At 44.8% G+C, this 487587-nt stretch overlaps 6 protein-coding genes, 2 long non-coding RNA genes and 1 other non-coding gene across 53 annotated transcripts; 3 read left to right on the top strand and 6 right to left on the bottom strand.

Annotated features, from left to right (window-relative positions):
• The first annotated feature begins 1159 nt into the window (after window positions 1-1159).
• Window positions 1160-235808, top strand: HIPK2 (homeodomain interacting protein kinase 2). Of its 8 annotated transcripts, none has more exons than XM_069588545.1 (15): window positions 1160-1313; window positions 103447-104530; window positions 177130-177253; window positions 177648-177767; window positions 179846-179932; window positions 181874-182058; window positions 188292-188454; window positions 191967-192093; window positions 193168-193289; window positions 202586-202725; window positions 206117-206296; window positions 210403-210684; window positions 225711-225955; window positions 231589-231749; window positions 232981-235808. In XM_069588545.1, the coding sequence occupies exons 1-15, from the start codon at window positions 1229-1231 to the stop codon at window positions 233449-233451; spliced, it is 3576 nt and encodes a 1191-aa protein (XP_069444646.1). In that variant the 5' UTR covers window positions 1160-1228; the 3' UTR covers window positions 233452-235808. The 8 variants fall into 8 exon arrangements, with proteins under 8 accessions (XP_069444646.1, XP_069444645.1, XP_069444642.1 ...); XM_069588544.1 differs by having other exon boundaries at window positions 202583-202725; XM_069588541.1 differs by having other exon boundaries at window positions 191886-192093.
• LOC138439554 (uncharacterized) lies at window positions 160216-162110 on the bottom strand. The gene is made up of 3 exons (XR_011256765.1): window positions 161792-162110; window positions 161636-161688; window positions 160216-161449 (listed from the first exon to the last, which is right to left on the bottom strand). It is a non-coding gene; the product is annotated as an uncharacterized lncRNA (long non-coding RNA).
• Window positions 235809-252783: 16975 nt separating the features above from the next.
• Window positions 252784-275158, bottom strand: CLEC2L (C-type lectin domain family 2 member L). 2 transcript variants are annotated; one of them, XM_069586998.1, is made up of 6 exons: window positions 274625-275058; window positions 264065-264139; window positions 261590-261756; window positions 260543-260643; window positions 258867-258979; window positions 252784-255110 (listed from the first exon to the last, which is right to left on the bottom strand). In XM_069586998.1, the coding sequence occupies exons 1-5, from the start codon at window positions 274812-274814 to the stop codon at window positions 258868-258870; spliced, it is 645 nt and encodes a 214-aa protein (XP_069443099.1). In that variant the 5' UTR covers window positions 274815-275058; the 3' UTR covers window positions 252784-255110; window position 258867. The 2 variants fall into 2 exon arrangements, with proteins under 2 accessions (XP_069443099.1, XP_069443098.1); XM_069586997.1 differs by lacking the exon at window positions 252784-255110 and having other exon boundaries at window positions 258278-258979; window positions 274625-275158.
• A 29838-nt stretch (window positions 275159-304996) lies between these two features.
• Window positions 304997-320161, top strand: KLRG2 (killer cell lectin like receptor G2). The gene is made up of 5 exons (XM_069588500.1): window positions 304997-305851; window positions 311028-311129; window positions 311782-311927; window positions 316741-316844; window positions 317316-320161. The coding sequence occupies exons 1-5, from the start codon at window positions 305056-305058 to the stop codon at window positions 317434-317436; spliced, it is 1269 nt and encodes a 422-aa protein (XP_069444601.1). The 5' UTR covers window positions 304997-305055; the 3' UTR covers window positions 317437-320161.
• An 8016-nt stretch (window positions 320162-328177) lies between these two features.
• Window positions 328178-384360, bottom strand: LUC7L2 (LUC7 like 2, pre-mRNA splicing factor). 34 transcript variants are annotated; one of them, XM_069588511.1, is made up of 17 exons: window positions 383786-383817; window positions 380834-380917; window positions 380641-380727; window positions 379040-379084; window positions 378052-378153; window positions 373826-373902; window positions 372923-373044; window positions 371049-371119; window positions 369375-369469; window positions 351393-351491; window positions 348523-348633; window positions 345579-345722; window positions 340697-340873; window positions 338937-339028; window positions 336730-336759; window positions 333326-333517; window positions 328178-329463 (listed from the first exon to the last, which is right to left on the bottom strand). In XM_069588511.1, the coding sequence occupies exons 8-17, from the start codon at window positions 371104-371106 to the stop codon at window positions 329286-329288; spliced, it is 1176 nt and encodes a 391-aa protein (XP_069444612.1). In that variant the 5' UTR covers window positions 371107-371119; window positions 372923-373044; window positions 373826-373902; window positions 378052-378153; window positions 379040-379084; window positions 380641-380727; window positions 380834-380917; window positions 383786-383817; the 3' UTR covers window positions 328178-329285. The 34 variants fall into 34 exon arrangements, with proteins under 34 accessions (XP_069444612.1, XP_069444630.1, XP_069444608.1 ...); XM_069588529.1 differs by lacking the exons at window positions 379040-379084; window positions 380641-380727 and adding an exon at window positions 361100-361242 and having other exon boundaries at window positions 383786-384213; XM_069588507.1 differs by lacking the exon at window positions 380641-380727 and having other exon boundaries at window positions 383786-384093.
• LOC138439552 (uncharacterized) lies at window positions 383921-390334 on the top strand. The gene is made up of 2 exons (XR_011256764.1): window positions 383921-384514; window positions 389148-390334. It is a non-coding gene; the product is annotated as an uncharacterized lncRNA (long non-coding RNA).
• Window positions 390335-397676: 7342 nt separating this feature from the next.
• On the bottom strand, window positions 397677-402747 carry FMC1 (formation of mitochondrial complex V assembly factor 1 homolog). Of its 3 annotated transcripts, XM_070292390.1 has the most exons (4): window positions 402542-402747; window positions 401942-401984; window positions 401520-401843; window positions 397677-398405 (listed from the first exon to the last, which is right to left on the bottom strand). In XM_070292390.1, the coding sequence occupies exons 3-4, from the start codon at window positions 401655-401657 to the stop codon at window positions 398202-398204; spliced, it is 342 nt and encodes a 113-aa protein (XP_070148491.1). In that variant the 5' UTR covers window positions 401658-401843; window positions 401942-401984; window positions 402542-402747; the 3' UTR covers window positions 397677-398201. The 3 variants fall into 3 exon arrangements, with proteins under 3 accessions (XP_070148491.1, XP_070148490.1, XP_070148489.1); XM_070292389.1 differs by lacking the exon at window positions 401942-401984; XM_070292388.1 differs by having other exon boundaries at window positions 401520-401984; window positions 402542-402730.
• On the bottom strand, window positions 402288-402360 carry TRNAR-CCU (transfer RNA arginine (anticodon CCU)). The gene has a single exon. It is a non-coding gene; the product is annotated as a tRNA-Arg (tRNA).
• A 6151-nt stretch (window positions 402748-408898) lies between the features above and the next one.
• UBN2 (ubinuclein 2) lies at window positions 408899-486003 on the bottom strand. Of its 2 annotated transcripts, XM_069588498.1 has the most exons (17): window positions 484667-486003; window positions 479512-479604; window positions 465798-465899; window positions 459994-460131; window positions 459233-459336; window positions 456837-457326; window positions 452772-452842; window positions 448428-448557; window positions 446327-446445; window positions 445742-445855; window positions 445008-445151; window positions 444238-444288; window positions 442047-442089; window positions 436831-438381; window positions 430637-430868; window positions 430109-430198; window positions 425736-428333 (listed from the first exon to the last, which is right to left on the bottom strand). In XM_069588498.1, the coding sequence occupies exons 1-17, from the start codon at window positions 485135-485137 to the stop codon at window positions 428284-428286; spliced, it is 3993 nt and encodes a 1330-aa protein (XP_069444599.1). In that variant the 5' UTR covers window positions 485138-486003; the 3' UTR covers window positions 425736-428283. The 2 variants fall into 2 exon arrangements, with proteins under 2 accessions (XP_069444600.1, XP_069444599.1); XM_069588499.1 differs by lacking the exons at window positions 425736-428333; window positions 430109-430198; window positions 430637-430868 and adding an exon at window positions 408899-409254.
• Between the last annotated feature and the right edge of the window lie 1584 nt (window positions 486004-487587).

Raw genomic sequence — 487587 nt, 5'->3', positions numbered from 1 at the left:
CCATTTTTGAGTGCAGGAGCATCCCCAGGTGTCTATGTCAATAGCACAGTGCTTTTCAAACAATATGGGACATCAGATACACGTGGGAGGGATTTTAAAACACAGACTTCTGGGCACCCCCCACCCCACCCCCTTCAGTTTCTGATTCTGTAGGGCTGGGGCCTGAGAATCTGCATGTCTATCAAATTCCCAGGTGACTCTGATGCTGGAGGTCTGGCCTGCCCCTAGAGAACAGAGCTTCCTTCTGGCCCCTGAAAGTGAAAGTCAATCAGTCGTGTCTGACTCTGCCACCCCATGGGCTATACAATCCATGGAATTCTCCAGGCCAGAATACTGAAGGTATTCAGTAGCCTTTCCCTTCTCCAGGAGATCTTCCCAAGCCAGGGGATCGAACCTGGGTCTCCCAAATTGTAGGCAGACACTTTACTCAAACCACCAGAATCTGATCTGGCTGAAAAGACTCTCTCAGAGGGATTTCCTCCACCTACACAGTGGCTTCGAAGACAGCACCTCTGGGTACTGAATCTCTGAGGATGCTGCTGGGTTTGAGCCGCAGTGCATCAGCAATTCTTTGATTTCTGTTTATGAGTTACCCCCTATTTTGTTTCTCAAGCCCTCCTCTTTGCCTCAGGAAAGATCTCAGCTTCCCCTCTTCCCCTGACAGTTGTACTCAACTGGCCAGAATTCTCTAGTCCTCCCTAATGATCAACATGAACTATTTCAAACTAGGTTGTTTCACAATAGGCACTTGTCACTTTGCTTTTCTAGCTCTTGTTCCCAGCATCTATTTGGCATTTCCTGTAGGTGGATCCTGCCTGCTCTGGGCAGGCCAGCTCACCTGCTGAGCAGGTGTGCACCGCTATCCCCCCATTCCAGTCACCACTTCCTGCCACAGCCCTGGTTTCACCCCACTCTTTGGATGACATCTGTCTTCTCTCCCAATAGGACTATTTGAGGTTCTGCAGGAGCTGAGACAAGATGTGTGTCCTTTCTCTCAATATGGTGGCAGGAAGATGAAGGAACAGAAGGTGTGTGGGGGATAGAAGTAAATATGGGTCTGAAATTCCACATAATTACATAATCGAGAGGTATTGCCAAGGTAAATTAATAAGAAAACAGTTGGATAATGTTTACCAACAAAATCAGCTGGGGTGTGTCAGTCGCTGCTTTTGCTCTGTTGAGTGAGCCACAGATTACCCACGTACATAGGGAAAGAGGTACCCTCTTCATGGAAGTGGCCACATTATTCTGTCTGCTTGGTCAAGCTACCTGGAAGCTAGGAAAATTGCCAGAAGAAGCCTGGGAGCTGCAGGGTAAACCCTATGCCAATGGATTGCGTCACTGAACATCTTCCCGTCTATCTGTCTCTTTTTCATATCTGCCCTGTCCTCCGATTTGTCCTGCTCCCTACGCCACTTCCACAGCAATAGTACAGCAAGGCCAGTACAGTACAGACCAGCCAGGCTAAGGTCTGCCTCAAATTCACATTCCCTTACGTAAAACACTTGGATGGCAACACTGAGATTCAAATCATGCTCACTGTCGATATCATGCAAGCCGTCCTTCTCCCAACAAGTTTTGTAAACTGGCCAAGCCAGTTTGAATTTGAAACAGGACTTGGGCTCCAAGCTGAGGTCAGAGGAGCCAAGCCTGGTATTGTCCTTCAGCGAACACTCTGGACCACCCATGAGGTGAGAGACTTAGGGTCAGGGTCTGGGAGAGGAAGAAGGATGAGAAAGGTCCCAAGGAAGGAGCTCACCACTGGGTGACCCAGGACATCAGACCCCAGTCAAGACCACAGGAGGCGGCATCTATATGAGGACTCCAGGTCAGTGCTCTTTCAGTCCCATATTACCATCTTTGGGAAAGTTTGGAGAATCACAATCTTTGGAAAACCAGGCAGAGACTCCAGGCACCTCCTCTAGCCTTCCACCTTCAGAGCATCCCTGGAAGCTAGTCCGCGGGGTCTCTGCTTGAATTCCCCTAATTCTGGGGAGCACAGTTCGGTAAAGCTGCCCTTCTCTTGTTATACAGTGTCAGAATTTGCGTCTAATTCCCCACCTGTGCTCAGATTCCTAGGGCCTCCCTGGTGGCTCAGACAGTAAAGAATTTGCCTGCAATACAGGAGACCGGAGTTCAGTCCCTAGGTTGGGACGATCCCCTGGAGAAGGGAAAGGCTACCCACTTCAGTATTCTTGCCTGGAGAATCCCATGCGCCTGGCAGGCTACATACAGTCCATGGGGTTGCAAAGCGTCAGACACGACTGAAACGACTGAGCATGCAGTGACAAGCGCCCTCAGGTTTAGGCAGGGCCAGAGGGTGCCTGCTTGACCAAGCGGTTACACTCCAGCTCAGTCAGGTTAAGTGAACTTTGACAAAGACAAGACTAGAACCCGGGCTGCTCGCCCGCTGACCCGGCAGCACTTTCATGTGCTCCACTGAGCAGAGAGCGGTCAGAGTCCAGCTTCCTGAATCTGACGTGGACCCACCAGCCACCTCCCCAGTGAGCCTGCGTGCCAGGGTGAGGACTGAAACCCTGGGCTCCAGGGTTTCCTCTTCATGGAGAACAAGAGTGGTTGCCCAGGTGGTGGCCTGAGCAGATGGAGAAGTAAGCTGAGGGTCGGAGGGAAGCCTGCTCCTCACAGGGCTATGCAGAGAGGGGGACTCAGGCTACCTCGCCCTCTGAGGATTTGTCTGTACTGAGGGGATGATACACCCTCACATTAAGTGTTCCATTCAGGGCAGACAAGGGGGACAGTGATGCCAGGGGAGGCACGTAAGCCACATGAATAGTCCAATAGAAATACCATCCATGGAGAAGGAAATGGCAACCCGCTCCAGTACTCTTGCCTGGAAAATCACACAGACTGAGAAGCCTGGTAGGCTACAGTCCATGGGGTCGCAAAGAGTCGGACACGACTGAGCAACTTTCCCTTCAATAAAATTGTAATCCCAGATTTCTAAAAAAAAAAAAGAAATACCATCCAGGGACTTCCCTGGGGGTTCCAGTGGCTGAGACTCGGCGCTCCCCACGCAGGGGGGCCTGGATTCGGTCCCTGGTCAGGGAACTAGATCCCACCTAGATCCCATGCAGCTAAGAGTTTGCATGCCCCAACTCAAGATCCTGCCTGTGGCCACAAAGACTGAAGATCCCATGTGCAGAACGTATAAACAAGTATTAAACAAATATGTGTCCAACTCTTTGTGACCCCATGGACTGTAGCCTACCAGGCTCCTCTGTCTGTGGGATTTTCCAGGCAAGAGTACTGGAGTGGGTCACCATTTCCTTCTCCAGGAGATCTTCCCGACCTAGGGATTGAACCTGGGTCTCCTGTACTGTAAGCAGATGCTTTACCATCTGAGCCACCAGGGAAGTCTCATTAAACAAATAAACAAATATTAAAAAGAAAAAATATCAATTACAATAAATAAATATTAAAAAGAAAGAAAGATGCACCAACAGACAGGCAGTGAAGACTTCGCTCCTGAAGAGTAGAGAGAGTGAGCATAGGACTTGGAAGCTCCCATTATATCCTCCCCTCATGCATCCCAGCTACTTTGGAGATGGGGTCCCAAAGGTCATAACTCCAATTTACACCTGCTTTTGGCAGAAAAAAGAAGTACATTCTGTGTCTATCATCAATGAGCCTAGCATTTGCTAACATTTAGCACAATTATTCCCTGGGTCAAGAAGATGCTTCTGGAGAAGGAAATGGCAACTCACTCTAGTATTCTTGCCTGGAAAATCCCATGGACAGAGGAGCCTGGTGGGCTACAGTCTATGGGGTCAGAAAAGAGTCAGACATGACTTAGCAACTAAACAACACAGCTATAAGATCTGTAAAAATCCAGAGTTTGAGTTCTAGGGTTCCTGACACAGGTAAGATGGATTTGGCTTTACAAAATTAGAAGTAGTTATGATGGGATTTGGGTACCCAATCCAGGGTCTGAGGACATAGTTCATTAGTCATGGGTGTTATTATTCAAAAGAAGAAGATGCAAAATAGCTAAACATTTGGATAAACCTAAGGAACCCTGACATTCTTTTATCTTGATCACTTTTCCGGAAGCTATAAACCGCCCGGTGGGTAGTAAGTTTTCCTCAGCCCCTTCACTAGCAGTGTTTTTTCTTGGCAGACAGTCCTGTGGTGGCATGAAATGACTTACACAAGAGGGGAAAGATAAGATACCTCCAAGGTGGGCAAAAGGACATCATTGGCCCAATGTTGGGAGATGTCTGAACACCACATCCTGGCCTTCGATTTTACATGGGAAGCTGATCGAGTGCCGCGTTATTCATGCAGGAACATTGGGGATCTCCATTCCTTCCTCCCAAAAAGGAAACAGAAATGTGGAGAAATGTTGTATTCTACCTCCGCTCCTCCTTTCCTGCCCCTCCTACTCATTTTGAAACCCATCTCTAGGAAGAGTGCTGTCTTTCTTAAGACCTAATCCACAAAATGCAAGACAGGGCAAACGTCAAGTTTTGGCAAAGAAAAAGCAAGGGAAATTTTCTTCCTTAGGTTTGTCTGGAGTTCTTTAAAAAATCTAGCTGGAATATGTATTATTTTTGTAATGGAAAAGAAAAACTTCTGGGAAAACTTTTGATTTGGGCTGCATAAGTTCATGGGAGAAGGTGTTAGTTCCGTCTGAGTCTCTCTGAGAAGTTCACCCCAACAATGTGGGGTCAACATCACCTCTGTGTGCTCATGTATTATTTGCTCAGTAGGAATTCAGCCTTGGCCACAGAGTGTAGAACATTTCAACCTACTTATCTTTGCTTTGGAAAGAGGTTCCATCTAACCTTTTATGGTGTAATGGAAAAAGAGAGGTCTTTTAACATTCCTATACACTGCAGCTTTTCAAGAATGATGATCAGAAATACACATAAGATACTGAACTTCCACCTTCCATAAGACTGTCCTATGGCAGGAATTCAGTTGTGCCAAGGCCAGCACTTGAGAGCCTTGATCTGGGGGGCTAGAAGCCCTTGAACCCCAGATTTATGACCATTTCCGTGTCTCAACCACCTTCTCCAGGCACATTCCTTTTAATTTATGAAATACAATTGCTCTGAAGGGTACAGGCCTGGGAATGCAGGGTTGAAATATTCCACCTGGCCAGACACTGTTGTATGGAGTAATTTAAGGCTTTGCTCATTTTAAAGGGGATATTTCTCATCCATGATAAGGGAACTTTCCATGCCTTGTGAAGTATTATAAAGCAGTCAATCCTGCTTGAAAAGCTCAGAGAATATCCCTCACCAAAGGTCATTTGCTATTTCCGTCTTCAGGGTTAACTACTCCTGAGGTTCTTGTCAGAATGAAAAGGTCCTTTTCCTTTTTTCTTCCTTCCCTTATTTTTTCTTTTAACGGTTAATTCTTGAGTCTGCAGACCATGTCTAGATCTTTCTTCTAGAAGTGAGTGCCACAGAGTCCCTTTTCCAGAGCCCCAGTCATGCCAGGGAATCATTTCTAGTCCAGAATCATCTGGAACAGAGATATTCAATCCTCCAAAGATATCGCTTTCCAAAGACAAGCGAAACAGCCCACCCATGCCATTCTGTCTGCTTCCAATGAACTCCCTCGGCTGCCAGATGAACTGTGGGCACAGCTCTCTTTTGCCACATCCAGCTAGAGAGGCACCACTGTCACCCACAACATGCCTTTGCTCGTGAACCTTAGACTCTTGGGTACTATCTGTCTAGCACAGAGGGGGCCCGTTATCCAAGGTGACAAAGAGTGACTTCATGTGCAGAGTATATATAGATTTGTGCCCCTCATAGGTAAGATATAATATCCCCTGTAAAAGGAGATATTGTTGTTCAGTCCCTAAGTTGTGTCCAACTCTTTTTGACTCCATGAACTGCAGCATGCCAGGCTTCCCTGTCCTTCACTATCTCCTGGAGCTTGCTCAAATTTACGTCCGTTGAGTCAATGATGCCATTTAACCATCTCATCCTCTGTCACCCCCTTCTCCTCCTGCCCTCAATCTTTTCCAATGAGTAGGCTCCTCGAATCAGGTAGCCAAAGTACTGGAGCTTCAGCATCAGTCCTTCCAATGAATATTCAGGGTTGATAAAAGGAGATATCAAGAAATATCAATTGTTTAGGCTGAATCAAATCAAAAAAGCAAGTTCTTTCAAATTCTATTTGCTTGAATGAGTTAAAGCAGAGTAACCTCAGTCTTCTGATTTTGCTTTTCAGACGTGTGTGTGTGTGTGTGTGTGTGTGTGTGTGTGTAGACAGAGCCATAAAGACACATAGACTTTTCTTTCAGCTGACAGTGAAATCGGCATAGGTTTCAAAAACACCTAATTCCTAGGAGAAGGGGACCCAGACTAACTGGCGTAGTTTGGGTATGTGTGGTAATGTTGGTTGTCAGTCTGTTATGATTTGCTTTTAAATATTTATTTGTGAAATATAAATCTTGCTGAGATTGAAATCTGTGAGAGAGAAGTGACTCTTGCTTTTGCTGCTGCTTAATGGAACAGTTGAATCTTCTTGGAAAACATAAAGATGCCTTGTATAAACACATCATCCTAGGGAAGTATGAAATAACAGTTCTAGAAAATGCACTCCTACCCCTTCACATCTACAGATATATCACTCTAGACCATAGTCTATGTGGTCCATCAGCTACAAAAAAAAGTGAGTGACTCTGCAAATGCTGAGAAATTAGAGTCTATGTCATTAAGACGACAAGCATTCAGTTGAAAACCTGAAAAAACCTCATCAGGACATTTCCCGATTCCTTTTCCATTGATCCATCCCCGTGGCTAATACAGTATTTGTTATGCAGAAATGCTCAGTCACTGTTCCGTCTTCCTGGTGGACTGGTCTGATTTCTCTTTTTTTTAATTTTTATTTATTTATCTTTGGCTGTGCCGGAGCTTCACTGCCGCAAGAGCTTTTCTCCCGCTGCAGCAAGTGGGGGCTACTCTCCGATTGCGATGCTCAGGCTTCTCATTTCAGGGGCTTCTCTTGCTGCAAAGCACAGGCTCCAGGGTGTGTGGGCTTCAATAGCTGTGGGACATGGGCTCCATGGCTGTGGCTGCCAGGCCCTGGAGCATAGGCTCAACAGTTGTGGCAAATGGGCTTAATTGCTCCACAGCTTGTGGGATCTTCCCCAGTCAGGGACTGAACCCATGTCTCCTGCATCGGCAGGCAGATTCTTTACCACTGAGCCACCAGGGAAGCCCTGTGGTCTGATTTTGTTTATCAGTCAGAATGATGCTTTAGCATGTTAATTTTCATTCTGTAAAAAAGACTAAATCTGAGCTTCAAAGGCTGCAGGACATCAAATGTGTACAAGCGCTTTCTTTGAGTGGCCACTTTCCCATGAGTGATGAATTTGCATCCTATAGACATGAGCTGTGATAGGCATGGGAGCCCCATGTCTGGAGACTTGTTGTACACCCTTTCCTACCTCTAATGTATGTGGGTAAACTGTTCTCACCTGTAAATGGTCTAGTTCACTTGGTCAGTTAATCCAATCAGCAAGCATTGTTTTCATTGAAACCCAGAACACTGTTCCATCATGCAGCCAAAGGCCCTTCCTATACTGGATGGGAAGGGATATGGATGAGGAAAGGATGGTACCAACCAGGAAGGCATCATCCATTCTTTGAACTATGGTTTACTGAGTGTCCACTTTGTACCAGGCACTGTACTGGGATCACAAAGACACAGCCTCTGCCCTCAAGAAACTCATGGAATAGGAGGAGTGATAGGTGTATAAACAGACTCAATGTGGTAAGAACAATGGTTGAGACAAATGAGACTCAGGTTTCCCTGCCTAAGCAGCGCTAACCCCTAAAAGGACATGCATTGACTGGATGTCAGTGGGGAGGAGGGAGCTCTGGGAAAGGGGTCAGTGGTGCCCTGGAGCTGGTTCAAACCAGTTCGCTAGGACTGATCATTAAATATTTAGGAATCTTGCAAGCTGGTTGTAAAACATGGTCATTATTAACAATTGAATTATATTCATTTACAATTAGATAATATGAAAAGCAAAGATAACAAATACTGAAAATGTATTACTTCCTAATTACTGTATTACATTTTACTATTATCTATGCCTCGAGGGTTTTTAGGGCTAATGTATTAATATGTGTATGATGGAAATACTGTCTAATGGAGGCTACTCTTCCCAGCTCCACATTAACTCACATCAGGTTAGACCGAAATTGACTGTGATGGTCATGTTTACACCAGAAAAGACACAAGGGCTACAGACCAGGGGTTATTTCCTCCCCAGAAGGTCATTTAACAGTGGGCGAGGACAAGAACACAAAAAATAAAGGTGGGAGGTGGGCCCTCCAAGCTGAGTGGAGAGCTGGGGAGAGAACCCAGCAGGAGGAAGGTATAGGAGGCCAGACCCCACATGAACTTGCAGCCACCTTGAGGAGCTGGGGCTGGAGACGTCAAGGAAGTTTAAGAGGGGTGATCATCCTCACAGAAGCGGGGAGCATCACCCGCCTGGAGAGTGGCTGAACTAGAGGTCAGGGACACCTGCTGGGCTAGATGGACTCGCTCACCGTGGGGGAGGTGTATTCTGTGAGCCCAGGGTACTGAATTTTCGGTGTCTGGTCCATGAGTACTGGGAAAGAATATCCTGCAGACAACTGGTGGCTTAAAGGAAGCTGCAAAGGCAGCTGGGCTGGACAGGACACCATCAGTGTAGGGATGGCAGTGAAAACATTAGGGCATGTGAGGCTGCCAAGGAGAGTGTCTAGAGTGGAAAGAATAGCAGGCAGAGGATGGAGTAAAGGGGAGAAGCAAGGAGCTGAGGGAAAAGGGGTGGACGGAGAGGCTCAGTCAGAGACTCACTTTTGAGAACGAAGCAAGAGAGAAGGCCAAGAAGAGGGTTTCAAGAGGAAGGAGAGAGAGGAAAAAAAGGAAGAAGGAGGGAGAGACCTGGAGTGAATGTTTAGTCAAGACAAATCTTTCTTCACTCTAAAATAAATGAAGAGAAAAAAAAAAAAGTGACCTATGAAATAATTCTGTAACTTGAATGAAGATAAACACAACACTCAAGAAATGTTAAAATTACATATTGAAAGAAAAAACTACCATAGAAAATAGAAGTAAATTTAAGTTACATTTGCTAGAAAGCAAAATAAAAAGTATAGGCTCCATGAAACAAAAGGTAAAAAATGAGATGAGTCAACTTTGTAATATAAGGGAGCTGTCAGAATTAAGAAAATAATGAAAGCAAGCATTTAATGCCAGTGGAATTTTGAAGGAATTTAGCATACACTGTGGTTAGAACTGACACAAAATAAAATTCAAGCCATGAAAAGAAAGACTAGCTTGGGGCCTTATTTCACAATAGAGAAAAGGACAAATAGGCCAAAATTATCTGAAACCAGGTCTGGAATTAGAGGATAAACAACAGAAATCTAGTTTTTAAATAATATTATAAGGGTAATATATGATAATATAAGGCTATTAGAAAAGAAAATCTTTTTAAGTTGAAGCAAGACCTATAATCATGGATCAAAGCTCATTATGTGTCAGGCAAAATTAATAAAGAAGAGTCCAAGATTAGACATACTCTATTGAAACTGTTGAATATTGAGGGGAAACTAAACAATACTATGAAAGGACCAACACAAAGAAAACATCATTTAATTTAAAAATACATGAATGGAAAAATGTATTGGGTCCTTGATTAGAAGGAATTCCATATTACAAAGATATTAATTCCCCTCAAACTAACAAAGCTAACCAAAGTTAATGTGATCCTAAGTAAAATACCAGTGGGATTATTTTCCAAGTTTTCTAAAAAGTGCTTCTGAAATTAATTGGAAGTAATTAAAAACACTTGATAGGAAGACTTTGAATACAGGGAAGAAATAGATGAGAGTGAGGAAATAAATGAGAGTCTATAGTTGGGTATAGGCTATTCCTGGGCTTCTCAGGTGATGCTAGTGGTAAAGACCTGGCCTGCTAACACAGGAGATGGAGAGACATGGGTTTGTTCCCTGAGGCACTAAGATCCCCTGGAAGAGGGCATGGCTACCCACTCCAGTATTCTTGCCTGGAGAATCCCATGGGCACAGAAGCCTGGTGGGCTATAGTCCATAGGGTTGCAAAGAGTTGGACACGACTGAAGTGACTTAGCACGTATGCCTTAGACTATTCCTATGGCAGGTTTGTATAAAAAGAAGAAGAAAGGTGTGATTGAGTCATATGAGAGTTTTTTAAGGTGAAAGAAAAAGTTAAACAGTCGATGGGAAAAGACTGTAAATTTAGGAGAGTGAGAATGCCCATGGGAGAATGCGCCAGAGGAGACAAGGGGAGGTAGGAAAAGGCACAGACATCTCTAACAAGAAGAGAGGATGTTCCTATCCACAAAGTCTGGAATCATGAAGAAACATAAATAAAAATTTAATAATAATAATATACAAATTCATAATAACATAAACAGTAAAATAGTATTATAACAGCTAGTGTATTCAATTGATGCAAACCTAGTAGGTTGAGCATTGCGCTGAAGCTGGAGAAATGATGGTCAACAAGACAGACATGGTCTAGACCCTCTTGGAACTTAGAGTCCAGAGGGCAGACAGACAAAACGCAAATAAACAAAATAACTGCAAATTAGGATGAAACATTTGGAGGAAATGAACATGGCAACAGGAATAATGGTGGAAAGAAGCAATGGCAGTGCTTAGGGAGGCCCAGAAGGTCTTCCCTGAAGATATGATATTGAAGCCAAGAGCCCAGAGGTGAGAAGGCACCTGCCGTTCAAGCAGAGAGAAGAGTGGTCCAAACGGGCAGTGGGCGGAGACCCTGGGTGAGGTGAGACAGCACGGTGAGGCCAGTGTGATCAGGTGACGTGAGGTCTGGGGGAAGGAGGCAGGGAGGCAGTCATGTAGGACCTTGGAGGTGACAGTAGGGTTTTGAATTTTTATCTGAAGTGCAGCGAGAAGGCACGGGTGAGCTGGTACCACCAGACTGGCACATTTGTCTCCAGGCAAGAATACTGGAGTGGGTTACCATTTCTTCTCCAGGGGATCTTCCCCATCCAGGGATGGAACCCATGTCTCCTGCATTGCAGGCACGCTCTTTGCCGCTGAGCCTCCAGGGAAGCCCACAGAGCAGAGTGGTGGATAAAAGAAAGGGAGGAGTACAGGGTGATCCACAAGTTTCTGGTGTGAAAACTTGCTCCCCACAGGAAGAGATGTGGTTGGAGGGTGCCCAGAAATGAACAGATAAGACTTGATAATAAGTCAGGCAGGGCAGGCTAAGGCTGGCTGCCAGGGTAACACAAAGACCTTCTGGGCTCTGAGATTGGATCCGGATGAAAGCAATGTTGAGAAAGTTGTTCTAGGATGAGTGCACCATGAATAAAAAGAGTGGAGAGGCAGGCCAGTAAGTAAGGAAAATGAAAGGGAAAGTCACTCGGTCGTGTCCCACTCTGCAACCTTGTATCACCTGGAGAAGGAAATGGCAACCCACTCCAGTATTCTTACCTGGAGAATCCCATGGACAGAGGAGCCAGGTGGGCTACAGTCCAAGAGTCGGACACAGCTGAGTGACTAACACTTTCACCTTCCCCTCTATACAGTGGAATTCTCCAGGCCAGAAATACTGGAGTGGATAGCCTCCCTCCTCCAGGGGATCTTCCCAACCCAGGGATCTAATCCAGGTCTCCCACGTTGCAAGCAGATTCTTTACCAGCTGAGCTACCAGGGAAGTCCACGAATACTGGAGTGAGTAGCCTATCCCTTCTTCAGGGGATCTTTCTGACCCAGGAGTTGAACCAGGGTCCCCTCCATGAGGGCAGATCTTTACCAGCTGAGCTACCATGGAAGCCCACCAGGGCAAAATTTAGGGCAGTGAGGATGTTGAGGAGCGACTGAAAAATTTGGAAGAAATAGTTGGCAGCCCTTGGAGATAAAGAAAAGAGAATCAAAGGTAAAATGAAAGATGAATGATACCAATGTTCCAGAAAAGGACAGGTGGAGAGATGAGGCAATTTCCGATAATGTTTTAAAATGATGATAGGACTCCCAGACGGAAATGTCCATCAGCCAATAAACACAGTTAATGGCATCAGATCTGATGTCTAAACTGGTTGTCAAATGAACTGCATGGTGATTTTCTCTTTCACACGTGGATTCACAATCTTCCAAAAATGTGAAGATACCAACATTCACTTAACATTCACCAACATTCACTTAACATTCAATCTGCATTTGCTAGTCAAACCATACTCAACATAACTAATCTCTGAAAATTCAGAAGTTTCCTTTAGGTTCTTACCATGCTTCAGGGTCACCATTAAGAACATGAGTTATGGTTGGTTTGAAACTTTGAGATAGAACTAACGTGGTTTGGGAAAACGTCCTCTTTGAACCTTGATAGATGAAATGTACAAAGACACTGATCTCTACCTTAGAGGGCTCCTGTTCTCTCCCTTCTCAAAATTTACAGGTTCTTTTTCAGTGTTAGCACAGCTGACTAACCTTTTATTTTCTGTCTTTGCTTTCCCCACCTATCTCAGAAGCCATATGGTAGGCAGCTATTAATGTGGTTTGCAGAACAATATACCTGGCTGCCTCTGTTCATAGCACAGCAAAAACTTGCTCCACCCACTCAGTCTCCCCAATCCCCCCCTGCTGACAAGCCCCTTCTTCCCTCCTAGCTTCCATGTTTTATCTTCCTTCCCTTAAATGCCTTTTTCTCTTCCTGCTTCAACAACTTAGTTCTTTCCCTCTGGCTCACTTGTCGTCTGTCTCAGTTTGCCTGCTCACCCAACTTCTCCCCTACAGAGCTCAGAGATTCAGAACAACACTTGTCTGAGCAGTGACTGTCCTCCCTGACTTCTGTCTGTTAAAAAAGAAGGAAAAATCCTTGTCATCCAAGCTTCATGACTGCCTGGATTCCAGATAAACTAAGATTTATTATGTGTATACAATGGTGACCCCCAGGCTATGTACCTTGAATGAATATCACGAATCATCAAGGAGAAGAGTCGAAGCAAGCAGTGTCTTTTTTTTATCTGGAAAACATTATTTTTGTAATTATTGAAGAAGATAATAAACAGAATCAAATTAATACTTTGCATGGCCAGAACAGCGGTTGAGGTCAAAAGTCACTGAGAGGGCAGCATGGCTCTCCTTGGGAAGCTGGAATATTGCGTCCTCTGTGTCCTGTGTGAGTGGACCCAGGGGACAGCAGAGCGACCCAGGGACACCTGGGAACCTTCATTTGCTGACCCTTGACTTAACACTTCTCTCTTTCCCTCTCTTCCCCCCAAAGCCAAAAAGCAATCAGGAAGGTAAAAGAGTTGGGACATTTGTTTGGGATTGAAAAGGATGGTTGAGTAGAGGGAAAGCTTTCCTTTTTTCTCGTCTCATAATGGATCACTTTCCACCCAAGCAGCTGAATCACTGCACGATTAGCTTTACTTGTTAAGAGGAACCAAATACTAGGACTTTGGAATGGTCACTCTATCAATTCAGGCTTTTAAAAAACCAAACAAGATGATATTATGTAAGAATCAATGTGGGGCAAATGGCTAATACTGTGGCCAAAATCCTTGGTTGACCTCAGAGTAATCAATTCAGGCAAAAATAACCTCAGGGGAGAAGTTTCCTGGGTCAGTCACCTCTAACTATGTTCCTTCAAAGTTGAGAACAAGACTCCGTATTGGCCCTTTACTCACTAAACTGATATTATGTGGCCCCAAATACTCATTTTGTTCCAGAGAGATGAGGCTTTTCCTCCAAGCTTATGTTAGGAGTATAGACAGAAACCAAGAAAGAACTCTTTTAAGCAACTACCATGTCTTGGTAGGCCTTCTTTCCGTTTATGTCTGACTCACTAATTACATGCTAATGGGATTTTTCACATTGAAATGTGTATTAAATGTTGAATCATTGCACTTCCCTGGCAATCCAGTGGTTAAGATTCTCCACTTTCACTGCAGGGGCCCAGGTTGGATCTCTGGTCCTGGAACTAATATTCCACCTGCTGCATGATACGGATAAAATAATAGTAATGATAATAATCATGTCGAATCTTTCATTGACATTAGGATTGGACTGAGCCTATATCATGAGAACTGGAGAAGGTAATGGCACCCCACTCCAGTACTCTTGCCTGGAAAATCCCATGGATAGCGGAGCCTGGTGGGCTACAGTCCCTGGGGTCGCAAAGAGTCGGACACGACTGAGCGACTTCACTTTCACATTTCACTTTCATGCATTGGAGAAGGAAACGGCAACCCACTCCAGTATTCTTGCCTGGAGAATCCCAGGGACAGAGGAGTCTGGTGGGCTGCTGTCTATAGGGTCGCACAGGGTCGGACACGACTGAAGCGACTTAGCAGCCGCAGCATATTATGAGAACATATCTTAATATTAATAATTCAGTTAGTTCATTTAAAAATCCTGGATATTATGTCACCATGATGTCCAACAGCAAGTTTAATTGACGTTAACACCAATAGATACAGCCTCTGAAAAGCTAAAACACTTGCATCGCAGCTAGGAGTTGCATATTCTCTATCCCAATAGTCATAGACTCATAGTCAAACACTCATAGACTGTATTTTTAGGACAGTTTTAGAAGTTCAGAAATTTTATAGAAAAAGGAAGCAGAAAATACAGAATTCCCATTATTACCCCTCCCCAGTTTCCTCTGTTATTAACATCTTAACTTAGTTGACTTCCCTCAGTGGCTCAGTGGTAAAGAATCCACCTGCCAGTGCAGGAGACATGGGAGACACGGGTTCGATACACGAGTGGGGAAGATTCCCTGGAGGAGGGCATGGCAACCCTCTCCAGTGTTCTTGCCTGGGATATTGCAGGGAGAGAGGAAGCTGGCAGGCTATAGTTCATGGAGGTCACAAAAGAGTTGGACACAACTTAGCGACTAAAAAGAGTTGGACACAACTTAGCGACTAAAGAACAACTGCAAACCTTAGTATAGTACATTTGTACAATTAATAAGCCAGTATTGATATATTATTGACTGAAGTCCACAGTGCACACTAGGGTTCACTCTTGGTGTTATAAGTTCTGTGGTTTTGACAAATGTGCAGTGACATGTATCCACCATTACAGGATCAGAGAGAATGGTTTCACTGCCCCCCAGATCCCCTGAGATCTTCTTTGTTATCCTGCCCTCCCCCCAGGATCTCTGGAAACCAATGAGCTTTTTAACGTCTCCACGGGCTTGCCTACTCAAGAATGTCGCAGTTAGGATTACATAGCATCTGGCCTTTTCAGACTGGCTTCTTTCATTTGGCACGATGCATTTAAGGTTTTCGCACATCTTTCTGTGGTTTCATAGCTCATTTGTTTTCATCACTGAATGATATTCCATTGTACGGATGTACCACAGTTTGTTTATCCATTCTTTTTTTCTATTATTGTATACCCCCCATGTACTCTGTATTCTACCTAATTCTATGAGGGCTACCAAATATTCTGAAATAGCTTTATTTTCAAGGTTACTTCTAATTGTGACATTAAAATATATGTTAGACAAAATAATAGAAAAGTATATTTGAAAGCATTGAAGTATATGGTTTGCATCAAAGAAATGTGTACTATGAGAGTGAAGTTCTCAAGGAAACATAAGTCTCTTGAAATTAGACACTTTTTTTTTGCCTATATGCATCCAGTGTCCAAAGCATTCATTGGATTTTCAAAAGGATATGTTACACCTCCACCTAATAGTAAGAACCATTATAGAGATGAGGAGGGTGTTGGAGAAGACTCTTGAGAGTCCCTTGGACTGCAAGGAGATCCAACCAGTCCATTCTGAAGGAGATCAACCCTGGGATTTCTTTGGAGGGAATGATGCTGAAGCTGAAACTCCAGTACTTTGGCCACCTCATGCGAAGAGTTAACTCATTGGAAAGGACTCTGATGCTGGGAGGGATTGGGGGCAGGAGGAGAAGGGGACAACCGAGGATGAGATGGCTGGATGGCATCACGGACTCGATGGACATGAATGAGTCTGAGTGAACTCCAGGAAATGGTGATGAACAGGGAGGCCTGGCGTGCTGAAATTCATGGGGTCACAAAGAGTCGGACATGACTGAGTGACTGAACTGAACTGAACTGGGTGCAAACAATCACTATGGCACAGACAGATGGAGAGGAGTTAGTGATGGGTTAGGGCTTGACCTGAAAACTGAAGGGTGATGGTAGGACCTGTTTTGGTGGAGCAAGCAGTACATTGCAAGAGCACAAGGGGGAAAGCCGGGGGCGGGGGCGTGGGCTGTGCAATGGGGAGGAAGAACAGATCTGAACTAGGAAGCGATGAGAGGTAAGGCTGGCTAAGAAAGAGAAATCCTTCAAAGTCCAGCAGTCACTTAATTTGAAATTATAAGCTGCAAAAGGTCTGCTACTGCTGTTGCTAAGTTGCCTCAGTCGTATCCAACTCTGTGGGACCCCATAGATGGCAGCCCACCAGGCTCCCCCGTCCCTGGGATTCTCCAGGCAAGAACACTGGAGTGGGTTGCCAGTTCCTCTCCAATGCAGGAAAGTGAAAAGTGAAAGTGAAGTCGCTCAGTTGTGTCTGACTCTTAGCGACCCCATGGACTGCAGCCCACCAGGCTCCTCCATCCATGGGATTTTCCAGGCAAGAGTACTGGAGTGGGGTGCCATTGCCTTCTCCGGCAAAATGTCTTATTCACCCCAAATACAGTGCTCCATGCCAACTGTCAGTTTGCACGCGCGCGCACACACACACACACACACACACTCGTGAGTGATACCCAGAAGAATATAGCTTCCTGGTTCCCTTTGCCACATCTGTGGGGAGAAATTCCCCTGTAGAAGAGCTCTAGATTAGCAAGTCCTTGTGAAACCATGAACCCTGCCCTGGAAGAAAGCGTGGAGGCAAAAGGAGGGATGGGTTCCCTTCTGTTAAGCCAGCTTCATCTCAGCTCTTGGCTCTGAAACACTTTGCTGATTTTCCACTCTATAACATGGATGAGAAAATGCCCTGCAAACCATAGAGCACTTTGTAAATGTTCCTGCTATTATGCTGCCCCAACTCATGTGAAATATGTTTCCTTTTCTTCTCTGCCTTTCTAAATCAAATCCATCCCTAAATGTCTGGCTCAAAATTTAAGCTTTTCTTGACTATTTCAGCAGACTGTGATCTTCCCATCCCCTAAAAGTCAATAGAATTTATAATATGAATCTTTCATTTGGCCAGGATCACATGCTGCCTGGATATTATTTGTTTGTTCATTTCTGCTGGGTTTCTCTTCTGCCTAGCACTACAAGATTGTAAGAGGTGTTCACTGATTGATGCCATGTGCTAAAACAATGTCTGACACTTTGTAGATGTTCAACAAATACTTTTAAAATGTACCAGTGACAAGTAGGATACATACAGAGATGTTTTATGCCATTTTTCCTCCTCATGAAGTTTTAATTTATGCCATTCAACTGATAGATAACCCCTCAATTGCATGTGTAGAACTGGTGATCCTAGTTAGCCATGAATCAGGCAGGCTATAGACAAATAGCCCACATTGGCCTTCTTGGTGTAGGTCAGATGACGTCACATCAAACACACATCGGTCCTCTCTTCCGTTACCATTTCGCCAGTTTCCCACTAATGGCCTCTTATCTGCACCTCATGCGTGTGTGCTAAGTCGCTCCAGTCGCGTCCGACTTGATGACCCCGTGGACTGTAGCCCGCCAGCCTTCTCTGTCCGTGGGACTCTCCAGGCAAGAACGCGAGAGGAGGTTGCCTTGCCCTCCTCCAGGGAAGCTACCTGACCCAGGGATTGAAACTGCATCTCTTATATCTCCTGAACTGGCAGGCAGGTTCTTTACCACTAGCACCACCTGGGAAGCCCCTGTCTGAACCTCAGATAATACCAAGTGGTGCTTATGACTTAAAAAGTGCATTTTCTGAGACATTTCTTTTGGAGGAGAGGAGTGAGAGTAAGCCTTTCTCTCCTCCCTCATTCATCCTTCGCAGCAGACTTGACCTTAGTAGACAAAGGCCTGGCTCAGAGCAAGCTCAGCTCCTATGACTGTCTGAGCAGACAAGGTGCCTGACCCTTCTCACTGTTCCACATCCCAGCTAACCAAATTTGCTTCGTGGAATTCACGAAGCATAACCACCTGCATGGCTATGAATGTTTTAATTCAAATACTGGAGTGAGTTGCTATGCCCTCCTCCAGGGGATCTTCCCAACCCAGGGATCAAACCCGTATCTCTCAAGTCTTTTACATCGGCAGGTGGGTTCTTCACCACCAGCGCCACCTGGGGAGCCCAAAGTTCTCTAGTAAACTGACCTAAAAGACAGCATCTTCAACCTCTGGGAACTGCAGAGAGAATAAAGACAGGAGAGTGGTGATAATACAGGCCAGAAGCCAACCACCAAACAGATCATGAGTCAGGCTGCTTGGCTGTTTGCCTGAGAGGGATTGCATCTCCACCAAATCTTGCAGAGCTGGGGTCCAGGCCTCAGCCTTGTGGTTTTGATAACTCTATTTTTTTGTTTGTTTGTTTGTTTGTTTGTTTTCATTTTAGCCAAGAGTCATCAGGATCTGATGAGTTGATTCACTCTAACCAAACCACAGACTGGCTTTGTTTTTTGCCCCACATCACAGCACCAGTGTATGAGAGCGAGAGATCTACAGTCTGAGTATTAGTCCTGTTCCCTTCTGTTGTATGGGCTTTCCAGATAGCTCAGTTGGTAAAGAATCCACGTGCAATTCAGGAGACCTGGGTTCAACCCCTGGGTTGGGAAGATCCCCTGGAGAAGAGAAAGGCCACCCACTCCAGTATTCTGGCCTGGAGAATTCCATGGACTGTATGTGGTCACATGGGGTCACAGAGAGTTGGACATGATTGAGCGGCTTTCACTCTCACTTCTGATATACACGAAACTGATAAATTACATTTCTAAAGGGGAGCGAGCTTGCCAGGCGTGGAGGCAGAGTCTCCAGGGCACTTGCTGTGGGGAACAGCATAACCTGATACACACACAAGTCCTGCTTTGGAAAGTGCTTTCCCAGGGGATAAATGTTGTGGTGTGGAGACAGAGATGCACTCTTCCGCATCACTTTTTTCTAAATTTCATGAAAACTACCACCCGTTTACATGTTATCCATGTTATCATAAAATGCATCTTTGGTTGCTTCCCTGGTGGTCTAGTGGTTGAGAATTCGCCTGCCAACGCAGGGGACACAGGTTCTATCCTGGGTCCAGGAAGATCCCACATGCCGAGAAACAACTAAGCCCCCACGTCATGAATACTGAGCCCGCACTCTAGATCCCAGCTTCTGAGCCCATGTGTCGCAACGACTGAAATCTTCACGCCTAGAACCTGTGCTTTGCAACAAGAGAGGCCACTGCAACTACAAGCCTTGCAACGAAGAGAAGCCCTGGCTCAACGCAACTAGAGAAAGCGGGTGTGCAGCAACAAAGGCCCAGCGCGGCCAAAAACAAATATTTTTTAGAAAAGAAAAGAAAATGCATCTTTGTTTATGTTTAATATCTTTATCCCCCCTCACACTTCAAAGGGGCTTCCCTGGTGTCTCAGATGATAAAAAAAATTTGCCTGCAAGGCAGGAGACTGGGGTTCCATCCCTGGGTCGGGAAGATTCCCTGTAGAAGGGAATGGCAACCCACTCCAGTCTTCTTGCCTGGAGAATTCCATGGACAGAGGAGCCTGGTGGGCTCCAGTCTATGGGGTGCCAAAGAGTCAGATACGTCTGAGCAACTAACACTTTCACTTTTATTTGCCCCTTTAAAATCGGAGTATATGTGCCTTGCAATGTTGTGTCAGTTTCTGCTGTACAATGAAGCCAACCAGCTATATGCATACATATACCCCATCTCTCTTGAGCCTCCCTCCCACCCCAACCCCACCCCACCCGTCCAGGTCATCACAGAGCGCTAGGCTGAGCTCCCTGCACTGTAGGGTAGGTTCCCACTAGCTGCTGTTTCACACACGGTGGTGCGTCCGGGTCAGTCTCGGCCTCCGGATTCATCCTTCCCTCCCTTCCCCCAGTGTGTCCGCGTGGCCATTCTTGACTGCCGCATCTCTATCCTGCCCTGCAAATAGGTTCATTCTTCTAGTATCTTTAAATCACACTTAAAATTCTTTTAATTCCAAAGTATGCAATCATTGGCTCAGTGGTAAAGAATCTGCCTGCCAATGCAGGAGACACAAGAGACACGGGTACAATTCCTGGCTTGAGGAAGACCTCCTGGAGGAGGAAATGGCAACCCATTCCAGTGTTCTTGCCTGAAGAATTCCATGGACAGAGGAGCCTGGCAGGCTACCGTCCACGGTATCAAAAAGAGTCAGACAGAACCAAGAAACTGAGCACACACACATGCATGCCATCATTGCCAGAAAAGGAAAAAAAGAAAAACGCAAAACTCCAAAGATGTGCAAAGAAAGTTAATCACCGCGCATCTCCATTCCTGACCCTTGTTCTGACCGAAGCGGAAATGACTGGGGTAAGCAGCTTTTTGCACCTTTTGCCAGGATCTCACAAAGACACACGCAGCACACTTAGGGGTTTTCAAATTCTTTTTACAAATGTGGGCTTACCTGAGGCACCTGACTCTGAAATACTGACGTCATCAATGAATATAATTCAAATCCATTATTTTTCAGTAGCCCCGTCATGTCCCCTGCTTTGGGTAGATATGCCTAGGGTCCTTCTTCAGATCAAAGTCTAGTCTTTGACCACAACAAGAACAATAAAGTATTAAACAGTAAGATGGCAAACACTCCCAGGCCTACATTGTTACGTATTGATCTTCTCACTTCTAGAAACTGGATTCCCCAAAGAGAATGCCTTTTTTAAAGAAATGGTAGTTTCAGTTGTATAAGCTGTTTTTCATAAATTGCAGTGAGTTTTGCTGACCATTTCTTAATGACACAAAGATAAGGACCTTATTTTTATCAGAAAAATCTGTCTCCTTATTACACGAAAGGGCTGTTAAAACCTATGGGGTGTGAATTCTTGTAAGAGTCTCTGTCACCATGGGAGAAAGTCCCTGATTTAAGCATTTTGCCCTTTTCGTAGTGTCTGAGAATGTTTGAGCTGGTCTAGCCCAGTGGGCACTTAAATAAATATTCTTTGAGTGTTGAATACATGAAGGTCATCTTGTTCAAGTTTCTCATTTCACACATGGGGAAATTGAAGCTCAGAGGGTTAAGTGAGGCACAGCTAGGGTGAAAGGGAGGAAAAAGTCCAAGCGATCTAAGCTGCAAAGAGATTTAGGAGCTTGGAGTAGGGAGGAGAGGACTTTGGGGGGTTGCCGTGAGTACTTGACACACACAAAGGTTGAGAGAAGACTTACAGAGTTTGTGCACTAAGAATACGATTCTTTTTTGGTGTTTTCTTGAATGGCAGCAACCAGGGTTTAAATTTAACTTCCTTGTGATGATTTCTTGTGACCTCTATTTCTTTGAACATGACCTGGTGCAGAACCAGAGCTTTGGTGGTTCCAGGACTGTGAGGTTTCCTATAATCTGCATTCCTTCTCCTGGACCCTCCCATAGATCTGTTTCCTAGTCCCCCCTGTGGTTAGATGAAGCCACAAGACTGAGTTACACCCTTGGAATGAGGACAGAAGAGAGGAACACCACGCCTAGGCCTCACCCATGAAAACCTCCCACTGGGAATCCCCATTCTCTCTTGTTTCTCAGCTGGAAGCCAAGGACCCCAAGGTCCCACACACCAGTGGAGGAAGTCTGAGTCCCTGCATCACTGCTCGGAAGGCCACCTGCTAAACACCGACTCTGGACTGTTATAAGAAGTCAACTTCCACTGTGTTAGGCTGACGTAGCTTTTGATCTGTTACATCAGCTGTGTTACATTAGCTGGGGCCATGGCTTCCACTGTGCCTATTAGGGTTTCTTTATGTTTGGTTGGTTTATGAATAAGCAGACATAAAATCCAGAACCTGTATCAATCAACGGTGCCATCATGATTACACCCACTAAGTCCTACAAAGTTCATGTGGAGACCTAAACCTCCCACCTTAATTACCATGAGACTGAATACATAGGAGCAAGGGAGAAAATGGTCTGACATTACCATTTTTCCTTACTACCACATAACTTTATTTAGTTTGATCCCAGTGCAAACTTGATTTCTTTCCTCCAAGAGTTTAAGGAATCATTTCTCTTTTTGAGCATTGTTTTTTTGCCAATTGCTCTTGCCCAGTCACTCATGCTATATTGGTTGTCTTGACAGGAGGGGAGATTTACCAAAGAATTGTCTCAGTTTTTCTTGCTTTAAAGGCAGGATAAAAGGTGAATAGAAAACAGTTGTGGAGGAAAAAAGAAAAGAGGATGAAAGGAAGCTAGCAGGACTTGAGATGTTCCTGGGCTTCCCAGGTGGCGGTTGTGGTAAAGAACCCACCTGCCAATGCAGGAGATACAAGAGACGCAGGTTTGATCCCTGGGTCCGGTAGCTCTCCCAGAGGCGGGCATGGCAACCCACTCCAGTATTTTTGCCTGGAGAATCCTGTGGACAGAGGAGGTTGGTGGATTACAGTCCATAGGGTCACAAAGAGTTGAACATGACTGAAGCAACTTAGCACACACACAGGCACAAGCTGTTCCCATTGTCAAAAAATCATACTGTTTAAAGGTAGTGGTTGAAATAGGGGACATTTGAATATTTCTTTCAAGCATGAAACCCAAAGGATGCTCTTGGCCCTACCTGCACTTTAAACTAGAGCTCCACTGGCTCTATAGCTAAGACAAATTATTTAGAAAGCCTGAGATCCTGATACAGCCTTTCGGGCTAGAATGATTGCCACGTGATCACAGGTACGTGGGATAAAGAGACATTACTGTAGAGAGGTAGGTACACTTGATGATGAGGAGGAAATGATGGAACCTATAAACAGATGCCTTGGCATTTCACCCATGGGCCTAACTAGCCTTATTGTCCAGATGACAAAGTCAAATTTGCTCAGTCGCATCCGACTATTTGCAACCCCATGGACTATACAGTCCATGGGATTCTCCATACTGGAGTGGGTAGCCTTTCTCTTCTTCAGGGGATCTTCCCAACCCAGGGATCGAACCCAGGGCTCCCACATTGAGGGCAGATTCTTTACTGTCTGAGCCACCAGGGAAGCCCAAGAATACTGGAGTGTGTAGCCTATCCCTTCTTCCGTGGATCTTCCAAACCCAGGAATTGAACCAGGGTCGCCTGCATTGCAGGTGGATTCTTTAGCAACTGAGCTATCAGGGAAGCCCTCAGATGACAAAGCAGCAATTAAAGTTCGGTGGGGGTTGAAGGAAAAATTGACCTAGAACTAGACCTCAAAATGCTCTAGAAGAAAATTCTCTTTCAGGATACAATGATCTGAGACCATAATAAAAAGATCATCAGATCCTAGTCACCAGGTTGGAAATGTTATTAATAAAGAGATATTAAATGTATAGCTATAGCCTCCATGGTGGCTCAGTGGTGAAGAATCAGCCTGCCAAGCAGGAGACGAGGGTTCAATCCCTGGGCCGGGAAGATCCTCTGTAGAAGGAAATGACAACCCACTCCTGTATTCTTGCCTGGGAAATCCCATGAATAGAGGAGCCTGGCAGGCTACAGTCCATGGGGTCACCAAGAGTCAGACCCGACTTAGTGACTAAACAGCAACAGCAGGGACGGGGGAGCCTGGTGGGCTGTCGTCTCTGGGGGCGCACAGAGTCAGACACGACTGAAGTGACTTAGCAGCAGCAGCAGCAGCAGAAAATGTATAGGCATTTTCTGTAACTTCTCCAATTATTACAAAACAGACCAAAAAGTGAACAGGTATATCTTGGGGTGAGGGTGTGTGCTAAACCGGTTGGAATGATACACCATCACACCAAGGATGTGATTCCGCAAATAAGTAGGTGTCAGGCATACAGAACTGGGAGAGGGATTATGTCTTCCTTTGGTTATAGTTTACAAAGTGGGATTGATCCAAACTCAAAACCTTATAGCTTTTGTTTCCAACGCCCCTTTCCATTTTTCACTCCCTACCAGCTTGGACTCTTGCTCCAAAATATTTAGTGCTTCTCCCTTGCTGATAGAAATATAGAGTTGAACATCCTTGCTTGGTACTAAAGGCCACCCGCAGTATAGTTCCAACCTAACTGTCTACGTGCATTTTGCATTCGTTCTATCTGAGCCTCTGTCCTGTTGAGCAGGGCAGTCTCCGTTCAATGCGTGACATTCATCCCTCCATTCCCAGCCCTGAGCCTTTCCTCCCTGCCTCCCCTCGTCCCTCCAGTCGGATCCTGTGATGCTCTGGGCACAGCTCAGCATTCTAATGCCTCCCTGTCGGTCTAACTCCCCGCTCCCAAGGGCAGTACACAGGACCGTGTGCTTGACCTGATGCTCTGCTGACACTGTCCAGAAATTCTCAATAATTTCTGAACGAGAGGCTCACATTTTCAACTTGCACTGGGCTCCACAAATTATGTCACCAGGCCTGTGGGTGGGAACTATTTATGTGGACAACTCCAACACACTGCTTTGTGTTTTTATTTAATTAAAAATGAAGGCAAAGTTTTTAACACACCCAGAGAACTTTCTGTGTACAAAGCAATTTTACACACACCACTGCATCTAAGGACTTCCCTGGTGGCTCAGCGGTAAAGAATCCCCTTGCAATGCAGGAGACTTGGGTTCGATCCCTGGGTCAGGAAGATCCTCTGGAGAAGGAAATGGCAACCCTCTCCAGTATTCTTGCCTGGGGAATCCCATGGACAGAGGAGCCTGGCGGGCTACAGTCCGAAGAGTTGGACATGACTGAGCAACTAACACCACACCTAAACCACCAGACAAGCCCATGGAGTGAGGAGGCTGAGTTCCAGCAGCAGCTGTGGGTCTCCAGGCATTTCTGAATCCATCGGAAGCCTTTGGGCCTTTCCCTTTTAGTCTGTGTTCACATTTCCCAGCACCTCTTGCTCTGGAATTGTTATAAAATCAAAGTTCAGAGTAGCTTATGCTCAGCACTCTGGCCTCCAGTACTCGTTTCCTTTAGCTGGTACAATCAAGTACCACAGACTCAGTGGCTTAAACACCAGAAATGTATTGTCTCACAGTTCTCGAGGCACAAAGTCTGACCTCAGTGTCTACAGGCCACGCTCCCTCTGAAACCTGGAGGGAGATCCACCCTTGCCTCTTCCTAGGATGCTGTGGCAGCCCTTGGCACTCCTTGGTTTGTGGGTACATCCCTCCAATTTGCCATTTTCACAGGGCCTCCTCCCAGTGTCTCTGCCGTCACACGGCCATCTTCTCATAAACAAGAACATCGGCTCTCTTGGAGTAGCTCTCACACTACGCCACCACCGCCTCATCTTGATTTAACTAATTACATCTGTAATGGCCCAGTTTCCAAGAAAGGTCCCATTCTGAGGTGTTGAGGGCTAGGACTTCAACATGTCTTTTTTTGGGTGGGAGACACAATTTAACAGGTAATACTCCTCCCATCCCCACCCCTACCCCATATACTGCTAGTCATTAAGATCTATAGATTCCAACTCTAGAATGTCTCTCTCTTTTTCTTAAAAAAAAAAAAAGAAAGAAAGAAAGAAAAAAAATGTATTTGACTGTGCTGGGTCTTAGTTGAGGCTTGTGGGATCTTCAGTTGCAGCCTGTGGAATCTAGCTTCCCGACCAGGGATCAAACCCAGGCCCCTGCATTGGAGAGCAGAATCTTAGCCATTGGACTACCAGGGAAATCCCTGGAATGTCTCTTGAAGCCAGTCATTTCTGCTGTCACACCACCATGGCCCAGGTCTCACTCATCCTCTGCCTCCTAATCTCCTGGCCTCTGATCTATTCCCACTTTGCAGTCAATAAGGACTTTTAAAACCCTGATCTTGCACCCTCTAACTTTGCGTTATCACTTTCTGTTATCTCTTGATACATCCCAATGTTTTGATGAGGTTTATAAGGCCATGCATGACTTGGCCCACTGCCCCCTCCCATCTCCCTCCATTCCACCTTCCCCATCACTCTCCCTCTTGCCAGCCTCTTACTCATCCTCTATGCTCCAGGCAGACTGAATTCCCCCAGTCAAGGGCCATGACCTCTCATTCCCTAGACCCCCACGCTACCAGGAACTCTGACCCGCTCTCTTCATCCTTCAGTGTTTGGCTTACATATCACTTTCCTGGGATGTCAGGGCAAAATTAGCCCTAAAGGGGGCATCCACAACCCCCTCTTTTTTGTTATCTATCAAAGAGACTGTAAGAAGGCCAAACCAGTCCATCCTAAAGGAAATCAGTCCTGAATATTCATTGGAAGGAGTGATGCTGAAGCTGAAACTCCATTACTTTGGCCACCTCATGTGAAGAACTGACTCATTAGAAAAGACCTTGATGCTGGGAAAGATTGAAGGCAGGAGGAGAAGGGGATGGCAGAGGATGAGATGGTTAGATGGCATCGCCAATGCAATGGACATGAGTTTGAGTAGGCTCCAGGAGTTGGTAATGGACAGGGAGGCTTGGTGTGCTGCAATCCATGGAAGTTGTAAACAGTTGGACATGACTGAGTGACTGAACTGAACTGAATCAAAGACAATCCTGAAATTGACAGCCATGTAATTTCTGCCTGCTTCTTCCTTCAACCCCAAAAGGAAGGCGAAGGTTTAAGTCCATCCACACAACAAAATCCCGAAGTGCTTGGGAGAAGAAAAACCTGAGGGTAAAATGAAAGGAGATTTAATTATTCTTGTCAAGCACTATGAGTTTGAATCCACATTAGTGATTTTCCGGAAATGCAATGTGTGTGTGTATATATCTATATCTATATCTATATCTATATATAAACTACTTGGAGCCAATGGATTTTCCCTGATTATGGCTTTCAGACTGAATTTCATGGGCCTCAGAATTTCATGAGTTACTCTCCTATGCATGTGCCCTTTGTCCATCAGAGCATTAATCACATTATACTCTTATGTGTATACTTGTCTCTCTCCCCACTAGACTGCAAATACCCAGCACAGGACCAGGTGCATGGCGGATAAGCCCTCTACAGATTGACTGATGAATGAATAAATGACGGAAAAGAAATGAAGTCATGAGAGATGAAGAGATTTGCCCAAGGTTGGACCACAAGTAGGATGTAGAGGCAGACATTGAACTTGGACTAGCCTAAAAGCCACATCCCTGGGCTTCCCCGGTAGCTCAGTGGTAAAGAATCTGCCTAAAACGCAGGAGATGCCCATTCATTCCCTGGGTTGAGAAGGTCCCCTGGAGGAGGGAATGGCAACCCACTCTAGTATTTTGGCTTGGAGAATCCCATGGCCAGAGGAGCCTGGTGGGCTACAGTCCATGATGGGGTCTCAGAGTCAGACACGACTGAACATGCACACACAAGGCCATGTCCGTAGCCAGGGGGCGATGAGCTCTAGGAGCCCGACGCCTGGGTCTGCCTAGTCACAGTTGCATTGTCAGTATGATCATCCTTCGGTTTCCATGGGAAGGGTGGGATTCAGGATCCTCCATGGATATGAAAGTCTGGGGAGCCTCAAGTGATAGACTGATAGTAGAGTCTTCTCCTTAGAAATTACTCACTGAGGTTGGTCGAATCTGAAGGTGAAGAACCCTGGATATGGAGAGCAACCGTACATATTTGTTGAATGAGAGAGAAATAAAAAGAGGCTAATAAAAGAGAAAGGAAAGGAGAGAGAGAGATTGTACAGATAAACAAAGAGGATATAAAATGGAGAAGGAGAGGAGGAAGGGAAGTCAGAGAGAAGACAAGAGAAGTCCATGCCTCCTACCTAGACTCAGAGCTAGTATCTTTCGGCCTCTCTCACTCCTCTAGTATTTATGGTTCTCTAGGGTGTGCCAGTGGAGAAGGCAATGGCACCCCACTCCAGTAATCTTGCCTGGAAAATCCCACGGACAGAGGAGCCTGGAAGGCTGCAGTCCATGGGGTCGAGAAGAGTCGGACACGACTGAGCGACTTCACTTTCACTTTTCACTGTCGTGCATTGGAGAAGGAAATGGCAACCCACTCCAGTGTTCTTGCCTGGAGAATCCCAGGGACAGGGGAGCCTGGCGGGCTGCCGTCTATGGGGTCGCACAGAGTCGGGCATGACTGAAGCGACTTAGCAGCAGGATGTGCCAGACACTGTTCTAGATTTTCACGACACATCAGCAAACAAAAGACACAAAGACTCCAGACTTTGTGGCACTTACATTTTAATAAGGAGAATCATATGATTAAAAATGAACTTAAAAATAAGAAAATAATATATTCAGTTCAGTTCAGTCGCTCAGTCATGTCCGACTCTTTGCAACCCCATGAATTGCAGCACGCCAGGCCTCCCTGTTCATCACCATCTCCCGGAATTCTCTCAGACTCACGTCCATCGAGTCAGTGATGCCATCCAGCCATCTCATCCTCGGTCGTCCCCTTCTCCTCATGCCCCCAGTCCCTCCCAGCATCAGATTCTTTTCCAATGAGTCAACACTTCGCATGAGGTGGCCAAAGTATTAGAGTTTCAGCTTTAGCACCATTCCTTCCAAAGAAATCCCAGAGCTGATCTCCTTCAGAATGGACTGGTTGGATCTCCTTGCAGTCCAAGGGACTCTCAAGAGTCTTCTCCAGAACCACAGTTCAAAAGCATCAATTCTTTGGCGCTCAGCCTCCTTCACAGTCCAACTCTCACTTCCATACATGACCACTGGAAAAACCATAGCCTTGACTAGACGGACCTTAGTCGGCAAAGTAATGTCTCTGTTAGTAAATAATAAATACTATGTAGAAAGATAGCAGAATAGAATAAGGGCAGGGATTCTTATCCTGGAGTTCAGTATCCATGAGGGGTTCGTGGATAGAATTCAGGAGATCTGTGAACTTACATGGGGAAAAGAAATGACTTCTTTATTTTTATGAACCTTAAATTCTCAAATCTGACTAAAGGCAGCTGACCACAGGAGAAACTGCAGAACCTGTGATGTGTTACCAGTGGAAGTCACAGGTATTTTCATATTGTATTGACAGCTGCTATGGGTGTCTTGAATTATTTTTCATATTCATTAAATTTTGTAACTATTGGGCCTGCAGTTAGATTTTGTTATTTAATGTCTTTAATCAATAAAGAAACATACATTTGGTAAGTATCTCAATATGATTAGATTTTTTGTAACCTTATGTATCTTTCTAAATGCATCTTAAAGCATTTCTCTAAAAAGCCTGTCCCTAGGCTCCACCAGACTGTCCCGGGAGTTCATGGAAGAAAAAAGGTTAAGAACATAGGGGAGGGGAAATGGGGTGCAGCAGTGGACGACAGGGGTGAGTAGACAGGGCGGGCAGTCAGTCCCACGCCTACAGTCTCACTGCCCACAGGGCGGGCAGAGTCAGTCCCACGCCTACAGTCTCACTGTGCACAGGGCTGGCAGAGTCAGTCCCACGCCTACAGTCTCACTGCCCACAGGGCGGGCAGAGTCAGTCCCACGCCTACAGTCTCACTGCCCACAGGGCAGGCAGAGTCAGTCCCAGGCCTACAGTCTCACTGCACACAGGGCGGGCAGAGTCAGTCCCACGCCTACAGTCTCACTGCCCACAGGGCAGGCAGAGTCAGTCCCAGGCCTACAGTCTCACTGCACACAGGGCGGGCAGAGTCAGTCCCACGCCTACAGTCTCACTGCCCACAGGGCAGGCAGAGTCAGTCTCACGCCTAATGTCCTCTTGAGCTGATGTAGTCTGTGCTCTCCTGGGCCGTCCCCAGGCACGGCCTTGTCTTTGCGCGAAGTTCAGACTCAGGTGCCCCGTGATGTATTCCTGTTATTCACCAATGTGTTTTCCCGATGAAAGAACTCTGACCTCTCCCTGCCGCTCACCACCTTCCCCTCTCAGTGGTTATTTACCGCAGGATATAACACATGGGCTTCTCAGCTGGAGCTAGTGGTAAAGAACCTGCCTGCCAATGCAGGAGGCATAAGAGATGCGGGTTCGATCCCTGGGTCGGGAAGATCCCCTGGAGGAAGACACGGCAACCCACTCCAGTACCCTTGCCTGAGAAATCCCGTGGACAGAGGAGCCTGGTGGACTAGGGCTAGTCCACGGGGTCATAAAGAGTCAGACAACACTGAAGTGACTTAGCACGCATAACATTCAGGAGTTTAGAATCAACAAAACAGGGTCGAAAGAACACAAGGAAATTCAAGAAGATTAAAAAGAAATCTTACTTTTTGTTATTGTTCTGCCTTCTATTGAAACATCTAACTCAACCAGACAAATTAATCAGGCAGTATATGTCTCCTCAAGAAAAGATAAGCAAATCGGCAGTTTCTGAGTGTTGATGAAGTGTATCACCTATAGTGAATGCAATGTGAGCTGAAGATACTGCCATGTTTCAAAACAAATTCTTTAAAAATTCAAATTTATCTCACATGTACAGTGAAAGCCCTCAGGCTTTTGTGACAAAAGATCCTTTTTTAGAAACAAAAAATTACACTTTGAGGCTGCTGAAGAGTTTTTAAAAATCTACAAATAGACTAAAAAATAAAACTATCTGGAAATCACAAAATTAAATTTTTCCTTATACAAATGAAGATGCTGTGAGCTATAAGTTGGGGGCTTCCCTGTTGGTTCAGCAGTGAAAAAAAAAAACAAAAACATAAACAAAACTCCGCCTGCAATGTAAGAGATGAAAGTTTGATCTCTGGGTCAGGAAGATCCCCTGGAGGAGGAAATGGCAACCCACTCCAGTATTCTCACTGAGGAAATCCCATGGACAGAGGAGTCTGATGGGCTGCAGTCCGTAGGGTCACAAGAGTTAGACACGATTGAATGACTGAGCATACACACACACGAGCTGTAAGTTATGAGAGCCCCGGCTGAAGGAGACTTATGACCTCACTCCTCTGATTTAACAAGAAGCTTGAAAATTAGTGGTTCATGCCCAAGATGTCAAGGCTCTGGGTTGACACCTAACACAGGCTTTTCTCATACCAGTGGCTGCCCCAGGCCAGTGGCTGTTGAACTTCCCTTCTGTAACTGTATTCCTTAGGGAGTGAATTTAAAATGCAGATTCCCAGGCACTACCCCAGAGATTCCTGAGTCAGTAGGCTTGGGGTTCCCCCTGAGGAATCTGCATCTTTAGAAAACCCCTCTGGAGTTTTGAAGCAGGTGACCCAAGGACCTCACTTTGAGAAACACCATGTATCACCTCTCCCTGTGTGATCTCCCCACTCCTAGGGATTACTCACCCATTTTATACTGATGACTCAAAATTCTATCGCCCAGCTCCCTACACCCACTTGGCAACTGAGCATCCCTATCTGTATATTTCATAGGAACCTTAAACTCAACAGTTCAAAATTGAACTCATTTTCTCCCCACACCTGGCATATATAGAATAAAGCCCAAATTCCTTGACTTGGCATCCAAGACCCTGCCTCTGTCTTCAGGCCATTCCCTGACCACCGCCTGGGCCTTCTTCTCCACGTTTAGCAACATTCTGACTTCTTATAGATACTGGACACACATGTCTTTCTATACATTGTCCCTTGGGCAGAATTCATGCTGCTGGACTCAGGCACCAATCTTCCCCTGCCTATAAACACACTCTTTGCTATTTGTCCTTCTGTGCCATCTTTTGACCACATGCATCCTTTAATTGCTGTGCTCACCATCCTATATTACACTCTTAACCTGGCAGTTTTGAACCTGAGCTCCTTGAAAGTGGGGGAGGGGGCTCTGTGCTTTATTCTTTTTTTACTCTCACCTATTGTGCAGAGTCTAACACAGAGTAAGCAATCACCGAACATTTGATGAACTGAATTTCTGGGTGAAAAAGAAAGGAAGGAAGGAAGAGAGAAAGAAAGATAGGAAGAGAGAAGCTTGATTTGGAAAGTTGAAAGGAAATTCTAGAAGTGCTTTGTTATGAAAAGGGAGGGGATTGATTCAAGTAGGATGAAGGGATTAACAGTGTCTAACTAATGTTTGTCTAGAGATCAGCCAGGGGAGGGGTTGAAGAAGGGCACTCGATTGGCATCCAGGAATTCACAGCAGAGTCAGCCCTGCCAGCCCTCGGCCATTACGGTCAGTCTCCCTCCCGGGGTTGCCACCGAGGGGCAGTCTTACTTTCATGCCGGTGGGAGGAGACTTCATGACACAATTTTTGCACAGCACAAAAATGCTCAATCCCACTGATTAATCACAGAGCTAGCTTTGACTCGGCTTAACAGGACCCTCGGGCTTTTTCAAAGCGCTCTCCTGTGCCCACCCTCTTTTCCACACCTGCTCCTGAGCTGGTGGCTTTTCTCTGTACCCCTGTCTTCCTAGTATGTCCAAGTTCAGCCTGGACTGCATGTCAGGCAAGCCAAGCTGTTATCCATCTCCTCTCATCACAAACATTTTGCTGTGGGGCTGGATTGCTTTTCTCCTCAGATCTGCCCTAACCTACCATTCCTGAAACCCCCAACACAAACACCCTGTCTTCTGTGTGTCTACATCACACCTTCTTTTACATTCATAGGCTGATTATGGTTTGGGGTGTTTTTTGTTTGTTTTCTCCTCTTTTCTGCTGAATGTGGTTCCCTCTCTCTGCCTTTCCTGAATCCGTGTTCAGGTGTCTGATCATTTTTCCTCTATGAGCAGAAGTGGAAAATGAATGCTGTTTCCCTATTCCCCTGATCTTGTAATTCCTCCAAGGCTTCCATTTCCACAATCAGATTCCCTTCACCCTGCCAAGCCTCGCTCTACCCTTTGCCCTTAAAGCCACAGCTCCTGTTTTTCCCGGTTTGAGGGCAGTGTCCAGCCTTTCACATCCTCTGTGGCATAATACCGTGCCTTGGAAGGTTTCGTTTCAGGAGTGTCTTGTAGTTATTAAACATCAGTTTTGTGCAAAATGTCTCATTTAAGACAATCAAAGGTTTAAAGCAGAAATATGAAGTAATTTCTTTTTTAAAAAGTTATTTATTTACTTTTTGGCTGTGCTGGGTCTTCGCTGCTGCCTGGGGCTCCTCTCTAGGTTCAGTGCTCAGGTCTCTCCCTGCGGTGGCTTCTCTTGTTGAGGAGCGCAGGCGCTAGGGCCCTGGCTTCAGTGGTTGCAGCACGTGGGATCAGCAGTTGTGACTCCCGGGCTCTAGAGCAGAGACTCAGCAGTCGTGGCACAGGGGCTGAGTTGCTCCTGGGCAATGGGATCTCCCCAGATCAGGGATCGGATGCATGGTCCCCTGCATCGGCAGGTAGATTCTTGACCACTGAGTCAGCAGGGAAGCCCAGTAATGTCTTAAGAGTAACTAAAGCAAACACAGGCTTGTACTGGGACTTGTTAAGAAACATATTCATAAAAAGGAGGAAAGGAGAGAAGAAATCATGTGTGAAAGAGGGAGAAAGATGCAGAGAAAAAGAAGATGAGACAGATACACCGTCAAAGGGGCAGAGGGAAACAAAGAGGGGCGTGATCTGAAAAGTAAAAAGTGAATCACCTCCCTCCCATGCACAGCCACATCCTCAAAGACAAAGCCACAGGCTCCCACCCAGAAATAAGGACCAGGAAGGAAAACGGGGGTAGCACACAGCAAGTCTGAGTGAGGGACAGCCGGCTCAAGCATCGGACGGACGGTGAACACCCTGATAGGAAGACAGGCATACCTGAATACACACACCTCACAGAGGAATGTCTCCATCTTGTGGCCTCGAGAATAGTGTGATGCCGTGCATTTTCACAACTACAGGCACAAACAAAGAAAAGACCTTTCGTCACCAGTTCTGTGAACAACGTGAACTTGAAATGAGGTCCACGCTCCCCCAGGTTTGCTCTACTAACCCCCAAGAAAGATTGTGCCATTTTGTAGAAAGGCAGAGAGAACTGCTCTGGAGGATTACCATATCCTTTCCAGTTCTCTTGCCTTTGCTTATGCTTCTCAAGTGTACCGAAGTTAAGTGGTCTTTCGGCAAACCAGAGTTCTCTGTAGTGTAAAATATTGGATTTGTTAAATGAGCTAATATTTGTTAACTTCTTAGGTGGCTCAAATGGTAAAGAGTTTGCCTGCAATGCAGGAGACCTGGGTTGGATCCCTAGGTCAGGAAGATCCCCTGGAGAAAGGAATGGTTATCCACTCCAGTATGCTTGCCTGGGAAATCCCATGGATGGAGGAGCCTGGAGGGCTACAGTCCATGGGGTCACAAAGAGTCAGACAGGACTGAGCAGCTAACAATGGAACACTGTCTAGGAGCTCATGTGTTTATTAAATAAGCAAAATCCAATGCCCACAGTCTCTGAACTGATCATGCTAGCTCCTGGCCCTATCTCAGGTCTTAGTGCCCTCTGCTGGTATCTCCCTGACCCTACTCCCCTCCTCCCGTCTCCATCTATCAAACCCTGCACATTCTTTGCAGCTGAATTAAGAACACTACATTTGCCTCATAATTAGTCTCACGAAAGGCACTAATGTCACTCTTGTTGCTCAGTCCTTTGGATGCCCCCCCACCTGCGTCTCGTGTGACCTCCGATTAGCACGGCTGACCTCACCCCCCCTTTGCAGTGGTTTCTGCCCTGGGATGTCGAGGGGCCGTGCATTGAAGCTGTCCTGCTTCTTCCCTGCTCTCTCCTGCTCTTTTCTCTCTTCCCGTCTTTCAAACGCTAGTGCCCTGCGGGCCTCCGTCTCAGACTCTCTCCCTTCCAGCTCTCAGGCTGCCCCTCAGTGGCATTTCACTGTGTGGTTTATATCCCACTCTCACCTGATTGCAATCACTGGAGAGAAGAGAAACAGGTAAGTGGACTCAACCTGCCAGTTCATGAAAACATACCTAAATCCATTCAAAGAACATCTCCCTACCTATGTGATGCCAAGTGTGCTGGCTCAGCTGATCGTCTTCTGCTGAAGTTGGGTATCACGTGGTTCAGCTTTGGCCACAGTGACTGAAGAGCAGGTGGGGGTGGGAGGGGGCCTTGTCTGTTTGGCTCCATCATCTTCTCCTTTTATGTGACTCCAGTTCCAGGCTCATTTCCTCCTTCCTGTGGGAAGGAAGCTGCCTTCAAGATGTTTCTACTGGACACAAGTGATCTTTCTTCACTTTAATTCACCTCCTAGGGGGTGTATATTAGTTTGCTTGGACTGCTACACTGCAGGCAGCTTTAACCATGGAAATTAATTTTCTCACAGTTCTGGAGGCTCTGAGATCAAAGCGTTGACAGGGTTGGTTTCTTCTTAGACCCCTCTCTTTGGCTTGCAGAGGGCCTCCTTTTCCGTGTCCTCACGTGATCTTTCCTCTTTATGTTTCTGTCCTAATTCTCTTTTTAGAAGGACCCCAGTTGTACTGGATTAGGGTCCACCCAAATGACCTTCCTTTCACTCAGTTACCTCTTTAAAGACCCCCCCCCCCATCTCCAAATATAGTCACCATCTGAGACACTCGGGTGTTAGGGTTTTAACATATGAATTTTGGGAGGACAGAGGAGACATTCCAGAGAGTGAAACTGCCTAGAGTCACTCATGGCTAGACAGCAGCTAGGACGAAGTTAGAAGCAACTACTAAACATGGATGAGTGCAAGCTCTGAGCTGAGGGACATGCAAACAAGTGTGTCATGGACCTTGCCCCAGGATGCTGCCAACCCAGTTGTGGGAACAGGGTGCTGATACAGAGAAGAAGAGTCAGCCATCTAGACTGGAGTGTGCAGAGCACAGCAAAGTGTGTATAACAGGCAGGAACTGTGCTTCCTAGAAGAGATAAACATCAGCCGGATTGGTCACAGGGAGGTTTTCATGATAAAAATAACCACCTTTTATGGAACTCTACTATCTGTCAGCCCTTTGTACACGTTTTATCTCTAATCTAATCCCACCCCAGGGGCCGTGGGGAGGACGTACAAAATAAGTTACACCAAGTTCTTGGTGTTGTGCTTGGCATAAGGGAGCAAATGACAGCTAATTATTCATCAAACAAATATTTGCGCAGTACCTGCCATGTGTCGGGCAACATGCTCATTGCTGGGGATAGAACGTCAGCCAAGATGGTCTCTGCCCCCACTGAGCTTACAGTTTACGTGCATTATCCAGTATGGCAGCCACTAGCCATATGTGGGCTATTAAAATTAACTAAAATGAAAAATTCAGTTCTTCAGTCACACCAGCCACACTTCATGCGCTCCACAGCCAACCAAGGGTTACATTTCCATTCCTGCAGAAAGCTCTATTTGGTAATACTGGAAAGGGATGAGAGATAAAACCTGCATGGTAAAGGTCATGATAGAGACTTACAGGGAGCATGGAGGAACAATTACTATTCATGTTATAATCAAGATGTGGAAACTGAAGCTCCGAGAGCATAAACTATTTTATCAAATTCACACAGCTACTAAGTGGAAGAGCTGGGATTGGAACCCAGGCCTGTCTTAATCTCATGCTCCCTCAGGCTGTTTTGTGGAGGAAATGAGTCAGGCACAGGTAGAGTCTGTTTAAAGACAGAAGATGGAGAAGCCATCCTTGGTGGGGAAGTAGCAGCTTCGACAAAGGCACAGATGGGCAAGGCTGGCAGAGGACCATGAGGGAACCAGTACGGCTGGAGAGGCAGTGACTTGCTGAACTCAACTCATGTGCTTAAAAAGGTAAGTCAGAGCCTGCCTGCCTTGATTAACAGCCAAGAAGCAAGGAAATTCAGCTCTGAGCACAGAGGTTGACTCTTTGAAGGATGTTAACAGAAGCATGGCATGGACAAAGCTGTGTGTTTTGAAGGCGGAAGTGCTTAGGGTAAACTGGGCTGTGACCTGTAGATGACAGGGGGATAGAAGGAAGGGATGAATGATGGTGTGAAGCAAAAAACACCAGAGTGGGAGCCAAGAGCTTAACCCCAAGGTTGATTGATTGATTGATTAATTGATTGGTTTTACTCTCTCCCTTTTTTTTAATTTTAATTTTATTGGAGTATAGTTGATTTACAATGTGGTAGTTTCAGGTGTACAGCAAAATAATTTCAGTTATATATTTATATTCATTCTTTTTCAGATTCTTTTCTCATATAGGTTATCACAGAATATTAAGTAGAGTTCCCTGTGTTATACAGTAGGTCCTTGTTGGTTATCTTATGTATATTTGTGTGTATATGTCCAAAAGTTTGTTTTCAACATCTGTAAATGTTTCTTTTATTGTAAATAAGTTCATCTATATCATTTAAAAAATTAGATTCTACGTATGAGTGACATCATATGATATTTGTCCTTCTCTCTGACTTACTTCACTCTGTATGATAATGTCTAGATCCATCCACATTGCTGCCACTGGCATTATTTCATTCTTTTTTATGGCTGAGTAATATTCCATTGTATATATGTGCCACATTTTTATCCATTCTTCTGTTGACGGACATTTAGGTTGATTCAGTGTCTTGACTATTATGAATAGCACTGCAATGAACACTGTGGTGCATGTATTTTTTTCAGTTATGGTTTATCTCCAGATATACACCCATGAGTGGGATTGCTGGATCATACAGTAGTTCTAATCTTTAGTTTTAAAAGGAATCTCCATACTGAACCCCAAGATTTAACACTGTGTATCACTGGATAATATACTTCATTTCCCTGGGCCTCATCCTTTCAGTTCTAAAAGGGCATGGCTGGCCCAGATGATTTCTAGAGCCCCTTCAGCAGTGGTAGTCAAGGATTCTGCAAATCAGAATGACATTAGGCTCAGAGAAGCAGTGCAAAGTGTAGCATTAAATATGGGGACAAGGAAGACAGCAGAGTCAAAGGTCATCAGTGGCAAAGGGGGAATGATGTGCCCCTAACAAAACAAGGTGAGTGTATAAAAGGGCTTGTCTTTGGAGGTTTTTTTAGACGGGGTTTGTCACAGGGCATGGAGATGGGGAAGGATAAGTAAGAGGTGGCAGGAAAATAATCATTTGTTCATTATTTTACATCCCCCAAATACAGACTTTAAACTTTTTTTTTTTTTTTGTACCCATGACCCACAGCAGGAAATACAACTTGTATCCTGGTCCAGTGCAGTTGTCCAGTATATATAACTGAAACAAAGGGTTTATGAAAAAATTATTCTAAGGGCAGTGGCATCTAATACTTTCTATTCCAGTACATTTCATTATTTTAAAAAGTTGGTTGCCGTCCATTGAATGTCTGTTATGATCAATTACTGCGTCACGACCCACAGTTTTAAAAACCCTGCCTAAGAGGAAGATCAGGTCTTAAGTTGGGGGCGATGGCAGGCATCCCATCAAAGAACCCAAGACTAGCTGCAGGAGGGGACTGGCAAGCCTCGGGGCTGGGGAGTCTGGAGCGCGTCTGAAGCTCTGTGAGGCAGAGCGTTGAGGAAGGCAGAGGCCTGGGAAACAATCGGTGGCAACCACTCGTCTAGGTGATAGGGGTTGGGGATTAACCCTCCAGACCTCGTAGACCTGAGGATGGGGGCGGAAACCAGATTCCCGCAGGAATCCAGCGAACATCCGAAGGCTGCATTTCATAAGCGTGCGCCGAATGGCTCCCGCATCTCTGACCTCATTTGGGCTTCCAAAGCTCCTCCACTCACTCGAGAGTCCGGGGAGGACCGCGTGCGCCCACTCCTCCATTCATTCATTCATTCATTCCAAACCCATCTCGGGGAGCGCCAACCAGGTGCGAGAAAGGGCGAGCCGTCGGCGGCCGAGGCTTCCCTTCCAGTCGGTTCCCCTCCCGCCCAGCTCGCGTGCACACAAAGTTCTGGTGCCACCCCCGCGGACCGGCTCCCCCTTGCCAGTCAGAACCAAAGCGCGTGCACCGCCGCCCGGCGGAGCCGCCTAACCTCCCCGGCTTCCCGGGATCCGCCCCCCACCCACCGCCTCCCCGCACCAGCCCGGCCGCTCCTGCCCTGCGCTCGGCCTTCCCCGCCTCGCATCCGTGCCATCGGCGCTCGATTGCGCGCGGACTCCTGGCTCCGGGCTCGCTCGTCGCTCGCGCTCGGCCGCCGCTCCCGCCCCCGGCCCCCGCCCCCCGCCCCTCCCCCGGCTCCTCCCGCCCCTCCCCCGCCTCCCGTGCAACTTTTGCCGGAGCGCCCCCCTCCCCAACACACACAGCCATGCTGAGCTGAGCCCCGGCCGGGGACTGGCCGCGCGCTGCCCGCCCCGGCTCCCGCCCCACCGCGGACCCGCTCGGGGGCCGCGGCCGCTCGGCCCTCGGCCTCGGCCGCTGCGCCCGCCCGGCCGCCCCCCGAAGCCCCCGGGAGCCCCGCGCAGGGCCCGGGCCGCGGCGGCGGCGGCGGCGGCGGCGCCCGGCCCCCTCCCCCGGCGCCGGCCAAAGTGAGGCGGTGATGCGGGCGCTGGCGGCCCCGGCTGCGCCGAGAGCGGAGACACAGGCTCAAGATGGCAGATTCCGACTGAGGCTGGGGGGGCCGAGCTCGCGCGCCGCGATCCCTTCTCCGTTGCCATGAATCGCGGACACCCCGGCCCCGATGGCCCCCGTGTACGAAGGTAAGCGGCGCCCGCCCGCCGACTCCGCCGACCCCCGGCCGCCCGGCCGCCCGGCCCCCGGAGCTTTGTTCTGCCCGCGGCCCCGCGCCGGGCAGCACCCCCCCACCCCCGGCCCGCAGCCCCCCGGCGCCGGGTCCCCGCGCCCCACCCCCGGGGCTCGAACCGGTCGCCCGCCCCCCTCCCCGCCACCCCCTCGGTCGCCCGGCGATCGGCCGGGATCCGGAATCAAACAGATCTTATTTCCAGGATGGAGAAAGAGGCGGGGGGTGGGGTGGGGGGTGTGCGAGGGTGGGCTACTGGCCGAAGAAAAGAAATTGGGTGGGAGGGGGCGCCAGGAAAAAAGACAGACCCGTGACGGTGCTTTTTATTTATTTGTAAGAAATAAAGGTGATGCGGTGTAGCTTTCCATCTCCACCCCCCCCCACCCTAAAGAAAATTACCTTTAGGGTGATCTGTTTCCACTCTCCGTCCTCCCAGCTCCCTTCCCGTTTCCCTCCACTCCCCCCACCCCCCACCCCCCGCAACACACACACACAAACACACACTCCTTTATTCTTCGCGAGCCTCAGATTTTGGGGGGCTGTCGGATCGGAATGTGCGGGGCTAGGTGATGAGAGGGGGGCAGAGAGGAAAAGTCCATTTCAGAGCCAGGCAGAACAATGAAATAGGCGAAAATCTCCCCGCATTAGCGTGTGTAAGGGAAAATGTAGTTTGGGTTTGCCAGTCGGGGAGGCGGCCAAGACGCTGGTCTCCGCCGGTCTGGGTAAACCTGCGCGGTGCACCTTCACCTGGCGTCGGGTCCTTTTTCTCGTCTGTCTTTAGGAAGAAAGACAAGAACGGAAGGCAGAAATACTCCGTTTCCCCTGCAGTCCCTCTTTCGTTTCTCTTCAGTCAGTTCTGTCAGTTTCCAGCCAGAAATCAAACCGGAATCAACTAAGTTTTTACACTTCGATGTGTGTTTTGTGTGTGTGTGTGTGTGCTTGTAGTAGGAGGGATTTTGAACCAAAGGGTGTTTGATTTTTTTTTTTTCAGTCATTTTCCTCGTGAAAATGTCTTTCTCATGAAATCATTGAAGTAGCAGCCTTTACATACTTTGAGCGTCAGTCCATCTGGCTTTCTTTCGGTTTTGTTCAGATACCCTGTGGATGAAATAGCAAATGAGAGGAGGCAAGGGTTTGTGCGGAATGGAGAGGAGGGGCGAGGTTTTAATCCTCTATAAATCCGGAGAACAGTCGTGGCCAGTGAGACAGGGAACGCATTAATAGTTTTATCTCTGTTATAAAGGCAGATTAGAAAAAAAAAAAAACTTATCTGAAAAGAAAATCTGTTATTAGTTCCAGAGCTCCAAATGAATTAGGTTTCTGGATGGAATAAAGTTACCAGTCAGGCTGGGTAACGAGGCTGTAAATAACCTATGGACTGTAAATATTTTTTTCAGACTCTCTTAGAAACAAAGGGGCCTGTTTAGAAGGCAACAGAGAGATGTTATTCCAGGGGCTTTCCTCTTTGATTCTGAAGAACACAAGGTCCATTTAACCATTCAACAAAACAAAACAAAATTTCTGATCACTCCACCACACAGAATGGAGCCAGCCCGGTGGCTCTGTGAACATACTAGGAGGACCCAGTCGGGCATTCATTGTTCCTCTGAGTCTCTGGGAGGGGGCTACAGTCAATGCTCCCACTGTCTATGGAGTGTTAAAATGAAACAATTTTCTCTTTATTAAGTACCTCTTTGAGACTCCCTCTGCTGGACACTCCGGGTGAGCATTGGAGAAGGAACTTGGCATTGAATTCAGAACTATAGTAAAACAGGCTGCTTTCCCTTTCTCAAGGGTCTGGGTATGTGGGTTGGGAGGTATTTTGTCAAGTTTGTAGAAAGCCGTCCTGGGAACCGTGCTGTTCCCCTCCTGTTCTTCTCATCTAAATCCATACGGAATGTAGGCCATCCCCCTGCGGCTAAGCCTTGGCACTCAGGCTCTTCCTACCCTGCTCTTTTAGCGCATGACACCAGATAAAGACTTGTGGGTGTGGAAGACGTTGTGGTTTAAGCATAATCTCAGATCTCAAAGGTTTCGAGCTCACTTTTTTTATTTGCAAGCCTGCCTTCTGTGTCCCAGCTGACCTATGTGGTCACTTCTGCCACCCCTGGGCCCCTCAGTCTTGTGTGTGTGCTCTCTTGATCATTCCTGTGCATTGTGCCCTTTGATTCTGGGAGAGTTTCTTCGAATCTTTGTAATTCTTCTCTTCCTCCTCACCCCTTTTGAACCAGTCCAGCATCACTGCCCGAGCTCAGGCCTGGGTCTTTTTTGAAAGCAACTGTTGGTAATGCTCTAAAGCAGACAGGTGACCCCTCTAATCAGGCATTGCGCTGCAGAACCCACATTTACTTCCTGCGATGAGTGCCTCTAAGACTTCAGTGACCTCCTTTTTCCCTCCTTTGGCAACGCCCCCTGCATTTAGGGAACCTGATTTTTACCACATCCCGGTCGGAGCACATGGACTCCTTGTGTGTATCCCAGAGGAGCAGGGCTTTTCCTGTGGAATTCTCCAAGAGCGATTTCTGATAGTTTTCACCCTACTAAAAGGTTTGAACCCTGGATTCTTCTCAGGAGAAGGATAATGACAGGTGAGGCATTTAAGCCAGAATTCAGGGGTATATTCATTTATTTAAATAGGGTGCAATTGCCCAAGGCTAGGATTTGATGTAAAGGCCTGAGTGCATTAGTGGAACATCCTGAACTGCCAGGTATTTAGAGAGAAGTGATCTGTTTGAAACTGGGTATGTTTGATAATACAAATCAACGGGTAGGAAAGTGTGATCAGCCTTCCACAGCCTGCTTTTAAGGATAGGTTTCTAAATAGCATAGTAGTTTTCAATGGCTTGGTACTGATGAAGTTAAACTTCTTTAAAAAGGTTTATTTTCTTTAGAAGGTTAACCATTCTCCTTGCAGTTATGTTTACTCCATCAACTTGCTTTGCAAGGCTTTTTCCAACATGTAGTGCAGAGGCCAACCACAAAGGTTTCTAGTGCCACAGGTGCTAAATTAGAGGACCCTAAACTGTATTCTGCTCTCCCTGGGCCGTGCCTTGTCCACTATTGTTGGCTCATACAGTCAGACTTCCCCAAACTGTAGCATCAAAGTCTGTCATCAGATGGGCCTGAAGACACCTACCAAGAAATGGATTCTGAATCATCTTCCATTAAAAGAATTTGATGACACATGTTCAGAAATATCTTTTCCTGTGTTTATGTTTTATATTTTTAAAAATGAGTGAGTATAAATATTGTTTTCCTTCTTACCACATTTGAGAAGTGAATCAAGGCTCATTAATTAATTTTAACCCCTGATCCTGGACAGTGTGGTGTAATACTCGAATCAGAGAAACCTGGGCTTTGACCCTAGCTGTATGGCTTTGGGCATGTTACTTAACTTCTCTGAGCTTTTTTTTTTTTTCCCTTCTTTTCAAAGCCTTATTTGATTGTTCCAGGGCTCCATTAGAAATAAGTATATGTAAAGCATCGGGCTGTAGTAGGCATTTTCTCAGTACATGTTAAATCCCTCTATCTTTTGAGCTGCTTACAGGCATGATGACTCCAGGGAAAGAATAAGCCACAAATAGTTTAGAAAACCAATAATAGCAACATTTCAATTATTAATCTCCTGCCATTCCTTTTCCAGTTTGGACACCAGCAACAATAAGCCCCCTATGGCCAGGGAAGAAAGAGCCTCTTTTGACCCTCTCTGTGACCTTTCCAGACTCTTTATTCCCACTGAGCTTCTGCTGGTTTCAGGTAGAGGATTTCTCTTCTCCCATGGCACATTCTCTGCAACTCTAAAAATGAAGCAACAAACCATTCAAACTGAGTTTCAGGGGCTGCAGCTGTGCCTCTGGGGAAATATCCCAAGGTGTGAAAGATAATCTTTGCCCTTTATCAGGATCCATTGGTAAACCAGACTGCCAGCCAGGAAAGGGAGCGCCCTGAGGTGGCTTACTTACCAGTGGCCTCCTCAGAGGGGAGACATCCACCCGATCACAAGCCAGGGACTAGATCCATGCACCTAACGTGATTTTCCTACAAAAAAAAATTTGGTGCTTTTTGCAAGTTGCAGCTGCTTGTATTCTTCATATGTTATTTTTTGTTTCTTTATTTCTTCCTTCCTTGCGTAGAGACTGATCTTGAAGGAACCACCTTTGAGTGGAACAAAGTAGCGACGCTCGAAAGGGTATGCTCGAAAGGGTATGATATGTGAACTTTTTTTATTGTTCTTCGAACATGTCATTTGCCAGTGCTTTCTGGTGGTCTCACGATGGCAGTTCAAGCTCTTCAGGTTGCTGTCAAAGGCGAGTTTCAGAATAATGCCAGCAGATGTTCTATAACATCCGATGAAGCATGAACTTGAAAGGCCCCAAATCGTAATAGTTCCACTTCGTGTGGCAGTACTGCACTGGGAGGGGTGAGGATTGGAGGCAGAGAAAGAAAATGGAAAACCTGGAATATAGGAAGGTCTTTATTTTTCGTCTAAAAGAAGCCAAGATGCCTGAAGTTCATGGTAATAATTGTAGCTTAGTTTCTGGCACACCCTCTCCCTACACTGACCCACTTGTCCTCCTTACAGACCCACAAAGTAGATACCTTCACCCCCACTTTATAGACAGGGCACTTCTTTAGAACATCCATTCCACAGACGTTTGTGTGGGGTCCCTGTCCTTGAGTTCAGGGGGGATGGGAAGTGAAAATCAAAACTAAACAAGAGATGAACTGTGGTCTGACTCAAGATAGAATGCCTTTATGTTTGTGCCTTTAAGAACTTTAACCAGTTCTTAAGTCTTACATGCTCATGTTTCTTTTTTTTTAATATAAATTTATTTATTTTAATTGGAGGTCATGCTCATGTTTCTTGAGGTATAAAGGGAAGACCTCCATTTCTTTATTTTCTCTAGAAAGATTTTCTTTCTTTGGGATCAAAAAAGTATTTATGAATGCAGAAAATTCCTATTACAAATCTCCTTAGAAATTTCCTTGGAAATTAGCATCTCTAATTTGTAGAAGATTCCGTCTCCCTCTTTTATTACTTACATTTTATGCCTTTGTAAATGCATCACGCTTCTGATTTGCACATGCCGCTTGGAGACTTTCTGTTTTTGGCATTTGGCGTCCCCAGCTTTATCACCAGTGGACCTATTCATCTTACATGGCTGTCAGAGAATGAATTCCTGACTTTGCTGCCTGGCTGAGATCCTTGATTCCGGGTAGCTTTGGGATATAGATCAGGTGGTCCCTCCGTAGATCCCTCAGGGGAGGAAGTTGTGGAAGAAGACCAAACTCGGCCTCACGAGAGCACGGAGCTCAAAACAGGAGAGGACCTCGGGAGAAATGAGTTCACCCTGTTGCATTCAGGAAAGTGAATGGTCGTGACTTGGAATAGTCTGTTCACCCACAACATTTTTTTTCCAGGAAAAGGCCACCCTAGGAACTACCTCAGTGACCAGTTCCAGCATTCTGTGAATCTGATGGTCAAGAAGCTCTGGGGTTGGCCTGAGATCTCATCTGTTGTCATTCCAACCTGTTCTCTTTCATGCCTCAGTTTCTTTTCCTGAAACCTTTCATATACTTGAAGGCAGTAACTGAGTCACTGTTGCTTTTTCCTCGCAGAGCCTGTTTTGGATCCTCTGCTCTCAAAAAAGAAAAGAGCTCTCATTTCTCCACAAAACCAGAAAAAAATGGTGGTGATCAAAGCTGGACAGAGTTCTGTAATAATGGTCCCCTTACTTCAGGGTTCTTGCCTCATGGAGAGCCCCTGGAGGGCAAGAATCAGGTCTGAGTCATCATTGTGTCCCCTGTAGTAGCCTTGCAGTTCCTAAACCTAGTAGGTGCTTCATAAATACTTGTTGAACTGACACTTCCTTTTAATATATCTAAGTAATAACTTACGTCACACCAGCCCTGGACTGGTTAGTTAGCTTGCTCTCTCCTCAGTTCTGATCTTCATTTTTCTCGTATGTACTTGTGTCTAACCATCCCTCACCCTCACAAGGCCATCTTCTGTTTGACCCTTTGAATTTCACCCTTCTGTTTGTGGCTCTCTAGAACCTTACTTAACAGATCCTACATACAGAATGCAGCTGACATAAGTCATTAAAAAAAACAAACTAACAAAGTTGAACTACTCTCGAAGGAAGAGGAGAGAGGGCTCAGAAGAATCTTGACAACTTGATGCAATATTGGTTCATTCAGGTTTAGAAAGGACACTTGTCAGATTCTTTAGAGGTTCTGAGTCAGTCAAAGCCATACCTGTTTTTCCAGGTTCTCTACAACGAGTCAGTGAGGTGTTCATGGCACTGGCTACAAGTCAGACTTGTAGCCCGTATCCCTCCATCTTTGGTCTAGGGCCAATGGAAAAGACAAAAGATGTGATGGGCAACATCATTCAGTTGGCAATTTTCTGATGGGTGACTTTACCATTAGAAAGTAAGCTACTGAAATAGTTGCCAATTTTTAAAAAAGTAGCAGACTTCTAAAACTGCAAAATAATTGTGTGGTTTTCCAGCCGCTTATTTCTAAACATAGCATTGAAGAGATTTGTAGTGTTTTTGAAAGTGGTCTGTTTTAGCAATTCTTGCCTAACTTCTTTTACTCTAGTAGGTTCTGATTAATTAAATGCCACTGTGTTTAAGCAGAATTAAGATTGATTGACTCTTGCATGTGCTAATGCTGTAAACTTCATAAAATCTTGTCACAGAAAGAATGCAGTTTAATATGTGAGTGGACAAGGGATTTTCTCCCCAGGTTGTGCTGTCTGTCCTCAGTGAAAGATCGTTTTGGAACCTGCCATAACATTGGGTTATGGCACTTTGGGTTTATGTAGTTACAGACTGCATCCTGATACTGCAAAAAGTTTTGTTTTCTCCCCTATATTTGTACCATTTTCCTCTATATCAATATTACCCTTTGATTCAACCTATGGAGTTGCATATAACTGGCTGATTTTCCAAGGACTTACATAATAATAGTGATCCATCATGTCAGTTCTATTGAGAACTTCTCGTTTCATAGCATCAAGAAAGCAGATTTAATGATACATGTGTCTGGAGTCCTTTCAAAAGTCACATGGTAAAGCACTTGGGAAAACTCTGGTTTGTTGGTAGTTGTGGAATTTTGATTTTTTTTTTCCTCTGATGAAGAATGAATAGAGCTCTGACCAAAAAAAAAAAAAGCAGTGTATAAGTTCTTGAAATTTTGCAGAAATTGTAGAAAGGCAGCAAGTTACACCCTCCAGAGTTCTGTGTCTACTACACACTAGAATCCAGGCTGATAGAAGGGAGTTTCTGCAGGAAAGTGAATTTCAAGGAAATTTGTAATGGTGGGTGGGGCTGGTGGGTACATACACCGCTGAAGCAGGTACAGTTTCAGCTCACAGGTGTGATCACCATTACTCATTAACGAGTGTGACCTGCACCGTCAGGAAGAGGTTAATCGATGGTCAATTGATGGTTGTTATGTTCTGTTAAGTGAGACTGCGAATGTCTCTAATGTGTTACAGAAATGTTTCCATTAGAAAATGGTTATAAATAAAGAAACTCTTTGATTTAATTGTTCATGACTTATTGCCCTGAAAAGATTTAAGGTCTCTTAAAGAGTTAAGTTCCTGGAAGAGGGGAAATTAATTCATATAGATCAGTTCTGTGGCTCGACCTTATTTCCAAAGATGTCAGATAAGTGAGGTTGTCCTACCCGGAGCGATAGCAGAAGCCATCAGATCGCTTGTGCTGGCGTAACCAGGTGAACAAGCAGAGGGCCTAATGGAATTCATTTGCAAAGTCATTTTTGCTTGGCTAGAGTGGTAAGCACAAAATAAAACAGCAGACGAGATCGGTAAGTGTTTGGGATCAGTTGTCCAAAGGCTTTTTAAAATGGGTGCTAATTTGAGAGGCATTTTATGGTGCAGAGAAAGGGACTAATATAATTGAAATGATTCTTGAACAAGGTAATTTTTCCCGGCCTGGGCATAACAGGAGTGAGGCAGCCAGAGCATGAGCCATGTGGGGCAGGGGAAGGTGTGAGCACAGTGGTGATGGACCTGCGCTGCTGTTGGGGTCACACGGGAGAACGTGGTAGGGCAGCAGGCAGCGTGCCTGACCCGAGGCTTCAGCGAATATTTACTCCTTTCCACGTTCCTCCCCAGCCCATATGGCAGTGGTCTGGGACCAGGGAAGCTTGCTGGTGTTAGCAGTACCATGATATTTACAGTCTGCCGTCTATATCCATAGCTTGCACATCTGTGGAGTCAACCAACCACGGATTGGACATATTTGAGGAAAAAATTGCAGAAAGTTTCGAAAACCAAAGCTTGAGTTTGTTGTGCTCCTGGCCTCTATCTCCATAACATTTACATTGTATTAGGTGTTGTAAGTATCTAGAGCTGATTTATAGCACACAAGCGGATGAATGTAGGTTATGTACAAATGCTACATATTTTTACGTAAAGGACTGGCGTGTACAAGGAGATTGGGCTCCTGGAACCAACATTCCTCAGATACCACAGGGTGACTTTATTCTGTATTTCTAAAGAATCTCTTCTTTTTATAGGCTCTCTCACAGTCTACACTGGCATCACAGTATTTCAGGATCTTACTGGGTTACAGTATAACCCCAGGGAAGGCTTCGCACACTTGTATCCCCCTTAGACACTTGAGGAAACTGAAGCCAGAGCAGTGAAAAGAGGCTGCCTCGGCATCGTCTTGAGAGTAGGAGGGGGGCAGAGTGAGGCACCCCTGCACTGCGCTCCCCCAGCCGTGGGCACAGAAACTCCAGGATGTTGGCCACTGAGTGAGCTTCGATGGGCTGCACAGCCCATGGGAGCCCCACTGGGGTGGTTCCCACAGGGCTGTCAGAACCACAGACCTTCTCCCCAAGTCCAGAGGGAGGTCCCGGGCTCCAGTCCCCCTGGGTGCCCTGCCTGAGCCCATCCCAGAGGGCTCCTTCCCACTGTCCCAGGAAAGCAAGGCCATGTACCTTCAGCACCAGTGTGTAAAGGGCCTTCTGTCAGGAAGGCATTCCTTTTGTGTCCCTGAGCGAGTTCTCAGCTTATCACCACGAGCTACTTTTAACAAAAACACACGCACACAAAATTGCAGAAACCAATACAATTGTGACAGGTTTCACAGAACCTCAGAGCACTTTACAGTCATTAAGTGGCTTTAAAAAAAAATTGTTGGGGATTCCCTGGCGTTCCAGTGGTTTGGACTCTGGACTTTTGCTGCTGAGGGCCTGGGTCTGATCCCTGGTTGAGGAACTAAGATCCCACAAGCTGCGCCATATGCAGAATTAAATTTTTAAAAAATTAATTGATTTTAAAAAAGACTGATTTCCTAAGGTAGAGCTTCAAGTCATCCTTTCCCTTTGACCTGACCAAAGCTTGACCCTATCCCTGTTGTCAGGCATGCCATTGTAACCCCAGACCGAATCCCGCTGGGGTGGTCTTCCATCTTGCACTGCTCCACACCTCCCTTGGAGCTCCTCCATCCTGACGAGTAACCCTGCATAGTACTTGAACACAGACTTTCACGCGAAGGGCTGGCCTGACGTGACATTGGTGAATCCTGGGACGACGGTGCAGGGCGGCCTGCAGCCCACTAGTTCCTGGGGTGCGTGTCCAGCCTACGACCACCTCCACCTCCCCTTGGACCTTGGGGTGCCTCCTGGCCACCTGCTCGGTCCCCTGCCTGGGGAAGGGACCTGCCCTGGGAAGGCCTGCAAGTAGGCAGGAGACCTTTTGGACAGGGATTACCAGGGACCCAGAGCATGGTCTGGGAGAGCACCCTGTCCTTGGGGAGGGGTGTGGCTGAGACCTACAAAGTACGGGGTTCAGGGCTGGAGCCCCGGGTGCCCTGTTGTGAGAGCCATGCTGATAAAAGCTTGGGCAACAAAGGCGACCCGGCAACATTTCCTGTTTATACAAAGTCCTGGCTGCCGATTGCTTCACTGGATGCCCTGCTCCTTTCTTTCCCTCCTCCACCTTTATCTTCTACTTAGGGTTGCTCCATAAAGCAGGGTTGATGAAACTGCCCCATTTCCTGTTCCTGGCTGCGGAAAGTCTGTTCCTCCCACAGTGAAACTCACTAGAGAGCCCAGTGCATCCCGCAGCTCCTATGTCTTGTCCGTCTCTGCCCCTGACACAGGCAGCCGCTCCTCCTCCTGTCCTCCCCTTTGATGTCATCTCACCTCTCTGCTTCCACCTGCTTATTATGTCCCACTCACCTGCCCACAGCCAGCTGGGCTCCTCCCGTCCCCGACTCACCTGCCCACAGCCAGCCGGGCTCCTCCTGTCCCTGACTCTGTGTATCTTGGCCGTGTGTCCGCCTCGTTACACTCCTGTAAGTTATGTCAGGGTCCGAGAGCAGGACACTGGGCCTCTCTCTCTGGGAAGCATTTGTGTTGGGGAGCTGTTTGGGAAAAGTGCTCCTCCAGCTTTGGAAACTGTCAGTCACCCGGAGGGCCTGTTAAAACAGATCACCAGGCCCCACCCTCACAGTTTCTGTTTCAGTAGGTCTGGGGTGGGGCTCGGGAATTTGCATTTCTAATTGAGAACCCCGATTTTAGAGGAAGGCACTCAGAATGAGAAATCAGTGCATATTTAGAGTCCGATGGTAGTTGCTTTGATGGAGATTTGCCTTGGGTGGGTGGGAGTCAGAGAGGCCTGACAGGGCCTTACTGCAGCTCTGGCACCCTTCCTAGCTGAGACAGCCTCCAGCCTCCAGCCTGCCTGCCTCAACTCTGGGAGGGATGAGGCTCCATCTTTTCCAGGCCCCATCTGTACTCGCAGGGGCTGCTTTCTCTACTCTCCCCAGAGCTGGTCAGTCTGTAGTTCATCCAGTTTAGTGCTAGGAGCCCAGAACTGAATGGGCAGGAATGTCTCCCACTAACAATATATGATTATTATTAATTGACATAACGCTATGATTTTCTCCATTTACAGAAGAGGAAATCGTGGCTTACAGAGACTAACTAACCTGTCCAGGATCTCATAAGGCAGGGCTGGAGCCCTCCTGACACTGGAGTGTGTTCTTGGCTTGACCAGCCAGCCACCCAGCTCCACATGGGGCAGTGGGAGGGGTGCAACATTCAGCGGAGAGGATGCCCAATAGGAAGGATCTGGGATCCTTTTTGGAGCAGTGGCGGCCACGGTGGGGGCTGATGGTGCTAGAGCATTGAAGTCACAAATGCCCGTTCCCCCACCCTACCCCCGCTCTGCTGTCCCGTTTGCCTCCTCTCCATCCATTAGGAAGAAATGAGATGGTGAGTGTCAAGCAAATGAGATAGTGTCAAGGTCTTAGTCCGGTGGCTGGTGCAGAGGAGGGTATAGTTCGGGGCAGCCAAGCCATGAGCCCATTTGAGCAGCTAAAACAGAGATCTGAGAATAACCTTACTGAGACCTCTTAAGAAGAAAAGTTATGGAAAGATGATAACAGCTAATACTTACAGAGCCCTTGGAAGTTCCAGTTTTGTTCTCAGTCTTCAGTTCTGTTAAATCATTGTCACCTTGTAGTAATACAGCAGGGTAGGTTATGTCCCCACTGTGTTACACTCCAGAGGTAGTGGAAGGTTCAGCTGCTCCCAGGTGGCTGAGCTGAGGTTACCCCCATCCCCGGCTCCTCCTGCCCCCCAGTAGCCTGGACCCAGAGCCCCTGCCCCTGTCCACTAGGCTCTAGCTGCAAAGCAGAAAGTCCTTCCAGTCCCTTCCTTGATAAGAGAAATTTGTAAATATGTTTGTTCTGCCCGCAAATATAAATGTTTGTTTCAGTCAGAACCTGAATAAATGTTTTAAAATTTGAAACGCTGATTCCTTTTGGTCTTCTTGAAAGAGAAGATGTTGGGCACATAGAACAGTCAGGTCTGAAAGATAAGAGCAGTGGAAGGACCAGCTCTGCCATGTGTTAAGCCAAACCATAAAGCTTCAGATTTGGCACGAAACTTGACAGCCCCATCAGCGGGCAGAATAGGTGCTCCAGATTTAAGGCCCCGTTGTCTGTGAGCATTTAATAGATGACGAAGAAGTTTCCACGAAGCAGTCGGGAAAAGGAAACCTGATTTAGCAAATGGGGACGGGACCACGTGATAGCAATTTGAAAAGTCTCAACGGATGTTATCACCTCACATCATTATACCAACATAAATTCTGTGTGATTAAAATGTTAAATTCAACAAAAGTCTGTCGAGCGCATTCAGGAAGCCAGCGATTGCTCTAGGTGCTAGGGGTGCAGCAGTGAGTGAAACAGATGAGCGCCCCTACCCTGAAGCAGCCTGCATTTTCATGGAGAAAGGTAAAATATATCAATGGATTTTTTTTTTTAAATCCATTTTTAAAGAAAGCTGGGAGGAAACAGAAGTGGTATTTATTAAACCTCCAGAGGGGTTGACATTTCTAAGTTTAGAATCTGTCAAAGAAATCACAGAGGAAAATATTGCTAGTTTTGTTAGTGCGACATTCCCCAGATGTTAAAGTTGTTTCTGGTTCTTCTATCCTGAATAATTTCTCAGTGTCACTCGGGGTAACATTAAGGGGTGTCTGGGTTTTAGGATCAGTTCTTCAAAGAAGCATTATTAGATCAAGGAGTAGGGCGATTAATCTGGTTAGATTAGATACAGATACTGGTTCTAGATACTTCCCTGGTGGCTCAGTGGTAAAGAATCTGCCTGCAGTGCAGGAGACGCAGGTTCGATTCCTGGGTGGGGAATATCCCCCTGGAGGATGAAATGGCAACCCACTCCAGTATTCTTGCCTGGAAAAGCCCATGGACAGAGAAGCCTGGCAGGCTACAGTCCATGAGGTCACAAAGAGTGGAACACAACTTAGCAACTAAACAACAAAGATACAGGCCACCAGGTTAACCTAATTTCCTCCTCTAAGTGTTTTTATATTAAACAAATCAAAGCACCTGGATAAAGATTGAAGTTCACCTGCCCACAAATTCAGGAAGGCTCAGAGTTCCTCCTGCTCTTGGGGGACCATAACTATCCCCGAGGGCTTTCACACACCACCTCTGTGTGTCAGTGACTCCCAAAGTTGTGTCTTTACCTAGACTCCTTTTTTTTTGTGCTCCAAAGTCACAAAGCCCACAATCTACACGACATCTCTATTTGGATGTCTCACAAGCATCTCAGACTTAACATGTAAAAGAGAAAAGTCTTGTTCAACCACCCGAAGTGTGTACTTCTCCCAGAAATCTTTATTTCCATAAACAACATCTTCTTCCACCCAGTAGTTCATATCAGAAACCGGAGAGTCATCCTCAACTTCATTTTACTTTATATTTAATCCGTCACTGAATTGTATTGATTTTTGCCTCCCCAGTACAGCCACTCTTGTTTTTCACTGTGGTTACATTCTGTGAAGTCACTGCGGGTGCCACGTTAGGGGACAATGAACCACTGCCCCTAGGATTGGCTTTCTGTGAGTCTCTGGTCATATTTTCATCAGCCGATCACTGCAGAACCTTGTGTTTTATGTGTGTTTTTGTTGAATGACACCTTCTTTAATACACACTGTTGATTGATTAGCGTTGAACTTGCAGCCCACAGCACTATAACCCATGCTGGAATGAAGCTTAGCGAACACATGTATTTTTCTGTAAGACACGTCTCAGCCTACTCACACTTAGAAACACTAGACACCCATTCATCATGATGCTTGGGGGGTCATTTAAAAATCCCAAACAAAAAACACCCCCAAATGTGAAAAACGTGGTCCTAAATAGACCATGGAAAGTAAGCTCGCTTATAGTATTGATATAAGAGCTGAAGCAAGAAGTCAGAGCCGACCTCGTTTGACCTCAGCTGGGAACACAGGCATCAGGCATCACGCAGCCCAGATTTTTCCTGGCAGTGTGTGCGTGCCCGGGGTGACTGTGAAAGCACCTGCCGAGGATTGATTTTGAAGTTACAAATAAATATTAGTGAGATTATGGAATCTGCAAATAGCGACAATCAGTTTTACACAGTGAACTTTGTCTCTCTCCACTGCCACCCTGCTAGTCCATCGGTCAGCAGACTTTCTCGAAAGGGCCACATAGCAGATATTTTAGGCCAAATGGCCTTTGTCACAGCTACTCGGCTCTGCCCTGATAGTGAAAGCCGTTGTAGACCATACGTAAATGAGCAGGTGGGGTGGTGTTCCAATAAAGCTCTGTTTACCCAAACCGGCTTTGGGCTGAATTCTGCCTTCAGGGTATAGTTTGGACCCCTGCAGCATCAACCAGCTTCCCAGGTGGCTCAGAGGGTAAAGAATCCGCCTGCATTGCAGGAGACATGGGTTCTATCCCTGGGTCAGGAAGCTCCCCTGGAGGAGGGCGTGGTGACCCACTCCACTATTCCTGCCTGGAGAATCCCATGGACAGAGGAGATGGGTGGGCTACAGTCCTTGGCATCACAGAGTCCAGCACGACTGAAGTGACTGACACACGCAGCCTTGTCTAATCCAGCTTCACATCTTCTCTGAACCGCCTCTCGACCTGTCCCACCCACCCAACCCCGCCATTCATTCTTGAGCTTCCAGCCAATCTCCACGTTGATTCTCAGTGTAACTCAGATGTGACCGCTGTCCCGTTTGGGATGGCCAGCGGCTTCCCCTGACACTTGGAGTAAAATCCCAAATCCTGAGTCACATGGCTACCGTACAGCCCTTGTGGACTTCTGCAGCCTCACTTTAGGTGAGTCTTCCCTTTGCCCCTGGGTGACCATCCTTTGCTCCTTCCTGCTTCAGCACCTTTGCTCGCAGTCTAATGTGGAAGGCTCGCCCACTCTCTGCCTGGCCAGCTCCCACTTACTCTGTAGTCACAACCGAAATGTCACTTCCTCCTGTAAAGTAAATGCCTCCTGTCTGATCTCAGGACACCCTGCTTTTTTTCTTCGTGGCGCTTGGCGTGTTCAGGCATCCATGTGTCTGGATGTGTGTGTTTTCCATCTGCCTGCCCCATCAGACCGCGCAGTCTAGGAAGATAGAGCCTCAGCTGTCGTTTCTGTCTTCTCTGCTCGAGTCGCCTTCACATGCATTGTAGACACTTCCCAAGACTTGTTAAAGCAGCACACGACTTTTGTTTGTACAGATCTTTGTATGAAGATCTTTCTTTGTATAGAAACCTGCAGAAGTCACCCTTCTAGAGCCTCTAGTGTATCTTCTTAATTTGAGAGTGATGATTAAAGAAAGTCGTTCTGATAGCGAGTCTGTCAGTGGGTGTGAATGTGTCTCTATTGTCAGAGGGTGACTCTGCCATCAGGCACACCTAATCCGTGGCTTTCTCCATGGGACTCAAGTGCTGTGTTCAGTCCTGCTGGTCTCCCTTTTCTCCGAAAGATATTTTGAACTTTGCTGGTAACGTTTTCACACGAGGGAAGTGAAAGTGAAATGTGCTTGACAAGGCATTTGTGGTACCCCTTTTGAACACTGACTTTAATTTCTTCTCTAAAAGAATCCCCCCACCCCTCTCAGACCTTAAGTGGTATTAGTTTTTTCCTTGCTGCTGCTGCTGCTGCTAAGTCGCTTCAGTTGTGTCCGACTCTGTGCGACCTTATAGACAGCAGCCCACCAGGCTCCCCTGTCCTGGGATTCTCCAGGCAAGAACACTGGAGTGGGTTGCCATTTCCTTCTCCAATGCATGAAAGTGAAGTCGCTCAGTCGTGTCCAACTCTTCTCGACCCCATGGACTGCAGGCTCCTCCATCCATGGGATGTTCCAGGCAAGAGTACTGGAGTGGGGTGCCATTGCCTTCTCCTACAGCATTGCTATATAGTCTGGGGAAGAAATCTTTGATTTCTCAGAGAATCGTCTAAGCAGCAAAGTTCCAAATTGAGGAGCATCCCAAGAACTCTGCCTGCTCTCGATGGACAGACCACTTAGCATATTTTAGGCATATCGTACATCGTCTTAGATGGTCTTTCATAGATTAGCAGTGATGAAATTTAAAACCTTATTTAAAGTCTTCAAGAGATGTACTATAGAAACATCACTTAGGCATCGCAAAAAGTTAGAAAATAAAAAGGCAAGCAAAGGGCTTCCCTGGTGGGCCAGTGGTTAAGACTCCTTGCTGCCCGTGCAGGAAGTGTAGGTTCAAACCCTGCTCAGGGAACTAGAATCCCACATGCCGTGTAGTGTGGCCAAGAGATGCAAAAAAGTAAAGGAAGGCAAGCAAACACACCCCGCCCCCTTCTCTTTCCTTTCTCCAGAGATTATCGCTGCTATCCTTGTAGGTCTTTTTCTGTGCAGGTGTATGTACATATATATATGTACATATACTCTTTTCTTCTATACCAAAATGATGTAGTAAAAGAGTTGCTTTTGTAACTGGCTTCTTTTTTTTTCAGTGAACAGTTTCCAACCTTTATTTCAGCACATTTTTTTCCTTTCGTTCCTTGTCCATATTCCCAAATGTCCTTTGAAGCCAGTTTGTTGAAATCAGTATCTAATCAAGGACCATGCACTACATCTGGTCGTAACTTTCTTTTCATTTCCCTGCCTGGCACACATTTTCTCTCTCTCTCTCTCTCTCTCTCTCTCTCTCTCTCTCTCTCTGTCTCTAAAGAAATGGGCCAGTTGCCCATAGAAGTGTGGTCTTCTAGATGAGCAGGGTTTCTTCCTTGGGTGGTGCTGAGTTTGATTCTTCATCTCCTGTATCCTGTATGTAGGGGCTTGATGAATTCAGGCTCATCATTTGGGACTAGAATACCCCAGTGTTGATTCTGGGCACCAGCTTCAGTGTCCAGGGACCCACTCTTAGTGATGCACAGATTAACCTCTGGATGAGGGTTACGACAGCCTGGACCCTCCCCTGTCCATTCCTGTTTTCACCTGTGAGACCAAAAAATGCTCTGTGAGGTGTAACTTTGGCATATAGACCATTTACTGAGGGGTTTAAACACCAAATAATAATTCTTGGCCTGCTGAACTCATACATTTCATCAAGTTTTGTAAAATGGTGTTTTCCTAATTCTTTTCATATCCTATGTAAAGTAAAACTTCTTGCATTGGGGCCATCTGGTTACCCTGAACCCTAGTTCCTACTAGGAAGAGAGGATCTTTGCTAATACTCACCCTTTCATCAGGCTTCCCAGGTGGTGCCAGTGGTAAAGAACCCACCTGCCAATGCAGGAGACATACGAGAGGGCATGGCAGCCCAGTATTCCTGCCTGGAGAATCCCATGGACAGAGGAGCCTGGCGGGCTGTGGTCCACAGGGTCGCAAAGATTCGGAAACGATCGAAGTGACTGAGCACACACAGGCAGGCACCCTTTAATCCTTCATTGTCAGAGTAAGGAGTTGCATAATAGCCATTTAAAGGAGTGAGAAATGAGGGGTTTTTCTGCCTTTTTCAATCATGTAGTCACGGATTTTTATTGATTTGGCATGTTTTAATCATTAGTCTTGTCACAATTCTAGGCAGTGAGACCCCTTCAGCTAGCTCACGTGACCTCTTGACAGGACCTCTGCAGTCTTGAAATGCTTTCCTGCTCAGTGGCACAGATGCCCCAGACTCGTCTTGGACTTTGCAGTGGCCTTGGAGAGTGGTAGTAGACACCCCAGGTTGGACGTTAGGAGTGACTATTGCTACAGAGATGACTTTTTTCTAGAGAATTTAAGTGGACAGAACTGGAAAGTACATGTTGTTAAAAATTAAGAGTTTAGATACATTATTAGTTTAGTTTTAATTACCCTGTGCTTCGACTTACTTTCCTCAATGTTATCATTGTAACTCCTTTCTCTTCTCTAAGAAAATCTTTATTCTAGAAAATCTTTGTTTCTTCTTCTAAATATAAGAATTAAGTTTCAGAATACTAATATTTATATTATTACAGATGCTAAAACTACAAAAGAAAGTTCAATACATCTTTGTATTTTTGTCTTTCCCTTAGCATGCATCCATCTATGGATATACAGTTGACCCTTGAACAGCACAGGGGTTGGGCACCAACCCCCACCCCTACCTCCCTCAAAGTCAGGATTTCGTGTATAACTTTTGTCTTCCTCAGAACTTACTACTGATAGCCTGCTGTTGACTGGAAGCCTTACCACCAACTTAAACAGTGGATTAACTCACATTTTGTATGTTACCTGTGTGTGTTAATCACTCAGTCGTTTCTGACTCTTTACGACCCCGTGGACTATAGCCTGCCACGCTCGTCTGCCCATGGAATTCTCCAGGCAAGAATACAGGAGTGGGTTGCCATGCCCTCTTCATGTTACATGTATATCTATATGTATTTTATGCATTCATGACATAATCTAACTTTTTCTTGATTTTTTTTTTTTTAATATTTCTAGGGCTACACAGTTCATCTGTAAGTTTTTTCAAATTGTTGCAAATCTACAAAAAAAAAATGTCAACATGTTTACTGAAAAATAGCAGTGTATAAGTGGACCCATGCAGGTCAAACCTGTGTTGTTCCAGGGTCAATTGTGTAATTAAAACTGTGTTCTGAAATCTCTAAAAGTAAATTTTTCATCAAGGTGACTGTGTCACAGTTTAGCATATAATTAGGTTTGTAGCTTTCAGCTTTGAAATTTTAATTAAGAAATTTTGTAATTTAACTTTTTTGAGAGAGGTAATGCATTTTCTTTGAGCCCCCTTTTCAAAGAGCTCAAAGAAAACGCATTACCTCTCTCAAAAAAGTTAAATTATAAAATTTCTTAATTAAAATTTCAAAGCTGAAAGCTACAAACCTAATTATATACTAAACATCACTGACTCGATGGACGTGAGTCTGAGTGAACTCCTGGAGTTGATGATGGACAGGGAGACCTGGCGTGCTGCAATTCATGGAGTCGCAAAGAGTCGGACACGACTGAGTGACTGAACTGAATGCGTTTTCATGACCAAAAGGTCAAAAGTATACCAATATTAAATGTAGATGACAGGTCTATGGGAATTTAATAAGTTAGTCTTTCTACATTTTTTGTTTGAAATTTAAAATAATTATATTTAAACTATATAGAAAGAATCCACTATATATGCACAATGAAGTTTTTACTTTGTTCTCTCAGGATAGCCATTTTTATTAGTGTCTTGCTTGACCCTTTGAGTCTTTTGTTTTGCAAATTCAAATTGTGTGAGAGTGTGAGTGTTTGTGTACAGGCTTATTTATACAAAAGATAACATATATATTGTTCTACATCTTAACTTTTCTCTTAAGAATATCTTCTGGAACTCTCTCTGTATTAGTATGTAGAGATTATCCTCAGTCATTTTTATGGCCCCAAAGTACCTATTTTGTTGACATATCAGGTTAATGGAATATTAACATAATCTTGAATTGTATCCAGTCCTCTGCTGTTAGCAAACCATCTGTAGTGTGTCATCTTATAAACATGTCGTTGCATACTCACGCAGGTGCATCTGTAGGACAGAATCCTGTAAGTGGGACTGTATGGTCAGAGGGTAAGTGCATCTGTAACTTTTAAAAGACATTGACAAATTCCTTCAGTTAGGATTTGTATCGTGCTTCACTAGAACAAGCCATATATGAATGTGCCTGATTCCCCAGAATGTTGCCCATAGACTCTGTTGTCACACTTTTGGATTTTTTGCTTGTGGGTGAGAAATGGTATTTCAATGTAGTTTTTTAATTTGTATTTCTTTTATTATAAGTGAGGTTCCCATTTGTTTAAATGCCATTTGATATTTATTTTTATACCAATTGTTTTCCTACTGTTGTTGATCTTTTTCTCCTTTATTTCTAAGAGCTCTTTACATATTGTTTGTGATACGAGTTGCAGATATTTTTTTAGGTTGGTCATGTATGTTTTGATTCACTGATGGTGGTGTTTTTTGCCCTTTAAAAATCTTTTTAATTTTATGTAATCACTTTTACCTTTTTGTTTATAGCCTCTGCATTTTGAGTCAGAGTTAAAAAGACATGACCTATTTCAGGTTTTAAGTTCCCTCTGCTACTTCTGTGATTGTGTTTTTCCATTTATATCTTTGTTCGTTTGGTGTTTATACAGGGTAAGCTCTGAGACTTGGTGCCAACCTGATAGTTTTCCAATATACAGTTGTCCAAACATCATTTATTTAAAAGTTTATATTTTTTCCACAGTATCATAATGTCTACTTTATCGTATATTTAATTCCTGTAGTGTAGGCTCAGGGATCAATTTCCAGACTTTCTATTTTTCTATTGGTCTGTCTGTTGCTAATCATTGAGTTACATATTCTCTTTTAATATATAAAAGGACTAGTTCTCCCTCATTGCTGTTTTCAGAGTTTTCCTGGCTGTTCCCCTTGTTTGTTTTTCCATATGAACTTTGGAATCAGCATGTCTTGATTTTAGAAGAAATGTGTTGGTATTTCCATTGGGATCACATTAAATTTATAACTTGCTCAGAGGGAAGTAACATCTTTACGAGACGTTGAGTCTTATCTGAGTTCATGTGTGCTTTCCATGGGTTCTCTTTTGTGTACTTTAGTAATGTTCAAAGTTTACTTAAAGCTTACTTAGTTTACATCTTAAGTTTATGCTTGTAAATAGTCTTTCATTGTATTCTAATTGGTTGTTATTTGTATGTTGAAGACTGTTGATTTCCATATGTATTTTTAGCAGCTTTACTGAGCTGTAGTTCACCATTTAAAGCGTGCAGTTCAGTGGATTTTAAGATACATGCAGAATTGTGCAGTCATTATCCCTATGTAATTTTATGTTTCCTTCACCCCCAAATAAACTCTGTGCCCCTAGTAGTTATTCCCTGGTCCGATTCCCCCCTCATTCCCTGGAGACCACTAATCTGCCTTCTGTTACACAGTTTCATATAAATGACGTCATGCAATGCATGATCTTTTTTGTACCTGGTTTCTTTCATTTAGTGTAATGTTTTCAAGTTCTCCCCATGTTGTACCTCATGTCTTTTTTTTATTTTAATCATAGCCATCCTTATGGGTGTGAAGCAGTGTCTCATTGTGGCTTTGATTTGCGAATTTCTGTGTGTATTTAGATTCTTTTTGTCACTCACTCTAGTGAGACTTCATGAGGACAGGAGTGGGCTTTCAGTTCTAAATCCCCAATGCCTAAATAGTCCCCAGCAGCCTGGCAAATATTTGGTGTTACTAGATGCTTCCTGAATGAATGATTGGATCTATTTTATTTCTAGACCACCTCTACTTTTAAAAATTACTGTGTGGTTTAGCAAACATAAATTAATTATTGTACCCTAGGCAGAATATAATTAGAGGATGGATTTTTTTTTCCCTAGGAAGGAAAGTCATGTGTTATATCCAACAGCCCTGTAAAAACAATTTTGTGTGATATATGGCTTGTGATGGCTAATGCTATATTAGCATGAATGACTGAGAGTTGCTGAAACTTATGTCTAGGAGACTCATTATCTTTGCAGGAGGATGATTTTATGCCCTAGATTCTATTGTTGGAGATGTCTTTGTAAGATACATAAGATAAACATGAGAAATTAGGTAAAGGTGTTCTGGTCCTGGGAAGGGAATTTTGAATGAGACAGATCAGCTCAGGAACATTTCAGAAGTTGTACGTTTACTAGGGGCTGTGTTCTGGAATTTATTTTAGAAAGTGGTTGTGTGGATACACAATAGAAAAAAGTGGTACATTTAAGATCGAGGTCTCAAGCCAGCCTGAAAGAACATTGAAGAGCACGTGGCTGATGAATGAGTGTGGGCGAGGGGCACGGTGCATGGGAAATCTCTGTGCTTTCTGCTCAGTTTTGCTGTGAACCTAAAAGTGCTGTAAAAAAAAAAAAATCTAAGTATAATAAAAATTTTGAAAAAATAGCATAACTTAAAAATATATTTTATAGGAAAAGAGAAATAATTTAATGTCAGAAAAATAAGACTGAATACAAATTACTTCTCTTCAATATCAGCATATGAAGAAAGATACTTTATAAAAATAGGTAAGATTGTGTGTGTGTGTGTGTGTGTTTACAGGAGACTTTTGATCATTGTCCAAGGGTTTCGAGATTGGCAATACTGGATTTTTATTTTGCCTCAATTTTGTTCAAAAGATGTGACTTTCTACAAGGTTACCCTTATGTTATTAGGCGTTTATGGGTTGAGGGTGGGAGAAAGAGACAGGTTGATTAATTCACCGATTCCTTCATTTAGATAGATTTCCTTAAAGCACCTGAGAAACGGGAGCAGTAGGATAGAACGTGGTCCTAAAGCATCTGAATCGGCTACAAGAAAACATTCATCTGAAAGGCACTAATTGAGAATTGAATGGTGCGAGACAGAAGCAGTATCTGAGGGGCAGGTGGGTCAGACGGAGAAGGCGATGGCACCCAACTCCAGTACTCTTGCCTGGAACATCCCATGGATGGAGGAGCCTGGTAGGCTGTAGTCCATAGGGCCGAGAAGAGTCAGACACGACTGAATGACTTCACTTTCACTTTTCACTTTCATGCATTGAAGAAGGAAATGGCAACCCACTCCAGTGTTCTTGCCTGGAGAATCCCAGGGACGGGGGAGCCTGGTGGGCTGCCGGCTATGGGGTCACACAGAGTCGGACACGACTGAAGTGACTTAGCAGCAGCAGCAGCAGCAGCAGCAGCAGCAGCAGCAGCAGGTGGGTCAGAACAGTAGCTGTGGACCCACCTGGAACCAGTGAGCTGAGGAGCCACAGGGGGCACATTTAATCAGACCCTCAGGAAGAATGTTTTCATGCTGAACTCTCTACACATGGACAGCCCTGGGGATCAGAGACTCCTTTCCTACTGGAGGCATTGGAAATAAGCACCTTCTGGTGGGACCGCTGGAGAAGTTGAGCTTGGTGACTTTCAGAATTCCTCCTGAGAAAGAAGGTACCGGTCCTGGTGTGTCTGATGAGTGAGGGTCCAGCTCTGCTCATGACCTCCACTCAGAGATGCTGATACATCAGTTCTCTTCTCCACCAGCGCCAATGAAGCTTCAGCTGGGCATTTCCTTGACCCCCAAACTAGGTGATGGCATGGAGTAGCCTCCCATTCCTGCTCCTTCTGTTATTGAGAGAGACTTGGATAAAGTCACTGTCGCTTTTCACATGGTTCTGAAATGAAAGGACAGGGCGCCCAGTGTGCTGTGTCCTCTCCCCAGCCCTGCAGTTCAGGCCTGACCCGCACCTTCCGCCCACTTTTTAAGGATGTAGATGCAGGGATCACCTGGATACAGCCCTGGGCCGGAGCTAGGAGCCGGCTCCTAGCAGTCCCTGCTGCCCTCCACACTGCTGCAAAGCCAGGTTGAGCAGCCCGGCTGCTGCCCTCCTGCTCCTCGGTTATTCAGTGCAACCTTTAGTCTAGGAAAGGTGCCAGTCTTCGCTTCCAAGAATCATATCTCCCTAAATGGGGCAATCTGCTTCAAATGCCTTCTCGCCTGGCACCGTCCCCGTCCCATGATTGGCACAATTAAAGCAGCGGTTTCACCTTTTTAACTGCATGTGTGTATGCGTGCGTGTGTTTTCATGCCTCCCCGTGCGTGCATGGCCATAGGACCAGCACATGTGCGTGCATGGCCATAGGACCAGCACACCGTGCTTCCACCCTCAGAGTGGTCATTTTCAGAAGTGTGAAGTCAGAGATTAACATCTACTTCCGTGTTTCTCTTACTGGGCTCAACCTAAAACAATGTTTCAAGCAGTCTGGCTATTATGATACACTAGGTTTTTTGCACGCATGCTGGACTGAGAGATACCTGTCTCTCTGGGTGGTCCCAAGTTGGGATTTTGCTCCATCGCTCATGACACTGGGTATATTTCTCCAGTTATCTCTCCCTTTTCGCTTCCTGCACTCACCAGTCTCCATCTGTGAGAGAGAGAGAGTTGGGGCTGGCCTCAGCAGGATGTGGAGAAGCCTCCCGTGGTTGCTCATCCTCTCTGATTTCAGTTCAGCCAATAAGCCAGCCCCTTCAGCTGAGCTCCTTTGGACTCTGGGTTTTCATTACCTGCCCCTCGTCTTAAATCAGAGGCTTCTCTTCAGGGCCTGCCGGTGACAGCTTGCTGCCCCCTCCTATGATCAGACAGCCAGTTACTGCAAGCACTTTACTCTCTGCAGTCAACCTTGCAGCAGCAGTGGGGGCCCACTGGGTGTAGAGCCCTGCATTAAGTGGTTCAGCCGGAAACAGAAGACACCAAAGAACCTTGGGGCAGACGGCCACCCACGCTCTCCCAGCTTAGAGGACACGGAACTGGTGTTGACTTCCTGGCCTCAGGGACAAACCTGTACTCACTACTGCCTTGTCTGTCACCTGGGTCCCCTTGCAATTAAATCACATGTGCAGACATTCAGGCCATAGCAGTGGTGTTGGGCTGACATTGTAACTTAAGGAAATTTTGACCTGACAAGTAGAGCCCCTCACCTTTCAGCCAAGCAGGTGTGGCCAGAACCCCACATCCTGGGCAGAGTTTTATGGTTGTTTCATTTCTACTGCGAGGAAGTACAGACTAGTGAGAAGTAGGGTTTGCTTTACAGAAGATGACTTTGGAGAATCATTCCCTCCTAAGCAAAAGCCTAAAGGCACGAGAGGCTATTGGGTGTCGTGGTCCTGACCCCAGGGAGTTAGCTTTGGGTGCCTTCAGGAAGATGTTCGGCTTCTCAGTGGTCCAGAAGGAAGATGGCTGTGGCTCAGTGCAGAAGGGAGAGGGTGAGTGTGGAAGTGAGACAGTCACAGGGCAGGGGGGTCTGGCGGTGGGGTTCCTGGATGGCGCAGGAGCCTGACTTCACTTTGCTGTGTACAAGGCCACGTGGCAACGGGAAGAGCTCTGTGATGCACTGTCTCTCAGGCGTCTCCAGGACAACAGTACAGTGTCATGGGGACCACAAGAGGTGCAAAGACTCAGAGTGGGAGCGACTGACCCCTGAGGTCAGAGGACGGGGGCGGTGGAGAGGAAGGAGACATAGCCCCCGTCTGGCCAAAAGGAAGACAGATCACTGTGTAGGAAGGAGCGGAGGTGTGGGTGGAGTGGAGTACATTGAAAAGATTATGCTTGTTTCTGCGCTTGCATGTTGGTGTGGAAAAGATACAAAGACAGCATTGTCAATGACCTGAACAGCAGTGCATTTAAACCTGGGGGACAGTCGTACCTGGTCCAGAGAATGCAGAGTGTGCTGCCTGGTGGAGTACGAAGCTCCCCTGGCCTCCCGGATCCCTGTCCTCTGCATTCTTTCGTAGAAGGGCAAGAGCTGTTCATCTGTTAGTGAGCAGCAGGGTAGAGGGGAATTTGGTGCTTGTGTAGAGTTTCTGAAAGCGTTAATCAGACGACCCTGGAGGCCTCCCGATGTTACAGGGGGAGTCTGGAGAGCCACATTTGGAGCAGTGTTCTCAGAGGAGGGTGCAGTTCTTAGGGTGTCTGCCTCCTCCAGCTCCTCGTCATTTCTCACTTATCTCTGTCTCCTAACGGATGCGTTTAGTGTCCGGCACTTAATGATGATAAAAATTATTGTGTGTGGTTGGCCCAGCAGAAAACCACGTGTGTTCATCCATCTGCTGGTCCAGCCATCCGTCTGTGGTTCCATCCATCCACGTAAATGCTCACCAAACAAGGAGCCTTCCTCATGACCCTCAGCCGTTCTCCTCTGCCTTCTTACAGGTGGAACCAGGTACATGCCCTGCCCAGATCAGGGGCTCCCAGGCTCAGGAAGCTGTCAGCTTAGACTCATTAGGATTGGATTCTGAGTCCTCAGGGGAAGGTGGGAGGTGGTGATGGAAGTGAGGGAGGGTGATATGTGAACCAGATTCAGGCTCTGCCAGAGGGAAAGTGGAGATGGCTGTAAGGAAGGCACCTTAAAGTGTCTGCTGCAATGTGTTAGTTTCTTTAATGTTTTGTTATGATTGTGTCTTTTTTTTTAACTGAAGCAGTTTTTAAATTTGGCTCTGTTTGCTATGATAATTAGTTCAATTGGGTTCTATTCAATTAATTATTTATACCTCACGTTGTTCTACAAATTATGATCGGCTTTATAGTATAAACACATAAACTATAATAACCCATACAATACAAAAAGGAGTTTAAGAGCAGAACTGGAAAAAACACAAATCGATATAGAAGTTCAAAGCCAGGAGGAAAAAGGAATCTCAGATATGCCACCAGTGAGACCCCTGTGTTGGCTTCAGCTGGGCCTCACATCGTCTCTGAGCTTCAGAGGATCAAAGAGCAGTGGTTACTTCAGTAATTCTTGCTGCCAGAGAAGGAAGACGTCCCACATCCTCAAGAGAAGCAAAGAGTTTTTTTGTTCTTTGAAACTCAATTTTGCGTGTGGACTTTTATCTAGGAAGAACTGAGTGGTATCACGACTGGGGTGTTCAGCATCCCCACGGCAAATGAACAGCTGGGCTCTTATAGCTGTTTCTCACATCAGCCCTCATCGCAAGCGCCAGGCATTTCATCAGAACGCAGCTCAGTCAGTGGAATTCAGGCCGCCTGCTGGTGTGGTGTGATGCGATGCCCAAAATACCAGTGGAAATGCTGGTCTGTGTCCATCAGTCTTTACTGCCATCATTGCCTTTAACAGAGATGTGTGTGTGTGTGTGAGAGAGAGAGTAGATATGTGTGTATATGTGTGCAAAGTGAAGTGAAAGTCGCTCAGTCGTGTCCAACTCTTTGCAACCCCATGGACCATACAGTCCATGGAATTCTCCAGGCCAGGATACTGGAGTGGGTAGCCGTTTCTTTCTCCAGGGGATCTTCCCAACCCAGGGATCGAACATGGGTCTCTCCCACATTGCCGGAGGATTCTTTACCACCTGAGGCACCAGGGAAGCCCATATATGTGTGTATACATATGTTAATATGGGATACTGTGTGTATACATATGTTAATATGAGATACTGTGTGTATACATATGTTAATATGAGATACTGTGTGTATACATATGTTAACATGAGATACTGTGTGTATACATATGTTAACATGAGATACTGTGTGTACATATGTTAACATGAGATACTGTGTGTATGCATATGTTAATATGAGATGCTGTGTGTGTGTGTGTGTACACACACATGTATATATTATGGGGCTTCCCCAGTGGCTCAGCAGTAAAGAATCCACCTGCAGTGCAGGAGCCACAGGAGATGTGGGTTTGATCCCTGGGTCGGGAAGATCCCCTGGAGGAGGGCATGGAGAATCCCATGGACAGAGGAGCCTGGTGGGCTACAGTCCATAGGGTTGCAAAGAGTTGGACATGACTGAAGCAACTTAGCATTCATGCATGTGTGTGTGTATATATATATAGAGAGAGTTCACACACACACACACATACACACACATATACACACACATATGAAGAGATGGTTTGAGGTTATATTCCATTGCCTACCATGTTGTTTTCTAGCTCACTGAGGCTTTGGAAATCGACCTGGTAAAGTTGACATCTTCTGTAGAAATTAAGGACTCTATTTGAAACACTCACAGAGGAGAGTTCTATTTTTGTAAATAGGATAATTGGGTGGAAAACTGTGCTAATATCTATCTTTATTTAACCACTCCCAAGGACGAAGCCTAACAGTTAAAACCATGAGGTTATAACCAAGAAACCACCATTCACCCAAGGACAGTGTCATCTGTATGATGTGGGGACCTCAAAAAGAGTGGGGACCTCAAAAGCCGGACCATCCAGTCCATCCCGTCATCTCAAGTGTGTGAATGGAGGGTGGGAATGAACAGGGAGAGCAGGGCAAGACCTGCAGAGGAGGGACAAGTGGACAGAGATGCCACCCCTAACCGCCAGGAATGTTCTGCAGTGAGTAAGAGTTTATTGGGGAGGAAGGGTTGGGGAGGGGCTTCCGAGGTGGCCCTAGTGATAAAGAACCCACCTGCCAATGCAAAAGACCTTAGAGTTGCGGATTCAATCCCTGGGTCAGGAAGATCCCCTGGAGGAGGGCATGGCAGCTCACTCCAGTATTCTTAGCTGGAGAATCCCATGGACAGAGGAGCCTAGCGGGCTACAGTCCATGGGGTCGCAAAGAGTCAGACACTACTGAAGCAACTTAGCACACTCTCACAGGGTTTGGGGAAGTGTCAAATGAGGCAGTGATTGTGTCCTGACAGAGGTGATGTTTATTCTACATGACGTACCATGGCCTTTCCACCCTTGTGTGCAGATGTGAGCAGTGATGGGTGGCAGCGTGGCACGGGTTGTTATCTAGTGTGTTCAATACCGCAGAAGAGAGTGGGGATGGGATACAGAGGGAACGGTCATTTATAGAGCTCAGGCCTATCACGAAATGGTTAGGGGTGTGGCTTTGCCATCAGAGGGACCTAGCTCTCAGCTCTAAGCCTAAGTGTGCACGTTCAAAAATGGGCATAATGGTGGCACCCTACCCCATGAATACATCATCAGTGCTCAGTAAACATCATTATAAGATTGATGACCATCAGCAGGTCTTTCTCAACATAATGTGAGTTGAGTCTCATGTTCCCCATATTGTGTGTGCTAAGTTGCTTCAGTCGTGTCCAATTCTTTGTGATCCTGCAGACCACAGCCCACCAAGCTCCTCTGTCCGGACTCTCCAGGCAAGAATACTGGAATGGGTTGCCATTGCCCTCCTCCAGGGGATCTTCCGAATCCAGAAATCGAACCTGTGTCTCTTTCATTCTCCTGCATTGGCAGGCAGGCTCTTTACCACTAGTGCCACCTGGGAAGCCCGCTCCCCATTTTACAGATAGGTAAACCAAGGCTTGAGAGGGTTAATCACTTTGTCCAAGATCTTTCATCAGTGTTGAAGCTGGGAGTCAACCCAGGTTTTCTAGCACTGAAGCCTATTGTTTTTCTCTGCTCCGTGCTGCCTGGGTTTATAGATAACTCTCTTGTATCTTGCAACTCAGATGTGTAGGCTGTGAACCAAAGCACCTTTCTGGGCCCCCAGGCTCGTGGATGACTTTCTGTCCTTGATGATCACAGCTGATAAGCTTGGGCAGTGACCTGTGTGATGACTGGAAAGCAGCACTGTGATAAGGAGTCTGGGTGAGGAGAGATTTTTTTTCCCCATCTGTTTGTCATGTTACCTGGTGATCATACCTATACAGTGAGATGGTTTGATTGGATGAGTGTGGAGGAACTTCTCAGCACTGACTTGGGGACCGTGACAACTATGACAGTTTTCCTTTGGCACTTCTGCCAAAGTCCAGGTTTTGGTTTTTGGTTTTGGACCTTGTTAAATCTAGTATCGTGAGCTTGAATTGCCCTGATGGATAATGGAAACAGCGTTATGTGGAATAAGCTTCCACCTGGGTCACCACCTGCTCCCACAAACCTCAGTAGCTTCTTACAAATATTCTCGTATTAATAGGAGAATGGAAAACAGATGGTGTGCCAGGAGGGGTGCTTTATCTTGGAGGCTTGAGGGCCCATTGTGGGTTGAATTGCATCCTCCTCCAGATTCCAGCAGTGAAGTCTGAGTCCCCAGAACATGACTTCATTTGGATATAGGATTACAGCAGATGTAATTAGTTAAGATGAGTTCGTACTGAAATGGGGGGACCCTAATCCTGTATGACTGGTGGTGGTGGTGGTTTAGTCGCTAGGTCATGTCCAACTCTTTGCAACCCCATGGACTGTAGCCCATCAGACTCCTCTCTCCATGGGGATTCTTCAGGCAATAATACTAGAGTGGGTTGCCATGCCATCCTCCAGGGGATCTTCCCAGACCAGGGATTGAACCCAGGTCTCCTTCATTGGCAAGCAGATTCTTTACCACTAAGCCGCTAGGGAAGCCCCTAATATGACTGGTATCCTTGTTCAAAGGGGGAAGTGTGGACACAGGCAGGCACCTTGATTGAACATATGTGAACAGAAAGGCAGACAAAGTCACTGAAAGACTTCAGGTGATGCATGAAATTTTCAATCCAGGGAGCATGAAAGGTTTCCAGAAGCCAGCAGAAGCTCGGAGAGGGGCGTGGAACACATCGTTCCTCAGAGCCTCAGAAGGAGGTCAGAGCCTCAGAAGGAGCCAGCCTGCTGACCCCTGGACCTTGAACCTGTCGCCTAGATGATCAGTCAGTATCTGCCGTTGTAAGTCCCCCAGTTTCTGGCCGTGGGTCCCGGTAGCTCTGGCAAGCTCCAACAGAGCCTGTGGAGAAACAGCAATGTGTAAACCGGGAGAGGGCTGAGAGCCAGTCACACGCTCGGGCTACTGTTTGCTCTGGCGCAGGAGCTGGATGCAGGGCTGAGGGCTCAGGACGTAGAAAGAGGAGAAGCACAGGCAGTCAGACTGCCTTCTGGACACGAGTGCTTGCTGTGTAAGGGCCATTTCTCTGAGGTGGCCTTTTGCCTTGCTGGAATTTTTTTTAAGGAAAGCAATTTGTCCGTTAGGGTTGGAAATATATTTTCTTCAGGACATGGTGGTGGTTTAGTCGCTAAGTCGTGTCTGACTCTTGGGACCCCATAGACTGTAGCCTCCCAGGCTCCTCTACCCGTGGGATTCTCCAGACAAGAATACTGGAGTGGGTTGCCATTTCCTCCTCCAGGGGATCTTCCCGACCCAGGGATGAAACCCAGGTCTCCTCAGTTGCAGGCAGATTCTTTACCCACTGAACTACAAGGGTAGCCCTTCAAGACTTAAAGTGATGTTTAAAAAAAAAAAAATTGGCCCCTCTAAGTTTAAATTTCACTGTGCGGAAATGCTTTGTCCAATATCTCTTTCTTACTGATTATAATGTTCCAGATCCACGCCCTCCAGCCTGTTAGCCAAATGCTGCCTGTATAGCTGTGTGGTACTTGAAATATGCCCAGTGTGGCTGAGGAACTAAATGTTTAAAATTTTAGTTTCTACCTGTGGCTAATGGCACCATGTTGGGCATTGTGGATCCAGAACATAAGAGTAATAGTGGGAAAGGACCCAGAGGAGAAGACTGAAGTGTTGAGTCTTTACTGAGGTTCAGAGGAGGGTTGGGTTAACTGGTCACCCTGGGTTTGCTAGTCCCCCCGTGTGTGGCCGTGTCCTCACCTACTGGGGCTCTGAAAGTGTGAAAGTGTTAGCCTCTCAGTCACGTCCGACTCCTTGCCACCCCGTGGACTGTCGCTTCTGTCCATGGGATTCTCCAAGCAAGAATACCAGTGGGTTGCTATCCCGTTCTCCAGGGGATTTTCCCAACCCAGAGATTGAACCTGAGTCTCCCGAATTGCAGGCAGATTATTTACCATCTGAGCCACCAGGGAAGCCACTGGGGCTCTGGTGGGAGTCAAAGAGAGGTAAACACAAGCAGACGTCTCTAGATGCTTTGCTAAAAAGATGCTTGATACAGGGCTTCTTCTCAGAGTCCAGATCATCTTAGACGGTGCCATACTTTGTAGAGAGATGGGGCAGGTGAACGAGTGGGAGCGGAGCGGGTAGGGAAGCTGGGTCTGTGGGTCCAGAAACCTCGAAGTCTCTTTCAGGTTGTGTGTACTTGCCCCGACCTGCCCAGAGGGACACAGAGACCCAGCGTTAGGAAGTCGATGATGTCTAGGTTAGAACACCTTCTCTGAAGGCAGGAGGGTCACGCCTGGAGTGTTTTGCACTGGATTTGCTGTGTGCAGATGCCCAGTAAAAGTTCCCAGAGCTCAGCACCCCCACCCACCCCACTGCACTGACGGCCGCTGGGTGGAACATGTGGCCTGGGTATCCTAGTTTGGAGAGAGTGCGCATGGGAGGTTTCAGACCCTAAAATGGAACCACAGACAGGCGCTCTCAGATGCAGTTTTGTATGGAACAAGAACGGTTCCCCTTGACCGTGCAACCAGCCCTGGACAAATGACTGTTGTCATTGTCTCGCCACTGGCTCTGGCTCAGGGCCCCATACCATTTAAAAATTGCTCCTTTTTCCAGCTCTAACTTAGCTATGATTTTGATTTCACAGAGAAGCAAATGGTTCACCAAGTCTTGTGATTTTTCTAAACCCCAAGTCAAAGGAGGGGTGTCACGCGGAGACACTTTATGTGAGGATGCTGTCTGTCTCTGCCCTGCCCCGCTCCGCTCCAGTAGACTGGACTTAAGTGTGTGTGGGCCGGGGTGGGTGGTGTCCCAGAAGGAAGGGGCGAATTCTCCTGACCAAGCTGGGAGCCAAAATTGTCTAGGCCTTAGAGGGCTGCTGCTGCTGCTGCTAAGTTGCTTCAGCCGTGTCCGACTCTGCGACCCCATAGATGACAGCCTACCAGGCTCCTCTGTCCACAGGATTCTCCAGACAAGAATACTGGACTGGGTTGCCGTTTCCTTCTCCGGCCTTAGAGGGCAGGGGTTTTCATTTGAGAGAGGTTAGGGAGAGAAACAGGGTTGAAGGAAAACTGCTTGTCAGCACTCAGTAGCTTGTTCTCATGCCTTGGGGCTTGGAGACCTCAGTAAGTAAGGATCCTTCATCGTGGCTCACACTCATACAGACAACGTGATGGTGTCTTAGCCCACCGAAGCAGGGTCTCCCTCTTCTCCAAGAACTCATAAACTCATTGCAGACAATATTAAACAAACAGCAAGAGACCAAGGGATGTGAGGTAAGGTGTCACAAGCACCGTCAGAGTGACACCAAGAAAAAACTCTGAGGTCCCAGACAGCCGGGGATGTTTGATCTGGTCTTTGAAGGATGGGCTTAATTCGGGTGCGTGTCCAGGGAGCCCAAGGGTCCTCCAGGTGGTGGTCCCTGAGTCTCAGCTGGCGACAGTGGGTGACTAACTTGGTCTGACCAGTGCAAGTTACAAATCATGGGGTTTTCCGTTTGAACACAATGATTTGACTGTAGTGCTGTCAGCAGATGGAGAGTTCAGAGGGACTACGCTGAAATAATTAGTAATTTGCAGGTGCAGCCAGTGGCCCCGGCATCTCCGTGTGCCGTTCCGTTCCAGCAGCATCCACGCTCCCGGCCCCATCTGCTCTGCTCTTCCTGGCTCTGTCTTTTATTTAATAACCTCTCTGTGACCTATTCACCTGAGGTCACCCACCTCCTGTTCTTCTCTTTTCCTTGGCCGCCACTTGCTGTGTAGGATTTTACTGGTTGTGGGTGGCAGTGACCTCTTGAGTCAGTGAACATGTATTGAGTCTGGGACGGGGCTTGCGGGGAGCCTGCACAGGAGGAGGGTGCATGCTAGGGCCCAGTGAATGGGGGTTAAGAGTCGTGGATTCCAGGCGCCGCCCCAGGGACGTGTGGAAGGCAAGCCTGGAGAATGGTGATGATGGCGTAGTCATGGGAGAAAGGGAAGACAGGAGGAGGAGGCTTGTGGGATCGAGGTTATGAGATTGAGACTTTTTGAAAACCTTATTGATTTATTTTTGGCCCTGCTTGGTCTTTGTCGCTGCACACGCTTTCTCTAGTTGCACGGAGCGGGTCTCCTCTCTAACGGTATCGTGCCGGCTTCTCACTGCGGTGGCTTCTCTTGCTGTGGAGCAGAAGTTCTAGGGCAAGGGCTCAGCAGTTGTGGCACACGGGCTTAGTTGCTCTGAGGCGTGTAGGATCTTCCCTGACCAGAGATTGAACCCTTGTCCCCTGCATTGGCAGGTGGATTCTTAACCACTGGACCACCGGGGAAGTTCCTGATCTGTGACATTTTAAGTCTGAGACAGAACATCTCTGTGGAGCCAGTGAGCAGGTATTAAAGTATTCAAGACCCCATGGCTGTAGCGGGAATGACTTCGATTTCAGCTTCCTGGTGACCCAGGCGGTAAAGCATATGCCTGCAATGCAGGAGACCTGGGTTTAATTCCTGGGTCGGGAAGATCCCGAGGAGAAGGGACTGGGAACCTACTCCAGTATCCTTGCCTGGAGAATTCTGTGGACAGAGAGGAGCCTGGCTGACTGCAGTCCATGGGGTCACAGAAGAGTTGGACCCAGTTGAGCGAGTAGCACTTTCACTTTTCTTTCCCTGCCCTTCTCAAGTGGTTCCTGGAAGAGTCACTTCAGATTACGGGGGAGGATGTTCCTTAAGTCCCCCAGGGCTTTATCCTTATACTCAAATGCTAACTCCTGAACTCCCCGCTCCTGCTAAGTAGTTCAAAAGCTCTGAGGGATCCTTGGAACAGTCGCACCCTGGTGGGACTTTTCAGAGCCCTCCCAGGGTTGGGAGAGAAATTGCAGGGTAACTGCAAAATAGCGTGAGCTCTAACCGGCTTGAGTGATCTCCTGGCTGGATTGCGGGGGTCAGCCAGCACGTTTGAAGGTTGCTGAATACCTGTTGACCCGCGTGCCCCAACTGGGTGAACTCCGTCTGCCTTTTCATTCCTGACTAATTGCAGCAAACAATACACCCGCTCCTCTTCTGTAGAAGGAGAGGGGTGAACGTTCCCACCAGCCTTGCCGCCTTGGTGGGGCAGGTCAGTTGACTGCCTTGAAGCTCTACTTATTCATCTGGAAAATGAAGGGACTTGGCAAGATGCCCTGCAATGTGACTTCCAACACTAGCATTTTTATGTCGGGCAGTGATCCTTTGTCTGGGGCATGCTATTTTTTTCCATAGGAGCCATTCTGCTGTTGCCAGGTAGCTTGTCATCTTGGCAAGAAGCAGCACGATGAGGTGGCCAGAATATAACCTTTGGAGTCAGTGGTCAAAACCATCACCCCAACCCACGGCCAGCCGGGTACCTCTTGCCAGTTTAGCTGTTCCCCGACAGCCCTCAAGTCTCCTCCCCTGCAAAAAGGGAATGATGGCACACACAGTAGCTTCACTGGGTGTTAATATGTATCAAGCACCTACCCTTGTGGCTCTTTTCCAAGCAGTTTTATTGAGATACAATTCATATAACAGAAGATTTATCCTTTTTGAGTACAGCTTAATTTTTAGTACATTCACAGAGTTGTGCATCGGTTACTACACATCTGACTCCAGAATATTTTTCTCACTCCTGCAAAGAAATCCCAGACCTGTTAGCCGTCACTCCCCGTCCTCCCCTCCCCCTCGTCCTTAGAACTTCTCATCTGCTTTCTATCTCAGTGGGTTGGCCTGGCCTGGACATCTCATAGAAATGGAATTCTAGAACATGTGGGCTGTTGCGTCTGGCCTCTTGCGGAGTGTAACATGTTCGCATTTCGTTCACGTTGTAGTGTGTATCAGCGCTTCAGTCCTTTTCATCGCCAGGCAGTGTTCATCGTATGGTTGCAGCATATATACAGCACCTGGTGGGCACGGGGTTGTTTCCACTTCCTGGCTGTTATGAGTAATGCTGTGAACACTGGTGTACGGGTTTTCGTGTGGATGTGTTTCCTCCCTTCTCTTGGTGTCTCATGATTTTGATTTGCATTTCTCTATTGACTAGTGTTGATGAGCGTTGTTCGTGAGCTTATTAGCCATTTGTGCATCTCCTTTGGAAAAATGTCTACTCAGATTCTTTGGTCATTAAAAAAATTGGGTTGTCTTTTTTTAATTGTTGAGTTGTAAGGCTTCTTAATTTAGTCTAGATACTGTGCCTGCCTTTAAAATCGACGTGCAGTCGATTTTAATTGTTCCTACCAGGTTTCTCAGAAATCTGTAACCTTTTAGGTGACATCTAGAACGAACTGCTCAGACATTGAATGCCCGGTATCCTGAGTCTTTTTATATATATATATTTATTTATTGGGTCTTAGTTGCATCATACGGGATCTTCATTGTGCGTAAAAGACCTTTAGGTTGCAATGTATGGGTTCAGTTGCTCTGCAGCACATGGGATCTAGTTCCCCGACCAAGGATCGAACTCGTATCCCCTGCATTGGAAGCCAGACTCCTAACCACTGGACCATCAGGGCAAGTCCCTGAGGTTTTCTTTTCTCTTTTGGTCTTCAATGCTGGGCAAAGCTTTCTCTCACTGCGGTGAGTGGGGATTACTCTTCCTTGCGGTGAACAGTCTTCTCATGCTGGTGGCTTCTCCTGTTGTGGAGCACAGGCTCCGTAGTTTGTAGCATATGGGCTTTAGTTGCCCACGGCATGTGAAATCTTCCTGGACCAGGGATCGAATCCTATCCCCTGCACTGACAGGCAGATTCTTATCCACTGTACCACTGCAGAAATCCAATATCCTGAGTCTTAAATGCTTCTGTCTCTTGTAAAGCTCTTAGCACAGAGCCCTCAGCCTTTTTGATCCTAGAGCCCAAATTTGGAACCTAGAACATCAGGGGTAGTGATTGAGGGGCTAGAAAGGAGCTCTGGTGGGACCTGTGGAGCAGTGGCTATTTCTAAGTCTTATTTTTTTTTCTGGATGGAGAATGTAGCAGGGGGTGATTGTACAGCTTTCTTAGCTGTGGCTGCTCTTGGGTATCCTTCATCCTGTGCTGTGGGCACCTGGGTGTTGGGGCTGAAGATCACATGGAGGTGCATCTGAGAACATCATCTTCTTTCCATAGTGCCACTGCCACGGTGAGTCATGTCTTTCCCAAGAGCTATTTGGCAATTTCAAGTCATATATAGAAATATCCCAAGGAACGTCATGGGTCTGTTTTAAAGAGAAGGGAGCTTTATGGGAAACCCTTGAAGCTACTGAGGGGACCTGGAAATGATTCTGTGTCCTGAGACCCGTACTCAGCATCTGAGACATGTCCTGTCCCTGCTGCCTCTGTCTTTGCAGCCCTTGTCCTCTCTCTGCGTTCACCCCGCCTGGCGTGGATAACTACCCCCTTTCTGCCGATTCAAATCAGATCACCCCTCAAGGCCCAGCAAGTTCTCCCGCCCCTCCCAGAAGCCTCTTGGGGCCTCTAAAGTTAGGGTTCCCTTCTCCCCACACACCAGGGGAAGGGAGCCTCCCAGAGAAGCAGAGGTCTTTGGCAGTCCAGCCTGGACCAACCCCTTGGGAGCAAGCACCACCAGTTGTTGAAACTGCCAAGTCACACATCTGCCCTGAAGACATGGCCTTATCTGGGATGTGGATTTCAAAGGTTTTGGACAGATATCATTGATTCCTCCCCTTAAGTCAGTTAGGACAGTTTCAATCACTTTAATGCCCAGGAAATTCCCTCTAGAGGACAAAGCCAGTCCAGGTGCGTTTGGATGATGGCTCCTTACTTTTAAAGGGCAGGAGCTCCCTCCAGATACGCAAGTCCACTCTCAGGCAGCTTGTCTCTGTCTCCTTCCTGCTTCCCTGCACATGTGGACCTGCCGCCACCTGGCTGCCACCTTCTTGATTTCTCAGAAAAGCCCACCCTACCCTCAAAAAGTGTGTCATCTCCTTGGAAGGGTGAGATAAGTCAGAAACTTGCCCATTGTTAGAGCCAACACATTCCTTGGAGATTATCCAGTCTAATATTTTCCAGTCTACCATGTTGACCGAAAACCATTAAATGCTTTATGCTTTATTTATCAAAGGAATGCTTTATCTTCCTTTGATAAATAACTCTGGGCTGCGGGGCATGTTTGTGTGGTCCTCTTGGAGATTTGCAGTGTACACTGGTGTGTTGAAGGCTCTGAGAAGTCCTGCAACAAAAACAACAGCTTAATTTGATTTAACCCAGCCTTCCTTAAACCATTTTGATCTCAGGTTTTGTTCTTCTTTTTTCCATAACAGATATTTATAGCTCCCAGGTCACTAGGCACATTATGGGACCCGTTACCTCGTTCAGTGACGAGGAAACCTGTGTTCAGAAATACTAAGTGACATGCTCAACGTGAATGCAAAGCCAGACTTGAAACCAAAATTTCCAACTCCCAATCCATTGTTCTTTTTACAAATTATAACCATATCATGCTTGAAAGAAAGTGTATGATGTTTAAAACGTTGTTGTTCACATTATTAATGAAAAACACACAGACTTTAGAATAATAGTGACCTGTGTGTGAACGCTGGTCCTGTCATTTTACTAGACTGTGACCTTCAGCAGTTAAGCCTTTTGGTTTCTCTGTGTCTCTTTCTTCTTTTGTAAGGAGAGGGTGACAGTTACAGCCTCACAGGGTTGGTGTGAGGAGGAGGTGAGATGGTACATGTACAGCTCAAGTTTGTGTTCATATCTTTGATTCCTCAGACTTTTCTCCTTAGACCAGGTGCTGGCCCCCCCTTCTCTATGATTTTAAAAGACTTAAGCATATTACAGACACCGAGAAATCAATAACAGTGATCATAGTGGATGATGCTGATTTACAGGATGAAGTCACGTGGGATAGCAGCAATTACCTATGGAAATGCAGAGCTGCATTGAGCTGCTAAATATTCATGGAATTAAGGGGGCACCGATGGAAGGGTGGGCTTGAACATGTAGATTGCGAGGGGCCCGGTGGGCAGCCTCTGTTCAAGGTAGGAGCCCTTCAGATCTCAAGCCCCCCGCCTTCCCTTTCTCCATCCCCGCAACAAGGAAATGTGGTGGAGGTTCCTTATAAAACACATAGCAGTTTGCCTTGGTAATACAATTTATTTTAAAACATTTGGCAACAAAGTTTGTCCCAGGCGGGAGACGTAAACCTGCACGTGACAGGTTGAGGTTGCCGGAGAATGGGGCACTGCAGGGCCCAGAGTTCAGGATGGCGGAAGGGGCTCCCAGGGCTGTGATAGGGCCCAGGTTTCCCCAGGGCGGAAATCATCCTCACCTCCCCAGCCCATCACCCCAACCACAAAACTTGCCCATGTGACTTTTGTGGAGGAATTTAGTATCTGTGGTTTTCGGTCAAGATGGGAGATTGGAAAAGATTAGATCGAATAATCTCCAAGGAAACTTTTAGCTCTAACAGTGGACAACTTTCTGATTTATTTCACCCTTCCAAGTAGATGACACACGTTCTGAGAGTAGAGTGGGCTTTCCTGCGAAATCAAGAAGGTGGTAGCCAGGTAGCGGCCGGTCCGCATGTGCAGAGAAGCAGGAAGGAGACAGAGACAAGCTGTGTGAGGGTGGACTTGCGTATCTGTCTAACGTGAAGCTCAGACATTTGTTTACCACCAGCATGGAGGGACCACAAAGGAGCCTGATACCGGGTCGCCAATTGCATCGATGAGGGCAGCTTTCCTGGGATCAGTCCCAGCCCTCGGCCTGGAGTGTATTAGGACTAACAGGCGACAGGCCCCGAAGGCCCTCTCTCTTTGACACCGCCCTCACATCCCCACCCCCTGCCACCGTCCGATTGCTCCCTGGATCCCCCGTGGTCCTCGCCCCATTCTCTCTGCCAGTTTCTTGGCAGGTGGTTTCGGGAGCAGGCTGCGGTCGGTAGTAAATCACCCTGCCCAGGCTTTGCCGTGGCGAGGGGGCCAGTGGAGAGGGTGCCGGCTTGTGTTGTTCTGCAGCTGCCCTGGGCACATAGAGCCCTTTGCCTGGCACCAGTGCGCAACGTGCCAGCCTGGCCTGCCCTGCCAGGTGCTGGGACGGTGCGGGGCTGGGCGTGCGGCTGGCACCCAGCACATCACAGCTTCCCTAATTTATTTACCTCAAATCAAACAAACCCCAGCTCCCCGGCTTTGAATGGTGACTGTGCAGTTTCACAGGATGACAGAAGGGCAGCCGTGTCTATGGAACTGCCTTCTGTGGGCTTTACCCGAGACCGCTGTCTGGCATAGCCCCTGGGGACTTCAGAGGCCACTCTGGAAAAGAGCGTGGCAGCTCCTCAAAAGGTTAAACCCGGAGTTACCACACGACTCAGCAGGTCCGCTCCAGAGTCTCTACCCAGGAGACCTGCAAACGTCTGTCCACACGGACTCCTGAACACGAGTTCTCGGCAGCGTTGTCCAGAAATATGGCCAGAAACTAGAAACGACCCAGATGTCCATCAGCTGACGAATGCGTCAGCGAATGTGCTGTATCCAGTCCGTGGCACATTTGGTAGCAAAAAGGAATGAAATGCTGATACATGCTACGACATGGACGAACTTTTAAAAATGAGGTTAAGTGGAAGAAACCAGACACAAAAGGCCACATTATCTGATGCAATTTTTATGAATTGTCCAGAATAGGTAAATCCATGGAGACAGAAAGCAGATTAGCTGTTGCCAGGGGCTGGGGGAGAGGGAACAGGACTGCTAATGGGTATGGCATTTCTGTTGAGGGGAGTCAGGATATTTGGAATTATTTAATATATGGTGACGATGATTGCCCAACTCTGAATAGACTACCAGCCACTGAACTGTGTTTTAAAAGAAAGACTTTTTATGGTATGTGATTGTAGATCAATAAAGCTTTACTTAGAAAATTGCTCTGAACTTGCCGTTGCAGTACAGTCCTCTGTGGACATAGATGTATAGGCTAGGAAACAAATGAAAAGAAGGCAGAAGAGAAGCACCGGGTGGCGGGTTTGGGTGAGACATGCTTGAGGGGACATTGAGTGTCCTCTGAAATCCATGACATCTGTTCAAATTTGGGGGATACCCTGAGCTTCCTAGTTTCAACCCCCCATCTGCAAAGAAGTTCCAGTTGGACCCAGAGTTCAGATGAGAGTTCACCCTCATCCACTGAAAACACATTTTATTTGGAAATAATTTTAAACTTAACAAAAGTAAGAATAATGCGAAGAAGAGCCCCCTTCCTTCACCAAGTTCACTGGTCATCATTTTGCACCATTTGCTCTTATCGTTTGCATTCACTCACACGCTCCCTCTTTCTCACTTCTACTCTGTTGTCACACGTGTGTGTGTGTGCATACATATTTATATATATGTAAATGCTACTTGCTCTGAATGATTTGAGGGTGAGTTATAAATATCATGGCCCCTGATTTCTGCACCATCTAATACAGTAGCCACTAGCCACAGATGGCTATTTAAATTAAAAGTAAATAAAATGTGGGGCTGCCCTGGTGGCTCAGTGGTTAAGAATCCACCTTGCAATGCACAGGACTCAGGTTCAGTCCCTGGTTGGGGAAATAAGATCCCACATGCCACAACTAAGACCTGACACAGCCAAATAAATAAATATTTTTAAAATATTTTTTAAGAAAGTAAAATGTAAAAAAGCTCCTGGGTCACACCAGCCGCACTTTCAAGTGTTCGTTTGGTAGCCACGTGTGGTTAGTAGTGACTGTGTGGGTCAGAGAGGTTTCAGGCGGTTCCAGCTCTGTGCAGTGCTCCAGTGAACGGCCCCGCCTCCCCCACTTCCTCGTGTGTGTCCTGGGTCCTGAGGATAGGGTGCCGTGCAGTTCCCAACTCAGGAGAACTTAGCCGGGATTCAGAGCTCCTGTCTTAGCCACAGTTCGTAGTCCAGTTTCGTCAGTAGATCCAGTGATGTTCTCATTCCTTTTGGAATGAGTTCTGCAGTCTTGCCTGTGGCCCAGATCGGCCTGGTCTGTGCTCTGGGGAAGCGTGTGAACCACATAGAGACGGTTCAGCTTTCTGTTGGGGGTTCCTTCCCTGTGGCTCTACTTTTCACCAACTTGAATCCTTTCTCTAACTCATGTGCTGGGGCCAGCTTGCATTTCCTTAGCTCAAAAGTGACATTGCAGGAAACTTCCCTGGCAGTCCAGTGGTTAAGACTTCACCTTCTCATGCAGAGGTTGCCAGTTCGATCCCTTGCCAGGGAGTTCGGATCCCACGTGCCTTGGGGCCAGACAACCAAAACATGAAACAGAAGCAATATTGTAACAAATTCAGTGAAGACTTTAAAAATGGCCCATATTCAAAATCACTTGACATCTTTGTCATGGGCTGGAGAACCCCCTTCCCTGTTCTGCACTGACGTGGGGTGTCTGAGCAGGTGAAGAAGCTCTGCTCTGAAAGTGGCAGGAAAGATTTCCTGTGAGAAGAAGACAACTGACCTCCCAGCAGCTGCATGCGTTTGCTTTACTCTGACAATTTCCACACTTCAGCCTGCAGTCAAAAGAAAGCCTCGTCTTGTTGCCCGTTGGTTTTTTGTTTTGTGGCTGTGTCATGATTCCGGGGCTCTACATCACTTTGCAGGGCAGCTGGGGCTCCAGGGAGCCTCCACTTGCCCAGGTGCTTCCAACCCTGGCCCATCTTCAGGCTACTTCACCCCCATCCAGGGAAAAGTGGACTCTGGTGATCTTTCAACCATACTTTGGATGAGATGTGGGGGAAACAAGCAAATTGCAGAGCTGTTTCTACTGGTGTCGGCTCACCCTCCAAGGGGTTCCTGGTGACTTCATGGAATTTTACGGCAGGAGTAAGAATAGAAAACAGATTCCTGGGTTGCTGACTTCACTTCCACAGGACACCATCCCCATGACTCTTACCGTGTGGAGAGCGTGAAAGCTGGGAAACAAGAAATCTGCAGGCTTATGCCGTCGCCTTTCTTATATTTCCATTCTGCCCTTTAGAAGGTACGCTCATACCTTCTCCCACCTTGTATTTTGATTCAGCATTTCTTAGAAAAATGTTCAGAAAAAAGATAAGAATCACTGAAGAACTCAGTGGGGATCTTATATGAGCCATATAGCTTGAGCCAAGAAAGAAAGGAGAAATGGAGTCATGCAGAGAAAGTGGAAATGGAGCTGATAGCTTCATTTTCCAACTGAAAAAGAATGCAAAGGGCTTGGCTGGCAGGGTCGAGACCTTGAGGCGGGGCAACAGGCGCAGTGGAGTTTCTGCCCTTCCTCGCCTTCTTGAAAATTGACACGGGAAGGACTTGCAGTCCCAGGTCCCCTCCCCGTTTGGAGGAGTAAGCTGAGTGCATTGATGCTGGTGAAAGAATCAGAGCACTGGCAGGCACTTCCTCCAGCCGTCAGAGAAGAACGTAAGTTCGGATGCTCTGCATTCATATCTTCTGTATAACAAGAGGTACCCTAGGGACTTCCCTGGTGGTCCAGAGGTTACGACTCTGTGCGTCCAACACAGGGATTGCAAGTTCAGTCCCTGGTCAGGGACGATCCCACATGCCTGGTGGGGCAGCAAAAAAAATTTTTAAAAGAAGTACCTAATTGGCCAAATTGTTCTGAGTGATCCGTGTGTTTCTGTAAGGGTTTCTGTGTGTCATCCCTCGGGGTTATAGGTCTAAGTTTAAGGGCTAAGGTTCTGTGTTCTCTGAGAGCGTCTCAGCTTCCGCCGAGGCCAGCATCACAGGACGGGGACGCATAGGCCTAGCCTGAGCACTGGTTCGTTTCAGGCCTTGGAGATAACATGCACTGAGTATTGGGCAGGCTAGGGACTGGGCAGGAGGGGGCGGGGTTCTTTGCCAACGAGTACCCCCTGCTGTCTGCTGTCTGGGTTTCCTCAAGGAAACACTGCAGCCACCCTATCCCTGGTGTGTCCGAGCTCTTTCTGGCAGCAGAGTCCCCATTCCCTGGGAGCCCCTGTGTTCCCAGGGCCCACTGCCCAGCCGGCCTGGCCATGCCCACCAGGCCGTGCCTCCCTTGGCCACGCCAAGAAAGGGACCAGCCTTTCCCTTGGCTTTCACCGTGACACAACATCATTGTGGACGCCTCTCGTGGCTTCTGCCTTCCCCGCCTGTTGCCAAGGTCTTTAACTGCCCCTTTGTCTCTTGTCTGTGACCTTGCTTTAGTTCCAAACGATGCCACCGTTCCTCCAGGATCTTACCTCCCAGATGAGCCTCCAAGGTGAGCAGGTTGCCTCCAGACTTCTGCCGCAAGTCCAGTTTTCCATCCTACAGCCCTGCTAGTCCTTTCCTCCCCACCTCTCTCCACAGGCACCTCTGCAACCCCTCAACCTCTCCCCACAAGCACCTCTGCAACCCCTCACCCTCTCCCGGATACAGGCGGAAGTCTGGCACAAAGGCCCTCCGCATCTAACTCACTCCAGTCTCTCCAGGTTAATTTGCACTCTCCCTGCAGGAGCCCTCCCTGCAGTCAGACCCTTCTTCCTTGTGTTCCCGCTAGATGGCTTCTGCCCTGCTTTTGTCTTAAGTGATCTTATTTTTACATTGTACCTGCAGAAACTACCCCAGGTCCTGTGGGCTTATAACACACCAGCTCTCATCTTAGTCCCTAAGCCCAGTGTGTGTCCCCTGGCCTCTGTGTGCCATTGGCCCCCTTCTTCCTCTTGGGGTGTTCTCCTGTGCCTCCACCCTCCCTGTGACCCCTCTAGCAGTCGGTCAGTAACGGTTATGCCTGCCTTCTGTAGTCAGTTATCGTGTCTCATTATCACTCATCTCGTTGGTCTCTTGAAAAAACAGTCATGTTGTTTTGCATGCTGCCTGTAGCCTTGCTTCAGCACTCCAGGCGGTGCCTGGACACAGCAGGCGCTTAGTCGCTATTTCTGGATGCCCACCGCGGCCTCTAGAATCCTCAGCTTGGCAGATCTGGAAATCTGACTTTGTAAACTCATCAAGCATTCTGAGGTTCAGCAGGACCGATTCCTGCTAACCAATCTTAGAGAAGACTGATTGATCTGAATCATTTTAAGAGAGACCTACTCCTTGGCATGCATCTACAGGGGCATTCCCTGAGTCACAAGGTCCTTTCCGGAGTTCCAGTTGGAAATCAGAGACTACTTACCGGGCACAGAATTTGAGCAGTAGGCATTCTGTGCTTTTCCAGATCCCTATAAATTATGAAAACATTCTCTGCTCCAGGGATATTTCTCTCTCAAGAACCAGTATCCGGCATCTAGATGCAAATGCCTTCTCCCCCCCCCCACCTCCCCCCAAACAATGAAAAATCTCAGACTCTTATTTATAGACTTCCCTGGGACAACGTGGCTTATTGTCACATCAGCCCTCTTTATTTTGGGATGTTCTGCACATTATAGTTCCCAGATTTATAGATATTCTGGTTACTTATATTTTAGGCTTATCATTTTTGAGTCACAAATAAGATGACATCTTACCTCCTGGTTTGTGACTGTTGGGGATTCTTTTAGGATATGCAGATCTCTGTTTATGAAATAGTGCAGCGTAACCCGCCTCCTAGGGGAGTCACAGATGCTGTGGCACACGTCTAGGCGTCTCAGTCCCAAATCCCATGCAGGTCAGGAATCCAGAATAGTGTTTTGGCCATTAATGAATCAGTGGTACCCTGAACATGTGAGCAGTGCTATTTTTAAACCCATTGCTGACCTCAGTGATAAAGAGGGTACAGACTGTGCCTTGCCAGGCTTGTGAGCTTACCGTGAGTAATACCCATGGTTATTATGATGTCAGAACTTGAATATTCTTTACCAAGAACATAACCATTGCATCATACAGCTGGGGGCAGGTTGTGAAAAGTCCATTTTCCCCGGAGAACACAATAGCATAAGCTGGTTCTCCCACAAGGACGAGGAAGCCTGAATTCTGCAGTGCCAGACTCCTGCTTGGATTTGGAGAACAGCTTCCCGTTTTTGTCACCGGGAAGTTATTTGCCTCAGAGTTTCCAAATGAGAGGCATTTGTGATGGGTGATCCTCTACCTCCTGCTTGCTCAGGAAAGTACCAGGTGGGGATGAGGGGGCGCACACCTGAAGTCACTAATCGCTGTGAGGGTCAGAGCTGTCCCATCATTGGACACATTGATCTCAGGAAGCATTTTCTTTCCTTTTTTTAAAACTAATTTTTATTTTCACTTGTAAATTCTTGTTTTTTTTTAATTGGAGGAAAATTGCTTTATAGTATTCTGTTGGTTTCTGCTGTACAACAATGTGAGTCAGTCGTAATTACATGTATATTCCCTCCCTGGGGAGCCTCCCTCTCCTCCCTGCCTCCCACCCCTCTAGATCATCCCAGAACACCAGGCGGGGCTGCCTGTGTTATGCGGCAGCTTCTCACTGACCACCTGTTTTACATGTGATAGTGTGTACACATCAACGCTACTTTCTCCATTCGTCCCACTCTCTCCTTCCTCCTCTCAGGAAGCATTTTCACAAAGCACAGAAGCGATGCTAAACTATGAAAGCTAAGGATTGAACGATTTAGAATTTTTTAAGTTGTCTGTAGAAATGTGTGCTCTGACATTGATGGGTGAGGATGCTGAGCATCCAAACATAATTACATTCAACCTCGTTAATCCAGACTCATTAGGGAGCTCAGCATTAAGGAAAAGCACAGTGCTAGTTAGGACAGACTAAGTTTTACTGCGGCAGCAGACACCTTCCAGTGTCTCAGGGCCTTAAAATGACAAAGGTTTGCTCCATCATCTTGCTGCGGGTCCCCCTTGGGTCAGCTGGGATCTCAGCCTCTTCTCGTCCTCATTTACTTCCTACTCCCACCCCTGAATCATCACTGGTTCCCTTAGCAAGGGATAGAGGGATCAAATAGGCCAGTGGCACACTGGCTGTGAAAAGCTTCTGCCCAGAAGGGGCACTTCTCACTTGGCCACTTTCTACTAGCCAAGTTTAATCGTATGGCCAAGACTAATTGTAAGTTAGTTGGCTTTAGCTGCTGCTGCTACTGCTGCTAAGTCACTTCAGTCGTGTCCGACTCTGTGCGACCCCATAGATGGCAGCCCACCAGGCTCCCCCGTCCCTGGGATTCTCCCGGCAAGAACACTGGAGTGGGTTGCCATTTCCTTCTCCGGTGCATGAAAGTGAAAAGTGAAAGGGAAGTTGCTCAGTCGTGTCCGACTCTTCGTGACCCCATGGACCGCAGCCTACCAGGCTCCTCTGTCCATGGGATTTTCCAGGCAAGAATACTGGAGTGGGGTGCCATTGCCTTCTCCTGGCTTTAGCTACTTGAGGTATAACAGGATTTTCAAAGCAAAGAGCTCAGGACAGTTTATTGGGATAGAGAAGAAAATATTGGGGCTTCCCAGGTGGTGCTGGTGGTAAAGAACCCGCTTGCCAGTGCAGGAGACATAAGGGACACAGATTCGATCCCCAGGCCAGGAAGATCCCCTGGAAGAGGGCCTGGGAGCCCACTCCAGTATTCCTGCCTAGAGAATCCCACGGACAGAGGAGCCTGGTGGGCTACAGTTCATGGGGTCGCAAAGAGTTGGACACGACTGAAGTGACTTAGCGTGCCTGCACAGAAGAAAGCATTAGACTATGTATATTTTATTTCATCCTTTTAAATATTCTGCTTTTGTGTTTTTAATAAACAATAGTAAAATAGAAATACATGATTTATTAAAAATAAATATCACGTGTTAGGAGTGTTCAGTTTTTTTTTTTTAACTGATTGTCAATCAGAAACGCTCAGGTCATAGTTTATATGGTGGATACAAATGTGCAATGAGTATGTTGTACATAGAAACTGAGTTCTTTATGACCTGGAGTAGTGCTTTATTAAAAATTTTTTTTTCAAGTTGAAGTAAAGTTGGTTTACAGTGCTTTGGGTGTACAGCAAAGTGGTTCAGTTATACGTATATATTCTTTCTCAGATTCTTTTCCATTATAGGTTATTATAAGACATTGAATATAGTTCCCTGCGCTATACAGTAGGTTCTTGTTGATTGTTTTATATATAGTAGTGTGTAGGAATAGTGCCTTTCATTCAAATGTTACATGGAAAAGAAATGCAATACATTTTTAAGGTTCAGTTCAGTTCAGTCGCTCAGTCGTGTCCGACTCTTTGCGACCCCACGAATTGCAGCACGCCAAGCCTCCCTGTCCATCACCAACTCCCGGAGTTCACTCAGATTCGCGTTCATCGAGTCAGTGATGCCATCCAGCCATCTCATCCTCAGTCGTCCCCTTCTCCTCCTGCCCCCAATCCCTCCCAGCATCAGAGTCTTTTCCAATGAGTCAATTCTTCACATGAGGTGGCCAAAGTAGTGGAGTTTCAGCTTTAGCATCATTCCTTCCAAAGAAATCCCAGGGTTGATCTCCTTCAGAATGGACTGGTTGCATCTCCTTGCAGTCCAAGGGACTCTCAAGAGTCTTCTGCAACACCACACTTCAAAAGCATCAATTCTTCGGCGCTCAGCCTTCTTCACAGTCCAACTCTCACATCTGTACATGACTACTGGAAAAACCATAGCCTTGACTAGATAGACCTTAGTCGGCAAAGTAATATCTCTGCTTTTGAATATGCTGTCTAGGTTGGTCATAACTTTCCTTCCAAGGAGTAAGCGTCTTTTAATTTCATGGCTGCAATCACCATCTGCAGTGATTTTGGAGCCCCCAAAAATAAAGTCTGACACTGTTTCCACTGTTTCCCCATCTATTTCCCATGGAGTGATGGGACTGGATGCCATGATCTTTGTTTTCTGAATGTTGAGTTTTAAGCCAACTTTTTCACTCTCCTGTTTCACTTTCATCAAGAGGCTTTTTAGTTCCTCTTCACTTAGGTAAAACTATGTCCTTCCCAGGTGGCGCTAGTGACAAAGAACCCACGTGCCAGTGCAGGAGATGTAACAGATACAGGTTCGATCCCTGGGTCATGAAGAAGCTCTGGAGGAGGGCATGGCAACCCACTCCAGGATTCTTGCCTGGAGAATCCCATGGACAGAGGAGCCTGGCGGGCTACAGTCCATAGGGTCACAGAGTCAGACATGACTGAAGTGACTTAGGATGCATTGCACAGGTAAAAATATAGAGTTTTTATCTGAATCTTTTGAATCCATCCAGTTTCCTCTGTGTCTTCCTCAGAATCCTTGGAAGTTGCCTTTTTTCCTAACCAGACCTCCCTTTCCATGTCCAGCATTTGAGACAAGTGACAAATGAGCTCTTGTCCCATTTCATGTTTGCCTTGTCCAGTCATTCAGAAGTAGCGTACTGAGTCCTCATCCAGCCAGGCCTGGTGCTGAGGGGCCCCTGGTACCATGGAGCTCCGTCCATCACAGCCAGCCATGCATTATCCGGGCTGCATGTTCCTGGGCCTCAGCAGACCAGCTGACCTCTCCCTTCTCTGTCACCAACACAGAGCTCCCCCTGGGCCAGACTGTGCTGTGAGAACATGACCCTGATGCCTCCCCTTCACACCAGGACCATAAGCGGCACCCATTTCAGAGATGAGGAAACTGAGGCTCAGAGAGGCTTCATCACTTGCTGAGACCTTGCAGCCAGCAAGCAGCAGAGCCCGCATCTGACACAGTGGCCAGGAACTCAGAGATGACCTGAAATGAGCCTTCGGAACACAAACCTTGTTGAGTTGGGACCAGCTATGTCACTAGCTGCCATCCTCTGTGCCCCAGAGCAGGACACATGAGAGCTTTTTGACGTCTCCTTCGCTGTGCTCTGGGAGGGACAGAGCAAGACCCGGTATCACCGGAGTGGGCACCTCCCCTCAGGCCGTGTGCCAATGGCCAGCACTGTGGGGTTGCTGGGTCATAACAACACCAGGACTGGTTTGATGGCAGTGACTCACAGCATAAAAATGTCCTTGCAGCAGCCCAAAGAACCGCTGCCATCTACACAGTGTAGAACAGGCTATTGGTTGCCTGGCCAAGGGATCCCTGTACCAGCTGATTTTTATATCTGCATCATCTGCACACAAATATTGTCAATAATATTGTGCTGCATTTTTATTATGCTTTATAGTTAGTTGACAAAGCACATCTCAGTGTTGCTTTCTTATCCACCTGTGCTCACAATACCATTTCACTGCAGTCTGTTTTCTCACTTTTTCCCCATCTTTCATTTCTTTTTCCTTTTCCTCTTCCCCAACCTTTCTCCCTTCCAGCATCCCAGCCTGCTTTCCCCGCCATTCCTCTGATTTCTATTCCCTTTGCACTGTCAGGAAATGCTTCTTCTATCTTTCCCAAATTGATCGCTAGTTGAGTTTCATCAGATGTCACTTTTAAAGGCAACTGAGAGTAATGAAAAAATTCTCTAAGGAGCAAGGGAGCTGTAACATAGAGTTACTGTTGTAAACAGCAGTCACCATTTAAATCAAGTGAGAAGGATTATATTACTGGGCTTTTAAAAGGAGGAAGGAAGGAATTTGGTCTCTGAAGAGAACCCAGGGGAAAGAGTTCTATGCACTTGGCCTTATGGGCATGGCTGGGACTGGATGTGGTGGTTGATGGTGGTAGTCGCTAAGTCACGTCCAACTCTTGCAACCCCATGGACTGCCACCTGCCAGGCTCCTCTGTCCATGGGATTTTCCAAGCAAGAATACTGAAGTGGGTTTACCATTTCCTTCACCAGGATCTTCCCGACCCAGGGATCGAACCCTGGTCTCTTGCACTTCAGGTGGACTCTTTACACACTGGGCTACCAGGGGGTCTGAATGACACCTTCACAAAGTTTTCTTTGCAGGTGGATAGCAGTCTTATGAGGGAAGTGTTCAAAGAAATGCAGAAACCCGAGTACAAGAGGCAGTGAGCAACAGGTGTTGCACTGAACACGGGATGTCCTGGTTTCTCTGAATGACAGCAAGAAACTGAGGTTTCTTGAACTGGCAGGTGTGAGGAAGTGCGGCGGAGACTCCTTAACTGTCACTTAGCTGGTGAGGACAGACTGAATTTTTCTCTGCCTTCCGGAGAAGTCATGTGGTTGTAAAGTCACACGTTCAACACGAAGACCAAGTGTATTTGTACAAAGAGAGGGGGTGTTTAGCACCACCCCCCGGCCTAGGACCTCAGTTCCAAAACTGAGATGAGAGTTTAGACTGAGGATGCTTCTACTGTCTTTCAACCAGGAGATGGCAAAGACAGGCTGTCAGGGCAAACTGCCATTCGGCCAGCGTGACTCTGCAATTGTTACAAGTACTTTATCACAGCTTGAGCACAAACATGTTTTTTCAATGAAATGCATCTTGAATTATATTCCAGAGGGTATACATTTCTGAGGACTGCTACAACAAAGTGCCACAAACTGGGTGACCTAAATCAACAGATACTTATTCTCAGGTTTGGAGCCTGCAGGTTGGAAGCCAAAATGTCAGCAGGACCAGGCTTCCGCCGAGAATCTGGGCAGAAGCCTTCCTTGCCTCTTCCCAGCTTCCAGTGCACCCCCCAGCCAGCCTCAGCATCCCTTGGCTGGCAGCTGCATCCATCCAGGCTCTGCCTCTGTCTTCATAGGGCATTCTGTGTGTGTGTGTGTGTCTTTTCTCCTTTTTGTATAAGGACACCAGTCATATTGGATGAGAACTCACCTTAACACCTTAACTTGATTGTACCTGCAAAGAGCCTGTTTATAGATAAGGTCGTTCACAGGTACTGGGGATTAGAACTCCAACATATCTTCTGAGGGGACACTTACTAATATAATATACCTAGAGTAACAGAGTAGTGTAGAATAATGTGTGTGTGTGCGCATACTCGGTCATGTCTGACCCTTTGCGACCCCATGGACTATAGCCCACCAGTCTCCTCTGTCCATGGAATTTCCCAAGGCGAGAATACTGGAGTGGGCTGCCATTTTCTTCTCCAAATATAGAGTAACAGATTTACATAATTTGTTGGGTACAAAAGAGTTGGCAGCAGTGCTGTAATAAGAACAGCAAAATGAAAAAGAGTAAAGTAAATTTTCAGTTTTGATCCTGAGTGCGCCAAACATTTCTGAAGTGGAAGCTGGGTTCACAAGACAAGTTTGTTGTGGGCTGGTCATGGGATAGGTAAGGTTAAGTAAAATGCATATTTGGGTAAGAGGTGTTTAAGAATAACTACTCTTTTGGGCCTGAAAGAGGGAAAAAAATCAAAAGCCTACTAGATTTTTAGTCTTGATTTGGTCTTGCTAAACCATTTCTGAAGGAAAAGCAAATTCAATTGAAGGCTTCCCTGAGCATCACCAGACATAGGGGTGGCCCTGAAGAACAGAAGTGCCTCATCCTCATCTAGCCTGCAACTGATTTATCTCTTGAGTGTACTCAGGTCTCCTTCAGAAATGTATGCGCACCCAGAACCAGAGCTAGAGGGACTTCCCTGGTGGTCCAGTGGCTAACACTCCACACTCCCAGTGCAGCGGGCCCAGGTTCAATCCCTGGTTAGGGAACTACATCCCACATCACAGCTAAGAGTTCTCATGCCTCAGCTAAAGGTCCTGCATGCCACAATGAAAACTGAAGATGCTCTGAGCCAGCTAGCCAAATAAATAAATAAAAATAAATTTTTTTTTTTTTTAAGAAACTAGAAACTTAGTTTACTCTCCCATTTTGGTGTTATTAATATGTGATGTTCAATTCTCTTTTATACCAGAATGACTGCCATTATTCCTTGATATACATTGCAGAGATATTCCTGCATGACTTTTTTGGGAAGCACTGCATAAGTCACCTAAACTTATGCAGAATTTAATTTAAAGTAATCACTTAGCTTTTGCTTGTATAATATTTAACTAAGTGACATCTCCTCCAGGGTCCTTTGAGGCAAGACATAGGGAAGTCACAGCGTGGACTGTCTTGTCTCCAAGGAGGGAGAAACAAAGAGAGTTCTTAGAAAATAATGACAGTATGTCCTGAGAAAGTTATGCTGTAGCAAAATGCTTTTGGTTTCCTTAAACCTACCATTAAGTGTTGAATTGTCTCCCCGCCTGTAGAAACTCATGTGTTTAATTCCTAACCCCAGGACCTCAGAAGGTGACTTCAGTTAAGGGAGGGTCTTCACAGAGGCGGTCAAGTTACAGATTGTTGAACCTGGGCCCTCGGCAATGAGAACACCGAGTCCTAACCACTGGATCTCCAGGGAGTTCCCTTGAAAACAGTTTTTGAGTTTTGAGTGTATATATATGTATGTGTGTGTATAAAATTTGTTTTCCTCTCATTGATTCTCCAGTTTCCTAAAACAAGCATGCATGTTTTATCATAACTTTCTTTCCTTCACCAGAATCCTCTTGGATTGGCAATTTTCAGATTGCTTATGAACTCTTGGTAACATGGCCTCTAGCTAATCAATCTGTAGGCTGCATGTACCTACCCACAGCAGTGAAAGGCTGGTACATCCACAGTGACTTATGGCCTAGTCCCAGGCAATGAGGCAGAGACATAGAAAGGGGAATTTGGGAGGCAGAAAGAGAAAGTCAGTCGGAACGTGGAGAAGGGCTGATTTGGATGAATAATGAGCCAGTAGGTAGATAGGTATGTGGAGAATTTGTAAATGGTAGGAAGAGGATATTTTGTCAACTGAAGAAACACAGCTTATGGTAGAATTTGCAGATTCAAAGAAGATGACGTAAAGGATTTTGAAAGTCTAAGAGAATTCCATTTCTTGGGAAAGCAAGGAGCATAACATGGTGCTTTTGGTTCTTTTCCCAGGGGAGCACCCCTTCTTTCTCTCCTCCTGACCCTGTGGGGGAAAAAAAATGGGTTGGTGGCTTATTCTCAGCCAGGCCCTGTAGCCCTTTTTCTGTTCCCTTAATTGTTTGGGTTTTTTTTTTTCCATCGTTTTATCCTTGACATGTCCGTGTGACTCATAGTGTTTGACAACGTCTGTGTCCCCAAGGATTACTTTATTTGCCATCTGCTCTACTTTCTACTCCATTTCTCCTGGGGAGCAGCTTTTCCCACGTGGATTCCATGTTCATAGAGGTGTTGGGGACAGCCCTCAGGTCAGCGACCCCTTGCCCATTCTCCTCTCCTCCTTTTTCTCCTGGTACCTATAGAATGTCTCCGTTCTGTCATTACTAATCCTACAGTGAAATCTCTCCCAAAGCAATATCTCCCTACTGGACTCTGCTCTCATCTTTGGCAACACCATTTCCAGTCATAGAACATGAACCTTTGATTTCAGTCTTTTTCCCTTTCCATATTTTTGTCACTCTGACCTGCTCATCTTTGTTGGGCCACGTTTTGGGCTCCACCCCTTTGCCCTTGGGCTTGTGCATGGACTGGTTCAGGGTCACCTTGCCCTCTTCCCCCTCTGATTCATGCTGTACAGGCTGAGCCCATCTTATTGATTTCCATTCTCTTTCCAAATGGTTTATCTTCATTTGAGGTTCAACTCAGCAAATGGCAAGTACGTGCTTGATCGTCAGTGACCAGCAGCTCCAGACACTGTGACTTTGGTAAATTCAGCACTTCCTTGTCTCAGAGTTTCAGTATGAAGGGTTGAACGCTGTATATTTCTACTTGGATCTCCTCTCAGTGTTTGTCATTCACCTTGTTTGAAAACGCATTTCATTATCCCATCCCCTAGGAGAAACAACACTTTCAGACCACCTCCCGTCTTCAGTGTCACCATCCGTGGAACCCCACTCCTTTCGGCCCCCAGACATTACTGTTTGATTGCTCCCTCGCCTCTGCCCTTTCGTCCCGCCCGTCAGTGTGTCTTGCCTCTCTTCTCTGCACAGTCTTAGGTTTCTGCTGCTTCCTTTCTGTTCTTTCAGGCAGGTCTTTAGTCCAGGTCCTCCCTGCTGGGAAAGCCCAGGTCAGCTCACCCAAGACCAGTGTTCTGTCCACTATGCCACTAGGTATCAGAGAAGTGAATTTACCTCTTTCAGGCGGTAAATTTATGTGAATAGTTTTGAATGGTTGTATTTCTCCAGTGTCATCCTAGCCAGAGGACAGAGAAATGCCAGTGACTTGGGAGCACTGTTGGGGAGTGCATTGATTTCCCAGGTGGTGTGCAGTCAGCCTACCCCCTACTTTAGATCAGTCTCCTCTCACACGTCAGGTTTCTTTTTTTTTTTTTTTGGCTGTTATGGTACTTCTCCCCTTAGTTGATGCTTTGACTCCAAGACCCTAAAGCATGAAGAAGAAAGGGTTAACAGCACGGATTTGTGAGTCAGGCAGACCTCAGTTCAGATCCCAGCCCTGCTGGTAGTGGTAGAGTGAGCTTAGACAAGCTAAATCATCTCCCTAAACTCAACTTGGACTACTGTGGTGGCTCAAATGGCAAAGAATCTGCCTGTAATGCAGGAGGCCTGGGTTCAATCCCTGGGTCAGAAAGATCCCCTAGAGAAGGGAATGGTAACCCACTCCAGTATTCTTGCCTGAAGAATCCCCATGGACAGGGGAGCCTGGTGGGCTACATACCATGGGGTCACAAAGAGTCAGACATGACTGAGCAACTCACACACTTTCACACTCGGCTTACCTGTCTTTAAAATGGGAAATGTAGGAGAAGGAAATGGCAACCCACTCCAGTATTCTTGCCTGGAAAAGTCCATGGATAGAGGAGCCTGGCAGGCTGCAGTCCATGGGGTCACATGACTGAGCATGTATGTATGAGGGTGGAGGGAAATGGGTTGGTAGCAACAAACTGGTAGAACTAAAAAATAAAAATAAAAAATAAAATGGGAAATGCACTTGACCTTACAGTTAGTTGTGAGGTGTGCACACCTAGAGTCTGACACAGAGCAAACCCAGTCACAACAGCTGCTCTCCACCTTGTTAACTGCAAGTTAGATGACAGTAAGGTGAGTATCTGGTGGTAGGGCTTCACACCAGTTTCTTCAGTATTCAAAAATTACTTCTAGAAGGTTGAAGTTATCAGAAGAGGACAATTCTGGATAAGTAGACTGTTGGGGCACCAGTGTAGACTAGTAGTTATGTTGGGAATGAGCGTTTGTTAATGTATGACTACTAGTAAAAACTCCTAAGTTGCTGTTTCCAATCAAAGCCCCATCTTCCTGAGGGCAGGGGCCATAGTGCTGGCTGCAAGCTCCCAATGCCCAGTCAGCAGGAGCTGGAACACTGCCCTTCAAAAGACATAACATCTTTCTAACTGCAGCTCAACTCTTACTTTGCCTCCCCTGTAAACCTTTGCCTAACTGTAGTCTATGGTGATTCCCGCCTCTGAACTCCTGTTGCGTTTATTTTGGCAAGTTGTTTATGTTGCTCAGAATTGCCAGATGTCCTTTTTACTTTGCATTGACCTTGGCAACTCCATGGGATTTTAAGCTCCTTTAGCACAGAGCCAATGTCTTAGATATCTTAGGCTTCCTTTTGTACCCAATTCCAGCCTTTTTATAGAGAGAACCCTGAATGGAATCAGTAGTGTTGTGATTGTGCTTATTGATAAAGAATTCTATAGAGCTTGTGGTTGATTCTAAACTGAGTTCTGGTGGGACAGACTATACATTTAACGTTAAACAACTAGCAGATAATTAGACTTTGATGGAAAACTATATACAAGTTTCACGGACATTTAGTATACACTGTTTTGGAAATGTATCATTTAGAAATGGGCTAACCTGAAATTATCTTGTACTTGTGAAATAGAAACTTGACAAGCAGGATTACTGTCATTAAAATTTTATGAATATTGTTATATATGTCAATGAAAAAGTTTTTTCTATTACCTTTCAACCCCCAGAGGCATCAAATTATGGTAATCAAGGATTATACTGATAACTCTTTTCTAAGTGTTTCTAAATGTCCATTCAGATGCATTTTTCTAACATTCATATATTTTTTATATTTTTTGAAATATTCTGTGATTTTATTATGTCTTATGTGCATAATGTGATTCGTAAGGGAGATATAGCAGTCAGCTAGGTATGGGAATTAATCCATCCTTTGAGTTCTGGATTCTAAAAAAAAGAAGAAAAAGTCTGTAGCTTCTATCAAATGCTATTTGGTAGAAGTGTGTGTCCGAAGGACTATAAAAGTGGTGAAGCTGGCACCTTTTAAACTAAGGTGATCTCTTTTTTTCCCTAAGTTTTTGTTTTCGTTGTTGTTGTTACGTCATGTGGCTTGCAGGGTCTACCTTTGCCCCTTGGAATGAAAGTGTGGACTCTTAACCACTGGACCGCCAGGAAATTCCCAAACTAAGATGTTTGTGATTCCATTCTCTTTAATAATGTAACTGGATTCTGGTGGTGATCTGCAACACCAAAATTAAACTTTACATCCTGATAAAAATGGTGCTGCTATTTGGCTTGAAATTCCTTCCCTTGAGCTTTGAGAGATTCCAGTGCAATTGAATTCAGTTTAATTTTTTTTTTTTTAATCATAATCGAACCCTCACTCATCCTTGTAGTTTCACCAGAGTCTGATCTTCCAGTAGATAATTTTGGGGTGGTGAAATGAAAAGGAAATGTACTCAGATGTGAAGCAACTCTTCAGTTCATCTAATTGTGAAATATAAAATTATGAAGAAACTAAGCAAATAAGTGGGAAAAAATGAACTAAATAAAGCCAATCCTTTGACAAATGACCTTTTAAAAATGCTTGTGACTTAAGAGCTCAGAAAGATCATGAAAACTTTTTAAACTAACCTTTTTTTTTTAAGGTGGAAAAAAATTATTCTTAACCCTAGAAAAATAAATTTCTCATTGAACTGTTAAGACAAAGAAGGCACATAGAATTACCCAGGTTTGAACTTCTGGGGCCAGGGTCTGTTTTTTCCACTTTATTATAGGTACCTAAACCCATCACTTCACTGCCTAGTTTTCAAACTAGGACCTTTGTAAGAATGAAAGTAGGGTGGGTGCCCTCATTAATTGAATTGTTGTGACGGGTAATTCCAGATTGTCCCAAAGTCAGACGTCTGTTTACTCTGTTCATGAAACATCTGGCCTGGAGCCTGGTACAGACTAGGTGCTCAAGATTTTAACTTCTGGAGAATCATGAGACTCCTAAGTAACAGGGTTTGAAATGAAGTGTGATCACATCTATGGACATAAATGGCCTCCAACTTCCCTGGTGGCTTAGGTGGTAAAGATCCACTTGCAATGTGGGAAACCTGGGTTCGATCCCTGGCACAGTGTAAAGAACCTGCCAATTCAGGAAACACAAGAGACGGGTTCAATCCCTGGGTCAGGAAGATCCCCTAGAGTAGGAAATGGCAACACACTCCAATATCCTTGCCTGGAAAATTCCATGGACGAGGAACCTGGGGGTTTCTATTCCATGGGGTTGCCAAGAGTTGGACATGACTGAGCGACTGAGCACACACTTTTAAAAATAGTATTTTGAGGTGCAGACTTATATGCATGCTTTTTTTAAAACATTTTATTTATTTATTTGACTGTGCTATGTCTTAGTTACAGCATGTGAAATCTAGTTCCCCAACCAGAGAACGAACCTGGGCCCCCTGCATTGGAAACAGAGTTTAGCTACTGGACCACAAGGGAAGTTCCACATGATTTTTTTTAAATGCAAACTGAGGATGTGAATAAAGTGACCAAAAGAGAAGGCTTTTCTTTGCCTTTAACACAGGCTGTCAGAAATGCACCCTAAGTATCAGGAGCCTGGATTTGTTTGGGGTGTGTGAGAGAGAGGTCTTTTGTCTTTGTTGGTGAGAAGAAATACCTTCTTACAAATCATGGGCTTTAATTCTGCTGACTGTAGGGTGTATCTTAATGCCCATTTTATTGGGGCTGTATTTCATTTGCCCTATGCAAGGAAGACTATATTACATACATACAGTTGTATTAGTTGACTTAAACTTTAATAAATTTAAGTGCCTCTTACTGATCGCTTTTATAACATCCACATAAACTTGTATCGGTAACATTGCAAAGCACACAAGGCCCTGATGAATATCTAATAGTCAGTGTTGATGATTCTGACCTCGTTATGAGACAGATGGTAACAGGGCTATGCCTTTTAGAAGCCAGAGTTCTAAATTATGGTGCCTGGCTGTGCGTTCATTTGAGTGACAGTGCAACCATCATGTCGGGAGTTACCTTGGGAGGCTGCTCAGGCTTTCGTGAGTTGGGCTGGCTCTCGTGGCCTCTCTACGGAGCAGGTGTTGAGTTTTGCAGATTTATCCTACAGTGATTTCCCAGGTCCCTCCTCATGAGCTCAGAACCCCCCTCACACCTGAGTCTCCCACGAAAGGAGGAGAAAAATTCTTTCTCTTCCAAGAGCCAAATAGGAAGGACAGAGATGACTTAAAAAGCAATTGAGATTGTTCGTAAGATCAAACCGAAAATGTCCATTAAACCCCCTGCCTTTTCTGAAAAGAAAATCAACCAATAATGAGGGTGGCAGGCCTTCCAGAGTACAATACAAAGAGTTCAACACAGAGAGAAATGAAAGGAAACAGGACTTCCCTGTGGTACAGTGGGTAAGAATGCTCCTGCCAACCAGAGGGACGTGGGTTCGATCCCTGGTCCAGGAAGAGCCCACAACTTTTTTGCGTTCCTCAGAGCAACTAAGCCCATTCACTACAGCTCCTGAAGCCCACGTGCCCTAGAGCCTGTGCTCCTCAGCAAGAGAAGCCTCCACGGTGAGAAGCCCGAGCCTCTTGAGTAGAGAGCAGGCCTTCCTCACCGCAACTAGAGAAAGCCCGTGCAAAGCACCAAAGACCCAGGGCAGCCAAAAAGAAAAAGAGAAAGGAAAGAGATGAGAGGAAATAGCTCTTCCTAGACTGGGAACCATAAACACTGTTGCCTTCTTCCTCCCCAGCCTTGGGGAGTTGAATAAATCGAATGCAAAAGGTGTGGATTGGGCTTTCCGGGACTCCATTAATCAGGAGGTTTTGTTCCAGAAAAATACTCTCAAAAAGAAGTGTTTGGATAAATTTGCTTATTCCTGTAGGATTAAGAGTAAGTTACGCAGCTACCCAGCAGTCTTTTATCTCTTATAGGTTGGAGATTTAAAAATAAATTATTGTTGTTATTATTATTGGAGACTTTCTTTCGCTATATTTTCTTTGAGCAGTTTGCTTCACAGAGCAAAATGACCTCTGCTAAAGAATAAGGGTAATAAGACTGTATTGGCAAACCTCCAGGTCCAAGATAAGTAAGCTTGGGGATGTAATGTACAATCTGATGACTGTAGTTAACAAGCTGTATTGTATCCTTGAAAGTTGCTAAGAGAGTAAATCTTAAATGTTCTCACCACACACACACAAAAGGTAAGGTGTGAGGTGATGGAGGTGGTAGCCAACCTTATGATTATCATTTTGCAGTTTCAACACATACCAAATCGTCATGTTGTACACATCAGACTTCCACAATTTCGTATGTCAGTTACATCTCGTAAAGCCAGGGGGTTGGGAAATAAGACTGTATCAGGACCTGTGACTGTTTCTTAGAACAGTGGCTGCTGATCTTATGAAGGGGCAGCAGTGGCTATTACCAGGCCAGGCTGGTGTGGCAAAGGGCATCTCTGGCCATGCAGATCTCCTCTCTGATCCTGGGACTGTCACCAGAGATAGTGAATGATAGTTTCCACAATTTTATGACCCTTGGCTGTCATCCCAGTAGCAAACAAGTCATAAGCCATTCTCTTCCCCTTTGTAAAATTCCACTTCTATACCCTGGCCTTTCCACCAAGATTTTTTGAAACAGTGAAAACAGAGAATAGAATTGCATCTCCTTTATGTAACTTGAGCGTGTGTTTTCTGCCACCTCTAACCTCGTCACTGCACAGCCCGTCCCCCTCCCCCCACAGTTCCTTGGCCTTAGTCCCCCTCCTGCCTCGAAATACCAAGGATGAAGAAGTTACGGGCAAGCTTCATACCAGAAAATAAAGGAAATGCTTACTGCTTTGCCTTTTCAGGGATAAAGTTACCAAAAGCCAAGGAATTGGTTGTTTATATATTGTATAAAATATCTGGAACAGTTGTTCATTCGCTCAGTCATGTCTGACTCTTTGCTATCCCATGGGCTGCAGCATGTCAGGTTTCCCTGTCCTTCACCTTCCCTGTCGTTCACCATCTCCCACAGTTTGCTCAAACTCGTGTCCATTGAGTCAGTGATGCCATCAACATCTCATCCTCTGTCCTCCCCTTCTCCTCCTGCCTTCAGTCTTTCCCAGCGTCAAGATCTTTTCCAATGAGTTGGCTCTTTGCATCAGGTGGCCAAAGTTGGCGTTCAGCTTCAGTTTGCATCAGGTGGCCAAAATTGGAGTTCAGCTTCAACATGAATCCTTCCAATGAATATTCAGGGTTGATTTCCTTTAGGATTGACTGGTTTGATCTAGAACAGTATGGTTATTTAATACTGGTGTATATAGAATAGTCATTTTCTGTGCTATTGTAGAGTTGAGGGGAAATTGACAAAAAACGGGCTCAGTGTGAATTCTGAATGAGCAAGCCGGAATAGTCTGGTCAGGCAGAAGGCTGCCTACAGAAGTGTAGTCATGTCACACAAGTAGATACTGGAGTTCAGGAACCAAACAAGACAGGAAGCCTCTGTCAGATCTGTGAGGTCAGGGTCAAGGTGGGGTTCAGAACAGCTGTTGGGTGTTGGGCTGAGGTTGACCCTGGGAAGTCAGAGCACATCGAGGATGAAGTATAGATAGAACGTGATTGCTGACACCAGAACAGGAGCTACCTAGGCTCTGCCCTGGTTTGGGTGGAAAAATATAAGCAGGTTTTTCTTTATTCTCCAGAGAGAGGCCAGGTTCCATAGGTGCTTGTGACTGGTGATTACTCTATTGCTAGACTCTAAGCTCTCCTGGAGGCCTGGTCAGATAGAGTGCTTCATTCCATCAACCGAGTGCCTCCTATGTATAACAATCGTGGCTTAATGCTGGGAGAAAAAAGAAGTGTGGGGTGTAGACTGTAGCGCGTGCCCTCTGAATGTAGCCTGTGTATGGAAACATGACTTAAACATGGGAAAAGTTACGTAGCACAGAAGCTAAGTCATTCAACTCAAGACAAGATATTCTGCAAGGTAGAAATGAATTTGTGAGCAAATGGGCAGTGCATGTGGTAAGTGGCTTAGAAACGGAGAATTGGGAATATCACTGTGCATTGGCCGTACCTGGGGAGAAGAGGCATATGAATTGTTTTATCTTTGAATAACTTGAGGGAAGCGGTGAAGGCATGCCAGATGGGGGTCGGGGGCACTGCATAAGAGCATGGTGGTGGGAAACGAAAGAGACAGTCTAGCAACAGGGAGTAGAACAGTTTAATTAAAACTGAGGGTTCAGGAAGGTTAATAGTTGGAGGTGAAGCCAGCAAAGCAGTTCAAATCAAAATGTGAAGGTGCTAAGAGTCCTCAAATTTATCTTCTAGACACTAAGGAATCATTGAAAGTTTTGGGGCAGAGGCATGACATGCTTAGAAATGTTCTAGGAAGATAATCTGGTGGCTGAATATGGGCAGATTGGGGGAAGAAAGAGCGCTCAGGTAGGCTAGATGTCTGTGCTTGCTTTTCTCTACTGGAGAGTGATAAATGTTTTCACTGTGGAAGAGGCAGCAAGAACAGAAACAAAGAGGTGGTTACAAGAGACATTTTGGAGGATGGAGAAATAAGAGTCCATACCTTCTTGTCCATAGAGGCAAAGAAGAATCATCAAAGACAAATCCACAGTTTTGGATTTTATGAACAGACGTGGGGATGTGATCACGGAGGTGAAATGGCTAGATTTTTAGGAAAAGACAGGGAGTTCATCTTTGGAACATCATCTATGATATTGTAGCAGGAGGCAGAAATAACCTTCCTGGAAGGCACAGCGGAGCAGTTGGCCTGTGATGAACGTGTGGGGGTCACAAGAGCTTAACTCCAGAGAGAGCAAAGTTCAAACATTGGTGATGCCCGAATTTTAAAGGAGGAAGAGGAAGCAGCCAGCACAGTGTGCAATCAGATGCAGGATGGGGAGTTTACAGATTCACAGGGCACACAGATAAGAGCATCAAGAAGGAAGTCGTGGTCGGCAGTATCAGATCGGTCAGTTGCCAAGAGGGCAAAGAGAGTAGAGGCTGAAAAAAGGCCACTTATTGGGCAATTAGGAAGTTGTTTACCTTTAAGAGGGCATTCCTGTCCAGTGTGTGTGTGTGCATGGGTGGAGCGCAATTAAGGAGTGAGACTTGAAGACAAGGGAGCATCAACCACTGCTTACAGGTGAGAAGAAGGGAAGGATCAAAAGGGAAGGATTCAGCTGGTACTCCCCCTCCAAGCTGAGAGTGTCCATGTGCACAGTGTGAAAGCAGAAGAAAAAGACTGTCATTGATTCTTTTGGCAAAACTGTATTAAGTACCTGCTAAGAACTTGGATCCGGTTAACATAGAGAAATTGAAAACCGAAAGAGAACACATCATGGAGGGAGTTCAAAAGGAAATGAGAGAGGCTGAATCCTGAGAATTGGGGGAACTTTCAGTGTCAGAACAGGGAGACCCTTCTTCTCCTGAACCGGAGAGATGGAGGAGAGGATGGAGGATGGGGACAAATTCAGGGATGTTTTGAAATGAAGAGAATAGAGGTGGAAAGCAAGGCTGCTGGCCTCTGGCTGCTGGACAGTGTGGAAAGTGGGTTGTTGCTGAGAGAAAAGGTAGATGAGGTCAAAGGGAAAATGTTAAATAACCACCCACAGGCAATGCTATGGGGTCAGAAAGACACACACACTAGGATCATTAAACACCAATGGTGCTTGAGAGAAGCCCCACTCTCTGTGTGCTTTTATAGGAAATGTTTCTTAACTACACTTTAGAAGATGGGCAGTGTTTATTTCTGCTTTTACCTGCAAGGATTTACCCTTCCTCATCACCCCGTTACTTTTCCTTAATTCATTGTCTATGAATTTTTGTTTGTGTCCAGCATCACCATGGTTACAAATTGCACAGCTATTCCATAGTTGTGGTCTTCTAGATTACTGAGGTTTCTTAAATTGTGGGTGAGGTTTTGATATGAAATAATAGTACTTTCTAGATAAATTGATTGATACATGACTTTAGCAGGAAAAGTGAGTGAATAGAGCCCATGAATTATGCTACCCTTTACCCTAGCCAACTCCCCCCCCGCAAAAAAAATGTTGATAAAATGATTTCAGACTATCTCAGTGAAAACGTCAGACCAACTGCTGGTCAGTTCAGCCCTACAGAATGGTTTAAGGTGAGTAAGAAACCAGGGGGTAATTATGGTTCTTCCGGAAGCTAGCAGATCATGGGTGGCCCTGTGATTGGACCTGTGTGGGAAGCTTTTTCCTCAAATGAGCAAGCCTGACACTTGCAGGGCCTGTGTATGGGCAGGGAGTACCCAGCCATGTGAGACAGCTAAGTATACAGTAGGTAACCGGGCCACCTGAGGCAGCCTTCAGGTTTAACTGGGTTGCCACCCGATGAGAACTGAGGAAGAATTTGTTTCTATTGCAGACAATGCTTATTAGGAAAAAAAACCCAACATAACAAGCTAAATTCTGGAATTCTAATTCCATCTCCGACACTTGGCCGTACTCCCACCCTTCGAGTCTTCTACCGGAACTCCCCGGGCCCACAGGCTTAGTGGCCAGATTGTGCTTCCGGGTGGAACAGAGTCGATTTTCCAACCTTTTTTTAAAATTTATTAATTTTTTGGCTGCGCTGGGTCTTCATCGCTGCATGCGGGCTTTCTGAAGTTGCGACAAGCGGGGGCTCCTCTCTAGTTGCGGTGTGCGGGCTTCTCGTTGCGGCGGCGTCTCTGGATGTGGAGCACGGGCTCTAGGACGTGCAAGCTTCTGTAGCTGTGACGCGCGGGGTTAGTCGCTCTGCGGCATGTGGGATCTTCCCCGACCAGGGATCAATCAGGCGTCCCCCTGTCGTGCAAGGCAGATTCTTCACCCCCCAGACCACCAGGGAAGCCCCTTTGCCCTTGTTTTGAAGTGGAAAGACAGTATTCTCGAGGACCCACACCGCCGATCAGAACCCAAGGGGCCATGTCACGTTCATTCACGCGAGGGCGACTAACATCTCTCTCTCTCCTCCCGCAGGTATGGCCTCACATGTGCAAGTTTTCTCCCCTCACACCCTTCAATCAAGTGCCTTCTGTAGCGTGAAGAAACTGAAAGTAGAGCCGAGTTCCAACTGGGACATGACCGGGTACGGCTCCCACAGCAAAGTGTACGGCCCGAGCAAGAACGCGCCACCGTCCCAGCCAGCCGCCGCGACCGTCAGCGCCTCCCTGCCCATCCCCAACCCCAGCCTCCCGTACGAGCAGACCATCATCTTCCCAGGAAGCACCGGGCACATCGTCGTGACCTCAGCCAGCAGCACTTCCGTCTCCGGGCCCGTCCTCGGCGGACCGCACAACCTCATGCGTCGCAGCACTGTGAGCCTTCTTGACACCTACCAAAAATGTGGACTCAAGCGGAAGAGTGAGGAGATCGAGAACACGAGCAGCGTGCAGATCATCGAAGAGCACCCGCCCATGATTCAGAACAATGCGAGCGGGGCCACCGTAGCCACTGCCACCACCTCGACTGCCACCTCCAAAAACAGCGGCTCCAACAGCGAGGGGGATTACCAGCTGGTCCAGCATGAGGTGCTGTGCTCCATGACCAACACGTACGAGGTCTTAGAGTTCCTGGGCCGAGGGACGTTCGGGCAAGTGGTCAAGTGCTGGAAACGGGGCACCAATGAGATTGTGGCCATCAAGATCCTGAAGAACCACCCGTCGTACGCCCGCCAAGGTCAGATCGAGGTGAGCATCCTGGCCCGCCTGAGCACGGAGAGCGCCGACGACTACAACTTTGTCCGCGCCTATGAGTGCTTCCAGCACAAGAACCACACGTGCTTGGTGTTCGAGATGCTGGAGCAGAACCTCTATGACTTTCTGAAGCAGAACAAGTTCAGCCCATTGCCCCTCAAGTACATTCGCCCGGTCCTCCAGCAGGTCGCCACCGCCCTGATGAAACTGAAAAGTCTAGGTCTTATCCATGCCGACCTCAAACCGGAGAACATCATGTTGGTAGATCCATCCAGACAGCCATACAGGGTGAAGGTCATTGACTTCGGTTCTGCCAGTCACGTGTCCAAGGCTGTGTGCTCCACCTACCTACAGTCTAGATATTACAGGTAAGGCCGTGTGCCCTGAGATAAGAGATGCTGAATGTCCAGCAGCATTCACAGAGCGTGTGCCGTGTTGGTCTCTGCCGGGGAGATAAAATTGCTGCTCTCGGTGGTCATGATTTAGTCGGGAAATTAGGACATGTGCACTTGGAAACGATGATTAGAAGTCACGTGAAAACAGAGCCAAGTAAGATTCTTGGCGTAGATGTTCAGAGTTGGGAGGGATTCCTGGCAGGGTGGGGCTGGGGCTAAGAGCAAAGGCATGGCAGGGGAGTCAGGTCATCATGGACGGATAGAATCCAGATGCAGGTGAAGGAGAGAGAGGGGCACACATGATGAAGTCGCTCCAGCAAAATGCCCAGAAAGACTCACAGCAGACTGGAGGACTGCCCACCTGGCCAGAACAGAGGATCCGTGGTGGGTGGAAGAGCTGACCACAAGGATAAGCTGGCACCGGGATGCTGGGGTCTTAGCGACCAGACTAAGGGGTTGCAGTTGCATCTGTAAACGTGGAGTAAGCACCAAGGCATTTGTGCAACAGAGGGTAGTGGGATGAAAGTGATGCTCTGAGAAGGTGGTCCGATGTCCCTGTAGGAGGAGGAGGCCAGGGGGAGGGTCTGTAGCCTGGGGACCAGGCCGCCTGCTCTGGTGATGGGAGAACTCCAGGTTTGGGGTCAGGAAGATGGACTGTAACACCGTTGGCTGGAAAATGTGAAACTTCCATTCCTTCACTCAACAAAGATTTATTTCACTTCTGTCATGAGCTAGGCGCAGTGCTGGGGATGGGAACACACCCAGGCCAGCAGGGGCAAGGCCCTCACCATCCTGAAGTCTGTAGTATACAGCTTCCCACCCGTGGCTCCATGTCAAAGTCACCAGCGGGTGGGTGGAGCTTTAAAAGAAAACACCTGATTTAGGTCCCAGGCCCCACAAGCTGAACAGACGTCTCTAGGGGAGGTGTCCCGCACGGGTGATTGTCAGGGCTCTCCTGGGGCTCTCAGCACACAGCTGGGGTTGAGAGCCACCGTTCAGGAGGGACCCAGATGAGAGCCCTGGCTTGGGTCAGGGAGGCCTCGTTGCTCTGCTCACTAAAGTGTGTGGCTGGGCTGGTTGCCTTGTTCCTGACACGTAAACTGGGTGGGTCTGGGCACCAGCCGTGTGGGGCTGGTGGATGATGGAGCCAGCTTGGGTGCTCGGCTCTGAGTCCAGCATGTGGTGGGCGCTCAGGGCTTGGATAGGAACAGGAACAAGTGAGTCTGTTCTGGGAGGTGGCAGTGGGCGGCGCTTGAGGGAATGTTTGAACGGTCCAAGACTCATGGAGGTTGGCAAGAAACGAAACTAAAACCCAGGAGAGGATGGGGGCTGATGACACATTTAGGAGGTTGACACGTGGGTGGTGAAACCTGAATCCCTCGACTTCATCGTGCCCAGGCCCTGTGGGCCCGGCCCCGAAGGGTGCACACGCTTTCCACTCACCGCTCCGTCCCAGCCACGGAGGAGGTGAGTGTGTCCGAGCCACGTGGGCACAGCTAGCCCATCAACCCATTCTGAGGCCGTCCTGGCGCCTCCCCAGCTTGTCTGCCCACCCCTCCACCTGGCCAGATCTGCACAGGTGCCCTCACCCCAGGGTCTCCTGACCCAGCCCGGCCCTCACCCTTGGGTCTCCATCCATGACCTCCCACCCCCTCCCTTGGATGGTCTGTGGCCACGAGACAGGCATCCCCATGGTCCCCCACCTCCCTCATCTCAGTCCTGACTCAAACAGGATTGCAAGCCATTCCACCTGTTCCATCCACCACCATCCCCCCATCCCTTCTTGAGCATCCAGGGAGGAGCCTCATGTCCATGTCCCCTGGGTTTCTGGAGGGGTGGATCTGTATTGCTCAGCCGGTTCCTCTCCACTCACCTGCTTCTTAAGACTCTGTGGTCAGCTGTTGGACCCTCAGCCCCGGAGCCAGGCAAAGAAGGAGGCTGTGAGCCTGGTGCCGTGGCCGCCACGGAAGGGAGCCTGGGCTTGCAGACCCCAGGGGAGGGCGTGAGGAGGTGGTTGGGCAGGGCTGGGATGGCAGGCATTCTCTTGAAAGTGCCCTTCTCTCAACGTGCGGTCTGGGTGGCATCATGTAGGCTCACCCACCCGTCTGAGGGATAGTCAGCGCTGTGGCCAGCTCCCCACTGGCACTTGGGGGTGCCAAACCAGCATGCCAGAGGCCACTTCTTCCTGGGTCTTGGCCTGAATTTAGGGTGAACTGCAGCAGGGTCAAGATGCTCAGGCTTTTATTATTTTGATAACTTGATGCTATTTAGTGAAGAATACTGGCTTCATTCATGTTTACTAAAAATCAAGCACAGCAATCCTCAATGCTTAGTCCTCAGTCGTGTCCAACTCTTTGCAACACCATGGACTGTAGCCCACCAGGCTCCTCTGTCCGTGGGGTTTTTCAGGGAAGAATACTAGAGTGGATTGCCATTACCTTCTCCAGGGGATCTTCCCGACCCAGACGCTCCCCTGGTGACTCAGTGGTGAAGAATCCACCTGCCAGTGCAGGAGATGCAGGAGAATTGCAGGAGAATTGGGGTCGATTGCTGGGTTGGGAAAATGGACAGAGGAGTCTGCTGGGCTACGTACAGTCCATGGGGTTGCCAAGACTTAGATATGACTTAGTGACTAAACAACAACATTCTTAACGTAGATCTTAGTAACCTCAGCATACCTTTTTTCTTTCCTTATTAAATGGAGAACTTTCACCTTTTCACTTAAAAGAAGCTCTTTACGACTTCTCTTTGGTATCTCTGAATTCCCAGCATCACTACTTTTGCTCTTTGGGGCTGTTACTAAGTAAAATAAGGTCTACTTGAACATAGGCACTGCCATATCACAGTCAGTCTGATCGTCTAGTTGGCTACCAGGAGATTCTACTGGGGGCTCACAGGCAGAACATGCTGATCGAAGGGAAGATTCCCGTCCTGGCTGGGATAGAATGAAACTTGATGAGATATTATCACGCTCCTCATAATAGCAAGCAATTTAAAACTTAAGAATTGTTCATTTCTGGAATTTTTCACTTAATGTTTTTGGATTGAGCTTGACTATGATTAAGGGGGAGGGACTACTGCATTTGATTCTATATCGATACCAGTTATTTTTCTTTTTTTCTTGGAGCAAGCAATAAGTTGATGCTTGGATATTTCCACTGTCAGTGTGACCAGCAGACTGAAAACAAGACTAAATATTAAGCTCTACCCAGGAAAAACAAAAAGACATTCCATTCAGGCAGGAGATAGTGATTAAAATGTGTGAATTTTTGTTTGTTTCTGCTCCAAGCTGTTCAAAATACTCTGGTCTAGATTTCATTTGAAATACTTAAGACTGTTACCAGGACCAAAGAAGAAGGAGGGGTATGCATGAAAACTTAGGACATAAAAAATGGCTAGTAATCTCCTTCAGAATAATCCAGCCTTTTTTGCCTGGTTCAAAAGGTTTCAGACACTACCTTCCAATTGGGGGCGGAGATATATTTTAATTCGGTTCAACTCATCACATGTTCATTGGGTGTCCTGTGGTGGATGTACTGAAGGGTGGGAGAGATAAGACACAAGATTTCCAATCTGGAGGAGTTTATGGTTTCTCTGAGGAGATTAAAAGACACAAGCAGATTGCCTGGAGTGTAATTCTGATACTTTGATATTGCAAATGTTTGATCACTCAGCAGATACTCATTGAGACTCTAGGGAACCCGTGATGAGAAAAACCAGTAAAAGATTCAAAGTCAATGAAAGATTTTGCAAGATGGGTTAATAGGGAAGATTTAGAGAGCACAGCTATATATTGAAGGACGGTTGAGGTCTGTCTTGAAGGAAATGTGAGATGGGGGTGAGGGGCAGCCTGAGAGGCACGGAGACTGGAATAAATAAGGGAATATGGTGGGGGTGGGGAAAACGACATGAGATCTGCAAGTAGTTGGAGGCCTGGGTTGGAAAGGAAGGGTTAGGTGAGAGAGGCCAGACAGTGGAGAATTTTGATTGAGGCTTCAGGGGCTTGGATTTAACAAAGGAATAATTCAGTGACATTAAGAATATTAGTGAAGTTTATCCATTGAAATGGCAGGAAAACGTTTGGGAGAACGCAGAGGCTAGGAGACAACAGTAGTTATTCATGAATAAAGGGAAGAGGCCATAGATTATAATGGGGATTCCCCCACCCCCAGCAGTATAAACGTGAACATGTGTTTTTTGGCTGCTCTGGGTCTTCTTTGCAGTGCAGGGCTTCCTTTGTTCTTGAGCACGTGGGATCTTAATTCCTCTTGTTGTTCAGTCACTAAGTCATGTCTGACTCTTTGCAACCCTATGAACTGCAGCATACCAGGCTCCTCTGTCCACTATCTCCTGAAGTTTGCTCACACTCATGTCCATTGAGTCAGTGATGCTATCCAACCATTTCATCCTCTGCCACCCACTTCTCCTTTTGCTTTCAACCTTTCCCAACGTCAGAGACTTTTCCAGTGAGTCAGCTCTTCACATGAGGTGGCCAAAATATTGGAGCTTCAGTATCAGTCCTTCCAATGAATATTCAGGGTTGAATTCCTTTAGGATTGACTGGTTTGATCTCCTTGCTGTCCAAGGGACTCTCAAGAGTCTTCTCCAGCACCACAATTCAAAAGTATCAATTCTTCGGCATTCAAACTTCTTTATGGTCCAACACTCACATCTGTACATGACTACAGGAAAAACCGTAGCTCTGACTATACAGACCTATATCGGCAAAGTGGTATCTCTGCTTTCCAATACACTGTCTAGGTTTGTCATGGCTTTTCTTCCAAGGAGCAAACATCTTTTAATTTCATGGCTGCAGTCACCATCCGCAGTGATTCCGAAGCCCAAGAAAATAAAGTCTGTCACTACTTCCACTTACAAGGGAACAAACCTGCATCCCCTGCATTGGAAAGCAGATTCTTAACCACTGGACACCCAGAGAACTTCCTGTGAACATTTTTAATGCTTTTAGATTCTGGTATTGTGATTGCAGAGTTGGCTAAAGGGATAGGTTGGTTGGTTGGTTTTGCTGTCTTTTGTTCATGGACTCTGCTTTCCCTAAGGCACAGTTGTGAGGCTCTGGCCTCCAGAACCTGGCTTCAAGTCCCACCAGTGCTATCAAGTAACAGGCTCTGGGAGGAGAGTTGAAAGATCTTAGCTCCAGTCCTGGCCCTGTGCGTCCCCAGCTGACTCTGTTCCCCTGAGTCGGTGTATTGATAGAATATCCACTGTGAGCCGTCCCCACTCCCGCATCTGGATCCCATTATGACCAGGGCCTGTGCTTCGTCCATGGCCAGGGGACAGTTTCCTCTCCTGTGGGCTGACCTTGATCTCAGTTCACACTGGGGACCCGCCATCACCTCCTCCCCATCAACGGGGAACACAGCATCTTCCAAAATGCCTTAAGTCACTTCAAAAAAGGAGCATAACTTAATAAAGCCATAAAAATAGTTTCCAAAACTGCAAAGCTTGTGCAGTGTAAAAGATTCCTGAGTAGAAGTTAGGTTTGATTGAAAAGAAGAGCTCTGAAAGCAACTGCAGGCGTTAGCCTTTTCAGTTAGTTTGTCTTTCGTTACTAGTAGATGCAACAGGAAAGGGTGCTGGTTTACCCTTGAGAATATTGAGTGAAATCTTCAACCCACTGGCAGTCTCATTCACTCAGACGAAGGAGGTGGTTTATAAATATGTGAAAGCTTTTAGAGTTGCAATCTCTTTTCTGAGAAGTAATCAATAAGTTATCTGGGCTCTTAGGTTATCTTTAGTTTTCCCTTGCTTTTCTCTCGGACCTTGAGTTGTGTGGTGAAATAATTTGAAATTGGATTTTGCTTTAGTATGAAGTAAAGTGAGAACCCCCCTGTTTTTTTTTTGAGTGTATCTCTACCCCAGTGTTCTAGTCCTTCTTACACACACACACATACACACACACACACACACGTGCACAGTCACGCAGATAAACCCAGATGCCACAATATAAGCCCACACATGACTTACGCACACCTGGGTGTGCTTGTGAACATCTTGGTGATAGAAGCTAGCCGTCAACTTTAGCAAAGATGCTGATGTACACAGATGCCCACCACATGGAGAAGGACACATACGCACAACTTTACAGACACTGAAAAACCACGTACATTCACAGATCACGTGAGCCAACCAGAGTGACACTGGAGGCCAAGGGCCCAGGTGCAAAAGCAGTGTTGATGCCCCGGAAACTTGACCCAATCGTCTGCCTTGCTGCAGAACTACCATCCACGTGTCCGGAAACCTGAGGATGGTAGGGCTGGAACCACTCTTGAGCTCAGGGTATGAACCATTCATTTTCAAAGTGTGATAGAAGGACCCTTCTTCCGCAGTACCAACCAGGTGCCTTTTAAAAATGGAGATTCCTGGGTTGCAAAACAGATCTAAGAAACAGGCTTTCTGGGTATGGGGCCGGATGATTTAAACAAGCTCTGCGGCTCATTCTTTTTTTTTTAAGCCACTTTATTGAGGTATGACTGACATACAAAAAGCCTTACATGTTTAATATGTACAACTTGATGAGTTTAGAGGTAAGACTATCACCGCAGTTAGTGCGCTAAACAGATCTATCACCTCCTCCTGCTTTATTTCTTTATTTATGTTTTAAAAATTATTATTTTGTCCTTTGAAAACTGTTGCTCAAGTTGGCTTGGATCCCAGAGTCCGTCATCCCACAGAGGGCGTTACAACTCGCCCCATCAAAATGGGAGCAATGGGGCCGCTGTTGACAGCCTGGCATGGAACTGTTGACCTTTCACCTCAGTGGCTTGACAGCCCCTCCTCGAGGCCCAGTTGTTAGATTCCTTGTGGTCAGACCCTTTCTGCTTCAATGGTGGTGACTGAAGATCCAAAAATAGTTGGCGCATGGGACAGGAGGGGTTTATGTAGGTTGGTAAACTGACGAGTGGGTGGTTGGGAGGGGTTGTGATGGGGGTGGGTGGGCGCGGGGAAGCATTAGTGCCTGGCGGAGACATTAATACACACGGCTCTTTGCATAATCTGCAATCAGTGTAGCATTTACGGCTAGGTAGTTACCGAACTGTCCCCGTAGCCACAGCTGGGTTTGAAGCCGTAGTCCTCATTTCTGGATCCAACAAGTAATTTTTTGAATTCCGAAGATGTACCAGACGCTGTGCTTTGTGCTGAGGTTTCAAGAGGCGAGTAGGAGTGCCCTCAGCCATGCGGCTCTACCCCCAAGCCTGTCACGGAGTGAGCTGTCCCCCAGGGAGGCAGCGGTGGTGCGTCGGGCTCCACTGTCCTGGTCCACCCCAGCGCAGATGTCTTGTTAAACCCAGAAGGCAGAGCACATTGCCTTTGAATGGCTCTGACGGTCTCCCTGGGTGTCACTCAAGTCTTCTGAGTCCTGGGTGCCCTCCCCAGTGAATGCCCCCCACCCCCCCAACCTGTCCTTGGTCCCTCCCAGCAGCGGATCTCTGCCTCACAGCTGGGACAGACCTGGCCATCCTCCTACACCCCCTCACCAGGCTTCCAGAGGAGGAGGAGGGGACGCCCAGCCTCAGCCTCTGTAGGGCAGCTCCAGTGTGGACTTCCCTTCCTCCCTTGGTTCCATCAGCTGCTGGCTCACAGGGCCTTAAAGCCTGATGGAGGAGCTGGGCTCTCAGTGTTGAGTGTTGGGCCCTGGCCCTCGTTCCTGTGTAGAGATGGAGATGGTGACATTGCAGAAGCAATTGTCATGGGTTAGGTCCCCAAAGCAGAGCCCAAGGCAGGGCTAGGGTGCTGCACGTCTGTGTGGGAGAAGACCTCAAGAAGCTGGGGGCAGGGGGTGATACCGCAAGGATTTAGGGGCCTTCTATAAGCCTCAGGGATCTTGCCCCAGGCAAGGGGAGGCTGGGGCTCTGGGGCTCCCGACCTCGAGACCAAGGACCCTCAGGGGCGTTGCCTGTCCTGTGCCTTTGTGTGGGCCGAGCCTGTTCGAGGTCTGGGTGGGCTTGAGCAGATGCAAGGGAGCCCGTGAGACAGAGCAGCCCACATGACTGTGGCCAAGATCAGCAGGAAATGTGACGCAGGCCCCAGGAGCCACCAGAGTGCGAGCTCCAGCCCCTGCCCAGGGATCCGCTTTGTCCTCCTCGCCAACTACAAGTGTGGCATTTTAATAGAACGGGAATATAGGTGAAATGCCTTTGTAGACAAATTTAAGTATTAGAGGCTAAGAATTAGGAACTGAACTCCAGATTTTGGTTTTGGAAGAGCTGGAGAATCTGACTTAAAAGCTCAAAAAAAAAAAAAAAAGAGAATCTTGCCTCTACCCCGCTCCCTTTTGGTCTGCCCAGCCTGCTGGCTAGACATACAAGATGGGCCAGGCTCTGAGAGCGAGAATACCTGTGCAGGGGGAGGTGCCTGAAGCATGCGTCTGTCGGAAGCAGTGGGGTGAAGGGGAGGCGGGTTCTTTCCATTGGTGCTCAGTACCTGTTGTAGGTGCTGGTCCCTGAGGCACCTGTGTCAGATGGGCTGGTGACCAGCTGGCCAAATGAATGGACGAAGGAATGAATAGATGGATGGACGGATGGTTTCAGTGGCCTCGTATGTTTATAGCTCAACTCATACTGTTACACAGCAGAAACCCCGCACAGGCCCAGCTTCTTGTAGTCCCCTCCTACAGGTCCTTTCACCATTGCCCTAAACCTTGGGCTCATGGCATCCAGCATCCCCGAAACCTGGATCATATGGGTCCGCTTAATCAGCCTTTTGGGGAGCAGACACATCTCACCAAAAATGTTCATTCCGTCTTGCCTTCCACCTGTGAGAGTTTAATTTGAAACCCGAGGACAGCTGACTCGCCTTTTAACAGATTAGTTCCCTGAAATCAGCCAGCATCTGTCATGCCCCATTACGCCTTTACAGAAAATTAGAAATGACTTCCCAGCACAAAGAAGGGGCCGGGCGCAGCAGGACCTGACAGGGAGCCTTGCGCGTGTGGAGACAGTGCCGTCCTCCAGGCCACTGACCCCTTCTCTGCTTCCTGTTTCGTGGGATGTTCCAAACATGCTCGTCGCGGGCCCTGTAACTTTGTCTTCTTCCTTAGGAGCTGAGTGTACAGAGCTCTCCCACAGAGGATAAAGTAAATCTCCCCCCGCTCAGTGTGTGCCCGGCACGTGGCAAGCGCTCAGCCCACTAGCTGCTCCTACTGCTTTTTCTGCTGCTGCTGTTAGCGTCATTGTCGTCATTCTTACCATCCTCACTCGGCTGGCAGAGACCTGGATGTGAATTCCAGATCTGCTGCGTTATAGCTGTGTGACTCCAGGTGAGTTCCCAAACCTCTCTGAGGCTCCCTGTTCTTTCTCTTACAAGAGAGATGTAACAGCAGTTCTTGAGGTTTTCCTAGGGACCAACCAAACCAGATGGCTGGTGTGTGGCTCACCCGTGTGCACCTTGCCTCCACCGTTGATAACCATCGCGCTCCCCGCTGGGCCCCCTTGCTGGTTTATGTGCCTGTGGCTTAGCATCTGTTTTCTTTGACCTGGTATCATTGTTAGCTGTCAACATCCCCGAACTCCTTGGGGTCACGCGTCACTTCTTTTTCATCTCTTGTACACGTGGAGGTCCAGCACCTCCTTCATATTCAGCAGGCGCTAAAGGAGTGTGTTTGGTGGGCTTCCTTTGGTGTCAGGAAGAGACAGTGTCCAGTGCAGCAGTGAAGGGGTCAGTGTTTGAGGAGAGGAGCGACATCTCTTCCTGAGTCAGGAGAGAGACACGGGCGCAGCGTTCTCAACTTGAGAGCACAGGCCCGGCACCCTCCTGCCGCTGCTCGCATTTGCTGCTTGCGAACAGCTGCTGCTGTTCAGATTTTCTGCTTGACTGGGGCACATGAGCCTCAGGGTGGTGGGGAGCCGTGTAGCAAAACCTCAGGGTGGTAGGGAGCCGGGCACACAAGCCTCAGGAAGTTACAATGCGTCTGCCACCTGCTGTGCTTCCTGCGTCCACTCTCCATCTCCGCCAGCATCAGAAAGATCCAGGGCCAAGACTAGACTGATAGGTAAGACTCTGCTCAGGGACTCCCTGAAGGGGTGTGTGTGTGTGTGTGTGTGTGAATGTTGTATGTTTATGGCGTAAGTGTTTGGATGTGTGAATGTGTGTTGGTATATATATGTAATGTGTGTGTTTTCGATGTGTGAATGTGTGTTGATGTGTGTTATATATGTGATGTGCGGTTGGTGTGTTGTATATGTGATATGTGTTGTTATGTGGGAGGTGCGTTGGTGTGTGTGTGTTGGTATATGTTGTATATGTCTGTGTTGTATATACGAAGTGTGTATTGCGTGTGGCATATGTGTTACTGTGTATTGTATATGAGATGGGTGTTGGTAGGTGGGGATGTGTGAGTGTTGGTGTGTGTATGTTGTATGTGTCTGTGTGTTGTATATGTGGGGGGTGTATTGTGTATGGCATGTGTGTTAGTGTGTATTATATATGTGGTAAGTGTTGGCAGGTGGGGGTGTGTGGCTGTGGTTGGTGTGTGTGTGTTAGGTTGTGCGGCTCAGTGGCAGGAAGTAGGCTGGTCTCCTTGTTTGCTATTTCTTCAGATCTGGCTTTGTGCAGCTGCAGAAATGTACCCTCCAGTCACAACTTAATTTATGTCATTATTAACCATAAAAATCAGTCTTTTGGCCAGAACATGAGGGAGAGACCATGGGCAGTGTTTATTTACCATCCACTGACCTCCAGTAAAGGATTTCCAGTCTTCTTCTCTTTGTAAATTAGAACTTATATTGGCAAATAAAAATGCACTAAGTGTGAACCCTCAGAATAGAAACAGCTCTGGCACCGAGAGTCAGATGTCGTCATTGTAAAAGGTCAATATTCACGGCAGGGAGACCTTTGGGAGGTGGCACGGCTCTGTGTCCCGACTGTCGAGGTGGTGACGGGCTAAAACTCACGAACGTTTAGAATCTATTTACCCCTAAAGATCTCCAAGGAAACTGTTAGTTCTATTAAACCCTTAAACTTTATCTTGTGTCATTTCTCTTCCTGTTTTTGTTGTGTTGTGTTGTGTTTGGGTAAAAGAGATATCTTTGTCCATCCTGTGACAGGATGGGCAGTAGGGCAACAGTCATTACTGGAAACAGCCGGCCCAGGGAACTATGAAAACAGCTCTGGGGAGTAAACAGCTGCTGATGACGGAAGCGTTCCTGTCCCAGAGTCTTTACATGTGCTGTTCCATGTGCAGTTCATGGACTTGTCCTCTAAAAGTGAAGGACAGTGACCGCTAGAAGCAGAGCCGTGAGGGACTGTTACCTCTGAAATCTCAGAGTGCAGAAAGAAGACGAAGAGGACCTTGTGGAATCTGGCCATCCGGCCTTAGTGTGCCTGCAGGGCCCTGCCCTTGGCTCTTACCTCATTATGGCCTTGGCCAGCAAACCTGGGAATGAAGCAACGTCGTTTTCGATAAAGTAGCTTTCCTAAAAACCAAGCTTTTCCCAATGGCAGGCCTCCCATCTGTGGGGACATTGGGTTTTCACCGAGGAGTGGCTGGTTTTGTAGGAAGGGTCTTTTATCCCCTCAAAGAGAGGGCACCTGTGTGCCATCTTGGAAGCAGTGGGTTCTGCTGGGTGTGTTCTGAGTGACGGGCCTTGGAGAGGGGCCCCCTGTCCCCAGCAGTGATCCCGGGCCTGATGAAGCCGGTTCCCAGTAGCATGACCTGGGCCTCGCACCCCAGTGACTGGGCCATGGCCCAAGGCCACACGCTGGGCCCAGAGCCACGGGCCCTTCCGTTCCCGCCCCCCTGACAGGAACTTTTCAATCGTTTCCTTGGGAGAAACAGGAGTGTCCGCAGCATGTAAATGTCATTTCACTGCGCCCTCTGCAGCTCTGAGGGGCCAGCTGAAGATGTTTTCTGTGACTTTCCTGCAGTGGGAGGTCCGTCTGTTTGCAGATCTGAGCTCGTGGCCACCCCTGCCGTTTCCCAGGCCTCTCTCATCCTCTCTCTCTGTGCCAGTTCCAGGGAGCACAGGGCATCCTTGCTTGCCCTTCCATGTGTCCTTTTCTTCTCAGAAGATGCCCTCCTGGCTCCTTCCTTAATTCCGTGTCCCTTCCTGTTTCATGCTGCACTTCTGTGTCCTGGTTCAGAATCCCGAGTCCTGTTCCAAGGCCCCAGCTTCTCCCTTGCCCCCTACCCACACCCTCAGCACCTGTGTGAGCCCACCCAACTCCCTCAGCCTAGCGTCCCTCCCCACCTTCCCCAACCCCCAGACCTTGAAACCTAGCCCTGTCCCACTCCTCTTGTGGAAGCCAAGTACCAGACGAACCACAGCCAGAAATAATCTCTTCCTCTGGAAGCATTCGGATATTGATTAACCTGGCATGTTATTCACTCGTCCATTTGACCTCCAAGGAAATTATACACTTCCTGGGACCAGGGTCTGACTCTTAGACCCCATGATAGAACCAGGGCTGATGTTAACAACCCATGTTCTAGGGAGCTGGCATGACCAGCCACCGCTGGCGCATCTAGGGAGGTGAGATGGAGACAAAGACCCGGGTCTCAGTGCCCCGCCTACCGTGTGACTCCTGGTGGGTCTCCTAACCTCCCTGACGTGCCATCTCCTTAGTTGGACCAGGTGACGTAGCATACCTGAGCCGTGGGCACCTGGAAGGTCTGTGTGAGTTCACGCCTCTGTGCTTAGCCTCACGCAGCCCTGTGAGCCTCGGGCATAGTGGAGGCCGTCACTGTGTTACTATTTCTAACCATGCCCGGCCTTTCCTTTCTATCCCTGGCTTTTCCTTTTTCTTCTTTTCTTCTACCTGTGTTTGCAAGGTACTCACACACTGATCCAGGTGTATCAGCAGCGGTGGGACGTCTCAGGCACCGCCATACGTAGACTCTGGAGACACGATTAAGCGAGACCTCAGCTCTCAGAGTATTACCAGTTAATTGCTTTGCTGCCCCTGCAAGAAATGTACTCATGTTACTTCTCAGTTTGGGGCCATGTGGACCCAAATGAGGTTTCTGCTGGTGCGGACAGAAATAGTAAGATCGAAGACAGATTTTTTTTTTTTCCCTGAAAATGAGCCATTAGCATTTTTCCCAACTTTTCCCAGTTGGTATTGTGTCATGGTTCATATAGAAAGACCCATATCTTCATCTCGTTGCTTTACTTAACAAGCTCTGTTCAGCAACGGATGTCAAACATCTGTGTGTGTGAGTCTGCAGACCGGTTGTGGACACACCCCCCACACCCCACACCCCCACTCCCCATCTTTAGGGGATGAGCCACAGCTTCTCTGGAAAGAGCATCTCTTAGGAACACATCCATGTGGATGGAAGTCTCAGGAACATGAAGCCATCAAAGAAATCAGCAGAAGTGCTGAGTCTCCAGACCCTGTCAGGGTGGGAGTTAACAGCCTGTATTTGCCTGGGCCTTTGGTTATGATGATGGCTTGCATTTTCTGCGCCCCAGGGACATGGCTTTATGTGACCATTGTCACCATCTCACTGTGTGGTCAGTGCCTTGTTAGGGGTCACCCACGTGTGGGTGACTAGCCCCACGGGTGCAACCTGCACGTCCCACTCTGTCTAGGCGATTCCTGCCCTGGTTGAGGTGGGCACCACCCCCCCCCCGCCCCCACCACCCCAACCAGCCAAGGAACCTAGAACAACCTCCGATGCAGAGGCACAGACCCGGTCTGCATGCAGGCCCAGGAATGTATTTGATGTGAGCCGCCTCCTGTCCCGGCTCCAGTCCTACCCACTCTCCTCTGGAAGGACGGCGGAGCCACGATTGGTTTTCCCGCCACATTGGGAGGGACCTGCCTAGTTCGGCACCCGACACTCGGATTTGCATACTGCTTGCTTTTGTTGCTCTTCCCTGTCCTGGTGTCAGTGAAATGGGGCATCCTTGACACACAGGACAGGAAGACATCCGCGCCTGCTCGGAAATGAATGAGTCTGGGTGGGAGTGCCCGGTGCAGGTGCGCAGCTGCAGTGCACGGGAGTGTCCTTTGGGGGTGTGCCGCAGGCCGGCGCCTCGCCCCCTCTGAGGGGCGAGGTCAGCCTTGGCCCTGAGAGTTTACACTGAAAAATGTAAACAGGCCTGAGCGGTGGTGAAGGGTCCCTCCGCACAAAAATCTAACTTCTTGCTGTGGAAGGAAGGCACCCACAGCCTAAGCGGGGAGGGACCTTGTACATATTCATGGGATCCTTCCTTCCATCTAGCCATCGAGACTCACCACACTTAAATACTTGCAGTATTGCCTGCACAGCATGAGAATTGCTGGGTTTGTTTTGCCACAGAAATTGAACATTTCTAACGAAACATGACAACCTTGCCTTTCTTAGCAGGTGGTGGGGGGTGCTCTTCTGCAGGGGATTTGTTCCCTGCCGCCCCTGGGAAATGAGATCGTGCCAGGTGCTGGCCAGGGAAGTGGAAGGGCCCAGTTCTTCGTCTGGATCTCACGGTGCTTGCTGCCCAAGCTGCCCTGAAGCAACAGAGCAGAGCACCCCACCCCCCACCCCCAAGTCCTTAAGGATGGAAGCCAGGGCTTATTATGTTTCTTATTTATTACACCCCCCTTCTTCAAGGTCTTAGACTTCATTTCTCTGTTCATCTGTCTTTAGTCACTTTGCTCTCCAGTGCTTCTCTCCCTGTCTGCTGTAAATTCTTGTTGCATTTAAAAATCTGTATTTTATGCCTCCTTGCATTTGATGTAACTTTTGGACTTATGTTTGTTTTGTGATTGTGTCCTAGGTGTTAGTCCTGGGCAACTAGCTAGATTGTTAATGTCCTGAGGGTTCTGGTGATTAACATATTCTTCCATACTTATGGGAGGGGGTTGAGGATTAGAGATTTCACAAGAACTGTTAAAGGAAAGCTGTTACATAAATTCCCTAAGCCTTTCATAGCCACAAAGGTCAGCATTAATAATCGTTTCAGGGCTTTTTTTTTTTTCCCCGTAAATTAGATATGTTTAAAAGAACTATTTCAGGAGGCTTCATACATTGCTGGTGGTCAAATAAAATGGCACAGCCACTTATAGAAAGATTTGGCGGTTCCTCAAAATTGTAAACGTAGAATTATTCCAGAGGAACTGAAAGCAGATACTCAGACAAATGCTCATATGTTCATAGCAGCATTATTCACAATAGCCTGCAGGTGGAAACTGCCCCAATGTCCAATAGGGGATGAATGTTTAAACAGATTGTGGTGTATCCCCACAACAGAATATTATTAATAGTCAGCTATAGAGAGGAAAGAGGGACACACACACACACACGCACACACACACACACACACACCCCGCAGCATGGGTGTACATCAGAAACCCTATGCTGAGTGAAACGAGCCAGACATAAATGGTCGAGTGTTGTGTGATTCTCTTTATATGAACAGAGTGTGCTAAGTTACTTCAGTCATGTTTGACTCTTTGCAACCCCATGAGGCTTTGTAGCCCACCAGGCTCCTCTGTCCATGGGATTCTCCAGGCAAGAATCCTGGAGTGGGCTGCCATGCCATCTTCCAGGGGATCTTCCTGACCCAGGGATTGGACTCACATCTCTCGTGTCTCCTGCATTGGCAGGCAGGTTCTTTACCACTAATGCCACCTGGGAAGCCCAGCAACAGGGCAGATACACCCATAAAGATGGGATGCAGATTAATGGTTGATGGCGTAGGGAGTGGGGAGGAATGGGTGAAACTGCTGAATGAGGAAGAGGGTTTTCTTGGGAGTGATGGCAAAGAGTCAGACACGACTGAGCGACTGAACTGAACTGAACTGAGGAGCAGTGAATATACTACAACTTCAGCTGTAGTTGTTGAATATACTATTCAAACAACACCATGAATATACTAAATACCACAGAATGGTAAATTTTATGTGTATTTCACCTCAATAAATTACTTTTTAATAAGAAAGGAACTTTTTCAGGCTAGAAAGTTGGAATGGGATGAGATTTTTACCAGGACCCAGAATTGTTAAAAAATGCCAGCTTGAATCTGAGTAGCTTTGAGAACTAACTGTATTTGTGTGGTAACCATGAGAGCTGATTTTAAAATCCTTACAAAAGCAGATTTTTTAGGTTCATTTATACTTTTCTGGTGCTGGGCCGAAACACTGAAGTGTTTTTGTTTTTTTTTTTCCTTTGACTTGGCAAGAGAAGGAACAGCTTTTATTTATTTATTTTTCATTATTTATTTGGCTGCGCCATGATTTAGTTGCAGCATGCAGGATCTTTAGTTGTGACATGTGGGGTCTAGTTCCCTGACCAGGAATCAGACCTGGGCACCCTGCACTGGGAGTGTGGAGTCTTAGCCACTGAACCACCAGGGAAGTCCCAGCAACAGCTTTATCTTTACTCTTTTTGAGGGCTCTGGACACCCAGGGTATAAAAGTGGAAGTCGGTGCTGCTCTGAGGAGACTGATCTTACCTGCCGGGCAGGTGCAGCGTGAGCTATGAGCTGGGGGTCCTAGAGCCGGGCTGCCTGCCTTCCTTGCTCTCTCCTGCTCGCTCGCTCTCTCTCTCTCCCTCGCTTGCTCTATCTTATGAGGGAGACTAATCTTGGTCTTAAAAAAAAGACCTTTTTTTATCACACTTTTAGTATTCCTAAAGTATATGGTATTGCTGGTTTTTAGAGCTGGCAAACCTGAAATAAAATTCTAGTTCTGCAGCTTCCGGACTGTGTCCTTGGGTAGGTTATTTAACCTTAATCCCTACATCAGGGACAACAACACTGTCTTAGAAAAGCGTGAGGATTAAATGAATCCATGCACACAGGGCCTGGCCTGTGGAAATGCACAGAAACGTCAACTTCTTTGAAGAGGAAACCGCTGAGAGTGTGTCCCCTGAGAAATGAGTACTCCAGGGAGACACAGGTCCCTTCCTTTCGTGCTTGCCTCCCATCTGGCCCTTTCCGCCCTTGCCGCCCTTCCTTACATCTCTGCCTCTTCTGTGTCACACCCTTTCTTGGCCCTGCCCTTTAGAGGAAGTGCAGAGTACCTGAGTTTTATTTGTTTTCACATCAGTTGTCTTCCCTAGTAAAAACTTTGCGTTTCACCCTCCCCCACCCCAGACTGCCACGGAGATAGTTAAATTTTATTCTCGCTAGCCTTTAGATGAAAGACAAATTTGCATCTAACCACATGTATATGTAACATGTGTTAAATATATACTTATTTTAATATGTAAATATTAAATGTAAACACATACATATGTTAACATGTATAGTTAATCCTTTCAACCTGAGACCAAAGTGAAAACTTTCAGCAAAACATTAATTGGCACTCTGTAAGAAAAAAAGAGATTAAAGTTGATGGTTTTATTCCCAGATGGGAAGATTCACCTTATTGCTGTTAGCTAGTGAATGGGACATATTCTTTGGATTATGTGAGAATTGGAACCTTAAATTAAAGTGAGCCAAACCTTTAGAAGGCTCAGCTGATAGCTGGTAGCTCAGCTGGTAAAGAATCCGCCTGCAATGCAGGAGACCCCCTGGTTCAATTCCTGGGTCAGGAAGATCTGCTGGAGAAGGTGACCCACTCCAGTATTCTTGGGCTTCCCTATGGCTCAGCTGGTAAAGAATCCACCTGCAATGCAGGGAACCTGGGTTCAATCCCTGGGTTGGGAAAGATCCCCTGGAGAAGGGAAAGGCTGCCTACTCTAGTATTCTGGCCTGGAGAATTCCATGGACTGTGTAGTCCATGGGGTGGCAAAGAGTTGGACACAACTGAGCGACTTTCACATGTATATTTACGAATTTGCTTTTTCCACCCCGCCCCTACCATCCATCCACAAAACCGACCTAAGTTCCACAAACATTCTCTTACACCAAGAGTCCTTGCCTTGGTCTCTGTTGCCCTGCAATACGCTTCTCCCTCCTGGCCGGTTCTTCCATGTATATAATGGGTCTGCTCTTCTCTAAGTCTACAGCTTTTCTTTCCCTCTTCATTCAGGAAGCAGTTATTGGATACCTGTCATAAGCCAGGCAGTGTGCCATGATGAATCCAGAAGTAGACCCCTCTCTCAGGAAGAATCCAGTAAGGAAAGTTAGAAATCACTATGATTAAAGTTAAGCTGTCTTAAATGGCAGAAGATTTCACTAAACTGTTTTTATAGCTGTTTTACTCCCTAGTCAGGCTGCCCCATCATTTGGGGTAATTTGTCCAAGCCATCTTTTTGGGGGAATATTAGTGACTAGTTTTATAAAGCTTCCTTCCCTAGAGTGTTCTCCTTTTTTTTTTTATTTTAAATGTGGCCCATTTTTAAAGAATTTATTAAATTTGTTACAATATTACTTCCACTTTATGTTTTGGCTTTTTGGCAGTGAGGCACATACAGGATCTTAGCTCCCCGATCAGGAATCCCAGGGATTGAACCCACACCCACTGTGTTGGAAGGCGAAGTCTTAACCCCCAGACCACCAGGGAAGTCCCAACAGTTTTCTCATGAGCGTACACTCTTTCTCCTCTCAGAAGTTTGTATTGGTTGTAACAAATCGTCTGTCCCCTAAGTCATTCAGTACAACAGCTCTGGTTTGTTGCGGTTCTGTGCTCTTCTCCGGCCTCTCAGAACACTTTCTAACATCCTCAAGCTCAGATAGATCCATTTCTACGTTGTGAGTACGGAGGTTTTCCTCCCGGTAGCAGTGATGTCAGGTAACTGGGCTGACACTATCAGCTCCGTTTCATGGTTGGGGTGGCCCCAGGAGGCGGTGTGGTGCGACGCCGCTGCCCCCCAAGGCCACCCAGCTGGCCAGTGATGAAGGGTGGCTTTGGGGCTCTCGATGGCTGTTCAGTCATGTTTAGGCCTCCCCCTTCGCTCTGGAACCGCCGCTGTGATGGGCGCTCTGGTGACAAGGAACCGCTATTCCCAGAGAACCAGCTGCCAGCAGCCTCCCCCTCTATCGCCTGCGGGCCAGTGGGAGGCAGTGTGAATATTAATAAACCATACGTCACTTTTATCACGTTTTCATTGGGTTTTCGTGGAGACGGTGTTGGCGAGGGAAGCCCAGGCATTTTGTTTTCATGACAAATGGCGAAGACGCAGCCAGAGGAGGGCATGTTTAGGAGCAGCTAGCCAGGAGAAGCTGGCTCCTAACGCGGGGCGACCCTGGGGGTTTTTACATTGTGGCTGTCATCCGAGGCAAGGCAGATAAGCAGCGTCGTGCAGCAGTATTTCAGGGAGTTTCTGGTGGGGCTGCGGCAGCATCCGCCCCACACGCGATGCCCCGTCGCTCGCCCACGGGTGACTTGGGAAGCTCGCCCTGCCCCACGCTCACTGTGCGCCCCCAGCCCGCAGCCCCCGCCTTCTTGTTGCTCCTCAGCGGCGTCCTTCTACCAACCAAAGCAGACACCGCCTCCCAGCCCTCGCACTCCACCATCTGTCCCCGTTCTTGCGTGACCGCGGACAGCACTGAAGTGCACATAGGTGATCGGGCCAGCAGGTGGCCGTCGGCTTGCCCCGACCCCTGAACCCTCGCCTGGGGCCCTTTGAGACCCAGGTAGACCAGAGCGGAGTTCCCACGTGTCTCCAGAGACCGGAGGTGGTCCTACCTGGAAGAACGTGCCTTTGGTCCCGCCCTGGGGGAAGATGGCCCAGGGAGCTCTGAGCCAAGTGTGGCTGGGGTGTCACAGTCAGTGCACGTCCTGTCTGCAGTGGAGATGGGCCTGTGCCTCACTGGGCCGGGGGACAGAACCTCACTCTTGCTTGTCTCTGCTGTCTGGTGGCACTCTGACGGCACGCGTGTCTGGGCAGGACTGACCGTGTGAGAGCTGTGGCAGCGCGAATTTTGCTGAATACATCTCTCTCATGAGCCAGGAAAATGAAATGAATTTCGGCTAAGTCGAAATTAAATCGTCTTATTTCAGAAAGGTCCAAAGAGAAGCTTGAGAAACCCAAAGTGCTGAGGAAAATACAGGACACCTAGACTTAATCATTCTTGATTACTTATTGAATAGGAAAAAAAGTATGTTCCTGCTTTTTCAATTCCAGATTTTTTTCCTCATTTTAGAATGAATTATTTTAAGGAAAGCTTGCACTTTTTATGCACATAAAAGTGGCTTGAGGTTGGATTATTTTCTTGGATTATCATTCCTTTCATGTATTTGATTTGCAGCAAGTATTCATTAAGTGCTTACTGCATGCCCCATACAGTATTTTAGTTCTCCGATCAATGTGGATTTTTGTGAGTTGCACAATATGGGAGACTGAAGAATATCTTGTGTGTATAAGTTTTTCCAGGTGACTGAAACTTACCGATTTCAATACATACTTGAAAATGTTTTCATTTTTCTGGACAGAAATCTAACAGGAAGACATCAAAGCACCCACTGCCTTCTTATATGGAATAGAAGACAAAGGCTCTGACGTTTAATAAACACCTGCTAAAGGCCAGGGACTACCATCATTATCCCCATTTAATAGATGAGAAAACTGAGTTTCAGGGAACTGATCGTCACATGTCACAAGGTTCATAACTAGTGCTGGTGGAATTGGGCCCAGGGTGTCGGACTCCCAGACACAGGTTGCTCCTACCAAAGGGTGCTCTCTCCCCAGCTGAGCCTTGTCTTAATCCCTCAGGGATATAATTATGATGTGATGAAATGTTCTCAACTGCAGACATGCACTTATGTATTCTACGTAGATGTTGCATCTCTCTGTTCCAGAGTTAAAGGCTCCTGTTATCTATATTCATTGAGTTCTTAAAATAATAACTAGAGTTGCCATTTATTAAATGCCTATTATGTGCTGGGAACTTTACATACATTATCTCTTTTCTCCATGACTCTTGCAGCTGAGTATTATCCCCGTTTCATAGATGAGGAAATGGGCTCAGAGAGGTTAAGAACCCCCTACTCCGGGATCGTACAACCACTCAGTGATAGAGCTGGGTCCTTCTGCCTCCAGAGCATCCACATTTTCTCACGGTGACTGTCCCCTGGTCCTCCAAGTATTCAGCCATCTGTGCTCACTGCTGTCAGTATGCTGACCCCTCCTGCCTGCCACAGTTCAGTTCAGTCGCTCAGTCATGTCCAACTCTTTGCAACCCCATGAATCGCAGCATGCCAGGCCTCCTTGTTCATCACCGACTCCCGGAGTTCACTCAAACTCATGTCCATCGAGTCAGTGATGCCATCCAGCCATCTCATCCTCGGTCGTCCCCTTCTCCTCCTGCCCCCAATCCCTCCCAGCATCAGAGTCTTTTCCAATGAGTCAACTCTTCACATGAGGTGGCCAAAGTACTAGAGTTTCAGTTTTAGCATCATTCCTTCCAAAGAAATCCCAGGGCTGATCTCCTTCAGAATGGACTGGTTGGATCTCCTTGCAGTCCAAGGAACTCTCAAGAGTCTTCTCCAGAACCACAGTTCAAAAGCATCAATTCTTCAGTGCTCAGCTGTCTTCACAGTCCAACTCTCACATCCATACATGACCACTGGAAAAACCATAGCCTTTACCAATGGACCTTTGTTGGCAAAGTAATGTCTCTGCTTTTCAATATGCTATCTAGGTTGGTCATAACTTTCCTTCCAAGGAGTAAGTGTCTTTTAATTTCATGGCTGCAGTCACCATCTGCAGTGATTTTGGAGCCCCAAAAAGTAAAGTCTGACACTGTTTCCACTGTTTCCTCATCTATTTCCCATGAAGTGATGGGACCAGATGCCATGATCTTCGTTTTCTGAATGTTGAGCTTTAAGCCAACTTTTTCACTCTCCTCTTTCACTTTCATCAAGAGGCTTTTGAGTTCCTCTTCACTTTCTGCCGTAAGGGTGGTGTCATCTGCATATCTGAGTTTATTGATATTTCTCTCGGCAGTCTTGATTCCAGCCCAGCGTTTCTCATGATGTACTCTGCGTAGAAGTTAACTAAGCAGGGTGACAATATACAGCCTTGACGTACTCCTTTTCCTATTTGGACCCAGTCTGTTGTTTCATGTCCAGTTCTAACTGTTGCTTCCTGACCTGCATATAGGTTTCTCAAGAGGCAGGTCAGGTGGTCTGGTATTCCCATCTCTTTCAGAATTTTCCACAGTTTATTGTGATCCACACAGTCAAAGGCTTTGGCATAGTCAATAAAGCAGAAATAGATGTTTTTCTGGAACTCTCTTGCTTTTTCCGCCTGCCACAGTGACGTTCTAATCTGTTCGTGACCACAGAGTCAAGTAACCAAACTTGTTAAAAGTAATACAAAAATATTGGCACAGGAGCCAGAGGACCTGGATTCTGGCCTCAAGGCCAGATGTGTGACCTTGAGCAAGTCACTAACCTCCTGAAGTCTCAGAGCTGGATGCTCCTAGTTTCTGCCTCGCAGCTGAGCCTTGATCACACATGTGGGGAAACTCTGTGTGTTCCCTCCACATAGCGTGTGTAGTCTAAGTTATGTTTGGTACAGATGCACGCAACTTTTTTTTTTTTGGATGCACGTTGACATTCTTGTGATTCATGTATTGAAAAATGTTGCTTGACTACCATAGCTTTTTGGCATTTGGTATTTTCCCAGTTGGAAGATAATAGAAGCATAGTTGCTATCATGTGGCTCTTACTGTCCCGCCCCCGTTTTACAGAAGAGGACAGAGTTTTCCTCAATGTCCAGGACATTCCCGCTGATGCCGTGGCCAGTGCTCACTAAACACAGACAGGGGTCCCTTAGTTGATGTGGTCCCTGGGCCTTTAACCCACCAACGTCTGTCTTGCGGTGCTCCAGACCCGCCGAGCGCAGCTCCCCCCAAGCACGCGCCCTGCTGTCCCTTGGACATCTGTCATCTCTGCTGCTCCTTGTCCTCAGGTCCCTGTCATCAGGCCCCTGTGCCCCGGGCCCCTTTTGTCTCTGACCCCGTCAGGGAAGCTCTGCGTCTCTCAGGATTGCTGGCTCATTTCTCCCGACCCTTTCCTCCTCTCTTTCTGATTTTGAGTTAGGTATCTGTTGATCCCCGTTAGTCTCTTGCAACACTCAAGCCATAATGTGAGAGTTGTGAGCCAGTTGAGTGGAGGTCAGGTGTCACCCTCCAGCCAGTGGAAGTGGGGGACAAGCAGGGATGTGCGGCTTTGCATGGGGACAGCTCCATGCTGGGCTCATTAGAAGAAAGAGAGTGAAAGAGTTAGTCACTTAGTTGTGTCCAATTCTTTGTGACCCCCTGGACTGTTGCCTGCCAGGCTCCTCCATCCATGAGATTTTCCAGTCAAGAATAACTGGAGTGGGTTGCCATATCCTTCTCCAGGGCATCTTCCCCACTCAGGGATGGAACCCAGGTCTCCTGCATTGCAGGCAGACTAGCAGAAAGAATCCTGGACAACTTCAACAGTCTAGCGAATACATATAAATGATATTGTATGAAAATAACTTGGGGCTGTTTCACAGGAAATATTTATTTTCGTTCCAAATGAGATAGCAAGATGATTCTTTCTCATAGGAAAAGATGTGACATGAGTAACTCCAAGGTCATGGCACTTGTATTGGCTAAACCTTAATCATGAGAACTTCAGGGGTCTGCTTTGTGGGTGACCTTCATTGTGGTGATTGGATTAGGTGGCTTCCTTAACACCAGCGAAGTGGGGCCACCTCTCTCTGCCTGTGCCCGACTTGGTCTGTGTTCCCATAGAGGGAGCAGGCCTCCCTGACAGAAGTGCACCATTTCCCCAGTTCCTGGGAGAAGAGCAGAGGGTCCAGGGCTGCGTTTACCCTCCTCCCCTGGCAGATTTGGCGTTCAGCAGGCGCCTGCTGGCTGTCACAGGGCTGTTGCTGTTCTGTCACTATGCCTGACTCCTGTGACCCCATGGACTGCAGCACACCAGGCTCCTCTGTCTTCCACTGTCTCCTGGAGTTTGCACAAATTCATGTCCATTGAGTCAGTGATGCCATCCAACCATCTCATCCTCTGTCTTCCCCTTCTCCTCCTGCCTTCATTCTCTCCCAGCATCAGGGTCTTTTCCAGTGAGTTGGCTCTTCACATCAGTCTTTGCAATGAATATTCAGGGTTGATTTCTTTTGGGATGGACTGGTTGGATCTCCTTGCAGTCCAAGGGACTCTCAAGAGTCTTCTCCATCACCACAATTCAAAAGCATCAGTTGTTTGGCGCTCAGCCTTCTTTATGGTCCAAGGGGTAACAGGATTATTCTTTAGCTATTGTGCTGGGTCACCAACTGGCAATTATGTTTTCAGGTTGAGAATTTCTCTTCATATGCCTTATGAATATTGGAGTTTGACTTACAGTGGTATCTGAAAACATGAACTCTTGAACTAGAAGTAGGCCTTGGGGGTAGAGGTGGGAAGATAAAAAAGAAGAATAAATCAAACTAGAAGTATAAGTATATTTTAATACACAAAAGCTCCAGAAAGTTCCCCAGAGTCTCATCAGTTAATGGACCTTTTCACCAACCCTTTTTTTTTTTCCAAGTTCTATCCTGGTAACATTAAATATACACATAAGCAGAATGCCGTTTGTAGTGAACAGTCATATTTTTAAGTTGGTTGTCCAGGCGTGGGTCAAGTGGGAAGTGGGAAGAAGTGATTGTACGTGGGCGAATAGGGATCATCGGAGACACACGGGTGCTGGACAAATATTACCTCATACCACATTATTCAGGGAAGCATTTGATGCTAAAACTGTGTGTCGGAGTTGAAAATAAGTTAGAAGACCAGCCCTCTGAGATGTGTACCTGTAGCTAGGAGCAGACGCCCCCTCCGAGCACAGCCCCCGGGAGAGGACCAGACGGCAACCGACAGTTCTCACCTCCTGGCTCTTGACACTGCCCCAGACTCTAGAGGTGAGAGACGAAGAAGCCAGTTCTCCCAGACCTTCCTGGCTTTTCCAGATTCAGGCTGCCCTCAACTGCGTCTGACATGAAGAGGTCAGGTTGTCTCTGGTGGCTCAGACAGTACAGAGTCCGCCTGCAGTGCAGGAGACCCCGGCTGGGAAGATCCCCTGGAGGAGGGCATGGCAATCCACTCCAGTATTCTTGCCTGGAGAATTCCGTGGACAGGGAAGCCTGGTGGGCTACAGTCCATGGAGTCGCAAAGAGTCGGACACGACTGAGCTACTAAATGACAACAGTCCAGTGAGCAGCATCGGCCACAGGGCAGCTGGAGAGGAGGAATGTGGAGAAGTTGGAGGAACCTGCAGAGCCAGGAAAGAATCTGGTGAATGAGAGTCCTCCATGCCAGAGCCCCACGGTCAAGGAGGAGCAGGACCTCAGCAGGCCGGGGCAGTGAGCAGGACAAAACGTGTGTGCATGGCTGTGAGTATGGGTGTGTACATGCAGTGGCCACTGGACTTGTCCTCCAGAGCCAGTGGGACATCTGTGTCTGTCAGCCTTGGCAGCAACTTACAGCGGGCTGGGATGACAGGAACCCGTGTTGCTGGAGAACAAAGGCAGACTCACCCCCAGATGTGCTCAAACTCAGCTCTGCAGCATGTGGCTAGGAAGGGCCCTTTGTCCTCTCTGTAGGAAATTTTGTTTCATCTCGTATCTAGATTGTTCTCTCAGCCATCCAGCCATCCACCAGCCCCCAAACTGCCTCACAACATTATCGAATACAAACCTGGTCTGTTTCGGCCAGAATTTCATTTATGTTGGAGCAGCAGGGGCTGATCATTAGACCTGCTGTGTGTTGCTTCATGTTTGCAAGTTGAGGAATCCAGGGAACTAATATTTCCTCCCCAGTGTGCTGGCCTGCGGGTCCTGGCAAGGGTGCCTGGTGGTGGACTGGACACACAGATGGGAGGATTGAGACAAAGTTGGGGGATAACACCCATAATAGCCTTTGTTCAAATTAAAACCGAAATTCTTAAATAACATCAGATGTTCTGTGTTCAGCACGTTTATCCATTTTCTTTACCAGTGTGCTCTGTATCCCAAGCACCTGACAATGCTTGGCACATTTTAAGAACCCAGTGAATATTTGCTGAATGTTCCAAATAAACTTTTTAAAGTGGTAGGCATTTAGAGTTTTGAAGAATACATAAAGTTCCATCACTGATCACTTACCTTTAACAGCTTAGTTAAATCCTGGATGAGTGCATATATCTCTATAGACACCCTGTCCTTCTTCTGTGGAATGGCCCCAGGGCTGTGGATGGTCTGGCTTCAGAAACTCTTTCGGGTAGCATCCCTCTCTCCCCTCATTTGCACGGAGCCCTGTTTCACCTCGTGATGAATAGCCATGCCCTAGTAAAGGAATCATTTCATAGACCAAGTGACCGGAGTTTACCCTCCTGCCAGAGAGAAGGGAAGAATTTTTATCTTTATATAATTATTGATTTTTTTTATTTTAAACCCCCACCCCAGCTGTTTAGAATTATTACCTGAATTTTATAAGAGCCAAAGTTTGGTTATAATTATTTCTTTTGCAGAGGCTCTAACTTAGAGTCTGTTGTAAATGTGTCTCAGTGGAGTTGTTTGTTTGGATGTTGGAAGAACATATATATTTTACTAGTGAACATTATTTTTTAAAGTGTTAACATTTTTGAATAGAGTTAAGTTTGAGTTTCTTTACAGTTTTTCATGATATTCACCAGGTTGCCATGACCCAACTTGGCCACCTGAACAGCCCAGCCCCTGGGGGTCCAGAGAAGATCTACCCTTATTCCATAAAGTTTCCCAACCACTAACCTTGGCATTAATTCAGAAACAAGAATATTTCCTACTAACGTCTTGAAATGACATTTTATTAGTGACATGAATTGTTGAAAATATTTAAAACATTTTTTAAAATCTTTACATATTTAACTTGTTTAAAAAGAATCATTGTACATCCATGTTAGTAACAGCATAGTTCAGAATAGTCAAACAATGAAAGGGACGCAAGTGTACATAGATGGATAAAGAGTCCAGCAAAATGTGATGTGTGTGTATAGGATGGAATATCATTCAGCCTTGAAAAGGAAAGAAATTTTGACACATGCTGCAACATGCATGAATTTTGAACATCAAGTGTAATAAACCAGTCACAAAAGGACAAATCTTGTAGGATTCCTCTCATATGAGGTACTTAGGGCAGTCAAATTCATAGAGACAGAAAGAGTGGTTGTTGCCAGGGGGGTGGGGAAGAGGGGAGATGGGGTATTGTTATTTAATGGGTACAGACTTTCAGTTTCACAAGATGGAAAGAATTTTGGAAATGGAAGGTGACCACACAGCAGTGTGAGTGTGCTTAATGTCACTTACCCGCACACTAGCCTTCCTTCAGATCTCAGTTGGTGAAGAATCTGCCTGTAATGCAGGAGACCCAAGTTCGATTCCTGGGTTGGAAGATCCCCTGGAGAAGGAAATGGCAATCCACCCCAGTATTCTTGCCTGGAAAATCCCATGGACAGAGGAGCCTGGTGAGCTGCAGTCCATGGGGTCACAAGAGTCTGATACGACATAGGAACTAAACCACCACCGCCCGTATGCTAAAAAAAAAAAAATACATGTATGTTTGTGTTTATAGGTATATGTCTGTGGACAGACAAACAGATAAATATCCTTTCTCCAATTCTGAGCCTGTTAAATTTTCACAGCCATTGTGTAAAGCATCTGCAGCCTTAAAAATCACAGGCGGAAAAAAAAAAATCTGTGTGTGTGTGTCTTGTGAGCAGCCCAATGGAAGCCCACATAAGAAGAAACTGAGGCCTCTAGCCAACAGCCAGAAAGTAACAGAGGCTTCCTGCCAATAGCCGTGTAGGTGAGCTTAGAAGCAGATCATGTTAATTACAGCCTCACGAGAGACCCTGAACCAAACCACTCAGCTAAGCCGCTACTGTATCTCCCACCTACAAAAACTATGAGATAATGACTGTTATTTTAAGCCACTGAGTTTCATGGTAATTTGTCAGCCTTGCAGCAGATAGCTAATATGGTGTCTTACAGTATTTTTATCTTGGTACATGTAACCTACGTGTGTATGAAACACACAAGCTTGATGTGGTCATAGTGGTCGTAGTCCAGACTCTTGAGTTTGAAAGCCAACCCCCCGCAATGGGTAGTACTCAGTATCACATGAAGAGCAAGGTTTTGCTCAGTAATTACTAAGTGGCCTTAAGGGATGGTGTGTCAGTGGTGAATGTGCCTCTTCTCTAAGCGGGGAGGCATGTCCTCCGTCTACCACGCAGAAAGTCTCATCCTGCTGCTGTGTCACTCCCCAGAGGCCTGGACCTCTCCTCCCACCTGCTCCGCATCTGCTGTCCTGCAGATATAATAGTCCAGAGGAGTCCGAGGAGGGTGTTTGCAAAGCACACAGCTTAGAGTAGAGAGCTGGGGCTGGCCGTCAGACTCCTGACTGGAGCCATCTGGCACACTTCTGCCCCCTCCATTGGAAGGAGGAACAGATTCCTAGTGAATACTTCAGGAAGGATTGCTGTTGACCCTGATCCTAAGTTTTACCGTTAGGTACATTCGAATCAGCAGTAGACACGCGGGGAGCACCCACCGTGTACAAGCCAGGGTGCCTGTTGTGTGGAGAGCAGAGGAGCAGAGCCTTGTTCCTGCTCTTAAGGGGTGTTCATGCCTCTGGGGCCCCAGGTTGAGTACATTTGTTACTGCCCTGATCCCCAAAAGGACCCTGAGTTTGAGTGATGAGGGAGAGCTTCCCATCAGAGGTGGTATCCAAGCTGGGCCCCGGGAAACGGAGAACTGCATTCTCCTTCCTTGGTTCTCAGGACCCTTCGTCCTGACCCTTTACTGCACATCTGTGCTGACAGATCCGGCTACCACTACTCAAGTCTGAGCTTCTTGAGGAAGCTCATCTAGAGGTGGGTGTTACTTAGCGTCTCTGTGTGTCTATCACAATGCTTGACTCACTGGATGCCTCAGCGGATCTTTATGATTGAATGAACAGATGAAAAAGTGAGTGAATGTACCTAGTGAATTGATTGATGAGACTGGCAAGGTAACCGGGGCTGAGTTGTAAGGGCCTGGGATGCCATGAATATTGAGCTAATAATTGGCACCCAGGGGTGTTTTCCTTCTCACGTGGAAGCAGTGTGGCCTACAGTCAGTGACACCAAGGAGAGGTGGAAGCTGGGGGCCACGTGGGTGTGTTCCTGTGAGCCCTGGCATCACCCAGGGTCTGTCCCCAAAGGGGCACAAGCCGTGTGCCAGCAGTAGAGGTGGCCTATTAGGAGAAGGAACCAGAGCTGAGGGATGCAGTTGTGATTCCTGGGCTAGAAAAATCAGAGCCGTCGTGGGCTGGGGCAACTCCCAGTCCAGGGGGAGGCACTCCTGAACGCTGGTGGCTCCACGGAGATGGATGGTGAGATTCCGGCCCGGAGAACTGGAGGCCCTCTGCTCCCAGGACCCCGTGGATGCTGCAGCGGACTGGGCTTGGCCAGTGCAGGTCCAGGCTGCATTCTGGACTTTGCTCAAAGAGAACCTCTTGTCCCTGGAATAACAGAACATGTCACGTGAGAATCTTTGAATGTGCCTCCGGGTGGTAGCTGCGGCAACCTTAATTTCTGTGGAGTGAACAGAGCTTAATTTGGATTCACAGAAAATGTGACTTTTTTCCTGCGTGGCATTTAGTGATCATTGGAGATCATTTTTCACAGTCACCTCTTTGATTGTCCAGGTTGAGGGGAGGAGGAGATGGGAAGGTGGGTGGAGCTTTGGGGTTCAGTGTGTAAAACAGCAGGTAGTCCGGAAATTGGCTCTGGAAGTAGATTCGTGCAACACGGAAGGACCCAAAAAGCAGGATTTCTTCCTCTGCACTCACCTCCATCCTGTCCGCCGTCTTCATGTGGGGTGGCAGTGGGCTTCCATTATCAAGACGCGCCAAGAACGAGAGGGATTAAAAGCCAACACCACAGAAAAGGTCACATTGGTTTCGTGATGAGGCAGGAAAGAAAGTGGCCCAATTAAGACTTCAGAGGCCTGCCTTTAATGGCCTCTCCTGTACGTTTTTATCTGGAGAGGCGTGTTACCAGCTCCCCCAAAGTGCAAAGTCTACCCGAAATAGAGATTGAAGAGCGGCTTTGTCATATAATGAGTCAACATCAGCCGGGCGGAAGGATGGATATAGCATCACGATATTCTCCACGGGCAGGCACCCCGGCCCCGGGGGTGCTGTGGTCTAACCAGAGGCCCTGTGGTCTGTCAGGGGTCCTCATGACGGACAGGAGACACAGTCCACGGAAACGCAAAGGACACGCAGCGCCACCCTCGGGCTGTCCTCCGAGCTTTATCAGCTGCTGTGTCCTGAACCGGGAGGGCTTTTCCCTTCTGTCCTAGTTGGAAAGTTCTGGAAGCACATTTAAACACACACATGCCCACAGGCGTGAGCAAGAGTCTGTCTTCTAAAGACTCTTGCACCATCTGAACATCAAGTTAAAAAATGACCTGCCGCTTTGGAGGCATTCTTCAAGCCAGTTTTGGATACCATCCCTGGTAATTCTGTTCCTGGAGACACTCGGTACCATGTCTGTCACGGTCTGTACTTTTCAAAACATCCCTTGCCCCCGACAAAGCCTTCATAAAGCAGCATACCTCAGACACCCAAGGCATCCCCCATGGGGCAGGATTTTAAGTCAGCAACGTGAACTTACTATTGGGTGAAAGTGAGTCGCTCAGTCGTGTCTGACTCTCTGTGACCCCATGGACTGTAGCTGGCCAGGCTCCTCTGTCCGTGAAATTCTCCAGGCAAGAACCCTGGGGTGGGTTGCCATTCCCTTCTCCAAGGAGATTGTCCCAGCCCAGGGATCAAACCCAGGTCTGCCTCATTGCAGGCCGATTCTTTACCATCTGAGCCAGCAGGGAAGCGCTTACTACTGGGTACTTGAGCCTGAGGCTGCTCGCTCTGGGGCTCTTGTTCCAAAGCCACATGCCCGCTGGAGCTGTCAGGGCACCAGTTAAACTGGGGTGATAATCAGGTTCCCAGTGGGGAGGAGGCTTAGTAGAGCCAGGTCCTTGGGAAGCAGGCTGGATCCGACACAACCAGTCCTGGGGCAGAGGGGCCCTTCCCTGGGACCTGCGTCCCAGCTTGGTTTGAAAACCACTTAGACGTGGGCTAAATTCTGCTTGAAGAGTCTTGGGTGGGGGGAGGGGCATTTTTCAGAGATCAATTTGCTTTAGCAAATTCTGTGTTCGCCTTTGCTTGCCAGCCTTCCTAGACCCCATCCACACTCTCCCTCAGCTTCATCTGTAGAAAGCTTTGCACCCCAGGGTTCTGGCTTTGGGTACCGAGAGAGACTAATGTCCGTGTCAAAGTGATTCCTGATAGAAGGCATCCTAGGTGTTAAATATTTATTTTAAGCGGAATGTTCTACTTCTGAGAGGTTAAAGAACAAATGTAATTTCATGCAGAGGCTTTTACTAGTCAGGGTGTGAGTGTCTTTTGGCTTTTTTTTATTTGGCTCTGCAGCAGCCAACTAACAAAATGCGTTCCTGAGATGAGCTGACAAGAGTGCAGAAATGAAGAAATAAACAAAAAGCCATGTTAATTTCAAGCTTCAGTAGGAATACAAAAAGAAATATTAACATTTGCTGAATGACAAATAATGAAACGGCTAGGAATTTTTAATGCTTCTAGCAAGGTTTTTGTAAGCTTTCATGGAATTTTCTCCCAGTTGAGTGTAGCACATTTATAACTGGCAAGCGCCCCATGAAGGTGTCTTGATAGGAGGTTTAATTTCAGGATGGTCCCTCCAAGCATATGGGTTTCTAATACGATTCCATAGCCCCATGTCCACTGCTCTAATCTGTTTGGAGTGGCCACATCTCCTATGCATAATCTTCACAAGTGCTTGTCCACAAAGTAAGAGTCACTTTGCCTGGCTAGAAGGATGGTGACAGAGCTGTTGTGTTGTCATTTTGTTGTTTGGGGTATGTGTAAAAAAAATACGTATGTTAGCCTCCAGCTCCTACTTAATACCGGGTTTCTTTTATGGTCATGTTCTTTAGAAGTTGGCCCTCTCACTTTAACATTGAATTTATTGAGAAATATTAAAGTTCTAAACACTTATAATTTTTAAAATTTATTTTATTAAAATTCTTTCCATCTTTATTGAGATACAATTGACATATAACATTGCATACGTGTAGGTGTACAATGGGTTCAATACACCTGTTTTCTTTTTTAGTTTTTGTTGGAGTGTAGTTGATATACAGTGTTGTGTTCATTTCAGGTGTACAGCAAAGTGAATCAGTTATATGTATACGTATATCCATTCTTTTTTAGACTCTGTTCCCATGTAGGTCATTTCAGAGTATGGAGTAGGGTTCCCTATATCATACAGTAGGTTCTTATTTAAAGTTCTAAAATTTGTATGCGTGTGTCACGTAGACATAAGGCACTATTAACTTAAACTTTCTTTAATTCACTTTAGTCATAGTTTTTTTTTTTTTCTTTAATATTTATTTGGCTGTGCCAGGTCTTAGTTGCGGTATGCAGGATCTAACCCAGGGCCCCTGTATTGAGAGCAGAGTCTTAGCCACTGTACCACCAGGGAAGTCCCTGGTTACTGTTTTTTGAGCACCCGCCGTGTGCAAGGAACTGGGTGAGTGGTCTTCTCCCAAGGGGCCTCTCCTGCCAGGTGTAGATACAGAAGCATGAGGTGTTTGGTTGTAGAGAGAAGGTGCCCTGGCAGGTCAGAGGCAGGGGAGCTTCATCCAGCTCCTCCGGGCTGTTGAAATCATCCTCACCTGTCTGTCACCCCTACACACCCAGGACCGGCCTTTCACTCCGTGTACCCAGCGCTGAGCACACAGCGGGTGGCCCACAAGTGTCTGCTGAAGGGGGCTGTTGGGAGGAGCAGATGCGTATTATGGTGGAGGGGCCTGTGAGGTGGGCAGAAGAGAGTGTGGGACGCTGACAGTCCAGCAGTGAGTGTGAGGAGACCCTAGGTGAGGAGGCCGGCTTCTTGGCTGGAAGGCCCGAGGGGGACAGTCAAGGGCTCTGCATGGCGGGGCCCAGCCTCGGGATGTCTGCTGAAGGGTCAGCAAGCCATGCCCCACGGGCCAGCCCCGTCCCCTCATCGCCAGGAGACTGTGGCTGCCCCTGTGCCCACTGGGCCGAGGTGAGTAGTTGCAATAACGTGGCCTGAAAACTGAAATTGGTTTTTACATGTCCCTTCACTGGTGGCTCTGATGGTAAAGCGTCTGCCTGCAATGCGGGAGACCCGGGTTTGATCCCTGGGTCGGGAAGATGCTCTGGAGAAGGAAATGGCAACCCACTCCAGTACTCTTGCCTGGAAAATCCCAGGGACGGAGGAGCGTGGTGGGCTACAGTCCATGGGGTCCCAAAGAGTTGGACACGACTGACCGACTTCACTTCACGCACTCACAGAAGGAGCGTGCCGGCCTCTCCTCGGGCACAGGAGCAAGGATGAGTACAGCCAGGGACCTCAGGACCATGTTGTAGAGGGACAGCCTGCACTCGGTCCTCCTGCGCAGGGGACTGCCCTGACGGGAGGAGTGTTTGAAGACCGTTGCTGGGGCAGTGATTTGCACCAGTGAGGGAGCTGAGTGTAGGAAAAGCACCAAGATCCGCAGTCAGTCACCTGCTGAGGCGTCGTGGAGGGAAGTGCGTGGTTTTGAGTCTCAGATGAGAGTTGGCTTGGCACACTTTGTCCCTGATCTAGAAACCCGTGCCCTCTCTTAGTCCTTACCACTCGCTGGGGGTCCACCTCAAAGCTCCTTCCAAAAAAACTCAAGTCAGTCCCACTTAGCCGACTGTGCCCTGACTTGTGGTGCTGTTTGTGGGACATGGGTGTCCTGTCTCTAAGCCTGTGAATATACCCTGAGGCCAGGGGCTTCAGCCAGCCACACCTCTCTCAGTGGTTAGTTGGTATTTTTAACATCACTAGTCACTTCGAAATGTTTGGTAACGAGACATTCACCAAGCAGGACGTGTTGTTAGAGAAAACATACCCTATCTCGTTCCATATTTTAGTCAGAAAACATCAGGCATTGTTTTCTGACTAAACATTGTAGGAACAAGCATCTGTCTGTCTGATGAAGCAACGTCCATCAGATAGAGCGGTTAAACCCACGTCAGTCATTTTGGTACAATAAAATAAAATTAGACACAGCGCAGACACAGAAAGATGAGAGCGTTTATCCCAACGTTAATTTAAAGACTGATAGAGGCAGGTGCTAAGGTGTCTGGACTCCTCAGACAGTTCAGTTCGATGGTTCTTACAGAGAAGAGCCTGGGTGAATGGAGGGGAGGTAATGGCCGGGGGCTGGAGCCCCAACGTCACATCCAGCACCCCTTTCTCGTCTTGAGGATATGAGAAGCAAAAACGTCAGATGCATGAATCCAGTTTTACTTGGTAATATTCATTAGGGACCTAAATCAGCGGAGAACCTTCTACTTAATGGAGTAATTAATTCGCTCCGGTAATTGACGTTGGAAACAGAAGATGAATTGATTAGCATGATTGCTGTGTTCCTTTTTCTTCCTTTTGTGGAAAGGAGCCGCTGTCGGGTCCATGCCAGGTTTGACATCAGGGGCCAGGCTGGATCAATTGGCCTGAGATTCGTTTCTGCTCTTCTCCTCGCAGCTTGTCTGGTGCCCCGCTCTGTGCTCCTATTCCCACATGATCCACAAGCCAAGGGCCCGCCTCCCCACCTTTCCCTCCAATGCTTTACCTGCGCAAGCTCCGCCCACACCTCGCCCCCAGCCCGCCATGGATTCAGGCTGTCTTGGTTCTTGTGGATCCCTGCTTTAAGTCACCATTTTACCTAATCAATACCAAGCAGTTTCTCGTGTGATGTTTCTTGCTGCTTTATATGTGGGATAAGGGGAAAGGATTAAAAGATTAAAGACAGACATCTCCCTCACATTGCATAGTGTGAAATCCGACCTCTCTGCTCTGGTAAGCCGCCTTCAGCACATCTCAGAGGGACAGAGGAGAGGGTGTCAGGCAAGACACCGGATGCGCTGTGAAGGCCACACAAGTTGTGATTACCGGCACCATAATTATTTTGGGGTATGTGTAGCTTCTCTGCTGCACCATAATTATTTTGGGGTATGTATAGCTTCTGTACTGTGTTTATACTGAAGATCCCCAAACCGAAAGTCAACAGGTTTTTGCACACCACTCTTTGTAAACGGGCTTTACCTTCGCCAGACAACATGCTGCAAATAGATGGTTTTAAAAGCAGACTTCCTCCGGGTACCTGCTGCCCTTGCAGGTCGAAGGACAGCAAAGTCCCACTTGAAAGAGTGAGAGGAAACTCAAATGCAGGCACCTGGGCCCCGCCCTGCCTGAATCTTCCCGCCTTCCCCCCCTCCCCACCTGCCCAGAGTCAAACACAGATGGCCCCACAGACTTCAGTCCCCAGGGGCTCCCCAATCTCATCTTCCTCCATTTAGTCTTACAAAAAGAAGCAGGCGAAGCTGGACTGCTGCTTGGAGAGGGGGAACTTGGCAGTGTGCTCAGAAGCACTGGTGACTGGCCGACTCTTCCTCTGTGAGGGGGAGAGCAGAGCTGACAGAATATGAATGAGAACCAGAGTACATCACTGTCAAGGTCAGGCGCCCGCCACCGCTCTCTTCATTTGCTGCCAGCCAGCATGCTCCTTCTGTTTCTTCCCAGCTGACACCCTTTCAGGCTCCGTGTTCTCAGCCCATCCTTGGGCCCCAGAGTAGGTGGGGGTGACTCTGTAGGTCTCTAATAATCAGTTCCTGGCCGTCCTCTCCCTTGATACCTCCCTTTCTGACCCCCCCCCCAGTTTCTTTTTTTTTTTTTTTTTCATTAAAATGTTCCAACCACTGCTTTTCTAATCACCACTGTTCTAACCACTGGGGCTTTCTGTCCTAGACAGATTTATGGCTGTTAAATATTTGTCTTAATTGTTGCAGGTGGTAATTTTGCCTTCTTGGCTTTGTTCCAACTTGCATTATTTTTTTTTGCAAGAAGGATACTGAATGCATTATGAAATATTAAATCATACTGTGACTGAGAATAGTAAAATTTAAATTCTTTAAATATGGGAGTTAAAGATGGGATAGTCATGTAGAAGACAACCCACCCCGACTAAATAAATCATGATTCTGGTTTAATGACCTTAATTGACCCCAGAATTAATAAAAATGTTACTTTTAATTATTTTTTTTAAAGTTCTTATGCTCTAGAGACAGGACTTGAACTGACCTTTCTACAGTCAGTTTATGATTAGTTGATATAACATATTTAAAACTGTCCCAATTTTTCTTATAAGTTTGACTAGTCTTCCATATCAAAGATATTGTATAATCTCACATCAACTTAAATGTAACGTCTTTTCAAATCACTAAGTCAATAGCTAATCAATTCTATTAGCATTCCAAGTATTATGCGAAGTAGGATGTAAATTCCGTGAGGGCAGCAGTGTTTGCCGGTCATGTGTTCACTTTATTCGCTGTACTATCTCTAGGATCTAAAACCACGCCGAGCACGCGTTTCAGTCACTAGATAAACTGAATGAATGAATGCATAAGTGAGCTATAGACAAATTATAAGAATTAACAAAAATCTTTTTACAGAAATGCAGAACAGTATATCATAATGTTAAACCACAAATGTGTCATTTTCGACTAAGACTGTAAATACCAACATACCATGATTGATTGTACTTCACAGATAGTGTGGTTTTTACAAATTGAAAGTTTGTGACAACCCTGCCTTGTCAAATGATGGCTAGTATTTTTCAGCAACAACAACATACTTTTAAACTAAGGTATGTGCCCTTTTTTAGACACTTAATAGACCACAGTATAATATAAAAATAACTTTTATATACACTGGAAAACCAAAAACTCATGTGAGTGACTTTATTTTGGTGTTCTAGAACCAAACCTCCGAGGTCTGTCTGTAGTGAACAAATGGGAAGAATTAAAACAGTCTGCATTGCCCATCTCAGCTGTAGCACTCAATGCCCAGACTCTGGTAATGCCCGTTTCTAATAGCTGCTCTGTAGTCCCTGCATTAGAACTTCACTCAGAATTGAAAGCACTGTAAGGGAGTCCAGTCTGTTTGGGTGCACAGATCCTAGGAATAGTTCTTAATCGACTTTGATTTTCTGATCTGTATTCAGCAGTCTTTATAGAGACTGGCATAAAGCTGGGTACACAGCAATCGCAGTATTAGAGAAAATGTCATGTTCACAGTTCTTTTGAAGTCTATAAATACAAAGGTAACCAGTGTGGTTTTCTATAAACCTGTCTTTGGTATAATTACTATTTCTTTTAATTATTCCACCTTTACTCTTGTAATCTTCTGTTGTGTTTGACATGCCAGCTTCACGTCACCAAATTCCAGTTGTAATACTGTGTTTTCAAGTATTATAAAAATATCTTAATGTTCTTTCTGTTGCAAATTACTCCTTTGGGTTCACTACTTCAAATTGTGGGTTTTAAGAGTGTTACTTTTCAAGTTGTAATTAAAACTAGAAGATGTAAAAAAAAAAACAACTTAAGATGTTTAAACTTGGTTGAAAACAATCCAGTTTGAGTATCAGGATAAGAGGTGCGACCCCACCCCCACTGCACTCCCTTCACTGCCGATTACGGGAATGATCAGTAATTAAGTCATGTCACTCCTTCCATGTAAGAGTCTAAAATCTTACTGACGGTACAGGCCCTGGGAGGACCCTTTAACTCTGTCACCCCTCCATCAGTTGTGCGAGATGGAAGAACAGCTTGTCCACTGAAGGAAGAATAGCTTCTTGTGTGACTTCTGAGTCTTCTCAGGCTGGACTCTCCAACCTGTAATGAGATGAAAATGTTTAGCCTCTACTCTAAGTTCTCACCTGCCCAGCGTCCGAAAGCAATTTGAGAACAATTCACACCAAATCTTTGAGTAGAGCTAGTAAAGAACCGGGGCTTCCCAGGTGGTACAGCGGTAAAGACTCTGCCTGCCGATGCTGAAGACACAGGAGACATGAATTTGAGCCCTGAGTCAAGAAGGTTTCCTAGAGAAGGAGGTGGCAACCCACTCCAGTATCCTTGCCTGGAAAATTCCGTGGACAGAGGAGCCTAGCGGGCTACAGTCAGTGGGGTCGCAAAGAGGTCACAAAGACATGACTGAGGGGCTGAACACAAAGCACAGTAAAGAACTATATTTACCTGTTAATGGTGCCACACTTTGCTCTTAGAACCTCCATAAATATAAGATTAAAATGATGGACCTGACAGGAAGTAAATAAAGCTTAATTATCCCAGTTTAAAATTCAGCCATGGGAAAAAATAAAATAAAATTCAGCCATGGGTATGCCTGTGCCTGGCTGCTGTGTTGACCTCATTGCCATATGACTGCATCAATAGCTCTTTATATTTAACCCATTTCCTCTAAAAGCCACACTAACACATTTCTAATGTGTGTAGACTATTTTTTCCCATCACAGTTGATGTCGCACAATCATTATTGAAGTCTTTTATGAGATATAATCTTTCTGATTATCCTAGGATTTTCTGCTTCATTGCTTAAGGTTTTTGGTGACTGTGGTAGTACTGTTGCTCGTGGAACAATTTGGTGAGACCCAGGAATTTCCCACTGTGTTTATGTGGTTTCAGGGTCATCTCTCCATTCGCCAGATGGAATCTCTGGAAGAACAGTACTCATCAGATAATTTATAAGAACCTTTTAGAGCTGTGTTTTCTCATTCACAAATGAGTCTTGGAAAACTGGATTTAAGAAGTTTTTAAGATGTTTCTCTCAGTCTGCAGGAGACAAACTGTTTATTAGCGTTGCAGGCGTGCTAGGTCACTTCAGTTGTGTCTGACCCGGTGCCACCCTGTGAACTGTAGCCCGCCAGGCTCCTCTGTCCATGGGATTCTCCAGGCAAGAACACTGGAATAGGTTGCCAGGGGATTGTCCCACCCCAGGGATGGAACCTGCGTCTCTTAATGTCTCCTGCTTGGCAGGCAGGTTCTTTACCACTGGCACCACCTGGGAAGCCCTTATTCTTGTGACCTCTGTTTTCATTCATGTAGCTATCTCCCCTGCCAGATCACCAGCTCCTCAAAGTGAGAGATCACCATTGCTGTTTATGGTTCATCCTTTTCAATGACTTAAGAGCAAGCGGAGTACACAGTGACCCACTGGCCTAGGGGACAGACTGTGACCTCCTTAGTAGGAGGAGAGATTCTTCAAGAAAGGTCACTCCCTACCCAGAATAATAAACCCTCCACTTTTAAATGTAATTGTTATCTAAAGGGATTAATTAACCCCAAGGAAGGAATGTTAAGGCCATGTTCTTAGTCTTGTTTTTGATAAGAAAATTGAATTGAACCTTCTGTAAATTCTACACCTCACATTAGAAAGCAAAGGTTAAGTTGATCCTGCCACTTAAATTCTTCTGCGGTTGATTCTTTGCAAAATATCTTGAAAGTTAAAAGGCATATAGACAAAAATCAATCAACGTAGTTACATTTAGAGGAATAAAAGACAGTCATCAGTTGCTTTTTACTTCTCCATTAACCACTTGAATTCAGAGCTGGATTCTGTATCAGCTAAATAGAACAGCTAATATCCAATCAAACGTGTAATTTTAGCATTAGCCAGACAATCCCAGAAAATCTGAATAGAATTGATTTCATTTGTTAATTTCTTCTAAGTCAGTCTAGAAGAAATCAACTTGACCAAGCAGGTGAGTGATATCTCACCAGACACCCAGTTAAAAGTAAATCATGTCTGGTTCCCACAACAGGTAGCATTAATCAGACTTACTTGGTTAATAGTAAGTCATCTGACTATTGTTGCATGAGATATTGTTGATTTTAATAGATTCAAATATGATATAATTTTAATTTATTTAATCATAAATGCTCTCTTCCCTCTTACCTAAAAGAAAACCCAGGTGAAATAGAATGTATTCACTACTTATTACATATAAAACCAGATTGTTCCGTGTATAAAGGAAATTACCCACTCTGTGTTTGTGTATGGTACAAACATACAAACTTTCTCCAGGGACTATGGCTTTTTTGTGTAAGAGCTTCCCCGTTGTTATTGGTTTTCTTATAATAAAAACCAGCAAGTCAGTGCCATTTCTGAAATGGCAGTCACTCTTTTAGGATCCTGCAGCAGTGACTTACTGCAAGAGGTAGATCAAAATCGTAAAACTGAATTTGAAACTCTGTGTTTGTCCAATGCTACTAAAGATCAACTTAGCCAATGATAGCAGCAACCATAAATACTTTTAAATCCTTTCACCTGATCATCTCATTCCTTAAAATTATGACTAACTGATTTTTAAAAGTGAAAGTGAAGTCGCTTAGTCATGTCTGACTCTTTGCGACCCCCTGGACCATAGCCTACCAGGCTTCTCCATCCATAGGATTTTTCAGGCAAGAATACCAGAGTGGGTTGCCATTTCCTTCTCCAGGGATCTTCCTGACCCAGGGATCGAACCTGTGTCTCCCGCATTGCAGGCAGACGCTTTACCCTCTGAGCCACCAGCATATATGTAGTTATCCAACTATTGTCGGACAGTTGGATATTAGAATTGAATGTCAGAGACAACAGAATCGACAAATGAGCAATGAAGGATAAAAGCTTGAAAATGGAGTATTAATAGTCAGGTGGAGTCTGTATTATAAGTATAAAGATCAAAAGTACACAAGAGGGGTTGCAGACAAAAGAATGCAAAATTGTATGTGGACTGTGATTAAAATGATATGAAAAATTTTAAGTGAATAGCTTTTGTGTTAGATTAGTAATCTAGATTTCCTTAATGTTAATTTTTTAAAATATTGTTACAAAGTTGTTGAATACATTGCTTAGCATATTTTTGTTCTATAGCACTTCAAGGAGGAATTGAAAGGATCAGCCCAAATGACTGCAGGTTATACCATCAACCATAAGGTATCTCTTGGTGCCATTTAGCAAATGACTGCGTCCATTGGCGGCATCCTCAAAGAACGCCTGCACTTGCTAAGCGTCCTCACCAACTCCCAGAGAGCCGTTTACATGGTGGAAAAATTTCTTCTGGAGTGTCTTATCTGTCTAGTTAAAACCTCAAGGAGGAAGATGATATTTGCCAGTCCATAAAATGACATTTGGCCACCTGACCTTTGACTTTTAAGAAGTGCCAGAGGGTCTTTAGTGGTTTGAGTGAGCCTTGGATTTGTGCGTTATCGTAGTGACATAGTGACAGGCCCTCACAAGAGCACGCCTTGCCCAGCGCCCCTTCTCGAGTCTCAGAAGGCTGAACTCGAGGTCGCTGGGTTGCGGGTTAAAGACAGCTGGGCCTTCCCACCTCTTTAAAACTCTGATTTACCTAACACACATATTGACCTTTTTAATGCAAAGAAGGAAGGCCCAAAGAGTGAAATACTTGCTCTTCACCTATACCAATAAATTATTTTGAAAAATTGCAGTTTCCAGAGATGTACTCACCATGTCATCTCTGTCTTTTTTCTAGGTGTATTTTTTTCATATTCTTCTTTTTTAAAGTTTGATTGGAGTATAGTTGCTTTACAATGTTGTGTTAGTTTCTGTTGTACAGCAAAGTGAATCAGCTGTAAGTACACACATATCCTCTTTTTTTGGATTTCCTTCCCATTTAGGTCACCACAGAGCACTGAGTAGAGTTCCCCGTGCTATACAATAGGTTCTCCTTAGTTACCTATTTTATACAGTGTCAGTAGTGTATATAAGTCAGTCCCAATCTCCCAATTCCCCCTTGATGTCTATATGTTTGTTACTACGTCTGCGTCTCTGTTTCTGCCTTTCAAGACAGGTTCATCATAGTTTTGCTTCTGCAGTGTTGCTGGCCCTCGTAGAAATTGACTTCTGGCTACTAATGGTCACTGCCCATCAGCACAGAATATTAAGTAACTGCCATATTGAAACCACCCTCTAGGCATCACCATGGTTTTGTTTTTGTTTTTAAAAGTTCCGCTTCCTGACTTAACTGATTTTAAAGAGCTCACAGTCTAGTTGGACACAGGAAAACTGAAGAACATTCCCAAAGTTCAAGATGAACTGGTCCCTCCATAAGTATTTGCACTGAACCCCCAGTTCTGGGTGATCCTCAAATGAGTAGCAGGCTTTGATTAGCTGAGGCCTGGGTGTCCCAGCTGGAGTGACTATGCGTGTAAGAGAAAGTCGAGTACCAGGTACCAGTTTTAAAAAGGGATGAATTTGGTAAGGTAGTGAGAATAAAGAGCAGTTGTCAATTTCTGGAACGCGGGTAATGGAATAAAAATTATGACTAGGGGACGGATTGATTGATGAATATGGCCAAGGGGCTGAAGACAGGAGTCCACCCAGGAGAGCTGGGTCAGTGCCTGTATCACTGGGGCATCTGCTGGGAAAATGGGGAAGACAAAAGTCAGATCTTTACAGAAAAGGAATCTTCTGGGTTTCATAAAGTACTGAATGCGAGATAAGAAGAAGGAAGGGTAACCAAGGGAAAGGAATTCTAAGCATTTGGAAACTGTTGTTGTGCGGGTGTTGATGACAGGCTGGGGACAGAGTGCCTATAATAAGACAGAAGAGGGATTCCAAGCTGCTTGTTGGGTGTGTTGTGGCTCTCCGGTATCAGTAGTATAGAATTCGGGAGCAGTTAGGGCCAGAGATCAGTAGTATAGAATTCGGGAGCAGTTAGGGCCAGAGATTAGACTTGTCCGTTTTGTGTTCTTCAGATGAGTGCGCATGCAGGAGGAGGACCCAGGTAAAAGTCAAGGGGAGGGGCTTCCCTGGTGGCTCAGTGGTATTGAATCCCCCTACCGATGCAGGAGCCGCGGGTTCAATCCCTGGTCCGGGAAGATCCCACATGCTGTGAGGTCACCCAGCCCGTGTGCCATAACTGCTGACGCCCGTGCTCTACAAAAGAAGTCACCAGACAATGAGCAACCTGCGCTTCACAGCTCGAGAAAGGCTGTGTGTAGCAACGAAGGCCCAGGACAACCAAAAATAAACAAAACTATTAAAAAAAAGGAAAGTCAAGGGGAGGATTAAGTCAGTGGTGGAGAGGGGAAAAGAGCCAGCAGAGAAATAGGGCCACAGTGTGATCTCAGACCCACCTCACGGCCGCCACAGAGGCCATCCGAGGGGACACTCTGCGTCCTCCACAGAGAATGTTCTAACACAACAGTGCAGACAGAAGCCACGTGGTAAGATGAGGGAGAGAGTTTCCAGGGGGATGAGCTTATTGGAGTAGTTGAGAAAGGAGGATGAGAATAAAGCAGATGCCAAGGGGAAAGGGAAGATGAACGCAGAATGACCCCGGTGAGGGTTTTTTTCAGTCAGAAGCCTGGGTGTAGAGGCGTGGCGGGTGGAGGGTGGCGGCAGTGAAGCGAGGGGTCAGGTGTGAGGACAGAGGGTCCCCGCAGGAGCCACTGCTCTGTGGCACGCCCAGGCACCCCTTCAGCCTATTGGTGACAGTTGCTGGGCCACACACTCTCAGAACACAGGTGAGCTTGAAGGAACTCTGGAGACAGAGTTGATGAGGTCTCTGGGCTAGTTGCTTCTTATCATTACTGTCTCTAGTTTCCAGGTTGGAATGTGGAAAGTGCTGGTCTGTCAAGGTTAAACTGTACCCCAGAGTCTAACTGAATTTAGCTTTTACATCTTTTCTGTGTGTCGTTTTTTTTTCAAATGTCTCAAGAGCCCAGTTTTACCTGAAGTTATTATTTAAATTTCGTTTGGTCCCTAATGCATATAAACAGCATTGTACGTGCTAAGTTGCTTCAGTCCTGTCTGACTCTTTGTGACCTGTGGACTCCTCTGTCCATGGGATTCTCCAGGCAAGAATACTGGAGTGGGTTGCCATGCCCTCCTCCAGAGGATCTTCCTGGCCCAGGGATCGAACCTGCGTCTCTTAAGTCTCTGCATTGGCAAGCGTGTTCTTTACCACTAGCACCCCCTGGGACGCCCTCATTTATACCACAGAAACCCACAAATATTATAGATGACCTGCTCCACCCCCACCCAGCGTCAGCGGGCCAGCACACCACCAGGATTGTCCAGAATAAAGAGTGTCTGTTGGAAGCTGTGAGCTTCTGGAATGTGAGACAGCAGATTGGAGAATGGAACATCCATGTTTGCGTTCTTTGGACTTTTCAGATTTTCTTTCCCTCCATTATGTGCAGCTCCCATTGTTGGTGCTCAAAGCACTTCCTATCTCCTGCCAAGATCTGAGGCCTGGGAGTTTCTCTGTCACTGGATCTGCCAGGGAAACTCAGATACCTTCTGTTTCTTGGAATAATTCTTTCCTTGTTCAGTATCTCGACTGGCTAGCCCTGAGCAAGAGGCAGCTCTACTCTGTTCTCAGCACCAGCCGAAAGAACTATGAGTCACAGATGAGTTCAGCCATCGAAACAGGATTTGGAAACACGTGGGTTACGGAGAACACGTGGTTACAGGCATAAGAGCGAAGCCCTCCCTGCAGGCCATATGGCCCACAGCAGATCTCAGATCTGCTGCCCATGGTTCATGGGCAGAGAGTAAACAATGATTTTCATTCTATTGTTTCTCTCTCACACTTCTTTTTACAGAGAGGATTTGAAGAAAGCCTGAGTCAGGTATAAGGGAAAAGCAAATATCCTGTGGTAGACAAGACAGCAGTCAACTGTGGTCACGCAAATACTATGAGTTTGTTCTGAAGTTCTTAGTCAAGAAATTGATTTTACTTTTCTCATATGTCTACTATATCCCACTTGAAACCCCAAAGGCTTTTCTGCTTTCCCTAGTGCTGCTTTCTCCCCATTCCCCAGGAGAGAGACAGTAGCACCCAGGAATAGGTAGGCTGTACCTGGGGGAATAGTCCGTCTAGTCAAAGCTATGGTTTTTCCAGTAGTCATGTGTGGATGTGAGAGCTGGACTATAAAGAAAGCTGAATGCCAAAGAATTGATGCTTGGGAATTGTGGTGTTGGAGAAGACTCTTGAGAGTCCCTTGGACTGCAAGGAGATCCAACCAGTCCATCCTAAAGGAGATCAACCCTGAATATTCATTGACAGGACTGATGCTGAAGCTGAAACTCCAATGCTTTGGCAACCTGATGTGAAGAACTGACTCATTAGAAAAGACCCCGATGCTGGGAAAGATTGAAGGCAGGAGGAGAAGGGGATGGTAGAGGATGAGACGGTTGGATGGCTTCATCAACTCAATGGACATGAGTTTGGGTAAACTCTGGGAGTTGGTGATGGACAGGGAGGGCTGGCGTGCTGCAGTCCATGGAGTCGCAAAGAGTCGGACGTGACTGAGCAACTGAACTGAACTGACTTGGGGGAACAGCCCTTCCAGGAAAGTTCACATTGCCAGCCAGTGAACAGTCTGTATTTGATAAAAAGTTTTCTTGCCAAATAAACCTATCCAAAGGTGATTTTTGAGCCATAGAGCAAGCTAGTCTGAACCTCAATATCCAGTTGTTTTTAACATGCAATAATGTGTTGTAAAGCTGTAAAGAGGTCTGTTTTAGAAGTGACTAAGCCTAGTGGCACCAGTGGGAAAGAATCCGCCTGCCAATGCAGGAGATTTAAGGGACGTGCGTTTGATCCCTGGGTTGGGAAGATCCCCTGGAGAAGTATTCTAGTATTCTTGTCTGGAGAATCCCATGGACAGAGGAGTCTGGCGGGTTATGGTCCATGGGGTCACAAAGAGTTGGACACGACTGAAGCAGCTTAGCAGGAAACCCAGTGAAGATGAGCTCTGTCCTCGTATGGAGATTAGAGTGTGAAGAAGGGTCCGAGAGACATGAATAAAGGCGTAAAGGTGAGACAGGAAGAAAGGGCAGGAAAGAGAATGCAGCTGCAGCACCACCGGGCCCCAGGCTAGGGACACGTCCTTAGCAAGGTTTAGGCCAAGGGCAGGGAGTAAAGAGGAAACTGGTCCTACTGCAGAAGCTGTGGGATGACAGGAGGTGGTGACTTGATGGTGGTATTAACCACAGGCCTGTCCCAGGACCCCAGGAGGCCAGGGAGCAACCTCACTCTAGCCTTACCAAAGCCCCAGCCTGGGGTTGGAGCTCTGCAGAGCCCACAAGGCTGGGGCTTCTGTAAGCCCCTTGCTCCTTCTGGCAGCAGAAAAATAGGGGCTCTGTTGGTTTTTGTTGGCCACATGCTGTCTGAGAAATGGCCTCACTGAGAAATACATCTGCTGGTCAGCATTCACCTTCTGCAGTCAAAGCTTCAGGGAAATAAAGCCCTCCTGCCCTAGACTGTATGTAAAGAGCCAGCTCCATATCTGTGAAATCTAGAAAAATGGTACTAATGAGCCTATTTGCAGGGCAGGAATAGAGACACAGTTACAGATACACAGACGTACAGGATGGACTTGTAGACGCAGGAGGAAGGAGACGGGGTATGAGCTGAGAGAGCAGCATTGACATATGCACACTGCCATGTGTAAAATAGGGAGCTAGAGGGGGGCTGCCGCATAGCATAGGGAGCGCAGCTCGGTGCTCTGTGACGACCTGGAGGGGTGGGATTGGCAGGGGGGTATATGTATTCTTAGGGCTTCCCTGGTGGCTCAGCTGGTAAAGAATCCTCCTGCAATGTGAGAGACCTGGGTTCAATCCCTGGGTTGGGAAGATCCCCTGGAGGAGGGCATGGCAACCCACTCTAGTATTCTTGCCTGGAGAATCCCCGTGGACAGAGGAGCCTGGCAGGCTACATATAGCCCATGGGTTGCAAAAGGTTGGACGCGACTGAGCAGCTCAGCACACAGCGCAGCACACCTGGCTGATTGACGGTTTCTGCAGCAGAGACCAGCACACCAATGTAAAGCAATTATACTCCAATTTTAAAAAATAAACAAAAACAAAAAAAAGACAATCTGGGGGGAAAAAGTCAGCTTCTCCCCTGGATACCTGGGGTGCTGCCTAGAAAGATGACAGCGACTCAGGTCATTTTCTATCTTCTGCGGTTCAGGAGGAAAACCCTCCTTAAGAAAGACTGGCAATGCCTGACCTTCTGATACAAAATCATTAAGTATTTTAGCAACTTGCCAAGGTTCTGCCTGAAGAGGACTGCAGTAGCAGCTGGACTAGGGGGCACTTGGGATTGGGGATATACAGGCCAAGGTCTTAGCTGCCTTTGAAGCATCTCCCAACTTTGAGGTAGCCATCAGAACTCCAGTTCCCCCCCCCCACCTCTTTACCCAAGATGAATTCTCTTATTAATAAATCAAATCTATGCTTCCAAAGGCTCTCCCCCATCAAAACTTCTAGTGTTTGGTTCGTGTTGGCACTGAGATAGTTTCTATGAAGAAAATTTTGGTTTTGCCTCCCCATTTCTCATGGAAATTATTCCATGAAAATAACTCAGTGGGGTTGAAAATTCTTGGCTCATTGTCCCTCAATAGCTTGGTCATATCTATAACATACATTGAATAATTGAGTGAGAGAATTAAGCTTTGACTAATAGTCTTTCACGTGCATTGACACTCCATTGATCTTTACCCCAATATATAAGGTGACCAGGGAGGAATTATTCTTACCATCTTAGAGTTGAGAAAACTTAGGTTCATAACAATTAAGAGACTTAACCAGGAACAGGTGTAGAACCCAGGTGTCCTGATCCCTGATCAAGAACTTTTAAAGGGAATCTGGAAGAATGGTGGCCAGGTGCATGGTGTGAGGCAAAATAAGACAAGTTGTGTTTCAGTAAGCACCTAATGTATAAGACTAGGGGCAGAGGCATGGGTGTCCAGGAAAAGAAGATGTCGTGGTTTTTCATCAAGAAGCTTAAAGCTTAATTGGAAGGATCAAACTGCTACACCTAGAAAGAATTAGCCTTAGTGAAGGTGAAGGGGAAGAGGAGAGTTCTGGAATGCACCAATAAAGTCTCTGGGGGAAGAACTAGAACTGAATGTTGGGCAGATACAGGACTGCATAACCAGAGACCGAGGGACTGGGAGCGGAATTGGGGAGTTCATGTCTAATGGGGGCAGAGTTTCAGTTTAGGAAGGTGCAAGATTCAGGAGACAGATCATAGTGAGACTTGGACAACAGTGTGAGCATAATTAGTGCTACTGACTGTACAGTTAAAATAGTACCTTTCATATTATGTGACTTTACCACAATAGATAAAAAACTTTTTTTTTTTAAAGAGCTAGCAAACAGGGCCTTCTGGCCAGGGGTCATTTGGTGGAGGCAGAATGTGCAGGAACTGTCCAATCTAGAGATGAGGAGCTAAAGGTGAGGTCCACAAGCTCCACAGAGGTCAGACTGAAGAGTTTGGACTAGTAAAGTGAAGAAGTGAGTAGATGAGGTCTTAATGGAACACTGGGGTCATCCCGAGTCTATAAACAGCAGGATCGTGACCTGCAAAGGCAAAAGCAAACGGTATCTAACAGAGAAGTCTCCAGGCTGGTGTGATGCCTCCTGTGAGAGGCGGTGAGCAAGGGGGCACGGAGAGCAGTCTGGGGCTCCTGGTGGGGAAGAGCCTGGGTGAGGCTAATAAAGAGTGCCGAGCTGGACTCTGAAGATGTTTACGATTTGAATAGGAGATGGAGAAGGCGCTTCAGGTGAAGATGACACGCAGAAAAGTAAGGAGTAAAAAGGGAAGGTACTGGCTTGAAAGAAGTTATTAAACAGAAACAGGATGGGATAAAAAGATGGGAACGGCTGCTCAGGGGCTGGGAGGCAATTAGAACTTGGATTGCATGGGGTAGCAAATTGGAGGAAGGAAGTTGGTATGATGAAAGCTGTTCTGGGAAAACGAGCCTGGCAGCGTCTTAGACAGGATTGGAAGGGAGAAGGATTAGAGGCAGAGAAACCAGCCAGGAGACTGTCAGAAGTCTGGGTTAAGCCCCTGGGAGTCATGGCACCGAGAGGGAAAAGGTGACTGCGAAACAGAGAAAGCAGAAGCTTGGGATTTCAGGGAAGATGCCATGGGCAGGTATGACTTGAGGGCCCTAATTCTGAAGAGGAACAATAATGGTTCCACTGGGATACAATGGGGTGATATGGGAAAGGAACCCCATTTAGAAAGGGGAAGGCGATAGTTCCATTTGGGGCGCCCAAGTAAAGATACTTCCATCTTTGAGACTATGGGCCTAGAGGTGGAGGGGTTGGGACCGATGTCTGATGGCCAACGCTGGACAGCGAACCACAGTGAACAAGTGCCACTGTCCAGAGTAAGGAAGAGGAGGCAGAAAGAAAAGACAAGAGTGACAGGAGAAACCAGTGGAGAACCAGTGAAACCGTTACACATCTGAATGGATTTTGAAAGTGGTCCAGTGGTTGAGAATCTGCCTTCCAGTTTGCGAGACATGGGTTCGATTCCTGCTTAGGAAACTAAGGTCCCACATGCCTCAGGGCAAAATAAGCTACAACTACTGAATCTGCTCGCTAAGTCCGACCACCACAATGAAGACGCAGTGCAGCTCCCCCCAAAAAAGAATGAGTTGAAGATTATCTGCTATCAAAGAGAGGGGAGAATCCTCCCTTATGGCACAGTGGATAAGAATCCATCTGCCAATGCAGGGGACAGAGGTTCGGTCCCTGGTCCAGGAAGATCCCACATGCTGCAGAGCAGCTAAGCCCATGTGCCACAACGTCAGAGCCTGCACTCTAGAACCCAAAAGAGCAACTACTGAAGCCCCTAGAGCCTGTGCTCCACAGCAAGAGAAGCCCCCACAATGGGAAGCCCGCACATCGCAACCAAGAGTAGCCCCGTGCTCACCACAACTAGAGAAATAGCCCTCGAAAAGCAGCAAAGACCCACTATAGCCAAAAACTAAGTTAATAAAATTTTAGAGAGAAAGAGTAGGGAGGCTAAGGATGGGAACTGAGAAGGCCAGTGGGTCTGCACAGAAGGAGGTTGTGTTGCTACAAGAGCAGTTTTCCTAGCGGTGAGGGGCTCCCGGGGGGGGGGGGGGGCTTCCCACCCACCTGAAGTGATGTGCTGGGCTCCGGACTCCCTCCTCCTGGCCTTCTCAGCTCTGACTGGTTCTCCAGGGGCCTGGCAGGAGAGTGCTCTTTCTTTCAGATCATAGTCACAAGTAATTAATAGTTATGTTTCTAAACTACAGATCTAATCACACATCTCAAGTTGGACGGGTGAGTTACGTGGGCAGTAGCGGAAGGTCTGAGGGGAAGGGGAGCCCACCGATCAGAGGGGGCATAGGGCGGCCAACACCGCTTTAAAAGGAAGAAGGAGGGACTTCCCTGGTGGTCCGGTGGTAAAGAATCCGCCTTCCAGTGTAGAGGATGCAGGTTCGATCCCTAGTCGGGGAACTAGGATCCCACACGCCGCAGGGCAGCTGAGCCTGTGCAGAGCAAGAGAAGACCGCAGGCTGCAAGAAAAGACCCTGCGTGCCGCAAGGGAGACCCAGCACAGCCAAAAATAAAAAATAAAAAATAAAAATAAAAAAGGACGAAGGAGAGAAGCGAAAGGAGAAAAGAAAAAAGTGAGCACATCCGAACCCAAAGCAAAGGCCTTGCAGCGGGGGATGAGCAGCGGCTACAGAGGGAGGCAGACAGTACTGCCGGCCCCTCCTTCCTGCATCTCCAGGAACCCAGGACCGGCCACTGCAGCTAACGGCTTAACTCATGATACACCTTTCCGATCGATGTCTGCTCATCTGTCACCACTTGTTTCATCTGCTCTTGCTTTGTTTGCCTTCTCGGTACTTCTGCCCACTGTTTCCCTGGTCTGCGTTTATTGCAACGGTGCTCCCTTGACTAAGCATGGGTACTGACAACTGACGTTGACTCTGCACCTTGTTGGGACCTGGAGTTCAGCCCCTGGCTCACAGACCGCAGCTCCGGCTGAGGACCCTCATCCTCAGGGATGCTTTCTGATCCTTGTGCATTCCTCCGTGGTCATAACAGCCCTTCACGCTAGTACGTGGTCTTCCATTGCTCTGCCTCCCCTCTGCCTTTGTAATTGCATGTGATCAGAAGGAAGGCGGAATTGAGTCCTAGAGCCATGGTGTTGGCAAGGACTTGAGAAATCACCCCATCCAGCCTCCCACTCACGAGGAATCCCTGCAACAGCTTCTGTTTAACTTATTAAATAAATAGCTTTTCTCTCAATTTAAGCTGTTCCCAAAATAAATATTGGGTGGGCGATCCAAGGAGAGGTTTGAGAGTTGATATTACCAAGAATATCAAGACGAGCTCACTTTTTGAAAAATCAGAACTTGGCTGATTGTTAAGAATCCTCATCGTGCTTGGCCATCCCGCCTTCCATGGAGACTGCACTGATGCTATCATGGGGGGAACCAGGGGATCAGATGACAGGTCAGTGAAACCCCGTCCACAACAGGGCCACTCCTTTCTAAATGTGCGCAGGGCGGCAGCTCCTAAGATGTGTTTCGAGTGACGTTTTCCTTGAAGGGCCACACTCAGGCAGCAGCCACTTCTCTGTGTGTCCCATACCATTAAAGCCACTTGAACATGGTTCTGTCGGGTCTCTGCGCCATCAGAATGCTGTTTTGCTTCTCTGTCATCCAACACACTAGGCTGCATGTACACAAAACTGTTTCATGTTACTAAGGACCAGGTTTTTAGGGCCAGGTGAGTGTGGTTTGCTTTCCCCCCCCACACACACACACACAACATCTGGGAAGGAAGAAACATTGAACAAGTGGAAAAGCTTTGCTAACGTGACAGAAAACTTGGCATCATCTGTCATGTCCTGGGCTGTGCCCCCTGAGGCTGTGTGGCTCACTTCCTTTCTCACTTCTCCCTCTCAGTGGCATCGCCACAGGACGCGAAGGCCTCCTTCCAAGGCCCGTGTGTCAGGCCTTTACAGTATATGGCCCCGGTGTTGCTGTTTGGTTGCTCAGGCTTGTCCAACTCTTTGTGACCCCGTGGACTGCAGCACACCAGGTTCCCTATCCTTCACTGTCTTCCAGAGTTTGCTCAAACTCATCATACCCACTGAGTTGGTCATGCCATCCAACCATCTCATCCTCTGTCACTCTTTTCCTCCTGCCCTCGATCTTTCCCAGCATCAAGGTCTTTTGCAATGAGTTGGTTCTTTGCATCAGGTGGCCAAAGTAGTGGAGCTTCAATTTCAGCATCAGTCCTTCCAGTGAATATTCAGGGTTGATCTCCTTTAGGTTGACTGGTTTGATCCCCTTAATGTCTAAGGGACTCTCCAGCACCAGAATTTGAAAGCATCTTCAGCACTCAGCCTTCTTTATGCTGTGGGAGGTGTGGTTTGTCCCATGAAGTCTTTACGATATTTAATAATCCCCAGTGCCATCTTCTCCAGTTACTCATGGTTAGAGACAAACACCCTTGTGTCTGTACTTTCTGAGTAAAGGAATCAAAGAAGAGCCCATTATCTGACCTCAGGACCAGCGCACCGGCAATGCAGGGGTAGTGTTTGCTGCCCTGGTGTCATAGGTCCCGGTGTCCCTTCCTTGTTCCCCTGGACACTCCGTGTGTTCTCCTGCCTCTGTGCCTTCACTTACAGTTTTCCCATCTGCAGGCTCTCTCCCCTCTTGGGACCCTCTAAAGTCAGCTGAAAGTCTACCACTTCTAGTGTGTTAGTCGCTCAGTCGTGTCTGATTCTTTGTGACCCCCTGGACTGCAGCCCGCCAGGCTCCTCTGCCCATGGAATTCTCCAGGCAAGAATACTGGGGTGGGTAGCCATTACCACCCCTAGTGGTCACAGTAAACCCTACCTCCTTGTGTTCTTCCCAGCCTGGATCAAGTCACTGAAGTCCACTAGAGTGTAAGCCCCAGGAGGGCAGCTGCTAAGTTGCTTCAGTCATGTCCGACTCTGTGCGACCCCATAGATGGCAGCCCACCAGGCTCCACCGTCCCTGGGATTCTCCAGGCAAGAACACTAGAGTGGGCTGCCATTTCCTTCTCCAATGCATGAAAGTGAAAAGTGAAAGTGAAGTTGCACAGTCGTGTCCGACCCTCAGCGACCCCATGGACTGCAGCCTACCAAGCTCCTCCATCCATGGGATTTTCCAGGCAAGAGTACTGGAGTGGGGTGCCATTGCCTTCTCCGCCAGGAGGGCAGAGACCCCCATTTTTGTTCATTGCCAAATACTCAGCACCAGGACAGAATCGATGCTTGATAAGTATTGTTGAATGAAAGACAGCGATTACTGTCTGTAAACTTAGTGGCCATCTGAGGTATATCCCTTCTGTCCACGTTCATCCTTCTGTCCACGTCCACCGGCTGCTAAGCTTCTCGAGGACAGAAGCCATGACTTTGTATCACCCTCTAGCAGAGTCTGGACACACGAGGAGCTCCATAAATACTGGTGATCGCGTTTACCACACGGTCAGTCAGTACTGTTCCCTGAGCTCGGGGTGGGCTGGGGGGTGGGGAGGCAGGCAGAGTGTCTTTCTCGTGCTCCTGTAAAAACCACCTTGAGCAGCTTTTTAAGGAAGCCCAAGGGCCCCTGACCTCCCACTCAGCACTTGACTGTTTAGAAAGGATAGTCTTAAGAGCATGACATTGTTAATACTGCATTCCTCATCTATAAATTTTCAAAGGACTGTATAGAAATTGTTCAGGAATCAAGTTATCCAGGGATTGGTTAGTTAATTCCCGAGTAAGTCACTCTGAAAACTGATTTTAATCCTATTTCAAATGGAGAGTTGGGAGAGGGCCAAAAAAGGGTATATTATTGTATCTTGTAGGAGAGACGAATCCAGCGGATATTCACTGAGTTATGGCGCCAGAGCCTTCCTTTCTTCTGGTATTGTGAATTATTGTGCTCGTCGAAAGCCAGGTCAGCAAAGTGAGACTCCGGCATCCCACTTCCTCTCAGCTGAGGTCTTCTGTAACGGAGACCTTCATAAACAAACATTGCATACGCTTCACGTGAGATCCTTCTAAAGTTCATGCTGTTTAATGTAAAGTGTAATCATTATTGTACATTCCTTCTAAGTTCCAAAGTGCCCCTGACTTCTGGGGTAGCTGGTGATGAAATGTTTTTTGTTTAATAAAAGATAACTAGCTTTCTCCCACTCAAAAAAGTCTTCAGTATATAAGCTAAAAGCAGTCATTTTGCTTAGCTCCTCCATTCGTCCTTCCTCTTGCCTCTTTCCTGTGGGTGGCAAGCTCACACGCCTGTAGGGCCAGGCGGGTAAAGTCAGCGCGCTGTGAGAGCACAGCAGGAGACACACCTGTACGCCATGTAAGGGGGCAGAGCTCCCCAGCCCAGGCTAGTTGCTGCCAAGCACAGACCTGTAGCCCTGAGTTGCCAGAGCCTCAGAATTTCAAGAGAAGCCAGAAATCCAGATGTTTAAGAAATACCACTTGATTTCTAAATGTGAACAACTAACTCAAAAAGACTTTTTAACTCTTTGCAGGCCAAACCATTTGTGTGTCTGTGTCACGCGCTTTCTGCAGGGTAGCGTCTTGCAACCTTCGTTCTGTCTTTCAGGCATTCCTGCCTCTGGGCACTTAAAAGTCCCCCTTGGTCATCGGTTTCACTGTGCCGCCTACTTTTTTAAGAGGGTGATCACTGACATCCAGAGTGTGTATGCCCGCAGGGAAGGGACCAGGAGGAGCGTCTAGTACAGCGATGGGCACCAGGCAAGTGCCCAGCTAAGGCTTGTCTCGAGAACGAGTCTCAGGCTTCTTCTGCATGATCCCTCCTCTCTTAGAAGTCTGGTCACACGCGGGTTTTAGTTACCCATCATTACGTAACATATGACCTCAAAATCCATTGACTTAAAACAATAATATACATGTCTTGTCTCACAGTATCTGCAGGCCAGGAATTTGAGAGCAACCTGGCTGGACAGTTCTGCTCTAATTCTCTCATAGGGTTGCAGTCAGGTTCTCTAGCGGGAGCCACAGTCATCCGAGGACTTGTCCTGGGCTAGAGGGTCTTCCTCGGTGGCTCTTTGTCCTGGCTGGTGTCAAGCTGGTGCAGGCGGTTGGCAGGAGGCCTCAGTTTCTTGCTGTGTGGGCCTCTGCATAGAACTGCTTGAGCATCCTCACAACATGGCCACCGGCTTCTCACAGAGTGATCCATCCAAGAGAGAGCAGGGTAGCAGCTGCAACGTCTTTTATAAGCTAGTCTCAACAGTCACATTATTCCTGCAGGATCCTGTTGGATTCAGTGTGGGAGGGGACTCACTGTTGAATATGACAAGGTGAGCGTCTAGGAGCCATCTTGGAGGCTCCTAGATGGTGTGTGTCACGGCTGTGCTCACAGTGATCACTAAATCCTTTTATCTTGATTGCACTGGGTCTTCATTGCTGCTCGCTGGCTTTCTCTAAGTGTAGCAAATGGGGGCTGCTCTTTGTTGTCTCATTGCAGTGACTTCTCTTGTGAAGCCTGGGCTCCAATAGTTGCAGCATGTGGGCTTAGCTGTTCCACAGCATGTGAAATCGTCCCAGATCAGGGTCGAACTGGTGTCTCCGGCATTAGCAGGCAGATTCTTATCCAGTGTACCATTAGGGAAGTTCAGTAGTCACTAAATCCTTTTTAAACAGATGATCACTGACAGTAGTTTAAAAAAAAAAAAAACCTAAAGGAATAACATTTATGCCCTAGTGATTTATCCCTAATATTCATCTCATTTACTGTTGTGTTCTTGAGATGAACCTTGGGAATTAAATACCCTATTTTCATATCCTGTCTTAAAACTGTCATCTCCAAATGTGTCAAAAAGCACTTTTCAAAAGTAGATTTAAAAATTCTACCTGAATCAGCTCTCACAGTGATAGACTCAGGTATACTGTTTGCTTTTCAGGGAAGGGCTTTCAATTACTGCTTCCCTCTGTCTGCTTCGCGGGGTTTCCCTGTTCTCATATTCTCTGGATTGTCTGAGATGACACTTCTCTAGTGAGCCTAATAATGTCTTTTAAAGATTTGAAAGCAAAATCCCCAAGAAGTAGTGTCCTGAGCCAAGGATGGTACCCACTTTGGTTTATTAATATCATTTATGAAGACTAATGGCCCCTAGAGACTTCCTGGGGCCCTCTGAATTGGTAGGAGAGGGGTGCCAGTTTTCAGAGAGTCAGAAGTTCATGGCACTGTATCTATTTTGGGTGTCCCCTGTGCCAGTCCCCACCCCAGCTCCAGCAGCAGGACCGAGTGGGAGCTGCTGCCTGCTTCCAAACATAGACACACAAAACACACACACACACACCACATACATCCCTCAGGCTGCACCTCGCAGACAGACAGACACAACACACACACACACACACATACACACACGCCCGCCCTCAGGCTGCACTCTGCTTTTGCCTTCTTTAAGACCACTCTAAATACTCATTTTAACCACATTTCGCCTCAATAAAAATGTTCAGGGGAAGGAAACGTGCCCCACCGTGATTTCCCCTAGGAAAATCCCTGCTGGTAGCTAGTGCTTATTTGTTCAATAAACAAAACCTTAGTCTGGGAATTGAAGGTCAACACCAGGCAAATCCACACTGGTGTGCCTTGCGCAGTGCTCTGGGGCCAGCGCGTCTGTGCGCACCCGCGTAGGGGGTGGGGGGGCCCCGGGGGAGAGGCGGGGCCCGCGTCGCCCCGCCCACTCCACCTTAGCCCTGGTCACCGAGAAGGGCATAGGTAGATGGAAATGAAATGCATAATTCATAAGGCCCGTAGTGGCGTGCGATCTGTGGAAGGGGAGTGGTAATTACAGAACTGAGAAAGGAGGCTGCAGGCGTGTAAGTAACCTTTCTAGGTTAGAGGCTGCTGTGATAGATGGCCCGCATTGTTCTATTCCTGACCTTTTTCTGAACTTCCCTTTAGAAGAACAGAGGAAATACACTTCTGCCTTTTCTCATATTGTTTGCGAATAATACCTTCAGATGCCAGCTTTGAGCGTGTTTGTGTGCTTGGGTTTGGGGGTTTTGCTTTCCTTGTCCCCTCCCCCACTCTGGCCCCAGGCTTTGCTGCTTCCCATAGTAAAATCTAGTCCCTAATTACTTCATCCCAGTATTAATGGTAAATACAGAGGCTACACAAATATTTGTCCATATTGAACACAGTTAGTACTGGAGAAGGAAATGGCAACCCACTCCATTGCGTTGCCTGGAGAATCCCAGGGATGGGGGAGCCTGGTGGGCTGCCATCCGTGGGGTCGCACAGAGTCGAACACGACTGAAGCGACTTAGCAGCAGCAGCAGCAGCAGTACTGGGAAAGAAAAATAACCACATAGCATCGTTTTCCCACCTCTGCCCCCTGCCTTTCCCTCCCAAAGCTGGCTCCCCCAGGCAAGCGGGACAGGCCTGAGAACCATCCTAAGGATAATGCAGATGGGTCGGTGACAAAGGTGTGGGATGTGACCTCTCAGTAGGGATGATGGAACCGATGACAGACCTTCAGCCCCGCCTTGCAAAATGGAGTCATTTTCACCAGCTGTTAAGGTGCACCTAGGAATGAAACTCACATTTAAACTGCTGATGCAATTGCAGAGAAAATAAAAAACATAACCAGGCTAGGGAACATGTGCCGTATTTCTTTTATCAGCCTTACCTCTACGCAACCCCAAGTCCTCGATGTTGTACATGCCACACTTCCTCCAGCGGTATTGATTTCCTGGTCTGAACTGTGAGTCCCCAGTAATGGCCCTGTGATCGTGTGAAGCCTGTCAGCCTCTGTAAAGTCAGGGGACCCCAGAAGAGAGAGGGAGGAAGACATCTGTTTGACTTTTCACAGAAGTTAGCATCGTTAAAGAGTCAGGCAGAATTGTTCCACTTAGCCACCAAGTTGAATCTAGAGTTGAATCTTTGCGGGTATTTGGGGTTGTTTTGTTTCTTGAAAAACAAACTCCTTTTGAGCCTGAATGAAAAGGAACTAGACAGTTGCGTCAGAAGCTTTCAACGAGGAGTCAGAATTTGATTGGTTAATGCTGACTGAACACCTGTTGTGTGCAGAGCACCACCAGGCTGCTCTCTGGCGGCTTAGCACTTCCTTAGGAAGCAAACATAGCCTCTGTCTTCTCAAGGAACTTTTGATCTCGTGGGGAAAGCCAGGACAAGCCTAAATGTACACATACAAAGACCTACTTACATAACTGACACTCTACAGAGGCGAGGGTGACAAGCTCGGTTACTTTAAATGATTTTTCAAAACTTCGTACCAATGATGACTACCATTCTTTCAAACATTCATTTAATTGCTTGTTGTTTCTTTTTTTTTTTTTTTTCAGTTGTATCTTTTAAAATCTCCCTAGCTGGCTCCTCTCTTCCCGTCTCCATTTGTTATTTCTTTCTTCAATTCTAGATAAATAGTTTCTTCTCTTTACCTACCATTCCTCCATGTCTTTGATACAGACTTCCTAGGTCAAGCCTCTCCCATTAAAAATAAAGGATTTCTCCATGGAAGTCCCCATTATCAGAGAAGTACTAGACAGGGCTCACTTGTTCTCTATCCTTTCTCTTGCCTGACGCATAAACACATGCACGTGCGTACTCAATCTTATGTCTAACTCTTTGGGACCCTATGGCCTATAATCCACCAGGCTCCTCTGTCCATGCGATTCTCCAGGCAAGCATATACGAGTGGATTGGCATTTCCTCCTCCAGGGGATCTTCCTGACCCAGTAATCGAACCCACATCTCCTGCATTGCAGGCAGATTCTTTGCTGCCTGAGCCATCACGGAAGCCACACGCACATCTATGACGCATAAACAACAAATAGTAAGAAGTCCCTGTGTCTGCTTCTTCCTTAGAAAATGGCTTTCGTCAGCAAGCATCTGTGTGTTGAACATTGACTGCATCCTGCAGGGTTTGTGGTAGGAAGAGGCTGAGACCTCTGCCTCTCCCAACCCGTGAGTGTGGCGCGTGACCACCCGTACATGTGGAGGACTCACCCCCACAGCACTAGTGCCAGGTGTGCAGGGATGGATGAATAACAGATGCCCACTGCCTCCAGATGCTATCTGTCCAGCCGAGAAGCCACTGGAATGAAAGACTGGAATTGGCAGATGTGTTGTGGGGACACAGACTCAGAGAGAGCCTTGGTCAGGACAGAATTCTAGAGGAGGCAGGATTCGAGTTGGAAGCTTGACGGCCAGAGGAGGTCTTTCCATAGAGGCAAACTGGGGGTGCAGCTGGGGGTGGGGGGCAAGGGCTGTTGGAAGGGATGCTGGGCGTGCTGCCAGGGCCTCGTCCTGACCACCCTGACGAGTCTGGGTGGTTCTGCCCTGTCACCCCTTATGCCTCCACCAGATAGATCCCCCCTCCCTCTCAAGTCCATCTTCCTTTCCTTTTCCTCCACCTCCTGAGCCCCAGCCGACTGACGTGCAATGCCCTATTTCTATACTTGGGTTAGTCTACTTAGCTGGAGTGGGGTTCAGTGCTCCAAGGAACAAGATGAACATTTTAATCTCTTTTGCTGAAGGCTGCTCCATTCCAAAGGCAAGATCCGAAAGTCCCAGCTCTTGGGTTACAAAGAGGCCCCATTGTTTGGATGAGAAAAACAAGTTTCTTGACAGATGAGCAGTGGCGTTCTCATCTGGGGGGACAGCCTGCTCCCCTTCCACTGGCAGAAACGTCTTCCAGGCTCTCATCTGCAGTGTGCTGTAGGTCTGTCATGGTGACGTCCCTGGCTGTCCCCGGTGGCCTCCATCCCTCAGTCCTGCAGCAGTCGAAGAATGGGGGCCCTTTCAGAACATGCATCAGCCCCTGCACTCCGGCAGCCCCTCATGTCAGCTGCCAAAAGCCAGCTTTGTTTTTCCTCCATGACCCAAGCGAGCACAAGAAAGCAAACTGGAGTTTTGTTTTGTTTCCAGTTCCTCTAGGAAAAGTTGAATATTAGGTTTTCCCTAAATCAGCTGCCTTTGGCTGGAGACCTGGGATTTATGCTCACTCTCTTGTCCTAACTCCCATTGAAACAAACAACCAGCCACCATGGGGCCCGCATCTTTGCTCTGACCAGGGCAGGTCCGGACAGACCATGGTTTAAGTCCCCTCTGCCACATGTCCTGCAGCAGAATTGAGTGAAGAATGGTACCTCCATTCTCCTCCGCCCATCTGGTCTCCTGGCAGAGCCAGCCTCATCCACCTGGCTCTTCTTCCTCCACGCACCTGTCCACGTGCAGACAGGATACTTCCCACACTCTGTGGACCAGAACCTGCTCCATCGGCCGGGGTGGCCACTGGCTTTAGTTGAAAACTTGCTTAGGTAGTATATCAGCTGGCTTTGGCCCTTCTTTCTCTGTAATTCTCTACCGACAGTGCATTAGCAGGAGGGAGGCCTTGTCTGAGGATGGAAATATCCCCGTGGCTACAGGGAAAGTCACCCTCCAGCATGTGTTCAACATCTTTACTCAGCGGGCTCCTCTCCATATCTCAGGTTTTGGCTCCGACTCTCTTGATTGGTACGTCTCCAATTGGTGACACTGAATGCATCTCCCTTTCAAAGAAGGAACAGGTTTATCACCAGGCCCTGTATTCCTCACCCCCATCCGTCAGCCATAAAGACTGCCTTCTGATTTAGCCCTGCTAGTCACAGAGTCAGCTGGTGCCATAAGAAGGGAAATAACCTGAGATGAGTCTTGACTTTGCTACCGTTCAGTTGCCAAGAGCTGGGCATCAGGGGACCCCACGCAGTACAGCATACTGGCTCTCCAGCCTCATGCTGGTTCAGTCCAGACCTGAGAAACATTTCTGAGAACTCACTACGGGTCAGTGGAAGCTAAGAGTTAACCAATGGAAAGTTTTCCACTGAAATCAATAATTTCTTATAAGTAATAGTACCTTCTTAGTGTGCTTTCATTTGGGATAGAGGCTGTTGTACTGTCACTAAATCATGTCCCAGTCTTTGCGACCCCATGGACTGCAGCATGCCAGGCTCCCCACAGGCTCCCCTGTCCTTCGCTGTCTCCCAAAGTTTGCTCAAATTCATGTCCATTGAGTCAGTGAGGCTATCTAACCATCTCATCCTCTGCTGCCCCCTTCTCCTTTTGCCTTCAATCTTTCCCAGCATCAGGGTCTTTTCCAGTGAATCAGTCTTCACATCAAGTGGCCAAGTATTGGAGCTTTAGCATCAGTCCTTCCAGTGAATATTCATGGTTGATTCCCTTTAGGATTGACTGGTTTGATCTCCTTGCTGTCCAGAGGACTCTCAAGAGTCTTCTCCGGCACCCTGGTTTGAAGGCATCAATGGCTGAGCCTTGAGTTAATTACTCAAAGGTGTGAAGGAGACCCCTCCCTTCTTCCCGGCCTGACATCCCACTTCTACCCCACTAGGGGTGACACATAACCACTCTGAATAAAGTGGAGGGGCTGCATCTGCCATGGGTCTGGAACTGAAATCCCAAATTCCCTCCCAGCACAGAGTAGTGGCCTCAGGAAGCAAAGGGTGCCAGCCTATGACAGTGCCACGTGGGTGAGGCCTACCTGGTATCAGCAGACTTTCCAGGGAAGCTCGAAATGCAGTTCCAACCCTCAGTTTCAGTCAGCAGACTAGCAACAAAGCAGAAGAAACAGTCAACCAGCAGAACTAAAAAGAACATCCGAGGTTTTGTCTTCTTTCTCCCCCGCAGCCAGCTGCCCCGGGCTTTGCGCTGCATGCCTGCCCTCTGGTCTGGTCCTCCTGTTAAGGACCTGATTCCTGGAGACGTGGGGGCCACACTATAAGATGAACACACTCCTGTACCGGCCCCGTGTCACCACCGCATGCAGAGAGGGGACAGTGTCTGCATGCAGGGGATGGGCTTGGTGATGCCCACCGCGTCTCTCCACCCAGCTGTGAGTGACACTGGGCGTTGCTTTCTGATAAGTCATGGAGCTGTTATGTTTTTGCTCTATGCATTTCTTTTCACATGTGTTGTTATTCACAATCAATCAAAGATTTTTTTAACTTTATAAAAGAACCTGGAGCCGTACGTGTGTAAAAAGAATCTCTAGGTGTAGTTCAGTTCAGTTTAGTCACTCAGTCGTGTCTGACTCTGCCACCCCATGGACTGCAGCACGCCAGGCTTTCCTGTCCATCACCAACTCCCAGAGTTTCCTCAAACTCCCACTGAGTCAGTGATGCCATCCAAATATCTCATCTTCTGTCTCCCCCTTCTCAATCTTTCCCAGCATCAGGGTCTTTTCCAGTGAGTCAGTTCTTTGCATCAGGTGGCCAAAGTACTGGAGCATCAGCATCAGTCCTTTCAGTGAATACTCAGGACTGATTTCCTTTACGATTGACTGGTTTTGATCTCCTTGCAGTCCAAGGGACTCTAAGAGTTTTCTCCAACACCACAGTTCAAAAGCATCCATTCTTTGGTGCTCAGCCTTCTTTATGGTCCAACTCTCACATCCATACATGACTACTGGAAAAACCATAGCTTTGACTAGACAGACCTTTGTCAGCAAAGTACTGTCTCTGCTTTTTAATATGTTGTCTAGCCTTGTCATAGCTTTTCTTCCAAGGAGCAAGCATCTTTTAATTTCATGGCTGCAGTCACCATCTGCAGTGATTTTGGAGCCCAAGAAAATAGTCTATCATTGTTTCCATTGTTTCCCCATCTATTTGGCATGAAGTGATGGGACTGGATGTAGATGTACCGAAAGCTGAGATTCCATTTCCCTGGCCAACAGGTGCTTCCACAGACATTTACTGAGCACATAGTTTCACCAAAAGTATGAGCATAAAATCTGGTAATATTATAGTCCCATGGGGTGTTGGAAGGCAAGAGCAGGCTTTCTCTAGCATCCCCTGACTTCGTGATAACAAGCCCCAGAGACCCAGGAGATACAGATCACCGGGTGTGGGGTGGGCTGAGTAGACACAGTGCATGGTACATGTCAAGAGGATAAGGAATTCCAGGACAGGGCCCATGTTTTCGAAATGACCCATTATGAGATCTAAGTCATTCTTCCCAGGAACATTTCTTAAAGCGATTTACAAAGAATTAGAGGCTAACGTCAGAATATCCTCTAGATATCTGGGAACTGGTTTCCTAATTATACCAATATTGTTAGAAGCCTTTGGAGATTATAGTTATTGAGTTCTAGATCCAACCTTTTCTTCTGGTAGATAAGCAAGAAGGTTGGATTTTAGCACTGAACTCTGCAGAGTTGAAGTACAGCTGGGAACCAAGGGTCAGCACAGAGGTGAGGAATGGGAGGGTGGAGGTGTGTGTGTGTGCGCACATATATTTAGTGTTCGCCAGGCAAGTCTTCCTCAGAGTCAAAATGTTCATTGCCAATACAAATCCCAAAAAACTTCCGCTCTGATTCTAACATCGTCCTGAAACGGTTAGTTGACTCAAGGAAACGCACTTCCTTCGGGAGACTGTCCAAGTATGGCGTGAGAATGACGTCACCGGCACAGTCAAACCCTGATTATATATAATCAACTTTCCAGGTGGTTGTGATGCTTTGTTCTGATGTCTTGAGCATTTCTGTTTGTGAGAACTGGAGATGCTCAATTATAGCAGCATCACCAGTGAGGCTCTTGAATCCTCATAGCATACACACAGTTTTATGGCTGTCAGCAGTGGCCCCGAGAAAGAACTTCTAGAACCCCTCTGAAACAATTTCATTGCATGTGTAACATCAAGCTGGGACCACCACAGGCACCAGTTGGGTGTGTTCCCTGGCTTCTCCTCTGGAGTCAGAGCCTTGTCACTGTCAGAGGACAGCGTCCTCCTCGTTGTACTACAAGGCAGATTTTCTTAGAGAAAATCTCTCCTGTGGAGGGTGTGTGGCACTCTCAGGATGCACAGCATTTGGTTAGACCAGTCTCCTTATCACCTTGGCTCAGGGAAGGCCCACACAGTGAGCAGGCTCCTGGTCAACCTCACCCTGTGGTTTGTTCCTGGAGCTCTGTCTCTGAGTCACTTTGTCTTTCACCCATTTGTCAAGCACCTCAAAGACAGAGCTGCTTCTTTACTATCTCCAGTTTGCCAAGGAAGCTGTATCTTTTTCAAAATCAAACCCCAGGTTGACCTTGGATTAGCCAGGCCTCAGTTGCTGTCTCCACTTGGACCTTTCTGGGTCCCCCTGACATGGTACGAATCCATCTTCTAGAAATACTGCCCTGAAGCACTCTCCACCGTTCACCTTTCAGGTTGTCTTCTGTGAAAATCCTTTGGGCTTTGGGGTCCAATTTCCCTAAAATAGCCTCCTTCGAGTCCTCAGATTTCTGCCACTCCTAGGGTCCTGTGTGGCCTTGATGTAATCCTTTGCCTCCCAGTCCAGGCCACCAACTCAAATAGTGCCTCTGAGCGGGTGTCAGCCTTTCCAAGTCTCCTTTTGCGGCGGAAACATAAGATTTAACAACCCATCTGAAATACAATTTTACATTTTGATTGCTTCTGCCCCAACCATACTGAGGTTACTTTCAATCTACATATATTTGTGGGAACAGGCTTTTTCACTGCAGTTCAATTCAAGAACACCTTATAATATCAGTGATTATAAAATACCATGGACTAACAGAGTGTCTTGCTTCCAGAGAGTTCAAACTGCTTTATAATTCTACCAAACGTAATTTATCTTCATAAGCTGCTGCAGAGACAAGGAAAAAAGCAAGATTAATAATCACATTTTATAGATGGTGAAATAAAAACCCAGAGAAATTGAGTAACATTTTTCCAGAAATGCACAGTCCTTCCTGTGCTCTCTGATTAGTGTTGCAGATTTATTGCCCAAGTTGGGAGTGGCCACGAACCTTGCACTTGTGTTATTAGTGTGGATGATGGAGACATGAACTTGGCCAGGGAGGTTGGGTGAGGAAGGGCTTGTACTGTGAAAGGTGATGCAGGGTTAGGGTCTTGCTCTCCAGTAGGAAGAAGTCGGGAGTTGTGGATGGGAAGTTTTCTTTCTAAAGCTAAATGACAGGGACTTCATTGTTGGTTATATTAACCTTTGCACCTTTTTTGTAAAGATAAATGAAAAAAACTCTTTAGTGGTTATGCTTTAATATATTTAGATAGTTTTCCTAACATTTCAATTTATAAGGAAGAAAATGGACCTTTAAGATGAAGAAAGGGGGACTTCCCTGGTGGTCCATTGGTTGAGAACCCGCCTGCCAATGCAGAGGACATGTGTTTGATCCCTGGCCCGGGAGGATTCCACGTGCCACGGGGCAGCTGAGCCCTCGTGCCACAACTCCCGGGCCCACACTCTAGAGCCTGCAAGCCACAGCTGCTGAAGCCCGGGTGCCTGGTGTGCTCTGCAGCGGGGGAGGCCACTGCAATAAGAAGCCCTCACACCGCAACTAGAGAGTAGCCGCTGCTCGCTGCAACGAGAGAGAAACGCGTGCAGCAGCGAAGACCAAGCGCAACCAAAAAAGAAACAGCATTAATAAAACTTCTTTAAATGAGGGAAAGGGATGCCCTTTATCTAATTGCCGTCACATGGCCTTAGACACATTGTACATAATCCATAAGTGATGTATTATCTGCTGACTGCTTTCTCTGGGCCAGGCCCTGTGCTAGGTGCTCCTGTGATGCTGTTTCATTTTATCCTCCTGCCAACGTCAGGAAATCGGTATACAGCCACGACCTGATGGCACTGGTCCTGAGTGTTCCCACTCAACTCAGGTGGTGTGCACGCCTCTGTTGGAGGTCATTCCTCCATAGGGTCACAACATCTGCACGTGACCTGGGAATGCCTCACCAGCTACATGTACTGTCAGGAGAGCCACCGGAGTGAAATATCAAAGCTTAGTCACGGCTGTGTCGAAAATGACAGTTGTCCGTTCTCTTTCTATAGAAAGATAGAATTGTCTGTGTCTTGCTATGGAAATGTTGGAAAGGAACAATCTTTCTTAGGTGCAAATTTTGTCTGACACTTCGTGTGTGTTTCAAGTATTTCTGATGTCCCAAAATAGCAGTGAGGAGCCTCTGTAAGAGGATTCCGTGGGCTGGTAAGGGAAGGTTGAGTCCCTGACACAGCCTAGGCGGTTCTGAGCCCAGAGGGGAAAGGCCATGTCCCAAGCTGGCAGTCCTACCCACCAGAGACCCAAACTGAGAGACCAGAAACAGCCCCCATGCAAGAAACCAGGATGTGATTTTTTTTCTCTTTTTTTTTAAGCATGTAAACTTTGAAATAGAAAGGCCAAGTAGTCTGCCTCTTGTCATAGGCAGTGTTGCCAAGGAGATGGCGCCAGCTTCAGGGAAAACTGGTGCCTGCTGAGGGTGTGGGTTTGAAACAGAAAGGTTTATTCCTTCTCCAGAGGTGTGGTGAGCACCTGGGTGCTCCAGGTGTCTGTGCTAGGTGCCAGAGGTGCAGCCAGAGGCCAGGGATGGACGTGTACTCACCCCACCCTGTGCCTGGAGGCCACCTCGCCCGATCACCTCTCCCAAGAAGGCCCCCAGGCTTTGCCTCACCTGCATGTGCTGGGAGCTCGTTATATGTTGGCCACAGGCCCATTGTTGCCTCCGACTAGACAGTGAACTCCTGGAGGAACCGCAGGGTCTGGTTTCTGATCGTCAGCACCCAGCACAGTGCCTGGCACGTAGAAGATGCTTAGGAAAATGGCAGTTGAATTATTCCCCGCTAAGTGACTAAATAAGGGGTGCTAAACTCTATCTTAGGATAACCCCTGCTAATAATGGTTTCTTCACTGAAGAATAAATACACCTTAGCAACCATCAAATGTGCTTCCGGTGCACTGAACAGAAAAAAACCGATTTTAGACTTGACTTTGAACATCGAGGAGCTTGGAGCCTTACAGACCAGTGGAGCAGGGACCAGGCATCTGCCCGATCATAGCAGAGGGGTCTTTGGTTCCCCAGGGATTAATGAGGGGCCAGATAAAGAAGTGCCTTCCTGAACTGAGGGCTCGTGTTGAGCAGATTTTTATGGAGCATCTGCTGTGTACCAGACTGAGGCTCAAAACGTAGGAACACAGGCCCTACCCTTGGGATAGTGGAGGGCGAACACCCAGACATGTATATACAACAGTTTTTGTTGTTGTTCAGTCGCTCAGTTGTGTCTGACTCTTTGCTACCCCATGAATTGCAGCACACAGGCTTCCTTGTCCTTCACTATCTCCCAGAGTTTGCTCAAACTCATGTCCCTTGAGTCGGTGATGCCATCCAACTGTCTCATCTTCTGTTGTCCCCTTCTGTCTTCAATCTTTCCCAGCATCAGGGTCTTTTCCAATGAGTCAGTTCTTCGCATCAGGTTGGTCAAAGGATTGGAGCTTCAGCTTCAGCATCAGTCCTTCGGGTGGTCAGTTAATATTTATTGGACCGATCTGGTGGTTCATGTCTGAATGTTCACCATGCAGTCCACCAGCACCGAGAGCAAGGTGTGTTTGAGTGAGGAAGGGGCGGGGGAGGACAGGCTTTCTCAGAAATGTGACCAATGTGTCATGTGTGCAGACAAGAGGACACGGCCTTTGAATGGGGGAGAGTTTCAGAGTAAATTGGAAAAGGTTGAAACCAAAGGCAGGAGACCAGTAGGGGTTACAAGAGAGAGCTGGACCACAGAGGGCTCCAGCAGACCCACAGTGTGGAGCTGAGTGGAGGATGGCTTCTAGAGGAAGTGGGAAGAGATGGGCCTTATCAGCCCTGCCCATTCACATGCACAGAAGTCCGCTTTTCCCCGGGTGAAAGGCTCACGCCTGGGCTCCCGTTCTTCATGAAGATTCGCCCCTTCTACCCTCCTTTGTTTGCAAGCCTTAGAACTTTCCATCTGAGTCACATATTTTAGCACTTTTCTTATATTTAATAAAGGTTTATTCAATCTACAAATTCTTACTGATTGGCTCCTAAATGCCAGACCCTGTGCTGCCCTCGTGGACGTAGCAGAGGAGACAGACGGTGAGGAGGTTATTGGGAAAGTGCTGTAAAGTGACATTTATGGCACCGGAGATGGAGACTGACTGGGGTCGAGGGACGCCTGTCGGCGGCAGTGACAATTAAGCGGAGGTTTGAAGGATGAGCAAGAAGGAAGCCGCCACCTGAGAACCAGCGGAGAAGGCATTTGACGCCAAAGCAACAGCTCCTCCGGAAGGCTCAGGAAACTGGTTAGGCTGGGGCTCACTGAGCTGGGAGAGTGGATGGGTGACAGTGCCGGGCGGGCGGGGCCCAGCCAGGGGAGGGACTGAGATTTCCTTCTCAGGGAGGCAGGGAGCCTGGGAAGGACTTCGAGCTGAGGGCCTGTGACCTGTTGAGCTGGTAGAGAGTGGACTGGAGGAAGCAGTGATGGAGTGGAAAGACAGGAAGGCCCGGGGGAGGTGGTCAGGGCCAGGGCGGTGGCAGCAGAAGCGGAGAATCCGGGGCCAGTTGAGCTGCTTTGGAGCTGCCGTTATTGAATGGCAAGGACGCAGAGGGAGAGAGAGGAATCCGAGATCAATCCCAGGTTTCCAGCGTGAGTAATGGGGCGGGGTGGGGAGGTGGGGGTGCGAGAGAAATTCCATTTAGTGAAACAGAGGACAGAGGGAGGAATTATTTGGGGTGGGAAGGTGTAGAGGAGCAGAGTTCCCTTTTAAAGACAAGTTGAGGTGATTGAGAGAGATTCCAACAGAGATGTCAGGCCATCAGAAACATAAAGCTGGAGCCAAGAAAAGTCCAAGATGGAGACAGACTTTGGGAAATACACAAAATGGGATTTAAACCGCTAAGAATGGCCACAGTGACCGTCACAGTTTCCCAGCGTGCAGAGACGAGTACCACAAAACACATGACTCAGAATAACAGAGCCTTGTTCTCTCACAGTTTTGGAAGCTAGACGTCCAAAATCAAGGTGTCAGCAGGGCCGTGCTCCCTCTGAAGCCTCCAGGGAGGGGCCTTCTTGCCCCTTCTATCTTCTGCAGACTCCTTGGCTTGTGACAGCATCACTCCAGTCTCTGCCTCCGTCTTCACATGGCCGTCTTCCCTCTGCGTCTGTGTCCAAATGTCCCCCTTCTTCCAAGGACACTGGTCATGCTGGATTGGATGACGGATGCACCCTGCTCCAGGACGAGGTCATCGTAACTGACATCCGTAGTCACCCCATTACCAAAGAAGGGCCCACATTGAGCTACCGAAGATTAGGACTTCAGCATGAGTTTGGGACACAGTTCAACCCCATAAGAATTACCTAGAAAAACAACGAAATGAGAGAAGAGAAGGGGTCCTGGGGCTTTGCCATGGGCAGCGCTTGGACAGAGGAGGACAAGCCATGAGCCGCAGAGCAGAGCAAATGCAGGAGCACGCAGTGTCGTGCAAACCAAGATTGCCTGTTTCCAGACTGGGTGGAACGACCAGCCGTGTGGAAGGAACACGGCTCTCAGGCTCCAGAGCTGAGAACCTGACCAGTGGGCGCAGCGTGGCCCCTGCTGGCCTCGGCGAGCTCCACGCTTGAATGGAGCGGAGGGGCAAGTCCAGTGAGAGGAGGGAGGGAAGATGCGAGAGACGGAGCATGGGAAGATGCCAGACATGGCTCTTCAGAGACTTGGCTTTTGGACGGAGAACAGAAAACTAGGGCAGCAGCTGCAGGGGCTGAAGGGATTGGGAGAGGTTTGGTTTTGGCGTGTTTTGTTCTTGTGTTCTGTTTTATTGTTAGACGGGAGACACTAGAGCGAGAGTGTGCACTTGGATTAGGTCTGCGTGTGTGCGCGCGCGCGCGCGCGCGCGCGCGCGTGTGTGTGTGTGTGTGTGTGTGTGTGTATGTTTTTGTGCTCAGCTTCAGTTGTCCCCTGTGCTTTGGTGTCGCCTCCCCAGCAGCCCGTGGGGGACAGGGCTGCACCTTCTGTTTCTTTTGTCTCCCAGCTGCCCTGCCTGATGCCCGCACATTTGCTCACTAGATCACAGCAAAAGAAATCCTCTGCCGTACATATCGCGATGCCAGGAGTTGCTGTCATTCCGTTTTCTGATGGACTAAACAATTTTTTTTAACATTTACTTACGATTTATCTGGCTGTGCCTGATCTTAGTTGAGGCATGAGAACTCTTAGTTGCAGCATATGGGATATTACTTCCTCAACCAGGGATCGAACCTGAGCCCCCTGTATAAGGACCTCGGTGTCTTAACCACTGGGCCACCAGGGAAGTCCCCAACTAAATGGTTTTCACAGGTCCCATTCCTGTAGCGTGAGTCTGCTGTTTCTTGCCCAAGAACATCACTGGCATGCCCTTTGCATGACAGTCTTACCTGTTGGATTCTGCTGGGCAGATCATCAGGGAACAGAATCTGGGAAATGGGTTTCCAGGGGTTCCCAGTGGTCTGCTTAAGGGCATGAAAAAGTGAAAGTGAAAGTTAGTCGCAAGAGTGTCCCACTCTTTGCGATCCCATGGCTCCTCTGTCCTTGGAATTCTCCAGGCAAGAGTGCTGGGGCATGAGGGCCAGTTAATTAACCTGATAGGAAGGACAGCCTCATGGTCAAGTCCAGAGATGGCCACACGGAACCAGAGCAGCCTGTTCCTAAGAGCCGACCTGGAGACTGGAGTGTCCAGGCTACAACGGGCAAAGGGACAGGTCACAAGAATGGGAGACAGGTGCCAAGATGCCTGATTCTGAGCCAGCAGCAGCTGCCACAAGAGGGGCTTCTCAGGACCAGAGCAGGTACCTCCCCAAGGAGAGGCCATAGTCTCCACGTGAGAGGAGGCAGGTAGACACGTCTGACTCTCAAACAGAGAGGACAGAAAGCAAAGCAGGTTCTGCCACATGTGTGACAAGAGCATGTTATTTTCACTATCATGTTCTTTTGAGACACTCCCTTCTTTTCAAAAAGATGTGGTTTTTTTTTTTTTTTTAAACCGAAACCACCGCGGAAGAGATGGCATTGCTGGAAGCAACCTGCGGTAGTCTCTTCAGTTCCACGTAATGATCTGTGGCTCTGGAAGCCCTGGTGTTTGGGTGCACCGCTGGACACAGTGACCTAGGCCAGGTCCAAGGTCCCATGACCCGGGACAGTCCAGCACTGATGCCTCCCCAGCCTCACCAGGGCATCTGTGCCGGAGGGCAAGAGCCATCCCCCACGTCCACGTGAACTGTCAGCAACTAGGCTGGGAGGAGACAAAGACCAAGGACAGAGCGAAGTGTCAGGCACAACACTGGAGCTGAAGACACCCAGCAGCGAGGGGGCAGGGACATCTCGCTCCCCGGCCCTCCGCAGCAGTCCCCTCCTTCCAAGCCCACGGAGACCCAACCTTGGCCTTGCCACCCAGACCACAGTCTCAGCGCCCTAGAAGCACCAACAGTAGTGCTGCCTCTCCAGCTCCAAGGAAGGGAAGAGACTCCTTTTTACAGCTGAAAAATCAAAAGACTTGATAGCAAGACCTTTTGGTTCTTATTTGTTTTTTCAGAACCGTTATGTAGAGAAAGAAAAAAAAAAAACCAGCAATGAGAGCCAGTTTAAAGGAGCAGGCAGGGAGATGCTTTGTGCAGGGAAAATTCAGCTCGAAGCTCCAACAAGTGGAGGTGCTCCTGGCACCCCTCCCTCCCTCCTCTCCTGCTGGCTGGGGAGAGATAACCCCGATAGAGAAAAGTCTCCCAGCTCCCGGGCTCCCTCTCCAGGCTGCTAAAAAGGTGGAGTTGCATCTTCCGGGATCACGCCATCAAGGGGACCGTTGATAGAGAAAACAGAAGTTGGGCCCGTGCATCAGCAGAATGCCTTAAGCCACGTTTAAAAAAAAAAATCATAAACTGAGTTCATATCTCATGCTCTGAGCATGGTTTTCTCCAAAATGTGAACCTAGCAATCATGACCAATTCCTAGAAAAGCAGAGCTACTCTTGTGGTCTTTGGTTTTGATTACCAAGTACATGTGAAATTTTCTCTTTGAGTTTAGGTGATTTCCTTCAGAAGTTCCAGCAGGTAACCAGGTTTATCATGTGAAGGAATATATTTTCTGAAGTTAGGAAAGGGTTTATAATGGAATTCTGATTTACACCTGAACTACAGATCATGAACCAGGTACTATAATTGTCATAGGAGAGAATTCTTTAGAAGGTAATGAAAAAAAAAAACAAAACTAGTGTTTCCTTGGAAAAGTATGATACAAACTCCTAAAAAGGGATTGTTGGTATAAACAGATACTGGATTTAATCCCATTCTGCGGGGAGGCAACTTGTTTTATATATGACTGAAAATAGAATACCTGTACTTCAGAATTCCTTTGTAAAAACTAAGCATCCTTGGGACTTCCCTGGTGACCCAGTGGTTAAGACTTGGAGCTTCCACTGAATGTTCAGGGAGCAGGTTTGATCCCTGGTCAGGAAACTAAGTGGAGAAGGCCATGGCAACCCACTCCAGTACTCTTGCCTGGAAAATCTCATGGATGGAGGAGACTGGTAGGCTGCAGGCCATGGGGTTGCTAAGAGTTGGACACAACTGAGCGTCTTCACTTTCCCTTTTCACTTTCATGCATTGGAGAAGGAAATGACAACCCACTCCAGTGTTCTTGCCTGGAGAATCCCAGGGACGGTGGAGCCTGGTGGGCTGCCGTCTATGGGGTCGCACAGAGTCAGACACGACTGAAGTGACTTAGCAGCTTAGCAGCAGGAAACTAAGATCCTGCACGCCACTCAGCAAAATTAAAAAAAACCTGGGCATTCTCTAAAGGTTGATTTCCTGGGTTTTCAGCTACAAAAGATAATTCCTGAGTATCTCAAAGGCGTTGATTAGCTCGTCTGGCTGGAGCGTGATGGTAGTGAAGCAGTAGCTGTGGTTCCCTCTGGGTCTGCTCTACAACCTCAGACCTGCCGTGCATCTCAGCCAGTCACCTAGCTAGGCACCCTACTGATGGGAGGACCAAGCCAAAGGATACAAAGATCATTGCAACCCAGCTCAAGAACAACAGGACCTTGCGGGGGTCAGTAATGGTAGCTTGGGTTTGAAAGACTGGATTTTTTTTTTTTTAGAATTCGTATAGAAATAGCTTCCTGCTTTTCCAAATTGCTAATGACTGTTTTTTTTCCATTCTTCCTTTTCAGGGCCCCTGAGATCATCCTGGGTTTACCATTTTGTGAGGCAATTGATATGTGGTCTTTGGGCTGCGTCATTGCAGAGCTGTTCCTGGGCTGGCCACTGTATCCAGGAGCTTCAGAGTATGATCAGGTGGGTCCAGACAGCACAGGTGTTCTCAGCCAGCTCTCTTCATTTGTCTGGATGGGCACCCCATCCATAACCTGACATGGGGCGGGGCTCTGAGGTGTGATACTGTCTCCCAAACCTTCCTTCCCTTCAATCACTTTTTTTTTTTTTTTAATTTAGCCACAACCTTTATTGAAGCATCTTACCTGTGTTATCCCTTCAAGTACCAGTATCCAAGTTTACAATTGAGGATCGCCTGGCTTTTCTTTCTTTGTTCTTCTTCCTTTTCCCTTTTCCTTTGATTACTTCATTCTCTCCCTATAAAATTGTCATTTTTCTCTGAGACACTAGAGCTGTTAGTATACCACGTGTATGGTGACAGGAAAAGCCCTGACCTCATTCCCATCTTTCCTTGCAGATCCGGTATATTTCACAAACACAGGGTTTGCCAGCAGAATATTTATTAAGCGCGGGGACAAAGACAACTAGGTTTTTCAACCGGGACACAGACTCGCCGTATCCTCTGTGGAGGCTGAAGGTAGGAAGAGCGCCTGCCTCATTCCTCACCAACACCCAGCTTACGGGGAAGAAGGTCCCCGCGAAAAGTGCCCCCATTCGCCAGGAGCCTTTAACCGAGGCACATGGGTCCTGGCTCTGACTCTGATTTGGCCATGGCGGCGTCGCGACTGTGGATAATACATGGTGGATGGATTTTTGAATGTTCAGAAAGCACTGCTTTGCTTGACCTACTGCCTTTGCACCTCAAGCTCTGATTGCTAAACTCCCTCAATTTCATCCAGTAAACCTGGACGACCTGCCTGGTTGGCTGCTGGATAGAGAAATGAAAGAAGTGAATGGTCCCCCGCCCTTAAGGAGCTCCCAGTGCAGAGGGAGACTGAACATGTGTGATAGCCCTGCCCCCTCCCCATGGCCAGCACCATTTCCGGCAGGAATAGAATGTGGGAGCCTGGAGGAGGGAGCCTTGATTCCTGCTATGGCAGAGGGTCGAGGAGGAGCGTTTAAGCCAGGCCCTGAAGGATGCAGAGAGCCTTGCAGGCAGCTACGCAGTATCCGAAGGCTCCGGGAGGGGTCTGCTGGCCCCGCCGGCAGGTGGTGTAGCGCCTCACTGCACACCGTAAACTCGGGCGGCTTGACTTTAACGGAAACATATTTTGCTTTCACTTTGATCTGTGCCTAGTAATTAAAATTAATGTTGTTGGTTTTGTTTTTTTCCTGGGAAGGAGAAAATAATATACCTCTTAAGTGTGTTTTATGTTCATTTTAGGTGTTTTTTTTTTTTTGCAAGAGTGTAGGTGGGTATTTTTTTAACAGAAACCACAGCCAAACTGTAATACATTTAGAGATAATGTGTGGTCAGTGATGGCAAAAGATTTAGAAAAGAGATCTGGCAGCTGAGCAGGCCTCTGAGGCTCCTGATGGGAGGCTGGCGTTTGGCAGCTGTTGAGGGTGAGCGGCTCAAGGTCAGGTCCAGTGAAAAAGAGTCCTGGCAGGAGGAGGCTGAGGCTGGCCATTACTGTGTCTTAGTTAGGAGATTCAGGCCTTCTTAGCCAGCTGTTCCCTCATCGAAGCCTGGATCTTAGCAGCTCCAGGTGTGCTGTCCTTGAGTGAGTCTTGGAGGATCAATTACCTGTGATCCATGAATAAGTCCAAAACCCCATAGTCATTGGAAACAGCAGCTTCCTAGACTGAGGCCAGTTCAGGAACTGGACGTGTGTCCCCTGGACCCAAGCAGAGGGGACTGTCGAACAGACTCCAGAGCCAGCAGTCACGTGACCTTGGCAAGCTCCTCAAGCTTTCTGCCCTTCTTTGCCCCTCTGGAAGATGAGCTGGTAATCGGCCTCCCTAAATTGGTTGTGAAGGGCATTACATGAGTTCACGTGCTTTGGAACAGTACCTGGGGACTTCCCTTGCAGTCCAGTGGTTGAGAATCTGCCTGCCAATGCTGGAGACTTGGGTTTGATCCCTGTTCCAGGAAGGCTGCACATGCAGAGGGGCAACTAAGCCTGTGCCCCCCAACTACTGAAGCCCACGTGCCCTATAGCCCATGCTCCACAATAAGAAAAGCCACCACAATGAGAAACCCCCTGTGGCCACAATTGGAGAAAGTCTGCACGCAGCAAGGACCCAATACAGCCAAAAATAAATACATAGTTAAATAGATGAATAATGTTTAAAAAGTAGTGTCTGACACATAGGGAGAGCTCTATGTATAAGAGTTTGATAAATTAAAGTTTTACAATGTGTGGACCAAAGGCTTCTGCTTTTCCACATATGAAATCTAACCACATCCCTTAAACTTAGGCGAGAACATGGTTCTCGGGGTTGTGGCATATACTGCCTTCTGGGGATCCTCCAGATCTGACTCAGAGCTGGCCCCCCAACAGTGTTCGTGGGAAGGGAGGAAGGAGGAGGGATGACCTAAGTGTGGAGCAGGAAGAGAGGAAGGCATTCTGGGCAGGTCACTTTAAGAATCGTGTCTCCTCTCTGAAAGGTGGGACAAGATCCTCAGGGGGAGAAGCAGAGGTTGGCGGGTTTGAGTCACAATGACTAGGAAATAATTCATATTACCAATGGCCCGGTGCCTCTCTTGACCAGACACCAGATGACCATGAAGCAGAGACGGGGATTAAGTCAAAAGAAGCAAGGAAGTACATTTTCAACTGTTTAGATGACATGGCCCAGGTAAGCTCCATGGGTGAGTATACAACGTTAGCCCTTTCAGAGCCAAGCACAAAAACACTTCTGCAGGAGTAATTAACAGAGGATGGAGGGTAGAAATCCACTTGACTCCAATGTGGTGGCTGACTTTGACCTTAACCAATGATATGTTGGCCTTAGGAAGTATACCATTGGGTGTGTGGAACATTTTTAAGACCTTACACCAGCTCTTTAAACAGCTTCAGTTTACTGGCTCTCAGTTGTAAAACAGCACTGGCCAATCTGACTGATGTCTTCATGAGAAGAATTCAGGCCCATTAGTTCATTTGAGTACCGTGAGTTCTCTAGTGCCACTTTAACAAGGGGCCATAAACTGATGACTTAAGACAACAGCGTTTATTCTCTTGCAATGCTGGAGGCTGGAAGTTTGAGATCACAGTACCAGCAGGCCATGTCCCCTCTAACAGCTCTAGGAAGAAACTGGCCCAGGCTGTTCTAGTTTCTGGTGGCCCCCTTGACTTGTATGTGCATCCCCCAATCTCTGTCTCATTCACGTGGCCTTCTTTTCTCTGTGTTCTCTGTGTTCCCTCTTTTCTCTGGGTCCAAAATCTCCCTTCTTTCTCTTACAAAGACACCAGTCATTGGCTGTATGGCCCACCCTACTTCACTGTGACTTTAACTTGGGTACATCTGCTGAGACTCTGTTTCCAAATTAGGTCCCATTCCTGGGTACCAGGGACCAGGACATCCATCTTTTGTGAGCACACAACGCAATGCAGTCAGTCTCTCTCAGGTCATCTTTGTGTCCAGAGAGAATTCTAGAACACCAGCTATTTTTAGAATAAAACCTAGTCTAAAATCAGGGCAACCCAAAGTGAGTTTTTCTTCAAAGCAATGAGAAACACAGCTCCAGACCAATGAACACCTAACACACTTCTTACTGAAGATAAGTGTAACCAAAACTCATGACTCCAAGTAAAGTGTACTTGTCAGTTGATTAGAAGCTTTGATTTTCCGAGAAAACTGAAATTGCTTTCCAGTACATGTCTTGGGGCTGGTGGGGAGAAAGCACCACAAAAGAAGCTTTTAAAGGTCATCCTAGTATAGGTTTCCCAGGCAGTACAGTGGTAAGGAATCTGCCTGCTGATGCAGGAGACACAAGTTCGATTCCTAGGTCAGGAAGAGCCCCTGGAGAAGGAAATGGAAACCTGCTCCAGTATTCTTGCTGGGAAATCCCACGGACAGAGGAGCCTGGTGGGCTACAGTCCACAGGGTCAGAGAGAGTCGGACACAACTGAGCACACGCACACGCCGTATAGGCTTGCTCTTGGAAGAAAAATCTTGTGTTCAGATATCCTGCCTGCCTTCGCCAGAGGTGGTCCCAGTGAACCCAGGGATTCAAATAACTCAGACCCTGGCTCAGGAGCTGCTAGGTGTGGGAAGCAGACCCCAATACCTCTGTTGGAAGGTTAAAGAAATAAACCTTTTTGCATCTTATTTTTTACTGCTTGGTTGTAATTGTTTTTTAACCATGGGGAAATATGTGTAGCCTAAAATGGTACAACTCTAACTATGCCATTCAGTACGTTCACATTGTCTCAAGCGCAGTCTCCAGAATTCTTTTCATCGGATGGTTCTTTTCAGTGAGGCGTGATGCAAGGTGCATTTCAGCCTAACTGATGAAAGCAGGAGCCAGCTGCGCCCGCACATTCATATCTGTGCAGGTGCCCACAGGGGCCTCCCTCTTCCCTGAGCAGCCTCCCCCGGCCTCTCCTGCAGAGAGAACAGCCGTGACCTGCGGGCAGTGATGACCCGTGGCAGCGCCCCCCACGGGGCAGACACAGCCTTCTGGGGGCTGGGAAGGGGTGACCAAGAGATTAGGATGGAGCTGCAGAGCACAGAACGGAGGGATGGGGCGAGGGAGGCCCAGCGGAATCTCGGTGACTTGTCCCCGCTTGCTTGCAGGTGAACATGACGACAGATCTGGAAGGGAGCGACATGTTGGTGGAGAAGGCCGACCGGCGGGAGTTCATCGACCTGCTGAAGAAGATGCTGACCATAGACGCCGATAAGAGAATCACTCCAATCGAGACCCTGAACCACCCCTTCGTCACCATGACACACTTACTCGACTTTCCCCACAGCACACAGTAGGTGTCCTGGTCGTTGCTTTATCCCAGGGGTCGGCAGACTTTTTCTTTAAAGCCCCAGGTAGTGCATATTTCAGGCTTTGTAGGACTTCCCTGGTGGGTCCAGTGTTCAAGACTCTGAACTCCTTTCAATGCAAGGAGTGCCGATTTGATCCCTGGTCGGGGAACCAAGATCCCACATGCCTCGAGGCCCAAAAAAAAAAAAAAAAATCAGGCTTTGTAGCCGTATGGTCTCTGTCACAACAACTCAGCTCTGCCATTAGAGTTGAAAGCAGCTGTAGACATTACAGAAACCGACAAGGGAAGCTGTGTCCCACTAAAACAGTATTTATAAAAATAGTCGGCAGCCACACTGGGACCCTGGGCTGAAGTTTTCTTAACACCAAAAAGGGAACAGTGGGGCATGAGAGGGTATGAGGCTGGGTGGACCAGACCTGGGGTGTCTGCATGAAGGGAGGTGCTCAGAATGGCAGCTTCTGTGATGCAGAGCCACGTGCAAGCCAGAGGTCATGCGTGGACTTGGTCCTGTGTGGATTGGGATCTATTGGTTTGTTCATTCATTCACTGGGCTGGGCCAGGGGCTGGAGGCAGTGGGGAGCAGAGCAGATGGGCACCCTGCCCACTGGAGTTTAGAGTCTATAGGAGAGAAAGTGGAAAGTGAAAGTGAAAGTTGCTTAGTCGTGTCTGACTCTGCGACTCCATGGACTGTAATAGAATGCAAGAATTCTCCTAGAATTCGCCAGGCCAGAATACTAGAGTGGGTACCCATTCCCTTCTCCAGGGGACCTTCCCAACCCAGGGATCAAACCCAGGTCTCCCGCATTACAGGTGGATTCTTTACCAGCTGAGCCACTAGGGGAGCCCAAGCATACTGGAGTGGGTAGCCTATCCCTTCTCCAGGTGATCTTCCCAACCCAGGAATCAAACTGGGGTCTCCCACATTGCCCGCAGGTTTTTTACCAGCTGAGCACCAGGGAAGCCCCTCCAGGAGAGAGGAAGGCACTAAACCAAAGATCCCCAAATAACCAGGCTGTTCTCAGGGGATACGAAGGGCGAGCAGAGCATGCAACAAGAGGACCTTCCTGGAGGCAGGGCATGGATGACCCACGGATGTGACCACCCAAGGAGAGGGAGCCACTTGGTGGAAAGGCCAGCGAGAGTGGAAGGGGCCTTGCCAGGTGGAGACCCCAGCACAGGCAAGATCAAGCACCCGGGGACAGGGAGAGATGAGACCTCAGGATAAGCCAGTGGCAGGGCTTCCGTGTTATGGATTTCGCTCTTTCTCCTAAGAGTAATGGGAAGTCATTAAAGGATTGATGGCCGGGGAATGGCTGATTGGAGTTGTGTTAAACAAAGATCGGTCTGCTGTCGCTCGATCAAGTCAAATAAGCTTGGAAAAAATGCCCATCAGATCTAGCAACTTGGAGGTTGCTGGTAACTTATGGAGAACTGTTTCTGTGGATGGTAGAAGCAGAAACCAGTTTAGCAGGTTGAAAGATTGAGTGAGAGGTGAAGAAATAGATGGTACCCTTTCAGGAAGGAAGGCTGTGAAAGGGGAGGGACAAAATAGAGGGGTGGGTGACTCAGGAAGGCCCAAGGAGGGGGTTTCTTTTCATATGAAAGAGACTTGAGCATCTTAAGAGGCTGATGGGAAGTGCCTGGTAGTAAGTAAGAGATTAAAGATAAAGGATGCTCAGAAGATGTTTCTCGAGGTAGTGGGAAGGACCGGGATTCGGAGGGCAGGTGGAGGAATAGGCAACATCACAGAGGGTGGGCAGAGGAGAGCGCATGGCTGTTGTAAGCGCCTGGTGCAGTGGAGGAGAGTTGAGGGGCTTCTTCCACCAGCTTCTGTCTCTCCTTGTTGAAAACAGGGTATTGGTGGTTAAAGGAGGGTAGGAAATCTTAGGTAGCGGAAGGTAGCAGAGACACTTGAACAGAGAAACAGAGCAGAATCCTGACTGTGGGGGTTGGACTGGAAAAGCCTGGGGTGTAAATGAACTCCCCAGGTAAAGGCATGGAATCAACAGAGTCCTTCCAGGTTGGAGTTTGGCTGCGCTGCTAAGAGAAAAAGATTGACACAGATTTATGATGTTGGCAGTGAAGAGACTATAATCCGAAGTCATGGCTATGCAAGGCTTAGCTAAAAGAAAAAGGAAGTGAAGCTGGGAGGGGTCCATAGAGACTGAGTGGTCTGATCAGCTCAGAGAACGCTTAGTACAGTAATAGTTGAACTAGCCAGAGGGGTGGAAAGTGTGCCTAGGAGGTGGGATGCTTGAATCTGTGGTTGTGGAAATGGCATGATTTCAGGCTTGACAGTCCAAGGAATGGGGTGGCTAGAATTAACAGGTCTCTGGAGATAAGAAGGAACTAAGGAGCCAGGGAGTCTGACCAGGAATCAGGGTGACCTCCAAAGGGCTTCCCTGGTGGCTCAGACAGTAAAGAATCTGCCCGCAATGCAGGCAACTCAGGTTCAGTCCCTGGGTCAGGAATATCCCCAGGAGAAGGGAATGACAACCCACTCCCAGTGTTCTTGCCTAGAGAATTCAGTGGACAGAGAAGCCTGGTGGGCTACAGTCCATGGGGTCATAAAGAGTCAGACACAACTGAGCAACTAATACTTCCACTTTTTCACTTTTCGAAGTCTCCCAGGTGGGCAGGACTGAGCTAGTGGCCCAGCCTTGGTGCCTGAGGGGGAGAGAAGAGAAGGGAAGATTGGTTTGAGGAGGTGCCATCACAAAGCACCACGGAGTGGCTGAGTGTCACAAACAGCAGACACTCATTTTCTTATTCTAGAAGCCCACGAGCTAGGTGTCCGGCAGAGCTGGCTTTTTCTGTGGCCTCTCTCCTCGGCTTACGCATGGCCATCTTCTGCCCGAGTCTTCCTGTGGTCTTCCTCTATGCTATCTGTGTCCTGATTTCCTCCTCCTCCTAAGGAATTGGGTCAGGGCCTGCCCTAATGACCTCATTTCACCTCTTTAAAGATCCTATCTCCAAATTCAGTCCCATTCTTAAGTACTAGGGGGTTAGAACTTTAATATGTGAATCTGAGGGGCACATTTCAGCCTATAAACAGAGTCAAGAGAGAAATCACTTCAACCTCTGAGGCACTTAGGACATGAAAGAATAAACAGCCCTCTCCCTGGGTGTCTGCAGGGAGAAGCAGGGTGCTCAAGAAAGCAGCAGATTTCAGGTGGCATCAGGAGAGAGAGGGATACATGGAAAGAGCCCAGCTGAGACAGCCACGGGTCACCCATGAGCCCCGCTACAGCCAGAATCAGATCAGGTCAAGTCTCAAGGCTGGATTTGACCCTCAGCAGCATACGAGAAATGAGGGTGTGGCACCCATCACCAGTGGTGCTCCCTCTCTTTTCAGTCTGTTCCTTACTAGCTGTTGTTGAGCAAGTCAGATTGTATTGCAACAACCAGATAGTGCCTCTACTTTAGAAGCATGCTTGCAACAACCAGACTCGAGTACAGAGAAGGAACTGGGACCCATCCCTTGCAAACTCTCATTACGGGATTTGTCCTGTTTCTGGGTATGGGAGGGGTAAGTCAAGGGGTGCCAGTCTGAACCACAGAGGGCAGACTTGGTGATTTACTGCATAGGGCCCCCATAAGATCAGTCTTCGTGTCATCAGGAGTGAAGTGGGCTGGCTGAGAAACAGCTGTGGATAGGAGATGGAGGGGTGCTCGTTAGCAGGTTCCTGGTAGCCAGGTGCACTGTGAGACACTCGTGCATGCCCAGCTGTGTCCAACTGTTTTTCGACCCAATGGACTGCTACCCACCAGGCTCCTCTGTCCAAGAAGTTTCCCAGGCAAGAATACTGGAGTGGGCTGCCACTTCCTTCTGCACAGGATCTTCCTGACCCAGGGATCGAACCCACACCTTCTGCGTCTCCTGCAGCAGCGGGTGGGTTCTTTGCCACTGGGCCACCTGGAAAGCTACCAGCACTGTCAGTGAGGCAGTCACACGCATAAAGTTTGAGTCTTGGCTGAATGACCTCAGGGTTCGGTCTGTCTTCTGGTTCTGCATGGAAGCAAATCAGGGTGTTTCACTGTGGGTGAAGACCCAGCACAGAAACCATGGGCATCAGCTGGCTCCTAACTCAGAATCTGGTGTGGAACCAGGGGAAGCACTGACAACTTAGATTTCAGAAAATACGCCTCAGAAGGAAAGAAGGGTTTTGGAGCACAAAGTAGGCCTGATCCCCAAGTAACCCTAGAATCTGCTGGGCAGACCATGAAGAAGTCTGGGGCCAGGAGAAACCTCCAGCCCACCCCTGCAGCTGGGCCAGGGCTGCCCCAACATCTAGATTATCAGATGAAAGAGACTCCACTCGTTTCTCCATGCCAAGATTCTGGTGCTCGAATTCCTTAAAAACCATTCTCAACATTAACCCAGTGTGAAAGTACTTTCCTCTGAAACTAAAAACTCAGATCGTTTCAGTTAGAGAATTCTGAGTCTGAAAGCTTTGTGTTGAATTGTCGAAAAACCACTGATGCATTAAATACAGTCCAGAAGAACACAAAATCCATTGTTTTACTCTTTCAGCCTCCATGTGAAAGCACTTAACAGTAGGTTTGGTACTGAGTCGATGCTCAAAACGTGTTGGCGTTGCTAGCATTAGTGTTTTTAGCTCTTGGTCACCGGAGACCTTCTCTCTAGGTCATCAGGCAGTCATTGTATGCTTAGTGTGCATTGCGTGGCCAGTGTCAGTCATGATTAACTCACAAAGAATGTGTAGGTCAGTTCAGAAAATCTTTCATGGAGAGGATGTTTTGGGATAGCCTGCAAGCACCTGCTTGGCCCAGAATCTAGCTTACCCATAGTACAGTATGCAGTTGTCATCTTAAAATGGTAGGATTTTATTGTTACTACACTACTTATAATTAAATAAGTATTTTAAATGGAAATTTAAATGGGATCTTGCTATCCTAAATATTAGCATTTGAGGAAAAAGTGAGTTTAATTAGAAGAAAAAGACCCAGAAGTGAATGGCGTGGCACATGTGCTCAGTTGGGTCTGACTCTTTCAGACGCCATGGACTGTAGTCCACCAGGCTCCTCTGTCCATGGAATGTTCCAGGCAAGAATGCTGAGAGGTTGCCATTTCCTACTCCCGGGTGTCTTCCCGACCCAGGGATCAAACCCGCGTCGGCGGCATTGGCAGGCAGATTCTTTACCTCGACGCCACCAGGGAGGCGGAGATGTGAATGAGAAACAATGTACAAACAATTGAAGATCCCGTGGTGGGTTTTCAAACACTTGGTCAAGGCCACTTATGGCTTTCTTTGCCCTTGATGCTGGTGTCCACAACACTTTTATACTTGAACTTCATAATTAAGAGTTTTGTTTTGATTCAAAAATGCAATGGAAGAAGAAAAAGAGAGAATTTTATGGAACTGGGTAAGAATCAGAAAAAAAAACGAAGAATGAAGGAAGTTAAAGAGAATGTACGTGAAGACTACCATTAATCAGCTCTTGATCTTGGCAAATACCTATCCCTTCTCTTTATCCTTACTCGAAAAATAGGGGCAACAGTTGTCTGTCTTCCCCTCGTGGTTGTTGTAGGACTGAGGGAAAGAGTGCTTGCGAACAGACATGCTGTCAGTAAGCTTCACCGCTGTTATTAGTTGTTAAAATCATTATTCTCCATCCATGTACAATCCAGGGAGGAGCAAGAGTGCCAATAGGTCCTGACACCAGGTTGGCTATTCTCTGGCTGGCCCCTAGATGGCGCTGGTGCCCTGGGTTAGCTGGAAAGGGTGTGGGCAAGGAAGATGGCGGCAGGTCATCCATTGCTGACCAGTCCCAATCAGAGAACTTACATGTTTATTTATGGGCCAGAAACCACTTTGAAAGCCAAGAATGAGCTGTGGAAATTGGGAGGCAGATCAGCAGCAGGAGGAAATGCAGTGAGAGCCAAGAGGTCTGTTGTGTTGGTGGAGAACTGTTACCCACCCAGGATGAGGAGGCGGCAGTGAGAAGGTTCGGGGTGGGAGGGGGCGGCGGGGGGGGGGGGGGGGGGGGGTGGAATTCCTGTAAATATCACCAACTCTTGCAAATGCAGACACTGCCTGAAAAATCCAGGAACCTGAGACCCAAAGTGAAGTGTCTCAGTGCTTTCATTTATCAGATTAACTCTCTTCTCTTTTTCTCTCTCCATTTTCTCTCCTGTAATTCCATGTTACTCTGTTTCCCTGACACCTTTGTCTCTGCCTTTGCATGAACAGCGTCAAATCATGTTTCCAGAACATGGAGATTTGCAAGCGTCGGGTAAACATGTATGACACGGTGAACCAGAGCAAAACCCCTTTCATCACGCATGTGGCCCCCAGCACATCCACCAACCTGACCATGACCTTCAACAACCAGCTGAACACTGTCCACAACCAGGTGAGTGGGGGCCAGAGGGGAAGGCAGACGCGGGGCTGACACAGCAAAGGTCAGGGATTCTGTTTTCCCACCAAGCTGAGTCAGGAGACAGAACTCCGAATCGTATAGAACAGACAAAATCCCTCTACTGTCACGTTCAGCTCTGCAAGAAGGTGTTTGTCTTCATCGTTATTTCCTTTGAGATCCTCAGGCATTCTTTGTATTAACTCCTAGCCGCTTGAAAGGTCCCAGAAGTGACTCACTAAGAGAGTTATTTCTGAGACGGTACCTCCTACTGCTTTCCTGTCCTGCTGTGAGAATAAGGTAAAGGAGATGCTGGGATCCCCTCGTGTCTGACATCCGCCTGATGGAGAATTCTAGAACTGGAAGGGATGGATGCTAGCGGTCATCCAGCTCAGGCCCCCACTCCTTGTGTCCACACTGCTGGGTCCACATGATCTCCTTTCAACACAGACAGAACCTGCCCTTTGCCAAGTCATGTCACCAGAATCCCAGCAGTGAGAACCAGAAGAGGACCCACAGCTTTCAAACCTCTTGCAGAAAATTTGCAGAATCTAGCACCTAATATACTGCTGGAAATATGGATGACACCCAGGAAATGTGTACTGTATGAAGAGTCTCCAAGGCCTCGCTCAGGCAGCCTCTAAGAGAGTTTAACTTTTATTCCTACCTACCAGTTTCCCCAAAGAAAGTGTCCCTAGATTTTCTTCAGTATCAGTCTTTAATGATGACAACACACCTGTGTAGGCACACAACCCCACCCCTCGCTAGCAGAAGAGCATATATGTTCCAGTGTGAATACTCTGCCTGGCCGTCCACTCTTTTGACAGGTCCCCTTCTCTCATGAAGAGTCACTGGCCCTGCTTCCCAGGCCATTCCCGGCACGTTTGGTTGCTAAGGCCCAGCGTTCCTTCCCAGCCTGTTCCTCTCCCACTCTGCCTACCCTCTAGGAGAGGCCTCCTAGAATCTGCTGCCCCCCGGAGGCCACTGGTGTCCTTTCCGTTCTCAGCCGAAAGAGTTCATTTCTCTAAGGCCTGGAGTCCCGTGTGATAAACATTCCCACCCAGCACCTAGCTCAGTCCTCAGGCTGAGGCAGCCACCACCAGTCAGGTGAACTCCTGGACAGAATAACCACTGTGATTCTGCTCTTCGTCACCAGAGTCCCCGCAGAGTGAGCAGGCCATCTGGCTGGTGCCCTGAGCAGGGAGGGTAGAAAATACATTGAGATGGGAAGTTGGGCCTAACTGTGATTGGAAGGAGGGCCAGCCTAAGATGTGTACACAGTGTTCGTTAGGCAGCAACCGGAGACTTGTGAGCAGAGGTGGTATCACACAAAAAGTAGTCATTTGGAAAGAATGTTCTAGCCTCTTTGCCCAAGAAGGATTAGAAAAGAAGTGGAGGCCAGAACATCACTAGTCAAGGCCTTACAGGTCCCAGGCTCCAGGACAGAAGGCCTTAGCAAAGGAAGTAGTGATTAAAAAGAGGGAGAGTGTTCTGGGGACATTTGGAAGGAAGGAGCAGCAAGACCAGTGGCTGGCCAGAAGGGGGAGCCACTGAGCACCCGTGTGGGAACCTGGAGGAGACTGCTGCTAGTGCCCCAAGGAGGGAAGCCAGGAGGCAGGAAGATGAGGGAGCGTGTGGACTCTGGTATGTAGAGGGCGAGCGGCTAGTGGTGTCTGAGGGGAGCCTCCAGGAGAGGTGAGGCTGCAGAGAGAACAGAAAGGAAACACAAGTCATGCCGTTGGTAACAACACAAAATGCTGGCCCCATGCAAATGACTATGTATAAAATAGATGAACAGCAAGGACCTACCGTGCCGCACAGGGAACTGTGTTTAGTACCTTTTAGTAACCTATGATGGAAGGGAATAGGAAAATCATATTTATTCCTTTCACTAGAGTTTCCTTTTGTTAGAATATATATACATAACAACATTATAAATCAACTACACTTCAATAAAAAATAGTGACAAGAGATGCTGGCCTACATGGGCCCCACATGCATTCCCAGCTACACTGCCTGGAGGCTGACTGTGTGATGCTGCGCAAACAGACAGTTGTTACAGTAACATCTTAAAATCTAAACATGGGCAGTCCCTAATTTGGTGATTACTTTCAAACAAATTCTATGCTTTGCACTGAAATTCAGCATAAAATGTAAGTATAAAAGACATTTAAATGAGACTTTATCCTTTTCATCAAATCTGACATATATGCCTACCTTTCCTAAGGTCCTAATTTTGTATGTTTCCCAGTAGCCTTGTGGCTCTTGCCCTTTTTACTTTCTTAGTCCTTGAAGCCTCTAGTAGCAAAATCTCTCATAAACAAGATTGAAATTGAAGCCATGGGTTACTCCACCTATCTTACTAAAGGATCAGCACGAAGACTAAGATGGGGTGAAACTGGAGAATTCCCAATGTAGAATTCCTTTTCCTTCCATGGCCTTGCTTCACATGGAAGTTCAACCTCAAATGCTCTCTCTTTCTGAAAAAGAAAGGAGAGAGGACATAACTTCAGTGTCTGTCTAACCCATCTCCATTTAACTTAACCCATCTCAAGTTCTCTTGACGCCCTGGCATCTTCTCCTTGCCCTTTAACCTTAATTTCTGAATGCCAGCACGAGAATGCACCGAATTCCAACAAGCAACCCCAGCCTCAGCGCGTCCCTCTCCATCTCTGTTTCTGTAGCGTTATTTCTTCGCAGTAACTGTGCTCTGTGAACATCTAAGGGCATCTGAAAGTGCTACCCTTAGACCTGAGCAGAAGGGCTTGCTGCCCAGGCCCTCCCCGAGTGCGTGTGTTTCCCTCCATGTCAAGCTCCGGGAATCTGAGACCTGGGGCCTTGAGGAGCCACTTCCTAGTTTCATCCTCCCCAGTAAAGACCAAGTCCAAATACGTGCACCCAAAGGCCTTCAGGTTGTGGGACAGAGCTGGGGCCTGGAGAGAAGGCAGGCAGGCACTCGGCTCCATATTCCAGGGCCCAAGCCAAGGAATCCAGATTCAGACTCAAACCAAAGCCTTCCAGGTAGTTATGAAAGTGTTTATGTCTGAGTGGGAGGGCAGATCATAATTCTTTCTAGCCAGTCCTTAACTTTGCAGTATAGACTTGACATGCAGGCATCCCGTGTGCACTTGCAGGCCCTGCAAGTATTAGGAACAGGCCCTGAAAATATTAAGAACAGGCCCGAATCTAAGCATCAAAGGTGATTCTGTGTCCTGGGCTGCAGGTGCCTGCTTTCCCCTAAGTCTTTCCAACTGTATTTCCACTCCCGTTTTCGCTTTTTTTTTTTTTTTTTTTTTGGCTCGTGGTTTTCATTCATTCGTTTGCTCTTCTTTGAGTTCATTTATTTGATTTAGATCTGTCTCCCAGCATGCCATCTCCCTCATGTTTTATTTGTGTTTATTTTTGTCTAATCCCCACCATTCCTGTAGGCTCCCACCTCCACCAGTGCCACCCTTTCCCTAGCCAATCCCGAGGTCTCCATACTAAACTACCAATCTGCACTCTGCCAGCCCTCAGCGGCATCCATGGCTGCGGTGGCCCAGCGGAGCATGCCCCTGCAGACGGGAGCCGCCCAGATCTGCGCCCGGCCCGACCCCTTCCAGCAAGCGCTCATCGTGTGTCCACCTGGCTTCCAAGGTAAGGCAGAGAGGACCCAGCCTCGCACCCGCTTCCACCAGGACCGCCTCTGCGGTGCTGGCCTCATGCTTTTCTGTCCTGCTGAAGCCCTCTTTGTTTCTTTCCGCGAGAGCCCTGGCATCACTGAACTTGAGGGCCCCCATCCTGTGGCAGCCAACCTAGAAACAATGGACGTAGGCTTCTGCATCAAGTCCGTTCCTTGTTATTCGCACCACCTGCCAGCGGTTTTGTCCTGGCTCAGCCACCATCTGTAAATCAGCACATTGTGCGCGCTCCCATTGTTATGCTGATGTCAGCCCTCCCGTTGCCTCCCGTGGAATAACCTCTGTGTGGATTATCTATAGCACACTGCCAACCTCTGACAGCGCACTAGTCCCTGTTCTTGTGAAGGGTATAAACCTCCCTGAAAAGTACTTCCTGGCCAGTGCCCCCCACCTCTGGCCAGGCACCCCGGCACTCTTCTCCTGAAAATTCTAAGCAAGAGTTGACCGGGTACGTCGTTATAGTTTACCTTGAAAACTCGAGAATTTGGTTCCGAAAACCCCCTGGTGTGAGTCTGTGTGGTTCAGTTTAAGTAAGTGCTGTTCCAGCAGCCTTACCCTCTCTCCCTGGCTTTGACCCAGTCAGATGTATCTTCATGACAAAGGCAGCTGTTTTCCTGCTGTAATTTGTCAGCATAACTGTTCCACTTTTGGCTTTAAAGACTCCTTAATTTGACTGAGTCTTTGAAAACATTCAAAAAGGTCATTTTGGGTTTTTTTTTCCCTAAGTTAGAGGGAATTCCCTGGTGTTCCAATGGGTAGGACTCCATGCCTCCACTGATGAAGGCCTGGGTTCTATCCCTGGTCAGCAAACTAAGATCCCAACAAGCCATGTGGCATGGCCGAAGGAAAAAACACAAACTTTTTTTAAAGTTAAAAACTGAGGCAGGGAAGACTTCCAAAGGACCAGGCAGTGTCCGGTGGGGACTAGTGCAAAGGGAGGCTGAGGGCTGACAGCGGGCTAGGAAGGTCTCCTCATCCAGCGCTTCCCAGTTACTCAGCCCTTCTCCCCGTCACCCCTTGTCTGCTCTAGGATTGCAGGCCTCTCCCTCTAAACACGCTGGCTACTCTGTGCGAATGGAAAATGCCGTTCCCATCGTCACTCAAGCCCCAGGAGCCCAGCCTCTTCAGATCCAGCCAGGTCTGCTTGCCCAGGTAATTCTTTCTTTATTATCACTGCTGTTACCACGATCCATGTTAATGTTGTTCACAAAAGAGACATATCTCTGATAATTCCCTCCCTGGCAGTGAGTTAGATGCCTCAAGTCATTAGAATACATCAGTAATATTCCGAATGATCCCCAGGTGAATTACCCTCCTAACTATCTAGCTTACAGTTCCAAGAAGAAATTTAGACACAGGGGGAGTCTGGGGAAATTTATTATTATTATTGTCTCTTTGTAATGCAGATTAATATGAGAGACCTAGGTTTTAATCCTAACTCTACTAATAACTCTCTGTGACCCAAGGCAAGTCAGTTAGCATTTCCTTATTATAAATTGAAACTATTTTTTGAAAGCAGATTTGGAGATTCTCTGTTTCCTAGTTGAAAACCAGGATCACAGAGGCTTTGGGCTGGAACCTTCCTTATCTGTTCACATAGGTACTCTGGTAGATTCCTCAAATGAGATCACAGAGGTGAAACAGGTTGAAAATTTGTGACATGTTGTAAAAATTTTAGGCAACAAAGTGGTGTAATGATAATAAGTAATCAATCCTTAATGTCGCTTGAACATTAATAACAAATACACTTTCGTTGTGCTGAGCACCTCATGGTTGTTATGGATTTAATCCCCACAATATGGTATTTGTCTCCTTCTGGCAAACAAGCCACAGGCACTGGCTGAAAGTCACACAGCAGTTAGGTGACAGACCCACCACACAAGCCCGGGAAGGCTGACCCCAGCACATGTGTTTTAACCCGTCATTTGCTGTACTGTTTCTTCATCATGGTTTCTGAGGTTGGGGGTCAAGGATGGATTGACTGAAATGTTGTTAGTTTAAAGCACGTTTGTTTTTTAAATGAAGTTGGTTCCCAAAGACGCTTTATTTATAGTGTCTTTTCTTGAACAGAAGTTTGGGGGTTAATTTTAATATAGTCAAATTGCATAGGTCTATTTTAGTCTCATGGGGTTCCCTCGTGACTCAAGGGTACGGAATCCACTTGCAATGCAGGAGACACAGGTTTGATCCCTGGGTCGGGAAGATCCCCTGGAGAAGGAAATGTCAACCCACTCCACGACAGAGGGGCCCGGCGGGCTACAGTCCATGGAGTCACAAAAGAGTCAGATACAACCGAGCAACTAAACAACAACAATGTTGGACTCACTCTGTTCTAGTCTACTGGCCTAATATCCTACTGTCTTTACTATTGATTTTATAACTTTAATGTATGTCTTGATATCTGGTGGAAAAGCCCTGATCCTATCACGTTCTTCAAAATTTCCCTGTCTGTTTCTATGTGAATTTTATCCTCACCTTTATGTAAGAATTTTCGTTCCAAAACGAACAAGACAAAAACCCAGAACCCTGATTTGTGCGTATTGGACCTGCACTGGATTTATATTCACTTTGAGGAAAATCGACATCTTTGTAATATTGTCATTTCACCCTTGAACATGGTATATAATTGTATATGTTACCTTTTATTCCTTTCACTAGTTTTCCCTTGTTAGAATCATTCCTAAATATTTTACAGTTCTGTTATTAATAACTTTATTAACTATATTTTCTTATTTGTCTTTGGTTAATAGGATTATAACTGGTTGTGCTCCACTGAGTTTGTTATCCAGCAGTCCTTCCAGACTGTGATTAGTTCTGATCGTTTCTGTGAATTCCCTTGGATTTTCTGTGTAGACTATTTTTTCATTTACAAGTGATACAATTTTGTTTCTTCCTTTCCAGTCTATATAATTTTTATTTATTGTTCTCGTGACACTGTGCCAACAGTACCTCCAAAACAGTGTTTAATAAGAGCATTGATGTTGAGCATCCTTAACTTGAACTTTAAAGGAAATTCTTCTTGCTGTTTGCCTCTAGAGATTTTGTTTAAAGAGCGGTTCAGTTCAGTCCAGTTCAGTCGCTCAGTTGTGTCCAACTCTTTGCAACCCCATGAATCACAGCACACCAGGCCTCCCTGTCCACCACCAACTCCTGGAGTTTACTCAAACTCATGTCCATTGAGTCGGTGATGCCATCCAGCCATCTCATCCTCTGTCGTCCCCTTCTCCTCCTGCCCCCAATCCTTCCCAGCATCAGAGTCTTTTCCAATGAGTCAACTCTTTGCATGAGGTGACCAAAGTATTGGAGTTTCAGCTTCAGGATCAGTCCTTCCAATGAACACCCAGGACTGATCTCCTTTAGGATGGACTGGTTGGATCTCCTTGCAGTCCAAGGGACTCTCAAGAGTCTTCTGCAACACCACACTTCAAAAGCATCAATTCTTTGGCGCTCAGCCTTCTTCACAGTCCAACTCTCACATCCATACATGACCACTGGGAAAACCATAGCCTTGACTAGACGGACCTTAGTTGGCAAAGTAATGTCTCTGTTTTTCAATATACTATGTAGATTGGTCATAACTTTCCTTCCAAGGAGTAAGCGTCTTTTAATTTCATGCCTGCAGTCACCATCTGCAGTGATTTTGGAGCCCCAAAAAATAAAGTCTGACACTATTTCCACTGTTTCCCCATCTATTTCCCATGAGGTGATAGGACCAGATGCCATGATCTTTGTTTTCTGAATGTTGAGCTTTAAGCCAACTTTTTCACTCTCCTCTTTCACTTTCATCAAGAGGCTTTTTAGTTCCTCTTTACTTTCTGCCATAAGGGCGGTGTCATCTGCATATCTGAGGTTATTGATATTTCTCCTGGCAATCTTGATTCCAGCTTAGGGACACTTTATCAAGTTTGCTAATTTTTTTAATGAATTAATGTTTAACTGCATCAAATGTTCTTTCTCCACCTATTGAAATATTCCTGTGTTTTTGTTCCTTCAACTGTTGATGTAGCAAGTTATTTAATAGATTTTGTAATGTTAAATCATCTTTGTATCAATATTTTCAAGGTGAACTTTATCTGATCATGTGGTACTTGACGTGTTTGTATGCTTTTCAATTCTGGATTGTTTGTGAATACTGCAGTTAGTATTTTTGCATCTATGTTCGTACGTGAGGAAGTAGCATGGATTTCTTTTTCTTATAGAATCTTTATCTGTTTTGGTCCTGGAGACTATACCCAGGCTCATAAGATATGGTGGATATTATTACTTCTTCTGTTTTCAAGAACAGCTTGTTTCAGATTGACACTAGCCGTTCTTCATCTCTTTGTTCTTACGTCCAGACTGAGACTGCAAATGCCCAGTCTCACCAGCTTCTGGTGGCACACAAAATTCTGTCCTGCTGAAGGTTTAAACAGACAACCTTCAGTATATAAAGCACACCTGTACTCCTTCCCCTGTCTCTCTGTTCCTCATAGCTCCCTTTTGTTTGCACAGTTTGGTAGTACGGAGTTCAGAAAAAGCCCTGGTAAATCAAGAGAACTGCCACTCGCTCCAGGGCACGGCAGCCTGTTCACTCTTCATCTGCCTGGGAGCCAACATTCAGGCCAGTTTCCCAGTGCTGCTCCTCTGTGAGCCAAAACCTGCAGAACTCACATGTGCTCCTAAAGGGGACTTAGAGATCCTTTTTTTGTGTTTGCATACTTAACCCTAGTAAGCCAAGAACCATCTCTGAAAGAAATAATACACAGCATCGCTTACTAGCTAAAGTAGATATTCCTTGTTGTTCAGTTCGGTGGAAACCAACAGGCCCAGCACTTCCGAATTTGTCTTAGTCCTTCAATCATAGCAGGGAAGGGCTTTACCAACTGCCTGCTTGAAAAGGAGTCCTTAGAGCATTATAAATCTCCAAGTGGATTTAACCTACAGCTCTAAGTGGGGAAGTGAACCAAAATTACATGTACAAGGATTTTAATTGCTACAGTGTTTATAACAGGGAAGTGCTGGAAGCAATTTGAATGTTCATCAGTAGAAAATTTGTTTAAATTGATAAGGGCATAAAATGGAACACCATATAGCCATTGGAAAAGGACATGGTAGACCAAAGTGTCTTGACATGCAGCGTTGTCTAAGAGATATTAACTTAAAAATTTAAAAAAAAAAAAAAAACAAGAACTGTCCTGTCCTATCCAGTGTCATTGTGTGTCTTTTTTGTTTATTGATTGCTTTTGTTTTTTCTTGTTTGTCACCCAATCCATGCCAATATGTTAGCCTGTTAAGGTGGAGCTTTCTCCTAGATATATTTTAATGATCCCTTCAAAGGAAAAAAAATTAGCAACTTGCAAAACTAGGCAGATTCTTTACCCTCTGAGCCACCAGGGAAGCTCTAAAAAACTAGTATGGCAGCTGTTTTTTTTTTAAAAAGCAATAATTAAACATTAACACTGATGCCTTCATTTTTCATGGGATTAGGTTAGGTATCAGGCAGAGGCACTCCAAATATTATTACTTTAAATATATCCCCAAATTTCAGTATATTTCTTTTTATTTAAATGTTTAAACCTTTTCAAGGAATTTGTGCATGTTTAGAAATGGTCTTTTGAATCCGTCCCTCATGTTAGCTTTGTTTGCTCTGCCATTTGCCAACCCCTCCTTGCCAGTAGCATCATATGTCCCTAAAATGGGAGACAGTCTCTCTGGTGCACCCCGAAGATGTGTCCCTAGAAATAATTACACCCTCTCATTTCAGTAACACGAGGGTGATCATATGGATCGCTTTACCAGTAATGCTTTTTTGGTATCGCCTAAAAGGAGCTTTCACCTCTGTCTGCCCAGCCCCCAGCCAAGAACTGGCATCTTGACCACCATCAGAAATTGTGAATGAGGGACTTCCCTGCTGGTCCAGTGGCTGAGACGCCATGCTCCCAATGCAGGGGGCTCAAGTTCAATCCCCGGCCAGGGAACTAGACCCCACATGCCATGATTAACGTCATATGCCACAACTAAAGATGCTGCCTGCCACAACAGAGGCTGAAGATCCCACATGCTGCAGCTAAGACCCAGCACAACCAAATAAACAAATAAGATAAATTTTTAAAATTTTAAAAAAGAAAGAAATTGTGCATGAGCCAGTAAAGGTAGAGAGATGGGAAGTACACACCTTGATTGAGATGGTATCTCACTTTTCAAATGGCAGGATTCCGAACCCCCTTGGACCATCCAGAGCCCCCAGGATATGGAGATTTCCGTTTGCCGGATCCTTGTAGACTCCGCCCAGCTGTGAAGAAGTTGTGTGCATTCTTCTAGCCAGTTAACTCCTATCACCTGAATCCCTTTAAATGTTTCCCTGAGGATAAACCGTTGTCTTGGATTCTTTACCCTTTCCAAAACACAAAACTTCAACGCTTCTCAGAACCTTCTCTAGTCATTTTCAGCAACCAGTCTTTCCAACCATTCTGTCTTGCTGTCTGTGTCAGTCTTGCTGGGTGCCTGATATTGCTAATAAATAAGGAAGACTTTTTCATACGACTCTTAGGCACCTGATCCTGAGTTGGGCCATCGTTTTTGTGTATCACCTCCATAGAAAGTGTAGCATATTGGCTGAGAGCATGGGCTCTGGAATTCCACTGCCCATGTTCAGATAGCAGCCTCACCACTCACTGGCTGTTTGACTTCAGAGAAGTTATTTTTGAATTTAGATTTAATTCTTTTTCAAAGTAATACATGTGTCTAATTGTTACAGTTAAATGCCACCACAAACGTCTAAGAAAACAGTAGTCTCATGCCTATCCCATCCCCAATTTCTGTTCCCCAAAAACTATCATTTTTTAATTAATCAACTTTAAATGGAGGCTAATTACTTTACAATATTGTGGTGGTTTTTGCCAGCCACTGACATGAACCAGCCGTGGATGTACATGTGTCCCCCCGACCCCATCCCAAGCCCGTCTCCCACCCTCCTCCCCACCCCATCCCTCTGGGCTGTCCCAGTGCACCGGCTCTGAGTGCCCTATTTCATGCATCGAACTTGGACTGGTCATCTATTTTTTTAACTGTTTCATTTAGTTATTTAAATCCATGTTTCTAAATAGCATTCTTTAACTGTTTCTTACTGAATTTTCCACTTTAGGTATCAATCAACCATGAAAGAATGCTTAGCCCTCTAACCCTCCATCCCCAGAACACACAAGCCTACTCGCATGCACACTCTCTTCCTCTCTCTCTCACTTTTCTTTTCTCCCTTTTCCTCCCTTGTAAGTTTTTATTCGACCACTTTATATTATCTATATAATTATTGTCATCAATAGTGTATTATATTATTCTCAACTGAGCCTCATAACATACTATGATTCTGCTTCCTTTCCTGTATAAGTTGTTTTTCCTAGAATTTGTATTGTCTCATCTTTTCACTGGGTCGGTTTCCTCTGCATGTATTATTAGGCAGCCCCAAAGTCTTCCAGAGCTCTAAAAGGCGTGTGTGTTTAATATATTGGTGTCTTTGAGCATATTGAGAAGTTAAGTGGCTGTTGTTTTTCCTCTCCTTCTGAAAGCTTTCTAAGACTTTCCTTGTCCATGGTGGACATAGTGTCCATGAGATCCATGGCTCCATGCTTTCTCATGAGTCTTTTAGAATACACTGTCCGGTACATCCTATTTGCCCTTTTTATCTGGAGAACTTTCTTCTATTTTTGCCCTTGTTAACTTCTTCCCTACATTTTCTCTGTTCCTTCTTTGTGGAATTCCTGCTAGTTGAGCGCTGGTACTTCTGAACTGATCTAATGATTTTCATATCTCCCACCCTCACCCCCATCCACCTTTTCCCTGTATATATTCTATCTATGCTACTTTCTAAAATTTTCCCATCTGTATGGAATTGTTCATTTCTGTTGTCATTGTTCTCATTTCCAAGAGTTTTCTTGTTCTCAGAATATAGATATATATCTTTTATATCTTGTTTCATGGATATATATACACATTTAGTCTCTTTGAGGACACTAATTACATATATTTTTAGCTTTTCTTCCGATTCCTATACTGTTGTTGTTCCCCAGAGTTTCATCTTTTGTTTTAGTCTCCTTCATGATAGAAACTTCCTTTAAAGTCTGGTGGTCCTTGGCTGTTCATTCATATCTAAGACTGAAGGACTAAAAACTAACTGGAAAGCTTCAGGGGCAGCAGGGTGGACTTCTCTATTGGATAAGGAGTGAGCTCAGCATTTTCATTGGCAGGTCCCCTCTCATCGAAAGTATCTGTAGTTTTCTCTTGGAATAGTCAGTTTCCCTGGAGAGAATCCAGCAGGTTCCTGCTTGAAGATTGGGGGTGGGGGTGGGGGGTAATAATCCTTCATACCAGGAATCTGAGGGTGACAGAATCCCAGGTATTAATATTGCGACTTTACCTTCCGTTCCGTCAGTCTGCTAACTTAGTAATAGCTCTTCTGTTTTCCAGCTTCTAAAATTCTGTTAACTGTTATTGTCCCTCCCTGTTCCCTGTGTCCTTATGGATCTGTATGTATTTTTTCATTCCTTCACTGTCATTTTAGTTGGGCTTAAAAGAGGGAGAGCTGTAAGTGTATGTTTAATTAACTATGTGTCCAGGCAAGCTATATGTATCAGTTTATTCACCTGAGAAATGGGAGGGGAGAATAGTCCCTACTCACAGGATTGGTGTTAAGATAAAGTCAGAGAATCCATTTATGGTCTTAGCTCTATGCCTGGCACACAATGTGCATCCAGAAATATTGGCTCTAATCTTACAGATTATACAGTAGTAATAAATTATAGAAATATCTGATGCAAAGTGTTGTCTCAAATGAGTTGAACATATCCATCAGTGATAGAGGTCCAGAAATATCTTTTTGCCCCATCTCTTTGAGGTAAAATGCTAAGATTCATTTTAGAGAAACAGGGAAGAAATAATGTCCTTAGCTTGATATCAAGATTTATTATTTCAAAATGACATTAGTCAAAACACAGGCTTTTCATGGGATCTGAAATAAGTTCCAGACAAAATCAGTAGAATTCTTATTGCCAATGAGACTATTGTTCATTTAAGCTTTTGAGCTCATAATTATTTTAATCAATTAAATTATTTTTCTGCTTACTGTGTTTGAATTCAGTAAACCTGAAATACAGTTAAGTATAGCTAATTGCCTTTGAATTGCTTCTTTCATTTTATCAGCAAACATTTCTTAAGCACTTATTGTATAATCTGTGGTCCCTGAGCTTTTTGACTATATTTTAAAAGATCGGTAAGCAAACAGGCAATATCTAAAAGGCATAAGAGATCTCACTGAGTCTCACGTGCAACATTATAACAGGATAGACCAGGTGAACTATGCACTCACATCTAAGAGGAAGCTGTAGCATTTTAGTACACATCACTGTTTATGAAGTTTTGACTCAAATTTATAATCCATTTCTAGAAGTGCTTGTTTGTTGATAGGAGCCAAAACACACATATTGAACATATGCAGAGTTTGTGGAGCACTACATTATATTAATTAGCCAGTGTTAGTCATCTCCAGCCTGATGGAAAGAGAGAGAAAGAGCTAAGATCCCAAGTCTTTAACTCCTTGACCTTCCTGAGAGGTAATTTACTTAGCAGCGTTCCTTCAAGTGTCCAACTTTGGACAGCTATGTTCAGAGTGAATCATTTAATAGCCAAAGGCAAGCAGAATAGTGATTGAAGATACAGAGGGCTCAAAATACAACACACACACACACACGTGTACGCACGCACACCTGTAAGTCTATTCAAGGACGAATCAGGAAAGTTCACTTTCGACTTCTTAAGAAATAGCTTGGTGTTTATAAAAGATCGAACTGTGACTTCCTCACTGTTCCATTTTCTCCTTGAGGAGTCAAGGTATTCTCAGTTAAGCTCAAGATCCCAGCTAAGAATTTTACTTCATGCCTATTTGCCCTTAGATATAGGCAGGTGTCAGATACTTGGTGATCTCAGGATTATGTTAACTTAGATTCAGAAGATAACACAAGTTGCACCTCTACATTCTAACTGCTAAACAAAAGGTAAAATATTAAATAAAGGATACTAGGCGGAAAACTTCTTGAGGGCAAGGAGTTACCCTTGTATGATCCAATTCAACTCCCTCATCTCTTGTGCACAGTTGTGTCACAAAACAAATCAATAAGTGAACTTTTGGGAATTTTAAACATTGTTCATTAGAGCAGATTTATAACTAAATCATTCTTCAGTGTGAATGAATCGCTTCCATATAGTTCTTTGCCCATATACCTACCTATTATCTTCTATTGACTTCACATGTGTTCATTTTATCTGCCCTGGTGTCGGAGTTCAGAGAGTAGGTCTCCACTGTCACACCTATCAAGGGGTCTAGCACAACCTTGAGCACAGAATAAGCACTTGACTCATGCCAACTGATTTATGATTGTCAGACATAGTGATAGCAGGTGACCTCTGTCCTACAGCAGGCCTGGCCAAGTGGGACCCAGCAGATTCTGCTTCCCCCGGCGTGGCAACAGCTGACCGGCGTGGCCACGCACACTTCGGTGCAGCACGCAACTGTGATTCCTGAGACCATGGCCGGCACCCAGCAGCTGGCCGACTGGAGGTGAGCAAGGCGCAGGCAGGGCTGGGATGGGAGGCACGTCTGCCGCTGACCCAGAGGGCGGCCAGGCTGGCCAGTACCAGAATCCCCTGCTTTGTAGAGGGCTTTTTAAATTAACAAGATAACATGTGGCCTACCAGGGTTCAATCCCTGGTTTAGGAAGATCCCCTGGAGGAGGGCATGGGAACCCATTCCAGTATTCTTGCCTGGAGAATCCCATGGACAGAAGAACTTGGCGGGCTACAGTTCATGGAGTCACAAAGAGTCAGACATGACTGAGCAACTAAGTGCATGAGCGCACCATGTGGCCTAAGACTGCAGTGTAATGAGAGGTTATTTTTAAATAAATGTATAATGGAGAAGGAAATGGCAACCCACTCCAGTACTCTTGCCTAGAGAATTCCGTGGACAGAGGAGCCTGGTGGGCTGCTGTCCATGGGGTCACGCAGAGTCAGATACGACTGAAGAGACTTAGCATGCATTGCATGCATTGGAGAAGGGAATGGCAACCCACTCCAGTGTTCTTGCCTGGAGAATCCCTGGGACAGAGGAGCCTGGTGGGCTGCCATTTATGGGTCTACACAGTCGGACACAACTGCAGCGACTTAGCAGCAGCAGCAGCATACCAGGACACCAGAAAACCAGCTTGGTTACTTTAGGATCTGTTGTCATTTTGAACTCCAAATTCAGTTCCATTATTTGATTCACCAGACTTGGCTTGGGGTGATTTTTGGTTGTTTCTCTGAATCCACTTCCACTCCCAGAAAACAAAGATCTGTTGTCCATGAAAGGATGCAGAAGAGATCCAGGGGCTCCTTAGCAATTCTAGGAAGTGTTCTCAAGGTGTTTTCACACACGAGCATGCTGGAGTTACATCAGACCACCTGGGGGAATACTTGACAGAAGGGGGTTTATTTGGACTGGTTAACTCTGCTCTGTTTGCTGAGTGTGTCTCTTCAGTTGATGCTCATATCTTTGAGATCAAAGTACCCTTTTCATAGAGCCCAGAGACATCCAGTTGACAGCCATAAGCACACCACAACCCCTGCATCTGTTTCCAGAACCTTCCACCCCATCCTACTCACCAACTTCATCACTGACACGTGACTGTGTTGTTCTTATGGCCACTTTCCATTCTTCCTTATACCATGCCACCTATGCCATCCCAACACCACCCTCAGTGCCCACCTTCACCAGTGCAGAGCCAAATGGCAGTCCCCCAAGCTGGCCCCAACTTCTCATGGCCCTCTGGGCTGTCTCTCTTTCAGCCAAAGCATCAGGGTAGGTCACACCCTTCACCCTCTGACAGTCCCCAAACCAGCCATGGAACCTCCTGACAGTTCTTTTTCTGTCCCGTAAATCTGCTGTGATTGAAGAGCTCTGATGAAAGGCAGAGAGACAGGGCCCCAGTCTAGCCTCAACTGCAGCGTCCTCTGTCCTGCCATTTAGTTTTCTACTTACTAATTTACTAATTCTAATTTAGTAGAAAGAAGAGAGGAACGGAGGCCATTTATCACAGTCCCGTTCACTTTCCACTGACACCACCCCCCCATATCCACCGCCTCTCACTGGACGCACTTCAAGCCAGGTAAACTGGGCTCATTTCTGGCCCTGCGCGACCTGGGAAAGTTACTAAACCTCAGTTCTTCAGTTAAGTAGGGACAGTAATGCCTATTCATCCAGTTGCTGGGAGGTTTAAATTTAAGATAAAAGACAAAGCACTTGACTGGATTTAACAGGTACCATCCAGCACCAGCCTTCCCTGGTGGCTCAGTGGGCAAAGGATCCGCCTGCAATGCAGGAGACCTGGGTTTGATCCGTGATTCTCGAAGATCCCCTGGAGGAAGGAATGGCAGCCCACTCCCGTATTCTTGCCTGGAGAATCCCACAGAGGAGCCTGGCGGGTTACAGTCCATGGGGTCGCAGAGTTAGACACGACTGAGTGAATAACATTTCACTTCATACCAGCGCCTGATCCATGACAGGCAGCAATAAATCTGTTATCTGCCCTTCCTCCGTTCACAGCATGAATGCTCAGCAAGACCACCTTCCCTCTCCAGCTCATTAGCAGCAGCAACCAAGTGGAAAGCTGTTTGACCAGTTGTTTTTTTTCCTTACCCCTTTTTCTCCCAGAAGACCACACATATGCTGTACTTCCATTTCCCTTTGTCTTTCAGCATTTACAGCTTATTTAATTTCAGAGATACTGACATTCTTAACTTTCATGCACATGTTATCCCTCATCCCTCCTCATCTCTTACCTGGTTACCACAGGAGAGACCTAAAGCCAACACAGTTTCTTTTCAGTCTCTTCTCCATTTCATATGTAGCCCAAAGAACATCTGGACTCATGGCTAGTGCTAGACCTGTGTCAAAGGGGAAAATGTCATGTCTGTAGAAGAAATAGCAACAAAGTAAAGGAGTTATAACATCAGTTTTTAAAGTTCACTTAAATGTCCAAAAGACTATCAGGATCTCTACAAAAGTGTCTCCCTACTTCTCTTTGTGTTCAGTTTTTTCCCTAAATTTCATAGGATTTTAAAAATTCATATGAACTCTCCTATAGCTCTTCATTTTACCATGTATTAAATGGGTTTTTATGGGCTACTCTCTAAATTCATCATCACTCTTAATAGTTCTGTGGGAATAAGCCTAACAGCAGATCTCACATACAACAACCCAGATCTCACATAACCCATTTTCAGGATTATGACTGCCAATATTTCTGTCAACATGTGTCTGTTACTAATTTTCACTTAGTACCAAACTCTATACATGTCTAGTCAACCTTCAGTTAATCTAATTGTTCATTCAAAAAGCATGTAACTCACTGATCAGCTGCTACATTCCTGAACATTGTGCTAACTGCTGAAAGAATTCTAAAGAATATTAACACTTCCTAATGCCAGAAAGACATACCTCCCAGTCTTCAAAGTTTGTTTTTCACATAAACTACAATATTCTTATTTACAAAACGGTATTACTAAGATATCCTGCTTACCTCACAGAGTGGAACAACCCATTGAAAGCGCTTTGTAAATTATAAAATACACAGCCCAGTTAGCTGTTGAGGGTCTTGAAGAGCAGAAGGGAATATTTATTTCCTCTCCCCAGAACTTAAGCTGAGTCCGCCTATTTGGCATTCTCCCCACTTGAAATATGCCCTTTCTCACTCACCAACAAATTGTGTCCATGCCACTTAAACATTCCTACACCAGAGACACTCAATGAAGTCACCTGGGAAGGCTCATCTCATCAACAACTATCCCCTCTATGTGAGAACTACCTTTTGATTTTAATTTGACTTTTAATGGCGGGGAGGGAACTTTAGCTTCTAAAGGAGCTCTGTTTCTATTAAACCATCAAAGAATCTGTTTTCCCATTTGCCTTTCAGGAACACACATGCTCATGGCAGCCATTACAATCCCATCATGCAGCAGCCTGCGTTGTTGACTGGTCATGTGACCCTTCCAGCAGCTCAACCCTTAAATGTGGGCGTGGCCCACGTGATGCGGCAGCAACCTACCAGCACCACCTCCTCCCGGAAGAATAAGCAACACCAGTCCTCTGCGAGGTAGGTGTGTAAGAAGTGTTAGAGAAAGAAAACTTCAAGGAGATTGGAAGTTAAAGATCTGGATCCCTGGAATGGGATTTTGAAGGAGGCACTCATCCTGAGGTCTCTGTGAGTGCTGGCCCCTAAGGGTGGGGCCCTCAGACCACAGCGTTCAGTGTCCCCGTCTTGAGTGATTCTGTCCCCTTCCACTTATCTAGAAAACACTCAGACTGCCCTCTGAAGATGCATTTTTGAAACTATAACTTTTTTTTAGAAGTAGAGAAATGTGCTTTATTTGAGTCTAATGTCAGAAATTTAACTCATTCAGCTATTTGCTAAAATATAATGGCACCCCACTCCACCTCTGTTGCCTGGAGAATCCCATGAATGGAGGAGCCTGGAAGGCCGAAGTCCATGGGGTCGCTGACGGTCGGACATGACTGAGCAACTTCACTTTCACTTTTCACTTTCATGCATGGGAGAAGGAAATGGCAACCCACTCCAGTGTTCTTGCCTGGAGAATCCCATGGACGGGGGAGCCTGGTGGGCTGCCGTCTATGGGATCGCGCAGTCGGACATGACTGTAGCGACTTAGCAGCAGCAGCAAGCAGTAACTTTGGTTAATCATAGACACTACCAGAAGAACAATGATCTTCCCCATTTCCTCTAAATCCAGTTTCATCTCCATGAACTCTTCAAAAAAATTAAGATTGACCAAAGGCCATGTGCTTTTGTTCATTTTATATGGTATTTTGGAAAAGGTGAAACTATAGAGTGTGTAGATTGAAGATTGCTGGGAAAGATTGAAGGCCAGAGGAGAAAAGGACAGAGGTTGAGATGGCTGGGTGACATCACCGACTCAGTGGACATGAATTTGAACAAGCTCTGGGAGATAGTGAAGGACAGGGAAACCTGGTGTGCTGCAGTCCATGGGTCGCAAAGAGTCAGATACAACTGAACAACGACAAAGCTATAGAGACATAGATCGGATCAGGAGCTGCTAAGGACTAGAGGGAACTTTTCAAGGTGATGACAAATTTCTGTATCTGCATTGTGATGGGAATTACATGACTGTACATTTGTTAAAACTCATCAAACAATTCAAAGGGGTGTCTTACACTGTATGTAAATGATACCTCAATATACCTTACTTAAAAAAATAGAGATTTCCTAACAAAAAAATCGAGATCAAAATTGTATGGCTGTAAAATTGTTCCTACATCTCTCTCCAGTGGCTTGGAGGTCCCTAATTGTTTATTTGGAATAGGTTAATCAAGAGAAGTCAAGTAATATGTGAAATGCCTAGTGAATTTTGTTTTTATACTTCCTTGGATAGCAAGATGCCAGAAATTAGATCTGCCTCTTTTCATTCGTTTTCGTGTGAAAACTAATCCAAGAGCTGACTTCCTGAAGTTGTCATCCTTCCTGAACAAGGTTCTTATTTGGTTGTTTCTGACAACTTAGGGAAATTCATGTCAGATCAGTGGCAGGCTTCCAGAATGCTTTTGTTTGACAGCTCTGTGATAGAACACCCATGTCTGTGTTAGACTGGGTGGCACCAGAGGCCCCTGGCTCAGTCCTCATGTGCTGTCCTGCTCAGTCTGGTGTGTGGTCCACCAGAACCATGGTCTGGCTTGAGCTTGGCCTCTGTATGCTCACTTTGGCCAGGTAGGGGCAAGAAGAACCCTTAGCCTCTGACCTGTTGGTAAGTCCCTCTTTGTTGCCTTCTTACCACACAGCTGGCTTTAGAAGGCTCACTGCCAGTGCATTTCAAGATCAGTGGGACTATAGTGAAAATTATGGGCTTGCCTATTTTAAAGACCAATGCCTTAGGCAAAACAATTGGAAAAACCAGAAGTCTCTCCCCTTTAGCAGACGGTACGATCAGGCATAGTTTTCTTTAAAAATGCCAAGTAGACATATTTTAACTGCTCGAGTAGTGAAAACTTAATCTCAAAATTGTACCATGTTAGTAATAACAAATACAAAGTTCTCTGGTAAGTACAAATAATAGAACAATCTTACCAGTGAAACTTCCTTCTTATTAGGAGCCCCCCAAAAGGAACAAGCAACATATCTGATACCAACTAAATAGAAAATTAAATAGACCCACCTTTATGGAGTTATTTTCATCTAATTACCTTCCCTTTAGCTAGAAGGTGCTAGAATCTCTAAGGACATATCACAATCTTAAGTTTCATTATAGGCTGGCTTTGGTCTCGTTGTATAGATACAACCAAGGTCAGCAACGGTTGATAGGGAGGGGAAAGGTAAGGTCTTTTTTCTCTAAAGTTACCAGAAACTACATTGGCGTTTTTGATAAGTAATTTCTAGTTGATAAAAATCAGGAGTTATAGGTCCCTTAAGCATACATTTTCCTTTTGCATTTTTCCTGGTTTTTCATTGCAATTGAAACAGACTGGTAAGCTTCCTGTGAGGCTCATGTGTCAAAATCCAGGATTTTCTTTGGGTTTTTTTTTTTGGTTGCACTGCGAGGCATGTGGAATCTTAGTTCCACAACCATGGATTGAACCCATGTCCCCTGCATTAGAAGGCAGAGTCTTAACCACAAGACCGCCCATTAAGTCCCCAGAAAAATTAATTTTTGAAAAATTATACCCCCACAGATACTTTTATGGTCATGTCCTCTTCCCAGAGGAGGAAGGAGGCAAAGCTACACTTTAACCTTAGATCTTTTAGCTCCAGGAAGTCTTAGGTAATGAATGTTGTCATTGAATCAGTGGTAAACCAGCCACGAGCAAGGAAATGAAAGCTTTATGTGCAAATATCTTTTATTCCACCTCCTTCCAAAATAAGACCTCACTCAGTACACTGGGGAGGATGACAAGATTGAACTTAGGAAGTTGGGCTTTGACCCTGAAGGCAGGGGGCTGCGTTGGGGCAGACACCCCTGAAATCCGCACCCACCGCAAGACTGGCCCAGTCCTTGGGCATGGTCCTCTGTCCTCTCCTGAGAGCCCTGGCTACCCACTTTGTCCCTCAGCAGGTAGAGCCCAGAGAAGCCAGGATGCTGCCCTGTCTGTGAAGCAGTTGAAAGAAAGAGTCCCACAGGCCACCGCCTCTGCAGTCTGGTTAAGCCCGAGTGCACTGGTCCTCTATCCGATTTATGGAGGGCAACACGGGGCTTCCCTGGTGGCTCACAGGTTAAAGTGTCTGCCTGCAATGTGGGAGACCTGGGTTCGATCCCTGGGTCGGGAAGACCCCCTGGAGAAGGAAATGGCAACCCACTCCAGTATTCTTGCCTGGAGAATCCCATGGACGGAGGAGCCTGGTGGGCTACAGTCCACAGGGTCGCAAAGAGTCGGACATGACTGAGCGACTTTACTTTCACTTTCTACAATGAATGGTGTCAGATTCGTGATCTCCGAAGAAGATATAACTTCAGGACCAGGGACCAGGCTTGAGCACTCAAGAGCTTTTGTATAGCAGAGTTTTATTAAAGTATAAAAAAGGGACAGAGAAAGCTTCTGACACAGACATCAGAAGGGGGAGGAGGAGTGCCCCCCCACCATGCTAGTTTTAGCAAGCTGTTTTATGTCTGTTAGAAAGCTATTAATCATATAGAGACACCTCAAGGCTGAGGGAGTTTCACCAGGCCCCTCTCCCACAATATGCATTTTTGAGACAGGATGGCACGAAGTATGTCATCCCCAGCCATAAAACAATTAATATGAATACTGGTTTGTTGAGCTATTATCAGCCAAAAGTTATCTTAGGTGGAACCATTTTGAAGAAAGGCAAATTCCAAAGCAAACACATAGTTTCATTAACATAGATTAAGAAAAACATTTCCATAAGAAAAACGTGTTGGTTAGCTCAAGGTTTGAGAAAAGTTAAGTTCAGGTGGAACTAGGTGTTGTCATGGCAACATAGAATTTTAAGAGAAAAAATTCTGACACTTATAGTTTGTTTCCTCCTGCCGCTTAAGGGAGAGAGAAAAAAAAGTCTGACACTTGCAGCCTATTTCCCCTGTTTGGAGACCCGTGGCCTTCCTGCCTGTGACCCTCTCAATTTGGCCATGCTGGTGTTTCTAGACATTTGGGCTTCTTGCAAGAACCTGGCAGCTCTGACTTTCTCCCTGAGTGTGTGTGGCTTTATCGTTCCAGAAACGTCTCCACCTGTGAGGTGTCCTCCTCTCAGGCCGTCAGCTCGCCGCAGCGGTCCAAGCGCGTCAAGGAGAACACGCCTCCGCGCTGCGCCCTGGTGCACAGCAGCCCTGCCTGCAGCTCATCCGTCACGTGCGGCTGGGGTGACGGGGCCTCCAGCACCACCAGGGAGCGGCAGCGGCAAACGATCGTCATCCCCGACACCCCTAGCCCCACGGTCAGCGTCATCACCATCAGCAGCGACACGGATGAGGAGGAGGAGCAGAAGCACGCCCCCACCAGGTGAGCTGTGATGCCTTCAGACACCAGGAAGGAGCGGAGTGGGGGTGCAGAGTGCATGGCCGGCTCACCCAGAGACAGTGGGGGGTGGGCCTGGACCACTTCCCCGTCATCCAAAGTGATGATCCATCCTTCTCTCCGGGCCCCTGAATCCTGGCCTTGGCATGTCCTGGAGCCCTAAAGTGATTTCAGAGGATGGTCCAACAGATGTGGGCTTCCCAGGTGGCTCAGATGGTAAAGAAGCCACCTGCAAAGCAGGAGACCTCTGTTCAATCCCTGGGTGGGGAAGATCCCTGGAGAAGGGAATGGCAACCCACTCCAGTATTCTTGCCTAGAGAATCCCCACAGACAGAGGAGCCTCGCAGGCTACAGTCCATGGGGTTGCAAAGAGTTGGACATAACTGAATGACTAACACTTCACTTCCTACCTTTCAAACAGATTTCTATAATTATTAAAAGCCAAAAATAATTTTGAGTCAATTTGGTCTTAAAAAATAGTTATAGGCCCTCTACATTTGGGGGACGTGAGTCCATGAAAGTCAGGCACACGGTGCCATTATATTTCAGACCTCATAAACTAAAAATCTCTGCCTCGGGCTATTGAATGTATTCCCAGTTGGTCAGGCTGTTTCTCAAACATTGCCTTGGCTCGCTCAGAATTTGAGGTAATTGTCCAACTAATCAGAAATTTCCCTGTGTCTGATTAACCCAGTCTTTCAAACTGCCAGGTGGCCTTTTACCCAGAGAACATTACTGTTTATTCCAAAGTAGTAAGAACTCATTTCACTCGCTGTATGCTTTTGGGGGAGAGGGAAGAAATATTTATTATATTTGCAAGACTGTTAAGTCTGGTGCCAGAGCCTCTTTCCTATACTTGCCAGCCAGACTGAAACAGAGTTTGGTGTGAGTTTGGGCTGTCTGGTGGTCCCCTGGAACTTTTCCCTCCAAAGAGTCGGTCCTCTGGTCGTTAGCATCCCCGAGCCTCTGGACCTTGTAGATCTGAAATCTCACAATCCCAACCTTGTGGCTCTTCCCACTGGGACCCAGGACCCGGGAAGGGAGGCCTGCCAGTCAGAGCACATCCTGTGACCCAGTGTGAAGACAACATTCACATTTGGGCCCAAATTATTAATTCCTAATTGGATACAATGTCACTGATTATAATCACAAATCCTTTTGATTAGATAATAAATTCTTACCTTTGAAATCATTACACGATGTACAGATAGACTGATTAAAACATTCTCACTACAGCTGTTCCTTCCTGCATGGGGTATTCCCTTCCCACCTTTATAATGAGCTCAGCATCTTGTCTTTCCACGAGAAGGCTTGTGTAGCGCTCATTCCAGTGTCCTCTTTAATGGCCCAGCCCAGTTCAGTGTGTTTCAGAGAAGCGTGTGATGGAGCATTTCTGTCCTAGCATTGGATCAGGTGCCAGAAGGGCCAAGGAACTGAGGGCTGGGGCATAGTGCTTCACTCCCAGCCTTCCTGTTCCAGAACTGGCCTCAGTTTCTTTGGAGACTCAGTTTCCTTTGTTTCCTCAGGAGAGCAGTCCCAAGCTGAGTCCATGCCCTGTGCCTCCCAGTCCCTTCCCAAAGGGAAAGGCTCCTCCCAGCCGCAGCCCGGGCCCTGGCCTGGAGCAGCGTGTTCACACATCTGTGGCATCAGGCATAAGAAGGACAGGCAACCTCACAGGCCCTTTGCCACAACTGGAAAAAAGCAATTTTAAAATCTGACAGTTGACTAGATTGGAGTATCATTTTAACATTTGAATTGACACAGAATCTCAACATATGTGCTCAGGAGAGAACCGAATAGTGGTTCTGAGGGGAAGGAGGATGAGAAAACCGTTTCTCCACCCATTAGGCTGCTGCCAGGGCTGAGGGCACAGAGCCAGCCAGAAGTACAGGCTGCCTCTGCAGCAGCCCCAGGGCCCAGAAAGAACAGAGCTGAGGCATGTGGCGGCATGGGAGGATCTTGGTGTCAGTGAGTCACGACTTGGGGGAGGGCAGGGGAGAGGCCGATGGGCAGGTGCACGTGTGAGTGACAGCCAGAGACGGTGAGTGACAGTGGGCTGCTGAATACCGGAGATTCATAACACGGAGGACGCGGGGGCCGGCCTGCCCGCCTGCCCAGGGTAACAAGAGGCACCAGAGACATTCCGTCAAACATGGGAGGCTGCCGTTTGAGGCCAGAGCGAAACCGAGAAAGGCGTCAGCTGTCCACAGGTGTGATGGGAAACTCACAGAATGAGTGAACAGTGTTTTCCAGAGAGATCAAATAACTGTTGCCTTGAAGAAATGTTTGAGGACCCAGAAAGGCAGGAGAGGGTATTGGAACCTGAGGAGGATAAAACAGAAACCAGTAGCTATTTTATTTATGGAGAAACCATCGTGTAATGTGACCACATTAATGTGACTGCATTTTGTAATGAGGAAAAAGATAGGGGGAAATACGAGTACTCATTCTTAGAAGTCAGACTATCGTAAAATTTAACTGGGTAAATATTTATTGGCCCCACTGGTAAGATATTATGCTCGGAACCGCAGGTGCTGCATAAATAAGGTAGACAGTCTCTGTCCTCAGGAGGTTTGCAGGGTAATAAGCAAGATAAGACACGTACAAATCTTCATAACACAAAACAGGTTACCAGGCCTCTAAAAACTAGCAGAGGACTGTAGGGATTCAAAGGGGGAATAGCTTGAGGAAATAGGGGAGAGGCGGCTTTTCAAGGTCAGTGGTCCTGATATGCTTAGACAATGGGTAGAGGAGGTGAGGCTGCAAATTCCAGTGAGATAAGTGGTGGGCAGAGCCTCACAGGTGGGCAGAGCCTTAGGTGGGCAGAGGGGGATCAAGAACAGGTGGGGTTCGCTGATAAGAGAAAGTGGGAGGTCAGGACAAAAGGGATTTCAGAATGGAAAGGAGGATTTGGGGGGGAATCTCCCCTTAGGTGGGCGTGGCCAGCTTTCCGAGGAGATGCTGAGGAGCTCCCAGGAAAGCATCAGTTCTAGGAAAACAAGAACAGGACATGCCCCCAGTGCAGTCCACTGGGGAGCCACCTGGTCACCCTCGGACTGGAAGCTTCTCTACCCGTTGGGGCTCCACTGTGAACCATGGATGCGTCCCTCCTTGACCCTGACTGTCCTCATTCCCAAACCTAATTTCTCCCAGCTGTGAGCAACTTGATTCTGCTCTTCTGTGTTCTGACCTCATTTCCTATTTGTGGCTCAGCCCCAGTACTAGCCCTGTAACCCTGCCTGAAATGCCGATGGCTTCCGCTCAGCCTCATGACAGCCTCTAGAGAGTTGAGGGAGGGGGTTGGGGGTTCCTGTGATGCTCCCAGGGATGGTGAGCATGGGATCACGTGGCAGCATCTTTTAGAGCCAACCTAAGACAAGTAATCCTTGGTGGCTCAGTGGTAAAGAATCCACCTGCCAATGCAGGAGACAAGGGAGATGCAGGTTCGATCCCTGGCCCGGGAAGATCCCCTAGAGGAGGAAATGGCAACCCACTCCAGTGTTCTTGCCTGGGAAATGACATGGACAGATGAGCCTGGTGGGCTACAGTCCATGGGGTCGCAAAGAGCCAGATATGAGTTAGCCACTGAGCACATAAGCACAAGCGTGTCAATAAATCTCTAGGACCAGGTGACATTGTCTAGAATTCTCAGGGGAATGCCAAGGCAAAATTATCATTCCCAACCCCCAGCATGTGGCACTGTTAGCTGCCAGAGCAAACGGACACTCAACAACTCCTGCTTGTAAGAAGGACTCCAGAGTGTGAGGGGCAGGCTGGGGGCGAGTGAACCAGACAGGAAGGGGGTTGTAACAGACATTCCCCAGGAGTTTTCTCCCGCACTGTCTCTGCATCATTTGATGAGCTGACACAAGGCTGGTAGTTATAGTCCCATTTAATAGATGAGGAAACTGAGGTCTGAGAAAAGTAAGTCACCCAGACTGGCAAAGGCTCCAAGTAGCAGAATTGGGATTCAGGCTCTGTGACAGTGAGGAAATGGCAATCTTAATTACTGGCAAAAATAATTTATTTCTCCTTAGTCATTAATTCAACACATTATGAATTATGTCCTCGGCCTCCTCTGACGGTAACCATGCCCACACCCATGGTCTCACCTGCTGTGTGCAGGGCACCAGGCCAGGGCAGTGGGGAGTCCAGGGCATGTTCACTGAGCCCTGACTCAGGCCGTGCATTGGTTGAGTGCAGCTGCTCTAGCAGCAGGCCAGGCAGAATTCAGCTGTTCTCATTTCTTCAGGAAGGTTTGAAAAAGCGAGGAGGCCAGGCAAGACCCAGTGTCCTCCTCTTTTTCCATGTTGGATGAGGGGGCTCTGTGGTCATGGCTAGAGTTGTTTGTGTAAGGATAGAAAACAGATATATTTTTTGGATTCCCCAGGATTAGGTAGTAGAACCAGTCTTACTTTAAATACACATAAATGATTTTGATGAGAGGAGCAGCTAACTCTCTGCATATGCTGAATAAGCCATCTTTTCTCCCTTGAAATTTCCTTGGAGAAAGCTTATGGGTGCCCGTTTTATTATTCAGACCTTTCTGCCAACCTTGCCTTGTGCTGAAGCTGTCTTTTAGGGGCCATGAGGCTACATCATACAGGCTTCCAGAGTGTGTGACTAGAGTGGCTCATTTCAGCTGATCCATTAGAAATCATTTTGCCCGGTCTCCATTATTCATTCATTTATCTGCTCATTCAATTATCTATTTCCGGTAGACGGGGTTCATTTACCGAGGTCATCAGGGCACCACTGTATCCTGCATCACTTTGCAAGTGATGCTCAGAGTGTTACAGCTAATCTGACCAAAATGCAAACTTCCCTAGGAGACTGATTCATCATTATCCCTAAGGATTTTAGACAGGGGTCATTCTGAAACTGTTTATCCCCCAAAAGTGTGACACCACCCCCCCCACAATGTTCTTTTTGACACTAAATTGAAAATCCAGATAAGTTACTATAGAAAAGTCACAGTCAGGAAGCTGATGTGCTGCTGCCCAAAAGACGGCCTGAGGAATTAACATCCACTTAACAGGGCAAAGCGCACACACCCACTCAGGCCAACTTCGTGCTGTGCTGGTGGCGTCAGAGCCAGGCTTGAGGAAAGAAGCAAAGGAACCCAGCACGCAGTGTCATTTGGAGGGCTTGTTACTTTGCGGTGTTAAGTTAAATCTGATGAACCAGTTTCCATCACCTGACTCTTCCTGGAAGATGTGAGTTTTGAGGAGAGTGCCCCATGGCTTCCTCTTTCCTGGGCTTCATTCAGAACATCCCAGTGGTTAAGGGCTGCACTTTATGAAAAGACTGCATTTTGAAGAGAAGACACTGCACCCAACTGTCTCCAGCCGCCAGTCCTCCACTTCCCCGTGTTACAAAGCCGTTACTGACGTGTAGCGACGACCTGCTGTCCTGCCTGCCTTCCACAGGGCAGAGGGAGGAGCGCAGGAGCAGCTTGGAAAGCACGGGCAGAGCTGTGCCCAGGGGACAGGCCCAGCATGATCAGGAGAGGCCTGCAGGCATGCAGAAGGCGGGGGCAGAGTGAACACCGGCTATTGCGCGTGATGCCTGAGGACCAGGCCACCCCTGGCTCCTTCCAGACCCCGATTCAGATTTCTCCAGAAGGTAGTCAAGTTGAAAGTGATCATAACGGTGGCATGTGTATATGCATATCTTGGGGCTTCCCAGGTGGCGGTAATGGTAAAGAACCCACCTGTTGGTGCAGGAGACATAAGAGATGTGGGTTTTGATCCCTGGGTCAGAAAGATTGATCCCCTGGAGAAGGAAATGGCAACCCACTCCAATATTCTTGCCTGGAGAATCCCATAGACAGAGGAGCCTGGCAAGGTACAGTCCATATTGAGAAACATACATATGTATATATATGGATATGGATATGGATAATGTAGCTCAAATGGAATATATGCACCAAATTTAAAATGTAGAGTTTTTTGTGTGTTTTTTTTGGTCCTCAGTCAGTTCACTCAGTCGTGTCCGACTCTTTGCGACCCCATGGACTGCAGCACGCCAGGCCTCCCTTGTCTATCACCAGCTCCCAGAGCTTACTCAGACTTAAGTCCATCAAGTCAGTGATGCCATCCAACCATCTCATCCTCTGCCGTCCCCTTTTCCTCCTGCCTTCAATCTTTCCCAGCATCAGGGTCTTTTCCAGTGAGTCAGTTCTTCACATCAGATGGCCAAACTATTGGAGTTTCAGCTTCAGCATCAATCCTTCCAATGAATATTCAGGACTGATTTCCTTTAGGATGGACTGGTTGGATCTCCTTCCTGTCCAAAGGACTCTCAAGAGTCCTCTCCAACACCACAGTTCAAAAGCATCAATTCTTTGGTGCTCAGCTTTCTTTAAATTGAAAGCCACGTGATACATCAGAAGGAGCACGCTGGCCTGGTGGCATTGGCACCCCAGCCCCTCCACTCACGTGCAGAGCTAGTTAAAGGCTGTTGGCCATTTCTCTCTGGTTGGGTGGAAAGGGAGTGGGACAGCACAGTGAACAGCTCGCACCCCCATGCAGGTGGCTGGGCCAGCGGCTGTCATCTCTATCACTTGGGCAGCTGTCCTTGCGAACAATCCCACACCCCATGCCTCTGTTGCCAACTTGGCCCCTGGTGGAACCCAAAGGAGGACTCTCAGTTGCCTTACATTCTCAGTGCTCATGGATAGGAGGAGCTGTGTAGCTGGTGATGAAGAGGGAGTGCAGGCTCTGGACAACGCAACAGGAAAAAAAAAAAAAAACAGTAACCGAATTTAAAAGTGGGCTAAGGATTTGGACAGAGTTTACTTAAAAGAAGATGTACCAGCAGCCATATGAAAAGTGCTCAGCCTCCCTCATAATCAGGGAAATGCAAAGCAAAACCATGGTGTGATATCACCTCACACATGGCAGGATGGCTGTTACCAAAAAGACAAAAGCTGATAAGTGTGGATGGAGAAAGTGGAGACGTTGGAAGTCTTATACACTGCTGGTGGGAATATAAGTTGGTGTAGCTACTACAGAAAACAGTATGGAGGTTCCTCAAAAAAATTAAAAACAGGGACTTCTCAGGTAGTCCAGTGGCTAAGACTCCATGCTTCCAATGCAGGAGGTGCAGGCTCGATCCCCGGTCAGAGAACTAAGATCCCACCTTCTGTGGGGCACAACCAAAAAGTGAAAAACAGAACTGCCATGTGATCTAGCAGTCCCACTTCTGAGTGTTTATCCAAAAGAATTAAAATCAGAACCTCAAAGAGATACCTACACTCCCAGGTTGACTGCAGCATCAGTCACAGTAGCCAAGAAGTAGAAGCAACCTAAGTGTCCGTCAGATGAATGGATAAAAGAAATGTGACCTGTGCATACAGTGGGATGCTATTCAGCCTTAAAAAGAAGGAAAATGTGCAGTATGTGACCTCATACGTGAGCTATCTAAAATAGTCTAATTCACAGAATCAAAGAATTAAATCTCGGTTGTCAGGGGCTGTGGGTAGGGGGACATGGGCAGTCGCTAATCAACAGGCATAAATCTCAGTTACAATGAATAAGCTTCAGAGATCTGCTATACAGCATCACTGATTGTATACTTAAAATTTTAAGAAAGTAGATCTCATGTTGCATATTCTTACCACAATAAAATAAAAAGTTTTAAATAAACTAAGACCACACTCAGTCACAAAAAGAAAAAGGAGCAGAAGAATGCTAGCGCTTGGTTCCAGCCCAGCTCTGTCCCCAACCAGCTATGTGACCTTGAACATCCAAGTGACCTAAAGTGACCTAAAGCACCCACCATTTTCCTGTTCTCAAAATGAAAGTTATCATTTTCTCCACCTCATAGTCTGGCTGTGAGGATTCAAGGGGATAAAACATGTAAAGGACTTTGAACAGTAGTTGTGCATTCAGTAAACATTATCTATATTTCAGTAATCAGTGTCATAATAATAGAAGAGCAGTTTTCACCTACAGTGTTGATTATGGCATGGAAAGTTCATTGGTGGAGATGAGTTTTGACTCTGGTCTTGCAGGATGGAATTGACCGGCAGATGGAAATCAGAAGCATATTCCACGTAGGGTCTTACAGAGAAGGGGGTCGCAGAATTGTGTCTGATTCTCCAGCCATGTTTTCTCCATTGGGGCTGATTTCTTTGCTTCTTAGCTCCTTGTTTCTTTTCATCACTTGAAAATGATGAAAATCATCTATTGCCATGACAACACAATGCAGTCGTGAACTCCGGCAGCTTTGTTCTTTATTCAGAAGTGACGTTCTGTCGAGGGCATTTAAGCAAGGATTTCTCATTCTGCTCTTGTCACTGTCTGTCTCACTTCCATTAACCAATTCATAATGGGATTGATAAGCTATCAATAATAATTAGACACTGTCGTGGGGTGAATCCCAGCAGAATCGACATGGAGGAGCTAAAAGAATCCGAAGTCATCGTGTCAAGTGCGTGCTCATTTTTAAATTGACTCATTTAACAGCTTCCCTTTTGTTCTTTAATCTGCATAGTACATCAAGTAGAGCACAGAGATTCTAACAATAGAAGAGATTAGAAACAGAGCTATCAAATTAATTCACCTCTTCCAAACCTGTCACATGTAAACCCAAAAATGTAGGTATATCAGCATCAGACTGTGTTGTACCTGTCTGCTTGTCAGGCATGGGGACTTCCAGCTCTGAAAAAATAGGGAGGAATCCCTGAAGAGCTCAGAGAAATTTTATCCCACACTCCTGATAGATATCAAGAAAATGACACGCAGAATTCCTCTACCCCTTTGGTGGAAAGACTCACTACCTGTTAGGTTTCCATTAGAAGACGACTTTCAGTTCTGAGGGGTCATCTAGATCAGCTGTCAGCTTTATAAGACTCTTGCCAGAAAGCCATCCTCCGGTAACAGGAAGCTTACTGGTTCAAGAATTGGCCCACTGTATGTTCGGATAATTCCAGTTGTCAGAAAATTCTTACTTGTATTGAGCTGAAGCTTCTCCGCAATTTCTAAACTTGAGTAAAGAATTCCAAGTATGTCCACCTTGAATTTGGTTATAGCTTGGCCAAAATTAGTGGGGTGGGGTATGTGTGTTTAATTTGCCCATTTTCTATTTGTGTGTTAGTCCCTCAGTCATGTCTGACCTTTGTGACCTCATGAACTATAGCCTTCCAGGCTCCTCTGTCCATGGAATTCTCCAGGCAAGAATACTGGAGTGGGTGGCCATTTCCTTCTCCAGTGGATCTTCCTGACCCAGGGATCAAACCCATGTCTCCTACATTGGAGGCAGATTCTTTACCATCTGAGCCACCAGGGAAGCCCTATTTAATAGACTACTCAGAACCTAAGGAGGATATGTAGTCAGCAGGGATTGTCTTGGTCTGGGTCTCCGTGAAAAATACACTTACTGAAAGGATTTATTTTCTCTCCAAATTAGAGTAAAGCAAATCCTCTTTTAAATGTCTTTAATAATAAATATTTAGGGGACCACAAATGGCTCCTTTAAGGCCACTCTCCCTAAAAATTTCATAGCAGGTTAGAGCTGGAGGGACATCCAGGGTCACCCCAGTATATCCAGGCCACTGCCCAAGGTCACACCAATAACATGGACAGCCACGCCAGGCCTAGAGCGCCAGCTCTGAGGACACATTTGGCAACAGCCAGCCTCTGTCCTTCACGTGGGGTCCACCACCCAGAGTCTGTGCACCTGCAGCAGAACGTTTCTACGTTTAGGGAGGTGACCAGATGAGTCACCGTGTGTGTGTCATTTAATCAGGCGGAACTGGCTGTGACCGAAGTGGAGAGTGAGGGGCGGGGCAGGGTAGCCGCACGCTCACAGTCTCCCAGCGCTGACCCTGGTCCTGGGAGCATTTTGTGATGGTGCCAGGAGTCAGGGGGGTTAGAGCTGGGGGCGTTTCCTCTAGTAACATCTTATTACACTACAAACTGCTCCCAGGCCCGCCCCACCCCCCACAGAGAGCAGCTGTGGCTTCTTCCACCAGTTGTTTTTTTTTTTTTTTAAGGCAGCTCCCCTTCCTCCCAGCGTGTTGTGGGTTAGTCGCTCAGTCGTGTCCAACTCTTTGCCACCCCCTGGACTGTAGCCCATCAGGCTCTTCTGTCCATGGATTTTCAGGCAAGAATACTGGAGTGGGTTGTCGTTGCCTCCTCCAGAGGATCTTTCCAACCCAGAGATCGAACCCGAGTCTCCGGTTTCTCCTGCATTGCAGGCAGATTCTTTACTGCTGAGCCATTAGGAAAGCCCCAGTGCTCCTTCCCATTCCCACAGCTTTCCAGAACTCTTGTTGCTCTCAGATTTCATGTCCCTACTTTGGAGGCTTGGGGATCTTTCCCTGGTGCCCCACTTTCCAGTTTTTCTGCCACATCTGAGTTGTTCATCCCCACCTACCTTGTAAGTCCCATTTGCTTTCTTGTCCCTGAATAAGCACATGGACATTAAAACTTGAGATATAATTTGCGTACCATAGAGTTCACCCATTTAAAGTGTACAATTAAGTGGTTTGGGGCCTATTACATTTTTTTTTTTTCAGTTGTGCCACTCAGGTTCAGTTCAGTTGCTCAGTCCTGGCCGACTCTTTGCAGCCCCATGAACTGCAGCACGCCGGGCCTCCCTGTCCATCACCAACTCCCAGAGTTTACCCAAACTCATGTCCATTGAGTCGGTGATGCCATCCAGCCATCTCGTCCTCTGTCGTCCCCTTCTCGTCCTGCCCTCAATCTTCCCCAGCATCAGGGTCTTTTCAAATGAGTCAGCTCCTCACATCAGGTGCCCAAAGGATTGGCATTTCAGCTTCAATATCAGTCCTTCCAATGAACACCAGGACTGATCTCCTTTAGGATGGACTGGTTGGATCTCCTTGCAGTCCAAGGGACTCTCAAGAGTCTTCTCCAACACCACAGTTCAAAAGCATCAATTCTTTGGTGCTTAGCTTCCTTTACAGTCCAACTCTCACATCCATACATGACTATTGGAAAAACCATAGCCTTGACTAGACGGACTTTTGTTGACAAAGTATATCCTTGCTTTTTAATATGCTGTCTAGGTTGGTCATAACTTTCCTTCCAAGGAGTAAGCGTCTTTTCATATCATGCATGGTTGCAATCACCATCTGCAGTGATTTTGGAGCCCCAAAAAATAAAGTCTGACACTGTTTCCCCATCTATTTGCCATGAAGTGATGGGACCAGATGCTATGATCTTAGTTTTCTGAATGTTGAGCCTCAAGCCAACTTTTTCACTCTTGTCTTTCACCTTCATCAAGAGGCTGTTTAGTTCCTCTTCACTTTCTGCCATAAGAGTGGTGTCATCTGCATATCTGCGGTTATTGATATTTCTCCCAGCAATCTTGATTCCAGCTTGTGCTTCATCCAGCCTAGTGTTTCGCATGATGTACTCTGCATAAGTTAAATAAGCCGAGTGACAATATACAGCCTTGACATACTCCTTTTCCTATTTGGAACTATTCGGTTTTTCCATGTCCAGTTCTAACTGTTGCTTCCTGACCTGCATACAGGTTTCTCAAGAGGCAGGTCAGTTGGTCTGGTATTCCCATCTCTCTATATATAAATAATAAAGTTTGCCACTTTAACCATTTTTAAGTGTACAGTTCAGTGACACTAAATACATTCACTGTGTACAGCCATCACCACTATTTCCAACACTTTTCCATCACCTCAAGCAGAAACTTTGTACCATTAAGCAGCAACTCCTCAAACTCCTCTCCCCACCCCACAGCCCCTGGTACCCAACCTCTAATTTACATTCTGTCCCTATGAATTTGCCTATTCTAGGAATCTCGTATAAGTGGAATCACACAATATCTGTCCTTTTGTGTCCGGCTTATTTCACTTAGCGTAACATTTTCAAGATTCATCCATATTGTAGCATGTATCAGAACTTTATTTGTTTTTACGGCTGAATACTATTCTGTGATCAGCTCATGGGCACTGAAGCTGTTTCCACCTTTTGGCTATGGTGATTGCTACAGCAGTGAACGTTAGCATACAAGTGTCTGTTTTGGCTTTCAACTCCGTTTTGTACTTACCTAGACCAGAATCACTGGGTCATACAGTGGCTGTTTACCTCAAACTGTGTTTGAGCAACAAGCATGTGGGCCTTTTGCATTTCAGCTGTTATAAGTAGAAAGTGTAGTTCTTTATCCCCTGCAGGAGGAAATGGCAGCCCACTCCAATATTCTTGACAGGATAATCCCATGGACAGAGGAGCCTGGTGGGTTACAGTCCATTGGGGTCGGAGAGTCGGACATGACTGAGCACGCGTGTATGTAGTTTTTCTTAATTAAGATACAGCCATTTTATCAGTTAGAATGAAGAACTATAAGTATATGCAATCAGTTCATTCCTTGCCTTCTTCTGAGTTCTTAATTATCGTCTGCACAGCTCACTTGACAGTTCATCATGGAAGCCTTTATGACATCCTTTCTCTTTAACTGATTATTTTAAAACTTTTAGGGTGTAACATGTCATGTTTTTATACAATCCTTCACTGAGATTTTAATCATCTCCTAGGGTGGAGACACCTATTATATTTCTTTATACAGAAATTCCCTGTAGCACCTAGCATAGATCGCCAAGGATTCTAACTGATGAGTTTTAACTTCTTTCCTATCAGTCTTCTGGTTTATTCCTAGACTGGAAACTTTTCCAGAAAGTCTGTTACCTTCATAGTACTCATTTTGCCTAGAGATATTTTTTGCCTGCAAACCTGTTTTCACATGTTAAATGAGGTAACACTAATAATAGAAGCTAATTTTCTTAGAATACTTACTCTGTGTTGTGTACCATTCAAAATACTTTCTGTGTATTTTCTCATTTGAGTCTCAAAACAAGCCTGTGATGTAGGTACTATTATTATCTACATCTTACTGGTAAGGAGATTGAATCGCTTGGAGGTTGAACAGTCACCCAAGACCACCAACACTTGCTGAAGTTAGACATCTGTCTGCTGGGCCTGTGTCCTCACCCACAGACACAGAGAGGGGCCCTTCCACCCTGATCCAGGAGGGACAGAAGGTACAGCCCCAGAAGGAATTACCCAGCCCAATGTGCGCAGCGCAGGCTTCAGGGAGCAAGACATCAGGCCTCCTGGGGCTCCAGTTTCTCGTTTCTCCACTGCCCTCAGGGGTGGGGCAGAGATCAGTCTTGGAATCTGGCTGTCGCTGGCTGTGTGACCTTGGGCAAGACACCTGGGTTGGGAGGTGGCAGTATTGTGGCTCCATTAGGCGCTCTATAAATACCGGCTTCTTAGCCAAGTGGTTGGACACTGACCATCTTACTTAGGCAATCGATATTTCTTAAAAATAGGTGATCAATATACAAAAATAGATGTGATCCATTTTTACACCTTTCACAATAAGCAAGCAATTCCGTATCTGTCATCCCACCAGCCTCTCACTGAGCTGGGAGGCAGACAGAATTGGTTCCCAAAGTGACAAACATAAATATCTCAGGAGAAAAGAAATGTGCTGGCCCAGAGCCAGGCAAAGTGTGTTCCTCCCCAGCAGTGTATGAAGTCTCAGTTCTAGAACGAAGACCAGGGGTTCAGAGCAGCAATCTCACAGGCATCTTTTACCGCCACCCCACCCTCAGCCCGGCAGTGGAGAAGCTGTAGGAGGGTCAGGACTTCCCTGAGATGGGGACCTGGGGGTCTTGGGTGGCCTGCACAGCAAAGCCATCGCCCCTCCCAGTCTCAGAGCAGAGAGGTGGCTGAGGCTGTGGGGTCCAGCTCCGATTCCTCAGCTGTGTGTGGGATTAGCGGGGTCAGCACCTCACTTTCCCATCCCTCTCACTGCATCCCAGCCCCTCTTGGATGTCTTATCCTCTATTGCCTAAATCGGTGGGGTCTCCCAGGCCCCACGCCTAATAAAGCTCATGCTCTTCCTTCCCAGAGGTGTTTTTCTTCCACACCACAGCCTCGGGCTGCCGGGGTCTGTCTGGGTGCTCTGTGTGCTTTTCTGTCCCTCCCTGGTGGCTCAGAGGGCGCTGTGTGAATTGGAATATCTCCTGCCTTATCAGTAAACAAGTTTCGGGCCTCCAAATGTAATGTCAAATGGGAGTATTTCCTGCCATAGTAAACAGGGATGTCACAACCTAGCTATTTTTCCTTAATTAACAATAATCTTTTGATGTTCGGACTACTTGCCCCTTGCTACAAACTTCTGTATAACCTGATTCCTCCCCCTACCTCCTCAGAACAGTTATCTCAGGATCATTTGAGATGCTGTCTCTCAGCCTCCCAAGTCCTAGGTCATTGTTGTATAGTCACTCATTTGTGTCTGACTCTTTGCAACCCCACGGACTGCAGCATGCCAGGCTTCCCTGTCCTTCACTATCTCCCGGAGTTTGCTCAGACTCATGTCCATTGAGTCAGTGATGCCAGCCAACCATCTCATCTCTACCATCCCCTTCTCCTCTTGCCCTTAATCTTTCCCAGCATCAGGGTCTTTTCCAGTGAGTCGGCTCTTCACATCAGGGGGCCAAAGGATTGGAGCTTCAGCTTCAGCATCAGTCCTTCCAGTAAATATTCAGGGTTGATTTCCTTTAGGATTGACTGGTTTGATCTCCAAGCGGTCCAAAGGACTAGGAATTCCCACCACACAAAAGATAACTCAGTTTCTAGGTCGTGCCTGTTTTTTAGTGGACAGCTGCCCCAGAGCTCTGGGCTGCCAGTGCTTCCCCCGCAGGTCTGCTGAGCCCTGCTCCTTGGGGGAGAGCCCAGGCCTGCCCAGAAGGTTCTCTCACTCCATTTCCAGAAGCTTCTGTGGGCCCCACTCCAGCCCCTTCTCTTGTCCTCACGTCATCCCCACCCCCACCCCCGCCAGTGAGACTGGTGACGCCTGGGTTTCCCCATCAGGGTTCTCGAGAACAGAAGTCACATTCCTACCCTCTCTCCTGCTCTGCCTCTCTGCCCCTGCCCGCAAGTGCAGCTCTGCCCAGCCAGTCAGGTGTCTCACCGCACAGCCTCTCACGGTCCTGGTTTCTCCCTTTGCGTTTCCAGCACTGTCTCCAAGCAGAGAAAAAACGTCATCAGCTGTGTCACGGTCCACGACTCTCCCTACTCCGACTCCTCCAGCAACACCAGCCCCTACTCCGTGCAGCACCGCGCCGGGCACACCACCACCACCTTTGACACCAAGGGGAGCCTGGAGCCGCACTGCACGGGGAACCCCCGGACCATCATCGTGCCCCCCCTGAAAACCCAGGCCAGCGAGGTGCTGGTGGAGTGTGACAGCCTGGGGCCAGGTAATTCGGGGGCAGAGCTGCCAGAAGCATCTCTCTGGAGGCTGGTTTTCTGCTTCCTGCGGCTCGAAATCTTGTTACAGGAGCACTTAATAAGCCCTGGGTCTGGGGAGTGGGTGGTTAGTAGATCTTCACCAAGGATCCTGTTTGAGAAGATTCCTTGTTGTCAGCCCAGGTGGCCAGAGATGACCTCATATCTGTCACAAAAAGTCCTCCCTGTGATGATGGCTGCCTCATTTCTAAACTGTATCTCATGGATGGATGGATGGGTGGGTGGGGAGTTTGCAAAGAGTTTGTCACCTAAGTGGGAACAAGCCTGGTCAGCCCTCAGTGTTTCCTACTGAGGGTGGCTTTCTTTGCTCTCAAGGGACCGTTCTCAGGAACCAAATGTTCTGGAATTATTCCATTTGGGCACCCCTTAGGTTTCTCACACGTGGTGGCAGTACAAACATTCAGGAGAGTAAGAAGGGAGACTTTCTTTTGTAAGAGGGGTGAATGCGAGAGAGAAGGCGGGTAAGGGAACCAGCGGGTCCTAGGGCCAGTGCACCCATTTAGGAAAAGACACATCTGAAAGTTAAGAATCTGGGCATTGACTCCTCAAGCCTCTCCTTACCTCACACCCTTAAGTCCTCAGGTCACCTGCATATAGCCCATTTATAAAGGTTACAGCCTTAAATGCACACATCTTGGTGTGAGGGGCTCTCCTGTTTAATTAACAGTGAAAGTGTCAAGACTATGTTGTTGAAAACCTTAAGACCAGCAAGAAGAGAATGACTTATTCTTTTTCATCTGTAATCCAAAATCAAAACAGCTCTGAAAACCAGATTTTAAGTTCACAGCAAACTCAACTGGTAAAACCAGACCTGAACTAACCAGAGGCTGTTTGCAAGTCCCTTTGTCATATTCCTATTTGTGTCATAGTCATATCTGTGCCACTTAGTGAAATGTCCCCATATTTTATAGCAGAAATATTTACTTCTTTTTATTATGTGGTTAGTACCCAAGGCTCCTTTGAGGGTAACCTAAAATGTTGAATATGTATCAGATTCCCTTATAAAATCTGAAAGTCTTGATTTCAAAAGTGTCTGACCTCAGGGATTTCTGATCAGAGATTGTCAATCTACAGAATGAGATGATGAGTGTTGTAAATTGAGGATGCCCGTGTTCCAGGACCTCTCAGAGAAACTCCATAGCAGTAATGGCCCCTTTACAATTCAGGACAGTGGTCTGTAAGAGCTGGCTCAGAAAAGACCTTACCCAGGTCCTCTGGGAATTCATAAAGGCAGGGGATGGGGGTGGAGGCGGGGTGGTGAGTAACTGATGCTGAAATTCCCTTGGCCTTTTAAACACAGCGGAGGATGCATGAGAGAGTGGTGACATCATCACAGGTTAGGCATCTTCCAGCTCAGAGTTTTGTCGGTCTTGGTGCTGGCAAAATTGGGAGTTCTGAAACTTTAAGATGAGGTGGTCCAACCCTTAGTTGAGACAGGTGAGGAAACCGAAGGCCAGCTTTGCCCCACCTAACACAGCGGTTTTCTGTCAGGACCCAGAACAACAGCGAGGTGGATGGAGGCGGCTTTGAGGAGCCCACTGGTCGACCCCTTTCACATTCTGTTGCCTGTTTCCACCATCAGCTGTCATGCTGTGGGCCACCCATGGCAGTTTTGAGGACACACCCCACTACATTTCCACAAAGACTGTTAGAGCTGAAGGGATGAGAATCTCTCAGGGATACTTTGGACCAAAAAAAAAAAAAAGGAAGTTATTCTCAGAATTCTCAGAAAGGCTGCTGGTTCTAAAGCACCTCATGCTGCTATCTCTGGGGAAGCCCGTGGAGTGATTTCCTGATGTAAAGAGAGATGTGTGTTCCCCTGTGAGGACCTGCCTTCCTGGTGACAGCAGGAGGCAGGAAGGAGCGTCACTCTGGTCCCTGTCGGCCCACCAGCCTGTGGTGTCTCTCAACACTGACACCCACCATTAGCGCCACAACCCTCCTAGCCCCGCTCAGAAGAATCAGGAGAGCAGCCTTCCTCGGCCTCCTGGGGCCCATTCGGCCCCTTTATGGCCAAAGTGTGAACTGCAACCTTTGCGGGGATCCCGGGGTTCCCTGAGCCCTCTCAGATCAAGACAGAGGCCGTGCAGCCAATAGTCCATTTTCTTTCATTCTTGTTTTGGTCCTTTTTCTCTCTCTGTGAGTCCCAGTTCAGAAAGGATCCCTGAGAATGTCTCACATAGCCTCCTCAGGTCTCTTGGGGTAGTTAAGGTTCTTTTGGAAAGCAAGAGAACGAACTCTGCCCTTTCATAAGGACAATGCAGGACTGAGGGCAAGGTCAACCACTAAGTCCTGGATGGGACAGAACTTGATCTGAGCCACTGGAGGCCCAATGCTTGCTTTCTGGGCACGCATCACCCTGACCCAGTGACCCCTAGGCTCCCAGTTTCCCTGTCCCAGGAGACAGGACTTGATGGTCCCAAGTTGGGGCAGACATCTGTTCCTTGAGCATCAGCCTTAGCCAAGGAACAGGGCTCAATAATAAAGACAGCAACCATAGCTAACACCATTAAGAGCCTAACACGTGCCAGATACTAAGCATTCTGCGTCCTTTAACTCAGGTAATCCTCACAACAACCCTAACGTAGTTTCCATTACTTTCCCAGTTTTCCACATAGGAAAATAGATGCACGGAGAGGTTAACTCCACCACGGCCATGCGGCTGGCCCTCCAGGGTTCACCCGGTATCTGAAGCACTCTGTTCACAGGGGCTACCCGTGAACCCAGGCCTGTTCCCAAGCAGCAGATCTTTGAGAGCAGCTAGGAGAGATGGAGGGCAAGAGAAGGGGACAACAGAGAATGAGATGGTTGGATGGCATCTCTGACTCAATGGACACGAGTTTGAGCAAACTCCAGGAGATGGTGAAGGACAGGGGAGCCTGGCGTGCTGCAGTCCATGGGGTCACAAAGAGTCGGACACGACTTAGGGACTGAACAACAAGGCTTAGGTCGAGAGCTCTATACCTCCTTCCAGCTCCAAAATATGCCCCAAGAACTTGACCTTCAGCACTTGCCTTCTCCACTCCGAGGTCACTTCATTTCTCTCCACAGGAGGACATTCCTAGTTTAGTCTCTTGGTTCCTTTCAAGACCCTCTTCCCTGATTCTGGGGTCCCCTGCTCTGGCAACTTGACAAGCTCTGACGCAGCCCCCCACCCACCCCTGTCCCTGTGATGATGGTGGCCTGGCCCTGTCACATCCATTTCATCTGAAGCTCTCTAACCTCTTCACTTACAGGCTCAAGCTGTGGGTCCCTTGCACTTAAGAGTTTCTCCCTCAGATATAATTACCACAAAGTGCCCAGAGCGTTGACACAGGAGCAGAGAGGTGCCGGCCCCAGCTGGGCCCAGGCAGCCTGCACAGCTGGTGATCTGCAGGTCAGGGTGGAGCTGAACACCAGCACAGTAGCCCCATGGCTGAGTGATGGAGACTGAAGTTGTCCTGATAGCCAACATCTGCAGCTTTCCATCCTTCACCCTACAGTGGGTCCCCTGAACACCTCCCTCCACCCCCACCCCCAGGTTTTGGGGGGCCTTTGAGAGTCTAACCAAGTTTGGTCTGAGCACCGACCCTGATTCCATGACACAGGTCAGCTGTGTCCACCAGGGCCAGGCTGGCTCCTGCTCTCCTGGAAGCTTGTGAAGAATACAAATTCCTGGGCACCTCATGCTTCAGTGGGTAGGATGGGAGGGCCACTGGGCACCAATACACAGTTGAATCTGGGGTCTCTGCTAGGACCCGCCCCTTCCCAGCGAGGTAGCTCTCCTTCTACTGGGGCAGGGGGATGGGGGGAGTGGCTGTTGCCTCCAGGTAGGAGGCTCCTGTCACCCTCAGTGCTCCCCAGTCTCCTGCTCCCAGGTTCCCGATTTGCCTTCACTTTCCAGCTTTGTCTCCATCAACAGTTAATCAGCATTCTCTCTTGCTGGCCCCAGCCTCAGGCATCTCCTCATCATGACTTTGATCTCATCACCCTGGGATTTGTAATAGAATTGATCCAACCCAGTTACGTCAAGTGTGCTTCATTAATTGTTAGCATCCCTACCCCCTAGAGCAGCCAGAGTGCAGAGTATGCTCAGTCACTCAGTTGTATCTGGTTCTTTGTGATCCTGTGGATTGCAGCAAGCCAGGCTTCCCTGTCCATGGGATTCTCCAGGCAAGAGTGGGTTGCCATGCCCTCCTCCAAGGGATCTTCGAGACCCAAGAATCGAACCCGCATCTTCGCATCTCCTGCATTCACATGCGGATTCTTTACCACTAGCTCCACCTGGCAATGACCAGATGTGCTCTTTTTACACTCACAGTCCCGGGGTGCCTGATTGAGACCATATTAGGCTTTTGTGTTTCCCAAAGATGCGCATCCCCAGTAAATCTTCCAAATTCTCACAACTGACAGCACGAGAAATAGCCCTGCCTTCTGAGGTCCTGGGTTCGTCTTGCCGCTTCTCCTATTACTGGGGTCTTCTCTTAAAGTCCCTACTCTGGGAGGCTCTTCAAACGTGGATGGTTTTAGAGTCAGGGAGTCTGCAGAGGACACTGCATTTTTTGGCAAGTGTCCGAACTCCCTGTGCCAAAGGCCTCTTGGCATTCACTGTAGATCACTTCCTCTTCATCTAGACAAAGCTTCAGGACAGGAATACCTGATGTCAGGAGAGACACTGAGAGGTAGGCAAGCGGTCACTCTCAATTCCATATGTCCTGTGCCCGTGCATGTGGTTCTCTGACTTTGCCCTCTGGAGACACAAGTCCCACTCTGCTGGGAATTTCACAGGTCACTTGGCACCAATAATGACTGAAATGGTTTCTTTAATATAAACCGCCTCCCCCTCTTCATTTTATTCTGGTTGTTCCCCCCACCTCTGGATATATTGTTGTTGTTCAGTTGCTAAGTTGTGTCCGACTTTTCATGACCCCAAGGACTGCAGCACTCCAGGCTTCCTTGTCCTTCACTATCTCCTGGAGTTCGCTCAAGCTCATGCCCATTGAGTCAGTGATGCCATCCAACCATCTCATCCTCTGTTGCCCCCTTCTCCTTTTTCCCTCAATGCTTCCTGCATCAGAGTCTTTTTCAGTGAGTCGGCTCTTCACATAAGGTGACCAAAGTATTGGAGCTTCAGCATCAGTCCTTCCAATGAGTATTCAGGGTTAAGATTGACTAGCTTGGTCTCCTTGCTGTCTGAGAGACCACAGTCCCTTTTTTGAGACTCAGTTTTCTGTACCCTGCTACATCTGTCACTGCGTCTTTGCATCTTGGCAGGTGGCCCCCCACTGCACCCCTGGCTGGAACACAGGGAACCTCAGAGAGCGCTCCTTTCGCCTCTTAGACGACCCTTAAGGCTTTTCAGTGTCACCAGATAGTAATTCTAAAGTCCATCAGGGTTTGCTCACAACCAGTGGAACAAGCTGCAGCCCAGGTGTCAGTCCAGAGTCAACATCATCACTGAGTCTGGGGGCGATGTGGCTGATGGGGGATCGTCCAGTCTCAGGACTGTATCCTCGGAAGACTACTGTTGTCCCCCTAGGGCAGGGTCTTCTGGGCAGCCAAGGACCTGTGACTGACCTGTGCCCTTTTCCTCCTCCCGACACAGTCAACACCAGTCACCACTCGTCCTCCTTCAAGTCCAAGTCCTCCAGCAACGTGACCTCCACCAGCGGTCACTCTTCAGGGAGCTCATCTGGAGCGATTGCCTACCGGCAACAGCGGCCAGGACCACACTTCCAGCAGCAACAGCCTCTCAATCTCAGCCAGGTAAGCACACATGCCACCCCCTCCCGCCCCCCACCCCTCCTCCCACCAGCTCACCGGGTGCCCTGGGGTAGCAGGAAGTGCCCCGGTGAGCTCTGGTCATCTCCCTCTGCTGCGGGTCACCTTGGAGAAGGTGGATCCTCAATACGTGGAGAGCCAGTCCAGTGCGAAATGACTTGTCTGATGTTCCAAAGCACTTAGTGATGCCGTGCCTGCTTAAAAATAGTCTGGCCCACATGTTGCCGTTTCAGCCCAGCAAAGGGTAAAACACTGGGTCCAAGCCCACTTCAGGCCAGAACCCCAGAGACAGACCTAGAGTCCAACCAGGCCAAGCCTCCTGAGTCATTACAGTGGAGGAGGCCTCACACAGGGACCCCAAACCCAGGAAAAAGAGCCGGCAGACTTAGGAGACAGTGGTTGATGCTCAGGGGAGTATCAACCAGGCGGTGTCTCCACGGCCAGCACTCGGCCTGTGTGTCTAGGATCACTCGGGTCTGAATTGCAAAGTGGACTCCAGCCCTGCTTCCTTAGTAGCTGGGAGGGAAGATAAGACCACGTGTGTGTTGTGACTTAGAGTCTCCGGCTGAGAGGGTGGCTTCATTTGTATGTGACTTCAGAAGACGGGGATGTTTCTGAGAGCCTGTTTGGGGAGCAGGACTTCATGGTGAGGCAGGAAAGTGGTCCGCACTCAGAGACGATCCCGTGTGACACTTCACAGCTGCAGGATGTCCTCGGGAGACATGCTGTCTCCTGTTGCCTCTGCAGCTGGCTCTGTTGGTGTGTCACCCGGCCCAGGAAACAGCGGGGCACCGCCTTGCTTCTCGGACAGGTTGATTGATATTTTTCCCAGCACGTGATCTTCTGTGATCCCTGCCGCGCCGCCCTCCCCACCCTCCCCACGCTCCTCCTGACTCTCCTGCCCACCCTCCTCCTGACTCTCCTGCCCACCCTCCTCCTGACTCTCCTGCCCACCCTCCTCCTGACTCTCCTGCCCACCCTCCTCCTGACTCTCCTCCCCACCCTCCTCCTGACTCTCCTCCCCAGCCCTCACTTCCGCCTCCTCCCCAGCCCTCACTTCCGCTTTCTCCCCAGTCCTCACTTCCGCTTTCTCCCCAATCCTCACTTCCCCCTCCTCTTCCTCCCTCTCTGCCCGCTTCCCCCCATGCTCTTCTGCGCTTGCGTGTGTCCAGTCCTCCCCACTCCCCTCAACGCGGTCCTCCTGGTCCTTCTCCAGGCTCAACAGCACATTGCCGCAGACCGCGCCGGGAGCCACCGACGGCAGCAGGCCTACATCACTCCCACGATGGCCCAAGCTCCATACTCCTTCCCGCACAACAGTCCCAGCCACGGCACTGTGCACCCCCACCTGGCCGCCGCCGCTGCCGCCGCCCACCTCCCCGCCCAGCCCCACCTCTACACCTACACAGCGCCCGCAGCCCTGGGCTCCACAGGCACCGTGGCCCACCTGGTGGCCTCCCAAGGCTCGGCGCGTCACACCGTGCAGCACACTGCCTATCCGGCCAGCATCGTCCACCAGGTCCCCGTGAGCATGGGCCCCCGGGTCCTGCCCTCGCCCACCATCCACCCGAGTCAGTATCCAGCCCAGTTTGCCCACCAGACCTACATCAGCGCCTCTCCGGCCTCCACAGTCTACACTGGATACCCACTGAGCCCGGCCAAGGTCAACCAGTACCCTTACATATAAACACTGGAAGGGGAGGGGACGGGAGGGAGGCTGGCCAGAGGGAGAGGAGGAGGGACGGAGAGGGGAGCTGGGGCTTCTGTACTGAAGATGCCGCACAGAAACAATGCAAACGGGCAGGGGTGGGGGGCTGGGACGGGACACAGATGAAACTTGAACTAGGAAGTAGGAGGACTGAGAGCGGAGGAGAGAACATTTTGAAAAGGAAGGGATTTAAGGAGGGGGGAAAATCTATGCTTTTTATTTTAAAAAAGAAAAAGGAAAAAAAATAAAAATAAAACGTCAGTAACAAAACAAAAACCACAGCTCACGAACCCGTTCTGCACCAAACTGGAAAGAAGGAGAAGAAGAGCCACGGAAGATTCCAGAAGTAGGGGGAGGGGGGCCTCCGTTTTTGAAGAACTTTATGAACTTTTCAAAGATTATTTTCATATGGCAGCAAGTGACGTTTAAGAATTTGCTGTCAGGGACACCTGATATGGAAATCCAATAGATTTTTAATGATTGAACGTAAGGATTAGGGATTTTTCCAGAACTCTATAATGGGTTGGGAGCCGTCTGGAAAGGACAGGCCGTGGCCTGAGGAGGCTGGTGTCTGGGGGTTGGGTCAGGGTTGGCGGAGCCTGGTTCTGGCCCACTTGCCTGGACCAATGGAGAGGGCAGGCGGGCAGCTGGGCTGAAGGAGGACCCCGGGAGAGGGTGTGTTTTCTCTTTCTGAGCACTCTGGATAAATCCCTAAGCAATGATATTCCTCAAATGTCATTAACGATGTATGTTGCAAACTCTCGCCTTTTTTTTTTTTTTTGCTTTTTTTTTTTTTTGGTCTTTTCTGAAGACATCTCTTCTGAGTGCATCCCGCGTCTCAAAGCGGAGGGCTTGCGGCGTGGCCAGCACCCTGGTAAATGTAGCAGTGTGCAACTGTGTGCTGCTTTGTGTTCACCCCATCGATACCAACAGACTATCCTCACTGTAATTGCACAAGAAAGGCGATCTCACGCAGGCACGTCCCCCGCGCGGTGATCCCGGTGCGCCCTCCCGCCCCCGGCACCGCCTCCGGCTCTCGCAGACTTGGTTTTTACATCCTTTCCTCCTAGTGCCTTAGCGACAGGGGACGCGGTTGAGGGTTTACTTCCACGGTACTCCAAGAAGCCGGCTGAGGCACGTCTCAGCCTCTCAGCCCTTCTTCTGTGCTGTTGCAACATTTTACTCTGGTCTTTTCCTTTTTTTTGTTTTTTTTTTTTAATTTTTTTTAATAACCTGTTGTCTTTCCCCGGGCTGTTTGCTAGCAGAGGAGTGTCAGGGAACTGGCAGGGGCTAGGAGAGCCGGTGGGTCAGGAGAGGACTGTGGGAGGTGGATGGTGGTGGGTGAGGCTGATGCTGGAGATGGCTTGGCGTGGCTTTTTCCTGGTGGACAAAGCAAGAGAGACTGACTCCCCACCCGGCACCCTCACCCAGTTCTGCCCCCAGCGGGCTAGCTCTGCCGTCTGTAGACCACAGATCCCATCTCAGTTTCAAGAATGCTGGCCTTGCTTCTGACGCAAGGAGCAAAGGAGAGGAGCGGCCTCCGGCCTCCAGGCCCGGCACTGGCTTCCGGCTGGTCACCCGCTGTCTGCAGGCGGACCTAGTGGCCCGCCCCGTGTTCTTGACCCACACTCCATTCCGCCAGCCCTGCCCATCTGGCCTCTGCTTCCACCCTCCCACCCCACCAGGCTGTGTTTTGCTCTCAACCATTTTGCCTGATCCCTTTCTCTGTAGACAACCGCCAACCGTCATTTGCTGCTAAATCTTTCCTCGCGTTACCCAGGCTTACCCCAGGCATGCCTTCGTTTCTGGTCTTTGAGGGTTCGGGTGGGCAGAAGGCTGGAGGGACATTCACAAGGGTAAACCGGTGATCTTGGACCGCCCTTGGGAAAACACACCCAAAGACAGTCAAGTTTCCAAGGAAGTTTGCCGTTTGCCCTCTGTGCATCATTGATAACGTTCTGGAAATTTCCTCAGGCTTTGAACACTGGTGGGGGTGGGGGTGGAGAGGTCTCTCTATCCATAGCAAATTACTGTTACACATGAAAACATTGGGAGGTGCTGTCTGGTCCCAGACGGGAATTTTAACTGTGGTCCTTATTGTTTGATGCTTGATGCGGAGCCCCTGACCCCAAAGCCAAGTTTCCAAGGTGCAGAGAGGTCGCTCCTGGGTTCGAACAGCACTCTGCACCCACCCTCCCTCACTTTCCTTCCCCATCCTGCGGTCTCCCTTAACGATCTACTGTGAAAGGTGTTTTTAATCTTGATATCCGACCTAATTCAGTAACGAAGCCCAGCCCTTACCTTAGCTCTTAGCTGTGAAATGTGAAATAACTCTGGAAAATATCCCCTCTCCATGCATCAATTCTACTTATCCTACAAAGAAATCGGTCCCCAGGTTGGAACCAGCTTAGTCCCGGCCTCAGCCTGGAAGGAAGGAAGGACCCCGTGTCCGCCAAGGAGCCGCCTGCTGCAGGACACGATGGTGTCTTCATGGCGCCACACATGCATCTTTTATCTGGATGTGGGGAAGTGCCGCCATTCTGAGACAACCAGAAAGTGGTCCGTGGGGGTGGGGGCGGGGAATGTGCCAGAGGACGCGTGCGCCCGAGCACTGACGGAGCCACGCCAGCCTGCAGACGGGTCTCTGTTCCGGACTCGCGGCATCCAGAGGGCAGCAGTGCCCCGTCCGACCCTCCCCGTGCCCAGTCGCACAAGTCATGGCTGCAAACGAGCCAGCGTTTTTGCCTTACTGGGTAGCGTACTGGACCCCTGGTACTGTTCACTTCCAGTGCTTTCTAGATCTGATCTTTTAGCAGGAAAAGACAACGTAGCCTTCCACTTTAATGAAAATTATTTTGTCTACTTAAGTTGGAAGTTACTCTTTCACCTGACATTTTCTTTCCTTTCCTTCCTGATTAGGAAATGAAAGTTTCATGCTGCTCATAAAGATAATATTATTGTACTAATTATTTTGGTTATTAACCTTTGTAATTATTATCCTAATCATCATTTTGATATTTTAGTTGGGGTTTTAAAGTGCACATTTATTCCAAGTATCTTTATGTTTTCTCTTTAATATTTAAATTTATTTTATTATATCTGTGAGTATCTGAGTAGACAGGAGGGACATCCAGATGTCCAGTTTTGTCAGACCAAAAAGAAAAGAAGGAAGGATTCAGGAATCAGGAAAAAGCTGTCAAGAATGATCCACCAGAGAACAAAAGCCTGAAGAAGAATCAAAGCCTTTATCTCTCTGTAAGCCAACTTGGGCTTTGGACAGCATGGTTCGTGGTCACCATCAAGACTAGATTTTTCTAGACTCTCAGTGGTCTGGGAAGAGATCTGAGGAGTCATCTTGGAGGCTGAACCCTCAGCATGGTCCTCTCTGACCTTCCCTGTTCTTCTGAAATCTGCTGAATAGAGCCTGGGCCTGCCTCACATCTTATACTGACCTGTCAAGGAAAAAAAAAAAGAAGCCCTCTGCCCAGAGCTGACCCAGCCCCTTCCCTAAAAGTCCTCCCATTTCCCATCAGCCCACCAGAAGTGTGGCTTATACCCTTCAGTGTGTAGATAATGTTGCCTCCTAGAAGCCACTGAAGGTAATGAGCTGATGGAAGGTGCTTAGGCAGGTGGTACCTTCCCCTGGGAGATGTCAGCCTCCCTGCCCCTCACAAACCACACTGCCCACTTCTTCAGTCCCTGCCCTCACCCAGTACATCTCAGCACACAATTCTAGGGACAAACTGTGGAGCCAAAAAAGTAATAATAATAAAAGAGGGATAGTAGGAGCCCAGAGGAGCACTGACCGTGTCCAGCAGATCCTTGGACAGTGCGGGCTGCTGCCCCCCTGAACTCGGCCAGTGGAGGGGCACAGTGGGGCCTTACAGCGATGCCCACTGGGCTCTGACTGTGCCCTTCAGGCCACCATGCTGGGTGCCATGGGCTTTCTAAATCAGCTTGAGGTGCCCACATGCCGCCCACCAAACCTAGAAACTACCAGGCCCCAGGTGGGTGAAGGAAGGCCTGGAATGACGGGCTTCACTGAGGCTAATGAAGGGAGACGCCAGGCCATGCCCAGCCCCCCACCACTCAGCGAACATTAGTATCCTCCCCGCGTCCCCACCTGCCTTTTTCTTCCAACCCAAGCACAAAACTGCGGGTCTGAAGCCCTCGGAGAAGGCCCTAGTGGGAGAGATGAGCCCCTCTGTGGGTTCCTTAGCAGCTGCTTGAACTCCCACCCCACCCTCCAAACCTGAGTCGCCCTGGCAGGTAGGCTGAATAAAGGCTGCCCATCCCAGGACGCAGCTCCCAAGTGGAGAGATGCCAACCTAGTCTTCATGTAGACCACAAATAACCTAGAACATCATCTGCTCTGGAATTGGCTCCATCCTCCTTTACTGAAGCAACGTGGTTATGGTTCAGAGGAGCAGGCTAAAAAAGACAGGTCAAGGGGAGCCTGGGAACCGGAGCGCTGGGAACCGCAGGTTGATTTGCTTCTGCTCGTTCGGTCTCGCGGGTGCCTCGGGTGTTTGCGCCACCATCTCTGTGCGTAGTGCCTCCTTTCGTGATGTTTTGGCTGTTTCCAAGGGAAGGGTGAGCAGGCCGATGGGTGGGAGAGTCTGAGGCTTGGTGCCAATTAATACTGTGACGTGGAGCATGTGGTTGGTCGAATTCAGAGGGAAAGGAAGGGTTGGTTGTCTCCTGGACTGTCTTTACATTCTGGCCTTACTGGCGGTGAGTGGCTGGCGGGCTGCAGGAGCCTGAAGACTCAACCCGCCCAGACACCAGATTGTGGGATGTAAGGAAGGCAAGGAAAGATCAGCCCAGCTGCTAATAGGCGGATTTCCCTCAACCGGATCTCTGGAATTGCAGACACTCATTTTTGAACAAGCTTGTGGTGGAGGATTTGGGTTGTGTGAGTGTGTGTGAGTGAGTGGAGCAGACTTTCTTGGAAACTGGAGGAAGGAGAAGAGGAGGCTTAAGGAACTATTGCTGATGGGCTGTGGTTGATGAAACGTGGTGGGTTGATGGGCCAGCCCCAGCTTTCATCCTGGGTTCTCTGGTGCTGGTGGTGGGGTCGGATGTGGGGCTCTCCATGGCCGGTTAAGTAGCTGCGGGGACAGAGCAGAAGAGAAAAACGAGGTGCCCTCCAGCAGCAGAGAGGCCAGCGCTCCTTCTGCGGGTCGCAGACCTTGCCCGGCGCTGCTCAACACCAGCCCAAGTGATTCTGCCATGAAATATTCCAGCCCTGGGGACCCTACTTGCTTCTTGCCCCTTCTCTGTGTTTTCTTTCTGGTGTGTCTTAGAGATTTCAGATGGGGAAGCCTCAGAATTGAGCAAGCTAGAGCTGTCCTAACCAAATTGGAAAGGAAGGTGAAAGTGTTCCTTTCTTTAGCCAAAGACCCTCTCCTCAAAGACACCCCCAGATGTGGACAGAATGGCATTCCTCTCTCCTTCCTCTCCCGGCAATAATAACTCTGTCAGTGATGCAATCCCGTTTATGTCCTTCTCTTGCCTGACTTGTTTTGTTTTTTTTGTTTTTGCCTTTATTTTAAAACTGTGCTCATCTTGTAAGTGGAATGGAGATTTGTAATCCCCAAATGCTGCTGCTGTCAGGAAACTGGAGGTACTGCATGGATCTGTGGGTGGAACTCACCTCGAGTTACCTCGGGTATCCGCCGGAGCAGACCGGCCAGGAGGTGCGGCTCTGTCTGGGTCAGGTGCACGCCAGGACCGGGCTCAGGGGGTCAGTACTTTTCCACTTCGATGCCTTAGGACTCTCACTTCCGAGTTCCACAGATGGGACTCAGTGGAGAGTTGGAGATGGCGAACTGATATTTAAAGTCAGTAGAAACCCCTTGAAGGCTTTTGGCACCCTCACTCACTTGAGTAACCCAACCTAGGAGAGGTTTTTCCCATCCTTCTGGCAGCTCCCAGAAGTCCAAGAGAGCCAGCTCTGAGCCAGTTCTTCATTTGAGACTCAGTGAGAATCTGCAGAGAAGTGACCCTTCTGCAGGGCATGCTTGCTCAGGGTACCTCTGCCAGAAGGGAGCTTCCTGACGCCCCAGCTTGAGTCCCAGGAGCCTCTGTGAGCCCCTAATTGCACTCTCATTGCATTAGAATTTCACATTGACTAGTCTCTTTGTTAGAACTTGCCATGTCCCTCGAGTAGGAGCCAACATTTGTTGAATGCTTTCAATACACCAGGCTCATCCCAAGCCCTTGGTGAGCACAGCCTCCCAATACCCTCGGGCTCACCCCTATTCACAACACCCCTCTCCTCCATTTACAGAGGAGGAAATTGGTGAGACAGTCGACTCTCTGAGAAAGTAGGCTGTGTTAAAGAAAGGAAATACAAGGATTTGGGGGTGGCCCCAAGTCCCCGAGCTTCTAGTGAAATTTTGTGTTCTTGAGACCTTTACTAACTGAATTTGTTTCCCTTGTTAAATAATCATCAGTGAGTGGCCTCGTGTTTCTGGTGAACCATCTAATGATGTTCCCATTGACTGTATGCCAGACATTGCGCTGGAAGTCGCTCCTGTTTATCCCGTTTCGTTTCGTCTTCATAACAGCCCTATGAAATCAGCAGTACTAGTCCCTTTACAGATGAGGCAGACGGCTTGGTGAACTGGTAACCAGCCCAGCGTCACACAAGCCAGTAGGGAAGGCCGGCCGTGACCTGGGTCTGCCCAGCTCACAGACGCCAACCTCAGCTGTCTCCTGGGTGTGTGTGCGAAGAAGGGCCTCACAGGAGCGTTGCCCCGCACCACCCCTGCCCTGTGCACGGAGCTCAGCAGAAGGTCTGTATGTAGAGGGAGTCCTGAATCTGATCCAGGCAGCAAGGGCAGAATTAGTTTGACTTTTAGAGAAAATCTTAGGGGAGTCTCTTTGGATTAATCATAGTAGAGTTCATTTTCAGTTCCTTTTCAGTGTACCAACTAGCTTTAGTAGTGCTGCTGCTACAACAGACTCTTATAAGAGTGAAGAAAAAAAAAAGTGTTCTTTTCTTCTTTTAAAAAAATATTTTTTTCTTGCTTATAGTTAATTCTAGAAAGGCAATACTAAAAGTATATATTTTCTTCAAAATACTATTTTTTACTGCACTGATAAATATCATAACGACTCTGGTCTCTGTAATCGGTCCACTCTTCAGCTCTGGGTAGAACCAAAGGCAGGATTCACACCAAATTTGTAAATATCATGTGTGAGTCTGGTGTCCAGGAACTGTTTTTTCTTTGTGTTTAAAAATTTAAAAAAAAAAAAAAAAGGAAAAAAGAGAGAGACGAGATCAAGATGATGTTTAGAAAGAGGAACAAAATTAAGTTTTCTTTCAAGATAGTTTTCTTTCTCAAAGAAATGGGAAGCAACAGTTGTGCAAACTGAAGAAAAATTAGCCAACTTTCAGGATACAAGGAAGGAGAGCCTCAGGCTGAGGTGGGAGATTAACAGTAACATAGAAACATGTTTCCTTTGGTTGAAAGGTGGCAAGAATTTAGCAATGCTTTAGAACTAGATTTTTAATTTTGTGGGAAATCATTACCATTTGTTACAAAATATCTCTGCAGTTGTTTGGAATGGGGTTTTCAGTTTCTTTTTTTTTTCCTTTAAAAATTTCCTTATTGACTGGCTCCAGGCATGTTTGCCTCAATTCTTAGGTAGTTTACACAAGTTCTAGAGTCTTCTAGAGCTTTAATTCCATTGGAAGCAAACCCAGCTAATCAGAATTTGAGATCCTGGTTGGTTTGAATAGGTATTCTGGAATTCTTGACAGAACACCTGAAGACTTCTTTTTTTTTTTTTCCTTAAGAAGGTTTTAGATACGTTATCTTACACAAACTGTGACCTGATGGCAATAATTACCTCAAATGTGGGCATTCATCCTGGTTTTAGCCTTTTTGAAATCATGTAGCCAGCTTGCTCTTGGAATTTAAAAGACTATAAATATAAACTCTGTGTGGGCTGAAAATAACAATTACTGCACACCCTGGTCATTGTTGCTTAAGTGAACTCTGAAAATAGGTAATCCTTACAACAGAAGTTAAACCAAGGGAGAGAATATTCTTTGTGTTTTGTAATCAAATGTGAGTTTCAGATGAACATGTTTAAGTATATATGTTTTTAGCTACTGTAAAATGCTGTTAGCCTTCTAAGATATCAAGAGAGTCACGTTTTAAATGCATAAACTATAAACAGTTGACTGTGGATAACTAAACATATTTCTGGCCACGTTTTATAGTTAAAGTATTTTATAGTTTACATTTAAACTGGTACTTTTTCAAGAAAATTTCTGTTTATAACTGACATCTTCAGACCCCAGCAATGGCCTCTTCAGGTGGAGGCCACATTCCCCCAAGGCAGGTGTGTTCTGCCCCTACTGTAGCCCACCATGAGCATTTCCATCTGTATTGCTGGTTTCCATGGGAACTCGAGAGAATGTAAAGGGATTTCCAGGTTGAGCAGGAAGGGGTGAGTCTACAGCCTGGGCCAGGTGCACAGATCTGCGCCGTGATATGCACACTGGTGGTCAAGGCCTTCTCTTTGGCATCTTGAAAGAGGCAGAGAGAATAGACATCTAGTTCATTGATTTTGTCTTGATTTGAATGTTTAATTTATTAATCGACCCACTGACTTCCAGACACCAGGCAGTAGAAGACACTGGGATTCAGGTGGCCCCGAAGGTACAGCTGCTATTTCTGGGGCCCCAGCAATACTCTGATTGGTGTTTTGCAGGGGAGAATTATACACCCCCATGCCTATATTTACTGGTTGGGTTTTCCATATATCTGCTGTCATTTATTCCTTTTGTCCTTTAAAACAAAGTAAGTGTAAAAGGATATGTTTACTTTTTACTCTTTATCAAACTTCTATTTGAAGCCTAGGTCATGAGGAGGTGGGGTCTAGATTTTTTTTTTTTTTTTAACAGCTCATAGTTTTGTTCAGTAAACAGAGGGTAGGTAGTACATCCTCCAGGCATGAGGGCGGGCCAACCCCAAAGAAGAGGCCTAGACTTTTTTTTCCTAGAGATTGTAAGGGCTGCTGAGCAGGAGGAAGGGACTGGAATCTGAAGGACAGCTAGGGGGGCAGATGATGAGATCCATCCAAGCAGAGGTCACAGTTGAGAGGCCCCGTCGCCATGCAGAAGCAGCCTGGAGGGCACCAGTTGCCCTAAGTGTTTTGGTTCCTTTCTTCTTTTGTGCCACAACCTTAGCGCAGAGGACCTGCTGTGATCTGAAGGGCATTCCTTTAGCAAATAACACCTTAAAAACTGCAAACACCTGGGACCAGGGAACTGGTGGTGGTTCTTAATGCACTTGCTTTTTCCTTGTGAACTCTGTTGATAGCACATTCTTATCACAGTATTCGGTTGGAAATGTCACTGTAAAATAGTTTTTGTCTTGCCCCTCCTAATTCAACTGTCACTTTTCCTCTGTTTGGTTTTCTCCCATGATTTAAATAACAAAATATATTTTATGTCATTGTCTTTGGGGTTTAATCATATTTTTAAAAAACAGAGGAATAGAAATTAGCTTTTTCTTTTAAGTAAATATGCTGTATCTTAAAAAAGGGCTCTGCCTTCTCTCTCGTTTCCTTTCAGCCAGCCTCCATGCCAACCTCCCAGCACCCTTGCCCCCGTCTTGTGTTGGGGCACTGCTCCCCGCACCGCCCCCACACGTGGCCACCTTGGTCTCCACCCTGCTGTCCCACAGCCCCATCCAGGCACCCAGTCCTAGGCACCCAGGATGCCCAGGAGGCTCTCAAGAGCCAGGAAGAAGGACCCACTTAGCCTTGCCAATGGTGGTCTTGCCTCCCTGTTAGCTATTCGCCTGCTTGGTTGAAGGGGCAATGGATTTATTTTTATTATTATTATTTTAATAGTTTGGCTCAGGTTATAAGGAAGAACTTGGGAAATGGAAAGTGACTTGACCATGCCCATCCTTTGTAGCTTTCTGTGACTTCTGAATGGAACCTAAAGCGTGCCCCACCCCAGTTCCCTCTCCTCCCTTGCCGCAGATACTCCTGTAGACGTCTCCATGGCACGTGGTTTCTCCCTGCCGTCTCATCCTTCCCGTCACTTTCCACCCTTTCACCATTGCATTACTGCTCCTTTAAAGCTTTCTCCCATGGCTTTTCCAGGGCACAATCATTTCCGGCCCCCAAAGCACCTCCTCATCCTCTTTGTGTGCGTTTCTTTAACCAAATGAAGTAGACCCGGAAGTCATACTTTGGGGCGGTAGGATTTCTAGTCTAGGAGAATCACTGTATAGATAATAGATGTTGATATATATGTGTGTGTATATATATATCAAACCAAATTTCGGATAGGAAAAGTATAGCTTTATGGATGAGGAAGGAGAGGAGCTTTTGGAAGCTGGTTGGTATATCAGAGGAGCTGGGGATGACCCAGGCTGCACCGTCGCACATGGACTGGAAAAGCAGGATGCAGGGGACCCAGGCACCACCTCAGGCTGCAGTGGAGGCAGGTGGCCCCGAAGGGTACTGCTGCTCTCTCTGGGTCCCCAGTAACAGGGCAGAGATGAGTGTTGGGCGGTGGGGGCGGTACAACACATCAGAATGACTGGAATTTTCCATCCCGTTTTGCTTTGACCACATGTATTGAGCTGCAGCCTCTGATATTATATCCCGTTTCCAAAAATGGTATCCATTAGGATGGAAAGAGAAGGCATCTGTAGAAATGTTTACCTTTCAACAGCCCACACATCAGGACACTCTGGATAGAAAGACTCACTCCCCAGAAAGAGAGCAGGGAAGAGGAGATCCGGTGAGGCTCGGTCGCCGGTCCAAGGAACATCTCCCCAGGGCCATCTCGCCCAGATCTTTCTCTGCCAGGTCATCTCAGCTCAGTTACCCTATGGAAGCCCTGGTCTGTTGTGTTCCTTCACTATACGGTTTCTGTAATAAAAAAAGAAAAGTGTTAATCCATGTTAATCTTTGTGAAAATTATTGCGTGCAACAGTATTTTCTCGTGTACCTCTTTTTCCTATGTGAATTGTCCCTCTTTTCTTTTTTTATTTATAAATGTCTACTTTTTTTAAAAAAAGACAAACCAATGTGTTGTAGGCCTATATGTAACCTATTCCTTAGTCTCATATTATAGGTATGTTATAAGAATGGATATTTTACTTGGCTTTAGAATGTTTTACAAGAAAAATAATTCTTAACTGATCAAGTCCTTGCTACTAAAATGCTTGTGTTTTTCATCATGACGTCGTGTGCTTCTAAATTAATGATCATTTTCGTTGTAGAAAAATGGAGTGAATTTATATTAGTCTTGGAAACTAATAATAGCATTGTAAATTTATGAGATGATTTTAACAGAAAAAAATTATAGAAGAATATAGTTATTTTAATTGTAATATTACTAACTGTAGGGTGAGAAAGGGGGGGGTCCCGTTGTGGTGAACTATGTTATAGCTTGTTACTCACAGTTTCTTTTTGATCATTTTTTCGGTCTCTGAGGTGAAACGAGTTATTAATTAAAATTTGTAAACTCACATATGCATATTGTATATGTGTAGAAATGTAATCACACTTTGTCTTGGAATTACATTAAACTGTTTGGAATCACTGTACACTCTCCCTGGCACGTTTATTTATTCTAGAACCAGACCAGTTCTGAGACTGCAGAGGTGGTTAATACGAGTCACAGCTTAAGTTATTTAGCCCTCTGGAAAATATTTAATACCTCTGAACACGTTCATAACCCACCACTGCATTTGAAATCTGCCGGCGGGACTGTATGTGCCTGAAGAGGGGAAGTCTTGAGGTCATGTCACTACCTGCTCCTGGGCAGCTGGACAGGGGGTCGTCTCACTGCCACTGACTCACCTTGCTGTTTCCCAGGTCCATCCCGAAGGCCTAAGGCGTTGTTGTCATCTGTCCCAAGCACTCCCCAAAGTCATCCCAGATCTGGGTGAGGGGTCACCATCCTGTGCATCCAGGCCCACCATCTCACCAGACTTCAGTGCCAGGCAGCCCCCCACTCACCAGCACCAGAGCCCCCCCAGCACTGCCCACCAGCGCTCTACCACCGTGAGAAACTCCTCATCCCTCTGACTGGGCCTCCTCACCCTTCCAGCAATCTTTTATGTATATATATATATACACACATAATGTATACATATATACACACACATACATAACCACCATAAAGTGGTTAAAATATACATAACATAAAGTTACCATCTTAATCACTTTAAAATGTACTGTTAATGGCATTAATTACATTCACAATGTTGTGCACACCTCACCACTAGCTATTTCTAGAACTTTCATCGTCCCAAACCACCACCTACTTTCTGTCCCTAAATTTGCCTTTTCTAGGCTCAACAACAACAACAAAGACACTTCATGTAAGTGGAACAGTACAATATTTGCCCTTTTGTGTCTGGCTGCTTTTACTCAACAGTGTTTTCAAGGTTTGTCTACTTATGTTATAGCACGTATACGAATTTCGTTCCCTTCAAAGACTGGTACCACTCCATTGTTTGTGCACACCACATTTGGTCTATCCATTCATCTGTTAATGGACAAGTGAGCAACCACTCACCTTCTGGCTTCTGTGAACCATGCTGCTGGAAACACGGGGGTGTAAGCACCTGAGTCCCTGCTTTCAGTTCTTTGGGATAAATACCTGAATGTGGAATTGCTGGGTTATATGGTGATTCTTCACTTTTTGAGGAATTGCCAAAATTTTCCACAGCAGCTCTACCATATTACCCCCCCGGCAACTCCCATTTCCTCACCCAGAACTTTTGTCCTGTCCTGTGTGGCCAGGGTTCTTGGACCTCAGGTCTGCCAGCCTCCTGGGCCTCCATTTTCTGTGTCTCCTGGTTTCATAAGGTCCCCAACCAGCCTAAACTCTCCCCACCCACCTTCTCCTTTTTTGGCCGTACCACCTGGCTTGAGGGATATTAGTTCCCCGACCAGGGGTTGAACCCACACCTTCAGCAGTGGAAGCATGGAGTCCTAACCACTGGGCCACCAGAGAATTCCTTCTTCCCAGGTGGTGCTAGTGGTAAAAAACCTGCCAATCCAGGAGACACAAGAGATGCAGCTTTGATCCCTGTGTTGGGACGATTCCCTGGAGGAGGGCATGGCAACCCACTCTAGTATTCTTGCCTGGAGAATCCCATGGACAGAGGAGCCTGGTTCGCTACAGTCCGTAGCGTTGCAGAGTCGGACATGATTGAAGCGACTTGGCATGCACGCCCTTTTCGCTGGTACCCTGAGCTTCCTGCTACACCTACTTGCTGTGAATTCAACCATCCATGGCTCTGCTTCTCCACCCTGGCTCCCAGAACCGTGGGGACCTCGGGCCAGCATCTATGCTCGTCATCGGCTCCATGTGTAGCTGCTTGGAAACTTGCCATTCTCTCCAGCTGCAATCCCTGCTCTCCAGAGTCACCTAGAGAAATCCAGGCCCCCACAGGGCTCTCTCAGTCCCACCCCCTTCCAAAGCCTGTGCCTCACAAGCCTTTCTCCCTTCAGCCTCAGAGGAAGAAGGGCCTGCACCCAGAGTCCCTTCCTCTCTTCAGAGCTCTTTCTTGTCAAGCGTCTGCCCTTTACCCGGGATTCTCCTGCTTGTCTCACACCGGGTGCCCTTCGAGAACCAGCCTGAGTCATCCCTCTGGTGGGCTTGTCCTCAGGCTCCTGATAAGGTGGGTGTCCCTCACCACAACCTCTTGTGCATAATTCTTAGTAAGCCACACTGTCAACCTTTCTTTCCTGATTTTCCTTCCCCATGGACCACAAATGCCTTGCAGGTAAGGATTTTTCTCTCATCTCTTATTTCCATGGCGTCTATTACCCTGCTAGGCAGAGTAGGAGGTCAAGAAATATTTGGATAAATGAACACACTACATCAGGCTGCATTCAGTGCCCAATCAACCCACCTTCCCACCAGCCAAATTCCATGTGTCCCAGAATTCAGGACAAATAAATCCTAAATGCAACTCAACCAAAACTCAAGTTCCGTAAAAATCCACGCAAAAAATTCTGACAGAACTTCAGAACTCGTCCAACAAACTTCTTCAAGTGAGAAATGCACTCCAGGGATCACAGCCCATGGAAATGGAGGGAGAAGCAGAGCCTATGTTCCAAGTGAGATAAGAGCCTGTCAATGAGAGATACAGGGCAGCTGTGTTTAAGATCTCACCATTAGTGTCTCTGGAAAGTTATTTAAATCTAAAGTGAAAAGACAGAACAAATACTGTATATTAATACATACATATAGAATCTACAAAAAATTGTTCCGATGAACCTATTTGCAGGGCAGGAATAGAGACACAGAGGTAGAGAACAGATTTGTGGACACAGTGAGAAGGGGGTGGTGGGACAAATTGGGGGAGCAGCATTGATACTCGGAGAAGGCAATGGCACCCCACTCCAGTACTCTTGCCTAGAAAATCCCATGGGCGGAGAAGCCTGGTAGGCTGCAGTCCATGGGGTTGCTAACAGTCGGACACGACTGAGTGAATTCACTTTCAATTTTCACTTCATGCATTGGAGAGAGAAATGGCAACCCACTCCAGTGCTCTTGCCTGGAGAATCCCAGGGACAAGGGAGCCTGGTGGGCTGCCGTCTATGGGGTAGCACAGAGTCATACACGACTGAAGTGACTTAGCAGCAGCAGCAGCATTGACACTATCGTGTGTAAAATAGATGGCTAGTGGGAAGCTGCTGTAGAGCACTGGGAACTCAGTGCTCTGTGATGACTTAGAGGGGGCAGGATGGGGGAATGGGTGGGAGGGAGGTTCAAGAGGCAGGCGATATATGTATACACACTCCCAGGTAGCTCAGTGGGTAAAGAACCTGCCTGCCAGTGCAGAAGAGGTAAGAGATCCGGGTTCGATCCTTGGGTCAGGAAGACTCCTGGAGTGGGGCTTGGCAACCCACTCCAGTATTCTTACCTGGAGAATCTCCATGGACAAAGGAGCCTGGTGGACTATGGCCCGAAGGGTCACAAAGAGTCGAACACGACTGAGGCTACTGAGCTCACACGCATGGCTGATTCACATTGTTGTACATCAGGAAAATAAATAAAATATGTAAAATAATAATAAGTGAAAAGACAAAGCTTCTGCTGTTAATATGTTCCTTCAAGCAAAAAAAAAAAAAAAAAAATGCTTTCCTTGAACTGATGATGAACAGAAAGTGGAATTCTAAAGGCCAGTAATAAATACTATTTCCCAGCAGAGCCAAGGAGACCCTAGAGAAGGGCCAAGCCGACAGGTAGGTGGCGCTCTCACCCAGCAGGCAGCTCAGGACTCTGCTCCCTGGCACTTTGCTTTTGCGGGGGAGGTGCTCCCACCTCACCAAGTCCCCCTTCCTTTGGGGGCATATCGCTGGGTCCTGGAGGTCCTGCCCGAGAGGCTGTTCCAAACAGCCACGCGCACTACGTTTTCGGTAAGAGTCTGATTTACATGTTTCCTAACTGTTCCCTGGGAATAGCTAAGCTTAAGCAAATAACCCCTCCAGTATTCTTGCCTGGAAAATCTCCATGGACAGAGGAGCCTGACGTGCTATACAGTCCATGAGGCTGCAAATAGTCAGACACGACTGAGCAACTAAGCACACACACACACAAGCAAATATCAAGTAAGTGTAAAAGCAGAGAATACACCAAGAGCAGAGTGTAAATGTAACACTGATGGGGCGGGTGTCTTCATGACCTCTCCACTGTGTTCAGTCCCTCCTTTCTGCCCTGGGACCCTCCTTCCCCCACCTGGCACGACATAGGCCCAACTTGATCCGTGCAAACATCCTCCAACAGATCTTCCTTAGAAGAGCTACTTTCCTTACACTGCCTGGTGCTGCTTGAGGTTGGAAACCATTCCCTCCCACCACCAACCCCTCCCCCAACACCGTATTCAGCAACAACCCTAGTCCTCACTCTACAGGGAAGAAACAGCCAGAAGTCAGATAGTCCTCCAGTCTTGTGAGCCTGAAACCGTGCACGATGATTAATCAAGTCCACTCCACCTGCCTCCGCTGATCCAGAGCACTTTCACAATCTCGTGTCCTCCAAGCAGCTCATAATCTGAACAGTAAGATCTTTGCCTGAGTTGTTTTCTAAGAATTTGGAGTTACAGCTGCATCTAGTTCAACTGAGCAGGGTAAAATGGACAGCCAGCGACCCTCCAGCTGGACCCCTGCAGAGGCTGTTAGCTTAGTTACATCTGCACAGACAATGATTCCAAACCTTTTTCCAATCACTGTGCGTCAGCAGGACAATGTTGGTTTGGTAAGACAACCATCTAATTCCCATTCGTGAGTGCTGTCTTCACACGCCCCCATCTGTAGATCTAGTCCCCTCTACTGACACACTCTGCATTTGACAGCACATATAAAACAACACTGGAGTGCAGGTGCCCTTCTCCAGAAACCGCTTAATATCTGCTTCTATGTCTTTTTATATTCTGTTTGGATGTCTTATTGCTCTGGCTCTCAGACTGTTTATCTGCTGCAGACTGAGTTCCAGAAAAACATCTACTTTATTGACTACACCAAAGCCTTTGACTGTGTGGCTCACAACAAACTGTTGAAAATTATTCAAGAGATGAGAAATACCGGGCCACACCTGCCTGCTGAGAAGTCTGTATGCAGGTCAAGAAGCAATGGTTAGAATCTGACATGGAACAAGGAACTAGTTCCAAATTGGGAAAGGAGTACATCAAGGCTGTATATTGTCACCCTACTTATTTAATTTATATGCAGAGTATATCATGCGAAATGCCAGACTGGATGAAGCACAAACTGGAATCATAATCACAAGGAGAAATAGCAATAACCTCAGATATGCAGATGACACCACCCTTATGGGAGAAAGCAAAGAGGAACTAAAGAGCCTCTTGATGAAAGAGAAATAGGAGAGTAGAAAAGCTGGCTTAAAACTCAACATTCAAAAAACTAACATCATGGCATCCAGTCCCATCACTTAATGGCAAATAGATGGGGAAAAATGGAAACAGTGACAGACTTCATTTTCTTGGGCTCCAAAATCACTGCAGATGGTGACTGCAGCCATGAAATTAAAAGCCACTTGCTCCTTGGAAGAATAGCTATGACCAACCTAGACAGCATATTAAAAAACAGAGGCATTGCTGACAAAGTTCTGTCTAGTCAAAGTTATGGTTTCTCCAGTGGTCATGTGTGGATGAGAAAGTTGGACCATAAAGAAAGTTGAGCACCAAAGAATGAATGCTTTTGAACTGTGGTGTTGGAGAAGACTCTAGAGAGTCCCTTGGACTGCAAGGAGATCAAACCATTCAATCCTAAAGGAAATCAGTCCTGAATATTCATTGGAAAGACTGATGCTGAAGTTGAAGCTCTAATACTTCAGCCAACTGATGCAAAGGACTGACTCACTGGGAAAAACCCTGATGCTGGAAAAGATTGAAGGCAGGAGGAGAAGGGGACGACAGAAGATGAGATGGTTGGATGGCATCACTGACTCCATGGACATGAGTTTGAGCAGCTCTGGGAGATGGTGATGGACAGGGAAGCCTGGTGTGCTGTCATCCGTGGGATTGCAAAGAGTTGGACACAACTGAATGACTGAACTGAACTGAAGCCCATGGACCATACTGCTTATAAGAGAACAAATTACCCATTGATAGATAAAAAGCCAGAACCAGAAGGGGAAAAGTGGGTGCTTGGAAGAAGCCCTTCTAAAGGAAAAATGATTGCCCCAGGTCTTAAGATAGCACTGGCCAATGAGGCAATAAGAGAGAAGGCATTATCCGTAGCAGAGTGATTCAGAGCATAGCTTTGGAGTCAGCCATATTGGGTCCAGTTCCAAGCTCTGTTGTTTATGATGGTAAAAGCCAGGAGATCACTTCACCTCTCAAGCCTCAGATTTCTTTTCTGTAAAACAGGGATAATGCCAACGGTGGCAAAGACTAATTGGATATTCTCAAAGCCATTTCCTCTTCTTGCTGAGCACACAGCCAGCTTATATTTCCTAGGTTTCCTGGCACATATATATGGCCAGCCCAGGACTTCCCTGGTGGTCCAGTAGCTAGATTCCAAGTTCCCAATGTAGTGGTCCTGGGTACAGTCCCTGGTCAGGGAACTAGATCCCAGATGCTGCAACTAAAATTTCACACACCAGAACTAAAAGTTCCCGAGTGCTGCAAGACCAAAAATCCCAAGTGCCGCAACTAAGATCCAGCACAAATAAATATATATTTTTTTAATAGCCCTAAAAAAAACTCTCCTACTTTTATCCACACTCTCTTTCCTCAATTTCTGGCGAAACGTGGAAGAGCTAATGAAAGACTGTGAAGGCTTGGAGAATTGTGGGACCGCTGAATGACTTCATGGCCTCCTGATAAAACCACATCTGTACAAAGCCACACAGAGTAAGAAAATGCCTTTTTATAATATTTAAGCCACTGAAATTTTTGGGTTGTTTGTTATAGTGATTGCAATTTTGATCCCTAGGTTAGGAATATCCCCTAGAGAAGGAAATGGCAAACCATTCCAGTACTCTTGCCTGGGAAATCCCATGGACAGAGGAACTTGGTGGGCTACAGTCCATGGGGTCGCAAAGAGTCGGACACAACTTAACCACTAAACGACAACAATAAATTATAGCAATTAGCCTATCCTGACTAATATAGACATTGGTTCCTGAAAGTGAGGTACTACTGTAGCAAACAGGTAAAATAAAATCCAAGGCACTGGCTTAGCAGCTGGACAGAGAAATGAAGAAGCAGATTTCAGGAGTTGGAATCATGGTGATCCACACTTTGTTTTAATAAAACATTGGATGCACATGCAATTAAAAAGCCTGATCAGTCTGCTGAAAATATAGAACTAACGAGTCAGTCTGGTAAGATAACAGGATAAAAGGTATGACAAACCCAAACAGCCTTAATTGGAGTCCGGGAAAGAGAGAAAAGAGTCAGGCAGGAAAAATATTTAGAGACAAAGGTGATGAATCTTCCAAAGTTTATGAAAACCTCAACTTTTAGAATCAAGAATCTCGTGCAGGGCTTCCCTGGTAGCTCAGTGGTAAAGAATCTGCCGGCTCATGCAGGGGACACGGGCTCGATCCCCGGGAAGATCCCACATTTCGAGGAACAACTAAGCCCGTGCGCCACAACTATTGAGCCTGTGCTCTAGAGCCTGGGAACCACAACTTCTGAGCCCATGCGCTGCAACTAATGAAGTCTGAGTACCCTAGAGCCCATGTTCCACCAGGAGAAAAGCCACCACGATGAGAAGCCTAGGCACCGCAACTGGAGAGTAGTCCGTGCAGCAACAAAAACCCAGCTCAGCCAAAACTAAGTAAGTAAATAAATTTATTTTTAAAAAAGAGTTTCATGCATACAACAGGCATACAGCTGAAAGATATTTCTCAGCCTCCCACAGCCTTCCTGGTCCATGAACTGTGGATGGGACGTGTGCCACCTCCAGCCCTCTGTCTAGTCTAGGGTGAGATACGCTATGATCACAACAACCCCCAAATCTCAGAGGCTTTCTCACTTACACATCTGCTGCAGATTCAGACACCCTCCAGGGAACCCATCCTCCACATACTGACTTAGCATTTCAGAATGCTTCAGTCTTAGGAAGCCTCCAAACAGAAAAATTATGACTGGCAGTGGAGGAGGGGGCAGTATAGAATATGGAGGCGTGTGCGCTGGTTCTTAAATGTTTCCACCAGGAAATGACATGTCACCTTTCCATGGTTAAAGCTCTGGTGTCACCTGACACCCACCTTCAAACAGACCCGGAAATACAGTCCTTCTACATACCCACAAGGAAAGGAAAGGAAAAATTGGTACCTGGTAGCCTCATCTACTGCATCCCCTAAAACACGTCCTGTGTGAGCCTCTGTGTTCAAAGGCCCTGGATCCAGCAACGCTTTTCCATGTGGTTGACCTGCATTAGTCTGAGGTGTGAGCCACAAAGGGATCTGTACTCGGGTAAGCCTCTGAAATGCAGGTATTACAGAAGCTAGCATATTCCAATCCCCTACTCAGTTTACATCATAGTGAAAAAGATAATAACTTTTTATTAAGCACTTACTATGTGTGTGAAGTGCTTCGCACCATGCCTGGCCTTATTATAAGCTCTTAATTCACATTCACTGTTATTATTCCAATTTTGTCTTAAATGTGTATGTCTTTGTTCAGATGGATTCTGTGCTCTAAAAGATGCTAATCAACATTGCAGGGTGGTTGAGCATCATATCTTTTTCTCTAAAACATCTGCAAGTTTTCACACTTTCTGTGGGCAGCTGGACTGGCACTGCAGATTTCCGAGATCAGAGACGGCATGGTATAGCGGGAAGGAGCCTGTGAACTAGGAGTCAAGATCAGTTCAACACACATTTATTGAGCTCCTTTAGTATGCACCAGGCTCTAGAGAAACAAAGGAGCATAAGAGTAGATCCCCGCCCTCTAGGGGCTTACACTTCTGCGTGGATGGTGAACAAGTGAACAAATAAAGCATGATACGTGCAACAATAAGAGGATCAACCAGGAAGAGAGGAGCCATAAGACCTGAGGTCTAGCTCTGCCACTAGATGCGCGACCTTGGACATGTTATTTAACCCTCTCTGGGCCTCATGGATAGTGAGAACACGGTCGATCATTTTTTATCCCTGAAATTCTAACATCTACCATTCTCATAATCCTGTGAGGCAGGCCAGGCAGGCACAATTTCTACTTTATTAGAAGTAAAGCCTGGGGTCTGGGAGGTTGAGCACAGCAGTCTGAGCTGCACACCTGCTCATTGGTAGAGATAGTCCACATTAGACTCCAGCAGGTCTTCAGAGCCAAGAGGAAGCACGGCCCCTCCAGGCTGAGAATGTATCTCTGATGGGTATGACAGGAAGTTTTCTGGATGCTCCCCCAACCCCGTGTGAATCTCATACTTGCTCCCAGTGTGAAGTTCTTTACCCCCTCCTGGTGTAAGTACACAGCTGACAGTGGACATTTCTGAAAACCAAGTGGTGTTTCACACACAGAACAGCGACATTAGCATAATTATCCTGGAGATCACAGGAATCTTCATCAGCCAACCCCAGTCACTCCTGGAAGCCCTCCCTGGGCCCAGTCTCTTGGTCCTCTGTGTATGATGCAAAGAACATCTTAAGAGGTGGAGGGATTTCTCCCTCTCGGCTCACGTGCTCCAGGCCACCCCCACTCAGGCCGTCCAGTATGTACGTGCTTAGGCAATGTGAGTGAACTCACTTAACTGAAGCAAAACAAATTAAAGACCTCATCTTGGCCGGACCTCTAAAATCATGCCACGCCCACCAAAGCCTAAAAGACAAGTCTCTGACAGACAGCCGGTTTGCCCTCAAGGCAAAGGGTGAAGAGATGACACTCGCCAGGAATCTTATTGTCACCAACAACAATTTTTTTGAGCATATGTTATGTGTGCTACAAAGAGCCAGCAACACACAATCCCTGCTATTCAGAAGCTTATAATCAGACGACAAGAGCGGTCAGATGAGTGAAGAGATGCGTCACAGATGAGAAGTTCCACACACTCGGCCGTGTGAGAGGCTCAGTCTTCGGTGCTGGAGATGTTGGGGGAGGGCGTGGTCACCGAGGGCTGCTGCCGACCCGGAAGCAGTCCCAGGGAGCGTGAGCTGGACCCTGAAGTGAGAGAAGGGCAGTAGTCAGTATTTGCGTCACTCATGCTCTATAGGAAATTCCACCTGAAAACCATATGAAGGCGGTAAAAGTGCGCAGGGAAAAACAATCGCCGAGGGGCACCCCACGTCCTCTCCCAAGGTGGCTCCTTCTCTCCCCCACGCCCTAGGCTTGTGATGTAGATAGAGCAAGCCCCTTAACCGCCCTGAACCTGCTTCTTCATCTGTTAAGGCTGTAGGAGAATTAAGCAAACACCAGTGAACCCGCCAGCACAGCAACGAACCTTACCCCCCAGTGTGTCCTAATAAAATCCCTCCTCGTGCCGTCTTCACAGCCAACGTCTGAGGGTGGCCTGGGAGGCGAGCTCCAGCCTTCCTGCCCCCTCCAGGGGCTACTCAGAGGACAGCGCTGCGGTGTGGCTTCAAATCCACCCCGGCTCCCAGCTAAGCACACTCTCAACTCCAGGCGAGTTGCCTCAGAAGGGAAAATCCTCCAAAGGGGCTGAGGAGTGGGGCTGGAGGGTGCTCCTTTGGGGCTGAAGGGTGCTCCTTTGCACCTTGCCCCTACCCTTCTCCCTAGCTTGAAGTGAAGTGAAGTGAAAGTCACTCAGGCGTGTCTGACTCTTTGCGACCCCATGGACTACTATGCAGTCCATGGAATTCTCCAGGCCAGAATACTGGAATGGGTGGGTAGCCTTACCCTTCTCCAGGGGATATTCCCAACCCAGGGATCGAACCCAGGTCTCCCGCATTGCGGGCGGATTCTTTACCAGCTGAGCCTAACCGCCCCCACCCCACTCCCAGCCCCCACCCAGGGAGACAGCTCTGAGCTCCAGGCTTAGAAACCCGCAGAGGGTCTGGACTCCATGCTGCAGCCTGTGGCCTCAGGAGGAACCGCACGCCCACCCAGTCTGGCTCTCTGTCCACCAGGGAGGCATGGGTGCCTGGCTGGGCTTGTTGGTATTTTGTTTTGCTTTTGGCCGCGCAGGGCAGCGTGCAAGATCTTCCTCGTCCAGGGATCGGATGGATCGCGCCCCCTACAGTAGAAGGCGGAATCTTAACCGCTGAACCTCCAGGGAAGTCCCTGGCTGATTTATAACCTTTGAAAGGATTTTCAACCTTTCTCAAGTCTGGCGTGCTGGTCTTTTGTTTTGCTCTTGTGTTTCCTTCCTGGGTAGGAATAGATAAGAAAGCTCTGAAAACATCCATGACCTTGGGTCAGAGTTCCTTTTGTTGTTATTCAGTTGCTCAGTCCTGTTTGACTCCTTACGACCCCATGGACTGCAGCTCATCAGGTTTCCCTGTCCGCTACCTCCCTGAGTTTGCTGAAACTTATATCCACTGAGTCAGTGATGCCATCAAACCATCTCATCCTCTGTTGCCCCCGTCTGCTCTTGTTCTCAATCTTTTCTGCAAGAGGGCCTTTTCCAGTGAGTCGGCTCTTCAAATCAGGTGGCCAAGGTTTTGGAGCTTGAGCATCAGTCCTTCCAATGAATAGTCAGGGTTGATTTCCTTTAGGATTGACTGGTTTGATCTCTTGTAGCTTTAGAGTTCCTTTAGCTTTGCTGAACTGATTTAGAATTGTTGAGCTGCCCCAGGACAAACCCAAGGTTAGGTAGCTCCCCTGCCAGTGTGCCCTGAGGCAACAGGCTGTGGAGCACTGAATGAAAGATAAGATCCCAAGGGCCGTGTTCCTATTCCCTGCCCTCCCACAGTGCTTCCTCCCCGCCCCCTCGTGGCTCCCTTCTTCCCACTTGAACCCATGAAACAGAATGAGAGCACAGCTCCGCTCCTCATGCCTTGGGGCCCTGCCCAGGTACTGTTGGGTCATCTGTGGCAGCATAACCCATCTCAGATCCCTTTTAAGAGAATTAAATGAGGTAAGACTAGCATCACCGACTCAATGGACCTGAGTTTGAGCAAACTCTGGGAGATAGTGGAGGAAAGAGGAGCCTAGTGTGCTGCAGTCTGTGGAGTCGCAAAGAGTCAGACACGAAAACAGCAAAGGCTTTGATGGGAAGACCATCTTTGATGGGAAGATACTGATGAGAACCCCAGGCCTGTGTATGATTGAGAACAGGTGTGAGTGTGAGACCGCCCCCCCCCACTCACCCTTCAGCCCCTGCCCAATCCAAGCAGCAGCAGCAGCAGCTGACCGCTTCCTCAGTCCTCAGCCCCTCAAAACACTTCCCCACAGGGGCTGGAAGGCGGTGGGCTTCAGCCAACCCCCCACAGGCCACCACCACCACACTGCACTCCTTTGCCCTCTCCATTACACGTCAGATTCTACACTGGCTTCCCCATGAAGATAAAATATGAAACCACAAAACACCCATATTTTACTAAATATCTGGAAAGCTTTCAGAAGAATCAACAAAACTGAAGCTGACAGTTTTGTCTGAAAACTGACAGTAAAAGGAGTGACCGGAGCAGAGCAGGATGTGTTTCCCTCCAAGCTGTTTTCTCAGAAAATGGGCCAGGACCCAGATTCACAGACACAACTCCGAGGCAGCTCCCGCCTGTATCTCCCCTGGCCATGGGCTGGGGAGGCCCAGGCCCCCCCCACCGCTTGCTCTGGGCTCCAGGTGCGCGTTGGAGAAGGCGGCACTGGCAGCCGCTGCTGGCCCAGGGGAACCGCCAGCCTCTGCCCCATCCCTGCTTCCTTCCCCGCAGACCAAGGGGGGACAGGAAGGGGCCCTCGGACTTGCACAAACTCTTAACCAGCCCAACATGCACAGCATCTCCTCTCATCCTCCCGCCTTCTCCACTCAGTCCTCTCCTAAGGCAGAATAAGCCATCCCTCGGCCATGTTCCAGAATGTTCTGGTGCTTCCCAAGCTGGTCCCTCTGCTCCCTGTGTGCTCACTTGGGGGATAAAGCTGTTGATCCCCCTGCCTGGTGTGGTGTCTGGCACATGATAGGTGTGAATAAATGTTTGTCATGTCGAGTCGAATGGTAATGATGACGCCAGATGGAGCACACCCCTCAGACATCTAAGAATAACACAGTGGCCTGGCAACGTTAAACGGTGCCCTGAGGCCACAGAGCATGTTTTTGGCCTTGGTTCCTGTCGCCGGCCACACCAGTGCCTCTTGCTGGTCCCTCTCTAGACGGTCCTCCCGAGCCATGGCCCCTCCCCCAAGCCACGACCATGGAACAAACGGCAGCCGACTTCCCTGGACGCCAGTCATCTCTTTATTCCACCGGTGACCAACAGAGCAGCACCACAGACGCAGCAGGGGCCTGCCTGCGACCCCCGGGCAAGGCCAGAGGGGTGGATGCAGGGGCCAGGTGAGGGGGCTGCCCCTCCTGCCTCCCCAGGAGCCAGGAGAGAGATGCCTGGGGAGGGGGTCCATGTGTGCAGACAGTATGGCAGTCTTTCAGCCCCCAGCCTTCCTCAGAGCACCAGGGCCTCCAGAGGAAGAACTGCTCCAGGGTAGGGCCAGGGAGAGACCTGTTGGGCTGACTAAGGGTAGACTGTGAACTTGAGCGGGTGCTGTGTGCACACGTGTGCATAAGCAAGTGCGTCGGTGTGCGTGTGTGTCTGGGGACAGGTGCCTACCGTACTACTGAGCTCGTGGGAGTTGACTGCTGAGCCACAGGACCTGCCTGGGGCCAAGGAGACCAGGGATCAGGACTCGGGGGCTGGGGAAGAGCACCCAGGGGCAGAGAGCCTCCTTCTTGCTGCTTTGCCTTGGAGCAGAGCCCCGGGCCAGCAGGTCTCGGAGCCTGGTTGCAGGGTGGCCTCCGGCATGACCCACCTCACGTGTAGGCCATCTTGCTGCATACCCAGGGCCGGGTCATCAGGCAGTCTGTCGACACCAGCCTGGTGGGCTCCACGAAGACACACTCCCCCGGGCCCGCGATGGGAAACCTGTGGCCGGGAGAGACGAGACCAGGCACTCACCTCTGGCAGATGCCACCCATCAGTGGGCAGCCCCGGAGGCCCTGTGACTCGTCCTTCCCTCTGGAGCTGCCCTGCTCTGGGACAGTCCACCCCACAGACTTTGCTAGTGTGGCTCCCACCAACTTGCAACTCTGCACCACAGCTCCAGTCGCCCTGGTGACGCCCACAGATGTGTCCTGGATGCACCCTACACTCCCCATCCGGCTTCCCCATCCTGCCAGCTCAGCTCACTCATCCCAGGAGACTGGGGCCCTGTCTAGGACAAGCCTCCCCTAAGCCCCCCTCCCCATGGTACCCTGCCTGCACCTCTTACAGCTATTAATAGCACAGGGGGTTCTCCCTGCCTAAAATCAACCCTTTTGAAGTCAACATTTCTTCTTAAGCTCATTTGGTCACCCTGACCTGAGCCCCCCACCACCAAGGCCAGAACGGGGGTCTCAGAGGGCATCAGAAGGACCCCAAGAGGGAGTGGGGAGGCCAGAACCACGTCAGAGTGGTCAGAGAAGCGTGGCCCCAAGGCCCGCTGGTTGCTGGGTGGTCAACATCCTGGGGCCCCAGCCTCCAGGGCTCCCCAGGTTCTGGGAGCAAGAAGCTTCCAGAAGGGGAGAGGCAGGGGCAGCAGCAAGACAAGAGTTTCTCAGCAGCTCTGAGAACATATCAGGGATGAGGTCAGGACAAGGAAGGAAGAGAATAAAGGAAGGGGCAGTGAGGACAAAGAGAGGCACCGGATGAAGAGTGCAGGACACAGGGAGACGCGGGGACAGGGAAGTCTTCGCGGCCCGAGGGTCACATCAGGTCAGCAGCTGTGCCCCCACCCAGCTCCTCGGGCCTAGCCCTCCAGCCTTAGGGTCTAGATCAGAGGCTGAGGTTCTTACGCCCCTGCGTGTGCTGCCCTGTGTCTCCCTAAGCCTAAAGTGCCCCCCCTCCCCGCTGCCACCATCACCCCACCCACCCGCCACACAAATCAGACGCTCACTGCCACACCACATGGGCCACAAAAGTAAAACCACCCAGCACACGCCACCAACACCCTCAAGGTATTTTCTCTAAGAGGACCCTCCTGGGACCCATAGTTCAGATCCCCTTTCTCCACAGCAAAACTGTTCAGGTGGCACATGACTGCCCAGCAGAGAGGTCCCAGCTCCTCCCCTCACTCACTGTCAGGTGGGGCCATGTGGCTAAGTTCTGCCCAATGCAGAGGGCTGTCCTGGGATATCCTCCCCTTTCTCTGAGCCACACTGAGCCGTGCAGTGGGATGAGGGAATCACAAGACAGAAAGGGCCTGGGCCCCTTCCAGCAGCAGGAAGCTCTGATGCCTATGTGGGACAGGGCCACCAAACCAGGCTGGACTTTACTGGGGGATGAGTAGTAAAGCCATTCCCATGCCCAGGTCTCTGTCCCTCACCCCTGACCCTACAGATGAGTGGCTCTAGCTAACACAAAACCAAGTTCTCCCTCAGGAGGTTTGTCTGGGAGGCTAGGTTTTCCCCAGTTTACGGTCGGTGGCCAGGAGATGAAGCCTCAGCTCACGTGTCCGGGTCAAATGGGTCCCCGTTGACCCAGTGGAATTCGTCCCCCACTCTGCGCAGGCCGATCCAGGGCTCCCTCCGTGTGAACTTGAACATGAATTCCTGCACCAAGGAAAGAGGGAAACCTCAGAGTCAGGTGCAGCCTCCTGACTGCTCACACATCCGCAGATGAACCTCAACTTGGAAGACTGGCTCTCAAGATGTGTGGACACCATGAGGGTGACACCTCACTGCACCCCAAGAGTGAGGAGCTGGGTTTACAGATGCACTGCAATGGCCTTCAAGGGACCTGGACTCTGGGGACGTGCCAATGGGGCAGGAACCCTGAAATAGGTTTTGTCTCCCAGCTCTGGGACCCAGTATGCCAACATTCCTGATTTTCAGGAAGCCTGGGATTGCTTGATGGATTATCTGGGACTGGCTGTCCTGGGCCTTTCTCTGCAGAAAGAGGCTATTAGACTGTGTATCAGAGACAAACAGAAGTGATTTTAGACTTTGAATTACACGAACTGTTGCCTACAAAATCCAAAAATGGCCAAGAGACCTGTTCATTGTGTTACATTCATATTTCTAGTGATGTAACTGTTTGGGGTGTTAGGTGGGACCTCAGACCCGGACATGGACTAGTTGAAGATGCCAATTTGATGTACTGGAGTGGGTTGCCATGCCCTCCTCCAGGGGATCTTTCCAACCCAGGGACTGAGCCCAGGTCTCCCGCATAGCAGGCGGGTTCTTTACTGTCTGAGCCACCAGGGAAGCCCTCACATTTCACAAGTGCCTGTATAATTTGTAAAGCTTACACGTGACTGTGTTGAGCTCAGCAAACCAGCCTTGGAATGTACGCAGCTGGCCTTGACAAGAGCAGTGAGAACAAGAGCCCCTCGTGCAGCTGCTCAGCTTCCACTTGCGGAGCCCACGTGCACACCCCACCCGTCCGGAAACAGGTCACAGGGGGCACCAGGTCCTTGGGCGTGGCTCTCCCGGATGGCCCCGCCCCTCCCCCCATACGACCAGGCCCCGCCCCGACACGCCCCCGCCCCGCACACACCAGCTCTTTCTGACTCTGGATCACAGCAAGTGCCGCTTCGTGGCTGTGGCAGTACTGCCGGCCCGTGTTCCAGTCTCTCGGTTCCTCCGAGAAGAAGTAGCATTTCCTTCCGTACAGCAGCCAGTCCTCCGGGCAGGGCGCTTCGCACTTGATGCAGCCCTTGGAGGCTGCAGGGAAAAGGAGGGACTCAGTAGCTGCCAGCACGGAGGGTCTCTGCCCGGCCCCCAAGAATCCCACTCTTTGGGACCGCCTGTCTTTGGTGACCATCAGTCATTCATCTCAGGGGAGGGCCTGTCACAGCGCCTGGCAGGTCGGAGGCTGGGGACTACATGAACTAGGAAGAGAAATTTGGCAGGGACACCCCTGTAAGGGGAAGTATTACAGCAGGTTAACCCCCAGGTTATGTTCTCCTCTCTCTCTGAGCTCCCGGAGGCCGTGGAACCCTAGAAACTCAGACTTGAACCTGGTGACCATGCCTCCTCTCTCTTCAGCCAGGGTGGGAACCATGCCAGGCCCCATGGGCTCCATAACCCCACACCCCAACCTGCAGCCCTCCAAACTCCCCTCTGACCCCCACTCCCACCCGCTCTCATTGGCCACACCCTCATCGGCTACGCTGCTGAAGTGCTGGAAATTCCTTTTCAGTGCTGAGTCCCAACCTGCCTTCCTGTTGTGACCTAGCTCAGCAGACCTAGGATCTGCCTCTGGAGTGACCCGGACAGATCTGCTCTGCCTTCCCCTTGAGGTAGGACCCACATCCCCCTCTTCCAGAACCGAACAGACACCGTCTCTTCCACAGTCCCTTGGAGGGGATGCTCTTAGACCTTCTCCATCCTGCCCACCTCACTGTGATGAGCCCACGTCCCCCCTAAAACGCTGCCACCAGCACAGGCTGCCACACAGCTGTGCTCTGCCACCCGGCAGCGATCGCCATACCCCTTCCGGCTGCCCTGGATTTTCCAGCCTGCAGACTTTCCAATGAGAAGAATCTGTGTGTATGTGCATAGGTGCACTTTTCTGGGAAGGAAGCCCGGAGCTTCCAGGCGATTCTCTAAGGGCCTCCTTGCCAAAAGGAATTCAGCCATACTCTTCAACTATTTTCCTATGATCTCCTTCCAAGCCAGGGCCCCTGCCTAGAACACGTGTAAATCACGTTTAAATCTAAATGCAGGGTCTTGTGTTTATTTCTTACACAGTCGCTTCATTCACGTTAGCTCATTTGCGTTTTTAACGATGAATTTTAATCTTGATTTCTTTTTCACCTGGCCTGTGGAACATCCCTTTTTGGGTTGTATTGCCTACAAATTCCATAAGCATATTTTTTCGTTTGTTCTCCTACAAGAAGGTTGATTAAAGTGTAGACCAGGACAGAGTCAAGAACAGGCCCATGGTACTCAAGCGCCCAAGGGAGCTACCCCCACGCCAACACCAATTAATTAATTAATTGGCACTTGGGCATTCCTGCTCAGTGAACTGCAGGCCCACTTAGAAGTATAGGCCAGGCTTTTCCATGAGGATGTCCGAAGACTGTTGTGCTTTCCTCCAATCACAATATGCTCTGTTTACACATTGCCCTGCCCTCCCAACACAGCAGTAGAACAGTTTAATTTGTAGCAACTAGTCTAGGTAGAGCCAAGCTGGTGGTCACCACCTTCTTTTCTAAGCACCCACAGTGCCCTGCTTAGCCTGCATGCCCTGAAGTGCGGGTTGGATAGAACTGATATTATCCATTTTGAGGTCTTAGGATGCTTCTCAAAGATTAAAGACAGAGGTCCTGAAATCACTTTTTGGCTTGAATCCATTACAAGCAGCAAAGCCCTAGGTCATATAGCCTGGCCTGCCTTAGTTGTAGCAGTTTCCTCTTTCTTATTCCTCCATCAACCCTTTCAGTCCTGCCTGCCACTGTGTTTCCCTGGACTCTCCTCCTCAGAATGCCCTGTTCTGTGTTCCTACTGGTCTCCAGGAAACTATTCATTCTTCAGGGATTACCATATGGGAGACCCCCAGGCAATACCCTATCACTGGACAAGGGAGTTGATGTCATACTACACTTTAAAATATATATATATATCTCCAGCACTTAGCCCAGGGCCTAACAAACAGCCGGGATAAATAAATGTTTGTTGAGTGAGTGAATGAGATCTTTGAGGCCCTTAACCCCAACCTGTCTCTTTCATGAAGCCCTGCTCGCCTAATGCACACCAAGTTTGTTCAGCGTTCTTGAAGCATTTTTGTAATGGTACCTAAGTAACATCTCCACTTTCGCTGCATGGCTTAGTTAAGGGGATGGATATAATCGATGTGTGAACATATTATTTTAGGCTAAAATGTCATCTAGAGCCAACACTCTATTTCCTATTTACTTTGACCCCCACAAAGTTGACGATATGTCTGGAACCTTTCTTGACCTAATTTGACATGCTTTTGAAAGGTGTATAGGAAATGAATTGCAAATGCTCTGACATCCATGCTCACCCAAGATGCTCATCACCACCAGGATGGCGAACAGAAGCACTGCGATGGCCCCCAGCAGGAGACGCGTGGTGGTGTCTGAGGAGAGAGAAAGGGGTTGATTATGGCCCATCCCCACCGCACGTTCCCACTGCCAACCCCAAGTCCTGATACTGAGAAACTGGGGCTGAGCCCAGTACTCTGTGTTTGACAAGCCCTCCAGGGCAGTGGCCCCCAACCTTCTTGGCACCAGGGACCGGTTTCATGGAAGACAATTTTTCCATGGACCAGGGACGAGGGGGAGGGATGATTTGGGGATGATTCAAGTGCATTACATGTATTGTGCACTTTTCCTCTAATTGAATGCCAATGCTGACCTGATAGGAGGTACCAGTCCACAGGCTGGAGGTTGGAGACCTCGTCTGAAATGCCATTCTCAAGCACAGGTTTGTCTGATTCGGTGATACTTCTGCTTAAAAACCCTCCCTCAGGGCTACGCACTTGAACTCTTTCCGTGGCTGTTAGCACTTTCCAATCTCTCCCCTCCTGCTGCTTCTCTACCTCATCCCCAGTTTCAGCCAGACCGACTCCTTGAAATACCCAGTTCACCCTCTTAGCCCTGTGGCTGGACCTTTGCTCCCAAAGTGCTCCTCTTCCACTGCTGTCTCTTGAAATTCTGCCCCACACCCTCCATCCTCTTCAGGAAGGCTTTCCTGATCCTCCAGCTTCTCCTTTTAAAATTTCATTTATTTATTGTTCTCACCCCAAATTTTAACTTGATTTTTTAAATGCTCATAGCAGGTTTACTCACAATGGCACCAAAATGGAAACAAGCTAAATGTCCATCAAAGGGAGACTGGATAAAATGTTGGGCATTCATTCAGTGGAATCCTGCACAGCAATTCTTTAACTCTCTATTTTATATTGGAGTGTAATTGATTAACAATGATGTGTTCCTTTCAGCTGTATACAAAAAAGTGATTCATTATATATATATATCTGTCCTTTTTCAAATTCTGTTCCCACTTAGGTTGTTACATAATATTCAACAGAGTTCCCTGTGCAATACAGCAGGTCTTGTTGGTTATTTTAAGTATAGCAGTGTGTACATGTCAATCCCGAACTCCCTTACCTTCCCTCCCCTCAGTCCTTCCCACTGGTCACATAAGTTCCTTCTCTAAATCAATGAGTCTGTTTCTATTTTGTAAATAAATTCATTTGTATCCTTTTGGTTTTTTTAGATTCCACATATAAACGATATCATACAATATTTGTACTTCTCTGTCTGACTTTACTTCACTCAGTATGGCAATCTCTAGATCCATCCATGTGGCTGCAAATGGTGTTTAATTTGATATTTAATGAAAGAACCCTTATAGACTTTAGACATAGGGTTTTTGAAAGTTTTATTAATTGTGATACAATACACATAACATAAAAGCTGCCTTTTTAACTATGCTCAAGGGTGCAATGCATGGTGTTAATTACATTCAAAGTTGTGCGCTCATCCCCATGCTCTACTTGTAACACTTTTTCATCATTTCAAACAGAAACTCTGTACTGATCAAGCATTAACGCCTCATTCCCAACCCCCTCCAGCCCCTGCTAATCTCTCATTCACTTTCTGACTCTATATATTCACCTATCCTAAGTACCTCATGTAAATGGAATCATATCTGTCTTTTGGGGTCTGACTTCTTTTGCTTAACATATTGTTTTCAGTGTTCATCCATATTGTAGCGTGTATCAAAATTTCCTTTTTGTGGCTAATATTGCATTGTATGATTACATACATTTTGTTTATCCATCCATCCGTTGACAGACAGTTGGACTGTTTCCGTCTTTTAGTTATTATGAATCATCCTGCTGTGAGCATTGGCCAACAAAGATCTGTTTGAGTCCCTGTTTCCAACTCTTTGGGGTATATACCTAGGAGTAGAATTTCTGGATCATATGGTAATTCCACATTTAACTTTTTGAGGATGCACCAAACTGTTTTCCACAGCTGCAACACCATTTTGCGTTCTACCAGAGATGCCGACACCACATGCTCTAATTTCTCCATCTCCTCACCAACAATTGTTAGCTTCCACTTTTGTTGGTAGATGTGAAAAGTGAAAGTCACTTAGTCGTGTCGGACTCTGTGCGACGCTATGGACTGTAGTCTGCCAGCCTCCTCTGTCCATAGTATTCTCCAGGCCAGAATACTGGAGTGGGTGGCTGGTGCCTTCTCCAGGGGATCGTCCCAACTCAGTGATCAAACCCAGGTCTCCCACATTGCAGGCTCATCTTTACCAGCGGAGCCACCAATAGATGAGAACCCCCTTTTTGTTTTTAAGCCCTTTAAAAATGTTTTATGTTATATATGTGCATAGATGAAAGAACCACCTCCACAGCCCACCGCTGGGCTGTCCACCTGTATGAACTAAGTACCAAAGTCAAGAGGAAGTACCTATTAATAGAAACATCTACAGCAATTCAGCATTCCTGTGACATCCAAGTTCCTGATACTGTTTCTAGCAATTCATCTGTATGGTACTTCACAACAGATTGGGAAAAGAAACCTGGTCCTTTATCAAGGATCTGCAAAGCAACAGATCCAAAGTAAGAAATTCTACCAGGCTTCACTACACAACCAAAGAACATCGCCCCTTCCATAGAGACAACTACTTCCAATTCCTTCAGCGAATTCTTTCGGTATTTACCTCCAAATCTCTAAAAGCTTTGTGTCAAGAAGTCAATACTGCTCAACTTTTCTATTTAAGACATTACTTATTGACGTTCCACAATAATGAGGAAGATTTAGTTCTCTGCATTATTGTCCCACCCTGACCACTCACATACTACTTACCCTCTCAACATCATAGTTTGGGTTGGACTGGTAATTTGGTGAGGTCTTTTTTTTTTTTTTTTTGGCCATGCCACACAGCTTGTGGGATCTTAGCTCTCCTGACCAGGGATAAAACCTGCGCCCCCTGCAGTGGAAGCGAGGAATCTTAACCACTGGACCACCAGGGAATTCTCAGTGTTCTTTTCTTATGACAATGTAAATGCTGCTGCCAGCAAGCCATGCAGTGTATTACGATCGTTTTCTACACAATTTCTTGTTTCCCTGTAAGTAATCATTTTCCTTTGCCTACACTTCTGTGTGCTCATCCTGATTTCAACTCCAAAGCTCCTTTAAGCTGATGAGGCAAAATCCGGAATTCTACTCCACTTCTGTCTTAGTCTTCACAGGCTAACAAAATCCCCAGACTAGATGGCTGAAGCAACAGACACGTCTCTCCCCCAGTTCTGGAGGCTGGCGAGTGCAGAATCAAGGTGACCAGCAGATCTGTTCTTGGTCAGGGCTCCCATGGTGGGGTTAATACCCTTACAAAAAGAGGACAAGGCACCAGAGCAGAGCGCGGAAGCCCTCATATCCACTTTGCCTTTTGCTCTATTTCCTGTAGATTTATTTAAACTTTATCTTCTCACTCTCTACTGAATCTTTTATTTTTATGATTATTTTTAACTTGCAAGGTTTTGGGGGATTTGTTGCTGCTGTTCCCTGAATACTCCCTCTTAAAACATCCTGTTCTTACTTTAATGATGCGAAATTTTCTCTTCTCTCTCTGAATAATACTGACAGTTTTTCGGTTGATATTTTTGGAGGGAAGCAGGAGGGCTGGGGGAGAGGTGGGCAGAAAGTTTAGTCTATATAATCACTGTTTTTTCCACACTGTCTCCCCTCTGCCCCGCCGTTCATGTGTTTTAATCTCTAGCTTCCATGTCAGGGACTTTCCTCATACATCTCAAGATCCTTGGTTATCTGTTCATGATTAAGGCAGGAGGAATAAGGCTTTATTGGTGCCTCTGAGACCGTGAGAGGAGCTTATTAACTGCGGAGGTCATGGCAGAGTGACCTGGCTGGGTCAGTCCTCAAGGCTCTCTCTTTAACACTTGATTTTATTATTTTTTTTTTTTTAGTATTTATTTATTTGACTGTGCCGGGTCTTAGCTGCAGCCTATGGGATCTTAGTTCCCTGACCAGGAATTGAACCTGGGGCCTCTGCCTCGGGAGCACCGGGTCTTAGCCATTGGACAGCTCTCTGTTTGTGGACCTCCTTGGGTTTCTCCTTTTGGGTCAGCATCCCTGGGGGCTGCCCCTCTGTTTTCACTCCTGGAGAATGTAGTCTTGGCTGCAAGAAGAGGCGAGGAGGCCATCCTCAGCCCTCAATCCGTAGATGCTGCCTTGTTGGCTCTCAAATGTCCTGGTGTCTGGATGCCCTCCCTCCCCAGGGCAGAGGGCTGGGGAGAGGCTCACAGAGTGGGAAGAGGATTGGGGACCTAAAGTCTTCCTAACAAGGGTTCACCCAGCCCTCCTGACCTCAGCTCCCTCTTCACTCACTGCTGTGCTGACCAGTGTAGGGTCCTGCATGCTCCTCTGCTTCCTGAACTTTCTAAGGCCAGGGGAGACAGTGTCAGTTATTGATCACTGATCACCATTGATAGTCATCATTGATCCCTAGCTCCCAACTGTGTTGCTGTTGTTTTCTCGCCTGTTATTATTCTTGTGGTCTTTTTTAAAAATCCCTTTATTGGATTTTTAAGGGAAAGAAAAATGCATGTTTTCAGTCTGCCGTCTTTACTTGAAAGTCCCTTTATTGGGACTTCCCTGGTGGTCCCGTGGTTAAGACTGCTTCCACTGCAGGGGGCACGGGTTCGATCCCTGGTCAGGGACCTAAGATCCTACATGCTTCAGTGACCCACTCCCAAATAAAAGGGAAAAAACCCTTTTACTATTGTGTGAGTTTCAGAAGGGAAAGAAAAATGCACGTGTTTAGTCTGCCATCTTTACTTGCAAGTCCAACAGACATTTGGGAGTCCTTCCTATGGGCATGGTTTGTACTGACAACCGAGCAGGATCCAGAGGCGGGTGGCTCCAGGCCCGTTAAGAGCAGAGGGCTGAACCCCCTCTGTGTCGGCTCTGCCGTCCCCAGGGGCTGCGTGTTGTAAGGCTGATGCCCTTGAGCTGCATGGTGGCGCCAGTGGCAAGCACGCTGTGTGAATCCTTCTTTTCCGTCCGTAAACACTCTCAGTTCGCATCGTAAACCACTTCACCTGGGTTCACATCCCAGCTCTGCCACTTTCTTGTGGCAAAGTTACTTAGCTTCTATTTCATTTTCCTCGTCTTTAAGACAAAGTCATCATAGTATCTGCCTCTTAGAATTTTATGAGAATTCAACAAATAGTGCTTAGAGCAGTGCCTGGCACAGTAAGCTCTCTTTCAGTGTCAACAACTACCATCATGATGGTTATTGGCCCACAGGCTCCTTTTTGGCAGTTGTTCAGTTCCCCAGTCGTGTCCGACTCTTTGCGACCCCCATGGACTGTAGCACGCCAGGCTTCTCTGTCCCTCACCGTCTCCCGGAGCTTGCCCAAGTTCATGTCCATTGAGTTGGTCCTTTGGGGTAAGGGTTGTACTTTCCTTACCTTTGGGTTCCCTTTAACAGGGGGCAGTCATCACCTGGCATGTTACAGAGCCCCCACTGGGGCTGGAAACACACAGGGAATCTAGGTGCCTTGAATGACAATGCCCTTGACCATGTGGATATACACCTGCTCTCGGGGAAAGGGGAGTCTGTGCCCGCATCTCCAACATCACCAGAATGGAGGACTCTCCTCCTCTTTAACGGGATAACTGCCCTGGACACTGTGCTGTGGACAGAGCTACCGGCTCTGACTCTTCGTTCAATCCCGAGGGTGGCCTTGGAGCTGGACAACCCCAGACAATGTGGCATTAGTTTCCTGGGGCAACATAACAAAGCATCACAAACTTAGGTGGCTTAAAACACCAGAAATGGGTCGTCTCATAGCTCTGAGGCCTGCTGCTGCTGCTGCTAAGTCGCTTCAGTCGTGTCCGACTCTGTGCGACCCCAGAGACAGCAGCCCACCAGGCTCCCCCATCCCTGAGATTCTCCAGGCAAGAACACTGCAGTGGGTTGCCATTTCCTTCTCCAATGCATGAAAGTGAAGTCGCTCAGTCGTGTCTGACAGCTCTGAGGCCTAGAAGTCCACAATCAAGGTGTCAGCAAGCCATGCTCCCTCTGAGACCTGTAGGCAAATTCTTCCTGGCATTGTCCTCATTTCTCCTGGTTTACTGGTGATCTCTGGCCCTCCTGGGCTTGCAGTTGCCTACTCCAGCCCCTGCCTTCATTGTTGCATCCTTCTCCCTGCGTGTCTGTCTTCATGTGACCGTCTCTTAGAAGGACACCAGTCACATTGGGTTAGAAGCCCACTCTACCCCAGTGTGCCCTCATCTGCACTAATTACACCCGCAGTGACCATATTTCCAAATAAGGTCACAATCTGAGGAACTGTGGAGTTAAGATTTCAACACATCTTTTAGGGGGATACAATTCAAACCAGAACAAATGTCGAACTCAGCAAACCTTCCTTGTATGCACTGGCCTTTATTAAATGGAGTTTGAGGGTGCAGTTTACTTATATTATAAATGCGTATGATTTAGCCTAATGTTAGAAAGAACAACTGAAAAAAATTTGGCTTCCAAGCCCAGACAAATCCCCTGACAATGCTCATATCACAGTGCAAAAAAGACTCATAGCTGATGTCCCTAAGTTGACAGTCAAAAACTCTCAAATGTAGAGTTTGGTAATTTTAAAATTTTTAAGAGGTTTGCTAAATGCGTGTGTGTGGTTTTGAGCAGGAAGTTGTGGGTTTATGCCTAATCAAGAAACTTTCAACATTAAAAATTCAGAATTGGTGAGCACTGAAAAATCTATAGCCTGAGATTTGCAGAATCATCTGTGGCCCCCCTCCTGTACCCCCGAGGCTGCTTTTCATCACCCCCGCATCCCCAGTGCCAGAAATACTCCCATCTCCAATCACCTCCAGTCTTTCCAGCACCCAGATGGCAGCTCTGGATCACTTTTGCAACCTGTCCCCCAAGGCTGAGGGTGGAAGGAAAGGTTAATAGCCACAGAGAGAGGACTCAATTGGATGAATTCCTGTTTGGCTTCCTATTTATAAAGCTAACTGTGCATCAAAGGAAAGTCTTAAAGACCTGGGCTCTAATCTCGGCTTTAGATTTAAGATGTTTTCCACGTCACTTAACCTGTGAAGAGGAAAAAATATCTGCTGGAGGCGGCAGGGTCGTCTGAGGAGCACACGGAGGAGAGCTGCATGCGTCACAAGCACAACTTGATTCTCTCCAATTAGCCTCACCAAGCCCTGTGCCCTTGGTCAGGTCAGGACAGGGTAAGAGCTCTCACGTCAGAGGGCCTCCTGGCAAACCCAGTGGGGTTTCACGTGTGACAGAGCAACGTGTGTCCTTGGGCAGGACACTGAGCCTCTCTGAGTCTCCGTTTCCACGACACTGACCCAGCCCGTGGAAGGGCAGATGTGACGGTTAAATGCGACAGTTATAGGAAAGCCCGAGCACAGGGCTGGCACATAGTAGGGGTTTGATAAATATTCAGCACGTGGTAATAAAGGAGCACAGGTCCCCTGAGGGTTCAGCTTGGTCAAATCAAGAAGTCTCAAGACAAGGACTTCCCTGGCTGTCCAGCAGTTAGGACTCTGCACTTCCAGCACAAGGAGGGAGGGTTCAATAGCTGGTCAGGGAATTAAGACCCCACATACCCCGCAGCTCAGCCAGAAGAAGAAGTCTCAAAACAGATGCTTGGCTAAGCAAGGGCTGCAAAATAAATCTCTTGGTCCGCAGACGTGGCAGACCACTCATTCCATCACAAGGGTTTCATCATGGGCTCATTAAGTGGGCCCCAGTTTGATCCTTGGGTCAGGAAAATCCCCTAGAGAAAAGCATGGCAATCCACTTCAGTATTCTTGGACTTCCCTGGTGGCTCAGATGGTATAGAATCTGCCTGCAATGTGGGAGACTTGGGTTCAATCCCTGGGTCGGGAAGATCCCCTGGAGGAGGGCATGGCAACCCACACCAGTATTCTTGCCTGGAGAATCCCATGGACAGAGGAGCTAGGCGGGCTACAGTCCATGGAGTCGCAAAGAGTCGGACACGACTGAATGACTTAGCATGCACACAGTTCAGGGTGGGGTGTGGACTCACACTAGGCAGACCAGCAGTCAAAGGATTTTGGTTGAGCAGACAGTCACACACTTTGCCTGGGTTCCCCCACCGGGCTCTAGGGACTGGGGAAAGGGGTCACCTGCACACACCCTCTACCCCAGCACCTCTGTCTGTGTAGGCCTGAGAGGCAGAAATCCTTCTCTAGCTTAGCAGGTGGGAAAACTGAAACTCGAGCAAGTTTGAAAACCTGCCAGTGCACTGGCAGTGAAAGGATCGGGCTCACGCTTGGCCAACCCCAGAATTCATTCTCTCTGCCCCTCGACAGGCTGCCTCGGCCCCTGCCCCGCGATCTCTTCAGGCACAGGGATGTACCCTGTGCCGAGAGGTACGCCAGGACACTGGGCCCTCCAGTAGTGGGTGTGGGAAGTGAGGAAGAGTGAATGAGTTGGCGGGGGGAGGGGCGGGGGCGGTGGTGGCCAGCACAGGGCAGGACCTTGGAGAGCACCATCCTGGTTTGAGAGCTCCCCTCTTTCCGTAGGAAGCTCCCCTCTTTCCACGGGAGATGCGGCGCCCAGGGAACACCCAGGAGACTGGCAGGGGGGAGGCCCCTGGCAAGGACACAGACTCCACATGCTAAAACAATCGGAAAGGCTCATAGGCCCCAGAGGCTGAGCCACCAAGGTCCACAGGCATCAGAGTGGGCCTGCTTCTGATGGACCATGTGAACAAGGGCAAGGGACCAGAGGTGCCCTGAGACCCAGAGTCAGGCCAGGTAGGGAGCCATGCCCGGACAGGTGAGATGAGGCTGGGCCACAGGTAAACACAGACCACAGGGTGGCCCGGAAGACCCAGTGTCCTGAGAGACCCCCTGGACCACTTCCTGCTGGGCGTGCAGCCTCTTCTTCAGCCTAACTTGCAGGTGGTTGGCCCAGTCACCCCTGGGAATAGGAAGCAGACGGGGCCAAGGTCAGGATGAGGAGTAAGACAGGAGGCAGCAAGCGGAGGTGTTGAAAGAGGCCACACCACCTCTGAAATGGCCCTAATCCCTGGGGGTTAGAGCTAGGTTGGGGCAGATCCTGGAGAAATGCTTACGGATGAATGAGTGGAGAATACAGGTAAGAGGCGTGAGCAACTTCAAGAAATAACTTAGGCAGGCGGGAAGCAGGGTGCCACATGCAAATCTAACAATGTGCCCGGAGACACACGTCAAAGAGAGGGGTCTGCCCACCTTTATCCTGCTCAGCTCTTCTCAGCCCGAAGCCCCTCTGCAAAAGTTCTTCTCCAAGTTCCAACATCTTTGCCTCCTTTGTCCCAAATCACCACCCAGGTGTCCAGCTTTCCCCCAAGTCTGCACTTCTCACCCCCACCCCCACCCTCAGGCCATCCGTGTCTCCTGGTCCACCCACGTTTGGGCCAAATGCAGACACTGCCCCATCTCTCCCTCCTCGGCTGGCACTGGCTGTGTCCCTCCTCTGACCACAGCTCCACCTTCCTCGCTGACCTGGCCTTGGTCTGACTTCTCTGGGCCGCCACCACTTTTCCAGGGGCAAACTCTCTTGGAAAATGAAACCCGCTTCATTTTCATTCTATGCTTTAAACCTCTCAGTAGTTGCCTCAGACGAAGTCCAAACTCTTTGGCGAGGCCTGGGTCGCCGTTCACAATCTGGGTCCTCCAGACTCCTCTCTTCTCACCCCTCCCTGACCCTGTACTCTGAAGGTCAGTTCCCCACAAGGGACAGGCTAGCTCTCACTATATGACCCCTGAGCACATCACTCCTTCTCTTTCGCCATATGTCTATGAGGTCACCTACTCCAGGAAGTCCTCCTATCCTGATATTCCTTCCCTAATGGCTGGGTAATCCAGCTTAGGGCTTCCCTTAGCTGGTGCTGTCCGGGTCCTCAGCCTTGGGACTCCGGGTGTCAAGAGTACTAAGAAACTTCCAGAGGACCAGCCCTCTGGCCACACCACACACCACACACCACCAGTGGCCACACAAGGGACTGGGAGAACTCCTGAACTTAAACTCTCTTTTCCACTTTGGTTACCGCCCCCCTTGGCCAGTCAGGGATCACCTCCTGAGCCCCTCTGACTGAAAGAGGTGGGTGGGACCCCTGCAGGTTCTCCAGTCCATCACCTCCAGGCCTTCACCCCCACCTCCCAGCCAACCCCTTCTCACAGGGCATTAACACCGCGACTGGGGTCTACAGCTTTTGAGCTTTGCCCAGGGCGTTTTCACTGCTGGAGAGTCAAGCCACTCTCTCAGTACGCCTCCCAGGTAAGGGCGGGACAGTAACCGCCCCCTTCACCCGTGAGGAAATTGAAGCTCAGGGCATGAAACCTACTCCCAAGGTCAGAGTGTGAGTTAGCTGCAGAGAGAGGTGGTCCCCAGTTACCTCCTCCCCACTGGCCCACAGTGTGGCATCCGATGCCCTGACATCCATCCTCGGGAGTCCAGAGTCGCCCTCCCCGCCCTCCCCATGGGAGATCGGCCAAGGTGACTCTATCCCGCCTCTCGCGTCCCGCTCACCGCTTACCCTCCAAGGCCGCTTTCCAGCTGGTGCTGCCCTCGTAGCCCGACCCCGATCGCCGCAGCAGCCCCTCTGGACCGCGGCCCTCCGCCTCGGCGGGCGAGCGCGGCCTGGGGGCGGCAGGGGCTGGCGCGGGGCGAACGGCAGGAGGCGGCGGCGGCCGGGTGCGCGCGGGGGGCTCCCGGGCCGGCTCCATGCCCCGCGCTCCGCCGCGCCGCGCCCGCGCTCCTGTGCCGGGGTGCGGGGCCCAGCCCCACGCGCACTCGGCGCTCCGGGCGCCCTGCGGACCCCCCAGGCCGGCCTCGGTGGGCGAGGGCCGCGGCTCGTGCAGGCCGGGGCTGAGCCCGGCTCCCGGCTCCGGACCCGCTGCACCCGGTGGCCGCCGCCGCCGCCTCCTGGGTCCCCGCGCGCCTGCCCGGCGGAGCCGCAACCTCAGCGCAGAGCCGAGGCGCGGGGGAGGAGCGCGGGGAGGCGTGGGGGCCCGGGCAGGGCGGGGGCCGGGAGCGAGGGAGGAGGCGCCGCGAGCGCGGACGGCCCCACCGCCCCGGGCCGCCGGCCTCCCGCCCCCTCGGCAGGAGTCCAGATGCTGCGGAGCGGGGATCGCGGCGCCAGGAGCCCGGCGTCCTGGCTCCCAGTCCACCCGCCAGTTTCTATTAAAACGGGAATCAAGTTCCCGCGGACGACGCAGCGAGGCTCAAGGAAGATGAGGGGCTTTCCTCCGGGCCACCCTGGAGCCAGAGCAGTGGGGTGAGGGCTGGGACGTGGCTCAGACTCTTGGCAGATGAGAGAAACGACGGAATCGGTGAGCACGAGAGAGCCAAGGGCCGAGGGGACGCGTGGAACAGCATTTCCGATTCACTTGAAGTTGACTGAGCCTCTAAAACGTGCCAGGAGTTGTTTTTTTTGTTTTTTTTTTTTGTTTTTTTTTTTTTTTAACAAACCTTAACGGACACCATCCTCAGTTTAGATTGAGAACGGGGAGAGAGAGAGGTCAAGAGCATTGCTGTAGGCAGCACCGTGCAGGCGCGTGTTAGGCCACTGTTCTACTCTGGGGCCAGGGCTTCCTGGATGGTCTTCACTCGGGCCGGCTCTTTCCGTGGTTGACCCCAGGTCACCTCAGGCTCCACGCGGAGGCTGGCGTGTCCTTCTCCAGGCCCCATCCCACATCTGTTTCCTATCTCAGTCTGTGATCCCTCATTCTCAGCCCTCCTGCTCTCTCCCCCACCAAACCCAGTAAGGTACCAACAACTCCTATGAATTCTCCCTTTCAGTGGCTCCATCTGTCCATCCTGCTCTCTTCCTGCAGCCACTTGCCAAACACAAGTCCATTTCACCTCTTGTCTAATTGCAACCCCAGCCTCCTAACGGTCTCCCTCAACGTTGCACAGCCATCATCACTTCCTAATTCCAGAACATGTTCACCATCCTAGAAAGAAGCCTGGTACTCATCAAGCAGTCACTCCTCATCCCCCTCTCCCCCAGCCCCTGGCAACCGCTAGCTGCTTTCTGCCTCTGTGAGACTGCCTGTTCTGGATATTTTGTATCAGTGGAATCACCCTATGTGGCCTTTGGTGCCTAGCTTCTTTTTACTTAGCACGTTTTTGAGCAGCATCCCGGTTGTAGCATGTGTCAGTCCTTCATCCCTTTTCACCTCCTTCTGTTTTGAGAGCTGCTGTCTTTTCACGGTTGTATCAGAATCCCCAAAGCTTACAGGGGCATCCTGGCTGACACCTGTCCTCTGAGCTGAGCAGACTCTGCTTCCTGGCTTTCATGAGATGTGGAGCCTTTGCTAGCCCTGGGGTGCTGGGGCCAGAGCTGCCCCTCCAGGCCACGGGGCCATGTGGCCCCTCCAGAGGCTCTCGTGGCTCTGTGGTGGCCCTGCTGCCCTGAAGGAGCCTCCAGACTTCTCTGCCCTTCCTGGGCAGGGGCCCACCCTCCTTACTCCATCACTTCTCCAAGGACACTCTCCAGGACACCCCATCATCTCATCAGTGAACTTAGGTTCTTAGTGTAAATCAGCTTCATCTTCAAGCTGCTTTGCTCTCTGCCCCACCGAAATTCTTAAGGCAAGGACGTACAAAGCCTAGTGAATTGCTTTCGATCAGGCTCAGTGGGTAAAGAATCTGCCTGCAATGCAGGAGACACAGGAGACGAGGGTTTGATTGCTGGGTTGAGGAGATCCCCTAGAGGAGTCATGGCAACCCACTCCAGTATCGTTGCTTGGAGAATCCCATGGACAGAGGAGCCTGGCGGGCTGCAGTCCATAGGGTCACAAAGAGTCGGACATGACTGGAGCACCTGAACAGGCACAGGAAATGCATAAACAGCCAAACAAAAATTTCACTAGAATAGGATCTTCCCTGGTGGCCCAGAGGTTAAGAATCTGCCTTCCAATTCAGGGAACATGAGTTTCATCCCTGGTCCAGGAACTGAGATCTCACATGCCGCAGGGAAATTAAGCCTGCCTGTGCAAATAGAGAAACCTGCGGGCCACACAAAAGATCCCGGGTGCTGCAACTAAGACCTGACGCAGCCAAATAAATTTCATTAGAACAGGTTCTTTTCCTGCTAGCTGTTAGAGTGAGGAATGTTGCCCCTGCATCCTCACGTGCACTGAGTTGTTCTGGAATGATGACGCCTGCTATGGTGTTTGCTAGACCAGGAGGGCACAGAATTGCAAACCCAAATGCCCAGGGGCAGACATCTGAAGGAAAGAGAAAGTAAATCCTACCAGTGGGGGACTGTGGAGGACCCCCTCACTCAGGTCAGCGGGTCATGGCCAAGTGGGAACACCACTCCACTGTTACCAGCGCTTCCCAGCGTTTGGGTATTTTCCACAGGGGTTGGAAATATGAGTTGTTATATGAAACTTCATCATTTCTAGTTCTGGCAAACAATTCATATTTTAATAGAAAACTTGTATGAGCCAAAAATGTAACAACACACACACACACACACATCTACAGGATTGATTCAGCCTCTGAGGTACCAGTTGACAGTCTCTGATTTAAGGATATATTTGATGTCAGGGACCCATATAACACAAGACATCACAAACCCTTAGGAAAAATGGTCACTAGATGAGACCCATGAGGGCAATTGTCTCCTAATTAGGCAAGGGCCTCCTTTACTGGACTGTCTCCATCATCTGGAAGGAAACTTCCTCACTGCTTATTATGTGAGCATAGGGTGTGGGGGTCCTTATGGCTATGAGCAGGTGTTGAACTGGGAGGATATTAAGAAAGGCATTTCCATACAGATGAGGGCTGAACCTATATACTGGTTATAGGTTTTCCCTCTTATTCCTTTGGATTGGGCTTGAGAAATCACATTACCTTCTCCCCATAAGTCAATGGCATCACCTGAGATCTGCCAGCAGACTGCATATTACCATGGGATACCAGGAAGGTCTTCACTCTTGGCAAGAAGAGGAGTAGGAACAGATCACTTATAATAACAAACATAAATAATTCACTTTATTGTCCATAAGTTAACAAAGTAAAAAACTGTGAAGCCAACACAAGGAGAAACTAAATATTGGTTCAGTTCAGTTCAGTCGCTCAGTCATGTCCGACTCTTTGTGACCTCATGAATCGCAGCACGCCAGGCCTCCCTGTCCATCACCAACTCCCGGAGTTCACTCAGACTCACGTCCATCAAGTCAGTGATGCCATCCAGCCATCTCATCCTCTGTTGTCCCCTTCTCCTCCTGCCCACAATCCCTCCCAGCATCAGAGTCTTTTCCAATGAGTCAACTCTTCGCGTGAGGTGGCCAGAGTACTGGAGCTTCAGCTTTAGCATCACTCCTTCCAAAGAAATCCCAGGTCTGATCTCCTTCAGAATGGACTGGTTGGATCTCCTTGCAGTCCAAGGGACTCTCAAGAGTCTTCTCCAACACCACAGTTCAAAAACATCAATTCTTCGGCGCTCAGCCTTCTTCACAGTCCAACTCTCACATCCATACATGACCACAGGAAAAACCATAGCCTTGACCTGACAGACAAATCCTGGTAGTAGAATATATTTTGTCACATGATTTATTTTGGCATCATCTCCTTCACGAGTCTATTCTTGGCTGTCAACAACCAAATTCTCATTGCCAAGTCCATGTGAATCTTGCCATATGACTCACAATGCTGCTTGGAGTCATGGGGTGTTCAAGGTCCTTTTTCTTGAGTTCAGGAAGTCAATTAGTTAGTGTTAGTCACTCAGTCATGTCCAACTCTTTGCAACCCTATGGACTGTAGCCCGCAAGGCTCCTCTGTCCATGAGATTCTCCAGGCAAGGATACTAGAGTGGGTTGTCATTTCCTTCTCCAGGGGATCTTCCCGGCCCAGGGATAGAACCCAGGTCTCCCTCATTGCCGGTGGCTTCTTTACCCTCTAAGCCACCAGTGAAGTCATTGCCCTTTTTGTAGCACAGAAGAGACACCATCTGTTGAGGTTCCTCTCCACTGGGGCAAAGACCCCACCCCCACCCCATCAAGTTGTCCAGAGTTTCTCTCCAGAGCATGGCTCATCTGCTGAAATAAGTCTTCTCTCCCTGGTCCTGTCCTTCTTTGTCAGGGGTCCCCAGTGATGGGATTTGTCCTCTGCCAGTCTCAATCAGGCCAGATGATGACTCTGACTTTTTCTCATCCTCAACGCAACCCTAATACACAAGCTAAGCTTAAGACCCCAAGTAGCGCACATAAGCAGACTGTTCAAGCAGAAATAATGAGCGTAGCCGAAAGACTTCAGTCAGGAGATTTTCCAATCCCAGAGTCAACGGTGAGACACGTGGAACAAGGAATGAGTGTTGGTTCCTGGACTTGTGCACAGAAAGATAGGGTGTGGTGAGGGCTTCCCCAGGGGTCCATGCTCCCAGTGCAGGGGACCCGGGTTCCATCCCTGGTCAGGGAATTAAATCGTACATGAAGATTCCACATGTGGCAACAAAGATGGAAGATCCTGCATGCTGTCACTAAGATTCGGCATAGCCACATAAATAAATTAAGAATTAAAAAAAGACAACTGTAATAGTGTTTCATTACACTATAGGAGGAAGGGATAGTTAGGGAGTTTGGGATCGACATGTATACACTGCTATATTTTAAATGGATAACCAACAAAGACCTACTGTATAGCATAGGGAACTCCGCTCAACGTTATGTGGCAGCCTGGATGGGAAGGGAGTTTGGGGGAGAAAGGATACATGTATATGTATGGCTGAGTCCCTTTGATCTCCATTGTTAATCAGCTATGCGTGTGCTAAGTTGCTTCAGTTGTTTCCACCTCTTTGAGATCTCTTGGACTGTAGCCCTCCAGGCTCCTCTGTCCCTGGGGATTCTCCAGGCAAGCATACTGGAGTGGGTTGCCATGCCCTTCTCCAGGGAATCTTTCCCACCCAGGGACCAAACCTGTGGCTCTTATGTCTCCTGTGTTGACAAGCATGTTCTTTTACCACGAGCACCACCTGGGAAGCCTCCAATACATTCAAAATAAAAAGTTTAAAATTTAAAGAAAAACTTAATATCATCCCCACCAAAAGTAAATAAAAAGAGGACTGTGGTGAATGAATCTTGGAAGCACTGAATAATTTTGTAGGGCCAGCAGTTTTCCAAAACTTCTCCATAGACTCTTCTCGGGAAAGAGGAGAGTCCATGGAAATTGAAGCCTGTGAGAGTGAAGGGGAGGGGGCGCAGGGCAGCTGTGACGTCCCCACGCTGGGGCTTTTCTGCACCTCTGGTCACAGGCTGGTGCTGCAGGACCTGGAGATTGCCCTGGGGCAGAGGCTTCGTGAGCCAGCGCTGGTTTCTCTGACAACACAATCCAGTTGGGATTCCAGGGGCTTCCAGACTGTCCCTTCCCAAGTGCCGTGGAGTAGGAATGAAACCACTGGCTGCCCAGTCATAGCCAGGACTCTGTGCCTTACCTCATCAGGATTTACTCGCTTAACTTCCTCCTGCTTTTATTTTCCTTATCTGAAAATCAGCATCTACCCCAGTGGGTTCTTAGGAGCAATGAGCTCATAGATGCAAAGCGTATAAGAGACACCTGAGTGTCAGGTCGCATGACGAGCCTCCTCAGTCTCACCCTTCTCTCTGGCTGTTTTCTGCCTCTCGGCCTGTGCTCCCAGTGCCCTCAGCTTGTGGCAGAAAATTCAGCTTTTCCAATAGAACTTGATCAGACTCTCAGCCATACTGGCTTGCAGGTCCCAGGCAAAAAGGGGCCTCTCATAATAGAGCTGTGTTTCTTTCCTTCCGTGTATGCTTGAACTAAAATACATGCAAAGTAACATTTGCCATCACGTTTTGTGCAGCGATCTCCACCATCCATCTCCTGAGTTCCTTTCATCCTGCAAAACTGAAACTCGGTATCCATGAAACAACCATTTTCTGTTCCGGCTCCTCCCAGCCACTGGCAACCACTGCTCTACTCTCTCTCCTTCTGAATTTGACTAGTCTAGGCACCTCATGGAAGTAGAATAGTGCCCTTAGTCTGAATGGCCCCAATTTAATTAGCCGCTTCGTTACTATGTGATGAGAATGGCCAACCTGCTACCACGAAGAGAAGGATCTCCACCTTCTTCGACTCAGCTGACTCAGCATGCTGGGGTCCCTTGCCATCCCTCATTTGTTTATTTATTCGGCCACATTGAGTCTCAGATGCAGCGCTCAGGATCTCTGTTGAGTCATGTGGGACCTTTTCCTTCTGGTGTGTGGGCTCCAGGTCACGCAGGCTTCAGTAGTTGTGGAGCATGGGCTTAGTTGCCCCAAGGCACGTGGGATCTCAGGTCGCCAACCAGGATTAAACCCATGTCCCCTGCGCTGCAAGGCAGATTTTCAACCACTGGACCACTGGGAAGTCTTGTCACTCCTCATTCTTGATGCCAGTTTCTATAGCAAGACTCTTCCTAGGGTGAGCTGCAAAAAGCCCTGCCCAATTTGCTTAGGCAAAAAAGGAGTCCATTGGCACATGTAATTGAAAGCTCAGGGTGGAGACGGAGGGCTCCAGGTAAACCTGAACTGGACTCTTAAAACTCTGCCATCAAAACAGGCATCTCCCTATTTTGGCTCCATTCTTCTTCATATAGGCTTCTTTCTCAGGCTCCACATGATGGAAACTGCTCCAGGACCACATTTTCCTGGTTCCACGTTCAGCAGGAAAAAGAGAGCTTCTCTTACCTTAATAATTCAGATAAAACTGTGGCCCTCACTGACCTTGCCGGCATCTGGGTCACATGTCCACCCTTGAACTAGTCTCAATGATAAGGTCTGGGTTGTATGTCCAAGGCTGTAGCTGAGGTCAAGGCCATCCTCACCCAAGTCATAGGACTGAAGGTAGGGAGGAGACAAAGGAACTCTCACAGGATGAAATGCTACTCTCCCAGGCTGCTGGGCAGGAAAAATACAGCAAGCGTTCCCCATATAGACAGTGGAACAGGAAAGCCCTTTAGGAAGAATAAGGCAAGGACTTCCCTGGTGGTCCAGTGGCTAAGACTCCGTGCTCACAATGGCGGGGGCCCAGGTTCAATCCCTGGTCAAGGAACTAGATCTCATAGGACACAACCAAGTCCTAGCGCAGGCAAATAAATACAGTTCTTTCAAAATAAAAGTTTGTTTAAAAAAGAATGAGGTAAATCTGTATCTGCTGATTTGGAGCCGTCTCCAAGCTAAGCTAAAAAAAAAGGGGAGATGCAGAAGAGTGGCCGAGGGTGTGTCTCCCGCCACCAAAAGGTGAGGATGTGTGCGTGGCGCTGGCCCAGGAATGAAGACTCTCATGAGAACACACAGGAAAGAGTTAGTGGGTATTTATCTCTGTGCAGTAGAACTAGGGGATGTGGAAGGAAGAATATTTTTTTGTTTTCCATTCTTGCGCATTTTCATTAAATATCAACTGACCACAGGCTCCATATTTAAGCTGCATTCAGAGCACCTATGTCAGAACTTTTATCTCACAGAAACCAGGAAAGATCACTGGGAGTAAGGACTCTGAGGTCTGGCTGAGATTTTGACTGAGGAGCAACAGACCTGGGATAGCAAGGCCAGGGGGCCTGGGCCAGAAGCTGGGCAAAGCAGGGCCACCAGTCATGTTTTCTGTGTCAGGGGTGGAGGCCCAGGAGACCTTCAGAAGGAAGGGGAGCTTGAGACTCAACTCTGAGAGCTCAAGGCTGGGGACCACCTTCCTTTTTCAGAAACAGAGAGAGTCGGCATGTGGGTGGGCCTGATTTGGAGTCCAGAGCATCTTTGAAAGGAGCTCAGAGCAGTTACAAGTCCACTTAGATCCCTGTTTGGCACCCAGGCTCCAAAGACACCCCGGAAGTGATTGCTTCAGCCATGAACCCACTTACCGTTATTTAAGGTAATTACCATTTACATCAGGGCTTCCTCGGTGGCTCAGTGGTAAAGAATCTGCTTGCAAAGCAGGAGACATAAGAGATGCAAGTTCAATCCCTAGGTTGGGACGATACCCTGGAGGAGGGCATGGCAACCCACTCCAGTATTCTAGCCTGGAGAACTCCATGGACAGAGGAGCCTTGCAAGCTATAGTCCATAGGGTGGCAAAGAGTCGGACACGACTGAGCGACTGAACTGAACCGAACTGACTGAGCAATTAATACAACAACAACTGTGTAGCAGAAACATTCTGCAAATTGCTCACACGTGTCACATCAACTCCATGGCATCCTGTCTGAGTCCAGGACAGTGTCTGCTCCTGTGACAGACAGACTTTACCAGGTGCGGCTCAGGTGGCTCAGCCAACTCACAGAGTTAGGAGCCCAGGAGGCACCCTTCGTGGAAGCTGGGTCGCTTGGTGAGCGTCCTGGGTACCAGCTCTGACAGTGAGCTGTATTTGCTATTGGAAGCAACTTCTGCAGTCGAGAAAAGCTAGTCTTGGGACTTCTCTGGTGGTCTAACGGTTACGACTCCACGCTCCCAGTGCAGGGGGAGCAGGTTTGATCCCTGGTTAGGGAACCAAATTCCCACATGCTCTGCAGCAAAAAAAAAAAAAAAAGCTAGTGTTGGCCAAAAGATTGACTTTATGATAAGAATGATGTCTCCAATAATAATCCTGCTCCAAACTACTGCCCTATACATTAGCCTTCTCCCTGGAGGGTAACAGGAACCTGAAAGGGACAAAAACCTTAAACTGGCTGAAGATGAAAACCAAATCTGACTTTGTATCTTTTTTTCTAAAACAACCAAAATAAACACAGTTTTTTAAATTATAAAGTTAATACAGAAAATGTTTTCATGCCGGCAATATATAAATTTTTTAATTTTAACCTTTTGCTAGAGTTTGGTATACTTCATGTGCTTCTAAGCACCTTTTAATATATGTAAAATAAGTATTTATGATTATTTTTTACAAAAATGAAGCTAATACATCCTGCAACTTGCTTCTTGTGTCACTTCCTATAGCTCTATAGCATTTTTTTTAACATATAGAATTCCACAGTATGGAGATACCATAATTATTATTACTTCATTATTCTCCTATGGATGGCCATTTAAATTATTTGTAATTTTTTAAATAGTACGAGCAGTGCTGCGATAAATATTCTAGCACATTTACTTCTGTGCCCTGTACAAGTGTTTCTGTGGAGGAAATTTCTTGAAGGGGAATTACTGGGTCAAAAGTTCTCTGAAATGGTTCAACTCAAAACACTGTGTGAGTAAACATTCTGCAGAGCTGAGAGTTATAAAATAATGCACAAGATTAATTATTCAGAGTGAGAGTTGAAGTGTGCCCAAGGGTATGCTTCGTGCCTTTGCACTGCCTGGTCAGAAATATTCCACTTTCCTCCTGAGGACAGGAAATCAGCAAAGCAGCATTCCTGAGCTGGGTCTCCCTGACCCCACTGATGGGAACGTGTGAAGGGTTTTGATGGCAGCATCAGAATCATTCATGGACTGAACACATCAGTTGATCACAGGAGGGAAGGGACCACAGGTGAGCGTAAGCCCTCAGCCTCCTACTGCTGTTCTGAAGAGAGAACAGCGCCCCCAAGAGGCGTTTAGGTGTCAGCACCTGTCCTCACACAACAGGGCTGTCTCTCCCCCTGCTTAAGTTTCTCACTTACTCTAAACCCACCCAGTAAATACTCGCAGTCTAGACCTCTTAAAGGAAAGTAATACCATACAACCCAAGAAGACTCTGGGCAAGGTGTAGTGAGTCTAAGTCTTAGTGTTCTCATTTTGTGTGACCAAAGTCCCATGATATATAGTGATGTGTAGTTTTTCAAAAGTGTAGAACAGTTATCCAGTGAGTGGGCCTCACTTAGCCAGCATCCACCTCTCACCGCGATTTTGCTGTTCTCCCTGCGTTACTGAGGGCTTCCGAGGTGGCGCTAGTGGTAAAGAACCTCCCTGCCAATACAGGAGACAGAACAGATGAAGGTGCCATCCCTGGGTTGGAAAGATACCCTGGAGGATCCCTGAGTTGGGAAGATCCCCTGGAGGAGAAATGGCAACCCACTCCAGTATTCTTCCCTGGAGAATCCCACGGACAGAGGAGCCTGGCGGGCTACAGTCCATAAGGTCGCAAAGAGTCAGACACGACTGAAGTGACTTAGCACATAGGCACGCATGCAGTACATTACTGAACATTAAGGGATGCTCCAGAAATGATACAAACTGGCACAATGGTTTGAAAAAACGTCACAATGTAAAAAAGAAACTAGTAACAAATAGACAACAAGTAGTTAACTTGCAGTATGAGAATAAGCACAGGAACACTCTGGACTGAGATTTTTTAAACTATATTTGGTTTATAATATTTGTGTTAGTTTCAGGTGTACAGCAAAGTGGGTCAGTCGTATTTTTCATATTTACATTATGGGTTATTACAAGATATTGAATATTGTTCCCAGTGTTACATAGTAAACCATTCTTGCTTATCTATTTTATATATAGCAGCGTGTACCTGATAATTCCATATTCCTAATTTATCCTTCCTCTGCCTTCCCCTTTGGTAACCATAAGTTTGTTTTTTATGTTTGTGAGTCTCTTTCTATTTTGTAAATAGATTCATTTGTATTCTTGTTTTTAGATTTCACATATAAGTGATATATGATATTTGTCTTTTTCTGTCTGATTTATTTCATTTAGTATAATAATTTCTGGGTTCATCCATGTTGCTGAAAATGGTGTTATTTCACTCTTTTAACAGCTGGGTAATATTCCATTATGTGTATATACACCAAAACTCCTTTCAGATTGAGTTTTTCTTTTTTTTAAGGAGCAATTCAGGAGTCAAGTAAACCTTAAAAACCATGTCCCAGGGTTTTGTAACTTCTGCACTGTTGACATTTTGGTCTGGATGATTCTTTGTTACAGGAGTAGGCGGGTGGAGGGGGCTGTCTTGTGCAATGTAGCATGCGTAATGACAGCATGAAATGAAAGTGAAATTTAATCACTCAGTCATGCCTGACTCTTTGCAACCCCATGGACGGTAGCCCGCCAGGCTCCTCTGTTCACAGAATTCACCAGGCAAGAATACTGGACTGGATTGCCATTTCCTTCTCCAGAGGATCTTCCCAACCCAGGGACTGAACCCGGGTTAGGTTCAGTGTCTCCTGCATTGCAGGCAGATTCTTTACCATTTGAGATACAGGGAAGCCCTGACACCATTCAGTTCAGTTTAGTTCAGTGGTTCAGTCGTGTCCAACTCTTTGCGACCCCATGAACTGCGGCACACCAGGCCTCCCTGTCCATCACCAACTCCTGGAGTCCACTCAAACCCATGTCCATCAAGTCGATGATGCCATCCAACCATCTCATCCTCTGTGGTCCCCTTCTCCTCCTGCCCTCAATCTTTCCCAGCATCAGGGTCTTTTCCAGTGAGTCAGCTCTTCCCATCAGGTGGCCAAAGTATTGGAGTTTCAGCTTTAGCATCAGTCCTTCCAGTGAATATTCAGGACCAATTTCCTTTAGGATGGACTGGTTGGATTTCCTTGCAGTCCAAGGGACTCTCAAGAGTCTTCTCCAACACCACAGTTCAAAAGCATCAATTTGGTGTCTATCCACTAGATGTCACTAGCGCGCGCGCGCGCGCACACACACACACACACACACACACACACAGTTGTGACAGTCATTAAATTCTCTAGAGCCAGTCCCATGTTTGAACAGTTGAAGATTTAAGAAGCCCCTGAGAAACAGGTCTCTTGAAGACAAAGCAGCTGCTGCGGACTCTTTCCCCAACCATGTGAACTGTTTTGGACTCTCGGCAGTTCCTATGAGATGTTTTCCCTCACCCAGACCAGAAGCCCGAATTTGGCAACCGTGGGGCACAGTGAATAGCCAATAGGGAAGGGGAGTGCCCTCTGGGGGCTGGAAGCCAAACAAGAAACCCATAACTCGGTTTCTGGAGCAGCAGCTGTGGTGGCAGGGAACACTTCTAGAGAACTGAAAGTTCCGGGGCAGCTCTGCCCAAAGAGAGGTGGAGCAAGAAACCCTGCGTGAAGGGGCTGGTTGGAGACTGGAGACTTGCAGGCCTCTTCCTGGGCTTCCGGAGTGGATGCTGTAGTGGGGGGAGGGGTAGGCAATAAACCTTCCCCGGGTGGGGTAGTTTGCTATGAGGAGACTGAAGGAGAGAGGGTAGTGACTGTTGGTAGGTAGGGGGCGCTGTTTGAGGTGGGGTGATCAGGGCCCAACATCTCTCTGAGTAACTATCAACTATCAAAAAGAGGAACCTGGCATCTTATTGAGTGCTGAATTCCCTGAACTTACACAGCGTCCAGAACACAAGCCATCTTGGCACAAGCTTCCTGTGATTCGGCACAGACTAGTTTCGGCCCTAGTTGGGCTGTTAATTTACCACTGGGCTTGGGCAAATCACCTCCCTGCAGTAAAGCTCCGTTCCCCCTCACCCTGAGGGAGTTGTTTTAGGACTGAAATGAAACATACACAAAATATATAGTACTGCAAATTAATATAAAGGGTGAAGATTTGAAAGTGGCCACTTCAAATATGCCCAGACAGCGTCCTTGTGGCTCAGTGGTAAAGAATCCGCCTGCAATGCAGCAAACACAGGTTCGATCCCCGAGCGGGGAAGATTCCCTGGAGGAGGAAATGGCAACCCATCCCAGTACTCTTGCCTGGGAAATCCCATGAACAGAGGAGCTTGGTGGGCATGTGTCCATGGGGGTCACAAAGAGTCGGACACAGCTGAGCACCCTCGGACCAATTCCACAAGCTTCCAAACACACTGCAGAGCTTTCATTATTGTTGCTGTTGTTTGTTTTGGCGAAGTCGCTTCAGTTGTGTCCGACCCTTTGCAACCGTATAGACCGTAGCCCACCAGGCTCCCCTGTCCATGGGATTCTCTAGACAAGAATACTGGAATGGGTTGCCAAGCCCTCCTCCAGGGGATCTTCCCGACCCAGGAATCGAACCTGCGTTTCTCACGTCTCCTGCGTCGGCAGGAAGGTTCTTTACCGCTAGCGCCACCTGGGAAGCCCGCTGTTGTTGTTGTTATTTAAAGTGTACAGTTGCGAGCCACCCTGGTTTTTCTAGGAACCTGCCCTGGGTCTGACCTTGCTGCGGTGCGCGGGCGCCACCTTGGCCGTCGCCTTGAGCCTGTGCCTTGGAGGCCGGTGCTCAGCCGTGAGTGTACTCTCCCCGTCTCGCAGGGCTCATGTCTTTGCCCTGAGATGATGCTTCACCTGAAAACAGCCTTTGTGGGGGGAAACTGGTCCCCAGCGGGTAACGCAAGTAACCACTCCGCGTGTGCGCACAGCTCCGGAGCCGCGGGAAGCTGGGCTGGAGCTTAAGCGCGCTCCTGGGGAAGGACATCACCCGCTCCCGGGGGGTCTGGGGGAGGAATTGCCCCCCCGGAGCCACGCCCCCGGAGTCCCCGGGAGAATCTGAAAGCCACCACCTTCCGCCTGCACCGTCTTCCGTCTCGATTCCCTCCAGGGACCCCGCCTCGGCCGAGAGGCAGGCAGGCGGTGAGCGGCGCTGTTTCCAGCGACGTTTCCCTTTCCCTTAACGCAGGGTCGCCATCTAGCGATATCTAAGGGTATACTACCACGTTCTAACCTCGGGTGGCCGAAGTAAACCTGTGTAACGTTCCGATGAGTGCGGGAAAGTTCTGTGGAGGGGACTGGACCCCGTTCCAGAAGGCCTTGTTGGGGGCGGATGAGGGATGGCGCTTTCCCGCCCGACAACAACACGCGGCCTGGGGCCATCTCCGCGGGTGGAGGCGGGTCTGGTCCGAGCTCTGAGTCAGGCCTCCTGTTGAGGATGCCTCGCTCTTCAGCAGGACGGACCGGTGGCCCCACACAGGTCGGCTCAGAGCCACACTGCGCATAAGACCTCTCTGGGAGAATTCTGGCTCAGGATACCCCACTACTTGTCGGGACTGGGGAAAGGCGTTCGGGAGACCAGGGTGTCAGAGGGAGCACCACCAGGGTTAGCCTGAGTGCACCCTCCCTGAGTGCACCCCGGGTTAGAGACTCAGAAGACCTGGCGGGACCGACCTCCGAAGTTTCTGGACCGGCCTGGCCCTGAGCCACCTCATCCCCACCAGCCCACTTGCTCCAGAAAAATCTCAGGAGGCAAGTGGTTTCTGCAGCTCAGCAAACAATCAGGTGGAAAAGGACTCCAGTCTCCTCTTTTCAGACACCCCGCTTAGGGGTTTTCTTGCAGTCTTCAACTTGGCTTCATGGAGGGAAGGCACCACCCGCCTTTTAAGAGAATAGCTTCTCCCGACAAGCACTGAGCTCCCAAAGGCTGCTGACCTCCTTCCCTATTGGGGGCGTGTTGAGGGAGGAGGATGAGGAAAAGGGAAAGTTTTCAATAGGCACCACTCAGTCAGCCCTGTGGATAGGCTTGGTCTGATTGTTGGCCTCCTTGGACTTAAAATGTGGGCCACCCAGCACTTCTTACCCACATTTGGAGCCTTGGCTGCCATTCTTTATATATAAATATATATATTTATTTATTTTTACTTACTTGGCTGTGCTGGGTCTTAGTTGCGGCATGTGCGTCTTTAGGTGCGGCACGTGGGATCTAGTTCCCTGACCAGGGATTGAACCCAAGCCCCCTGCACTGGGAGCTCCCAGTCTTAGTCACTGGACCACCAGGGAAGTCCCAGCTGTCATTCTTGAGCAACAGGCTGTCCCCGACCCATGTGGAACAAGTGCGTGAATAGAAGCAGATACGGTCTGAGAACCAAGAGAGCAATCAGAACGGCCATTCACGTTTGTGCAAGCTGCTCACTGAACGCCCGACGCCTGGCCTGTTTGGAAGCCATTAGGACCTGGAATTCAGCTCTTACCTGATCGCAGAGCCATGTCACCTGGAGGAAAGGGCGTATTTTTCAAAACCTCCTGCTCTCTGTGAGCCTGCCCACGGTGGATGGGAATGGTGGGGCTTTTCCTAATTATCACAGATAGGGGCCAGCTGCAGCTTTCGGGGAGTTAGGTGACTCCTTGGAGAACAGGCTCCTGCATGGAGTCCCAGCCTGTGACTCCCTGGCTTCTCTGGACCGCTTCTCAGCTGTAGAAATCCCTTCCCGAGTTGCTCCGTGTATTAGCTGGAGTGGCAAATCTTTTCCTGTGCCTGTGGTCTCTACCAGGGGGCGCTGCTGCGGAGTGTAACGTCAAGACTCTTACCTCTGCATTTGATCATAAGGTTTTCAGGCAGAAAACGTGTTTGCACCATTCTGCTGACTCTAGCCTAGCTCTTCAAACCAAGCTGTGAATGGCTCACCTTCGTTTCTCTTATTCCCAGACTATCTCAGATATACAGACACTCCTCTGTAAAGAGAGAGGTCATTACAGTTCCGGCAGACAGAGATTAAGGTGGGCAGAGAGTGAGTTTATGTTCCCACCACCTGGTCTGTAAAAATCTGTGTAGTTGATGACTTTTTGATGATGTTTGAAACGGGACAATGAGGCATTTCCTTGTGGCCTACCAAAGGCCCCCGTCAGTGTGTTTGTTTCCTGGGGTTGCTGTAACAAAGTATCATAAACGAGGTGACTTAGAACAGGGGTCCCCAGCATCTGCGATCTGATGCCTGATGATCTGAGGGGGAGCTGACATCATAATAACAGAAATAAAGTTCACAGTAAACGTAATACCTTGAATCACCCTGAAACCATCCCCTCCTCAGTCCGTGGAACAGATTTCCGTGAAACAAGTCCCTGGTGTCAAAAAGTCTGGGGATCGCTTGCTTAGAAAACAGAAGTGTCCTGTGTCACAGTTCTGGAGCCTAGAAGTCCGAGATCAAGGCGTCAGCACAGCTGGTTCCTTCTGAGGGCTGTCAGGTAGGATCCTGCCTCTCTCCAGGCTTCCAGTGGTTTGCTGGCCATCTTTGGTGTTCCTTGGCGTGTAGACACATCTCCCCCATCTGCCTTTATGTTCACATGGCGTTCTCCCTGCATGCGTGTCTGTGTCCAGACCTCCCCATTTTATGATGGATTAGGACCTTCCCCGATGGCTCAGTGGGTGAAGAATCCACCTGCAAAGCAGGAGACACAGCAGATGCTGGTTCAGTCCCTGGGTCAGGAAGATCTCCTGGAAGAGAAAATGGCAACTCACTCCAGTATTCTTGCCTGGAGAATCCCATGGACAGAGGAGCCTGGCGGGCTGCAGTCCATGGGGTCGCAAAGAGTCGGACTTGACTGAGTGACTAAGCACATACGTGGGCTCGCAGGGCCAATCCTAATGACCTCACCTTAACTAATTACATCTGCAAGGACCTCAGCTCCAAATAAAGTTACATTTTGAGCTACTAGGGATTAGGACTTCAACATACAAATTTGTGAGGACACAGTGAATTTGTGAGGACATGAAGATCCCCAAACAAGATAGCACTAAACCCCTCATCTTCTCCTCCATTGCCATGGTGATGGGAGGAGGGGAGGCTGGAGGGACAGAGAAATTCAGCTCATAAAAGTTACTAGAAAGCTTTTCTTTCTGTCAGGTTGGATTCAGAAACCTGTCTGATCTCCAGTAAAATCTCTTAAGATAAACAAGCCAGACAGTCTCAAATTTATGTGTCTCCAGACCCCAAAGCAAAGGGAGGCTTTGTAGCCCAAACAGACCCTGAGCTGTCTCAGCAGCCAGAGAAATATAAGTCTATGAAAAGCTGGCCTCCTCGGTCAGAGCTATCATCATCCTTGCAGGAGTTTACCCCTTCAGGTTTTTAAAATTATACCTTGTCTTAATCATCGCAGTGAAGGTCTCTTCAAAATTAGCCACAGCTTAAATGCCTGTTTCAGTTGTTGTATTTTGCTTGCAGAAATGGCACAGTTCTGTGTCTAATTCTCAGGCACAGTGACTAGACTGGCTCTCCTGCTGTCTGCATCAGGGTATTTAAATCTGCTATGTTTGAAAGTCATGTAATCCCAGTTTGGGGGTCTGAGGAGACAGGTGGAAACCAGCCTTCCAATGGCCTATGAAAGAAGCTTCATGGGCAAAAATGCAGTGGAATAGATAAGCCAGATGGTTAGAGCTTCAGCCTGTAGACCAGGGGTTCTTACCTTGCTGCTCATGGGTGGGCTTCAGAGAATCTGTGACCCTGCCCCCCAACACTGAAAACTGCAAAGTCTATGTATTTTACTAGGGAGGATGCTCCCAGGATTCACTGCAGAGTCAAAGGAATCTATACATAAACCAATTAAGAAATACCATCCTAAAAACTCTCATCCCCTCACACATCTTTAGGGTAAATGAGCAGTTTCAATTTTCTCCTAAAGCATAGACATTCATCGTGAAATTGGGAATTGATCTTGACAATGGTTATCTCCCGATCTGAACCCCGAGGAACTTCAGGGCTGTGTATGTGGGTCTATAATTTGGATTGGTGCAGGCTAGGTTCTGTGGTCACAGAATGGCATCTAGTGTGGTCCCTGTGGCCTGGGTTCTCTGATGGGTCCCCAGGAATAGAAGTATCTGTTCCTTCGTAGAGAAAGATGGACCTTGATGGAGTCCATGAACTTGGTCCCAAGAGTGACAGGGATGTAAGACCCTTTTCCTAGAAGTTTGCCTCTCTAGAGGGTTTTTGTTCACATCACCCAGAGCTGAGTGACCGACGACTCCTACTTGACCAAAGATTCACAGTGTTTGTATTTAAGAAAGAAGTTGGTCCTGCTCTCCCTGTCTCTCTTTCTCTCTCTGTTTCTCTCATTTGTCTGACCCTCTGCCACCACTGTGTGTGGGCATGCTCAGTCTATCTGACTCTTTGCAACCCCATGGACTGTAGCCTGCCAGGCTCCTCTGTCCATGGAATTTTCCAGGCAAGAATACTGCAGCGGGTTGCCATTTCCTTCTCTAGGGAATCTTCTCAGCCCAAGGATCAAAGCTGAGTCTCCTGTGTCTCCTGCATTGGCAGGCAGATTCTTTGCCACTGCACCACCTAGGAAGCCCTCTGCCACTACTCTGCTGCTGCTGCTGCTGCTAAGTCACTTCAGTCGTGTCCGACTCTGTGCGACCCCATAGATGGCGGCCCACCAGGCTCTGCCGTCCCTGGGATTCTCCAGGCAAGAACACTGGAGTGGGTTACCATTTCCTTCTCCAATGCATGAAAGTGAAAAGTGAAAGTTAAGTCGCTCAGTCGTGTCCAACTCTTAGCGACCCCATGGACTACAGGCTACGAGGCTCCTCCATCCATGGGATTTTCCAGGCAAGAGTACTGGAGTGGGGTGCCATTGCCTTCTCCGTGCCACTCTCTATGATAAATAGATGAAAGAAAGATGTTAGATAGATAGCTGTATACCTTCATGGTACATGGTAGAGAAAGTTCTCAGTCTGCATTGTTATAAAAAATCTAGCTTTCCCTGCCAGATTTATTTTACAGAAATAAAAGAAATTTTAGCAAGCCGTTTAAACTAAATAGTTCCCTAAAACTAACAGTTTCCTAAATAGTTTCCTTCACAGCCTGAGATCTCCCATAGTCTCCCCATCAGACATCAGTTTTTCACTGGCTTTTATTTTGGGGGGAGAAAGCTTCTTGTTTTCTACTTGCCTGCAGTTTTGCTTTAACGTCTTCTAGAAAGCTGGGGTGTTTTGATGCACATGGACCACACCTGGGAGTATCTCCACCTTACTCTGTGCTGTGAGCGTCTCCATCCAACCATCCGTCTCCTTGTATTCGACAGGCTGGCAGCCAAGTCACAGGCATCACGGGTACAGGACTGGGGAGGGTCTGCACAAATACACACACTGCTTGGAAAGCGTCTGTACATCACCAAGAGCCCAGTCTGATGGAAACCCCCGCCCCGGCTTAGACTTGCTTCACGGGCGTCAGTGCCAGGGCGTCACACTCTCGCCTGCTCCTGGCCTCCCCTGAAGGGTGTGATCATTACCAGTGTTACTCACCCGGGCAGGGAAGAGCCTCACAAGGCCTGCTCCTGTGGCCATGGGGTGTCCTGGCATCAGGTCGGCAGGGAGGAGAGGTGGCCAGGATTTGGGGGCAGGGTGTGGAGAATCCCCTGGGTCCCGGGGCTGCTCCCTCATGAAGGGAGTGGGTAGCCCTGGGGGGGGAGGGTCACAGTGCAAATGTGAGACCCCTCTTATGTCTCACTTGGAAAGTCCTTGAGGGTGTGGGGCCCTTCCAGTATGTGAGACAGGTCTCGGGAAGCACCATCTGTCTTGAGGTGGGTGGAGGGACTCAGGGTACAGATGGCAGCAGGGAGACGGAGCCCTTAGAGAAGCGGGATGGGCCGGGGCCTGGGAGGGCAGAGGACTCCATGCCTGAGCCAGGCGGCCCCTCATCTCCGACCAGCAGAAGTAACCAGGTCAGTTCAACCCTGACAGAGCCAAGTCTAGGGCCTGAAAGACAGTCGGGGACCCCCTTGTGGGCCGTGGGGCTGCTGAGGCCTTTCATCTCGCCGTTTTTGTCCTGAGTGGCCTTGGGCTGCCTGCTGTCTCCAATACCACCATGTAGCCCAGCATCGGGCCACACTGGAGCAGCCCACCCTCCTGGGAAGACCAGGCTCTTTGTCCTCACTCAGGTCTGCACGGTACGCCTTGAGAAGGTAGTTGGGGTCTTGCAGGGAGACCCCCACATCTTCCACTGTGGTCACTCACCCCTGGGGCCTGGGCACAGAGCTCAGTGGTGGGTCTCTTGACCAGGGTGTGCATTCAACAGTGCAGGCCCTGAACTCCCCTGGACTCTGATGTGAGCGCAAGCCCAGCATCTCATCCCCTCTGCTCCCGACCGCAGTGAAGAGACAAAGCCGACTGGCAGGAATGGTCTGATTTGAAGTTAGCCACCTGGGTTTCCGATGGACTCACTACCAAAAGAGAGGTATTTTTCTGCTTCTTCCTCTTCAGAGGGCGGTTGGACTTTGTGTCCTAGAAATTGAATTGTTCCTAGCCCCAGGGGAGAGTTGAGTGCTTTCGTTTTTAAAAGCCTGCCTAGACTCATAAAATAATCATAACATTAGAGGTTTTGGATGGAGGAGGACTCCAGGGACTGAGTCCAAAGAACAGCCCGAGGCTGGCGGGGACTAGGTGGGGACAGGCATTCCCACAGTGCCAGGTGCCTGCCCCGGAGGGTCAGGGAGGGGCAGGACCTCGGCCGGGGAGGGCACGAGTGGAGGTGTGGAGCTGCCTCTGGGAGGTGCGGCCCTGGAAGGACGGCAGGGAAGAGGGAGTCTGTACCACAGAGGCTGGATTTGTCAGGGTCTTTAGAGAGACAGAAACACTGGGGACATATTGTTGTTGTCTAGTCGCTAAGTCATGTCCAACTCTTGGGACTCCATGGACTGTGACCCGCCAGGCTCCTCTATCCATGGGATTTCCAGGCAAGAATACTGGAGTGGGTTGCCATTCCCTTCTCCAGGGGATCTTTGTGACTCAGGGATCAGAACGGTGTCTGCTGCATTGCAGGCAAATTCTTTACCCCTGAGCCACCAGGGAGGCCCATTAGAGACATACGTGTATATATATTTCCTATATATATCTATATATATATATATTTTTTTCCTGTATGTATAATCAGGAGCAGGCTCATTACATTATAGAGACTGAGCAATCCCCTTTGGCCCTCCCTGTCTCTTTCCGCCCCTGTTTCCTGTTCCTTGCACCTGCCCCCATCCAGGTCTTTCCACATATGGAGCCCCAGACCCCTAGAGGTCAGCCACAGTGGGAACATTAATCCACAGGAGGGCTGGGTCTGTCCCACGTGTCACTGTCTATTCATCAGGGTTCTCTGTTCACACAGGTCAGTCACTTACAAGCCAGAGTGTACAGCATCCAGCGTGCTGTGTTGTAGGGGAACGGATTCTACGAGTGGAGCTCCCGGCAAGGGAGGCTCTTTGTTTCGACACGCAGGGAGCAAGCAACCGATGACTCGGGAGCCGTTTTCCTGCCGTATGGCTCCTGAGTCTCCTCAGGTGAGCCTGCATGCGTCCAGGTGGGACGTTTTCTCATCCCCGCTGCAGCCCTCCCTGTATCTGCACACCTGACTGCAGGCCACCACTTGCTCCTCCACTGGTCTACATTTATCCCTCCTCCAGCTCAGGTGGATCCTCCACCAAATAGCCGAGGCAGAAGCAGGATGCCATGTCACTCCCAGCCAACAGCTACTGTCTCAGAGAGCAACAGAGAAAAGATCGGGGTGAGGAGGCGGCTGGAGGAACTTGAAAGTGAGTAACTGCTGAGTAACTGGGTCAGCTCCCTCACCTCGGCCTCAGCCCATGACTTGCAGGGAGCCTCCAGAGACTGGGAGAGAAACCTCCAAGGGCCAAGGTGGGCAACAAGTAGGAAATGGGGAGAAAAACCGTGTCTAGGGTTCAGAGATACACGACCGCATCCCAAGTCTCCCACTTCATGGTCGTGTGACCCTGGCAAGTGTCTCAACCTCTCTCACTCTCAATTTCCTGTAAAGTAGGAATTTTAGTGTCTTCTCCACAGGGTTATTAAGGTGAAGAGTAAATAGACCTCACAGCCGAATGCACTGTACCAAAATAAACTGACTGGACCCTAGTTTGAAACTAATTGGGGGGATTTAAACTAATTGGGGGAATTTAAAATGGGGGGATTTAATTGGGGGGATGTCTCTGTAACATCATCTGGTGTGGAGTACTTGTTCACTTCTTGGCACGAGGATGGTCCATACTGTGCTGAGTCATTTCAGTTGTGTCCAACTCTGCAACCCCGTCGACTGTAGCCCGCCAGGCTCCTCTGTCCATGGGATTCTCCAGGCAGGAATACTGGAGTGGGTTGCCATGCCCTCCTCCAGGGGATCTTCCTGGCCCAGGGACTGAACCTGTGGCTCCTGTGCCTCCAGCATTGCAGGTGGATTTTCCACCGCTGAGCCCCAGGGAAGCCAGTGGACCTCCGTAGAACACTGTATTCATGGGTGATAACATGCGGAAGTATTTAGGCACAAGTTTCTTGAGGTCTGAAGCTCATTTACGTGGTTCAACACCAACAAAAACTACATCTGTGTGGAGAGAACCACAAAGCAAGTATGATTATATGCTAACCGTTGGAGGCTCTGCAAGTGTTCGTGTTCACTGGGTATGCTTTCCATTTTCCTTAATGTTTAAAATTTGTCAAAAATTGTCAGAGGGTGGGGGAGGAAGAAGAAATGAGACAAGATATGTCAAGCACCCCACCCAGCACCCATTCAACAATGTTTATTTCATAAATATTCATGATATGTCACCAGGGGTAATGTCAGCAGAGAACCATAGAAGGGCCTGCCAGGTACTGTCCTGGGGATACAAAACAGTGGCTGCTAGAGGGCTGGAGACAAACGTTAAGTGACAAAACAAATATATGAACACGTTGGTCCAAAACAGTGCCGAGTGCTATGAAGACAGTCACAGGTGAGGGACCGGGGCCCTGGGCGGGGGGTGCCACGCTCGCTCGGGGGCCCCTGAGGTTCTGAGCAGGAGGAATGTGAACTGAAGATGGACCGTGCCAGCGAGCCAGCCATGCAGAAACCTCCCCCTCCTCATCTGAGCATCCAGGGGCCCAGGAAGGGCTCAGGATGCCGCAGCGGGTGACATCAGCCAAGAGCCAGGGCTGGGCGTGTCTGCTCCTTCTCTGGGAGCGACCAGCTGTGGTTCAGTTTACACTCAGACAGGCCAGATACCATCAGCCTCCTGGAGCAGTGAGCTCTGTGGTTTGCCAGCAGGTGACAAGGGTACCTGCTGGGCCACTTCCTGGAACCAACTCGTGATCTGGAACAGGCCTCAGACGGAACCTCCGTGGCCCTCTTCACTGAGGCTGCCAAAGATACTCGTCAGCAACGCAGTGAACAAAGCGTGTTCAACCTCATTCACGCCTCAAGAAATGCAAGTTGAAATTTCACCCATCAGGTGAGTAATGACTAAGAAAATATCAAGTCCAATGAGAGAGGGACCATCATAACAGATTCCACAGGCATTTAAGGGAGGGACTTCCCCATGATCCAGTGGTTAAGAATCCGCCTTCCAATGAAGGGGACATGGGTTCCATCACTAGTTGCGGAACTAAAAGCCCACATGTGGCAGAGCAACTAAGCCCACTTGCCCCAGAGCCTGCATGCCATAGTTAAGACCTGATGCAGCCAAATAAATAGATTAAAAAATTTTTAAATATTAAGGGAGTATTTTGAACAATGTTTTGCCAATATATTAGAAAACAGGCATGAAATGGACAAACTCCTTGAAAAACACAACTTTCCCAAACTAACATGATGAAACAGAAAATCTGAATATTGTAGTCCTATATCTATTATAGAAATTGAATTTCTTATCAAACTTTTCCTACAAACTCCAGGCTCAGGTAAGTTTTACCAGTGAGTTTTTCTGCGTCTCCTGTATTGGCAGGTGGGATCTTTACCACTAGTGCCACCTGGGAAGCCCCTTTGTCTCTAGAGAGCTGTGGAGCTGTGGAGCTCTAGGGAGTTATGACAACTCCCAGCTCCAGATCTCTCAGAATCAAGTGCCAAATTCCTGCAAGGGCCAATCTGATTGGCCCAGCTGAATCAGTGGCAGTGAACCATCAGGGTAAGCTGTCCCCCTGACAGGGAGCCATCTGAACTGGAGACACTTGTATTGGTTTCCCAGGGTTGCTGTAACAAAGTACCACAAACCCAGTGACTTAAACAATAGAAATCTATTGTGTCACAGTTCTGGAGCCTGAAAGTCCAAGATCATGGCATCAACAGGGCTGGTTCCTCCTGAGGGCTGCGAGGAAGAACTGGTTCCAGGCCTCTCCCTGAGCTCTGGTGGCTTGCCAGCAATCTCTGGCATCCCTTGACTTGTAGGCACTTCACTCCGATCTCTGCCTTCGTGTTCACAAGGCGTTCTCCTAGTGTGTGTGTCTGTATTCACACCTCCCCTTTTCATAAGGACACCAGTCATATTGGATTAGGGGTCCACCCTACTGCGATGTGACCTCATCTTAACTAATTACCTAATTTCAGATAAGGATACATTCTGAGGCTCTCAGGGTTAAGACTTCAACCTATAAGTTTGGGGCAAGACAGGGTTGTGGGACAAAATCCAACCCATGGCGCAGCTGTTATGGTCAAGGTCAGGAGAAAGATCTGGGCTGGAGAGAGAGCTGGAGACTCCCTGACATGACGGAGAGTGGAGAGCTCTGGGAACAGACTCAAGGAGGAGCAGCGGGGCAGTAAAGGAAACCCAGCAGAGTGCGGGGCTAGGAAAGCCACAGAGGCATGGGGCGTGAGGATGAGGCAATGACTGACAATGGCGAGAGCTTCTGAGAGGTAAGAGGTACTGAAGGAGGTCTGCTGGGTCCGGTGATAAATTAGGTTCTTGGCAAAGAAGGCTGGCAGACTAGTGAGGCTGAAGCAGACCGTAAGTGGTTTAGGAGTGCTTGGGATGTGACGAAATGGAGAGGGGGGGGACAATTCCCTTGTTAAAAAAGGTTGGCTGTTATAAGGAAGAAATAGAGAAGGTGTTGGCTGGAGGGGACTTGGGGTCCAAGGAGGCATGTAAAGCTTAATCATGTTTGATGATGATGGGAAAGAACCAGTTGAAAAGGGAGAGACTGAAGACAGAGGACAGTCTTCCCTGGTGGTCCAGTGGTTAAGAATCTGCCTAGCAATGCAGGGGATGTGGGTTCGATCCCTGGTGGGAGGACTAAGGATCCCACATGCCAAGGGGCAAATAAGCCTGCGCACATCTCAACTATGGAACCACATACCACATCTGGAAAGTCTGTGTACTGCAACAAAATGATGTGATTGAAGATCCTACTTGCCACAACTAAGTCCAAATGCAGTCAAATAAGTAAATATTTTTTTAAAAAAAACAGATCACCGTGGTGCAGGCTCCTAAGCTGGTGCCCTGGCTATTTACCCACATGCCAGGCACACAGCCTGTGCTCCATAAATAGTGGTGAACTGAAACAGGACAGGGGGGACACAATCCAGAAAGCAGGTTTGAGGGACGGGCCAGGCTCTCACTCTGCTGCCCCAGGTCTCTCCACTCCTGACCCCTCAGTGCCTGAGCCTATCACCAGCGTCCCAGGAGCACTGTGGTCTACAGCTCAAATTCCAGATGGAACCCTGAGTGCCTCTGAGTGTGGAGCCCAGCCTGGGTTGGTGGCTGTGGCCAGGGGAGCCAGGCCTTGGCCTCTCCCTCTGAAGAACCATGTCACAGCGAAACATGTCATGTTTTCCTCTCTGACTCTCTCTGAGTCAAAACACCTGGAAGATAATTTAATTTTTATAAACATTATGTGATGATCATCATCCCAGGTGAAGATATTTAAGCAGGAAAGCAAGTCAGGAAGCCTCCCTCTCAGCTCCAGTCCACGCTGAAAATGGAAGAGCAGTCCATCTCAACAGGGACACTGGCTGCCCCTGAGAAGTGACATCCAGGTACAGAAGAGAGCTTTTTATATTTTATATACTTGTTGAACTATTTTCATTTTTATAGTAATCTTTAGGTTCAGTTCAGTTCAGTCGCTCTGTTGTGTCCAACTCTTTGCAACCCCGTGAATCACAGCACGTCTGGCCTCCCTGTCTAGCACAAATAAACCTTAATATTAATATATGCCATCTCTTTAAAAACCGAATTTTTATGTAACAATATACATACTTTCCAGTAGTCATGTACAGATGTGAGAGCTGAACCATAAAGAGGGCTGAGCGCCAACAAGTTGATGCTTTCAACTATCAAGTTGGAGACTCTCAAGACTCTTGAGAGTCCCTTGGACAGCAAGGAGATGAAACCAATCCTAAATGAAATCAACTCTGAATATTCATTGGAAGGACTGATGCTGAAGCTGAAGCTCCAGTACTTTGGCCACCTGATGTGAAGAGCAGACTCATTGGAAAAGACCATGATGCTGGGAAAGGTTGAAGGCAAAAGGAAAAGGGGGTGACAGAGAATGAGATGGTTGGATGGCATCACTGACTCAGTGGACATAAGTGTGAGCAAGCTCAGGGAAATAGTGAAGGGCAAGGAAGCCTGCTGTGCTGCAGTTCATGAGGTCCCAAAGAGTCGGACACGACTGCGCAACTGAACAATACATACAATAAATACCTTCTCTTTCAAGAAAGTGGGGACATGGCAGATCAGGTTACATCTCCTAGACAATCCCTCCACCCATCCTCCAAACAACCTACAGCAAAACCCACTAGTATTATCACTTTGGTATGTATCTTTCCATATCTTTTAAAATTCACTTTCATGCATATATATGTCCTCACATTCAATATATAGCCTGGGTTTGGAAGACATTAAATGTAAAGTGTTTTCATATTGTGTTTTCTTTCTGCCGGACTTTTTCTCGCAGTCATTTGTCTTCAGGGAGCTTCCTTTCTAGTAGTTTAACTGCCCTCCTAAGATCCTTCCCCTTCACCACCTCCTTCCCCTTCTTTACCCCAAGAGTAACAAGCCTGTGGTCTTTTCAAACGCTGTTCCCAAGACCACTCCAGCAGAAGTCCCTGGAAATAGAGTTGCCTGGTTTCGTGAGTAAAAATATAGGAGGCAGGGACTTCCCTGGAGGTCCAGTGGTTAAGACTCAACCTTCTGGTGGAGGAGGTGTGGGTTCAGTCTCTGGTTGGGGAACAAAGATTTGCATGCTGCACAGCATGGCCAAGAAAAAGAAAAAGTAAATAAATACAATCATCATTAAAAAAAAAAAAGAAAAATATAGGAGGCAGGTTAAATTTTAATTTCGGACAATAGAGCACTTGGGACATACTTATCCTTAAAAAAAAAACAAAACACTTTTATTTATCAGAAATTCGGATTTAACTGAATGGTCTGTATTATATCTGCCAATCCTACCCTGGGGCTGTGCTCTGCCATGTATGCTAAATCCCAGTCAAGTCCCACTCTTTGCGACCCCAAGGACTGTAGCCCACCAGGCTCTTCTGTCCGTGGTGTTCTCCAGGGGAGAATACTGGAATGGATAGCTATTTCCTAGGATTCATGAAGCCCTTGAGGGGGTTGAAGAACAGAGAGAGGTTACTCTGAAGTTAGTTGTTTGGTAGAAAAAGTAGAAATTTGGGAGCTTCCTTTCAAATGAAGAATACTTTTCCTTTCAAAGTTCTAAATCAAGGTTTTAATCTCAATCCTTACCATTATAGTTATCTACAAAGCCTAATTAATGAGTATTGTGGAGGTTATAGAGAAGAGAGCCTGCCATGTTTTTACGGGTAGGGCATTTTGTTGTAAATTGTGTTGACTTGATCTAATCTCTGCCTCATTATTTTTAAGCTTTGTCTTTGTTTACACATTTAAAATCTGGGGGAAGAAATTAAAGAAACCAGATTTTACCCTAAAAATATTCTTGCCTCAACTTTGCTAGTCCCCTACCTGATTCTCTGGTGGCTCAGACTGTAAAGCGTCTACCTGCAATGTGGGATACCCCGGTTCGATCCCCGGGTTGGGAAGATTCCCCTGGAGAAGGAAATGGCAACCCACTCCAGTACTCTTGCCTAGAAAATTCCATGGATGGAAGGATCCTGGTGGGCTACAGTCCATGGGATCGCAAAGAGTCGGACAGGACTGAGTGACTTCACTTTTACTATCTGAAACCACTTGCCAAAGCCAGATAAGATTTATGTACTGTTTCCCAAACCTTCCTGCCTTCCTAAGCTTTGTCAAAGATGGTATGCCAGTTTGGAATGCTCTTCTTTCCCCATTCCTTTGGTCTAAGGCCTGTCTTTCCTTCAAATAATGTCTTCTATGTATTGCACAAAGCCGCCTCTAACCTCTTCAGTCCTGTGGTCATTCTAGTCTAGAATCCCTGAAGTACTACTATTTTATAGTATTCCATCCATTACAGACATTCACTTGGCACTTGGATCATGCCCCCTTTTGTTGTTTCTGTATTTAAATACCCTCTCTTCTCTAGGAGAGTGATGGGCTCCTTGAGGGTAGAGAGCTTGTCTTAATCAAATGCCTCTTTGTAATCCCATTGCCTGGCACAGAGGACATCTTCAGGAGTCGGCTTGATTCTTTGATTTGGATCCAGTATTAGTATAACGGGGCAGTTGTTTAACTTAGGCTATTTTTATAGTGAGGACATACCCAGACACCCCAAAGATAAAGTACATCTGAAGTACATTTGATTAATAATTTCTTGTGTTGTAGGGAGATTTGGTTCATATTGGTTCCTTATTAATTACAGCCCCTCTCCCCACCTTTGTTTTTCAGTGGGTGCTGTTGTACCTAGTTTCTTTTGAAAAACATGGTTTGGGCCAGATATGTTGACAGATATCAAAATTACTAGTATTTTTATTTTAAAATTCTTTGATTAGTCAGATGATACTTTCATGGTATAAGCCCAAATAAACTTATTAAATACTACATGGTAATGTAGCCAAATTATTTTAAAATGTTAACCTTAAGGTCTCTTAAGTAAAATTTTAAAAATACCAATAGACAGATACTCAGTTGCTAATCCTTCTCACTTCTGTATCTCAGATTATTAGGAATTTTATTATTTCTTTGTTTATAAAGATTTCTTTACGGTGCAGGCTGATGTTTGATAACTGTGTTTATTGTGTTTGCTGCAGTTATCAAATAGAGCAGACATTTATATGCAGTGAAGAATTAATTAAAAATACTTTTTGATGTTTATAGAAACGGACACTTTTTTAGTATCCCCACACTCACTGGGGATAATTTTGTTTAATTCATATTTGAAACTGTTTATATTTTATCTGATAGCAGTGTCTTCAAGGCACATATGTTTATATTAGACTTATGTTGTGATTTCTTACAAAATGCTCAACTAGTAAAACTAAAATCTTAATTTTGCTCTGAAGCCTGGCTTATAGTATTCTTGAGCCATTAGTTTGACAAAGCATTGAAATGATACTGCTGCTGCATTACTGAAAAGCTTAGATAATTGTGGCAGCGGACTTGTAGAATATAAGGTTTTTTCCTCTTCAAAAATTTTTATTTAAATTTCTTAGCATAATTTGCCGAGAAGGCGATGGCGCCCCACTCCAATACTCTCGCCTGGAAAATCCCATGGACGAAGGAGTCTGCTGGGCTGCAGCCCATGGGGTCGCTAAGAGTCGGACACGACTGATCGACCACTTTCACTTTTCACTTTCATGCACTGGAGAAGGAAATGGCAACCCACTCCAGTGTTCTTGCCTGGAGAATCCCAGGACAGGGGAGCCTGGTGGGCTGCCATCTATGGGGTCACACAGAGTCGGACACGACTGAAGTGACTTAGCAGCAACTCCAGGGGATCTTCCCGACCCAGGGATCAGACTAGAGTCTCTTATGTCTCCTGCCTTGACAGACAAGTTCTTTACCACTAGCACCACCTGGGAAGTCCTGGGGCGCTTGTTGAAAATTGGCCTCTTTATCCCCTTATGAGATTCGGTAGGTCTAGGTGGAGTCCGCCAGGAATCTATATTTTTTTAACGGTATTTAGATTACTGGTCCCGGTGAAAATACACATTTTCAAGCTTATTAATCTCTCAGTCTTTATTGAGTTCGCAGAGTGGGAGTCGGGCCTCCAGAGTAGGTGTCCCCGCGACTTCTGCCTTGGGGGCGACCTCTCAGGTGCCCGCTCCTTCCCCAGATACTCAACTCTGCTCCTTTCCACAAGCAGGCCCGTTTTCTTTGGACCCGCTGATTTTACAGAGGTCCCAGGATTTCTACAGGCTTGGCCAACCGCTCTCCGCCCAAGCCATAACTCTCAAAAATCAGCACAGTCCAGAGCGCTAGAGGGAGAAACGGTTGGGGCCAGGGACAAGAAAAAGAAGAGTCTGAGCTCTGGGATCCCCCTTATGAGTCTGTTCCCAGCTCTGTCTTTCTGAGTAAAACCTCAGTCAGAAGGGAGCCTGAAGGGGCGTGGCCAACAGAACCATTGGCCATAGCCAATCCCAGCGGGGCCCTGGTTTGGGAGGAGGGAGTGGGTGTGGCGACAGGGAGGGGTGTGGCTTGGCAATTTAAGCGACTCCTCCGGACCAATCCCAACCCGGGAGGAGACGCTAATCCCCTACCTGGGCCCAGGTGCGTCCCGCTCGGCGTCTCTCCGCTCCTCTGCGCACAGGATGGAGGGGGCCCGGGCGGCGCGGGGGGCTTCAAGGGAAGACCGAGCCGGAGCCGAGTTAGAAATGGAGTCCTTGGGAAGCCAGGTCGCGGAGCTGGAGCAGCAGCAGGACTCCGCGGAGGAAAGGCGCCCCGAGAGTCCCGAGAACAGCTTGAGTCTGGCCCCCGCCAAAGAGGCGGCGGGCGCGGGCCAGGACCTGTCGGGCGGGAAGATGCTGCCCTCGCCTCGCCCCGCGCCCCTGCGATTACTGCCACCCAGCCTGGGCTATGGCGCCTTCCGCCGCCAGGCGTCGACCGGCCCGGAGCCGCCGTCTCCGGACCCCGTCGCGGCCGAGCAGCCCCGGGACGGCGAGATGCCTGAGACCGAGCTGATACCCAAGGCCGCGCCGGGTGAGCCAGCTCCGGGAGCCTGGACCCCGGTGGAACTACAGGTGGACGTGCGCGTGAAGTCTGTGGGCACGGCCGACGGCAGCCGCGCGCCCTCGCCGGCGCCCTCCACACGCTTCCTCACCGTCCCGGTGCCCGAGTCCCCGGGCTTCTCCCGCCACGCCTCCCCCGCGCACACGCTCCTGCGGCGGACCCAGTCCCCGGGAGGCACGTGGGGCCGCGACACGCCGCCGGCCGCCGCCGGGACTGAGCGCGGCCTCGACGCCGAGGGCTGCGCCAGACCGGCGGAGGGGCGCGCAGAGTCCCCGAGCTCCCCTGTGTGCCGCTGCCGCTGCCGGGAGGATGCCGTGCTCCTGCCCCACGCCGAGCTGGACGGCGACAAGAAGATGTCCCGGATCATAAAGCGCGTAGGTAAGCGCGCGGGCGCCGGGAGCAGCGCTGCCCGGTGGGGGTTGAGCCACCGGAGTGGAGGAATCCCCACCCGGTCCCTCTGGCTTAGAGCCAATAACTTTAAGGTCTACGTAATTATCATTCAAATTGTTGGTAGTAAAAAATAAAACCACTGTTCTCCCTCCCTGACCCTCCAAGAACTTTCGCGTTCCGTCTTAGTGTGCGCAGCATCTTTGAGAAGTAGGGGTGGAAGGAATTCCAGGCGCGAGGAAGGCTTTCAGGATCACGTGACGGTGGTGGCGACCGGATAGAACAACCTACTCCTGGCTCTGGCTGGCCGACCTCTCTAGGCCCAGAGTTCCTCTTTCCCTCCTATATATCAGGGATCACTTGGCCCCTAACACTCATCCATTCAGCAGCTACTGCGGGGGGACAACAGGCCAGACTGGGCGGGAGGGGTGGGGGGCGTGCCCCGCGGCGTGGGGGTTTTCGGGGAAGAAGAAAGATCCTAAATATAAAAATCCTGGACACGGAAGCAGAAGGGAGTGGTTGGTGAACTTGAGGGCATGGGAAAGCTTCCTTCAACTAAGAAGCTTAAGGAGTTGCGGGTGGTAGACTCCTTCTAGGTAGAAAGCCAACAGGAACAGGGACCCTGGGGAGCTAGATACAGACACATTGCTAACAGCTTGGCCAGCGAGTGGAAGGATGGGTCAGCTGGACAGGATGCAAATCCCGAGGGGCTCTATGACGGAGGTGGGGAGGTTGTTCTTGGACATGGTAGAGGTCAAGGACTCCGATCACTCAGGAACTTGTGCAGAGTTGGGTGGGAGCACACTTTATGCATGAGAAGAGTAGTCGATTTCTGGTGCTGCTGTAACAAACTGGCGCAAACAGAGGCTTAAAATGGCACTATTTTATTATCTTGCAGTTCTGTAAGTCTGAAATCTGATGTAGGCTCGGGGATCTAAAGTCCAGTTATCAACCCCTGTGATCCATTCTGGGGGCTTCAGGAGATGGTTGTTTCCTTGCCTTTTCTGGTTTCTAAGGGTGATCGAGTTCCTTAGCTCATGGTCCTCTGTATATTCCAAACCAGACAATGTCTGTTTGAAGCCTCCCACTGCCATCTTTGACTCTCCTGTCCTTCTGTCCTCCTCTTCCATTTATAAGGACCCTTGTGATTACATTGGACCCACCCAGAAATCCATCTCAAGGTCAGCAGATAAGAAACCTTAATCCCCACGTACCTGTAACCTAACATATTCCCAGGTCCCAGGGATTAAGACATGGACATCTTTGCTGCCGTGCTGTGTGCTCAACTGTGTCTGACTTGTAATCCCATGAACTGTAGCCTGCCAGGCTCCTCTGCCATGGAATTTTCCAGGCAAGAATACTGGAGTGGGTTGCCATTTCCTCCTCCAGAGGATCTTCCCGACCCAGGGATCAAAGCTACATCTTCCGCATTGGCAGGTGGATTCTTTACCAGCATCTTTAAGGGGACGTTATTCTGTCTACCAGAATGAGTCTATAGCTTTTTATCAGATTAATAATAGAAGTTGCTCAGTCATGTTTGGCTCTTTATGACCTGATGGACTGTAGCCTGCCAGGCTCCTCTGTCCATGGAATTCTCCAGGCAAGAACACTGGAGTGGGTTGCCATTCCCTTCTCCAGGGGATCTTCCTGACCCAGGGATTGAACCAGGGTCTTGTGTGTTGCAGGCAGATTCTTTACTGTTTGAAGGGTGGGGTAATAAGGAAATGACTAGAAAATGAGCTCTGACAGCACTGTGGAGGAAGGTTGGGACGGGCATGAGGTTGAAGGAAGGCAGATCTTAGGAGGTGACAGCAGTTGTTCAGCCAGAGACGATGAAGGCCTGATCTGTGGCAGGGGTAGGAGGGAGGGTTCAAGAGGCAGGATTAGTGAGCGAGGCCACTGTGCCCACGAAGATGCGCGAACAGGAGGAGTGGGGATACCTCCCAAGTTGCTTATCTGAGTAGCGGAGTGATGGATTCATTGGGTTATCCTTCCAGAGTGGAGAATGGGGAAAGAGGTGGGGAAGAAATAAGCAGGTGCGTTTGGGAGTTCCAGGCAGTGATGTCATTTAAAGTAAGAAGAGTCAAACGCCCTGGCAGTCCAGTGGTTAAGACTCCAAGCCCTGACTACAGGGGTCTCAGGTTCGATCCTTAATCTGGGAACTAAGATCCTGCACGCCATGCATCACCAAAGAACAAGAGGAAAAGGAGCCAGTCACAGACTGGGAAAGAAAAGTATAGGTGGTAGGAAGAGAATCAGGATACAAAGCAGCTGCAAAAGGAGAAAGTTTGAGGAAGATGTGGTCAGCAGTGTCCTGGGGAGAGGCAGACTTAGGGAGTGCTGCCACGCGGAGAAGGAAATGGCAACCCACTCCATTGTTCTTGCCTGGAGAATCCCAGGGACGGGGGAGCCTGGTGGGCTGCCATCTGTGGGGTTGCACAGAGTCGGACACGACTGAAGCGACTTAGCAGCAGCAGCCACGTGGGAACAGAGCTCTGGGCATGAGGCAAGGAACCTGGGGGCATGAGGATGAATTCTGAGGGTATAGGGGGAAGACAGCTGACAGAAAATACTGCGGAGTGCACACAGACACTGGTGCTTTGGGCTTGCTCTCTGGGAAGTGTGGGATCAGAGAACTTTAAGGTCCCCAGCACCTGGCTGAGGCTTGGTCTGAGGGAGGCTGCCTGGATGAGCAACTCTGCGTGTGGTTTCTGCCTGCTGTGGCCTTTACCAGAAGGGATCAAGCTAGTGACCTACCTCAACAACAAGGCACTTGAGGGCACAGGCTGGGGGACTTGCCCAGGCCCCCAGCACAGTAATGCTGCCACCCAGATGTTTCATGTCCCCTCCTTGTGAACCCGAGAGGCCACTGTGGAGAGAGTTAGGGGACATCACTGCTTTGTCTCTTCACTGCTTTCGGGGGCAACTGTCCCAAAGGTGCTGGCCCCATGTAAACTGAAAAATCAAAGACTCAGGGAGGGGCTTGCCTGGTGGCCCAGTGGCTAAGACTCCGAGCTCCAATGCAGGGAGCCTGGATTCAATCCCTGGTCAAGGAACTAGATCCCACATGCTGCAACTAAGACCTGGCACAAACTAATAAATATTAAAAAAAAAAAAGACTCAGGGAATGTTCTCAATGGCAGCATGCACCCCAGAAGAGAAGTCACTTTTTGCAGACAGCCTAAAACTGGAGGGACAGCTGGATCCTGGGATGGAGAATATGTCCCCTTAGGTGTTGGTTTAGAGTGACCTCATCTGGTCCCAAGGCTGGTAGGTGTCTCTATTCTGTGCTCCACGGGCCCTTGTGCTGCCCAGCTCAGGATCCCTCTTGTGAGTACCCTCAGGATTCCCAAGCCCCGCGGGGCATGGCTGGTGACAGCCTACATCTCACCAAATCTCCAACACCTGGCAGTGCTCTGTGAATCTATACTCAACGGATGGCACTAACTTCGGAGTGTGAGCACGTGCCAAGAACGCTTCCTCCCCAGCGCTGTCGGGGCAGGAGAGCCACAGCTGGATCTCAGTGGTTGTCTAACCAGCGGGTTAGACAACCATCACATCAGGGAGGAAACAGAGCCCTGACCCTGCCCTCCGGCAGTCCTTACTCTGGAGAAAACAAAAGGGCCTGGCAGTCTGCGATGGCATGGTGTGGGGAGGTGAGGGACATTCAGAGGAAGAATGTTCTGAGTGTCTGGAGGAAGTGGAGCTGAGAGAGTGGTGTCCAGCATGCTTGAGCTCAGCCGGAGGGACAGAAGCCACCGGCATCAGTGGCAGGAGCCCTCTGAGTCCTCTGGCAAGTTGTGTATTTGAAAGTGTGTATTTTAGTTTTTATGATGCCCCTCGGCTGCCCCAGGTGAATAAACTGTGAGTCCTCCCAAACTGGCTCTGCCCCAGCTGTGGGATTTGACTACAGGAGGAAGCAGGCCCTGTTTCAGTTGTGGGTTGGGAGAGGCAGTCAAAATATAGAGACTGGATGGCAATGGATGAGCCGCGAAGAAAAGCAGCACAGGGTGTGACATCAGAGATGTCAATACCAGATACAAAAAGGGAATCAGATGGTGGGTATACACAATGTATGTGGCTTTTTTTTTTTTTTAATGGAATTGTTCTTTTCAAAATAATGAAATATTTGCCACAGACTGACTTCTGCTGTTCTAGACTTTGGGAAATATGACTGATTTCTTAAGACCCTCACACCAATTATGCGGCATTCCTGACCCACATCCCCAAGATCTGGGTGGGTCCTGGGCCCCCTGCAGCACGATGTTTTTGCTCTGATTGATTTCACACCTGAGTTGTGGCCGAGGACCCATCCTGAGTGCTCAGTGACTTCAGATGCGCGTGCCTTTCTAGGTGGAAAGCTGCTTATAACTATCGATGTCTGTGAGCAAGCACTGACTGTTTTGTTCTCCAGGTGTTCCCCTTTGGTCTCCCCAGTTAGTCTGTCTACGGGGTACAAGGTGACCTCTGAACACATTCTATCTGAGTCCTTCCTCCCTCCTGGAGTGTCCCCTGTCTTCCTTTCCCCTCCGCAGCCTCTTTCCAGCCATCTAGTCCCCTGGTCCCTGAGCGGCTGACTGCTCACGTTTGTCTAGAGCTCTGCAGCCTGCAAAGCACTCTTTGCCTGATGCTTCATCAGTGGTCTCCAGTGACCTGGAGCAAGAGAGCAGAGGCAGGTGTGATTCCAACATTAAAATGGGAAAACACCAAGAACACTTGAGGGTCCCATGGAGTCAGGACTTAAACTTGAATCGGAGGGTCTGTTGAACTTTGAATCTAGCCCTGGGCCCTCTCTCCTGTGGAATTTTATCTCCTGGTATCTTTGTCCGTCCCGTTAGCAACCTGAGCGCAGGGACCTTGCCCCCTCCGTGTTGTTGGTGCCTTGCCTCTTGTGCACATCAGGAGCTCCATTAATGGTTGTTAGCCACTTAACTCTCTCACTTGAAGAGAATCTCTTGTCTCCTTGTTACTTAAGAAGTGGAATATCTTCTAGCAGTTTTCTCCCAAATATGAAGTTTGGACCTAAATTGAATGGTTTATCCTGGTGTTATGGGCCAAGGGGGTGGGTGCTGAGGTGGGTGTAATGCTCTTGTAGGATTCAGCATGGTCCTGAGTTGCGATGACATCCTAACCTGTGTCTCCTGGTGTTCCCCTCCCCCCCTCCCAGGGCTGCCCATGTACATGAGGTCCCTGCGCTGGGCCCTGGCAGTCATGGCCGTGCTCCTGGCGGTGTTGGCGATGGCCGTTGTGGCCTTGGCCTCGAAAACAGGTGTGGAACTTCTTCCCCACCCTCACCCCTCTCCTCCCCCTCCCCCACCCCTCTCCTCCCCTGCTCCACCGGCAGGATGTCTAGTCCTTCCAGCTTCTTTGTGAAGTTAGTAAAAGACATCCCCAGGGACTTCCCTGGCAATCCAGTGGTTAGGACTTCGCCTTCCAACGCAGGGAGTACAGGTTCAGTCTCTGGTTGGGCAGCTGAGCTCCCACGTGCCCCGTGGCCAAAAACCCCAAACATGAAACAGAAGTAATATTGTAACAAGTACAATAAAGACTTTTAAAAATGGTCCAAATCAAAAAAATCTTTTGAGAAAAAAAAAAAGAAGAAAAAGACACCCCCCTGGGCAGATGCACAAAGATAGGGGGCTCAGTGAGCAAAGGTAAGGGATTAGAATCCCTTCCCAGTGGATGCAGCTTGTGCATAAGCCTTCCCGGGACCTGCCCCACGCCCCGCCCCCCGTGCTCGCCCCGCCCCCCGTGCTCACCCCGCCCCCGTGCTTGCCCCGCCCCCCATGCTGGTTTCCCTCTCCCCTTCCAGGCTCTCCAGCTCCATGTCTCCGCACCTGCCCCCTGATATTTGAACATCCATACCAACCTTGAGCTCTGTACAGTTTACCCTGTGCTCACCTCCGCTCTCCGTGCTGCAGGGATCAGATGCCGACCATGCCCCCAGGGCTGGATGTGGTCCGAGGGGCACTGCTACTACCTCGCTGCCGAAGCCGAGGCCTGGGAGACCAGCCAGGCTTTCTGCTCAGCCCACCACGCTACCCTCCCCCTGCTGAGACACACCCAGGTGAGAAGGGGGGAGGTGGGCAGGGGAGGGGCATGAAAAGTACTGAAAGAAAGTATACTAATGGTTATCACTGGAGCCACAACTGATTATTACAAGTGATTATTTTTCTTCTTTCCAGCTTTTTGGAATGTTCTAGGTGTTCCACAAATAGTATGCTCTAGAAGTAGGGGGAAATGGTAGAGGAATGGTAGGCCAAGAGATCAGAATATAATGGTTTCTGCCAGACCCAGCCTGGCTGGGTCTGCAAAGTGAAGGCCAGTGGGAACTTGGTGGATCCCTAGAGAGTGCCTGGAGCTGATGGGGGGTGGAGGGTGAACTGGGCAAGGACTTAGCAGCCCATCTCCTGAGACTCACTCAGCGCAGCAAGTGTCATCAGAAAACTGGTGAAGCAAAAGGTCCCTGCCCTCCAGCCTCACATCAGACAGGTTTGGTCCACAATGACTTTGGAGGTCACCTGAACAAATGGCCTTCCTGTGACTGGGGTCCTCCAAGAGGGGAGATGGGCTGAACTACCCCAATCGCAAATGGATCTTAAATTCTTTTAAAACTTAGCACATAGGATCAATCATTTGTGACACAAGTATATATAATCAGAAAATACATCACAAAGTTTCAATAAGCTTTTTTCAAAAAGGAACTTCCAAAATGCCCCTTGCAAAAAGACCAAAGTGAAGACTTGGGTATCAAGCAGTTAAAATCCTGAATATGATGGTTGTGGACTTCTAGAATTCTCCTGAGTTCTGGACAAGGGCCAGAAGCTGCAGAAGGCACTGAGACAGGGGTGGGAAAGAGCAGCTGAGGACAGGCCGGCGGCTGGTAGAGGGGCTGGGCTGGCTGGCAAAGGCTGGGCTCACTAGTTGGGAGGCAGGGACCCCTGGGACACGCCAAAGTGCCAGTAGTACACAGAGCCCGACATAGCCACAGCTCCTCTTTCTCAAGAAGTTAAGAGGAAAGGAGAACATTTCAGTGCTTCACAGGTGGCACTAGTGGTAAAGAACTCGCCTGCCAATGCAGGATATACAAGATGCACAGATTTGATCCCTGGGTCAGGAAGATCCCCTGGAGGAGGGCATGGCAACCCACTCCAGTATTCTTGCTTGGAGAATCCCATGGACAGAGGAGCCTGGCAGGCTACAGTCCACAGGTTGCAGAGAGACATGACTGAGGCAACTTAGCTTGCACACATGTGCCATTAATCATTAGATTCACTAGCCACTGGTTTAAGATCGGCTAGGTTTCCCAGGGGTGAGGAAGTTCAGTTCAGTTCAGTTGCTCAGTCATGTCCGACTCTTTGTGACCCCGTGAACTGTAGCCCGCCAGGCTCCTATGTCCATGGGGATTCTCCAAGCAAGAATACTGGAGTGGGTTGCCATACCCTCCTCCAGGAGGTCTTCCCGACCCAGGAACCGAACCCAGGTCTCCTGAATGGCAGGCTGATTCTTTACCATCTGAGCCACCAGGGAAGCCCCCCAAATTTTTAGAATTTACTTTTATCTCTGCTGCTGCTGCTGCTAAGTCGCTTCAGTCATGTCTGACTCTGTGTGACCCCGTAGATAGCAGCCCACCAGGCTTCACCGTCCCTGGGATTCTCCAGGCAAGAACACTGGAGTGGGTTGCCATTTCCTTCTCCAATGCATGAAAGTGAAGTCGCTCAGTCGTGTCCGACTCTTTGCAACCCCGTGGACTGCAGCCTGCCAGGCTCCTCTATCCATGGGATTTTCCAGGCAAGAGTACTGGAGTGGGTTGCCATTGCCTTCTCTGACTTTTCTCTCTAAACAGTGCTTTTCCCACACCACAATTTTCGCTAACAATGGGAACAGGTTAGTGGAGTCTGAGCTGCAAGGAATGGAATGGGTGGAGCTGGGTGGGGAAGGCCCAGGGAGAGAGCCAGATGGCCTGGAGCTAAGACAGGGAAGGGTAGGATCACCTTGGCAACGCCAAGCATCAGATGAGGTCATGTATGTTGGGATCAGACACGAAGATTTACACACCACCCAGCAGACTGGAGACTCTTAATTTAATGAGTATATACTACACGCCCTTGGCTTTGTGGACATGATCTCAGGCCTCATTGCAAACATCTTCCCACTTTACAGAGGATCACACTGAAGCTCTGAAAAGTCAGGGAACTTGCCTAAGGTCAAGTAGCTTGCAAGTCACAGAACCAGAATTTGAGTAAGGGGTGGCCAGGCCCCATAGCGCTCCTCTGCAGTGATAGCCGCCTTCTCAGCACTGGAAGAAGCTCCAAGATCTGGTGATTAGGAGTGACTGTTCCCAGGAGGTCGGGGCTGGGCAGCAGGAGCCCATCTGCTGCAGCCACAGTTGTAAGATGCTTAGGGGTGCCCTGCCCTCGGACTCACAGCTCAAAGCCAGCCCAGGTTCCTTCTCATCCCCTCCAAAGCTCCCACCCAGCCCTGCCCCTGGGCCCCAGCCTGTGGAGTCCAGCCAGAGAGGAAATGAAATGCCCGGGAATGGCTGTGTGTGCCTTGTACAGTCTGGTCTTCTGGTCTTTGGGGTTTCAGAAGGGGTAAGGTTGTCACCCCTCAGGCTGGAATTTCTTTTAGGTTCCTCTCCCAGCTGTTGACCAGCTGATGTTCCTGAAAGGGGTGGGTGGAGGATGGGTCTGCACCAACACCTCTGGGTGCAGGGCTGGCCTCACAGCTTGCGTGTTACCTGTGGCCCTTGCTGGTTATTGGCAGGGATATGGGGGTTGGAGGGTTGCATTTTGTTGGGCCGGTCTGCTGTGTGCTGGGCTCTTACGGTCAATGATCAATAGGGCAGGCCCCCAGTCCTCACCAAGTTCACTGATACAGAAAACTGACGAGTTCAGTGTCTCACACCAAGCTCCAAACTATGAAGGTTGTAGTGATCCAGGGTAGGGGTTCAGTGCAGTGTCCCTACAGAAAGTCACCTTTAAACTGAGACCTGAAGGACAAATAGTGTCATCAAGGGGGCAGGCATCATTCTGTGCTTCCTTTCCGTGGGTTTTATTGTTTTGGTCATGCTGCACAGCCTGTTGGATCTTAGTTCCCCTACCAGGGCTTGAACCTGCACCCTCTGCAGTGAAAGTGCGGAGTCTTAACCGTAGGACCGCCAGGGAAGTCCCCGTGCTTGCTTCCTAATCCCCAGGGTCAAACATAGAACTTTTGTCTCTGTCATTCTGAACACTGGTGGAGAGGAACTAAGCCTATGTCAGATGTGTGCCAGGCCACTTCCTGTCATCACTAACGTGTGTGCTGCTCAGCGTGGTGAGCGCCATGGGCTTGCTGGCATGGTCTGCTTTTTCCCACTTGGCATGACTTCATATTTACATTTTCTTGCCTAACTGCGTCTTCGGTGTGCCTGTCATCTTTAAGAGAACTGTAATTTTCCATCATGTTGATATCCCATAATTTGCCTAGTTATTTCCTGACTGCTGAGCATTTGGGTGGTTTCCATTTTATCTTTATAAATAGCAGCAGGAAATTTTGAGAACGTTCATTTTCTCTTTCTGTTCTTGGATTTCTTCCCCAAAGTGGAATTACCCATCTGAGCAATAGGAACCATGATACCGCTCTGTGACATAGCACAATTTATGTTCTGCAAAGTCTGGGCTGGTATGGACAGCTGCCCCACCCCTCCACCTTCCAGTTCCCTACACCAGGGCTTAGGACATGGAAACATCTTTTTTTGAGTTGAAGATTTTTTTTAAATTGGAGGATAATTACTTTACAATGTTGTGTTGGTTTCTGCCATACTACAACGTGAGTCAGCCATAAATATACATATATCCCCTCCCTCTTGAGCCTCTTTTCCACTCTGCCCCCCTCAACATTTTTAAACACGGGTTTTTTGCTTTAATTCATTGCTAAAAACATGACATTGATGACAAATAGTTAATAGGAAAAAGCATCTCCAACAGCTCTCTGCACATCCTTGTTTTGGTTTTTGTTGTTCCTCGTGTGTCTGTGTCCAGGGGTATACAGTGTTTTTCATCCTTATAATCAGGCCACAACTTTAATTCAGCTTTTTCATGGACTCAAACCTCTCACATACTATAACTTTTCCCCATGTTGTCCCATGGATTTCATACTCACCCTTATTTTTAATGGTCTTTCTTTAAAACATTTTTATTATTATTGATTTTGGCTGCACTGGGTCTTCATCACGGAACACAAGCTCTGGAGCATGAGGGCTCTGTAGTTGCGGTTCTCAAGACTTAGTTGCTCCTTGGCACGTCAGATCTTGGTTCCGCGAACCAGGGATCAAACCCTCGTCCCCCCACATTGGAAGGTTCTTACCCACTGCACCCCAGGGAAGTCCCCTTTAGTGGTCTTAACAATACTTCCTGAGTGGATGTAATGTAGTTTATTCTTCTTGCTGGCTACTGTGGTGATGACCATCTGTTCCCTGACCACCTCTGCAGCCTCCCGCCCAGTGAGGCTGCTTGCTGTCTGTCACCTGGATTTCTCTGTAGGCTCCCAGCTTTCCCCATGCCTTTCACCATCTTCTCAGAGCTTCCTTGTTTTTCTGTCTGCTCAGTACCCATCGTGCATTGCTTGTGGGGATGGAGGATCACGTCCGTTCTCCCCTTGAAGGCTGAGAGGGGATCGCCCCCATTTGTGGTCCCCAGCCCTGAGCACAGTGCCTGTCAACCAGCAAGCGTCCAATACAGCTTCCCACTTCCTGGCATTTGGGGAGATGAGTCACGTCTCTGGCTTGGGGAGCTGGGAACTTGTGGAAGCTGGGGGGGGGGGATCGGACAGGGGAATGGAAGCCCAGGTGAGCTGTCCCAGTGACCCGAGAAGAATGACCCGCTGCTTTCCTTCCTCAGGATTTCCTGAGCAGACACCCGGTCACCAAGTACTCCTGGGTGGGAGCCCGACGAGGCCCCCAGGGCTGGCACTGGATCGACGGGACCCCCCTGCCACCCCAGCTGTGAGTGACTGTGGCTGGCCCCTCTGTCCCGTTTGCTAGTACTGGCCCCCTGTGTGACCAGCATGACATCACAGCAGCACCAGAGGGACCCGGAAGCCTTCCCCTTCACCTGTCCCCAGGTTGAGTCCTCTCTCACCCCCCGCCCCTTCTCCATCCCCCTCCTAGGATGGGTATCTCAGTTTCACTTAGTCCCCATCATGCCATCCTTTGTTTGGGTCCCCCATGCATTTGCCCAAGGACTGTCACCTTCTTCTCTGGATAAGGGGTGTGCCTCTCAGGTTTGGTGGTTTGCCCAGGGCCACCCAGCTGACACCTGGGGCAGGAGGGGGTGTGGCCTCCTGGCTCCTGCCCCAGGGCTCTTTCCCTGACCCCGGCTCCAGGCGGCGATCCCAGCAGTACACAGGCAGCAGCCGCACAGGCCAGGAGGGCCTGTCCTCCTGAAGGCCTCTCCATCCTCTCACCCTTCCCCAGGCTCCCAGAGGAAGACCAGGACCAGCCGGATCTCGAGTGCGGGTGCCTGGAGGGAGGCAAGCTGGTGGCTTCGGACTGTGCCTCTCCCAGACCCTGGGTCTGTGCCAAGGGCACCAAGTGACTTAGGTTTCTGCTGGCCCTGAGTCTGCTGGGGCGTTGTGGCTCCCCGGGGAGGCCAGGTTGAGAGCTGGGGCAGCCTCCTCCCTGGACCGGGTGCCCAGGTCTCTCCGCTCGGTGCTCAACAGTCCTGCCTCAGAGAACCAGGGAGCATGTCCCAGGGCAGGAAGATGGGGTCCACAGGAGAGGAGAGCTGCCACGGCCCCGAGGCTGAGCCCCCGCTGGATCTCCAGCTGCTGAAGTGCATTTGCTGTGACCTTGCGCTTTTTTTAAAAAAGCATTCTAAGCCTGTTTCTCCCTCGTTAAACCAGCCATTCCCCATTCTCACGTACCTGCTGCCTCACAGGCACGTGCCCTTTCCGAGAGGAACAGAGAGAACTCACAGGTGATCCCAGCCTCAGTTCTCCTCGAGCCCACAGAGGAGGCTATTTCATGCCCGGGATTTGGCAGCAATGATGTCATTGCTATAAAGACCCTTTCCAGGTGGTCAGACACACCCACGCACCCACAGCGTGGGGAGGATGGGGCAGGAGAAAGGGCCGCCCCAGAGGAGAGAGGAAGCAGGTCCCGTCCCTGCCCCGGGAGCAGGCAGAGAGTAAGGTTCTTTGTGCAGACCGGCATCGGCGGGTTGCTGGCGGGGCACCCACCCAGATGATGCCAGAGGCCGAGAGGATGTGGCGAGGACAGAGCCATCCAGGCAGGGGGAACCCAGGGAGCACCCCCTCTTGGTTGGTGAAGCTGCTGCAAAGCTTGGGGTCTGAGTGAGAAAAAGCAATCAGAAATGTGGGGAGGCAAGAGGCAGCGCTGGCTCTCATAGCCATGGGGACACAGCCTGGAGATGCTCCCCAGTTGAGGTTCAGTGAGGGGTCTTCGGGTTGAAGGGCATGGCAGCAAAGTGGGGGGAAGAGTGCGTGTGTTTGCACACGCACAAGGGCTCATTCAGTTGAGTCCGACTCTTTGAGGCCCCATGGACTATAGCCCACCAGGCTCCTCTGTCCATGGGATTCTTCAGGCAAGAATACTGGACTGAGGGGTGCCATTTCCTCCTCCGGGGGGATCTTCCCAACCCAGGGATTGAACCGACGTCTCTTGCACCTCCTGCATTGGTAGGCAGATTCTATAACACTAGCACTACCTGGGAGGCCCTTCTGGGCTGGAGAGGCTTCTCCAAAGGAAAGAAACTGCCTGCCCTGCTTATGGTGCCTATCAGGTGCAAACCAGCCTTCCTCTAAAGGCAGGCAGGCCCGGTGCCCACACTCCTCAGAGAAAGCTCTACTGGTCGAGTTAAACTAAGAACATGTACAGAGTGTGTGGCTGCCTGGGAGAAAGGGGTGAAGAGCCGTGAGAACACGCCTGATGATCAGTAAAAATCTTAGAAACACGCTGTATTTCTCATGACTTCCTTCCAACTACAAATTAGTCCAGAGCTTGATGACATGTCCTAGTTTAACTCTCTTCGGGGCCCTTCTCGGCAAACGTTCTGGCGTTGTCAGGCTGGTTTCATGTCAGTGTCAGGGTCATCACCGGCCTGGAGCCCTCTGGGCTCAGTGCCACTTAGGATCACCTGCGGTGCTTAAAGGACCCAGGTACCCAGGGTGGGTGGTGTGGTGCTGCGGTGTAGAAACCTGAGAATTTCTCGGCTTCAGTGGGTAAGCTGCTGCTGCTGCTGCTAAGTCGTGACAGTCGTGTCCGACTCTGTGCGACCCCATAGATGGCAACCCACCAGGCTCCGCCATCCCTGGGATTCTCCAGTCAAGAACACTGGAGTGGGTTACCATTTCCTTCTCCAATGCATGAAAGTGAAAAGTGAAAGTGAAGTCGCTCAGACGCGACCCCATGGACTGCATGGGATTTTCCAGGCAAGAGTACTAGAGTGGGGTGCCATTGCCTTCTCTGTCAGTGGGTAAGGAAGGAGAGTAAACAAGTGAAGTTTGATCTACTAAAGTAGGAAGCTCCTAGTTACTGTCCAAAGTTGGCAAACCAAGGAATAGCAGTGTACAATTATTTAGAATTATGGAGAAAGTCCTAGAAGAAATGGGCTTCCCTGGTGGTTCAGCTGGTAAAGAATCTGCCTGCAATGCAGGAGACCTGGGATCAATCCTGGGGTTGGGAAAATCCCCTGGAGAAGGGAAAGGCTACCCACTCCAACATTCTGGCCTGGAGAATTCCATGGACGTACAGTCCATGGGGTCACAAAGAGTCGGAAAGGACTGAGTGACTCTCACTTCACTAGATGAAATGGCAAAAATCATTTCAGATGGTCACCTTAAAACTATTTGATGGTGACAGATGTCATGAGAATACTTGTCTTGAGGCAAGGCAGTATTAACTGGACAAGGTGCCAGAGTATTTGAGGATGCTGGAATGGTCTGGATCTTGATGTGGGTGAGGTTAGGTGGATACATGTGTAAAGATTCATCAAGGTGTACACTTAAGGTTAAAAAGCTTAAATGTCTAAGGAACAGGAGTGAGATTACAAGGGGACTGATGTTTGTTCTTTTTTGTAAATATACATCCTTTAGTACTATTAACATAAAACCATATTCACTTAAAAAAAAAATACCGTGTTTGGGACTTCCAGCTTCCCCTTCGAGGGCTCAGGTACGATCTCTGGTTAGAGAACTAAGATCCCTCTTGCTGTACCATGCAGCCAAGAAATAAAATAATTAATTTAAAAAACCCATATTTGTGTACTACTTCAATAAAAAGAGAAATTGAAATGTTTAAAAGGTCGAAAAGATTCTGATGTGATTCTGGCTTGAGAACTACTGGTTTTAGAAAGGGTTCCTGTGACTGGAATGCCTTTTCTTACAACCTGTAATTCTCTCTTACATCAAGATACGTTTTCCCAAGTTTCAGCCTCACCTCACCTTCAGAGTGTGTGTTTCCCTTTCTACTAAATGGCAGCTGGAAAAGTCACACAGCAGGTTGGTCTGCATGGAATTCCTCTTGAGTAATTTTTCTAGGCTCTTTTCCCACCAGGCACTGCCAACTGCTATTGTTTGAAATCCACACTAGTAACGCTGCCACCAGCACCCACTTGTTTCTTGGAGCTTTGGAGAACAGCCTCTGACACAGGCTGGCCCAGCAGGTCACAGCAGCTCAGAGGCCACCTCGCTTGTGGAAGTCACCTATGTGCAGCACACACAACTCATCCTGAGATGGGCAGGGGGTGGGTACTGACTTCCAAGTCAGGTTTTTACCAGCTTTCCTGGTGAGACACACTGTCTAAAAGAGTCCATATTATCACCAGGAAAAGTATATTCATTGAGGTATAATTTGCAAAGAAGAAAATAACCTCATCTCAAGGGTACCTTTTGGGACTACCCTGGGTGGTCCAGTGGTTAAGAATCCACTGCAGGGAGCATGGGCTTGATCCCTGGTCAAGGAACTAAGATCCTGCAGGTCTTATGATGTGGCCAAAAATAAAAAATAAAGAGGGTACCTTCTGAAGACTGTAGGCACCCAAACCACTGCCAGTCAAGACATGGAGTAGTTCCAACACTCCAGGAAGTTCCCTCATGTCCATTTGTGGTCAGCGCTCTCTTTCCTGACCTCCAGCCCCAGGCAAACTGAAGTTTAGCTTGTTCTGGGATTTCACATAACAGAACTGTACATTATGTACTCTGTGTGTGTGCTTCTTTAGCAACAGCACAAGGTTTTAAAGACATGTTCAGGTTGCCACCTTTACTGATAGGAGTTCCTTTCTTTGTAGGGATAAGTCAGAATCTGTTTATCATCTCTCTAGTTGTCTGTCTCTAGTTTACGGCCATTATGAATACAACTATACATTTAAATATTAAGTCTGTGTGTGGAAAGAGGCTGGCAATTTTCTTGAATATCTAGGAGTAGGGTTACTGGGTTCTATGGTACAGGTGTGTGTTCAGGCAAAGGAATCATCCGGGATACTGGGCTTCTCCCTATAAGCTCCAACCTCCTACCGCCACCATGGAGCAGCCATGTGGTCTGGCAGTGACGCCAGTTTGCAGGTGGAGGTGAGCAGCGATAACCTGGGAGGCACCTGATACATCTAAGCCTAACGTACGCCGTGTGGTCCCAGCCCTCTGGCCAGTGTTTGGTTCAGGAGTCCAGACCAAAGTCAATTAGGGGTGTCATTAACTCTATCCACTTTGCTTGGTTTCCAAATGGGAACTTGACTCAATTGGGCCATAGACGTAAGCAAAGATGGCCTTGCTCTTTACAGACACAGGAGCAATGGTTTTGAAACGGTAGGTTATGATTGATCAAATCCATTTCACCTGTCTCCACTAATCAAGGACACTTGGGTGTCCTCTCAAACAGCAGGTAGCCAGAACAGTGTCTGCCTGGGTTATTTTCCAGGACCTTGGAGCCTCAGCTAAGCTGGTTAAGGCTGGATAGAACCACCCACCCTCCACCTCCGCCAGCGTTGAGTGGGTGCCCGCTCCCACAGCCTCCTTGTAGCTTCATTATACCTGTGCACAGCAGGATTCCTGCCCCTCTTTCCAGTCTCCTCTCCCCATCCCTCACCAGTCTGCCTCTTTGTCATCCTGTGCATACACTGAGCCCCTCCCTTTCCGGGAGTCAGATTCAAGATCTGTTTTCCCATCTCCTCTCTTGGCTGGAATAAACCCTTTCTTTGTCCCCAAACTCGGCATCTCAGCGTTTGGCTCTCTGTGCAATGTGGCAGGACGAAGCTGACTGGGTAACACGTTTGTGGAGCCAGGTAGGAGGGGAAGTACAGGTGGACTTTATGCTGGTTGGCCCTTGGCTGGTACTGAGAGCCAGAGGACGGGTCCAAGCAGCTGCCAGGTCCATTTGTTCCAGGACCTACCCCAAATCTCCCCTGCCAGGTGCCACCGATGTTCCATTTCACAGCAACTGGTTTGGAAGATGTCTTGTGGGTGAGTAACAGCATCAGAGAAATCCAGCCGTGCTTAAACCATCTGATAATCCTGACCAGGTCATGGGCTGGGGGCCCGTCTACCCAGAAGGATTCTGGCAGACAGTACAAAAGGTCACAGCTGCTGAGGTACCCTCTACCTGCGTTGGAGGCCAGGGGTTTTTGGTTGCTGATCTTGTTTGTTTGGGTCTTGTCTCTGTCCATCTTCATCTGATTGTTTCAGCTGTTCAGAACTGCCTGTTGGGGGGACTTCCCTGATGACTCAGTGGTAAAGAATCTGCCTGCCAATACAGGGGACACAGGTTCGAGCCCTGGCCTGGGAGGATCCCACATGCCGTGGAGCAATTAAGCCTGAGCACCCCAGAGCCTGCGCCCCCCAACTGGAGATGTCACCGCAATGAGAAGCCTGTGAACCACAACATACAGCAGTTCCCGCTCTCTGCAACTAGAGAAAGCCCATGCATGCACCAATGAAGACCCAGCCCAGCCAAAAATAAGTAAATAAGAAGAGTTGAGACTTGGGGATTGAGCTTGGTAATGGCAACAAGGACCGTTAGAAAGACTTCATTACTGGGACCACCTGGAAGCAAAGCCCCTTCAAAACGGGAAGTACTCAGTTCTCCCTTGCAGCCCTCTAGGCTGCATTTTCCAAAATTGAGAGACTTTCAGGTATGAATCCACGGAAAAGAAAGTGATGGTAGTTTTTGGTAACACAGCACGACCACAATATCCTGTAGACTCCTGAGCAAAATGGCCTGTAAATGGATCCTGCATTTACATCCCTCTGCAGCTGGGTTTACTTTGTAAATGGGAAGAAAAATGGGATGAAGTACCTTAGGTACAGTGATTGTATCAGAATAAACCTGTGCAAAGATGTCAGGTTATGGTCCAACAGGAAGGGAAGGCAGAGAAACGTGTTTTACTTAATCCTAGTGGAAAGTGGGGCTGTCGACCCTACGCGAGGCGGCGGCGGCTCTTTCCACTGTCTGAGCACAGCCTCAGGCTTGGGGCCCTCCGGTCTCTGAGGGGCCCACAGGAGTGATCTCGCCCTTCTCATACCTGTCACTTGACTGGGCCAGGGAGCTACACAAACTCAGGTGGGGTGATGTCCAGCAAGCCAAGTCCCCACTGGGGATGTGAATGCTGAGACCGGGCAGCCAATGGGAATGATCTGGGTCCAGTCTCGCTTTCAACTTCAGATTTATTTAATTGGAAGAACAATATGCCAACTTATAGAGACGAAGCAAAGAGAATGGAAGAATTCTTGTTTCATTAAAAAAAAAAAATTTTTTTTTAAACTCCAAATCCGACCTGGGCAGATGTTCAGAATTCATTCAATACCCTTCTCATTTCAGATCGCAGAATGGTGCTGGATAAAACTCACAAGGAGGCAGTTATGTAGCCCTGGCAAGCTGGCGTGGGAGGCTGTGAGCCTGGCTATGTCAACAACGGATGCTAAGTGGGACGTGAATGCTGGGGATAGGCCAAAACTTGAGATTGATTCAGAGGGATGCGCAAATGAAGAAGCTTTAAAAGTTCAAGAGATAAACGAAACTCAAAAGAGGGTCTTTCAGAATTTCTAGCAAGGGTCTTCAAAGCTTAGAGGCATTATACAGATACAGACCCTGAGGCCCCAGAGAATCTAAAGGTGGTTAGTAAGACTTATTGGTCAGAGTGCCCCCTCCCACTTCTACCATACACAAAAAATGGAAGGTGCTCTTGGAATGCCTATGTCTTAACCTGTTGAGATTGCCTGCAGTTTCTAATGGCAGGGCAGGCTCAGAAGGGAACAAGAGAATGAAACAGGCCACTCTGTCTTCACAGAGGGAAGAGCTGGACCAAGGTGAAGACCCTACAAGGGACTCGGCAAAAGGTAGGAGGCCCCAAGCTTCTACATAAATGGGGCAATCAATAGTGAGGCCTCTGGGACTTCCCTGCCAATCCAGTGGTTAAGACTCCACACTTCCACCACAGGGGGTGTGGGCTTGATTCTTGGTCAAAGAATTAAGATCCTACATGCCACACAGCACAACCAAAAAAAAAAAAAAGACACCCCCTGCACCACTGTGCATATCTCAAACAGGAGGGACCCCAGAAAAGATTGTGCCACCCTAAGGAAGACTCTGGAAGAAGGTAAGACAAGTGGCACACCAGATGGCTGAGATAGCTGAGGATGATGGAGACCAAGGACCCCAAGGGCTCCCCTAAATCCTGCAAGTCCACCAATTCCCAGCATGTAGAACCTCGCAGAACTGACAGTAAGAAATCAATTTTTGGACTTTCTGGTCAATATGGGGGCCACTTACTCTGTTTCAAATATCTAGCTTTGAGACTATTTTCATAACTAAGGTGTCTGGAGAAATTTCGAAAAGCCTGGTCTCTAGTCTCCAGACCGTCAGATGGAGAAGGTTCATGGGAAGCAGCTACGATTTTTTTAAGTCACATAGATTGTGGGTTCTTCATTCCCCAACCTGGGATTGAACCGGGGCCCTTGTCAGTGAAAGTGCCAAGGATCTAGCTGGTGCCTGGACTAGTGCCTCCCCGAAGCAGCTATGTGCTCTGCGGCACATGGAATATTCCCAGACCAGGGATTGATCCGGTGTCCCCTGTGTTGGCAGGCAGAAGTTCCCCAGGAGACTCTTAGAAGAGACAATGAACCTCTACCCTGGAATCTTAGAAGGGTAAACATCTAGAAGATCAGCGCCAGCCTTGCTGGACTGGGCCTTCTAAGGAACACAATGGGAAAGAGAGACCCTGCTGCAGAAGGGAGACAAGCCTCACCCAAGGTCACTCAAACCTTGTCTGGTTCCATACCCGACACTGACTTCTCGGAATGGGCAAGCGAGTCCCTAGCAGATCTTAAGTTGCTTTCCAGAAAGAAGCCGTGAGGAAGAAACTAAGGTGAACAAGACTGCTGCAGGGCTGGCTCTGGTTAAATAAAATTCTCCAGAAGGTAAGTTACTTAAATAACTTGTTAGGTCACCAGAATGACCGTTCTTTCGTCTGTTCTGTACTTTTGACCTCCCGGGCTTGGAAGAACAATGATTAGTATTTCTCAGACTCTGGCAAAAGCAGGTACTCTCTCTAGCTGTCAGATATGTTACCCCAAACCTTTTTCTATATTTGATCATGCTGACCCCTTCGTTATGCCTGTCAGCAATTTCCCACCACCTCTACCTTCACTGACACTTAGGATATAGAGCCCTCAGATGTTAAGGTCAGGTTGGACGACTAAACCCAATTTCCAGTCCCCCGGAAGCTGAAACTCGGGCCTCTCCTTGTGTCCTCAGATAACCCTGGGTGTCTTTCCCCTTAAGAGTCCACTTGGTCAGGATATTGTAGCAATCATACTTTATTTTCCCAGCCCATGTCTCTTCCATATTTAATATCTAAGTGTTTCAGCTAAACTGGTTAACAACTGAGGCACTTTAGGTCAAAGTAAGCCACTGACCCCTGACTTGACGTGTGAAGTTTATCAATATGTCTTGCACTTATATTCTGTAAGTACCCTCCCCTCCCCAACTTTCTGATGACCAACTTTGGCCTGTGAATGCTGTGACAGCTGGCACATAGGTGCTGTTTGCTTATTGAGGTCAAAATGTTAACTCGAAATCAGAAATAAGAGCATTTTCAAATGAGTGCTAACTGCTCCATTACTCAAGTCCTTCTTAGGTCTACACACCCCTTTTCAGGAAAAAGTATTCAGAGTGGGCATTGGCCACTCCTTCCTCAAGACTGAGGAACAAGGGACTTTCTCAGTGGATGAGTGGTTAAGAAAATGCGCATCGACTGCAGGAGAAACGAGTTTGATCCTTATTCAGGGAACTAAGCTCCCATAGCAGTGTGGTACAGTCAAAAAAGAATTTAACACTTAAATAAAAGGTTGAGGAATAATCCAAAGATGCAGTGGGCTGAGATGGTGCATGAGGATTAGTCAAATCTGCTTTACCTGCCTCACTGATCAAGGTCAACATCTGTATGTTTCCCAAGAGGCCAGGAGCCTGAACACTAAGATGGATGGCTGGGTTATTTCCCTGGCACTTGGGAGTCTCAACTGCACCTGGTGCAAATGAACTGGTTAAGGCTGGCTAGGACCACCCACTCACCCTCCCTCCAGCAGAGCATGCTCAGACACCTGCCTGGCGGCCTTTCCAACCTGCAGAGGCCTGTAGCTTAGCTCCACTAGTGCAGAATGACCCCTATACCTTCTCCAATCACCTTTCCCCGAGCACCCCACACCTCCCTGCTTCTTTTTATTGAAGTATTGTTGATTTACAACGTTAATTACTGCTGTATAGCAAAGTGATCTGGTTATACATACATATCTAACACTTACCCATTGTGGTTTATCATAGGGCATTGAATATAGTTCTCTGTGCTATACGGTAGGGCTTTGTTATTCTTTACATAAAAGCTTACAGGGAATTCCCTGGCGGTCCGGTGGTTAACACTCCATGCTACCACTGCAGGGGGCCTGGGTCTGTTCCCTGGTCGTGATGTTAAGACCCCAAGAGTCATCCAGTGCAGCTGAAAAAAAACCCCCAAACACCCCCTATCAACCAAACAAAAAGCAAACCTTCACACCAACCTTCTTCTCCATCCCTTTTGATCTTTTATGGCTCCGTATGAATTTTAGGGTTGTTCTAGTTCTGTGAGAAGCGTCATAAGTAATTTGATGAAACACTGAACCTGTATAATGCTTTGGGTAGAATGGATATTTTAACAATGTCAATTCTTCCAAGGCAAGGGCATGCTGCCCTGCTTCTTAACTCATCATCCTATCAATACTCTGATGCCTTCAGGTGGCCGGATAAGATCTGTTCTCCCACCTCCTCACTCAACTGACTTGCCAAGAAACCCTCTTTTGCCTCAAACCTTGGCACTTCAGCATTTTGGTTCCCTGCGCGTCAGGCAAGACGAAGCCGGTTTGGGAAGAGTTCACCTGGGTTATCTGGTGCTACCCTGAGAATGGAGCTGCCACATGGAACTCAAGCATGTGAATTCCGAGCGATCTTGCATAAGGCTGCTGGAGCTGGGTCTTCTGTTACAAGCAGTGAGCAGTACCCACGTACAGGAGTGACCCTAGAAGCCTCTCCCAGAGCAGTTATCAGCAGATTCAGGTGTGGGCGCCTCCTACAAGGCCTCACTTGGCTGAATCCTTGACCGAGAGCCCAGTTCTGCGAGTTTGAATGCCTTGCTTGCAGCCTGAACCCTGTTATGCTGTCGGTTTGATATGACCCTTGGTGTACTTGTAGACCCCAAACCTCTGACATCCTGGTCTCTGCTGATACCTGGAAAACATGGAGGCCCACCTTGAAGTTCAGAACACCTGCTGCCCCCGTTACCCAAGTCCTGCTCACCTGTGGCCCCAGCACCACTCACTCCACTGGTAGGCCCATGCCTGGCCCTCCATGTCAGCCTCTGTCACCAAACCTCTGTTCTTAGCCCTCTCCTGCCCTAACTCTGCTGAAGGTGAGACCTTTTTTTCATTTTCAAATTCCAACGGCTAAAGAAAAAACAGAACAACTTTATATTGCCTTATTTATACCGGGGAAAATCTGAATACCAGTAATTGAGGTATAATGAATAACGGATGTTAACAGCTTTTTTTGGACAGGAGAAACAGACAAGAACTTTCTTCCCCCCAGTTATCAGTACAGTGTATTGTGCTGGATCAAGATTCCAAAGATTCTCAGCTGTGCCAGAGCTGAACCTGAGATGTGATCCTTGAAAGGATCTTAAGTTATACTCACAGATCCTTATATTACTTAATATATTTCTCAGCTTTTCTAGAATCACAAGTTTAACTACTGTTTCAACATGAGTGGATATATAGCTTTTCAACGCAGAAATTGTTAGTCTCTTTACACTGGTTACACCATGTTTTTATTTCAGTTTGCTCAATGTGAAGAAAAACAAAACAAACCCAATTTCTTCTGCAGGTCTGGTCCTCCTCTACAGTGGTTGTTACAGTCCTGAAGCAGCTGGAATATAATCAGCAAGGGCCCAGGTGGAGCAACAATTCATCTTGAATCTTTGTTAAGTATATATTTATTTCCTTTGGTGCCTTGCACAGTAAGGCACTATAATAACAGAATAGAAATGGCCACCGCAAATAGCTCTAGTGACAATTTACTAGACAAGTTACAGTTTAATGATGGTGGTGGTGACTCTTTCACTTTATTATTTTTTTACAATAAGGGTGTCATCTTTGTACTCCACACACACAAAATAAAACAAGTGCTTATGAAAGTCCCTGCCCCCACCCCCCATCTCAAAACATCCTGAATGTAGCTATTCAAGAACAGAAAAATCAAGACATGTTTGATTTCGAAATTTCAATAAAAAAAGCAAAGTATGTAATGCAACAGCTGTTCAACTTCCAACTCTAAAATAGGCACCGTTAGACAAACAAAACTCCTCATATTTTAAATTTCTCCAGCACACATTCCAGTATAAATGTTTTGAACTGTAATCAGCTAGTAATTAATAATGGGAATAGAACCTTAGAACAGAAGTTATATTGCTTCCTTGTACCCCTTTCTCTTACCACTAGAGGGTAGAAGTGTCAGGGGATATAGAGTCAAAGGAAGAAGGATTAAAAAGAAATACCCAAAGTCACTGTTGTTTGGGACTAGAGAGGAAGATAGCATTTTACAAATGTTCAAAAAATCCCAAGGCAAGTAACACAATTCACTCACTATCAGTCCTACTAGAAAGAATAAAGACATCTGTGTCTTATTATATAAAACTGGACTTTCAGAAGTATATTACAGGTTCACCAGAAACTATGGATGTAGTTTTAGGCTTCATCAAAGAAAACAAGTACAGACTGAGTTAGATGCTGTACACCTAGCCTAGCTGGACCGGTGTCTGGAACTGCTCACTGTGTCAGCCCGAACAGCTGTCAACTAAACAATAGTATGTAACTCCAGAAGAAGCTTAAGGATTGAGGATATGGACACAGCTAATTATATCTCCCCTGCTTCGCGCTCTTCAGAGCTCCTCCTGTCTTCTGATCTGCCATTAGCGCTCTCATAGGACCGCTTCTTATCTTTTCGATCTCTGTCACGAGGTGATCTGTCTCTTGAATTCCTGTCTCTGTCACGTGATGCTAAGTCTTGGTCTCTGAATCTTTCTTTTGAGGATCTGAAAAATATTAATTTGAGGAGCAAAATGTGTTGGGAAACCCAAAACCCAAATGAAAGAATCGGATAAATATTAAGGTACTGATTAGTTGAAGATACACAGAATACAACCAAGAAAGAGGAGTCAGTTTTCTGACAGAAAAGAGCACTACTGTATTCGGTAAGGGCACTAAATAAGGAGACGGGTAAAAACCAAGAGCTAAGGGTAAAAAACCGTAAGCCAAAATAATGATTTCCAAGACAGTCTCATTATCTCAGAGGCAACCCTGAAGCTGCTCCAGCTCACAGCAAATGTATTTAATATGAAAATATATAAGACAATACCTTAAAAATGTTATCCAACATTTTAAACAGAATGTACATTCCAAATTAGATGGAAAGCACTGACTTAGGAGTCAGGAACTAATTTTTCTTTGCTGTCTGGCCAGAGATGTAAAGATTTTAGGTGTTGCAGGTCCTGTAAGTGTGGTATATTCTTCTTCTTCCCTCTGTCAACTCCTTAGCAATATAAAAACCATCATCCATAGCTCCCTGGCTGTATGAAAACGGGCCAATGGACCAGATTTGGCCTGCAGGCAACAGTTTGCCAATGTTCAACTTAGATAAGAGAACTACTCAATGATATGGCTTTAAGTAACCATTGGTTATTTTAAAATTCTGCTTTATTCCTCCTGAGTTAGCTCATTCAACCAATAGAAAAAAAAAAAACAGTAGAAGACAGGTGATCAAACTATAATAAATCTTGATTAACCATGACTGTTTCTTAATACCGCCTTTCCATTCCCATACCCAGCCAATAAGAAAGGTAAATATAAGCTCATACCAGAGATTCAATCAGAAGGAAAACCAAAGGACACTAGGGGATCAGAATTAACATGGAATCTTCTATACCTTCAACATCTAGAATAAATTAGGAACATATCACATTTATTTGGTTCTTTACAGGTGACACGGTACTTTTACATAATTATCTCACTTAACCCGTGCTCAGAATTAGGATCTGAAACCTGATTAAGTAATACTTTCAACTATTAAGGCAAGGGAAACAAACACTACTTATACTAGGCAGTTTTAGAAATATCATTTAAAAAGATTAAACCAAAAGGTTGAAAGATTAAATGTCAACTTTGAGCATTCTACTGAATTAAGGTTTTAACAAGCTTAATTTAAAAATGATGTGTTAAATCACATTCCACACATCCTACCCATGTCTTTGTAGGAATGGAATATGGAGACAGAAGACTGAGATGCTGCCTAAGAATAAGGACATGTACTGCTGGTAAGCCCCAGAGAAATGATGACAAACTATGAGATGAGTATCAACTAATACTCTGCCAGAGGTTACAATGTCCTGTACAGAAGCAGTTTTTACTCAGTATACCAGTAATTCTGATGAAGCAGGTACTCGTCTACTAAGTAGATAAGGAGAGACAGGAGGGGTAATTAGATAATTTGGCCAAGGCCCTTTTCATCCAAGTAGCCTGACTCTAAAGTCCGCACGGTATGCACCTGAGCACAGCAGGCAGCAGAAAAATGCACATGGTCCTCGTTTACCAAGGGTGGCTGTTGCCAGCAAAGGCCGCAAACAGAATCTACTGAGACCAGTACTTCACAGTCGAAGCAGAAGAAAGCCAAGTCATAAAAGACCTTTAACTGGGATTTTTACTTTGAAATTAAAACTGGTACTATGTAGCAATAACTTGATATTTTCTTTTATATCAAGGAGATTTCAATAGCAATTGCTCATTTTCGGCAAAAAACAAAATACTGCTTTGAGACAGTAATCTGAGTATCAAGATTAAAAGTGTTCTTGAGGAAAGAAATACTTCTACAAAAATAATCCTCTTTATGAACAATATGCTGAAAATATTGGACGAGGGATGTCAGGTAGCATGGTGGTCAAATTTCCTATATATCTTCATAAAGTAGGAAACATTAAGGACTGGCTCCCGGAAGAGGGAGACTTCATGCCTAACCCGCCATCCCCACCACCAATGACAACATTTAAGAGTGCAGAGATACCCAAACAATGACAGGGGGCCAAGGTGCCAAGAGAAATTATCTAGACCTACCAACCAGCAAGATGATTCTTCAAACTTACAGTGTAGGTAAGATTCACGGAGAATTTTTTAAAATGTCTTTTTCTGGGCACTGTACTGTGTGCCTAGTTGTAAGGATATGAGATAAGTGACCTAGAAACACACTATGAACAACTCTGTCCCTTAAAAATTTACAAATTCCCAGCTCATTCTCTGCATGTGCCTGTAATATCTACAATATCTCTTTTCTACCTGGTTTTATCTATTCAAATTATACCTACTCTATTTAGGCTTTAGGCTACTCCCTGAAGCTGTCTTTTAAAATTACTCTGATATTTCCCTCATCTAAACTCCCAGGTGGCGCTAGCAGTAAAGAACCTGCCTGCCTTAAGAGATGCAGGTTTGATCCGTGGGTCGGGAAGATTCCCTGGAAAAGGAAATGGCAGCCCACTCCAGTATTCTTGCCTGAAGAATCCCATGGACAGAGGCGCCGGGCGGGCTACAATCCATAGGGTCGCACAGAGTCGGACACGACTGAAGCGACTTAGCACTAGCACTAGCACTAACCTCCCATGCTGTTTACTCTGATTCCAGTTTAGCGCTTAGGTCAATCTTATTATTGTCAAAATATTAGTCCTATGTCCTAATTCACTTGAATAAAGTTGCTCAACTACCTTATATATATATATATATATTTATTTACTAGGCCTAGTGCAGTAGAAGAACTATTTGGTTTTCTAAGAGTAGAACATAAATGTTCTCACCAAAAACATCAAAAATATATGTCAGGTGATGGATGTGTTAACTAGATGGGAGGAGTCCTTTCACAATGTACATGTATAGCAAATCACCACAATGTACACTTTAATTATCTTACAACTTTGTCAATTACACCTCAATAAAGCTGGAGGAGGGGGTGGGAACCTACTTGGAAGAAGGTGAGAAAATAATAAATAAATAAAAGGGCCTATCATATCCAACTCAGTCTGTGAGCAGTTTCAGGGAATGGCTAGCTAAGGCGCCAAAAATAAAAAAAGGAATCTGCAGAAAGCTGTTAAAAATTTATCACAGGTTTTATGTAGAGTAATAATCCATAGAAAGCTTGAGATTAGTAGATATTAGGCACTCAAAAAAATGTTTCTGTTCCATAGAAATGACCTGGCTTAAGGGCCATGATGGGACCTGAGAAGTTTCTGGAGCTTGGTCTATACAGACCATGAGTGCAAAGGCTCCATCACATTCTAATCTTTTGTCCTTTGTCTAATCAAGTCCTTAAACATACCTAACCCTGGGTCTGCCCTCCCTGCATTTCTTGAATTTTCATGCCAGTGATGTCTAACTTCCTTAAAATTCTGAACTGCCCTGCCAAGCTAACTGTATATATAACATTGCATACCTATAGTGCAGAATAAACAAGAATATACTGAATGTATCTGCTCTGAAAAAGTACACCAGCTCCAAGAAGTTTAGAAAACAGTAAGTCAAACATCTCTGAACAAAAGCACTTCTCAGAGTCCCTAATTTGCCAATATATACTGGAGAAGCTCTCACAGTACTGGTACCTAAAATTATTTGCCCATAAAGTACTTTTCCCCAAGACACACTAACCAGAGAAAAGCAATAACCTCTGCATGTACTGGTTCCAATTTCTTACTCTGGCTCATAAGTATATTCTTTCTGAACTACCCATATAATCAGGAAAAAAAAAAAAAGTTATACACTCACACACAAATGTGTACAAATTACCAGATGCAAGTTCAAACCACTAGTATTCCAAGTCTAAACTGTAAAGGTAGTTCCATATCCTCCTATGGACCTCAGTACCTCCTCCTCGATCGCTCTCTGCTCCTGTCTCTAGAACTGTGCCCACTTCTCTGGTGGCTGCGGCTGCGACTACGGCTGCTGGAGCGGGACCTGTGGCGATGGCGTTTCTCCCGGGATTTGGATCGAGTTCTCCTTTTCCGTTCTCGTGACATGGAGCGAGACCGATGTCTGCGATGCTCCCTGGACCTGGATCTATAAAAGATATTTAGTTTTTAGTTTCATTGGCACTAAGTTTCTCATTTACTACAGCCTACTCTTTAAAGAGAAACTTACTTAATGCCAATACTATTTCAAATCAGCTAAATCTACACTGAAATAAAGTGCTGTTATATTAAATAATTACATACTAGAATTTTGAAATAAACAGTTCTCAGGTCAGTGTTGTATAAATTTACATCAGGAATATTTTTTTAAATGAAGGAAACAATCTATAATACTACTACATGCCAAGGACTATATTACCTAGATGCTTTATGGATTTAATTTTAAATCTCTATGGATTTAACTATGATTTTTAATATACTTTAGAAACAAAGTATGTACCTAGTGAACATGGACAGAAGGGAGGAGACACATGAGAAAGAATATTGTTTAGGGTAAGTTTTAACTCGCCGAACTGGAAAGGTTATATGAATATAAAAATAAATTTAAATGCCCACAATGTGTCTTGTCAGTGTAATCAAAACAGTTAAGACAGTTCTCTACGCAAGTAGCACATAATTTATTGAGAAGAAAAAGATTAAATGTGTAAATCATTTTAGAGAACTTTATTTAAACTGCAAAATAATAATAGTACTTGACAAGCATGTAGGCATACAGAGAAGGAAAAACACTTCTGTAGCCTCTGTTGGGTTACAAAACTAATTTATGTATTGTGTATATGGTCAGGGTGGGGACAACATATACAGAGGATATGAAACATTTGGGGAACAATGGGCAAGAAATGAATGAATATTGTTCAGAGTGATGGAAATGTTTTAAACTGGTCTGTGACAGTTGCACAACTTAAAAATTTCCTGAAAAACCAACCTGCAAGCTTAAACAGGTAAACATCACATGGTGTGTAAATAATGAAATATTTGCTCGTAATCTGATTATAGTAAATTCAAAAGCACATTATTCAGGTTATTTTCAAATGATTACTTTGTTACAGTTTAAAAGTATTCAGCGTAACATTAGCAAGAAAGGCATCCACTATGGATCTAGTATCAATCTCAGCTGAATACAGTGTTTCCGCAATTAAGTATTTCTGAGAAGAAACACAGAGAAAAGAGAAAATCCATTCCATGTGTTTTTATCAAATGGTATTTTCTTTTATCACTCACTCTGAGGTACTGTAACATTATTTCCCCAAGGCATATTTCATTTTACCTGACAATAACTGTCTGGTAAAAACATTTACTGGGTGCCTACTGCACTGTTCCAGGTCCTAGGGAGACTGAGCAGCCCATACAGCAGGGTCCTTAACCTCATGGTGCTTAAACTCCAGAAAGAGGCCTCCACAGACATGCAGGCAGCAAATAAAAGATAGGTCAGGTAGTAAGGACACGACAGAAGGGTAAAGAAGGAGAGTGAAATTAGGCGGTCCTCTTTTATACAGAATAGGCAGGAAAAGTTTTTCTTATAAAATAGCATTTAAGCAAAGATGAAATGAACTAAGGGAATCAGCTAATGAGGGAGCACAGAGAAGAATGCTTTAGGTAGAGAGAACACAGGTGCAAAGCCCTGAAGGGGGGAAAGTTCACAGGAAGGAAAGAAACCCTTCTGGCTGTAATGAGATTAGCAAGGGGGAGTAATACCAGGAGTCTAATAAGCAGGATGACCAAGTACTCTGTCATTCAAACCAGGATGCTTTCAGTATTAAATTATACAGAGGAAAAGAGGGAGCTATTAATAAACATGCTGAGACAAGAAATAAACTGTAACTCTCCAAGGGCAGATTGATCACTCTACTTAAAAACCATGGTGAGGATTTCAACTTCTCCTCTGAGTGAAATGGGAATAACTTTAGAAGGTTTGAAGACACAGCTGATTTGCTTTAGTCCACTTTTTAAAGAATTCATTTTGGCTAATGTGTAAAATAACAGATTGAGGCCAAAAAGGGACGTGGACATGAATATAAATTTAAGAGACTCGTTAAGAGGCTACTGTAAATAGTGAGGTAAAAAGTGGCTTAGACTAGGGTAGTAGAAATTAAATTTCTAGCCTGAATATCTAAGGATGTTCTATGTACAAAGAGATTAAATTTCTCTCCAACAAAGGGACAAGCCTGCAGTAACCAATCAGTAAAAAATCATCATCATTTAATATTTCTACTTCTCATCCTGGATTGAGAAACCCACAATCATATAAATTAGCTGATACAACTGGTCCTGACTAACGTCTTAGTTTTTTAGTGTTTTAAGCAGAAATACCACTGAAAGATGCTAAACAGTACTAAGTAAGTGTTAGTCACTCAGTCGTGCCCAACTCTTTGCCACCCCATGGACTGCAGCCCACCAGGCTCCTCTGTCCATGAGATTTTCCAGGCAAGGATACTGGAGTGGGTTGCCATTTTCTTCTCCAGGGGAAATTCCTGACCCAGGGATCAAACCCAGGTCTCTTGCACTGCAGGCAGATTCTTTACCGACTGAGCTACAAGGGAACCCTCTCCCCGCCACCAAAAAAAAGTACCCAGTAGTACTTAGTACTAGAAAAAAAGTACTAGAGAGTACTAAGGGATACTTAGTAGAAACACAAGGTTTTGCTTTCGTAACAGCAAATGATCTTATTCTTTAGAGTCAAGAATACATAGAAAGTTTCCAAAAGATGTGATTTGAGTGAGAGCAATAGAAGAATTTGGGAAAAAAGCTTCAGAAAGTCCATCAATACTAGGGCCAAAGATCAAAATTAAGTCTTCTCCTCCTCCTGTTTTAAGGATGTAACATGCCCCATCCAAGCTTTATGTGATCCCTGCACAAAGGGAGAAGCAATAAAACCCAAGTCTAGCTTGGGTGCAAACTAAACATCTTCGTTTCCCTTAATAAACTCACCATGGATTCCCTCATTCAAAACATATCCAACTATTTATTTGTATTTTGAACAATCTCTTAGAATATGTTTCTTAGATGTACCACCCAAACTGATTTTTAAAAAATAAATCTTGTCACATGTATACTCTGAGCTTCTAAACAAGATTTTAATGAAATATTCTGAAATATTTTTAGTTTTCTCTGTAACTTCAGGGCACTGTATATAATTTACTCTAATAAAACTAAACTGTAGCTCATGAGTATCTTCTGACCAACTTCTTCTCAAATGACACTGCTCAAATATGCACTACAAAAGAATTAAGAGAACTAATAAATTCTCATTCACTACCCTCAGAAAACACAGCTTCACCATTTATCTTGTATAATACCTACCTTTTAGGATTCTTGCTATGTGATCGAGACCTAAAAAAAGAATTCTATTTTTAGAAAAATAACTATAAATAAGGAAGAAAAGGTACAGTGTGCTATTAAAATTACATTCCCATTTCTAATTTTTATATTAACTTTATTAATACAAGGCACGTGTGTATACACAAATTTTCCCAAAAAGCACCACAAATTTTACAGACTTTCCCACTCTGGCACACCCCTTTACTAGGCTACCTGGCTCTTAGAATAGGCTCCTAGAAGACTTAAAACACAAGGCAATTCACCAATTCTCCAAAAATCACCTCCCAACCTGGAAAGAATTCTTTGTTATTTACATCTGTCATTTCGTCTTTCCCTCTTGAAACAGAATACAACTTCTGAGGGACACATACTCTGGAATTATCACCTCATACAATAACCCCTAGAACACTCAATTCAATCTTACAATGTTTCCTAATATGACACACAATTCTCTGATATAAAGTGCTCTTCATGATGCCCAGCACACAATTAAAGCTCAACAGATAGTAAGAGCAAGTATTACGGTTACCAGGAAGTCAAAGGGTTATTTTTGGTGGAGTGTATACAGCTTGGTTGGAACATGAATGTAGATTGGGCCTCATATAAGCCATAACTGTTTCCATCACTCACTATCTGTGTGGCCTGAGCAGATTATATATCTTCCCACAGCTTAGTCTGCCATTTGAAAAAGAGGAATAGTAATAAAAAAAATTCACTGGGAGCTTTCAAGTAATAGATAAATAAATATAGCAAGTCCTATTAGCACAGCAGCTGGCACACAGTAAGCATCCAGTAAAGTGATGATAATTTTCATCATTATCCTTTCAACACCATAGTTGGAACCCCATTTTGTGTATAATTTTATACTTACTGGTAATTTCCTCATCTTCCATAATTAGGGTCCTTCAAGTTCACAGATAGTTTAAAAAAATTTTTTTTTAACATTTCTGAAATATTGTTAACATTTCATAAGAATATTAAAAGAAATATGGCATTACAAGAGTAAGATGTGATGTACTTTCACCTCTGACAGATGTGAAAATGTAGTCCTGCAAAGAATTCTCTTTCTTATTTGGCTGTCATCTCAGATGTATTATTTGTATTAGTGGCAGTATATTCTGTTGCATTTTAACTTAAACTGAGATTCAAATTCCATTTATATTATCTTAAATATTACAATACTAGGCGCTATTTTCATGGAAAATTAGTATACACAAAAGAGAAGAGAGATAAAGCTCTGAGGTAAAATTTACTAGTAAATGAAGAAAATATATTGATAGAAGAATAAAAGCACTTCCTCTAAACAGGAACATGTCCATATATAGCTTTGTTTCATTTTTGTCATCACAGTGCAAAAAGATTACCTGTTACAAGCCATGTAACAAAAATGAAGTCAGTTTAAGTGTCTTGAAATAGATTGCATGTAACATGCTCAAAGCTTGGAGGAAGTTGACATAGCCGAGTCACATATTATCAAGGGTTTTAACTAACTTAGGGACATCTACTGAAGAGAAGCTATTTAAATTTCAGAGAAATATAATAGCATTAAGGAAACACTGTTAAGTTAGAATGATAGGTAAATCTTTTCCCTCCATCTGAAAGTTGTTGAAGGTCACACAACATGCTGCCAATGGGTAACAATGATCCAGAACATGCACACGTTCTAAATATGAAGAATCCTGATTTTATCAACTAATACCCCAATATAAAAAGAACTGTGCACACTTAGCTATTATTAAATTAATACAGGTTTTTACAGTTTATAGCTTCTAAATTGAAGAAATACAGAATCGAAGTAGCATGTAAAATAATCAGTGAAACAGATTAGAAAAAAAAACCCAACACCCAGCCCTTCTGTCAGTAAGTATGTACCATAAATTAGTTCTGTGCCAGTCTGGCACAAAGTGAGATTATTATGGTAATCAAAGGGCTAGAAATGGGCCTTGTTATAAATCTTACTAAACATAAAGATGTGAGGTGCTCTTGACTCCCTCTTCCATATATTTTGAAGGAAATTTCCTGGACTTAAACAGTCTTTAGTTAATATACTTGAATAAACACTGTTTCAAATGGTAATATTTTTAAGAGTAAACAGAAACTTCCCAAGTCCAGATTTACTGATGTCTAAAATCTTATGTGCCATCACATCTTTTTTAGACCCTTGGGCCACTCCAGTGATCACGCCATACCTCCTCAGCTTCTCCCTTTCTTCTCTCTCCCTTTCTTCTCTTCTCTTCAGGCGTTCCTGGTTTCTTTTCTCCTGCTTCTCAGCTACAACTCTCTTAAAACACAAGGACAGTTCAAATAATATTAAACGAGAAGCATTATTTACCAGGCTCATTCTTAGCATTATCCTCTATTTTACCATATCTAATAGCAAAACTCTTTAATACCAATTCAATTTGAAGTTTTGTCAGGTTTAATCACTAAGCTTACAAGTCTGGTTTCCAAAATCTTTCCTCCCTTTGATATAAAATTTCATATTTATCCATGACTCCTTAATATTTCAAAATCACTTTTATAAGATTTTTCTCCTCTTATATCTTCTAAATTCTTTAAAAATGATTTTAAAAATCAATCATTATAAATCACTATTTCCATGCCCTATGATTTCCAACACAGAAATGTCTTCTGTTGACTTCTGGTTACAATCCTGATGCTACTACTTTAAAAAAATACCAGTGAAACGCTCAACAGTTCTGCTTCTAGGTCTGTATTTGGTACCCAATCAGGTACCATTTCGGAGAAGGCAATGGCACCCCACTCCAGTACTCTTGCCTGGAAAAGCCCATGGACGGAGGAGCCTGGAAGGCTGCGGTCCATGGGGTCGCTGAGGGTTGGACAAGACTGAGCGACTTCACTTTCACTTTTCACTTTCATGCATTGGAGAAGGAAATGGCAACCCACTCCAGTGCTCTTACCTGGAGAATCCCAGGGACGGGGGAGCCTGGTGGGCTGCCGTCTATGGGGTCGCACAGAGTCGGACACGACTGAAGTGACTTAGCAGCAGCAGCAGGTACCATTTTTATCTTTGAGGCCAATGATCATTTGCTATGGTGACACTCACTTTTTAATTTCAAAAAACTTACCCAAGATCATCTAAGCTACTCAGAATACTGACAAGAGCTCACAATAAACTAAAAATACAGAGACATCCCTAGGTGATTCTGATTCTACATTAAATGCCCAGCTATGGATGCTGGGTTAATTTCAGTGATAACTACACAAAAAGTCACTACTGGTATTTGCCATCTTTGAGAAAGTCCTCAATTCATGACAAAATGCGACTGTGCCAATTAAAAAAAGACAAAAACCAACTAGCCACATCAGATTGCTGAAAAGTAAACTGGCCTCATCCATTGACTATGCTTACTTTCAGCAGTTTAGATATATCCTTTTCTGTCTTTGCTTATCTTCTCAGAAGAGTTCGGCAGACAAGAGTCGTGTTGCCTTTCTCACATCAGCCTATATATTTAAATGACACAGACTGTCCATTAAAAAAAAATAGGTTTCAAGTTCTTTCTGAAGTGGGAGCAGAAGCATAAAACTAGAGGTTTTAAAGTCTGCTATTTAGTGAACTGCAAAATATTTTAAACAAATATTGGATCATTTTTTTAATCTTCCTTTAAATGTTATATTAACATTATTACCAGTTGTTTTTTTTTAAAGAAAGTATCATTGGAAATTTTAGGTGGCTTGTATGATTCCTACCTGATTCAATATGATGTCCAAGACAAAATATTATCTCCACTAAGAATAAGAGGATTTTTAAAGTTTGTCAGACATCCATTAAACAAGCTATTTCTGTTTACAATTCTACACAAAATCCTAAAATCTGAATTATTAACAGAATCACAGTTAAGAATAGTAATCAATTTCAAAGAAAAATACTACACAAAATGAGTGGCTATAACTGGATAAAGTGTGGGATATTAATTTATCAATATACCTTTAATTCTTCAAGCTTCTCTCTTATTTCAATAAATCCCAGGTGCAGTTTACCCCCAAAATGATCAGCCAGTCGTCTGTCATTATCATGAAGACCTAAATAGGCAGAGCAAACTTCACAGACTCGAAGTTTCTGCTGTTGGAAACTGGAAGCTGGCATAGAATTCCGATAAACTTCCTAAACAAAAGTGAGAAAAACCATGTTCATATAAACTGCATTCAAATCACACAATTAAACAAAATTCACTATGTTCATACAAAAAAAAAAAAAAAGCTTCTAATGAACATACAAAAGTATGGCTATTTTGTCATGAAATAGATTCCCCCCCCTTACTCCCATCCTCTGTCCTCAGGACTTCTCCACTAGAGATAAAAGATCAGAGTCTCAAATTACCTTTTGCCAAGAACTACAATAACATAAACAGGGTATAACTTTCTTCAAAGGTTTTCTCAATGTTCTGTTTTCTGTATTTTTTTGTTAAAAATGAGATGCAGCTACCCCAAAAATATACATTAGTGAAGAATCAAGGAAGTAGTCGCCCATGCTTGCAGAAAAGGAATGCGTGTCTTCCATACTATTACAGCTTCCTTCCATGTATCATTTTCCCCACTATGTAAATATAGACAAGGCCTACAAATGATAAAACTTCGCCTCAAACAGAGGGGCTCTATAAGACATAGATGAAAGGTGCCTTACTGAGATTAAGAGGTCTTGGACTCATCATTTTATTTACATTAAGTTAAGGAGGCATCTGGTCCCATCACTTCATGGGAAACAGATGGGGAAACAGTGGAAACAATGTCAGACTTTATTTTTTGGGGCTCCAAAATCACTGCAGATGGTGATTGCAGCCATGAAATTAAAAGATGCTTACTCCTTGGAAGAACAGTTATGACCAACCTAGATAGCATATTCAAAAGCAGAGACATTCCTTTGCCGACTAAGGTCCGTCTAGTCAAGGCTATGGTTTTTCCTGTGGTCATGTATGGATGTGAGAGTTGGACTGTGAAGAAGGCTGAGCGCCAAAGAATTGATGCTTTTGAACTGTGGTGTTGGAGAAGACTCTTGAGAGTCCCTTGGACTGCAAGGAGATCCAACCAGTCCATCCTAAAGGAGATCAGCCCTGGGTGTTCTTTGGAGGGAATGATGCTGAAGCTGAAACTTCAGTACTTTGGCCACCTCATGCGAAGAGTTGACTCATTGGAAAAGACTCTGATGCTGGGAGGGATTGGGGGCAGGAGGAGAAGGGGACGACAGAGGATGAGATGGCTGGATGGCATCACAGACTCGATGGACGTGAGTCTGAGTGAACTCCAGAGTTGGTGATGAACAGGGAGGCCTGGCGTGCTGCGACCCATGGGGTCGCAAAGAGTCGGACAGAACTGAGCGACTGAACTGAACTGAAGGAGATAATACATTAGTATATCTGTGCATCCACTCTACCCTTTTTCCTTATACTGACAGAATTTGATTTGTTTGAGGCAGCAGCATGCCCATATAAAAGCATGACATTTCCAAGTTTCCACGTAGCTTTGGCTAAGAAAATATAAACGGCCACTGCTGGAGAAAATCTATAGGAGGTTCTTTAAGAATCCGCCTTGCAAAGCAAAGGACACCAGTTCAATCCTTGGTCTGGGAAGATCCCACATAACACAACTATTGAGCCAGCACTCCAGAGCCTGTGCTCCGCAAAAAAAGCAGCCACTGCACCACGACTAGAGAGTAGCCCGTTTCCCAGAACTAGAGAAAACCCACGTGCAGCCAAAAATAAATGAGTGAAATTTTCTCAAATAATAATAAAATGCAGCCTCCACTTTGGGCCCAGTTTTTGTATACCAACATTTTTTTAAAAAGGCAATGGGAGAAATGTCTATTTAGGTCTTCCACCCATTTTTTTATTTTTATTTTTTTAATATTGAGCTCCATGAGCTGTTTGTCACTTTGGAGATTAATCCATTGTCTGCTGCTTCATTTGCAAATATCTTCTCCCTAAATAAGACGTTTCTCCCATTACAAGGGATTTCCTATTAGCTCAGTTGGTAGAATCTATCTGCAGTGCAGGAGACCCAAGTTTGATTTCTTCCAGAAAGATCCCCTGGAGAAGGAAAGGGCAACCCAATCCAGTATTTGTGCCTGGGAAATTCCATGGACAGAGGAGCCTGGCGGGCTACAGTCCATGGACTTGCAAGACATGACTTAGCAACAAAACCACATATTACCGTGTGTAAAACAGACAGCTAGTGGGAAGCGCCTGTATAGCACAGTGTCCTGTGATGAGCTCAAGGGGTGGGTGGGGGAGGGAGGAGATATAGGTATACATGTAAACAAACCACTAACACATGCCTTTGATAGGCTACGACATGATCCTGGACTGGATCTTAAACAAAAAATTTTTTTCTTTTCTGAAAATAAACACTATTGGGACAAATGGTAAAATCTGAACAAAGTCTTCAGATTAACAGTATTGTAACAATATTATTCCATGATTCAGACAACTGTACTGTGGTTATATAGTAAGATGTCTTTATTTTTATGAAATACACACTGAAGTATTTAGGGATAAAGAGGCATCATTTTTGTAACATTGTCAAACACTTCAAATACACACACACAGTGATGTAGGAAGAGAATGATAAAGCTAATGTGGTAATATGTTAACATTTGAAGAGTCTGTGTGAAGGATACGGGAGAATTCTTCACCCGATATTTTAACTTTTCTTAAAATATTTCAAAATAAAATATTTGTAAAAAGAAAAACCAAAAGCACAAGACAGGTCAACTCAATTTTTGTGCCATATTATTCCTCCTCTTTCTACCTAGGGAGAAATCAAAGGCTTTTGGCTTAGAGGCCATGGTGGTACCACAAACTTTATTTTCTGGACATTAACTACATTTAAAAAAATCCTAATATTAAGAAATTAAAACTACCTAGAATGGCTACTTGGTATATTTTTTCCCAGCCTAGAACCTTTAATTTGTGTCTCTGTATTTAGAGTGGGTTTCCTGCAGCTAGTACACAGTTAAGTCTTATTTCTTTTCGTTGTAAATCTAGTCTCACAATCTCTTTTTAATTGGACTATTGAGACCATTTGTATTTAATGTAATTACTGATACACTGGGTTTAAGTCTACCATCTCACTATTTATTGTCTACATATCTAATCTGTTGTCTCTTCCTTTTCTCCTGCCTTTCTTTTGGATTAAGTACTTTTTTAGGATTCCACTTTATTTCAGCTATTAGTTATACCTCTTTTTCTGCTCCAGTGGTTTCTCTAGAGTTTACAGTATACAACTCCAACTTATAAAAAAAAAGCTAGAATCTTTTGTTAACATCAGACAAAGGAGATTTCAAAACAAGGGACATTAATAGGGAGAGAGAAGGACATTTCAAAACAAAAGGTTAAATTAATTAAAAGACATAAAAATCCAAAACAAATCCACAATAAGACTTCAACCACTCCTCTTAGTAAATATTAATAGTAGAATAAGTAGGCAGGAAAACCAACAGGAGGACATTCATGGAACACTTCATTTAACAAGGCAGAGTATCATTCAAGCACAAATGGAAGATTCACTAAGACAGGCCATAGGCAGGGTCACAAAACAAGTACTGACATATTTAAGAGAACTGAAATCACAACATGTTTTCTGACCACAAAAGAATTAAAATCAGTGAAAATTAAAAACTAAACAGATCTCTTACAACTCACAGGTCAGAAAAGAAATCAAAAGCAATATTAGCAAATATTTAGAAATGAATGAAAATAAAAACACAACATATGAAAATCTGTGAGATGCTATTGCTGTGCTTAGAAGAATGATCCAAGGGGGATGGAGGAGGGAAGGACTGGAAGCTTGGGAATAGCAGACACAAACTACTATATACAGTATGGATGGACAACAAAGTTCTACTGTATAGCACAGGAAGTATGTGCATATTTCATAATTCATGATAAAATATAATGGAAAAGAAAAAAAATGTAATAACTGAGTCACTTTGCTGAGCCTGCTAAGTTGCTTCAGTCTTGTCTGACTGCAACCCCATGGATGGAAGCCCGCCAGGCTCCTCTGTCCAAGGGATTCTCCAGGCAAGAATACTAGAGTGGGGTGCCATGCCCTCCTCCAGGGGATCTTCCCGACCCAGGGATCAAAGCAGCGTCTCTTAGGTCTAACCTGCATTGGCAGGCAGTTTCTTTATCACTAGCACCACCTGGGAAGCCAAGAAATTAACACAACACTGTAAATCAACTATACTTCAGTAAAAGTAAAAAATGAAAAATAAATCAATAAAATAAACTAAATCAATGCTCTAAGCTTCTGCCTCAAAACGCTAGAAAATTAAACCCAAGTGTGATACAGTTAAGAACAATGGAGACTATGGCAAAAGGGGAGAGCACAATCTTATTTGAAGGTATTTGATTTTCTAAAAAAATATTCGGGGGAGGGGCAAAAAAAAATAGAACTTTGTCTGCAGGATAGCAGATTATGAGTTGTGCTGTGGAAGAAGAATGAGAGGCGGCTTCCAGTGTGCTAGCAGACTGTAATGAGGAAGGAAGAAAAGGGAGAATACTATAGTTGCATGAGGATGGAGAAGGGGGTAGGGTATCATAGTGACCATGGATATGAGTACTATATGTGTGTGTCTGTGTGTGAGAGATGTTGTTTAGGTAATTTCAATTCCAGTTATAAATTTCAACAGATCAATGACTCTAAATTCCAAAACAACCACTAGTTTTGATATATAACCCATTGGCATGACACAAACTAGCTATTTATTTTTAAACTGGTTTAAATTTCCTTTAACTTTTCAATAATTTCTGATTAAATATATGTTCTTTGGAAGTACAGATGCTAAGGGTCTATAAACTGTAACTATAAACTACCTCTGCTTCTCTTTTTTTTGCCCGTGCTTTTTCCACTTCATCCATAACTTTCTGGGATTCCTCCACATTTCCTTCAGCTCCTAGCTGCTCCACTTTGGCCAACAATTTACCAATTTCTTCATTTAACTCATGAACACGTTCTGCCTAGAAAAAAACAGAAAAGAAGATTATGAATAAAAAGCAGCATGTACCAAAGTTCAAAATATTTTGTAAGTGCTCAGAAAAGACGTTTGAGCTATCTAAGGCAATATAACTAATGCTTTCTGAGCATATCATAAATGAACTGGTGGACATTAGAATATTTTGAGCCTGCCTCCCTTTACTTTAGTGAGTTCAGGGAGACAACTGATCTCAATATGATCTCAATATAACTACTGCTTTTTAACCTCTGCTTTGGCAGTGTATTCCAAGTATAAAATACATTTTCTTCCACATTCTGGCACTCTATCTTTCCAAACTATCTCTGTTCTCTGACTTCACAACAAATCTGTTATGTTTCCCAAACTCACCCTGTTGTTTTCTCCCTCTCTGACTTTCCACATACTGCTCTCTCTTGCTAGGACATCATCCATTATCTCCTTTGCCTGCCTCATGCACGTCTGTCCTTTCAGTAAGGTCCAACTGAACAGTCTATTATGTGAACAATCAATAGCCACACCTCACCCTCACTTAAGACAGTTAAGCAGAGAGCATCATACCCTCCTTTGTGCCATCTCTGTATCTTCTATGACAATTACTTCTATCTATATCACATTACTCTGTATGCCACTTTTGTATTTCCAATGCCTAAGATACTATACTCATATATGAGTAAAAGAAATGAATTGGCGGATATTCTTTAAAGTGAAGATATGGCTTTAGAGTCCAACATATCTATCTGGTTTTTGGACAAACCAATAACAGCTATGTAATTGTGGCCAGATTACCACACCTGAATCTACTTCCTTATCTGAGAAGTAGGGATAATACCTATCTCTCAAGGTTGTGAGAAATGAGAAAATGTGCCTCGTATACGCATGTGGCATATTACTAATATTCAGTATACTAGCATGGCACCTTTCTCCCGTGGTCCATCCCTTTCCATTGGGATTATTTCTTTCCTTGGGTTCTGATATACCACCTCATCACCACCATTATGGGTATCTAGTTCATTCCTATTGTTTTAATGGCAAATGACAGTCTTTATTCTGGCTACAAAATAAGTATTCAGCCTATACGGCCAATTAGCAAAAAAGGTTTTGATTTTATATTGACATCCAGTCCCAACAAAGTAGTGTGCCAATAACCTTGACTCCTTAAATTTCCCTCAATCCAAGATATTTGCCCCTCAAAAAAACCTCCCAACTGTATCACCACTATTGTCCTACTTTAACAAAAGGGTATTTTCCTCAAGTATCTGCCACAGAAGGACTGCACTGGTGACCAAAGCTCTTCACCCTCCTGCACCTGTGCCCTTTGCTATGTGAACACCACCATACGCTGACTCTGAACTTGGCCATGTAACTAACTGGCTTTGGTTAACAGGATGGTAGCAAATATGACATAAGGGAATGCTTGAAAACTGCTTGTACGATGGGGCTTGATACTACTGCACTTCTGCTACCACCGTGAGAATATGTTCAGGCCAGACTTCTGGCCTCCAGCTGACTGGAAGACATGAGTGAGCCCAGCTTAGGGGAGTCACTGCCTAGTCAATATCAGCCTAAGTTACTCATTACAGACTCATGAGCTAAATAAATTCTTTATGTTTTAAGTTTTGAGGTAACCTGTCAGCATTTCTGTAGTGATGGATAACTAATACAAAGCTTTATAAACCAGTACAGCTGGGGTCTAGCCAACTGCTATGGATCTCTTCCTACCATGAGATATGAAATCCCTTGTACTTTAGGACACCTATCTTTATAGTCCCCATATTAAGAAAACTTTCCAGAAAAAAGTTGGTTATACATAATCCTCTCCTCAGACAAGGGATCCATTTCACTTTGTACACACATATCTGAGCACTGCATTTAATGATGTCACCTAAACTCTTCTGGGTAACTTTGTCTCCATTCTGCATTTCCATAAACTGTGCCAGACTACACTGAATGGTACACAACATTACAAAGCAGTGAGCCATCAAATCAGCAAAAGTCAGTATGTGGACTTCTGAACTCTGATTTAACACACCAGCTCTACATAGGAAAATGAACTCATTCTGGGTATTGGATAATATTAAAAATTTGTTACCTTTATGAATGTAATTTTGTGGTTATGTTTTAAAGGTGAAATGATATGACATCTACAATTTGCTTTTCAAATAATGAAACAGCAGAAGACTGATGTATTTGAATTCATTGGGATTCACTGTACTTTTCTCTCTACTTTATCTATAAGTTCACAACAAAACATTTTTGCCTAAGAATGAACTACTGATACACACAACTTGTATGAAACTGAAGGAAGTTGTACTGACTGTAAAAAGCCAATCTCAAAAGGATACAACCTGCATGATGCCATTTATGGAATATTCAATGAAATAACATAATTACAGAGATGGAAAATAGATTAGTGGCGGCCAGGGGCTAGAGAGACAGAGGAATGAGTGTGGCTATAAAGGGGTAACATGAGGGAGTACTGTGGTGATGCTACAGTTAAGTAACTCAATTACAGTGGTAGTTACCCGTTACACATGTGATGAAATTGCATACAGCTACACACACATGCACAACTAATGAAATGTGAACAATATGTAAGGACTGGCCCAGTATCAACTTCATGGCTTTGACACTATTAATTATGTAGGATGTTAACATAGGGGAGGACTAGAGGAAGAGTATGTGAAATTTCTACATATGTCTCTGCAATCTCCTATAATTATTAAAAAATAAAGTTATAAAAAGTATACCTCAAAGTATAGTAAGGTAAAACTACTTTGTATTAATGAAATAACTGAACATCTTACCTTCGCTGCAACTTCAGCACTAATTTCTTCTTGAGTCTCTGCTAATCTTTTCTTAGCCACTTCTGTTCTTCTATCACAATCTGCAATGAATGACTGCAGATGATCCATAGCCTACAAAGTTCAATTCAGACAATTACTGTAAGAAAAATCAACTGTATCCATAAATATCTTTCCTCAAAAATTATACTTTTAAATGCTATTATGGGAATAAAAAAAAAATAAAAGTGAGTTCAACAACAAATTGAAAACCACTATCATCATCTATCAAATCTACAAAGAACAAACATAAAAATTCCCAGCAAATTTAAGGCGGTAAGGAAACGGCCACTCTCATACTTTGCTGAAGGAATCACAAACCAGTGTAGCCTCAATAAAAAGGCAATATGGTCATCTTTATCAAAAGCCTTAACAATATGCCCTGACTTAGTGACTTTTACTTCTAGAAATCCATTTTAAGAACATAATCAGAGGTATATGGAGAAATTAATATTCAAAGATGTTCTTCACAGTGTTAAATGGGGAAATATCCAGATAACGTAGAAAATTTAATCTTCAGTCATTTAAAAAAGGTGTCAGTAGAACACATAAGGACCTAAGAAAATGCTCATGCTTCATTTGTAAATAAAGTTACAAAATGGTATATGCAGTAAGAGCCCAATTTTGTAAAATAAAAAAGCTTTAGAAAAATTGACGAGCATACATTAGATATTAACAATTTCTGAATATATGGGTAATTTTTAGTAATCTGTTTTTCTGTATTCTTCAAATTTTCCGCAATGAAAATGTTACAATTTAGGAACAATTGCTCTTTTCTCAAAGAATAAACCACTGAGAATTTTGTAAAAATCTACATAAGTATTTACATAGATGTTTATCAGGCATATGTTAGTATGTCTATAAATAAATTACAGTTCATATAAAACTACACTTTAAAGATGTATTCCCAACCCAACCAATTTAGACTTTCATATCTTACTGTACAGAAATACAGCTAATTCAAAACTCCAATGTTTAAAAATATAAACTTATTAGACACACATAAAATTCTAAAAATGGTTATTTAACCCATGAATTTCATGAAAATGTAAAACCTTTTATCTGTGATTAAAAAGAAATAGTTATTTAACTCTAATTAACTTAAATTTTATTTTTAAAAACAGATGGAACTAATCAATAGTGTTGAGTCAACTAAGCAGCTATGTAGAAAGTGAGATCTATACCTCAGTTCCTTGTAACAGGATAAATTTAATCACAGATTCAAATACATAAAACAAAGCCATAAAAAATACCAGAAGAAATCATGAAACAGAATTCTTATCACAGCAGGACAGGGAAGGCCTTTTGACTTAACAGATTTTTAACCATTAATAAACTACACAACTACACAAATATTTTGCAAAACTCACAACTCCCAAAAAAGAAACAGAAAAAACCCCACAACATATTATCTGAGACAAGGGACTAATTTTCATTATATGTAAGGTGCTATTTAGTACAAACCAAGTAGAAAAATACTAACATCCGGGACTTTCCTGGTAGTCTGATGGCTAAGACTCCCTGCTTCCACTACAAGGGGTGCGAGTTTGATCCTTGGTTGGGGAGCTAAGATCCCACATGCCACACGGCAAAAATTAAAAAAAAAAAAAAAAATACACACACATACTAACATCCGAAATTAGTAAACAGCACCCCCCCGCCACACACAAAATGTACACTGAAAGTTCACTGAAAAGGATATATAAATAGACCTTAAATACATGAGAAAATTTCAAACTTACTTATAATAAAAATGCAAATTAAAATTATACTTATATTCCATTTCATTTATTAAAGCTGCAAGGAAATCGTGACCAACACACTATGTGGCATATGGGAAATAGTTTCAAACATACTTGTGGGAGTACAGGATTGAAAACCCCACCCCCTTACATCTAGATGTTGGTGAATTTCTGCAGTATGTTAAATGTTCTGCCCAGTGTATGTTAAATCATAACAAATTCACTTAAGGCATTTCCCCAACTGCTCCAGCCCCATATTAAAATTATGTTTACATAGATGACTTCATTTCCATTAGCAAAAATTCTTGGACGTTCAGAGAAGTACATGGAGGTGGGGGTGGGGGGTGGCTATTTACTACTTTTCTCCAAAACCAAATAAACCGTCTATTGCCTCACTGGTAAAATACACCACAAGGTTTATGGCCATCAGTATGCTTGATGCAATGCTGATTAGTGTGTCTTCTACTAAAAAACCAGTCCCAACTACTCTCGTGTCTGCATAGCAAGGCCAAGCCTTTTAGATGCCTATATAGCATCTTCTACTTCCTCTCGTATTTCTTCTCTTACACATTAAGAAAAAACCAAAGTAAAACACCGTCCTTAATATCTTCCCTCTCCTTACATGTATATTTATAGATACAAAAACAAGTATGAATATAAAAATTCAGTTAATCATTAAAGGGTTTTATATACACTAGAAATTAGTTGTTTACATTCACAATGGTATTTTCTTAATCACAAATACCTAATTGGGGAGAATATCCTTAATTTTCAAATCAATATATGAATTACACAACTTTCACACACTTTCTTAAAATATGCAGTTTCATCTCATATTTTTCAAAATGATTTGTTAGTTAAGAAAGTACATAATCTTACTAAATTTAGTAATACCCTTCATGTGTGTGTTGTGTGTGTCAGTCACTCAGTCGTGTGTTTCACTCTTTGTGGACTTCCCTTAAACCACCCTTCATATTAACCACAAAAGAAGATAATTTTGCTAAGAGGCTTTTCCATTAAGAAATATCAATCTATATTCAAAATAGTTTACTGCAAAAGGTTAATCTAACTTGTTAAAACAAAATGACATACATCAAGTTCAAAGAAAAAATCTTGTTCTTTGGATGCGATTTCATAATCTGCTCTTAAAGCCAGGTCATGGACTTTCAGACATTCTCCAAGATCCATTCTCTGGAGGAGGAAAAAAGATACATATTATTACAACAGAAAACACTTTTTTCAAAAATTTATTAACAATCACAGTTCTCTTCAGAATAATTATTGAGTCATACAGATGCTTCTTTATTTATGGATTTTCAAATCATGCAAAATTTCAGACAACTATAAAACTTGGTGCCAGAAAAAACCCACGTGAATTCTATCTACCAACAGATGGGAGCCATGATTACTTTTGTACTTAAGAGCAAATAGAAAAGGAAAAGCCTGTCAGAAACTGAAAAAAGCTTCTCACTTCTATCTCAAGACATATTTCACTTGGTTGTTTAACACAAAAAAGGATAAATTTAAAATCAAACTAGCAGAACGTGTAAACCAAACTGCTGAACTATAGTCAATACTCAATGAATAACATTCTAACTTTCAAATGAAGATGGAGTCCTCAAACAACAGACTGGTAACCTTGATATGGATTCCAGACAAGACTCCAGGTGAACTAGTAAAGAGGTAATTTATTAAAACTCGTAACAATTTGACAAACAGTGAGTATCTAGCCCCACTATGATTAGCGTATGTTAGGAAAATAAATACCTACTTGGTATTTATTTATACCAAGTAGGTATTTATTTCAATAAGGAATCTAGTAGGAACCTTCTACGGGAATTCCAATTCGACATTATTTACCTTTCCTGGTGGCTCAGACGGTAAAGAATGTGCCTGCAATATGGGAGACCCAGGTTCAATTCCTGGATCAGGAAGATCCCCTGAGAAGAGAATGGCTATCCATTCCAGTATTCTTGCCTAGAAAACCCCATGGACAGAGGAGCCTGGAGGGCCACCATCCACGGGGTCAGAGAGTCCCCAGTCAACAGGACTGGGGGCTAACACTTTTACTTTTTCACCCAATTAGAAGCTTTCCTCGTATCTGAGACAAAAATTTCTAAAAATCTGTTCATTTTTACATGTATCTGGGCAACTGATAAGATCTTTCATGAAATTCTTTTAGAAGCATACTGGGTTAAAAAAAAGAAGGGCTTGCTGCGAAGATAATTAGATATGATTAAAGGTGATCATGGCATCCGGTCCCATCATTTCATGGCAAATAGATGGGGAAACAGTGGAAACAATGTCAGACTTTATTTTTTGGGGCTCCAAAATCACTGCAGATGGTGACTGCAGCCATGAAATTAAAAGACGCTTACTCCTTGGAAGGAAAGTTATGACCAACCTAGACAGCATATTCAAAAGCAGAGACATTACTTTGCCAACAAAGGTCCACTGGCGAAGGCTATGGTTTTTCCAGTGGTCATGTATGGATGTGAGAGTTGGACTGTGAAGAAAGCTGAGCGCCAAAGAATTGATGCTTTTGAACTGCGGTGTTGGAGAAGACTCTTGAGAGTCCCTTGGACTGCAAGGAGATCCAACCAGTCCATTCTAAAGGAGATCAGCCCTGGGATTTCTTTGGAGGGAATGATGCTGAAGCTGAAACTCCAGTACTCTGGCCACCTCATGCAAAGAGTTGACTCATTGGAAAAGACTCTGATGCTGGGAGGGATTGGGGGCAGGAGGAGAAGGGGACGACAGAGGATGAGATGGCTGGATGGCATCACAGACTCGATGGACGTGAGTGTGAGTGAACTCTGGGAGATGGTGATGAACAGGGAGGCCTGGTGTGCTGTGATTCATGGGGTCGCAAAGAGTCAGACACGACTGAGCGACTGAACTGAACTGAAAGGTGATCAGAGCAAAGCAGGTTTTCCAGTTGGAGTTATGCTATCCAGCACTGGAATGTGACAGAATCTCTATAAGGGTGGTAAAAGGGAATACAGTAATTCAAAAAGCTAAATGTTCCTTTTGTATTTATTACACAAACTATATATAAAGTAAAACTACAAAAAAACATTGAGGCAGTAAAATTATTCCTTCAACTGAGTACCCAACTTGTGCCAAGCACTATGTTAGGTGCAAGGGACATAGCACTAAATGACAAAGCTATAGGTCTCTGACCTCACGGAGCTGACATTCTAGAAGAGGAGAAGCTAATAATAAACCATATTTGTATCTCTGAACAATGTTAAGTGATCTAGCAAAACAGCAACACTCCTATTACTAGGGGAAGCTACCTGGGATAAAGTTGTCAGAGAAGCCCTTTCTGATGAGGCTACATTCCAACTGGATCTAGAAAGTGAGAGGAAGCAGGCTAACCTGAGGGAAAGCTAAGAAGAGAGTCTTTCAGTTTTACAGATTTAGAAAGCAGATCTTTAAGAAAATATATACAAGTGTTACTCAAGAGGGAAGTTTCTAGTATCAACGAACAGGACTAACCTATCTATAGCACACAGGTCTGGGTCTTACCTCTGTATATATTATCATGACTCTGCCTATTTAACATTTTTGCAACCACCTAGACATATAGAAGGATATGATCAACAATTCTGTGCAATGTCCCAAGCTAAAAAGGATAGTGAATTCACTGGATTAAGATTCAAAAATACTGATATACCAGATTAAATTTAATATGAAGATAGAAGCACAAAGTTCTAAAGGACTTTCCTGGTGGCTCAGATGGTAAAGAATCTGCCTGCAATGCAGAAGACCCAGGTTCGACCCCTGGGGTCAGGAAAACACCCTGGAGAAGGAAATAGCAACCCACTCCAGTATTCTTGCCTGGAGAATTTCATGGACAAAGAGGAGCCTGGCGGGCTACATACAATCCATGGGTCACAAAGAGTCGGACACGACTAAGTGACTAATATTTTCACTTTCACAGTTACACCAAAAAATCAAATTTATAAATAACCAAGTATAAGCAAAAAATCAGACAAACTGAAAAACTTGGCTAGTTAAGAGTAAGGGTTACAGGGTGGCATGACTGAGATCAATTTAAGGGATACAATAGTAATTTATAGGATATAATATGAGCAAGTGAGAACACTCTTACTGAAGGCTGGTTTAAAAGCAAGTCCCTCTCTTCCAAAACACAAATTCTGTGTGCTAACACATTTCAAAAGTGATATGAATAAATTAGTGTCTCAAAACAAAGCTTTACAAAATAGCCAGAGAACAGATGTAACTAAACTGGAGAATTAAGATGTGAAAAGTCAACTGAAGAACTTTTTAATATGGAATCAGACAAAGATTGTATTATGGCCCCAAGGGACTCCAGAGAGACTTTGGTCCTCTTAATACATTCTAATGCTTAGAGTTTTCAAAAGATGGACAAGCTTTCTTGGCAGTTACTTGAGTTTCCAGGTAACAGAGATTGAAATACTGTTTAGACAACTACTTCTTTGGGGTACCCAATAAAGAATTCGAACATCAGATAACTGTTAAGTCTTTCTTCCAACTCCAAGATTTTATGACTATCTTAAAAAATAAAAAAGTTCTCAAAACTGTATTACCTCGGTTCTTAATTATATAAAGGAATGAATGGGAAAATATAAATAGACAATGTCCTCAAAGTTATCCTTTGGGAAATAATGAGGACTATTTACCACCATTATAAAAGTCATCATACTAATGGTTTAAAGCAGGCTGGAACCCAACCCCCAGGCTGGAACTAGTCCATGGCCTGTTAAGAACCAGGCTGCACATCAGGAGGTGAGCAGTGGGCGAGTTGAGTCAAGCTTCTTCTGTGTTTACAGCTGCTCCCCACTGCTTGCATCACCACCTGAGCTTCACCTCCTGTCAGATCAGAAGTGGCATCAGATTCTCACGGGAGTGGGAACTGGCCTGTGAACTGCACATGCAAGGGATCTAGGTTGCTCCTTACAAGAATCACTCTGAAACCAGTCCTTCATATTCAGTGTGGAAAAAGTATCTTCCATGAAACCAGTCCCTGGTATCCAAAGGTTGGAGACTACTAAAGTGTCATTGTGATGCTGAGGTTTTTCCAGGCTCCAATGCTTACTCTCAATCATTAATTAGTCCATGAATTAACAAACTAAGGAGCTTTCCAGTGAGAAAAAAACAGCAACTTGCTTACTCTCAATCATTAATTAGTCCATGAATTAACAAACTAAGGAGCTTTCCAGTGAGAAAAAAACAGCAACTGAAACTTTCTACAGATGTCTGGAAATTCAAAGCTGTTTATTAGGCAATGCTTATTAAAAAAAAAAACTAGAAAAATATTTAATACTCTTTTAAAAAAATTACAGGAAAGTAAGATAGGAATGAAAGAAGTTAATGGCAAAAGAATGTTCTTACCCTCTGTTACACTAGCCTGTTGATTTAATATCTTAATATTACTCATCCCAACAATCCTATTTACATATATTTCCACAGCTATAGTTGTTCATGCTATGCTTACTTCATCAAATGTTAAGATGTCAGAGTTTTGTAAATGCCTTTGATCTTGGGAGCAGTTCTGAATCTGAACTTGGATTTAAACATTATCAGCAGAAGCTTCTGAAAATAGGACCAAGCCCTAACCTCCAAAAACTGAATGTAAAAGTCCCCCAGAAGTTTTTAATGCAAGTGTTGTGAACCACTAGCTGATCTACTTTTATTCCCATTCCAAAGACAACGGAACTGAAGCACACAGACTGACTTCTTCAGGGTAATCACCAGGAAACCTGGTTAGAGATTTCTGGTCTAACACCTCTTCTGCTTTATTATGCTAATTCCAATTATTTCAGTACTAACTTATCTTTTACTATTTTTAGTCGACAATCATCCCCCATAACATCTAAAAAAGCTCTGCATACAGCTGATAGTCAAAGCAGCTGTCTACTGCCTTTACTTCAGCAATCTCCCTTATTTTTATCTTGTGCATAACTGTATTTCCAATCTGTTTTCAAAAACATGTTAATTGCCTCACTGAGCTTAACCTAAACCTCTGTTGTCCACCCATACTATGCTTTGGCAGGAATTCCAGGCTCCCCCTGTCCCCCGCCTGCCTCTATCTTTAAATTCACACCACACAACCAATCAAAAGAAAAGCAACTGGGCTTCCCTGGTGGTCCAGTGACTAAGACTCCAGACTCCCAATGCAGGGGGCTGGGGTTCAATCTCTGGTCAGGGAAATAGATCCCACATGCCACAACTAAGACCCAGCACAGCCAAATAAATAAAAATAAATAAATATTTTAAAAAAAGGAAGAAGAAAAGCAACTATGTTGATCAAGAACAAAATGAACACTAAAAAAAGGTCCCATTATATCACTATAGCAAAGTTGGAATCTGGGTGAAAGTGGAGCTGGGGGGAACATATGCCTTGTAGGGGACTTACAGAAGGCAAAATGTGAGCTCCGCAAGGATAGTGACTTTTTTCTACTTTATCCACTACACACCTGGGTCTGTACATCAAAATGCTTAAAATATTTAACCTTTACTGAATGAACAAAACTGGGCAGAGAAGAACATTTGGCACAGAGGGTCCTGTTCTTAAGCAAGGGTGGTCAAGATGCAGAATTGGACCAGGGCAAAACTGGTCTGAACTCTGGAGAGGGAAGGTCTTCTTAACCTCTCCTTGGAGTCTGTCCTTTTGGAGGCTCCCTTTCTTCTTAACTGTTTTGAGCTACTCTTCTCTGTTTTTCCCTATGCACGCCTCTCCTCCGAGGAGGAAGACTTACTTGGGCTTTTCACTATGGTGGGGTAAAAGCATCTTCAGCTTTAGTCTTGTCTAGCTCACCAAAGTAGATTTGGGGGTCAAAGCCATAGGAGCTCAAAGAGCCTAGTTATGATGAAAATTCCCCCCCAACCCCCAGCCCAATAGCCTCAGTGCTTACTTCAGGGACCTATCAGGACAGTATGTGTAGCAAGGCAGATTTTCAATTCTGGATACTAGCCATGTTTTTTCTTCAGTCTAAACATCATTACTAAGCACTTACCCTGGCGTCATGTTGTGCACATGAGTATTTAAGAAGCCAAAATAAACTCAACAATTACCTGCCACTGTAAAACTGAGTGAAGGGAAAGTATAGTAATGCTCTTCATGACCCTAGTAATGTAATTAAAAAGCCACCAGAGCCAAGCACGGTAGAACCACGCCGTGACTAAGCATGGACCTGACTCCATCACTGATGGTGCAACAGTACTTTGAACACCAAGTGCACGGATAGTTTCTGTTGCTACTGCTTCTCTTTTGAAATAGTTGAGCTTCAAACTGAACAAAATAAAATGTTTGGTCATTTATTTTAACCTAAAATAACTATTTACGATGAAAGCCACAGGAAGAGTTAAAAATTTTTAAATTTAACAAGTAATTTACTTCATAATTTCTTTCCACAAACTTATTCTTGATGTTTTAATTAACGCATTTAAATTCTTAGATTATTGGGAAAATGGATAAATTCAGATCTGCATTTTGCCCTTTGCATCCTAAATCCACTTTTCCCATGAAGTCTTGATCAAATAACTATACCTGATCTTAACAGAATTCTCTTACAACCTCCCAACATTTTGTTTTACTATTTAACAAAGCTGATCGTGTTAAGTGCTTTTTAACTGTTCTTTTGAAATCCCAACAGAGATCAGGTTTGCATAACCCACAACTTGGCCATTTTTAAAGAGACACTGCTATGAGATTGAATATTTTGTTTGGATTTTTGGATAATGGTTGAATTAAATGTAAATAAAGACATATATACAAGCATTTCATTGCCATACTGCACACCAAAAACAAGAACAATTACGAGTCATTGGGTAAGTAACTTAGGAAATGGCTATATTGTAAAATATTGTATCTGCATTTAAAAAATATAGACCACTGATACGGAAACTTCTCCAAGACAAGTGAGCAAAATTCAAAGATGCTATTTGTTAAAACACACACATCACACATACTCGCAAATGTACAGACAGGAGAGTGGAAGATGTACATTAAATTGTTAACAGGGTTTAGTTCCGGGAAGAAGGGTATGATGAACAAGGGGAAATTTCATGTTTTATGTTTTTCCTCATAGTTGAAGACTATATTGCCGAAGTAGTAAATAAAATATGACAGACCAGGCACTGACCTGGTCTGAACTCAGAAAGCATCCCATTTTCTCATTATCCCATATCTCATTCTCCATTTAACTCTGAGAAATTCGCCTCGTCTCTCAGAACTTCTCTTTTCTCCAGGAACTTCAGGACTGCAGTACGATTTACTTACAGACTGACTACACTGTGGAAGATTCTGAATGTGAATCAACACAGGCAGAACTTTCTCTGGGGGCAGAGAAGAATGCTGGACTACTTGGACAGAAATATGACATGATAAAACCTGTTTCAGAAGCATTACCACCACACTACTAGGTGGACAAACATCCTTGTCAGACAGCAACAAATGTTTAAGAATGGACAGCAATGCTGGCAAAGTACTAAAAGGAATACAAACCAACTGAAGAAAAAGTAAAACAAAACCATGACAGCAGGGCAGAGCGCACAGCAGACACAAGCCCTTGGTCTAGCATCTGAACCACTCCAGGCATGGTTCCAATGCCAATGCTATTTTCCAAAACACAGATCATCTATACTTTGACATTTACATCTTCACATTTTACATCTTCACTTTCTTCCTCCTCCTCACACTGATAAAATCTTGCTCTTTCATCCATGTTCAGTGCCCACCTTAAGACCCAGCTTAAGAACAAGAGAAAGCTGAATAAACTACGGAAAAAGTCTTAAAATAACAAAACCTGCATACGAGTTTCAGTTATGCCACGACTGTTTTAAGAAGGCTTTTCTTTCCTAATTCCAATGTTGGCACTCAAAACTAACAAATCAAACGTGAGTGGTGAATGAAGAGGAATGGGGCCCACTGGGAACACACCAAGTAGCTCCTGCTTTTCCACCACTTCCCCACTTGTTAACTGCCCATTCTCACTTGAATGTTCTTCCTCCAAGTTCACCTTTTCCTGAGTGGATAAAGAAAAATAAAGCTCTTTGTTTACCATTTCTTAATGAATGTTTTTTGATTAATACAGTAGGAAATATCTTATCCATTTCTAATCTTAGATATGCAAACATAACGGGATAAAATTAAAACAGAAGGCCTTGCCTCACAAAGGATATATATAAACAAGATAAAAAAGTGACCACTCAGTAATATGGAGGGCAGGTGCTCCCCTGGGGTTGAGAGCAATCACATGTAGTATCCTAGGCAGGATTTAAATTTGTAGAGAAAGGGTTATTCCAGGCATAGAAAGGCAAATAGGTAATAATGAACAAGCTGGGCAAGGAAAGCAGTGTGACAACAATGAAAAAATCAGTCTGGTCCAAACAGGACCAAACTGATTTATTTATTCAAGGAAGAGACAAATCTAACTAAAGATTTTCAGATTTTTGACCATATATGAATACATAATAGGGAGCCACCAGAAGTTTTTGAGTGGAGGCAATATACGCCAAATTTATTTCCTCTCAGGAATAACTGGCTTCTTTTCCCCACATTTAGAACTCTTCAAATGTCATCTCATCAAAATGTTTTCTCCAGTCGTCCTGTCAGAGCAGCCCCTTGCCGACCATCCCAGATCTAACCATGCATTTTTGTCACAGCACTTGCAACATTCCTGAAATCATAGTATTTCTTTTCACACTTGACTGTGGAAGAACCTTAGAAGGTAAGCTCCCATCGCTGAAAGAGAAACCCCTATATACTTCTGTTATCTCCAGCATTTTTGTATATGGCACATAGCAGGTCCTCAATATGTATTTGTTAAGTGAATTAACGAATGAATGCTGATCTCAGCAATCAGCAACGCTCCCAGAGATGTAAAAAAAAAAAATTAATTTCTTGAAGGAGAATTTTGTTTATTTTTACTGTGAATTTTCTTTACGTTTTCCATCTAGCCCCTCATTAATCTGATACTCTTGCTCGTCCTTTTCTATTTCTTCCTCTGCCTAACTTCATTGTTCCAAACACTGTAATAATAAATACAAAAGGGGTAGGAACACACAAAAATCTACCTAAATTTGGATATTTTACAAACTGCATCATACAAACACATCAACATATATGCTTATATTTTTTGACTTTATAGACCAAAAATGTCTATAGGGTAATATATAGTCAAGATGTTTTAGTCAATATAAATCAGAGTAAAACACCAAATGTTTTTAAAAGTTTCCTTTGTAACTACCCTTAAATAAGGAAGGATTATACTAAGTCATTTGACCCTGCCACCAGCACATCAAGGTAGAATGCATCACATTAAAAAAAAACATTTTCAATGATAAGACATTTCATGATTTTGCTTGATGCCTGCAGTTAAATTACCTGTACAATAAAAATGTTTCAAGTTTTTATTTATTACTATATGTCTGCTTTGTGTTCACAGTCTGATTCTTCCAAACAACGCATTTATAACTCATCCCACCTTTCTCAATGAATAGCCTCAGAAAACACACTAATTCAGATTTGTTAAAATGCAATTTATAAAACTGTTCCTACGTCTAAAAAAGACCTAAAGAGTTCAAGAGACTACTGAGTGATGATTCCTAGTTTTTAAATAATAAACATTTATTAAGAGCCACTGTACAGAGAAACAAATGTGTGGGAACTACCTGGCAGTTCAGGGGTTAGGATCCACACTCTTAACTGTGGAGGGTCCAGGTTCAATCCCTGGGGAACTAAGATCCCACAAAACACCCTGCCCCGCCCCCAAACAAAAACCGATGTGACAGTGAAATATACTGACCAAGTACCAGGGTATTAAAAACAATCTGCTTGAACAATGACTTCCAGACCTCATTCTTCTTTGCTTGGAAGTTACTGGTCTTTGCTACTTTATAGTGTTTCAAGAGTTATCCTAAATGACAGGTCCAAAATGTTAAGATTTACCTCAAAAAACAAAAGGATGAAGAGGACATTAAGTAATTATAAATGACATAAGGTAGTTGTGTGTAAAATACTTATGAAGTTGGTATATGGGTATATGAAGTTCAGTATACAACTCTACTTTTACATATAGTTGAAACTTAAGTTTCAGAAGATTTTTTCCCCTCAAACGGATTCAATAGCACAGAATAAAAATGAAAAGTAAAATTAATTTGTATTTGATCTACAAAGACTGGACATCAGCACAATAGATGCACGTATATTTACATATATGTACTTTTGTATTTAACCATTAATCCAAGTGTCATGGACAAATATGCTGACTGATCTTAACCAGAGACAAGAAAGTAGAACAAAACCCAGAGATGGTCTCACGATCTCCTTTTAAAAGATTACTTCCACAAGCCTGAAGTATATTAACTTATTTTAAGAACATGAAATGAATGACCGAAAGATTATTCAGAACAATAGAAAAGGGTCATTTCCTAAGGACAGAACCACCTGAAGCTGAACAGTTCAGGGTATTCATATTCCAAGTCAATAATACTCTAAATTACATTCAGGACTTGGTTTCAAATTTCATTCTTTTTTTTTTAATGTGGACCATTTTTAAGTCTTTTGAATTTGTTACACCATTGCTTCTGTTTCATGTTTTCATTTTTTGGTCTCAAGGGACTGAACCGACACCCCCTGCATTTGAAGGCGAATTCCTTACCACCTGGACTGCCAGGAAGTCCCCAGGACTGAGCTTCTCTTTTTTTTAATTGCAGGATAACCGCTTTACAATACTGTGTTGGCTTCTGCCATACAACAGTGTGAATCAGACACAAGTACACTTATGACCCCTCCCTCTCCCTCCTGAGCCTCGCAGGCCATTCCCCATTCCTATCCCTGTCGCACTGTACTGGGCTGAACTCCCTGAATGTTAAGGGCTGAATTTCCTGAATGTAAACTGATACAGCCGCTATGGAGAATAGTATGCAGTTTCCTTAAAAAGCTATGAATAAAACTATCATATGACCCAGCAATCCCACTACTAGGCACATACCCTGAGAAAACCACAAATGAAAAAGAACATGTACCCTGTTCAGAACTGCACTATTTACAATACCTAGGACATGGAAGCAACCTAGATGTTCACCAGCAGATGAATGGATAAAGAAGTTGTGCTACATACATACAATGGAATATTATTAGTCAGCCATAAAAAGGACTAGGTTTTTGAAGCATGGCAGTAAAGATCAAATTATTCACTGGGAAGCTCTTAATGTGACTCTGCTTTCCTAGGCATCAAATGTATTTTTACTGTAAGGCACTTTCTGTAAGAAACCGAGACTAAAATACAAACAGGAACTTTGATAATATAAGAACACCTCAAAAGCCAACTCTGCTAAAAACCTAGGTTATCTGGCAGTTTCATAAATTGGGAAGCTCTAGAAACTGGGGGTCATAGAAATTAGGGGGAAAAATTTCAAGCTAGTAATCTAGGCACGTGTTTTATTTTGCTTTCCTTCTTTTTTTTCATTTTAGCCATGCCACCACAGCTTAAGGGATATCTCAGTTCCTTGACCAGGGACTGAATCCAGGCCATGGCAGTGAGAATGCTAAATCCTAACCACTAGATCACTTGGGAACCTAATGTTAAAAACACTTGCTTACCAGAGGGATGGTACAGGGAGGGAGGTAGGAGGGGGTTTCAGGATGAGGAACACATGTACATCCACGGCAGATTCATGTTGATGTATGGCAAAACCAATACAATATTGTAAAGTAATTAGCCTCCAATTAAAAAAACAAAAAACACTTGCTTAAAAATGTTTAAAGTGTCCGAAAACAAACCCTTTCCAGAGGAAAGGCTGTAAGTTTATTTAAATCATCTACAGACTTTTTCACATATGCATGGGAAACCACTGCTGTCATGTTTTGGTAAGTAATTCAAAATCAAGATACACTCCTTATCCACGAGAAGATAACACTTTTTTCCACAATCATTAATTTTTGAAACTTAAAGCTTGTTCTGAAAAACACTTGCTCCATGTCCTACTTGTGCTGCTGCTGCTAAGTCGCTTCAGTCGTGTCTTACTCTGTGCGACCCCATAGACGGCAGCCCACCAGGCTCCCCCGTCCCTGGGATTCTCCAGGCAAGAACACTGGAGTGGGTTGCCATTTCCTTCCTCAATGCATGAAAGTGAAAAGTCAAAGTGATTGATTATTCATGTTAACACAAGGGAAGGACACCATTCTAGATTCTAGAGATACAGCAACTGAACGAAATGTGTCTGCTCTCACTATGAAATTTACATTCTACTTAGTGGCTGAGAAAATTTTGTGCAGGTTTATTTCTTATCAATGCTTCTCTAAACTTTCATGGCTCCTTTAAATTTGTACTATCAAAGACACTTCAGCAGTTGTAAAGTTCAGGTTTGTAGGTATTCAAGGAACTGACTTTAACCAAGTCTCAAGAGAGAAGCAGTAAAGGAGTTCTGATTAATAAAACTTTCATTTTGGATAAAACCCAGAACCTACTGGGGAACTGAAAAATTTTTGAACCTACTGGTTCAGAAATCGACTCAGGATTTTTGACAACCAATACTCCCACCCAATCACTTCAAAGAGGCAGATAAAATTTTACCTTATCCCTGTCCCTAAGTATTTCTCCTGGAGTCCTAAGTCAAGTGGGCCTTAGGAAGTATCACTATGAACAAAGCTAGTAGAGGTGATGGAATTCCAGCTGAGCTATTTCAAGTCCTAAAACATGATGCTGTTGAAGTGCTGCACTCAATATGCCAACAAATTTGGAAGACTCGGCAGTGGCCATAGGACTGGAAAAGGTCAGTTTTCATTCCAATCCCAAAGAAAGACAATGTCAAAGACTGTTCAAACTACTGCACAATTGCACTCATCTCACATGCTAGTAAAGTAATGCTCAAAATTCTCCAAGCCAGGCTTCAACAGTACATGAACCGAGAACTTCCAGATGTTCAAGCACTTAGAAAAGGCAGAGGAACCAGAGATCAAATTGCCAACATCCACTGGATCATAGAAAAGGCAAGAGAGTTCCAGAAAAACATCTACTTCTGCCTTATTGACTATGCCAAAGGCTTTGGCTATGTGGACCATGACAAACTGGAAAATTCTTCAAAAGATGGGAATACCAGACCATCTTACCTGCCTCCTGAGAAATCTGTATGCAGGTCAAGAAGCAACAGTCAGAACCAAACATGGAACAGACTGGTTCCAAATTGGGAAAGGAGTACGTCAAGGCTGTATAGTCACCCTGCTTATTTAACTTATATGCAGAGTACATTACGCAAATTGCTGGGCTGGATGAAGCACAAGCTGGAATCAAGATTGCCAAGAGAAATATCAATAACCTCAGATAGCAGACGACACCACCCTTACGCCAGAAAGCAAAGAGGAACCGAAGAGCCTCTTGATGAAAGTAAAAGAGAGTGAAAAAGTTGGCTTAAAACTCAACATTCAGTAAACAAAGATCATGGCACCTGGTCCCATCACTTCATGGCAAACAGACGGGGAAACAATGGAAATATTGACAGACTTTTTTTCCTTGGGCTCCAAAATGACTGTAGATGGTGACTGCAGCCATGAAATTAAAAGACACTTGCTTCTTGGAAGAAAAGTTATGACCAAGCTAGACAGCATATTAAAAGGCAGAGACATTACTTTGCTGTCAAAGGTCTGTCTAGTCAAAGCTATGGTTTTTCCAATAGTCATGTATGGACATGGGAGTTGGATGATAATGAAAGCCGAGCACTGGAGAAAGGATACTTTTGAACTGTGGTGTTGCAGAAGACTCTTGAGAGTCCCTTGGACTGCACGGAAATCAAACCAGTCAATCCTAAAGGAACTCAGTCCAAATATTCATTGGAAGGACTGACGCTGAAGCTCCAATACTTGGCCATCCAATGCGAAGAACTGACACACTGGAAAAGACCCTGATGCTGGGAAAGATTGAAGGCAGGAAGAGAAGGGGACGACGGAGGACGAGATGGTTGGATGGTATCACTGACTCGATAGACATGAGTCTGAGCAAATTCTGGGAGCTGGTGGTGGACAGGGAAGCCTGGCGTGCTGCAGTCCGTGGGTTTGCAGAGAGTCAGACACGACTGAGCAACTGAACTGAAGTATTTCTCAAGATCAGCTCTTTACAACATAAAACATTAAAGAGTATTTGGATTAAAATAACTCTAAGATTCCCCTGTGGCATAATATACCATGATTATCTGTGAGACATCTGACAATTTCCCTGAATCTTAATTTTTCTATCTACATAAAATGATGGCCTTAAGCTAGAAGACATGATGGCCTGTCAACACTAAAATTATGCTATGATGAAGTCTGTAAGAAAATTAGTAGTGGCCATTTTTGAATTTAGGATAAATGTATTGTGAGTATACATCCCCATCCCTGCAGATCTTAATTTCAATCTCTGATGCCACCTGCTTCAGATTTAACACCTTCTATAAATTATTACTATTATATACCTTTCCCCCAGGTTCCTAGGAACTAGATGCAAAGATTTTTTTAAGCACTTCAATATCCTTATCTTTCCTTAGGGAATATATGAACCAGAAACAATGTGATTTATTTTCGTGGAGGGAGGGAGCAGGGGGAGATGACAACTCTTAGGCTTTTTGTTTTGCCTAAATCTGAAAGGGGGTGCTGTCTACTTTATGCATGCTAAATATAAGGAGACAACTAAATGGACCAAAGGATGAAAAGAGTGAGACAAACAAAAAGTTCTAGATGAACAGGGAAGTAATCCAAGCTATTGAATTAGAAGGAAATGGCAACCCACTCCAGTATTCTTGCCTGGGAAATCCCAGGGACAGAGGAGCCTGGCGGGCTACAGTACCTGGGTCACATGTACTTAGCGACTAAACAATGATATTTGTATGTATGTATGTGTGTGTGTGTGTAAACACTGTGTGTGTGTGTAAAACACTGAATCTGTCTGCTGTATACCTGAAACTAATACAACTTTGTAAATCAACTATACTCAAAAAAAAAAAAAAAAAAGTTATACCAAAGTACCAGACTAAAGAAAGGTACAATGCTACAGGGGCCTTTTCATCAAAGTGAATTTCAAAAATATTCCAATTTGTCGGTTATGAATACATTTTCAGAAACCATACCCTTTATCTCCAAGTACTCAGTATAAAGCTCAACCTTTGTACAATAATAATAAAGAAAAGCCAGAGAATATATTTCCGTGTTATCTTCTGCTAAATAACCTAGAACACTGATGAGTCCTATTCTCCTGGCAGTGACAGATCTGAGGAACAAGGGCTGGAAAACTAAAGGGCAACTTTTAGTTATAAAACAAACAAAAAGCACTATAAAATCAACAATTACAATTTGGTTCTTTTCATCTTTGATCTAAGAGGTCAAAAAAATACCTTCAACGTACAGAGGTGTGAACTATTCGATTCTGTGCCAGAAAAGCATTAGCCCGACACAGATTGGTTGCTAAAGAAGTCAGAGCTCTGTAATTAAAAACCACATGCACATAGGATAAACTGCTATAAACAGCCTTTCTTAGTGTTATAGTAAGCGTCATAAAACAGTCACTCATGGGTGGTTTCAAGTTCTCAAGTTCCTCACTCTAGACAACCTTGGACTCTTACAAAATTCTAGAGCCAGCCCTGAAAACTTTGCTTAAGAGGCTCATAAGGACTTAACTCCATCCCTATGTAAATGACAATCTCTTGCCTATTAAGCTGACATAAAGAAGATATGTCTCATATAGAATTTCTCTAGCAAGTGCCTTTCAAAGGTCATTCGCTATTTTTCATGTGATCCAAAACACCAATTTTAAGCCTCACTGTAAGAAAAATGTTACAAATTAAAATAGTATTTTTCTGTCATCAATTTTAAGATGCATACTACAGAGACACTGAAATTTGAAAAAAATGTGCTTCTTACAAATCCACCAGCAAGAATTTTACAATGAAAGTCTAAGACCAGCATGATGAAGGATTAAGTATTACCTACAGAGTAAACAAAACTAGAGCTCAGAAAATTTGGCTTTGGTCCCAGTTTTACTTTAAATCAACAGAACTGAATGATTTTTAATAAATCACTTTACTATAAGGATAACTATGGAACATATACTTAACAAATTGTTTTACCCAACAGAGAAACAAATGAGTGTAACTGAATTATATAATTATAAACTGCAAAAGCACAACTGTGATGTCAGATTTTTAAAGTTGTTATTATTAAATGCCATACCTGAAGAATGTAATAATGTGTCAAAGTCTTGCTATTGCTGGTTTTAAAGTACCAAAAACTTAAATCCTCCTGCTTAACAACTGATCTTGTTCTCAAAATTCATTTGAAGTGATAATTTATCCATTAAGTATCATTAAGTGTTAAACAGTAAATGTGAAGAATCAAATAATACCACAGATAACTACAGATAATATAGATTTCAATATTACAGCAGAGCAGAATATTTTAATTATGCAAATTCTAAAGAGTAGATATGAGGGTCTAACAGAGATATATCTGTCACAGTCCTAATTCAAGCACTGAGAAACCAGCATGCTTGTCTTGTAATATATTGATACTTAAAAAATAAATTTAAGTATTTATATGTTTTTAATATGTTAGCACTTCTATTCCTTTTAACTTATATAACATAGTTTCAATGGTCCTCCCTATTGGAAAAAGACAAGTGTAGCAGTGTTAGTCGCTCAGTCATGTCCGCCTCTTTGGGTCCCCATGGACTGTAGCCTGCCGCCAGGCTCCTCTGTCCATGGGATTCTCCAGGTAAGAATACTGGAGAGGACTGCATTCCCTTCAGAGGAACTTCCTGACTCAGGGATAGAACCCAGGTCTCCTGCATTGCAGGCAGATTCTTTACCATTTGAGCTACAGGGAAGACCAAACACTGGAGTGGGTAGTGACAGTCAGAATACTGGAGTGGGTAGCCTTTCCCTTCTCCAGGAGATCTTCCCAACCCAGGTCTCCTGTATTGCAGGCGGATTCTTTACCAGCTGAGCCACAGGGGAAGCCCAACAATACTGGAGTGGGTAGCCTATCCCTTCTCCAGGGGATCTTCCTGACCCAGGAATCAAACTGGGTCTCCTGAACTGCAGGTGGATTCTTTACCAACTGAGCTATCAGGGAAGCCCCCAAAAGACAGGTGTTTTTTTAAATCAAAAATGCCTGGATACCTATACATTCGGGGTATTTTACTCCTCCTACCAAAAAGACACTACTCGTTAAGACTCCACACTTCCACTGCAGGAAATGTGGGTCTCATCCCTTGTCAGGGAACTAACATCCCACGTCTTATGGCAGAAGAAACCATTCATTTAGACATCTTTAATTAAGGGAGCTCACTGCTTCTGCAAATGAAGTATGAAATCCTCCCATTTTAGAAAAATGACAAAGGCAGCTAAATATTTAGGCCCTACTAGCCCTCCTCTGCTATCCAGGTGACCAGGAGCTCTTAAAAGTATCATTTCAATCAAATCCAAAACCCAGGTAACCAAATCCTTTGTTCTACAGGTCCATGATATGTGATTTATCCACCAAATTAAAAATAATAATACTTTAAGATAAACTAACATCACTAGATGTAGAATATAAATTAAGTGAGCTTTATGTATTATCAGGAGTAAGCAATATAAGTGAGTTTTAACCAACAACACTACTCACAAACTTTACTGTGAATTTAAGTGATTACCAATACACTGCTTCACAATAATTTCTATAATACAAATGTGCAGAAATCTTAATGAATATGTAAACTGTTTTGGATAAAAGTCTACTATGCTCAACACTAAAGCAAATAATTTAAAAAATCATTTACATTATTTTTAAACTAAAAGTGTAACTGCTGTGTTATAACTGCCTCTTTGTTCCAATAAATGCTCTAAAGAATGGAAAATATTATAAAGTAAAATAGCAATAATTTCTGTGAGGAATCCCATTATTGCAGACCTAAATAATCAACCTGGATAAAATAGATGTAAATTGCTCTGCTAACAAGTGTTTTTTAAAAAAATCACTGCATAGTAATTAGACACAAAACTAAGACTTTATCAAACAGTTTGTTTTTGTAGTATATCAACAATAAAATAATAGATTTAATAAACACATACAGTTCCAGACAGGACATCATGGGGGCAACAGTTGAGAAGGTGACTCTTGCATACTCTGTCATCACTGAATTTGATTCGTTGACGAGTAGTATCTCCTGTAATAGAGGAAAGTTAATGACATTCAAGGTTAGACATTTGGAAAATATGTATTTTCTGAGCGCCCTACTAACACTAGCTTTATATGTGTGGCTATACACACACATTTATAAATCACCTCAAGAGGGGTTAGTTCATATAATATCCTACAGAAAAACTACTTTAGACAACATGCAGCTGCAGTACATGTACTGCACATGTAATTCAAACAGTCAAAATGGGAAAGCAATGCATTCTGTTAAATAGAGTACTTCAGAAAAGCACAGGATTTAGAGCAGGAATGGACCTTAAAGATTATTGAGTCCAACTCCTTCATACTGTAGATGAGAAAACTGAGGACCCAAGAGGTTGAACGACTTGCAGCAGACCCACTAGGAGAATTTCTATTGGTATACGATGTTCCCTACGTTGACACTAAGCACTGATTTATTCTGTAATTATTTACATTAATTGAAAAACATAAAAAGTAATCTTGCAAACATTGCATACACACTGCGAATCCCCACTGAACCCCAGACGCCATTTCTTCCACTATTTTGTTCCAGCTGAAGTGTCTCCCTTTTGCTGCTGGGAGGAGTTAGAGAGGGTAGAATGACGTGTTTAAGAGTGTACAAACCTGGAAGAAGGACTTACACACCAGTCAAACAAAGGAACACTGCCTAAATGAAACATTTAACTTAATGGCTCCAAAGGTCCCATACCTCCAAGTTTTAGGTAGTCTGTGCTATAAATGGCCAAACTGGGTACATTTAAATTTATTCTGTCTTCACTTAACACAATAACACCTCCTAGGCAACAGAAGCTTCCGACCTGCTAGTCAAATATACCTATCTACTCAAAACTTGAAAGAATCGAAGAAAAAGAAAGGTAACTAGCTCTAACAACAACAAAAAATTGATGTTAGTTACATTTTTTTTTTTTTTTGCTTCAAATCTCTTTGGGAGGGGGGAACTCTTAAGGATGGTTTCCTCTAAGGAGACTGATTAAGCCCTAGGAAATGAAAGTGTTTTATTTTTAGCCTTAAATTGACATAGTCATTGATGAATGAAAACCTACTGGTGAATTACTGAAGCAAGAACTGTTGGTACCAAAACAGACTGTAAATAACACTGTACTAAAACTTTTCATAGAGGAAGAGGTTCAGTTGTTTGTTTTTCACATGTGAGTAATAAAAAAGGTTAAAACTTTACCCCTTTCACATGGTATTATTTAAACAGCTTAACTCAGAGTCAATTAAATACTACCATTTTTAGGTGGGGTAAGATTTTGTTCAGATTGTTTTAACTTGGTTAAAAAGACTTAAAGAACATATTAATTTGCAATCATGGTTTATAAAACTTTAAGAACAGTAACTTATAGCTAAAACAACAGCTTCAGAGCAGTTCAACAATAGGTTTTCTAGAGGCTAGTCTCTAGTTAAAGTATGTTATTTTTGACACCACAATTTGGAGTAATTCATTTAGTGTTCACGCCTGCTACTATAATAGAGGTTATTTTGATGGTCCTTTTTTCCTTTTAAACACAACTGCTTTTTGTTCCACATTCATTAACACATCTGAAAAGTTAGTGATAACTCACGGCTCGGCGAATGCGGGGCCTTTCTGACACTCCCTTGCAGACTGAAGTAGGCAGGCATAGATACATTGAACCTTTACAAATAAAACAAGGGGCCAGATTGTTCAGTTTGTATAGAATAGACTCTGCCAGCAATTTCAATACAGCATCTAGAAGTACATGTTGACTGTAAAGATTCTTGTATATGAAAACAAAAGTGAACAAAATCGGGGTGGGGGGGGTGTTTCCTGTGTTTTAATATTGACTTAACAAGTATAAACCCTGGAGAAGAATATGACTGATCATAGGTGAAAGTCCAAGGCTGGAGCTCTGTAAAGTGGTCCCTGGGCCAACTGGGGTTTCAGAAAAAAAAATTTTTTTATAAAGCTTATTTCATTAAGACTGATCAGGGCCTTAAGCTCATGTCATATGGTACTCTGATGAGCTCACATCAGAATGGCAATGCCATTATTAGAGGCTTTTTGCTTCCTCACATGTAAGAAAAAATATTTTACCTTAATTCTGTACCCAAATTATGCTAAGAAATTTAAATAAAAATTTTTGAAGAGGAAAAAAACTTATATTCAACAAGTCCCCTGCCACAATTATCTAAGCTTTTCAGTAATGCAACAGAAGTATCGTTTCAGTGCTTTGTCAAACTAATGGCTCAAGAATACTATAAGCCAGGCTTTAGAACAAAATTAAGATTTTAGAAGTTTTACTAGTTAAGCATTTTGTAAGAAATCACAACATAAATCTAATATACATATGTGCCTTGAAGACACTGCTATCAGATAAAATGTAAACAGTTTCAAATATGAATTAAAATTATCCCCAGTGAGTGTGGGGATACTAAAAAAATGTATCAGTTTCCATAAACATCAAAAAGTATTTTTAATTAATTCTTCACTGCATATAAACGTCTGCTCTATTTGATAACTGCAGCAAACACAATAAACACAGTTATCAAACATCAGCCTGCATCGTAAAGAAATCTTTATAAACAAAGAAATAATAAAATTCCTAATAATCTGAGATACAGAAGTGAGAAGGATTAGCAACTGAGTATCTGTCTATTGGTATTTTTAAAATTTTACTTAAGAGACCTTAAGGTTAACATTTTAAAATAATTTGGCTACATTACCACGTAGTATTTAATAAATTTATTTGGGCTTATACCATGAAAATATCATCTGACTAATCAAAGAATTTTAAAATAAAAAATACTAGTAATTTTGATTTCTGTCAACATATCTGGCCCAAACCATGTTTTTCAAAAGAAACTAGGTACAACAGCACCCACTGAAAAACAAAGGTGGGGAGAGGGGCTGTAATTAATAAGGAACCAATATGAACCAAATCTCCCTACAACACAAGAAATTATTAATCAAATGTACTTCAGATGTACTTTATCTTTGGGGTTTCTGGGCATGTCCTCACTATAAAAATAGCCTAAGTTAAACAACTGCCCCGTTACACTAATACTGGATCCAAATCAAAGAATCAAGCCGACTCCTGAAGATATCCTCTGTGCCAGGCAATGGGATTACAAAGAGGCATTTAATAAGCTCTCTACCCTCAAGGAGCCCATCACTCTCCTAGAGAAGAGAGGGTATTAAATACAGTAACAACAAAAGGGGGCATGATCCAAGTGCCAAATGAATGTCTATAATGGATGGAATACTATCAAATAGTAGTACTTCAGGGATTCTAGATTAGAATGACCACAGGACTGAAGAGGTTAGAGGAGGCTTTGTGCAATACATAGAAGACATTATTTGAAGGAAAGACAGGCCTTAGACCAAAGGAATGGGGAAAGAAGAGCATTCCAAACTGGCACCATCTTTGACAAAGCTTAGGAAGGCAGGAAGGTTTGGGAAACGGTACGTAAATCTTACCCGGCTTTGGCAAGTGGTTTCAGGTAGGGGACTAGCAAAGTTGAGGCAAGAATATTTTTAGGGTAAAATCTGGTTTCTTTAATTTCTTCCCCCAGATTTTAAATGTGTAAACAAAGACAAAGCTTAAAAATAATGAAGCAGAGATTAGATCAAGTCAACACAATTTACCACAAAATGCCCTACCCATAAAAACATGGCAGACTCTCTTCTCTATAACCTCCACAATACTCATTAATTAGGCTTTGTAGATAACTATAATGGTATGGATTGAGATTAAAACCTTGATTTAGAACTTTGAAAGGAAAAGTATTCTTCATTTGAAAGGAAGCACCAAAATTTCTATTTTTTCTACCAAACAACTAACTTCAGAGTAACCTCTCTCTGTTCTTCAACCCCCTCAAGGGCTTCATGAATCCTAACCTATATTTAGGAACACGTGAGTCACAGGTGTACAATGAAAACTAGAATGCACATTGTTCCTCTTAAACAATGTTCCTCAGTAACATTAACAGAACCTGAGGTGCTACCAAAGCAGCTTCACTCAGGGAATATGGACAGGTCACTCTAAAAAGGCGACTTCTGTCCAAACTACTCAAAAACTGCTATTCTCAAAATCCCCTTCAATCTGCAGGGAGAAAAAGCTAGGCCCACTGTAAATCCCAACACTGCCACTGTATGGTCCTGCCTCTTCTGAAACAGACTTGTATTTAAACTGCAGTAGTAATACTTAAAATTTTAGCTTGTATGATATCTAACATCATTTTACATGGTGCATGCTATTTCCCCAATATCCACCCCCTCCCTTCGAGTGCCAACCACCCTCTCCCTCCCATACAAACAATAAATCAAATCAATTTTCATAGATTCAGGTGCTATTTTAAAAACATCAAAATTTTACTTTACCCATTCTCTCCGATGCTCCCTGTATTTTTTTAAGCTGTGAGTGGATGACCATGCTATGTGATCAACAACTGTGAAGGCTAAGCAAAAGTGAACTGAGTTTAGTATTGTAATTTCAAAATAACCTTAAAGTCTGTAATATTTGACATATATAATGGTATGCAGAATCCTTATTTTACTGCATTTTATCAGGCATTAATGGCAAGCAATTTATATAAAAACAACTGATTAGTATTTCTTTTGTACAGAATTAGCTTAAAGCTTAGCTTAGAGAAAACAGAGGGAAAAACTCAACAGCACACAAAGCAAACAGAAGCGTTGTAGTTGATAAACGGGGGCCAAGAGGGGAAAAGCGCTCCCACGCTCTCTTCTGTGGTAACCAAATCCCTCCCCTCCCCACACGTGTAATTGTTGGGGCCATGTGTCACTATTGGCTGGGGCAGGACAGGCTTACTCCCTCTGAAATAAATTCCTTACTCTTTCAGTGAAAGAAAAGCCACAACTAGAAAGAGCAGTGAATAAGCGTAAAGTTTCTTATTTCCCTGTGCCCTCGCATCTTCAAATGTGTCACCTTCTTATCACCATTTCTTACAACATAAGCTATGAGTCAACAGAATGTGGAAACTATATAAACACCAATTTCTAATCTAGTACAGAGCAGAAAGAGACCTGTCCTGTACTGGTAAACACTCATCTTCATATGTTTTTGTGAAACTCTTAGGTCTTCTTGTGGAACCAAGATAATAGCTACTGCTACACAGTAACTATTACAGTAAAGAACAAATTTGATCATTTTTACAGCTTTCTCCAACAGTCTCACCAACTCCCCTAACTTCTCCCACCTACCTTTGTTGTTCCTTTAGCCTGAAGCTCATCTACAGCCTAAATTTAGCCTAAAGCTCACCTATAAGGATCCTTTTAAAATAATCTCTAAAGAAAAAACTCATTACTCCCTTTACCTTGTTAATAAATACACTCAGTTTAATCCATCGTATATTTATACAGTACAAAGTGTAAGTTCATTTTATGAAAGCATTCACTACCATGTCTTAAAATAATGATTATTGATGCTTTAAAAATATTTAATATAACCTGGCACATATGCAACTTTCCAGGAACATATTTATTATATAAGGAAAGAAAAAATACTCAAAGATGGCAGCAGGAAAAACTAATGAGGGCATTTTCCCTTCCAAATGTAATATCAAGTCATTTCTTTCTAACAGAACTTAGGAAATCATACAGAATACTAGTAGAGGCTTTCCTTTCCCCCAGAAAAATCCAAAAAAATTAGGGTATTAAAAGGCTAGCCCTCTTAACTCTTTCAGATGGTCCTATGGGTTTATCATCACAAGTTGGTACTTGTATCACCCCCACTATCATATTCCCCATGACAAGCCCATTTTTAAAATGCAATGCCCACTGCAGAAGAAATTCCCAAGGCAAGTTTGTTCTTGCTGAATATCAAAGATAAATAATGCTAAAATAATTTTTTAAATTTTCCAGTCTATTTGTCTGTGAAAATAGACAATAAGGAATGAAACAGAAACAGCCTTGTAGTGGGAGAAAAAGCTTACTCAGGGTCTTTAAGAGCTAACAGAATGGTAAAAGAAATGTTCAAAAATAAATACTAAAGTAGCTGCATTCCAAGAATTCTATTCCACCTCTTGCCACAACCCTATTTTCTCTCATTATAAAGCAGAGTCTTGGCCACTGGCAGGGGTCAGTGCCATCACACTTCCGCCAGGGGATATATGCTTTAGGAAATCAACATGTTGCTCCTCTTAGATTTAAGGCACACATTAGAAGTGTGTCTTGAATAAATAGTTATCCACAAATGTAGTCCTAAAAATGGATTACACATACTTTGTTTTATATACATGCCATTAAGGGAAGTCAATTATTAAAAAGCTGTAGCCTGCTAAATTTTATATTTTGATGCTTACTTGCAGAGCTGCAATTCTGATACAATAACACTCATACTCTGGATATCTGGTGCCTTCTATCATCCACAACGTTTCATACACAAAATTAGAAGTAACAAAAGCTATCTCTGGCTATGAAAAAATAGCTGAAAACAGCATAAGAAAAAGTATTCGGCAGATCTGTCTATTAATGAGGCAAGTTTTCAATGCTTGATGATTGCTATAAAAGCTAAGCAGAAACTCCCCAAATCTAAAACAAAGTAAAGAAACAAAAATGGAAAAGAAATGAGAATATCAAAGGACAGAGGTGACAGACAACTCAATGATAAAGGAATTTAAAACGAAAAAACAGATTAGCATGAAGGAGACTGAGCCTTGTAACTATTGAAACAACACAGAGGAAAATCCACTGACATATTCACAAAAAATGCCTTTGGGGGAAAGGACTAAAACTGTGAAGGAGAACCTAAGAGACTTCATTTGTAACACTTTTTAAATTTTTTTAACTTAAGGGAAACTTACAAAACATTTGCTCAGTCTTAGAGGTGTTTGGCAGTGTTTTATATTTTTTAACATTTTTTTCAAAATTAGATATCTATATATGTAATCAGCATACAGAATTTATCACTTACTGTACACCTTCACTCCCTACCAGACTTTCAGTCCATCTAGGGTCAGAGTCTTATGTCACTACTTTATTGCAGAGTCAAATGACAAAAGCAGCAAATATGTCCATAAGCTCTAAGAAAAGAAATCAAGAAAAATCTGAAGCAACCCAGCAACCTAGGGATATTCAGGTTCTAGTCGCACCAACAATGACTACATCCTAAAACACATCAGCCGGTATCAGAATACCATGTCTGGGGAAGTATTCCCTGTAATACTATGAGGCAAATTAAATCATTTATTTTCATACCAAAATTTCTCAAATACATGGTTTCTAAAATCTGATGTGAATCAATTGTTTTCCTTAGTAAGCATGCGCTGATGGTTCCCTGCCCATAATGCAGAATTACAGCACTTCTCCCTAGTTTCTAGTCCATGAGTTTTCTCTGACAAACAGCCAGCACCTTTTCACAATCCCACTGTGGAATAGGTTGGTGAAATCCTGCAGAAATACTGACCACCACAGACTGGAACATTAATGGAGAGGTAAGATCGAGCTAAATAGGGAATTTCATCCCAGAAGTCTGAATGGACCTCTCTAGGGGCTTCAATATCGTTCCATCTTATGGGTGTGTATTTCTATGTCTACGGAAAAGTCATTTCTACTTAGGGGTTTAGATATGTACAGTTCAAACAGCTTTCCTTCCATGTAAGGAACTAGCACTGCATTTCCTAAAGTGTGGATTTGTACAAAAAGTGATTTTAGGTGTTATGTAATTTCACCAGCATGACACTTTGAACACCACTCAATCACTTAGTGGTGATTATATGTCATGATTAAGTCAAGAAAAAAGTTCCCACTTACTGCCTAGTATGTGTTTAATTAATACATCTAACAAGCTCATTTTTAACACAGGTAAATGACAGCAGAATCTAGTTTTCTCTTATAACACCATGTTGTTTTCACTGTATTTTTCTGGTGACATAAGCTTTCACCTTAAAGTTAGCTTAAATTTTCAGAAAGTGAGTTGACAATTAAAAATGTTAAAACAGGGTGAAAAATAGTAAAGTGATATATGTGACTAACATTTGGGAAACATTTATCTAGAACAGGGTTTCTCAAACTTTTAATGTGCATTAGAGTCACGTGGAAGGCTTCTTAAAACACAAATTGCTTGCACCCAACCCCAGAACTTCTAATTTGGTAGGCCTGGAGTGGTAGGTCCAAGAATCTGTATTTGTAACAAGTTCCCAGGTTCCCTAAGGTTGATCAGGCACCACACTTTTGAGAAACACTGATCCAGAACAATGGTCAGCACGCTTTTCTTAAAGGGCCAGATGGCAAATACTTTAAACTTACCAGCTATATATCTCTGCTGCAAAGCAAAGGAGACATAGACCGTATGTCTATGTACAACTGTGTTCCAACAAAACTTTATTTACAAAAAGCGAGTGGGCTATAGTACCAACCCTGACCTAAAACACACCCTCAAGAGACAGAGAAGAGTATAATGTATAACACAGCAGTAGGACAGAATATAGAAGCCACCAAACAGCAAGGTTCGTACACTATAGATACTATCCATAAATATCTAACCAATTTTATTCAAAGGAAAAGCTTTGCAAAGTTTAACTCTGAAAGAGAAAACTGTCTGCAGAAAACTGAGGTCTCAAGAAAATAAAAACAAAACAATTTACCATGCATTCAGGAGACATGACAAAAGATTCAGCAAGGGCAGCTGGTTAAATTCTTTTCATGTAGAATCACAGAGGTCAAACATCATTGCACATGGTTCACAACTAAATCAGAACATAAGGATCAGTATCTAGTGAGTGCTTTTTTAAGAAAAAAGTTTTAAAGACTCCTTTCTCTAGCCCATGTTAAATAGCAAAATATAACAGTTATTTAGCTGACTAGTTACATGTTATTTTCTAATGGCTTTGATTTTTCAAGTCTTAAGCTACTTAGTTAAAACACAAAACTGTAGCTAAATTCAGAGTTTTTACAAAGTACTTCTCTCTACATCCTCAATAATCTTACATAACTGATTAAATGATCAAAAGGCCTTGCCTTCTAATTTCTATCCTATGAGAACTTAAACTGGAAAGGAATAGAATGACTTTTGCAGGTGCTGAATCCGTAAGATTTCTGTCATAAACTTACCCCTCTGCCCACTCCCTCACTCTTTCTCCAGCAAAATGTTCCAACTTTCTTCATCTTACCTACAATTTTTCCATACACCGATTATTAAGTTGGGTAGTACAGTCATCTATGTGTCCTCAATGAATATACTAATAGCCCTGAGCTTTTAGGATTCAGTCCATTTCAAGCACCTTTCTGGAATTCCATTCTTGAGGAGTACCTGTCTCATTTACCTAGTCTTGCCCACAGTTTTAAGCCCTCTGCCTATCCTTGCAACCCCGAATTTGCCTGAACCCCAGCAACTCCAAGGTTTAATGTTTATATGAACCACCTGGTACTGAACACTGACTAACCCTCACCCACATCCATGACACCTTACTTGCCCTTAACTTCCTACTACCCATCTTAAAAGATGTGGCTCACTCACATTTATCCCTATATGACATCTTAACCAAACCAAATAAAAGTATTTACTTGCTGCTTATAAAACTTATGCACTGATAGACAAAATGATTTCTTTGGTTTTATTACTATTTTTTTTACCCGAAGCAAAGAATGTCTCAGAAGCACAGGCTTCCTTCAGGAGAGCTAAAATGTAGAAAATCCAAGAATGATGCAGAGTTGTAGGAGGTGATACTATTATTGTTTTCCAAGCTGTGCTGTAGTCAGAAATATCAGTCAGAGTTCAAAACTAGTTTTTTTTAAAAAATGAATTCACTATGTGGGTATTAACAGTTTTCAATGTTTTGATATGCCTGGACCTCTGATAAAATCCTATATTTACTAAAACTGTTTTAACTTTATGTTTAACTATTTAATGTTTGTTAAAATTTCTTAAAATGTCAAAAGAATTCACAAGCTCTAGAACTAGATATATCCCATTATTATTTCAAAAAATGTGTGCTTACACACTAAAGGCTACGCCTCCTTCACTTAAAATGAACAATCCAAGTGAAATACAAGAATGATTTACAACTGACCAAGAAATAAATGATCCATTATGTTAATGAGAGAAAATGAGGAGAAAATGCTCTCGATGCTGATGACAACTAAGGGAACACAGATTACAGTCAAGGTGATTTTATGAAGAAAACCCACTGAAAAGAACACTACAATCTTTGATTCACTATTTATTTTGAAGAAAAGCAGCATGGTCATACTGTCCTATAGGTTCAACAGTTATGCGTCACTAGTACCAGGAACAAGTAACTGATTTTCTGAACTGTATCTTCCTGATTATCTCCTGGGATTCATGTCCCTTTAACTTTATATCCCATAAGATACAACCACCATGCAATATAAATGATCAGCAAAAATATTTAATTATGGTTAATGTACTGTTAACTGAGAAAGTACCTCATAGGTTCAGAACGATTATCATCCAAAACAGCTAAAATTACCCGAAAACTTTAACCTGCCCCAAACATTCCCTAACCATAATGGACAACAAATGATGCTTTAAAATTCTTATCTATATTCTGAATCCTATAGTCTACTGGTTGTTTTTGAGGGCAGATTGCCATTTCTGGCCTGATATAACCTTTCAGAGATGGACTGTATTCCCATTTAAGAGTTATAAGCAATTCAAGAAGTATGGAATCCTTAAAACTACCTTCTGTAACTTCCCTAGTTGCTAAACTTAGAAAGTAATCTAAATATACATCCTCAATTTTGTTTAACTCCTATCCCTCAAATCTTGCAAGACCTTTCTGGGGTCAGGACAAGAGACCTCTCATAACTAAACCGTACTTGCCGGCAAAAGGGCTTTAGCTAAGGGACACCCTTTCAATTAAACCAACACAACAAAAATGACTAGTCTGTGTGGGGACACTAGGCTCCTCCAACCATCACAGACAATTCAACTGAACCGCTGTTTGACTTTTCCTGTGTTGCTCCTTCTTTTCAAATGGAATATTTTGAGGAAAACAAATTATCCCTCTCTTTTCTGTTACTGCTAACAACTAAAACAAAGTATAAAATTTAATGTATCTTAAATAAGATGCTAGTATCTACCTATGGTTTCTTCCTTTAAAAAATTTAAAATATATTTGTCAACATTTCTGAGAATAACATAAGAAATTACTTGACTTCTCATTTAACAAAGTATAGATTTAACTTGAGGCAAAAAAGGTTAAGTGACTTACCCAAGGTTACAATTAGAGGTACAGCTGGGGCTAGAAACCAGGTCTCCTGAGTCTCAGCCCAATGCTCTTTTCCTTAGCCCATGATGCCTTATCAGAAAAATCCAAATACAGTCAGACCCCCAGTTACATGTGTATGAGTTACACTGATTCACATATACAAACTTTATATAGTGTGACCAATGTTTCAACTCACGCGGTACCCTGCTTCCATTTATGCAGTATGCCAGGCATCGGCACGATTTTCAGTGGCACACAGGCGGTTGCCACCACCAGGGCCCTAGGCAAAATTGCAAAGAAGGCAAAGTTTGTCTTTGGCCCTCCCACTTCCCTTATGCATTCCTCTCCCACCTCCTGGTCATCCCCCTGCCCAGCCTCCCAGCGCGATCATGCTGCCCTCTGGTTGTCCAAAGCCTCCCACTTCCACCACCCACCCAGGACTGTCCTTTCTGGAAGTGCCCAGTGATCCAAAATTACCTCTCCTTTTCCCTACTAAAAGTCCCTCTTCTGAGAATTTCAGTCAAGTTTAGGTCATCTACATGAATTAACTGATTTGAGTAATGCCAAGTTACACTTAACACACAAATCTCCAAGGAGTTTAAAAAGGAACTAATTAGAAATTCTGATTTGGGGTGGGAAAGAGGAAATAAATTTTTCATTAGAGGGGCAAAGGAGGTGAAAGAGAAAGTGCCCTAGGCTTCCTGCGCCACTTCAGATTCCCTCACAGACAGCACTCTAAGAGTAGAGGGGGTGGTTACTGCCACCCTGACAAAAAGACAGTGGTTGCTTTATAGTCAGTCTCTGGGATTAAAAAAAAAAAAAAGAAATTGGACACAGCTGTTTTAAATACTCTACGTACCTTTTCCATCTCTCTCCCACCCCTTGGATCCCATTTCCACTTCTTAGTAACCATTCCCTTAAGCTGTTCCTGTGTCCCATACAAAGCTTCCCATTATATAATTTCAAATTACATGGTGTTATTCAGGAAGGCGTCCATATCCCCTATCCCTGGATAACTTGAAGTTGACTGAACACTTAAAAAAAAATCCTATTTGAAGGTCCTGAATAAGGTGAGTATATAAGCTCATTAACTATGTGGTAAGAAAGAAAACAATGCTCTGATTCCTATATACATAAAATAACTAATCTGGGTATCTAAAAAAACATTCTTCTCCTTGAAAGTAGTATGTTTCTTACTTCTAGCCCAACACAGCAGTGAAAATCCAGTCATTTCAGCTAAAATAATATCGTGGACTTGTAAACATGAGTTCACTGGTAAATCCTTAGTCTGAAGGCAAAAAAAATCCAGTAACAGACACGTAAAAATATAAATTTATCTGTATACAAAGCAGAGTGGATTTCAAGAAATGCAAGTTTCTGCAGATTACGCACATAGGAAAAATAGGTATGTATGTATATATGTGTGTGAGTACACACATTTTAATTCAGTTTTGCAACATTAGATTGCAGTCTAGTTGGAGTTTATCAGGTGATAATAGTTGCTTTGATTCAACTACCCACCCAGTAAAATTAGGACACTAAATCCATGAAGAAGGTACCAAAAATGGCACCCAACTAGGATTAACAGGATCGTGTAAAGTATGCCTTAAATAAAATGATTTCTATAATTTTACTACAAAGATTAGTTATTCTGTTAGTTAAAATCCTGAATTAAGCCCCTTCTCAACACCATCTTCACAATGGAAAAGGAGCAATGTTAAAACACGCTACAGTTATAAAAACCACTCTAAACTAAAAGTGAAAAACGTTAACTGATAGAAATTTCTCCAGTGGAATTTTTAATCAATGCTAACTTTCAAGGGTTTACTACATAAATAAAACTCATTTCCTTCCCAATCTTCCCCTCCTCTATACACAACCACAAGTAGGTTTGCGATCTACACCTGTTTTTCTATACGTTCTAAGAAGAAAAGTTCCAAATGTGGGTTTTTATTAAAACTGAATTATGAACACTGATAAACCATGCAAATTATGCGCTGCTAAAAACATTTGAATTCAATAAAATGTTTTAAATCTACTCACATTTTGCTGCAAAGCACTCAAGGAAATTTTAACAGCGACTGCTCAAAAGTTAAGAGTGTGCCTTTTCTCTTACATCAAACAACTTAAGTAACTCGAGAAAAAAGCATTGGTTTAATGGCTATGAAACTATTTGCCTGAACAAACAACATACAAAAATGAGCAAGTATTGGCTTTGTTTCTAAGAAAGTAGTGGACTACACCCTTCCTCCATATTAGCATGGGCTTCACTCGAATTTCAAAGACTATTACTAATTACCATCACCAAAAAAGCAACAGCATTTCATCTTATCTAGAAATTCTCTATGACAAAAAGATATCCAGCCTTTAGTGCTTCTTTGTACAAACACTAACCTAAGTGCCTAAAAGCATCGTTGTTTCCCTCAATTCTACGTCACTGGGCACCACATTTTCAAAATGGTTCTATTCGGGGCACATGCAAAGTTCGTCAATATTTACTGAACAAAGCTTCTATTAAATTGTCTAACAAAATGGAGGTCTCTCGGAAAAAACAGGCCGTAACATTCTCTTCACAAAATGGGCCAAACACACCCGCTTCAGGAAACCATGGTTTGGGTCAGATTTTCCCATAAGAATGGTGGTTTCATCTCTGGAACTGGATTCTAGGAAAGGTTTTCTCCGGACCTAGGTAAAGGAGTGGAGGGTGGGGACCAGTTCTCTCTGGATACTCCGCAGGGCGGCGGCGAGGGCTGATCCCACAGCTCTGGGTTAAGGAATTAGTTCAGGGGGCGGAGGCCTTAGCGGTCCGCAGGTACCTAACCAGCGACAACACAGGCCACCGAACTACGCAAGAGAGACGTGGGCTCTCCCGTCCCAGCCAAGTCAACACTCGGGGCTCAAACTCTCCTTTCAGGCTCCAGGCCCCGCCTGACCCCATTGGCAGCAGTTCCCGCCAATCCGCTCGGTCGCCGCCCCCCGGGCCCGCCTGCCCAGCCCTCATTGGATGGGACGGGAGCCGGGACCTCGTGTTACCAATCTGGGAGCCCCTTACTCAGCCACACACACAAGCCCAGGTGCGCCCGCGGAGCCCCTTCCCCTCGCCTTCCCCATCCCTTCCCCCACCCCCAGGGCACTGGCAGAGACTTACCGTCCCGGGAGGTGCCCATCAACTGGTCCAGCATCGCGCGCATCTGGGCTTGCGCCGACATGGCGGCGGCGTAGCGGGCGGGCGGGCGGGGGTGGGGCGCAGAAAGGGCCCTTTAGGGCGGGGGGGACAAGGGGAAGGGGTGGGGGAAGCTGAGACGCCTGTCTCTGCCGCCGCTGCCTCGAGGCGTGCGGAAAGGAAGCCGGAGGGGTTGCAGGAGAGTCCGGGCTGCGGCTCCTCACGACGACGCGTACGTGGAAGTCAGCAGCCCCCGAAAGCGACCCTCGTTCCCTCTCTCTCCGTCGGTTCCTGGGACGGAAGCAATACCGGCTAACCAAGCTCTCGTCTCCAACACCGCCACCCGCCAGAAGACGTCAGCCCCCCCTCCAAGTTCTGACGCTGCTCGCCGCCACCGTCGCCGCGACGAGAGCGCGCACGCTCCTCGCGCTTAGTCGTTTCCCGCGGGGGCTCCACCAACTGGCGTCTAACTGTATTCGCTCCGCCCGCCCCGCACGGGAGGGGTTCCACCCTAACGTCTCTCGGGCGCGTGCACGCCGGCCTCTCCCGCCCCTGCCTCTAGATATCGCGAGACTCGGGTGACTCAAGCCGGATACGCCCCGGGCGCGAAACCTCGCTCTCCGGGTTGTGGGTCCGCTAGGGCTTCGCCGGGCGGTGTGCTGGCGAGCCAGACCCAAGTTAGCCAGTGGGCCAGAGGGTTAGCCAGAGTCGAAAGTAAGTAGAAACCATATCTGGCATTTCGACGGAGGTTAGCAGCGTTAGTAGCTATTATGGGCGTATTCCTGACATACTCATTGACCTGACCAATTAACTCGTTTTCACAAGCCCAAGGGCCTGTGATCATGTAGACTCAACCCTTTTCTCATTATGACCCGACCGCCTGCGAAAGAAGCCCTGGAGATCTGACAGCTGGGTCATTTTCCTTAATCTATGCAGAGAGGCTTTAAGCCGCCCAACTGGAATAAGTTAGGTTCAGGAAATAATGTCTGAAATTAATACACTAGGAGCAGGTCATCAACCCATTCGGATTTATCATCGTTACTTATATAGCAGGAGGCTGTTAGTCTAAATTATAAACTATAAAAATTAAGCAGTATTCTAAAGAAAGGAGGTCATTTTGTAGAGAATTTTCTCCCTTACTTGACAGCTAAATTTGAAGGAGGAGGCTTTTTTGGTATATCAGCAGCTTTGACAATGGAAAAGAAAGCCTGTGGTTTGGGTTAGCTTAGCCATCACCCTACGTTCCAGACATAGGTGGACGGATTCCTAACTGTGGGACCTTCCGTGATTTTTTTTTCCCCTTAAATCTCAATCTCCGATGAAGCTATAGGTATGTGAGGACTAAATGAGCTCACAGAAAATGCTTATCCCAGAGCCTTGTCCTGATGTTTTAACTTTTATTGTAAAATAATAATTCCTTAAGAAGAGACACAGGTACTTTTTGAAAGGAAATAATGGTGAAAATTTTTGTTTCATTAAAATGTTATATACATCGCCTGTGAACTTTATTAGCAAGATCAATAAAAAATGTACGTGAAATAGCAATTGTAGTCTCAAGGTGCCCCCCCCCACCACACCCTTTTTATTCGGCCTTACGGTGCAGCTTGGGAGGGAAGCCTCAGAACTAACCACTGGCCCTACCGCCAGGGAATATCCCCCCAGATCCCTTTAAAAGCATATTGGGTCTATCTTCGAATAATCGCAGTGTTTAGTAACTGAAAAGATAGTTTCCTACCAGTTATTCAGAGAGTTGAAAATTCAAACAACTCCAAATACGTGGAGTGTCATCCTTTGGAAACTATTTACAGTAAAAGAAAAATTTACAAATTAATACGTGTGAGAGAAATGCACTACTATATATGGCCGTCCCCGGTGGCGCATGAGGTCGCAGAGAAGGACACGACTGAACAACTAACACTATTACGTGTGCAGTATCCTTCAGTTCAGTCGGTCAGTCTTGTCCGACTCTCTACGACCCCGAGGACTGCAGCACGCCATCCTTAAGAGGAAAATATACTAAAATATTGAAATGGTTTGTGTTAGTGAGGACAGTTTAGTTCTATCTCTCGCTTACTTTCTACCTTTGTGATTGCTCACTTTTTAGATAAATCTTTATTTTCAGAAAACAGAGTTTTTGTCTTTTTTAATAATCTGATATTCACTGCCTTTTAATTGAAGAATTTACTCATTTATATTCATGTAATTACATACGTGCTTGATTTTAAAGCTCTTGTCTATTTATCTCACCTATTTTGGGTTTAATTTTCTCTCCTTTCTTGTCTGCCTTTTAATCATTTCATTTTTTCCACTTCTGGTAGTTTGGAAATTTTAGTCTTTTCTTTTAGCAGTTATTCTAGAAGTCCATGGGGTCGCACAGAGTCGGACACGACTGAAGCGATAGCAGCAGCAGCAGCAGCAGCTAGAAGTTATAAGGGCCATTTTTAATGTATCAAAATCTAATCAATGCCTTTACACTTCACTCAGAGAGCTAATACAGAGAACCAAGAAAACTACATTTAAACCTCTTCCCAAGATAAATGCACTTGTTAATCATATGGTTTAGAATTTTGGTTTGTTTTTTTCTTTTCTTTTTTTGGCTGCACCCCAGAGCTTGCAAGATCTTAGCTCCCCATTAGGGATTGAACCTGGGCCTGCAGCAGTGAAAGCATGGAGTCTTAACCACTGGGCCACCTGGGATTTCCCAGTTCAATATGGCTTTTTAAAACCAAATTTCATATCAATGTTTGTTTATTTACCACTTTTTCTTTCTTTGTGGAATCTGCCTTTCCATCTGGGATCATTTCCCTTTTGTCTTATGTTTAAACTTTAGGACAGGAGTCAGCAATATACAATTCACTCATCAGATCCAGGCCATTGCCAATTTTTGTGACTAGTTTCATTGAAATACTGCCAGGCTTGTTCATGTGTTACTGTCTACAGTTTCTTTAGACTACAACAGCAGAGTTAAGTGGTTGGCAGATACCATACCCTATGACCTGGAAGACTGAAATATTTACTGTCTAGCTCTTTCCAGACACTTGCCTGCCCTGCCTCCGGGTTTGCTTTCCTATTGGCTTGCTAGTAGAGAACTCTGCCATTTTTGTTGATCTGAAAAGACCTTTAGCTTGCCTTTCTCAATTCTAGATGGATATTCTAGGTTGAAAGTTATTTCCTTTTGGCACATAAATTCTGTCATTCTGCTGCCTTCCTTGTTCCTGGGAGGTCAGTTCTCAGTCTCATTCCTTTGAAGAAAGCTGGGCTGTTTACTTTCAAATTGTGTTCTTTTTGCCTGTATTTTTCTGCAGCTTGCTCTATCTGGGTATGGATTTATTTTTATTCTGCTTGTGATTCATTGAGCTTTTAGAAACAGTGGACTGACATCTTTTTTTTTAATCAATTTCAGGAAAATTTTTAGCTATTCTTGAATACTGTCATTCATCAACTTCTGGACCTCTAAATCAAGTTTTCATTGTTTCCTCTATATCTCTTTATTCTCGTTGCATTTTCCACCTTGTTGTGCCAAGCTCCCTTCTTGATGCTTTCTTTTCTGATGAATTTTATTGTTCACTAACCTTTCAGCTGTATCTAGTCTGTTGTTAAACTTATGTGATGAATTCTTTATTTTTTCAGTTACAGAATTTTTATTTGGTTGTTTTTCAAATCTAAGTAATTTTTTATGGTTTCTGGTTCCTTGATGAAATTCCCAAGGTTGGCTATTACTTGACCCAGTGATCATAATTGTCTTGTAATCTGAGTTTGCTAATTATAATATCTCTGAAGTTTTCTATGGTTCTGTGTCTGTTGTTTCTCCTGGATTTCACTTTTGGGGTCTTGTTTTCTTATCTATCTGATTATCTTTGTCTGCTGAACATGTACTTGAAAAAATATGTGTAGGATATAATGCTGTCTTTCTCCAAAGAGGATCATCATAATACAAATTCAATGCTTTAATTTCTCTTGACACCAAAATGGCAAAAATCTGGTCTGAAAGGCTGACAAGGACTTTTTAATTTCCATTTCACCCTTGAGAGTGAACTGCAGAGTCCTAATTTAAAGTGAGTGTGGGTTTCTTAGAGTACTCACCTTGGTAGGCCTGAGACTTGGCTTTTTGCCTCCCTCACCTCTATGATCCTACCAAAAGTGCAGGTTAATTTCAAAACTGAAGCTGCTGCTGCTGCAGAGTCGCTTCAGTCATGTCCGACTCTGTGCAACCCCAAAGACGGCTTCCCACCAGGCTCCCCTGTCCCTGGGATTCTCCAGGCAAGAACACTGGAGTGGGTTGCCATTTCCTTCTCCAATGCATGAAAATGAAAAGTGTAAGTAAGTCACTCGGTCGTGTCCGACTCTTCGCGACCCCATGGACTGCAGCCTAGCAGGTTCCTCCGCCCATGGGATTTTCCAGGCAAGAGTACTGGAGTGGGTTGCCATTGCCTTCTCCAAAACTGAAGCTATTGCTACTAAATTGGCAAATGTCCTGAGGCCAAAAATGTGCCTTTGTGTGCTGCACTTTTCTTGGTTCTTGTCTTCTAAGATTTGGCCTACTATTTCCTACTTATCTTAACAGCTCTTTAATGATTTTAAGAATTAAAATATTTCATCCATGGTTTTTAGCTGTGTTCAACTGAAGTGTAAATCTAAATTACCTAGACTGTCATTAACAGAAGTTTGTTCTCTTTTTAATCTTTTTCTAATTTTTAAAATTTAGTAACCGTGTATTCAGTCAGTTCAGTTCAGTCACTCAGTCGTGTCTGACTCTTTGTGACCCCATGAATCGCAGCACGCCAGGCCTCCCTGTCCATCACCATCTCCCGGAGTTCACTCAAACTCACATCCATTGAGTCGTGATGCCATCCAGCCATCTCATCCTCTGTCGTCCCCTTCTCCTCCTGCCTCCCAGCATCAGTCTTTTCCAGTGAGTCAGCTCTTCACATGAGGTGGCCAAAGTACTGGAGTTTCAACTTTAGCATCATTCCTTCCAAAGAACACCCAGGGCTGATCTCCTTTAGAATGGACTATGTTACTCTTATCCAAAAACAAAACCAAACCTGTGAATATGTCTTTGTGTACATTCTAGCAATGATATCCATTCCTTCAGGAATAAGTTGTCATAAGGAAACAGGAATTTACAAGAGTAGTATATACTCTTAATCTATACATGCCATCAACTAGGTAATTAAAAATTAGAATAGGTACAAGGTTGGTGCAAAAGTAATTGTAGTTTTTGCATTGTTAAAATTGGAATGCATTCTTAAATGTGGTTATATTATACATCATTTTAATGCACATTTCTTGCTTTGATGTTTTGCTAATGACTTATTACTTCCTGTTTATTTTATATTTATTTTAGACTAGGAAATGATGTTAGACCAAAAGTAAATTCGAGCAATTTTCTTAATTCGAGTTCAAAATGGGTCGTAAAGCAGCAGTGACAACTCGAAACATCAACAATGCATTTGGCCCAGGAACTGCTAGCGAACATACAGTGGCAGTGGTGGTTTAAGAAGTTTTGCAAAGGAGATGAGAGCCTTGAAGATGAGAAGTGCAGTAGTTGGCCATCAGAAGTTGATAACGATCAACAGAGCAATCATCAAAGCTGATCCTCTTACAACTACACAAGAAGTTGCTGAAAGAACTCAGCGTCAACCATTCTATGGTCATTTGGCATTTGAAGCAAATTAGAAAGGTGAAAAAGATAAGTGGGTGCCTCATGAACTGATCGAAAATCAAAAAAAACGTCGTTTTGAAGTGTCATCTCTTTATACTGTGCAAAGCAACAAACCATTTCTTGATCAGATTGTGACATGCGACAAAAAGTGGATTTTATATGACAACCAGTTCAGTGGTTAGACTGAGAAGAAGCTCCAAAGCATTTCCCAAAGCCAAGCTTGCACCAAAAAAAGGTCACGGTCACCGTTTGGTGGTCTACTGCCAGTCTGATCCACTACAGCTATTTGAATCTCTGGGAAACCATTACACCTGAGAAGTATGCTCAGCAAATTGATGAGATGCACCGGACACCGCAACGCCTGCAGCTGGCATTGGTCAACAAACAGGGCCCAGTTCTTCTCCACAAGAATGCCCAACTGCACATCGCACCACCAGTGCTTCAAAAGTAGAATGAATTGGGCTATGAAGTTTCGCCTCATCCGCCATATTCACCTGACCTCTTGCCAACCAACTACCACTTCTTCAAGCATCTCAACAAATTTTTGCAGGGAAAATGCTTCCACAACCAGCAGGAGGCAGAAAATGCTTTCCAGGAGTTCATGGGATCCTGAAGCATGGATTTTTATGCCACAGGAATAAACAAACATTTCTTGTTGGCAAAAATATGTTGATTGTAATGTTTCCTATTTTGGTTAATAAAGATGTGTTTGAGTCTAGTTATAATGATTTAAAATTCATGGTCCAAAACCACAGTTACTTTTGCACCAACCTAAATAGCATACATTTTGCTAGCCATCCAGAGTGGACAACTCTTCATTTTATTGTAATTTATAAATTAGTAAATAAAGGCTATATAGTAAAATTTAATATTGCAGTGATTCTTTCATGATGAGTACCTACCTAATAACAAATTTTATAAACATTGTTCCTGTTAATTTAAATACAGATTAAAAACTTCAAATTCTGGGGTAATTCCCTTGTGATCCAGTGGTTAAGAGTCTGTACTTCCACCGCAGGGAAGCACTGGTTAGACCGCTGGTTGGGCTAAGATCCTGCATGCAGCATGACCCCTGCCCCCCCAAAGAAGAAATCAATGTAAATTATATCTTTTTAGTTGAGTGATTAAAAATTTACCTTACAAACATAAAGTACCTTGGATTAGCCTGCCTTTAGTTCAAAACTACACTGCTTTTTTTCCACCCCACATAATCCTAGTATGTGAACCTTTTGTTATCATTGTGTTTGTATTTATGTCTTGAACATTTATCCATATGAAGGACAAGCAAAGTACTAATGACTCAAAACCAGACAGAAACAGTCTAGTCAAAATTCATAAACATTTGAAGTTTATGGAGAGGAGAAATAGTGAGACATTACCAACAAAGGTCTGTCTAGTCAAAGCTATGGTTTTTCCAATAGTCATGTATGGATGTGAGAGTTGGACTATAAAGAAAGCTGAGTGCCGAAGAACTGATGCTTTTGAACTGTGGTGTTGGAGAATACTCTTGAGAGTCCCTTGGTCTGCGAGGAGATCCAACCAGTTCATTCTAAAGGAGATCAGTCCTGGGTGTTCATTGGAAGGACTAATGCTAAAGCTGAAACTCCAGTACTTTGGCCACCTGATGCGAAGAGCTGACTCATTTGAAGATACCCTGATGCTGGGAAAGACTGAGGGCAGGAGGAGAAGGGGATGAGAGAGGATGAGATGGTTGGATGGCATAACTGACTCATTGAATATGAGTCTGAGTAAATTCTGGGAATTGGTGATGGACAGGGAGGCCTGGTGTGCTGCAGGCAATAGGGTCCCATGAGTCGCACACTACTAAGCAAGTGAACTGACTGAAATAGCAAGAACCAAGCCTAAACTGAGTGAGCTACTTGACTGCTCTATTAAAGATAGAGGTTTTAAAGAGTGAAAAGTAGATATTGACGCCACAGTCAGCCCCATAATAGGCATTTTAAAATGCTTATTGAGGGAATTCCTTAGCGGTCCAGTGGTTAGTACTCGGCGCTTTCAATGCTGTTGCCCAGGGCTCAATCCCTGGTTGGCACACAGCACGTGCAAAAAAACCAAAAACCTTGTTGAAGGAAGAAGGAAAAAAAGAGAGAAAGCAAAATTTAACCTGAGAGCTAAAGAGTGAATCGGAATTAGCCTGAGAAGTGGGGGATAGTTGAGAGAAAGAGCTTTCCATGCATATGGAACAACAGAATATTGAAAGAGAGCCATGGCTTGTAGAACTGAGTGAATTTCTGTATGGCTAGACCGTCAGATGTAAAGAGGAGAAATGAAGCTAAAGAGATTTAGCAAGGGCCAGATCCTAGAGGACCTTGTTAAGTTTAGCTTGAAGGGTTATAAGTTGGAGAGACAAGATCAGATCTGTACATTATGGAATATTAATTGATTGAAGAGCATAATTTGGATTTAGTGAGACCAATTAGGGAGGGCAAAGGTTCACAGAAAAGATGCAAGACATAAGGTCTCCAATAGGGTAGTAGCAATAGAGGTTCAAGATTCTTAGGAGGGTATTACCTAATTTAGTGATTATTTAACTGAGGATGTGAAGGTAAGGAAGCAGTCTAGAATAACTCAGATTTATGACTTGAGTGATTGAGTAAAAATGTTAGGGAATGCCAGAGAGATTTATGAGGGAATGAGGAGGTTCCATTTTAGAAGCACTGAATTTGAGATGCCTTTGAGTCATCTAAGTGGTGGTTTCTGGCCACTGGACAAACAGGTTTTTATAACTTGATTGGGGTGGGGATCATGGACTGGAGTTAGCCTGTTGATAATTAAAGCATTGGAATGGAGGTGATCAACCAGGGAAAGCATATAGAGTATGAGGTTAAAGACCTAGGTCTGCACCCAACAAACACCAACATGTAAGTGATATACAGAAGAGAACACTGAAGACAAATGGCTGGAGTGAGAAGAAAACAATATGTATCATGAAAGCAAAGAGAAAAAAGGAAGGAGTGGTTAATAGTGGCAAATGGTCCTTCAGTTCAGTTCAGTCCCTCAGTCGTGTCCGACTCTGCGACCCCATGAATAGCAGCATGCCAGGCCTCCCTGTTCATCACCAACTCCCGGAGTTCACTCAGACTCACGTCCATAGAGTCAGTGATGCCATCCAGCCATCTCATCCTCGGTCATCCCCTTCTCCTCCTGCCCCTAATCCCTCACAGCATCAGAGTCTTTTCCAATGAGTCAACTCTCCGCATGAGGTGGCCAAAGTACTGGAGCTTCAGCTTTAGCATCATTCCTTCCAAAGAAATCCCAGGGTTGATCTCCTTCAGAATGGACTGGTTGGATCTCCTTGCAGTCCAAGGGACTCTCAAGAGTCTTCTCCAACACCACAGTTCAAAAGCATCAATTCTTTGGCGCTCAGCCTTCTTCACAGTCTAACTCTCACATCCATACATGACCACAGGAAAAATCATAGCCTTAACTAGACAGACCTTTGTTGGCAAAGTAATGTCTCTGCTTTTGAATATGCTATCTAGGTTGGTCATAACTTTTCTTCCAAGGAGTAAGCGTCTTTTAATTTCATGGCTGCAATCACCATCTGCAGTGATTTTGGAGCCCAAATAAATAAAGTCTGACACTGTTTCCACTGTTTCCCCATCTATTTCCCATGAAGTGATGGGACCGGATGCCATGATCTTCGTTTTCCGAATGTTGAGCTTTAAGCCAACTTTTTCGCTCTCCTCTTTCACTTTTATCAAGAGGCTTTTTAACTCCTCTTCACTTTCTGCCGTAAGGGTGGTGTCATCTGCATATCTGAGGTTATTGATATTTCTCCTGGCAATCTTGATTCCAGCTTGTGTTTCTTCCAGTCCAGCGTTTCTCATGATGTACTCTGCATAGAAGTTAAATAAGCAGGGTGACAATATACAGCCTTGACGTACTCCTTTTCCTATTTGGAACCAGTCTGTTGTTCCATGTCCAGTTCTAACTATTGCTTCCTGACCTGCATATAGGATTCTCAAGAGGCAGATCAGGTGGTCTGGTATTCCCATCTCTCTCAGAATTTTCCACAGTTTATTGTAATCCACACAGTCAAAGGCTTTGGCATAGTCAATAAAGCAGAAATAGATGTGTTTCTGGAACTCTCTTGCTTTTTCCATGATCCAGCAGATGTTGGCAATTTGATCTCTGGTTCCTCTGCCTTCTCTAAAACCAGCTTGAACATCTGGAAGTTCACGGTTCACGTATTGCTGAAGCCTGGCTTGGAGAATTTTGAGCATTACTTTACTAGCATGTGAGATGAGTGCAATTGTGCGGTAGTTTGAGCATTCTTTTGCATTTCCTTTCTTTGGAATTGGAATGAAAACTGACCTTTTCCAGTCCTGTGGCCACTGCTGAGTTTTCCAAATTTGCTCAGCAAGATAAGGAATGATCCATTGGGTTTAGTGGATGAAGGTCATTTGTAAACTTGCAAGGCAGTTCTAGTAGGGGAGAAACCAGACTGCAGTGGATTAAGGATGAATGGCCATGAAAAATGTAGAAAATGTCATGAGACAACATAGATTATTAACTTCAAAATCTGTATGCTGAGCCAAAGAAGCCAACTTAAAAACAGTACATACATATTATGACTGCATTTGTATTAAATACTTGAACAGGCCAAATTAATCTACTGTGACAACAAGCAGGTCAGTGGTTGCCTGGGACCAGGTGTGGGGAAGGGGAGATGTCTGCAAAGGGGGGCATAGGGGAACTTTGAGGGGAGGTGAAAATATTATATGGCTTTACTGGGGTGGTTATTACACAGGTGCATTCATTTGTCATTATTTGTTGACCTGCATATTTATTATATGTAAATTATACCTCACTACAACTTATTTTACAAGTTTAAAAAATATAGAAAGTGAGGACTTCCCTGGTGGTCCAGTGGTTGAGAATCTGCCTGCCGACAGGGGACACAGGTTTGATCCCTGGCCCAGGAAGATTCCACATACTGTGAGACAACTAAGAAGCCCACAACTACTAAAGCCCATGCACCCTAGAACCTGTGCTCTGCACCAAGAGAAGCCACTGGAGTGAGAAGCATGCCGACAACTAGAGAGTGGCTCCCACTCGCCACAACTAGAGAAAGCCCACATGCAGCAACAAAGACCCAGCACAGCCAAAAATAAATAATAAAAAAATTTTAATGTAGAAAATGAAAATTCATTCAATTCACTGAATACATTCGTTTGCAAAGAGGAACAAGTTAGAAGATAGCAGCTGAAAAAATATTTGAGATAAAGCTGACTACAATTGAGCCTTGAATGACAGATGTTTGAACTGTGCTGACCCACTTATACCTGGACTTTTTTCAATAGGAAATACTAAAGTACTACCGGATCTGTAGTTGGCTGAATCCACAGATGCAGAACCATGGAGGGCCAGCTGTAGTTATACTCAGAGTTCTGTGTGGAGGGTCAGTGCCCTAATCCTCCAAATTGTTCAAGGGTCAATTATAGTTGCTTTTAGATGGAAGAGCCTTGAACATATTTAAATACTAAAAAAATTCAGTGAGAGGAAGCAGTTAAAGCATAGCAGGTAAGAGAAGGAATATGATAAAGTGAAGGAATATGATAAAGGATGAACCACATCAAAAATTAGAATAGTGAGCTAACAAGTACCCAAACCTCAGGAGTCCCTAGTTTTAGGACATCCAAGTATAGAGAGTTTATTGCCAATACAATTCATATTCCACAATCAGTTCCTTCCATTTTTCATGTTGAGTTCAGTTAATTCTGGATAGTAAGACCACTGATAAGAGGTACAGGTTGGTTATATATGGACAGAAACGGCCTAAGCAGATCATTTAAACCATGGGAAATAATTTATTTCAGAAGACTGGTGGCAATAGGGCTTAGAGAAGTTGTTGTTTAGTTGCTAAGTCCTGTCTGACTTTTGACCCCATGGACTGTAGCTCACCAGGCTCCTCTGTCCATGGGATTTCCCAGGTAAGAATAGCAGAACAGGTTGCCACTTTCTTCTCCAGGGCGTAGAGAAGGGTTCGTGATAAAATAAGGGTGCAGTGGTTGAAGATGAAAACAAGATTTTCTTTGTCAAGCACTTTGGTACTGTGCAAATGTTTTATGTCAGCATTATTCTCATTTGTTACAACCACCTTGTTGGCATTCTCATTCTACAGAAGAGGGAGCAAGCCCAGGTCAATTAACCTAGCCAAGATCACACACATTATAAAGGTGGGATTAAAGCCTACGTCTGTATTTCAGGCTTCCTCGGTGGCTCAGCAGTAAAGAATCTGCTTGCAGTGCAGGAGCTGAAGATGTGGGTTCAACCCCTGGGTCAGGAAAATCCCCTGGAGAAGGGCATGGCAACCCACTCCAGTACTGTTGCCTGAAGAATCTCATGGACAGAGAAGCCTGGCAGGCTAGTCTATGGGGTCGCAAAGAGTAGGACACAACTGAAGCAACTGAGCATGCACACTATATGATTTCAAACCCATAGTAAGTATTTCTTACCCTGCTATTCAGGGCTTGGGGCTGAGTGGTAAAGAATCCGCCTGCCAAGCAAGAGATACAAGTTTGATTCCTGGCTTGGGAAGATCCCCTGGAAAAGGAAATGGCTACCCACTTCAGTATTCTTGCCTGGGAAACCCCATGGAGAGAAGCCTGCTAAGTTACAGTCCATGGGGTTGAAAAAGAGTCGGACAGGACTTACTGACTAAACAACCACCCTGTTATGCAGTTCTGCCTCAACTCTCATTCTTTAAAAATGCTATGGGAATTCCCTGGCAGTTCAGTGGTTAAGACTTGGCATTTTCACTGCTGTGTGTTGGATTCAATCCCTGGTCGGGGAACTAAGATTCCCACAAGCCACGTAGCCAAAAAAAAAAAATTATTATATACAGCTGCCTGGGTATATATTTTAACAAAAGCAATCAAAAGATCAGTCTATCTTAATCCTTTCCCTTTCTTCATCTTAGTAAAGTAAAACATCTTCAGATAATAATATACCCAGGGGGCACTAGTGGTAAAGAACCCACCTACCAGGGCAAGGAGATGGAAGAGACGCAGCTTCAATCCCTAAGTAGGGAAGATCTGGAGGAGGAAATGGCAATCCACTCCAGTGTTCTTGCCTGGAGAATCCCATGAACAGAGGAGCCTGGCGGGCTATAGTCCATGGGGTCACACAGTCAGACACGACTGAAGCAACAGAGCACACACGCACATATGAAATAAAGCAGGGGAGATAGCATATTAAACATTTTTACTTTTTTGATCTGTTCAATTGAATAGATGCTTGGTTTGACTCTTAATACTGTTATTTTAATGTTAATCTCTTAGAAGAAAAAGATGATGTTTTGAAGTACTTTATGAGTGTTTGTTTAGGTTGTACTCCTAGTGAGTAGGACTGAGCCATGCATTCAAAACACTGAATAACTGTCTATGTAAGTCACTGTGGAAGACGCTTTACAGAATACAAAAATGAATGAGGTGTCTTCCTTACTGTAAAGGAGCTGACATTCAGGGAAAAAGAGGTTATATGTCTACAATTATTCCAGAAGAAATTGCAATATACCACAAAGGGGGCACAGGTAAAGAATGATTGGTAGTTCAGAGAATTTTTATTTAAGGAATTCAAGATGTTAGAGGCAAAGGAAACATTTAGGAGTCTAGTTTAATAGTTCAGGCCAGTGATTTCCAGTGCTTGAACCAGGACAGAGATAGTGATGCTAACAGTTCTTGGAGAACTGTTTTCACTCCAAACTTATTGACTGGATGTGGAGAGTGAGAAGAAAGAGAAATACAGAATGAAGCCCAAGTTCTTGACTTTTTCAGCAAAGTGCATGGTAGAATCCCTCACCTTGATAAAGAATTCAAGAGGAAGAGCAATTTGACATGGAGGGTAGAAGGCAGAAGGGGAGAGAAGTCAGTGTTCTCATTCCATCACCCTCTCTGGTCTTTCTGCAGCCTGTACTTTAGTGGTGGCCGTGTTCTCATTACCTAAGGGTCAGGCCTAGGGAGGCACTAGCTCTCCACTGTTGTAGCCCATCTCGTTCACCTTAATTCAAACCATATCTTTATATATATATATATATATATATATATATATATACACACACATATATATACATGCTGCTGCTAAATCGCTTCAGTCATGTCCGACTCTGTGCAACCCCATAGAGGGCAGCCCACCAGGCTCCCCCGTCCCTGGGATTCTCCAGGCAAGAACACTGGAGTGGGTTGCCATTTCCATATATATCCCATTGTTAACTCTCCTCAATAACCCTGTTTGAATGTACCATCTGTTTCCTGCCAGAATCTTAACATCGTATTTGTGTACTTTTAAATAAAAGGTGCATCTGTATAATTATTTGTTTATGCGTAGGAAACATCTAGAAGGATGCATACCAACTGTCAGCAATTGTAGGATTGGTAATGGGTTTGGAAGAGGGGAGGGAGATATAAGGGAAAAGATGAGAGGGCTTTATTTTATATATCTATACTATTTGAATTTCTTAATAATAGGCTGTATTTTTTTAAATTGAAAAATAACTAAGAGTTTTCAAAGTAAATCAAGGACATCAATCAGCCTAGTGTAAGAACTTCAGTAAATTCACTGAGAGTAAAGATGAAACCTCCCTGAGAAACACTCAGTCAACAAAATTTCAGAGAAAACCCCTAAACTTTTTTTTAAAAATTTAATGATAAATACATATCAACAGAAATTAGTAAACTCTTGCATGAAGACAGCATCCAAGGAATTTCTCCTTCATGGCTCCCAGCCCTTCCCTCCAGGCTGCTGGGGCAACTTGAGACCCACTAAGCCAGCAGACTCCTCCACTGAGCGCTCACCCTTGCCATGAAATTCCTGATGAAGGGCCATGTGTTCTCGAATGCTGCGTAGCAGGCAGAGATAGGTGGCAGCTTGGAAATGAAGCTCATGCTGGGCTCTGCACAGTTTCTCACTGGTGACCTGGAAAAGTAGCAAGGTCAGATAGTCTATTAACAGCCCAGCTGCAGATACAGAAGCACTGTATTGAGATAGCATCATTAAACAAGCATTCTCTAGAATAAAAGTAAACTGCACATAGGAAATACAAACATATGTTTGTGTATACTTAGTACATCTGTAATTTGTCCACCCGTTAGCTGAAGAATTTTACAAGTTTCACTGAAGCATTTCATTGAGTGTCCTCAAATTTTAATACTGGGGAAAAAAAGTTACCTCATTTCAACATCCTCATTTAACGAATGAGTGATCTAAAGCCCAGAGAGGTTTCATGGTTGGTTAATGCAGAGATGGGGAACTATAGTCAGGTCACTAATCATTAATGTCACCTAAGGAATAAAATACAGAACTTTCTACCCTTCAAAAAATGAAGGACTACTTTTATGTGACTGTGGACTGTGGTTAACATGGCACATGCCTTTCAATGAAAACTAAAAACTTATTTTATCTGAAAAATAGTTTTGTCTTCACCAGTAACAAAATGAAGGTTTTATATATATGAGAATCATATGTTCATATTACGTAATTATATATACTCCCTCTCACAATTTACGTTTTCATCTAAAAAATCTATATTCTGATGACCTAAGGTCATCTGAAGCCAGTGATAATTAACTTTAATATTAAGTACATTAGAACAGACTTTACTTGACTAGTTTTATGTTCTGAGGCTGTGATAAAGGGGCAGGAAAGGTGAGAGGGAGGTGTATGCATAGCCTCAAATGACTCAAGGAGCCCTGCCCAAGTGTGGATTAAGCTCTAGGCACCACTGCCTACATACGCTTTTCTTTGACCTTTCTTTACTGGAATATCTAGGTTTGGAATCTGAAAACTAGTATGTCTGATTTAAGATCTGCAGATCATATATATGAAAATATAAGCTGCTCAAAAAGAGAATTCATCCGTTTTAATCAATTTAACTTTTATAATTAAAAATTTATGAGATCAACACTAACGTTAAGCATCAACAAAGAGTAATATTCATCTCTTAAGTCTAGTTTGATAGAATTTGAAACAGGAATTCTACGTTAGTATAAGACCATAACCAATCTTGATTAAGCTAAGCCTGAATTATGAGGAGAGAAGTGTCAGTAATATAACTTAGTAAATGAACCACCAGAGATCAAGAGATCTAATGAAATAGAAAGCTGTATTTCCCCTATGGCGAAAGGGGAGACCTCTCCGTAATTGAATCCCTTCAGCCTAGAGAAAGGAGACAATGGGCAAAAATGATTACTGAGTTAGCTCTGCTGCTGCTGCTGCTGCTGCTAAGTCGCTTCAGTCGTGTCCGAGTCTGTGCAACCCCATAGACGGCAGCCCACCAGGCTCCCCAGTCCCTGGGATTCTCCAGGCAAGAACACTGGAGTGGGTTGCCATTTCCTTCTCCAGAGTTATCTCTGAGCCAGCAGGAAATAGAAACCATTCCCAATTCCTCTCATGTATTCCAAAGAGTTGTTTCCGGAATATTTAGCATGAATTTTCTCATTTATTCTCAAGGGATTTCACAGCCATTTCCAAGCCTCTCTCAAGGGCAAATAATGTTGCCTCCATAAGGCATAAACTATAATCTTGTCACATTAAGAATCTTAGAGTGACTTCCTGTTGCATTTACAAGAAAGTTTAAATTCCTGCCTACCTCATCTTCCTCCACTTCATCCACCACACCCTAAGCCTTAGCTGCTCTCAACTGTCAGTTCCTCTACCCTCTTGGCTTTCAGTTGTGCAGCTTCTTGGACTTTTACTAACCCTCATTTACTTGCTAACTAATATTTTTCAAGTTCCTGGGTAATAAACTTAATAAATTCCATCCTGTAAAGCCTACCTCTTCTATATACCAGGACTCCAGGGTCTCTACTCCTTTAGCATTTGTTTATTCTAAGTCCTTGGTCAAATGGCTCCTCAGGTGGAATGCAAGCTTCTTAAAAGACAAGACCCATGTGGATCTTACTCGTCATTTTTAGTCAAGTTCCTATTAGTACCTAATATTGCGACCTTTCAAAACTTAGTTGAACTTTAGTTCTAACATTTTGCATTCTAACTTCCATGGCTCAGAAAATCGAGTTTAAGATAATGGTTCTCCCCTTTCCACACTGCTCGAAGGACACCAGGTTTCCTTCACTAAAGCCCAAGCTAATTAGTCAACTTACTTTTGAGATAGATTGCAAATTCTTTCCAACCCAGATCAGTACTCTAAATCTAGTTGGGCTTGTATAGTTCAACTGTCCCTGAGTCTCAGTTGCCCCATTTGAAAAAAGATACTATCTTTCATTCCATCCTGCCTATCCGGGGTAAATGGAGTGCTGGAGTGCAGAATTCATAAAGGAATTGTCCAAGGATGATGGATAGAGTCGGACACGACTAAGCGACTGAACTGAACTGAACTGATGGATGTTCATATTTATCTGCTACAGATGGAAAAATTGTTACTTGGTCATACATCACACTAATGTTGTAACTCAACAGTACTACCTCATTAGAGGTGTCTAGTTCAGCTCTACAACGTGCGTGCTCAGTCCTGTCCCACTTTTTGGGAGCCGGTAAGAATGAGCTCCCATTTCCTCCTCCAGGGGCTCTTCCCCACCCAGGAGTTGAACCCGCGTCTCTTCAATTAGCAGGCGGATACTTTACCACTGAGCCAGCTCCAAGTGGCGGTGTAGCCATGCTCTTCAAGTAGCTCCCAATATCCCTCGCCCCATCTAGAACTGCTTCTCAGAATAGCTCTCCTAGTGAAGGCGCGTGTTGGATAGATGCTGTGACTAGCAACCCTACACTCATCTTTCTGCTTGTCCCTGTTTCTTCCATTTCACTTTACTCTAACTTTCCCATCCACACAGGCCAAAGACAGCCAGTGGAATCTCCAGGGACGGCTCTACCTCAGGACGAGTTTGCTCTCCCCCCCGGTCCTTGCTTAGTCCCTGGGCTTAGATCTTAGCCCAGGGCCTAGGGCCTGGGTCTGTCTGGAGGAAGCCTGGGCCTCAGAATTAAGGTTAAGGCCAGGCAGGCTCCATCCCGCCCAGACGCGACTCCCTCCCTCCCCGGAAAGGGGACGCTGGAGCACCCGGACACAGGCTTCCGTACCCGATGTGCACGGAAAGCTTTGACGAGGTACCGATAGGCTGCGGTGTCGCGAAAGGGTCGGCCTGTGGCCGCGTTCAAGTAGCGCAACTCCCGTAGAAGGCCTCGCCAAGTGCGCAGCGGTGACCCTAAGGCCGCCATTTTCCCGTCGTCGGAGTCAGGTGCCGGACGGCGCTCTACGACCCCCCTGCTCCCTCACCCTCCGGCCCAGCCGCTTAATGGTAGGGTTGAGACCAGACTGCAGGCTCCCCCTATCGATTGCAGGATAGTGGGATGTCTCACTTCCCTTCTCTGCCGAGCAGCATTAATCGAACGCCGAGCGGCTTCCTAAGGTGTTAAGAGAAAAGCAAACGAAAGCCGAGTGTAACTGAATGGGCTGGAAAAAGCCTGGCGGAGAGAAAGAAGGTCCTGGTTCGTTTCCTTACTGCGTCATGTCAGACGCCATTCGCTGACGGACCACCGCCGAACCTGGAGAAAATGAGGGCATATCGCAAGTGGGTGTCAATTTAAAAATAGAAAACTTTGAGATTTTATTTCTAAAGGGGATATAAAAATTGAACCTATCGGCTTTCCCAAAATCTTAAAGAGATTACGGCTCAGAAGGAAATGGAAGTCTATTGATTCTCGCAAACTGTAGCCCCAAACCTAGAAAAACCACGCATACACTTCCCATCGTTAAAAAGTAAAATCATTTCTCTATAATTGTTTAAGAAGGGGAAAAGGCAAAAGTTTTATTGAAAAGTTCATTTTAAAGGCAAAAAAAAACCTTACCACCCCAGATGGGACTCGAACCCACAATCCCTGGCTTAGGAGGCCAATGCCTTATCCATTAGGCCACTGGGGCTTCTATGAATAACGTGCTCAAACAACGTTTTCAGTTTTTTTTCCTTCTTGGTACGTCATGTCAGAGTTTCCTTTTAACCTATCCTAGGAAACCACACTTAGTACCAATAATAGGGGGCGAGGCATGCTGGGAGTTGTAGTTCAAGAAACAAAATCCCGCGTTACAGCTCCAAAAGGTTTACCCTCGAAAACAGCCCCGATGCGCCGGACGGAGAACGGGCGCGCGCACGGTTTTGTGTACACGTTTCCTACGCGGTACCCCCGCGCCTGCGCTGAAGCGCACATGCGACGTCGCGGAGCCGAACCCTCTTGGGACGCTGGCTGACTCTTCTAGATTCGCCTCTAGAGTTTCTGTTGCGTTGGGTTTTCTCCGGAAACGGCCGGCCCCTTCCGGTGTTGCGGCTTTCCGGACTTAGCTTGCCCTTCATCCTGCCATTAGGTGGCGTTTGTGGCGGTCATTTTCTGTTTCCGGTTGAAACTTTGAGGCCATTTCCGCAGAGTAAGGGGCCAGTTAGAAACGTTTATCTTGCGTTCTGAGTTGGCTGTTCAGTGGGAAACATGGGCCAGCAGGGAATTGGAGTTAATTAATTACTGCTTCTAAGTGCCTTCAGTCGTGTCCGACTCTGTGCGACCCCATAGACGGCAGCCCACCAGGCTCCCCCGTCCCTGGGATTCTCCAGGCAAGAACACTGGAGTCGGTTGCCATTTCCTTCTTCAATGCATGAAAGTGAAGTCGCTCAGTAGTGTTCGACTCCTAGCGACCCCATGGACTGCAGCCTGCCAGGCTCCTCGGTCCATGGGGTTTTCCAGGCAAGAGTACTGGAGTGGGGTGCCACTGCCTTCTCCGAGTTAATTAAGAATTAGTTAATTGGAAACAACTAGGAGTTTATTTTGGTTCTTTATCTAGTTGCATAAATCGGACAATTCTTTTCTGAGTCTCAGCGACATTACCCCTTGCTTAAAATCTCGCAGTGGCTCCCCGTTGCCAGTAAGATAAGACCGCTGGACCCTACCTAAATTGACCGTCGTCTGTATCTTCAGTTCAGTTCAGTCGCTTAGTCGTGTCCCATGTTTGTGACCCCATGGACTGCAGCACGCCACGCCTTCCTGTCCATCACCACCTCCGGGAGTTTACCCAAACTCATGTCCATTGAGTCGGTGATGCCATCCAACCATCTCATCCTCTGTCGTCCCCTTCTCCTGCCCTCAATCTTTCCCAGCATCAGGGTCTTTTCAAATGAGTCAGCTCTTCGCATCAGGTGGCCAAAGTATTCGGAGTTTCAGCTTCAACATCACTCCTTCCAGTGAACACCCAGGACTGATCTCCTTTACGATGGACTGGTTGGATCTCCTTGCAGTCCAAGGAACTCTGGAGTCTTCTCCAACACCACAGTTCAAAAGCATCAATTCTTCGGCGCTCAGCTTTCTTTATAGTCCAACTCTCACATCCATACATGACTACTGGAAAAACCATAGCCTTGACCCCGCGGACCTTTGTTGGCAAAGTAATGTCTCTGCTTTTTAATATGCTGTCTAGGTTGGTTATAACTTTCCTTCCAAGGAGTAAAGCGTCTTTTAATTTCATGGCTACAGTCACCATCTGCAGTGATTTTGGAGCCCCCCCCCCCAAAAAAAATAAAGTCAGCCAGCTTCCCCATCTATTTGCCATGAAGTGATGGGACCAGATGCCATGATCTTAGTTTTCTGAACGTTGAGCTTTAAGCCAACTTTTTCACTCCCTTCTTTCATTTTCATCAAGAGGCTCTTTAGTTCTTCACTTTCTGCCGTAAGGGTGGTGTCATCTGCATATCTGAGGTTGCTGATACTTCTCCCAGCTATCTTTATTCCAGCTTGTGCTTCATCTAGCCCAGCGTTTCTCATGATGTACTCTGCATATAAGTTAAATAAGCAGAGTGACAATATACAGCTTTTCCTATTTGGAACCAGTCTGTTGTTCTGTGTCCAGTTCTAACTGTTGCTTCCTGACTTGCATACAGATTTCTCAAGAGCAGGTCAGGTAGTCTGGTCTCTTTCAGATATTCTCCCCTTAATTGAAATTTGTTTATCCAGCTTTCAAAGATGTTGCAAATTTAAGCCAGCTCTGAGAAAGAAGGAGAATAATTGGAAGTAGGTTTTCAGTAACTGTTAATATGTTATGGTAAGGGACAATAAGACATAATTCTGAGTTCCTTTTTACTGAACTGCTAAGGGACTCTTTTCTTCCATTTTTAGACTAAAGCAGAGTAAATAGATAATCATGAAAAGTTAGTTCTGTGTAGCCACTCGTCACCAAAGACGGCCTCCTAACAAGCTTCCCCTTTCATACATACGTTGTTTCTTAAAACAAGAGGTGAAGCGTTTTACCCATCCTTTCCACCATTCCTGCTCTTAAATCTGAGCAGGCTTTGTGACTAGCTTTAACTAATAAGTAGAATGTTCTGGAACTTCTATGGTACCCCAGGCTTTAAAACTTACTTTTCACAGTGTGCTTATCTAGCTACCATGCTATGAAAACCACAGGGCTCATAGAAGAATCCTGAGACAGGCCCAGCTGAGCTCTCAACTGACAGCACTAATTACCAACCAGGGAAGTGGGCCATCTTGAATGTTCCAATCCAGTAGTACCCACAAACTACGATAGTCTTAATTGGTGTCACATGTAGCAGAGAATTGCCCAGATGAATCTAGTCAACCTAAAGAAACGTTAAAATAACATAACTGTTGTTTGGGTATAAATTCCACTAAATTTTAGAACAACTGTGTGTCAAAAGAAAATCAAATCAGTCAATGCAATGCTTCTTTAATTAAAAGTGTTAGCAGTCAGTTAAAACCAATACTGTTTGTCGAATAAAATACTTCTGTTGACCTTATACAATCTAAGGTTGCAAGGGTGCACACTGTGTCCCAGGGCATTTCACAGGCAATGTCTCATGGGACCCTATGAGGTAGTACTCTGACTTTACCTACTTTGAAATGTGGGAACAAGCTCAAGGCAGTTCCATGGTTTAGTCAGCTTTACTGACTGCTCAGTGATAAAGCCAGCATTTGCTCTCAGGCAGTCTTAACTCCAAAGCCTATTTTTTAAACTTAAAGTTTTATAGCAGAAAAGGGATTTTTATGAAAAAGAGGTGGGGTGTCATAATCAGAACTGGGTAAGGTTAGAGACCAGGTTTGGAAGCTACACAGCCAAGAACCTCACCTAAAAGCCTGCTCCAGATGTGGTCCAGTGAAAACAGCAGCAGGCAGTCACTGCAGCTTGCAGTGCTGACACAGGGACGCTGCACAGGGTCTGGATGCTGGCACCAAACCTGTGGCTCCAGGACGTTGTCAGTAGCTGGCTCCTCTGCTCCAACGTGAGCCAGAATGGAGAAAGTCATTACCTAAGAGAGCTCTGGGCTGACTACTTCTAATAAACATGGCCTGGGTCATGTTCCCGTGCTGGTCAGAGGCGGCTGGGAGAGCAAATACTTTGTCATTCAGTGAATTTTTATTAAGCTTCTACTATGAGGCAGGCACTTCTAGATGCTAGGGAAACAAAAGCACAAGTAGTATAGGTCAAACTTTCCTCTACTCATGAAAGTTTCCATTCTAGAAAGGGGCAGACAGACAATAAGCAAATAAACAAACAGAACATAAAATTTGTCAAATGGTGAGGAGTGGTATGAAAAATAACTAAATAAAGCCAGGGGCCGGGGATTAAGACCTGTTTCGGGTTCTGGGCGGTCCTTCTGGATAAGGTAAGGACATTTGAGCAGAGACCCAAATGATGTGCAGAAACTGCATCTTCAGCTTGTGTGTGTGTACCCACATTTTAAGTAAGACCCTGCCTCCATTTCCCACCCATTGTGAGGCCACCGTTATTCTGTCCTTCAAGCTCTGTGAGGTACAGAAGTTCTGGGACAAGTTTTCTATGCCCAGAGAGATGGTAGAACAGACCCTTGGAAGTCTAGTCTTAACTCTGCAACTACAGCAATGACTGGCTACCTGGCTGTGCACGTGGGAATCTGGGGGAAGTTTTAGTGGGAAAGAGACAAGACTAATGAAAGAGGGTGATTCTGAGATGAGACATACGTAGGCACTTGCTTCCATAAGTCATGATTCTAGAGACATGTGTCACAAGGCAGTGATTTCTAAACATCCTTGTGTATCCACAGTGGTAAAAATCTTGTGCCTCCCCCATAAGTTTTTCTATTTATTTTAAAATTACATACATGTACTATTGATTAGTATATATATTTAAAACCTGCACAAAGTAGAAATAAAATGTTTTAAAAATGAAAAACAGTATTTTGAAAACATTTTTATTGTATTTATTAACAGTAAAAAACAAAGTCCTAATTTCTCTCAGTAAAGAAAGATGAACATACTTTATTGAAAATGCAGTGTAATACAATATGTTTTATTATTTTGAAAATCTTGGTCTAACACATTTGGGGCAACAAGATCACACAGTGATAAACATTTCTAAACATCCATTTTCAAATTTCTCTCTTCATTGCATGAGTTTCTTTTAAAAAGGCAGTCACAGTTTTAAAAAATTACTTTTAACTTAAAGGGAACCTTTAAATATGTTCATTTCTTTCAGAAGATCAGCTAGGCAGTTGTATCCATCAGGGATGAATCAGAAAAAGAGAAACCACTGCAGGCTTTTCAAGCAGAAAGCAGTCGAGTGCAGGGCATTGAGATGCCTGATGGCGCTATTGGAGGACCTGCAGGAGTCAGGGGAAGTCGCCACTTACATTCAGCAGTTCAGAGTATTGGGAGGTTGCTGTTCTTACATAGGTCGGAAAATACAGGGACACTCCCTGCCCCCGCCCCAGTGCTGATCAGAGCTGCCCACCCCCCCCCCACGCCCCCAAGTACTCATATAGGAGCTGACCGGAGATTACCTGTGAGCTGCAGAGAACTTTTAAGTCTCCCACAGACAGCCCATTTTGCTAGGTGCTGCCGCTTTTCCCTCCCATCTACAAAATACCCTATGAATACATCTGGCAGAAAGAAATCACATCCAGAACCTCAAAGGCAAGGAGTTTGGGAAACGTTTCCATAATTCTAATCCCTGTGATACATAAAAGGATGTAGGAATGAATGCTGGCTGCCAAAAACCAGGCTGTAGCCCACACAGCAGCATACTCATGAGCCTCTTGTCATCACAGAAAGGGACAGCAAGTGAGAAACACTCGCCCCTTTCATAAAAGAAAAATAGGTAAATTTTAAGTTAGACAGCTCTTGTAAATCTTTTCCAGCAAGCTAATCACTGTATCAGTGTAGCTTATGTATTTTTATGTAGTCTACTTCCCATTTCATAGTAGTTTCTGCTTTTTAAAGGACTTACTTTTAAATATTAACCTTACCAATAACATCCTGTAGCGTATAGACTGCAGTATAACACTCAGAAACAAAGGTGACTATTAACCAGCAAGCCAGACTTGCTGGATGTAAGCAGAATGCAATTTATCCCTCCCACCACTGCTGCTCATGGACTTCTTCCTCTCTGGCATGAAATCCTGGGTGGTTCACATAGCTTTTGCAGGGAATAACAGGCAATTGGCTTTTTTTTTCTTCCCCCAACCCCCGACCCCGCTTTGGTTTTTTAAAAAGTTCAACCTGTTTAACATTAAAACTCCAAACTTGTTTCCATAAAACTTCTCCCCGTTGTCAGCTGAGGCTGCCACAGGCTGAGACGAGCAGTTAGGACTGCAGGATGCAGCCTACTTCTCTCTCCCGCTCTTCAGATGTAACCTCTTCCTGGAACGAGCTGGATTTGTATAAACAGAAAGCAACGTTGTTTTCTCAGGAGTGCCCCTACACACTTGCTGTAATGATTTGCTATGCTTGGATGAAATTCACGGCTTTTTTTCTTTTAGGTGACAAACAGGTTAAAGAGTTATCATTTTTAAGTCTTTTTTTTTTTAGGTATGAACCAGTCTCATCCAGTATCAGATCAAAACTGCAAATGCCAGTTCTGATTTAACATTTCTCTCCTCCTCCAGCCTGGAAATGTGAAGAGAAGGGCTATCAGGGTCAGTGTCATTTCTGATTCTCACTCCCTCTTGCCTCCTTGCTGGCTGCTGTTCCAGCAGCAGTTGCAGCAAGGGAGAGAAGAGATGAGGTTTTTTTCGCTGGTAGAGAGATAAACTGGTGTCCGTGACCTCTAGGAGCAGCAGATTCAGCGTTGCTTCTTCTTTTATAGCGCAATAGTTTCTCTTTCTCTGGGGATCTCTCAGCTGCCTTCCCTTGTGGGCCGTGTCCTCTAGTTACTCAGGATGCCTGCACCAGCCGCTTAGTTTCCAAGATCTGCCCCTCCACTGAAGTCATTTCATACATCCAAGTGTTCCCTTTGGCTGGGTTCCTTCTTAAAATGAGCAAATCTGATTCCCTTTCTTGAGAACCACATCAGACTCACAGGTACTCGGGAACTTGGGCATGCAGTCATGCCACACTCCCCATGCAGCCTTCTCTCCTCTTCTGTCTTCTCCAGGAGCTCGTCACCTACTCCTCACTTGTCTTTAGACTTTAAGGAGTGAGTCAGGCTCCTATGTCCCTCAGATTCCACCGGACATGGGTTAAGCCCTCCAAACAGTCCTGTGGAGGGGCTCCCTCATTTGGCACGAGATGAAGAGGAAGCACCCCGACCCTCTCCTGCTTGGGCAGCAGAAAGGAAATGTCCAGCATATTGACAACTGCTTCCAGAGGAATCTTCTCACATTCTCTCAAGGAGCCTTGAGGCAGGTGCCAAGCCAGCTCATCCATCCCAGCACTGAGGTAGTGCTTCCCAGGATCCTCTTCACAGTCTTCACGTGGCACACAGGTAATCTAGTTCCCTTTCCCTTTAGAACGTGGATGGACTTGGCACCTACTGTTTTGTTCTCGGCCTTTGGGGTTTCTGGTGAAACTGACACAGAGAGTCTCACTTTAGTAAATGAAGGTACCATTTTCAGACTTTCCTTATGGAACCCCTGTTCTTTCATCAGGATGCCTGAGGCACTGCAGGCAACACGGCTAGTGAACTAGACTGCTTGAATGTACGGTTAATACAGAAGTATTAATATTTGCTTTTTCATTTTAGTGACTAAGTCATGTCCGACTCTTTCGTGACCCCATGGACTGTTGCCCACCAGGCTTCTCTATCCATGGGGTTTCCCAGCAAGAATATTGGAGTGGGGATTGCCATTCCCTTCTCCAGGGGATCTTCCTGACCGAGAAACTGGACCCGTGTCTCCTGCATTGCAGGCAGTTTCTTTGCCCTTACATATTAATTATTAAATATAATCTTATTGATTTGTTAAATTTCAATATCATATATGTTTATGGGGCTTCCCAGGTGGCGCAGTGGTAAAGAATCTACCTGCCAATGCAGGAGACGCAAAAGGTGTGGGTTACATCCCTGCATCAGGAAGATGCCCTGAAGAAGGAAATGGCAACCCACTCCAGTATTCCTGCCTGGAGACTCCCACGGACAGAGGAACCTGGCGGGCTACAGTCCATGGGGTTGCAAAGTCAGACACGACTGAGGACAGTGACCTTGACCTTAACATATGTTTATATAGAGAGATAGCTATTTTTATGAAAACTATGTATAAGACTTTTTTTGTGATATAAAATCATACCTTTAATCTCTTATCATGAAAACATCATAAAAATATCCTTATAAAAATTCCCCATAAATATTATTTATAAGGAATTTTAGTAACACTTCCTTTATTGTTGGATATTTATGAACTCTTTCTTGATTAAACACCGTGCTGGTGTGAAAATCTTTGTGCAAAGGTATTAGCTGACATTCTGAAATATTTCCTAGAAGTTGTTTTTCACATTGTGGAAGATTAGATGTACAGAGAAATCTCAATATAAAACACCTTAAAGTGCTGGGTGAAATTTCCATACACATAAAAATATTTTTTCAAAGTGTGAATGAGTAAAAGAAGCCAGAATAACCAGAAATCAGAAAGGAAGAAAGGGAACAATAAAAGTAGCATTTACCCTGAGGGATAATCCTGGTGGCCTGCTATCCCTGGTGGCCTAGAGTGTGGATTTTAATTTGCCTTAGTGAAAGTCACTTAGTCGTGTCTGACTCTTTGGGACGCCATGGACTATAGAGAGTCCATGGAATTCTCCAGGCCAGAATACTGGAGTGGGTAGCCTTTCCCTTTTCCAAGGGATCTTCCCAACCCAGGAATTGAACTGGGGTCTCTTGTATTGCTGAACCACAAGGGAAGGTCTAATTTGCCTTAGGCAGTCCAAAAAAAAGAGAAAGCCTCATATCACCTTGGTGGTAGGTCAGATCACGTTGCTATGCTCCTCAGTCATGTCCAATTCTTTGGGACCTCACAGACTGTAGCCTGCCACGCTGCTCTGTCCATGGGATTCTCCAAGCTAGAATGCTGGAGTGGGTTACCATTTCCTTCCTCCAGGGTATCTTCCCGTCCCAGGGATTGAACCTATATCTCCCGCATTGGCAGGCAATCCTTTACCACAGAGCCATCAGGGAAGCCCGGGTCAGATCATAAACTCTTACAAAATGATGGCACCCCCAACAATTAACCTTATTGCTAGGAATGAAAACAATATCCCTGACCTCACTGAGAGGAGACTTTTCTGTCTCAGCTCAGGGCTGGGTGGCATGTGAGGAAAAGCTTCTATACAAGAATTCTTAACCACCAGCAGTAACTACTCATATACATCTGTGGCTGGAAAGTCATCCTATCTCTGTGGCCTTGAAATCCTTAAGCTGAACATTTAGTTTGAAGTGGTCTTGGATTGGTAATGTCCCTAGAAACCTGGAAGAAGCAAACTCAAATACTCTTTAGAGGAACACACTTTAAATCCAGGCCTCAAAGAATGTCCAAAGTCAAAGTGCAGGGGTATATTAAAAAAAGAAGAAGAAATCACCAAACACATGCAGAAATAAGCCAGTATAAGCAAGTTAGTAGAAAAACTGTAGGACTGGACCTACAGTTGGTTCAAGATCTGACTCTGGTGTCTAGAACTTTGTGGGTCTGATGCTCCCAACCCACTAAGCACAGGCTAGGGCCCTGACATTGGCCTCACTCTTTAGCACACTTCACCAGCTAAGAATGCTGCTAAACCAAGGAAAAAATCAGCTCACACATGAAAATGAGATATTTGAGGAATATAATCACAACAGAGAGGCAATAAATGCAACATACCATGCTAGACAAACCAGAATGGAACAACACTGATCAAAAACTTAAGCATAATAAAAGTCCTCACAAACAGGATAATAGTAAGAAACAAGCAATTATGTAGAACTAAATGGAAATATATATGAAATATGTAATAGCTGAAGAACCCCAATACAGTGGATAAAAACAATGGCTACCTAGCTGAAAAAATGAATAATAATCTACATCAGCTCAAGCAATTTTCTTAGAAGGTATTGGAAAGAGATGAAAAATATGAAAGAACATTTAAGAAGTAATAATAAGTCAGTATCTGAACAATATGAATCCCACCCAGAAAGAGAGAAAATGGATTTAGGGAAGAGATACTTAAATCATAAGTAAGAACTTTCAAAAATTAAAGATAAAAAGGATTCCAAAGTTCTCATGGAGCACCAAATAGAAAAATTATGGAAAAATCAAAATTTTGACCCATTATGTCATATTTAAGAACACAAGAGGGAGGGGATATGTGTATACTTATGGCTGGTTCCCATTGTTGGACAGCAGAAACCAACACAACATCTTAAAGGAATTATTCTCCAGTGAAAAATAAAAGTTTTTTAAAAGACAAAATGCTAAAAGCTTCTGGAGAGAAGCAGCAGAAAGCTCACAAAAGCATAAGAATTCGATTTATATTAGTCTTCCTAAAAAATACAATGGAGACAAGAAAACTGGTGAAGTTATATATTCTAAGTGAATACAGAATATATTTTCCTAAGGAAAATAACCTAAGAGTATTATATCCAGCTAAACTATTACTTAAATGTAAGGACAGAAAGATGATATATTCAGACATACAAGGCCTTGGAAAATTTACAGCACAAAAAGTCTCTTTGAAAGCCCTCCTGCTTAAGTGAAATGAGCCAGAGAAAGACAAAAACTGTATAATATCACTTACATATGGAATTTAAAATATACAGCAAACTTGTGAATATAATAAGGAAGCAGACTCAACAGATACAGAGAACAAACTAGTGGGTACAAGTGGGGAGAGGGAAGTGGGCAGAGTACAAACTTAGGTATAAAATAAGCTACAAGGATATATTATACAACATGGGGAAGAAAGTCAATATTTTATAATAATAAGTGGAATATAACCTTTAAAAATTATGAATCACTATATTGTATGCTATAATATACAATATTTTACATCAGCTGGGAATGTAAAATGGTCCAGCTACTATGGGAAACAGTTTGATGTTTCCTCAAAAAAATTACACATAAAGTTACCATATGACCCAGGAATACCATTCCTTGGTATATATACAAAAGAACTGAAGACACATATTCCACAAAAGCTTGTACACAAATGTTCATAGCAGTATTATTCATAATATTAAAAAAGTAGAAACAGCCCAAGTATCTATACTAATAAATGGTTATATAAAAGTATAATATATTAATACAACAAGATACTATTCAGGATATAGATAGCTTAGATATTAAATTTAATATTAGGGCAAAAATATAAAGAAATGTAAGCGACATTATATATTGTTGAAAAGAAAAATATATCAAAAAGATATAACCAAAACAAATACAACACTGTAAATCAACTATACTTCAATTAAAAAAAAAAGAAAGAATAGATATAACCATAATGAACATATATTCACTCAATATATGCCAAGACCAAAGGAAAAGGAAGAAGATGCACATGAACAAAAACAGAGAATGAGAGCAGGAAAACAAATGCAAATACAACAGATTATATATTAAAAATATTATTTAATAAAAATATTTTTAATACACTTCTAAGAAACTGTCTACAAGTGGATTGATCATATATAGGTGCTACAGGACAAGCAATTGACATAATTCAACTCATACTTAATAAGATTTCCAGAAAACTAGGAATAGAATTTTAACTTCATAAAAACTATATACCAAAAATATAGAACAAATGCTATACTTAGAAAATTTTCCCATTAAAATAAGAAACAAAGATGGGAACCCTGGCTGCCAAGTGGCTAAGACTTGGCACTTTCACCACGTGGGCCCAGGTTCAATACCTGATGAGGGAACAAAGATCCTACAAGCCACATGGCATGACCAAAAAAAAAGTAAAAAAATTGGAAGAGGAAATTAACCTGCCATTATTTGTAATTATATGATCAACTCAGTTAAAAAATTAATAATCAGACAAGTAACTAGAAGATAATAAAGCTGCTGGATACTAACTCAATTTGTGAAATCAAAAGCATTGATCCCAAGAAAACCACTAGAAGATATATTAACATAACCATTTGTGAAAATAACAAATCTAAAGTACCTAGAAATCAATACATGAACAATACCTTTACAGAGAAAATTTAAAAGCTTTACTAGAAGACATGAAAGAGGATTTTTAAGGATGAAGAACAAGAAGCAGAACAAGAAGCAAAACTAAGGGTGGGTACTTTTGGGATAGAGGGAGTGGGGGATAAGAAAGGAAGGAGAAACAATTTATCATAAAAGGAGGACACGAGAGCTTCTATTAAGAGATGAAAACCATGTGCTATGGATTAAGGTACACAGTTAATGCACTGCTTTGCATTTGCGGTACGGAAAGCAGAAATGAACTATATACAACACACACTGACACACAGTTTGAAGATGCAGCAGCAAATTATGATGGGAGAGGCAGTAGTTGTCAGAGGGTTACGTGTGAAACCTGATACGTTGAGTGCAAGGGCAGAGACAGAGGTGAAACTGAAGCACTGGATAAAGCTTTATTTCTCTTCATGGCTTTACTTCAAGCTTTACTTCAATACAAGTGGAGAAAGTGGAAGTAGTGATTTGGACTCCAATCAGTGTGGACAGTGAGAAGCTATGACAAAACTAGACAGCATATTAAAAAGCAGAGACACCACTTTGCTGACAAAGGTCTGTATAGTCAAATCTAGTTTTTCCAGTAGTCATGTATGGACGTGAGAGTTGGACAATAACGAAAGCTGAGGGCCAAAGAATTGATGCTTTTGAATTGTGATGCTGGAGAAGACTCTTGAGAGTCCCTTGGAGAGCAAAATCAAACTAGTCAATCCTAAAGGAAATCAACCCTGAATTTTCACTGGAAGAACTGATGCTGAAGCTCCAATACTTTGGCCACCTGATGGGAAGAGGCAACTCATTGGAAAAGACCCTGATCCTGGGAAAGATTGAAGACAAAAGGAGAAGGGGGTGGCAGAGGATGAGAAAGATAACATCACTGACTCAATAGACATGAATTTGAACAAAATCCGGGAGACAGTGAAGGATAGAGCCTGGCATGCTGCAGTCCATGGGGTTGCAAAGAGTGTGACACGACTTAGCAACTGAACAGCAACAAAGCTAGGTTTACCTCTAGACTGCTCATTACATGAACCAAAAGATTCCCTTAATTGTTTTGCTTAACAGATGTTTAGCGCAGTCTCCCTTCACTTTATATGCCAAGGGACTGACACCTGTCATGGAAGAATTTTAACTGGTATTTATCCACTCCTATACTTTCAAATATACATTAAGATTTTAAAAAGTACTGGTTTCACATATATTCGGGAAAATTAGAGCAAGAGGAAGCATGAGTTTACACGGGGGAAAAAAAGAGGCAGAAGAGACAGAATAATAGCGGCCACCCTGTATTAGTTCTCATGTGCTAGGCACTATGCTAGGTGCTTTCCTTACCTTGTCTGTTAATTCAACAGCAAAACCCACCACTGGGAATTATCCCTGCAGAAATGAGGAGGCTGAACAGAAAGCCACATGTTGTCTGAAGTGCCACCTTCATGAAGGGGACCTCAGAGCCCAAGTCTAATGTCACCCTGTTCTGCACGCTGTGCCACCCTGGTACAGAAACGATAGTGGAAAATAGCGAAGGGACAGACACAGGGACACAGACGAGGTAAATACACAGAGACAGAAAGAAAACAAGCCACATCAGGGCACATTCCGATGAGGAAGAACCATCATACGAGCCGACACCTGTCACTGCCCTTTGAAAAGCTCGTGATCTCACCTGCAATGTAATGCAATCCTTCGAGCATCCAGAGTCAGCTCTTCTGCTTTTACTTCCAATTTTCAAAACTCTTAAAAAATATATTTATTTTCTCAAGTATTCCTCAAAGCTTTACATGGATATGAAGCAATGTTACAGATTCCAGACACTGAGTTTCAAATCTGGAATGTCAGTCCTTATTATCCATTACAAAACAAACCTGTGACTGCTGGTTTGGTTATGCATATAGATACCAAATACCTAAAGGATAGCACAATTTGACCTATAATAGTTATCTAACCGCTCGTCAATAACTGTGGTACTGCAACTATGGAATACTATATGAACTGTCAACAAGTAAAGACAGATCTCTATGTACTGACATGGAACAACCTCCAAGATATGTTAAAAGTTGGATACATATTTACACTTTTAACTGGAGAACTTGGTAGCAGTGGTTGGTCTGGGGAAGAAAAAGGGGGACAATGGGTAGCAAAGATGCTTTGCATTCACTGTCAATCACGTATTTGGTATTTCTTCTATCCAAGTGCAAGAATAATCTTTTCCCCTAAAATCTTTATATCAAGCAGTTCAGTTGTGTCTTCCCTCTAAACCAGATCCAATTTTGGGGTCTGAGTAGGAGAAATAAATTATTTATTTCCCTTCTCCCAGTGATTAGATAGCAAGAGGCTCCTTCCCATTTTTCCCCCTTTTCTCCAACTAAGCCTACCTCTTTGTTTCTTTACAAAACTCCCAAACCAAAAAACTTATTCATGGTATCCACGTTCACTGAAAATCCATTTATGTAAAAAGATATAAAAAGCATTTATCTCACCACTCTTTGTATTTTGAAGTGTATGTCCAGGTTTTTTTTCCTTTCTTTCTGTGCATATGTATGTGCATTAACACTTATAACTGCTCTTTTATTTATTAATAATACATGAACATCTTGATCATTTCTTATCTTAAAACAATTTAGTAGTGTGATTTTATTCACTCAACCAATCCCCTCCAGCACATTAGGCTGTTTCAAAATTTTACTGTTATGAGCAACACAGACGAACACCCTTGTATGAGTCCCTTTTCTCCTTAGAATATGTTTGTAAAAACAAAGTTAACTTCTGCCTTTGAGCTCCATCTACCGTTGTCACTTTTCCTAACTAGCTACAGACACTTTTCTGCACTAAAACTAAGGTTGGAAATGATTTCTTGACTACATGGACAAGTATAAAACATACCTGCTGCTTCAGTTTTCTATACTCCTGTGAACCAACCCCTCTGGACATCTGTCCCTCATTCAGTTCAGCCTCAGAGAACAGGCTGCATCTCTTGTTTAATTCTTGGCTCTATATTGACTTGGTTATTCTGAAATCCTTAACTCCTTGGGCCATGTTTTTTCTTCTTAAAAACTTCAAACATATATATATATATATATATATACACACCATACAATCAATAATAAAACAGAACTAGTATAAATGATGATAAAAGCTAACATTTATCTGGTACTCACTATGAGTCACTGTGCTAAGTGCTTCACATGCCTTATATATAATTTAATGTTAATCAAAGTTACATGAAAAAAAGTATTCCAGTCAAAGGAGCTTGAGGAAATTATGGCTTTAAAAAATCCTGTTTAACAATGGCAGTTTTAATACGTTAATCCACTTTTGCAAGATAGTAGTCAGATTACTTAGCTACAAATCTGAGGGGCTGTTACTCCCCAAAACACACTTTTGCAAAACTGGCCTTAAATGTTACTAGTTTTTCGTAAAAGCACTTGCAGCCTACCCTCTCCTGCCTAAGGACCATGTCTTTAAACTTCATCTTAATGACAGTGCACTGAAAATACACTTAAATACCAGGACTGTTTATATTTGAGGGCATATGTTCTTTTCTGAATCTTACACGCACATAACACTTATAAATGACGAAACTGTTCGACCATTCTCTCACAAATTGCTATCTTTTCACCCTCTTTCCCACTCCTTACCTGGATTTCTAAGGTTAAATTCTTTTTTTCACACCAATATTTTCCCTAAAGAAGTCCTCTACGAGTAAAACTAAAAGATGCTCACCTATGCGACTAGGTGGGCATCCTGTATCTGCAACTGCAAGCCTTGACCCTGGAGGCGTACACAGGCACACACCCTCTAATCTGAAGGAGGAACCTAGTATGCCGGCATTCCAGGACTCCCAGAGTCTGGCTTCCTCTAGTCACCCCAGCACCCACCTCACACCAGCCTGGCCTCCTTCCCGTTTCTTCCTGAGTCTGCTCAGGATGCTCCCTTTTCCTCCTTCCCAGTCAAATCCCATTTATCCGTGGAGGCCCAGTTCAAATGTCATCAACCTGACAAGGTCTCCTCAGATCTTTCCAGCCCATCTCTCCCCTGCTCTGAACTCAAGTGGCAGGTGGCCATGGACCACACCTTTGTGACACATTTTGAACTGTAACTTGTCATATGATGGGAGACTCTTTGTAAATACATGGAGGGTAGGGCCTATGCCTGGATTTCTGTATCCCATAGCGCCCAGCACAGTGATACAAGCAAGAGATACTCCAGCACCACTGAAAGAATGAGATATTAAAATTCAAGTTAACTCAATGATACAACAGACGCAAGAATAATATGTACATTCCTCTTTATTTAATACAACAACACGTAACACATACAAAAAGAAAAAACACTCATGTAAAAGGCCCTGTCGCAAAGGATAGACAGGAAACATCTACACAATCAAATAAGGCTCCTGCTTTAAAACAGGGGTTTGCTTAGCTACACTTGGAATATGAGCAAGGCTGTTGCAAAAAAAAGAAGGAAAAAAAAAATCCCTGCACTGAAGGAGTATATATTATCAATGGGGTCAATTTACTAAATTCACAGATCCACATCTAGGAATGTTTAAGTCTTCTTACATATCCAAAAGTCATCAGGGTTTTATGAAATATGATTTTTTTGGGGGGGTTAAAAATTTTTACCTGTCCTCTCTTTTTAGAAAATAGTGACAAGAGCTCTCTAAAAACTAGAGACCAGCAAACCACCCAAAGTTTGGAAAGCTTTACCATTAATGTTCAAAAAGTGTGTAGAACTGAGAATTCAAAGGCAAGATGGCAGTGGGAAGAAGAATTTAACTTAGTCATTTCCTGATCAGTCACTAGGAAACACAATGGAAACATCTAGGCTCAGTGCAGGGTTCGGTAGCAGCAGTTTGTCCATATTCCTGCTCTGATTAGAGCCGGAAATTAAACAAGCACCAGTTCATCTCAAAAGAGCCTTATACAAACATACACACCCACACCCATTCACATCTCCTCACCACCCCCTTTTATTTAAATTTATTATTATTTTTTTTTTACTAAAATAATACAAAAAAGGGAGACAGGTATATTTACAAAAATCCATGGCTGGTACAGTACATAATTTTTAAGACACACTAAATGCTACAATCTTTCAGGTCCTGAGATTATTACAAATATCAACTCAAAGCTGTGTTCAGGTCCAGTTTTAAAGGAGGAAAAAAAATTCCCAAAATATTAAGTCACACATTTATTTAAATTTAAAATACAGCATATCCCTTCAAGTTAGCAAAAATGCACCTCCCTAAAAACAACTGCAATATCGTAGTCAGGGCCTTTCACCCAGAGGAGCAGTAATTATTTAGGCTCCTTCCTTCAAGATGCATTATAAAACCTGTTGGCATCTATATAAAGCGGGGAGGTGGCTCAAGAAAGAAGATGCTGTGTAACCGGAGGGACATTCCTCTATAGAGTGAACATTCACTGTATAAATAAGTCCCGTTTTTCCTTCTGTTACCAAACAAAAGTCTTTCCTTTATCAAAATTCATACTGCAAGAATTGGAAATATGTGCTTACCCAGACTAAAAATCAGAATCCTTATTTCCAATCAGTTATAGCAAATCGGTCTGCAGTCCCACGATAATTTTTACAACTGCGAATAAATTTTCTTGCTTGTAATAAACGAGAAAACACTCATCACTTGGTTACCTTGGGAGACTTTGATTAACTTATTTGGGGCACAAAATTTTCACCAGCCAGAGATTTCCTTTCCTTTCCTTTTCAGCTTGCCAGTGTTTTTAGCAAGCAACAGATAAGGAAGGGCAAGCTCCAAGATTTACATACTCTTAAGAACAATTAGATATTTTTGATACATTCTGTAATATAATTTTTCAATGACAGCCAACAAAAGAGCAGTACAAAGCTTGAATCCCTTCTCTGGAGGCTGGCCAAAAAAATCGTGTGTATGTTGGAAACCTACCTCTACCGGTGCAAGGGCCCCTTGCTTATCTACAAGCCTCAGAAGGTCTATGTAATTAATTATATAAGCATAGCCAGGATTTCAAAAGTTGGCCAAACTTGGTCAACTTTCCGACTACCTATTTAAAACAGTAATAACTCTGTCAACTGAGAATAATTTCTCTTTTAATGCCTCTGGCCAAAATTGGGGGTAATTCTTGGTAATTTCACAGGTACAGGAAAGAAAACCCAATATGCTGGCACAGGGCACACTACCCCTGCAAACAGATGAGAGAAGCAAAAAAGGAGGGAAGTTTATAGCCAAAAGAGCATGAAATGTAATGTAGCAGGTTGTCATATAGAAGAATATGCCACTTGGCTAGTCTTGGTTACTGCCAACTCCTAAATGTGCTTGGAGGGTAGATGGAACTGTTCAATTAAAAAACAGTATCTCCACGTTATCTAAGGTAATAGTCACCTTGCTTGTGTTTCAATTAAGTTTCCATTAGTGCTTTGTTACAAAATATTTTAAAACTAGACAAGATAAAATAGAATTATTATTATTGGCAAAACAGTAACAAATAATATATCAAGAGTTTTCTGAGGAACCTAAAATTGGTACTAAGGATTCATATGGCCTTTCTGACGCAGACCTTTGTAAAGTAGGTTTATTCCAGAGGAATTAATGAAAAGAAGCAAGGCAGACTATTATGTGAAATAAGAACCCAACAAAAACAAGTAAGAGTTCTCTTCTGAATAACCTTGAAAAGTATCAAGAAGAGGCCATGCAATGTAGCTACTACTATATTACATAGTAGAGGAATCTATTTTTAACACAAAGGAGAAGAGAAAAAAAATTCAGGTCACCAGTGATGATTCTAAGTCCTGGACATATAGACCCCCTTAATTATGCTACTGAGATTTATTTATTTATTTATTTATTTATTTATTTATTTATTTTTAAAGTATTCTTGACCTGTTTGGGTAACAGTTCGGAAAAGTGTCCAAAATTTAAGTACTAACCTGCTCTAAAATGGACATATGAAAGAAGTCTGAAAAGCAGAAGTATTACATATTACAGTATGAGGAAATTAAATAAAGATTGCAAATAGCTACTTTCAAGCAAATGGTACTTTGGGAATATCTGAGAAAAATATCAAGTTATTCAAAGGCAGCCTGATTAAAATCCTACCAGTCCCTGTCTGAGTGTGCTGGGATGTAAACAGTCTCCTACAACACGCTTGTAGTCTTTACTTTCAAATTCAGTGGGGACCCAGCATAGATGACCAACGTGAATGAGAAGAGGAAGTGAAAGTTAAACCTTTCCTCCCCAGACTCTTAGCAACTTTTATTCTAGTGTAGCCACTGGTTGATGAAATGGTTAACTTGAGAGCTCAGACTAGAGAAAAGAAGAATGAAAACTAAATAAAGTGGAGAAAGAATGAGAATCTGACATTAATATTTAATGCCACTTTGTAATGATAGTCTGACCATCTGTTTATTAGCTCCACAAACCTGAACACTGTGCCAGAGAATCTAAAACTTTCTCAGAATTGAACACTGGGATGGTTTTATCTTAACAACCCGAAGACATTCCATGATTCTAACTACAGTGTGCACCAGAATCTGTACTTAGTTTCTGAATATAAAGTTCACATTTTAGGACAGATGAACACACAAAATATCTCTATTTTTATGTTTCCATTAATTTTCCCAAGAGGAACAAACACACATTCAACAAAACCCTTATGCCTTATTTCTTTGGGTAGAAGTCTTAATTAACACCTGTTATTTAAAGAATGGAAAAAAGAGGAAGAATGTGGAAAACGTGTATGTTTATCTGCATAGTTGATATTTAGAGGCTACTAACTAAGGCTTTATCTGGAAAACATAACAAAAAACCAAAAAGTGACTTTTAAGGAAAAACATCCTATCACTAGACAGTAAATGGGCCTCAGCCAGTTCTGGGAATTAACTCAGAGGCTTTGTCTACTTGGGCCTGGGGCCTTCTTCCGACTCACTCACACTGGATCATTTGTCTTTAAACCCCTGACATTCTCTTTCCTGACCCTGAATATGTGCTACAAAATCTACACACATCTCACAAATGGTGCTCAGCATCTAGCTCTAACAGAGAAGCAGCATCCAATGTTTCCTGTTGTTACTGTTTAAAATGATAAAAGGAAAATTCTATGTATTACTGCTTCATATACCTGATGGAGGGCAGGATAAGATGACCTTCCTCTCGTCCCTGGAGCTGGGCAAAATATACTTCTTTGTACCCCCACCCTTCCCACGGTTGCCCCAGCTAGGAAGAGGAACCTGCCTCCTCTCTCCCATTTTTCTACAACCTGAGCAGTTGATGGCTCCAACTCTTTCACGCTGAAGAAGCATAAATCACAAAGGGAGACAGGCTGAAGTGCGCCTAGCAGACTGTGTAGTGCTTGCCCCTTCAGTGCGGAGCTGGATGAACCTACGGTTACAGGAACAGGACACAGTCTCTACGAGAAGGAGACCCCCATTCATTCTTAGAAAGTTAAAAGCTTAGCTATTCTCATCACTGAACAGTAATATAAGGAAATTAGGCTGAGAACATGGCAAAGTGAGGCAGATAAAACATTTGGGATCATTAATCAACTCCAGTAACCAATCATTCACACTTTAGCTAGCTTCAGCTCCACAATCTTGGCAAAAATCACACATGTAATAATACCATAAACAGCTTTAAAAAAAAAAAACTACTTATAATTAGGAAACTTAGTGTTATTTACCCCCTCCCCTCTTATTAACCTGAAACTAAGCATTTTATCCAACCACAAATATAGTATGTTTAAATAACACATATGTATCTAAATTAGAATTCCAGTGATTTTTTTTAAACCTAAAAATCATATGGTGCTTTTTATACCCATCATAGGGAAACATTTTTTTAGCCTCTGCAGGAAGATGATAATACTTTTTAAAATTATACAGGACATTTTAGAAAAACTCAAAATATTTTTGAAAAAGTCTCTGATATCCCTGGGAGGTAGGTCAATATTATTATACCCAATTTTCTAATGGGTAATCTGAGGCACAAAGGTTAAACGATATTCCCCCTAAACACAATAATTCAAGAGTAACATGACTGAACTGAGGCTACCTGATAACAGTCTTGCTATCAAGTAACACTGCCAGGAGCCTCTGCTTTCTCCTTTTTGGCCACCAGTCTCCTCAGTTAAAATGAATTTAAAAGGGGGCGTTTATTAAACATATTTATACTGGGTTTTGAGGATTGGTTCAACTTAGTCTCCCTTCACATGTCACACCTGTTTTCAACAAGAAACAGATGGACACTAATTACTGATATTATGTTATTTTGCTCAAAGGAGAAACGTAAATAACCATTAAATCATATTAAGCCAAATGTAATTATTTGGCAAATGAGAAAACTGAAGCTCTCTCAAGAATGCCATGGGTTATACGAGTGTTTCCCTCCATATCTGAAGTCCTTCTGCTTCTAAGTTTATTACCCTTTTAATAAATAAGCAGCTCTATGAATTCTTCAAAACCCATTTTCCAGAAGAGTATATGGTGCATTTTTAATATGGACAAAGTTGCTAACTTGCTTCGAAACTCAGAAACAAGACCATGGTTCTAACTCTAGCTCTCACATGTCTCTGGTCTTGCCTGACATCATGTGCCTTATCAACCTGACCTGGACAGACTCTTGTTGTGCCGATGCTTTCTCTAGTATTACATATGCCCAGTCCAGAGGGCACAGCAGTGGATTACATCCAGGAGCAGCCAATGAGCCCACTAAATTTATTTCAGTTATAGTAACTGACTTGTTTTATATGTAGTTGTTGTTCCTGTTAACTTCTACAAACAGATATTCGAAGGGCAGAGACAGTATCTTGTGAGAAGACAATTTCCCAATCTACCCATTCAAATCAACTAAAGGCGATGGAATAAACAAGGCAGAAATTTTGCAAACATTAAAAGGGGAGTGCTTGGAAAGGACGCAATGGTACAGCAGCTACTAGTTATATATATATATATATTACATATGTATACACATATACACATATATATGTATGCATGTATGTGTGCATCTTACACATATATCCATATACATATAAAGAAAAAGAAGATTACAGCATGGCATGATCTTGGCAACTCTGAGATTCTTCCTCCTGAATCCCCTGACGTTAGTTATTAGCCTGTACTTTAGGATATCTGAGAACAGTTTCAAAAGAGGGGAAAAAAGAAAGGAAAAAAGGCACTTAACAAAGACAAAGGCCTGAATTGAATATGCTTCAGAGGAGTAATATAAGCCATTTTACCAGAGCTAAGAAACGATTTACAGAGTTAAACCTTTCCTCTTAAATTTTGTGAAATAAAACTAACATGTTTCTAATCATTTACCTACTACTGCATTTGTCTTCTGCATCATTGTTACAAAAACAAAAGCCCCCTAAAAGCAAAAACAAAAACAACGAACAAAAACCACCATACATGCGCAACAGCAAGTAAAAGTGCCCTTCTGAGAACATAAGGTCAGCAGAAACTGCAGTGCTGAAGCACGGGGGCATGTTCTCAAGTTTGGCCTGATTGCAGATTTCTCTCACTCTTCTAATTTAAAACAGGACAAAATAAACATCGACCAACAAAAAGAGCAAACAAAAATTCAAAACCTAAATGATGAAAAGAATACAAGGACCAGTGTGCTTTTATGGTACACCCCTAAAATAAAGTATCCTAGTTCTGTACATGGGTCAAATTATATGACAAAGCCTCCCAGAAATAAAGAACTGTAAATTGAAGTTGAACATTACAGGCAAAGTTCATTTAACAAATGTAGCAGCAAATCTGATAGATTAATTGGAGTGCTAAGAGATGATCCCAAGGGACACAGTATTCACGTAATCAATGGCAGTTTGAATAACAGTAGAATTCCATTTCAGAAAATGTCTTGAACCAAGTAGAGGTGGAAAGGGGGTGTGGTAGAGGGCAACGAGAGGAGAAAGATTAGAGGTGTCTGCCCTTTCCAAACCTGGGTAGTAAACAATTTAAATCTGCTTTGGGGGTGGGTGGGAATCCTCGATTAAATATCTTTTCGTAGAAGTTGTTTTCATACAGGTGTCAAACCCACAGCATTCAAACAGGTGTGTGCCCGGTTCTTCCTTCTAGCTGGGTGGTATGATAAACCCTATTCAGCTTCTATGATATTAAAAAAAAAAGAAAGAAATTTGGGCTAACAACATCCATCAAAGGGGTGGCAGGCATGAAGGAATGTGCTGACACAATGCTCTGAGTCCCTCAAAATTGAGATTTGGGGACCTCAGATGAACTTCACTTCTTCCCCCAATACTTAATCTCTTCAGTTGGTTTTAAAATCATGATTTCTTTTACTCTCTGATCTCAGAGGCAGATGAGAAAGAATTATAACCGACTGGTAATGAAATTATTGCTTACGTCGATTGTGGAGGCTCTGAATGAGCTTGACACTTTGCTCTCAGTCTCCAGCCGAGGCTCAGCACTGCTATCTCTAGAGACAGCTCTGCTGATCATTCATTATTGCTTGTGAATACTGAGGATTAACTTGTATGTACAGTAACAGCTTATACGTCAGCGAAGGCAATTTAAAATACAAGACCGTTGAAAACAGCTTACTTTTCCTGAATCAAGAATCCCATGGCATGGGATGTAACTGTGTGCTGATTACTTTTACACTGGGATGTTGCTAATGCTCTTCAGAAAAGACACATTGCTCTATAGCCTTTCCAATTACTCTCCACTTTAAAAAATAACATAATTTGATTTTCAAGTGCAAAAATAGAATATGAGTCGCAAGCCTCTGTGCTAAAAAATAACTGATTTGTATGTATGTTTTTAGTAAGAAAAGCTGTAAAAATAGGTGACCATACGGTATGGACACCATTTTCAATGTTATGACCTAGAAAAGAAACAGGTATTTACATGCGGTAACTCTTTGATCATACTTTTTAAGAAATATAAGGATGTTTATTTCATTTGTACAACATAAAAGGGCAGTCTTGATTGAAATGGATGAAGGTAATGAAAATGTGATGGGGGTGAGGCAGCAGTTCTCACAGAAGTTAGGATTGAAGAGAACAGAATAAAATCTCCACAGAGGAGGCCTCAGAGCCCAGAGCCCTCAGGTGTTTATAAAACGATATGGGGGAGGAACTGATAATCCCACTCTTCTCGAATGAAGACAGAATCATGGCGGCGGGGGGGGGGGGGTCGGGGGGGGGTGTCTTCATATGGTGTGATTGAGTTGATGGGCTTACCAAATTAAAGCTGTCATTCCTCAACTTAAACTACCACTGAACTCATCTATCAATAAATATATGTGTACAAACACACACACACAGATGAGTACATGCACCACTCTCCACCAGAAGAGAAAGGAATCTGCACTGGGTTCCCTCCTTGTTCAGGGAGTAAAATGAAGGTGGCTTCTCAAAGGAAAATCCCTAAGGATTAGCAGACTTTTTTTCCCCTCTAAATTAGATAAAAGCAAGAGGTATGCTACACTGGAAGAACTCAAGAACTGGGTAAGCTTCCCTAGTTAAAAAAACCGAACAAACTTTAATCAAACATTCTCCATGCAAGCCAAACCTATCTGCAACATCCCAATATCCTTTCAAAATATCTACTAGGGTTGACAGAACATTCTTATTTGCTTTACTGATAAACTAAATTCTTAGAAGCAAGTAATTATATCAATGATTTTTTAAAAATAACCCTTTCCTCTTATTGTAACAAGTTCTTGGAACTAAAGTTTTCGGTTATTAACTTTTTTTTTTCCGCTGTGAAGTAAGCCATATGACTCTGAAGTCAAAATATGGGCTTACAGATCTAAAGCATTGTGTTAATTTATTCACAGTCCTAAAGCCTATTTGCAACTTTTGCTTGTGAAAGGAAAAAAGGGCCTGATTATACCCTTATCTGGATAAATATTAATGGTATTGGGTGACCTGTAATGAAAACATACATAAGAAATCTTGCTACCACCAACCTGGTGCAATTTTTTTAGGTGTCTGGCGTTATTAATGGACCAACCTTACACCATTCTTGTGAACAGTTTGAAAACATTCAGAAGCCTAAACAGGAAGAAAAAGACTAGAACAATGATGAGGTGAAAAAAGTCAACAAAATATATCCAAACACTATAAGTTTCTCCCTTAACATCCTTTGTTGAACATGCAATTTGCATGAGAAAGCTCTAGTAACGGAGTCTTATTATCTGCAGGTTTACTCATATATCAATACTCTAAGTATTAGTGAAACTTTAAAATTTCAAAGGCTCCAAATCAGTTTCACTACAGTGGATATAGGGAGTAAAAATACACTATGATTGTTAAAAAAATAATCCCCTGTACACAATGATCCTAATTTAATTCCTCCCTTTAAAATACCATCTTCAAAATTCCCCCCAAATACATATATGCCATTTGAATGACCAATGAAGAAGCACTGCAACACACACTTATGCCTGTTTATATCAACAGTTAATAATCACCTGAAATACCACTAGCTAAAAGAACAGAAGGAGAGGTTATGAACTAAAGTGATGCTGGGGGAAACTGACAGTTCATACTGGCAGGCCTGCAAAGGCTAAGTGGACCAAAGCTGCAGTCCTACAACAAAGATCCCCATTTCTCAAGAGGAAAATGTGAACACAAGTCACATTTTAACATCAAGAATGGAAATAAGAATTAACCAGTCAACACCAGATGCACAAATCACCTGAAGAAGAGAGTTAAGTACCTGCTTCTGAATGGAAGATGTAATTGACCCTTTTACAAAAAGGGGACATCTAAGTTTCATCTGTTATGAGCAACAGGCTCAATTTTTTGACTTAAAAAAATGTAATATATATCACTGTGCTAAAATAACTTTCCTGAAACATCTTTAGTCCACTGATTTACACAGGAGTTGCTACACACTGGAGAAGATTCAAGTTTGTTCAGGATTTTTGAGGGTACATGATTTATACTCAGCTACTGTCTGCATCAGACATAGGGCCATTAAATATTTTTTGTGGCAAATCTGCTGCATAGTCCACTCAGACATGACCATTACTCCTGACAAACTGGCCTAATTTGGGGTATACTGCCTTTTATTATGCAACTATGTCTACAAGTGTTCAGATCCAACCCCCAGGATGGATGGAGTTTACCCAAATCCTCAATTTCCTTTTTCCTGCCCAGGGAAAAATCAAATTTGTATTTCTGTGGGTTTGACAACTGAGTCTCTTTCAAGTCAGTTAATATGGTAACTTTGTCTTTCTTTAGAAGAGACTAAGGGTCACACTTAACTTTGCACAAAAGCATTTCTTCCTCCTGCACCTGGCTTTACTCAAGTAATGTTTCCTTTTCTTTTTCCTCCTCACCACAGTGCTTGGGACGAGAGAATGTAAACATCGACAGAACAGCAGCCCTAAGACCACACGAGTACTTTCCCATCAGGTAGGTCCCAACAGCCAGCCAAGTGTGCCATCTCCTTTGTTTACTGGGAAGTCACTGAGATTTCCGTGGTAACTTAGTGTCCCCTTTACTTTGGCCTCCATCTGAGAAAAGAGGTGTTTAATCAGTATGGGTCAGCATGTCATAAAAAATAAAAGCATATGAAGCAAAACATACAATTAACTTCTAATTTTCACGTGGATGACGACATTGCTAGAAAGATAACCTTTAGTACCTTACATGTTACAGCACAGAGAAGTTGAGATATAAAGAATGATTCTCTTATCTCAATATGACTATGGTTTAATTGGTTTCCAGTGTCCTACAAATACTATTTCAACAAGTATTTGTTATCTACCTTATAGTCAACTGTGTCAAATGCTGCGAGGATTATACAGAAACGTAAAAACACAATCAGTCCCCCTCCTTCAAGGAACTTATCACATTTTTTGATTCCCTTAGAAAACAAGGTCAACTTCAAGGTCGACTTCATTTTCATGCAGGTGAAACTTCTTGCCATGACATAGCAGTTAATAACTCTAAATTATTTATGTAAATGACTGGACCACACTGGGAGTGAAAATTCCAGCTGCATCTTTTAGTCCTAACCTGGCAAACGTAAAAGGCAGGAAAGTCTGCTATGGGAAGAATGATTTTTCTAGTTTTACATATGGCTATGAAACTTATACTGGGAAAATGCTAATCACTCTACTTAAACTGGACAAGAGTAGGACTGGGTGACTTCGAGGGCCAAAAAAAAAAAAAAAATGCAGAAAATCTCTTATCATTTGTTGCCTTGTCAAGGAAAATTAAGCTCCACCAGGCCTGAGTATTCTTGCCTGGAGAATCCCATGAACAGAAGAGTCTGGCAGGCTATAGTCCATGGGGTCACAAAGAGTCAGACACAACTGAGTGACTCACACTTTGTTCCCACACTGGTACAACTGTGGCCTTGTGTTCATTCTCTCAAGGAGTTAGTCTGGGGCAGCTTAACACTTGGGTGTCTTGGAGCATTTACTACAACCTACTGCCTCAAGATTGCTCTGAAGCTCTCATTTCCACTTTGTGGTCAGCTGTAAACTTGCTCAACAACCATTTTAAATGCAGTGGCCAAAAAGAACAGTGAGGCCCTAGTCAGCTTTCAAAGTTAAGAGAGCAGCTGAGCTGCTCAAAGATGCTGAAAATGGCCCTCAGAACAGTTTCAGCATTATACTGGGGTCAGCTGCTGATGAGAGCGAGAATCTGGAGGCCAAGTTTGGGTGCAGTGTCCACTGTCCAACTCCAGATCTCAGAGAATCTAGCTGGGCTGCAAGTATATAACACAGACAGTCTGAAATCACATTAGTTTAATCAGTGCTAAGACGCAGAAAAGAGTGATAGTTAAGAATACAGGCCATGGAGTCCGACTTCCTGGATTTGTATCTCAGATTAAACACTTATTATCCCATCAACTTGGGCAAGTTGCTTACCTCTGATTCCATTTCCTGATCTGTAATATGGGGACTGTGATCTCATTCACAGCTTTATTGTAAGGATTAAATTAGCTAATGTGTGTGTCACAAGACTATCTGGCACTTTGGAAAATTTCCATAAAGGTCAAGTGTGATTAACTATTGGACATGATTTTTGTATACTGTCTTATGAATCCTATTCTTTGTCCTCATTCCCATATAACAAACACCTTCAAAAAGGCTCTCTGCACATGTAACAAAAGATTTCCTTTACCTGTTTCCTTTCTCTGAAAAGGTATTTGTTGCCAATGAGGATTTGCTCATATGGAAATTACTTTTTCCAATCTTTGTCATTCTCTCACATTGTTTAATATATTGGTAAATCTGTATAAATATTAGATAGAGGAAGAAACAGGGGGCTCTCTTACCATTAAATGTTTGCTGTACATGTGTAGGCAGAGGTGCGTGGGAAAGCGCTGCTGCGTGCTGAGCTCCTGGCTGTAAACCCTTTAGTAAATCTGGGGGAAGAACACACTTGTCAGTGATCTTCTTCAAACTAAGACCTGAGCCCTCTTAGATACAAAAATGAAAATAATTTATCCAATGCAAGCACAGACCTCAACTTTAAAGGTTTTGTAAACTAGAGCACATACATTATGTGTATAAATATAAATGTGCATGCAAATAACCCAGGAAATCTGACTTCCTCTTACTATAAATTTCATTAAGATAGAAGTATGGAATAGCCAGTTCACTTTAGAACCTATAAAAAAATTTCAGAGTCCAGTAATTCCACTTATTTTCTATATACACAAGAAATAAACTGGATTTCTTCTAAAAAGAAATTCTATAATCTCCACTGACTCCAACTGGACTGCTCTCAATTAGTATAAATTTGTGAGGTTTCCTGTTCTGTCAAGACTAGGCAGCCATGTAAGAAAAAGAGTCCCACTTACTCTGAGTTAGGCTATGGTGGAAAGCGGCTGAGGTAGATCCCGAGGTGGTTGTCACTCCAGCTGTGTCCGTTCCAAAGCCAAGTAGCTCCAAGGGAAACTGGAAGGGCATGGTCACTGGAACAAGGCCACCCAGCATCCCAAAAGGAGTCACATTTTGATTTGTTACAGACAAAGGTGATGTCATGAGAGTCAGAGGTGAGGCATTAGCCAATAATGATGCTCCTGCTGTGGACTGCAGAAACCAGGGGTCAAAATACATAAGAAATCAAGTCTTTAACCTGAATTGATTTATTTTACTTAATATCCTCATGGACGTGAGACTGTCTTACATCTACTCTAACAGAAACTCTGGGAGACAGAAATGAAGGCTGAAGTGTAAATTACATTTCAATGAGTGACCAACACTGGCTTTGGAAATACTTCTACGTAGCTCTTCAGCACCAGTTAAGCTTCCTTAACTGTTACTGCAGTGTCTACATTAACACCCATTCCTCTCAATTTCTAAATTTGGATTTCCACTTTTGCTCTTACCTCTACATCTGACACAGGGAATTAATTCCATATAATTTCAATTCGGTCTCTGATCTGCAATTTAACTGTCTTTCTGGGCACAATCTCTGCAGCTTCTGTTCTAGACTGTTACTCTCTCAGATCCCTCAACTCGATACCCTGTACTTTCATCGTTAACGCCCATCCGTGTTTTCCTCTTCAAAAGCTTCATCTGCCTCTTCCTCAAAAGCCAACCACCTGACCTATGCCATGAATATCATCCCTGCAGAACTTTCTGTCACAGATGTCAACCAAGAACTGCACATTCTCTGCATTTCCTCTGCTTTTGCATGTACAGAGACCGCTGACATATCTTAAAACCAACTGTTTTACAACCAACCGTTAATCCTGGCTCTTCCCTAACCCCTAGCAACAACCTGACTTATGTATCTTTCTTTTATTATCAAACTTACTGAATGGCAGCCTTCATTTTCCACACTATCTCATCTCTTCTTAACCCCTGAAAGCTGATTTTCAATTCCACTACATTTCTGAACTCAAACTCCTACGGCAAAAGGTAAATTATAGAGTGTTTTGACACTCCCCCACTTGGGCTTTGATGCCATCGTTATGAAGAAAAACACTTCGAAACATGCCAGCACTGATAAGCTTTCATTGAGAAATTACTGAAATATACTCTATAAAGCTAATTTAGTTCTTTGAACAATTTTCTGTACAGCAAGTAAACATTTTTTTCCATTCCGACTTTTTTGTGTGTGTACTTAATAAAGATTATAACCAAAATTTCTCAGTATCAGATATTACCTACTATATCTGCAACTGTGAGCTTTCCTTTATAGCCTTATTTTATCAACTCCAAATTTCTGTGGTAAAAAATTCTCACAGTTCTAAGTTTGGTCAAGAAAACTGAATTCTCTGAATATTTGTTAATCAATAATAAGCATTAGCAACTGTTACTTTTATTTTGTATACTGATGATTTCTACCAGTAAACATTATTAATAAAGGGCTGGTCATTTTATTTCTCAGTTAATCTATAGGAAAAATGTAGGTGATTTTCTCATGCAAAAATGCCACATCATCTCATGTTATTTATACACTCAATGGTCCACACCACTGCTGAACGAAAAAATGAAGAACATTCTTAAAAAGTTTTCTAAAACTGTTTTTTCACTAGTTCTCCAATTGCCTTCCCTTACCTCCTTTATTTATGTCTCAAATTTGTACCTACAGTTCTAACCTCTCACCTCACTTCCAATCCTATTTAGCTAATGGTTTAGTGAAGAATTCCACTTGGATATCTAACCTCACCAAATTGTTATGCTCAGAACTGAACTCATCATCTGTTACAATCATTTCCCTCCCATATATGTTAGCTGCTAAGATCAGTAGTTTCAATTCTTTCCCACCACCCAAGGCTTGAAACCTTAGTTTTTACGCAACACAAAATGAAAGACAAAATGATCTCATATTCAACATATCCTTTTTTTTTAATCACAACTTTCTCCCACATTTAAGTGCAAATCTTTATCAATTTACCCTTGGACTTAACTGTTTTTCTTATTTGTCAGTTGTTCCCCTCTACTGTGCCAACCATGATATTAAAAATGGGTGATTTAGGAAAAAATTACTAACTTAGAAACAACAGTGGTTTGAAGCAAAAAAAAAAAAAAAGGATCAGTATCAACAGTTAACAAGAGTTTTCTCTTCTTTTTCATCAACATTCTACTACAGTCTCAGGATAATATGGGAAACACACTCTAAAACTGTGTTCCCCAAGTGGAGCCCTCCTGGTGAAGAACATTAAATACTGCTAATAAGGAAAACTCTTATGCTTTTCTGGAGTAGGTTCATTGAAGCATTAAAGCTGACAGAAAATGTAAATTAGGGGAACTTCCAAAATTAAGTTATGTGTATTAGCAAAAGAAAAAAATGGCACCAGGCCCTAACTGTCTGACATTTTATACTTATAAAAACCTTCCATATCCACTTTTGTTTATAAAACTAAAATGAAACACCAGCTTATCTAAATGTTACATCACAGTTCTAATTTTCTCTCACAGAAGATGGAGACCTTTTAAAAGCGAGGTATCCCATTGTTGGTATTATTCAGAAACACTACAGGAGAAGCTGTCAACATGAAGCAGGCAAACAGTTCAGGATAATGCCCCATAATCAGAAATATTTTCCATGACCTCCACATGTCATCTCCAGGGGAACATATAAAGGAACACCTTGCTCTTCGTGGTGGGCATTAGATTTCTTTTTAAGGACATGTTTCATTTTGGTGAGTACATCTGCCCCCCCACACTCTCTACAACACCCAGTGATTTTTTGAAATGTGTATCAGACCATATCACTCCCCTCCAACGGCTTCCCACTGAACACAAAGTAAATGCCCAAGTCCTTACTGTAGCCCCCAAGGTCCTCAATCACATGGTTTGGAGTTGTTTTTCGACCTGTCACCTCCCCATCTTTCCCAACAGTCCAGCCCTGTCAGGCTCTTTCCTATCTCAGTGTCTTCACATCTACCTTCCCTTTCTTGCCTGGGCTGTTTGCTCTTCTCTCCAAAAGGCTTGGTCCTAGTCATTCAATTATCAGCTCAAACGTTGCCTCTTCCAAGAGGCCTTCTCCATCTCCCTTATCCACGTTAGCAGCAATCGCACTTTATCATATTATTGTTTTTATTTTTATAGCACAAAATATTTTTAAATACTGTGTTTTGCTTATTTTCGTCCTAGAATATATGCCCCATCAGTGGGGGCATGATCTTGACTCATCCCAATTTCCCCAGCATCTAGAAGAGTGCCTGGCACATATTAAACACTTAGTAAATATTTGCTTAATGAATTATTTTGGAAATTATAGAGTGGCAAAGACTGGATTCAAAGAATATCAATAAGCTGAAGGGCAAGAAAGAACAGGAAAGCCTTTAGTGCAAAGTTATTAAATAAAAAGCAGGTAGAGATTAATCTGAACCTAGAAAGACTTTAACTTTGGTTAACCTCAGGACCTGTCATTTTCACATCTGCACACAGCTAAAGACATCTTTCAGAGGCAAGTGGAATATTTTATAGACCTAGATAGGAAATCTGTTTTTCCTGTTGGCTAGCTTTAGAAAGACAGGATCTAGGGGCCACAAGGTAGCTGATAAGACATCAATAAGATGTTGTGTTAAAAAAGAGAATAAAAGTTAGGAATAACCTTATTCAATTACTGATCTTTTCTTCAGTCAAACCAATAAGAAAGACAAAAAGGATCAGATATGAGGCAGGAACATTAAGGTCTCCAAATCATAAAGCCATTTTGGAGAAGAAGAAATCAGAAGAAAGGAGTTACATTTTAGAAACACAAATTTTGCCATGTAGGTTCCTTGATAAGAAACTAACTGGTAAACAATAAACCAAATTGTTCTTTTGGGATAAATGATCAAATGTAGGAAGTTTTCTGGGGCGGGGGGGAGGGGGGGAGGCGGGGAACAGAACTGATAGATTCTGGAGATGACGAAAGATAGAGGGAGATTTAACTTTAAAGAAAACAAAGTAAGTGAAAGAAAAAAACAAACAAATTTTAACTCCAGGAAACAAGCCCAAAATTTATGATTGAAACCACAGATCAAAATAGTTAGCTCAACACAGACAATCTTTTACAAAGTCACAGATTTAACCAAAAGTTGTCATTTTAGTCTCTGAAGAGAATGGGAGAAGTATAAGACAGTTTAAAGCCTTATTTATCACAATGAGAAGCTGAAAGATAACACTAAAAGAGACTTCCATTCATTCTTATTTTTAAAAAACACAAGAGAAAAAGCTAACAGTTAAAAGCAGTTGACAATAGGAAGGAGGATATGGGCCACGGAACTGTCACTTTGGTTATAATCCTCTCACATCAAATTAAATCAAATTAAAGATTGATTTCAAAAACAGTCAACATTTTAACAAAGATAATAAAATAAGAATGTAGACTAACTCCTAGATCTTAGTTATAACTTAAATTTTAACATACGATCCCTAGGGTTTTTTTTTGTGTGTGGCTATTTTCTTATTTCTGATAAAAGCAAAATCATATGGATAAAATATCTATAAATCCTAGATTTCAATTAATGAAGTGTCAGTTAATGGGATTTTGTTCTATATCAGAATTTTAGAATTCATTCACTTCCAAGCCTATAGCAGAGGCAGTGTGACGGTCTGGGTTTCAGGTGCACATTGAACACCAACACTTAGCTTGTACTGAACAGCAGGAAATCTCTCCCATACCACGCAGAAACTTACTTCATTAGATGTTCCTATTCCACGTAAATAAGATGCAGTACAAAGTCAGAGCACTTTCTTAAACACCAGAGTTTCACAAATAAGTCATATTTTCAAAGGATAATTGAGAAGCTAAGAAATAACATAATAAAATGCTATTTTTAAAAAAGCTTATGAAACATACTATTATATAAAATCTACTTTCTTGAAGAGTCTAATAAAAGTATCTGGAAAACATCAACACTGGTGAGGTGATACATGACTTTTCTTTTTAAAATTTTTTCTGAATTTTACCAACTGTGAACATGGATATGTTTCAAGGGAGGGGGGGAAGTTAAAGAAACCAAATGAGTAAAGTGAAGAACAAATATAAGAAAGCCTCAGAATACAAATAAGTGGTAGATAGATGAAAATAATAACAGAAGAGATGACATGAAAGGCAGAGAGATGAAATATATGAGCAATAGAGCTCTCAAAAACCTAGGCAAATGGATCAGAAATGACAATCAGGCCTATAACAGAATAAAATATTCTTGAGCTGAAAAAATGGGTGGGTCAGAGACTGAAAGATGTTACTATTTTCTAGGCACAAAATTAATGAAAACTATCTAGATAAACCTAGCCATTATCTAGGAACACTTGATTTTCAAGGAAAAAGATAAAATGTGATTAGCATTTAGGCAGAGAAAACATGTTACTTATAAGGGAACAAAAAGTCAGAATGGCCTCAAATGTTTTTATAACCTTAAATAGTAAGGGTCAGTGGAGCAGTCTTTATAAAATCTGGAGTGAGACACTTAGTGACCCAAGAAGTCTGTATCTATTCAAGAGTGACAGAAATCATCAGGTATATAAGTGCTGAAGTAGAACAACTTTCACATTAGCCTTTTCGGAAAGATTCCTTGAATTAGGTACTCCTGTTAACTGAGAGAGAAATTTAAATGAAAAACTCATGAATGGGGGAAGTATGGTATTAACAGACTACTGATACTAATTTGACAGACAGTTATATATGAACAACTGCAAAATTTATAAAAAATAATAATTTTATTCAAAAAGACATAGTTAAAGGAAAAAAATAATATGAATGTATAAATTTGATTTAAAAAGTTATGAAAGGCGACAGGAGAAAGGGACTAGGACAGGGAAAAGAAGAGACAAGCAAAGGTATGTTAAAATCCTAAGTGACTATTTTGTTCTGGACTTTGATAAGATACAGTTTTAAATTGTGTTTTTCAAGAATTTTGAAAGCAAGCATGTGATGAAAAAAAACACACCCCAACAAAAACTGTGTCCCCAAGATTATCCATCACTGTGACGTCAACATCCGTAAGTTATAAACAACTGACACATTATAATAAGATCATTAAATTGACTGAGAGAGATTACACCACCTTCCGCTTCATCAGGTAAGTGCATCTGACATACGTACCTGCACACTGGCTGTTGCCGCTGAAGACCCTGAGGCAGAGGATGGTCTCTGTGGAGTAGACAACGGTTTAGTAGCACCCTGTGTTCCACTTCCTGTTCCCCCAGACAGACTAGTCCTATTAGCTCCGCTTGAGTTAAGGTTGCTACCTCTGCTGGCAGGTACATTCATTGCAATTCCACTCAAGCTATTCTTCCCAACAGTTCCAGTGGATGGTGAGTTTGTTAGCTTTGAAGGGGCCTGAAGATTTTTTGTAGACGGAAGGCCTGAAGTGCGATTCAAGGGCAATAAATTCAAGGTGGGAGACTGTCTGCTGATGTTCATTCCACTGGGCTGTTTATGGACTGGGTTGTTACTGCTCGAGTGGCTACTCTGGGCCACTAGTGCATTTGGACTGGAAGAACTTGGGGATACAGTAGGTTTGGGAGTTGGGTTGTTTTTAGAAATAAGTTTAGTCGATACTGAAGGCTTAGCTGACTGAGAGGGCTTGGGTGAGGCAGAAGGCTTAGCTGAGGGCAAGGGTTTAGGAGACGTGGCGGGTTTTGGAGATGAGGCAAGTTTTGGGGATGCAGCCATTGAGAAGGGGGACTTGAAACCCTGCGTGGAGATTTGTGACACCATCGCCTTGGCTAAATAGTTAGTGGAGGTAGTGGTGCTAGGTACTGTCCTAGAAACCAGGGAGTGGGACCCTTGAGAACCACTTCCAGGTGGGGGTGTAGATAAGGGAAGGCGGTACATAAGTGGCTTGTCTGAAGTCTTAGTAAGTGGGGATGAACAGGAAAGCTGGGGATTATTACTTAACTTCACCACTGGGTTGGTCTGTGATTTACTAATAGTTGCTTGTAATGGAGACACATAGTTCTGCTGGACAGCTGAATGCTGGTGCACCTTTGTTACTTGAGTTAAAGGAGAAGCGTCTTGGGCCTCTGATGTTCCCAGGGTATGAGAAGAGGCAGCAACCTGGGCTTGGGAAGAGGAGGAGACATGGGTCTGTGAAGAGGAAGAAGCATGAATCTGGCTTGACCTCTGCAGTCCTTGCTGAAGCAGCCTGGCTGGCAAAGGTTCTAAGGAAACTTTTGGGTTCTGAATTGAAGAACCAGCAATAAGGCCTGAAGAGATGCCAGTGTGAGCTAAATCCTGGGGTTTCTTTGGTACTGGCCCCGTGTGGCCAGCAATGAGACTCGACGAATGTGCAGTCTGAGTAGAGTCTAGTTTTTTGGGCGTAGCCAGTGGCAGTTTACTCATGATACTTGCTAATTTTTCTTCTCTCAGTCCTGGACGAGGTTTTGCAGTTGGCATACTTATCCTTGAGCCAGCTGGAGGGCCCTTGTTCCCATTGTTGATAACAGCTAAAGCTTCAGAAACAAGATCCAGAGCAGGTGGATGAAAGGAAAGTTCTTCATCTAGTGAGTCATCAAGGCAGATGGTCTCCTGCACTGGCGTGGAGCCAGAACTGGTAGAGGCCACGGCCGATGTGCTAGAGCTCGTTGAAGGACCACCAACTGAAGCCACTGAGGATGCAGGAGTTTTCTGGTCCTTTTTTGGACTACACTCCTAGCATAAGAAGCATTATATTGGAAAAATAAAAACAATTAATCAAAATTTACACAGTATTAGTTTTTAAAGGATTAGAATTTTCATAATTCACAAGTCCCTTTGCCTTTATCTTAGGATTTTACCCATCTTATATAGTATAGTTTGCTATGATACAGATCATCACTCCCTGCTTCCTTGCATTTTGGCCTCTATATGCCTGTCTTACAGCTACCTACAGACAGTACATAGAGAAACCAGAACATCAAACTGGTAGATGATTCAATTCAAGCACATTTAAATTATGTTTTCTATTCATTATGGTAGAAGTCATTCATATTTCAGATATATTCACTATGAGCAAGGTACTATGCTAAGAAAACAAGAGTATTAGAAATTAAAACTCTAAATACCTAAGAGAGAATTAAGAATTTAACCTTCTTAAAATTCAAGGAAGAGATAGAATTAGAGCAGTTTAAAATACTTAAAGAGCAAAAGCATTAAAAAAGTATCTTTCTCAAGAAAAATATGAAGTACTTGACATTTTATTTTTATAATTAAGAAAAAAAACTATACAAAAATCATTTCAAAGTTTCAATTAGTTTTTCAAAAAGAGACAAATCCAAATAAAACCAAAGCCTTATATATTAATTTATACCACCACAGCACTTACCTTATCTATAGTGGGGAAAGCATGGAGAAATAGAGTCTCTACCATCTACCTTCTAAGGTATTATGATAACAATAAATAGGAATAGTAAATTCTTATTTCTCTTAAGAATGCCACTGCACTCTAACTTTGTTAGCAATTTCTCTAAAACTTCTAAACAGCCCTGACTGAAAGCCTCAGTGCCTTTTAGCAGTCTGAAGTGTAGCTACATTAAGGTCAAGACTGTCTGCTAAGATGAAATGCAGATGAGACACGATGGCACTGACATACCGTTCAGTGAAAACTCCATCACTATAAAGAGGACAGAAACTGAGAGTGAGGGAGGGCATCAAAATAATATCGGTAGTGTTACCAGTATAAAACTGCCATTTTAAAGTAACTTCTTTATTAATATTTTTTCTTTATAAAAATAACATTTAATCCATCCAAGAGTACTGTGTAGATTTATACTGGCCAATCGTTTAGGATAAATGAGTGGAAAAAACAGGTTATTCCTTTTATATAAAATGTTAATTCAATCTGGATAAATGAATGACTGGATGGGCAGATGCATCCGGAAGGAAGGAGGGGAGGCAAGCACAGAGATCCAGAAGAAAGGAGGGCAGATGTGTACCAGAAAGTAAGAAGCTTTTTTCCCTCTGTGTGAGCAGAAATTTCAGGATACTTTTACTTTCCTCCTTCACTTTTCTATATTGTTTGCATTTTCTCCTGTAAGCATTCCTTGTATTACCTTTATAACTGAAATAGGTATTGAAGGGGCATTAGAACAGGAAAGAAAAATCAGAATACAGTTTTTTCCATCTGGGGAAAAGAAAAAGGTTAAGTTTATCACAGAGATGAATGAAACAGAACTACCCTGGTGGTTCAGCGGTTAAGAATCTGCCTGCCAATGCAGAGGACAAGGGTTTGATCCCTGGCCTGGGAAGATCTGACACACGTTGGGGGCAACTAAGCCCATGCCCTACTACTACTGGCATTAACTGCTGAGCCCTTGTGCCTGGAGCCCGTGCTCTGCAATGAGAATCCAGAGCAATGAAAAGCCCGCATACCACAATGAAGAGTAACTCCCACTCAAAGTTACTGGAGAAAGCCCGTGCACAGCAACAAAGACCCAGTGCAGCCAAAAATAAATTAAAAAAAATTTTTTTAAAGATGAACACAACAGATAATCCCACTGTTAACACACTCGTTATCAGAGTTCTGGTAAATTTAACTGTATGTTTAAATAGATGTACCAAAAGTTAACCAACTCTTTATGGTGGGTATTAGGAGTTTAAAAATAAGTCAAATGTCAAAACAAAGCATGAACCAATAGATTTAATCAAACACTGGCTCAATATTATTTGGATTAGAAGTAGGTTAACCAAGGAAAAGAAGACTACTTAATCTGTATTCAAAAAGCCTCTAACACTATTAAGTTAAGAAGACCACAGAGTAGCAAATACAGATCTTCTGCCCATAACCTCACAAGCAAAGAAACTTTATTCAAAGAGTGAAAGCTATGGGAAAAGTCTGAAATCTAAAAGGTATAGGCTTTCATTACAATTTTAATTTCAAATGATTACAGTTTTCACTTCTAGAGGTTCATTTGGTTTTTTCCATACAGCCTACAGAAAAACTCAAAACTTTTTGGCCAACCCAATACTTGGTTCAACTGTGCCTTGTCTATTTTGACGTTTTTTGCCCCCCCCCCCATTTTAAAATATTAAATAACTTAAGTTACTTTATGTTCTAAACATAATAAATCCATCACTTGCTGTTCTCAGTGATTCTATTGGTTGTCTCTGCTGACCCACTCATAGGAATACTTCCTCACAACATTTCCTCATGTATTCCGTATTTTCAGATGTTTGACACAGTATATACAGTGGCTAGGATTTGGTGTTTTCACCACCATGACCTAGGTTCGTTTCCCAATTAGGGAAACCTTTCTTTGGGTTTCCCCAGTAGCTCAGCTGGTAAATAATCCACCTGCAATGCAGGAGACGCCGGTCTGATTCCTGGGTCTGGAAGTTCCCCGGGAGAAGGGATAGGCTACCCACTTCAGTATTTTTGGGCTTCCCTGGTGGCTCAGATGCTAAAGAATCTGCCTGTAATGTGGGAGACCTGGGTTTGATCCCTGGGTTGGGAAGATTTCCTGGAGGAGGGCATAGCAATACACTCCAGTATTCTTGCCTGGAGAATCCCCCTGGACAGAGGAGCCTAGCAGGCTACAGTCCATGGGATCGCAAAGAGTGGGATACGACTCAGCAACTAAGCACATGTAATAAGCCTTTGAGGTACGGGATGAGGGTACGTTATTCCAGAAAGAATGTGATTTGCCAGTGCCCTGGATTAATACTAATCTAGCAACTTTTAAGTTATTTTCTTAGCTTGAGGTTTTCCCAGATCACGCAGGTTGTATAAACTAATCCACGGAAAATTTTCAGGAAAGACTTTCTTTTCCTAATTCAGAACCAAAGCCAAAACACACAAATTTCTTAATCTTTCTACTGGTGAATGGATTTCTTTTCTAATCCTTTTACTAAAATTGTCATCCTCTGAGAGTCCCAGGTTTATGGAGAGCTTCATTCCAATTCCCAATCTATTTAAGTCTAAGAAAATCTTATCAGCTATGCTGTGAAAGGTGATAGAAATCAGCAATGCATCTAAGCCAATTGAAGTTTCAGTGACAGATTAATTTCCTGGCAGCTTCTCCTTTGTTTTGAGACAGGGATTTCACTCATTGAAGATCCCAGCCATGCTTTTAAATGCTATTTGTCATATTAATATTTTATCCAATATTTTTAAGTAGTACTAAGCCTTAGAATTCAACTAATGTATGTAAACTTCCCAGTGCCACAGTCATCTATTCTCCCAAATACAATGGTTCTAGGATTGTTACAATGCTTGAAAATACCCATCTTAAGAGAACAGTACCTAAATCTATGCTAACTGCCATATAACCTTTTCATCAAAAGAATGTATTTGAATAGTCACCAATTATCACTAACTAAAGATGTGGTTCAATACTTACCTTCACTTTGGGTTTAGGTGCAGGAATCACCTTTTTCTTTGCCCTAAGAGAAAAGATTAAAAAGGAGGTTATCTCAATAGCAGTTAAGTCACTCATTAGGAAATTGTAACACATAATCTCATAATATGTAAGTATTCAGTTTATATGTGAATATACCCTTAACTACAATAAAGGTCAAACCATTAGTAAAATGTAGATGATAAAATTTTTTAAATTAAATATAATTATTAAAAATAAAAATTAAAACTCAAAACAGGCTAACGAAGCTGCCTAAAGGAGACATATTTCAAAGAATTGGTAGGAATTTGTAAGTATTTATAGAAAAGAGCTTCAAGGAACTTCAAGCTCAAATGAAACCATGCTAAGAGGTTATAAATGAGATACTATTTAAAAAACAAAACAAAACAAAAAATCCTCAAGTTTTTTAAGAAAGTTATTTTTAACATAAAGAGTTCAAATAAAAAATTTCAAAGCTGACAGAAAAAGGGCAATAAAAAAATACCATGGAAGCTTAGAACATTTGTGAAGCAGTGTGAAAAAGTGAAAAGATTAAAAAACTCTTAAGGGTTCTTTACACAAGAAAGTACTCACATGTTTGCTGAATAATTAAAGGGTTGTAAAGCTAAAATTGTCTGAATATTTCTGAACACTGTCTGAATAATTCTACTTCACTAAATTAAATTAACAAATGTCTCAGGTAAAATTTTATAGTCAATCTACAACTTCATTAAGGCAACAGTAATATTCATGACTTCCAGGCCTATATTATCACACAGATTCCTACTTTCTGATACAAAACAAAACAAAAAGTTAGCCATAATAATGAGGCTACTAAAAAAAAAAAAAACAAAACAAAGACAAACTGAGGGAAAGGATCTATGTAAAACTTGTTTTAGAATTAAAGAAATAAATCATTTCCATACTTGAATTGCAATGGGATTTTAGGACTACAGGGAAATTAAAGGCCTGGAATACTGACACAAATACACATAAATGCATAAAAAAATACATTTACGCTGACCCTGGGATATGTAAACCACCTGCAACAAAGTAAACCTATAACATATAAAACCAAACTACTCCAAATTTATACCCCCAAAAAACAAAAACAGCAAGATCTGAAAACCAAAGCCAACTTCAATATATTTCCGATAGTATACTAACAAAGTGTCCTTCCTAAAAGCTGTAAAAAAAATTCTATCTACTACAACTGTATATAAGGAGAGGGGGAATTTTTTAACACTACCCAGATTGTTACCCAGACCTCTTAGTGAAGTACTGCACTAGAGTTGTTCAGTAACTTCTCAGTGACCTGCTAATTTTATATTTTATTAACCCTTAACACTACACTTCTAGGCTATAGAGAAGGAGCCTTAAGTTGTAATTAAAAATAGAATCCTTGTCAAGATAACCAGTAGAGTGAAGTCACTCAGTCGTGTCCGACTCTTTGCGACCCCATGGACTGTAACCTACAATGCTCCTCCGTCCGTGAGATATTCCAGGCAAGAGTACTGAAGTGGGTTGCCATTTCCTTCTCCAGAGGATCTTCTCAACCCAGGGACCGAACCTGGGTCTCCCACATTGTAGGCAGATGCTTTACTATCTGAGCCACCAGGGAAGTCTTTTAACAAAAATATAACCACAGAAAAAACCTGCCTTTTTACTAGAGACCATTCTTTAGTAATTACATCACGAATGAAAAGATCCATTTTGGGACAGAAGGACGGACATGAAGAGTATATTCATCTTGTGGAATAAAACACTTCGCAAGGCAAGGCTAGGTAGGATATATACAGAACTGTAGTGGAAAGCAGGAGGCTAACAGATTACCTTTGTAGATGGTCATTAAGAGGAAAAGAAAAGGATACAAAAGAACTGGAGGGCAGACTGTCTAGGAACAAAGGAAACCACTGAAGCCTTACTATTTAAATGGCTTCTCACCACAAGATTTCAAGCCAATATATTGCATTACAGATTCAAATTTTTAGAGACCAGCCTGAGAAGTTTTTAAATAGAGAAATGTGTCCTTAGGTCTAGAGAGTCAACAGTTAAAATGATTTTTTTTTAAAGCTGTGTTAAGACAGATTGTATGTTTAAGTCCTATTTTACCTAGCATTTAATGAATATTTTGTTTTCTAAATATAATGTGAATAAAAATAAATGAAGAAATCTGGGGTCTGCATTTACTCACGGAGCAGAAGTAAGATGATTATGTACGCTCCGACTTTCCTTAAAAAGCATTCTGGAAAAATTAAAAAAAACACAGTTATTTTTCCATAGCAGACAATAACAGGATAATCATTTTGTAATTTTAATCATTTGATACTCAATAGGCTACTACTTGCTATTTACCAAATAAAGACTAACCATGGTACAGTAAATTCAATAACCTATATTATGCAAAATTTTGTATTACCTCTTTATTTAAATCTTTTAACAGATTTCTGTTGATTTAAGATGAACACTTTACGATGACAGGTTGAGACAACCAGGCCTATTGATTTTAACATTCTACATTTAACTCTTTAAACTGAGCTACCCTTAGTTTTTGAGATACCACTCTACACTGACTATATTTTCAATAGAAGTAAGGCTCTGCCTCTTTTTCTGCAGTCTAAATCTTGTATTCAGTTACTTATCTTGAAGATACCCATATAAAGTCCCCCTTCCCAAAGTTCATAACCTTCTTCCCCCCTCCCTTTTTCTGTATTAGGAAGACTTAGGTGTAAAAAAGAAAAAGTGGTCAGTTAAAGAGAATCACTTCTACGTTTATCTCTACGTCCATATGACTTTTTTCTTTTAAGTGAATGAAGCTTTCAGAGTAGGCATCCTCTGAGACGACTTACAGAATGTTAAACACACTAGGTTCTTAGGAAAATGAACGTAATGTGTGTGTATATACGTGTCTTTAACAACAGCAATAAGAGAGTAAAATAAAATCTAGGATGTCACATTTCTTACCTTGCCTGCATCCAGCCCTTAGGCCACAATGGTTTCACCTCTGTCTCCATAAAGGATTTAAGATAATCCTCAGCAGACTGGCTTTTATTTGGCTCTAACTCATAGCATCCCAATTTGATCTCAACAAGGTTACATAACAAAGTTCTAAACAGATTAAAAATATATATTTATATATAAATCTGACTGCAAACTGTAGAAAATTAAGCTTGAAACAGATGTTTTAAAAAGCACACAAATCTGACAGCAATAATAAAGAATATTATCTGAAGAATTCAGAAGATGACATGAAGATAAATAATTTCTAACATACATCATTCAGTGCACTATAGCCAAATCCCCAGTATGAGATAATTCCCTTTGGTACCTTTAATCCAGGCACCAAAGTTTAAAAGGGGTAGTCCTACAACTAAACCCTCTACTCAGAGTACAGAAATACTGGTAAGAAAGATGACGTGTTACACGAACACACTGAGTACTTCACCTCTGAAACCAGTATGACTTACTCAGTAAGATTAGTTTATGAAAACCACTATATGACAATAAAAGTGACAGAACTCTATGGATATTAGAACTAAATTAATTCCCCTTGAATAAAATTTTCCTACACACTAAGTTTTGGTTGCTTCTAATCAAGTTTTCCATTTACTATAGAGTCTTTTTAAATGAGAAACCGTAAACACCGTACTTCTGCATTATCTATTTGGTTGAAAGTGAAGGTTTTCGTTAAACCTTACCTAATGGTGTCATCCCAGTGGAATTTCTTCCTTGGTCCTATCACACGTTTCCCTGGTTTCTCCTCATCATCTTCCTCGGACCCATTTTTTTCTCGTTCTTCATCTGTATGAAACCTAAAAATGGAAAACACTTTATGCAGCAAAGTGGTAACCCAACATTGCTATAATATGCTCCTTGGATACTTGTTGAATTGCTTCAAAGACAGGGTAAATAACGAATTTAACTTTCCACATAGTACTTTGAATTTGAAGTGCATTATATAGCACTCTGGTAAATAAGGTCTTCAAATTCTAATATAAAGGCATGAACACTTATCTTTTGTATCTAACTGCAACCAGTCAAGTAGGTCAACCTGTAAAATGTCTTACCAGTGTCAGCTCTAGCTTTGATCACACTCATACACAACATCAAAAGATCTTTTGCCTTTTACCCCAAAGTAACTGAGTGGGAAGTGATTGACCATTTAGAAAATATTCAATTATACCACTCTAGTGGTTTAGGTGGATTTCTACTTAAGACCAATTCCTAACAGCAACAACTATTTCTCAAGTGCAAAAGCCAGTCCAATTAAAAGAGGTACATACTTGGCACACTTAGCCTGATTACGAGCCTGGCAGTCCTCCTGGTATTTAAATAGCTGTTCAGGCATGACATTGCTGACAGCCAGTTTCAGCTTTTGCAGAGGTTCTCTTAAACGATCATCCTGAGGGAAAAAAAACTAAAAGTTTTTTCAAGCATATTTACATAGCCTATTTTGTAAGCAGATCCTCAAAAGATGAAATCTGGGTTTTAGATATTGATCACACAATAGCATACTCAAATATAGACATTTCTTCTACAACGCTGACTTCTCATAATGTACACTAGATATAAAATTAGGATAACCATACTTCTCAGACAGCCAAATAGAGTCCCAGTTTTTGCCTGTTCAGTTCAGTTCAGCCGCACAGTCATGTCCGACTCTTTACGACCCCATGAATCGCAGCACGCCAAGCTTCCCTGTCCATCACTTACTCCCGGAGTCCACCCAAACCCATGTCCACCGAGTTGATGATGCCATTCAACCATCTCATCCTCTGTCATCCCCTTCTCCTCCTGCCCTCAATCTTTCCCAGCATCAGGGTCTTTTCAAATGAGTCAGCTCTTTGCATCAGGTGGCCAAAGTACTGGTGTTTCAGCTTCAACATCAGTCTTTCCAGTGAACACCCAGGACTGATCTCCCTTAGGATGGACTGGTTGGATCCCCTTGCTATCCAAGGGACTCTCAAGAGTCTTCTCCAACACCACAGTTCAAAAGCATCAATTCTTCGGTGCTCAGCTTTCCTCACAGTACAACTCTCACGTCCATACATGACCACTGGAAAAACCATAGCCTTGACTAGACGGACCTTTGTTGGCAAAGTAACGTCTCTGCTTTTTAATATGCTGTCTAGGTTGGTCATAACTTTCCTTCCATTTGCCTGTTGCCTCAGCATAATTAATAGTGTTCAATTACATTCTTAGAAGTACTCCATGTTTGGGCAGTAAATTATATGGACACTTTAAATGTAATAAAATGATTAAATAGTGACCAAAATCTAATAAAAATAAAACACAAATATTACTAACAAGCATTTTACTTATTTCATGCATACCAATTAATATTGCAGCACACATGACAGTGTTTGCTATAAAATATCATTCTTAAAAATGCAAATCCAGTATCATGGTTTCTTGATGATCTTAAGAATTACATAGTTGAGACTATCTGCCTGGGAAAACATCAAGTATCCATCAACAGTTAAATGAATAAATTAACTGAAATATATTCATAGAATGGAACACTGTACACACAGCAGTAAAAATGGAGTCCCACTACACATAAAGACAGATAAACCTGAAATGCATAATCTTGAGTGTAAATAAGCAAGCTAAGGAAGAAAACAGACACTCTTTCTCCATTTATATGAAGCTCAAAAACATGCAAACCACACAATATGTTTAGGGATACAAAGGTACATAATTATACCACATGAAGAAAAGCAAGGGTTAGATAAATGTCTTCTTCCATAGCTAACATTCCACAGTCCAGGAAATCTGAGACCTAGAATAAATTTCATTTGTTCATTAACCTGCTTGAACTGAGAAAGAAAGTATACAACCTGTAACAGAATTCCATGCCAAAAGCAGAATTAGGGTTGAAAGGATGGAAAGGACTTGGATCTGGCCCAATGTATGGAAGAACTTCCTGATATTGTAATGAAACACTTAGAAGGGTTGTAGTGGAAAAGAACCTAGCAAAACATGGATGATTACAATGAATAATCTTTGAGTTTACATGCAACCCTGTGATTTTTTTCCATTGGTCTTCATGCCTATGTGAGTAAGTATATCTATGTAGGTCTATTTCGGGAATAAGAAAATTGAGTGACACATGTCAGATTATTTGTTGAAGATGAAGTTGTGTCAGCTGTGGAAGGAAGTTATTTACCTCATCCAGGAAGCATTAGAAAACATTATTTCTCATTGAAACTTATCAATTGTTGAAAAGCAATTGTATCCCAGGTCTTAAAAAGAACATTCTATGGTTATTAAATATATATACTATGACTATACAGCAATTAATATGCAAAAGCAGCAAACAGAAACCAGTCTCTTTACAGGTTCTAAAACCCCAGATGCAGTTATTATTGTTCCTCTTCTTACCTGGACATTGAGATGTAACTTCTTCAGACGTTTTACCAGTGTTTCTTTATTGCATGGCACGAAAGCTTCAAGGTGGGAGTAGACACCACTACGAATGACAGGGCCTAGTTCCTGCAGCTGTAACTCAATGCTGACCAAAAACAATAACAAATATGTAGTAGAGAATTTCTTTTAGGTAGTAACAAACAGGTAAGGAGACAGAGGCAGATTCTTTTCTCATTTTATACTTCCCTGATTTTCTGGACAGCATTGTTCAAGTAAAAAAATAAAAAAAAACAACATAAATAACTATGCTATAAAAAAATTTCAATGAATCTAGTTTAAGAGTAGAATTTATAACCCTAAACAAGATGGCAAATAATTTGCTTTCTTTTTTTAAGTATAGCCATTTACAACATTGTGTTAGTTTCAGTTATACAGGAAAGTGATTTAGTTTTATATATATATATACTTTTTTCAGGTTCTTTTCCACTATAGGTTATTATGAGATATTTAACACAGTCCCCTGTGCTATACGGTATCTTTATCTATTTTATGTATCATCATCATGTTAGTCACTCAGTTGTGTCCGACTCCTTGCAACTCCATAGACTGTAACCTGCCAGGCAAAGAATTCTCCTTGGGACTGTAGCCAGCAAGGCATGGAATTCTCCAGGCAAGAATACTGGAGTAGGTAGCCATTCCTTTGTCCAGGAGATAATCCCAACCCAGTGACTGAACCCAGGTCTCCTGCACTGCAAGCATATTCTTTACCATACAGCAGTGAGTATCTGTTAATCCCTAAATTCCTGGAAACTCTCTGGCAGTCCAGTGGTTAGAACTCCATGCTTCCACTGCAGGGGGCAAAAGTTTGACCCCTGATCGGGGCCCTAACATCCCGCAAGCCACACAACATGCCAGAAAAAAGTCCTTAACTCCTAATTTACTCCCCTTCCGTGCAAATAATTTTTGGGGGAGATCTTTTATTTTTAATTGGAGGATAACTGCTTTACAACATTATGTTGGTTTCTGCTGTATAACACCACCACGTGAATCAGCTATAACCAAATAACTTCCTAATGATAGGGATACAGTCTCCATCTTTGCATAAAGCACAGGAACTCCACTATTAACCAAAAACTCATTTCATCAAAGAGATTTCATAATTCTCCTCACCACCCTGCAGCTGCTATACTAGAGTTACAATTTTCATAAGTTCTGAATAAATTTTCCTTAAAGGTGTTTGAAAAAATTACAGATTCAGAAGAGGCTACATACACAGATTGTTTTATCCATCTTTTATTGCCCTTACTGTGCCTCCACTGAACAAGCTAGGTATTTATTAGTCTACTCAATATATTCTAATTCTCCAGTTCCTAAGGGGTATTTAGCCAAATAGTTGCTTAAAAAAAAAAAAAGATTTTGTAACAGCCACCATATTCTTAGCAGGATAGGTCTATAATAAACAGTTTAGATTTCTTTAAGATGGAAGACATTATATCTGGCAGCTGCTACTGTAGAAAGGTGAGAACAGATGTTAATTTGAAGGCCAAGACCAAACTGGGGCCCTTGGTAGCAAATTATGTCCAAATCATCATGTTCTTCTATAGGAGAAGGTGCTGACAGACTTAAATACTTTCATAAATGTAGGTGCATCCAAAGATTCAATTAACAGCTTTTAGAGGAAAAAAGAAACCAAAAAGCCTGCCAGATCAAATGTACCTAACACTTACAACAGACACTGCAATTTCAGAAACAATGAAACGTGGAAAACTAACTATACGCCTTAGAATGGACAGTGTAAAATTTTAAGTATTAGAGAAGCCAACCCAATAAAGAAATAAATGAGCAGAAGTTTAAGACCTACTAGAGCCAGAGGGTCAAACGCAGAGGTACATATGGAAGACAACCACTATGGTCATAAGTTCTGTGTGTAAACATTTGGCTGAATAATGTGGTTAGAACGTATTAAAAGTCTAGACTCTGAGTAGGAGGCATTTTAGGCTTGTCCCATTATAAAAAGTTAGTTAAAGCTTAAAATAAAACAGAAACTCCAAATAGAAAGAGATTCCAAGTAAGAACACATTAAATCAATGACTTACTTATAAAAATTACTGGTTTCCAAAGAGGGGGCAACTCAGAAACTGGAAGCACTGACTCTGCTCCCAAGCCCCTGCTAAGTCGCTTCAGTTGTGTCCGACTCTGTGTGACCCCATAGATGGCAGCCCACTAGGGTTACCCCCGTCCCTGGGATTCTCCAGGCAAGAACACTGGAGTAGCTTGCCATTCCTTCTCCAATGCATGGAAGTAAAAAGTGAAAGTAGGGAAAAATTAGAGAAAAGGATTAACCCTAGAGGTTACTGACTATACTGGTCTATCCCAGATACAAATTCGTATCCGAGAGCAGTTTAAGTACACATCCCTCACATATATACTTTAATATTTTTTTCTAAGAATTCCAATCTTTTAGTATATGCTGCTGCTAACTCACTTCAGTCGTGTCTAATTCTGCGCAACCCCACAGACGGCAGCCCACCAGGCTCCCCCGTCTCTGGGATTCTCCAGGCAAGAACACTGGAGTGGGTTGCCATTTCCTTCTCCAATGCATGAAAGTGAAAAATGAAAGTGAAGTCGCTCAGTCGTGTCTGACTCTTAGCAACCCCATGGACTGCAGCCCACCAGGCTCCTCTGTCCATGGGATTTTCCAGGCAAGAGTACTGGAGTGGGGTGCCATTGCCTTCTCCGCTTTTAGTATATGGGGATGACTAAAATTTATCTGAAAAAATTCATGCAATTACTACCCCCAAATAATCATGTATCATATGCCCTTAGACAATCAACTCAGTACAGAGAAATAAGGGATGTTTGTTCAGGAAAGTGTAAGAAGACAAGAGAGCATAAGAAAGTTACTAAAAGGGAAAAAAATTCAAAGCCTGAACACTAAGGCTTGTAGAATTACAGGCACACTCTCTGTGAAATAAAAAAATTAATAGGCTCAAAAAAAGACTAGAGGATTTGTTTTAAGACAGACATGGCAGGAATCAACAGGGAAGCCTGTTAACAGAATACTTGTAACTGGTATTCTGCTTACTTGAGATGTTATGTCCCAAGTGTGACCTTTTGATTCTCAAAGAGAGAAAAAGAGTTGTCCCCTTAATAGAAGAGTAAAATAAAAAAAAGACTGTCTCAGTCACAGGAAAAAGACCTAATCTAGTAAACTTGGGCTATTAGGTAAAAAGAAAAAGAGCCAGTCAGACCCCTGATCCTGGAATCTGGGGCAGCTGTGGTGAGTAATGGTTACACTGGTTACTGAATTTAAGGTTTAGAGGAGAGCTAAGTAAAAGGAGGTGGCACTGACAGGAAGCATTTGCAAGCAAACTGAGTAAATCTGAAAACCCCTGGCTAAAACAAATAATAGGAACAAGAAATTCCTCGGTCTCCATGCTAGCAGCATACTAGGTTATGTGTTTTATGAGTCCATGGGACCAAAAAGATTTTTTCAAGTACTTCAGGAAAAAGAGAGACTGCATTAATTAAAATAGTTATCAAAACCAGTAAACCAATTCATCTTTTATATCTCATGAGAAACTATCTTCATTATACATTTAAAAGACAGGAATCACAGTATTGGAAACATTGCCTCGTTTCTGTATATATGATGCTACTAAACCACCAAAAGTAGGCATAATCATTTTCATCAGAAAGGAATTTACTGCTTTCCCCAGGACCACTTCTCTTTTGCCCATTCCTGTCTGTAGCCAATTACATACTCAATTTCTGGAACCATGGTCAAAATTTATAAGGCAACAGGTTTACAAATACAGCTTAGTTGACCACAATCTTAGAACCTGTAATTTCATTAACATCAAATTCTACCTAAGGGTGAAGAGCATCATTAATTTAAATACTGTTTGTATCATACACCAGCTTTTACCCTTTCCTTTCCATCTGTCTTCTCTACACTGCCTCCATCCTATCCGATAACAATGATTCTTCGTTAAACCATCTACTTTCCATTTGGATATAAAATGTTTGTGTGAATTTTAATGTAAACAATCAGAGATGTCTCAAAAAGGTATCTTCACATAACATGACAAAGACTGCATTTAAACGTAGGATAACATTCAACCCATACAGTAGTCACTTGCTCTGGCGGTTTTCACATTGGAAGCTTTGATTATCTTAAGGGGTCACTGTACACAGACACATAGTTTTGCTAAGAAACTTAATCACACATGTTGTGAGGCCAAAAGCAAAGAGCTAAGGCCTGAGACTAACCAAACAAGCAGCATCTGCACCTCAAAGGTCTACAATATTTCTCAAAGAATTCTTATGGTTTTTTAATCAAAGAAGAAAATTACTTACTCCAGAAGAATATTATTCATATCCTGTGTAAAGAATTTTTTCCTTCCTTCTTCATCAAAAAGTTTGGCAGCCTACAGAAACACAAGACTGTCAATATAACTCTCAATAAACACATTTGTTTCCATATCTATTTACTTTAGAATAAGCTCCTTGAGGGCAGGGCTAGGATTAGTTTCACTTTACATCTCAGCTATTACCTGGTGTGACAGGCAATTAAAGGGTGCTGAAACAAAATTTGGCATACATGACATTCTTTCCTAATTTTACATCTGTATTTCATTTTTCTGAATTTTCCCAAATTCAATAAGTTATACATGTAAGATTTTTTAGTGCTATGGGTGTCTTGCGTATTTTGAATATGTTAGTTTTATTTATTCTTTCTGTTATCCAAGATAACAGAAAGCAGCTGTCTCACTTTTTACTAGGCAATATTGTCTAACAATATGTCTGATATTCTATATACTGTACACATTATCATGTTTAATCTTCGTAACAGCCAGTGACACTGGTATTATAGCTCCCATTTTACAAACAAGGAATCTAAATCTTACAGAAGTTACATGATATGCCCCCAAATCACACTGCTAATAAGTAGTGGATCCAGGACTCAGACCAGAAGCTTTCTGACTTCAACTGTATAATACTGTGACTCTGTACAAAGATACTCAGCTTCTGCAGCCAGTCTGTGAAGTGAAAGTCACTCAGTCATTTCCAACTCTTTGGGACCCCATGGACTATACAGTCCATAGAATTCTCCAGGCTAGAATACTAGAGTGGGTAACCTTTCTCTTCCCCAGGGCATCTTCCCGACCCAGGGATGGAACCAAGATCTCCCCTATTGCAGGCAGATTCTTTACCATCCGAGCCACAAGGGAAGCCCCGCAGCCAGTCTGGGTTCCACTTAATTACTAACAATGAAAAAACTGGCCATGATCATTACCAAGGGATAAGCAAAAATCAGTTCAACGAAGATAAGAATGATATTTTCATCACTGTGTCTCTTAACCAGTTTACCAGAAACAAAAAGTATGCAACCAGTACACTACCATAAGTGAAACTTACCAGGGAAATCACAAAAGACAGCTTATCTTAAGACACTTGAGATGTAAAACATCCTGATCCAATAATCTGAGCAAGAAACATGCTGACTCTGTCAACTTTGTTGATAATTTTACACTGTTTGACAACCTCACATGCTATAAATAGATGAAGACAATTTTGGGGATGTGCCTCAGCATTTCTTAGAAAGGAGGAAGACTGGGTATGTGTAGGGAGAAGAAATATAGGAAGAAAGCCAGAATGAAAACTAAACTTTCAAGAGGCTGAACAGTGGAAGAATGCTACAAAGTGAGAAAAGAACTACAAGAAGAAAGACCTTATCAGACAGAGGTGAACACTGTAGGCAATGATGAATCCTTACTTCCTGAGGAAAAAATACCAAGTCCTATTTGAAAGACAAAAATATGGAGAATTTACAGATACTAGCAAATGAAATGAATCTTCTTACTGATCATTTCCTAAGAGGTTAGGAAGTAGCTGCTTCAGTGCTGCCATGGCTACTACAGAAAGGGTTTTAGTATATGAGATATGCCAGCACCTGACAAAGCTGAAACACACTCACTGCCAACCAGTTTTGTTTATTAAGTGGGAAAGAACGGTACACAACACAGTGGACAGAGTGCAAGTTATATAAAGCTTGACGGTCCTCCCTTTCAATTCTGACTTTGCATCACGGCTTAGCCACTTCCACTCAGGGCACTGTCTCCTCAACAGTAACTGGGGTCCCGTGAAGTTGTGGGTCCCAGGAGTACTACACTCAGTGCAGGGTATAGGTATTTGCTAATAACTATTTGCTATTTCTTAATAATAATAGCTGTTATTATTAATTACATGTTGAAAAACCTGGATTACATCCCTAGCACTTTTATATTTAAACCATCAAAGAAACTAAAGATTTTAGGGGCAATACGCAATGGCAAAAAGCATGTACCTTGGAGTCAGGTGAACCCTTGTGTTTAAATTAGGGCTCCACCACTTACTAGTTGTGGGGCCTGACCAAGCTACTTAATCTATCTCCACTTAAGTTTGTTAACCATAAAAAGGAAACAATACCTATACTTCATACAGTGGTTAAGAAGATTAAATAAAAAAACTATAATGATAAGCATAGAAAATAGCAAGAGTGAAAAAACAAAGGAGGGGGAGGGAATAAAACAATATAAAACAAAATGACAGAATAAAGATTATGTCATTATCATTGTAACAGCTGTAGGTAAGAGAAAATCCTAAAGAGAATCTTAAACGAACGAACTCAAAAAAGAGCTAAAATGAAGGGAAATGATGGGAAAAGCTATTCCATGCAAAAATAAAGAGAAAGGAATCCACAGTAAAATCGGACAATACTGAATTTGCAGTAAGAAACATTAACAGCACAGACAGGGCCATCTTCAAATGATACACATCCAACAGAGATCTAGCCAGCAAGAACTGTATGGGCCAACAAACAACACAGCATAGACATAAAGCAAAAATTATGGTAATACAAGTCATAACCTAAGAAACACTGGCAATGAGATACTTGAACACACTTCTGTAAGTCCTGAACTAACAAATTACCTTAAAATAAGTAAAAATTTTAGAGCATTTAATAAGCGATGAGCTCAGAAGAAATGCTAAAGAACGAAAAATAGAAAAAAGAATAAAATTGATAATTAGAATCCATGAGTCACCTGTTGGAAAAATTAGATCTCTTGCTCCCCTAATCAGATACTTAAAATTTAGAAAGAGTTAAGAGAAATAAATACAACATGGAGATGATTAATAAATTTACAATGTGATTTAAATGGCTACTATAACCCTAGAAGAGACAAGTTATAGAATATACTTCTGTTAACAATGATTTGCTTCCCTGGTGGCTCAGAGATTAAAGCATCTGCCTGCAATGCAGGAGACCTGGGTTTGATCCCTGGGTCGGGAAGATCCCCTGGAGAAGGAAATGGCAACCCACTCCAGTATTCTTGCCTGGAGAATCCCATGGACAGGATTATTTTATTTAATAATTATTTTTATTATTTAATATGTTTAATAATCACAATAATTATTTTTAATAACAACATATTTGCAAATGCATGAAATAAAATCCAGAAAAATAAGTAGTTTAATAGTGGTTGTCCCATACTGGGGGTGGAAAATGTCTGATTATCAGGTATGTTTCCCTCCCTAAGTGAAAAATACAACTTATATTGAATATATAACTTCTGTAATCAGGGAAAAAAAAATAAAAAAGAGGACTAAAAACACGGCATGGGTTTAGACAAACATGCCAAAGTAGTAACAAAAAAGGGAGGGGGCATTTTAAGCTATGTTTGGAACATTTTAAGTCAAAATAATATCTCCCTGAGATTAAAGGAAAAAGTGTACTCACATACCTGAATCTGCAACTGAACAGAGATTATGTATCCAAGTCAATCAGCAGAGGAATCCATTGTGAAATGCTAAAAGCTCAAGTCTTAAAAGTTTGTCTAGTGAGAACACAATGTGCACTTACGAAAGCTGATGAGTAGGTCAGGACTAGCTGGTAAAATCAACTGTAGAATAACTAGCAGTCAACATAGTTGGACCAAGTTCAGGTACACTTATTTGCTCCTAACTTCCCTGTATTTTCTTTACCAGGCTATGTAAGCCAATAAAAATTATATTTATGAAAATTATACAGAAAAATATGACTAAGTGAGGTAATAAAACAATGAACTGTATCCATGTCATGTGTGCATTTGTGTTCAATCACTCAATCACTTCCGACTCTTTGCAATGCCCTGGACTATAGCCCACCAGGTCCCTCTGTCTATGGAATTTTCCAGGCAAGAATACTGGAGTGGGTTGCCATTCCCATGTTATAACTATACCTAAAAAGGCTATGCACAGATCCAATGCTTAAAAGGAAATATAGAAAATAAAGTTACTTAAAAGTATGTTAGGGTTACAGGTTATTATTTTTGCTTGAAAATAAGTATTTATTGCTATGTTTATGCAGTAAACAAAAAACAAGAGAATTATCACACTTACTACACGGAGGTCTTCAATACGTTTTTCAAGGAGGACAGGCAGACCCTCTGGGAGTGTAGGTACCACCTTGGGCATAACTTGAGAGGCATAGGTTGGCTGGGTGGTGTTTCCATTCTCTCCCCCTGACTCCGAGAGGGGGCTACCATTAGAAGCAGCATCCAGTAATCTGTCAAAGTCGAAATCATCTAGCATTTCTAGGGCATTTTCAGCTTCCTGAAATAGTTCATGTTCGTTTGTGCTAACAAAGATGGGGAGGTCCGGATCAGCACTATTCAGATTCAGGTCCGAGACATCATTTCCCAACGCTACAGCAGCAGAGGGGGGTTTATTCAGAGAGGAGGCTGAGAAGTTCACTGGGGTTTTAGGGTTAGATTCCTTCTTTAATGCATCCTTCTCTTTCTGAAATTTTCTTATCATGGCAGCTAGAGAAAGAGAATCTTTATAACGTTTCTTCTTTTTTTCAGATTTGTGTGAATTTAGAGCCATAACTCTGTGAAGAAAATAGTGATCAGTTAGGCTATGTATGATTTTAAAGGTTAAAACCCCATGGAAATAAGAAGGCATAGAGTTAAAGTAACATCATCTTCATCATCTGGACTGTCATTTATGAAAGGCAGATGGGTGAATGGCCATTAGAGTGAATAAAATGAAAGGGATAAAGTCAACAGAAATAAACAACACTGAATAGAGCTCTGGTTTATTAAGTATACAAAGTTAGGGAATTCCCTCTGGTCTAGTGGTTTAGGACTCTGAGCTTTCACTGCCAAGGGTGCAGGTTTGATCCCTGGTCAGGGAATTGAGATCCCGCAAGTCAAAAAAAAAAAAAGAAAAAAGGAAAGTATATGAACTTAAACTTCTACACCTTTTGGAATATTCTTTCTTTGCCACATCTATAAAGTAGTCACCTAAAGAATTAATGAAGTAAAGAACTGCACTTTTGCTGAAAACAGAGCTGACTTTAATAACCAGAGAAGCCCACATAGTACATCTTCAAACTGGCGCCCCAGGCGGTTCGTGCTACCAACTCCCCAAGGAATGCGAAGTCCTCTGTGTCAGTCTGTGAGCCTTCATTCATCACCATGTCATCTATTCAGAACTCATTCTGTCTGCTACTACCTTCTGATCCTTTTTCACTTTCCATTTCTCTCTGAGGGTATCATATAGATACATGTAATTTTCAGTGACAACTTTCTCCCTGTGGGGATTATAAGGAAAGGGTGGTCTTGGTTTAGCCATCAGTTTCTCTAAAAAATCTTTTCTAATTTCATTGGCTTATATGCTTCTATGTGCACTATAGAAACTAAAAATGATTATTAGTGCTTTGAAGGTAGGCCAGTGTTTCATTTCATACTATTATATATCCAAAACCCAGACAGTGTCTGGTATGCAGGAAGTGTGTTTGTCGCTCAGTCATGTCCAACTCTTTTGTGACCCCACTGACTATAGCCTGCCAGGCTCCTGTGTCCATGGGATTTCCCAGGCAAGAATACTGGAGTGGGTTGCCACTTCCTTCTGTAGATCTTCCCAACCCAGGGACTGAACCTGCGTCTCCTGCGTTGGCAGATGGATTCTTTACCACTGCGCCACCTGGGAAGCTCAATCTCACGTATAGGAGGGGCTAAATACGTCCTTACATTAACTCTTGAGATTTTGAGAGTCCCAAATTCAGGTGTACTTCTTCCTCTGCTAAGGAAGGGAGAAAAATCCAGCCTCTCACAAGTTTTTGTCCCTGGGCTCTATTTAAAAAAGCCGAGAGAAGTAGGGAGACTGGTAGTTTCGTAATTGCAAGGTACATTTTATTTTTATGACTTTTTATTTCATTTCTCCCTCGCTCTTTTTTTGTTTTCTTGTGGCTGTGCCTCTCAATGTACAGGATCTTAATTTCTAACCAGGGATTGCACCCGGGCCCTGGCAGTGAAAGCACCAAGTCCTAACCACTGGACTGCCAAGGAATTCCCTCTTATGACTTGTGACAAGCATTAAGAATAGCTAAATAAAATCAATGACTTTTAAAAAATATTAAAACGACCATCAATCATTAACACAAAGACTACTGCCAATTCTCAGACCCCGGGTATCTAAGCTTTGTTTTAGTGCAAAAAATTAAGAAAACGTGTTCCATTTTTCAAACTGGTTCTTGTTGATAAAATGTTGTAATAAGCAAAATACTTCATGAACAAATATGTAAATCTGATCTAAAACACCTGAAGTCTCTAAGATGACTTCTACTTAATAAATAATACTAAAAATAAGTTAATAGGTCACTGACATTTATAAATGCTGCATTAAATTAGATCCAGCTAAGTTGAACTGCTTAATGGTAAACATATCTTTCTAAAAAAGAGTGCTTGTTGTGCTGCAGTACTAGTTCCCTCATGATGCCTAATTTCACTTACCCCAGTTGCTTGGGTACTTTTTTCCTTGGCTTCTTCTCCTTTTCCCCTTCCTCTTTCCGCTTCCTCTTCTTCATCTCAATATCATCTTCTTTTATTTTGGGAATCTATAAAATGATAAAAGTACATCACTTACTTAAGCATTACTGCTTTACTCTTTGATGATATCAATCCAGCATCCAGGGAAAATGATTTTACTCAAATTTCAGGGTGCATTAGAACTGCTTGCTAAAAATGCAAATTCTTTGGGTCCATGAGAACCCCCAAACCTTGGTTTTGGTTATCTGGGGGAAAGCCTTTTAATATGCATTTTTAACAAACATTTTGATAATTCTGGTACAAATATGTCTTTGGCTCACATTTCGGGAAACATGTAAAGACATTTTATTCACTTCTCAAATACAATATATATATTCTATAAAATTTGCTTTACATCGTAGAACAAGTAACTACTAAACCGGTCATTTCCATATTAAGTCTTAAGCTATCCTAGAACCACAACCTTATCCAGAAATAGTGGATTATTAGACTACATATGGAGAGAGAAGTTTTAACAGAAAATATAACTTATTATGATATAAGAATATATTTCCCCATATTATAAAATTTTACTTTAAAGCATGTAATTAACTATAAATTCATTTAAAAATGATTAGCATTTTACTTTTCCTTATATTCACAGCTGTAAAGCAAAAGTAAAATTCAAAAACCACTTCTTTTTAATTGAATCCTCTCATTGCTGTTGCAGTGTTGGATAAACTCACTTTGGGTGGCTTGTGCTTTTGGTTGTCTGTGGTATCGTCTTCTTCAGTATCTGAAGCTTGGCGAAACTGGAGAGTGCCAGTATTGATATAAAAGCCTCCATATTTTGTTGTTAGAGAAGCAGGAACTAATTCGTCATACTAGATTGAAAAAAATTTTTCAGATATATCTTACTATATTTAATTCTATAAATACGTCAAAGAAATTCAATCCTGTCAGCATCTTCCTTACATCTTAACTACAAAACTAACTGCAATGAAAATGTCTGTGAATAAACTTAGAAAAAGTTAGTATCTGGAACAGAAATGAGCTCTGATCATTCAGTATTTGTTAAAAAAAGAAACTTCTCAAACACTGAAGCTAATTCTAAATATATCATCTGCTGAGAAAAACTTAACAATCACTGCTATTCTTAATGACAAATGATTCTGCTGAGAAATCGATACAAGTTAAAAAAGACTAAATGGCCAGACGACAAATGAACTTCATTTCTTACCAATATTGGTATTAATATATAATTTTATTCATAAATAGATTGTAAAAATTAAAGGTTATTTCTTCTGCCTTAGTTCTAAGCTTTTAAGTAAGGATTTTTTTAAAAAATATATAAAACAAAAATAAATTTTAAAGGGAAGTAGAAAAAGAACTGCCCTGTTCAGTAAGCATACACTGAGAATCCAGGTACTGCTCTGAAAAAAAGATTTAAATTGTATAAATCAATATGAAGATCTGGTCTAGAATATCACATTAAGCTGATGTCCTCTAAGCTTCAATTTTTAAAAACTGTATGTATGTATTTATGGCTGTGCTAGGTCTTTCGTTGCTACACGGGCTTTCTCTAGTTGTGTAAGTCTGGATTTTAAGGTTTATCTTATCTCACCTGAAGAAGAAAAAACAAGCACTAAATGGAAGGTCAATCTTAAGTAAATGAAGGTTTTCATGGCAAAAGAGAAAAAAAGGAAGTACTTATCTAACAGAAGCAAGATACCTGCTACCTGGGGTCCCCAGAACTCTACTTAAGGGTACTCTTCATATTATGTAATTAGTCTTTAAGAAAGTCGTATTTGTAAGGAAAATTCTTTTGCCATGGGCAAAAAATGTACAGAACATATTTGTTAAACATATTAAGGCTAAGTACAAAACTTGTGATTTTAAACTGTATCTTCTTAAGCTACATGGAGAATGGAGAAAGACTGTACATTTAATGATTTTGAACCAAAACTGAATGATGTTAGAAAAAGAAAAAAGGAACACACTCCTTTCTTGTTGCTCCACTTGAGGGAGCAACAAAGACCTACAGCTAAGACCTTCAGAAAGGGCCCAGTACTCTCTCTAAGTAAAGGAGTAATGTGAGGAGTAAAGAATAAGACGTGAAAAGACCGGGCTTCCACGGTGGTCCAGTGCTTAGGAATCTCCACATTTATCTGGAGAAAAACATGATCCTAAAGAATACGTGCACCCCAGTGGTCACTGTAGCGCTGTTTACAATAGCCAAGGCATGGAAACAACCTAAATGTCCAGCAGAGGAATGGATAAAGAAGATGTGGTACAAACGAGAAGGCACTGCAATGGGAAGCCCATGCACTGCAACTAGAGAGGTGCCCCGGCCTGCTACAAGTAGATAAAGCCCACGCATAGCAATGAAGACCCAGAGCAGACAAAAATAAATAAATTTTTTCACAAAGTGAAAAGTCTCTGTAGTAATTATTTTGAAAATGTGTAACTGTGATAAGATAAATACACCTGCACGTTTTGCTTACATAAACTTGTATAATGCTTTACAATTTTTAGCTTCCTCATATAAATTATTTCACTTGGTTCCCCGATCCCCCTTTGAGGCAAGGAAGGCAAATATTACTCCCATTTTATAAGTGAAAACCAAATTCAGAGAGGTTAAGAACTTTGCCACAGTACCTGTATTGGTTTATGGCAGTGTCACTGACTGTTTTCCCAACCTATCCATTATAATAAGCAGCATCTCGCTTAGAAACACACGCATCACCAGGCTACCAGACAATGTGGAGGTGCTCAATGTCTATCTTCTGCAGTATTCTGCTGAGCTTTCCCTATCAAAACACTCTTCAGGAGAACAAACTCTTCATGCATATTTTATTTAGCCTTTTTAAAAAAATGTAACCAGGTGGACTACAGTTGTACTTGATAAACCTGGCAACCACGCTAAAGTGACACAACCAATGTTACAGAGCAAGGATTAACACCCAGCTTCTACTGCACCGTGAGGTATACACGTACCAAGCATTTTTTTCTTCTTGCAAGGTACAGGATATGTGCTGGGGTTGTTTTTGTTAAGGTAACACTAATTTATAACCTTACATAAGTTTCATAAGTATGTGACATTTCTACTTCTGTAATAATTTTAGCCTTTTAAGTACAATGTATTAAGAGACAATGGGTCACTGAACCTGCAAACCAGATTTATTAGATCCTTTGCCAACAGAGATGCCTAGCTATTGTGACCCAGAATACATCACTTCACGTCAATACTTTGTGGCTATGAAACAGATTCAATATTACTTACTTCACTAAGTTCTAGTGAAATTTAAAAGACATAACCTACATAAAAGCATTAATCATATCTGCTATTATTTCAACAATAAAAAGATTTCCCTTGCTTTTTTAAAATTTGGCAGCATGCATGTTAGACTAAAAATAATCTTCAAAAGCATTTATTTTCAGGTATTACAGTAGTATTAATAGTACACAATTCTTAAAGTGAAACAGCACCAGATTATTTTCAATCCCTATTGAACAATATACAAACAGAGAAAGCCTACTAGTGGGAATTTCCTAGCGGTCCAGTTGTTATGACTCTGCACTTTTACTTTCAAGGGCCCAGGTTCAATTCCCAGTCAGGGAACTAAGATCCCATGAGGGTGACGCAGAGGAAAAAAAACCAAAAACCCAATTGGCAATATACCCATTGGAAAAAAACAAGAAAATAATCTGGTTGGCTCATAAGTGTTTTGTTTGAATCACTGGATTATTTCATGTAAAAATGAAATAATCTGTTAAAGAAAATGATGCAAAATTATTTTGCAAAGTCAATAAACAACCTGTGTTTTAGTTCAATTTCCTCCTATAAAACAGGGACCGAAACTGTCCTATAAATGTCAGTAACTGTGTAGTTATATATACATATATATATCAAATATATATATATAACAACGACTTATACCTACAAAATTTATCCTCATTTATTAGCAGTGGCTTGCAAATTTTCTTCACCAGCCCAAGTGGAAAATACACTACCCATCAAAACCCAGTGCATGCATATATAAACACACACACATAATAAAAACTGCATAATGTATCAGTGGCTTACTATAACAGCTCCTACTCTATTTCATTCTCTTTGAAAATGCCGGCCAATCTTTAAATCAATACACAAAGAAATTACAGTTCGCAAAAGTCAGTTTGAAAAACACTTTTATTCAAATATTTGAAATGCTACAAAAGGAAAATACTAAAAATGCTCTTTATGAAAGGCTACATACCATATGATTCTAACTGTATGACGCTGGAGAAGAGGCAAAACTATGAAGACAATAAAAAGATTAGTGGTTGCAGGTGTTAGGGAGGGATGAATAGGTAGAGCATTTTTTTTAGGGCAGTGAAACTATCTTGTATGACAGTGTAACAGTGGATACATGTCATTATACATTTGTCAAAATCCACAGAACGTACAACACCAAGAGTGAATCTGAAGGTCAGCTATGGGCTCCGGGTGACGATGTGTTGATGCCGATCTTCCACCTGTGACTAGCACACCACTCTGGTGGGGGAACACTGATAATGGGGGAAGCAGTGCATGTTCTGAGGGCAAGGAGTACGCGGGCAATTTCTGCACCTTCCATTCAATTTTTCTGTGAACCTCAAACTGCTATAAAAAATTTAGGTTTACTAATTAAACTCAAACAAGGGCTCTGTATCAACTAGGTGGGGAGATAGGGAGGGAGATGGGAGGGAAGTTCAAAAGGGAGGGGAAATATGTATTCTTATTGCTGATTCATGTTGCGGTTTGACAGAAAACAACAAAATTTGGCAAAGCAATTACCCTTCAATAAAAAAATTAATTAAAAAAATTTTTTAATGCTATCTATGTAAGCCTGAGTACATGCAACGTTCATTTATATATGGCCATGGCTGAGTTTCCTCTTGGGTTATTTAGAATTGAAAATCTACTTTACGTAGAGTGTTCACATCAATACCATTGCTTTATGCTTTTCGATGGGCCTCCCTGGTGGCACACTGGTAAAGAATCCACCTGCAGGAGCACTAGGAGAGATGAATTCGATCCCTGGGTTGGGAAAATCCCCTGGAGAAGGAAACGGCAAACTCCTCCAGTATTCTTGCCTATGAAATCCTGTGGACAGGGGAACGTGATGGGCTACACGGTCCATGGGATTGCAACAAGCTGGACACAAATGAAGCGACCGAGCACCCACGCAGGCTTTGCAGCATGCCATGACCTTGAGTCCCAGAGGACATAATGCTGCTGGGCAAGTCAGTCCTAACAGCGAGAACTGGGTGATGCTAGAATAAAAGACTTGCTCCTGGTCCACAGTGAATTAGAAAACAAGTGGAGTCTAGAATCCAGGACTTTTGACTTCAATGTCAAATCAAAGCCAAAACTCTTTGCGACCATTCCATGCCCAAACCTACAGAAAGGCTGACAATCTTTTTGGTAAACAAAGTCCTCTCAACTCCAAAGGACACTGTCAACATTTTACTTCTACAGAGTAGGCTTGCAAACCAGTTTATGTCAGGAAACCAAAGTAACACAGGAGCATGACAGGGTATGTATGCCTCGTGCTGGAAGTCCTTCCTATCCCTTTCCTACCGCTAGATGCCTTGTCATCCTCTATACAACCAAGCACTGTAGTAACAGGAAAAAGAGGTACTAATTTGTGGGTAGTCTAACAGCCACCTTAGTGTAACCTTCTGTATATTGTAAGTGGTCACTACACAGTGCAGGGGATATCATAATGCAGGGATTAGATTATTCCAGCACACTGAGAAGAATGTAAGGACATACAACTTACCAACCCCTAAACACGACATGCCTTTATTTATTTGCTACGTGACCAATGCACTGTTGTAGTCATGAAATGCTCTCCTGAATTCCTCTTCCTTTTATAAGAGAAAGAAGATTCCAGGGGGAAAGCTGTAGGGCTTCATCAAAACAGGCTGTGATGAAGGATAGCATTCAACTATCACCACTGTAGTAAGGATTGGCAGCAATAAAACCATGAAGCACAATTTCAAGGTATTTGCCAGATTAACTACAACCCAGCAGCCCCAGTCTTCAAAATCTCATGGTTCTGATCTGGAAGGAGTTTCAAAACATACCTGCCCTTGGGAACATCGATTAAAAACTCAAGATGGAAATATTCTCTGATCAATAAATCCCACTACTAGAAACTTAACCTATAAATATAATTTTAACTATAATTATCTTACATGCATACTCAAGTACACAAAGAGAAGTGTATACTACTGATGGCTCAATTACCTGTAAGCACATAAAACTGGAAACTTATTTTTTCCTTTGGCTACACCATGCAGCTTTTGGGGTTTTAGTTTCCCAACCAGGGATCAAACCCAGGCTCTGACCCAGACTGCACTGCGTGCTAACCAGTGGAATGCCAGGGAATTACCAAAACTGTAAATGATTTAGACATACATCAAAAGGGAATTAGTAAAAACACTTGCCGAAACATTTACTTTGAATTCCACTACCCAAATAAACAAAGAAGTGCTATTATATTAAAGACAAATTACTCACAGCCTCTGAGTTATCAATAAACGGATCTGTCTCATCATAGCCAAAGCCTATATCGATTAAATCTTGTAGCCGATCCCTCCGGTGTTTACGGGGCTTCCCACCCTGTGAAGAACAGATATGTTAGACTGAATCAGTACTCATGTTGTTTCCATAAAATTATAAAAAACCTGTCAGAAGAATATGCAAATGACTTCTGTAAATAATACCCCTCAGGAGGTTGAACTTAAATCCCCTCACATCTTGAACGAAAGCTGTACTTAGGGACTCGCTTCCAAAATAAGTTTGAAGTGAAAAGCCTGGCTAACGTTGCTCAGCCACATGATCGAGGTCAACACCAACAGTGGTAAGTCATATTGATACAGCATTACTCTTGACACGAACAGACACAAATGGCACTTAAACTCTGCAATCTTCCTTTCAAAAGCCCGTCACCTCAGTTATAGGTTAACCACGAGACAAAATCACGACAAACGGAACCACAAGAAAAACACCAAACTCAACTGAGAGACATTCTTACAAGTAACTGACCAGTATTCCTCAAAGTGGTCAAGATTACAAAAAACAAGAAAAATCTGAAAAGCTGTCATAGTCTAGATAAGCTTAGAGAGACAGAAAAACGAAATGTGACCTGCTCTCCTGCCTGGCATGCAGGCACTAAAAAAACGACATTGAGGGAAATAAGCAAACCTTGAATAAAATGCAGTATCAATTAATAGTAATGAACCAAAGTTGGTTTGTTACTTGTAACAAGTCTGCTATACAATCATAAGATGTTACAGGGAAGAGTGGGTGAAAACTATATGAAAATTCTTTATATTTTCAACTTTTCTGTAAATCCAAACTATTCTTAAAAGTATTTTTAATGTCCTAGAATTAATTATACACATAGACATGTAAGAAAATAAAAAATGAATGCATGGAGAAACTGGTGAAATCTGATAGTATTGTGCCAATGCCAATTTCCTAGTTTTCGTAACTATAGTTAAGCCACTGAGAAAAACCAGGTCAAACCTGCTGTGAAGCGGGAGTGGGGAAAAGGAGGCTCAGAAAGCAGAGAGAAAACCATCAGTGCTAAGGGTGCTGCCTGCCCACATGCCACCAATGAGTGAGAATGAGCCCTTGTAGAAGCTGTAACACGTGAGACCTAACTCTCCTATGGTTTGTATTTCCACAGTGCACATGTCTCTCAATGCACAGTTCATTTCACCATTTCTGCCACCGGTGAAAGATGGCTGAGTTTTCTGCAACATGGCTCTTAAATGAAAGCAAATTACTTCATCTATTTCCAAGTGAAGAAACAGTGATCTCTTCCAGTGATCACATGAAAAAAAAAAAAATTATGATGAACTTACTGAGAAATGTCTCCAACATAAAACCATTTCCTTTTTAGGTAATTTTGTAAGGTAATTCTGACTAAATGCTATGTTTGTATCGCATATTAATGTTAAAAAAAACCTACCCCCCATAACTATGACGCCATTGTACGCTTTTCATTGAATAAAACCGTTACAATACCATCACCAGCAAGAGTGTCATTTTGGTTTGAAATAAAGTAGTTGCTCACGTTTTCATATTTTACCACTTTTAAAAACAATTTGGAGACCAACACAGAGTGGAAACCCTTTTATTTTCCTGGATAAGATGACTGAGTTCAGTTCAGTACAGTCGCTCACTTGTGTCCAACTCTTTGCGACCCCATGGACTGCAGCATGCCAGGCTTTCCTGTCCATCACCAACTCCTGGAGCTTGCTCAAACTCACGTCCATTGAGTCAGTGATGCCATCCAACCATCTCATCCTCTGTCGTCTCCCTTTCCTTCCACCTTCAATCTTTCCCAGCATAACGGTCTCTTCAAATGAGTCCGTTCTTCACACCAGGTGGCCAAAGTGTTGAAGCTTCAGCTTCAGCATCAGTCCTTCCAATGAATATTCAGGAGTGATTTCCTTGAGAATTGACTGGTTTGATCTCTTTGCAGTCCAAGGGACTCTCTCAAGAGTCTACACCAACACCACAGTTCAAAAGCATCCATTCTTCAGTGCTCAGCTTTGTTTATGGTCCAACTCTCACATCCTTACATGATCACTGGAAAAACTATAGTTTGACTAGATGGACCTTTGTCATCAAAGTAATGTCTCTGCTTTTTAATATGCTATTAAGGTTTGTCACAGCTTTTCTTCCAAGGGGCAAACGTCTTTTAATTTCATGGCTGACAGTCACCATCTACAGTGATTTTGGAGCCCAAGAAAATAAAGTCTGTCACTGTTTCCACTGTTTCCCCATCTATTTGCCATAAAGTGATGGGATCAGATACCATGATCTTCATTTTCTGAATGCTGAGTTTTAAGCCAGCTTTCTCACTCTCCTCTTTCACTTCCATCAAGAGGCTCTTTAGTTCTTCCTCACTTTCAGCTGTAAGGGTGCTTTCATCTGCATATCTGAGGTTACTAATATTTCTCCTGGCAATCTTGATTCCAGCTTGTGCTTCATCCACTCCAGCATTTCTCATGATGTACTCTGCATATAAGTTGAATAAGCAGGGTGACAATATACAGCCTTGATGTACTCCTTTTCCAATTCAGAACCAGTCTGTTGTTCCATGTCCACTTCTAACTATTGCTTCTTGACCTGCATACAGATTTCTCAGTACGAACAGTATGTACAGTATGAAAAGGCAAAAAGATAGGACACTGAAAGATGAACTCCCCTGGTCAACAGGTGCCCAATATGCTACTGAAGATCACTGGAGAAATAACTTCAGAAAGAATGAAGAGACAGAGCCAAAGCAAAAACAACAATCAGTTGTGGACGTAACTGGTGATGGAAGTAAAGTACAATGCTATAAAGAGCAATACTGCATCAGTGAGTAAGTTCAGTTGCTCACTTGTGTCCGACTCTTTGCAACCCCATGTACTGCAGCATGCCAGCCCTCCCTGCCCATCACCAACTCCAGGAGTTTATTCAAACTCATGTCCACTGAGTCAGTGATGCCATCCAACCATCTCATCCTCTGTTGTCGCCTTCTCCTTATGCCTTCAATCTTTCCCACCATCAGGGTCTTTTCAAATGAGCCAGTTCTTCACATCAAATGGCCAAAGTATTAGAGTTTCAGCTTCAGCATCAGTCCTTCCAATGAATATTCAGGACTGATTTCCTTTAGGATGGACTGGGTGGATCTCCTTGCAATCCAATGGACTCCAAGAGTCTTCTTCAACACCATAGTTCAAAAGCATCAATTTTTCTGTACTCAGCTTTCTTTATAGTCCAACTCTCACATCCATACATGACTACTGGAAAAACCATAGCCTTGACTAGATGGACCTTTGTTGGCAAAGTAATGTCTCTGCTTTTTAATATGCTGTCTAGGTTGGTAATAGGAACCTGGAATGTTAGGTTCATGAATCAAGGCAAACTGGTAGTGGTCAAACAGGAGATGACAAGAGTGAGTATCGACATTATAGGAATCAGTAAATTAAAATGGACTGGAATGGGAGAATTTAGCTCAGATGACCATTATATCTACGACTGAGGGCAATTCCTGAGAAGAAATGGAGTAGCCATCATGGTCACCGGAGAGTCCGAAACGCAGTACTTGGATGTAATCTCAAAAACGACAGAAGGATCTCTGTTCCTTTCCAAGGCAAACCATTCAATATCACAATAATCCAAGTCTGTGTACCAATCAGTTAAGCTGAAGAAGCTGAAGTTGAGTGGTTCTATGAAGATCTATAAGGCCTTCTAGAACACCCAAAAAAGATGTCCTTTTCATTATAGGGGACTGGAATGCAAGAGTAGGAAGTCAAGAGATACCTGGAGTAACGGTCAAGTTTGACCTTGGAGTACCAAATGAAGTAGGCCAAAGGCTAACAAGAGTTTTGCCAAAAGAACGTACTGGTCATAGCAAACACTCTCTTCCAACAATGTAAGAGAAGACTCTATACATGGACATCACCAGATGGTCAATACCAGTCAACATCAGTCCTTCCAATGGAATATTCAGAACTGATTTCCTTTAGGATTGACTGGTTTAATCTCCTTGCAGTCCAAGGGACTCTCAAGAGTCTTCTCCAACATAGTTCAAAACCATCAATTCTTCAGCGCTCAGCTTTGTTTATGGTTCAACTCTCACATCCATACATGACTACTGGAAAAACCATAGCTTTTGTTGGCAAAGTAACGTCTCTGCTTTTTAATATGCTGCCTGGGTTTGTCATATTATTTCCTCATATTAATCCTCCATTCATCCTGCCTAATATCATCTAACATTTCTAAAATATCATTTCATATCATTTCCTTGCTCAAAATACTTCAGAAGCATCCTATTACAACATAAATCCAAAACTTACTATGGCATTAATTAAATGCCTTCTACATGCTAACTCAAAACTACCTTTCCAACTTTTTTTTCACTTGAGCACTTTAATCCATTTAGTTTATATACCCACTCTCCTCCCAAACATGCTAGCTTATCTTTCCTCATGCTTTCCCCTTACACCTCTCTGAATACTCCCACCCTTTACAGCTTAGCCCAAGTTGTAAAGCTTTTCTTCTAGATGTTTTCCACTTACAATCACAATGATCTTTTTCTGCTCTCCTAATATATTTTTTTGTCTAGGCACAATTAGTTGCCTAAAAAAGATTTATCTAGGGAAAACTTGAAAAACAAATAGGTTCTATTTTAATGAGCACAATGAGAGTTATGCATAAGTCCAGTAACTTACGCCTAAGTAGAGATATTTAGGAACATTTAAGTCTAGTCAAAGATACCAGTAATTACCACTGAAAATGATAGCTGTTATGAACACCAGCTCTGAATCCCTATTATATTCAGTAAAATGGTTAAATAAGTAAATGTGACACTTGTTAATGATAGCAACCAAAATGGCTAATGCTTTACCTAACAGTATTAATCAAACTAAAATGCCTCTAAAACTAGGATCTTAGAAGTATAAGGATTTTACCAAGCTCCTATTATAGCACCATAACAATGATAAAGGTATAAATTATATGTACTATGACAAATCTATTCAATATGAACAGCCATTTTAAAACAACGTGGTAGAAGACTATTCAATAATATAGAAGGTAACAAGAACAATTTACCAAATGTTATGTATAGTTCAGGCTATTCACAGGAAAAGTAATGCTGATGTTCACTAAGTATCTGGAAGTGCTCAACCTAACTGGTAATCACAGAGACAACATTAAAAATAACAAGTTGTTCACTCAACTATCATACAAATGGAAGGATTTAAGAAAAACATAACAATATAGGTCTATAGATATATATATAGCTTTATATATAAAATCTCAAAGAATTATAACCATGGTTATTACCAGTGTGGAAGGGATATAATTGGAAGTAGCAGTGAAGGAAGACTTTGGCTTGCAGGATCTCAGTTCCCCAACCAGGGACTGAATCCAGAACTACAGCAAAGAAAAGTCTGGAATCCTGACCTCTAGGCCACCAGTGAAATTTCTTTTTTTTTTTTAATCTACAAATATTAAAATTCACCTAAAGAAACTCAAGACAGATTGGCAAAGGACTGTATTATCATGTCTTTCCTACTAGGCCTATTTGGAGCTGCTCTCTTGTCCAGTATCTTTAGCAGAAATACTCCTCAGAAGCATCAAAGCCTTACCTGATAAGTTGTCTGGCCTCCTGCAGTTGTTAATATTATAGTTTACATAGTAAATGCATCTTAAAACAACGCAAATTTTATTTTCCAAATTTTAAAAAGCCTTATTTTGCTACATCTAAGACGAAGAAATCCCTTTAAAATCTACTCCTGGAGGGTACTAGTTCACATACCATGACTCAGAAAAAAATGGCTTACGAGTCATTAGTACCTGCTTAACCTAATAATCAGTGTTTCAAGCCAAGGAGGCCCAATTATACTGGAACACCAGAATGGAAAACAAACTTACAGGACCACCTATTGCCTCCAAGTTATAATAACCCTAGAAGGCTCTTGAGAGTCCCTTGGACTGCAAAGAGATCCAACCAGTCCATTCTGAAGGAGATCAACCCTGGGATTTCTTCAGAGGGAATGATGCTGAAGCTGAAACTCCAGTACTTTGGCCACCTCATGCGAAGAGTTGACTCACTGGAAAAGACTCTGATGCTGGGAGGGATTGGGGGCAGGAGGAGAAGGGGATGACAGAGGATGAGATGGCTGGATGGCATCACGGACTCGATGGACGTGACTCTGAGTGAACTCCAGGAGTTGGTGATGGACAGTGAGGCCTGGTGTGCTGCGATTCATGGGGTCGCAAAGGGTCGGACATGACTGAGTGACTGAACTGAACTGAATAACCAACTTTCATCGATCACCTACAGAACACAAAAGCATGACACTGCCAAGACTCCAATTTGATAACCGAGAAGAAAATATCTCCTGGTCACACAGATAGTTGTTGCACCCCTATCACAACCTTATCTTCCACCTTTACTAATTTCCTTAACCTACCAACAGAAAAGGGTAGAGATTTAAGTCAGTGGAAAGTCAGTCAAGAGCTGACTTAACAACACAGAAACAGTATACTCAGATTTCTATAATCACCACTTATAGATTCAGAACCTTCCTCCCAAATACCCTAAAACTGCTGATTCTCAACTGTTCCTATGGGATCTAAAGAAGATGAAGAGAACTTATTTAGCTTAAACAGGCCAAGGACTTAAAAGGGCATGTCATGGCAAGCAATTAGAATTGTTAACTGCAATAAAGAAACTATTATTTGAGGGGAGAATTCTCTCTTGCCCTTTGAAAAACCACACCCATCAGACTGCTTTAAAAGGCTATTATTTTACATTTTTATTGTATTTGCAGTTCCACACTATTACTGGTCAACAGAACTTAAATACACTAGCGCTTTGTAAGTAGAACTCATTTTGTGGTAGTATTAACAAGCTCGCCCAAACTGTTTTACCCAAAGTCCTACCAAGTTGATCCTTAGGGACAAGATCTAGCATAAGGCCAAAACAAACAGAGGAAAACCAGCCCAGGACGTTCTCAAGGAAGCTTGAATGCCTCAGCAAGTGTGGATGATGATCTAATAATATGAAGAGCAGAGAGAATCCTTAAAATTCCCAGACAGGGCTCATAAATGCTTTCTGATATCCACTTATATCATTCTCACATTTGAGGATACTTTTCGAACAATTTATAATTATTTTAAGTACAAAAATATATTTTGTTTCAACTCAGTTTAGTATATACTATGAAGAAGCCAATTTCATTGAAAATTAGTTATGCCAAGATATTACCATTTTTTAAAACATAATTGAACAAAATCAGTTTTAAAAGCCATACCAGAAGAATGACTTTTTATGTACATTTTTATTAAAAAGTATTAACTCTACTTCATCAAATGCCTTACTTATAAGACTGCTCATAACTTTTAAACCGTCAAATCTACCCCATCCTTTTTTAAAATAAATATGAAGCTACTTAAGGGTTCAGAAAGTCCAAAATCAAAGCATCAGAGGTGGGATTCAAAATCTATGTGGTATAATAAGCAGATTTTAAAGTCACGATGTGATTTTATAAAGGCTAATAAATGCCTGGCAGAATATATGTCTTCCTGTTTAGAGAGTCATTGAGATTCAAATAGTTTTAACTGCAAGGTATCAGATATTGGGTCGAGCACTTTCCTTTAGATTGTTGAATTTATATCCAGTTCTAGGACAGCATGATCTTTCAAGATGCTGGGGTAAGAGAGTGAGGAAAATCACTAAAACATATCTTCCAACCACCAAATGTCATCCTATGGCCTCGCAGGTTTAGAGAGCAAGTCTATACCCATCAGACCAAACTTCGTTCCATGCTCTAATCTAGAGTATACATGGCCTCAGAAAAACATATACAACCTAGAAATATCTAAAAACTGAACTGGAAAGTACTATATATATTTAGCCTCAACATGTGGAGCCTTAAGACTGGGAATGAGGAAAGTTATGGTGGTCTCTTTAAACTGTCTTCTACTTCCTGCCTACAATAACCAATAAGACAAATGTCAAAACTTGGACTTAGCTATTCATTATGAGTGTACAACAACCATTTTGATATATTCTAGGTAGAAGTAAGTGCTGAATACTTATGTTGCCCTTTTTCCAAAAAATAATTTAGCAACTGCTGCTGAATGCATACTGTCACATACTGAGGAAATACATACTGTGGAAAATTCTTCAAGAGATGGGACTACCAGAGCACCTGACCTGCCTCCTGAGAAATCTGCATGCAGGTGAAGAAGCAACAGTTAGAACTGGACATGGAACAACAGACTGGTTCCAAATTAGGAAAGCAGTATGTCAAGGCTGTATACTGTCACCCTGCTTATTTAACTTATATGCTGAGTACATCATGCAAAATGGCGGGATGGATGAAGCACAAGCTGGAATCAAGACTGCCTGGAGAAATCAATAACCTCAGATATGCAGATGACACCACGCTTATGTCATAAAACGAAGAGGAACTGAAGAGCTTCTTGATGAAAGTGAAAGAGGAAAGTGAAGAAGCTGCTTAAAACTCAACATTCAAAAAACAAAGATCATGGCACCCGGTCCCATCACTTCATGGCAAACAGATGCGGAAACAATGGGAACAGTGACAGACTTTATTTTCCTGGGCTCCAAAATCACTGCAGATGGGGACTGCAGCCATGAAACTAGAAGACACTTGCTCCTTGGAAGGAAAGCTATGACCAACCTAGACAGCACATTCAAAAGCAGAGACATTACTTTGCTGACAAAGGTCCATCCAGTCAAGGCTATGGTTTTTCCAGTGGTCATGTATGGATGTGAGAGTCGCAAACAGTTGGACATGACTGAGCGACTGAACTGAACTGACACACTGTCACATTATTTGACAAGTAATGTAGCAGGAAATATGACTGACAGACAATAAAAATAGGATGGAATGGGGGAAAAACACAAACCAATCATTCAATACAGGGTTCTATACGCCCCATAATTTCTGTTATCACTGCTTTTCAACTACCAAAGCTGTCTCAGTCCTTCTATCCACAAGCAACGGCTACAGGATAAAGTGCATCCTATACTCCACAGGCAGCCTTCCCTTCTCCCTTAGGTGGTCACCTGCTCCCCCTTCACATAACTCCTCTCCAGCACAAGTTACAGCTATATATACTAAAGACCACAAAAAGCCCACAAACTGGCCTCACAGGCTTTCCAACAAATCACAGAATTTATCACTAACATCTCTCTTGGACCCAGCCACATCTCAATGCATCCTATTTTCTCCTTATCTGGAAATCCCCAACTGAGTTTAGCTTGCCCAGTTCTCTGAATCTTCATACAAATACATGCTTCATCATAGTAGAAATGGTATAGGCTCCCATGTGTACCACCAGCCACCCTGCTCACAGAAGAGAAAGAGCAGAATGTAAAAAGTAGATGAACTGACGAGTTAAATGGATTAGGGAAAAAAAAAAAACAGCGAACCAAGTACACAAAGGTCTCAAACAAAAGCTTGAGAGCCAAATATGGCCCTCTGATATATTTTGGCTAGCCCGGGAGGTGTTTTAGTTAGAAGCCAACATTCAAAAGTAAGAATAATAGAGTAAAATGCAGATTTCAGCATTCTTTGGAGAAATGGAAAGATTTGGCAACCCTAAGGCCAAATTCCTGCAAAGTTAACAAAGGCTGGAACCAAGCAGCAGTGTCCCCTTTTAGATAGGGCATGTGCTGTCTGTCCCCTGTTCGGAAGAATTCCCCACTTCCAGTGTCCATCAGACTTGCTTCACTGATTGATCAGTGCACAACTGAGGACATCTGAATTTGCTACTCCTGAATTTCAAACACTAAAATAACTATAGGACAGTATAAACTATAGGGCAATAATATCCCCATTTGTTGTTTAACCGTACTCTTTTTGTGAGAGCCTAGATTTGGAGAAGATATCTTCTCCCAAGTCACTGTTGGCCAATAATTTTTCTTAAAGGGCTCCAAATAATCTGTTGTGGTCTGTAAGAAGACACAACAGTTAAGAAGAATATGTAACAAGTGATTGGAGGACCAAAGATAAAGGCTACATGGAACAGAATGCCTGAAGGAAAAGATCAAAATCAGTGGGGTTGTCAATTAAGAGGTTAAAACCACACAGATGTTTATGTACAAAGAATTTATGACATGTACAGAATAAAGCAACTCTCCACAAGAATGATAAGCTTTAATTTCTATTTTATCCAATGAAGTAATTCTCTGCATAGATCTAGCCCTCTGGGTAATCAGGAGGCCAGGTTAACATATCTGCCTAAAAGAGAGAGAAAAATATTGGTGTTTTAATGTCTTTTTTTGCAAAATTAATCTGTTACTTGCTATTTCCTGAAATAAATTATTTTTCAGAGAAAAGAATGATATGTTTAAGTGACTAAACAGCATTTCGCATTTAGATAGCACTTTAAACATTTTAAACATTAACAATCTATTTTTCATCTTATGCTGACAAAACTTTTGTGTTATAAAGTTGACTAAGCAGACCTTACTTTCCCCTCACACATACTAAAGCACAAAAAAGCCAAGAGGTTTCACTAAGGTAACCCGGCTAGTTATGGCAGAGAAGATTAGAATGCAGCTTCATTAAATCATAACCCTGGGTTCTTTCCACTACAACCCGCTGCTACTGCCGCCTCTCATCCAGTGTAAGCCTAGAAAGGGTGGAAAGGAGGTTCAAAGGATCCATTCAAGTCTCCAAAATTCCTCCCAATTTTAAGAATGAGACTGGCTCTTCTACTCAATTTTTGGTCCCCAAAGGAGAGTCATTCATTTCCACAGACACTGCATTTGTGTGTCATATATGTTTTGTCTTCCCAATTATTTTTAAAGTTTCTCCAGGAGGCGGCAAATAACATGATTCTTTGTATGTCCAACATAAATACTCAAATATTTTATTATTTATATACAGAATTTAACAAATTATCTCCATCTCTTGTTACAAGAAACAAAAGGTCAGAAATAACCTTAAGTGATTTTCAGAAATAATGACAAGGACATCTAAGTTATATTACTTAGGGGGAAAAAAAGTAAGAAGAAAAGGTAGCTAGGGATACAAGTTTTATTTGTGTTTTATAAACCTCAAAAGGTTTATAAGTCACCTTTTTGTCATATGCACAAAAAGTAATCGAACTTTGGTGGGTTAACATTTTGCAAATATCTAAAAGATTTTCTTTTAGTTAAAATATAAATATACATATGGTACTTATATAAACAACTGTCATACATGTATAAATATACATATAGACATCTGCATATACTGTCTTTAAACACCAATAAAAATCTGCTATTTAAGAGTGATCTTTTGTGGAGCCTGGAGCCTAGAGCTGGACAAGATATCTTCTCACAGGTCACTTAAGAGTCTGACGATTTTCTTAAAAGGTTCCAAATAACTTGTAATAATATGCATACTTAACATTCACTGTTATGATATTCATGGCATGCTTTTAGATCTATGTACATAAAACCTTGATGAGGCAGAATATTTTAAATCTCTACTTAGAATGAAATAAAAGAGTCAGCAGTCAAAATAAAAAACTAGAGAAGAAATATAGTCCATTAAATTCAATGATAACAAGAGCAACATTTTATCCTTGCAAAACGACAGTGCTTGAGTATATCCTAATCACATAAAACAATTTTACACAACAACCAACATCTTCTGGACACTGGTTTTTCTATGCCAAGAACTATCTAAAAGATCCCCAATAAGATTTAATGGAAACTATGAGGTTCCTTCCTTATAGGATATGCTGGGAATCTTCCATTTCCAAAGGGCAATTGTAACCCTTGGTTTTATAACCCATGGGGGAAAAAAACATTTTAATAAGAGTGTTGGAGGGAGTAGAAACTAATAATTGAAACTCCTAATTTGATAATACTGTATATACCAAAAATATACATGCATAAATGTTTTGACCTAAAAAATCCCCTTCTAGGAATTTGTTCTACAGATAAACTTGAAGAAGTATGAAATGGCATGCTACTAAATTTACTATAGCACTATTAGAAAAGCAAATTTTCGGAGACAATTTTGCAATTATGTGGGGGACTAGTTAAATAAACTGTGATATTTCCATACAACGGAATACCATGCAGCTTTGAAAAAGAGAGAAAGTTCCCTTTGCCTGGATATGGAAAAAAATCTCCATGATATAGGAAATGAACAAAGCAAAGAGCAGAATCATGTATTCTGCAATATGTGTAAAAGGGTGGTGGCAGGGGAAGGAATAATGTATAAAGATACACATAAAATATCTTTGGGAAGGACACTCAAGAACACTATTTGCCTCTCGGAAATGAGATTAGGTGGGTGGACAAGAGAATAAATGGAAGATTTTTCATTCCATACTTTTGAATTTGAATCGTGTAAAATGGACTAGCTGATTAAAACACTAAATTTAACCAAAGCATTTATTAATTTGTAGAAAAATTATGGATAGGTATTTCAGGATTTATAATCTGAGAACACTGCATTATAATTAACACTGCAAATCAGTGTAACAACTTTGGCTATTCTTTCCATCAGTTCACCCCTCAAGATATTATACAGCTGCAGACTACAGAGCCAGAGAAGGGTGTGAAAAATCTGAACTTCTCAAATTTACAGGGAAGAAAACTTTGGCACAAAGAGGTTAAATAAAGTCACCAATGGATACAATTAGCAGCTGGCAAAGTATGACCTAGAACCTGACCCACATTTCAAAACATTCTCATCTATTTTCCTCCCCTCAAACTGCTTCCTCATTACCACAAAGAGCCAACAAGTGTTCACCAAGATCACCAAGAAATGACAGTTACTACTACAGCCACCCTAACTGCATTTTGAAGATAACACGAATGACAGGGCTAGCATGAGCTGATATCCTCTCTGTGAGATACTTTTCAGTGCTCTCAGAGGAACCATAAGACAGGTAAGGTCTTGCTTCTCTTGGGTCAGGTCTGAGCAACAAGACAGGGGTAGTTAAAGCCATAGAATAAACATGGGAAGGGTATGGGAGGGATTTTCCAACAAAGTCAATTACACCAGAAAAATTGAGAATAATAGTAAGCAACTTCACAATCAGGAAATTCAAATTTATTTTTATATTAAAACAAATACTAATCTATTGTGGCACAGTTTATAAAATGCACACGGATTTTTAAGGTAGACAAGGCACTTATAAAGAAATTTCATGCTGCTTCTGATTGATCCTGTAAGTGGCCTAGAAGGACACACATTCAAAATCTCTTAAACACTTAAGAGGCAGGAAGGCTAAGAACTACTATACCAAAGGAATTAAAGCAGTGTTCTCAATGGCAGTGGAAAGAGCAAAGGATTAAGCTAAAATAGACCTGGAAACGCAGTCTCATTTCTGCCATCAGTACATGTGACCTTAGATCAGTTATTTAACCTTAAGCACAGACCTGTTTCCTCATCTGTAAATGTGGTCAATGTCACTTACCTTGCAGTGCTGTTACAAGGATTGCAGATAATGATAAGCAAACTGCCTAAACTCCAGGAGTACAAGAAATGACAGTTACTACTATAGCCACCACATACCTATCAGCATCTTTATTTGATCATCTAACCATTTATCTGGGTTAAATTTATTAGAACAAGATAATGTGAGTAATGGATGTCATAAGCCCTCCCAACCAGTCACAAGAAAAAAAAAAAGGCCAACAGGATAAAATTACCTCAGTGAAGTTTATTATACTCACATATTTCATTTCAAACTTCTTAGCCAACATTTCCACTTCTTGCCTCTCTTGATGATCATCACTGAACGGATCTTCTGTGTAAACAGGCTTTTTCTGATTCAAAGTGAATGGTAAAAGAAACAGAAGTATTAGTATTACTCCAATTAGAGTTGACTATATCTTTAAAATTTAGTAAATGAGTCAATTTTTCCAAATATTAACAAATAAATTAGAAGCATTAAAAAGTAACTTTAAAAAAACCACTGTAAATCAACCACACTTGATTTGAAAAATTCATTTTAATTTTTAAAAAATTTAAAAATTAAAAAAAAACTAGAAAGAAATGTGTTTATAGCAAAAATATTTGCAGTTTTAATGGAGTCTTACACATTTTAAAGTTTTTCAACAGTTAAAAACTCAACAATTCAAATTGTCTTCAGTCACAAAATGATCTATGGTTACCCTATCCAAAATAAAAAGGCCAAAGAAACCCAAGAAAATTAGGTTTAAAAAAAAAACAAAACACCTATAACTGTACTTTGATAACTTCCCAACAAAGATTAACCAATTTGGTCAGAAATTCTTTTGCTTTTAAAAGTTTATTACAATCATCATTTAATCATCTGCCCTGAGTTAGCACTGGAATATCTGTAGCTGCTATAGCTTTTTGCTGAGGCCAAGCATAGATAAGCTCTGTATCACCTACATCCTGTCAATGAATATCCATTCAAGAAATTCATACGACTTCTGAACAAGGCAGAAAAGTTCAATAGCTACAGATTAGATTATCAAGGCTTCCTTTTAGCAGGAAGAGTTAAAATCTACTATAAAGCACAGTTCAAAACATACAGCCAGGATCCAGCATTTACCACCTAGTGATCAAAATAAACAAAAAGACACATCACATCTTTTACTCAAGCTTACTACTTCACAGACACACTTCATATATATATATATAGAGATAATCCAATATATTAAAAAAAAAACAAGGAGCTACATATTATCTAATTATGAACTGACTATAAAGTTCATGGGAAAAAAAGGCTAGATGCTTTAACTGACGTACCATCTTCAAGCAGTAATTAAAATGAAAGTACAATACAGCTGAAATATTAGACACAGATTTGCCCTGAAGGTCAAGAAAAAATGTAGAAGGGATGACATTTTGCGAACTTTGAAACCAAGATATTTCATCCTGGCTATAAAGGCTGAGACATGATTAATCGAAAAATATGGACAGAATGAATACAGAACGATCCATCATACTTAGGAGGCATTAGAATGAAAGGATACATTTTAAAGCTTAAAGGAACTTTTAAATCAATTTTGAAAAGTATCTATTATATTAAATAACATGTACAGTCCTTTATCCCAACAGGAGTTATCAAAGGAAAATATAAATATGACCTGAAGCAAACAAAGCAGCAGAAAGGTGATGAAACAAGAAAGGAAAGAAACAAAACATAAACGAAAGAAACAAAAAAAGCAAGCAAGCAAGCAGAAAGGTAATGAAACAAGAAGCACTAGGCATGTTCAGGAGATAGCCTTAACATGAGATTAGAGTTACGGACAGTAAACAACCACCCTTGCCATTATAAACTGTTCCCCTTATATCACGATGGAGCCCAAATACTACATCTCACTACTGACCTGACCCATTTCTGTATGAGCAAATATAAACACACAAATAGATATTTTAAATAAGAATCACCTCATATACCATTAACAAATATTTTATATGTGGATTTTTATATGGGCAGCAAAATTAAATCACTTATTTACTCATCATAATCTATAAAAGTAAATTTAAGGAAACTGACTTGCTTTCAAAATTAAGGCTCTAAGCTTTACATTGTTTGGGTGAAAAGACCTAATAATTAGTAAATACCAAAATAACCGATCAACCCATAGGCAAAACTGACGCAACGATTCTTCCCTTTGATGTTAATTAACACCATTTTCAGAAGAGGTTTCATATATGTTATCCAAAATATGCATTATGACAAATAATGGAATAACACAGAGTTCTCTGGGAACGGTATAATCACATTACCATTGTAATCATTTATTTTTATACAAAATGCTCAATTAATCATGTTTATGGAAAGACGTTTTCTGGTTAAGTGATTTTCTGGTTTACTAAGAGTTAAAAAAGGATTTCTTGTGTATCAATTCCCCTGAGCCAGAAAAGGTGAACAAATTACTCTTTCAGGATAGAGGTGATTACAATGCCTCCACCTCAACCAGGATCAATACTCCCGCAGACAAGGTTAAGGGTTTAGCTAATCTGTGTTCTGACAACTAGAGCGGGTTTTGTTTTCCGTATTTTGCCAACACCTGCTCATTTGATTATGTTTTCCCTTATAAATAAAAAGTAAGTTTAGAAAAATTCCTGACTGCATTTAGTTAATAGGGGTTTTACTGTTGTGTATTTATGAAAGATGGTTTAAATTCACCCCAGTACAGATTGTATTCACATGTAACAGGTTTTTTATACTTACATATCTATCAAGTAAAGTCTTACTGGGTAATAGCTATCCCAATATTGCAGAAAGTTTTCTTCTTTTAATTTTACAAGATCTCTTTTCCTTCCCCTGCTACACAGTATGTTGTTCAATTACAATAAGGTAAAATGAGGGCTTCCCTCATAGCTCAGTGGGTAAAGAATCTACCTGCAATGCAGGAGACCTGGGTTCTATTCCTGGGTCAGGAAGATCCCCTGGAGGAAATGGCAACCCACTCCAGTATTCTTGCCTAGAGAATTCCATGGACAGAGGAGCCTGGCAGGCTACAATCCATGAGGTCAAAATAGTCGGACACGACTTAGCCACTAAATCATCACAAAATTTAAAAACTACTTTGAAAATATTCCATCATCATTGAAAATAAACTGGACTTCTCCTGAGGGGAAGAAAAACCAAAGCTGGGAATCTCTTTGCAGATTAATTCTACTGCTTACATTTTGCCTTTTCCTGGTTTCTCTTCCCAGGATTTCCTTTCATGGAAATGTGACAACTTCATTTAGAAAGGTGTTTTCTATACTTCCTTATGTAATAAATATGTTCACTGGAAATAATCATAGGAAAATCTGGCAAATATTTGTTGCAAAGGCACACTATATGTATAAACAATGGATATTTTGGTTCAGTGGAATATGTCAAATGATATATGGCTGAATGTACAAGATAACTAGACTAATACACCATAAATTGATAGTGTAAAAGAAAAATTAAATGAATTATTCACCTTTCTCCTAGTACATGAAATTATTAGTTCTGATACTATCAAATTAATAGGGTAGGGTGTCAAAATCAACTTCATAATTAAAAGATACATATCTATTATTAGTCTATCATCCCATGAATATTATAGCATAAAGATCATAACAGAGGTCTTTGTATTTCTACTATAATTCTTTTTTTCAGTTCAATTGGGCAGGACTTTCTAAATTTATACTATATGAGTTAATTGTAAGAATTCTGTTTTTACTAAGAACTGGTACTAGCATTTGGGAAAAAGTACTAATAAGATGACATATAAGCACTCTGGGAACCAGCCGCCTCTTTGTAAAATGGGGATGAAGGTTTTTTCTCATGCAGTTCTGCTGGACTAAACTCCACAAGCCACAATTAGAACTGTGTTTAGCAAACAGTGAGAAATCAGTAAATGTCATTATCATGTATTTTTTTCCCCAATATAATCACCTATAATTTATGAAGTAGATTAGGGAGTACAACTGCAAGCCTTTTTTAGATTAGAAGATCAAATATAGCACAATTTTTTGAAAAAATGCTTCAGTTCAATATTCTCAAAATTCTTTGGAGGAAAAATATGTGATCACTTTATGAATAACAGGGGCACTAAAGTGAGGACAAAATGCTGTGTGGAAATGACCAAAATGATCTCTATCCTTAACAATTCATTTTGGTTGCAAACATTTAGTAATGATTTGATCACACAATAGTATTTGTAAATAATGATCAAAAGATTGGCTGGCTTTACAACAAAATCTAGTGACATTGTTTAATATGCTATTTTTAAACTAAGTTATTCATTTCAACTATAAAGAAAATCGAGGATGAAAATAAAACAAGTGACTTCTGGGGTCCTGGGGTCCATTAGACGGGTGCTAAAGCAAAACCTAATAAACAGAATAGTCTCTAAACAACAGAAGAAATTGTTCTTATTACTCTTAACCCGTCATTTCCCTTTCTAGCCGACTTCTGAATATCACCAACCAACAATAAAAATTACAGCTACCAACAATCCCCTCTTCTATCTCCATTGTTCACCAGTTCCACCAAAGGCATACCTAGGTATTTTTAACAAAGTTTTTAGAAATTCAAAGCTAACATTATTTTCATCATCCAAAAATCACAATGGCCAAGTGCAATATCCTTCAACTAGGACCAATAAACTAATGATATGTACACTCAAATAAGAATATGATGGTAAGCACCAAATAAAACGAGACACCCTTCCATTCAATTGCTGCATGAACACTAGAGAAAACAAAGCTTAAAAGGTTTACCAATATCAACACGAAAGAGAAAAATAAGGAACCAGATAACTAGCCCAGGTATCCCTCATTCCTAAAGTGGAATCCTTAGTCTGAAAATGTTTAGATTACTTTTAAATCCCCTTCAATTAAGAAAAATACCCCACGCTCAGAAGCACATCTCAGCGCTCACAACAACAAACAGCGACGAAGGTGAGGATGATCCTGGAGGGGTTACACAATGTCTCTGCTTCACACTGGGGGGCGTGTCCCCCAGGTTTTCTCTTCCTTTCTACCGAAACGACTGCTGGAGGTCCGCAAGCAAAACCCAACAACGCAACTTGCAGGGGCCCCAGGTTTTTTTGTGGAAGGCAGAGAGGAAACCTGAGGTTTCGAAAGGTGCAGGGGAAAGCCAGATCCGAACAGCGTCTGGAGCGGGAGCGGGAGCAGGATGCGGGGGGTAGGGGAGGATGGTCGGTGGAGCGGGTAGGAGCCTCGGCCAACCCAGGGGAGCAGAGGAAAGCACACCCGCTCGGCCCCTGCCCCTTCCAGCCACCCTCTGCAGAGACCCGAGACGCGCAAGGTGGGCGTCGGAAGGTGCAAACCACTGGGGGGAGGCGGACGGGTCTGGTCTCGAGGCTCCCGGGGTCTGGGGGATGAGGGAGGGATCTTCTGTACCCGTTGTTCTCCACACAGCAACAGCTCCGGGTAACTGAACTCCACGCAGCTCTCGTCGGTGGGATCTTTGAGCACCAGCTCCAGGCGCACCGTCTCCCTCGGCGGCCTCGGCTGCGGCTCGGCCCGGGAAGTCGACTCCCGCGGCGGGGGCGGCTGCAAGTGCAACTGCGGGAGCGGCGGGGGCGGCGGCTCGGGCCGCGGGGGCTCGCGCTGCAGCGACATGGGCGGCTCGGCGCGGCTGACCTCGCGCTGAGGGAGCGGCTTCTCCCGCGGCGGGGGCTGCGCCTCCGACCTGGGGGCAACCTCCCGCGGGGCCGGCGGCTCCGTCCGGGCCGGCTCGCGGTACGGCTGCGGTTCCAGCCGGGGAGGCTCGCGAGGATACTCGGGCTCGCGTTCGGCCCCCGGGAACTCGGCCTCGCGCCGCCTCACCGGTGACAAGCTAATAAACGCTACTCTGCGTGGCTCCGCCATCCCCACTGTTCTGGCCCTCTGCCTTCGCTCGAGCCGGCGCTCGGTTCTACACCGAGTTGTTTGCCTGCCTGCCTTTCCTTTTGCTCTCTGTAGCTTTTCTTCCCTCCACCACCCTCAGCCGTCTCCGCCGACGCCACCGTGAGTGCGGACTGTGCCCCCTTCCCCGCCACTATGTTCTGACGGGCTCCACCGCCATCGCCAGGGTCGCCGCAGCCGCCATGTTGGATCCCCCACATAAATAGAAGCAGGCCGCCGAGCGGGCGCATGCGCAGGCAGGAGACGCTCGCATCCACCGTCGTGGCTATGGCTCAGTTTTCCTCTTTTCCTCCCAACAGTCTGGAGTCCAGACAGGTCAGCGGAAGTGACATCATGGCAGGACCGGTTTCCACGGAAACAGAGACGCTGTCTGCGCCCTTCCTAAAGGGGAGGGGTCTGGGAGTAAGCGAGAAGCTTCCTGTTCGCACCTGGAAACCCGAGGGGCGCTCAGTGGCGAGCGTGGAGATGTGCCTGGGACCGACCTAGCTATGGCGGCGGGTCGTCTCTCTCTCTCTCTCTCTCTCTCTCTCTCTCTCTGTCTCTCTGTCTCTCTCTGTCTCTCTGTCGCATCTAGAGAGTTGGGGTTGTCAGCTGGTTAGTCAAGGCCAATGCGGGGAAAGAGTAGAAGGCCGCAAACACCAGCCTCGGTGTCTGCCCGCCCAGCGCCCGGCTGCCCGAAATGTCAGGGGAAGAAGGGAAATGGCTAACTCCAACCTGACTCACCCTGCGGCTTCCTTGCGCAAAGCGCGGCGTTTACTCCCACAGGCCTCCCTTTCCTAAACCGACTCCTCTTTTTTTTCTTTCGGTCGGACTGCGCCGGGGATTGTGTCACAGGGTCATAAAATGCCCAGTAACGTTTTGCAGTTGGGAAATTGAACCAGCCAATGAACACTTCTGAACTCATTCATAAAGTCTAAGCTGTTTAATTTACAAAAGAAACCCTTCTCAACAGAGTGTGTTGGTATTTTATGAGACTCTCGAAAGTGGAATGCTACATGACCCATTTCTGGTAGGAGAGGAGCCTTAGTTGGAAACGACTCACAGGCACACCTGTCATAAACTAATTGAAATTCACCTTTAAAAGAATGAGGGTTACGGTCCATTTGATTAATAATACATTTAATAGAAAACAAATCTGAGAGCTTGCCCTCCACGCCTTCTGTTAATTCCATTAACCAAGTTAACAGTGTTGACACCTATGGATGACTTTGAATCAATGTGATGTCGTAGACGAATTATGAGTAGGTTCTGGGTTTTTTGCTTTCATATTATTACTTTCATATTGTATAAAGATGGTGTTGGAATCGATCGTTCTGATGTTCCCTCCCAGCTCTCAACTGCTAATATGAGAATCCTAGTTTTGAGGTCATTTAAAGAAGCTGGGAAGAGGTCAAAGTCAATTCTCATTCAAAATCAAAATATCTTTGTCTAAAATACTAGATTACCTAAAATGTGTCAGATACTCATGTTATCTAACTGTAACGCTGTGAAGTGAAAGTCCCTCAGTCGTGTCCAACATTTTGCGACCCCATGGACCATAGAGTCCATGGAATTCTCCAGGCCAGAATTCTGGAGTGGGTAGCCAGTCCCTTCTCCAGGGGATCTTCCCAACCCAGAGATCTAACCCAGCTCTCCCGCATTGCAGGTTGATTCTTTACCAGCTGAGCCACAAATGAAGCCGACATAGCGGCTGTGAGCGCAGGCATTCTTTGTTATCTATAAAATATCCTGTGAGATCAAGCTACTCATACCTTTTTAATGGATAATTACTAAAACATCTTCACAGCAATTTTGATAACTTTACAGACTTTCAAGTCTCAGGTTGAGGATCAATGTTCTGTCCAGGGTGCCATAAACATATACTTATGGAGAAGTGTACTTATAGAGAAAGGGCGGGTCAATCTGATCCTTAATTTAATGCCTTTCCCTTAATGTTCTGTCCTAGAGGCAGAGCAGCAGGATTGTCCCCAAATCTCTGTCTTCCCCAGAATGAATTTAGCAATAAGCTTAAAACAGCTGCTTTGTGGAGTTAAATAGGAAAATCTTAATTGGTAATAGCAGAGACAAATAGAATTAACATGAATAGGTAGATTTAAAGACAGTTCAGTGTCATGTTAGTCCTTTTTATGTTAATCCTCTCTGAGGATGACAGGTTTACGACTAAAATGTCTTGGGAAGATCCAAAGGCAGAGTATCACTGAGAAAGAAAAGCAAGTGCAAAAGGTCTGTGTAGGGAGTGAGTGGGACAAAAGGTCAGAGTGGCTGGAGCACAGTGAGCAAGATGGGGAAAGAGGCAAGAGACCAATCTGAGACAAGAATAAAATTTTATTTCACACCTTTCAAAAGGATAAATACATAGTGAATCAAAATTTTAAATGTAAAAAAAAGAAATAAAAAAACTTTAGAAGTAATCA

This window comes from Ovis canadensis, chromosome 4 (genome assembly GCF_042477335.2).
Source record: "Ovis canadensis isolate MfBH-ARS-UI-01 breed Bighorn chromosome 4, ARS-UI_OviCan_v2, whole genome shotgun sequence".
NCBI lineage: Eukaryota > Metazoa > Chordata > Mammalia > Artiodactyla > Bovidae > Ovis > Ovis canadensis.
Note: the sequence above shows the minus strand (reverse complement) of the source record. Positions and strands in the feature narration are given on the sequence as shown.

Coding starts and splice junctions, on each gene's coding strand:
- HIPK2 (XM_069588540.1), top strand. CDS start 1,229: ATGGAAGTGGCCACATTATTCTGTCTGCTTGGTCAAGCTACCTGGAAG. Junction 193,290..202,582: donor AGCCAGGTCTGCTTGCCCAG/GTAATTCTTTCT, acceptor TCTGTCCTACAG/CAGGCCTGGCCAAGTGGGAC. Junction 210,685..225,710: donor CAGAAGCACGCCCCCACCAG/GTGAGCTGTGAT, acceptor TTGCGTTTCCAG/CACTGTCTCCAAGCAGAGAA.
- CLEC2L (XM_069586997.1), bottom strand. CDS start 274,814: ATGGAGCCGGCCCGGGAGCCCCCCGCGCGCACCCGGCCGCCGCCGCCT. Junction 260,644..261,589: donor TCCAGAGTCAGAAAGAGCTG/GTGTGTGCGGGG, acceptor TCCTTGGTGCAG/GAATTCATGTTCAAGTTCAC. Junction 258,980..260,542: donor GACCCATTTGACCCGGACAC/GTGAGCTGAGGC, acceptor TCCCGGCCACAG/GTTTCCCATCGCGGGCCCGG.
- KLRG2 (XM_069588500.1), top strand. CDS start 305,056: ATGGAGGGGGCCCGGGCGGCGCGGGGGGCTTCAAGGGAAGACCGAGCC. Junction 311,130..311,781: donor GGCCTTGGCCTCGAAAACAG/GTGTGGAACTTC, acceptor TCCGTGCTGCAG/GGATCAGATGCCGACCATGC. Junction 311,928..316,740: donor CCCTGCTGAGACACACCCAG/GTGAGAAGGGGG, acceptor TTCCTTCCTCAG/GATTTCCTGAGCAGACACCC.
- LUC7L2 (XM_069588502.1), bottom strand. CDS start 380,871: ATGCCTGGCATACTGCATAAATGGAAGCAGGGTACCGC. Junction 369,470..371,048: donor GGCCCCGCATTCGCCGAGCC/GTGAGTTATCAC, acceptor CCTCTATTACAG/GAGATACTACTCGTCAACGA. Junction 339,029..340,696: donor AGAAGCTTGAAGAATTAAAG/GTATATTGATAA, acceptor TTGTGTTTTAAG/AGAGTTGTAGCTGAGAAGCA.
- FMC1 (XM_070292390.1), bottom strand. CDS start 401,657: ATGGCGGCCTTAGGGTCACCGCTGCGCACTTGGCGAGGCCTTCTACGG. Junction 398,406..401,519: donor AAGCTTTCCGTGCACATCGG/GTACGGAAGCCT, acceptor CTACTTTTCCAG/GTCACCAGTGAGAAACTGTG.
- UBN2 (XM_069588498.1), bottom strand. CDS start 485,137: ATGGCGGAGCCACGCAGAGTAGCGTTTATTAGCTTGTCACCGGTGAGG. Junction 465,900..479,511: donor AGAAGTTTGAAATGAAATAT/GTGAGTATAATA, acceptor TGTTCTTCACAG/GGTGGGAAGCCCCGTAAACA. Junction 452,843..456,836: donor GTATTGAAGACCTCCGTGTA/GTAAGTGTGATA, acceptor GTGTTTCTGTAG/GCTGCCAAACTTTTTGATGA.